Raw genomic sequence first — 576716 nt, 5'->3', positions numbered from 1 at the left:
TGCATAGTTCATATTGTTACTATATTATTTGTTTCTGCTGTAACCCACAATGTGTTAGGCACTTTCCAAACAAAAAACACCAAATGGTCCCTCCCCAAGGAACTCACAATAATCTGACATTGACTGGCTTTATTGTAGCAGAAAATTCCATGTCTGTCATGCTACCTTAGTATCTCTGGATCTTGTTGGGTATTTCAAGTTAATCTACATACATTGTAATATATTTTCTTTAGTTTCCGTTTTTCAATTGCAGACCTTATTTTGCTGTTTTAGAATTCTCTCAAAAGAAGAGTGTTTTAGTGCATAGCACAATAATTCGAAGGTCGGGAGGAGTTCTGGATTAAATTTGGCAGAATTAATTTGCAGCTTGCAAAAATATTTTAGATTACTGCTAGAGAAGTCACGTAACAGTTAGATGGTCTCTGGAGGTCTGATTCTATCTTCTATCACTTACCTATGAATCTGCCATTACAGGAAGAAAAGGTACTAACACGCCATTACAGGAGTAAACTAATATTATAAGTGCAAAGATGGCACTTCTGTAAATGCCATGCTAACTTCAGCCCCAATTCTGCAATTGATTCCTTATGGCGAGAGCTCTGCATTTACATGGAACCTCATTAACTCAGTGAGGTTCACACAGGTTCAAGGATCCACCCACATAGAGTCAATGCAGGAGTGGGGCTTTAATAGTTACATGGATACAGTGCAAATAACTTGCAACAAGATTGCCCGCCTATGTTTATGTATTCAGAATTACTCTTGTACATCTAGATACTCATAAAGTTAAGTACAGTATCTGTCTGATCAGTGAAAATTCCAAGCAGTAGTTATATATGAATAACCTTCCCCGTTTATCTCTTGCTATTATAAAGGGCTCTTGTGAGCAGGCATACACCATTTTCATGAGCTAGCATTTTTTGATAGCTACAGGGTTTAACATTTCTAACAGCAAAACTAAACATCTCATAACAGTAAAACAGCCAGGCTGAGGGGGACCTCAAATATACAGAGGCAGATTCTCTACCATGTCTGGGCATCTGGGAGCAATGGAGTGTGTGGACAGTCTGGCATCCATTTGTGGCACCTCTATTCCTTACAAGGCACAAAGAGGACTTAGAAATGCCAGTAATTGCCAAAAAGGATATTAGACACCATACTTGTAGCTTGACTTCTGAAGAAAACCTTCCACTATACTTCTTAATATATTTTCCTCAAAAACATGTTTGTATTGGAGCCAATCTGTAAGAGAAGCACAGTAAGGCAGAGTGGAGATAGCATTTGGTACACCACATGTAGAGTGGTTTCCGTCTTTGATCTCGTACGCCACAGGGGCAACTAAATATGGTAAGATATTGGAGTATCCCAATGTCCTGTCGTGATTTTTAACTTAATTTAGACAGTGGAGAACTTAATCTTTCCAGATTAACACATGCCACTTGGACCCTTACCCCTAAAAGAACAGTTGTCAGAATCCTCAAGTGATGGTTTAGCTAGAGGGAGGGGAAGGTTTTTTTTCTTAAGATTGGAAGTGTGTCCTGGTGTCAAACATTAGGGTATTTTTCCATTTCAGGATGCATCTGACAAAGTGGGCATTCACCCACGAAAGCTTATGCTCCAATACATCTATTAGTCTTAAAGGTGCCACAGGACTCTCTGTTGCTTTTCAAAGAAAGGATCAATAAATTTTTTTTAACCTGGGCACAACATATTTTTCCCTTACCTCATTCTCAGAAACAGCTCAACTGTTTGCTCTGAACTTTCAAATCAATAAATCAATTCAACCTGACGCCCAGCATGGGAAATTTCAGCCCGAATGGGTAACGTGACAAAACCAGGGTCTTATAATTGGAAGTATCAGGCAATCTTAAGAGGCAGTGCCACCAGCCCCACCTATAATAAGAAAATGCCCAAAGTATCCAATCAGATTTAAAGACTGGATTCTCCAAATTGCTCAGGGGCAGATTTTTCAAGTGCTCAGTGCTCACACTTGGGACCAGATTCTCAAAAGAGCTCCTTTCTCAGTCAGGCACCAAAATAAGAGCCAGCTTTCCGCCAGCATGACACTTATGGCCAGATTTTCAGAAGAGTTTCTGAATTCTACTGAAAATCTGGTCACTTAAGTGGGGAATAAACTATTTTGAATATCTGGCTCTAAATCAGAGTTTGCCTGTTGTGAGTTTCACAGATCTGAAGAACAGAGCAAAAGCCTATGTCACTGCTGGTCTTAACCCTGCTCTGCCCCCCACCTTAACATAGCTTGTGCATCCTTTACTCAGCTTGACTCAGACGCTTGGAAATAAGAGCCTTTGCTTTTAACATTATTACTTTATTCGTTTTATTACAACATTTGTCCCCAAAGTAGGAAAGCGACTCTTAATCATGTGGAATGATGGCAAATTTCAAAAGCTCAGAGTTGCAAAGCACATACATAGTATTTGCCGTCTTTAAACAAGCACAAAATACCAGGTGGTTTTTTTCATATAGACTGTTAATAATTTAATCAAAACTGTGTTTTATCTGTAGCAGGAAATATGGATTACAGTTAGGTCAAGCTGACTGTTAGGTCAGACAAGTGAGAAAAACAATAAATGCATCAGCCAGCAAACCCTTGCTAAAATGAAAAATAGATTGTTGTCTCCACAAACAGTAAATCAATTACTTTTCTCTAAAAGAATGAAGCAACTGAACACACACTTTGGAACTGACAGTGAACAGTTGCTCACTGAACTGACTTACAGCCATGGGTAGAACAATGTTGCAAGTTCAGAAAAAATGAATGGAGCAATCTTTTAGTTTGGGTGTGTGTAAGCTGATGACAAACCACAAGACTCTCACTAACAGCAGTTAAAATTAAGAAAGAGCTACTTTGAATCTCCAGTGCTAGAAGATGGAGCCAGTCCAGCATCCCTGGGAGGGAGAAATCTGGCAAGCCTGTCTCTGTTTGGAATTCAGACATTTCATCAATCACATTTGTATTGCCAAGGTTGTAAGAACAACTATTGAGTTCTGTGCCTTACATTTTTGTCTATATGAAAACAGAAATGATTCTTGGTTTTTGTGGTGAAAACAATCGAAAGAAACATAAATATCCTCTAACAAACATGTTTTATTCTGCATGTATTCTTCCTTAGTTTTTTTTTTTTATACTCAGATCCCATTAATGTGAGTGGACTTTCATGCCCACTTCAAGAGGAGGAAGTAAAACGAGGTTTCTACATTTGTCACCTTTAAGTGCCTTGTTGTACCCTTCTCTTCTGCACTACAAATCTTCTCCATCATTGTTATTTAAAGTGGGTCCTTTATATTTGTGAAAAAGCCACAAAAGCTGTAGGCATAGAATTTATCTACTATCAAAGTGCATGCAAGTGCCACTTGATTACATAGCCTCCTCATGCCCAGGGCCTCTCAAAAGATTAATCAGGGTAATACAATACATTGATTAGTATGATACTGAATTTGAGAAACTAAAATGGCTAAGATATCCAATGACATACTAGAAAATGAAGTCCTTATTTGTACCCAATATGGATGTCCAGAATGTGCAAATCCCCATCTTGACCTACCTCCACCAGCCCTGATATGAAGGGCTCAGTCAGAATGATGCCAATTGACTTTTCAGTAGCTGCTGTCCAAATAAAACAGGAAAATTGTACAGTGTGGACCGTGATACCATGCCTGGCTTAATAGCCCCAGCAGTAAACTGCACCAACCCTCCCTAGATTCACATCTCTAGCAGATTGTGCCAATAGTGCAACTTGACACGATAACTGTGCTTTTATTTTCCACTGATTGAGACTAAATAAAAGCATGAATCAATGATCTATTATTCATGGTTTCATTGTAATGGAATCTAGAATACTCTTAATGATTGTAATACCTCAATACATACTCAGGACATGAGAAACAGAAGAAAATGGAGATGGGGGAAAAGCAAAGCAAATCCGCATTGCTATATTTTTGACCAAGGATTATGATCTCGATCACAAGGAGAGTTCTTTTCACTTACCATCTTAAAAAATATAGCTTCTTATGAAAATTCTGATCGATAAGTAAAGAAAGATAATGATATTTATTATGTCAAAATCGACAAGGTAAAGGAAAGGTTCATTGTGTCAGCCATAATACTGAGGGGGGAACCTTTTATCCCAGCAAGGAAGGGATATTTTACGTTAATTTTTTTTAAAGACCTTTAGCTAAATTCCTATGGAAAAAAACAACAACACAATTTTATAATCTCTGATCTGCCTCTTAATGATGTATTGATGAGCCTGCCTTGGCTTTACCTGAGGCTAGTTACAGTCATCTGTCTAGGCTTTCATGTTCCTACACACAGCATGTATAGGGAATCTGGCTATATGTTGCACATCAGTTTTTATTTGGACATTAATGATACTTAATGCTGTATCTGCCAGGAAGCTGCTCAATACTTTAAAATATTCCTGTTTAGGTTAATCCCACAAAACTCCTGTACACACTCAATTTTCAGAAAGCAGAAATGTTCTTTTCTCTAAAAACATGTACACTGTACTGATGGGGACTTCAAACGATCATGTATATAACAGGATTGTAAGGTTCGAGAAGTTTATAGGATTCTTTAGGCTAGGTAAAATAAAATGTATTAAATTCATGTTGGTTAAGCTCTTACACATACCTTGTTCTTTGGGGGTCTTTTTTGTTGTTGACAGACATATAGGGCCTGGTCCAAAGGAATATTTATATGAATCACTTGAGAAGTACTTTATACTGATATCTCTGGAGTAAAAGTCTCATACATTTTGACTGAATGGTAGGAAAAACACAGAGTGGAATAGATTCACAGTTATGTGGACCCTTTACATCACTTTGGGAATGTAAAAGTTCCTAAAAGAGGATATAAAGATAATTTACAATTCCCCGAATCGGGCCTATAAAAAACCATGCTGTCCTGTGTTTATAAAGGACCTAGCAGAATGATGCCTTGATCTTGAACAGTGCTTCTAGGTTCTATTGTAATACAAACACATGGAGCTACTCCAGATTTACACTGGTGTAACTGAAAGCAAAATCAGGCCCAATGGAGTTTCACCAGGGTAAATTAGAGTGGAATTTGGCCCATTATGTCTGAAGATAATTAAGATTGCTCATCTGGACGAGTCCTGACATAGTTAAATATATCTGCAGGTTTCCCCTTAATGCAGAAGCCACATATTTTGTTTCTGACTTCCCAGCAGAGCTGGCAGACCTTTCAGTCTGTCTCTGAGTATGAGACATGTAACATCGTGTTTGTGACACAGGGCAGAAAACCAGGAAATCCTCACACATTCAGCTCTTTCTGAAACATGTATAAAAAGCTTTAAATGTGATATTTACAAGGCTCTCTCTAAAGTTTACGGGTACTGTAAGTCCTCTGCTCTCAAACTCCTTGATAAATCTCTTCCCTAATGAGCTCTATCATCTAAGGGAACTTGGGTAAAAATTAAAAAGTAGTATGTTTTTCTCCACAAAAGCAAGGAAATATAAAGTGTTAGGGGTAAGGCCCAATTTTCTTGCAGTTAGTGTTTGCTTTGTTTTCAAAGAAGGAAAGAAACAAACAAATTGCCAGTGGAGCTTGTAAATCTCATGACCTGTAATTATTTGACTTGTTTCTGACCTTATCTAAAGCCTCCCAAACGCATCAGCCACTGATCAAGTACCCCAGACAATGTACACCCCAGGACAGTTCATCAGCTGAACTCACAAGGGAGTTATGACAATTTATATCATCTGAGGATCTGCCACCCCTACTTCCTTATTTGGTAACATCTATATTCTAAAGACCATAGTTTAGAATTTCCCATTTACTTCACACCTGTTTGAACACCACTTAACCAATTAGTAGAAGCAAAATGCTACTATTCTCCTGACTGAGCAGCAGCCATTACCTTTCACTATCATTAAGCTACCTCAGTTTCATAGGATAGATTCCTGCAAAGCAGATATATCACTGTTCACTCAAGAACATGCTGTAATAATGCTTTCACTTACATAGATTCTTTCAACCTGAAACACTTTACAAAGCATATGTATAGCACATCACTGAAGGCCAGTAGCTTCTGGGGTGGAGTGGAAATTTGTATTCAGTGCTAAATCCCTAATCTTACAAAATACATCCTAGCCTCTTTAACAACCACACAGGTCAGGACAGAGCTTCGGTTTTGAGGTTTTGTCGGGAAAATCCACACAGTAGACTCATGGAACTCCATGTGTCTACTACTTTGATGCTGAAGGGCTGAGCCAACTATTCCTAGATATGAAATGTCTACAGAGAGACAATATTTCTGTCCATAGTGTTTAGACCACTAAACCTACTCCTTCATAGGAGACTAAAAACTCCTTACTACTTTATGTACCCTTTTTTTCCCCCTCCATCACCAAACCCTGACACATAAGTAATTAAATGAATCTCACAGGATCTGACCTCAACCTTCATAGCTAGGCTCTTGTACCTACACACACAATTCTATCCCACTCTTCTTATCTCAGCAGGAGGAAGTGGATGAGGCATTTCTAGAACAAAAAGAAATATCCAAAAACACAAGACCTGGTAGTAAAGGAAAATTGAACTACCCAACCATGTGTTGGAAAAGTAATATGGCAAAACACAAAATGTCCACTTAGTTCTTGGAATGTGTGGGGGACAAATTTTTGTTTTAGAAGGTAGAGGAAGTAACCAAGGGCCAGCAATGTGAGACTTGATTCTGACCAACAGAGAGGAATTGGTTGTGAAGCTGTTAGGGTGAAAGTGATCATGAAATGATAGATTTCATGATTCTAAGGGAGGGAAGGAAGGACTGAGAGTGGCAGAAAAAGGACAGTGGACTTCCAGGCCCTCCAACAGCAATTCCAGGCCCCATGGCAGAACAATCAATGGGCCACCACACACGCACAAGCTGCGCCTGTGCGGACATGGTCTGCCTGACATTTGGGCGGTGCTGCACCTGTGCTGGTTGGTGCCCAGCGAGCTGCTGGCTGCACTGCTGGGCACGCTCTTTTAGCACAGCCAGGGCTTCCACATGCCCGCCTGGTAGGGTTCCCAACCATCTAATCCCACAAACCCAAAGACCCTTGCCCTGTCCCCGGCCCCGCCCCTTCCCTGAGGCCATGCCCCTATCCCACCCCTTCTCCCAGGCCCCACCCCCTGCTCACTACATCCCACGCCTTCTGTCGCTCACTCTCCCCAACCTCACTCTCTTTCACCAGGGTGGGGCAGGGGGTTGGGATGCTGGAGAGGGTACGGGGTGCCACAGGGATGGTACCAGCCGCTTCCGGGAGCAGCGCGGAGTGACGAGCGAGGGCGGGCAGGAAGCCTGCCTTAGCCCTGCTGCTGCTGGTGGCGGATGCCAGGGGCCCCGGGCCCTTTTAAAACGCCTGGGTCCCTGGGCAATTGCCCCCTTTGCCCCCTGCTGTCGGCAGGCCTGTGGACTTCAAAGAAACAGACTTTAACAAATTCAGACAACTGGTCGGTGAGAGCTGGCAGTTTCTCAGAGAGAGAATACCAACGGTGCAAAAGCAAACTATCCTGATGTAAAGGGAAAATAGGAAGAACAGTAAGAGGCCAATATAGCTCAAACAGGAGCTCTTTAATGACCTGAAAATCCAAAAATTGAATCCTCCAAAAACTGAAAATATGGTCCAATTACTAAGGAGGAGTACAAAAGAATAGCAACAAGGATGTAGGGACACAACCAGAAAGGCCAATGCACAAAATGAGTTATACCTAGCAAGGGACATAAAAGGCAATAAGAAGAGTTTCTTTAAATACGTACATTAGAAGCAAGAGAAAGATGAAGGAAAGTGTAGGTCCCCTACTTAGTGGAAAAGGAGAGCAAATAACCAATGACATCAAGAAGGCTGAGGTGTTTAATGTCTATTTTGCTTCAGTCTTCATTAAAAAGGTAACTTGTGACCAGATAATTAACACAATTAATATTAACAACATGAGGGAAGGAACATAAGCCAAAATAGGGAAAGAACAGGTTAAAGAATATTTAGACAAGTTAGATGCATTCAAGTTTGGCAGTGGCATACAACAATAAAAGCCTTTACAGGTTTCTATGCAACTGGGTGTCAGACTGTTTGCCCTGGAGTGTGCACTACAGTGATTGTAGGGCTTGCTGCAAATTATTACATTCTTGTTTTCTCTTTGCCTTGGACCTTTTTCTCACTCCGCTGTAGAGAAGAGACAATATATACTAGTGTTTCAGCAGCACTACTGCTTTTCAGAGGTGCTTGATCCACAGCCTCTTCGTCAATACACTGCTAACCAAGCTTTGCCTTGCTACCACTCCCCAGTGTCGATTTTCCAACATGAGCTCCAGACTTGCTGCTAATTTATTATAAATAAATATTTTCAATCATGTAACTGATGGTTTGAACAAGGAATGTTTTTTTAAGAAGAGTAATTTTAAACTTTCAACAGCTAAGAGTGTTGATTTGTGAGGGTTGGAAGAGAGAGGAATTATGGTGTTTGGATGGACAAACAGCATTTTCAGTTAACTTTACTTTGTGTTTTCCTCTCTCCTTAAGGCATTTACCCTTTGAACTGTAAACCTGCATAGTGCTCCTACAGCAGCTTCTCTTCAGACTCAGGCACAGGCCAGATGTATACTATCCTGAAGAGTCACTGTGATGATCACTGGTGCTCTTACTTTACACAACGTATTGCTCACACTCGCAAAGGCCACATCTACACTACAAGATTATTGTTTTTTCACTATATGCCTGGAAGGTACTTGGATACTACTGTGAAGACAGTCATATAAGTACACAGACAGAGCCAGATCCTCAGCGGGTCTATATTGGCATTGAAGTTAATGGCACGACTTCAATTTACACCAATTGGGCAGCTGGCCCAGAGACAAAAAAAGGATCACATAAGGCCCTATACTCTATCCCGTGTTAAAGTAAAATCTCTGTGGCTGTTTCAGTTTAGCTGCTCAATCCTTTTTTCCATATTCACTTGTGGAACCGCTAAGAAAAGCATTAGAGAGCTGTGGATTCTTAGGTGATCAATCCCCAAACCCTGCAATCCTATTGGCTCTCCCACCTAGGCCCACCAACCCAAAATAGCAGCATACCTGGCTCTCGGACATGCTGTCATTGGGTACTCGTCCCCCAGCTATACTGAAAAATCCACACCTCTGAGCTCTGTAGTTAAGTTGATCTAAGCCCCCGTGTAGACAGCGTTAGGCAACGGTCAATGGAAGATTTCTTCCATCAACCTAGCGACCACCTCTCTGGGGGGTGGATTAACAACAACAACGGAAAAACTCCTCCTATTGCTGTAACAAGTGTCTATGCTGAAGTGCTACAGTGGAACAGCTGCAGTGCTGTAGTTATACCATTCTAGCCGTTTAAGCGTAAACATAGCCTTAAATTCAAACCTTAGCTTCTATCGGTATAATTTCCCTTGTGGGCAAACACTCAGAGTTGTAAGATAGAAAACTGTGGCCTGGGGCAGAGTGATAAGAGAAGCATTTGCTCTCCATTATGGAGAATTATTGCTGTGGGTTACCATGTTAGTAGACAATGATCTCTCTTTTGGTCAATAGAGCAGAACTCCCCCCCACACACACACCCCGCGCCTGCTTAAACAGTATTGCTTCTGGTTAACTAGCAAGCATATACACCAGTGTTTCTCAACCTGGGGTCATGACCCCCAGGGGATTTGCAGGATGAGTTTGGTGCGGGAGGTCACAGGCTCGGGCTTTTAGCCCATGGGGTTTGGGCAGCAGCTTCAGCCCCAAGCAGCAGGCTCAGGTGGTGGCTTCAGCCCTCTACCTTTTCAAGTCTTAGTAGGACGGGGCAGGGGTCACAGGTTTTTTTTTAAGTCCAAAAGAGGTTGCCAGCACAAAAAAGATTGAAAAACACTGAAATACACAATGAAACACCTGCTTGCTGTGCACGATATACGTTGTTCTGAGTGGTTCCCTCGTGATTCATCTTCAGTATTTGCCAGTGTCTTTACTTAGGGTGGGTTGGGAGGGGAATCCATTAAAAAGAAAGAAAAAAAATCAATACCATAATTAGGAAACATTACATTGGATAATGATCCCTACTAAAGAGCATCAGTACTAGCTCTAGACATGTCTAAAGTGCCATGCTTTGCATGCCATTTACACATGCTCATCCATGACTTCCTGCCAAACACCAAGAACCTTCCAAGTGTTGTTATGCTGTGTGTGTAATCCAGTTATCCTGAATGAAGGGTGGCCAAGAAGCAGTTAAGCTCCTTTTGGAGGGAGCCACCTCCCAAAATATATGGAGTTATACCTATCTCATAGAACTGGAAGGGACCTTGAAAGGTCATTGAATCCAGTCCCCTGCCTTCACTAGCAGGACCAAGTACTGTCCCTGACAGTTTTCCACCGCCCCCCCATCCCTAAATGGCCCCCTCAAGGATTGGTGTAAGTAGGGTTACCTTCACTGACTTTAGGGTAGCTACATTGGTTTAAAACCAGCTGAGGATTCACCCCAATGTGCTGTTTAAGGCCCTGATCCTGCAAATATTTACATATGTGCTTAAATTGAAATCAATAGAACTACTCATGGTAATAAAGTTAAGCACATGGGTACATGCATGTAGGATTGGGGTCTTACATTAGTGTATATTAGTGTATAAAGTGTTTTTCTTTTTTTGTCAAAAGTGAGCTATAATAAAACAAATCAATACTCTGGAGAAAAAAATCACTTATGCATTGTATTGGTTCATATTTGACCTTGGTTCACATCTTTTTGTTGGCATACTGATCATGGACAAGGGAAATATTAAACTTAAAGCTCTTAGAAGAAATGCGAACGATTGAAAGATAACACTTCACATTCAAAATGATGACTTCTCTGTTTATTCCTATACAAATCTTATCCCTATCTCATGTGCAGTCCCATAGATCATTTCAAGATAAACATGGATGTAAATGTTCCCAGGATTGGGCCCTAAAAGAGCACTTTTTTTTTTTACTCAAGAAAAATCTGATCTTACGCATGTTGCTGAAGAAGAACACCACTTAAAAGCCTTTTTTGGGGGCTCAGATCATGCTTCCACTCTCTCCTCCCTTTCCCTCTGTCTCACAGCCGCACAGGGGGAAACAGCACTATATGTATTGCTCCTTTGAAACTAAATCTACTCTCCCCTCTGGTTCAATCTCTGTGATGCTCAAGGGGGAAAAAAGCACTTAAAAGTGGCTCTTTTGGGGCTCTGTCCACATTCTCCTCCCTTCCTCTCAAGTCTCTACACTGCTAAAGGAGAGCGAAGGGCACTTACTGTATGTAAAGTATGATTTTAGTTTTCATTACACATTCCCCTGTCCCCTTTTCTCCCTTAATATCTCAGACAGACAAGCCCGGGCTTGTGCACTCACCAAAGAGCAACATGAATTCACATTCAGCAGGGGAGCTAAGAATGCTGTGATTTCAGCTGGAATACTGTGTTTACAGCTCTGCACCGCATTTCCCACTTCTTTGGTTGGTGTCATGTTTTTTTCCCTCTTTATATTTAGCTTGGTCTGCAATGTAGGCTTTGAAGGTGAGGTTCATTACTAGGGGCCATATCGTGCCATCAATTTTTAAGTCAAACCTTAGCAGAATTCAGTGGGCAGTTCGGTTTAATAACACTGGTCTACAATTTTTGAGAAGTCGTCTGCTTCAGAGATAAAATGTGCTATTTATTATGTATTTTGATGTGCTGAATTCAAATATGACAAAACAACTGATTGGCTACTGTTTCTAAGATATTTAAGTTTTTACATTTTATGTCTATGTATATTGTGTAGATAGTAGAGTTTTAATCATAAATTGTAAACCTAGGTCTTTTCATGTGTTTATGGTTGCTTTACATGATAATATTTCACCTGTCCTGTTTATGTAACACTTTAAAAATCAGCAAAAGGGTTATATAAATAAAATTTATTATGAAACAAAAGGCAGAAAACTATTATGTACATAGTTTAGTCCTACTCAGTGTGTACTCAGCGGTTCTTGGCTTGTCTCTTGTATTCATTAAATGGAGCATCTCTTGTCACTGTCCAGCAATAGTCTGCAAGCATTGATGGGCTCCATTTACCCTGATAGCGTTTCTCCATTGTTGCAATGTCCTGGTGAAATTGCAGTTCGGTGGAAAAAAATCTAGATGAGAGTGCAAAAAATGTATCTTTAGTGACATGTTGCAACCAAAGCTTCTGTATGCCTTGAGGAGGTTTTCCACCAACAACCTGTAGTTGTCTGCCTTGTTGTTTCCGAGAAAATTTATTGCCACTAACTGGAAGGCTTTCCATGCCGTCTTTTCCTTGCCACGCAGTGCATGGTCAAATGCATCATCTCGAAGAAATTCACGAATCTGAGGACCAACAAAGACACCTTCCTTTATCTTAGCTTCACTTAACCTTGGAAATTTTCCACGGAGGTACTTGAAAGCTGCTTGTGTTTTGTCAATGGCCTTGACAAAGTTCTTCATCAGACCCAGCTTGATGTGTAAGGGTGGTAACAAAATCTTCCTTGATTCAACAAGTGGTGGATGCTGAACACTTTTCCTCCCAGGCTCCAATGACTGTTGGAGTGGCAAATCTTTCTTGATGTAGTGGGAATCTCTTGCACGACTATCCCATTCGTAGAGAAAACAGCAGTACTTTGTGTATCCCGTCTGCAGACCAAGCAAGAGAGCAACAACCTTCAAATTGCCACAAAGCTGCCACTGATGTTGATCCTAGTTTATGCACCTCAAAAGCTGTATCATGTTGTCATAGGTTTCCTTCATATGGACTGCATGACCAACTGGAATTGATGGCAAAACATTGCCATTATGCAGTAAAACAGCTTTAAGACTCGTCTTTGATGAATCAATGAACAGTCTCCACTCATCTGGATCGTGAACGATGTTGAGGGCTACCATCACACCATCGATGTTGTTGCAGGCTACAAGATCACCTTCCATGAAGAAGAATGGGACAAGATCCTTTTGACGGTCACGGAACATGGAAACCCTAACATCACCTGCCAGGAGATTCCACTGCTGTAGTCTGGAGCCCAACAGCTCTGCCTTACTCTTGGGTAGTTCCAAATCCCTGACAAGGTCATTCAGTTCACCTTGTGTTACGAGGTGTGGTTCAGAGGAGGAGGATGGGAGAAAATGTGGGTCCTGTGACATTGATGGTTCAGGACCAGAAGTTTCATCCTTTTCCTCGTCTGACTCAAGTGAGAATGATTCTGATGCATCAGAAACCGGCAGTCCTTCTCCGTGGGGTACTGGGCGTATAGCTGATGGAATGTTTGGATAATGCACAGTCCACTTTTTCTTCTTTGACACACCTTTCCCAACTGGAGGCACCAGGCAGAAGTAACAATTGCTGGTATGATCTGTTGGCTCTCTCCAAATCATTGGCACTGCAAAAGGCACAGATTTCCTTTTCCTGTTCAATCACTGGCGAAGATTTGTTGCACAAGTGTTGCAGCATATGTGTGGGGCCCACCTCTTGTCCTGATCTCCAATTTTGCAGCCAAAATAAAGGTGATAGGCTTTCTTAACCATAGTGGTTATACTGCGCTTTTGTGATGCAAAAGTCACTTCACCACAAACATAGCAGAAGTTATTTGCACTGTTCACACAAGTACGAGGCATCTCTGCTCACTTTGTCTAAACAGAAATGTGTCCCTTTGCAAAATCAAACACTGACAAATAAGAGAGCACGACACTGTATGACTTCTAGAGCTGATATAGGGCAATTTGTTCAGCAGAGTGATGTAAGCATCGTTATGATTGCATCATCCATGACTTCTAGGAATAACATGATGCAATTCATATCATGTATGACGCAATACCAGCTTCAGATTGCATCATTCATGGTTTTGCCTAAAAAGCAAGTACTGTCCAAACGCAGTCATAGATTTATTCATAGATCCAGTCAAAGATGTATTTTAGTCATTTCTGGTTTAAATTGAGATTCCTTCCCTTTATAACTCACTTATCCTCCGCCATTCCCAAGTCAAGGGTCGTATATACTGACCCAATAGCATATCTTGAAAACTAGAGCCAACCAACAATTTTAAACATCATTTTCGTTCTCAGTGACCCAGAATTAGTAAAGTTTGACTACATTTATTTCAGAAGCATTTTGGCTGTAGAGCAGTGTAATCAGTGATTTGTTAGGACCCCAGAGTTGAATACCCAGCAATAAACACACTTTTGCTCTGCTTCTTATTTCGTGTTCATTATCAGAGCTGTTCCAAATATACTGAGCACTACTAGCAAGAGGAAAAATTAAGGCACTATTAAATTACTAGGTGTGGCTAGTTTTGTGGTATTTTGATAATTTAGCAAACACAAAATAGTGTTAGTGAGCCAGAAATTAAGCTTTACAAATCTCTCCGCACACAGGCCACTGATGCAAAAGATGTTAGTAACTGTGTTTGGGGTGTGAAAGACAAGATTTATATTATCTTGCCATCAAGTTTGGTGCAGGGGTAGGGGGAACGAGCAAGAGAGAGAACAGAAGCTGCTGTTTTTCTATTTGTGTGTCTTTTGCTTTCAGTAATTTTTCAACTAACCACAAACATCCTTTCTGAACAAAGCTCCTATTTATCAGCTTTACATACGCGGTTGCTGGTATGAGTTAAAAAAACAAAACCCCAAAGCAAATCCCACCCCCTCGTCCTTTTGGTGGCTGTGTGTTTGGTGAACCGTAGCTTTGTGTGTGTTTCTGGATATACTGACTAAAGTCAAATGCTGTTTTGCAGAGCGATGTTTTACAATAGCTCTCAGTGTGTTGTAAACATTAAAAACTGCCAGTAAGAAAATAGTCTGGGAGCTACTTTTTCCTCAATAAAGCAGTAATACCTGGTATGGGCATATGGTCTCTTTCAAATTTGGGCATGGCAGAAGCTAGTTTAGTAGGGCTGCTACATGTGTCAGTAATAGATTTACTTTTGCAACCTGAAATCACTTTCAATTTTCCCCCCCCAAATTGATGGGTAACAGATTACGTTCTGCTTCCAGTTATAGTATCCCAGCTGGATTATCTAGAGGAGGTTTTAGCAGTGAACTCCCAGGAAAGAGCTGGACCCAGTAGAGCATGTTAAATTTTATTTAATGTTTTAAGATTCAAACACTATACTGCATCGAGAAATTTTCCAATGGCCAAGGCATGCAAAGTGCTCTGAATGTCATGGACCAGACACTAGTATGCTGACAGCTAAATTATATGGGGCAAATTTCCTCCTGAGGTCAGGCTCCACTCAGCACAGGCGAGTGGGGAGCCATCAGGAAGATGTGTATGGCCCTGATTCTGAGGGCTGGTCTGTGCTGGCTCCAGTGGGAGATAGAGTGGCCTAGGAGTTGCTCTAACTCATATCAGCTGAGGATCAGAGCAACATAGTTTAGCATAGCTCTGGCCCTTCCCCCTTTCCACCCCTGAAGTGTCCCCTAACCTGGAGTAGAGAAGGCTGTGTGTGCAGGCTCTGCCAGTCTTTCACCAGATGAGATTGTCCAACAGATGGACAAATTCTCAGTTGACAAATGAAAAGCCAGAATCTGACTCGTTTGTGCCATTTGAGCATCCCAAAGGTGTCAGATTTTACTGGAGAATTGGGTCCTCTATTTTTCTGTTTTATTTAATGTATTGTGCTTCCAAATAAGATCTCTCTAGCAATACAATATTTATTAGATGGCAGGGAGCTCCAAACCCTCCAGAGGTTCATTTTGAAGATACATTCAGAACTCTGGATTCTTATTCAAACCATATTCACTGGTTTCTGTAGCTGTTTTGTAACACTCCGGCAATGCAAAACAGTCATAAACCTGGTTTAACTGGCTGGCTAAACTGGGTTTACAGCTGCTTTGCATCTCTGGAGCAGCACAAAACAGTCATTGTGCATTGGTGAATCTGCCCTTTGGATTCAAAACTAGCCTGAAATTCTCACAAGAGGATACTTCGTTTCAGAATTTCAGTACTTGGGGTTGTGATTTTGTCTGTTGCTGAGAAGTACACAGATTCACAAAAATGAAAAATATATTTTTAAAAGGTTAATTGAAAATATTTATGCAGTGAAAATATGCAGTTGAAGTTCAATCTGAATTTTGTATTTAAATTTGTGTTTGTTCTGCTTTTATTCAAACCAGTTCTTGCTCTAATATTGTACTTATATCAAGAATCCTATAGAAGTAGTGTAGTGAGTGAACCAAAAACTTGGAAGGTACATGGGTCAAATTCATCCTTAGTATAACTGCATTGAAGTCATTGGGGTTACACTGGGGATGAAATTGGACCAGTGACATAACGGGGCACTGAGTGAGAGATACTCTAAAGGGGATACATATATTTTCAAAAGTCACCGGTAATTTGGGGTGCTTCAGTTTTTTGGTGCTCAACTAGAATCACCTTAAAAGGGCCTGATTTTCAGAGGAGAGGCATTCAGTTCTTTCTGAAAAAATTCACGGTCTGGGACAATCAAAATCACTAGTCCCTTTTAAAAATCTAGTTTGCATGTCTGCTCTGGGCCCACATACAGACATAAACATGTAGACTAGAGCTTTGGCCCAATGTCCATTAGCAGGGCCGGCCTTAGGGGTGGGCCACCTGGGCGGCTGTCAGGGTGCCTGGTGGGCCCATGCTGCTGCGCAGAGGTGCGTGCTGCTGTTGTAGTATTAGAAACTGCTCCCTGGGGAGCATCGCGTAGGGGTTTCCCAGATTTCTCCCTGCTTCCTCCCAGCAGAGGAACATGTGGGGGGAGGGGGAGTGGTGACACACAGATACTGCTTGCCTCCCCCAACATTCTTCTGAACCCCCCTAAGGGGCTATAAAGGGGGGAGTGAGGAGCAATGTCAAGGCTTCCTGCATCCAGATCATTTTTCCCACCTGGGCTATGCTGTGGGGCGAGCATCAAGAGCTGCTGCTTTCCTGCCCAGGTGAAGAAAGTGACCTGGATTCACGGAGCCCTGACGTTTCTCCTCGCTTCCCTCCCTCACAGTCCCCTAGGGGTGCACGGAGGAGCAGCGTTTCGGGTGGGGGGGAGGGAGAAGCAATGCCAGCTATTCCACGCATCCAGGTCAGTTTCCCCATGTGGGCGCAGAAGGGGGATGCATGGGTTAGGGGCGAAGGGGGCACAGTGCAGGGATTGGGGCACCAGAGGGGAGTGCAGGGATTAGGGGTGAAGGGCACAGCATAGGGGTTAGGGCACAGGAGGGGGCAGGGATTGGGGGCACAGGAGGAGGTGCAGGGATTCAGGGTGCAAGGGGTGAAGGGGGAGTGCAGGGGTTAGGGGTGAAGGGAGCACAATGCAGGGGTTGGGGCACAGGAGGGGGCAGGGATTGGGGGCACAGGAGGAGGTGCAGGGATTCAGGGTGCAAGGGGTGAAGGGGGAGTGCAGGGGTTAGGGGTGAAGGGAGCACAATGCAGGGGTTGGGGCACCGGAGGGGAGTGCAGGGATTGGAGTGAAGGGCACAGTGTAGGGGTTAGGGCACAGGAGGGGGGAACCCATGAGGGCCAGGGGCAATGGGAGGGCCACCGTGCCCACAGGGGCTAGGGTTGCCAAAATACAAGTTCACCGTGGGTGCCATTTTCTCTAAGGCCGGCCCTCTCTATTAATATAGTAAAAAATTATCAATAATAATTAGCACGACCATAGCATGTTACATACACCTTCAAATTGTGTTACATTATTTAATCCGCCTCTACAGCACCCTTGTGAGGTAGATAGGGTGACCAAACAGCAAGTGTGAAAAATCGGGACGGGGGTGGGGGGTAATAGGAGCCTATATAAGAAAAAGACCCAAAAATCGGGACTGTCCCTATAAAATCAGGACATCTGGTCACCCTAGAGGTAGGAATTATTACCACCCTTTTACAGAAAGAGGAACTGAGACACAGACGAGTAAGTGACTTACTCCAAGCCATACTAAGATTCGATTGCAGAGCCAGGATTAGAATGCTCAGAAAATTTCCTTCAAAATGTACATTTTAACAAAACATGGAAAACAAATTCCTTGCAGTTTCCCCCCGCCCCCATTTTCTGACCAGAACACCTACATAGTCACTTGCTTATACTACTAGTGTCTAGACCACATTGCCTGCCTACAGTAGAGCAACATCTTTAAAATAGGAAAACAGAGAGAGCACTTAATTTTACCCAATATTGTACAGCCTCAAAGATATTTAGGCAACCCATTCTAAAGATCCTCGGTTGACAAGCATAAGGTAGTCTTTGACATCTGGCACAATGAACCTAAACTTAGCAGTTCACCTTAATAGGTAAAAGCAGGCATGTCCACTCTGTTTTTCTTTGATACTGTGGCAGTAATATCTTCCAGGACTTTCAAATGGTAGCTAAGCAGGACTATCCCTCATCTTAATCCATTTTGGCTAGCTGCAGCTAAATTAGTCCTTTCAAAGTATTACATCATGACTTCATTAAATCCCATAAAACTATTTCCCCAAGAAATAACTTTAAACCAGCTGGATTGTAACTGTCTGCTGTATCTCATGACCCCCTTATAATAAAATACGTGGTTGATATGATTCTATGAATTGTGTTTCCCACTGTCCCTTACTCAGGAGTCAACCTGTCACAGGGGCAATTGTAAAATATCAGTTAAGGTTTCACTAATTTCTCTTCTCATTTCCTTTAGCACTCATGGTACCTGGATCGGATACTTAGTCTTCCTTAAGAGCAGCCAGTTTTGGCACAACCCTTTTAATATGAATCTATCTCCTCCTGTCATATCCGGAAATACAATCCCTTTATTAAACAATTAATTTGCTTCTCTTTGCAGAGGGGAGAAATGCTGGAGAATCACCTCAAAATCTGCCAGTTCTTCATTCATTTTATTCAGTTCACTGTTTTTCACTCCTATCTTCTCTCTACTTCGAAAAATGTTTGAAGAACCCTTTCTATATATATATTAAAATATAAAAGTAACAAATATGCTCACTTGTGGTAACTAACATGAGCCAGATCGTCAGCTGCAGTAAATCTTCATAGATACATTGTAGATAATAGAGCTACACTACTTTTGCTCTACCTGAACTTACATAGATGCTTAATAATTTGTCTCTACTTATTTGATTTCTATTAAACCTCCTTCAAAATGACTACGTTGTCATAAAGCCCTTTGTCCATTCCTTACATTACTCCAAATGGGAGAATTTCTGATCCCAGTTACTTGTGTATCACTGAAGTCAATAGGGCTCCACAATTAAAACTAAGAGCAACATTTGGCCTTATTTCTCTACGAAAGCACTACAAATAACCTGCAGCTCCTAATTTCTGTGGTAGTATTAGTCCTGGGGATATCGCTGCAGTCGAGTAAGGAGCAGGGAGTAAGCAAACATGATATATGATAAGCAAACAGAAGCAGAGTCCGAGTTAAAAACAATTGTGTTCAGTGGATATCTGAACAAAGCTCTGAAATATTGATGCTTTATTTGAATAGCCAAAGTCACACATTAGCAAATGATTTCTTTATACTTTCTGAATGGTTTGAATAATAAGTGAAGACAAAATACTCTCTCTCTCTCCCCCTTTAAAAATGTGCAAAGAAAGCTATCTTGGCAATAGAGCACAACATTCATGATAGCAGCAATTGCGTCTGCACTGACGCTTATTCATGACACAAGAGCAATAATTAAGTTTATGACCTTCCTTGCTAATCACAAGCAACTTCTATCAGCTGACAGCAGAGCTCCCTTAAAGAGCTTGGGAAATGCCCTTCAATTCAGAAGTAAAAATCTACAAAACCCCACATTCCTGGCAAACAAAAAGTCAATAAATTTTACACAAACACTCGGATAGGCTTTATTTTCAAGACATGAAGGTGCCTGTGATAAAGTAGCTATTCAGTTGGAGAACAACAAAAGTGAGAATAAGAAGGTATAGCAGAAGTCAGGGCTTTCTGAGTGTGTCTGTCCTTTGATTTATGTTTGTTTCATCCCAGCAGTGCTCCATTTATTGTGATATTACCTAAGAAATGTACATGCAAGATTTGTGTCTTTATAACAATGATCTGAAACTTGTTTACTTCTTTCCAGTACAAGGAGTTCTCTGCCGTAGTTGGAAAGCTTAGTGGTTACTAGGAGCTAGAGGGTCAAGGTGATTAAACTAAAAATATGAACAATAGTGAATGCTTTCTGAGGGGTTTGGCTTTTCTTATAAATGCTTCTCTGCCCCCCTCCCCTTTTTTTTTTAAAAAGGCTACCTACGCAGGGCCTTCAGTCTGAATACAAAGGGCCTCATCCAGTAAAACATCTCTGGTAAAACTACTTAAAGAAACACTAGTGTTTAAGGGTAACATATTCAAAAGCACCCAAGTGACTTGGGAGCCTAAGTACCATTTTAAAAGTGATTTAGGCACTTCCACTCCTAAATCTTATTGACTTTGAACGAAACTCCTAAGAGCCTAAGTTGCTTTTGCAAATAGGATTTAGTCATTCAGGTGCTTTTGAAAAGTTTACCCATTAGCATGTGTTACTTTTAAGCATGGGAGTATTTAGACATTGAGCAACAGACTAAAAGGTAAGCACATGTTTAACCACTTAGGACTAAAAGGAGACTGGGGAAATATTTCAAAACAAAATAAAATTATTTTAAATCCAGTCTTTCCTCTTCTCTCTCAGGTAGGAGAAGCTATTTTCATTTCAAATCCGGCAATGCTGTCAGGGGTTATATCGGTTTACTCGAATCATTCCCCTTTTCCCACATTCTAACAGAATGTTTGCTTTGTGTTGGTATATTTGCACACAGATTAACGTATCAGTAACAAACTATACTTGCTAGTAACAATTCACAGGTACCAGGAATCATTATAAGACTTTCAAGTACAGGGATTGTTTTTCTTTTTTGCATAAATAAAATGGAAAAACAGTTTTCAGTGATCCTGCATGTCCATATGTTTCTGCGAGACAAAGAGGAGGAAATTATTTGCATTGCTAACAGAAGGTTTATGTAATTTATCTCTGTGTAATGCAAACAAGTGGCAAGATGAATCAGGGTCTAGTATTCTTATCAAACAAAATGCAAATTTGCAAAGGAACAGAAAGTCCACTGTATAATTTAAAAAAATGTATTGCTGACAAATAAGAGACTTTATATCATGTAACCTATAGTATGTGCTTCAAAAGCAGCCTGCAAATTTTAACACTCTTAAATACAACTTTATTTACATCTATATTTCCTTTTCTCCAAGTAATATAGAATTTACATAATTCTACACTTAAGCCCTGATGTAAAAAATCCCCGTACCATTACTATATTTTTAAACTTCCAACTTCATTCAAAAGATTTCTTCCCATGATACATTTCTAATTCATATGATCCTTATAATGTGTTAAATACATGGGCATTGACACACAGGACAAATGTCATTCTAACATAAAGTAGGGGACTGAGCCAAAGCCCACTGAAGTCAATGGGAGACATTCCACTACATTCAGTGGGCTTTGGATCAGGCCTCAAATGCACAAAACTACCAACTGTGAGTTAGGATCTTTTTTTACTTTCTACTCAATGGTGTAACAAATTCACGGTACTTGAATTGTAATAATCTTTTATTTTTAAAAAATAGTGTGTGACTTCAGCGCTCATAAAAATGAAAGACCAATACTATTGGCTTACGCTAGACATAGGGCCAACCACAACCGGCACAAATAGGGAGCGTGAAGGTTCGCAACAAACTTTTCGCCACTGATGACCAGAGCATGACTTGAAAAGATTGGCGAATGATGAGTGTATTTTAAAATGCTGTGATTTGCTCATGGACAAGAGGACGTGAACAGAAAAAGAGATTACATTTGTTAAATATGCTGTTTGGTGTGCAATATCTTACTCAAAGCAGGGCTTGTTTTTCACTAGTTTCACTTGGGTTGAAAAAGTTCTGTCTCCCCCTCCCCCCTGCGCACCCTAATAATTTCTGCTTTGCTTTTCATAATGAAAAGCAGATTTTGCATTTGATAGCACTTTTTGCAGGAGAAGCTACATGAGTCTTTTACACTGTAGACTCAGCAGTGGAAAAAAATGGCTAAAAACAATATCTCTGAGGGAAATTTTGACACCCAATGCCCTCCCTTGATTGTCTCCTAGGCTTTTTACTCCTATGTGTGTTAGTAGAGGTATCTCATTCAAAGTAGTCTCTGCCAACATCTCTGGTTTGAGGATCATGAAAACGATGAAGTAAATTTAGGGTTCTCTATACCTGACCATCTGTAGCATGACTTCTGCCAGCTGTGTTCTCTCTAATATCCTGCTGGCCCCTCTTTCCTCTCTTCCTAGTTAGTGACTTTGTCAGGGCTAGAGAATACCATTCCTATGTAGTCCTACTATTTGGTCATGTTCCTGGTATGTTGGACAGTTAGTGGTGCCCAGGTAATGGACCAGGGGCACAACCAGAATTTTCCTAAGGAGGGGGCCCAGAGCTCTCCCTCCCCAGCTCTGCACCAAGCCCCGAGCTCTCTCCCTCTGCAACCAGACCCACACATTTCCCTCCCCTTGTCCCTGCCTGGTTAGGAATCAAACGCTGCAGCACAGCCAGACTAGGCAACCTAATGAGTCTGCAGACTGGCTCTTAAGTCCAGAACAGCTGCTCAACGTATTTGTTCATGGCTGTGATAGTGCCTGCCTTAGACCTAGCCTTCTCTTGCTCCAGGTAACCCAGTCTTGATCTTTGGCTTTAATTTCTGACTTCAGTTCTGATGACTAACCTTTGACTTGTGTTCTGACCCCAGACTCTGATTCCTTCTCTAACCATTAGATAATACTCCTACTGTAACCATGGGCCACAACCACCCAGGTCCTACTCACTGGCACGTTCCAAGCTCCTGCCATGTCCCTAGCCCTGTAGTCTCCCCACCCCATCCCAGCTCTGTTCTCTTACCCATAGATGCAGTGAAAATCACCATCCCCACCAGGGGCCAGGCAGTTCTGGGAGCCCCAGACACCATCCTCCTTCTGCATCTCTGCTTCCCCAAGAAACACTGAAAATCCAGCTCCAGTCCTCCCATCATGCTGGAGATTCCTGGTACCCTTTGCATTGCTTCTTGCTGGGAGTGCCTGGTGCCCATGGACACTGAAAAGAGGACAAAAGAGGCACCCAGGCGTTTGCAACACCACTCAAATTTGGCCTGGCCACCCTCTGTCCTAATAGGGGGTGGCTGGGCCAACCTTCCACCTCTGGTCAGGGACAAGGGGAGGCCTGGGTTCCCATGGCCCTATAAGGGGTCACCAGAGGGCAAGGAATCTCACAGCCAGGCTCTCACTTACTTTCTTAGACTCATAGTCATGTCCACTTTGTGATGTGTAACTCATTACTCCTGAAACTAGCTCACTGCTTCTAAGTGAATGTAATAGAGTCTAAGGTAAAGTAAATTGGTATAACATACACCAACAGGCCAGAAGAGAAAAGTGTAAGCAAATTACATCTTCTTCTACTTTCTAGACATGTAAGTTATACCACCTTTGACTCCCACAGGCTCCCACATCAGAGGGTGGGTGTATGTAGGCAACTTACATCTCCCAGACGCTGGGACCGAGGTAACTCAGGAGTGATTCTACTGGCCAGTGGACTTATGCTGTTGTGAAACTGTTTCAGTTCAGAACAGAAAAAGGCCCCTTATGTGTGAGCATGTCTGAGAGGATGTGAGGGAGTCTTACACTATCGTAAATGTTGCATCTGAATTTGGCGTATTGGGTGTAAGGATTGACATGGACAGGTCAAGACTGAACTCAATATTTGTCTGATGCTGTTTATGTGGCAACTCTATCCCCCAGTATTTAGATTTCTAAATTTTCTTGGCTAAAATCTTCATAAAGGCTCATTTCAGGCTATTTTTATTTCGAATTAATTTCGCTGTAAGCACCTAATTATGGCTAACTAAAATGATAGGTTCTCAGTGAGCCTGGGCGCTGTGTAAAATTAAATATACTGAAGCTTCTGCGGCTGGCATGGTGAGGGACTACTAAAAGAAATCTCTATTTTAAAATCACAAATCCTTGAGCCTGATGATCACTAATGAATATGCCATCAGTGAGTGCTCATAAGATGTGAAGTTTAAATACAGAATGGGTCCACCCTAAGTCCAAAAAGGGCAAAAAAATAGAACATAGGCCAAAGAATGTTTTCATTATACAAATGAAATGGAAAAATGCAGTGAAATTCCATCCATCCCTAAGGACTGGCTCCATTTAGAGGTTAGCAGAATAGCTCTGAGTGATCTCACACACTTATGGGTTCTATAACTGTCACTCCTAAACAATTGTAGTGAGGTTATGACTAAGGTTAAAAGAATTGGAATATTAAAAACTGGGGTGAGATCCTGGCCCCATTGACGTCAATGGCACAGCTCCCATTGGTTTCAGTGGGGCCAGACTTTCACCCCTGGAGTTTACTACCTTTCCATAGGATGCATAATAAAAGACAGGTAACGGATCCAGAGGGCCTCCAGCCACACTCCTTAGAATGGTCTAAATGCACAAGGGAACTGAAGAGAAGTGTGTGTGATGGAATATGTTGGTGCCAAGGAGAGAGACAATATAATGAAAGTGTTCAGAAATAGAGCCAGCCTTCTAAGTAAGTGAAATAAAGTTACTGTCCTGCAGCAAGTTTCTGTAATGAATTGGTAGGACTGTCCCAGCTGGGCCTGCAGTCAGATGTGGCGCTATTCTTCATGCCTTAAAAGTGAAATAGGATTAGGCTGATAATGAGCTCAAATTTAAATAAACTCAATCTAATTATACCGTGGTGATTTTGTCTGCACTAACCATGTTAGAAACTCAATGTTTGTCTAAACTCAGTGTTTATCTAAGGTTTTTAAGGCCCGGCTTGACAAAGCCCCGGCAGGGATGATTTAGTTGAGGTTGGTCCTGCTTTAAGCAGAGGGTTGGACTAGATGACCTCCTGAGGTCTCTTCCAACCCTAATCTTCTCTTCTTTGATTCTAAACATGGTAGCTGTTCACGGTTAATCTTAGCTTTAATTATGCCACTTTAACATGTTTTTAAATATGATTTTTTCCACACTGAATGTTAAGTGGTGTTTAACATCATGTGAGTTGAAATGTGTTCGTCAGCAAATTTTTGAACTCAGCTTTTTCCCCATGGAGAGTAAGCCAAAATGATGTGAGCTCCTGTGTCTGCCACCATCACAGGCTGGAAGGGTTTCTTCTGTGGTCCCACCCCCATTGGCAGGAGTTGGAACCTGGCAGAGAAATGCTGACTCATTGTGGCACATGTGACTTACTTTCACCACCTTGGATATAAGGCAGGTAGGAGTGGCTCTTTGAGCAAGGGAAATTGGGGTATTTCCAGGGAACCCTAGGAACCATCAGACTTAGGGAGAAAGGTTAGGCTGAGAGTTATGTTTCTGTTTGAATTACTAATAATGCCAGACCCCAGGAAGTGGATTAATTTAAACCAAATAGTGTGAGTGTGTGTGTATTCCATTCAGAACATGTTGTGTGTACTCAGTGTTTGCCTGCCTCTTGTTTGTAGGCACATACAGAATATTGGTATTTCAGTGGCAGTGTTAAGGAAATAGGACCAAACACTCTTGTGAGTTATACTGATGCAATTCCATCTACTACAGTGTAACAATGCAGAGTCTGGCCCGTGAACTCTGGGATCCCTTGAATATAGATTCTGGAAATCTCTCTTTAGCAGTCATGGGTTCCATCTCCCAAAGTTGAAGCCACAGACTGTATGGAGTCAAGCTTTTGTGCTGATGAAATGTTCTTTCATAAACATAAAAACAGCTTACTCCTTTCCCCACCTTTAAGTCTGTCCTTAAAAATAATTTCTCAGTGTACTTTCCGTAATTGATAACCTCAGTCTGTTACCTCCTTTCATGCACCAGGTCTTAATGAAAACACAAGAACCAAACAAACTGTAAACAGAAAAAGAACATACATGCAAGCAAAGCAAAACACTATAAACACTCTGAATTCCCTGCAAAATACAGATTTCCCTTTTCTTGTTTCATTTTTCTGCTCTATTCAGAGAGTCACTTTCCTCTAACTCTGAACAGGGATTTAGATTAGAATAAGAATAAAGAAGACCATATTATCCCTAAAACTACTCTGTACCCTCTCTTCTTCACTGTAGAGCTTCTTACTAGAACTTTGCCTAGCCCTTTCCTGCTACAGTTCTAAAAGAACAGTAGTAGATATATCCTCAAACTCACCTTCTCAGCTGGTATGCTGAGATAGTTCTTTATATGAAACCATGATCTAGCCCTAAATCAGATGTATTTAAGCTACAGACCTCAAATAGGAACAGTCGCTCCTGTAGTTTCACTATGCACATGCCATTTGCTCCACAGAGCAGATTGCTACTGTTGATGGATGAGGGGAAAGCAGTGGACGTGTTATACCTTGACTTTAGCAAAGCTTTTGATATGGCCTCCCACAGTATTCTTGCCAACAAGTTAAAGAAGTATGGGCTGGATGAATGGACTATAAGGTGGATAGAAAGCTGGCTAAATCATCAGTCTCAGCGGGTAGTGATCAATGGCTCCATGTCTAGTGGCAGCCGATATCAAGCGGAGTGCCCCAAGGGTCAGTCCTGGAGCCAGTTTTGTTCAATATCTTCATTAATGATCTGGAGGATAGCGTGGATTGCACCCTCAGCGAGTTTGCAGATGTCACTAAACTGGGAGGAGTGGTAGATACGCTGGAGGGTAGGGATAGGATACAGAGGGACCTAGACAAATTGGAGGATTGGGCCAAATGAAATCTGATGAGGTTCAAAAAGGACAAGTGCAGAGTCCTGCACTTAGGATGGAAGAATCCCATGCACTGCTACAGACTAGGGACTGAGTGGCTAGGCAGCAGTTCTGCAGAAAAGGACCTAGGGGTTACAGTGGACGAGACGCTGGATATGAGTCAACAATGTGCCCTTGTTGCCAAGAAGGCTAACGGCATTTTGGGCTGTATAAGTAGGGGCATTGCCAGCAGATCGAGGAAAGTGATCATTCCCCTCTCTTCGGCATTGGTGAGGCCTCATCTGGAGTACTGTGTCCAGTTTTGGGCCCCGCACTACAAGAAGGATGTGGAAAAATTGGAGAGAGTCCAGCAGAGGGCAACAAAAATGATTAGGGGGCTGGAGCACATGACTTATGAGGAGAGGCTGAGGGAACTGGGATTATTTAGTCTGCAGAAGAGAACAATGAAGGGAGATTTTATAGCTGTTTTCAACTACCTGAAAGGAGTTTCCAAAGAGGATGGATATAGACTGTTCTCAGTGGTGGCAGATGACAGAACAAGGAGTAATGGTCTCAAGTTGCAGTGGGGGAGGTTTAGGTTGGATATTAGGAAAAAGTTTTTCACTAGGAGGGTGGTGAAGCACTGGAATGGGTTACCTAGGGAGGTGGTGGAATCTCCTTCCTTAGAGGTTTTTAAGGCCCGGATTGACAAAGCCCTGGCTGGGATAATTTAGTTGGGGATTGGTCCTGCTTTGAGCAGGGGGTTGGACTAGATGACCTCTGAGGTCCCTTCCAACCCTGATATTCTATGATTCGAAGATGTGCCCAGCCTTGCTTCATGGACTGGTGAAGAACAAGGGCCAGCCCATGACCTAGCTACTTTCTGCACCTTTTCAGCATCACTTTCTAAAACTGTCTCCTCTAACCTCTAGGTTGCTAGGGAACTTCATTCCTTCCTGCTACACAAGGTCCTGGCCTCAGTAATCTGTACATTTGAGTGTGCAGGCCCCAGCTGATACAGAATGCAGCTGCTTGCCTTTTCTATGGCGGGCTGCTGTGAGACATCAGACCTGTGCTCAGATCCCTCCACTTCCAATGCCACCTTAAAGCTTTGGTGTTAATTGTCAAAGCAGTTAACAGAGTAAGCCCCAGCTACATCAAAGATCTAATTTCAATCTATGAACCACCATGACAGCTGTGTGCCTCTGGGACAAGGCAGATCACAAAGTCCAGCATAAAGCATGTGAGATTTGTGGACAAAGCCCTCATTCTTGAGAGGCTCTGACTATGGAACAATCTTTCAGAGGAGATCAAATCCAGAGTCCGACCATCTTTAGAAACGTTACAAAGCTGTCTACTTTGAGAATGCCTTCCACCATAAACGACACTCAGAATTCAATCACCACTTTTATTTCCAAACCCCTCCAATCCCCAAAAACAACAAAACCAACCCTACTCCAAGCAGAGGGTTTTCCTCAGAGGGAGAAGGGCTGGAGATCCAGGGCTAAGAACTTGCTACTGATGTCACATGGAAGGTGCTCAGATACTACGGTGATGGGTGTCAGTATAAAACTCTAGGGTATGCAGATAGGAACAAGAACGGACTCCTCTGGGCACAGGGAATGCAGGGACCGTTGTTGTGCGAGGCTCTCATGCAACTATTGATGGAGCGGGGAGGCTTCTTGTTTGCCCTTGAGATTTCACAGAAGGCCTGCTCACAATCTAGCCATTACAGGTTAAATTCCAAAGGGCAGGGACCTCCTGTGAAATCCTGGTCCCCCACTGAAGTCAATGGCCAAACTCGCACTGACTTCAGTAGGGCCAGGAGTTCACCCCTTCTCTTTTTTCTTGCATCTTAGCACACTCATTGAGCTAGATCAGTAACAATACCTACTATTTATAAATAGATCTGTGTGAAACCTGTATATATAAAGGAGTATGGGTGCTGATATCTGCCCCAGCTCTGGTAGAACTGCTGTAGCAGAAGCAGGTTTGGTGCATTCTGCCATTGCCTTTTTCCTGGGATAGATGGTCTATTTGGTGATTCCCACAAAATATCTGCTGAGAGTGAAATGGCCACCTTAAAAACCCCAAGAGAGCTGCAGAGGCGCTCCAGAGCTCCACCAGTAGACATTTAAAGGAAGAAGTATAGAGACAAAAGACATGGGGAAAACTCATGATTTTAGCAACAGCACATCATATTATTAATAAGAAGGAGATACTGCTTCAAGTAGAGCTGATCCAGGTGTGGAAGTTGCAAGGAACTGTAGAAAAAGGGCTAATTCACCACAGTCTGGGGGCAAAGTGAAAATAAAGAAGGGGATGGTATTTCTTGTGTTTAAGTAGATGCAATTCAGAAGTAATTTAAAGAAAAAATGTGAGCAAGATCCTTGCTTCCTCTAAATTAATCAAAACTTGGGTTTCAAGCTTCCAGCCATCTCATTTCCTTCCTTGGCATCTCTTTTTCCTCTCTGTTCCCTCAATGGTCATATTGCAAATCCAACACCCTCACTTTAACTCCATTTTAAAACTGCTATTACCATGGCAGATTGTGTCTCAGAATATTGCTTTCTGAACAGTGTCTGTCTCATAAAAGAGCTGGAGTGGGAATTACACATGTTTTGTTTGGGAATTCAAGTGTCTCTGGGAGCTTAAGAGGAGACATTGTGGAATCTATTTAAGAATCCGAAGTGATATATTTCTAATGTAAATATGTAAAATGAACATATGTACTATTGTAAGGGACAGTTAAAAGTGGCTAATATGTAGGCACAAAAACAAGCTGCTGTTTAATTCCCAATTTAGTAACTTGGGTTTAAAACTGTAATTATCAGCAAGTTTTCAAGCCAGACAATTGAATCACTCAGCTGAGCAGTTGTCCTCGGGGAAGAGCAATAGAACCGCACTGTTGAGCTAGTGGTACTTGTACATGAACATAAAATCCTTATAGAGGTTGATCCTCCATCTCCTGCGTACTTCTCAACTTTTTGTGGACAAACTGGAGTTCAAGTAAATGAGAGGGGTGACTCTCTGACATTGGATTGCATTCTGAAGTGTGGGACTGAAATCTGGGGCCCATTCAAGTAGGTGGGAAAACTCCCATTGATTTCAGTGGGGCCAGGCTTTCACCCTGGGTGTTCCACTGAGACACATGTGTTACTGAGAATGCCTCCTCAACAACATTGCTTTGCTTAAACATATATTATTGTGCCAACCTCTAAAATATACCGGAGACCCAGAGGTAGTCCCCAAAATTACAGTCCTCTGCTTGGCCAAAGCAGGGAGTTGGTAAATCCATTTTAGGCTGATAGTTTGGCCGTGGAATTCCGAGTTATCTGGCCTTAAAAGCATGTCCCAGAAATGTAGTTTTCAATTGTTATATTAAAGACAATTAAAGGAACTACTCTGTGGTGCAACACAACAAAGCCCCCTTAATCCAATTCTCTTAGCAAAAGAACAACTTCATTGTGTTTCCTTGTAGTGTGCCTGGACAAGTTTCTTCTAAGGATTGCAGTTTATTGAATTTTATGGAATGAGCAACCTCCCTGCATGCTGCTTTCCCCTTCAGTCAAAGAAGATTAGCTTCAAACAGTGGATGCATGTATACTCAGGGGAAAACCACCCCCTTTTTATTCAGTTTGTTGCAAGGCTGCCTCTTTTCCACAAGTCTGTTCAAGCTACAAAAAAAAAAAAAAAAAAAAACGCAGCATAGTGTTTAAATACCAGAGGACTTTCTGTAGTAGATTCTCTTTTAGAAAAGCTCCAGTGTATTCCAAATCTGGGTAATTTCCTCTGCATATTGAGCCTTTTTCTATATTCCTAGACCTGGGAAGAAGGGAATATATAGCCATGTTAAAGATCTCACTGCTGTGTGACTAAGATCATGTCCCACTGTGGATATTTCAGTTTTAAAAGTGAGATGAGTCCTGATAGTGATACCACATTAAACACATCTCCTATTGATCCTTTCTAACCTTGCAAAAGAGCTGCCCTGCATTAAGTACCTTTTACTTCAGCACCACTGATGGGACCACAGATGTTAACTACCAGGCTAAATATCCACAGAGGTCAGCAGACAGGGCAATTGAGAGGTCACAAAGTAATCATTTCCTGACTAAGAAACAATAGGAATATTCACCTGTCTGCCCTCTAAAACAGCTTGAGGACAATCTTGTGGATCACCCTGAAATGTAATTATAAATAAAGGAGAACTAATAAAATATTCCATCTCCCCCACAATTTCTCCTTTCTCTCATCAAATGTTTCATACTCAAACATGGGTCAATCCCTTAGCCCTTACTCAGGCAAAAACCCCAGTGAAGTCAATAAGAGTTCTTTTTGAGAAAGAAGTTGGGCTATAGGATATTGGCACATAGTTCCTTTCCACCCATTCCTTTCTTTTGTGACGTCTCTCTGTCCTTGTACTTTTTCCATTGAAAGGTAGAAACACCTTCTGAAATTTTCCTAACAGCCACTTTGAGTGTCCGAAACTCAAAGGCCATCAAGGAGATGGAACTTGAGTATCATATGAACAGTCTGTTTCTTCAGAAAGTAACTAGGGCATCTTTGTAGAACTCTCTGGCCCAGATTCTTAGCTGGTGTATGTAAGAGAAGTTCAACTGGCTTCAGTTAAGGGACATCAATTGACATCAGCTGAGGAACTAGCCCCATACATTCTACCATGAATTGGAAGAGAAGATCCTGAATATCAGGCATGCAGACAACTTGGCACTCTTGGTTGCTTACATACTACAAGCACATAATACTAGTTCTTTAGAAGAGACAATAGGAAGTCTAAATCTTCAGAGGCACATTTCTTGAATATAAATTAATATGTATTTACCAAGTAATTTTGGGCCATCAGGGTTTTGGGTTTTTTTTTTTTTCTGTGTATATGCTGGTGGTATGACATGGTTCTCTTTATTTCTCCTTTTACTAATTTTTACTTGCCACCTATTCTTGGATTAATTGGGCCCATCCTGTTATAATGCACTCCTCATTTTCTTCATTTTATAAGGAGTGGAGATTATATATATTTTCTCAGCTTTTAATGGTCACTTTTGACTGATTATTTTTCTAGCTCTGTTTTTATTTCTCCTTCTCCTACCCTAGTAATGTTTTGTAAACAGAAGGGAAAAAAAGGAGGAGGGGGGATAATAAGCTTGAATTTGATACATGCAACAGCTGGAAAATGAGGTGAATGTAATGGATAGCTTGTTTATTATGGTGACAGTTGTGTTCCCTGCCAAAATATTGTTGCTGTTACAGTGTGGGGAGCAAACTAATAGTTTCAGGTCAGCCATTTCAGAGGTACTGTGTGGGAACCATGAAGTGGGAGTTCCTTATCTGAAATATTTTTATATAAAATTCATGTTTGTCTCAAAATTCTAAGTAGGCCTTGTCTACACTAGCAACTGACCTGTTGCCAATGGTGGTTAACAGTGGGTCCTATTCAGGCTCATAATTCTTGCCCCACTAAGGCGTGTTCTTGAGCATTTATTGGGCTCAATCCTGCAAACCCTCCACATACAGACCCCTTTCTGATTAGGGCTGGGCAGGAAACCGTTTTCAAAATATTTTCCCATCCTGAACTCGGGATGAAAAGTTGAAATCTTAAAAAACTTTCATGAACCAGAAAAAAAAAATTGGATTGGTCAATCAAAACCCTTCGCTTCAATTTTAACCTTTTCTATTTTTAACATTGCTTCCTATAAGTTAACTTACATTTCAAAACAAAAAGTCATTTCAAATTGAAAAACAAAACTTTTATTTCAAAATGATGATTAGATGATTTTGAAACTTTTCCAAAAATTTTTTGAAAAAGGAAACTTGTTGAAGCCGACCCTTTTCCACAAGCAACTTCGGTTTCAAGAAATTAGCATTTTCTCACAAAAATTTCAACCAGCTCTCCCTCTGCCTTCAGTGTGAGTTTGTGCATAGAGGGCTTCCAGGACTGGGCACCATCGTTTGAGCAGTTTTTAATAGAGAACACAAGGTTTCCCTTTATCCTGTGGCTATTTGTTTATTTTTCTTTATGGTTTCCTATAATGGACCTTATATAAAGCCCCTAGAAATTCCAAGCCGATGATGTCCATCAGGGCACCTTTATCTTCTATTTTATTAGCTTTTCGAAGAACTCTAATAGATAGAGAGGCACGAGTTGTTTTTACACAAGCTGTGCTGATTTGACCCTGTGGGGTTTTTCTTGTCCAAGTGCTGTACTATTCTGTCCTTAATTAGAGTCTCAATCTGATCCTCTAGAACTGAGGTGAGGTTTGCCAGTCTGTAATTCCTGTGATCAGGCTTGGCTCCTTTATTAAGGCATGGGTATTATATTAGTCACTTTTCCATTCTTGAAGAACTGCCACTGTTTTTAAGGCTGCATTGCATCTCCTTAGGAGTATTTTAATCATTTCACACATTGTGTGCACTTCCTATAGACAGCGCCGTATATCATGCCTTTTAAAATCCACCTCGGGTCTGATTCAAAGCCTATTGATGTCAATGGAGAGACTTCCTTAACTTTCTGTTGCAGATTGCCTCCAACTGCCTCCTCCCACTCTCATAGCTGATCTATAGTTTGTTTGTCTAATTAGACTGCAGGCTTCTTAGGGGAGGGACCTTGTCTTCCTATGTGTTTGCAGAGAAATAAATAGTAGCAGTAATAGTATTAACAAACAAAAACAATGGCAGGTGTTTTCTTTATAGTTAACTCAGAATTGAATAAACTAGAATGGTTTAAAAGGATCGAGAGCAGTTATGGTAGAGAGAACATTCTGCAAATACTTCAGCTCTTGTTATATGAGGCAAGGGTGATAACAGAATTTTCAGTCCCAATTATGCCTTAATACCACATCATACATGTTCCTCTCCTCTCTCCCTGCCTCTTCCCTCTCACTAATATGTCCCAGACCCAGTATCACAGAAGGAAATGCTGAGGAGAAAAAATAAACTGCTGTTCTTTCCAGATGGCAAGTGTGAGGAGTAAAATAAAAGGGAAATCTGCTTCAGGGGTAAATGAAATATTGGTGGTAGCAACAACTTCTAAATGGCAACATCACCATCTGATGTGTGAAAACTTTCCCACTTCCTCCTGGCAGATACAGGCAAAGCTCTTTGGCTCGTGTGTAACGACAGAGTAAGTTGTGGCAAGACCGCAGCTTATGCTGACATACCTACTCTCAGACACTATCCACACCAGAGGGCAGAACCAATGAGTGCTGTGACATCAGAAACATATTTTCTTCTCCTCTACCGCTGATTGAGCTTCTAAGACTAAGATCCTAGAGCCCTGGCAGAATTTACAAGAACTGAAGAACTTGGAGCAGGCGGTACCATTAGATGTGCCCATCTAATTCCAATCAAAACAATCTCCCTCAGCTGGAGAGAAGGATGGAGAATTTGATAGTGGCTCCAAATCCAGGGATGGCAAAAGTGAGATTCATGGTTTTGGCATTAGCACTGAGTGTCTTGGAGAGGGAAATTATTAACATCAGCGGCAGCGGACAACTCTTCCTCCATCTGTGAAATACTGTGGGCAATCCCCCTGAGGTCATGGTCGGGCTGCCTGACCGACCTGGGGTTGGACTATTTTTTTTGTGTTTGTTGCTTAAAGTGGTTAATTAGGTGACCAGGGAAGAATACAATTCTAATCCTAAGAGTCAGTGATGAGGAGAAGCCTACCTCCACAGGCTGACAATAAACCATGGTCTGCACTACAAATTTACGTCCGTATAACTACTTCGCTCAGGAGTGTTACCAGATTTTCCACACCACTGAGGGCCTGGTCTACACTGGGCGGGAGGGGGAAAGAGGGGATATCGATCTAAGTTATGCAACTTCAGCTATGTGAATAACATAGCTGAAGTCGATGTACTTAGACCTACTCATTGCAGCGTCTTCACTGCGGTGTGTCGACTGCTGCTGCTCCCCCGTCGACTCTGCCTGCGTCTCTCGCGACGGTGGAGTACAGGAGTCAACGGGAGAGCGCTGATAAATCGACCCCCGCTGGATCGATCGCTGCCCACCGGTAGCATAGACATACCCTGACTCGCGTAGTTATACTGACCTAAGCCCTGCTGTAGGCAGCTCTGTGTCGATGGGAGGGCTTCTCCTGTTGACATAGCTGCTGCCTCTCGGGGAGGTGGAGTATCTATGCTGACAGGAGACGCTCTCCGATCAGTGTAGGTAGCGGCTTCACTAAGCACTACAGCAGTGCAGCTGCACCACCATAAGTGTAGATAAGCCCTAAGAGGGAAGCTGGGAGAAGATTTTCCACAGGATTCATTTTAAAATTCAGGCTTATGCCTCCCTGCTCCTCAGTGTCCCCATATGTAAAATGGGATGGTTAATAATGCTTACCTACCTCACGATGGACACTTTGAGGCACTCAGGTGGAAGATGTAAAATATAATGATCAGTATATTGTGGTTACATAGTTGGTGATTGCATGCATTACTTCACCCTATCTGGTATTTCCCATTTCACTTCACACTTCCTCATGTGCTATCAGTTCAATTTCCCTGGATGTACGGTGCATCCAACTGAACTATCTCAGAGCTGTGGAATTCTGAAGAGCCAATTATCCCAGAATAGTAAAACCAGAGGTTTTCTGGCCTGTTACCAGTATAGGTATCATTGCTTAAGTCCCTTTCCTGTGCTGCAGCAATTGGCCCTGAACTGCTATAATGCTGCCTCTTCTATTATGACTAGAGTTCCACCAGTTGGGCTTAATATCTTCAGAAAGCTGATAGATCTTCAGTTTTTTTAGCTTACATGAGGCTGTCTAAATGTTTCCACTCTTCTCCCTTGTAGACTGAATTCATGCTGGTTTTTTTTTTTTTTTTTGCATGGTTGCTATATCATGTATCCTATTTAAAAAGGGCGTGGAGGAAACTTCAGTGTCTCATGGAAAGCCTAAGAGAGCTGGAAATCAAAGACCTATTACTAAAACCATTTGATGCCAAATGTTCAAGGTTTTAAGCTTGTGCACAAAGCTAAAGAAAATGGAACTCAAGGTTAGCCATTACACACAGAACCCTTGTTTTGCCACCTCAGATCACTCAAGGGCAACAGTATTCTTTCATTCATTCAGCTGAAATGAAACAGGATGGTTTAAAATTTATCTGTCCTGCTGCAACTGTCCATAGTGACTGCTGCTCACGTGCAGCACAGCTCTGAGTATACTGACAGAGAGAGGCTGAATGCCTGTTTATCTTTCTCAGTATCTGATGTGGCTTCGGTGTCAGAGGCAGAGCAGGCAGGGAAGGGGAAGCAACTGTCTGAAGAGAAAGGAGGAAAGAATGGCAAGAGAAATTTGCTGACAAAGCATTAACTGGTGAATTTCTAGCTTTAGGAGGGAGTTTGAGGAAATGAAGTATATAAATTATGTTTTCCTTGAGATTACCAAATGCCTCTGAATTAGCTGTTCTTCCGATGTTCACATTGCCAGTTCCAAGCATTCAACAACTGATTCGAGCCTCACAAAAATCATAATACTTAAAAAACAATTGTTATTAATGTTTTTGTTTTATTTCCCTTCTCAGAGTCTTGCGGGTACCCTTCAGCTTGAAAATATGACCCTTCTTAACAGTCATGAATGCTAAGAATGTAAAAAAAAAAAAAAAAAAAAAGTGAGATTTTTACATAATTACTTGACTACAGGAGCTGGGACTTTAAGAAAAACACCAAACAGTATGAGACACATGATAAAGTCATGAGAGTTGGCAACACTTGATTTTCTGCACAGGGATTTTAGGATCTTTTCTTATAAAACAGTCTAGAAATAGTTAATATTACCCTCTCTTGGAAAGGGAGTTGGAATTTCCTAGTGATAAATGTTAATATAAAATAGAGTGGGCCAGAATCCACAGCTGGTATACAAATTCCATTGACTTCAATGGAGCTAATGCTGATTTGTAACAGCTGAGGAGATCTGTACCATTGACCTCTAGTCCCCAATTTTTAAAAAGCCCAGGGCTTCCTTTTGTGCTGACATGAGTTGAGTGTAAAGGTTTCCTATGCACTTTTCAAGCATTAATGCTTGCTTAAGTGGGCTTGGTGCATGTCATTTCTATCAACTGTTTGTGCAGGTGTCAAATCTAGCAAGTGTACACACACAGGTGTTAGTGCTTGAAGGGTGCACGCACACAAAGGCAGGCTGCTTTCTGAAAACAGGTTTTTAACCACATGATCCCAGACACTTTGGCACAACATTTTTAGAGGTTGTAAGTGACCTGAAGCTCTTTCTTGAAGTTTGGAGAGGTACTTCAAATTTTGTAGACTGAGGGTCCAATCTTATTTCTGTTGAAATCAAGAGCAAAACTCTCATTGTTTGAAACCAGTCACATCTCTTCCGTTATTCATGGCTTTTAGGGAATGGCCACCTGTGTGAATTTGACAGATGAAATAATAATTTTCCAGTGTTTAGTCATCTGAATTTTAAAATGAATTGACTTCAGCTGTGCTTTAGCTGCTCTTGTTTGCTAGATGGCTTATCAGGAAGCAAATCAGTTTACTGGCAGGAGTACTTGCAGAAACAGTGAATATTAGTAAAAGTGACTTTTAAATTTGTAACCATGAGTATTCACATTGGATACCTGAGTCAAACCGGCCATTCCAGAAATGGAAATGTACTATGTGTGACCCCAATCAAAACTAACCAATGCAGATTGAATGTTTCACCTACACGCCCTCCGGTTGCATTGTTTCCTTGTGCTCCCCGGTCTCTCCACTTATATTTAGACTGTTCGCTTTTTGGGGCAAAAACCAGCTATTTGTTCTGTTTGCACAATTCCTAGCACAATAGGGCCCTGCTCCCTGGCTGCGGTCCCTAGATGCTACCACAAAGCAGGTAATAAATAATAATAATGAATAAAGGCTGAGGTTTTCAAAGTTGCCTATGGGCTTTGGATACTCATTTCCCCATGGCAGCTTTGAAAATCTCAGCCCAAGTGATTTTTCCCAAGGTCACCAGACAGTCTGTGGCTGGGTGAGGAATAGAACCCTGACAACCTATATCCCAGGCTGCAAACCAGCCTCCTTCTCTAAACAATCTACAGAGCAAGGACTTGAGTTGCACCTCACTCCAGTGTCACTATGGAATAACTCTGCTGAAATCAGTGCTGTAAAATTGGTGTCCGATCAGAATCTGGCTCCAGGATTTGGTGTAAAAAATTATTTTGCAAATCACATTGAATAGCAAATGTATTTGAGAATAATCACCCTGCGTTGACAGACAATTCACAAGCAGAGAGGTCAAATTAGTCTGATCAGTTATTTGTTAGAAAATTTATTTCTTGGGTCTGTGAGAAATAGCAGTTTGTGGCAGTGACTGAAATGAATTTCTGAATCTTAACATCAAACAAGATGGCTCTTGTGTAGGGAAAGGATAGAAGCCCTGGAGTGAGGCGGGGGGAGAAAGGAGAGGAAAAATGAGAGGATGTTGTTGCATTAAACACCACTTTCTGTGGAAACAATTAGTGATGTAAGTGTATTCTTGAAAATGAACTGCTTTAGAATGAGATTACTTACAAGCATCATCTCTGCTAAAATACCCATAAAGAGTTCCTCAATTCTGAGAAGTCATCTTCAGAGACAACGCTTATTGGAATTCATAGACCATATTTCATGCTGTACTCTTTGAAATTAGCTAATGTTTGGGTCATATATAGCCCTTCCAATTGCCCAAATCTCCAAGGCTTTGCTGTAGAGAAACCTGATGTAGTGTGCATACCACAGATATGTTGCTACCCGCAAGCTGCTCTCTTACTGGGGTATTATCAATACGTAGGGGCCGGTTTGCAAGGCTGTGCTAGTTCGGATTCAGGTTCCATTTTATTTGAACCACTGGAGTTTTGAGGGTTGTGGGTTAGATAGAATATTACATTTCCTTCCCCCAACTCTCTCTGTAAAGAGTAATTTGAGGTGGTTTGGTTTTGTAAAACCTCAGCTTTGACGTTTGAAAAGCAAAACAAATCCAGGAGTGGTTTGAATTTAGATTCCATTTTTGTCCCCCATAAACTTTCATGTTTCAGGGTTTAGGCCATCTTCTAACTAATTGGGATTAGGAAGAAACTTTCCCTGTGGGCAGACGATCTCAGAATTGCCTACTGAATTGTATCTTGCCCCTTCCTCTGAAGCAGCTGGTTCTGTCAGAGCCAGGCTATTGGACTAGTCTGTACTGGTGTGATCCAGCAGTGCCTATCTTTCTGTCCTGGAGAAGGAGGAGGGAGATTCCAACAAAAGTTTTCATCTATAGCCCTGCTCTACCATTGTAATTTAAGTTTTTTAAAATTTGGTTACCATCCTGCCTTCTTGCTTAGTGAGGGTGCTATCTCCAATTGCCAAATACATTACACTTATTATGTTTGTAGTTATTACAGACATGTCCCAAGAACAGATGTTAATAGTCTTCAGAGCAATGCGAGAAATGAGTAGATTTTTCAAACAACCTTCTTAAGAAGAGCTTGTGGGTGCTCAGTAATACTTGATCAAACCATACATCTGATCCAAGCACCTGCAGATAGACACTTCTACTTAGTTATTATTTTTGTAGGAAAAGTACATAATTCTTTTACTTGCTATCTGGGGTTAATAGCTCTGAATCACAACATAAGTGTGCATTGCTGCCACGTTCTCAGCAAAATTAATGAACGGGTTTTATCTAAAGATACAGAGGGCCTGAATCTGACTTCACACTAGCTTTACCCTTGCATAGTTCCTTGACTTAAATGGAGTTACTGCTGATTCACATCGCTGTGAGGGAGATGAAAATCAAGTCCAGAAAAAAGAAAACAGGACAAATCCTGCTCACCTCACCTGCATATTTGTCTGACACTGCTAAACAGTGTTTCTCCCAGGGCTGGATATGAGGTCAGATCAGGCCAATCCTGAATACATTTTGCAATTACCTTAAAATTTTGCAGTACATTTTGCCTAAAAATAACTTGTAAATTGTAAGTCTGTAATGTAGGATCATTAAGGATAGTTCAGGGATTGATTTAATATTAATAATTAAAGTATCTTGCAGAGACCATTGTTTCTTTCAAATATTTAGGGATTTGGAAATATGGTTAAAAAAACATAGTGTTAGGACCTGATCCTACAACCCTTGTTCATATTATTAGTCTTTATGTGTACAAGATACCCCTTACTTCCCTGGGACTACTCCCATGAGTTTGGACTACTAGTGAGAAAAAAAGGTTTGCGGGCTGGGCCTTTAGTATTTTAAAACTTACGTTAATAGCATGTATGGAGTTTCACCCTTTCCCGATCAGAGAATAAAATGACCAAACGAAGAAGCTGTCGCTTTGTTGGACTAACTAAACTTCCAAGATGAAATGGTGAGCATTCAGGAACCTCAGTCTTGATGAGATTATTGTTAACTGCAATATTAGCACAGAGGGTAGCAAGATCTTAACTCAGTCACTGTCATTTCAGCATCATGGGGGAAATGGGAATCTTGAAAACAAAAACAAAATTGCAACAGATTAGAGACAAGAGTAGCAATAGGGTGACCAGATGAGGGGAAGAAAATATTGGGGAAGGGACGTCTGGTCACCCTAAGTAGTAATTTACTGCCAGATTGAACCTGGGGAGCATTGGCTTCCTTTTTCAGGGGGAGTCCTTTCTTAGTGGGCAAAACCAGTGCATGGAGTTGATTTTTTTGCAAAACCTCATTGGTTCTCTTGCTTTTGCAAAACCAAATCCCCAACCAGGGATGGAGCTAGCCTGGTTTTCAGTTTTCCTGAAAGTCAGTGTTTGGGGAGGAGGCTGTTTGAGCACATTGCTCTTATCTGGGCTCACCTCCATTTGAAATAAATATGGGCAAAACCAAAAGTGCTTCTGTAAAACAGCTGGCCTCAAGTTGATTTTGACAAACCAAAATCAGTGGTTGTTCAGACCTACGTCTCATTTTATCAGAAGCCCGAAACTCCTGGAGCAGGGAGGGTGGATAGATGACTATGGTTTTTAGTTCATCTCTGTGCTACTGGGAAATACAGCTTAATAAAACAAAAACCAACACATACACTTTTACCCTTCATTTTACTGAGCAAGTAAAATACCGCAGTTGTCAATGCCTGAGGATTTCTAGAACTTACCCTACAAAAATCCCTTAGATCAGTGGTTCCCAAACATGATTCTTGGCTTGTTCAGGGTAAGCCCCTGGCAAGCCACAAGACGAGTTGTTTACCTGAGCATCCACACCTGGCCCGCGCCACTTCCCGCAGCTCCCATTGGCCGGGAACGGCGAACCACGCCACTGGGAGCTGCGAGCAGCCATACTTGTGGATTCTCAGGTAAACAAAGTGTCTCACGGCCCGCCAGGGGCTTACCCTGAACAAACCGTGAACCAAGTTTGGGAACCACTGATTTAGATAAAACTTGCTTTGATAAGCATCATGTTGTCCACATGGGCATAAGCGGCACAGCTCAGATGGAAATAGCTGAACATAAGGAAACCACTTTTCAGCTTTGGAACCATTCTGCAGAAGTCACCCCTAGACATAGTTCCCCTTTCCCAATGCCTTCGGCTGGCAATGCAATTAAAAGTGCTAGTCAAATGTAAATCCCAGTGGAAGTTCTGCCCCAGAGGATGTGCATTTATAGGGCCATATAAATATCATAGCGAGAACTTTAAAATAAAAATAATAGCTAAATAAGGGGCTGGATAGAAGCCCCTAGATTTGCATGCAATCTCCCCATTCCTATGAGGGAGCCATCCCTGGGTAGATTCCTCTGTACTGTCCAGGATGTGTGTGAGCAAAGTGGGGAGAGGTGAGGGTGCATATCTTTCCCTCCCCTCCCTATGAGGAAGCTGAAACCACATTAACTTCTTTATGGAGTCTCCTCTGTGCTGCATAGTCTTCCTCCTTTGGAAGGGTTTGGGGGCTTGAACTTGTTCTTGTTATGCATGGGGCAAACGCTGCACACCTGAAGGAATAATCTGTGGAACACATCTTGCAAGGATGGTCAAAGTTTTCCCCCTGCCCTCCCGTGGGGTTTTTAGTGAAAGAGGGGCAGAGCTGACAAGAAAGCATTAGTTAAGGAATCCACCATATCCTGCATAATGTCCTCTGAGCTAGATCCTCAGCTGGTGTCAATCAGCCTAGCTCCACTGAAGTCAATGAAACCACTGAGGATAACAGCGTTAAGCTGATTGACGCCAGCTGAGGATCTGGACCTCTGTGAGGCTCAAAATCTGTCTACAGACAGCAGGATGACAGCAGCTTACACACAAAGGAAATATACGTTTTTATCTAAATCACACTGGTGAGAGGCATGGTTTCTGCTGCTATTTTTTTCCCCTTCACCAATTGTGAAACTTTAATTTCTCATTCCCAGCAGATGCCTGAGACAAATAGAATAGGAGAGGCCATTTGCTAAAATAAACCCAAGTTCATATCTTCTTTAGACAGATACAAAGATATCTTGATTGAAAAGAACAAACAGGAAAGAGGACAAGACATGTTGAGAATCAGAGATAGGCTGCATGGTGCCTCAGCCATTCCAAGGTAGCACCGTCTTATCAGCCTTATGTGTGTTTTAGGTTGATTAAGAAGAGTGGGAGTGTGAAGACCTGATTCAAGGGGCAATGAACCCAGCCAAGACAAGTTATCTTATCTGGAAAGCAAGGTCAAAATTAACTATCTTTCCAAACTCATTTCTGTGCTATTAAATTAATATTCCCAATATTGATGATATAAGTGTTTAAGCAGGATATAAGTATCCCTGAGTGCTGTATGGATACAGACTTCTCATGCCGGAAGAAACCTGAGCTTTGTACCATCCTTTTATTGTATCCACCTTCCAGAATTAATTTTTAAACCAATTTTTAATTACAGTTATTTCAAACACTTACACGCACGTGTGATCACTTTTTCTTGACCTGGCTGGTTTTGTACGTGATGTTTGTTCTTGGATTTCAAGGTTTTTAGTACATTCTCCAAGGTATCTTCTAGATAAGCATCAACCTCCCCATGCTCGCTCGTTAACTGCTATTCCATCTTCATCCTATGCTGTAACTCCCCCCTGCCCCCATAATCCATATATATAAGATTATAACAGCTGAAGTATTGTATCCAGTTCTGGGTGCCACACTTCAAGAAAGGTGTGGACAAATTGGAGAGAGTCCAGCGTCCTGTCAGGGATGGTGTAGGATGGTATACCTGGTCCTGCCTCAGTGCCTTCCAGTCCTATATTTCTATGACTCTATATTTGGTACATTTATCCCCTTTCTCCTACCTGCCATTTTCTAAACTTGCAAAAATCTTGGAGACTTTTAATTTTAGTCCTTTGGTTATTCCAAATATGGATCTGACACCAGTCTCCTAACCACTGGGCTATCCAATGTGACACAAGAGTCTCTGGATTGAAAAGCTCAGGTTTCAATCTGAAAATGGACATTTTGACACACATCTGTAGCGTGTTCGAAAGGTTTTGTTTCAGTTCTGCATTGGAGCAAAATGCAGAATGAAAACATTTTGAAACCTCAATAGTGGCCTGGAATGGAATTGTTGTTTTCTGGACAGCTGTAGCTGTAAGAAATCCCCCATGTGCTCCATCATATGCTACCCATATCCCGGGTAGCAGTGCAGGGGGAATTTGGGGAATGGTATCTGCAGAGCTGCCATATCCTTCCCTCAGCATATTGGAGGCAGTGGGTGAGACAAGGAATGAGGCAGAGTCTTGGCTTCATCTCTCCAGTGCTGGGATGCAGGTCTGGTCTGATCTGATCTGCCCTAGGTCAGCACAACAACAAGCTATCCATTGCTGGGGGTGGGACAAAGCCCTTGTAAAAAGGTACCTGAAGCTTATTTTGAAGATGCTCTTAAGTGTGTTACAAACATGATGTGGTGTGGGATTTCACCTCATCCATGACATGGCCGTTTCCAGTTATATTTGGAATGAAACTTCTGAATTGACAGTGAGAAGGGGAGATAATTTTTTTCATTTTGTCATTTAAGCATCAGCTTTTACATAAGGACCACTGAAAAGCTTCCTAAGATTCAGACATCTGTGCATAGTTTAACATGCCTCACTTTATCCTTTCATGAGTTAGTGCAGCATTTGCTGTCAAGTTTTTTTTGTCAAAACCAGCCAGTTTAAGAAGCTCGGATTCTTCTGAGAGAGTGAGCAAGCGAGAGAGTTTTCTCTTTCCTGAATGATCTTGTTTATTCAAAGCAAACAACCTTACTCCCTAGTAATCCTTCAATGATTGATAGGGTAACTTGCCCTAAAACCCTCACAAATGGCACTAAAAAAAGCCCACTAATACAAATATTAACCTAAAGAAAGAAGCTTTATTAATCGCACTAGCTAGTTCGCAAAGCTTAGCTTTTGATACCCACAAACCTTTACTGCAGGACAGTGTCGGTCTGGTTCTTGTTGTGGCTAGCTCTGGTATACACAGAGGACTCTCACTCAAATTTGTACCACATTAGTTTCTCTTTCTCTCTCTCACTCGTATGTGTGGTTTCTTTTGTGGTAACTTAAAATACATAGTACTGAAAAGGTCCTTGCAGAGTTTGGTCCTGCTCCTGCTGAGGTCAATGACACAGGCTCATATAGAGTTATATGGGTGCAGAATCAGGCTTTTGGGCCCTGAGTCAGAAAAGCTCTTAAGCACAGTCTTAAGCACATGCTTAAGTGCTTTGCTGAGCTAGGGCCATAATGAGTAAGCCCATGTTCTGTAATTGGTTCTCAAGTCTTATTTAAAATGGATTTCTTCGCTCACATGATTTAATCATCCATTTATGAATACAGATAACTTAGATGAGATGTCATAGAACTAGATGCTTAAAGGTACCTTTTTAAGAATACCAACATATGGGGGATTGATATGTTTAGCTCTCAACAATAAGAGTTGGATCTCTGCTTTCATAAGTGCTATGCATTATCTTATCTGCCACATCTTAGTCCAAGATTTTAGGGAGTCTAACAGTGGTCCCAGTGATTCTTATTAACATTATTTACAGCTGTATATTTAATTCATCATGTTCACTTCAGCAATCAAAAGTATTAAAGTGCCTCTTAACACTTTCAGTATTTTCTCTAGATCCATTATCTTATTTTGTATTAAAATAAATATTTTGTGTAAAGTAAGAAACAAAACAAATTAATCTAAGATTTGAGCCTATATCTGCAGAACCTGACTTAGCAACCTGCTCCTGCTTGGGATCAATTAAAGTCAGGAACACAATAATCATTTAAAAATGAATTTTCTCTGAATAAAATACTGTTCTAAAAAGGGACAATTTTATGCACTGCAGTCCAGGGTTAGCCCTGATTTAAACAGATTAAGTTGCATTGATATTAACCTTAGAATTGACAGACAACAATTCTGATAGCCCCAACTTGAAGTTTCAAAATTTTTGTTTTCATTCTGCACTGGAGTGAAAACAAAACCTTTTGAACATTTTTGCAAAAAACAGAATTGTCAGTCTATTTCTGGATTGGAACCTGAGTTTTTTCATTAGGGACAGGTGGGGGTGTATGTCTATTACCTGAGGGTAGAGCCCTGATTTGGGATATGGGAGACTCCAGTTCAAGTCCTTGCCATGCCTGAGTCTGTGCAGGTTTTCATCCCAGATCATCCTGACTTCAGAAGACAAAGGATTTGAACTCAGGTCTCCCACACTAAAGAGTTTCTCTCAAATCTTCCTAGTGAAAACTTTTTTGAAACCACTACAGCTACACAAAATACTCCTGCCTTTACAAATCAGCCTAGTCTGACACCATTTTATGTTCTGACCAGCTCTAACCAACCTCCAATGAAGTTGTAACTGTCTTTGCTTGCACCAGATCTGAATTTGCCACAGTTGGCTAATGAGACTATAATACTAGTATCCAAGTCTGTCTCAACGCCAAACTGGAGCCAGCTGGGGATCAGTTAGGTGTTGATTCAGAAGTTGTACCTAAATCTTATGCCAAAGTTTGTGGACCTTCTTATTGTGGTTTAAGAATGGCATACGTTGGCGTAGCTTAAATCAGTTCAACTTAAGCTAAACTGAAATAAGAATGTCTGTACAGCTTTTAGCACCAGTTGAACTACATTGGTTTAAAAATCACACCGTAACTTAAAGGGATGCAACTAGCTTGCATAGGCAAGCCCTTGGAGGCACCTTGTCAGACTAGTTGCCACTGATCCATCTACTGAGGTAATGCATCTTACCCTGAGGGGTATAATAAATTCCATCCTGTTAATATTAAGATCTGTCAGAGCTGAGACACCATATAAAACTGCCCCCACTTAAATGATTATCCAGTCTCCAGGTACATTACGAAGACTGAGTGATTCTACATTGTCTCTTTTTGGCTCGTTGTGTTCTAAACTGGGTCATGCAGCAGCCAAACAGTCATTTGGTTGGTTTGAGGATAACTTTTATAGATATAGATTTATGAAAAAAGATTCCTATTTGTTTGTAACTTTCTATCTAAAAGTGAATCCAAAGGATTGCTTATTTCCTCTTTAATGACTTTTTGGATTTTGTACAATGCTTTGATTTTTAGCTAAGAACTATGCCATTGTTAATGTAAAGCAGCAGCATCCTTATCTGTCTGTCTACCCACAAGAATGTCTGTGAATATTAATCTATCCTACCTTTTCATGTAAAGAAGACACAAACCTGCATTCAGCCAGCATATATTGTACAGTCAATTCAAGCATATACATATGCCTTGTCGTCAGAGTACTTAACATTTCAAAAGCAAGCTTGTAGCAATTAGTGCTTGTTGTGTGATGGAGACTGCTGTGTTGACTGAGCCAATTAAGAGATCAATTAGTGCAGTACAGAGTGCTTAGAGAGGTAGTCTTGGGTGACATCGGTCAGGTATTCAGTCCGTATACTGTACAGTACAGTGATTGCTAAAGTGCATTTAATGACTTCATGTTTATAGGGATATTAAAAACACTTATCTCTTGTCTGAATCTTAAGGTAAAACCACTTTTGCTCCATTGTTTCCTTTAAAACCTTTTTTATGTCAATGAGGCACTAAATGGAGATTACCGTGAACTGAACACAGTACAGGCAAGAGCTGCTGCTTTTGGAAGCTTGCTTAGTTTTTCTTGTCATGTCTGAATTTTTGTGCAGTATCAAAATTTGCATGCACTGAAGGCCTCATCCAAAGCTAACTAACATTATCTCCCTTAAGATAATATACTGCTAACATTCGTTAAGGAATAAAGCAGAAATCACTTTCTACAATTGCAGAATCAGATTAAAGTACTTACTGTACAAAGTTGAACAGGGGGCCATAAGATCTTGTAGTAAAGCATAGTTCACCTTATTTCACTCTGAAATGCTTTTACATGCTTACATACACTTCCAAAAAGGAAGAAACATAAAGACTTTTGTCCTGTTATAGCAAGGTACTGATCTCAAAGTTGACAATACGAAATAGAATAAAGCAAGATTTATAAATTTAAACCTTATATGTGAAGTTTAAGAAACATGTAAAAGGAAAATGGGAGAATTTTCCATCCAGGCTTTGAAATCTTTTATACTGTAAGTTGAATGTTAGATTTGCCCAGCCTAAAAAACAGCAAGAAAATGGTTGTTTTTGCAGAGAATGCTCTGGAATATGAAATTGTGATGGGGTGTTTACACTGTACACCTGCACTGAAGGGCTGCAGAAGAGCTCAATAAGTGCATCCAGTTATAACTGGAGGAGGGGCCAGGACCAATTTGGGATGAGATCCAGCTGGGTGGCTACTATAAGAGTAAGGCTTTATGCTAGAGAGGTGGAAATGGAAAGTAGGGTGTGGGATCCTCTCCTGAGAAGGAGCTCTGGAAAAGGGTCAGGAAAGCTGGGCCCTTTAGGAAGGGAAATCCCTGGCTAGTGGACTCTGAGAGAAGGGCTGGACTGGGTGAGGGCTCTGAAAATTGAATTAAGCCCTGAAGGAGGTGCTGGGCTTTGGTAGCAGTCCCAGTCTAAAGGGGAAAAGAACAACAGAAGGGCCTGCAAGAGGGAGCTTTTATCCTGACACTGTCCATAAAGGGAGAGGGCAGTTGGGGAGACAGACCTGACCTGGGAGAAGACTGGCTCCAGGGAAGAAGCCCTGAGGATCAATTACCCAGGAGGAGCTGGGCCTGCAGGCAGATGGCCGTGCTCTGTGTCAGAGTGAGGAGGGAGTCTGCAGAGCCCAGGGGAGGGGTGAAGAGGTGGGAGAGGGGTGATTCTGGGAAGGATAGAGTTTTTTTGTTCCTTTGAGTCTGGACAGTATTACCTGGGAAGGGGTGAACTTAAATTGTGACCTGGCTGGAGGGCTGAGTCACTAGAAGAGCAGCTGTTGACAGAGAGTGAAGATAGGGAGAGAGAGCTCTTATGCTATGCCTGGCCACAATGGTGCCCAGTGGGAAGTCCACCCTGTTACAAAAACAATCTTAATTTATTTGAGAATTTAAGTTGGATAAATTAGTTCCTAAACTATTATTTATCTTACTGTAGCACTGAGGCCCCCATTATGCTAGGTGTTGTACAGACATAGAAACCATCACTCTCAGGATTCCTCTTTGGAGGTCCTCAAATTATTACCAGTCTTGTTGTAATCAGAGAACATCACCATTTTGTACTGCCTCTCTGGGTTAGTCCACTGATTAAGGAGGGCATGAGGAACTGGAGAAATACTTTATTCCAGCTCATATGGGCTTGTTTACCAGATTCAGAAACCAGACTGATGAGAGTCCAGCTTAATGACAAAGAATTATTCACCCTAACTCTCTAAACATGAGGCCTGCCCCCAAAGGATGGGGAAATGATTAATGAAAATGGACCAGTCACCCAGGCTCCTCTTACTGTCCCCACATCAGAAAAATAAACAGTTAACTAATTTCTAGAAGAGCTATATTTAAACATAGGGCCTGATCCAAAACCCATCAAAGTCAATGGAAAGATTTTCACTGACTTCAGTGGGTTTTGGATAGACCTATGCTGAATGATGACAATATCGGGGAGGAGGGAAAAGTGGCTAATATTTTTGTCTTTTTGAGTCCTCAGTGATGTACAGATAATACTGTAGAATAAGATGTTATAATCTCCTTGAGGGAGAGACAATAGAAGTGAGGGGAATGAAGGCTAGGGAAGATAGGCCCGGGAGTAAGTAGTAGGCTCTAGTTCTGACTCTGGCACTGGTTCACCATGTGACCTTGAGCAAATCATTAAACTCTGTACCTTGGTTTCTCCATACTTACTTTGTATGGGTTTCCCCCATACTTACTTTGCACTTCTCTGGGCAAGAAGTGCAAATTGTTCTGACATTCCAAGAAGGCAAACTGAAACAACTAAGTACAAATCATGGACCACCCACCAGGTGGAGAATCACAGCAGTGCAGTCAATTTGTTTCTTAATAGTTAAGAAAGACATTAATGTTTGTTAATGTTTCATTAATTCTCATCCCTGGGTGCTGCACCTTGATGTGGTGGGAAAGCTTGTGAATTATCAGACCCTGAGAGCTGTGCTGGCAGGAGTTTAACTTTTAGTAAAGCCACACCACCAAGACAGGTCAAACGGTAAGGACCAGACAAAAATCAGTCCCTTGTTGGGGTAGATCAGACTCCTTAGCCCTGGTAGGCAGCTGGCCTAGGAGAAGGCATACTCCATATTAAACTGAGGCTGTCTGGCCTGCTAGAAAGTCATGACCCATGGACTTTGAAGCAGAAAGCTGCTGCTCCATCAGTCTGCAGTCTCCAATCATCCAGCAAACAAGCTTCAGCACTGCTGCATTGCCCAGTGCCTAGGTATGGTCACTTTGGTCTTCAATGGGTTCTGCATGCGATTGTCTTGATTTGTTTTGCTTGCACCTCACAGAGTGTTGCATCTCTTTTTGTCAGCCCACCTATTGCAACCTTCCACACCAGTGGACAAGATGGCCAACAAGGATGAGAGTGTCACTAGTCAGGCACAACCTAGTACTCCTTTAAACAATTCTTTGTGCAGGTCTACAGTCCTTATTCCTTGCTATCTCTTTGCTTGTTCTGTTCTTTGAAAGCCCTGTGGTGATGGGGACAGGGTCCCTACTCACCAACCTGCACACAGGCAGTGTGAGACTGATGGTCATTTGCCATTGACTCAGAGGGACATTGGTGTCTGTATCCCTGCTGTGCAACAAAGAAGCCCTTTTTGGGGAGAACACTGATATTCAGTGGGGGACAATGGGATGCCTAAACATCGCCCATTCCATTGTAAGCTTGCTAGTGTGCTATGAGGAACTGGTCATTTGACTGTGTGGTTAAAAAGCGACATCACACACAGAACACTGAACTTTGCATGCTAGAATGTCTGCACTCTTTCTGATAATGCTGGTGGGTTTGAAAGGCAACTGCACTCATTGGAAGAGAATTTCCTAAATACAACATGATATAGCAGTGGTTCTCAAACTAGGGCCGCCGCTTGTTCAGGGAAAGCCCTTGGCAGGCCAGGCTGGTTTGTTTACCTGCCGCATTCGCAGGTTCAGCCGATCGCAGCTCCCACTGGCCGTGGTTTGCAACTCCAGGCCAATAGGGGCTGCAGGAAGCGGCACGGGCCGAGGGACGTGCTGGCCGCCCTTCCTGCAGCCCCCATTCTGTTGAACATATCTGAAGCATGGAAAGTTGTCAAGCAGCAGGTCCAGATGACATTCCTGCAGCGATCTTCAAATATGGGGGGCCGTGAGCTGACCAGGAAGCTCACTAGTCTCTATTAAAGGTTTTGAGAACAGGAGGCTGTGCCATAGGAACTTACAGATGCCATCATTATTCACCGTTATAAAAGGAAAAGGCAATTGCACGACGTAACTGTTGTGCCATCTTGCTCCTTGCTACTGTATGAAAGATACTCCTCCAAGTCATGCTAAATCAGTTAACTGATCAGCTTGCAGAGAAGTTACTTCCTAAAAACCAAGGTGGCTTCTGTCCTGGGCATGGTACTTCAGGTGTGATCTCTGCACTGCAGTAAATTCATGAGAAATGTCATGAGCAGAATCAAGACTTGTATGTAGCTTTTGTTAGTCTTACTAAGGCTTTGACTCTGTAAACTGAAATGAGCTGTAGACAGCCTTCTGAAAGTTTGGTTGCCCTAATAAGTTTATCAATATTATTAAAACTTTACATGCAGGAATGTGGATGTGTGTCCTTGACCAAGGCTGCTTCTCAGCTCCTTGTTGTCATCAATGGAGAAAAACAAGGCTTTATTCTTGCTTCAACATTACTTGGCACCACGTTTGCAGCTGTTCTAATAGATGGGTTTGGAGACATGATTGTGGCATTTATATGCAGTACCATATGGATGAGTGTATCCTGAATGTGAAGACAAAACATGAAGACAATTATTCATGAGTTACTGTCCATTGTGCTTTATTCGACCATAACCTCAGGCATTCAGTTGCTCACTGACTGCTTTGTGCATGCAGCAAAACGTTCTGGCATAACAGTCAGCCTGAAGAAAATGGAAGTCACAGTACAGCCTCGACCAGGAAGTAACTGCTCCAGGTGTGTCCATCAACAATGTACCACTCAGGGTCATTGATATATTTTTCTACCTAGGCAGTTCCATTTCATGAGATGCAATGATTGACAACATTATGAAGCTCATCAGTGCAGCCAGCAATGCATTTGGAAAACTTCAGCGTCATCTCTGGAATGAATGCAAATTAAAATTGATGTTTACTGCACCATCATCATCATCACACTTCTGTATGGCTGCAAATACATGGACTCCTTATCAACATCACATAAAACGCTTGGACCAATTCCACCTACAATGTCTACAGCGGATAATGGGAATTAAAAGGCAAGGTTTGGTTCCGAACACTGAGGTCCTTGAGTGCTGCAACATCACAGGCATTGAAACTTTTATGGTGAGCACAGCTGAGATGGTGCAGTCATGTAGTTGGTATGTCTGAGAGTAGAATACTGAAGAATGAAGAATTGCAGACTAACTCATTTTAGGGGCAGACCAAGAAAATGTTACAAAGACGTTCTCAGAGCCAATGACCAATCTTGCAATATTGACCTGTATCTTTAGCCCAAGGATAGTCAATTTTTTTTCAAAATCCAGTTTTCTTGGTCAAGGTAAAGTCAAGGTCCAGACTCCAGAGAAAAGAATAAAAAAAATGATAATAAATAAATAAAAAGATTTCGGGGTTTGTTCAAAAGCATCTGGTGGTCTGAATTTGGCCTGTGGTCCACCCATTGACTACCCCGTCTTAGCCCATGACAAGATGTGATGGTGGCAACTCTGGCACCTCCAGACCAAAAGATTCCGAGAGCTTGCGGATTGCTGCTATCAAGGGGAGATGTGTGAAGCGTAAAGCTAAAAGCAGCACATATTCATCTACAACTGCCTTCACATGCAGATGGGGTGACAGGTCCAAAATTGGTCTTTGCTGTCATCTCAGGACCTGTAAAAAGTGACTGTAGTTCATCCATCAGATTAGCCACTAGACTCCATCTATCAGAGAGCCTCAAGCGCCAGTGAACAGCAGTCATCTCTGTGGAAGAAGTGCATCAGGAGGAGGGAATGGGTTGAAATGTGAGGGGTAGTGAGTAGCAGGAACGGAACTCCAGAAACCACAAGGGCACATTGGGAATAATGGCATCTAGCATTCTGCCTCTTATGTATTTAGTCACCCCCATTGTAACAATAGATTGAGCTGAGCTGACATATTTTCACTAAAACAAAGTGTCTGCAGCCTTCCATACCAAGTGACTTTTAAGATCACAAATCCTGGCTCTGCAAACTGTCAAGCTGTTCAGCAAAAAGCTTGACCACCGTGCAAGTATATTTAAAAATCAACTCTTCCATGACAGATGGTCAACAATTCCTCTCTAAGAATCAAGGAAAATCCAGGTGAGGCTATAGGCCAGGCATTTCTTAGTGAATCTGAACAATAGATGTTGTTGTTATATTTAAACTGAAGTTCTCACCCTCAAAACTATTATGGAGTGCACTAGAAAGGGAATATAGATAGAAGTGCATTGATGCATGGCCTAATGGGTAAAGCACTGGACTGGAGCTCAGATACCCTGGATTCTGTTTCTATCTTTAACACTGGACGGCTGGGTGACCTTGGGCAGGTCACCTCACTTGCCCATGCCTCAGAGTCCCCATTTGTAAAATGGGGATAATGAAACTTATCCCCTTGGTAAAGTCCTTTTGAGATCTATGGATGAAAAGGCTATGTAAGGGCTAGGTTTTAATTAGAAAATGTAGCTGTTTAAGCTTGGATTTACTCTGCATTAAAAAGCATTATTACAGTATATATGAATGGTATCGTTAGGTATAGTGTAATATCTGCCTTATTTCTTCCTGCTGGTACAAAAATAGGACTTGCTTTCACAAGACACCCCATCCTATCTGAGGAAGAGGGAAAAACAAGTGGAAATCACCATTTAGAATCTTGGATTGCCAAAGGTGGTAATAATCAAAAAGACTTTCAGGTTCATGACCAATAGGTGGCAGAGCAAACTTTGCTATGTTACAGGGCTTAGTGTATGTTTTAGAGCAGTTCATGCAAAGGGTGCCTATACATTGCAGAGCTGGTTAAGTACATGCTGTAATTATTAGGTAACCTCAGAACTTTAGCAAGATAAACTTTTTGTTAAGGGTTTCTGTAAAATCCCATATATTGAGAAATAGCTCAGACAGACTGGAAGTCAACATGTACTTAGAATGTTTTAATAGCATGTTTAGTTGGCCTATGATAGGATGTTCTTTTGTTTTTGACTGAAGAAGAAAAAAATAACTTCTGAAGTTGTTCCCTAAGGTTCCCATATTTGCTGTGTTGTGAAAGGGTAGCCCTGTGCCAGTTTAAAAAAAAAAAAAAGAACCATGCTCCCCTTTCCATTTAACAACTTGAGAAAGACAGGGTGGTCACAACTCCCTGACCTCTGGACGTGATCCCCATATTCTGAATCCATGAAGTATTGCAAATTTGTGTGTGTGTGTGTGTGTGTGTGTGTATGTATGTGTCTGTGTGTGAAATGAGTCTTGTGACATCTTGTATTTTTCTCAACTCCCCAGCTGCTGGTGTCATGTGATTATGAGCTTTCTTTCTTTCTTTCTTTCTTTCTTTCTTTCTTTCTTTCTTTCTTTCTTTCTTTCTTTCTTTCTTTCTTTCTTTCTTTCTTTCTTTCTTTCAAGTGTTTTTCTAATCATGGTGGTCGCCGAGGAAAATCAGAAAACGTGAACCTTAAAGGCTCAAACCAGAAGGCAAATTAAAAAATGACTTTTTAATCTTTTTAAAGTTAATCAGTTTTTGTGGGCCTGACTCATGATTTTTGAGTAGTTGGCATTTTTCAATACTGCCAGCACACTTTACTGTACATTGCTATGACAGTGTCTGTTGTGCATATCACTTTCTACAGAGATCTATGAACCCGAAATGAAGAAGGGCTGTGTAAGGGTGCTGATCATAGCATTAGAAAGCTTTCAGCTTAATAAATCAAAGCAAAGACTAAAGTAGAAATCAAGAGGAGATCCACAGATTTTCCAAACTACAAAAGCACAAAAGGAAGCTCACAAGGGACAGTTTGTTGTCTGAAGCTTTCCCATACTTTTTTATTCATTTTTTTTAACATTGCTGCTTTCCCACCCTCCCCAAGTGTGCCTGGCCTCTCCTGATCAAAAAGCCCATTCTCTTTGCAAAAATGCAATTCCTTGAGGTATTTTCCCCGAGTATGTGCTGAGAAACTTTTTTATTTCAAGCCAGATCCATTTACTGGTTCTGATAAGGCTCATTTGAACCCAGCCTCTCCCCCAGCGCCTCTCCTCATTTTTGGTCACTCTGAAGGCCATTGGTACTATCGCATAAGGGAGGATGTATGTGTGAGCAGGGGGATGGAATAAGGGAGAGGAGAGAGCATTCTTGACAGATTAGATTTCTGAAGATGTTTTCAGTAATCAGCCAATCATGATATTTCTTCCTTGAGTATAATGGCCCTGAGCAAGGGCTCAGCCATGGTTCTGTATCAAACCAGGTGCAAGGAGTTGTGGGACTCTGTTACTCAGTTTCAAATCACTCTTCTAGCATGGTTCTGAGACTTTGATATTGTGGAGGCAGTTGCCCCTCAGTTCCTCTCAGTGCTGCAGTGTGGTTATGGGCCAGTGAAGAAGCTCTCATGTACCTGCTCAACAAGAGGTAAGCTCTGAACCTGCCTCAGTAGCCCCCCAGGGACCGCACGCAGCAGAATGCTTGAAGTTTCATTCTACCAGAGGAGGGCAGAAATTGGGGAGGCTTCACAGGGTGTGTAACCCTTCTATGCAGCATGGATCCCCGTGCAACAGCACACAGGAGTGGGGGAGGACTGGGAGCAAGGAAGAGCTGGCCACAAAATCTGCTGCTGTTGCTTGGATCCTCTGCTGTTCAGTCTTGGGGATGGGGGACTGAGGAGCCAGTGAAACCATGAACAGAACTTCCCTTCCTGACCTGCTTCCTCCTTGGGTGTCTCTTCAGGGCCCGACATGGATACTTGGGTTGATCACTGAGGAAAAGATTTTCCCCTAACTCTTCAATACACTTTCCTTATGTATTTCTTTGTAACAACTGCTGGACTTTAAGGTATTTGCAACTTTGTTTTCTTACATAATGCTTGTAAGCTTAAACTCTTTCTAAAGTGTAACGCATTGCCTTACTACCACCTATTTCTCTTGGTTGTCCTGTTCTCTACTGTGTGCGGTGGCTCAGAGCTTAATTCTCCTAGTGGTCTGTCTGATCTTGTATGTCCTGTAGATTTGTTGCTGATACTCTGCCATCTAACAGCCTCGTTTACAGACCTGTGAAGTGTTCCCTTAAGACTCTCTACAAATCTGGTTCCTCAGTTTTATCTGCCCATTAATTAACTCACTCACCCATCTTAAATTCCAACCGTAAATAAAACACACCAATGCACAAACATATGGAGACTTCATAACTGAAATTTCTACACAAATGAACAGCAAACCATGTACAGAGCTACCGGCAATGTAACGTATGGCCCTGACACCAAAACTACATTGTTCATCATGGAAACATGAACACACATCAAATGACATTTGAAAGATACCCCTTGGTTGTTCAGAATATGTGGGTGATGTGTAAGAGGTGGTGGAGGTTGTGAAGGGGAATTGCTGAGTGGTGTGAAATTGAGGATCTGATGATTTAACTGCTTATTTCCTTGCTTTTTATTGTTTGCGTTGCTGGGATATGCAACTTTGCAACCTTTGCTCAACGTTAAAAAAATTGTGTGTGTGACAAATACATGTTATGTGCATATATGACCTAGTCCTGTAAGCGTCCCTCAGTGTCGAGTGTTTATACACTTCACTGGAAGTTTTGTCGGTGGGACTAGTGCATTCCAACCTCTGGTATAACCTAACAATTGAAGTATGTAGGGAGACCCTTTAAAATTTTTCTATTATTAAATCTTATTAAAAAAAAGAGTTGTCAAGAATGTTTTGGTAAGTGATGGGCCTAGATTTCTAAAATCCAGAGAGGGGTCTGAATTAATCCTCCCATGTCTCTTCCTCTCTGCTTTCCATCTTGGGATGAGCTCAAGCCTGAACCCAAATCTGGATCCAAACATTGCAAATGATTGCTGTCTTAACCCCTAGACCTAAATCCCAGCTTCAAACTTTAGGCTGTTTAAAAATCCTAATACAAACTTTGCAGCTTGGGTCTATCTCAGCTAAAAATATTTTTTAAAGATCCTCTTCTGTTAGGTGAAAATTCCTCACTACTGTGATCTGGAACATTAAATATCACTTAGTCTTATGTAATTCCAAATATGTTTAGACAAGCAGGTAAATACATTTGTGAGAGTTCAACAGGTGGGAGGGGGAGGGGGAGAGAGAAAGGAAGGAGAAGAGCTTCATTATAGTTGACTGTCTCACGCATAGGACCTGCTGAAAGATGCATCTCAAATAATGTCTAAGCACTGGTCCTAGACAAGCCAAAATGCTTGAAGTTACAGCTAAGACAGTGACAATCCAAAGATCTGTCTTAGTACAATGAGGCTAATCATCACCCATGCCACTGGAGCTGAATATATATATGCAGTATGAAAAAACATATAACATGATATATGTATAAAGTCACTGTGACCGCCAGGAAGTAATGCCAGACAATTCTCACTGCCTTGGCTCTACCTGCCTCTTTCATATTCATGGGCAGAGAGCCGAGACAGAACCAGGTTTCAGCTGAAGCCAGACTTAATGGTTCATTAGTTTGCCCACCTCTACACAGGATGTAACATTTTTAACATTAGTAGCTGGCATTATAAATGCTCGTAAATTATCCCATGCCTGTATTGCTGAAAATGTATTCTGATGTGGATCTATTCCCTAGTCTGTGAGGTGTGTAGGATACCAGCTTTATGAGCCTGGGCTGTGTTCTTACTGCACAGTCTGTTCTGTCACCATTTGAACTCCATATCATAAATAGTTGCCTGCTATTAATGTAGATTTCCCACATGTTGTACTGTGAAAGTGTGAAACCTGGTAAACACCAGTAAGGTCTGTGCTCCAAATGGAAAACTCCAAGACACCAGGGTTGCTCTAGCCAAAGAGGGAGGAAACTTAGCTGCAGGAAAGCCTTCATTTGGCCACCAAGCAATAAACTCCTTCCTTTTAAAGAAGGAGAAAGGGAAGGGCAAGAGAAGGTTTAAGATACACAAGGAGCTTTACGTTCCTACTGCGCTAACACCAAAGTATGTACAAGGTGGCTAGATCAGACTCCAGGTCACCCTTCAGTTTGAAGAGGAGAGACAATAGTGAGTTGAAGGGTGGAACTCATCACTAGATTGTGGCTTCAGTCACAGCGGTGAGCAAGAGGTGGTATAGTAACTGTCTCACCCCGGAAGTAAGCCCAGGAGACTTTATGCTTCAGATACAGTTCATAGAATCGTAGGAGTGGAAGGGACCGCAAGAGGACTAAGTATTATCTAGACCATCCCTGACACGTGTTTGTCTAACCTGGAGATTCCACAACCTCCCTAGGCAACTTATTCCAGTGTTTAACCATCTCCTGACTCCTCAGGGGTAGTAATCTGCTGATTGCCTATACCAGCAACAAATTACAACAGCACCTGTTGCAGCAATACTGTGCTGCCCAGCAAGTAAACTTTGCTTGTTCCCAGCCTCCCACTTGATCCACTTGATCCATTGACCTAGGGTTTTGTCAGGTATAGCATGACTACATCTCTCCCTGTCAATCAGCATGGAAAGGACAAAGGTATTATTAACTGTAGTTGGCTCCGAGGTTCTAGATATTTTTTATTAGGCTCAAGCTCTCCTCCATGCCCAGTAAAGTTTTTGATAGAGTCATAGTGCAACTTGAGGCTTATTGCACTGCCAGGAAAAACAAAACTTATGAAAGATTTATTATCCACAGAAGTCTATAAAAGGAGCAACAAAGTTTTAAGGGTTATGTCACAAACTTCAAGCTGATTTTAGTCCATTTAAGAAATTCCCTGCTTAGATCTACTGTGAAGCTATGTGAATACTTGCTGAGAGATTTTGTGCTAACTGTGAAAATGCCACACAAAACCTGCCCTTTGGAGGAACAGGAAAAAGTGTAAATACATGGTGTGGGTGAAGAGGATAATCAAGAAACCATGGATGAAGTTATTGCACAGCAGGATGTACACAAAAGTAAAGCACATACTGAAAACAGGCATTGCAAGAAAGGGTGCCAAAATCTTGCAACAGACAATCAGGTTAGAAGAATGTGTGGGATATGCAGAAATTAGCTTGCACATTGACACTGCCTGGCATTTGGAAAAAAGAAAACTGTAAAACTGAAGGAATACAGTGTTCCCAATATGAGTCCCAGAAATAAAGGTTTAACTTTTTTTTGCAGTCAGTCATGAAAAACAGTTCTATTATTTCCCCCTCTTTTTTGGTCAAATTTTAGTGGTTTTGTTATCCAGACACTTACCTAAAAGGTCATCGAATTTTTTTGTATCTCAAAAAGCTGGTTTCTATAACAAAATTCAAAATCGTCATTGAAATGTTCCCATTTTTGGAAAAATGGGTCAATTTCACTCCTAACAAAAAACATTTCAAATATCTGGGTTTTTGCGCAGTGGTGTTCATAAACAGTGGCCCACATTTATGTCTGTGCTCCAAAGATGCAGACTACAGAAAGAATTACAGTAAGTCATATCCATGGGTTGAACCTACGAAATAAGCACAGTGCCCAGTGATAACACTGATGAAAAGGCGTCTTTACACTGATGCATGTCCTAAGGCATTAAAAGCAAGGATTTGAGGAGAATCAGGCAGTCATCAAATCCTAGGACAGAGATCAGGTCCCACATTTTTCACCATTCTAGAGCTATCAGTAGTAGTAGTTCTTGGCACCATTTTCTTAGAGTTCCCCACTTTGCGCACTGAACACTTAATCTGGCAGTCACAGCTCCCAATATCTACCACTGGGAATGTCTTGAATATTAGGGTTCCTTGTTGCTTTTGACAAGAACAACATACAGGGCCTGTAACTAGTTCTCTGACCATCTTTTTGAAAGTTGAACTGGTTCAGAAATGAAAAAAACAACCACCTTCTCCACATGGAATATGTTCCCTTGCAGAGACACAGAGTAGTTCATTTAAACCAGACACACAAATGCTTTCTTTACATGTTTTATAGCAGTTCAAATGGAAAGCATATTTAACAATGGCTATTTCACAATATGATAAACTTAGATCACACTGTGTCCGTGTATAAAATATCCTTTCCCACCCCCTTTTTGTTTTTCCAAATTAACACATTTTTAATAAGAGATTTCAGCAGAAATAAAGTGGTATATCCTAGCCTGAAGTTTTGTGCACCTAAAGAATTAACAAGAGAGCTGGGCAAACACTCAGATTTTCTGTTAGCATTGATTTGAATTTTTAATGAGGTTGCTTTGACTGTTCACACCCCTTTCTGTGAATATTCTAGAGCCATGCTAGTATGAGTACACATGATGTAAAACAAATGTTAAAATGGAATGCTCCAGTATTCACCAAACCCAGGTTGCAAATTGCTGTTAGTTAGCTGTGCCATGGGAATTTTTCTCTCAGTTGTGCAGTCTGAATTCCCTGTTGCTGTTGGGTTGCTACAAATTTATCAAATCAGGGAAGAGAAACTATACCACACAACTCTTATAGCTAAGCCAATAGAAAGATCTGACCTTATCTGCAGACCAAAGTTAGTAACTGAACAAATGTGTGAATAATTACAAGCAATGAATAAAGATGAGGATTTCACAATCTGTTCATCCTCTCTTAGGGCTGGTCTACACTACAAACTTAGGTCGACATAAGCCACGTTAAGTCGATCTAACCATATGTCTACACTGCTGAGACTCTTCCATTGACTTAAGTGGCCTGTAAAGTCAACTTCTGTATTCCACCTCCATGAGAGGCGTAGTGCTTGATTCGACACCCACAGGTCGACATGGGGATAGTATAAATGTTGTGTTGTGTAATTTGAATGAATTGGCCTCCAGTGGGCTTCCCACAGTGCTTCGCTGTGACCTCCCTGGAGAGCACTTTCAACTCCACTTCACATCAGCCAGGTACACAGCAAACAGACCCTCCCCCCCTTTTTAAAGCCCAGGGAACTTTTGAATTTTAATTTCCTGGTTTGATCAGCATGGAGCGTTCGCTAGCACAACTGATCATGGAGACTCAATGCTGCAAATGTGCTCCAGCATGGAGTATACAGGAGGTGGTGGATCTTATGGCGGTGTGGCGAGAAGAGTCTGTTCAGGCACAGTTCTGATCCAGCAGAAGAAATGCTGACATCTATGCCAAGATTGCATGGGGCAGACAGGCTACACCAGGGACATGCAGCAGTGCCGTGTGAAAATAAAGGAGCTTCAGCAAGCATACCAGAAGACAAGGGAGGCGGTTGTTCTGGTTCTTCCCCACAGACATGCTGCTTTTATGAGGAGCTGCATGCGATTCTCAGCTGTGACCCCACCGCTACCCCAAAACGATCTGTGGATACTTCCCAGGAGCCCCAGGTGACCTCGAGCAGCAACAAGAAGGACATTGTTGATGAGGAAGATGATGATGAGGAGGAGAATGTGAGTCAGGAAAGTGGAGGATCCATTCTCCCCGGCAGCCAAGAACAGTTTTAAACCCTGTAGCCCATCTCCTCACAGGACCAGTTGGCAGCGGAGCGCGATGCCGGGGAAGGCAGCTCTGGTGAGTACACATTTCCAATGAAACTGTATGGGTTACATGCTATTACTTTTTATGCTTAATCTGAACAAAAAAGTAGGTGTACTGGGTATCAGTGGCCACTCCAGTTACACAGAGGGTGCTCTCCAGAAAAGACTATTTATGTGCATGGGGATGGCCCGGGAATCCTCCATGGAGATCTCTAGGAAGCTTTCATGGAGGTACTCTGCAATCCTTCTGGGAAGGGCTGCCTTATTTCATCCACCATGGTAGGACACTTTCCCGCGCCACTCCAGCATTAACTCTGCTGGCATCATTGCAGCACACAGAATTGCAGCATAAGGACCAATTCCTGGAAAGTGGCTTTACGCATTCGAAAGTTCTGCAGCCACTGCTCATCATCCCATAGCTGCATAAACATGCGGTCCTGCCAGTCAGTGCTTGTTTCCCGGGCCCAGAAATGGCACTCAACTATGTCAAGGTGATGCATGACAGTCGCTAGCAACTGTGAATTGCTCCACTCTATGTCTTCCAATAGGGCTGCTTGCATGGCATCACATTATTCAGTGTGGCAGCTCCTGTATTGGCTGTGTAAATACTGCAGGTTAAGGTGTGAGGTACTGATCACAGCAGTGTGCAGCTGAGTGGGGTCCATGCTTTGGTGTCTGTGCGGGTAACCCATCCTTACGAAAAAAGGCGCAAAAAAGGCTTGGTTTGTTTGCCATCGATTTCAGGGAGGAAGGTAAGTGCATCATGGAAGGCTAATGCCATGTTCCCATAACCACTCGAACCAATATTTTGGTCCCATAAGGCATTGCAAGCCCAACCCAAAATTCCACTCAGCTATATGCACTGTGAGATAGCTACTCACAGTGCAGTGCTCCATGTGTCAATGCAAGCCCTGCTAGTGAGGATGCACTCCGCCGACACAATGAGCATACTGTGGACACGCAAGATCGACTTGCTTAAATCAGAGGCTCGATGTCGACTTACATGAAGTCAACTTAACTTTGTAGTGTAGACATGAATAGAATATCAGGATTGGAAGAGACCTCAGGAGGTCATCAGGAGGTCAACCCCCTGCTCAAAGCAGGACCAACACCAACTAAATCATCCCAGCCAGGGCTTGGTCAATCCGGGCCTTAAAAACCTCTAAGGATGGAGATTCCACCACCTCCCTAGGTAGCCCATTCCAGTGCTTCACCGCCCTCCTAGTGAAATAGTGATTTCTAATATACAGCCTAGACCTCCCCCACTGAAACTTGAGACCATTGCTTCTTGTTCTGTTGTCTGCCACCACTGAGAACAGCCGAGCTCCATCCTTTTTGGAACCCCCCCTTCAGGTAGTTGAAGGCTGCTATCAAATCCACCCTCACTCTTTTCTTCTGCAGACTAAATAAGCCCAGTTCCCTCAGCCTCTCCTCATAAGCCATGTGCCCCAGCCCCCTAATCATTTTCATTACTCTCCACTGGTCTGTCTCCAATTTGTCCACATCCTTTCTGTAGTGGGGGGCCCAAAACTGGATGCAATACTCCAGATGTGGCCTCACCAGTGCTGAATAGAGGGGAATAATCACTTCCCTCGATCTGCTGACAATGCGTCTACTAATGCAGCCCAATATGCCGGTAGCCTTCTTGACAACAAGGGCACACTGTTGACTCATATCCAGCATCTCGTCCACCGTAATTCCCAGATCCTTTTAGGCAGAACTGCTGCTTAGCTGATCCGCAACCTGTAGCAGTGCATGGGATTCTTCCATCCTAAGTGCAGGACTCTGCACTTGTCCTTGCTGAACCTCATCAGATTTCTTTTGGCCCAATCCTCCAATTTGTCTAGGTCACTCTGGACCCTATCCCTACTCTCTAGTGTATTTACCTCTCCCCACAGCTTAGTGTCATCTGTGAACTTGCTGAGGGTGCAATCCATCCCATCATCCAGATCATTAATGAAGATGTTGAACAAAACTAGCCCCAGGACCAACCCCCGGGCCCCTCCACTTGATACCGGCTGCCAACTAGACATCGAGCTGTTGATCACTACCCATTGAACCCAATGATCTCGCCAGCTTTCTATCTACTTTATAGTCCATTCATCGAATCCATACTTTTTTAACTTTCTGGCAAGAATACTGTGGGAGACTGTATCAAAAGCTTTGCTAAAGTCAAGATATATCATGTCCACCACTTTCCCCATCTCCACAGAGCCAGTTATCTCATCATAGAAGGCAATTAGGTTGGTCAGGAATGACTTGCCCTTGGCGAATCCCTGTTGACTATTCCTGATCACCTTCCTCTCCTCCAAGTGCTTCAAAATGGATTCCTTGAGGATCTGCTCCATGATTTTTCCAGGGAATGAGGTGAGGCTGACCGATCTGTAGTTCCCTGGATTCTCCTTCTTCTCTTTTTTAAAGTCTTAGGGCTCGTCTCAACTTCCAGTAGAGTAGACCAAAGTTGTCTTTCTCTTATCTTTCTGCCCTCTAATCCTGTAGTCAGCCAGGGACCAGTTCTGATTCTGGCATAATAGAAAGCAGTTTCAGTGCTATTCTAAGTTGTGCCTACAGTAACAGCCCCGTAAGGAATTGCAGGAAACCAGTGTACTCTAGTCACTCCCCCACATGAGGGCCAGAAAGGGATGCCTAGAGCGAGGTCCACAGATTCTATCCCAGGCAAGAATCTGTCCTTAAACAGAGGAGGCAAAAAGCGTTGATTAAAATGTTTAAGAATTGCTCACCCTGGCCCCATTAAATATTTTTTTTAAATAAAACTGTTTTGTCTGAACTTCCATCCAGTTTCTGGACTTGATGTGTTACCCCGGCCCCAATGGTACGAGAAGAGACAAAAAGTCAGCCAACAGCAGAACCAGTGGCACAGTGATAATGCTTTCAAAAGCGACGTGTTTCCAAAGATGCGGTGTTGGAAAAGAGAAGAAGTAGTTGAGCCTTATGAAGGGTCAGAGAGTTCCTGGGTCCAGCATGGATGTGCCAGCAGGAGGATGACACAAGGACCGTGTAAGAATCACGCACAAAAGAAGACCTTGTGCTCACCATGGCTCCATTCTTTCCTTCTCAACAGGATGGATGTACAATGGGTGATAAGACTGTGTCTTACAAAGTAACCTTGCATCTGTGGGGCTGGGGGGTGGCGGGGATGGATTTTGCCCCCTAAGGCACAAAGGCCCAGATCCCAAAGGTAATTAGGTGCCTAAATCACACTGATTTAAGCAGGAATTAGCCACCTAAATACCATTACAGAGCTGGGCCAATGACCTCTTGGAGATCCACAATGCACCCATCAAAGGCCAGAATGTAAATGACACAGTCTTGTTCCAGAGATTACCCATGCCTTCTGATAGTGGGAGGGACATAACCCTAGAACAGTTTGGATTATACCCTCCCACTCAGTCCCCACTCCCGGAAAGCATCCCTCCCTCCCACTCCCTCACAGAAAGCATCGGACCCTCCCTGCAGCTTCCAGTTGTTTCTTCTATCTCTGCCTTTCCCTGCCTGGTGCAGCTTGCCGGCTCAGCTGCCCTGGAGGGAGAGGGCCCAGCTGCACCATGTGACCGAGCAAGGAGCAATCTGATGGGGCCCTGCATGCTCCCCCATGCACCACTTCTGTCTGTAGTCTGTTTCTACTATTGACTCTATTGGTTACCTGTGGGAGACATAGGTATATTGAGATGACCTATCAAGTAGATTGAAGGAGGTGAAATATTTAGAAATCCTGGACCTCTATGGCTAAGAATACAAAATCCCAATGCTGAACATAAACATGAACTTTCTAATTAGGAAATTTCAAATACACCCTAATTCCCACATAAAATTCTCCTAGGAACATGATAAATCATTTTTAATGCACCCTTTAATGTAATCTTGTTGTTTAATGCCAGCTATTCGATAATCAGTATTTCTGGCCAGATATTAGCTTTTCTTCACTAAAGAATAGAGACTACAAAAATCCAATTAGAATCATATTCACGGCATTTGCAGATTAGCATTTTTGAAATGCTCATTCTAAGAGCAGAGACTAAGCCACAGCATTCTCCAATTATATGAAGCAATTAGAGAAGATCATCAGGACATTTGAGGTCTGATTAGTAAAAGAGTTGGTTGGTAAAGATATCTTCACAGATCCCAGTAGTGGGTAGGCCCTGTGCTGCCCACACCCTTTTTGGAGAATTAGACAGTGGCTCGCTTCTAGGAAAAGAAGGGTAGCTATTTTCAGTTTTATTATTATTTTTATTTAAAAAAGAAACAAAAAACGAAAAGTCCAGAGACTGCACACACTCTGATATACACTTAAAAAATGCCAAAGTATCTGTTAAACTTTATTTCATTAGTCTGCCATCATAACTGAACCTGTTCCACTAGATAGAGTTAGGTCATGTCTATGCTAGTGAGTTAAGTAGATTGAAGTGATGTCAATGATCAGAAGTCACTTTAATACCATTGGTTGTGAGCGTCCACACAACGCTCCTTGTGTCAGCAGAGCACATTCACAGTCATTGACCGAGAAAGCATTGCATCGTGGGTAGTTATCCCACTGTACAACTTGCCACCCTCCGTCACCCTTTGCCATTGGGAGCTCTGGGAATGGATCGCAGTACATCACGGGGACGTGCTTTCCATCCCATGATGCAGTGCTTTCCGCCCCATCATTCCATGGGCTTCTGACTTTGTTTCATGCTGTTTTTCAACTGCCCTTGTAAACTGTGCGCCTGCCACCTCTGCCTGACACAGCATGGATCCTGAACTGCCGACCAGTCTGGTGATGAGCGTTATGAACACAACATGGCTGGTCCTGTAGTATTTCATGAGCTGTGATACAGAGAGTGAATCGGTGATGCCTGCTTTGCTGTCTGGTGTGGAAACAAATAATTCAGAATTGCTGCTGGCATTCATGGAGCAGCTGCGTTCATGGTGGACGATCGGTACTGGGCTCGGGAAACAAGCACTGAGTGGTGGGAAAGCATCATGATGCATGTATGGGATGATGAGCAGTGGCTGCAGAACTTTCAGCTGGGAAAATTCATCTTCCTGGAACTGTGTGTGGAGCTCGACCCAGCTCTGCAGTGCAAGGATACCAGAATAAGAGCTGCCCTCATTGTGGAAAAGCAAGTGGCGATTGCTCCATGGAACCTGGCAACTCTAGACTGCTACTGGTCAGTCATGAATCAGTTTGGGGTTGGAAAGTTCACCGTGGGCATTGCAGTGATGCAAGTGTGCAGGGCCATTAATTGCCTCTTGCTACAAAGGACTGTGACTCTTGGTAATGTGCAGGAAATAATTGATGGCTTTGAGGCAATGGGATTCCCTAACTGCAACGGGGCAATAGATGGAATGCTTATTCCAATTTTGGCCCCCAACCATCTTGCAACAGAGTACATCAACTGAAAGGGCTACTTCTCCATGGTCTTGCAGGCACTGGTGGATCATCAGGGCTGTTTCACTGACATCAATGCTGAGTAGTCAGGGAAGGTGCATGATGCACTCATCTTTTGGACCACTGGACTGTATAGAAAGCTGCATGCTGGGCCTTTCTTTCCAGACCAGAAGATGCCAATGGAGTATGTGCAAATGCCCATAGTGATCCTTGGAGACCCCTGCCTACCCCTTGCTCCCGTGGCTCATGAAGCCTTATACCAGGAACCTAGACAGCAGCAAAAAGTGTTTCAACAACAGGCTCAGCAGGTGCCAAATGACCATTGAATGTGCCTTTGGTTGATTAAAAGGTTGCTGGTGCTGTCTTTTTGGCTGGTTAGACTTCAATGAGGAAAATATTCCAATGTCATTGCAGCCTGCGATATTCTACATAATATTTGTGAAGTGAAGGGGAAAAAGTTTCCCCAAAGGTGGACCACTGAGGCTGATTGGCTGGCAGCTAATTATGAGCAGCCAGATACAAGGGCAATTAGAGGGGCACAGAAGGAGGCTATTTGAATCAGGGAGGCTTTGAAGGAGCATTTTGACAATGATTCCCAATAATGTGTCTTTATGTGATGTATTCGACCAGGCAATGATTACTTGCCACCTTGAATTACCCCTGTAGAGCTTGCTTCCTCAGCATTAATTGTGGTGAGCAAATATAGGCACTGTGTTTCGATGTTAGTACTGGCTGATGTGTGTATGTCGCAAATAAAGATTAATTTTATTTCAAAGACTCAAGTTTAATAATAGGACAAAACACAACCTTTTGGTCAAACAGGGGAGATGACAATGATGAACAGTCTTGTGGTTAGGCTCTCACAGTTGGGTGTAACTCCAGCTTTCATTGGGAAACTAGTCTCAAGGTGTGGAGTGCATGGGGTACTGTGAGGGAGGGGGAACACACAAGGAATGTGGTGGGGGAGTTTGGGGAAGGCATGGAACAGAGTTCTGTACTGGCTGCAGGGGGAGTCATGCCTGGATGTCCTCAGATTGCAGGGTAATGAGGGACTTTGCAGATCCAACAGCTCCGGTGTGCTCCACGCAGGAGAGTGTCTGCTGCAGAAAGCCGGCACGGTCAGCTTGAAAGATGCTGTTTGAACTGTGAATGCCAAACAAATGGGAAGAGGAATTTCAAAAATTCCTTGGCCATTAAACGGGGAGTGGCACATATCTGTGCACCTTCAGGGCAGTGGAGTTCAAAGTGCTGACCAGAGCGGTCAGGATGGGCATTATGGGATACCTCCTGGAAGCCAATTAAGGCGACATATCCAAGTGCAGTGTCTAGACTAACGCTGCGTCACTCTATGTTGCAAAAAGCTCTATGCTGCTCATCGAGGTGGTTTTATAATGTCATCGTAGCAGGGGAGTTACATCGGTGGGAGGAGCATTTCAGTATGTACGCCTCCTCTGTTTTGTTGATGAAAACTGACATTTGTTGACAAAACTGTGTAGTGTAGACAAAGCCTTAATTTCCAAGAATAAAAACTTTGTGTTCATAGCATATGTTATGCAGTGTTTATGTTGCCCACAAAAGGAAATAGATATTTTCCTGATGATTAAAGAGCATAAACAATCCAAAGGAAAAAATATTTTCCTACAATTATCATAGTTAATCAACTCAATAAATATTGCACTTTGTAATTGAGGACAATGAACCTTTTATCATACAGATGATGGTTTTTGTTGAGCAAGTATTTGGGGTTCAAACTGAATGACACCAAAACTGAATGATCAGATATACAGATCACCCTAATTTGAAGGTTTACGTGGTGCGTTGACCTTGTGATGGCCTTATGCACAAGGGTAATTTTCACTTTAAATATATGTCTGCAATTTCTTTAACTATATAGGGTGACCAGATAGCAAATGTAAAAAATCAGGACGGGGATGGGGGGTAATAGGAGCCTATATAACAAAAAGACCCCAAAATCAGGACTGTCCCTATAAAATTGGGACATCTGGTCATCCTATAACTATAGGGTCCAGTTCAGTGCCAGTGCATCAACAAAGTGTATCTGCAGTTGTGTCAACTGCCACCTGTGCAGAAAAGTGTTTTTTTTTTTTTTTTTTTTGCTCTTGGTCTCCTCTGTGTTCTGCTGCAGGCGGGGAGAGCCTGCCAGAACAGCAGTGGGAGAGGTGAGGGGAGTATGTTGTTCCCATGGAGGAGCCAAACCATTGTTTGGGAAGTGGGAGTAAGTTAAATCAAGAAGATAAGGAACATGTGCAAGAATTTAGAGGTACAGGGCATCACACAGCACATTGCCACATACATTCTGAGTCTCCGACTGTACCCTGAATGGAGTGTATCCCATGTGCGACAGTCTCTATTATACCACTGTGCAGGAAAAGGCAGCAACACTCTAATGATGCTGTTCTCATCTAGTAAAACCTGCTGTGGTTCTGCTGTTCAGCCTGGGTGTGGTGTCATCTGTAGAAAGTATATACAGCTGCATAATCATGGCATAGGCTATGTGGGTAGTGATGCCAGTAGTTATGGTTGCCTTTCCATATACAGCCCCTGTTTTCAGTTCCTTATAACTTTTTGTCAAAATTTAACTGAGCTGAAATTTCCTAAGCTGGGTATTTGCCTCAGGCTGAATTATTCTGGAAATGTTCAGCAAAAATGGTTAAGCTGGCGTAGGGGGTACATTGGAACTGAGAGGAGGAGTTAAGAATCAGGGCTGGAGGAAAACTGGGACTAGGAGAAGGACAGCCTGGAGGGGCCATAGGCAGAAGGGATCAGGTAAAGGGGGAACAGGGGCAGAAGGGGTCTCAACCTATTAGAATAAACTTCCCTCAAAACCTGGGATAGAACCAAAGATTTCAAAGTCTCAAATTTCTCTGTTGTCAGCAAATAGCTGTGAAGCCCTCTGGGAAATTGTATGCCTCATCTCCCTGAAGTGGTTAGCCCACAGAGAGGATAACCTACTATTGCTATCAGTTAGTCATTTTAGGTGAAGTAACAGAGGACTATGCGGTGGATCAAAAGGTTCCAGGCCTGTTGCTGACCCATGTGGGTTTCAAATATTGTTCCACATGATAGAATTTGGGGTTGTTATGTTTGTTAGTTTTCTTTTTTTAAATACCTAGGGAAAATATATGAACTGCATTAAAAGAACATTAAGGTGGCAAAGTCAAGCACTCACAAGTTAGGAAAGAACATAAGCATGGTTGCTGTGCAACCTTAACTCAGGTTCCTTTTGTGTATGCATTATGACAGAGTGTATAATTACATGATCACATACTATATTTTCCACAGGACCTCTGCCTCATTCATTGCACTGGATGGATGGTGCTCAGGGAACAAATCAGAATTTTTTCACTAATGGAGCTGTTGTCTGTGCAGGGCCCTGGCTTCATTTGCTGCAGAAGTTGGAAGGTGTGTAGGGAATGAGGCAGGGGATTGTGGGAAGAGAAAGGAGAGTTTCATGGTTAAGGCAGTTGAATGGTGTCCTGGAAAACTGGATTCTATGCCTGCCTGTGCCTGAGAGTTCCTGTGTGATGCTGGATGAATCACTTCAGCCAAAGTTTTGACAGTTGACCACTAACTATGTCTTCCTCATTATCTTGAGACACCTCAGGTCTGTTTTGCAAAAATGCTGGGCATTCAAAACTGTAGCTAAAGTCACTTGGAGCTGTGCTCTGAACAAATAAAGTACTGTAAAATGCTAAATTCTCTGAAAAACCAGGCTGCAGGCATTGTAAAGTGGGCCTCCCAAATTAGCATACATATTAGACAGTAATCTCTTTGTCTCAGTTCCCCCTCTGTAAAATGGGGATAATACTACCTTCTTTCACAGGGGTATAGTGCAGATAAATTCATTTGTGTCAGTCAGTTGCTCAGTTACTATAGTGGTGAGCACATTTAGAATTGCCCACAAAGAAATTAATAATTCTGTGTTCAGAGTGGGGTTTGAATGGGGCAGTAAATGCACCATGGGGCAACATATTGAACCCTCTGAATTTGAATCTCTTTCCTGTACTCTGGGATTATTGAGCCCTCTACTGGTTGCATGTTGAAAGAGTGGTGGTGTGGGAGGAGGGGTGGGTGTAACAAAATGCCCAGGAATGCGCTAGCTGACTCAGTACAATAGTTTGGAGACCTACGTTGAACCTCCTTCATTGGGCATTGTGTGGGCATAGTGTGTGGAGCAACCCTGAGTGGGGAACACATCCAGTTTCCCCCTCTGACCTGACCATTTGATGCCTTCTGTGTGGATGCACAGCCATCAATGCATCAAGACACTACAAACTGCTCTACAGGCCACTTGTGAATACAGTGTTACCTTTAATCCACTAAACATTCATAGTGTAACAGGATGTACTAAGTTCTTAATCATGCCTAGGACAGGCAAACAGGATCCTTTCTTGCATATCTCACTAACAAATTGACCTCATTTTAGTTGTACCTTTAAAGACACACTAATGTTTAATATTTCGTGTTGCCGCCATTTGCTCTTTTTATATTATTCTGAGATAAATTCCACATTGGTGGTGGTCCTTTTTTTTTTTTTTTTTTTTTTGTAAAAAGCTGTCATCACAACAGGCTATCTTAAACAAATATTTTACCAACCCCCTTTAAAGGTATTTCTTGAAATCATCTCAATATTAGAGATTATCAAGTTTTCTGTGCATATTCCCTATAGAACCGTAATGGGCGGGGGGGGAGCTTTTGAAAGGAAGGGGATTGGCAGGGGGGGGGTTATGTTGCTTACACTTAACAATATAAACAACATATAGTTAATTTATCTATAGATGTTTATAATGTCACATACAGTGTCCTACACAACGATCTGTGAAGGCAAAAGGTGGTGAAAAGAGCAGGCTTATGAGAGAGGAAACTACTCTCACTTGTGTACATGTGACTTGTGTAATCATTCTCAAGCACAGCAAAACAAAAATCAACAACAAAATATTACCAATTTGGCAAGGGGAACATATGATCCATGAAAAATTCTGTCCTGGTACAGTGTGAAAGGAATGATAGCTTTTAAGAGCTCAGGAAGCTATTTCATTGCACAACAACTTTACTGAAACTACTTGTAAAGTTGTAAACAACGTTATATATTCCTAATGCTGGTAAATGGTGCTTGTTATATAAATAACTTAAGGTGACCAGATAGAAAGTGTAAAAAATCAGGACAGGGGTGCAGGGTAATAGGTACCTATATAAGAAAAAATCCCAAATATCGGGACTGTCCCTATAAGATCTGGACATCTGGTCACCCTAAACAACTACATGTACACACATGTATAGATATATCTCCTTTATATATATAACACTCCCCTAATAACTGTGAACTAGGAAGTTCATAAAACCTGAATGTTTTTAAAAAGTCAGATATTGTTTAATAAAGACATTTTTCATAGTTAAAAGCTACTGTTATTTCTACCTATTTATCTAGGTAGTTATATTCCCCCTCTCCCCCACATCATGCTAGTATCTGATTGGCTTTGTTGCTATTAATGGTTGTCATGGAGAGTCATACAAAGCCAGACAGTGAAAGAAATAAGAGCAGGATTTTCCAGTGTTACCCTTATTTTGGTTCATTTCACGAAAGTTTTATTTAAGTTTTGGGAAATGTGGGAAAAGTAAAATAAAATAAAATAAAAAAGTACAGTTACAAAACAGCAGTACTTGTAAATTTAAGACACGGGGAATAGTGGAGTGATTCCAGACTGTTCACAAGTCATCCCATCTGAGGCAATGACTAGTCTGAAAGGCATTCTTTAGGAGTTCAACCTCGAATGGTCCTCTGGGATCAGGTTTCTGGCATATTACATTCTTGATGGTACAAGAAAATCAAGTTAAGAAATGTTGCATTAATAGCCTGCTTCAGTGTCAATGTCTTTACTTTATAATCTACTCCCTTGGGATCGTAACATACCCCTTAACTAGTCTATGTTATTGACATACGTGTATTTTAAAAACCTTTGAGGCAAGTTGGGGGTCAATTTCTGCCTTTACTTAAAACTCACTAGATTTTCCCTAAGGCCCCGCTGAATATGATGGGGCTACCCACATACTTAAAGTTAGGCACGGGCGTAAGTACCTTGCTGAATCAGGGCCTAAATGTCCTCCTCTATTACACACTGAAGTTTTAACAGGCTACACAGTGACATTCCACTGATCGCAATGCAACATCTTCCTGAGTAGTGCAAGACACATAAATGTGTATGAGGGAGAGATCATGAGACTATTTACTGTAGTGAACAGAAGGCACCTGTTAATACTGAAACACCTTCATTTCTTTGACCCCTCATTCTAATTAGTTAACACCATGAAAATAAGAGTCTTCTCATGATGATAGCTAGATGATCAGGAGATGACCAAAGTGTTACTGTAAAGATTCAAAATGGTTCAAATAAGTGCTTTATGCTAAGAGTAAAAAGAATAATTTGGGGCACTTCTTGTAAAACAAGAGCAAGAGAATTCTTATGTGAAACAGCACATATATTTCATATGAATCATCCCCTTGACTATGCTGAGACAAAACAGAGATGTATTTTTTAGACTGGTATCTTTAAAACTGTCTACAGTTTAGGGCATTGATTCTGATCTCATGAAAACCTTTTCTGTTGCTTCTATCTTCATTGTGCTCAGATAAATATTTTGAGACAGGATTAAATTATAATCAATTTTACTATGGATTAATTATGTTTGTACTGGTTTAATTACTAATGAAAGGAACAATGAATCAGCAAATTCAGTAGCATAACCAGGCCAAACCCTACACACAAAAATAAAATGTACTCTCAGATATAATCCTTCAATTAATTCCATTCATTCAGAAGAGTCCATTCCCAGTTATACCATTCTGGATTTTCAGTGCCTCCAGAAAACGGAGGGCCTGAGATTTTTCTAAGATGCCTAAGAGTTTGGAACACCCAGTTCCCATTAATGTTGATGGGAACCAGCCATCCAAATCTCTTAGATGTTTTGAAAATCTAATCTAGAGTGTTTTCACTGCTTCATGCCTGCTATCCTTTCCTGTATTCTCTCATTACTTCTGTTTCTACTAGGAGGAGGTCAGTTATGATCCAGATATTTAGATACAACAGATCACTGGCTTGGCTTGTATTTTAAGCAACTGTAACTGCGAATTCACATCAATTTTTCATCAGCAGCCATGAGATCAGCTGTTCCGTGCTCAGGGAGAGTCTTTGTCCAGTCAGAAGCTCTGTCTCCCCTTGGTTCGACTCTTGATTTTACATGACCCACAAGAGCACTGGCCTAACTCATGCTGCTTGCAGCTGTGACACCAGCAGGCATCGCAATTCCACAGAGAGTGACAGGCTGGGGGTGCCAAACCTCAAATGCTAGACATTGTGCCAGCAGAGCAGATGTCATGTAAAGTGTTTAAGCAGCATGGGCTAGATTTTCAGTCCAGTCATTTGGACCAGGCAACACATGTAATACAAGAACCTCGGTGTGTGCCTCAAAAAGTCTTATTTTAAAAAAACTGTAATAACATTTCAATGAGTCTATGGGCCTGTCTAGGGAAACACATTTTTGCTTGTACATTGATACCTGTTCTTAAACTGATGCTGCACATGTTTTCTCACGAATTGCAAAGATGATGATGTGGCTTTAGGATTGTTCCTAACATGGAGATTGTTAGGTTCTCCCCCCAATCCCCCTAGCATTTTCCACTGTATACTGACTCCCCTAGGGAAAGATTCTGCTTGGCCCATAGGCAGGTTCACACTGCGGGGTATTGGGGGGGAAAGGGGGGAGAGCAAGGACCTCCCCATCCTTTGCATTGCCCATGTAAAGGCCAGGCAGAATAGCTGTCCCTGAACTTATGAGTGAGGGAACTGCAGCCCAATTGGCCTCCTGAGGTGTGCCTGGCTCCCTGGGAGGGGGAGGGGCAGAGAACAGTTGGAGCCATGGCTCTGCTTTGCCTTCATGCACACCTTAAAGGGGTGCAGCAGTTAGTGTGCTCCTCAGCACGCTGGGAAGCTATGGGAGGCTCTCTAGAACAATCTCTGAGGCAATGGGGTTCCACACTGCCCCCATTAGGTCAGTGATTCTCAACTTATATACCATTATGGGCCACATATGCAGCTCCATATGTGTTATGTGGGCCACATCCACACAGTACACCTCTACCCCGATATAACGTGACCCGATATAACACGAATTCGGATATAACGCGGTAAAGCAGTGCTCCACGGGGGCAGGGCTGCACACTCCGGTGGATCAAAACAAGTTCGATATAACGCGGTTTCACCTTTAACGCGGTAAGATTTTTTGGCTCCCAAGGACAGCGTTATATCGAGGTAGAGGTATATATATACTGCCTGTATGGCCCTGAGGATGTCACATGGGCCGCAGGTGTATGTTGATTGGGCCGCGGGTTGAGAACAACTGTATTAAGCCCAATCAAATCCTTTGTAAATATCCACAGAGAGCAAACAAATAACTGCATCTAAAAACAGTAACACACATCTCTGAGATGCTGTAAACATCTTTGACGGGTTTATTTTGAAGGAGTGATTGTAGAGATCTTGTCCACACTACACATCCAAAGCAGGATATGTATAACATATTGTCGTTATTTATGATTTTGATGCTAAGCCACCTCACTCAATGGATTACCCAGTAGCTCTTAGAACTGTTAGAAATGTATTGTGCTTTATAAAGCCAGGTATGGCTTGCTATCCTCGCAACTGGATGTTGGGAGGGAAAGAAGTAAAACTACTTCTTTGGGGTAACACCTAGATTAATTTGCTAAATGATGGCCAGATCCTCAGCTGGTGTAAAATGGGAAACAACAAAAACAAAATAAAATAAAAAAAGCAACTGAAGACAATGGAGTTTTGCCAAATTATAGCAGTGGGGATCTGGTCATTCATTTTCACTGACTTGCGGATCTTGTGTCTTTGATTTCTCAACTCTTTTTCCTCCAGAGACACAGAATGGCATTTTGGTTGTATGCAAAGACCAAAAAGGAATTATTGGACTAACCTAGATAGACTAGTCCAGAAGGTATAAGTGACTTAACAGGTCTTCTCCATTGCTAAATTCAGTGGTTCTATGATACGATTCTCTGAGACTGAGAGTATTCCAAGACACTGTCGGGGAGTTTTTCCCTGTACTTTTAGGAATTCTCTTTTTAATCTAAGGTGCTAGCACCCCGTAGTGAGTGGCTGAGCCAAAAAGAAAAGAAAAGGAACAGTACAGTTCCCCCTGGAAGTTGGCACCCAGGGCAATTGCCCTGCTTGTCTAACCCTTGAATTGGCCCTGGCTATAGTCAGTTTTGCAGCTAAAATGAGTGATTACAGCAGGGGTTGGCAACCTTTCAGAAGTGGTGTGCTAAGTCTTCATTTATTCATTCTGATTTAAGGTTTCGCATGCCAATAATACATTTTAACGTTTTTAGAAGGTCTCTTTCTATAAGTCTATAATATATAACTAAACTATTACTGTATATAAAGTAAACAAAGTTTTTAAAATGTTTAAGAACCTTCATTTAAAATTAAATTAAAATGCAGAGCCCCCCGGACCGGTGGCCAGGACCCAGGCAGTGTGAGTGCCACTGAAAATCAGCTCGCGTGCCGCCTCTGGCATGTGTGCCATAGGTTGCCTACCCCTGGATTACAGGCATGCATGGGCAAATCACGTGGAGTTTGTAGGTTTAACTTTATTCTGTCTATCCTATGCGGTATGCAAACCCATTCATTTTGAATAAAAAAGTGAGCCCAGAGCTCCTGAGTGGGTTTGAAATTAGGCAAATATAAAATAAGCTCACCCATCCCTAGTTTCAAATATCCTTGCTATAATGTCTACATAGTTAATACATCTGTTTTGCCTTACTTGAGATTTGTATTCATCTAAAATTGCCCAGATCAAATGGGAGCCATCTACATAATGGCAAAATTAAAAAAAAAATTGCAGTTGTACTCTTACATTCGTAGTAGCACTCATTTGTGAGAGGCACAGAACAACTTTCAGACATGTGACTGTGCATATGCATCCAGTCTGGAAACATTGTGGATGTCCTCTTATAAATGCAGTTGTATTATTATTATATTTGTATTGCAGTTGTACCTGCTAAAGCTGCCACCCGCCAGCAGGGCCCCATAGTGCTAGGATCTGTACCTACATATAGTAAGACTGTCCCTGCCAAAAAGAACTTACAGTCTAAATTAGACAAGCTCAACCAGGGAAGTATTACTCTAGCTTTCAACAGATGGGGAACTGAGGCACAGAGAAATTAAGTGTTTTGCTCAAAGTCACAAAAGGCACTGGTAGCAATGCTGATAACAGAACTCTAATAGCCAGAGTCCTAGTTCGCTGGTTTAATCACCAGACCACCTTTCCTCACAATGCATGAAAGTCATCGTTTTGACATGTGCAAGTACACAATGTTTTTAATCTCTGCTCATATGGAAGTTATTCCATACCCCTAATTATTTTTGTCATCCTCTGTACCTTTTCCAATTCTAATATATCTTTTTTGAGATGGGGTGACCAGAACTGCATGTGGTATTCAAAGTGTGGGCTTGCCACGGATTTATATAGAGGCATTATGATATACTCTGTATTATTATCAACCTCTTTTCTACTGGTTCCTAACATTCTGTTTGCTTTTTGACTGCTGCTGCACATTGAGTGGATGTTTTCAGAAAACTATCCATGATGACTCCAAGATCTCTTTCTGGAGTGGTAACAGCAATTTAGACCCTATCATTTTGAATGTATAATTGGAATTATTTTTTCCAATGTGCATTACTTTGCATTTATCAAGACTGAATTTCATCTCCCATTTTGTTTTCCAGTCACTCAGTTTTGTGAATTCCCTATCTTGAGTAATTTTGTATCATCTGCAAACTTTACCACTGACAGTTTACCCCCTTTTTCCAGATAATTTATAAATAAGTCGCTTGCAACATTTTGAAAATTATAGCTGTATACCCAGAGACTATTTTCAGAAGTAACTTTCACATTTCAGCTCCACTAACACCTTACCAATAGAGAAGGATAGGAAACGATTCACATATATTAATGTTGATTTTGCAACAAATGTTGTAATATCTTTCACTCCCATAAATGTAAGCAACGTGTGACAAATGTACTTCATTAAAATGCGCAACTTTTAACCAGTAGGTAGCTAAAGTTTCACTTGGGAAACCACAAACCAATAGAGTATAACAACATTGGCGGTGTGGGAAGGAAAAAACCCTACATACTGTAATTACAGTCCAAGAGGCCATCCCTGACAGACATAATGCCACAGTTTGTGGTGGCAGTGGGAAGCCGCACTATGGAATGAAAACGTGCCGTTTGCAACATAAGCATCTCTATTGCAAAGGGAAGGTTGATATTTGCATCCATTTTGCAAACTAAACAAAACAAGCAGCTGACTTTGTGTGAAGCACCAATAAGTTTTATTTGGATTTATTTTCTCTTCCAGTAAGAGGCTGGGGCTCCACACTATACAGAGTGTATAGTGGATTCATTTGCATGTTTTTTTCCCCACAATAAGAGCTCCCTAGGCTCAGAAGTGGTAGGAATAAAATGCGATAGGCCATTTGCAATGGTAGGTTATTGCTCCTCTAGAATACCAGATCGAATATGGCTTGATACTTATTAGCATTGAATGTTTTGACCAGGAAAAGTAGAAGAGTGAAAAAGCAATATAGATTTCACATCCTTGAACAGTCCCATCAACTTGTCAATGTGTGTGGTGTTGCTTGCATCATTAGTGTATTTTATATAAGAACGGCCATACTGGGTCAGACCAAAGATCCATCCAGCCCAGTATCCTGTCTACCGACAGTGACCAATACCAGGCGCCCCAGAGGGAGTGAACCTAACAGGTGATGATCAAGTGATCTCTCTCCTGCCATCCATCTCCACCCTCTGACAGACAGAGGCTAGGGACACCATTCTTTACCCATCCTGGCTAATAGCCATTAATGGACTTAACCTCCATGAAATTATCCAGTTCTCTTTTAAATGCTGTTATAGTCCTAGCCTTCACAACCTCCTCAGGCAAGGAGTTCCACAAGCTGACTGTGTGCTGTGTGAGGAAGAACTTCCTTTTGTAACATATTTTTTTTTCTTGAAAAGGCTCTGCATTCTTAATGACTTGGGCATTCCTTTTAGGGGCAAAATGTCAAGGTAGCTTTTTAGGTTCAAGTGAAAGGGAGTATAGTCAGTGAAAGTAAGTGCTTTAATTGGAAAAGAAATCTTATATTCAGCATTTTTTCAGAGCAAAGGATGATAAAAATGTCATATGTAAAAACAGAATCTCAGTGTCACGTAAGGGTGACTTTGAATGGTATTAGATAAGTAGAAAATCTAAGCATTCTGTTACTACTGTGATTAGGCATAAATACCTATAAATAATAGACCTGGTTAAAAAAATGACTTGTTTTTGGAAGGAAATATTTTTTTAAATGTAGTTTTTTTCAGTTTCCCAAGAAAACTTTTCATTTTTTTTAAAAGAAAAAGACAACCCAAAGGTTTTTCCAAAACATTTATCCACAAATTTTGATGAAATGCATTTTTTTTTTACAAAGAATTTCATTTTGGTTGAGAAACAGCCAGCTACTCACCAGGTCTCCCCCAATTTAGTTAAAGGTTGTTAAAACAGATTCCATTATAATTCCCTGTTTTCATAGACATAACTTCCACTGTGTAGACTGAAATCTTTGATCCTTTGTTTTTGTCTGAAGGAAAATATTTTTGAATACTTAGAGCATAATCCCTTCGCTTTCTGTGCTCAGAGAACATTAAAACCCCATATATTTCAGTTTTTAAAGAGTCAGACTCCACCTCTTTAGATAGACTTAAAATAACATAATTTAATCAGATAAAAAGAAAACAATATCTCTCTAGCAGTTATACAACTTTAATGTGAGATTAAGAAGAAGAAATTCAAGAAAATCCAAAAATTCAGTTCTGATCCAATAACATTATTTTGGACATGTTCCATCTGTGAAATCTTTTCAGTTTTTCTTCCCCTGTTAAATGTAAATATTTATGTATTCTGTGTTTCTTAATAATGAATGCCATGAAACATATATAGTATGCAACATGGATTATCTTCACATTTCCAGGAGCATAACATCTGGAATTGCCTGATTTTTGGAGTGCTTGATCTTGTAACCTTAACATTCGTGCTAGTTTTGTTTTACATTTAATCTATTAAAAGTCTGCCTATGTATTCTGCTGATTCTGAGCAACCCTGCTTCATTCTGCTCTCTTTTTCCAGTATTTAAAAGAGAGAGGCGAAAGAAGGGTCAACTGTACAAAAAGTCTCTTTCACTCTTTGAAGCTGAGTAAGCTCAACCACAAAATAAACCACTGTAAAAATGAATTATGGTATAAAAATACCTTTGCATACATGGCTATCTAGAAGGAACAGACTAGTCACACAACAGCCAATTGATTTCAACCACAAGAGTTTAACTCTAGCCGGAGGGAGCTGTTGATATAATTATTCTTAAAACATTTGGAAAATATGTTCAGCATTCAAACTATCTCCTCCTCTAGCCCTACCCTAATTTGCCAACCCCATAGCAAAACAGTAATTACTGAAAAGGGTCTCGATCCTGGTCTCACTGAACTCAAAGGCAAAACTCTCATTGACTTCAATGGGAGCAAGACTGGATCCAAGATGTCAGTTTTGTATGGCCCCCAAAGGTTTGTTTATATATAAATTTTCATCAGCAAAAAATAGCACCAGTCCATATTACACTTCAAAAATCTGTTCTAATATATTATACTGTGATTATATTGAATGTTTGACTCATTCGCTGACTTTTGTGATAAAGAGACACCTGCCCATTTTCCTTGAAGTCACCATTTTAAAAAAGAAATGCGGTTAATTCTGGAGCAAATGTCTTGATTTTAGCAGATTAGACAACTGTATTCAATTCTATTTAAAAAAATAATTTTACTAACTTCTGTTAGGTAAATTCATACCTTATTAAAAGATAAGGCCCTTTAAAAAAGCTTTTTTCTTTAATTTCTATATTTTACTGTTTTCCTTTTGTTCCAGCTGTAATCACAGGAGCTTTAACAGTAAACTCATCAGTTTATTTGTGATCATATTTGCAAATCATTGTTGGTATTTGGCTAGCTCTCATTATTTTGACTACAGGTTATGAACTTAATGGATTGGTACAAATGAAATCTTGCTTTCCTGTTGCTTTCTTTAACTGCATGGACAAAACCAAGGCCCTGATTCTGCTAGAAGAACCATGCAGCTGGACACCAGTGTTCGAATGTATAAGAGTGGGGCCCAAAACAGACACTATTCATGGGTCCAATTCACCATTGCCCTGCTCCTAGTGTAGTCATTTACATCAGTGCAAAGCGGGCGTAAAAAACCCCATTGGGTCAGAATAGTGGCATCTGGCACCCACTTTGCATTGATGTAAATGACTACAGTGTGTGCAGGATAATGGTAAATCGGGGATTAATGTTTCTGATTCTCCTCTCACATCAGCGGGGAGTAACTCCATTGAGTTACTTCAGTGGAGTTACACCAAAGTCAGACTATCCTAAGTGAGAGGACACTTGGGACCCAGACCTGAGGTAATGGACAGTTAAACATATATAAAATACTTTTTTATTTCTATCTTGTTCTGGTGTCTAACAGAAATAATGAACTCTGGGTCAGGCAATTCCTGGCAATTAATGACTGGTGGGTTAAGGGCTCACGGCCTTGCCATGAGCCCTCCAGTCCTCCAGCCAGTCATTAATTCCCAGGAAGTGCCCTAACCTTTTGGTCATTATTGCTTAAGTAAGATATTAGCTGTAAAAAGCCTAAAGGAAAAGATTTGTGATTATTTTGTTGGTAGTGGATGGCGGGGAGGTTGTATGTTTGCTCCACTAAGTAATATATCAGCGAAAAGATATTCGGATTTTTTAAAATGTGCCTCCCTAATGGTTTAAGTGCACGTACATTCAAAATAACACATTTTACTGAGAAACCTGTGACAAATTATGTGCACTTTTCACCTCAGCCTGTGAAGAGTAACAAATGCTGCCTTTCCCAAACCCACCTATAACTTGCCTTAATCACTCTCTTCACAAAAGTCACAGTATTGGAGGGAGAGGGGCTGAGGAGTCAGCCATAGCAAGCACTACCCTCAATCTAGAAAATGGGAAAGTTGCTATCCAGGATGCAATAAAGGTTCCCGGAAGAGAAGACAGATCTTCTTAATGATCCTATTAGGCCATCCCAACAATGGGACTACCTCATGCTAGTCACATGGGAAGGAATGTGGTCTACTGGATAGGCAGGGGACAATGTGCCACGATTCCTGGGCTTCATTCCTGGGCCTGTCAGCAAACTTTGTGTGTTTTAAAATGAATCAGGCTAAAATCCAGAGCCCAGCCTGCAGCCCAACTACTTAGATATATACAAGGGATGCCAGTGCAAAGGAATCACATCCCAGGCTGCTGGTCCTCTTTGCAGAGCCCACTCTGGCCCAATGGTCAGAACCAGTTGTGCAGGCCTTTACACAGACCCCGCCACTGAGGAGATTATGTGAGAACTCATGTGGGAGTGGTTTCTTCAGTTCCACCACACGTGTCCTGACCTCTCCTGTCCCTTGTGGGCAGCATAGGGTGGCCCAGAGAAGCTGAACTTTCACTGGGAAGTGGGGACACTTCCCCTGGAAGCTCCCTGCATCCTGCAGTGGGTACCTCTGCCTGGAGAGCCTCCACACCCACAGAGAAGTGAGTCAGATTTGTGCCTTAAGCCCTCTATGCCTTACTTTCCTCACATACAGTCTCTCTGAAAAGTTTACAGTCTAAACAGGCAGGACAGACAAACGGTGGAAGGAGAAGCAGGGACACAGAGACGTGAAGTGATTTGCCTAAGGTTAATGGTAGAGCTAGAAACCTAAGCCTAGTCCAGGTCTCTGTCCAGTAGGCCAGATAGCCTTTTAATGATTAATTTTCATATTCTTAACTGGTGATGATGCAATTTATAACCCATTCAGTGTGGCCAAACTTCATGACTAAGTGACTCTATTTCTGATGGACTCACAACTCATACTAGTCATACCATCAGCTTTATTCAGCTTCCAACGTGGCTTTAACCAGAGAGTCAACTCCTCTCCCTTTTGCTCCCATCAAGGACGTGCCACATTCTAGCCTGCAGAGAACAGCACTAGAAATAGCATAAGCACATGGCTATGTTCTTCCAATATCAAGTACCAACCTTTGCATGCTTGGCTTAGGGAAGGAAATAGCAAGGGAAAAGGGGAAATGAAAATAAGAAAAAAAATCCCACATAAAAATAGGGAGAATTTTAGTAAAGTGGATCTCACGATTCCGTTTTTAACTGCAGCTCAAGTCCCTGAACAGGATGTGACTTAATGCTCTTGTGGCAGCTAATTATGAAAAAAATCTTTGTCACTCACAGAGAAAAATATCAATTTCTGCTTTTTTAAAAAGAGAGGCAGCTGGTCATTTTTCTATGTTTTTAGAACGACAGCAAAGCAATCACTTCTGTAATTAAAGCCTGGCTGAAGTTTTCACTTTCTATCTTTTAGAACCCATATTTGTCTGAGTTCTTAAAGTGGAGCTCTATTCTGAAAAAGAAAAGCATCACCTTTTAACTCAAAAGATCTGCTCCTTTTTTATATCTAGAGTTATATCTACCTCTTAGTAACAAAAATATGTTTACTGATTTCTTTATGTAACTTTGGTTAGCCAGCACAGTTCAGGGAGTATGAGCTGTACTCTGTTCCTTCCTGGGCTTCATGAACAGAATTATTTACAAAATTCCAATCAGCCATGCCTGCAACTCATTCCAGGCCCTGAGATTGCACAAGCATCACTGAGAACCTATGCCCAAGCTGCACAGGTTCTCCGCTGCCTGGTCCTCTGGGTAGCCTTTTGGACAGGTGTAAAATGACTATTCACGGAGCAAAGCCGTGGAGAAACAGGCTCTGAGAGAATAATTTGAACATAGTGATGTTGTACGGGTGTAACTGAGTGGGATTTGTCCTGCAATTTCTTTCTCACTGGAAATAATGATGCATCAGAATGACGGACTCACTAGCTTAATGCAAGTGTCATATCCCAGCACGGTCAATGGTCCTATGACTTCCCTTGTGGACCTAAAAAATAGATTAAAAGAACTTTCTGAAATGTTCTCTAATCCTGTTTATTTGGGTGTTCAACAATTTAAAGTTTGGAATCACTTTTAAGTAGAGCTAGAAGAAATTTTTCAACTGAAACTCTTTTTTGATGAAAAATGCATATTCAGGTCAACCAAAACAATTTGTGAATTCATGTCCAACTTTTGATTCAGAATGACTTACGATGAAGTTGCCTTTTTAATTTTAATATAAAATATGAAAAAGAAGAAAAAGTTTGAAATCAAAATGAAACCTTCTGTTTCAGGTTGAACTAAATGTTTCATTCTACATAATTTTTTTTTTTTTTACTTTTTGATTTTGCTGAAAACTTTGAAAAAATTCATTTTCTGGTCAACATGTAACAAATTTTTAAAAATATGTTCGGAAGTGTCAGCAGCTAAAAAAATCCATGGTTTGCACAGCTCTGCTTTGAAGGGCTTATCCTTTAAATTATTCCACAACCATTTTCTGTTTGTGTGTTTACTGGAGACAATACTTGCTGAGTACCTCAAAACTGGACACTGGTCCTTCAAACACACACGTGTGCAACTTCAATGGGATGTGACAGTGCCGGGAGGTGAGGCTTGAGCCCGCACTCTGGTCACTATTAGCACTAATTAGGTTCACCAGAGAAGACCTAATTGGCTAGGGGGGTGCCTGATTACCAGGTCAGACCAGGGTTAGGAAGTTAATGAGATAATTAGCTCATTAATAGGAAAATGGTTTTAAAAGGACACAGGATAGTAGGGAGGGGGCTAGCAGGGACTAGGAGAGCCTGACAAGATGAGTGCTGAGAGTAGAGACACCTCAGCCCCGCTCCTGTGTGGAGGCACAGGCACTGATATGTTTTCATGAGGGACTGAGATGGTGTAAATAAAGTACACACTATTGTTTACAAGCAAGAAGGTCTCAGTACAATCTGTGTCCTTGGTAGAGGTGGAGGGTATGGCAGGCAAGCTCTGTCAAATGGAACTGTTTGTGAGAGTAAAGGTACACAAGTGCATACGTGTTTGCAGAATTGTGGCATTCTGGTGTATGTCACTGAACTGTGATCTCTGTAACCATTTAAATCATATGAATTCTTACTGAATTAGTACATAGAACTCAGTTAAAAAATTCTCCGGCTTTTTTCTATGCCTATTTTATACTATTACTACAAAATAGACGTCATAATTTATTTTACTGTCCATCAGGATCCCTCTCCTTGAGATCTGAGGCCAACCTTATTTTGGAAAAAGGAAGACACTTAAAGTAAGCAGTCATCCAGTAGCCTTTGAAATACAATCTGTCCAAGTGCTGACCTAAAAGATAACCACCTCTCCCTCATCTCCCCTGTCCCTCCCTAAGATGGTATACCCCCCATATAGATCTACTAAATAAATAGTCCTAACTAACTCTTTACTGGCTGCATAGATAAATATAAAAAGGTAACCAAACAAAGGAAACCTCAGTAATCAGGTGAAAAACTACTGCAAGTCTGGTAGCACTAAGCTTAGGGGGAAAATATCCATTGAAGGTAATAATCATGATACAACTCCACTTGGATGGAGCCATTGAAATGTTCACTCACAACAGAGTTACTTTACAAATATTTGCTATCTTATCACTGGAGTGAAATGCACCCCATCATAGCTCTATCTAAGGTACTTATCCTTCATTACATACCAATTACTGCAGCAACTGAGTTCCTCGCAATCTTTAATGGATTTATCCTCACAATGCCCCAGTGAGGTAGGAAAATGCTGTTATCCCTGTTTTACAGAAGTAGAACTGAGATACAGACAGACTAAGGCCCAAATCCTTAAATGTACTTAGGTGCCCACTGAAATCAATGGGAGTTAGACACCTTAATACCATTGAGGATCTGGGCCCAAGTGATTTGCTGAAGGTCACACAGGGAGTCTGAACTAGAGCAGGGAATTGAACCTGGCTCTCTCAAGTACCAGGCTAGTACCTTAACCACTTGGGACGCTGAAAATTTTCCCACAGGGACAGCACAAAACTATGCACTACTAAAGTCCTACTTAGTGAACGAAGTGGTTTCTCAGTAATGTACAAACTGTGGAGATAGCAAACACAATAGCTTGGATTTAGAGGAGGTGGGACATTGGATGTTATTGCCCCTTTGGCCAGGAAGACTCACAAGACCCAATTCTGTTCTCAGTTACGCTGGCATAATCCCATTGAAGTCAGAATTATGCTCATAATGCCTTCTACCTCTTTTGTTATTCCTACATTCAGACCCACCCTGTATTTCATGCATTAGAAATGGTTCAGTGCATACTGGTTTTAGGAAACATGATGTATCTCTGCCTAAATGAGAAAAATAAATATCTAGGGAGCTTTTGCACATGTCAACAGTATTCAGTGAAGCAATATGTGTAGGCAGCACTGGAAACAGTGACAAAGTGAGTATCTGTGCATAACTTGGGAATAATATCATCACTGTCTAGACAACTCAACAATTAGTATCCAGACATACCGAAGACTTCTTTAAGAAGCCTCCAACAACAAAAAAAACCCTCCATGGGGAAGAAATCCACAATTCACTCTCTGCCACCTTGCACATGTACCTCTAAATTGAATTTTGTTTGAAAAGTTACTTTCTAGAATTAGCTTCTTTTCCAAGGCAGGTTTGTAAAGCTGCAATTAATGAAGATCTTCCTGTTAAAACATCTGTTTTAATAGTCTCTGTGTACAGCAGTTGCTAGGCAAAAATCTGTTTGATACGGTAATTCGCATACACTTCCCCTGCTGCTTCTCCTTTTATTTTTTTTACTTTGAAAAATTTCATCTTCAAAACTCTACTGAAGTTAGAGAAAACTCAGTGTTGACGAAGAAGCTTTGTCCGGCACCGTTTCTTTCTTATTAGGCTCTGAGTCTCTTGTCTCTCAAGAGTTTTAATGCCATTGGGCCTGATTCTCACCACTTATACTGGTGCAAATTAGGAGTAACTGAAGACAGTAGAATTATATTGGCATAAAACCAGTGACAGAACAGAATCAGATCCTCAGTTTTTACTCAGGCAAAACTCCCCCTGGCTTTAATGGCAGCTTTGCCTGAGTAAGAAGTGTGGGCAAGATCCTTCCCCTTCAGAGAAAAAGTCATAGAGTTTCCTGTCCCCTGTGTGAAGGCATGGGGTCATTCTGTCCAAGGGTGGGGCTTATCTTTCCCACCCCCACACTAATCCCTGAACAGACAGAGGGCTTTGTCCACAGAGATCCTCCAGCAGCAGCACAGATCACTGGCACAGAGGACTAATGCATCCCTGTCTCTCCTCCACACCTCTCTCTCACCATCAGCAGGGCTCCACTCTTGGCTGCTGGCCCCAGAGACCCTCTTTAAAGATTGTTGGGGGGGGGGGAGGAGAATCTACAATGAAGAGCTTCTCTTTACAACAGTTAACACAGCCTGAGATGTAAGGTGTGTCCATTTCATATTTAAAATGCCAAGAGAGAGAGAGCGTGTGATAACTGATGTCTGCAGCATCTTCATTTCGGCGAGTGGTGGAGATGAAGTTTAAAGCATCTTAAGTGGACTAAAGCCAAGATAACCACAAATGCCTAAGTAATCATTGCCCCTTCATCCCTTTTAGACAACAGTCAGAGCTTTGAGAGGCATTTTTAACCCCTTGGTATGTTTAGAGACAAGAGGACAGATCGTGTGGATTTTTAGGCTGCCTGCATTGCTTTGGAGGGTCTACCCTCACCATGCTTGCTTTTCTTCTGATCTGTTACAGGTTTGCTCTGTGCCCATACGAGTACTGTTCTACATGTTTTCAGCTGCCCTCTGAGTACTAATCTCACATGCACAGCTCCCAAAAGCTAGGATTTGGGGAGATTTGAAAAGGCCATTATGGGGCAGCAGCAGAAGACTTCTGGAACCATTTCAGTCTGGGTTGTTTAGTTAATCTCACATTGACATTAAATGGGTGCAGGATGAAATGGCTCGAGCTAAATCAGTATTTAGCTCTTGCTGAAAGCAAGTCTCATCCAAGTTGTATTTGGCACAGAGGTAAGCCATGTGACGTATTTTACAACCATACTAGAGTGACCACCTAGTTCTTAGCACAGTAAATTTCTGTACATGGATACGACCAAAAAGTGTCTGACTTTTTTTAATGCTGGATAGTTAGGTCTGATTGCCGCATGCATGCAAATGCTATACTCATGCAATCAAAAGGTCAATAGTTGAAGTAGGAATATTTCTAGAGAGGGTATTGTTTACGTGACTATAGCAAAAAACATTCAAGTTAAACTCCCACACAGTGTTCTGCAGATGACGGAAACATTTGCAAAAATGTCTATCTACACCCAGTGGTAACCAGAGAACTCAGTCAGTCTTTCAAAGGCTCAGGGTTGGGAGGGGATGGGGCTAAACAACAAACACTTGCCTGTATTCCAGTCTAAATCCAAGGTTAGATTATGGGCAACTGAAAGTAGTGTGGTAAAAGGCGAGTCACTTTCCAATCTGTTTCCAGGCTTCTTAAAAACAACTGAAGAATGACTGGCTCAGCTGTCTAATCAAATAAGTTTAGAAAGTGTGTGCAATACTGATAATGACTTGGTGTTTTATTACAGGAGGCAGTGTGGCCCAGTAAGATAGGATATTGGCTTAAAAGTCAGGAGACCTTGGTTCTAGTCCTGTTTATACCATTAATCTGCTGTATGATCTGAGGCAAGTCATTTCACCTAACTGCGATTCAGCTTTCCCATCTGCAAAGCGGGGATGATGATACTTACCTTCCTTTGTAAAGTGCTTTGAGATCAATAGAAGGAAAGAACTTACTTCATTTCAGATTCATCCTGTGACTTATGTGGATGGGAGTAGAGCAGATCCTGACTTAGGTTCTGGCTGACAGAAAGTCAGCGATGATGGGAATTGCATTGGTGCATGGTGCCCGCAGTGTCCTTCCAAGCTGCAGGAGGTCAACAGCCAAGTGTTCACACTATAGGAAACAGCTTGTTCACACTATAGGAAATCTATGTCTAACTAGCACTTCACAGTTGTTTCTGTGCTGTACACCATGAACACTCATAACTTCACAGTGACTGCATGGAGAGAACTAATGTCCTTACCCCATGTGCTAAAAATGAATTTCCTTAAACCACTATGATAGTTTATCACTTCCCATTGTCTCAGTTAAAAAGGCGGCAATACACATACCCATATGATGGCCAGTGCATGTTTTGCAGGTGTTTTTCCTTTAAAACCAGTTGCATAAAAAAGAAATATACTGGTACGACTAAGGTCTACCATAAAGATCGAGATTAAACAATTCCAATTACTATACTTGGAGTTGTTGAGACTGCTTTGGCTGGTGATATCACTTCAATTTTTAAAGCAGGGATGATGCATGCCACCCTCACAATACTACTACATTGCTCATAGAACAGTTTCATCAGTAGTTTCGCTGTCATAGGAAAATGTACTCAGTTCACTGAGAGAATCTGTGGCTACTGTAGTTCACTACACTCTGCTGTAGAATTCCTAGCCACCTCCATTTTCCTTTTCTGTATTTCATCCTACTACTCCCTGGTTGACACCTACAACAGCAGGTATGGCAACAAACTGGATGTCAGTCCTTTAGAACCTGTATGCTATCTAAGTACTGCATATGGGTCCTGCAGTGGAGCAAAGTGGGTAGCGGTCAGGAAAATCTGCAAGATTTATTTCACTAAGTTTCCCATAGCTCATCCTGATGGCACATGGGCTTTACTTCTTCTGCCCACTGCAGAGTGAGTAGGGAGATAGCTCTCCAAACTCAGGGAAAGCCTAATGATCTCAGGACACCTGGGGAGGGTTGGGGAATTTCCACTGAGTCCTATTGTCTACTCCCCCATATCCCATTGGTTCTTACCCATGCTTGGACCATACCAGTTCCCCTAAGGAGACACTTCCGCTCACAGAGGAGGAAATTGTTTCAGATAATGCTAATAGGGTCTGCATTTTCCTTACCCTGGGAAATCCCTGCAGGTTTGAAGAGGTTGCTGCCACAGAATGACATTTACCCTGGCCAATTTCCCCTTCTCTTACCTCCTACAGAGCTCTAAAGATAAAAAAGGAGATTCTGTGGAATCAGAGGAAGCAGCGACTGTGCCTTTTAGGATCAGCGTCCTCTCCCCTAAAAAGTTTTGCCATTTTAATGGAAATTCCACACTTTTTTTTTTTTGCCATCCACTGAATTTTTCTGAAGCTGTGATTTGGCTCTTTGCAACTTATTTAATTTCAACAGACAAGCCAGTTTCTTTTGTACAAACATATACAGTATGGGGAATGTTTAGTTTGAGTTTCTCTTTCACTGTGGCTCACTTTGGCTTTAATATGTACGTCAATTCTCTCAATACATTGTTTTTTCTGTTCCTCATTTAAAGTTGAAAATGTATGCCTTAAAAATACAGTACAGTATGTAGATTGGGTCCCTTTCCTAGGATAGAACCTGCTAATTCTTCTTCTTATATTTTCTTCACCCACTCACTTTTCCTGCTTTGTTAATATTATACACTCTTTATGGTACTATGCTGTACTATATTTCCCTCTACAGACTCAGGAAATTCCAGAGAGAATTAGGACCACTTTCTCTCACTTATTATGAAATGTCATTATGGGTCATGACCGAATACTTCAAAAGGTGAACTCAGGCAGAATTAGAATCCTGAACATAAGACTGATTTCATCACCATTTAGTGTTGATCCTGAAGCCAGAGTTGTATTGTTAAATGTTTACAAGAAGATAAACGGGAATCCTGAGTCTTCTTTGAGCTGTATCCCTGTGGATGCTCTAGTCAGGTGCACTTGAACCTTGTGTGTTTAATCATATGTTTTTGGTAGCAGTGCCCATTCAGCCCATGCATGTACCCCACACATGCTCCTGCCATGCACTGAGGTTATATGGGGCTGCGTGAGTGAACTGCCTTCAGTACTTTCTCAACCACCTGTGGTCTGAGATAGTCTGCAATGAATGCCTATTCTCTATTTAACATTTAGATCGATTGTTTATAGTTACTTACCGTACCTTTTAGTGTTCCCCCGCAAAGAAAATGATTTAAAAAAAAATCCTTTTATTCTTAGATATAGTTGGATAGTAATTTAGAACTTCCCCTTCTTGGGGTTGTCTCTTGTATTATTTTTTCATGGAGTTTCTGTGTTCTCCGGGATTCAAGAGGTGCCTCCTGCTGAGAGGCTATTCTGAGCACCGAGTACTTCTACGGTACTGAAGTCCTCTTCTGCACCTGCCTCTAAATAGAAGCAGATAGGGTTTAAATCTCTAAGAGTATCTCAGTTACTGACACACAAGAGGGCTATGGAGACCTCAGGTCCCAAGGGGAGTTCCATGCAGGCTCCCAGTCATGCCAGTACCATAAAGACAAAAAGAAAACTCAGTCTAAGATAGACTCAGTTCTGAGTTTGGGTATCTGGACCCTTACAGGAGAAAAGCATTATAAGTCTGTCCTGGAACAATGCTCAGTACTGGAAGTATCAAGGAAGTCAACTGTAGTGAAGTCTGCTAGACCTCATATGGTACCAAGGGAATTGGAGCCGATGCAGTCCCTGGCCAAGCGCTCGGTGCTGGCAACATCGGTACAAAAACCACCTTCCACAGGCTCTCTCCTGGGCCAGTCTTCGTTACTGTCAATAACGCAAGAGTTCAGGTACCTGTGACGGTACCTCCCATAAGGCTTTATGGAAATATGCTTAGAATGTGTTTTATGCTACATATGCCATGTAACATATCTCTGTAAAGGTTATGATCTACTGAGTCTATTAATTCTATTTGTATGCATGTATCATTTTTGTATTCAAAGTTATAAATATTGGCTGTGTACTGGCTTGATTTCTAAATAACCTTAGTAAAGCATTTGGTCAGTTCCTGGAGAAAGGAATGTTGAAGTTAAGTACCTAATCAAGAAACACTTAAAGGACAATGAATCTTGGAATGTTCCAATCCACATAAGAAGTCTACTTAAGGTAATGTTCAAGGTAGCATGTGACCCATGGCTGCTACCTGGTAAGAAACTGTGAGTCATGCATGGACATGTGACTTGCCCAGGTGACTCCTAAACTCCATCTTAGAGCTGGACTTTGCATAGGAGTGAGAAGGGGGTCTCCACCCACAAGAGAAAGTCTATTTAAACCCCTGGGAGACCCCTCCATTTGGTCTTGAGCCTCTCCATCCCCCCAGGATACCTGAAAGAAACTGGAACAAAGGACAGTGACTGCAAAGGGTGTGAGTGATTGCTGGACCCGGGATAAAAGGAGATTAGTCTGTAAAAGGGAGCATTTTGGAACTGGTGAGGATCTTATCTGTATTCAGTTTGATTAGACATAGATTTGTGTGTTTTATTTTACTTTGCTTGGTAACTTACTTTGTTTTGTCTGTTACTACTTGGAACCACTTAAATCCTACTTTCTGTATTTAATAAAATCACTGTTTACTTATTAATTAACTCAGAGTATGTGTTAATACCTGGGTGGGCAAGCAGCTGTGCATATCTCTCTGTCAGTGTTATAGAGGGCAAACAATTTATCAGTTTACCCTGTATAAGATTTATACAGGGTAAAACGGATTTATTTGGGTTTAGACCCCACTGGGAGTTGGGCACCAGAGTGTTAAAGACAAGAACACTTCTGTTAGCTGCTTTCAACTAAGCCTACAGCTATTAGGGGACGTGATTCAGACCTGGGTCTGGGTTTGCAGCAGGCTAGCGGGTCTGGCTCAAACCAGGCAGGGCACTGAAGTCCTAAGCTGATGGGGCAGGAAAGCAGGGGCAGAAGTAGTCTTGGCACATCAGGTGGCAGCTCCCAAGGGGGTTCTGTGATCCAACCAGTCACAGTACCCTAAGGATTTGTTAGTCTTTTTGGAGACAACCTCCCTTATTGATAAGTGCTGGGAGTTTGTCAGCATCTAGACCATCTTGGTCCCTGACTCCTGTATCACATAGTGAACCATAGTTGCCCTTGTCTACTTTGCAAGCCAAACAGCTCTACTCCTCCACTCTCCCATCCTGAAGGACTCTTCAGATGTCTAGATCTCGGTGCAGTGTTCCTATGTCTATTCTAGAACACTTGACTGTCCCTCCTACTCTGATGTTTTACAAGAGGATAGACCTCAAATGACACCCTCCTGGCAGGAACACAATGGATGCCTCCACCTATGCCTTTGGACCCCCCTAAGGGACTTGTTGGGATCCATGGACATTCGATCATTAGCAATTCATAATGAGGTCTTCACACCACTAGAGGGAATAGAGAAGGACCCATCCTCCCCAGCCCCCTTTACCACCACCCATGCCAGAGAAAAGACCTTTGAGAAGCAAGACGTAAGGACAGACAAGAAGGTGACATCTCTTATGAATATTTTTTCTGATGAAGCTGTCATGCCTCCACCACCTTCTAGGGCAGATGACTTCAGACAGTTTCAGAAACTGATGAAGCGAATTTCTGGCACATGTCAGTTTCCCTTAGAGGCAGTTCATAAATTCCATCATAAACGCCTAGATCAGTGCTCCCCAAACTATGGGGCATGCCCCCAGGGGGTTGTGGAGGAGCATTCAAGAGGATGTGAGGTGGGGCTGGGCCAGCCCCCACAAGGAACAGGGAGGGAGCACCAAGCTTCCAGCCCCACTTCGCTCTCAGACCAGCTCCGCCCCCAGCCTTGCCCCTCCTCCAACCCCATTCACCTTCAGGCCTGCTCTGCCTCCAGGCCTGGGCCAGCCCTCAGAGGAAGTGGGGAGGGAGCACCATGCTTCCAGCCCTGCTCTGCTCCCAGACCAGTTCCACACCCAACCCCATTCAGCCCCCAGAACTGCTCTGGCTCCAGGTCCAGCTCCACCTTCAGACCAGATCCAACCCCAGTATCCTTTCATAAGACAAGTTTTCCATTCCTCGGATCATCCTAGTAGCTCTTCTCTGTACCTGTTCCAGTTTGAATTCATCCTTCTTAAACATGGGAGACCAGAACTGCACACAGTATTCCAGATGAGGTCTCACCAGTGCCTTGTATAACGGTACTAACACCTCCTTATCTCTACTGGAAATACCGATCCTGATACATCCCAAGACCGCATTATCTTTTTTTATGGCCATATCACATTGGCGACTTATAGTCATCCTGTGATCAACCAATACTCCGAGGTCCTTCTCCTCCTCTGTTACTTCCAATTGATGAGTCCCCAGCTCATAACAAAAATTATTGTTATAAATCCCTAAATGCATGACCTTGCACTTTTCACTATTAAATTTCATCCTATTACTATTACTCCAGTTTACAAGGTCATCCAGATCTTCCTGTATCATATCCCGGTCCTTCTCTGTATTGGCCATACTTCCCAGCTTTGTGTCATCCGCAAACTTTATTAGCACATTCCCACTTTTTGTGCCAAGGTCAGTAATAAAAAGATTAAATAAGATTGGTCCCAAAACCGATCCCTGAGGAACTCCACTAGTAACCTCCCTCCAGCCTGACAGTTCACCTTTCAGTAGGACCCATTGTAGTCTCCCCTTTAACCAGTTCCTTATCCACCTTTCGGTTTTCATATTGATCCCCATCTTTTCCAATGTAACTAATAATTCCCCATGTGGAACCGCAGGGCCAACTTTAGGCCGATTCCCCCGAATCAGGCCCCGCGCCATAAGAAGAGAGCCTAACTTAGGCGCCTTTTTAATTTTTACTCACCCGGCGGTGGTCCGGGTCTTCTGCGGCATTTCGGGGGCGGGTCCTTCAGTGCCACGGAAGACCCGGAGCAAGTGAAGGACCTGCCACCGAAGTGCCGCCGAAGACCCAGATCACCGCAGGGTATTAGAATCGGGCCCCGCACTTCCTAAAGCCGGCCCTGTGGAACCGTATCAGATGCCTTACTGAAATCGACGTAAACTAGATCCACTGTGTTTCCTTTGTCTAAAACATCTATTACCTTCTCAAAGAAGGAGATCAGGTTGGTTTGGCATGATCTACCTTTTGTAAAACCATGTTGTATTTTGTCCCAATTACCATTGACCTCAATGTCCTTAACTACTTTCCCCTTCAAAATTTTTTCCAAGACCTTGCATACTACAGATGGCAAACTAACAGGCCGGTAGTTACCCGGATCACTTTACCCCCCTTTCTTAAAAATAGGAACTATGTTAGCAACTCTCCAGTCATACGGTACAATCCTTGAGTTTACAGATTCATTAAAAATTCTTGCTAATGGGCTTGCAATTTCATGTGCCAGTTCCTTTAATATTCTTGGATGACGATTATCTTGGCCCCCCAATTTAGTTCCATTAAGCTGTTCGAGTGTGGCTTCTACCTCGGATGTGGTAATATCTACTTCGATATCCTCATTCCCATTTGTCATCCTGTCATCCTGTTATCCCTAATCTCGTCATTAGCCTCATTAAAGACTGAGGCAAAGTATTTGTTTAGATCGGGGATCGGCAACCCCTGGCGGGCTGGGCCAGTTTGTTTACCTGCCGCATACGCAGGTTTGGCTGATCATGGCTCCCACTGGCCGCAGTTCACCACTCCATGCCAATGGGGGCGGTGGGAAGCAGCGGCCAGCACATCCCTTGGCCTGCACCACTTCCCGCAGCCTCCATTGGCCTGGGACAGTGACCGTGGCCAGTGGGAGCCACGATCGTCCGAACCTGCGTACGCGGCAGGTAAACAAACTGGCCCGGCCCACCAGAGTGCTTACCCTGGCGAGCCGCATGCCAAAGGTTGCCGTTCCCTGGTTTAGATATTGGGCCATGCCTAGATTATCCTTAACCTCCACTCCATCCTCAACATTTAGTGGTCCCACTACTTCTTTCTTTATTTTTTTCTTATTTATATGCTATAGAACCTTTTACTATTGGTTTTAATTCCCTTTGCAAAGTCCCACTCTACATGGATTTTGGCCTTTCTCACTTTATCCCTACATGTTCTAGCCTCAATAAGGTAGCTTTCCTTGCTGATCCCTCCCATCTTCCACTCCTTGTAGGCTTTCTGCTTTTTCTTAATCACCTCTCTAAGATGCTTGCTCATCCAACTTGGTCTACAACTCCTGCTATGAATTTTTTCCCCTTTCTTGGGATGCAGGCTTCTGATAGTTTCTGCAGCTTTGACTTGAAGTAATTCCAGGCCTCCTCCGCCTTTAGAGCCACAAGTTCTTCAGTCCAATCCACTTCCCTAAATAATTTCCTTAATTTTTTAAAGTTAGCCCTTTTGAAATCAAAAACCCTAGTCACAGATCTATTTTTGTTTATCCTTCCATTTAGTTTGAACTGAATTAGCTCATGATCACTCAAACCAAGGTTGTCCCCTACAGCCATTTCTTCTATGAGGTCTTCACTACTCACCAAAACCAAATCTAAAATGGCATCCCCTCTTGTTGGTTCAGCAACTATTTGGTAAAGGAATCCATCAGCTATCACATCCAGGAAAATCTGAGCCCTGTTATTATTACTAACACTTGTTCTCCAGTCTGTATCTGGGAAGTTAAAGTCTCCCATGATCACACAATTCCCATTAATATTTACTTCATTAAAAACATTAAAGAGGTCTCTACCCATATCCAAATCGGACCCCGGCGATCTATAGCACACCCCAAACACTATCCCAGGGGAGGCTCTAGTAGCTTTCTTCCCCAATGTGATTTTTGCCCAGACAGACTCTGTCTTATCCATTCCATCACTTCTTATTTCTTTACAGTCTACCTCATCATTGATATACAATGCTACTCCACCACCTTTGCCTTCATTTCTGTCTTTCCTAAACAGCACATACCCATCAATACCTATACTTCAGTCATGACTACTATTCCACCATGTTTCTGTTATCCCTATAATACCTGGTTTCACTTCCTCTACCAGTAACTCTAGTTCCTCCATTTTGTTACCTAGGCTCCTCGCATTGGTGTACAAACATCTTAATTTTTGCTGTTTGGCTTCACTCACATTCTCTACCCGATTAGGCCCAGACAGTCTACCACTAGTATCACCTATTAGACTTGTATCTACACTACCCTTCCTCCATTCTCCTACCCACGGCTGTATCCTTTCTTACTTCGTTTTCTTCCCTCTCAATGTTAAAATCCGGCGTGGAGATTACCTGGACATCTTCCGACCATCTCCCCCAAATTCCTAGTTTAAAGTTCTCTTAATCAGTTGTGCCAGCCTCCATCCTTGAAGTCTATTTCCCTCCTTATTCAGGTGAAGTCCATCCCAAGAGAACAGTCCTCTGTCCATGAATGCCTCCCAGTGGCCATACATCACAAAGCCCTCTTTATAGCACCACTGCCTGAGCCATCTGTTGATCATCATAATCTTGTGATACCTTTGTTGCCCTTCTCTAGGAATAGGCAGAATCCCACTGAAGATCACAAAAAGAAGAACAGGAGTACTTGTGGCACCTTAGAGACTAACAAATTTATTAGAGCATAAGCTTTCGTGGACTACAGCCCACTTCTTTGGATGCATATATGCTTATGCTCTAATAAATTTGTTAGTCTCTAAGGTGCCACAAGTACTCCTGTTCTTCTTTTTGCGGATACAGACTAACACGGCTGCTACTCTGAAAACTGAAGATCACCTGAGCCTCGATTTCCTTAAGCATCTTCCCCAGCCTAGCATAATCTCCCTTGATACGTTCCAGCAAGAATCTAGCCTTATCATTTGTTCCCACATGAAAGACAATCAGTGGATTCTTTCCCACTCCCGTTAGGATCCTCTTCAGCCTCAGGTCCACATCCTGTATCTTAGCACCCGGCAGACAGCACACCCTTCTGTTCTCTGAATCAGCTCTGGTTACAGGCCTATCTATTCTTCTCAGTAAGGAGTCCCCAATCATGTAGACCTGCCTTTTCCTGGTGATGGTGTGATTCTCTGGTCTATCCCCTGTTCCCTCTGGCTGCAAGTCCTCTCGATTCCTATTCTCCCTTGCAATCCTCTGCAACCCATCCTGTATCCTCCTGGGGCTCATATTTGGTGTTATCTCCATTGATTCTTCCCCTCTTCCTATAGAATTAGCTGCTCTTCTCTTCTTCCTTGCCTTCCCACCTTCAGTGACCACCTGCTGTGCCCCTTCTTCATTTTCCAACTCTGCAAACCTGTTCTCTATTTCTCCTTCACTAGCCCGTCTTTTCCTCTGCCTGGTTCTCTTAGTCACATGCTTCCACTGTCCACTTTCCTCACCCAGCAGCCTCCCCTCAGAGTTCTTTTGTCTTGCTTCCATTTGAAAGTCTGAGCTTTTCCCTTCAGCCTCCTCATATCTTTGCTCCATCATTTGCTCAAACCCCCTTCTAAACTCAACCAGAGTTTCCACCTGCATCTCCAACCCTCGGATCTTTTCTTCCATCAGCTCTATCAGGCGACACTTCATGCAGACGAAACTCTTTTCAGGTACCCCCTCCAAGATCATGTACATACGACAGCTTCCACATCCAGTCATCTTCATTGTGTCTTCCACTGCTTGGGTCACTACCGCTGCTGCCTCTGTATCTGTCATAGCCGTCCCACCTAAGTCCTGTTAGTCCGGGAAACACAAACCAAACCAAAACACCACCACCCACAGCAAAACAAACCCCCTACAATCACCACAACACTGCCAGAACACCACACACTCCCTTCACTAGCCTGTCTGTTCCTCTGCCTGGTTCTCCTAGTCTTCCACCCAAACTTCCCTTGCAAACTCCTACTCAAACTCCCCTGTTTACAGCTCTGTTTGCTGGCTCCTGTGCCACTGCAGATGTACAGACAGATTTCATTAATAGTAAGAGGGGAGGCACAACTGGAAAAGTTTGAGTACCATTGTCCAAGATATATTACACACCTCATCATCGATGAGAATTGCCATTCCAGTGAATGAAGCTCTTATGGAGCCCACTAAGACCGGCAAACCCCAGGTATATTGCCTACCTGAAAGAGAGCGGATAAAAAGTATTATGCTCCCGACAAAGAATCAGAGTTTCTAATCTCTCATCCAGCTGTAAACTCCCCAGTACGAGAGGCCATTAATGAAAGAGGCAGGAAAAATAGCTCTAAGTTCACCCCATGCAGCAAGGACCATAAGGGGCTTGATATTTTGGCCACAAACTATGGTTCAGCCACACTGCCGTTTAGAATAGCAAACTGTCAGGCACTCATGGCGAAATACAACTACCTTAATTACAAGAAATTTAATTATTTTATTGAGCATCTGCCAGAGGAACATCATGATCAGTTTAAAGCCATTGTTCAAGAGGGTCAGCTTCTAGCAAAGACATTGCCCCAGGCCTCCTTAGATCTGGAAGATACTTTAGCACAATCTACATCCACTGTAGCAGTCATGAGAAGAACGTCCTGGCTGCAGATGTCAGGCTTTCCAAGAGAAGTCCAAAGTACCATTGAAGACCTCCCCATTGATGCTTCCAAGCTCTTTGTGGACTCGATGGATGTCTATTGACACATGTTAAAGGGCTTGAGGGCCTGATGAGATTCCTTTGAATCGATACTCCTGTAAATAAGAGAAGATTTAGTAGATCTCAGATGGCACAAAGAACATGCTCAGCCCCATATTTAACCTCCTCTGGTGACTCACTGAACCCCCAGATAAGAGATCAAGGTACTCAAAAAAGAACCCCCCATCAGCTACAACTACATCCTGTCGACCATCCACATCCTCCGAGTGACAATTTTGATGGCTTGATTGAGAATCTCAACAATCCACTCAATGGGACTTTGCAGCTGTAACAACTTTGGATGTAGCTGCTCTCATTTTCAGGATGCATCGGAGCATATAACATCAGACAAATGGGCGTTGGATTACCTATTGGTAATTGCCAAGGCAGCACTTGAATACTTTCCCAATTGTCAGAACAAACATGCTACTTGGCTACTGGTCTAAAAATTTTTAAGGGAAGTGCTGCAGTCTGGAAAATTACTATATTGCTTCATGTATGCATTTGTGAACTTAGAACATCACTGGGTGCATCATTACTTCATTGCTGCATACCTTCAGACTTTCCCTACGGACCATTAAGGAAACATTCCTGAAAATTCAGAGCAATTAAAGGTTCCTCCAATGAGGACAGGGATCGGAAACAACCATTAGCAAATCAATCAAAGAGAAAAAATGGGTCCCTTTCCAAGAAAGTTGTTGAACTGAGGAAAGTGAGTGGGAGGGAGCTCAGTATCAGGACCATTCCCAAATTGGAGATTTGCAAGCAGTCATGTTGTTTGCATTCTTTGGAGTGGGTGTACAAATCTTGATTCCGTATGGATCGTTGTTTAGCTTGATCCAGAATGGAAATAGAGAGAACCAACACAGTGGTTCTAAAACTAATGTTTCTAATCAACCTGATCCACTCATACTTCCTCAAAAAGCCCCTCTTCAGAAATCTTTCTGAAATGTAGCTTTTCATTATATGTAGAAAAGGGAAGGCCTTTGCATGACTATTTTAAACTGCACTGCAACTTTCCAGAGAAAAGTAAAATCTAACTCATGTCTCTTTAAGAAGGAGTTTCCTATTAAATCCCCCATGAGTGTGGTTGCTGAAGGCAGCAGATTCCAGCAAAACTTCTTTCACCAATGGATACAATTCATCCTATTTTTTTTTTTTTTTTTTTTTTTAAAACAAACCACTAGCTGTCCTGGCTGTGTAGGTGGGTGAGAAAATGTTAACAGCTGCACTTATGAATCTGTACTGCAAGGAACAAGCTGCCAAAAATACTTGGACCATGAACAACTGTTCTAAATTTGGTTACCTGCTTTATATTATATGGTAGCCAGGCTCTCTTCTTGCTGTTGTCCTATTATATTTAAAACACAAACAAAGAAAAGCCCTTTATACCAAAGACAGATGGTTTAACAAACTGCTGTCGGTAAACTGGTGGATGGTACTGTTTTCTGCTTTGCTACATTTGGAACATGTCTGACTGACAAATGGGAAGGACGCAATTCCTTTTGCTTAAGGAAAAGCATTGATTAGATACATTAACGAGATTCTGTCAAGCCCTTTGTAGCCTGAAGGAGACTGGTCTTGCCACATAGCCTCAAGGATGTAGGATGTAGAAAGGGAGATGAATTAGGAGGTTACTCAATACTCCAACAAAATCAAGGACTCCATAGAACCAGCCTCCTCACACCCACTGGACTGAGGTTAAAGGCCCGTCCTGTGTACCCCCTGTCCAAAGGCACCAGTGGTGAGTGGAAGTGCCACAACAGCTGCAGTGAGGAGGGTCCCACGGGGCAGGGAATTTGGCAGGGGGAGGGTGGAATTTCTACTTCAGAACACCAGAAATGGAAATTGGCCTGTGCCAAAGTTTGGATATTGTTTGATCCAAAACACATAAGATGGATTCAAAAATATTAGAGGGCTCAGATCCTGAATTCCTGTCCAGGCCCATATCTAAAAATAAAATACAGACAAGACATTCCTGATAAATTGTTTCCAATAATAATTCTGATCTGGGGCACCAAGTGTGGGGGTCACTCAGAAAAGTGACTGCAAAAAGGGCATATTTTTACTCAGTGGCTTGGTTCGTTGGGCCTTCACTGGTGTTACATGTGATTTACATCAGTATAAGTGAGAACATAATCTGTATTCAGAGTTTTATCTACTACCTTTGGTAGTAAACATTTATATTATGGTAGTGCCCCCAAAGCCCCAGCTGGAGATGGAGTCCCATTGTGCTGGGTTCTGTACTAACATGGATAAAACGATCCCTGCCTTGCCATTCTAAGGCAGGGGTGGGCAAATTGTTTGGCCCAAGGGCCACATTGGGGTTGCAAAACTGTAGGGGGGGCGGGTAGGGAAGGCTGTGCCGTGCCAAACAGCCTGGCCCCATCACCATCCACTCCCTCCCACTTCCCGCCCCCTGACTGCCCCCCTCAAAATCCCTAACCCCTCCAACCCCCCGTGCTCCTTGTCCCCTAACCACCCCCTCCCGGGACCCCCCATCCCTAACTACCCCTGGGATCCCACCCCCTATCCAACACCTCCTGCTCCCAGACCCCTGACTGCTCTGACCCCTATCCACACCTCTGCCCCTTGACAGGTCGCCTAGGACCCTATGCCTATCCAACCCCTCCTGTTCCCTGTCCCCTGACCCCTATCTACACCCCCGCCCCCTGACAGCCCCCCCCCCCAGGACTCCCATGCTTATCCAACCTCCCATCCCCCCCAGAACCTCTGCCCCATCCAATCTCCCCCTGCTCCCTGTTTCCTGACTGCCCCCTGGGACCCCCCCACCCCTTATCCAACCCCTCGGCCCCTGTCCCCTTACCATGCTGCTCCGAGCAGCATGTCTGGCAGCCGCATAGCCTGGCCAGAGCCAGACACACTGCCGCGCTGCCTGGCAGGAGCACGCAACCCTGCCACCCAGAGTGCTGCCTGCGCCGCTGTGTGGCTGTGTGTGTGGGGGCAGCGGGGGAGGGACCAGGGGGTAGCCACCCCGGCCGGGAGCACAGGGGCTGGGCAGGACGGTCCCGTGGGCCGTAGTTTGCCCACCTCTGCTCTAAGGAAATGTCGTCACTGCAGAGTTAACTCAGGTGACCAGCACCCAGGTTAGCCTAGCCTAGCCTGGGTGTGAGCAACTACATTGCAAAGCCATATCTGAGTCATGGAGTTTCAGTCCATGCTGGTGCTGTACTCACCTCTGTGAAGTACTAGGACTTCTCGGGACATCCTATGGTTCTTTGTGCTGCAGTGAGCTGAGATTCTCTATGATATTTTGCCAGTGCATTGTGAAAGAACTTATCTGTCCTTGTGGGCACATAGGTGGGGGGAATTGTGGAAGGCATTGGAGGACTATCAGAACTCAAGTGTTTTAGCCTGCTTTCTCACTGCAAAGTGGGCAGGTTATCAGTGTAAGGGAAAGTGAAGCCCAAGTTCTAACCCATACACTCAGCTGGGGAAGCTAGTTTTGGTTTAAAGGACCATCAAACATTGGTGAAAGGGGTTTGTGTGCAGACAAAAGGGATGTTTGGGGCAACACCAATGCCAGAACTTGAGTCAACTCTGCAATGAAGTCATACCCTAAGAGACACAAAATGGACAAATAGGTAAGGGTCAGAACCATGACATACAAGCAAGTGACAGGGGTGGCTCTACTTTTTTGCCTCCCCAAGCACAGCAGGCAGGCTGTCTTCGGTGGCATGCCTGCAGGAGGTCCCCGGTCCCGTGGATTCAGCGTACCCGCTGAATTGCCGCCAAATCCGCGGGACCGGTGGACTTCCCACAGGCAAGCCGCCGAAGGCAGCCTGACTGACGCCCTTGCAGGGACTGGCAGGGCGCCCCCCCGCAGCTTGCCGCCCCAGGCACGCGCTTGGAGTGCTGGTGCCTGGAGCCACCGCTGGCAAGTGAATATGGTGAGGAATTGGCACAAGTTAGTGACATGTTTTATTGTAGTGGTTGTTTAATTGCTAGAAAGGGGGTGCGGGAAGTGGCAAAAATAATTTTTTACTGTGCTTTCCTCCTGCTAGGCCTGCAGAGCTAACACAGCTAAAAACATAAGAAAAAGGGCAGGAGTCTGTTCCTTCCTATGCAACAAGTGAGATACAGCTGTGTGTACCCCTGACAGGCAATGAGGTTGCCCTGGTTGAAGAGAGACCAGATTTTGTCCTTTATGGCTGGTGGTGATGTGTGAGAAGGAAGGAGTCTGGCTTGTCGCTCCTAGCCCAGGTTGAGTTTGCAGAGCTGGGCAGGCAGCACGCTGAACAGCTGTTTTATCATGCAAAATATGTTCATTTTACTGTAATCTTGTATTCTCACCTGCACTCCCATTATTTGGTTTGTTTCCTTGACTTGTTGCATTCTATCATTATATATGTTAGACTGAGCTCTCTGAAGCAGGAATTGTCTGGCTTATGTGTGTTGTACAGTGCTTAGCACAACTGGGCCCCCATCCTTGTTTGACATCTCTATTTACTACAGCAATATAAATAATAATAATGCACATAGTGATAGGTCTGGCAATGAAAACAATTTTTTTTTCCTGTTTAATCTGCACGTTTGTCATTGAGACTCAATAGCCATTTTCATATTGGTCTGATTTTTTAAAATGGTGTTTGATGCTCTGGGTCAAATTTTGTGCTCACAATTAATTGTCGATGCAACTAAATGAGGCTCCAACTAGTAATATTTAAACACCCCACAACCCTATGGGGCCTGCAATATCAGTCACAATCAGAGCATCTAGCACTTCCCACCCTACTAGTTCAGAAGCTATACATTTGATATTAAGTACTTGTTGATGTTTATGAAGTTCCAAGTGAGGTGCCTACTAGGTGCTAGGGAAACCGTAGTTTTGTTCTGTCAGATACATAATGAAGGCAAGATTCAGACTAGAGGGCCATGTCAGGTCACAAATTAGAAATTCACTCCATGCAAGTGTTCATGTAAAATTCATTTTTTCAGTGAAAATTCCTATCAGTAATCTCATTTGCTAGGATATTCCAAAAGGAGTGTGAACAAAACTAAAATGATATGTTTTAAAATTGGAAAGAATATTCTTTTTGCACTATTCATTCATCTCTAATAGTGATAGATAGGGTTACCATATTTTGTGCCTCCAAATGGAGGACACTCCACGGGGCCTCGGCCCCGCCCCCAGCCCCGCCCATGCCCCCTCCCCAACTCCGCCCCCTCCCCAAAGTCTCCGCCCCCTCCCCTGCTTCCCGCGAATATTAAATTCGCGGGAAGCCTGAAGCTGGTAAGGGGGGGTGTGGGGGGAGCAGGCGCGGCCCAGGCTGGCCCCCCGGCAGCGCCAGCCTGGGTCGGCTCGGGCCCTGGGGTGCCAGCCCTGGCCGACCACCCCCAGCCCGCCCAGCACTGCCGGCCCCCGGCGGCCCAGCGCACCCCCCCCGCTATCCCGGCCCGGCTCCCGGCCCCGCGGCCCAGCGCACCCCCCGGCAGCCCGGCCCCGCGACCCCGGACCGGCCCGCGGCCCCGCGCACCCCCGGCTTCCCGCCCAGCCCCGCGGCCCGGCGCACCCCCCCACTACCCCGGACCGGCTCCCCGCCCGGCCCCGCGGCCCGGCGCACCCCCGCTACCCCGGACCGGCTCCCCGCCCGGCCCCGCGGCCAGGCGCACCCCCCCGCTACCCTGGACCGGCTCCCCGCCCGGCCCCGCGGCCCGGCGCACCCCCCCGCTACCCTGGACCGGCTCCCCGCCTGGCCCCGCGGCCAGGCGCACCCCCCCGCTACCCCGGACCGGCTCCCCGCCCGGCCCCGCGGCCAGGCGCACCCCCCCGCTACCCCGGACCGGCTCCCCGCCCGGCCCCGCGGCCCGGCGCACCCCCCCGCTACCCCGGACCGGCTCGCGGCCCCGCGCACCCCCCCGCTACCCCGGACCGGCTCCCCGCCCGGCCCCGCGGCCCGGCGCACCCCCCCCCCCGCTACCCCGGCCCGGCTCGCGGCCCCGCGCACCCCCCCGCTACCCCGGCCCGCGGCCCGGCGCACCGCCCGGCTCCCGGCCCGGCACCGCGCCCCCGGCTCCCCGCCCGGCCCCGCGCCTGGCCCAACACCAGGCCCCCGGCCCCGCGACCCCGGCCCGGCCCCGCACCGGCCCGGCCAAAGAGGCCCCGCCCGAGCCCTCCATCCCTCCCTCCCGATTTTCCCGGACATGCCCGGCTTTTGGGGATTTCCCCCCGGACGGGGATTTGAACCCCCAAAAGCCGGACATGTCCGGGAAAATCCGGACGTATGGTAACCCTAGTGATAGAGGACTCTGTGCTATTCGAATCGACACACAGTACCAAGGTTATGAATGCTTGTAGTCATATAAAGATTCCACTGCACTTTTTAAAAGAGGGAGGTTGTTAACTCTGATGTCCTAGTTACATTTCAGCTTGAGTAATTCAATTCTTCATACTTAAATTCACTTTACAATTTCAGGGGATATGGGTAGTTCCAGTAATTAAGTGTTGTGTGCCGTTACACAGCTGCCATTTTCCACCCCAGAGTTAGCTTCAATTAGTGGCATATATAGCACGTGCAGTCTATAAAATTGGACCCATTCTCTAAGCTGCACAAATTGCCCCCTCAGTGGCATGGGACTCCATGTGACTTGTGCAGCTGTGGATTCGCCACCCAGGCAGATTTTCCATCACAACAAGGGTCTGCAGCCCATGTTTCAGCAGCAGGCAGTGAATCTGTCCCTTAATATTTACATAGGAGTGTGTGACCTATGTTGTGTTTTATAAATAGAGTTTGGGTGAAATTTTTCAGGTGAAGGATTTTTATTTTTATTTTTATTGTAAAAAAAATGCAGATTTGGGGCAACTGAGACATCTTGTGAATCTGTGTTGAATTCACCAAATTGATTCAGTTTGAAAACAAAATTCTGAAAAAAATTGAAACATTTTGTTTGACATTTTTGAAATGAAATCTTTGAACTAGTGTTTCATTTGACCCAAAACAATTTTTTACCGTTAGGCCAGCAAACTGAAACATCACTTATTTGCTCTGTAGTTCTAAACACTCGTGGTGCAGTGAGAAGTCACAATAGACTTAAAGAGAATATGTCACTACATAGTAATTCTTGAAGAGGTATTGCAATCTATACTTCGAGTATATATGAGTGCAAAAAACTCAAATTTAGGAAGTTGTATCAGGTACCAACCTGTGTGATATGTTACTGGCCTGATAGCAATCCTGCTTGTGATCTCACAAATGCTAGTGTAATCTCGTGTTACACCGCTATGATGCTGGTGTAAGTGAAAGCAGAATCACGTCATCCACTTTCAGTAAACCAATGTAAATCCAAAGAATTCCACTGAAATCAATCTGGATGTAAGCTGGTGTGCATGAGATCAGAATCTGGTCCATATACTATAAACTATGCCCAGCGACACCATATATGAGCATTTATTAAGCGTTTAGCTCTGTAAGTTTGATCCTGGACTATGTCTGAGATGTGATTGGTGCACATTGGGAGCAAAGGTGATTTTATGTTACCTTTACCCTTCCCTGATTGCTAGCCTCCAGCCCTGAGGCTGTTCTAATCTATCCTCATCTGCTTATGTCTCTAAAAAGCTGTTCCAGGACCTGGGAATTGCCACGGCAAAGAGATACCCTGGCCATGCTCCCTTGCCCTGGATATCAGCAAGGGTAGGAACTTAGAGCAGAGTAGCAAAGGAGCCTCCACAGCATCTCTACACCACCTGGGGATTCCTCCTGGCTGGAAGAATCTTCCAGAAGCTACTTAAACTGGCACTGTGGACCTTTGAGTAATAATGGGGCTGAGAATCTGGCCCCATAGGAGCAAAATGGAAGCAGTGTGTACTAATGCTGCATTAGGTACCCCTATGATAGACAGAATGACAACATGACATATCAGTAGAAAGAAAAAGGCCTCAAAGTGTTAGTACTGCTTTCATAGCTACTGAGTTACTGTACCTTATGCTTTGATTGAGGGGATGGTTGGGAAGATGAAGGCACTGTGTGAAGTACTAGGCAATTAGGCTGTGTTTTTTCTTACAGTAATACTAGGTCTAACTGTAGGATCTGACAGGTGTTATTTTGAAGTAGCATTGCAGAACTCAATGAAATTCTGAGAGTGCAAAAAATTCCCAGCGAGTGTTCTGTCTCTGTCATGCTGCAAGGTTTCATTAATAAAAGAATGTAGAGGGTACTCTTACTGACAACTGCATGTTACATCTTTGTTTCTCTTACCCGTTTTTTCTCCCAGAAGAATCTTAGGAACCACAATGACTATTGAGCTTACTGCTCTTTGTCATAATTTTATGAGCTCAACACTTTGTAGAGATCCTGCAGGAAAATAGCATTACCATTATCTGTCCAAAAAAGTCTAGGTTGGAGGGGTGGAAAATGCTTGAAACAATAAAAAGAAAACCAGAAAAATGTATTTTACCCTAAACATCTGAGCCAGGCAGCTCAGCTGCCCTCTATCATGACACCAAAGAAAGTATAGCATTACCCTGGTAGTTTAATCTGTACTATTTACATTTACAAGTGAGGCATCATATTTCTTGGTCTTTAAGTGATCTTTAACCCCAAGGGAAATAAGCCCCATACAGAGTGGGAGGAAAAATGGTCTTGTTGGGGTTTTATTGTATGGCATGCTTGTCTAGCCAGCCTTGTTAGTTGTACAGAATGTGAAATATGAATGCTGTCTGTAAGACAGGGAAATGGAGATGCAGGGGGTGGGAGGGGGAAGTGAAAATGGAAAATTTTAAACATTAAAGATTTTATTTTTATTCAAGCACAAAAATCTACAATTGAAATTGTATTTCCACCCCAGCCACCCTTTTATGGGATGTTGGATGCTTAAGGCTGTTTGTATAATTGCTTCTTGTAAATGATCTTCTACTCTGCAACACTTTCCTGTAAACCACTTTCCTTTGCCATCTGTTATCCAGTTGTTTTAACCGGGTTTCCAGTATTTGCATCAGTCATTTACAAGAACCTTTTTAACTTCCATAAAATGAAATAATTGAAGCCTATCTTCTTGACTTCTGATCATTTACTTGATATGTGCTTTGAAATCAAGGGACTGGAGGTTGAAATGCAGCATGTGATAAAGAGACCGGGATTTTGTGAAACTGCACTTGGTAATCTAAAATTATCAAAGCTCTTCTTTCTGAAAGCATTGAAATGTATGCCTCGCTGGAGAAAGTGGATTGGTAATTGGATATAGAGTCTTTTGCCTCTAGGTCACTTTGGTATGAAAATCATTATCGACTAATGGTAGGTCAATGGCTGATGTAAAACGAATTGGCAGTCTTAGTTCAGTTTCTAGTGGAAAGATGTCCACCCCACTGGTGGCACTGACTAGCAAAATACAGGAGTCTCAAGAAAGAGAGGGCGAGGATTAAATGGAAGGTTCTTCCAGAGGGAAATGAGAATCACTGACAAACCACAGCTGGACAAATCCTGCTGGTTGTGAACTTGTGTCAGTCCCAAGTAAACAGGCTTAATATAGATGGGTTTCACCATGGTTAAAGAGAGAAAATCCTTCTCCCAGGTCCAGACCTGAAATAAGGCTGAAAATATGGCCTCAAAACTCTATAGTTTCTGTTCCCCTCCACTGGGTGTGTTTTCACCACATAGTTATTGAACCACCAACAGTGCTCACCCTCCCTATAAGTCCCGCTCACCGCCATCATGATCTCACTGCAACTGGATTGGGGTCCCCATGGGTCCCAGCTTTGCAATGTGCAGGGGGTGCAGAACCCCCAACCAGGGTTCCTACATCTCCTCCAAACCCCGTATACCAGGACTTCCCCCAGTTCTGCTGTCTATTGACTGGTATCACCTTAAGGGAAAGGAGGACTAGATTTGCCCTATGATTTGTATAAAACTAGGAATTGGCAAATTCACTCAAATGCTGTGGGTTTGGAAGGTCAGCTTGAACTTGGAATATTACTGGGTTTCCATTCTGAGTAGGGGAGCCTACATGGAAAAAGAACAGAGAAGAGGAGAAAGAGAGAAAATAATTCAGTGAAACTTTAGGGTGGTAAGTAGAGCCAGGGAAAAATAAATAGAAAGACAGTTTTTTGTTTCTTTGAAGGAGCAGACAGAAAAAGGACCTAATGAAAAATTAAATATAAGGCTTATGTTGGGTATTGACTATGCTAGCCTAGCATCCAGGGGGTTCTTGTCCCTAATTCATAGAGCAGACTTCCTTTAAGCTGGAAAACAGATTCTTGTTTTGTCATTCCTTTTCTTTTTTTCTTTTTAGAATAACATGGATTTAAATTACAGGGAATAAAATTGTTCACAAATTCAAACTAGTTCTGTGAAAAACAGGATTATACAGCTCCATTGGGTTCACTCACCCCTTTTATAAAATATAATAGAAGGGTTAGCACTGCAATGGCAAACTGTACTAAGACTGAAAATCTCACCCATTTATGTATGTAAACAATACATGGCATATGATGGGTAAGCTCCTGGCTAGAGCTGGTTGAAATTCCGAATTTCTGTTCCATAGGAAATGCCAACATTTCAAAAAATCTTTGTTCTGATTTGGAACAAAACCTTGAAGTCCCACTCTCAGGGTGCAGTTCCTTTGTCTTGCACTGCCTTGTGAGAGCTGTGACCCCACAGTCCAACTGCCTAAGTTTTGTGACTAGTGATGGCTCCACCAAACTCCTCAATATTAGCTTAGCACACCCTTATCCATCTTTCCACCTTGTGCGCACTCTGGCTTGCTGTTCTCCTATTCATGGACATGTGGTAATGGAAACAAACACATGCTTTGCAAAGGGTTCCAAAACCAGTCACTCTTACTTTAGATAGCACAAGAAGTATACAGATCCACACAACAACAAAACACCTACATACCATTTCCTCCCTCATTTTCTTTACCACTTTGCAGTGTTCTTCAGGAACTGGGCTAGTGGAGTTCTAAGTTCCGTCTCTGGAACTTCACTCCTCCAGATCAGGCTTATCTTCCAATTCATGGAGTCCGCTCCCTCTGTCTCCATCAGCCAGCTTACTTTGACCTTGTTCGGTCATTCCATCAAAGATGTTCCCTCTGCTTCCAAAAGCCTATGCCTTTTATTCACCCAGTGAGTCCTTCTTCTGAGTCTTCTCCTGAGTCTCTCTGGCTCTATGGTTTTTAAGATCCAGCACTAACATCTTATCTTTTTGCTCGGCTTCTGAGGAAATTCTGTTCCTTCACACCCCAACCCTGCAGAAAAGTTGGAGGAAATCGGTTCTCCTAGCTTCAGCCAACACTTGTCCTAAGGTGCTCCCATTTGAATGGGCAACCATCAAGGTTTAACAATCCTCCATTGTATGTAACACAGCCCTGAAAACAGATGGCAGATTCCACATGCATTTAGGCATTCGATGACACAGCAATTTCATAAAATCAATCAGAATTCATAAGTTGTACATATGTTCCCACATCATCACAAGGGCATTTTTGTGCTATATAAACTATGCAAATTATATTACTATGAAAGCTAATATATTGGGGAAAGCATATGATTTGATTTTAAATTAGAGCCCCACATTTGAGCCTGAAAAGTCTGATGTAAACAGACCATCTCTGGACTCTCAATCTCCCATCATCTGGCATTCAGCAAATATTTAGGATCCAGTCCTGCTCCCAGTGGAGTGAATGGGAGCTTTGCCATTGATTGCAGTAATAGCAGAGACAGAATATTTTGGAAAACAAGGTATCCCTGTGATATTCCCAGTGTAGCTGAATCAATAGGAAAAATAGAGAAGGAAGAGGGGATCCTTGAGCAGAGAAAGCACCAGCAGGAGAAATAAGAAAAGAGGTGATGGGAGTGGCAGGAAAAAAATGTAAAGAGCAAGAAAGAAGCAGTGAAGTAGAGAAGTGAGCAGAGAGGAGAGACAAATATAATAGAGAGTGGAAACTGACAAACAATGAAAGCAAAATATCAGAGATATGGAGGATTAGAAAAACAAACAAAAATGCTTTTATTGAGGACTCACTTACCTACCATCTCATCAGTGCTGCTGACCTACACAATTTTGATCTACTGACACACCCTTATTTAAATGTTCTGATTATTTTCTTTTGTGTGTGTTTCTATCCCAGTGAAATCTCTTCTCCCAAGAGATTCCATGTACTCAATTAGAACTAAGCTCAACCTCTTACACAGGGCTCACTGTACATTTACACAAGGTAGAAATTGGGTATAAGAATTACCATTTATACCTCTGCATAGGCTACCCTTGCTATCAGACCCTGAGTGGCAGGTCAGGGGAGAGTAGCTTCACTGAGGGTATAAGTGATCGGAGAAACAAGGCCTATTGGTCAAATTCTGTTTTCACTGACACCAGTGTAAATCCACAGCCACTCCACTGGCATCAGGGAAGTTTTTCTGGATTTACACTAGTCTGAGAGCAGACCTGTGACTTTAACCTGTTATTGCCTCTGCTGAAATTTTTAGGCCAGTTCCTCAGCTGGTGTAAAATGGTATGGTTCCTTTGAAAACAATGGAGCTAATCCTATTTACATTAGCTCAGGATCTGGCCCTTTATACTTACTGTTATCATCTACTGTGATTAATACAATTTTATTTTTGTTTTTGTTATGGTCTTCACAAATCTCTAAACACCAAAAGAAATCATGCAGCCACACTCTTTGGTCTTATGAAAGTGGAATCATATCACCTTATCCTATATCTTTTAAATCATCTTTCTGTGAGTCTACAAGTCTAATCTGAAGTTGCCTTCTTGGTTTTTGAAACCCTCTGTGGAGCTGCTGCACTTTATGGTTAACCTCACATCCTCCTATCTCTTCTCTGTTTTCACCCTGAAACTCAGCTCAGATAGTTCTCCAGCCTCTGTCTGAACTCTCTTCTCCACTCCAAGGGCCAGATCTTCAATGGAGCAATACCATTTTTCATTAGCATTTATTTCCTCTCTTCAAATCTGACTTTAAACTTCTGATTGGTTTTAGTCTATGATTTGCACTAATGTCCAGTCATTTTCCCCTTCCTCCATTACTGTATCTTTCTGTTCTCCCATCAGCATAAGCAGACTTTGTGAATACTTGTATGATTTTAACCACTTTCAAATTTCATCTTCCTTTCATTGTTATTGTACTCCATCTCCATATATCACTTCCCTTTCTGCACGTATGAGTTGTTGTTTCACAACCTTGCTAACTACTTAATGTTTGTACAATGCTTTTAAAATGTAAATTACTATATAACTGCCAGATACTATTACCTCTATACCTCTCATTGCAAAAAATTTTCTCACACTGTGTGCCAGATCCTCAGCTGATGCAAATTGGTATAGTTAAGTGCTATATAAGGATACATGAAGGCTCAGTCCCTGCTCCCCAAAGAGTTGGCAATCTAAAGATGTGAAGTTTGTGGATCAGGTCCATCTCCAATTTTATTGTATTGAGCAGACTGCCGTGTAGCTTATTAAAGTCTAAAGTTTGCATACTTTTAACCATTTTAGACATGAAATTTGGGTCTTTTTGTTCACACATCAAGGAAGCTAACTGCAAAGACTGGTAATTACATGGAAACTACCTTAGGAAAGAGGTAGATGCAGGCAACATCTGAAAGAGGGAGATGCAGATATAACATGGGAAGAAATACATACTGTGTTGTAAGACAAATAAGCTTAATTAATTGGTCCCTAATGTAATAAAACAATTCACCCTGGGAGTTGCAAAAATACTTCATACTGAGAGCTTAATGTAATTTGAATTGGCAGTTCCAGGGTAAATCCAGAGGAGACTCAGAAATAGTCAATGCTAGTTTTGAGCTTGGCTATTGCACTAAGACAGCACTAGATTGTCTAGTACAGAAACTTCCTAAGGTCTGTAATACTGAGACATCTGTGGGGGAGGGGGACTCTTTCCACTCATTTTCCTCTGTGAACTCTTGTTTATTGGCAGAGTTAAGAAAGTATCATTTTTGCCTTAAGAACTCTCAATATTGCTGTTCCTTCTGCCTTTATAGGCTCCATCTGCAGTGGTCAGACTTCAAAAATCTCTTCCATTTTCAGCAATATTGCCAGTTCCTGCAGTATGGTCATTTCTTGGGGAATATTCTTAAACCAATAGAATCCTTCAAAATAGAAAACACTTTTTTTGAATGTGTGACCACTGTAGCTAGATATGAAGAAGACCTATTAGACCTTCAAGTTTGTCTCTCTGCTATGCCAGGAATAATTCACCCAATCAAAGCCTTATCAGACTTTTAATGGATAATGCACTGGATCCTAGCTAAAATATTACTAAAAACTATTCAGTGATCTTCCTATCAACCATGAGTCCAGGTAGACAAACTTAGGGCTGATTCTGAAAACACATCCTCCTGTACTGGAGTAAATTAATGGGGCTTTCTGCAAGGTGTAAGAATTCACAGACTTAAAGCCATTTGCAAGATCAGTCTCATGAATTCTGATTAATTTATAGGTAATATTAGCCCTTTCTAACCGAATTTGACAATTTAATTCATAAGCCATCTTGATGTGTTTATTTGCCTCTTGAGAGATCTTGAACCAAATGTCTTTAGTTCTACTCTATCATTCTTTCTGAATTCCAATGACTTCCAGGAATTTCAGGCCTTGTTTTGGACTTTTTGACCATGCCCAAGGTATATAAGCTTTACTGGACCTCAGCTGTCTGACACTGGCCTCTCTGGGAAGCTCAGAAATAAGGAAACATTTGCCTTGGTTGGATTTGGCAGCATTAGTAGTAGACCATGAACAAGCCTTCTGGATGTTCCCCACTTGGTGTTGAATGGTAGTCTGACTCCATAACTTTTGTACCTGTAATTTTGTTTAGTTAAACTGAAATCTGAAAGCAATCTAAAGGTATTTTGGGAATGATAATAGTTTTGTCAGGTCAGGGTCTGAAGGCTGCCTAGATTGACAGCTATTAATAATCCAAGCCTTCGTTACACTATTATTGTTTATATTATTACAGTAGTAAATAGGGGCCCTAACCAGATTGGACTTCTGTTGTGCTTGACGCTGCACAAACATGTAGTAAGAGGCAGTGTCTGACCTAAAGAGTTTATAGTCTAATGATAAATTGGGCTTTCATCTTACTTGCCTGGGCAGGGAACTAAAGGGAAAGTAGGCTCCATCTCCATGTCTCTGCTCAACTGAATGAAACCTACTTGGGTCCAGATCTACTGCAAAGCACAGCCCCTGCTCTTTAGATATTCCTGCTAGGAACAAGTAGGCTGAGAGAGGGCAGAGTCTAGGCGCCAATCCTCTGCTCATTGGCCAGAACAGAGTGGCAGGCATGAGGTAGGAAGCAAGCAACGGCTATAGCAACTTACTTTACTGCCAGAGCAAGAAGGGAGCAGAGGAAAAATTGGGCCTCAAAGGGATGTGTCTGTGGCCTCCTAGGGCTACTCCTGGGGTGGTGTAGTACACACTGCTCTTTGTTCAGGGCCGGGGCTAATGGCAGAATTTAGCCCAGCTTTTGAGATGGGGGTGTAACAAACAGAGGGAGAAGTGGGGGCAACAATAATAATACCTTTTTTTCAAATTTGTACATGCCAAGGTAGATTTATTTTTCCAGATAAATAGAGATATCAGTAGCAAGACTATCCAAAGAAAGTGAGAGTTTGGTCTAGGGTTAACAGTTTTGGTGTTGGAGATATCCAAAGTATGTTCTATAGCACAATGTAATTAGAGCTTGTATATTTCCATTCTGCCAATGAAAGTCTTGAACTGGATTTATGAAAACATCAGAAACACCAAATTGATCATCAGGAAAAGGATCAATGGATTTTCCGGGTGGAATAGAAGGAGATGAAGAGATGTTTAGTTAAGTCCAACTCCAATTTATTTGTTTTGCTTCCATCAATGCAAATACAACATTCATAAAATATTCACTAAATGCAAGCTAAGGCCAGAAGATTACTGCTGGCACCCTTTGCTATGTGGAAACCAGCCAGCCAATGGGAAAGGCATGGAAGCAGCTTTCTGGGCCTTGCACCCGGTTGGATGCCACACTGTACCAGTCAAAAACATTCTGATCTTATTCTGCCTCACGGACTGCAAAAGGAGGGAAAGTACATGTGCCAGGTGCTATGCATCTTCAAAGAGGATACTGCGGAGTTGCAGCCAGAGAACTAGAATAACTCCTTGCTCGAGCTGAGTTTCTCTTCCTTAAAATAAGTTACTCATCTATGAGCGGCCCTCATCCATTCCCCACAGGCACAACGCCCCTCTCAGATTTGGTAGGGCCGTTATTTTTGTTGGTTTTTGGAATTCTGTAATAAAAAGTGATTAGAATAAAGATTAGAATAAAGCCCATGAGTGACTTCCATAACTATGTGTTTGAGGTACACCTTCCAAGAGAGGTTAGACCAAAGTGCATGTGACTTCCCCTCCAAGCTGATCTCGCATATACAGAGCACTGAGCAGCATAATTAGCTGCAAGTGAGTCCAAGATAAATCTTCATGGAAGATGGCTACAGAGAATGAAAAAGCTAGACGGCAAAAGTCTGGATAGCACACTCTCCCTTCTAAGAGAGTTATCACTCAAGGAGGCTCTTCCTTGATATGCATACTCTGTGTGACAGTTCTCCATCCTTGGAAATTTATCTCCACTGCTTTTATGTGGAAGAGTTATGTTTTGTCCTCTCTTACACTTTGAGTTGCATCTGAATTTTAATTTTTAGCACAATTAGTAGTCCAGATTCTGCTTTCAGTGATACCAGTGTAAATGCAGAGTAACTCCCTTGTCTTCAGTGGAGTCACTCTGGAATTACAGTGGACTAACTGAGAGCATAATTTGGTTAATCAAATCAATGCTACAGTTACTTCAGATATTCCACCAGGTGCTATAAATGTTGGTGTTATTTCATGTGTTCCATAAACTCCTTAGGAAGTCCTCTGCCCATATTTGGCTAAGATAACTCAGGACAAATACAATATTTTGTTTCTTTTTATTTTAACTTGCTAACTTAATACTAGAGGTATTATGTGGAATCATCTCAAAAATACATCCCATACATCATTCTGAGATAAAGATCTTTGTCTGAGACTTTGTCTGAAAGAGATAATGTTTCACTTCTGGCGCCTCTATGTCTACTCTTTCTAGCTTCATACATATTTGTTATATAATTGCTTGACCTGGCTAGGTGCAGATCCCAAAAATCAGTTCATGATTTTTTGCAAATTAATGATCATGAGCCAACTGTTCCTTATGCATCTACTAAATGCTAAAGAAAACACTGAGAACAGGTAGAGATAACGGGAAGTGAAGAACCATCATCAGATGTTACCAATGTAAAGTCACCCTTAAAGTAATTGATAATTATGTATATTTTCAAATACTATGCATATGAACTTTCTTCGATGGAAATTATTACAACAGAAGACGGACAATACTCAGGAACTGTACTACAGCAATGTACACCTCAGTAATATAATAATTACAGTTGATTGGAAAGACTTTGACAGAACCATTTGCTGTTGGAAAATGCAATTCCATCGAAATCAAAACACTTTGTGAAATCTTGTTGATTTCTCCAAAATTTCATTTAGGGAAAAAGCAAGGATAAAATATCCTGACAATGTTGAAATGTCCTATTTTGACATTTTCAGAATAAAATGTGTTTTCATTTCAAAATGATTTGTCGTTTCAATTTTGATTTTTTGTTATATATTGCACTATAATATGACATTTTTAAAACTTGAAATGGAAGTTGCAGATCTTAGAAGTGCTGGAATCCCCAGCTCACAGGCAGTCTGCCTGGTAGGTTATCTTGGAGCCACTAATCCTGGAAGCCCTGGGCTCCCCAGCAACCTGCCTGGTGAGCTGGCAGAAAACCAGGCAGGTTCCTCTGTCAAACCTGCATTGTTTCTGGAAGATCTTTGTCAAAATCAAATCATATCTGTGGAATTTTAAAATGTCAACGAAATGGCAAATTCCAGCCAAAAAAAGTTTCATTGGAATTATTCGGACCAGTTCTACTAACAACAATCATCATCCAAACTCAGACTTAATATACTTTTATAGGATCTAATTCTACACAGAAAAGTTAACTTGCTTATCTCCCCACATTTAATATCTGCCTGTTGCAAGAGAGCTGCTAAATAAAAATATGATATACTGATGCTAAGTTAAATTTAGTAGCAGATTCCATATCTGAAAAATGAAACCTAAAAAATACAGTATGGTTGTTGGTCCACTCCCTCTGGGGCACCTGGCATTGGCCACTGTCGGTAGACAGGATACTGGGCTAGATGGACCTTTGGTCTGACCTGGTATGGCCGTTCTTATGTATTATTTAGACATTGTTTTATTTGGTATATAGTTTCCACAGTTGAGGGCTTTAATACACTTTCATAAGCCTTTACAAAACAGGTCCCTGATCAAAGTGTTTAATCTCCTGCACACTAAGGGCCAGGTGGTATTATTGGATTTACACTGTATGCCTCTGAAATTTGACTTCCTTAATGTGGCAGACAGCAGCTTTCACACCTAATTGAGATATGCTCTCATCTTCCAAAAATGGTGGAGCTCTGGAGCCACATGACTTCCATAATTGTGTTGCGAGAGACCTCTGAAGGGGTGTGATATGAACAGAAGTGAAATAAGCCAAAAAAGTTAAGCTGTATGATAGCACCAGGAAAAGCAGATCTGGAGGGAAATTTGAGATTCAGTTAATGCTGACCTTAGCTTGGGAAATCATATCCTCTCCAACATCCACAACTATGCAGCCACTAGGGAGCTGTCTAATTACATGTGATTTTACCCAAGTGTTAGTTAAATCAGAGATCCAAATGCAAATCTTGGAACTTATGAAAATGGTGTAGATTGGTGTCACTCCATGGATGTTGTTTGTGTATGCAAATGAATGGTCAGTGACACAGATTTTGCTGTAATGGATTAAACCATTGGTCCATCAAGTCCAGAATTCTGCCTCTGAGGGTGACTGATATCTGATGCTACAGAGGAGGATGACTCCCCATCTCTCCACTCCAGAAAGCACCTATACACATGTAGAATGCTGTATCTCAAGGGAAAACTGGCTTCCTGATTCCTGCAGTGATCATCTTATTAATCATGAGATCTGACTACCTTTACTTTAGCATGGAAAACTACAAATATTACTTGATAATAAAACTATCCAACCATTTTAAAAGTCCAGCCATGACATTTGACTTTATCATGGCAGTGAATTCCACAGGTTTGTTACATGCTAGGTGAAGATGGATTTCCTTATATTTCTTTCTAATTTACTTGCTATTAATTTGAGTAATAATAAGAAAATATTTTAAAAAGGACTAATCATTTTTCAGTATGCCTTCTGTTGCCTGTAAATGCGTTAGTGACAATCTTTCTTACTCTTCTCTTTTTCAGGTGAAAAGGTCTTCTTTTTCTGCTGTCTTTCATCATATTTTAAGTCCTTTACCACCACACCTTACTATAACAGAATGTGCTGGCCCTTCAAGATCAGATGCTCCAGCTCACTGTCACTGGGACTTGTTCCCATTCTGGAAATGTAGTTTCCTGATGGACCCTGGGAATTGTAGGCTGCTGCAAGGCATGCTGGGAAGGAGTGGCCAGGACTGTATAAAGAGCAGTGAGGCCATGAAAGTAAGTGGAAAAGCTTGATGAAGAGGTAGATGCTCCTGGCAGAGGTAAATTATTCAAGGCCTGATGAGATAGTGAAAAGAAGAGTAACTGAGGCATTGATGTGAGAAAGGTAAGACAATAAATTTTTACTGTTACCATTTTTGGTGTGTGTCACTGGCTGTTACATCAGGGGCTGCAAGTGGGTGGCATGGGGCTGTCTACAGTAGTCCTAAAGAACCCAGAGAATCCCCAGTAAATTAGGTAATCCAGCTTCATTCACAAACCCTTTACATGACCCTGTGTAGCATCAAAGGGCCATCTCAAGGTCAAGGATCTGGTCCTATGTTTGCAGCTCTCTTGTTTGCATTCTAGTAAGAAGCAAAATATTTCATATCTTCCCTTTTCTGTGGGAAAAATAATATTTTCTCCCTTCTAAGGAAAATTTTATCTAGTGTAAGATTTATCATACATTTCTAGTTGTAGTGACAAGGGCAACTGGCCCCTTTTAAAAAGTGATCTACAATGACGTAGTTCTAAATTCTGGCTGCCTTATGAAGCTACCCCATTAGTAAGCTCAAGAAGTGTGTATCCTGTTAGATGTGGGATCATACTCTGATGTGATGTTTCAGAGTGCACCATAGTATGATTTCATAGTAGCCACAGATTCTCACTAGAATTTGAAATTGGTCCATAGGGGATTGGATAAATCCAGTGGGATTTTTAATGTCTGGTGCTTTCAAAAAGTCTCTTTATTATTTTCATACCTTTTTGGATATAAAACTCTCCCTTCTTTCTATACTCCAGTGCCTCTGTAAGAGGGTCCGGACTCACACCTGTGGCGCCTCCTGCTGGTCGTCCAGGGAATTAGCTCTCCAGCCTCTGGAGCGCCCTCTGCAGGCCAGTGATCCACCTGTCCTCTTCCTCAGGCTCCCGTGTCCCTCCCAGGATGCCGGTGCCCCTTGCTCTGGGTGCTGTCCCCTGGCAGTACCCACACACGCTAGGTCTCCCCTCCTAGGGGAACCCCCACCCACTAACCCCACCTCGCCTCAGGATAAGGCCACTGCCAGTCACCATCTAGCCCCCACTCTCTGGGGCAGACTGCTGTATAGGCCACTCATCATCGGCAAGGAGGGTTTGGACCTGCTGCCTTGGCCTAGCCCTGGGTTGCCCTCTGCAACCCCGAGTACCCCTTGGCCTATTACCAGGCCGCAGCCTGGGGCTATCCAGGCTGGAGCTCCCCCGCCTTTCCCCAGCCCTGCTCCACTCAGGTACCCTGTCTAGCTCCCTGCAGCCAGGCCCTTCTCTCTCTGCACTCAGAGAAAGACTCTTGAGCTCCTGGCTCCCAGCCTTCTTATACAGGCCAGCCACCCTGCTACAGCCTCCTTTCTGTAGACTCTCCTCTCTTGCCTACTTCCACCAGTTCATGCACTTAGTAACTATAGAAGTCAATGCTGCTCTTCTGTTGATTTCAATGATCATGTCCTGAGATCACACATTTAAGTGTGTTTTTTTTTTAAAGACAACACTTTGACAGTAGACATTTTTGTTAGGTTCAAATATGAAAATGATTTATAAATAAATGGTCATACTATGAAAATATATTATTCAGATGCCAGTAATGGAAATCTTGAGCATTCTGTAGTTTTAATGATTAGGAAGTAAACTGATGACCTTAAAACACAATAAGATAATAGTGCTAGAATACATTTTTTCAATTAATTAATTCCCAGTTTTTACCACTTACTATTGTGTAAAGTAGTATACAAATACTTGTGCTGAGTATATAATATTTATTGAGTGTTCTGAAATGTGGACCAAATCCTGCCTGCTTTCTACACATGTAGAAGTAGGTGAATATTGCAGAAAAGTACTCATTAATATTCATTTGAATAAAATGGCATATTCTCTTCAGCAGTGTCAGTGACCCATTCTATTTTCTGCTAACCTTTGTCTGAACTTGAGATCTTGTTTTCACACAACAGAAGTCTTACCTAAGTAAATGGGTTTGTGCTGGAAATGTTTGCTTGGCCATGCTGAAATCTCTGATGTTCTTCCTCCAGTTTATAAAAGTGCCAGTCCATTAATGAGAAAGCAGAAATACTAGTATGTGACTCCGGCAATTAACCACGCACCCCAAATAACAAACAGTAAAAGGTGTAGTGAAGCAAATAGTTTACAAATAATATGAAGGTTGTCTTGGGTTTTATTTAATGGACTATGTAGATTTTAAGTTTTGAATACTCCCAGAGCTGAGGATTGATATACAAAATGTTCAAACAGTTTTGTAAATACTGAAACATATTCACAGGTAAATCAAGAACAGAAGAAGGGCGAAATTCATGGAGATCCCAAATCAGGAAGGTATCCTAATACTTGAAAAATCGAGCATAACCTTATGTGCTGTCCTGAACAGAAATAACATAAGCATGTACTTAAATCTTTTCTGTACTGGAGCCTGAATAACCTGTACATCTGTCTCTAACTTAACGTTGTTTTTTTTTTCAAAATTATAAAATAAATACAGAGAGCCTGACTTCAGAGTTGGTCTCCTGTTTCAGAAATAGTGTGCCGGTCAAAGAAAGTTGGTGTTTTTTTGTTTTGAATGTAATAGTAAAATGTTTGAGAACTAGGACAAAAGTTAATTCTTACACAATCTAATCTAGCCCTGCTTCTTCCACTGTTGCAGACATTGGAGCGATTAGAGTTTAAAAACATTAGTGTGCAGTCATTCAGCTTGTTTTTGTTGGCATGACAAGCCACCAGCTGCTGTAGTTCCACAGTTTGTTGCCATTTCAGAGGGATCTCAATGTATTTAAATAAGCTTTTTCCCCCCAGTAATTCAGCACCCCTGCCCTTCTTAAATTATATGGCATCTTTTAGAAGCAATTACATCCTGAGGATGTGGTATGCAGCAGCTGCAGAAACTGCTAGATTAGTCACTACGTGTACTTTGTCAGCCAGTAGAAATGGCATGTGCACCTCACTGAAACTTACTGAATATGAGTTGCTGGACTTCGTTGTTCTATGACATATATGTTGATCTATATAACAGGTCTATGGTGACAATGATAGGTCAGATTTGCCTGTGCTGTGCCTCCTGGAGTTAGACTAGGGGTGAATTTGGCCTGATACCACAAAATCACAAGTTTATTAGACAAAGCACAGTAAGGTTACTTCAGCTGATAATCCTAAGTAATATGAATGTTCCTGTATATCTGGTATTGGCAGAGCTTCAGTATATTAAGCGAGATTGCAGTAGAGGAAGAGAGCAGAAAGCAAGCCAGAGCCTTGGTGGTACAAAGGGACCCTAAAGCTGGTCTGACTGATCAGCTGAGTGATCTCTTGACAGAGAAGAAATGCCCAGAACTGTGAGTCACCTTGTGACTTCCACCTGCCTCCAGCATGAGGGAGACATGCTTGTGCTGAATTGGATGTCAGCTCCCTGACACCACTAGACTGTTAGCCACCCAGGCACTCTTCTCAGGACTATGCCAGCCCTTGCTTTGCTTTGCAAGTTAACAATAGAGCATCCTGGTCTGCGAGCCTCTTTGAAGCATTCTCCTGTGATATCCAACCCCTTATTCACTGGACACCAGGTCTGCTGTCCTCAAGGAAACAGTATACACACCAGCTTGGATGATTCAACTCAGGATCAATACTTTGCTTAATATCACAGTACGTAGATATATTTATAGTGAAACAAGAACACTTTGACTACCAAAGATTGAAGAGATAGTGAGTAAGGATAATGGAAACAAAAGGTTACAAATAAAACAAAATCATAACACGCTTTCTAGATAGTAAACTTAACAGGCTATCCTCATATCTACAGAAGTTAACCTCACACCCAGAGTCTTCTGCAGAGTTTCCAACCAAGGCTGATTGTGATCCCATTGTCATGAATATGAACGCACTGCCTGTTCACTTTCTTTGTTTCCCAAACATAGTGTAGCAAACCTTTGACGTGTATCTCAATATAAGGTTCTCTCCTTATAAGGTGTAGTTCTCTACTTAGTTCCATTCTAAAATTCTTAGAATCCTTCATCTGCAGTCAGCTAGATGGGTGACCCATTGTGTTAGCTTACAGGGCTTAATTTACATTTTAACAGAGAGACAGGTGAATAAACATCTCTTGTGAGACAAAATACCTGTTTGTTAGCTCTGCCTTCATGCAGACTCTAAAACAGTGGTGGGCAACCTGCGGCCCGCGGGCCACAGGCAGACCATCAGGGTAATCCCCCGGTTGGGCCGCAAGACAGTGTTTACCTTGACTATCCGCAGGCGTGGCCGCCCGCAGCTCCCAGTGGCCGTGTTTCACCATTCCCGGCCAATGGGAACTGCAGGAAGTGGCAGCCAACAGGTCCCTATGGCCCGTGCCCCTTCCCACAACTCCCATTAGCTGGAAACAGCGAACTGCGGTCACTGGGAGCTGTGGGCGGCCATGTCTGTGGATGGTCAATATAAACACTGTCTTGCAGCCTGCCAGTGGATTACCCTTACGGGCTGCGTGCCCACACTGCTCTAAAACATATTTGCAGTGTAAATATACATATAACTCCTTACATAGTTTCTGTACATACATTTCACACTGATATTAATAACCAGTGTAAACCCACCTCTCATTTGAGACATCATATGATATTCTTTGGTGAACCAGAATGTACATACCAGAATCAGGACATTCTTGTAACCCCCTCGGTATTGGCATTAAGGGGTTCTTGGGTCAACCCTTTCACAGTCACCAGCATACGGGGTTTATCAGGTGTATAGGAATGTGAGGTGTCCTGCAGTTGGGCTATTTTTCAGTAATCTGTAGATGGAGTGATGGTTCCTTGGTGGCTGTCAGAGCCAGTGTAATTTAGGGTAGCTGTGATGGGGTGTTCACACCGCACTAGCCCATATGGTTTAATCACAGAAGTGTAGGACTGGAAGGGACCTCAATAGGTCATCTAGGCTAGTCCCCTGCACTCAAGGCAGGACAAAATAATAACTAGACCATTCCTGACAGGTGTTTGTCTAACCTGCTCTTAAAAACCCCCAGTGTGGCTCAGGAGGGATTAAATATCCTGATAGGCCACACCCGAGGGAGAGTGAGGCAAGCATTGACTGAGGATGGAGCCCACATGGGTAGGAGCAGACGGGGCTGGTGTAAGGCCAGGAAGTGAGAGCAGAAAGTGGCTGCAGTGTGGAAACCTGCAGTCACGCTCTGGGCTCAGAGAGGAAAAGGAGAAAAACCTGGGAGAGAATAGAAGCACTGGGTTCCTGGCCCTGAAGGAAGGATTTATCCAGGGGATGGTGGCATGGAAGACTGATAAAGGTGTGGTAGGAGACAGCCCAGTGAAATGGCAGCAAGGTTTGCGATGATGCAAATCTTGGCTGCTGATTTCCCTGGCCTGGAACCTGGAGTAATGGATGGGCCCTGGTTCCAATACCAGCCTCTGAGGAAGTGGCATAGCCTTGAATTGGAGGACTGTCAGGAACGATACCCAGTCAACCAGTCCCATGAGACTTTGATACCCTGGAAGGAGAAAACTATAGTGACCTGGCCAGATGGCCAACCCATTCAGAGGAAGTACCCCAAGTCACAGAGAGGAAGCACTGCAACTCATGCAGCATGAGAGGGGCGTCAGAAGTGGTGTCAGATTGAGCAGAACTATTCCCCAGATGTAGCCACAAGACGGCACCCAAGTAGTGAGCTGAGAACACTGTGACGGCAGCCTTCTGGTTGCCCTAAGTTATGCCAAGGGCAAAAATGGCCCCTGGCCAGCCCTGGTGTCTGGGAGCTGCAAAGGGGTTTAGAACTATCTTTGCTCTTCTCTAGCTGAACTGAAAGGAGAGTGGCCACCCCTGAGGATTGAGCCGTAAGGTACAGTGAGTTGTTAATATTTATACCTAACTAAATGAATCATAGGCGGAGCTTATTAATAAGCATGTACTAATTCTGTTTTCTCAGATTTAGACACAATTTAGTACAATGATTTAGTACAATTTAGTATTTAGTAATTTAATACTGATTTAATATGTAGATTTAGTACAATATATTATAAAATTAAAAAAAAATTCTTCCTTCATCCAGTTAAAATGAGAATAATACACTGGATAGAGTGCTGCAGCATGCTCAGGACAGGTACAGGGGATAAAATCAGAAAGTGGTTGGACTGTCTTTATTGATACAGCATAGTTTCATGTCAGATACTAAGATAACAGTTCAAATAGACCCCAAACCTAGTCTGTTTTCACTTCCCTCATTACTAAAAAGAAAAAATTCTAATGCTTTGAATTACTTATTGAATTTGTTGGCCCAGCCAAGCGTGAGCCCATGGCAATAAGCCATTCACCTTATTGGCTTCTTCAGTGCAAGTCCTAAAAATGTGGATAAAAGAAGGAGGTCTGCATTCTCTCTACAAAAATCAGAAATGGATGGCAGATAAAAAGGAGAGGATGGTTCCATAGATAAGGTGCTAACTGGGACTTGAGGGACCTGGGTTTGATTCCTTGTTCCACCAGACTTCCTGTACGATGTTGGGTAAATCACTCATAAGAATGGCCATACTTGGTCTGACCAATGATCCACCTAGTCCAGTATCCAGTCTTCTGATAGTGACCAGTGCCAGATGCTTCAGCGGGAATGAACAGAACAGGGAGAATATTGAGTGATCCATCCCCTGTGGGGATAATACTTCCTTACTTCACAGAGGAGCTGTGAGGATAAAGACATTAAAGATGGTGAGTTTCTTAGATACTACAGTGATGGAGGTCAGATAAGATTGATAGAAGAAAAGTCCAAAAGGTTTGGAGTTTATGAATGGTTTGGTTTGGGGACAGTTCTTAATCTGCCTGAACCAGTTTGTCCTTCCCTCACTTAGGACCTGATGCAAAAGTCCACTGAAGTCAAAGGTTCTTTCCATTGACTTTCAGACGGCTCTTTATCATGCTTATCTGCATCAATGAGGTCAATATGATAACTTTGATAAATTAGTTTCTAGTCCATCCATCTGGTCTTGCCAATTCTGAAGGGGAAAAAACATAGACAAATTCTTCTATCAACAGTGCCATATTCTGTACACTTTGATCCAGATTCCGCAAAGCTCTTATGTAGTTAGTGACACTGAAGACAATGTCACAACCTGTTGACTTCAATCAGGCTATTCATGTCCTTGGAGTTAAGCACATGCTTAAATGTTTTGTTGAATTGGAGTCTCAAAGCAGAGACTTTTGAAACCAGAGTCTGGCAGCCCAATATTAAAAGCCTTTAAACAACTTTGACCGTTTTACCGCACCATAATTGGGCATAGGAAAACTTACTGTTAGCACCTGGCAGTTGAGATAATTATCCTATCTCTTCAAATAACATAATAGGTACATTGTTTGACTCTTGAGTAGCAGCAGCAGCAAAGCAATTGCTGAATTGAGAAGTCTATGTAAGACCATAAAGATAGTGTGAGGTGAAGACTTTGATGTGGTAGGAGACACTGGGCCCAGATGTCAGCATGTCAGACTCTGTCTACCTCTGAAGACACATCATATATCGCAAATTTGTTTTTATTTTCAAATAGCCAATTATACTTACCCTGTGCTGTTTTGAGGTGAAGCTGTAAATCAGAACACAAAAATTGGTTTAACTCTATGAACACTCCTCATCAACAGAAGAGATTGGATAGCAGCAGCTTCTGAGAAATCCCAAAATACCAAATGCTTGTCTGTTTGCTGCGTTGTTGTAGCTGTGTTGGTGCCAGGATATTAGAGAGATGAGGTGGGTGAGGTCATATCTTTTATTAGAGTAACTTCTGTTGGTGAGAGAGACAAGCTTTCGAGCTTACACAGAGCTCTTCTTCAGGTCTGAGAAATGTACTCACAGTGTCACAGCTAAATACAAGGTGGAACAGATTGTCTAGCATAAGTAGTTAATACATATTTCAAGGGACCATTCAAGGTGAAGTAGTCTGTTAATGCATTGACAGTCATGGGGGGAAGTTATGAATTTAAGTTTGTCTTTTGAAGGTATTGTGTGGGTTTCCTTTGAGGATTAGAACTGAGAGGTCAGATATAGACTGATCACTTTGTGAAAAGTATGCACCCATAGGTGATATGGGGTGTTTGTCTTTTATCATTATTCTGTGTGAGTTAATCCGAGAGTATAATGATTGTCTGGCTTCACCCACATATGTGCTATTGGGGCATTTACGGGCACTGAATGAACTACACCACAAGCTGTGTGCCCTGGTCTGTGGGAAGCTTGCTTCAGAAAGGGATAGATAATATTCAATATATATTATGTCATTATACAAGTAGATAGTACCCACTCCTAGAATATAGAGTTCAATTCCACTCACGCTCAAAAATTGTATAGGAGAAATTCAAGTGGTCCAGAGACAGGTAATGAAAACAATTAACTTCCATCCGAGGTGAGACGAAAAGATGTGACTGAACAACTAAGACATGACATAGATATGCAAAGTAACCAATGTTATAGAACAGGAAGGTTCAACAAGTGTTGATGTTCATAAGAGGACAAGAAGACATTAAGAAACTGAAAGGCAAGCCAATATTGATAAGAGGAATATTAATGACAAAATGATTTTTAAAAACACCACAATCGCTACAGGCCAAGAGCTTAGGATTCCAAAAAGTATCTAACACTGATAATGATAATGACATCCAGAGTTACTAGACTGGATAAAAAACATTTAAGATATAAACCAATATGCTTCAGGGCATAAATCAACCACTGTATGATGGAGTTAAATAGCAACTGTCTCTAGGGGTAGGTTATTTCATAATTCTCCTCAACATGATTTCTTCACCTTTCTTTCAAATATAATCAGCTGATTTAAGCAGACTTCATTCCACTGACATCAGTGGAGGTACACTGATTTACACCAAGTGAGGATTTGGCCCATGACGTTTGGATTTTATGTACTAGTTATAAACTCTCTTCCCCTTTTTGTCTTCAAAGTATCTTTAATTTGTTCTAAATCTCTGGGCAATGTCGAATTAGATGTGAATTCCCACACAACAAGTGGCTTCATCCTTGACCAGTTTTTATAGGCCAATCCTTTACTCTTGTGAGGCTTTTCTAAAAACAAATAAATAAATAAAAAATTTCACCTTGACAATCCCTTGGTAAACAGTGGTGCAGTAGTCTTATAGGAGATGCCATAACAGGTTTCTTGGAATTTAATTAGTAACTGAAGAGAACCAACTTTCCTTTGATAAATCCTACTTTCCTATGTACAGACTTACATGGGTTTGCACAAATGCAGATGTTGGCAGAATCTTGTCTTTTAGACATTAAACTCTTTCAGGTAGTAACTGTCATGTATTATCTTTGGCTAGGTCTACACTACCCGCCTGAATCGGCGGGTAGAAATCGACTTCTCGGGGATCGATTTATGGGACGCGACAATCGATCCCCGAATCGACGCTCTTACTCCACCAGCGGAGGTGGGAGTAAGAGCCATCGACAGAAAGCCGCAGAAGTCGATTTTGCCGCCGTCCTCACAGCGGGGTAAGTCGGCTGCGATACGTCGAATTCAGCTACGCTATTCACGTAGCTGAATTTGCGTATCTTAAATCGACTCCCCGCTGTAGTGTAGATGTACCCTTTGTATAACACAGGGGTCGGCAACCTTTGGCATGCGGCTCGCCAGGGTAAGTACCCTGGCGGGCTGGGCCAGTTTGTTTACCTGCCGCATCCGCAGGTTTGGCTGATCGCGGTTCCCTCTGGCCACGGTTAGCAGTCCCAGGCCAATGTGGTCAGCAGGAAGTGGCGTGGGCCGAGGGATGGGCTGGTCGCCGCCCCCTGCCACCCCCATTGGCCTGGGATGGCGAACCACGGGTAGTGGGACCCGCAATCGGCCGAACTTGCGGATGCGGCAGGTAAACAAACTGGCCCGGCCCGACAGGGTGCTTACCCTGGTGAGCCGCGTGCCAAAGGTTGCCATCCCCTGGTATAACACAATGGGGCCCTGTCCTGGTTGGTCTCTAAATTAGAGCGCTGCAATTTTTTTCAGTAAATAGTTTATTCACCAAAAAACACTGTTTCATTTAACCCAAAACTATTCCCATATTCATGTTCAGTTCACCAAATAGCTTCAAGCAAACCAAAAAGGAAACCTCCCAAAATGTTTTGGTGATATCAAAACAAAATGTTTAGTTTTGACCCAATTTGAAATTTTCCATTTTGATTTCAGGATGTGGGAGACCCAGGTTCAGCCCCTAATGTGGTGCAGGGATTTGAATTTAAGTCTCCTCAGTGCTTAATTTGTAATGAAAGAGGTGCTCTGGCTCAAGTAATTTGTGTGTGACATGCCCCAGAGTACAATCTGGACTACTGAAAAGCAGTGTCCCCTGAACTCTCTAGCCAGGGTGCCTTTTACAAGTGCTTCTGATGAACAATCACCTCTCCAGATTCTGCTCTCACACAGCCTTCAGCATGTAAATTCACTCCTAGCCAAATGCATGAGCACTCTCATCAGTCACTCATAAATTACATACAGGATGACACTCCCAAATTCTTAGTCCCAACCTTGTTCCCCAGAAATGTGCATCTGGCACTGCTCAGTATTATTCGGTACCCTGTAAGCTCATAGTAAGTCTGTCATTCCAACACTGGGTAATGATTATGCACCAGCCTTGTCATCCTAAGTAGAGATTCCCAAACGCACTGGTTTAGATAAAACAATAAAACAAGTGTATTAATTAGAGAAAGATAAGATAAAAGTCAGAATTGATTACAAAAGAAATAAAAAGATACAACCACAAGCTAATAACTAAATGAAATTAAAAGCAAAATGTCTCTCTCACTATAAGTTGTAACAGTTCACAGGCTAGATTTCCTTTTAGCCAGGGACCTCTCCCACAGTTCAATATTCTTTGGTATTCGTTGGTGCCATGAGCACAGAGATGGAGGAAGAGAGGGTGTGCCAATATGTCTTTGCCTCTGAGAAATTGGTTGTGGGCATTACACAGAACTACAACATATTTCAGTAACAATGATATAGCAAAATCTCAGAATTTTTCATGCAGTGTTACACACATTTCAACAGGATTATAATATTCAGAAGATTATGAGTTTTCACATGATACCTCATAAGCCTACTTTGTACAAAATATACCATAACTATATAAAAGTGGTGAATGTGGGGTACAAGGTGTCACACTGGGGCTCAAGCAATTTTTTTTACTTTCATAACTGATGCGGCAAGACAGAGATGCTGGGGCTATAAACTGCCAAGCCTAGAGGTGCGGGCACAAATTAAGCACTGAGTCTCCTATGTTACAGGAGTACCCTAACCACTGGGCTATAGAGTCATTCTCAGTCATTCGTTGTGCCAATGAATGTCCATTGACTGAATTTCCATTATGAATTCAATAATGAATAGGCAATGGACCAGGGAAAATGTATAAATATTCTATAACTCAGTGGGTAGGGTACTCACCTAAGGGCAGGTCTTCACTATGGGAGCGGTCGATTTAAGATACGCAAATTCAGCTATGCGAATAGTGTAGCTGAATTCAACGTATTGCAGCCGACTTACCCCGCTGTCAGGACGGCGGCAAAATCGACCTCTGTGGCTTCCCGTCGATGGCGCTTACTCCCACCTCCGCTGGTGGAGTAAGAGCGTCAATTCGGGGATCGATTGTCGTGTCCCAAATCGATCCCCGAGAGGTCGATTTCTACCCGCCAATTCAGGCAGGTAGTGTAGACCTAGCCTAAGATGTCAGAAACCAAGTCTATGCTCCAGTGACTAACTTATATATAAGTGGAACAGATTCAACAGGAGAAACTGAGAAAGACCCCTACCAGAATATTGCATAGGCAAATAAATAGGAAACTCCCATTGTGAGAGACTCAAATTTGAATCCCTTCTTCACATTAGACAGAGGAAGAAATTGAACCTACATCTCCCACATTCCAGGAGAGAACCCTGACGGTTGGGCTGTAGGGGAAGAGGCTCCTCCGGTTTGTGTCAAAATACCTGCAATCAAAATGAAGTGTTTCATCTGAGCCACCATCCAAAATTTTCTCAACTCTGATTCACCAAAAATGTTAATCAATCAGTTGGTTTGGGTTCAACCTGAATCAAAACTTCGATTATTTTGGAATTGCCAGTGAATCAAATATAAATTTCATTATTCACCCTACTCTACTCTAAACGCTACTGAAGCATAAGTATTTAACACAAATGTGTCCCAATTAAATTCTGTGTGTAAATTGACACAGAGACCATGCTGTACGTCTCCAGGACGGCTTGTTTTTAATTTGGATCTCCAAACATGATGACCTTTTCTTCAAAGTTGTTAAAAAAGTATCTTCATTCCCAGCCCACGTTCAATTCTTGTTAGTAGTTCTTAACTATCAACATATCTTTCATTCTCCTAAAAACACATTTGGCAGCAGCTCACAGAAACAGAGGCAGTGGACTAGGACAGCGGTTTTCAACCTCCAATCCATGGACCACTGCGGGTCTGTGGACCACATCTAAGACTTCCAAAGGGGCTTGCATCTCCATTCCAAAATTTGTAGGGATCTGCAAATGAAAAAAGATTGAAAACCACTGGACTAGGAGGAAGAGGGGAACAGATATTATTGATTTGTTATATGAATCTCAGTATAAACTGGGGAAGTGCATTTTACCTGAATCCCTTACATGCACACCCCTTTTCCCCCCACTGAAACCTTATCACATTGCCCTGAAGTCAGGTTGTTCACATTTTTTGGATGTACAATTTGAAATCCTGGGGATGGGTTATTTGATAAGTCCTTCTGAGCTGGTTCTTAGGGATATTCAGGGTCTCATTTTCTGATACTTGCTTTGGGGCAGAAAAAGAGAAGCAATTACTCACCAACTGAAAAAAGAAAGCAGTATTTCGTATCTCTGGTGTTTAAGGGATATGTGGATTATTTGCTACAAGTTTAGTGGGAAAGAAGTTTATATATTAAACTAGATTAGCCCAGGTCTCTCTAACAAGAGGGCTAGAAGTCCCTTGAGATGACAAACCATGATGGGTAAGTGCATTTCTGGAGCTGTAGCGAGATACAGTGAATTAAAATAGGGAGAAGTTATGTCCTTCCACTCCTGGAGACTTCCTTGTATCCTGACTTGCAATATCATCATGTTCTAAATAAACCAGATGAAATCGGCAGCTGGAAGTTTTAGAGGTCACTACTTGGAAGATTATGAAAAGCTTCCCATTACTGTTTACACTGACCTTTTTATTGAAATACAGAGTCTACTTCTAAAAATAAAACATTGTGTTCACCACAAAGATCTTCAAGAATCATATTCTCTGTGTTAGTGTTGAATCACATTTTATATTACATATATAAAATAGAAGTGTTTTAGAAAGTTTAAATAGTAGGGCCAGAACCTCCAATCTCATTGATCTATGCTCATGCTAAAATAAAGTGGAGAACGGCAGGGGTCAAAGATCGTTTTAACCCAACCTTTATGTTTCTGATCCTGAAAGTGGCTGTAGAAAAGTCCAGTCCCCAATATAAATTAGCCAAACCTAAAGGAAATTTCTAGGGGCCAGATCCCTTGTTGTTAAGGCTGCTTTGAATCATGGGAATGATCTGAAGAAGATGGAATTGGTAATAGTACCTGGCCCTTTACTGGAATTTTTAAGATTATTCCTCTTCCTCAAAGCCACCGAGTAGAGGTGGTTCTGACAGGCTGCAGGATTTGCAGTGGCAGTGGTCTCTGGCTGGGGAAAAGGAGTTCTGCACATGCTCAGCTCATCTACTTCCACCCACAGTGGACCTCATCTGGGTCCCAGTGGGGTCAGTGGCCAAATTCCCAGGTTGTGAGATTAAGCCCAATATTAGGAGTGAACTCAGGCCTCCGAGACTAGCCACCGTCTCAGCCTGCTTGTGGCACTGAATCTCTCTGGGTTTGGCCATGTGGTTGCAGTAATGGTCACACCGAATGTTTCCATAGCCTGTGTGGCTGATCTTAACTCTTAGAATGAGGTTTTCAGTGCACATCCTTGCAAAAGCGTTCGAAATTCACAACGAATATGCCCCAGTGTTTGCTTAAAATTAGCTCCTTTAATGGACGTTCCTGCTAATGAACTCAATTGCTAGAACATTTGTTGAAAGCAAACACAACATGGAGAACACTATTGAAATGGATGTCTTTAAAAATCCATATGGATTCAGCCAGCTCTCTTCTAGACCTTGTGTAAAATATTGTGCATGTAGTCTAATTACTGTGGTTAAATGGTGCTGTATTCTGTGGTTATAATTGGTGTAGGCTTGGTTGCTATGTACTGTGGATTCTGTGGTTTAACTACGCTATCTTTGTTGCTAGCAATTTTTTTTTAACTTTATTAGCACTTGCTTCCCCCACTCTCTGAGCCATATTGACATGTCTCTAGAGTGCATATTGTCACTTGTTACAGGGTTCCTTTTCTTCCCCTCTTTTGTTTGCATTTGGGACACCTTAGGTTATTTGTGCATTGTTAGAGAGTATAGTCACTACTGTGACTCAGATTGCTGCTATGAGCCACAAAAATTACTTATGTTCACTGAGATGAAAATTCAGCACAACCCTCAAACACGTGCTTCAATCCCATTGACATGAAGACTGCCAAATCTTTCTAAAATATATGCTTTAACCCAGCAGCCTGTGTTAAACTAGAGGCAGGAATCATTAGGTGAAATGCTGGCCTGTGTTATACAGGAGGTCAGACTAGATAAGCATAATGGTTCTCTTGGTCTTTAAACACCCAAACCATGAATTGGATTTAAGCAGACGCTTAAGTGCTTTCTTAATTGGAGCCTTGTCAGCTTGGCAAGTGCTGTTGTTGTAATTTCCTTTAGCAGCTTGGCAAAAATGTAGTTCTAAAATGCACCAGTATCTTCTCTTCTATACAAGTTTATTTCAGAGATGAGGCTTAGTGTTCACAAGTTTCAGAGTAACAGCCGTGTTAGTCTGTATCCGCAAAAAGAAGAACAGGAGTACTTGTGGCACCTTAGAGACTAACAAATTTATTAGAGCATAAGCTTTCGTGGACTACAGCCCACTTCTTCGGATGCATCCGAAGAAGTGGGCTGTAGTCCACGAAAGCTTATGCTCTAATAAATTTGTTAGTCTCTAAGGTGCCACAAGTACTCCTGTTCTTCTTTTTAGTGTTCACAGTTTCCACGTGATGTTGGCAAATGCAGCCTGTAATGAGATTGCTTCCATATGGGGCATTTTCTCCATGTATGGATTTGCCCCAGAGAGAGATTCCCAGACCCTTGTTTTTCTGAACCCTTATGTTTTAGTGAATCACAGGTCAAGAGATTGTCATTCAGCTTCCTATTGCCATTCTGAAAATCCTTCCCTGTCAGAACGAAGTACCTCCAAATCCTCACCTGAAAAGCAGGGGAATTTTTTCAAAATTTGATAGCTGTCTTGCTATCATAAAAACATGCAGATGTTTTTAGAACACAAATTAGTTGACAGGCTCTGAGAATCTAGCCCTTTAGCGAGCACTCTGTAAAACTTTGGACTGAGTCTTTAACATATAACGACAGATACATTTTTTGCATACAGATTTTGCCTACTGTAGGCATAATGAATGCTCATGTAATATTGCAGGTGTATGTGATAGCGTATGCAAAACAGAATGTAAGGCTAGGTTCATGCCTTTTGAAAATGTGAATAATCTTGGTCAATGCAGCCATAGATATATGTAAGAATTCCTACTTGTTTATCTCTCTATAGTAATGCTGAAAAAAGCAAATTATCTATAATTAACAAAACAGTTCTCATTCTTCAAACTCCGTGCTATATTCCTATCCTCTACCTTTCATCTGTTTGTGTCTTTTAGTCTTTATGCAAAGTTGCACTAGTTTAAGTAAATGTTTATTAATGTCTATTTATTTTATATATGTAATATAAAACAAGATTCAACAGTAACATACAGAATATGATTCCTGAAGATCTTTGTAGTGAACACAATGTCTTATTTATGAAAATAAAATTCTATAGTATAAAGTACCAATTGGATGAGGTTCTTCTCACTAGCCCTAGCTGACAAGCCTACCCCCCTGGACTGCCACAAAACAAGAAATGTGGTATGTTATCAACTCTTAGTATAAATATTTCCTATGGCAGCATCCCAAAGCCCTAATCAAGATCAGGGCTTCCCTATGCAGGGTGGTGTGTAAACATGGAAAAGAGACACGCAATGCCACAGAGGGTTATAATCTAGGCCTTGTCTAAACACAAACTGTTGCAACTTCTCAAATTAGCTTTAAAAGCTGGTTTTAGTTAAATGGGTACAAACCCCTGAATGGATACTCTGATCTGTTTAAATTCATCTCATGTCAGTTTACCTGACAGCTATCAGTTTATTGATGCAATCTATAAGCCAAATTTAAATAGAAGTAGGCTAATCTACGCATTGTTTTGCCCTAGTTTAAATAAATGACTGTTATTGAAATACAGTCTACCACAAAAAATAAAACGTGTTCACTACAAAGGTATTTAGGAATTGTTTTTGTGTGTTACTGTTGAATCATATTTTATATTCTGTATATATTTTAGATATAAAAATACATCAAAAAACCTTTAGTTAAACTAGTGCAACTTCTCATAAGCCAGGCCTCAAAGATACAAACAGATGAAAGGTAGTGGATAGGAATATAACATTGAGTTTGCAGAATTAGAACCGTTTTGTAAATTATAGATAATTTGGGGAGTTTGAGCATTACAATTGAGAGATAAACAACTTGAAATTCTTACCTATATCTAGGGCTGCATTGACAAAGATTATTCACATTTTCAAAAGGCATGAACCTAGCCTTTCATTCTGCTTTGCATATGCTATCACATACACTTGCAATATTACATGAGCATTCATTATGCCTACAACAGGCAAAAGCTGTATGCAAAAATATATCTGTTATACGTTAAAGACTCAGTCCAAAGTTTTATGGAGTGCTCGCTAAAGGGCTAGATTCTCAGAGCCTGTCAACTAATTTGTGCTCCTAAAAATGTCTGCATGTTTTTATGGTGACAAGACAGCTATAAGGTTTTGAAAAAATTCCCCAACTTTTCAGGTGAGGATTTGGAGGTACTTAGTTCTGACAGGGAAGGATTTTCAGAATGTCATTCAGCTTCCTATTGCCAATCTCTTGACTTGTGATTCACTAAAACATAAGGGTTCAGAAGAACAAGGGTCTGGGAGTCTCTCTCTGGGGAAAATCCATACATGGAGAAAATGCTCCATATGGAAGCAATCTCATAATAGGCTGCATTTGCCAACATCAAAAATGAAGATACTAAGCCCCATCTCTGAAATAAACTTGTATAGAAGAGAAGATGCGTGCGTTTTAGAACTACATTTTTCCTTAGCTACCAAAGGAAATACAGCAGCAGCACATGCCAAGCTGACAAGCCTCCAATCTAGAAAAGCACTTAAGTGTCTGCTTAAATCCACTTCCTGGTTTGGGTGTTAAAACACCAGGAGGATCATTATGCTCATCTAGTCTGACCTCCTGCATACCACTGGCCAGCATTTCACCTAATGATTCCTGCCTCTAGTTTAACACAGCCTGTTGGGTTAAAGCATATATTTTAGGAAGACGGGCAATCTTGATGTCAATGGGATTGAAGCACGTGTTTGAGGGCTGTGATGAATCTTCGTCTCAGTGAACAGCAACCCCTTCAACATACGCAATTTTTGTGGCTCATAGCAGCAAGGAGTGACTATACCCCCTAACAACGCACAAATAACCTATGGTGTCCCAAATGCAAACAGAAGAGGGGAAGAAAAGGAACCCTGTAACACGTGACAATATGCACTCTAGAGACATGTAAATATGGCTCAGGGAGTGGGGGAAGCAAGTGCTAATAAAGTTTTTTTTTTAAAAATTGCTAGCAACAAAGATAGCGTAGTTAAACCACAGAATCCACATACATAGCAACCAAGCCTACACCAATTATAACCACAGAATACAGCACCATTTAACCACAGTAATTAGACTACATGCACAATATTTTACACAAGGTCTAGAAGAGAGCTGGCTGAAAAAGCACAAAACATTTTCACAAAAATCCATATGGATTTTTAAAGACATCCATTTCAATAGTGTTCTCCATGTTGTGTTTGCTTTCAACAAATGTTCTAGCAATTGAGTTCATTAGCAGGAACGTCCATTAAAGGAGCTAATTTTAAGCAAACGCTGGGGCATATTCGTTGTGAATTTCGAACCCTTTTGCAAGGATGTGCACTGAAAACCTCATTCTAAGAGTTAAGATCAGCCACACAGGGTGGGGACATAAGATGGCCATACTGGGTCAAACCAAAGGTCCATCTAGCCCAGTATCCTGTCTTCTGACAGTGGACAATGCCAGGTGCCCCAGAGGGTATGAACAGAACAGGTAATCATCATTGGTCCAAGCACATGGCCAACCCTAGAGAGATTCAGTGCCACAAGCAGGCTGAGACGGAGGCTAGTCTCGGAGGCCTGAGTTCACTCCTAATATTGGGCTTAATCTCACAACCTGGGAATTTGGCCAGATGAGGTCCACTGTGGGTGGAAGTAGATGAGCTGAGCATGTGCAGAACTCCTTTTCCCCAGCCAGAGACCACTGCCACTGCCGATCCTGCAGCCTGTCAGAACCACCCCTACCTGGGGGCTTTGAAGATGAGGAATAATCTTAAAAGTTCCAATAAAGGGCCAGGTACTAATACTAATTCCATCTTCTTCAGACCATTCCCATGATGCAAAGCAGCCTTAACAACAAGGAATCTGGGCTCGCGGTTTGGCCCCTAGCAGATTCCTTTAGGTTTGGCTAATTTATATTGGGGCCTGGACTTTTCCACAGCCACTTTCAAGATCAGAAACATAAAGATTGGATTAAAATGATCATTGCCCCCTGCCGTTCTCCACTTTGATTTGGCATGAGCATAGCTCAATGAAATTGGAAGTTCTGGCCCCAATATTTAAACCTTCTAAAACACTTTTGTCTATTTTATATGTAATATAAAATGTGATTCAAACTAGCACTGAGAATATGATTCTTGAAGATCTTTGTAGTGAACACAATGATTTATTTTTAGAGGTAGACTGTGTATTTCAATAAAATTCAGTGTAAATAGTTTAAATAGTAACAGGAAGCTTTTCATAATCTTCAAAAGCAGTAACCTCTAAAACTTCCAGCTGCCAATTTCATCTGCTTTACATTAGAACATGATGATATTGCAAGTCAGGATACAAGGAAGTCTCCAGGAGTGGAGGAACATAACTTCTCCCTATTTTAATTCACTGTATCTCACTACAGCTCCAGAAATGCACTTACCCATCATGGTTTGTCATCTCAAGAGACTTCTAGCCCTCTTGTTACAGAGGCCTGGGCTAATCTAGTTTAAAATATAAACTTCTTTCCTACTAAACTTGTAGCAAATAATCTACTTATCTCTCAAACACCAGAGATATGAAATACTGTTTTGTTTTTTCAGTTGGTGAGTAATTGCTTCTCTTTTTCTGCCCCAAAGAAAATATCAGAAGATGAGACCCTGAATATCCCTAAGAACCAGCTGAGAAGGAGTTATCATCAAATAACCTATCCCCAAGATTTTAAATTGTACATCCAAAAAGTGTGAACAACCTGACTTCAGGGCAATGTGATAAGATTTCAGTGGGTGGGGGTGGGAGGGTTGTGCATGTAAGGGATTCAGGTAAAATGCATTTCCCTAGTTTATACTGAGATTCATATAACAAATCAATAATATCTGTTCCCCTCTTCCTCCTCGTCCAGTGGTTTTCAACCTTTTTTTCATTTGCGGATCCCTACAAATTTTGGAATGGAGATGCAAGTCCCTTTGGAAATTTTAGATGGGGTCCACAGATCCACAGTGGTCCATGGATCGGAGGTTGAAAACCACTGTCCTAGTCCACTGCCTCTGTTTCTGTGAGCTGCTGCCAAATGTGTTTTTAGGAGAATGAAAGATATGTTGATAGTTAAGAACTACTAACAAGAATTGAACGTGGGCTGGAAATGAAGATACTTATTTAACAACTTTGAAGAAAAGGTCATCATGTTGGGAGATCCAAATTAAAAACAAGCCGTCCTGGAGACATACAGCATGGTCTCTGTGTCAATTTACACACAGAATTTAATTGGGACACATTTGTGTTAAATACTTATGCTTCAGTAGTGTTTAGAGTAGAGTAGGGTGAATAATGAAATTTTTATTTGATTCACTGTTAATTCCAAAATAATCAAAGTTTTGATTCAGGTTGAACCCAAACCAACTGATTGATTAACATTTTTGGTGAATCAGAGTTGAGAAAATTTTGGATGGTAGCACAAATGAAACACTTAATTTTGATTGCAGGTATTTTGACACATACTAGAGGAGCCTCTTCCCCTACAGCCCAACCGTCAGGGTTCTCTCCTGGGATGTGGGAGATGTAGGCTCAATTTCTTCCTCTGTCTAATGTGGAGAAGCAATTTGAATTTGAGTCTCTCACAACAGGAGTTTCCTATTTATTCGTCTGTGGGATATTCTAGTAGGGATCTCAATCTCTCCTGTTGAACCCGTTCCACTTATCTATAAATTAGTCATTGGAGCACAGACTTGGATTTCCAATATTGTATGTGAGTACCCTACCCACTGGCATTTTCTTATGTTTTCACTGGCCACATGCTTATTAATTGTTGAATGTCATTCATAGTGAAAATTCAGTCAATGGATATCCATTGGGCCAAGGAAAGAACTGATATTGACTCTGCAGCTCAGTGGTCAAGGCACTCTCCTATTATATAAGAGACTAAGTTTCAAATCCCTGCTCCTGATTATGGAGAAGGGGGACTGAACCAGGATCTCCCAAATCCAACAGAGTACCCTAACTAATGAGCTAAATTTTAGAAGGGAGGTTGTATTTCCTTCCCTCCCCTCCTCCCTGCCATTTTATGAAGTTGGTCCTCATTGACTCTTTTCAAAATGCCTGAAATTAAAATGGAAAATTTCAGGTTGGGTCAAAATTATACATTTTATTTTGATGTTACCAAAACGTTTTAGGGTTTTGACTTTTTGGTTTGGTTGAAACTATTTGGTGAACTGAACATGAATGTGGGAATAGAATGTGGGTTGAATGAGACAGCATTTTTGGTGAATTAAACTATTTGATGAATTTTTTTTTGTTGTTGAACTCTAGTTTAGAGGTCAAGCAGGCCAGGGCCCCATTGTGTTATACAAAGATAGTACATGACAGTCGCTACCTGAAAGAGTTTACTGTCTAAAAGACAAGATTCTGCCATCATCTGCATTTGTGCAAACTCATGTAAATCTGTACATAGGAAAGTAGGATTTATCAAAGGAAAGTTGGTTCTCTTCAGTTACTAATTAAATTCCAAATACCTTGTTGTGGCATGTTTACCAAGGGATTGTCAAAGTGAAAAAACTTTTTTTTTTTTTTTGGAGAAAAGTCTCACAAGAGTAAAGGATTGGCCTATGAAAATTGGTCAAGGATGAAGCCACTTGTTGTGCGGGAATTCACATCTAATCTGACATTGCCCAGAAATTTAGGGCAAATTAAAGATACTTTGAAGACAAAAAGTGAAAGTGAGTTTATAATTAGTGCATAAAATCCAAACGTCATGGGCCAAATCCTCACTTGGTGTAAATCAGTGTACCTCCACTGATGTCAGTGGAATGAAGTCTGCTTAAATCAGCTGATTATATTTGAAAGAAAGGTGAAGAAATCATGTTGAAGAGAATTATGAAATTACCTACCCCTAGAGAAAGTTGCTATTTACCGGTAACTCCATCATACAGTGGTTGATTTATACCCAGAAGTGTATTGGTTTATTTCTTAAATGTTTTTATCTAGTCTAGTAACTCTGGATGTCATAAATATCATTATCAGTGTTAGATACTTTTTGGACTCCTAAGCTTTTGGCCTCAGTGATAGCTTGTAGCGATTGTGGTGTTTTTAAAAATCATTTTGTCATTAATATTCCTCTTATCAATATTGGCTTGCCTTTCAGTTTCACTTAATGTCTTTTTGTCCTCTTATGAACATGGACACTTATTGAACCTCCCTGTTTTGTAACATTGGTTACTTTGAATATCTATGTCATGTCTTAGTTGTTCAATCACATCTTTTCAGTCTCACCTAAGGCAGAAGTTAACTGTTCGAACTCTATTTTCCAAGAGTGGGCACTATCTACTTGTATAATGGCATGCATATATATATATTCAGTATTATCCATCCCTTTCTTTATGCACTCTAGCATTTTGTTTACCCTTTACTAACAATGCTCATTGGGTTGTCCATATCTTCTTCACATCTCAGCATGCCTGAAATTTGCACTGTCCTCAAAATATGGGTCCTTATTTTGTGCCTCATAATCTCCTCTAGACTTGTTTAACAAAAAGTTTTCCTTTGTGCTAAAATTTGAAATTTTACCCAGCCAAACCACTTAACAGAAAGTTACAACTTCTTCATATTTATTAGCAAGAGGGCTGCCTTACCTAAAATGTGACACAAGGGCTAAACTGATTTCTGAGCAAGGCTATTTCAACTTGGTTTTAGTCCACAGAAATGTCATCTGTCTTTGGCTATATCCCAAGCCACCTCCGTACCACATGGACTACAAATAACAACAAAATGTTTTAGATCATTGTTTTAATGAGCAGATTTCAACTGATTTCAGCAAACCTAACTTTAACGATATTTTGATAGACACCTTTATTTCTCATACCTAACCCAATGACCTCTATAAAATCAAAGTAGGTCTTAAAAATACACTCCTTCTTCAAAGGACTTGATTTCTTCTCATGGAATAACTGCTTGACTCACCATTCAAGACTGCTGTGCTGAAAATAAGTAGAGATTAGTTTCAGGTGGTGGGGGGGAAAAAAGTGAGGATTTCCTGGCCTGACAGTGAGAGCTATGCAGACTTGCAACTGAAAGTAGAGTGTAGGTTAGAAACAGAGGCTTCATCTAGATCTCTCTTGTTTTCTGAAAGGCTTCCACTGTTGCTACCACCTGTCTGACTCCAGCAGTGGTAGCACAACCGTAGTTCCAGAGTGAAATCCTGGACCCTTTAAGTTACAAATCGGAAGGCAATCTTCAGCACTACCTCTGCAGTAACACAGCTCTGTATTTCCCTGTGAACTACTATTTTAAACACCATTTGGATCCCTCCCAGGCAGAAGGAAACTAGCATTTGCCCAGTATAACCTCACACCCTTCATGTTGCCCTGCATTACCTGTAATAGGCCATATTCTGATGCCCTTATTCGTGTGGAGTCGCACAATATCAGTTTGTCCCTTAGTGTTTTCCTTTTGCCTTTTTAATTACTATATGAAGAAATCAAAATGCTTTGCTTCTGAAACTTCTCCTGTCTGCCTGATGACAAATATTTCTAATGTCAAGGATTAATGTAACACAAAACTGTACTGCCATCACTACTTCAATTCCTGCCTCCCTCCCTCCCCGCCACTCACAAATCAAAGTGGGGTCTGCCTCAGGATGCAGGCTGAACTTTCAGAGATTTGGGCCCAGATCCACAAAAGTGGTTAGGCTCCTAACTTCCGTTGAAACCATTAGCTCAGCCGTTTGCAAAAAGAAAACTCAAAATAAAACTAGCTATAACTGAAAAGTGCATCAAATTATCATAAGGGAATATTAGCAATATAATCCACCTTTATAAGAAATAACTCACTTTATTATAAAAAACAAAAAAGGAGTCAAAATGAGAAGCTGCTGAATTGTTTTTGTCACCTTAACTGATTCTATAAGTAATCCAACCACAAATCACACTGGAAAACTACACTGCTTGAATGTCTTAGTATCGCTTTCATTCCATTTCTCTCTCTGTCCTGAAACTAAGTCAAAGGTAGCCATATTTCCAGTCAGGATCTCGCATCGGGCCTAGGCAGCTGTTCATAAATTTCCAAGAGCACAACAAATGGAGCTGATGGAGTTAATGCGTTTGGCCTTATGGCCGTGACTCATACTGGGCAGCCATAGCGGAAGCTATCCAATACCCTGTTAGAATTTAGCCTCAGAAGGCTCCTGAGGATAGCAGTTAAGTTGATAAGAGTCCACAGTATAATGTGTATTAGTTGCCGCTCATAGCTTTACTGGTCTCAGTTTGCAGAGGGATTTTTTAAGGAGAGTTTTCTATCAGTGATGGGAAGTACAGGCAGAGGCAGCTGCTGACTACTTGAAATAATAGCAGAGGCAATGGTATCTTCAGCTAGTCAAGTCAACACAAGTTGTCTTGAAAGTTTCAAACACAAGGTTTAATGTGTAAAAATATGGCTTAGGAGCAGGAAGCTGATCATTTTATGCCAGTCAGTCAAGTTCAGTGCAGGTGAGGTGACTCATTTGGTAGCATCATAATATCTTTAGTCTCACTAATTCCTGAAAATTTTGGTTGGGTTTTTTTTAACATACTGGGATTATCTGAGATGATGAAATAGCCTCAGCAGGCCTGTAGCTAGGGAAACAAAATTAGGGAGGCCATGACGTGCCATGGAGAAGCAGCTAAACATAAATTGAGGAATGAGTATGGGGTTCTTTCTGTGGCAAATTTTGGAATACCAACTGCAATTGCCTGCATTTTAGAAGCCTTCAGAGTAAGGGGAGATTTTCGGCTGGTGTAACTAGCACAGGTCCATTGACTCCAAAGAAACTACATCAATTCACCAACTGAGGAGCTAGTATTAAGATTTTAGGGAAACAAAACAAGAAACCTGGGAGCCTACTCAATACTTACTTGGGATTCTAAAATAAACTTGTGGTGGCAAGTCATGTTCCATTAAAAGGGATACCAGTTATTTCTCTGTCTTTTTTAAAATCACACTTCTGCCTAAACACTTTTTAACTCATTAGTTTGACAAGTAACACATCAGATGACTGTAACTGAAAGAGATGAGAGGAAAATATTTTTTTCAGTTTTACGTTGTGCATTCAACAGCACTTTTGTTAGTTACTTTCACTGTTTACCCTGGGTAATTTAGGTGGGCTGTTTCCCTTATTGTTATAGGGGTCTTTCACATGGAAAAAAGGGAGATCAGAACTATTTTTATAAATAAGAAAATGTCATTGTAAAATCAGAAAGATTGTCAGGAGCACTCATGTCAGTCATGCCTGAAACTACTTTTTGACTTTTTTGTGATAATTGTAGGGCTGGAAGCAACCTTAAGGGGTCATCTAGTCCTCCTTCCCTCCTCCATGCTGAGGTAGGACCACATATACCTAGATCAGGGATCGGCAACCTTTGGCATGTGGCCGGCCAAGGTAAGCCCCCGTGACAGGAAGCAGCGGCCAGCACATCCCTCGGCCCACCCTGCTTCCCAGAATCACCCATTGGCCTGGAGTGGCGAACTGCAGCCAGTGGGAGCCACGATCGGCCGAACTGGTGGATGCGGCAGGTAAACAAACTGGCCCGGCCTGCCAGGGGGCTTACCCTGGAGGGCTGCATGGCAAAGGTTTCTGATCCCTGACCTAGATCATACCTGACAGGTGTATGTCTAATCTCTTCTTAAAAACCTGAATGATGGGAATTCCACAGCATCCTTTGAAAGCCTATCCCAGTGCTTAACTATTCTTATAATTCGAAAGTTTTTTTCCCTAATGCAGATTAAGCCTATTGCTACTTGTCCTACTTGCAGTGGACATGGAGAGCATTTGATCACTGTCCTCTTTGTAACAGCCCTTAATATATTTGAAGACTGTTACCGAGTCCTCACTCAGTCTTCTTTTCCCGAGACTAAACATGCCCAGTATTTAACCTTTCCTCCTAGGTCAGGTTTTCTAAATCTTTCATCATTTTTGTTGCTCTCTTCCCAACTCTCTAACTTATCCAGATCTTTCCTAAAATGTGGTGCCCAGAACTGCACACAGTACTCCAGCTGAGGCCTCACCCATGCCAAGTAGAGCAAGAAAATTATTTCCCGTGTTTTACGTACGTACAGCACTCCTGTTAATACACTCCACAATGATATTAGCCTCTTTTGCAGCTGCATCATGTTGACTCATATTCAGTTTGTGATCCATTGTAATTCTCAGATCCTTTTCAACATTACTACAGCCTAGCCAGTTATTCCCCCTTTTGTAATTGTGTATTTGATATTTTTCTTCTTACATGTACTTATTTGAACTTGTCTTTATTGAGTTTCATCTTGATGATTTCAGACCAGTTATCTAATTTGTCAAGGTCATTTTGAATTCTAATCCCATCCTCCAGAGTTCTTGCAACTCCTCCTAGCTTGGTATCATCCACAAATTTTATAAGCTTGATCTACACTCCATTATCCAAGTCATTAGTGAAAATATTGAATTGTACTGAGCCGAGGATAGACCCCTGTGGAACCTCACTAGATGATGACTAAATTCCAAGTTGACTGTATCGCTTTAAATCGCCAACAAAAATTCAAACAGTGTTCCTTGAAAATAACAAAAATCCTGAAATGTTCAGAGCTTATGAAACTCAAGCCCTAAGTGTCTAAGGTTGGGCACTCAAAATCTAAGGCCTCCACAGTAACAGGCCCCTTCTGAAAAGACTTGCCCAAATCTGCTAATGGAAGCAAGTTAGTATCAAAGGGCAGAATTAGAACTCAGGAGTTCTGGTTCACAGCACCCACTTGTGTAGCAGCCACAGAATAACTGGTATCCCTTCCTCCGCAGCTGACACCAAATGACATACTTTTGACTTCCACCTTTTTTTTTTTTACAATCCTATCAAGAAACGACACCTGGGTGAACAGTTTGGAAAATAATATGACCATGCTCACGTCAGCTTTGCTTGATTTTCCTGAACGTAACCCAATCATACCCATGTTTTAGCGTGGGGGACAGAGCCTGTATTGTGGAGCACTTCTCCGGTGTATAAGGAAAAATATGGCCACTTCTGCAAATGGCCAGCCCTCTCCATCCTCAGAGCACGGTCTCTGTTCTGGCTATATGGCGTGATAGCTGAAATGGAAATGGAGACTCTGTAGTGCCAGACATATAGCTCTTCGCTCTAATGGATAAAAAGTTCTATATGTAAACATCCAGTGCTATTGTCTCTTTCTAAGTACCCGTCTCTGCTAGTGATCCATGAACTGGGGGAAGATAAGCAAAGGAGCAATAATTTGCTCGCAGGGCCTGATCCTGTAGGTATACTCAGAGACTGCTGAACTGAACAGCTTGGGGAGGGGAGGACCAGGATCTTCCTTTTAACATTTAGCCCAGTGATTAGGGTTCTGACCTGGGATGTGGGAGACCACCCATTCAAGTCCTCCCTTTGCCTGCTGATGAGAAGGATTTGAACAGGTAATCTGCCACCTGTCGGGTTAGTACAGTAATCACTGGGCTGTGGAATATTCTGATATAGGGCTCGCTCAGTCTCTCCTGTTGGAACTGTTCCACTTTCATTGAAAAATGTTACTTGGGCCAGAGAGCATGAGAATCACCTGACAGGTGGAAGATCCCCATTCAAATCCCTTCTCCTCAGTAGGCAGAGGGGCGATGTGAATTGGGGATCTCCCAAGGCTAAAGGATAATTCTCCTCCTTCCTTCTCCCCAGCTGTTTTGTATGAACTCAGGTGGCCGCTGCACCAGCCTACTGGATTGGGCTCTGTGTATCTTTCCTCAGTTCATGGCTTGCTCTGGGGCTTAGGCAGGAGATAGGCATCTGGGCACCTCGAGTGAGGCAGCAGCACACAAGCCCAGAGGCAGAAACATAGGTGCCTAGGGAACTTTTACTGAAAAAACGTACTCACCAACTAAGTGTATGTACCTACAGTGTCATGTGACAGCCAGCAGGGAGTATTGAGGATGGCAATGGCACCTAAAAACAGGCCTTAAACACCTAAATGTTGGGGTTAGGCCCCTAAATACTTTTGTGGATCTAGGCCTTTGTCTCTTAGTTTTATATTAAACTGAATACTCCTCCTGGGATTGTAAGATTGCAGTTTTATATGTGTTGCCGGCACAGGGGCCCGAGGATAGCAACAGTGAGGTTCGGTGCCCGGAGTGCTTCACGCCAATAAACATACCGGGGTGGAGAAACAATCAAAGTTTATTTGAGATCTCAAAGTGGTGCAAGGAGACAGGCAAGTCTCAAATCGAGCACACCAGCAAAAACAGTTTCTCTCTTCTTTATACATTTTACAACTAAGCCCCCCCCCTCTCCCCCTCTTTACCACCCCCCCACACACTCCCCCTCCCCTCTCTACCAAAGGCATGTTTATACATTTAAGTAACTAAATCATTCTAGGGCTATAAATCTAGCTTGTTAGTAACTTCTCTCTAAACAGTTATTTGGTCCTGTTTACCCTTAGTTTATTACCCCTTCCTCAGCTAGAAATATGCAAACCTCATCATTATTGTTTGGTACCTGAAATGAGCAAGGTCGTAATTGCTAACTAGCTATTTACACATTCCAATACCTGTCCTTGGCTGTTAAGGTCGATCAGAGTTAAACATGGAAGGACAGAGTTTAAACATGGAAGAACTCTGACTCAGGCAGGCCTAGTAACCCCAACAGTTCCCTCCTTTGAGAATACTCAACAAGCTTTTGGCTGAGTTTTCTCATATTCTGTAGACAAGATACGATTAAGTGCCATGGAGCTGGGGCTCTCAATGAGAGAGAATGCTGGGATTTCTGGGGAACAGGGGGCACACAGCTTATGGAGGAGCAATTTAAAACAAGCAATCAGAAGGAGGGTGACCAGGCACAGTACCACACCTGTAAGGAGGAGATGCACAAGGCTATTATCCAGTCCTCCCAGGTTGGGCAACCAACTCCAAAGGGAATCAAAAACTGTGGGTTCCTTTTCCTGAGCCTTCCACTGATCCAAAGCCTGTTCGGCTGACAGGACGTGCTTGTTAATGTCCTGTGAGTTTTCTGGGACATAAGTACAACATTCACTCCCAATAAGGACACACACCCCGCCCTGGGAGGCTAAAACATAATCTAAGGCCTGTCTATTTTGTAGGGACAGCAATCGGAGCTGGTAAAGCTCTGAGTTAAGGCTTTTCTCTATGGCCAAGGTCTCATTGGCATACTTGGTGAGAAACACAGAGAGCCTACGATAAAATTGAGCCAGTTGTCCTACCCCATAGGATGGGAGAAAGATCATACCCAACCTGTCTCCTTGTGTAATGGGCTCTGGGGTGGCATACAAAGATCTATGCTGCCTGGCGCAGCCAGGGGGCAGTTTAGGGAGGACACGAAGGGGAGGGGCAAGATATCCTAGATAACAACTTCCATACCACTGATGCGGTAGCCACTTATAGGCAGAGGCACCACAAATATAAAAGGAGTGGCCATTCCCTACCAAGCCATTATAACCGCTACTCCACCTATTTACTTGTCTGTCATTAAACGATCCGAACCGGGCAGTAGAGTCGGACTTGCCATGAACATAGACAGGGATGGAAGCATCACTGTCAGGGGATAAATAATACTGACAGGTGCTATTCCCAGCAAACCAGGTGTGATTGCTGGACTTAAACTGTCGATAGCACACCAACCCAGGGGCTACTGGCCGTAACCTAATAGGGGAAGGGATATATGTTGAGTTGGCCTGCGGCTTCCAGGGGTCGTCCCTTAATGCATACTGGGACTCAATGGTACAGTTCTGTAACAAGGGGGTACCTGAGGCATTTTTCCCCCTACTGAACCATCCCCAACAGATATCTGACCAATTCTGGGGAACCACCCTCGAGGGTAACCCTGCAGCATGGTGTGGGATTTGGGAGCATACCCAGCAGTTGGAGAGGTTAAACTCTTGGGCAAAGCGAACCTTCAGGGACTCATATGTGTTTGTCTCTAAGTTAGGAGGGATTACTTTCCATCCCGCATGTGCCTGGGGGGAAACCGGAGTTAATAAGAGGAGTATCCCTATGGCAAAGAGCACCACTATGGCAGACCCTGGATCTCATATTAGGCAGGTGATCCTAGGGCCTAACAATCACAATTCCCCAAATACCCACAAAATAACAATTACCAATAGTAAGCAGATTAAAAACAAAAGGGACCAGGCCACCAGGTTAGGCCGGTCCTGTGAAAACAAACACAACCAACGCTCAGAGGTCTCGCAGGGAGTGCGCTGTGACTGTCCAAAGAGATCACAGGGCATTCCCAGCAGACACTATTGTCGTCTGAACAACAGCTTAAGTCCCAAATCATCGCTGGCAGTCTTCTCTGCAGGCTGGACGGTCCACAGTTCAGGAGCAGGCACTGCTTTCAGACGAGAGTGATGAATCCAGTTTTTGTGTCCCTCAACCTTTGCTGCTGTATGGGAGACCAGCAGGATGGTGTGGGGTCCCTTCCACTTCTCTTGGAGAGGCTCATCTTTCCAGGTCCGGACGAGTACAGAATCGCCTGGCTGCAAGGAGTGGATCGGGGCATCCAGCGGGAGAGGCTGCAAATCTTTGGTATACCTGTGGAGAGAACAGAGAACAGCAGACAGAGAGCACATGTACTGAGATAAGAAGCCACACCCCATTTCCCACTCCCCTGCCAGAACCGGTGTACCATTCATAGGCCATGCCCTTCCAAACATAATCTCGAAGAGACTGAGCCCTAACCTACCCATAGGGAGAGCGCGAATGCGGAGCAGAACAAGGGGCAAAGCATCAGGCCACTTAAGGGAAGCCTCTTGGCAAACCTTTGAGAGGTGCCGCTTAAGTGTCTGATTTGTACGCTCCACTACCCCACTGGCCTGCGGTCGCCATGGCGTGTGAAGCTTCCAGGGGATCTGTAGGGCATCCGATATCTTCTGAACAACTTGAGATGTGAAGTGTGTTCCGTTGTCAGAGTCCATCCACTGGGGGAGCAATCTGAGCCTTACTCAGTGCTACTCAATATCCTCGAAGTCCAACGAAGTTCAGGAGGCTCACAGTGGCTTTAAGGCAAGAGGTTAGACCAACTGCAGCAATTAACAAGTCATCCACATATTGCAGGAGGAGGACTTTGTCCTCATTGTCCCACTCCTCCAAGTCTCTAGCCAGGGCCTGGCTGAAAAGGGTGGGGGAATTTTTAAATCCCTGAGCCAACACTGTCCAGCAAAGCTGCTTTCTAACCCTCCTTTTGTCCTCCCACTCGAAGGAGAAAATCTCATGAGACTGGAGGTCAACCGGAATCGTGAAGAAAGCATCCTTTAAATCCAGGACTGAAAAATGGGTGTACTGCCCCCCTATAGAGGCCAACAGTGTATACGGATTTGGAACAAGGGGGTGTAGAGTCTTAACCCGCTCATTAACTGCTCTCAGGTCCTGGACCAGCCGGTATGTGCCATTGGGCTTTTGCACAGGCAAGATAGGAGTGTTCCAAGCTGACTGGCATCCTCGAAGTACCCCACACTTTAGGAACTGGTCTATAGTTTCCTGCAATCCCTCTCTGGCTTCCCTTTTGATCGGATGCTGCTTAATTCGCACTGGACCTTCTCCTGGCAAGAGCTGAACAGTAATAGGAGTATGATGGGCTGCCTTTCCTGGGATCCCTGATGCCCAGACCAGAGGAAAAACCCGCTTCTCCCACTGACTCCACTCTGGGGCTTGCATGGCTGAGGGCTCAATTGCAAGTGTCATTATCCAGGCATTCTCTGGAGGTAAGGTGTGGCTTATTTCATCTTGAGTGAAATGCAGGGTGGCACCTAAGCGACAAAGCAGATCCCGTCCCAGTAGAGGCGTTGGACAATCAGGGAGGTAAACCAGTCTGTGAGATAGAGTTCTGTTTCCCAAAGCACATTCCGCTGGGGCATATACTGGGCACTTAGTTCCTTTCCCTGTGGCTCCCACCACAGTGAGGGACTCTGACACAGGCAGCTGCAGGGGTTGGTTTACAGCAGTTCGTGCAGCTCCAAAGTCTATTAAAAAGTCTGTCTGAATCTCCCACCCACATTTTTACTCGGGGTTCTGGGGGCAGGATAGTCCGTCTCCCCTGACACCCCTATTCTTGGTCCTCCGCTGCCATCATAGGGGTACCTTCCCTTTCGGGGCACTCATTTTTCCAATGTCCCTCCTTTCGGCATATGGCACACTGGTTGCGACCCAGACGCCTTTCCTGTAAGCCAAGGCGCCCACGTCCTCTCATTCCTCGGCCCCTTCCACCTTCCTGAAATCTTCCCCTGCCACCAGCCTGTACTGCTGCAACCATCATTTTCACTTGCCTCTTTTCCTTTTCTCCCTCCCTAAGGCTGTAAGCCCTGTTTGCAGTTTCCAAAATCTGTGCCATTGTCATGCCCATCAAATCCTCCTTTTTCTGCAGTTTCCTTTTAATATCAGGGGCCGCACGGCTGGTAAAGATACCCTTTATAATTGCCTCAGTAGCCTGATCATCAGGGTTTGCATTAGTAGTTTGCCTGATGGTATCCCGAATACGCTGCAGAAAAGCAACCGGACTCCCTTTTGGCTCCTGTACTAGCTCATACGGCTTAGCCCAATTGTTATGTTGGACAGCGGAGTGTCGGAGACCATGTAATAGGAGCTCCTTGTATACAGTGAGACAGGTGAGATCTGCCGGCACGTTGGGATTCCACCGGGGGTCTGCTGTAGGGACCTGAACTGCAGCAACAGGAACATTTGCTGCGTTTGCCTCATGTCTAAGCTGTGCCTCCTCCCGTGCCTTAGACACAACCTGATTACGCTCCACCTCAGACAGCAGGGTCCGCATAAGGACATTACAGTCATCCCAGTCAGGCTTATGGCTAGCCAGACACCCTTCAAAGACCGAGATAAACTTGCTTGGATTCGTAGAGAATTCCCCTGCCTGTGCCTTAAAAGCTGCTAGGTCCACTGGGTTAAAAGGCACATGGGTATAAACCTGCATTGTAGTGGCTGGGCGATTGTCTGTCCCAGTACGGGCTATCCGAGTCTCAGTAATCAATGGATAGAATCCCACCGAGGGGGCAATCTCTGGGACCTGAGGCACCCTATCTTTATATGGTGGGGGTGTTGGAGCCGAAGGGGACACCGACTCTGCCATTACAACCGGGGGAGGGTTCTGAGAACTAACATTTACTACCGAACCTGTCGGAGTCAAATTACACTTTTGCAAAAGATCTGATCTATCTCTTAACAACATAAACAACTGTACATACATATGTTCATTCCATTTACCCGTACGCTGACAAAACAAAAGCAATTGAAGGATCGTATTATAATTAAGTGATCCCTCCGGTGGCCACCTTTCCTGGTCCTCTAGCTGATATTGAGGCCAGTCTACTGTACAGAATCTTTTTAATTTACTTTTAACCAACGGATCCGATCCAAACACTTTCCAGTTCACCAGAATGCATTCTAAGGGTGTACACCTTGCCCTGCCTGCAGTATTCTGTCCCTGCCCCATACTCTAGGGAGACACTGGGCGTCCCCAGGTCAAAACAGGTAAAGTCTGGACTGTTCCTACCTTATCCAAGGGTCCGGTTCTGCACCGTCGCCCACAGCTGTTTCTCCACTAATCAAGCGCGTTGCACCATTGTGCCCTCCGGAGTCGACCAAATCACGTCTCCGCCGAGGCCCCCGATGAAGTCACCGGTGCGCGCTGGGCGTCGGTCGTCGCCGTAATCCGTCGGCCGCCAGGAGGGATCCGGGCAAGGCTAAATTTCAGCCTCGAGCCCACCCAGGGACGCCAAGACTGTTGCCGGCACAGGGGCCCGAGGATAGCAACAGTGAGGTTCGGTGCCTGGAGTGCTTCACGCCAATAAACATACCGGGGTGGAGAAACAATCAAAGTTTATTTGAGATCTCAAAGTGGTGCAAAGAGACAGGCAAGTCTCAAATCGAGCACACCAGCAAAAACAGTTTCTCTCTTCTTTATACATTTTACAACTAAGCCCCCCCCCTCTCCCCTTCTTTACCACCACCCCCCACACTCCCCCTCCCCTCTCTACCAAAGGCATGTTTATACATTTAAGTAACTAAATCATTCTAGGGCTATAAATCTAGCTTGTTAGTAACTTCTCTCTAAACAGTTATTTGGTCCTGTTTACCCTTAGTTTATTACCCCTTCCTCAGCTAGAAATATGCAAACCTCATCATTATTGTTTGGTACCTGAAATGAGCAAGGTCGTAATTGCTAACTAGCTATTTACACATTCCAATACCTGTCCTTGGCTGTTAAGGTCGATCAGAGTTAAACATGGAAGGACAGAGTTTAAACATGGAAGAACTCTGACTCAGGCAGGCCTAGTAACCCCAACATATGGAAGGAGGGCTCTTTCACAGCTCACGTTTACAAAATGTCTCCTATCCTGTTCAGAATGTGCAGGTTCAGTTTCCTAGAGGGATTTGTTTTTACTCAGAGAAGAAGCAATTCATTATATTCAAATTGAGAAATATTACTTAGCCATTGCTTTGGTAGGTTTATGAAACCCTAAGATCTATAATGATGTGCACCTGCTTGAGGGGAAATTACAGTTTTAAACAAATATTCAAAGACAACAAAGATCTCATAAGTAATTCTTCATCTATACGTAATTCTCCTCTTTTCAGACATTTTGTCTGTTCTGATTCTCTTCTTGTTTTCAAGATCTCCAGGTCTGTGTTTATGTGTGTGGAGACTGAAAGGTTAGGGCTAAACCAGGACTTAAACTAAAACAGCATGTGTTAAGTATGAACCACATTGCATCAAATTCTATCAAAAATGTTTAGCTCCTACTGCAGTTTAGTCATGCATACTTGTCTGGCATGAAAACTATGCAAGGCATTTGTGGAGTTTTTTTAAATCCTGGACCTAACTGAACCTTGACTGTCTTCCCACTCATCTGCCCTCTCTGAAAAATATTGAATGTCTTGGGCTGATCAAAAGATTGTTCCAGTTTCTTCAGCCTGCCAGAGCAGCTGTGGAAATCTTGTTCTAACTTCCAGCTGGATACCCCTCCCTGCTATATCATAGATCCATCTTCTCTAGAGTTGCTTTGAACTAAGAGCTAAACATCCCACTTGTTATCTACTCAGTGCCTTGCTTTAATGTGTTTATGCCACCTTCTGCCCTGCAATAACCCCTCCTTTTTTAAAAAAAAATGGACTTGTTTTCATTCTTTAATAGAAATATGGATACACAGAAAAAAATCCTCTTCCCACCCCAAAAATAAACTAGTACATATCATTAAGCTATTGGAGCACTTTCTGTGCTATTACAAGTTGTTGTCCATATGCCTTCAACCACCCGAAGAGTAACCGATAGACATCCAGGGCAGGATTTTCAAAAATGCCTAGGTGCCATATCAGCATAAATGCTACTGACTTCCAATGGGACTTGTGCTCCTAAGGCACTTTTGAAATTCCCACTGGCACACTCTATTGCCATGTATTGCCTAATCAACATCTCTTCTAAACGGCTAAAATGGCTAATGGCTAAAATGGACCAGAATTAGGCCCAGAGCAGTGATACCAGTTGCAAAAAGAAGGGGGGGAAAATGAGTTTTAAAGGTGGCCTACAAAAGATTTTTTTTAAAATTGGGGCTTTGTGATGTTTGCTTGTGACATATAAAGAAAGTTTTTTTTTTTTAAAGGGGAAACATTAGGGACATCAAGATGGGCATCCACTGTTTCTTTCCCAGAGGATTATCTCTGGGGTGTCATCTGTTTGTGAGCAGCCTAATAGGAGGTTTGGAGAAGGCATTATCTGATGATCCCAGAAACGGTGTGTGTGCCTGCAGAGGCAATAAGGAGAATAGTGGATGGTGTTGAACCAAAGAAGGGAAGATCTCTTGATGTGCTTCACCCAAATCCCCAGTAAAGGGGGACTCAAGTCATCAAAACAGAGCAACTTGTTCTCCATACCATGTGGCCTCAGAAAATCATGCTCACTATGGAAGAAAAAGAAGCACTATGAATTTTCCACTCTGTGTATTCATTGCAGTGTCTTCTTTCACATAGCTCAGTTTCTAAAAACCATTCAGCATCACTGACAGCAATTGTTAGGTTCCAGACCACTTGTGCTTTGTTGTTGTGATGACCAAAGCACCATGCTCAGCCAAATTACAGCAGTTTAACTCTTATGATCTTACCCAGTTGGATATCTGGATGCACACTGCACTTCAAATCAATGGAGCCCTTAAAAAGCTTAGCCACACAGCTCCTTCGATCAGAACTGTCAATTTCATGCTGTCATAAACTGTAGGACTGCTAAGAGGACAGCTGTAACACTCACCCCGTTATCTAATCCCTCACACGAGCCACTGTGCATATGAGCCACAAGTTAATACACAGCAGAGAAGTCATGGCAGCTTGGCTTTTTATTCACAAGGAAAAACAATCCCTATTGGCAGCTGAATAGACAGCCCCTCGGGGGACCAATTATTCCATTTTGTGCTGTACAAACTGCAGCAGTCTGCTGCCAGCTCCCTAGGGAGTAACTCTGCCGGGCTTCACTAACGGGGCCCAGCCTGCTACTCAAGACATAAGTTGTGGCTCGTGTCAAAACTGCTGCTAATGACACAATTAACTAACTGGGAGCTACTGAGAAGCTCTTAATTAGGTAAACACTGTTCTGTGAAAAATGATTGCCCAGTTTTAAGCATCTTGGTTCATGTCAGACTGCTAGAAGGTGAAGCCTCTGCATGAAAATGAAATATCTTCCTTAAGGTCTAATTTAGGTGCTAAAACCCTAACTATGTGCGAAATTGTTTTAGTGTAAAATCAAAAGGCAATATTAGAAACCTCAGAACATATCACTGAGACACTCTGTCAGCATTTAAAATATTGTTTTAGTACAAAAAAGGGGAGTATTTACTAAACTACAGTAGCAGATAATCCAGCTAGAAGTCTTAGAAACAAAAAACACAGGAATAATTACGAGTATTTATTTATTTTACATTTGATAATGGACTGGGTGCAGTACACTGCACAAAAATAAATACAATCCTGGGCCCAAAAGGTTTGCAGTCTAAATGATAAACTTCATAGATACGTAGTCATGAGTTTTAAAAAAGAAGGATCACCATCTTTCTTTTTCTCTCATGCAGTTTGTAATTTAACCCTTCAGTTAAAAGAAATTCCACACAGTTTCTGACTGATAAATCTAGGCTGAGATTTTCATAGAAGCCTAAGGGAGTTAGGTGCCCAGACCCCACAGAAATTCAGTGCATTAGGCTTTGGGCCCCTAATTCACTTAGGTTCCTTTGAAAATAGTCATAGAGTTTAAGGCCAGAAGGAACCACCAATCTTTGAGGTTGACGTCCTGTATATCAGGTCTCCTACGCCAACAAGCACCCGCACACTAAACCCAACAACAGAAATAAGACTAAAGTATTACAGCCTACAGGTGACTAGACTATTATGTGACTTATATGTGCCACAGGCAGAAAATAGGAGGGACCAAGGTGCCCAGTGCTTGAGACCCCCACAATGGCAGGGAAATGATTAAATAAGATATACTCAGAATATCCTAGCAACTCACCTGCACCCACATGCGGCAGAGGAAGGTGTAAACCCCCTAAGGTCATTGCCAATCTGACCTGGGGGGAAATTCCTTTCCAGCCACACACATGGTGGGTGATCAGTTAGACCCTGAGCATGTAAGCAAGAACCAGCCAGCCAAGCACCTGATTGAGAGTGAGAATGCTTGATGCCTGCTCAGAGCCCTGGCCCTTCCCTTTCAGTGTCCCATCTCCAGCCATGACCAACCCCAGTACTTTGGAGGAAGGAAATTTAAAGAAACCACCCAGAAAATTTTGTGGGGGATGGAAGGTGGAAAGGGAGAAATCCCTTCCTGACCCCTGCAGGTGGCCAGCTGAAAGCCTAAAGCATGAACTTTAAGACATAAACCAGAATTGAGCCTCAGGGCTGTGGACCCCTGCCCCCTACCAGTACAAGCAACCCCCTCAGACAATTGCACACACAAACTTGTCCAGCTCTCTCTTAAATTGATTAAGTTGTTTGTCCCTACAACTCCTGTTGGGAGTCTGTTCCAAAATCTCACCACTCTGATGGATAGAAACCTTCTAACTCCCAGCCAGAATTTGTTCATGTCCAGTTTATATCCATTTGTTCTTGTGCCAACATTGTCCATTAGCTTAAATAGCTCTTCACCCTCTCTGTTATTTACCCCCCTAGTGGATTTAGAGGACAATCATATCCCCTTCTAGCCTTCTTGCTAGCCTATCCAAACCAAGGTCTTCCAGTTTCCTCTCATAAGATAGGCCCTCCATTTCCCTGAATAGCCTAGCAGCTCTTCTCTACACCTATTCCAGTTTAAATTCATCTTTCTTGAACATGGTTGTCCAGAACTGTACACAGCATTCCAACTATGGTCTTACCAGTGCCTTGTACAATGGCATTTATACTTCACTATCTCTACTGGAAATGTCTCACCTGAAACATCCTAGAATCGCATTTGCCTTTTTTCACAGATGCATCACACTGGTGGCTCATAGTCATCCTGTGATGAACCCACACACCCAGGTCTCTCTCCTCCTCTGCTGCTCCCAACTGACGAGCCTCAAGCTTGTAGCAGAAATTCATATTATTAGACCAGGGGTCAGCAACTTTCGGCACGTGGACCATCAGGGTAATCTGCTGGTGGGCCATGAGACATTTTGTTTACATTGACTGTCCACAGGTCCTCCCCTTCCCCCCCCCCCCCCCGCAGCTCCCAATGGCTGCGGTTCGCCGTTCCTGCCATTGGTTCGTTGTTGGCCCCACTTCCTGCAGCTCTCATTGGTCGGGAACAGCAAACCACGGCCACTGGGAGCTGCGGGGGGGGGGGGGGGGGGGGCGTGCCTGTGGATGGTCAATGTAAACAAAACGTCTTGTGGCCCACCAGCAGGTTACCATGATGGTCCACATGCCGAAGGTTGCTGACCCCTGTATTAGACCCTGAGTGCATGACATTTGAATTTCATCCCATTTCTGTCAACTGCTGTCTTCCAGGTCATCCAGATATTCCTATATAATATTCACTACTTCTCTGTATGGACAATGTCTCCCAACTTTGTATCATCAGCAAATTTCATTATCACACTTCTGCTTTTTGTGGCAAGGTCATTAATAAAAATATTAAATAAGACCGGACCCAAGACTGACCCTTGAGGAACTCCATTAGTAACCTCCCTTCAATCTGATAATTCAGCTTTCAGCACAACCCACAGCCTTGTCCCCTTATCCACCAGTTCCTTATCCACCTTACATTTTTTGTACTGATCCCCATCTCCCCTAATTTAACTGATAATTTCCCATGTGGTAGTGTGTCAAAAGCTTTACCGAAGCCCAAATATATTAGATCTATTGCATTTCCCTTATCTAAAAAATCAAGTTATTTTCTCAAAGAAGGAAATCAGGTTAGTCTGGTGATCTACCTTTGGTAAACCCATGTTGCATTACACTCCCTTTGCCATTTACCTCTATGAATTTAATTATTCTTTTCTTCACAATTTGTTCTAAAGCCTTGCATAATGCTGAGGTCAGACTAAAAGGTCTGTAATGGCCCAGATAAAATCCAATTTCTAATCTTATTTCTCTAGGTACTTACAGGGAGGGCCCATCACTGTACTGTCTGAGTGTGGTTTTTGCCACTTGATGTCTGTGGCGCTCCAAGCTATGAAACACTAAGTGATCTGGAGGATAGAGTGATATCACACAGTAACAGGTATAAATGAAGTAATTGGATATGAATATCCAAGCTAGAGACAAAGGCATATCGGAGCACAACAAAAAGCTCCACAACATAGCTCTATTTTAAAAGATACTGTCAAAAGAGCCCTAATAATGATGACCACAATTATTTGTTAGGGCTTCGCTTATCAATATTTTATGCAGTGGTTAGAGGGGGCAATTTAAGGGTCCCAAGGTTCATCTTCCTATCACTCTTCATCCACATGCTTTGCAGCTACTTGTCTGGTCACATTTTATTCTCATTAAGCACTTACACAGCAGAAAACTCATTTACTGGAATTTGGTTGCTCTACAGAGCATTGAATTTGGAACTTTGTATATAACCTACTTTATTTGTAACTGAGTTCAGAGAAAAAGCTGTAAACATTCTCTGATCAAGCCTCTAACATACTTCGTCATTTGAGAGTTTTTTAAGAATTTGTCAATTTCCATATTTCAAAATGGACTAAGAATGTGCTGGTTGTCTCTGGGTCCATATTAGGCTTATGTTCGGATTGAAGGTCAAATCAGCACTAGTGTTTGGGTTCAGATTTGATAGTGCCAAAATCTCAAACAGTTCTCCAACGATTTAAGACATAAGAATTGCTGCACTGGATCAGACTTGAGGTTCATCTAGTGCACCATCCTGTCTCTAACTGTGGCCAGCAGCAGATAATACAGAGGTTTATTGAATAATCTGTTCATAAGGGATTTTTTCCCAATCCATACCGGTCAGTCACTGCTTGTGTCTGAAGTATGTGAATTTTGTATGCCGTCTTATAGATATACACACACCAATAGACAATCTAAGGTAACCAATGTTCTTTTTATCTCTATAAAAGCCTAATCCTGTTAGAAGATCCTTTTAGAATCTTCCTGGCCCCAATGTTATCTTGTGGCAATGAGTTCCACAGGTTAATTGTGCATTTTGTATCTGCATGCTCTTGTCTTGGAAATTATTTCCTTTTATCAGTTTTTAACATATCTCTGTTTCATTGCATGTCTACTGGATTTTGCATTAGAGGGTAAACAGGGGCACCGGTTTACATTCTTTATATATTTTTGTTATTCTTCAGCCCTCTAAAATGTGCCCTCTTACACATTGCTTTTTAATTTATCAATTTTCCCCAACACCTTCTTTTCTGACATCTCCATCTCTGACCATACCCCATCTTCAACCTGAAAAGAGTAGGTCCAGGGTAGTATCTCCCCAACAAGTTCTGTAGTGAAGACATATGCAAACAAACCATTTCTACAAAACCTTTATTCTCATTAGTTGCTCCCTTTATTGGTAGTCAAGCAGACCCACTAGTTTTCTCATAGGCTTCAAAATTTTAATGTATCTAAAGAATTTCCTGCTGTTTGTTTTTTGTCTTTGCGTTTTGCTCTTGTAATCCCTTGTTGGTCCTCTAAGTTGTTTTACATTTTATCTTCCCTCACTTATGCTCTCTTCTTTTAACTTCCCTAGAGTCAGCTTTCCTTTTTCTGAAGCATGTCTACTTGGTTTGAACAATCTCTTGAACTCTGCCATTTAACCATGCAGTGGTTTTTTTTTTTTTTGGTCTTACTGCTTCCTTTTTAGTTTAGGAGTATGCATACCTTCCGTGGCCCTGTTGTGGGACATGTAAGTAGCCTCCATGCTGAGTCTAAGGATTTTCATTTCCTCATTTTTTACTTTAGCTTCCTCTTTTTAAAAAAAAAAAAATCACCCTTTCTAAAGCTCACTGTCACTGTGCTAGTTTTGGGGTATGATTCCCCCCCTAAATCTGTTGAACTTTATGATCACTATTTAGTGGCTTAGCTACAGTTTCTTCTCAAACCAACTCTTTTTTGTCTTACTTAGGACTAAGTTGGGAATAGCCCCTTCTCTTTTGTGGTCTAGAACTAGCTGGTCCAAGTAACACCTGTTAGGGTTAGAGGTGAGAAATTGCTTCTCCAAACCATATTCCTCTGTGACAATGGAGCCAATAATATGTGAGTAGTTGGAGACACCCATTGTTACTGTTTTATTAGGCTCAGTTGCCTCTCTAATATTCTTTAATAGTGCGCACTCTCTAGCCCAGATAGTCACATAATTGAATGCAATGGAGCTGTGTCCATTTATACCATCGGAGTGTCTGGTCCTTAATTTATTAGTACAGTTAACATTAAATCAATGCCATAAAATAATAAATAGCTGGAATTAAAGTGAGTCCCTCCCCCCAAAATTGGTCAAACATAGGCTTTCAGAGAATTATTCTATATAGAGAGGAGCTGATTGAAGATTTCCCCCAAAACCTTGCTCCTCCCTCTCCCCTCATGGAAATGCCATTTTGACCAAAACAAAAATTTTTTTTAATTGAAATTTCAAAATGAAAAATGTTCTTTTGGTGAGGAACCAAACAGTTTCTCTACCCTTTTTATTCTCTAACTTGTTCTCCAGGCCCATTTCTTTGGGGGGGGGGGGAGAAGGGGAGTGAGAATAAGTGCTCTTACACACACACCCCCAATCAAAATTGATTTGACATTTTTCATTTTAAGAAAAGTGGCAAATTAAGGGAAATTTGTAATGAAAGTAAGCAGTTTCATTTCTTCTGGATTTCTCAGTGACGTATGCTTAGCTTATATAGTTAATATTAATTCAGAGCAAGACCTAAATAGAACTTTCCCCAGGTCCTACATGCTGCACACTGACCACTCGTGGTGCAGCTGGAGCTTGTATTCCTGATTCCAAGTGGCTTCCCTCCTCTTCCACAGAGTTCTGAGGCCACGCCACAACCCACAGGTTTCCTAAATGCTTCCTCGGATGCTTCAGCAGAGAGAGTCTCCGGTACAGAAGCTGACTTAATTGTAAGCCAATCATAAGCATACAGAGACTTGTCAATGACAATATAATGTAGCCAGACATATAACTGCTGAGAGACTTGATAAATGCTCCTTTACAGACAACAGCAGAGTGTATTACTTACACCTCAGAAGCTTAGTCTGGAAACTCTTTTAAATAAGTGGGTGAGTGATCATCATTACTGATTGCTAGATTTTGCAACACAAAATAGTTTTAAACAAAGCCATTCACATAGGCCCTGATTCAGCAAAACACATAAGAACTTGTTTAAGTACTTTACTGAATCAAAGCCATAGAAAGCAGTGAATTACTTTTGCTCCTCTCCAACTACCTCAGGCAGCCTTTTGGAAATCCTAATCCAAAAAATTCCCTCTATAGGAATTTTCTTCTGGTCTTCAAATGCAGGCTATGCCTTCTGATTGGTTTTGGATGAGTCTGAACAACTGTTCCAATGGCAACAGTCTCTCTTTGTCTCTAATGCTAAAGGAGCATTTATGTCATGATTTCTATCCAGGCTATGGTAACTTTACCAAAACAGTGACAGTTTGAAAGTTTCTTTCATATTTTTGGAGTGCTTAGCCCTCCCTCCTCTCTTCTTTACAAATATCACAACCATTAGCTCCACTATGGGTCTGAAACCAAAACCGCAATTACAGTGTTTATTTTTAGGAGACTGGCTTGTCACCAATTTAGAGAAGACGTGGTTAAGCCAACAGCCGCTCACTTTTGCTGCATGCAACTTTGTTTCACAGTTGTAAAAAAAATTCTATTACCAGAAAAAAAGAATGTTTCTGTTCTAGAAGCATAGCTAATTGATACTTCAAGAGAACAATTCAGGTTCTGTGTTTGAACACATTAAGTCTTTCTCCAGTCTATTATTGTGCTAAGTAAAAGAAGAATCTTTTCTTCCTTAAAAAAACAGAAAGAGCCTCATATAACCCACCCCTGCAAACACCACCCTGTTCTCAACAGAAGCCAAGGAATGATTGGGTATAGGAAACAGAGCTACCTATTGCTCTGAGAGGTAGTCCTCCTTGAGCACAGTTGATGCTCATATGAATAGCAGCATGGATTACATTGTTGCCAGCCATGCTGTACTGGTTCTGAGAGCAGAGAACTTTAGTCTCCAATCTGTCACTTTTTAAAATTATTTAGGATTTGGAAAAGTTACACTGATGTCTGACGAGATGGCTCTGGGCACTTCTTCCAGCAGCTGGGGGCTGCTTTACAATCTACTAATCCAGTGTCTTTGTACTGATTAGATTCAGTCATTTTCAAAAGGTCACAGGAGGCCTGATTGTTCACTGTTCTATATCTGGTGCAGTCATTGACTCCTGTGCAAAGCGACTACAAAACTGCATCATTCTGAGTTGGCTGCACTTTACACTCATTTTGCTCAGGGGAACATAAGAACGTAAGAACGGCTGTACTGGGTCAGACCAAAGGTCCATCTAGCCCGGTATCCTGATTACTGACAGTGGCCAATGCCAGGTGCCCCAGAGGGAGTGAACCCAACAGGCAATGATCAAGTGATCTCTCTCCTGCCATCCATCTCCACTCTCTGACAAAGAGAGGCTAGGGACACCCTCCCTTACCCATCCTGGCTAATATCCATTAACGGACTTAACCTCCATGAATTTATCCAGTTCTCTTTTAAACGCTGTTATAGTCCTAGCCTTCACAACCTCCTCAGGCAAGGAGTTCCACAAGTTGACTGTGTGCTGCATGAAGAAGAACTTCCTTTTATTTGTTTTAAACCTGCTGCCCATTAATTTCATTTGGTGGCCCCTAGTTCTTGTATTATGGAAACAAGTAAATAACTTTTCCTTATTGACTTTCTCTACATCACTCATGATTTTATATACATCTATCACAGGGATTGGCAACCTATGGCACGCATGCCAAATATGGCCCACGAGCCGATTCTGAGTGGCATGCTGCCTACCCGGTGAGAGGAGGAGCAGGGGTGGAGGGGCTGGAAAGCGCCATGCTGGGGGAAGAAGCAGGGGAGGAGGGAAACTTGGCTGTGGCAGGACCAAGCTTCTGCCTCCTGCCCCGGCAGGGGAGAGCGGTGTGGGGGGGTCCTGGCCCCCCGCCTCACTCAGCCCCCCCGCCCACCGCTCTCCCCTGCCGGGGCAAGAGGCAGAAGCTTGGTCCTGCCGCAGCCAAGTTTCCCTCCTCCCCCGCTTCTTCCCACAGCTTGGTGCATTCCGGCCCCTCCTCCTCCCTCTCCCTGCCCGCGATGGCCCTTGCGAGGGGGAGGGGAGCGGAGCAGAGCCAAGTGGCAACATGCACACAGCTCCGTAGAGGAGGCAGAGAGAGGTAGGGACAGGCCTGGGGGAAGGGGGTGGAATAGGGCATATCCCTCCCAGCCCCCTGCCATGAGCCGTGGGGGTTCTGGGAGCACCCCCACGAGCCGAGCACCCCAGCCTTCTGCCCTGACCTCCCCCCAACACCCAGCCTTCTGCCCTGCACCTCCACACACCCCCAGCCCTCTGCCCTGACCTCGAGTCACCCCAACACCCAGCCTTCTGCCCTGCACCTCCACACACACCCCAGCCCTCTGCCCTGACCTCAGGTCACCCTGCTCAGCCCACTGCAGGCCCAGGTGAACAGAACCCCAGGCTGGAAGTGGGCTGAGCAGGCCGGCAGTGTAAGATCAGCATTTTAATTTAATATTAAATGAAGCTTCTTAAACATTTTGAAACATTGTTTACTTTACATACAACAATAGTTTAGTTATATAATATAGACTTATAGAGAGAGACCTTCTAAAAAACGTTAACATGTATTACCGGCACGCGAAACCTTAAATTAAAGAGAATAAATGAAGACTCAGCCCACCACTTCTGAAAGGTTGCCTATCCCTGATCTATCATGTCCCCCTTTAGGGTACGTCTATACTTACCCGCTGGTTCGGCGGCAAGCAATCGATCTTCTGGGATCGATTTATCGCGTCTAGACAAGACGCAATAAATCAATCCCGGAAGTGCTTGCCATTGACGCTGGTAATCCTGCTCCGCGAGAGGAGTAGGCGGAGTCGATGGGGGAGCCTGCCTGCCACGTGTGGACCCGCAGTAAGTACCTTTACGTTCGAACTAAGAACTTCGACTTCAGCTACGTTATTCACATAGCTGAAGTTGCGTATCTTAGTTCAAACTGGGGGCTTAGTGTGGACCAGCCCTTAGTCTCCTCTTTTCCAAGCTGAAAAGTCCTAGCTTCTTTAATCTCTCCTCATATGGGAGCTGTTCCAAACCCCTAATAATTTTAGTTGCCCTTCTCTGAACCTTTTCTAATGCCAGTATATCTTTTTTGAGATGAGACCACATCTGTACACAGTATTCAAGATGTTGGTATACCATGGATTTATACAAGGGCAATAAGATACTTTCTGTCTTATTATAGATGACTAAGGAGCAAGACCATGAATAATCCAGCTTCTTGTGAAAGGACAGTATTTTAATCGAGTTGTTGTACCTTGTATGCTCCAAAATATGTGGTGTTACAAATGTTTTTTTGTATGACTTTCACTTCTCTAGCAAAGTGTTTCTTTACAGTATTTTGGTCATTTTGATTGTATCTTGACAAACAAATAGCATGTGAAAATGGAATAGCAGGTAAGAATAGCATCTTTCTGTTGTAGAAGAAAACAATATTGCAGTGTGTTCTTCTCATAACCATAAAAGTGTATAAATTAGCCTTATTACTACACATACTGTATCTTTTCATATAGTGTGAGGCAATGTGGGATAATGTTTAGAGCAGAGCCCTGGAAGTAAGAGAGCCTATATGCTATTCTCAGCTCTACACCCAACCTGTTATATAACCTTGGGCAATTAATTTAGGGACTGATTTTTTTTTCAAAGATAAGTGAACACAGCTGTGTGTACCCAATTTGTGTCCAGGTAACTACCATCACAAATGAGCATGAGTATTTGGCCATGTTAGTGGGTAAATATGTATAAAGGATCTGATTCGAGTGTTCATACACAGGTGAAGAGGAGAGAGCAAACAGGGAGTTCCAGGGGATTTATGGAAACAGCAAAGGCAAATACAAGGTAGGTGGTAGGAGGAGAGTGAATGGCTAAAAGCATAGGGTTGGTTGACCTATACAGAGTTTGTTCTGGAGCTGTGAGCACTGAGAGTGCAAATGAAGGGGGATGAGGTGACCCAGCCAAGAAAATATAATATTCAGGACCCAGAAAATTACTTCACTGAACAGAAGACAACAATTAGCAGGGAGTTTGCTGGAGGGGAATAATCCAGGAATGAAAGAGTACTCATTAGGATTAGATAACAGGCAAGAAAAATGTAATAGAAACCAAACAAGAAAAAATGAGAGAATTAAGTTACCAGGACAGACCCTATAAAAGGATCCATGGAAATTCATCTCCATTTGGACAAAAGAGAGCAAGGATTAAGTAATTCACTGGGCTGGTGAATCATTTGTAGTGAATAATTTATTTTCTTTCTGCTTGCAAGTGGTCGGCAAGCAGGTTATGTAGTCTTTATTTGAGGTAGTCTTTGACAATTATGTGTGAAATGTGTATTAAGAATGCTTGGTGCAGATTGTTAACATGCACTTCATTTTGAGAATTCAATATCAGAGCTATGTTAATTTCAATTAGATATGTAGGTAGCTAATGATTGCTTCACTTTCCTGCCTGGATGAGCATAATTCTTAGAATCAGGTTCCAGTGTCAATACTTACATTTATGAGTTTAAAGTTTTGTTTTCCATGTGTATATTTTCCAACGTTTGCCTAAAATGTCCTCATTTCACAAATGTTCCTGATAGTAAGCTTGCTCACTGGAAGGTTTGCAGAAAGCAAATGTAAAAGAGTTGAGACTGTAAACCAGTGGGTCTCAAATTTTTTTACTGGTGACCCCTTTCACACAGCAAGCTTCTGAGTGTGATTCCTCCTGCCCCCTCCAATAAATTAAACACACTTTTTTATATATTTAACACCATTATAAATGCTGGAGGCAAGCAGGGTTTGGGGTGGAGGTTGACAGCTTGTGACCCCCCCCCATGTAATAGCCTCGCAACCCCCTGAGGGGTCCCAACCCCCAGTTTGAGAACCCCTACTGTAAACTACTTGGGGTGGGAGCATCTTCTTTTGTTTGACCACTCATTAGCACATTGTGGGTGCTGTTGGAATCCATAAGTGCCGTGAACACAGCCAAAGAAAACTAACGTTTTAATTTAATAAAAAAAAATTGTTCCCCCAATAGTAGTGTTTAAACAATCAGAGGGGAAAAACCCCCGAAGGAGTAGGGAATAAGAGTGAGCAACTAACAGACATATCCTTATCTAAGACACTGATCTCAGTCAGTAGTCTAGACTAGTCAGTATTTGGGAGATGTCCAAAGGAAAACAAGGTGCTGCAAGAATTGATGTTACTGACTGAGATCCAGATTCAGCAAAACACTTCAGTATGAGCTTACTGTTAAACACATGAGTAGTCCCATTTGAAGTTAATGGTGCAACTCATTGACTTAAATGGGATAACTTGTCTGCTTAAAGTTAAGCATGGGCTTAAATTTTGCTGAATGGAGACCTTAGGGATAAGTTGATTTAATTTAAGGACCACCTGTAAAAGGGTGGAAATCTTTAGAAAAGATAGGGGAAGAAATACATGAACCAATGCTGCTTGCCATTCATCAAAGGTTTCCTGTTCTCTTGCTGTTTTTATAAGGGTCTCTTCAGCCAGGGAGAAACTGACTAGCTAAAGCCCCAGGGAGAGCTCAGTGGTTTGAACATTAGCCTGCTAAACCCAGGATTGTGAGTTTGATTCTTGAGGGGGCCATTTAGGGATCGGAGGGGAACAAAACTGTCAGGGATAGTATTTGGTCCTGCTAGTGTAGGCAGGGGACTGGACTCAATGACTTTTCAAGGTCCCTTCCAGTTCTATGAGATAGGTTATCTCCATTTATTATTAATATTGATTATTATCCTGCAAATCTGATCAAGGTATGTGCAGACCTCTGTGCCTTTGTGGAGCCCCATTTACATCAGTGGGACTCTGCGTGGGAACAGTAGTCTGCCTATAAGGTTTCAGTCCTGCATTTGGATCCAGTCTGACTATACAAGGGAGCAGTGACAGTGACTATACAAAAGTTCTGTCAAATTCACAAAGTTAACCCCCCAAAAAATAACAACAACCTTTAATCTCTTTCTTTTAGAGTAATCTTGGGGGATGTATACTTGAAGTAGGCACAAAAGTTTTAGACACAAATATGATTTTTCAAGTTAACTGTGTCTCTTTAAGGAATCACAATTAGAATTTAAAGCTAAAATCTTCCCCAGAAATATTTAATTTCGCACCCTACCACTATTTTTCCTTTTAATATAAAAACTATCTGATTAAATGTTTTAGCCTTAAAAATAGCCTCATATACATCCTAATAAATACAAGCTACTTGACTTTTATAAAATATTGAGTATGAACAATGGTATAATAGAAGCCTATTTAATAATTTGCAATAAACATTATTTTAATAGCCACATGTTTATTAATTGCAATAGCTGTCTTTCCACTAAAATGAAACACATGAGCCCATAATTCAACACATTAACTATTTTTTTCAGTATTCTATTCTTTGCAATGGACTTTGAAGCACCTACAATTGGAGCAGTGGGAATTCTTCTGGACAATCTTACAAACTTTAGATACAGCACAGTTAATTACAGGCAGCACGTTCAGTATTTCTTTCTCCTGCCAAATGTCTTGTGCATTCAAACAAGGAGAACTATTTTTCCTCTGTGCTTACTAATGCTGCAAATATTGTACAGTGCTAGTTTGTCTTCCTCAACCTAGACCAGGGGTCGGCAACCTTTCAGAGGTGGTGTGCCGAGTCTTCATTTATTCACTCTAATTTAAGGTTTCGCGTGCCAGTAATACATTTTAACATTTTTTAGAAGGTCTCTCTCTAAAAGTCTATAATATATAACTAAACTATTGTTCTATGTAAAGTAAATAAGGATTTTTAAATGTTTAAGAATCTTCATTTAAAATTAAATTAAAATGCAGAGCCCCCCGGACCAGTGGCCAGGACCCCGGGCAGCGAGAGTGCCACTGAAAATCAGCTCATGTGCCGCCTTTGGCACACATGCCAGAGGTTGTCTACCTCTGATCTAGACATTATTTCTTGTGTTTAATGCTGATTTTTCTCCTGTTATCCAGTTAGGACTGGATTAGAGCTGTAGGGGACCTTTATACGTTCAGAGCTCCCTGAAAAACAACAAGGAGTCTGGTGGCACCTTAAAGACTAACAGATGTCTTTAAGGTGCCACCAGACTCCTTGCTGTTTTTGTAGATACAGACTAACATGGCTACCCCCTGATACAGAGCTCCCTGAATATTTCAATGTAAGTTGCAGTGTCTGAGGCAACTACTATGTTAAACAATTTCCCTACACCAGGGGATCCCTGGCCTTAGCCCCAGCAACATTTTAGAGAACCCAACACTGGTACCAACAGCCGTGGGAATTGTGCAGGGGCACCTGAGCACAGAATTGGGGCCCATCAATATTATTTCTTGTGTAGTTCCATAAAGCATTGTTGGCACATTGAAGACGTGAGACGGTCTGATTAACGAGTGGTGTTACACTGGCATAAAACTGAAGTAACACAGTGGGGAATCAGGCCCTCACAACGTGTCCCAAGATAGACTGTACATTTTTTGTTGTTTTTTTGCCTATTGTTTGGAAATATGCCGGTAAATCCAAACGTTTGTTACAGCTGCAGCGGCCACTTTTGAAAACGTTGATATAGTGGCTAGGCTAAGTACTGCACTGTGACTCGGAGCCTGAGTTCTATTCCCAGCTCTGCCATTAACCTGCGGGGTGGCCTTGGGCAAGTTACTTCACTTCTTGGTGCCTCCATTTCTCCACCTGTAAAATGAGGATAATGATACTGGCCTCCTTTTGTAAATCTACTTTGCGATCTACTGATGAAAAGTGCTATACAAGTGCTAGGTATTAATTTAATCCATGCCTGTTTCTCCACCTGTAAACCAGGAATTATAACATCTTTGGGTGTTACACCCTTTCCCCGCCACCTTCATCTGTCCTGTCTATTTAGATTATAAAATCTTTGGGCAGGGACTACCTACTATTCTCTTAGTACAGTACCTAACGCAAAGGGGCCCTGATTTTAGCTGGTCCATAGCCATGAGCATAACGAATATAACTAACAATAATCCTGCCTCACAAAATTGCTGTGAGACTAATTTCATTAGCTCTTGGAGAGCTTCAGAAGAAAGACACAATTGAAATGTGAAGCATTATTACAAATGATCTGTTCCTATTTGTAATGGTGATGTAAGTTACCTGCTGATCTTGTCTATATTCTGCTAAGGACATGAGACAAATGTTGTTCTAACCATTGTGTACCTCATCCTTTTTCCTTTTATTTTAAACTAGTATTAGCAGAACAGCTACTGTTAGTCCAAAATGTTAACAGCTGTGTTAAGTGGCAGCCAACCCAGTTTCCTGTTACTTGTGGTGAGGTAGCCAGATGCAGACAATGTCTATATAAAGACATCTTTTTTTTTTTTTCATAGGTATGTGGGGGGAAATAAAGCCTTTTACATTTGAGTTCAGTTTCTAAAACTAGTCAGAAAATAGTGTGGCTGCTAGGAGCAAGTTCCTCCATATTAACACCCCAAGAGTAGTTTGAATGGGAAAGGACAATGATGAGACTCATTAGAAGTCAGTCTCTAATAATTTTTCTCCTTTTCAGCTGGCAGAGCACACTGACTTTGGCTTTTTATTTTTCAGTATAGTGAGAGAATACACAACTTTTTTGTTTTTTGCAAAAATAGGCATTTCATATCTGGCTGAAAGACTCCCAAAGCATTGTGCAATCTGTAGCAGAATCATGCCCTTACCAAAGACAACCTCCACAAAGTGGGCCTCTGAGGCGGGGGCAGTATCTTATTGCTTCTCCAAAAAGGGGTAGCATTTGCTCCAACTTAACATTTGCTACAGACTGCAATGCATGCGTGCCTGGGGCAGGGAAGCAGGAGCAGAAGCATGACCTCCACCCAAAGCTAGCCTACCACATTCTTCTAGGTCATGAGCCTTCAACCTAAGGGTCAGCATCTGGACTCAGGGCCTGCAGCAAAGCTACCCTCTGGGCAACTTAACAAGTGCAGCTGGCTTTGTACTAGGCTGCCTGATTGGCTGAAGTGCCTGACTGTCTGTCAAGCCCAGCCCCAGCAGCGGTAGTACTTCAGTAGCTGCTCAAAGCATTCACCCAAGGCTATGATAGCACCTGCCTGGGACCCAGCCCTGCCTTGCCTCACTCCAGGAAACCTAGTTCTGATCCTCAGCTCTGGCATCTGAATCAGGTTCTGCCCTGGGCTCTGATTCCTGGCTCCTGACTCCAGCTCTGACCAGTAGGCATGACTACCCATATCCCAGCCACTGAGAGTCGGGGTTGGGAATACTCTGCTCTTCCTGTTTTTTGCTAAATGGATGGGGGGATGACTCTTGGCTAGATCCCAGCAAGGTGGAAGGGAGATCATGGCCTGGTACAGAAAAGGAAGTCGTGAAATCAGAAAGATTGAAAACCCACAGTCATGGACAAACTATTAGGGAAATTAGCTAGTGGGGCTCCGTCCGGGGAGGTGTTGAGTACTCTGGCTCAGTCCATCAAAGCACTTTAAACCATTTTTAACTTTAAGCAACACCCATTGACGTTGATTGAGACCAGTCAGATGCTTAAAACTAATTCTTTTCTTTTTACTAGGATTGAGCCAAAGTGATCAGCACCTTCCAGGATCGAGCCCTAGGTCTTCAGTTCTGCAAAGCACTTAAATGCTTTGAACAGGCTTGGGGCTTAACTGGGGCCTAGAACACTGAGAGGATCTCCTGCCTGCTGGTGTACAGCTGTGGTACAGAGAATCCCTGTATCTTCTTCCATCCATTGCACCTGTGCCGCATAAGGCAGGATTTGGCTTTGTGTGCATCTATAAATCCCTTTAGCCACTACTGAACTGCAACTGCCCTGAAACTGGAACGTTAGAGCTTTTTAACAGTGCATGGCAATGCTGCACAGCAGTTTGTCAGGGGGCGCAGAAGGATAGCAATACAAATGAAAACAGGGAGACTTCAATGGGCAGATGGTAATAATTTCACACAATGGAACATTTCTGTGGCTTAATCCTCCCTACTGTTGTGAGAAGTACCATGGGATCTTTAATTACACATGATCAGGACCTCTAGTCTATGTCTCCTCTGAACAACTTGCAACACAGAGCCCCCTAACACCATGCTGGGGGATTTGATTTAGTAATCACTCCAAGGGAAGAGCATGCTGTCTACTGAATCACTAACAGTATCTACAGCACCTGGGTTTTCCTTGGCAATCACCCATCCAAGTACTGACCAAACCGGAGGCTGTTAAACAATTTCCCACCATCTGGGGAGGAAAACGGTCAAATGTGCAATATTGCACAATCATTCAAAATCACTGACCTAAGAGTGATTCCTTAAAGAAAATCTCACTACTCCTAGAAGCTGGGGTAAGACAAACTCCTTAGAGAGAAGAGTACTGTTTTATTCACACAAAGGAAAACACTTGTACCTCCTCCTTTCCTCTAAACTCAGACTTTGTTACTGACAATTTCCCCAGAGCAGCAGAAAATGTAATGCAGTCAGCCGCTACTCCAAACATATGATGCAAACAGACCATATTTCAAACAGACCTTTATAACCTCTTGTTGCTGTGCTTCAAAAAATCCAAAAAGCTAATGCACAACAATCTAGTACAAGGAAATTGTGTCTTGGAGCTCTTGTGGCACCACAGTCCCTTGAAGGAACTAAATAGCTTGTGTTACATGGTTCCTTATTTTTTGTTTTATTAAGGGTCTTACACACCACTCTTTACCTTCATGTTATGGGTTTGCTGTATGAAAAATAGTTTTCCTAAGAACCAGGGTGTTAAAACAGTAACCAAGGATAGTGAAAGGCACCGCACCAAATGACACTGGCATGTAGCCGTCCACCTCAGTTACGATTTCACACTTTGGTCACCCGTGGAGCAGTCAAAAGCTTGATATGCCCAATTTAGGAAAGAGTGGAGACAAGAGAGGGACCAAGTCTCTAAAATAGGGTTTCTGTTTTGTTTTCTTAATTAAACTGGGTTTGACAAACTTGTGCCTGTCTTATATGGACTTTGGGATGTGCCTGCATATGAATTTTTAGTCATGTTGTAACATGTTAACATCCTGTAAAGTCTAGTATGACCGGATACACGTGTGTGTCCTGAAACCAGCATTTGTGCAAAGTCTCCACTAGAATTTACTATCCTGTTTAACAAAAAAAAAAAAAAAAAAAATTCCAGTGTAGCCTTAAAAAGGTTCAGCTTTTTCTCTAATGTGTTGTATTGTGTGGAAGGGGCTGAAGAGTCTATTTCTAGGCAGGTAAATCAGACACCTGTCTTTACAGAAAGTGTGTACTGTACTTCCCGTAATCATAATAGAGTGAAGCCGTTGGCTGATTCCTACTATTTTTGACATGCAGCTGTTGAGTTGAAACATCTGATAGTTTCTCTTCTCCAGGCCACCACGGTGCACTGTCACTAAACAGGCTTTGGTTTCCGCTCTTACAAGGAGTGGGCAGGTAAGTGAGGCTAAAATGCCTACAAGAAACCTGCAGCTTCCACAGGAGATCTTCAAAGGGCAATGGGGTGCCTAATTATCATTGTGCTCCTCTAAATCTCTCTCCTTCCCACAAGTCTTTTTATTCATTTTTCTCAGGGGTGGGCAAACTTTTTGGCCTGAGGGCCACATCTGGGTATGGAAATTGTATGGCAGGCCATGAATGCTCACAAAATTGGGGGTTGGGGTGCAGGAGGGGGTGAGGGCTCTGGCTGGGGGTGTGGGCTGTGGGGTGGGGCTGAGGATGAGGAGTTGGGGGTGCAGAAGGGTGCTCTGGGCTGGGACTTCAGAGGGCGGGAGGGGGTTCGGGGTTGGAGTGCAGGATGGGGTCCGGGATGCAGACTCTGGGTGGTGCTTACCTCAAGCAGCTCCTAGAAGCAGCGGCATGTCCCCACTCCAGCTCCTACACAGACACGCAGCCAGGCAGCTTTGTGTGCTGCCCCGTCCACAGGTGCCACCCATGTAGCTCCCATTGGCCGTGGTTCTCAACCAATGGGGGCAGCGCTTGGGGCAGGGCAGCATGCAGAGCCCCCTGGCTGCCCCTATGTGTAGGAGCCAGATGGGGGACAAGCCACTGCTTCCAGGAGCCACGCAAGTCCCCGCTCCCCAGCTGGAGCGCCAGAGCAGGGCACGCTCCGGACACCGCTGCCTGGCGGGAGCTTGAGGGCCAGATTAAAACTTCTGGAGGACCGGATGCGGCCCCCGGGCCAGAGTTTTCCCACCCCTGATTTATCTCCTCAAAACCAACGTTTTGGCTCCATCCAGCTGTATGCTGGCCTTGCTATGTAACCACATAATCTTACCAAGGTTGCCCGCATTCTTCCTTTCCATACCCCTTGTTTTGTCTGCCCATGTCTGAACATACTTTTAAAGTCTCTTGGCACAAGAATGTTGTCTTTTGTTTTGCCTTGGTAAGTGTTCAACACAATTAGTAATTGGTCCAGAAATAGCTGCACCTCATGAATAGGACTCAAACATTCAATTAACATCACTTTAAGGCACAGCTGAAAGGCAAGCTATCATCTACAACTATCAATACACTCCCCAATGCTCATGTTAGCATATTCACTTATTCTGGGCATATTGTGCTTTAGAAAATCATGTTCAAATGGTGTGGTGTAGCAGGAATTGAGAATATCTGACATACAAGGAGAGCCAGGTTCTGTATTTGCATGCATTGTCTTTCTGCCAGCCTAGTTTGTTTGTATTTTGAGGCATACGCTTTACTACCATGTGTTTTCCTACCTCAGTTCCTACAGTGTCTGTCTCTGTCAGCATCTTCAGTTTCTCTTCTAAGGAGCAAATCAAAAGCTGCGTTCTGTTCATTTTTAGTGTATTTTGTTGGAAAAGCAACTGGTGAGTTACTAACATTAAACATCTTGCAGTTGTCCACTAACACCTATTGCACAGTCTCGGGTAAAAGGGCTCAGTGAAAAAAGAATCCAATACTGTTGCCAATTCTGGCACAAGAACACTGTTTTCATTAATTTCCCAGCTTATTTCCACATCAGAGGGCAGTGGCTTTGACTTCCTTCATCTGGGTTGAATCTTTAGGTGCCTGTTTGCATGTCTGCTGAGTGTCATAATCTAGTCGGAGAACACACTTGTGTCCTTACTAATCATAGAACTGGAAGGGACTTCGAGAGGTCAGCTAGTCCAGTCACCTGCATTCAAGGCAGGAGTAAATATTATCTAGACCAGTGGTTCTCAAAGCCGGTCTGCCGCTTGTTCAGGGAAAGCCCCTGGCGGGTCAGGCCGGTTAGTTTACTGGCTGTGTCTGCAGGTTCGGCCGATCGCAGCTCCCACTGGCTGCGGTTCGCCGCTCCTGGCTAATGGGGGATGCAGGAAGGGTCGCCAGCACATCCCGCGCAGCTTTCCCCAGCCCCCATTGGCCTGGAGCTGTGAACTGCGGCCAATGGGAGCTGCGATCGGCCAAACCTGCGGACACGGCAGGTAAACAAACCGTCCTGGCCCGCCGGGGGCTTTCCCTGAACAAGCGGTGGACCAGCTTTGGGAACCACGGATCTAGACCATCCCTGAGAGGTGTTTGTCCAACTTGCTCTTAAAAATCCCCAATGACAGAGATTCCACAACCTCCCTAGGCAATTTATTCCAGTGCTTAACTACTCTGACAGTTAGGAAGTTTTTCCTAATGTCCAACCTAAACTGTCCTTGCTGCAATTTAAGCCCGATGCTTTTTGTCCTATCCTTAGAGGTTAAGAAGAACAATTTTTCTCCCTTCTCCTTGTAACAACCTTTTATGTACTTGAAAATGTTATGGCCAGCTGGAAGATTTGTAAAATGGAAATAATTTCAGGCAACTCCCTCTGGTCCTCCTCTGTGCTCAGAGAGAGGTCCTCTTTTTTTTTTTTTTTTTTTTTTCTTTTGTCACAGAAGAATCTGAGACTGCACATACTGACCCATGACTCCCATATAATCTTTCTAGTTTAGCAAGAGAGCTGTTCAAAAAAGTTTGTATATTCCATGTTAACAGGCACTTAGATTTGTTTCTTCTACTTTTGAAGCTCTCTTCCAGTGAGCACTTCTTAAACTGGCCGACAAGTTTCTGAGCACTGCCAGTCAGTCAGTCTGTCTGGCATCTTCTTCATGGCAGCTCTCACGTACCACTACAGAGTGTCTCCTGTACATCTTACACTCTCCCTCTGTAAATCACTGCAGCTAATATAAGGTTGGGAATACCATGTGACTTTAGCACTTTCTTTACCCCATCAGCAATATTTTCTGCCAAGTAACATTGAAGCATGGTCTATTGTCCGCTCAAGCACTTGAATGTGCCACACAACACTTATTGCATGGTGCGGTTAGGTAATTCCTATTAGTGTCACTAGTCCATAGTAAGGGCCAAACATGGAACCAGCAGAGTGCCTGTGGCAAACCTGTCATGATTCCTCTGACCTGTCATTAGGAACATTGCTCTATGTGCTTTGTGGGAGAATGTTAGAATGAGGGATGGACAGAAAGTAAGAGGTGGGGGAATAAATCATGAACAAACTAAAAAATGTTTTCTTTTTGGAAAGAAGTGATTTGTTCATCTTTTTGAAAACTTACAAAAATGTGTTGGGTTTTTGTTTGAAAATGTTCAGGGTTTTTGCCTCTCTTTATTTTCAGACTGGAGAACGGGTGCATTGAGTGACAAAGCAACATGCTGATGTCTTCTGTAACAATAACCTCCTATCAAACTCATGAGAAGTAGCTGCCCAGGAACTAGTAACACATGAGACGTGTTTGAAAGTTGCTATATTTTACTGATCGATTAATCATTCTACATATATATGTAATTTGTTTGAAGTTTAAACACTGAGGAAAAGGTTAAATTAATGTTTGCTAGTGCATTTGATTATTTAGACCAGTGAACAAAGGTTTTACTTTTCAAACCTTCAGTACAACCCGAAATACAATAGAGCAATGTACAGTAGTGCACCGGATACTCCTGGGCTTTCTACTGCAAAACCCATAGCTGCACTAGTTGTCTTGAGGCAGCAGCAGTTTGTCTGAGGGTACTCCCTGGACCCTCATCCCCACACACGGTTCCTGTAATGAAATGCAGGGGACAGTTTTCATTCTTAAGGCCTGGCTAGCACATAGTAGGAAATAAAAATAGTATTGGAGCAATTTTGTATAAACACAGTAGTGTAGGAAATTCCCTCCCCACATGGCGATGGTGTGGTTCAATCATGTCTGTTGCTTTGCTCTACAGACAGAAAAGTGTTCTTAACAAAGTAAATCTGAAAAGAATTCTATAGTATCTCTGGACCTTACCCTGCACCATTGAAGCCAAGGAGAGCGCTGTACCTCAATGAACATAGGATCAGCATTGCAGTTCTTTGGCTGCATCTCCCCAGTTTCAGGAAGAGATCCAGACAAATTTTTCTGGACAGCTTCAATAAGTTTCTCCAGCTATGCCTGCAGAATTTGTTGGCTCAATTCACCACTGCATTACTCCAGTTGTGCGCTGGTGTAACTTCATTGAAATCGCTGTTATGTAACTAAGCCCTTGTGAAATAAGTGGAATTATAACTGGAGCAGTGTAGTGGTCTGTCAAGCCTAGTATGTCCCTTGAACCCAGGGGTTTGCACAATCCTGGGTCCGAAGCACACAGCCTGTAAACAAGCATTGTGTTTAGCCATATGTGCATGGATATGTGGAATGGAATCCTCAACCTCCACCTGCTGTGGTCATAGGTTGCTACTCCTACATGTTGGTTTATGGGTCAATATCTACCCAATATCCATTAACTGTATCCATGCACCATGAGAAATGTCAGCCCTTAGCATTAAAACTGTGACCAAATAAGTTGACATTGTTTGCTTTTGTTTCGCTTTCTAATATTCCTCACATTTGTAACCAAAACATTCATAAAAACATTTTTGGAGGTGTCTTCTTATAGTCTACCACATTTTCCTGCAGATTATTAACTGATCCTGTTTCAAGAAAAATATTATTTTTGTTTTGGCCTTGTGTAATTTTTTGTTATGTTTTGTGCTATAAAAAGCTGTAGCTCCTGGGGAAGCCCATCACACCTTGTTCTGTTTTCCAACAGTGGAGCTCTGCGAGAACTGGCCATTAAGGCATCGGTGTGTTGGTGGAGTCAGAGATCTAAAGCCCCTGCTTCCACTCTTTCATTCATTGTAGGGCTGCTGTGTGGACATGTTTTTATCCCTGCACAGTGTTACATGCTCAGATCTTGCTGCCGCACTTATTAGAGTAGCTGTAATTTATGGTGGCATGAGGAAGCTCAATGAAATCACAGCTCAGTCCCTCAGTGGCATAGAATCTGCATATTGATCCCCTTGTTAAGATAAAACTGGTTTTGTTTGGTCTACATCTTACTGTGTCCCTTTAATAAGAGAAGAAATCCAAGCCAGGCTTTGTCCATCTGAAATTATTGCTGGTTTCTTTTTCAACAAGGGGAGAGACTGGTTGCTAAAGGAATAAAAAAGATACAGTGTATTCTCTTTGGGCTATCCCATGTCTAACAGAGGCAAACCGTCTCTGCCTCCACCAGATCTAATCCCCTTTGTCTGGATAGTTTATTAGTTGAAGTTTAAATCCTGTGATGGAACCTTTACTTTATCATGTGTTTGCTTTTATTGGTGATGTCACCCCTCCACCTCCACATAATGAGTCATATAAAACAGCCAAACATTGGTGGAATATTGCTCTTTGCCAAAAATTCCATCCTCTAACACTTGCCTTATTACCTGATGAAATCAGAATATAACTTTTATTCTACTAGAAATCCCTAAACCATAAATGATCTCAGCAAGAGTATACAATTGTCTCCTAATTTAAGAGACCATATGCAACAGGAATCAAAAATAAAGGGAGGGGTGGTTTTGGTTTTGCAATGAAACTAATGACAAGTGAACGATTTGAAAATCATTTTCCTTCTAAACTTATCCATATGCCATGCAACATGAGGATCTTGCCACAAAAATATCAGATGTGCAAGCTCTGTTATAAACTGAAAAGAATTGTATGAGGCATCATTATTACTGGTGACATCATTATGAAAAGTCAGCACTTGGCATTTGGGACCCTGAGAAAGAAAGTAGAGGAGGAAATGGAAAAAATTAAGAATCAAGTCAGACAGATGGAGAGACCAAAGAAGCTGAGCAACCCCCTGCAGGACACATGACTAAGCTCTCCATTCCAAATAAAACAATTCCATTTTGGGATAGCACCAGGTTTTCATTTAACCTTTCTAAACTTTTCAGCATGCTCTAGGCTCCTTGCTAAGATGTGGCTACTGTCTGTATGTGTTTGAGGCTACACAGGCCTCGACGTGGCCACCTTAACTGTATGTCAGAAAATCCCCTATGGCTTTGGGTTGATGGACTTGCTCCTGAGCCACTAAGGTATTTAATGATTTGAATATAAACTCTGGCCCTTAGAGTAGGCACACAAATCCTACATGTTGACATGAGCGTTAACCTGTAGGATCTGGACCTCCTAATTAAGTTGCTCCATTTTGAAGGGTGGCCCTGCCAGTCTATACACCAAAAATGTACAAATGTGGGATTTTCAGCACTGTCCTAACTCTGCTTCTGTTGAAGTCCATGATAAAAGTTTCATTGACCACAATGGGAGGAGAGTTCAGCCAACTAACCTTTTCAAAAAGATTTGGGAAAAGTGACTCTAACATGCAAATGTAGATATAGCAAAATTGCTCAACAGGACTTGCCCATTGCAAATGGCTCTTAGACTGAAATTTTAAATAAACCATTCAAATTAAAAATGAAAGAAGGGAGAACTACAACTCCTCCCCACGTTTTGTATTCCCTGGTTCACTGCAAGCATTTTGTGCACTTCAAGTGGTGCGAAGTAGTCACGTTCTGGCTGGAGGTGACCAGTGGAGAATACTTCTTGGGTAGGGGAACTCTCTACTGGTATGAGGCTGGAGGCAGCAGGAAAGGAGTGTGGTGGAGCAAAACTCCACTATCCTGTCTTCTACATAGGACCCTTACGCTAGTGGCATAAGTTAGAGCAGATCCTCAGCTGCTCTAAACCAAGCTGGGGCTCGTCAGCATAGGATCAAGGAGCCTGATCACCTCCCCTCACTCCTTTTCCTTCATTCAGCTGCAGAGGAAAATCTACCTCTCAAATATTTTTGATCCTTCCCCATTCTCTCCTTACTGATCTGCATGTTATTTTTCTCACGTTTTTTGTTTTGTTCCAAACTAGAATTTGGAGGGACAGACTGAGATTCACTTGATAGTAAGAAACCAAATTTATGATGGTGACTGAGTCTGAAAGCCTTATTAGTCTGTGGGGAAGGATAGGCCTTATGGGTAAAGGCCCAGTCTATTTTCTCTGTAGTTCCTGGTAAAACTCCCATTAACTTCGGTGGAAGCAGGATTCAGTCCCCGAGTCTAAGGAATTTAAAAAAACAACACCACCTTTTTGCTTTAGCTATTTTGGACTGACTTGTTAACTATCATTCGGGGGGAGGGTGGGGGTTTCCTTAGCTGCAGGAAGCTGAGGAGGCTTTTTTTTTTTTTTGTCTCTGGAAAATTCTGAGTAGAGGAGCTAGTCAGAGCAGATGAATTACAGTAGTCAACCAGAACCAAGAAATTTGCATATTAACAGAATGGCTATTTCTCTGTAACCCCACAATTGCACTTTGGCTAAAAATTGTTGTCAGCTAATCAAAGTACAAGATACTGTACCATTACGGAGAGAAATAGCTGTAGAATGATTATGCAAATCAGACACCAAGAATCAAATCTGGAGCAAGGAGCTGGAAACGGACAGTTATGCTTCAGTAACTTTGCCGCAGCCCTGATTGGCTGAGATAATTCTGTTTTACTATGACCTGCAGTTGTATGTGTAAGAAAAGAGAGAAAATGTAGTGGGGAGGAGCAGCAAGGGGTAAGGCCTGACTATTGTTCCTCAGCTGAAGAGACTGAGGGGCATGAGTCCCTGTCACTAAAGTAAATATTTTTTGAATGGTGGGCTAGGGAGGCTCAAGAGGGGAAAAAGCCAAAGCACAGGCTCTAGGGTTGCCAACTTTCTACTTGCACAAAACTGAACACCCTTGCTTCATCTCCTGCTCCGCCCCCCACTCCATCCCCCTCCCTCTGTCGCTTGCTCTCCCCACCCTCACTCACTCGCTCATTTTCACCAGGTTGGCTCAGGAGGTTGAGGTTTGGGAGGGGGTGAGGACTGCAGCTGAGGGTGCAGGCTCTGGAGTGGGGCCAGAAATGAGGGGTTTGGGGTGCAGGAGGGGGCTATGCACTGGGGGGTGGAGCTGAGGGGTTCTGAGTATGGGAGGGGGCTCCAGGCTGAGGCAGGGGGTTGGAGTGTGGGAGGGGGTACAGGATCTGGACTGGGGGTGCAGGTTCCAGGGTAGGGCCAGAAATGAGGGATTCAGGGTGTGGGAGGGGGTTCCAGGCTGGGGCAGGGGCAGGGGGTTGAGATGTGTGGGGGAGTGAGGGCTCTGGCTGAGGGTGCGGGAGTGGGGCTGGGGATGAGGGGTTTGGGGTGCAGGAGGGTGCTCTGGGCTGGGACGAAGGGGTTCAGAGGGTGGGAGGGGGATCAGAGCTGGGGCAGGGGGTTGGGGCTCAGAAGGGGGTCAGGGATGCAGGCTCTGGGCGACGCTTACCTCAAGCAGCTCCTGGAAGCAGCGTCATGTACCCCCTCTGGCTCCTAAGCGGAGGCATGGCCAGGCGGTTCTGCGCGCTGCCCTGTCCGCAGGCACTGCCCCCGCAGCTCCCATTGACCGCAGTTTCTTGCCAATGGGAACTGCGGAGCCAGCCTTAGCCCTGCTGCACCACCGACCAGACTTTTAACATCCCAGTCAGCGGTGCTGACTGGAGCTGCCGTGGTCCCTTTTCGACCGGGCATTCCGGTCGAAAATCGGACATTTGGCAACTGTAACAGGCTCTTGTTCTCAGGAAGAAGTGTGGGTTCCTGTGATCCATTGCATATAGGGCCTGATTCAAAGCACATTGAAATTAATAGGAATCTTTGCACTCACTTCAGTGGAGTTTGGATAGCCCATAGTGAATGGGTGGGTGATGGTGGGGGGAGAGATGACTCTGATAAAACTCGTAGGGTGTTCCAACCATCATGAACAGCACTATTTTCAGGTGATTTCTCTGGGACTTTCTGCAGTCTTTCCCCTAATGACTTACTCCTTAGCTTCTTCTACATGTAGTCCCCTTTTGACACTGTTGTGGACACCAGATTGGCTTGCAAATTCACTGCACTCCAGGGCCCTTCCTAACTTCCTTATTACTCTCTCCTCCTGACTGTGGGTGTTAGTTTACTTTAAAGGGGAAAGGAGAATCTTTATATAACCTCTCCAGTGAAGAATATTTTATTCCTGTGGTTCAGTCGTTTTCCCTATGTTCCCTTATGGCACACCTCTGCTGTTACATAGGCACAGAGGCATTTCTGCACGTGATCAGAGCACTGGTCCATCTACCCAGGTATCCTGTCCTTGAGAGTGGTCAGTACTGTTGCTCTTTGGTCCTGTGCTGCTCTGTAGCACGCAGCACTACTCTGTGCAGGGTTTCAGGGGAAGATGTGCTCTCCCATGTGCTGTCATATCTGTACACCCTTCTTGCTAGTCTTTGTTTCAACATGTCTTTGGGAATGAAGTGGGGAGGGAAACATTCAGATGGAGATTTAAAACCAAGTTGTGGCTGAACCTGCAAGGTTAGACTAGAGAGGAGGAGAAAAGGGCACAAGGAGCCACTTTCTCCTCCTAACAGATGGCTGCCCTTGTGATGCCTCCTGAATGCAAGGAAAGTGTCTAGCAATGGGGACAGGAGGGGTAGGTGGGGGTCATGCACTGCGAGTGCCTGGAGCTCCTCAGATGTGTAGTGAGTGCTGCTTCTGAGTGCACAACACCCAGTGACATTAGGTCTCCCTTTGCACTACCATTGGGATAGTCCGCTTACTCATCCTGACCCAAAGCACACCTAGGGCTAGTACAAGCCACAATACTTCACTCTGTGTGGGGTAGTATGCTATGGGCTTCAGTTTTCACCCTCTCTGCTTCTGCTGTTTCTAATGTGGGCAGTCATGACACTACTCTCCAGCACATCAGCACTCCTTGAACAGTAGCAGTGGTGTCAGAAGGCAAAGTGAGAGAGCCAGTGAGACTGCTGAATAGCTCGCACTCATCTCCATCACCTCATATGCATTCAGCAAACATACAAGAGTTGTCTTTGGGTTGCAAGAATTAAAGAGCTGGTCTTGAGAGTTGGGTCTGGTAGCACTAAAATGTAGATGCCCACAGGTTCTGAAACTAAAGCCAAGCAAACTCTGGAAAACCTGCTTCTAGAGCAAGCTCACCTATTTTTGTTTTTAAATAAAAAATTGATTGTCTTCATTTAACATGGCAAGAGAATTTCAGAATAGTGTTCTGGGGGGAAATAGAAAATATGTTTTTATATCTTACTGCGCTAAGACTATGTCCTAAATAATTATCATTTTAGGAGTTTTAGATGCCTTCTTTGGCCTAATAGATCTTTTGTATATAGTGATAATTTGTCCTACTTTCATACTTTTCATTGTCCTATATTCTGTCTTTTAAAAATATTTGGATTCATCATTAACTTTTATGGAATGAATATAGAGACAAATTATAAAGTTCATATGGATAGATTCCTCGTTCCTGGACACTGGGCTGGAATAGTGTATTTGAATTGTTTACTTCTTTGGATTGTGTTAGTCCTCTTCAGATGTGCAGGTTGTACTGAAACCCTAAATAAGGACTTCTTGATTTCTGTACTAGATAACTCTGTCGGTTATCTTCAACTATTTATTGTTTCTTTTGGAGCCACAATTGTTGATATAGAGAGGCTGATGAAAGTGATATGTAAGGAAAAGGTACAGTTTTCTAGAAAGATGTTAAAATGTGCATCTTTCCTAATGTGGCCAAGGCCACCCATACTCAAAGGAAACATTAATTTACATTCTGAATTCCTTTTTTTGGGGTTCCACCATTTTTGTTTCATTTCCAGCCAAGCTCTATCTTACCAAAGTTTAAAAGGACTTATATTGTTTTCCATGTTTTTTTATTGTGACAGTCTTTTTCCTGACGTCTCTGATGTCCACAGAGGAAATTGCCTCCAATATTCAGTATTTAGATATGTAATACCAAATGATTGAAATGTTCTTCAGCTCTCTAGTTTTTCTTTTGAGGAACATATTGTTTATGTCTCTGAGTATGTTACTGAACATGGAACAGTAGTTACATTTTGTTTCATCTTAGTGTTCAGTCTGATTTTTGTAGGGATAAATGATAGAAGGATTTAGTTGCATTGAGAGGAAATAGTTTGGACTAGGATTTCTCAAGGACCCTAAGGGAGTTAGGCAGCCAACTATTAGAGGGATTTGGGAGCCTTTGGGATTTTCTAAGGATCCTATCCTAAAAGACTTAATTTGAAAACACAGTTCCACTGTCCCTAGATTGTGCAGGGGACTTCCAGAATGCCTGACAGAATATTAATATTTTTGTTTTCAGTGGGATGTACACTCTATTGGTTTATTTTGACTGTCAGTTCTCATTTTTATGATGTTGTTTTTAATTCATTTCCATAAAAAGGCATGTTATGGGTTTGGATAGCGCAGAGGGCTGGTAAGGGCATATGGATAGAGTTGTGTAAACATAGATTTTTGTAGTTGTTGTTCACTGTCAATTCCAAAGCATCCAAAAAAAAAAAAATAGAAATAATATTTCAAGTCAAACTGAAAATGGCTAATTGAACATTTGAAAAAAGCATTTTTGGGTTGAACAGAATCCTTTTCTTGAGCCAAAATGAAACAAATTTATTTTGATTTTGAGCATTTTCTTAGCCATTTCCTTAATTTTATTTATAAAATTAAAAAACAAATGAAAATTCATTTCTAATTGAAACTCTTTGTTTAAAATGTTGAAATAAAACATTCTTATTTTTCCAATTAAAACCATTCAGTGAAATTGACATGAATGGGTGTTTCTTTTGGTCTCCAAATCTGCATTTTTTTCACAAAAAATTTTTCATTAAAAATTGTTGTCCAGTTCCAGATATGAGGCTTTGCTCTTTAGGTTTATGGGTACAAATCCCCCTCTGACAGGTGGTAACCAATAGTTGTTACCATCTGTCTGTTCAGTGGATTTCGTGAAATGAGTTGAGTGGTCTTACTCTAGTTCCCAGTACACGTGTGTCCTCATCACTAAATCTGCCAACGGTAGATCTGTGGGTAGCCTCAGAGAAGCTAAGGACTGAAAAGACATGGAGAATGACTTACCCTTTCCCCTTTGAAGCAATCTGTCCTTTCAGGGTTGAAGCAGTTGACGAGGCCGCATTTAGAAAACAGCATTGTGGTTGTTTTGAGGTAAAAAATCGGGAACTTCATTCTTCCTGGCTGTTTACCTGGCACCCTCCACATGTGCTAAACTTACTTAAAAATGTGAATAAAGAGGTGTGTATGGGGCGGAGCTGTTAAAACTTTAAAAAGGCTGATTTATGATTTTTCTTCACTGATTACTTCCCCACATAGGTAGTACCCGCTCCCCCGCTCCTTTTTTTGTTTTTGGAAAGGGTTTTGGTTCTTGAAACTAGAGCTTAGTGGAATTTTTAACACAACCAGATAAATAGCTAAAATAGCTACATTCTGGGCAAAATCCTGGCTCCATCAAAGTCAATGGCAATAGGTAATGTTCCCATGGACTTAACTGAGATCAGGATTTACCCATCTGTCTTTAGGCTCTGAGTTGCCTGTATGTTGCATGACTCTCCCTCAAAGCCAAGCTGTTGGTCTGACCTGACTGGCACTTAAAAGTACTGGGTAGGTGGCGGACCAGCTTGCCTAATCTCAAACTGAAAATGGGGAATCCTCTGAGATTCTTTGTAAATTAATTTAAATGGCAGTTTAGCCCCAGTACTGCCCTTTGGGTGGAGCACATGCAGTCAAGACTGTACATTGTTCCCAAAGCCCACTATTGGCCGAAATCAGTGGGGTTTGGCATGCATACTGGGGTCTACCGGCACACCTGAGCTTGCAGGAGCAGGGCTACTTAGGTATTCTCTGTGTGTGGATAGGTAGGTGAGGCATGGGGAACTCTTACAATTCACCTGCAATTTTACATTCCTCAGATGAAATCCTAGCCCCACTGACGTCAATGGCAAAAATCTCATTGACTTTGGTGGGGCCAGAATTTCATCCTTTATTTCTTCCTCTTTGGCTGTACTCTGCCTTGTTGGTGGAATAGTATTTTCAAGTACTGTTTTTTCAGTGCCTCAGGCCCAGATTCTTCTCTCCTTCACTGCCCTTCTTTTGAGCCAAAAATTTCCTTTGTCTCCTATCCTCCCAAAAGAAAAATAATAATAAAAATTAGCATGCTCAAAACAAGAGCTCTGGGTAGAAGTGTAAGGAGAAAAGGTGTCTTTGTGATCCAATGAAGAAAAATTCTTTCCCACCACAGTCTAGTTTCCTTAGAGTAGGCCAATAGTCAGTGTTGCCAGCAACATTTTTTTTTACTATACTCAAAAAACCCACAAACAACAGACATCCCTCTGATGCCCCTGTGGGAATGGAGTACCCAGATTCTCTGCTGTTATGCCCCCCTCCTGCTTGCAGTGCAACAGCTGACAAATTTATCCTGCCTTGTAGGCATAACATGTTGGGCTCAGGGAAACCAGGTGCCGAGATGAATTTTGGAAGTACCGCAAAGGGAGGAGAGCTGAGTGACACAAAACACAGCTATGTTAATAAGCTTTCATCTAGGATACAAATAGATGGACAAACACAGGAACTGTGAAGGAAAATCCTTCATTTCAAGTTTTTTGCCTTTATATTTTTGTTCCAGTATACTTTGGGGCTTTCCCCCATTACAAGAATAGTTGTGTTTACAATCCTAGCTTAGTTCTGTTTTAAGCAAGGTGATTTTTGGATTTAAAAAATCCCCCTTTTATAAAAAGACTTCATACCCAGCACGCGCGCACACACAGCAAACTTCCTCGGGATAAAAATCAAGTATTTAATTTGCAGTGGAAGCCTCACAAAATCAGGTTTTCATTTCCCTTAACTGCTTTGAATGGAAAGCTGCATAAACATGACTACATATGGTGTACACACACACACACGCTGGTTTCTCAGTAGCACATCAAATCCTTGCAGCTTGATCCTGCAGCGTTTATTCACTCATGTTGGTACTGCAGGATTGGGTCCTAAATCATGAGATAACAGACAATAGGCTAAATTCATCCCTAGGGGGTAACTCTTTTGAAGTCAGAGAAGTTACACTAAAGATGTTTTGGCCCCATGAGTTCAGTATAATTTACTAGCAGCTCTGGATATTATTTAGCCTTCATAAATACAGCCATGAATTGAATGTCCGTGGAGACTGAACGGCTGCCTCTTACTCTGAAGAGGAAGAGAATGCTTTTTATTTGCACTAGAGAGCACGGCAGCAGATTGCAGAGGTTTGACAGATAGATGGGCTAACCAGCAAGAATACATGCAGGAGGAGCATTCAGGTCTTCATCAGTATTGTGCTTCCAAGAAGTCTAACTGCACCTAGATTCTAAAAAAAGGTTTAATTCAAAGGAACCAGAAAGATCTTTTACCAGGAACCAGGGCCTGGGGATTCTACTTTATAAAGTTTGCCTGAAACACCCACTCAGCCCAGCTGTAGCCTATCTAAAGCAAACATCATAGCAGTGGCCGTTTGCCCAGAAACAGCATCAGCAGCTTGAGCCCTTGAACGGAAGGAAGCTGGAGCACAGCTATAGAAATCCAGCCAGTGTGATGATGAGTAGCTTCCCACCACCACCACTGCCGCTTGCTAGAAATCAAAACAAAGCTTGACAAATGATTGACAGTTACCAATAGGGAGAGTATAGGTGTCCATAAATGTTAGTTGTTTTCTTAGGTGAAGTGGCTCTCTTCCACGTCCTGTGATCAAAAAGACTTGTTAGCAGCTCTTATGAGAAGCCAGATCTCACAGCATGCTACTTTACACATGGGCTGAATTAAAAACAGGAAAGATGATTTTCCCCCAGCATTAATGCCAAAAGGGTTACGTTAACTTGCAATATTTGGATTTTGTTACTTTAAACTTTCTTCAGCGGGTTTAGCTGGGCTGCGAGACTTAGCAGAGAAATGAAAGAACAATTGACCCTTAAATGGATTAGAACTGATTGCTCTGACCAATGTATTAAAGATATAGGTTTGATTGAGCTCTGTCCATATCCGTTCTTCCATCTACTTTCTTACTTGATTCTCTGCATACTTTCCCGTAGGTGCTGGAACTTGGGGTGTGGAGGGTGCTTCCACACTCCCTGGCTTGAAGTGGTTTCCATTAGATACAGGGTTTACAGTTTGGTTCAATGGCTCTCAGCACCCCAACTATACAAATTGTCCCAGCACCCCTGCACTTTCCTAGTATTTTGATCATAATCAAATATTTATGAGATGTTATTGTATGTGGTTTCTTCTAGATATGATAGTAACTCAGGAAGTCACTCCAAACACGTACTCAAGATAATGGCACGTTAGAAATGCATATTCATATGTTGAGAAGGAAATACATCTTCGAGATATTCAAAGCTACAGAGATGGACCCATGAGATTTCCCTGGTGTGGACAAAAGAGCGTATTCAGATGTTGGCCTGTGACCAAGTTACATATTTGTCCTCATCAGAGATGAGCAAAACATTCAAGACAAAACCCAAATACTCTCAAATTCAGCTTTGATTCAAATCTGACCCATGTTCTTGGACCAAGTGTGTTTTGTACCACTTTTGTCCATATCCCAAAACTTCATCAAAGTTGGATACAATCAAACATTTTTTGTGCTGTCAGGTTTCTGTGAACATGGAGAGATTCCCATTCCCTCGTTCAATGAACAGTTTGTAGGGCAATGTCACTGTCTTTATTTGTCAAAGAAGACGATTAGTCCAGCAAACTGATGAACCTGTGTGTGCAATCCATAAACAAGTCTAACCTAAGTTTACCTTTGGAGTCCAGTGGGGATTTGAGCATGGGGAAAACTGAAATAGTTTCAGCCCAAGCATTTTTGAACTTCACTGTCTGTGGACTTGTGAAAACTCCCATTGACATCAATATACTCCTGGGGCCATTCTGTGCCAAAAAATTAAATTCTGCGCACAGTATTTTAAAATTCTGCAAATTTTATTTGTCAAAGTAACACTACATAATCATGCCAGTTTCAGTTATTTTGGTAATTTATTTCAAAATACCTGGGAGCAAGGATATCTGTAACAATACAGACACACACAAAAATTCCCCCAGGAGTAGAGAGTTAAAGAAACCCCTATGACAACCCAGTTCCTGTTTCTCTGCCCCCTTCCCCCCAATAGAGCCCAGCCAGGGGGATAGACATCCACAACCCCACCCCCAGAGCCCAACTGTGGCGCCCCTCCCAGCCCCCTTCCTCCCCAGAGCCCAGGGATCCAGAGGGAGAAACAGCCTGATGGTCAGTCCCAGGCTTGCATGGAGTTTCCTGTGCAACGCCGTCTCCTTCATTCAGGATGTGCTGGGAACTACAGCTGTCAGGAACCCTCTTTCTCCCCCCAGCAGAGTCTTCTATGTGCAAGCTGGGCTCTGCTGGGTCCAGTGATCCCTAGTGGTGGCTAGCAGTACTGCATCCCATTTCTGTGGGGGAAAGGAAATTCTGTGCATGCAATGTTAATTTCTGCAAAATTCTGCATTGTGCAGAATTCCCCTAGGAGTAATCAATGTAACCAGGATTCCATCCTTTGAGTTCAATGGCAAATTCTGTTGGTACAGCATACAAAGTCATGCAGCACAAGGTAGGGTACTGATGGGGTTAATTGACCTCAGAAGTGGTGGGTGTCGTCACTTTAAATTTAATTTCCAGCTATATTATGCTTATGCAGTAGAAAGCAGAAACTGTAGGAACTGACACGAAAAAACTAAACCAGTTATCTGTCACTATAGCATTGTTGTCTGGCAAGGTGGCTTCTGGATAGCCAATGCTTGACTGATGTCAAAACCACGGTAGATCCCATAGAAAACCCCTAGTGGCATAGGCAAATATTTGGAATCCGAGACCCATCCTTTCATTCCCAAGCCCAAACAGTACCATTATGCTATCCCTGTCTTTTGCCAATGTTCTCTTGTTTGGGCTTGTACATCACAAGCAGACATACAAGACTAAATCCTGTAGTTTGTTGCCCTGGCATAAAAAGGGAGGGCGAGGTCACAGGGAACATTTCATCACTGTGCAAGCAGTTGCATACCAAAGAGGAAGAATCGATGAGGAGGTCCACGCTGTTCTGTGGCCTGCTCTGGTTCAGTGTGCCTGGCCATGAAGCCAAATTGAATGTATGCTGCCATCGTCAACAAGCATGGGCTGGCAGCAGGCGAGCATTCTCTCAGCTTCTGTGAAAAGGGCAGCAATGGGCCCCCTCGAGGCTGTTGTGCCAACTCTGTGATGGCGAGAGAACACCTGTCAATGTCTCTGCTCATCCTCCCTGGGCCTGCTTCCTGTTGTAGGGTGAGCTGTAGCCTAGAGTGTGTTTATACAAACTCCAGTACCCAATTCAAATACAGGACTGGACTCTGCAGGGTTTACTCATGTCAAGTAGTCCCTTCATCCTGGAGACATCCCATGGACATTAGCTCCATTAGATGAGCCAAATGGCTCCTAAGAAAAGCTTGGTTTGGTCATCACTCATGTGGACAAAGCTACACTTTGAGACCCCCATTCCTGCCTTTATGCAGGGGAATAATTTTAAGCATATTAAAAATGGGACTACTCACATGCTTAAAGCCTAAATTCAGGAAAGCAGAGAATGGTGCTTAAGCACATACTTAAATGCTTTCCTCTGTAAGGATGGACTTAAACATCTGCTTAAGTGCTTCTTTGAATCGAAGCATAAGAGTTTCCAGGATTGGCCTCTCTTGTCTGCGCAAGGATGTCAGGATTTGGCACTGTTTTGTTAGCTGAATATTTACTTGTATTCTCTGCAATGTCCATGAGCTCAGCATGATTTCGTAAAATATGTAGCTGTGATTATTTGGTTTCTGATGATATTTGCAGTTCCTTCCCATCTCCCCTTCCCTCAAATAGAATAAAACCCATTACATTTGTTATTTTTACATTTGTAATATAAAAATGAAAATGCACTCCAATGCTGAGAGCTGGAATATCAAGTTTTTTCCCAAAGCACAATTTTGTCTGACTTATAAAAGTTTTATGAGTTATAAAACCCTGAAACAATGTTTCTGATAGCTATGCTGTAGTCATCATTTCCAACAGGTGTTGATCTAATACTCCTAAAAGTAAGGGACAAGGGAATCGATGTCATCTTTGCTAAAAATAAACTCCCCCCCCCCCCCCCCCCCGCACCATGTCGTACGCTTAACAACTTAGTTCTTCATACTGAAGAACAGCAGGAGGTCACTGCACACCAAAGTGAATGTTGTGTGAGTTTATGTACTTTTAAAAGGCAATTTGTTTGTTAGCCTTTTTGAATGAACAACGTTCTCGAGAGTAGAGCCAGATCCTCAGTTGGTGTAAATTGACATAGCTGTAGAGAAGTCAGTAGAGTAGATTTTGATGATATTTAAACATGCCTGTGCAATTCAAAGTTCAATGTGAGTATAGTGGTAGGACAATCTGTACAAATATTGCCGAAGGGTAGGAAAAAGAAAGACCCCCTGAGATGCCTGTTAAGGGTAAGTACAACCCATGCAGAAGGGGGAGGCTAGATACTGGGATTTGAGCCCCTATGCCTACATGTAAGCGTGAACGGCAATAGCCAAATATTCACTCCATCATCTCACCAAGCTACTTAAAACACAAACTGGAACCTATGTAAGCTAATCTGTGGCATTTTGTTAAACTTCTATCCTTACCCTTCATGTGGCATGGCAAAAACTGTAGACACAGTCTTTCTTGTCTGGAGTGTCTTGTCTGGGAGGTGACACCATATATCATCATATCACCTTTCAGATGTCACTTTCCTTGCTCATAAGTCACAGGAAACTGCATCAGTTGAGCTATTTCAGGATACCCATTTGGGATTTCTTTTAAAAGCATTCATTGTACCTAAACAGAACCAGTGGGCCAGAGTCTGCTGTCATTTATAGTTTATTTTGTAAAATGATGTACAATTTACAGTGAGGTTCATTTGCCACGAGTGCATATCTATAAGCCTGGGGCAGGGGGTTGGAGTGCACTCAGGGGTGGGGCTGGAGATGAGGGGTTTGGGTGCAGGAGTGGGCTCTCGGCTGGGGCTGAGGGGTTTGGATTGTGGGATGGGGTTTAGGGTCCAGGCTCCGGGAGGGAATTTGGGTGTAGGATCAGGGCTGGGGCAAGGAGTTGGTGTGCAGGAGGGGGTGAGAGGTGTGAGGTCTGGGAGGGAGATAGGGTGCAGGAGGGGGTTCTGACCTGGGGCAGAGGGTTCAGGGTGTGGGCTCTGGCTGGGCAGTGCTTACCTCAGGCAGTTGGAATGTCCAGCTCCTAAGCGGAAGGACCAGAGGGCCCAATGGGAGCTGTGGAGCTGGCACTCAGGGCAGGGGCAGCGTGTGGAACCCCTGTGGCCACCCCTGCACCTATGAGCTGGACGTGCTGGCTGCTTCCAGGAGCTGTGCAGAGCCACGGCAGTCAGGGATCCTGCCTTAGCCCCACTGCGCTGCTGACTGGACTTTTAGCATCCTGGTCAGCAGTGCTGACTGGAGCCGGCAGAGTACCTTTTTGACCAGGTGTTCCAGTCAAAAACTGGATGCCTGGCAACTCTCCATTTCTTAGTTTATTAAAAGGGCTCTATACATTTGTGCTCTATCAAAGGTGGAATAATTATTCATCCACAGACTCATTCTTTCTGATCACTGCATGTCATCCCAGTGAATATAAATAAAATAACTAAAACAAATAAATAGGATGAGCTGGAAACTGATCTCTTATTTGACTTCACTCTATCTGAATGCATCCAACTGTGGCATCTTATTTTTTCCCCAGGACTGGACTGTGATTCAGCAAATGCCCTGCAAGACATTGCCAAAACCAAGGTATCCATTTGCTTTCCTTAACTGTTCAGTGTGTAAATCAGTTTGCAGAATCAATGATTGATGATTCAGTGCTATGTAGGGAATCCCCTCGTATCCTCTCTGTTGACTCATCTCACTGTTTTTCAGCTCCACCTGCTAGGGACATAACTGTGGCCTTAGTCTGCACTCCCTTAAATGAACAAACATTCCAACAAGAGAAGTACAAACTGCAATGCACTTGTATTAATCTGGGTTTGTTCTTGATTTTAAATGTCAGGACTTCCATGATTCTAAGCCACCCTACTTCAGTATGGCCTATCTACAGTAGGAGTGCTTTGCTGGTATAACTATATTGGAATACTAAATCAGAAAAAATTTCTCCTAGTGTGGATGCAGTTTATACTGGCAACGCTACATTCCAGCTTATTTGTCCATCCTGGACAAAATAAGCTATGCCACTACAAGCAGAATTTTGCTAGTATAGCTGCGTCTATGCTAGGTGCTTTTGCTGGTACAGCCACGTTGTTTAAGAATCATACCTCAGACCAACCCTGACTGACATAACTATGCCATCAGAAGTCACTTGTGTAAGTACTGGCCTGTGTTTCTGAAGTATCTAAACTCTTATAGCCCTATGTATGGTAACTGGGAGTTTCTCTAGTTGGTGAGCTTTACTGATATCCAGATGGCTGGGACATCCTAACCAACAAAAATAAACAAAACATCTAAGTTGCTGTTTGTTTTTAAAATGTGAGAGTTTAACACGATAAGAGTAGGAATAAATTGATGAGATTGAAGTAAGGCCAGCCTAGACTTGGTAGACTGGTAAGAAGCCAATAAATTAGCTAACATCATTGCCAAAGGGAAGGTTTACAGAATCTAATCATGTCTAAAACTCTTGTGGAGAATGTTTCATGTACTTTATCATCTCTAGGATTAGACCATTGATTTATCTGTATTTATGTAGAACTGGCTAACTCGCCAAGGCAATTGTTTGTTTTTCATGGGTGCGAAATAACATGTAGTGCTGCTGAATCAGTAGAGGATGATTATGATGGAACTGAAGCTAACCAGGTTTGGGACTTGTAATTTATTGTGCCCATTTCCAGATACAAAATGAATTTTATAATTCATAATCTCACACTTCTGAAAGTGAGTTAGGTGATTCAGAGAAACAAGTAAAGACATAGGACCAGAATCTCATTTACAGTAAATGCCCCTATGTGCTGCCAGAGCACAGGAAAGGGACCTTTCGTGTAAATGAGAATTTGGCTTTCAGTCCATGTTCCACACAGTTTTCTATCTAAACTCAGAAGGGGCACAAGAAGTGAGGGTTAGTGAGATGCTCCCCAGGGGTACCCAAAGTTGTGAGGCATCTCACCACCAGCTCCCCTTACTATGAGGAAGTTTTAGGTATGCCTGCTGTCGTTCTGCTTCCTTGAAACCACTAGCCTCTAACAACACAAGCATTACCTTCCAGGCCTCTGCAGGCCTTGCTCTCTCTGTGTAGTTAGTGATACCTCTGAGGCTTTGGAGTGTTCCCTGCAGTGTCCAGCCCCTTACCCACTGCACACTCACAGAATTACCAGACCTGCTGTGTCCAAAGGAACAGTACACACCAGTTTGTAAGATTCACCTAAGGATCACCACTTTTCTTCACTTCCCAGCGCTGAGATATATTTATAGTGAAAGCAAGAATAAGTATATTATCAAAGAACAAAGATTGAAGTGATAGTGAGTAAGAGTACCTGAAACAAATGGTTACATATAAAACAAAATCATAACATGTTTTTTACAGACTAAACTTAACAGGTTAAAGAAGCTTATCTCTCCTGAAGTTCTCTGCAAATTCCTGCCCTGGAGCGGGATTGGGGGCTTGCCCTGCCCTGACCCCATTTCCCCAGCAGAAGTGCTGGGGTGGGAGGAGAATGTAGGTGGAAGGAGTGGGGAGGGGCCCCCCACTTGCTTTGGCCCAGGACCCCACAAAACAGTAATCTGCCTCTGGTTCCAGGTATAAGGGCCAGCAAGGAAGGAGGGAGAAGGAAAGAAAGGGGACAAAACCTCTAGGCTGAAAAAGGGTCCATTAAAGAAGAGTTGTAATGTGACAGTAGGATATAGTCCAGAAAAATATGGCTGAAAGCATGTTATGATTCAGGAGAATTCTTGAGGGAATGTACATTGTTAATATCCTTAATGCAGTGTGTGAGGTACAGCAAAAACTGTTCAGTTTCTATCTAATGAAGTCATGAACATAAGCTGTCACCAGTTATTTCACCCATCAATTTTCCTGAAACCATCCTTCAGAAACATGAGTCAGGGGATACAAACCTTGAGCCCATACTTGCCCACTGAAGACAGGGGAAGTTTTTCCACTGACGTTGACAGGTATTACATGAGACCATAATGACCAGTTCAGGAAATATACTAACAGACTGTAAATTCCTGGCTGTGTCTCCAGTAAGGTTCGTTTTTGTATTAAGCTGTTTGATTTTTTTTTTGTAAATGTTTCTCCTAGAATCCAGTTTCATTTCACTCCTGGGGCTTCTTGCAGTATATCTACACTGCATCTTGGAGTGTGATTGGCTATCCGTTCTGGGAGAGAAATACTAGTTCTTTAGCTAGCATGCTAACACAGTAGAGTAGCTGGGGGTAGCAATGGGCAGCACCTTGGGCTAGACACCCGAGAATGTCCCCAGGGGTTTGGGCGGCTTTGTACTCAGGCGCCTAACCCGAGCCACTGCTTGTGCTACCCCTCACTACACTGCTATTTTTAGCACACTAGCTCGAGCAGAGCTAGTGTGTCTCTATCTACCCAAGCTGGGGAGAATGCTGCCAGCTCTAGGGTAGACATATCTTTGGTTTCTTTGAACAGGGCTGCTCTGAGCCACATCTTCACTGGTTCATTGTGAGGTTCTCTAGGAAGTTTATTCTTTTTATTTTTTTCAACACATAAAGGGAACAATGAGCCTAATCCTGTTTTCATTGAAAGTGGTAACTTTTGACTCTTCCTGGAAAGAGCAGCACATCAAGTAGCACTAATCTTGCCTGCTCTTGCTAATACCTGAATTGAATACAATAAGTTAGTGTGTCAGGTTGGGCGTTTCAAATATGCTTGACATGGGTCCAACTATGGAAGTACTGGGGTAAAATTCCCATTGACTTCAATGGGAGCACAATTAGGCCAATGCTGAGCAATTTTGAAAATCCTTCATGAAGATCCTTGGGGCAGGGAGTGTGCTATTGCCTGTATTTTTATAATATGAGGACATTGTTGGTCTTCAATATTACTATTATTAAATTACCTGTTTGGTGCCAGCAATGTGTTCAGTGCTGTGCAATGTGTATGTAAGAAAAGATAGTCCTCGCCCTCAAAAAAGCTCAAGGACTCTCTACGACAGCAATGTAGGAGACAGGACACATTTAGAAACCCACAGGTGTCGGGGGGTAAGGTCTTCAAGGCTGTGTGTGTGTGTGTGTGTGTGAGAAAGAGCGCGCACGCGAGAGCACGCATGCTGTATCTAGCATAACAAAGCCCCTATCCTGACTGGGAACTCTAGGCCCTACTGTAACACACACAATCAACAGTGAATTAGGAAATTGTTTCTTTTTCATAGTTTTTGTAAATTCCCTTAAAATAATAAAAATAAACCAATAAATAATCATAATCCACATTAGTTTCCCTTATAAACTAGGTAGATTAGTGAGAGAACAACATATGGTAATGAAGTTCTCTCTCCCCTTTTTTTTTTTTTTTTTTTTTTTTTTAAGGATATAGCCACACCACATATTTGTGCCAATGGATTATGGAGGTTAGAGGCTGACTTCAAAGAGAAACTCTGTAACATGTCTAGGACACATTTGATCATCCAAAAGATTTTACTGTGATTTCTCCTTTGTGATAAATGGATTAGTGGTTTCAAAGATCTCGGATTTCACTTTTATCCATTACCCTCAAAGTGTGAGAGCTCTTTCTTGATCTATCTTTCCCTGGGCAGGGAGTACCTGTGATATGCCAACCAATGGGACCTCAGCCCTATCATCTAATTATGTCGACCTCGAGTGAGTAAGTCTGGGTGCTGCAATTTATTCTCTAACTACAACAACAGGCATCCCCAGGGAGAAGGGATCACAGGATGGTGATTTTTCTCTGAGCAGATGTGAGGAACATGAAAAATTCTCAATAGGCAATCAAGAAATAACCAGAGGCACTGGACTGCAATAGAGAGAGAGAGAGAATGCTGTAATAAACAAATGTCTGTCTGTCTCTCAAAAAGATTTTTGTTTTTAAAAATCAACTATCAAAGATTTAATGATTGCACTGTTGGACATAGTTCAAACAATACAGGCAGTAAAGAATGTACAGCTGTCAAGTGTAAACAGAAATGGGTACAGCTCAGAAGTGCTTCAGACAAATCATTGCACGTAATCAGATGGTTTTAATTAACAGCAGACCAAATATTCTCCCTTCTCTTTCCTCCTCCCCTCATTTTTCGGTGACTTTAAGCAGACTGATTTCTAGTGCATTGTCATGTTTGGTGTCTGGCCCCATGGAAGTAAGGGGATGAACATGGAAATAGCTTGAACCAAAGTTCAAAGCATATGATGGCATCCCAACAAGACCACAGGATTTTTAATCTCAAAACTGTAACAGGAATAGGCTAGGCTTGCACCTTCCTGCTTTTCATGACAGCCTCACTATGAGAACAAATTCTTATCATACTGTTTCATGGTCTCTCTGTAATCATTCGGCTAAATGCAAATTACAGATCAGCCAGTTTGATAAAATATGAGTATTTCTGTACATAAGGAGTGCTCTGAGAAGTGGAAGTGTGGAGACTAGTTTGCTTGCCATGCTATTTCAATAAGTGGTATAGCAACAGGTTCTGGATTGGCCATGGCCTGGGGCAATATCCAGGAATTGAGGGGGAGGGAGGTTGGAGATACACAGATGATTTTTAATTTGTTTTGATTTGCTCATTCATATGTTTTGCTGTTGCCCCTTTAGATTGGTCTCTTCTCATTCTTGATTCTGAGACTGCAGTGCCATAATATAACTAATAAAATTGATTTGCAATCCTATGAACTTTAAAATGGCATGTAAGGATCTGACCTTCATAACTGATGCAAGTGCATGAGTGCAGAAACAATCTGCAGAAGGTGTCAAGGCAAAAGTTTCTGGCCAAAAGACATGGACTGTTCAATTTTATTGTGCTGATGGAAGTTACTCTAGTTCCCTGTTAAGGTAAAAGAACTTGCATTAGAAGATGTGTGCTGTTGCCTAATACAGAAGTGATCACTGAAAAAGGTTCCCAAAATACAAGATGCTTTATCAACCAAGCTCTTGTGCAGATATTGGGTTAGACAGTACAATTTACCACCAGCATCTTCATTTCATTGGCCTATTACCTAAATACTGTCTGGTAATACTGACTGTATGATGTACTAACCCACCGAGTAGGGGCTAGATGACTTCATAGGTCATTTCCACCTCTAATTTCTATGGCTTTTAGACCACAGCCTATTTTATAATTGGGTGGGGAGGGTCTTTCCTTTTCTGTAGGAGTGTCTTACTCAGCAAAGGAGGATTCTGTCTATTTTTTTAAAGCAAAAACCTAAAGGTTTCAGTGAGAAAACACTACTATACACTAAATCAGGCAAAGCCATAGCTCTATACCCAGCCAAAGCAGTCTGCACCTAGTGCCAGGAGGAGAGGGGGATTCAAATAATAGTGGAAACATGAGATGAATTAAAAAGACATGTGGAGATTTTCATGAAACTATAGGCTAATTTTACTGGGAAATATGTTTTCTATTTGCTTCACACGTTCAAATGTGTGTTCTGCATACAACAGGAACAGATTTACTTGACATACGGTATAGGGTTAATGCAACAGATATACTAATTTACTGAATCTATCTTTACTTGTGTGTGCATATTGTGCATTAAACATTTTATGTGTATATTATGTGCATGCATTATATTATGCACATTATATAATATTTGTGTCAGGCTTGGTTAGCAAGCCAAAATTTCTACCATGTCCCATAGAGAGAGGCCTCCCAGCTGGATCTGAAGGACTGTCTGAAAAAAGCCATATTATTTTACAAGACTCAGAAGCCCAGTAAAACTTCCCCACATCCTCAGGCAGCTTCCAAACAGAAAATAAAAATCGTTTATTAAACAACGTAGTCCCTGAGGGAGACATATGACATCATGAGGGCAAATCTATTTGACGAGTAATACATCATGATGCAACGTCCTGGAGCTATGATTAAGGTTCTGTACATGTTGGAGGACTCTGAAATAGACAAGCTTCCCACCTCACTCCTCCCACTTATGAAAAGAACATTTTCTCTTTGTGGCTTATCAGAGGGCATGGCTGCTTGGACTTAGTAGACCCTTTGCATCAGAGAGAATTTAATTTTAAATACTTGCAGATCCTTTATCCACTACATTATGCCCTAAACTGCTTTAGTTTTTTTGTTTTTAAGGTATCACTCCAACCCAAACAGACATACACAAAACAATGTCTGTATTGAAAAAAATCCAATAATGGAATGAGTTACTTTCATGAGCAATCTAATTCCTTAGCTTTTTGATCAGTGCTGCTCCCTCTGTCACACCAGAATGCAGAAGTTACCATATACAGCAATCTTTCTACCAATGTTACTTCATTTTAAAGATCGCTAGTGCTAATTCTGCGTTTCTATACAATACGGGAATGTAAGGACAAAATTCTGTTTTGATCCACATGATTAGTCTTTTGAACACACATGCAACTAAGGACTGACATTATCTCGGATTAGAGTAGAAGATTTGAGAGCTAACTTCAGCCCAAGTCATTCAGCATATGTTTCTCTTCTGATTGTTTTCATAGGATCTAAGTGAAAGATCATGTTGCCAAGAATAAGACTGATTTTTAACCCAGACTTGAAAATTCTTTATCTAAAAGAACTACGTAGACATTATTTGCAAAAACTCTTCCATTCAATTTGTTCTAAATAAAGGGAGGTATGAAGAGACAAAGGAAATCAAAATGTTTTTAATTGCCCAGTCTAATACATGACATTCTATATTAAAAAGCAATTATGAGAGGACTGGATAGTTTAGGCTCTATGTTCCCTTGCCAATTCCCTTACATCCATATAGAGAGGGCATCCAATGAAATCCAACCTGGGTCATTTATGGCGTAAGGGTAAATCCAAAGTTTACTGAAATTAAAGATTCCTATTGATGTTAATTGGCTTTGGACCTTAAAGTCACAAGTGTTGTGCATCTGTTTGGCCTATGTAAAATAAAATGGTGATCTTGGCAAACAAGGGTCAGTGTTCAAATTGTCACCAATATGCACCTTTTAAGCAGTTTTTGCAGAAAGACCAAGATTTGATCCACTGTGGATAAGGTAGTACCTTCTCACACCCAGGCTGCCTCTATGCTGGGAATTTTGGAATCCTGTCTATTCTGGCAAGTTTTGGAAAATCTCCAATTGTTTATACTAGTACTAAATGTGTAGCTCCAATGGTACTTGCACTCATGTGAATGCTAGGATACAGCAACCAGTGACATTTTTACCTCTGTGTCTAGCTCTGCGTAGAACACATCTTGTCAACATTGCAGTAAAAATGCACGAGCCACTCTACGCTATTGCTCCCACTGTTGCTAGTGCTGGTGGAGGGTGGAGCTGCACAAGTGCTAGTGCAGTGTTGGGAGATTTTCCCAAACTTGCCAGAATAAATTAAGCCCTAGAGAGAGAAAGGAATCCTGAAAGGGAAGCTTTATTTGTTGATGCCTCTACTGTAGCTACACTTTGAACACGTGCAAGGCTTTTCCTTCACATTGATGTCAGTCTGGCACTATTCATAAGCATTCCATTCACTTGAAAAAATAAGAACTATCACTTTTATAAAATGTCAGTATTGAGGCATCATGCCTGCTTCCCCTCCCTCCTGTCCCCATGCTCTGCAATCTATGTTTCAACAAAGTCTAGCCGTATTATTTCCAGAAGCTTCAATATTATTGCCATGGGCTCACTACATGGAAACAGATGTGAGTACGAGTCTATGGCTAGGTCTACGCTACCCGCCTGAATCGGCGGGTGGAAATCGATCTCTTGGGGATCAAATTATTGCATCTCGTCAGGACGCGACAATTGATCCACAAATCGATGCTCTTACTCCACCAGCGGAAATGGGAGTAAGCGCTGTCGACGGGGAGCCACGGAGGTCGATTTTGCCGCCGTCCTCACCGCGGGGTAAGTCGGCTCCGATACGCGAATTCAGCTACGCGAATCGACCCCCCCCCCCCCAGTAGTGAAGACCTGCCCTATTTCTTAAGTGCTGCCTGAAGTCTTTCTGCACAATGTCCCTGATCACCATATTTGGGGTCAGGAAGGAATTTTCCTCCAGGGCAGATTGGCAGAGGCCCTGTGGATTTTTCGCCTTCCTCTGCAGTGTGGGGCATGGGTCACTTGCTGGAGGAGTCTCTGCACCTTGAAGTCTTTAAACCATGATTTGAGGACTTCAATAGTTCAGACATAGGTTAGGGCAGGGCTCGGCAACCTTTGGCAAACGGCCCGCCAGGGTAAGCACCCTGGCGGGCTGGGCCAGTTTGTTTACCTGCCGTGTCCGCAGGTTCGGCCGACTGCGGCTCCCACTGGCCGTGGTTCGCCGCTCCAGGCCAATGGGGGCGGTGGGAAGCAGCGCAGGCCAAGGGATGTGCTGGCCACCGCTTCCCGGCACCCCCATTGGCCTGGAGCGGCGAACTGCAGCCAGTGGAAGCCACAATCGGCCAAACCTGCAGACGTGGCAGGTAAACAAACCTGCCTGGCCCGTCAGGGTGCTTACCCTGGCAGGCCGCATGTCAAAGGTTGCCGATCCCTGGGTTAGGGGTTTGATACAGGAGTGGGTGGGTGAGATTCTGTGGCCTGCATTGTGCAGGAGCTCATAATCATAGAATATCAGGGTTGGAAGGGACCTCAAGAGGTCATCTAGTTCAACCCCCTGCTCAAAGCAGGACCAATTCCCAACTAAATCATCCCAGCCAGGGCTTTGTCAAGCCGGGCCTTAAAAACCTCCAAGGAAGGAGACTCCACCACCTCCCTAGGTAACGCATTCCAGTGCTTCAGCACCCTTCTAGTGAAATAGTGTTTCCTAATATCCAACCTGGACCTCCCCCACTGCAACTTGAGACCATTGCTCCTTGTTCTGTCATCTGCCACCATTGAGAACAGCCGAGCTCCATCCTCTTTGGAACCCTCCTTCAGGTAGTTGAAGGCTGCTATCAAATCCCCCCTCATTCTTCTCTTCTGGAGACTAAACAATCCCAGTTCCCTCAGCCTCTCCTCATAAGTCATGTGCTCCAGCCCCCTAATCATTTTTGTTGCCCTTCACTGGACTCTTTCCAATTTTTCCACATCCTTCTTGTAGTGTGGGGCCCAAAACTGGACACAGTACTCCAGATGAGGCCTCACCAATGTCGAATAGAGGGAAACGATCACGTTCCTCGATCTGCTGGCAATGCCCCTACTTATACAGCCCAAAATGCCGTTAGCCTTCTTGGCAACAAGAGCACACTGTTGACTCATATCCAGCTTCTCATCCACTGTGACCCCAGGTCCTTTTCTGCAGAACTGCTACCTAGCCATTCGGTCCCTAGTCTATAGCAGTGCATGGGATTCTTCCATCCTAAGTGCAGGACTCTGCACTTGTCCTTGTTGAATCTCATCAGGTTTTTTTTGGCCCAAACCTCTAATTTGTCTAGGTCCCTCTGTATCCGATCCCTACCCTCTAGTGTATCTACCACGCCTCCTAGTTTAGTGTCATCTGCAAATTTGCTGAGAGTGCAGTCCACACCATCCTCCAGATCATTAATAAAGATATAAACAAAACCGGCCCCAGGACCGACCCTTGGTGCACTCCACTTGAAACCGGCTGCCAACTAGACATGGAGCCATTGATCACTACCTGTTGACCCCAACGATCTAGCCAGCTTTCTATCCACATTACTGTCCATTCATCCAGCCCATACTTCTTTAACTTGGCGGCAAGAATACTGTGGGAGACCGTATCAAAAGCTTTGCTAAAGTCAAGGAATAACACACCCACTGCTTTCCCCTCATCCACAGAGCCAGTTATCTCATCATAGAAGGCAATTAGGTTAGTCAGGCATGACTTCCCCTTGGTGAATCCATGCTGACTGTTCCTGATCACTTTCCTCTCCTCTAAGTGTTTCAGAATTGATTCCTTAAGGACCTGCTCCATGATTTTTCCAAGGACTGAGGTGAGGCTGACTGGCCTGTAGTTCCCCGGATCCTCCTCCTTCCCTTTTTTAAAAGATGGGCACTACATTAGCCTTTTTCCAGTCATCTGGGACCTCCCCCGATCGCCATGAGTTTTCAAAAATAATGGCTAATGGCTCTGCAATCTCATCCGCCAGCTCCTTTAGCACCCTCGGATGCAGCACATCCGGCCCCATGGACTTGTGCACGTCCAGTTTTTCTAAATAGTCCCGAACCACTTTTCTCCACAGAGGGCTGGTCACCTTCTCCCCATATTGTGCTGCCCCATATTGTGCTGCCCCATATTGTGCTGCCCCATATTGTGCTGCCCCATAAGGTCCCTTTTGACCTTAAAGTCTATGATTCTAGGTGTTGAGGTTAGCCTCAGGGACCTGTCATTAGTTCTCCAATTAGGTTACTCTCTGGTTTGTATCTAGCCTACATTCTGGGAATCTGTAGCTCCAAGAACTCCCATTCTTGCACAATAGCCTTAGCCAAACATTCACTGAGACTGGCATTTCTTAAACCTCTGCTCAAATGCAATAATCCACAAGGAAGATCCCTGTCCCTGGTGAAATGTTCCGGCATAGGTGTGTGTGTGGGGGGGGGGGGGAGAGGAGGGCTGGGGGGGCGCTCTGTTTCTTGTTAGGGTTTTTAGTTGTTGTTGTTATTGTGGGAGCTAAAGCACTAGCAGAAATTTACAAGAAATCTAGTTAAAGTGAAAGGATGAGCTCAGTGGGCCTTTCTAAGGGATTTTACAAGATTTTTATACCCACAAAATCCAGGAAGGATCTTGCAGCCTTGCTTCGAATTAAACAATTTAAAATTGATTTTTTTAACAGTCTTTGCAAATGCATAGATATAGCAAAATATGTGCACTGGGAATCTATCAATTTCTTTAAAAATACAAAATGGAGAGGCTGGATTGCGCAGAGATTTAGTTATGAAATATTGAGCCTTTGTTTCATACTGTGTATGAGCTCAAAAGTTGTCAAGGTTAGTCATAACCTAGAGTTGTTATCTGACAACTCTTTAGGGGCCAATGTGATATGAGCTGGTCTCAAACCAGATCTTAGCAGGCAGCTGTCCATGTTACAAAAAAAAATAAATACAATAATTATCATTGCTAGTAGTTTCACAGTTAAGAGTAGTTAAGAGGTTAAGGACTAAAAGGGCAGGGAGAGTTTGTACTGAAACTCTTAAATATGTGCATTTTATAAATATAACAAATAATAAATAGGTCCTCACCTCTAGAGAGGCCCCTTCATGGACAAGTGGAGAAATTAACAGAGGGACAGCCATTTTAGATTTGATTCTGACCAACAGGGAGGAATTGGCTGTGAATCTGAAGGTGGAATGCAATTTAGATGAAAGTGATCATGAAGTGATAAATTTTATGATTCTAAGGAAAACAAGGAGTGAGAGTACCAGAATAAGGACAATGGACTTCAAAAAAGTGGACTTTAATAAATTCAGAGAACTGGTAGGTAAGATCCGATGGGGAAGAAAATATAAGGAATAAAGAAGTTCAGGAGAGTTGGCAGTTTAAGGAGACAAAATTAAACTCACAATTGCCAACTATTCTGATGTGAAGGAAGGTTAGGATGAACAGTAAGAGGCCAAAATAACCCCATCAGGGGCTCATTAATGACCTGAAAATCAAAAAAGAATCCTACAGAAAGTGGAAACATGGACAAAGGGCTAAGGGGAAGTATCAAAGAGCAGCACAAGTATATAGGGACAAAATCAGAAGAGCAAAGGCACAAAATGAATTACACATAAAAGGGAATAAGAAGAGTCTTTAAATGCATTAGGAGCAAGAGAAAGACAATGGAAATTGTAGGTCCTCTACTTAATATGCAAGGAGAGCTAATAATTGATGACATTAAGAAGGCTGAAATGTTTAATGCTTCAATCTTCACTAAAAAGATTGAAGATGACCAGATACTCACAGTTAAAATTAACAATAAAGGGAAAGAAACAAGCCAAAAATCGGCAAAGAACAGGTTAAAGATTGTTTAGACAAGTTAAATTCATTGAAGTCAGCAGGGCCATATGAAATTATCCTAGGTTAATTAAGGAACTAGCTGAAGCAATCTCAGAACCTTTTAGCAATTACCTTTGAAAACTCATGGAGGATAGGTGAGATCCCAGAGGACTGGAAAAGGGCAAACATAGTACTTGTCTTTAAAAAGGGGAACAAAGAGAATCTGGGGAAATATAGACCTGTCAGCCTAATTTAAATACTTGGAAAGGTACTGGAACAAATAATTTGAACAACCAATTTGTAAGCACCTAGAGGATAATAGAACTGTAAGTGAGATAGCCAACATGGATTTGTGGAGAGCCAATCATACCAAATCAACCTAATTTCCTTCTTTGACAGGGTTACTCGCCTAGTAGTTGGGGGCAGGAGAGTTCTAGATGTGATATATCTTGATTTTAGCAAGGCTTTTGACACAGTCATTCTCATAAGCTAACTAGGGAAATGTTGTCTAGATGAAATTTTGCATCCACTTCATACAAAGTGTTTGAAAGACCATATTCAAAGAATAGGTATTAATGGTTCTCTCTCATTCTGGATGGATGCATCTAGTGGGGTCCTGAAGGGGTCAGTCCTGGGTCAGGTAATATTTTCATTGATGACTTGGATAATGGAGTGGAGAATATGCTTATGAACTTTGTGGATAACAGCAAGTTGAGGAGACATTGTTAGTACTTTGCCAGATAGGATCTGAATTCAGAATGACCATGACAAATTAGAGAATTGGTCTGAAATCAACAAAATGAAATTCAATTAAGATAAACGTGAAGTACTTCATTTAGGAAGGAAAAAAAAATCAAATACACAACTATAAAATGGGAATAATTGGCTAGGTTGTAGTATGGCTGAAAAGTATGAGGTGGAACATAAATTGAATATAAGCCAACAATGTGAAGCACTTGTGAAAAAGGCTCAAATCATTCTAGGCTGTATTAAGTGTCATATGTAAGGTACAGGAGGCAATTTTCCCTCTCTACTCGGAACTGGTGAGGCCTTAGCTGGAGTACTGTGTCCAATTCTGGATACCACACTTTAGGAAAGATGTAGACAAACTGGAGAGAGTCCAGAGAAGAGCAACAAAAATTATAAAATGTTTAGAAAACCTCACCCATGAGTAAAGGTTTAAAAAGCTAGGCATGTTTAGTCTTGAGTAAAGAAGACAGAAGGTGGGGGACCTGATAGCCCCTAATATATCTGAAGACTATTATAAAGAATCAGACTCGTAGACTTTAAGGTCAGAAGGGACCATCATGATCATTTAGTCTGACCTCCTGCACATTGCAGGCCACAGAACCTCACCCACCCACTGGTGTAATAGACCCATAACCTCTGGCTGAGTTACTGAAGTCCTCAAATCATGGTTTAAAGACTTCAAGTTACAGAAAATTCATCATTTACATTAATTTAAACATGCAAGTGACCTGTGCCCCATACTGTAGAGGAAGGCAAAGAGGATGATGATTGATTATTCTCTCTGTCCACTGAAGATAGGACAAGTAGTAACTGGCTTAATCTGCCAAGGGAGATTTAGGTTAGATAGAAAGTTTTTTCTAACTATATAAGGATAGTTAAGCTCTGGAATAGGCTTCCAGAGGAGGTGGTGCAATCCCCATCATTGGAGATTGTTTTAAGAACAGGTTAGACAAACACCTGTCAGGGATGGTCTAGGTTTATTTGGTTCTGCTTCTATACAGAGGGCTGGACTCAATGTCCTCTTGAGGTCCCTTCCAGACCTAAATGTCTATGATTCTAAGGTTAAAGTATACCGGTAATTGGGATATGGCAGGAGAATGTGAGGACGCTTGTATTGCTGCTGCTCCTGTTCAGTGGATATACCAAGTAGGGTGGATTGAAAATTTTCCATTCAGACTGTTTATTGGTGGATAATTAATTTTTGTTTTTAGTTTTTGACTAAAGACAATTTCTTGTGAAAAATGTCTACTTTCTGCAGAAAACATCTTTTTTTTCTTTTCTCAGAAACTGAAAACTGAGATGTTTTGATTTGGAAATGCTGCCTCATGTGAATTGCAGTTCAGTTACTCATGTCCCTATTCTGCTCTATAGGCTACGCTCCCTGGCTGGACTACATGCACCGTTGCCAGAAATGCCTGTGATGCAACACTTCCCATGTCCAACAAAGGAGACCATGGTGCATCCTGGGAGAAGTAATTGGTTAGGGGAGCCCAGCTTATATTAGTATTATTATTTATTAGCATTATAACATCCAGGAGCCCATTGCACTAGACTCTGTAGAAACACAGAACAAAATAGAGTCTCTGCCCCAGGAGCTTACAATCTAAGAATAAGACAAGAACAGATGGAGACACCAAAGCAGTATTTCAAAATTGAATTAGTTATTGTTTGCAGCCAAAGATTATTTGATATTCAAATTTTTCTCAAATATCAAATATTTTCATAGAATTTTTTTTTTTTTTACTAACTAATAATAATAATAATAGAGATCTTCACTTTTTTTCAGTCAGGCCCCATTCCTTAGCACCAAACAACATAGGCATGTGAAATTGATATTGTCTTGAAAAGTTAACAATTCTATACTAAAGGCCAGGAAAACACTGCAAACATTTTCTTCTTTTTGTCAAAAGAAGCCAGGTTAAGACTGATGTATTACTGCATTTAAACTATTTAGCTGTTCTCTGTCAATCATGGAATACACTAATGAAAACTGGATGAAATTAGTTATGTTTCTATATATTTGAGAGTCTGGATTTATTGGTCAGATTCCACAGACAGCTCTATTCATAAAGAGCTTTGTATGGTTTCCAAAGGATTTTCTGCCTAATTTACTATTTCCATGCAATTCATCAAACCTGTTCTCCCCCTTTGTAATTATTTTTACTTGATGCATTTTACCCTGTACTTGGTTTCCATGGCTTAAATCATATTTCTAAATAAAGTCAACTTTATTGGCTCTTCCATTCAGAAGCCAAACAATGTCCATGAGTAATGGGGGGTGGGGGTGGAGTGGGGAGGTGGTGTCTGTGTCCACCGTTGTTCAGTGAAGAGAATGAGCCAAATTTATGCCTAGTGTAACTCCATTGAATCTAAACAAGTAACAGCTGGGATGAATTTTGCCTACAGAATATGCTCGAAGTGTGAAGGGTTGCAGAAATGTAACAATAAGCATAACATTTTCCCACTTATCTGAAATTTGTATTTTTGGTGGGGAAGATCAGCCTAGTTTAATTTTAAAAAGGAAAAAAAATGACAAAGACATGGAAAAGCAACAGGATAACAAGAAATTATGGAAGTTAGGGACAGTATGAATGAAGTCTATGCAATGCCTTCTTAGTAAGGTTAAGTACATTTTAAATTGAAGGTTAAGTCAAACACCAGCTTGACTGTTTGGAAACATGTGTTCCAAATCCCTTATCCACACAGTGAAACTGATTGCCTTGCCTAGTCTTTGGATGAGATTGAGACATGCATAAGAGCTAGTTGGCTTAGACTTGATCTGAAGAAGATGGAAAAGATAACTGGTTGGGGGAAGCAACCAGAAGTGATGGCAGAGACTATATACCCTCTGACTTAGATGGTTCACCTAACATTTGTGACAGGTGCACAATCAAGGAGTTTGTACTACGAGCGGTTATTAAAAGATGAGGTAGTAGTTATAGCCATATCCCAGATCAGCTTTTTTTTTTTTTCACATCTAGGTACAGCCAGGAGATTAGCCCTATTTCTTTGAGATGCTGATCGTGCCGTTGTCATCTGTGCCTTATTACTGCCATAGCAGACTACTGCAACATGTTCTATATGAGGCTACATCTTAAATCTGTCTGGAAAGTGAAGCTGGTACAGAATTCAGCTGGTTATTACAGGGTGTAGTTTGCTGCTGGCACACTACCCCAGAGACTTTGGATTTGCCCTGGCGATTGCAAAGTACCAGGTAGAATTTTAGGTGATATTTTTTTTACCAATAAAGCAGTAAAAAGCATGAGATCTTATGAAGTACCACCTCTTTTCCTGTGCTGTACTGCCACAGTTGTGATCAGCAGGGATACCTGTGTATTTCTTTGGTACAATCCTGTTTATTTACAAAGAATGTACACCAAGTCCTGTTTCCAGAGACAGACAGCCTACATGCTGTGTTGATAGGTAGAAAGGGAACAGATTTTCTCACTTACAGTACCCACCCACCCACTCCTTGTGTTTATAGCTTCATCTCATCCCTAACTGGAATTTCAGTTGGTCAGTTCAAAGTAATGGGTTCGCATTAGAAATTCTGCAAAAATCATCCCTACAGAGAACATTAGTGACTAATCAAAAATGGCACCAGCACTGCTATGCAGTGACTTCCTGTTTGAGAGCTGGTTATGCTTCTATGGTAAAACAAAAGCAATAGTGTTCAATAATATCTGTTTTGTATCTGAGAAACAAAGATTATAGTCAGAAGAACGGCCATACTGGGTCAGACAGATGGTCCATCTAGCCCAGTATCCTGTCTTCCGACAGTGGCTGGTGTCAGATTCTTCAGAGAGAGTGAACAGAACAGGGCAAATATTGAGGGAATCCATCCCTTCTTGTCCAGTCTCAGCTTCCAACACTCAGCGGTTTAGGGACATTGATGGACCTCTGATGGACCTATCCTCCAGGAACTGATCTAGTTCTTTTTAAACCCAGTTATACTTTGGGCCTTCACAAATTCCACAGGTTGACTGTGCTTCCATGAAGAAGTACTTCCTTATGTTTGTTTTAAGCCTGCTGCCTATTAATTTCATTGGGTGAATCCTGGTTTGTTAGTTATATAAAGGGGTAAAAAACACTTCCTCATTCACTTTCTCCATCACATTCATGATTTTATAGACCCCCTCATATCTTCCCTCAGTTTTCTCTTTTCCAAGATGTACAGTCCCAGTCTTTTTATTCTCTCCTCATATGGAAGCTGTTCCATACCCCAAATCATTTGTTAGCCTTCTTTGTACATTTTCCAATTCTAATATGTTTTTTGAGATGGGGCAACCATCTCAAATGGCACACCGTATTCAAGCCGTGGGCATACTATGGATTTATACAGTGGCATTATGATGTTTTCTGTCTTGTCCATCCCTTTCCTAATGGTTCCTAACGTTGTTAGCTTTTTTGATTGCCAGTACACATTGAATAGATGTTTTCAGAGAATAATCCACAATGACTCCAAGATCTTTCTTCATTTTGAATGCATAGTTGAGATTATTTTTTCCAGTATGTGTTATTTTGCATTTATCAACATTGAATTTTGTCTGCCGTTTTGTTGCCCAGTCACCCAGTTTTGTGAGAACTGTTTGTAATTCTTTGCAGTCTGCTTTGGACTTAACTGTCTTGAGAAATTTTGTATCATCTGCAAACTTAGCCACCTCCCTGTTTAATCCTTTTCCAGATTGTTTATGAATATGTTGAACAGCACTCATCCCTGTACAGATCTTTGTCCAATGGGATCCCACTGGATTGGTTCTTGACCCTACACTAACTAACATTTTTGGCCTAGAAGAAAACAAAGTCATCACTGATAAAGTTTGCAGATAACACAAGACTTAGGGGAGTGGTAAATAATGAAGAGGAATCTGGATCACTTGCAAAATTGGGCACAAGCAAACAATACACATTTTAATAAGGCTGTGTAAATGTGTATATCTAGTAGCAAAGAATGTAGGCCATACTTATGGAAGGGAGACTCTATCCTGGGAAACAGTAACTCTGAAAAAGGTTTGGGGAGTCATGGTGGCTAAGCAGCTGAACATGAGTTTCCAGTGGGATGCTGTGGAACAGCTAATGCCATCCTGGAATGCATAAACAGGGGAATCTTGAGTGGGAATAGAGAAGTTATTTTGCCTCTGTATTTGGCACTGGTGCGCTAGCTGCTGGAGTACTGCGTCCAGTTCTCATGTCCACAATTCAAGAAGGATGTTGATGAATTGGAACGGGTTCAGAGAAGAGTCAGGAGAATGATTAAAGGATTAGAAAACATGCCAGAGCTCAATCTATTTATTTTAGCAAAGAGAAGGTTAAGGGGTGACTTGATTACAGTCTAGAAACACCTACATGGAGAACAAATATTTAATAATGGGCTCTTCAATCTAGCAGCAAAAGGTATAACACGATCCAATGGCTGGAAGTTGAAGTTAGACAAATTCAGACTAGAAATAAAGTGTACATTTTTAATGGAAAAAGTAATTAACCATTGGAACAATTTACTAAGGGTCGTGGTTGTTTGCCCATCACTGACGATTTTTCAATCAAGATTGGATGTTCTTCTAAAAGAAATCTAGGAATTATTTTGGGGGAGTTGTCTGTCAGACTAGACGATCACAATGATCCATTCTGGGCTCAGGATCTGTCTATGAATATCTATGTTAATAAATTAACAATTGAAGGGGAGTTGCAGAAGGGGTCTGTTTTATGGTTGCATTTTTAAGTATTGTCAAGGATTTTCTAGAAAAAGGGATCCGTTTAATGGATGTGTGTACATAAGACTAAATATTATGCAAGAACAACTTCACCTACCAATGATGTGTAATTTTCAAATCTAACCTTAAAATTAAGGTTTTTTTAACCTAGCTTGCTTTTAATGTTATAAGTTACAAATACTGTCTTGTGATAAAAAAATTAATCATCTTTGGATTCATGGCATGATTACGGCAATGCAAGCCTGCTGTCGTATTAACATTGTTAAATGGTACTGCTAGTCCAGAAGTTAGTATTATAGGGTCATAGGTTAAAGAGCTTTTATAGTCATCTAGTGTTTAACTGAACAAGCTACTGATGTGTAAGTATCACTTAGATATTTGTAGTGAGCAAAAAGTATTAGCATAGCTTTCACATTTAATGCATTTAAAGTGCATATGCATGTCATTTAATAAATTGATAAATGTGCAATAACATTCATTGCTCATATAATTGTAATGGAAATTAGATAGAAGGCATGTACTTTGTTTAATATACTTTACTAAGTGCTTCTTAAACAATCAATATTTAATATGCAGTAATTGCTTTATTATACCTAAATTAAAAGCTTATTTGAAACAATTTAAGTGTCAGTAAAACTCTAGCCCAAGATTAAAAGTGTGTTTTAGTTATAGTAGCTTTTTGGGGGAAATAATGGGTGAGTCATGTTGTCAGAATCACAGAGTAGTTGTGTGATCTTTACTGCACTCCAGAATGCAATCCCTCTGACAACAGCCAGTCTCTGCAAAGCTAAGAGCATCTGTTCACTGTCCTCTGGATATAGGGACCATTAGTATAGTCTAATCTAAGCTAGTAGTGATTTACAGTTCAAAGGCGGGGGCTTGATTCAGTTCCCATTGAATTCAGTGGAAGATACTTCATTTTGCTTTGAGTGGGACTGAGCTCTAAATCATAGGTAGAGATGAATGAATAATTGGTAACAAATTTCTTTGAATTCCATAATGATATTTTTTCCCCTCAGGGCTTGATTCAACACCAGTTGGAGTCAATGGTAATCTTTCCATTGGTTTCAGTTGGTTGGAAGTGGGCCCAGATTAAAGGATTAGAAATGGTAATTTTAAAATATTCACAATTTTCTTCAGAAAAAAAACCCTGTAAGTCATTCAAAATATGATTATTACAGATGAATATGCAATCTGCAGTTCAATGTGTAATCTATGTGACCATCCTATTTAAATGACTTTCCCAACTTATCTTTGAGATAAGTGGAGGATGGATGAGGTGGTTCCCAGAGGACTGGAGAAGAACAAGCACAGTACCTATCTTTAAAAAAGGGGAGCAAAGAGGACCTGGGGAAATATAGACCTGTCAGCTTAACTTCAAAACTTGGAAACATACTGGAACAAATAAACAATCCATTTGTAAGCACCCAGCAGATAATAGTTGTGACAAAGTTCCTCCTTTACGTTGGTGGGTCCTGCGCTTATTGGCAGATTTGCTCACCTCACAGATTCACCATGTGGGTTGGGTAACAGCCCAGAGACCTTCCCCTCTGGTAGAAGCCACAGTCCAGGTCAATTCCTCCTGTGTCTGATCAGGAGTTGGGAGGTTTGGGGGGAACCCGGGCCCACCCTCTACTCTGGGTTCCAGCCCAGGGCCCTGTGGACTGAAGTGCCTCCTGGTACAGCTGCACGACAGCTACAACTCCCTGGGCTACTTCCCCATGGCCTCCTCCCAACACCTTCTTTACCCTCACCACAGGACCTTTCTCCTGGAGTTTGATGATGCTTGTACTCCTCAGTCTTCCAGCAATATGTCTTCTCACTCTCAGCTCCTTGTACCTCTTGCTCCCAGCTCCTCACATGCACACCACAAACTGAAGTGAGGTCCTTTTTAAACTCAGGTGCCCTGATTAGCTAGCCTGTCCTAATTGATTCTAGCAGTTTCTTAATTGGCTCCAGGTGTCTTAATTATCCTGCCTGTCTTAACTGGTTCTAGCAGGTTCCTGATTACACTAGTGCAGCCCCTGCTCTGGTTACTCAGGGAACAGAAAACTACTCATCCAGTGATCAGTATATTTGCCCTCTACCAGACTCCTGTACTCTACTGGTCTGGGTCTGTCACATAGGGTAATAAGTAACAGCCAACATGGATTTGTCAAGAACAAATTATTCCAAACCAAACTAATTTCCTTCTTTGATGAGGTTAATGGTCTAACGGATGGGGGGAAAGTACTAGATGTGACATATCTTGATTTTAATAAGGCTTCTGCACAGTCCCATATGACATTCTTGTAAGCCAACCAGAGAAATGTGGTCTAGATAAAATTAGTATAAAGTGGATGCAAAAGTGGTTGAAAGGCCCTACTCAAAGAGTAGTTATCAATGGTTTGCTGTAAAATTGGGTTAGCGTATCTAGTGGGGCCCGCAGGGGTCAGTCCTGGGACAGGTACTATTCAATATTTTCATTAATGACTTGATAATGGAATGAAGAGTGTGCTTATAAAATTTGGGGAGGACACTGAGCTGAGGAGATATTGGTAGCACTTTGGAGGATTGGATGAGAATTCAAAACATCTTTGACAAATTGGAGAATTGGTCTGAAACCAATAAGACGAAATTTAATAAGGACAAGTGCAAAGTATTTCTCTTAGGAAGAAAAAATGAAATGTACAAATACAAATTTGGGGAATAACTGGCTAAGTAGTAGTAGTACTGCTGAAAGGATCTGGGGGCTATAGTTGATCACAAATTGAATATGAGTCAACAATGTTAAGCATTTGTGAAAAGGCTAATATCATTCTGGGGTGTATTAACAGGAATGTTGTAAGAAAGACACAGGAAGTAATTGTCCTACTTTGCTTGACACTGGTGAGGCCTCAGCTGGAGTACTGTGTCCAGTTCTGGGTCGCACTTGTTAAGAAAAATGGGGACAAATTGGAGTGGCCAGAGAAGAGCAGCAAAAATAATAAAGGGTTTAGAAAACCTCACCTATGAGGAAAGGTTAAAAAAACCTGGGCATTTTTAATCTTGAGAAAGGAAGACTGAGGGGGGACCTGATAACAGTCTTGACATATATTAAGGGCTCTAATACAAGGACAGTGATCAATTGTTCTCTATGTCCACTGAACATAGGTTAAGAAGTAATGGGCTTAATCTGCATCAAGGGAGGTCTTAGGGAAAACTTTCTAACTACAGAAAAAATTAAGCACTGGAACAGGCTTCCAAAGGAAGTTGTGCAATCCCCATCATTGGAGGTTTTTAAGAACCAGTTGGAAAAACACCTGTCAGGGATGGTCTAGGTATACTTGGTCGTCCCTTAGCACAGGGGGCTGGACTAGATAGCCTCTTGACGTGTCTTTGAGCCTTACATCTCTATGGTTCTATAACTACCAGGACACTGTGAATTTTAAATTGTGTATTTGATTCTAATATTTGCTGTGTTGGTGTGTTACATAAGTAATTCAATCAGGGAACAGAAATAATGGTATATTATATGTAACTAACTAGCACATAGCAGGATCTGTGATTTTTACCATTGAATTTACAATTTGAAATTAATTTTCCCTAAAGATTTGTGTTTGAGTATTTATAGAAAAGGTGTTAAGCCCAGTAAAATTGAAATTTGCTGTTGACTGTAAATGAAAATTAATGGAAATTGTTTTTCATCTATTCACTCATTTCTTGTCATGGGTTGTGTCATAGCAGTAACAGCAGTGATAAAGGCACGGCCCTAATCATGATACTCAGATTAGTTGTAAGACATAGATGATTCAGCTAGACTCCAGACTCCTCTCATTCCCAGCAAACTAAGGCCATATGAAACCCAGACACTTTAGTTCATGTGGGAAATAATAAACCCACAAAATTTTAGTGGGAATGAAACTCTAAATGAAGTTCTACTATACTTAATAATACAGAGTAGCTTAGAAGTAGTTAAGGCTCTGATCCTGCAAACACTCACACATATGAGTAGACTCATTGAATTTCATGGATCTGCTCATGTGCATAAAATTAAATACATGCAAATGTCTTCGTAGATTCAGGGTTTTAAAATAGTCTTACTGTTGCCCCAGTTCAGCACAGCCCTTCAGTCTGTGTTTGATTTTAAGCCTAAGGGTATTTAAGTCCCTCCCTCTTCAGCAAAGCACTTAAGCACATGCATTAGTCCCAATGAATAACTTCAATATATTTTGCTGAATAGGGATAGCTTCAAACCTGTGCTTAAATGTTTTGCTAAATTGAGGCCTATATAGCTATATGCAGTATGTGATCATACAACATAATCATGCAATATTTGTTTAAATTCTGATTAAATAATCAGTTACTGAGACTAAATGTACGATGCACAGATAGGAATCTGGGTTACAATTTCCAGATGATGAGAATCATTGACGTTGACACAAGCATTTAAATTCTTCTAATCCAGACACATGTATTTCCGATCTTTCCCCCAATGTGTTTACTAATTATATTGAAAATAATGACCATGTTCATTGTTCTGATTTCTTGTGGTCATGATTCCAAGCAGCTATGGTTTTACTTATTAAAATCTGTACCAGATCAATAGGATTAGGTGAAACTCTCTCTTGAGTATGCTGATAAATAAAAAGAAAATCTTAAAAACTTGCTGATTGAAAAACAGAGACACTTAAAACATAATGTAGTGTTTTTGCCCCAGGCTTTGGCAACAATTGAAACAAAATATTTTGAAACGGAGCAAATTGGCATTTTGCTGACTTTTAGTCTTCTGTCTTTCCAAGCAAGACACCTGGTGCAACTACACAAAACATCTATTCAGAATTAGTCTGAACTTTTGTTATGCAAAAGGTAAATGAAGGCAACATGAACTCCTTGAGAGAGAACTTTTTTTATTCCCTAAGGAGATCTATCAAGAAGAAATTGGTTACTGACAGGAAACCAGGAGTCTTTTAAGGAGGTGTATTTTTGTATTATTTTTTCAGTACAAAAACCTCATAGACCTATGAAATATACCAGTTGTAGTTGCCCAAACAGGTTGCTCCCCTAATCAAATACCGTATTTTATATAAAGTATATGTGTGTTTGAGAGAGAATATCTGAGAAATGTGTGCAGCACAGCATTGTTTGTATGTATTATCTTGAGTTTGAAACACCTAGAGATGTTTCATAAATTAGACCCAGGCTTGATGATTTGTTGTTGTTTTGTTTGTTTTTAATGTCAGTTTGCTTGGGAAATATTTAAGGCCAAAATGTTCACATTCTTGAGCCTTAAGTGATTGATAACACAAACAGGAGGAAGTGCTTTTTCACACAATGTACAACTGACCCGTGGAACTCATTGCCATGGAATGTTATGATGGCCAAAAATATAAATGGGATCGAAAAAGGACTGGGTGCCTGGGACAAACCACACTGAGAATGCCACACTCAGGAGAGAGTGCAAGAAACAGGGCAGGCACACTCCAAAAACTGGTGGGTTATACTACAATTAGATTCACCAAGCCAGTAACACAAGAGCTTCTGTAGCACCACACTGGTTAACAAGAAGCCAAACACAGTCCCCTTTAGGCACTCCAGCCCTTGGTTCCCATACAGACAAACTGGTCTAATATAGTGAGAGGTTATTGAAAACCCAATTCAACATATGTGAGGTTTTACCAATCCCAAAGGATGAGACACTTACCCCCAGGTCAGTATGAATCTCAGATCTTACCCAAATATCACACTGCCAGCCAATCCTTAGTAAACTAACTAAGACTTTATTAATAAAAGGAAAGAATCGACTTATAAATGGTTAAAAGCTCATATACATACAAATGATAAGAAAGATCTCAGATCAGGTTTGTAGCAGTGATGGAATAGACTGCTGACTTGCAAAAGTCTCTGGTAATTTCCACAAGATTGGAAGGTCCTTAGTTCAAAATACTCCTTTTAGTTGTAAATCCACAGTCCAGAGAATTGGAGCAGGAATGAGGCAAAATGGAGATGTCTCAGGAGTCTTTTATATCCTCTGCCTTAAATAATGCCCACAGCCCCTTTGTATAGAAAGTGAAAAAAAGATGGAGTCTGTGGTCACATGTCCACATCACATGACCTTGCATGTTTTCCTGAATCATGGAGTGGCCATTGGCTCCTTGCTGTCTCAGGCATCCTCAGGAAGAGTTATCTTGAGACTTGATTCTTCTTAATGGCCAATCAAACTTGAATGGTCCATTCACAATGGGCTGGTGAGACTGGAGATAAACTACCTTATGGGTGTCACCTCAAGAACAAACACATTTAAGATACAAATACATAGTCAGTATTCATAACTTCAGATGATGATGCATGGATTTAACCGGGATAATCATACTTGACAGATTGTAACTTTTTTCACAACACCTTACATGATACACTTTGTACAAGATTTGTTGCAGCTGTATAACAGTGGTAATATCTATGATATAAATGGTCCACTTCAATCATACAACATCACACTAGGTAAGTTCATGGAGGATAAGTCCATCAATGGCTATTAGCCAAGATGGTCAGTGATGCAAACCTGTGCTTGGTGCGATCCTAAAGTTCTGACTTCTATAAACTGAGAGTGCAAGATGGGAGTGGATTACTCCAAAATTGCCCTGTTCTGTACACTTCCCTGAAGCTCAAGCTTGGACCACTGATGGAGACAGGATACTGGACAAGATTGGTTTGACCCAATATGGAAATGTTTATGCTCTTATGTAAAGTTAGACACCTAAATCTAGAAATAGGCACCTAAATAAAAGTGAGCTGGTTGAGTGCTCACAGCTGTCACTGAAAGTTAATGGAAGTGCACTGTATCAATTCTTAGCTTGAGTTTGCTATTCTGGATTTTGGAAAGATTATCCGTCTCTGCCAGTGTGAATTTATTTTGAAAGACAAAAACAAAATAACCCAACAAATCTTAGATTAAGTCCCAAAAGATGATGAATGGGGACACAAAAGGTTATGTGACTTACCCAAAGTCACTCAGCTTGGCAAACTCTCTTTGATGCTTTTGACGTAATTGCAAGCTGTTTTGGAGATCTCCATCAGGCAAGCTGGGTTGCTTGTCAATCAAAAAAACTAAAGGCTATATTTTTTTACAAATGATCATTTTGCTGTCACCCTTTGGGACAGACATCAAAGAGTGGCTCAGAAGCGGAGGTTGATCTAGTTAGGGGCAATAAAAGGCAATCTTGGCCCTTATGTATCCTTAGGATTGGCAAATGGGAAGGGGATGTGCATTTCTGGGTCTTTATTTGCAATGCTTCAGAAAAATCAGGTCTGTAAAGGAGCTATTGTACACAGGGCTGGCTCTAGGTTTTTTGCCACCCCAAGCAAAAAAAAAACAAACCTCCGAGAGCGCAACTGCCGAAGCAAAAAAAACCAACAACAACCTCCTGGAATGCCGCCCCTGCAATTCTGCCGCCCCAAGCATGGGCTTGGTTTGCTGGTGCCTAAAGCCAGTCCTGATTGAACATATGTGAGACAGACAGATTCATCAGACTGCAGGAAACACTGTTCACATGGTTTCAGTGTTTTGAATCCACACAGTGACCTAGAGATTTAAAAAAAAAAAATACTTATGGCAGTGTACAAGTGGACGATCTACTAGACTGCTTCACATAGTTCTTTAGTGAGGGATACAGGACGGTTCCCTGTGGCAGAGACTGCTTCTAATATTACACTTAAATACAATCAAATCCACAACAAAATGATTGTGCACATGCATGCTTAACAATGTTCTTAACGAGCAGCAACCAGATTTTTAGGCTATGTCAGGCTATTTTCTGTCAGGAACTTGTTAGACAACCTCATCTGAAGTGGACTAGTAATCAAAATTCTTTTCCCCAGCCTGTTTTAGAAGGATAATGTTTGGAATGGTGGTACTTTGGAAAATAGCTATCAGCAGGGATAAAAATATGGTACTGCCCTGTGGGACAGCAGGGTGTTGGTAGCCATTATTTACAAGGTTCTGTTTGTTCCCAAGTAGAGGTAGAAATGGTTTTCCAATTCCCTTAATATTTTCCAGAGTTCAAATTGTTTTTCCATCCTGAATCAAGACTAAAAGTGAGAACCTAAACAAAAAAATCCCAAACTACAACATTTTTCAGTTCAGGTCTTCTCAAAACATTTTGTTTCAATAATTTTCAAACATTATATGTCTATTTTCACCTTTTTTAGTCTACTTAGCATAAATTTAAAAATGAAAAGTCATTTTGAACAAGAAAACTGGAGTTTTTTGTTTTGAAAATGTCAGACATTTTTTTTTCCAATGTTTGTTTTCAAGTCAGGAGATTCCTGACCATGTTACACAAACAGTTTGTTTTTGATGATCTGGCCTTTTGATGAAAAAATATTTTGTCAAAAAATTCCCAAGCAGCTGTTCTCTTAGCTTCTAAAAATGCACAAATCACATAATTATTGCTTGGAGAGAAGCAGACCCTGAGATGGGTATAAAGATGGAAATAACTTTGAGAAAGTTATTATAAGTTATATATCCCAATACTATTATGGAAGGAATGGTGGAGTTCCAGCAAAGACATGGATGGATGGCATATAGTAGAGCACTGGAAGGTCAGCTGCCGAGTGCTTAAAGCTAGTGATGGATCATGAAGGCTTTAGAAAATTTGCTGTGATTTCACCGATATTCAGACATGACTAAATGGATTTACTTGCTTGCTTATTTATATATTGTACTGTAACCACTGCTAGGGCCAGATGCCCAGGCTGGGTTTCAGTCCATTTGCACCATTCAGGGGATCAAAAGGGTCTACAATCAGGCTGAAAATACCCAGCACAGAAATTCTCTGGTGTAGGGGTACTCCCTGCTGGCACATCTACACTGCAGCCAGGCTTTGTCCCTCTTCCCCCACCCCTCTACATGCTTAGGGAGAGAGGGAGGGACATTTCAGGGGCAGAAGGGGGTAGGATAGAAGGTGGGAACTGAACTCCACCACAGCAACCTTCCATTGGCATCAATTCTATTAAGGACGTTGCATCAGTTGCACAAGTTAAAGGTACTTGGAACCAGCTCTGAGTTGTGTCGGGACCACGGATACCCTAAGAATCAGGGAGCTGGGTCGCTGAAACCACCTGACCTTCCTTCTCTGACAAGCAGACCCCCAGCTCAGAAGAGAATCAAGCCTATTGAGTCTATGTACTATATAAAGAAAAGAAGTATGATCTTGTGACTCAAGCACCGTACTTGGAGTCCAGAGATCTGGATTGTATCCTGAGCTCTGCCAAAGCCTCGCTGTGTGACTTTGGGCAAGTCACTTAAGACCTTTGGGCCCATTTATTTTCCTGTAAAATGAGGATAGTAATATCTGCCTCCCTGAGGAACTGTGAAGCTTACCTTATTAATGTTTGTAAAAAGCTATTGCAACTTCTGAGCGAAGGTGCCTTACATACACAGAATATTATTTCTATATGGAGATCAAAGTAAAAGCTCTAATTTAATGAAATTCATGTTATGTTTACACCACCCACTTACATTTAAAAGAGAGTCTGATTGCAAAAGTCTCTTTTCGACTTTGTAGGACTCTTAGTAAACCTCACAAGCAAACAAACACTTAGATGACTAGCTGCTAGTCAGTGTATTTTGAACCTTGTAAAAAGAATGAAGGGCAAACAAAGTAGTGTATCGTGCAATTAACAGGCCTGGGAGTGAACCATTCATTCAATTTGTTTAATTATTTGCTGTATTAAAAAGACATACCCAGGTGACACATGCCAGAAATATACCATACCTAGACAGTGCTCTACTTCTCATTTCTTTATGATAAATGTCTGCTTGTTAAACTAATCCAGCCCCACCACATGACAAAGGTACCTTTTTAATGCAGAGATTAATGTAAGTCACAGAATAGAAAACAGCAACTGCATAGTAAGTGAAAGATTTCCTTACCTTAATTCGTCTTCATCTAGATGTGCTGGTTGGGGAGTTTTGACTCTTCCAGCACATACAGGGGTAAAAAACACCACTGAGAATCTCAGTTTATTGGTTTTATGTGCTTGTTTTTTCTTGAACACCACTTTTACACATTGTTTTAGTGTGTGAACTGTGCAGAAAGTGCAAGATGTTGAAAGGTGACAAAAAGTGTTGTGTTGACAGGAAGCTGTGTGGTCCAATTATTATGAAAGTAGACAGAATGCGATTTCATGTCCAAACCTGAAGGAAAAGGACCGAGAACATGAGCTTTATAGAAAAAGTCATCCTTCCACTCCTGGAAGTAGACCAAACCCCATGACACCTTGTGGAAACATTTACACCTGAGCAGAGTGAATACAGACTGGGTGTGATAGACAATCCGACCAGAGAGGTAGCTTTTAGCACCCACTGTTTACTGACTTTGCATGGGTATAAATAACTAAACAAAGTGCAAGGCAGTGAAAGAACAAAAATAAGGCCTCTGCTAGAGAGTACAGTGTGTATCTCCTCTGTTATAGGCTGCAGGTATCCTCCTAAAAATGGCTGCCTTTTTCTGCAGACAGGCATCATAGATATTTTAAAAGTGTGTGTGGGGGGGGGAAGGTGGCGGGCGGGAGAAGACATAACTGTTTATATAGTGAAATGTTGGATACCACAGTGAGAAGGATACTTAGCTATAGCAAAAACAACAAGGAGACAGGTGGCACCTTAAAGACTAACAGATTTATTTGGGCATAAGCTTTCGTGGGTAAAAACCTCACTTCTTCGGATGAATAGAGTGAAAGTTACAGATGCAGGCATTATATATTGACACATGGGCCTGGTCCCCACTAAGCCCCCACTTCGGACTAAGGTACGCAAATTCAGCTACATTAATAACGTAGCTGAATTCGAAGTACCTTAGTCCGAACTTACCGCGGGTCCAGACGCGGCAGGCAGGCTCCCCCGTCGATGCCGCGTACTCCTCTCGGCGAGCTGGAGTACCGGCGTTGACGGCGAGCACTTCCGGGATCAATCCGGGATCGATTTATCGTGTCTTAACCAGACGCGATAAATCGATCCCAGAACATCGATTTCCTGCCGCCGGACCCTCTGGTAAGTGAAGACGTACTGATGGAGAGCAGAGAGTTACTTCGCAAGAACCAGTGTTGACAGGGCCAATTCAATCAGGGTGGATGTAGTCCACTCCCAATAATAGATGAGGAGGTGTCAATTCCAGGAGAGGAAAAGCTGCTTCTGTAATGAGCCAGCCACTCCCAGTCCCTATTCAAGCCCAGATTAATGGTTAAATTTGCAAATGTACTTTAGTTCTGCTGTTTCTCTTTGAAGTCTGTTTCTGAAGTTTTTTTGTTCAATGATAGTGACTTTTAAATCTGTAATAGAATGACCAGGGAGATTGAAGTGTTCACTTACTGGCTTATGTATGTTACCATTCCTGATGTCCGATTTGTGTCCATTTATTCTTTTGTGGAGGGACTGTCCGGTTTGGCCAATGTACATGGCAGAGGGGCATTGCTGGCACATGATGGCATTTATAACATTAGTGGATGTGCAAGTGAATGAGCCCTTGATGGTGTGTCTGATGTGGTTGGGTCCTCTGATGGTGTCACCAGAGTAGATATGTGGACAGAGTAGGCAACGAGGTTTGCTACAGGGATTGGTTCCTGGGTTGGTGTTTCTGTGTTGTGGTGTGTAGTTGCTGGTGAGTATTTGCTTCAGGTTGGGGGGTTGTCTGTAAGTGAGGACTGGCCTGCCTCTCAAGGTCTGTGAGAGTGAAGGATCATTTTCCAGGATAGGTTGTAGATCGTGGATAATGCGCTGGAGAGGTTTTAGCTGGGTGATGTATGTGATGGCCAGTGGTGTTCTGTTATTGTCCTTGTTGGGCCTGTCCTGTAGTAGGTGATTTCTGGGTACCTGTCTTGCTCTGTCAATCTGTTTCCTCACTTCCCCAGGTGGGTATTGTAGTTTTACGAATGCTTGATAAAGATCTTGTAGGTGTTTGTCTCTGTCTGTCTGAGGGGTTGGAGCAAATTCGGTTGTATCTTAGGGCTTGGCTGTAGACAATGGATCGTGTGATGTGTCTTAGATGGAAGCTGGAGGCATGTAGGTACGTTTAGTGGACAGTAGGTTTCCGGTATAGGGTGGTGTTTAGGTGACCATCACTTATTTGCACTGTAGTATCCAGGAAGTGGATCTCTTGTGTGGACTGGTCCAGGCTGAGGTTGATGGTGAGGTGGAAATTGTTGAAGTCCAGGTGGAATTCTTCAAGGGCCTCCTTTCCGTGGGTCCATATGATGAAGATGTCATCAATGCAAGTAGAGGAGGGGCACTAGGGGATGAGAGCTGAGGAAGCGTTGTTCTAAGTCAGCCATAAAAAAGTTGGCATACTGTGGGGCCATGCGGGTACCCATAGCGGTGCCACTGACTTGAAGGTATAAGTTGTCCCCAAATCTGAAGTGGTTGTGGGTGAGGACAAAATCATAAAGCTCAGCCACCAGGCTTGCTGTGGCCTCATCAGGGATACTGTTCCTGACAGCTTGTAGTCCATCCTCATGTGGAATATTGGTATAAAGTGCTTCTACATCCACGGTGGCCAGGATGGTGTTTTCAGGAAGAAAACCAATGCATTGTAGTTTCCTCAGGAAGTCGGTGGTATCTTGAAGATAGCTGGGAGTGCTGGTAGCGTAGGGTCTGAGGAGAGAGTCCAAATAGCCAGATAATCCTGCTGTAAGAATGCCAATGCCTGAGATGATGGGGCGTCCAGGGTTTCCGGGTTTATGGATCTTGGGTAGCAGATAGAATACCCCTGGTCGGGGTTCTGGAGGTGTGTCCATGTAGATTTGTTCCCGTACTGTATCTGGGAATTTCTTGAGCAGATGATGTAGTTTCTTTTGGTATTCCTCAGTGGGATCAGAGGATAGTGGCCTGTAGAATGTGGTCTTGGAGAATTGCCTGGCAGCCTCCTGTTCATAATCTGACCTGTTCATTATGACAACAGCACCTCCTTTGTCAGCCCCTTTGATGATAATGTCAGAGTTGTTTCTGAGGTTGTGGATGGCATTGCGTTCTGTATGGCTGAGGTTATGGGACAAATAATGTTGTTTGTCCACAATTTCAGCCTGTGCACGTCTGCGGAAGCACTCTATGTAGAGGTCCAGTCTGTCATTTCGACCATCAGGAGGAGTCCACGCACAGTTCTTCTTCTTGTAGTGTTGGTAGGAGGGTTCCTGTGGGTCAGTGCACTGTTCAGTGGTGCGCTGAAAATATTCCTTGGGTCGGAGTCGATGAAAGTAGGCTTCCAGATCACCGCAGAACTGTATCGTGTTCGTGGGGATGGTGGGACAGAAAGAGAGTCCCCGAGATAGGACAGACTCTTCTGCTGGGCTAAGTGTGTGGTTGGAAAGATTGACAATGTTGTTAGATGAGTTGAGGGTACCACTGCTGTAGCCCCCTGTGGCAGGTAGGAGTTTAGATAGCTTACTGTCCTATTTCCTCTGTAGAGAAGTGAAGTGTGCATTGTAAATGGCTTGTCTCATTTTTGTAAAGTCCAGCCACGTGGAAGTTTGTGTAGAAGGTTGGTATTGTATGAGAGTCTCCAGTTCTGAGAGCTCATTCTTGATCTTCTCCTGTCTGCTGTACAGGATGCTGATCAGGTGGTTCCTCAGTTTCTTTGAGAGTGTGTGGCACAGTCTCTCACCATAGTCAGTGTAGTATGTTGATTGCAATGGATTTTTTACCTTCAGTCCATTTGGTATTATGTCCATCTGTTTGCATTTGGAGAGGAAGATGATGTCTGTCTGTATCTGTGCAAGTTTTTTGTTGAGGTTGATGGATTTCCACTCCAAACAGCTAAATTTAGTGTCTCGCATGGTGTCAAGTATCAGGAGGTAGCCATGTTAGTCTGTATCTACAAAAACAACAAGGAGTCTGGTGGCACCTTAAAGACTAACAGGGCCAAATATGAGCCCTTGATGGTGTGGCTGATGTGGTTGGGGCCTCGCCTACTCTGTCCCCATATCTACTCTGGCGACACCATCAGAGGACCCAACCACATCAGCCACACCATCAAGGGCTCATTCACTTGCACATCTACCAATGTGATATATGCCATCATCTGCCAGCAATGCCCCTCTGCCATGTACATTGGCCAAACCGGACAGTCCCTCCGCAAAAGAATAAATGGACACAAATCGGACATCAGGAATGGTAGCATACTGTGACAGACCCAGACCAGTGGGGTACAGGAGTCTGGTAGAGGGCAAATATACTGGTCACTGGATGAGTAGTTTTCTGTACCCTGAGTGACCAGAGAAGGGGCTGCACTAGAATAATCAAGAAGCTGCTAGAATCAATTAAGGCAGGCTAATCAGGGCACCTGGGTTTTAAAAGGAGCTCACTTCAGTTTGTGGCGAGAGTGTGAGGAGCTGGGAGCAAGAGGCGCAAGGAGCTGAGAGTGAGAGGATGTGCTGCTGGAGGACTGAGGAGCACAAGCGTTATCAGACACCAGGAGGAAGGTTCTGTGGTGAGAATAAGGAAGGTGTTTGGAGGAGGCTATGGGGAAGTAGCCCAGGGAGTTGTAGCTGTCATGCAGCTGTTACAAGAGGTACTATAGACAGCTGCAGTCCACAGGGCCCTGGGCTGGAACCCGGAGTAGAGGGCGGGCCCGGGTTCCCCCCAAACCTCCCAATTGACCTGGACTGTGGGTTCTTCCAGAGGAGAAGGTCTCTGGGCTGTTCCCTAACCCACATGGTGAATCTCTGGGGCAAGAAAATCTGCCAATAAGCGCAGGACCCACCAAGATAGAGGAGGAACTTTGTCACAATACATTAGCCAGTAAGTGAACACCTCAATCTCCCTGGTCCTTCTATTACAGATTTAAAAGTCACTATCATTGAACAAAAAAACTTCAGAAACAGACTTCAAAGAGAAACAGCAGAACTAAAATTCATTTGCAAATTTAACACCATTAATCTGGGCTTGAATAGGGACTGGGAGTGGCTGGCTCATTACAGAAGCAGCTTTTCCTCCCCTGGAATTGACACCTCCTCATCCATTATTGGGAGTGGACTACATCACCTTGATTGAATTGGCCCTGTCAACACTGGTTTTCCACTTGCGAAGTAACACCCTGCTCTCCATGTGTCAGTATATTATGCCTGCATCTGTAACTTTCACTCTATTCATCCGAAGAAGTGAGGTTTTTACCCACGAAAGTTTATGCCCAAATAAGTCTGTTAGTCTTTAAGGTGCCACCAGACTCCTTGTTGTTTTTGTAGATACAGACTAACACGGCTACCCCCTAGGGTGACCAGACGTCCCGATTTTAGGGGACTTGTCCCGCGTCCCGACCTTACATCAGTCTGGACACACTTTGTCCCGATATCGGGGGACCGCGGCAACCCGGCACTGCTGGCACCACTCACCTCTTCTTCCGGGTCCTGGGGCAGTGCAGCTGAGTTTCCGCTGGCCGGCAGGCGCCTACAGATTGCTATAGCACCACTCCCCAGGCACGCACAGAGGCAGGGGCAGGGCTTGTAGGCGCTGGCAGCACGGGCAGCGAGCCCTCCCCGCCCCTGCCCTCCTCAACCCGACCCGCGCGCGAGCTACGTGGACTGGAGCCAGAGGGACGCTCCCTCCTCCCCCCGTCGCCAGCCCTGCGAACATGGCTGCAGCACGGCCGCGCTTCTCCCTCCTGCTCCTCGCCCTAGTTGCCTTGCTCTGCCCTGCTCCTGCCTGCGCAGTGGCCCCTCTGCTTGGCCACCAAGCACCTGGACTGGCACTTGGCCGAGAGCAAGCGCTGCACAAACCCAGCATGCAGCAGTAAGTGGGTGGTGGGCGCTGGGGTCCCCGGACGGGACTTGCCTGCTGGATGCTGAGGCTAGCACTGTGGAGGGTGGGGGGGCTGTGCCAGGCAGGCTCTGGGAGGGAGGGATGGCGGGGAGTCTGATGCCGCTCTGGGTAGCCTGTGCGGGGCGGGATGATGATGCTGCAGCAGCAGCCCACAGACGGCGAGGGACGGGAGACCCATGGGAAGGCTGGGATGGAGGCAGTGCTCTCGGGGCCGGCCCTCGGGCAGGGCCATGGGGCCGCACCTGTGGGCACCGCGCATGTGGGCCGCGATCTGGCCGCGAACCAGACGCTTCTTCTTCTCCAGCAGAGTGCGGTCAGTGTGCACGAGGTAGCGGTCAGGGCAGCTTGTTCCATTTTTTTTTTTTTTGCTCCAGCTTTTTTTTTTTTTTTTTGACTCCACCCCCGGCATCCCGATATTTCACTTCTGTCATCTGGTCACCCTACTACCCCCTGATACTTAGCTATAGCAGTTAGGGCCCTATTCAACATAGCACTTAAGCAGGTGCTTAAGTCCATCTTTATTCAGCAGAGTACATAAGCACACGCTCAGTTGCTCAGATGCTTTGCTGAATGGAGGCTTTAATGAATAATGAATTCCTGCGGGACAGATATATTAGTGGCATAGAGTGAAATTCCAGTGTCTTCATCCATGGGCATGCAAACCTCCTACTGCAGTGGGAATGGCCCGTCTGTTGTGTGGGAAGAGGCCAGGACCAGTCACTGAAATCTGCCCTCTTTCTGGGCATGACTACCACCACAGTTGTCGGTGAGATTCTTCAGGGTGGCACAGGGGAGTGATAGGTCCAGAAAAGTGCTAAAACAATGCCAGAGCGACTCTTCTTGTGGTATTTGTAATTGACCAACAGCACAAAATCCCATTACTCCATGCTGGTGGGATCTCTAAGCCAATTTTGCATTCATAGGTTCAGGTAGTTTAAAGCTTCCAATAAGCACCCACATTTTGGGGTATTTATGTGAACTGCACTGAGCATCAGAACCTTTTCATGCTCACCCAGACTACAGAATGTGCTGTATTATTATTTATTTTTGAGTACAGTCAGGGCATTTACTAGAGGCAGTTCGTGAACATCAGACATCTGAAGTTCTAATGCGTTGGGGAGAGGGGGCAGGTTCTACGGTTTATTACATGGAAAATACACAAATGAAATTACATGTATCGTATATTTAATACTCGTATTGTGGTAACTCTTGAATCAGGATTAAGGCCCTATTGTGCTGGGCACTGTGCAAACATACAGGAATGCACTGTTTCCCTAAGGATATGTCTACATTGTAGCTGGGAGCATGCCTCACAGCCTGGATAGACAGACTTGTGCTAGGTTCACTTAAAATATCCAGGTAAAAATAGTCATGTGGCAGTTGTGACACAGGCGGTGGCATAGGCTAGTTGCCCCATATAAGCCCACTTGACTCCCTGGGTCCAATCTTGAGTGGCTATCCACACTGCTATTTTTAGCATGCCAGCTCCTGCAGAGGGGCAGGGTTCTCCTCTCAGCATAATTAATTCACCTCCCCAAGAGGCAGTAGCTAAGTCAATGGAAGAATTCTTCTGTCAACCTAGCACTGTCTACACTGGGAGTTAGGTCACTTTAACTACGTCACTCAGGTATGGATTTTTCACACCGCTGAGCAAAGTAGCTGGGTCGACTTAACTTTTGAGTGTAGATCTGGCCAGAGTGTCACAGCTAAATACAAGCTGGAACATAGTGTTTAGCATAAATAGTTAACACATATTTCAAAGGACCATTAAAGGTGATGTGACCCATTAACACCCGCCAGTCATAGCAGGGTGGGGAAGAGAGAAAAAAAAAAGCTGGGAGGGGTTGTTATTGGGTTATACATTGTTGTAATAAGTTACAAATCCATTGTCTCTATTCAGTCCATGATTTTTAGTGTCTAGCAGAGTTATGAATTTAAGCTCCCAGGCTCATTTTTTTAAAGTGTTGTGCAGGTTTCCTTTGAGGATGAGGACTGAGAGGTCAGATATAGAGTGATTGCTTTGTGAAGTATTCACCCACAGGTGATATGGGGTTTTTATCTATATTTTTCTGTGAGTTCATTCAAGAGAGTAGTGATTGTCTGTCTGGTTTCACCCACATAGTTGCTATTGGAGCATTTAGTACACTGAAGGAGGTACTCGTGTTGTTTAGTACCCATGGATCTTAAAAGGTGTGTCATGTGTGTGTGGAGGGGTGTTGATCATTGTAGCATGCAGATATTTCTACAAGTTTTGCATCTGTTGTTCTCACAGGGTCTTGTGCTGCTTTGAGTTGGTGTTCTGGTCTCTGGGGAGCTTGCTTTTGATGATGCGATTGGGAGGTTGATTGTTTGAAGGCAAGAACATGGTGTTCAGGAGAGATTTACTGGATCTGTGCAGGTAGGTGTGGGTAATTCATGGGTTCCTTACATACAGTTGTCTATAGGGTTTCCTCCACACTCTCAGGGACTCAGAGCTCAGGCTGCAGCCCGAGCCTGCATGCCTATGCCCAATTTTGCAGCCCAAGCCCTGCGAGCCTAAGGGTATGTCTACACTACCCGTCGGATTGGCGGGCAGCGATTGATCCAGTGGGGATTGGTTTATTTCGTCTAGTCTAGATGCGATAAATCGACCCCCAAACCCTCTCCTGTCGACTCCTGTACTCCAGCACCACAAGAGGCGCAGGCAGAGTTGACAGGCGAGCAGCAGCAGTCAACTCACCACGGTGAAGACACCACAGTAAGTCGATCTAAGTACATCGACTTCAGCTACATTATTCATGTAGCTGAAGTTGCGTAACTTAGATCGATCCCCCCCCAAGTGTAGACCTCAGTCAGCTGACATGAGCCAGCTGTGGGTGTTTTAATTGCAGTGTAGGCATACCCTCTGAGTTCATTTTTCAGACCTGAAGAAGAGTTCTGCGTAAGCTTGAAAGCTCGTCTCTTTCACCAACAGAAGTTGGTCCAATAAAAGGTATTACCTCACTCACCTTGTCTCTCTAATATCCTGGAACTAACATGGCTACAACAACACTGCATACAAACATATGCCATGTCCATCTGTAGTAGTAACTACTATTTGTCCTCCATCTTTATGCTCCTCATCTTAAAGGATTGCTGTGGATAAACTTTTGCTCTAAAACAAATATTGATGTGCTTATCCACTCAAATCCTCCATCTGTTTATTATTAAGTTGAGATTTTCGAAGGTACTTTGTTTGCCTAACTTTGCTCCCATTGAACTTCACTGTAAAACCCTCATTGCTACTGAAAATCCTCACCCGTGTATTGGTGATGCGAACCAAATAAATACTTGAGCATCTCACATTATCCTATCCAGCTGCATGTACTGACTGTAGGTAATACAGTCCTGACTTGTACATACTGTAAATATTTCTGAGGAAAAATATGTACTGCTGGCTTTCTTTATTATTTCAACAAGTCTTTGATTAGAAAGACAGTCAAATTTTTAAGATGATTGTGGGATTACATCACAGAAACTATTTTCCTAGGGGGTACCGCTACTGCAATATAGGTGAAAAATGCTATTAGAAAAACTTGGTTTGATGGTAACATCTCCTGGTATAGAGATCCAAGAAATCAAACAAAAGGTGGTTTGGATAAGTTATTGCGTGGGTTTTTTTTGTTGTTTTCTTTTGTTCTTTTGTAATGAAATAGAAGGACCTGTTGGCAGAATGTTGCCCTAGTTTGGTTTATCTATATAGTTAACCTGAAAGCAACTATGGAGTGTGAATACTTTTTTTAGGGTAGTCTTTTTCATGCTGTAAACATAGACTCATAGACTCATAGACTCATAGACATTAAGGTCAGAAGGGACCATTATGATCATCTGGTCTGACCCCCTGCATGCTGCAGGCCGCAAGACCCTTCCCTGGACTCTACCGTTGAAGTCCCCAATCCTGTGTTTTAGTGACTTCAATCGGCTGAGACCCTCCTGCTAGTGATCCCTGCCCCATGCTGCGGAGGAAGGCGAAAAACCTCCAGAGGCTCAGCCAATCTACCCTGGAGGAAAATTCCTTCCCGACCCCAAATATGGCGATCAGTAATACCCCGAGCATATAGGCAAGAGTCTCTAGCCTGACCCTTGTTGGCCATTATGCTGTTCATGTACCATTGCTTGGTTTTCCTTGGCTACTATGTTTTATCATTAAACCATTCCCTCCATAAACTCATCCAACTTAATCTTAAAAGCAGACAGGTCCGTCGCCCCCACCGTTTCCCTCGGAAGGCCGTTCCAATATTTCACCCCTCTGATGGTCAGAAACCTTCGTCTAATTTCAAGCCTAAACTTCCCCCCGGCCAGTTTGTATCCATTCGTTCTCGTTTCCACATTAGTACTAAACTGGAATAATTCCTCTCCCTCCCTTGTATTAACCCCTCTGATATATTTAAACATAGCAATCATATCCCCCCTCAGCCTTCGCTTTGTCAGACTAAACAACCCAAGCTCCTCTAATCTCTTTTCATACGACAGGTTTTCCATTCCTCTGATCATCTTAGTCGCCCTTCTCTGCACCCGTTCCAGTTTGAGTTCATCTTTTTTAAACATGGGAGACCAGAACTGCACACAGTACTCCAAATGAGGTCTCACCAGCGCCTTATACAACGGAAGCAGGACCTCCCTATCTCTACTAGATATACCTCGCCTAATACATCCCAAGACCGCATTGGCTTTTTTCACCGCCACGTCACATTGCCGACTCATAGTCATCCTGCGGTCCACAAGGACCCCTAGGTCCTTCTCCTCTTCCGTTACTTCTAACCAATGCGTCCCCATCTTGTAACTAAAATTGTTATTATTCGTCCCCAAGTGCATCACCTTACACTTTTTACTATTAAATTTCATCCTATTTCTGATACTCCAATTCACAAGCTCATTCAAGTCTCCCTGCAGAGTATCCCTATCCTCCTCCGAGTTTGCAACTCCTCCCACCTTCGTATCATCCGCAAACTTTATCAGCCCACTCTTGCAATCGGTCCCGAGGTCAGTTATAAATAGATTAAATAAGATGGGTCCCAAAACCGAACCTTGAGGCACTCCACTAGTAACCTCCCTCCAACCCGACAATTCACCCTTTAATACGACCCGCTGCATTCTCCCCATTAACCAATTCCCTATCCACCTCTGGATTTTCATATCGATCCCCATGTTTTTCATTTTAACCAATAGTTCCTCATGGGGTACTGTATCAAACGCTTTACTGAAATCCAGGTATATTAGGTCCACCGCATTTCCCTTATCTAATAAGTCCGTTACTTTCTCAAAGAAGGAGATCAGATTCGTTTGGCACGATCTGCCCTTCGTAAAACCATGCTGTAATTTATCGCATTTGCCATTAACTTCAAGGTCCTCAACTAGTTTCTCTTTCAGAATCTTCTCCAGCACCTTGCACACTACTGATGTTAAACTAACAGGCCTATAGTTACCCGGGTCACTTTTTTTCCCTTTCTTGAAAATAGGAACCACATTGGCTATTCTCCAGTCTAACGGGACTACCCCCGAGTTTACAGATTCATTAAATATAGTCGCTAATGGGCCTGCTATTTCCCGCGCCAATTCCTTCAATATTCTCGGATGAAGATCGTCCGGTCCACCCGACTTAGTCCCATTAAGGCGTTCTAGTTTTGTTTCTACCTCGGATGCGGTAATCCCCCATCCCGTATGCCCCTCTGTAACGGTGCTAGTATCCCTAATACCTTCATTGGCCTCATTAAACACCGATGCAAAATATTCATTGAGATATTGCGCCATGCCTAGATTATCTTTAATCTCCTCTCCGGCTATAGTCTTCAGCGGTCCCACTTCTTCTTTCTTTGCTTTCTTCCTATTTATATGGCTGTAAAACCTCTTACTATTACTTTTAATTCCCCTCGCTAAGTCCAACTCTTCCCGGCCTTTGGCCTTTCTCACTCTATCTCTACATTCTCTGACTTCGCTAAGGTAAGTTTCCTTACTGATCCCTCCCCTCTTCCACTCTTTGTACGCTTTCTGTTTTTTCCTAATCGCCCCTTTCAGCCGGTCGCTCATCCAGCTCGGTCTAAGTCTCTTGCTTAGTAATCTTTTTCCCTTTTTGGGGATACAGGCCTCTGACAGCTCTTGCATCTTTAACTTAAAGTAATCCCAGGCTTCTTCTGCCTTTAGGTCCCTTAATACGTTTGCCCAATCCACTTCCCTTACCAGTCCCCTTAATTTGTTAAAATTGGCCTTTTTAAAATTATAAACCCTAGTCTTTGACTTAATTCTGGTACTCTTTCCATTTAGTTTAAAGCGAATTAGCTCATGATCACTGGAGCCCAAGTTGTCCCCCACTACCACTTCCTCAACAAGGTCCTCACTACTTACCAGAATCAAATCTAAAATGGCCTCCCCCCTCGTCGGCTCAGCTACCACTTGATAAAGGAATTGATCCGCAAGCACATCTAGGAACATCTGAGCCCTATTATTGCTACTAGTGTTTGTTCCCCAGTCTATATCCGGGAAGTTAAAGTCCCCCATAATTACACAGTTTCTATTAGTATTTACCTCCCTTAATACATTAAACAATTCCTTATCCATATCCTGGGTCGATCCCGGCGGTCTATAGCACACCCCAAGCACTATCCCCGGAGAGGCTCTAGTAGTACTTTTACCCAGCTTGAGTATCGCCCAGACGGACTCTGTATTATCTATTCCATCCACTATTATTTCTTTACAGCTTATTTCACTATTGACATACAATGCCACCCCCCCACCTTTACCTTTATCCCGGTCTTTCCTAAACAGCGCATACCCCTCCATACCTGCGTTCCAGTCGTGACTGCCATTCCACCACGTTTCAGTTATTCCTACGATATCTGGTTTCAATTCTCGGACCAAGAGCTCCAATTCCTCCATTTTATTACCTAGGCTTCTCGCATTGGTGTACAAACAGCCTAATGTATGTCGTTTAGCCTGTCTCCCATTACTAGCACTGTATGTTGCGGGCCTCTTTGTGTTCGTCCCCCCTGTCCCTCCTATGTCCAATCTCATCTCCCCGGCTATGTCTCCTCTTATTACACTCAGCTTTCCAATACCGGAAACTGGCGTGGAGATTAACTGTGCATCTCCCAACCATCTCCCCAAACTTCCTAGTTTAAAGCTCTTTTGATAAGATGAGCCAGCCTCCCTCCCAGAAGTCTATTTCCTTCCCTACTCAGGTGAAGCCCATCCCGCGAGAACAGGTGTCTGTCCCCGAAAGCCTCCCAGTGGCCATACATCCCAAAGCCCTCCTTATAGCACCACTCCCTTAGCCAACTATTTATCCTCAAAATCCTATCAGCCCTTTGCTGCCCTTCCCTCGGAACAGGCAGAATCCCACTAAAGATAACCTGAGCCTCTATCTCCTTGAGAGTCTTCCCCAGCCTGGCATAATCTCCCTTGACTCTCTCTAACGAGAACCTAGCCGTGTCATTCGTTCCTACATGAAGGATTATCAAGGGGTTCTTACCTGCTCCTTTTAGGATCCTTTTCAACCGCAGGTCCACATCGCGTATCTTTGCACCTGGTAGACAGCACACCCTTCTGTTCTCCGGGTCCGCCCTGGTCACAGGCCTGTCCAGTCTCCTCAGTAAAGAGTCTCCAATTACATACACCTGCCGTCGCCTGGCAACAGTGCGATCTAGTAATCTAGTCTCCGATCCCTCTAGTCCTGACCTGTGTCTGCTCCTATCTTCCCTTATGCTCCCCCTTATGCCTTCCTGTATCCTCTGGTGGCCCATAATTGGTGCTGTCTCCATCAACTCCTCCCCCCTCTCTCTCGGACTAGCAGCTCTTCTCTTCTTCCTCACCCTCCCACCTTCAGTCACCACCTGCTGCCCCTCTACCTCGTTCTCCAAACACTCAAACCTATTCCTGAGTTCTATTCCCCCCTCACTGGCCCTCCTTTTCCTTGGCTTACTTCTCACAGTCACATGCTTCCACATCCCTGGATCTCCTCCTTCCATTCCCCTCTCGCTGTCATCTACTACTGCCTCCTCCTGCACCCTAGAGCCTTCCCCTTCAGCCCCGCCTTGCCCATCCTCCATCAGCTGCTCAAACCCCCGCCTAAACTCCACCAGGGTCACTACCTGCATCTCCAGCCCCTTAATCTTTTCCTCCAGTAACACTATAAGGCGACACTTCATACACACATACCTTTGTTCCGGGTCTCCTGCTAGGACTATATACATACCACAGCTTCCGCATGCGGCCATCTGCATTCTGTCTGCTGCTGCTTGGCTCATGGCTGCTGCGGTCTCTGCCCACAGCACCTGGGGACACGGAGCACACGGCACACCCCGCCCTCCTGCCTCCCCCTTTACCTCCCCCTGCGAACTCCCTCTCAAACTCCCCTGTTAGCCGCCGCTGCTCGCAGCTGTACCGCTGCCTGGCTGGGCGGCCGCTTTTATGGGCCCCTTGATCAGCCAAGCCCCGCCCCCTGCTCAGGGCTCGGCGTCCGTCCCAGCACCCAGCCCCTGCCGGCCCCTACAAACAAACAAACACACAAGAACACCCAAGAACACCCAGGACAGATGCAAATACAGATGCAAATACAGGTACCTTCTCCTCTTAGTCACAAAACTTACTTAAAACTCATTCCATTACGTTTGCTTTCTGTTCCACTTTGCAACATGGTGTGAGTCAGGTCAGATATGCCAATGCATAGTGCCTCAGTGCTACATAGTTGGTTTTTTACATCTACAGCAGATGATGGAAAATGTTCAGAAAATACTACAAGGTGGCAACAAGAGGTACCAGAATCTAGGGGAGAGAGAAAGTCTGTGAAGTATCTGCCCTATGTAGATAACAATGAACAGTCCAAAGCTATCAGCAAAGTATTACCAAACTTAGTAGCCAGTGTAAGCCAAGGAGCTTCTAAACTATCTCGCTCAATAAGACATATGAGGCCTGATTCTGCTACTCTTAGGGTACACCTACACTACCCGCCGGATCGGCGGGTAGCGATCAATCATTGGGGATTGATTTATCACGTGTAGTGTAGATGCGATAAATCGATCCCCGATCGCTCTCCTGTCGACTGCTGAACTCCAGCTCGGCGAGAGGCGGAAGCAAAGTTGACGGGGGAGCCGCGGCCATTGATCCCACGCCTCGAGGACGTGAAGTAAGTAATTCTAAGTCGATCTAAGATACATTGACTTCAGCTACGCTATTCTCGTAGCTGAAGTTGCGTTTCTTAGATCGATTTCCCCTCCACCCCCCCCACCCCCTCCCCAGTGTAGACCAGGCCTTGCTCACACTACGTAGTACTTGACCTCAACAGGCTACTTGTGTGACTAAGCAAAAATGAGTTAGAGTTGCATGGTCAAGTCCTAGCTGAGGGAAAAGGTAGATGACTATCTGCTGTGAACCAATTGTGGAATCTTTGTCCATATATGTGAGCAGTACTTGTGCAAGAGGGCCTGTTGATGTGTAAGTGCTCACCAACTTGAGGGATCGTTCTACAGTTGGTCCCTTTTACCATTGCTTTTATTTTGCATGGCCTCTTTTCAGTACTATCTACTCAGCAGATGAGATGCTTTTGGCATTTTCTAAGAGTAGACTGAAGCTTTGCCACAAGCCTTGACTACAGACTATCATGTAGCTGTGCCACTCGAGGAGCAACATAAAGAAGGACCCGGACCTCTGCTTCCCCTCTGTTCAGGGGATGAGGGATAGTAATTCATGTTGGCCAGTGTGTGAGGGGCCCAATCAAGGCTCCACTCACTTACTGACCCACCCCTGTACATGTGTCGGGTGGAGGAGCAGGAGGCAGTGTCTGTATAGCCTGCAGAGAGGAAGAAAGGGGAAAATCTAACTCCCATTATGCCCTGTGTGGTGGCATGGAACAATTGAGCCCAAAGTGCCTAATGTTTGAGAGACCCTATGAAAGCACAGTGTCTTTTGATTGTTTAAGGATGACGAGTGAATTCCTGATGAAGATTGGGAGAGATTAATCTCCATTTTCTGGGGTCGGGGGGAAGCTGAGACTATTATGGAGTTTAAGGGGTTCATACTAAAGGCAGGAGATATTGTCAAGTCCTGGACTTGATATTTCCCTTGACAGTTTCTAGAGACTTTTATGTGAACAGAAAGACACAAAATAGTGCAGAATTGGGTTGTAGAATGCATGTGGGAATCATCACCTCCCCTCCCAACAGAGCTGCTCTTTGCAAGCCCATGGGGTTGTAGCTCCATAGGTCTACAGGTGAATACCAGAAGCAGAGTGAGGGTAACAGATTCTCTTCATGCCTCACTCTTTATGAGTCAGGCTTGAAAACGCTGCATTTCACACTTGTGGTGGGCTCTGAATGGAGTGCAAAAAGTCATATTTTTGGTCCCATTATGGAGTTATTTTAAACAAACTATAGGATCACTTCCCATAGAATGGAGACAGAGGATTCAGGAACTCTGTGCTCATGGCTCCCCATCTCCATCCCCATATGGCGCTGTGGCTCCAAATGAACCAGTCCTATCTAAAGTGTCTAGGTTCCCTGAAGGATATCCTGAAGGATGATCCCTCACTCTCACAGACCTTGGGAGACAGGCCAGTCCTCGCTTACAGACAGACCCCCAGCTTGAAGCAAATACTTACCAGCAACTACACACCACACAACAAAAACACTAACCCAGGAACTAAACCCTGCAACAAACCCTGGTGCCAACTCTGTCCGCATATCTATTCAAGGGACACCATCGTAGGACCTAATCACATCAGCCACACCATCAGGGGCTGGTTCACCTGCACATCTACCAATGTGATAAATGCCATCATGTGCCAGCAATGCCCCTCTGCTATGTACATTGGCCAAACCGGACAGTCTCTACGCAAAAGAATAAATGGCCACAAATGTGACATCAAGAATTATAACATTCAAAAACCAGTAGGAGAACACTTCAATCTCCCTGGACACTCAATTACAGACCTAAAAGTGGCAATTCTTCAACAAAAAAATGTCAAAAACAGACTCCCATGAGAAACCGCAGAACTGGAATTAATTTGCAAACTAGACACCATCAAATTAGGCCTGAATAAAGACTGGGAATGGATGGGTCACTATAAAAACTAATTTTCCCCTGCCAATACTCACACCTTTTTGTCAACTGTTTGAAATGTGCCACCTTGATTATATTGGCCTCATTAGCACTACAAAAGGGATTTCCACCCCTTCTTGTCAACTGTTGAGAATAACCCACTTCCACCTTGATTGAATTGGCTCATTAGCACTGACCCCCAACTTGATAAGGCAACTCCCATCTTTTCATATGCTGTGTATTTATACCTCCCTACTGTATTTTCCACTCCATGCATCTGATGAAGTAGGTTTTAGCCCATGAAAGCTTATGCCCAAATAAATGTGTTAGTCTCTAAGGTGCCACAAGGACTCCTCGTTGTTTTTGCTGATACAGACTAACACGGCTACCACTCTGAAATAAGTGCCCAAAGTTAAGCTCCTAAAACCATATTTAGGTACTTAAATAGGAGTGGTCTGATTTTTAGAGGTGCTGAATAACACCAAATCACATTAAAGTCAATGGCAGGAACTCAGCATCTTTCAAAATCAGGATAATTTTATTTAGCTGCCTAACTATGGAGTTAGGAATTCCCAGGTTTGAAAACTTTGGCCATAGCTTAAGCCTTGATAAAACCAGGCCACTGATGTGATCCTATTTAATTCCTATCCAGCCATGTCCATGTTTAAAGTTATAACAGCATAGCAGACTCTACCACTATTCAGCTACCATATAATTCAAACCAGCTTTGTGTAGCTGTGAGCAGGAATCAAAAAATGTCTCATTCTGCAAGTAATGGCTGAAATGTATTGGAATTTTTGTAGTTCATGGCAGTGAAATTTTAGTGAACAAGTTAATTCAGTTTCCCAGAAAACAGTCTCTCAGTAGCATTGTATTCACTCCGTCTAGTGACCTTTTGGAAGTCTTTGTCTAATACTCTACAGCAAAATGTGCATATGAATGTGCCATAGTACTGCATGCCAGGAGTTCTTTCTAATTGCTTGTCAGTTCATTAACAACGCTGACTGAGAAGAGTCCCTACTGACTTCCCATTCCCCCACCTCCTCCCAAATCTGATTAAATTCTAGCTGTCAGCCTGTGCCCTTTTACTTCAAGCTAAGTCAGGATGGAAGCTGTTTATTTTTATTTTTATTTCATTTTGTGAAAAAAGTCCTTGTACTGCAGCAATGATTATTTAAAAATATAATGCTGTTTCCCTTATAAAGTGCTTTATTGGGAGGCCAAGTTACCTCTCCTTCTCCCTTCAGATTCCTCATTAAAACTCATTTGCTTTCCCAAAGCCTTTCAGTCCTGAACTCCTCACGGATCAGGCCTTCACCTCTTTCCATCTGAACAGTTGGAATCTTATGCCAGCGGTTAGTCTGGACCAGTATGCCAGAGTTAGACTCCAAAGGCCAGATCCCCAGCGAGTGTAAATCAGAGTAACACAGTGAAGAGCTTGCTCATCTTGCTTTCTTAACTCCTTAGAGCTGTAGTTTCTGGGCTGCTGAATCTGCACTCTTTTGCTGTGGCTAACATCACAAGGAAAGAGGAGCTTCACACATCAGACAGTTAAGGATGCTACAGTTTCATCTTTTGAGAATATTAGCCATTTTCTATCCATGTGGCCGTGTTAACATAGCCATTGCCTGGATAGACCCATGGCCCATCTAGTTCAATATCCTGTCTCTGACAGTGGCCAGCACCAGATGGTTCAGAAGAAGGTGCAAGATACAGGATAACCTGTCACCCATGAAAGTTTCATCCTTGACCTAATAGTTAGAGATTGGCTTGAGTCCTTCAAGCATCATTTGAATTAATTATTCAAATAGGAAGTGAAGCTGTGAAACATATATGACAGAACCCTCAAGACCATGTGAAGCTTGCCTGAATTCATCTCTCACTACAAACCTGAAACTCAGTACAGGTCCATCCAAAAGTTTATGAAGATTTGCAAATTTTTCTAGCAAAACCGGGTCTCTTTTCAAGTGGACTGACATGATTGGTAGTCAGACCCAACAGAACATAGTATATGCAGTCAATTGAATTTCACTTCGAATTTATTTCAGTCTGAATGTTTTAAAAAATCTGCTAAAAACCAAGAAATCATGGGCCATCTTCAAATCTTGATATCTCCAGTGCCTTGAATCTCCAGCGCCTTACCCCGGTAGGCATTTAAACATCTGCAAGGCAGGTATAAAGCATGACCATTCTGGCTTGGTAGCACTTTATATCCATTTTTTACAGGTGTAAATGATTACACCAGGTGGAAGGCAGTGGAAAATCAGACCTAATGACTTTAATGGAGTTATTCTGGATTTCAACAGGTGTAAACGAGATTGGCATCTGATTTGTAGGGTGCAAATCCACTCAGATTGAATTTAAATAACAGTTTACACACACCCTTGAGAACCAAAACTCCAGGTTTTTCTTTTACAGTTTTGGTGACAAACTAAGTTTGACAGGAAAACTAGCAACCAAATTCTGCTCTTGTTTACATCAGGATACATCTGATTTAAGTATGTGGGTTTCACTGGGATTAATCCACATTCACACCGGTAAAATTAAGTGTAAGAATACCACAGAAGAAAAATACTGAACCAAATTCAATATTGGCAAAAGTGGGCATTGCTCCCACTGAATTTGTTCCATCATTTATCAGTTAGATAACGATGATACAGGAAATGGACCTGAACTATGAACTTCTGTCCTGGATCTGAGCTCCTACTCATCCCATCACCCGCAAATTTTGTGATGCTCAAATTAAGAATTGCAGTTTGGGCTCATTATAGAGCAAAAATCCAACCTGCAAAACTCAGAGTCAGATCCAGACTTTTGCATAAGTCATTGGGGTTTGCCTCCAATATTCTGTTTTAGACTCCTCTCTACATAATGTTCATACCACCATGTTTAGCAATATTAGGTATCATAACTAGGGACAGAATGGAAACACCAAAATGTGATTATCATTTGGCTACATGGCTCATTTGTCATCGCTACACTTCAGCATTTTAATTTAATTGTTTTAACCAATTAATTAAGTAGCCCCAGATCGCAAAATGGAAAATTAGGGAAATCCTTAGCTAGGTCTAAGGAAAATCCTGGCTAATCTTCTTCCTGGAAAAATTAAATAACTCATTTTTCAGTATCAGTTTTACCACATACTTTCTCAGAATGACAAAACCTCCCTTATGAGGTTTATGATTTGTACATCATATAATCAAGTTTTACTCTGACTCATTTGTGGAGATTACTCCTATTTGGATCAAGTTATGATTTTTGCAGATTAGGTTGTTGTAAAGAAACACCAGAGTACTAGAAATATTTAGTCATCCCATAGGTTTTCTAGTCATTCAGCCCCTGCAAAATATTAACTGAAGTCAATGGTCCCTCTTAAGATTAATACATAGTCTTGCATATTTTGAGTGAAAATGTTTGCACTCACCCACTGCCAGTGCTTTGCAAAGTTCTGTTTTTGTAATAAACATGAGAGCAAGCAATTTTTTCCTCCAGTGGTTTGTTGCTTTACCATGCTGAGAGCAAAAAGGAGGGGCGGAAATACAAAACCAGGGATCTTCTCCCATTTAGGGAGGAGAGGAGAGAAAGAGATTCTAGTGATGAGAAGAGCTTGCCTTCTTCACCCCAGCCAGGAAGAGAGGGGAAGAGTGGGAGTGGATCTTCCACCATTCTCCCAGGAGCTGAAAGAAAAAGCAGAGGATGAAATGACACGCAGTTGAGGGAGAGGAATAGTCTGGGGGAGCAACAGCTGGGAGGCTGTGATACAGGAACAGTTTGGGGAAATGGGACAAATTGTCATAGTGATGAGGTTGAGAGAGAGTCATGTGGGGCAGAGGGTGTGGGTCAGTTGTGCAATCACCATGGACATTTTAATAAATGCCTATTGCAGATAATTGACATTACTGCAGTCTTCTCCATATGCCCTAGAGATTGCCTAAAGTAAGTGCAGAGCACGCAGTGGTCGCATTAATTACTTATGAAGGCAGAATTGTAAAGATTTCATTGGTGACCTCTGTAGGTTTTGGGAGGAGAAGCAGATAATTAAAGACCCACAACTGCCATACCAGGTCTTTGCCTGTAACAAAAGAAAATATTAACGCCCCCACAGTTTCCGTCTAATGTCAAAGTGTTTTGTACATGAAAAACCTGGTCACCGAACATTAAATCTGGTTGAAAATGGGAAGTCATTTTCAAGAAAATGTTCCCCAAAATTGTCCCTTTTTCGTGTGAAAATTTGAAATGTTGATGAATGAGGCCACCAAAATGTCAAATATTGAAAAATTTCTACCACCTCTATAGCTAGTTAAAAAATTCAACACTATTTCCCCACAAGTTTCCATAGACAATTTCAACTTTTTAATTGAAATTCAAAATTTAGATGAAAAATGTAAAAGTTTCACATTTCACACATTTTCAAACAGCTCTCCAGAATATCGTGGGAAAAAAGCGGTGAGAGGGAAGGCCAATTTCCCATCCATTCCCCTGGTTTTGTGGGACTCATAAGGATGTGGATTGGATGGGTGAAGAGGCCCAATAAATTATTGCAGAGGAGATCAATGGGAAATGCTATCCCCAACTCAAGCCAGCAATGCAGAGAGATGTTCCCTCTATACTCTCTCCTTGCCCTCACAAAATGGCAGCATGATTACTCCTGGTTGGCTTCTAAGGTATTGGCTGTGTTCTGTGATTCTTGAGTCACAGGGGGCCCAATCCTGGTCTTGAAAGTAACGAGAGTTTTGCTGTGGAATGCAACTGGACCAGAATTTGAGCCAGAGCAGGTAGGATTAGAGTAGTGCTTACTAATTTTTTTGCAAATTGATTTGAGTTATTTAATTATTTGTTTAATAATTTATGTAGGTATTATTTATTTAATCAATTATTAAATCATTTTATTTAATCAATCAATGCCCCCAGGGGATCATGTGGTGTATCCTCCTTTCTTCCTCCCATTTTTTCTACATGCCTTCATAGAAGGGAGGAAGGCAGTTCTGTGGCAGGAACATTACACACAGCCACCATTCCCCTCCTCATATCCCAGCCACCACTTTTTCCACAGTTGTTTCCCTGTGGTGCCAAAATGATTAAATGACAATTACTTGGTTGATTTATTTTTCACTTGCCCTTGGAGTTCAGCGAGATATGTTCACTCACAACCATGACAATGTGCTGAGCTCCCTGACAATAAGCAAGAACACTGAATGCAACAAGGGAAAGTGTTTTTTTTATCAAAGTGGCATATGCAGAGATTCCTTTGCTGAAGGACATAGGTCAGAGTGTGTGAGAGAAAGATGACATTGGCTTTTGTTGAGCAGCATAAAGAAAGAGAGAAATCAAAGCAGTCAGCTATAAAATACTCATAGTTCATGCTCTTTCCTAGATTCTGGAGGTAACTGTTGGATGTGCTCTTTTTTCATCACAGCCCTACGAGACCAATTCTGAAGCCCTACGACCAGTGCATGGATTGGTAGTGGGGAAGTAGGGGTTATAGATAGTTTTTGCCATACCCTTTGTTTCTCATGTTGGAAAAAGCAGGAACAGACCATCAGTCTTGGTGGAGAGTTTACCAGCCCCAACTCCTCTCTGTACCCCTACCCTGCCCCATTCAAGCACTACCTTTGAGTAGGATTTAGCAATAGGGCCATATTCAAGAACACCCAATGAATAGATCTTTCAATATTTCAAGCTTTGGTGAATGAATGACATTCCTAAGCATGATTTGCTTTCACATTTTAACAAATTGTTCTGATAAGTTACAGTTTTGGGTATTTATAGGTAGCTATTGTTTCAGAAAAAACAGATTGTGCAGTTTTATCCGAATATCAGTGGGGTTCTGTAAACCTTGGGCATGAACACTAGCAGTCTAACATCACTGCGATGTCACATATATTCCCTCTCTAGTGGTGGCCTTTAAAATCTTTAGTCAGAAGAAATTACACTTATACCTACTTTAAGGCCCCCTTTACACTTATAAAGGGGCCATAATGTAACTGAGAATGACCCTAGAACTATCAGTTACAGTAAGAAGTTGGATAAACAGGAATTAGTGGTGACAAGCACGTTCTAGGCCAGGAGTCAGGAATTCCAAAACTAAACATTTTTCATCTAGAAAAATGAAAAAGTCTCAATTTCAAATCAAACAAAAGATGTCCACACTTTTGAATTTTTTTTGCAAAAAAAAAAAAAAACTTACTTTTTTTGGCCCAGCTCTGGTGTTAAAGTAGTATTAATAATAACTTGAATAACAGTCATGTGTGTTTAGGGCTTTGACTTCTATTTGATACTCCTACTATCACAATTAATTGACACATCCTTGTGAGAAAGCTTTTAAAATAGCATTTCCATCCACCTCCAAACATTCAGTGATATATATTTTATACATACTTTAGTATCATCTATAATATTATACATAGTAATTTTACAAAGGAGAGCATATCTAATATTCTATAGAAAACGTTGTCTATACAAACAGCTGTGCCAGATTGGTATTAAACTGGCAATAATTCATCCTGATGTAGAATAGAATAAAGTTTAGAGGCAACAACAAGAAGATATGGGTCTTGTCTCTTTAAAGTCAGTCTGAGCTGAATTCAATTACTCCTCACCAGCCAGGACAATTCACATGGTGAAGCATAGTTGGTAGGCCAGAACAAAGGGCAGTTAGTCGGTGCAATGGCAGGAGGCTTATTTGGACATAAGATGTGAAAGGTGTGCAGAAAAACAGAAACCTAAACTGTTTATCCAAAGTAGTGACTGCAATAGCAAATGACTGTGGGAAACATACTGGCATGGTGACCGTGACATGACAGATGAACCAATATCTGCAAATTGTTATATGCAGAGTTGTAGCTGTGTTCGTCGCAGGATATTAGAGAGACAAGGTGGGTGAAGTAATAGTGGAGCAATTTCTATTGTGTTTGTGTCTCTCACCAACAGAAGTTGGTTCAATAAAAGATTTTACTTCACCCACCTTGTGTCTCCAATATCTGCAGAGACATACTCAGGTACGTCTCTCTGTGGACTTTAGTATTATAATAAGCCAGGCACATCCAAGAAGCCTGAAAAGTATAACAGTGCTATGAATCAAATTTGGGGCAAGAACAACATGAGACTAGAGGGTGTGTCCCTGGCATACAGACTCCCAAAAGAGTCAGAGAGAAAAGGTGAATACTTCATGAATGACACCTTTGGCAAAGGTTAAGACTAGATATGTTCTACATATCCTTCCCCCGTCCCTTGGTTTGATCATTTTAATCTCTGTTTTTCTTTCTTGTTTTTTGATGGGACTGTTTCAGTCCTAAAGTGTGTTAACATAAAGTCACCTTAGTATGTCTTCAAGGGAGATCCATCAACCCGCCTCTTGTGAGGGGCAGTGAGGGAGAAAACAGTACTTGTCCTGCAATATGCAGATAGGCAACACCCTAAGAAATGTCACATGGACACTTGCTGCAGTCAGTAGGGGCATGGAGACAGCTGATTGACTATGGGGAGTGGCAGGAAGACAGGGCCAATGGTTACAAGAACCAATAGTACATGTGCAAACAATGGCAATGAAATGTGGCTGGACTGATTATTTAGCACCTGATTCTTGCTCTTACTTACCCTGGCATAGAATTTGGAGTAACGCTGTTGAAGTCAGTAATGATAAACTGGTGTAAGCAAGAGGAGAATCAGGCCCACAGTAATCAAGTAAAATTCCTTCCAGTTTTAACAACTCAGAGTGCCTCTAGTGTGTACAGAAGTTTAAAGAGAATTTACCGTAACTCATATTTTAAGTGCCTCTGAACTTGGCCGCCCACACAGGAAACTGCTTGGAACAGGTGGTCAGTGAAGCTTGCTGATCATGTCTGGCTCCACTCACAATACTTGTGGGCTACTGACTCACTGCTCAATTATGAGACCAAACAAAAGGCTCTAAGATAAGCTGTGTGTCAAGAAATTGAAGAAGACAAGGTGAAGGAAATGATGATCCCAGTCTGTGTTCTAAATAAATTTGATGGATGTAGAATTGTTTAAAAAAAAAAAACACCCCTGAAAACAAAAACCCAACAAGGGTCTGTTGTGTTGTGCTCCTCCTACCTTCTAGAGCACCTGAAGGAAGAACTGTGGGAGTGTGATGAGAAATGGCAGGTGAGATTAAAGGTATTCTATGTGTGTTATGCTACTTCTCCTTTGGTAATCAAACAAAAGATTTATTGTAGAGAATATCCCATGTATGACATAGTACTGAAACTGTTTGTTTCCAGCAGCTCATTAAAAATGTTGAATTCTTTAAGGAATGCTCTCTCCTTGATTAAAGTCCCATTAATGTTAATGGGAAGTCACTGTAAGGAGATACTGTGTTGTACCTCTTCATCTCTGACAAACAGCAATGGGAGAAACCATTACCAAGTTTGGGATTGATTTACTGCAAGTTTAACAGCAATATAGTATATACAAGTTGTATACAAGCATTGTTCTGATTTTATTCTCTTTTATTAAATTTTAAAATTTATTTTAAATCTGTTACAAATCATGACAAATTACATTCAAGTAAACAAAAAGATTTTGAGCTAAACCAACAAAAGCAAACGGAAAATCCAGATTAAAGGCTGAGATTATATTTTTAACCTACCACTGTGTTCAGGTTTAGCAGTCAGTCCCAAACAATGGTGGCTGTACATATGGGACTTTACCTACACATTTATAGTATCAAAGGGGTAGCCATGTTAGTCTGGATCTGTAAAAGCAGCAAAGAGTCCTGTGGCACCTTATAGACTAACAGACGTATTGGAGCATGAGCTTTCGTGGGTGAATACCCACTTCTTCAGATGCACATACCCACGAAAGCTCATGCTCCAATACGTCTGTTAGTCTATAAGGTGCCACAGGACTCTTTGCTGCATTTATAGTATGATCACTGAAGGAGGAGTTTCAACCTTAACCCAGAATTCTTTTGTTAATTTCAGTAAAATGTAGTATTACTTGATCATAGATTTTTTGGTGGGTTTTTAGAGCTAATGTAAGACTGCCCAAGTGTATTTACTTAGTGCTGATTCATTTGAATACTTTAGCATGTCTGGGAGAGAGAAACAGAGACAGAAAGGGTGGGAAGAGAATGAGAGCAGTCAGAGATCAATATGACAACATTATTCATCCACTTCTTTCACTAAATCCTTCTGCAATCCCATGGGTTTTTGTTTCTTTTGGGGCAGTCCCATTTTCATACCCAAATACATTGTGTACAATTACCTAGAAAGTCGTCTGCCATTGAAGAGCTGAGCAAGCCAAGTACAATAATCAGCCTGGTCATCCATCTGACAATGATGCAAACATTTCTGTTCATTCTATTGGCCTGTCTCTTTTTCTCCAGCATGCCTCCTGCTGCTTTCTGGGCAACATTATTTTTATTACTGTCCATGAATTTGGAACATTAACCACTATACCAGTGTATCTTTAATTTCTGTTGAAAAGAGAAAAAGAGTGATATTTCCTAAATGGGATATTTTCCTTTACAGAAAACAAATAGCATCATAAATTCACAGGCTGTACACTGGTTCTGTCTAGATCAGTCCCACTTTGCCAACAAACACACCTGCACAAACCCAAACCTTGCAGAATTATAATTCTGGCTGTCTGAAGCAGTCACTAAGCACCTAATATTGCTGGTAAAACACCCATTGACCTCATTAGTTCAGGATCACACCCTAAGGGCATGATACAAAGCTCACATTAGTCAATCAGCGATTACAAGTAATATCAATGAGCTGTGGATTTGGTCTTAAATGTCTACAGCATGCCCCAGTATAGTCCTGATTCAGCAAGCGCCAGTGTAAACAGTGCCCCAGCGTTTACACTGTAAGCTAATCCCCTCGTGGAGGTGAAGTACCTGCAGCGCTGGAAGAGTTCTCTCCCAGAGCTGGCGCGCGACCACACTCACACTTCAAAGCGCTGCCGTGGGAGCGCTCCCGCAGCAGTGCTTTGGAGTTTCGAGTGTAGCCATGCCCTTAGATACCTGCCTAAGAGTTAGGGCCTATATAATATTAGTTAGCAATGCTTGGACCCAGCACCATTGTTCCTGTATTTCTGGGTTTTAAATGTAATTTAAGGCCAGTTCTAAACTAGAAACTTTTGACAATATAATATCACTTAGGGGTGTGATTGTTATACTGGCAAAAAGTTCCAGTGTAGATGCAGTTACTGGCAAAAAAGTGTTTTTGTCGGTATAGCTTACATTGCTTGGGGTGCTGGTATAAACTATACTGTCAAAAAGAACTCTTGCCAATATAAGATGCATCTATACTCTGGCTTGTTGCCAATATAAAAAAGTCATAAATAATCACAGCCCTCACTGATATTATTATATTGGCAAAAGTTTCTACTGTAGATCTGGCCCTAATTACATTTGTGTGCATTCCAGGTAAACATTTTTTGATTTGGCTTTATTTTATCAGTGCCACTTATTCAGTGTGACTGAGTTTTTAATATAGCTTTGCCAAAACTTCTTTTTTATATATTTACACATACGACTACATGGAACAACAAATGAATCAGGAAATGTTCAAATGTTATTTCCAAACTCCCCAACTACAAACTGTGTCATGGACTGAAACATAGCAATTACTGCTCCCCTTCCCCCTCACATTTCAAGCAACACCTTTTAAGGATAATTTGCATCCTTAAAATCTATACCATACAATATTTAAAGACTTTCAGGAGTTTGATATCAGACCTATCTTACTAGAAATTTGTTTCCCTTAATTTTTATTCATTTAAGAACTGTTATTAAAAAATACAACCCTTCACATGGTTAAGTTATTTATTGGGAATAGTTGGCAAAGTTGTGATAGGAAATTGAAGGATTTTAGGGATATATACTAGAATACAAGCAGCCAAGCTATTTAAAGCCTCGATCTTGCAAACGTATCCATGTGTTTAACTTTACTTGCCTGAATAGTTTCACTGAAGTCAATGGAACGACTCACAGCTTAAAGCTAAGTGCATATGTAAGTGTTTGCAGAATTGGAGCCTGAGATTTTTACTGTATCTTTATTTCACTGCAATATCCAGATTGAAAACACATTGCCTGGATTATTAGGGGCATATGGTAGTGTCAGATCTGCACTGTGGGTCTCTGAAATTTGGTGGTATTTATTCCTGTGTTTATAAATCATGACAGCAGCTTCCGCATCACATTTTGGCTTTGCTAGTATGATGCTATCTCTGAAATGGAGTGGATTTCCAGATCCACATGTCATCCAGAGTTTTGTTTTGAAAAAAAATGTGATGTCAGCCAAATTCCACCCTGAATCATATGAGAGCCATACAAAGTAGAAAGATACTGAGCAATTTTTGTGGATAAAGTTTAATCTTGGCCACAATAACTGGTCCAATTTAACTTTTTTGCATACATCACAAATCACAAATCTGTAGTTTAACTACCTATGTGTTCTTAATTTCATAATCCTCATCCTCCATCCTCCCCATTTCCCTTTCTTTTTTTTTTTTTTTCTTTTTTTTTGGTCACAACTGTTTGTTGCATATCATCTCAAATAACAGTGTGCTGTCATGAGATAGAGACTATTTTTTACTATGTATTTGTACAATGCCTGCATAAAGGGAATCTGATTTTGACTGGAGCCATAGACCCTGTTTACAAGATGTTCAGATACTACAATGGGGGAAGCCATGTAAGTAAGTAGTTAGATAGTTAACAATCTGAGTGAAAATCTTAATCAAGAGAAAACTAAAGACCTTGAAAACTTTAACCCTACTTAGGGTGACCAGATAGCAAGTGTGAAAAATTGGGACAGGGGTGTAATAGGTTGCATATATAAGACAAAGCCCTTAATATCAGAATGGTCCTGATAATATCAGGACATCTGGTCACCCTAACCCCACTAAAATAAAAGTTTTAAAATATCCATTATAAATGAACTGTTTCTTTTAAGCAAACTTAGCATTAAATTTGGCATTTTCACGCCTTACAATTTTTTTAAGGACCTTTTAAATTTCTCCCACCCCCTGCTCCTCATACACATTTGTCGTTATCATTAATCCAGGTAAACTAATATTACGTTGCTGGATTAAAGACTAATGTGATGAAAAGATCAAGACATTTAATGAAGTGCAAAACTCATCCCACTTATGAAAAAGAAATGTTCGTCTCTCTGGGGAGTGCGCTGTGCAGAAAATGTGGCTTTTTAATGAAAGTTAGTTGTGCCTGTTTAACATTCTGGACCATGAGAAAAGATTGTGTTGTTGTTGTTGTTGTTTGGGCATGTTAATAACATGGAGTGCTGAACCCCTTCATTTCCTCTAACAACTTGAACTCTTTGGCAGCCAGCCTCGCACTAGAACGGATTATCTCTTTAGTTTAATGAGAGAGTTCATTAGAAGATTCAGTCATGTAATTCAGCAGGATAGCAGAAAAATTTTAAGAATTCCTAGTTGCACTGATTTAGGTTAACCTTCTATTGAGTTCTGGGAAGCTCAGACCTACCACAGCCTCAGGAGCACTAAGTTAATTACGCTCTGCCTCTGAATTATCTTTTCTCCCACCCCCTTCATTTCTATTGCTCAGATGAAGGTCTTAATTTAGATGGACGGAGAATTGAAAAACTAATGTGTAAAGTCCAAGTAATGAGGCTTTTCAAGCCACATAGCAAAGGCTGAGATAGCACTGTGTTTCTAAAACTAATCTCTTCAGTTTCGGTGCTCTAGGAAGTTGTGACTGTGCACATGCAAGTTTCATAATAAGAATCTACAGGGCAGCTTGGGGGAGGGATAGCTCAGTGGTTTGAGCATTGGCCTGCTCAACCCAGGGTTGTGAGTTCAATCCTTGAGGAGGCCACTTTGGGATCTGGGGAAAAATCAGTATTTGGTTCTGCTAGTGAAGGCAGGGGGCTAGACTCAATAAGCATTCAGGGTCCCTTCCAGCTCTAGGAGATAGGATATCTCCATATTTTATTTTATTTTGAACATTTTATTTTTAATTTTATTTGAGCTATTAGAACAGACTATCACTTCTGTTTCTGTCTGTCAAACTTACGTGTGTTGTGCTTAAAAAAAAAGTAAACATAAATGGAAATAAAGCAGTATTTCACATTGCAGAGCATTACTTCTTAAAGAGTTTAAAATACACCTACATTCCAATACTCCAATAAATTACACAGAGTTAATTTCTGAATTCTGTGTTAGGGATTTCAAGGAAAGGCACCTAACCTCATTCCAGTTGGATGTTTTCAACAGACTGGACAGACTCCTATTCATTCCAAAGCTAAAAAGCACCTGTTCTATTTTCCTAGGGTAGTTTTCCCTTAAGGCTGAGATTTGCAACTGATGATATTGTTATGGTGAGTGGTGGTATGAGGCTATTTGTTTCCACCAGTAAGGAAATGATATTATATTATATTATATTACTCACAAGAGGCATTATGTGTTCTGTTCTTGAAAGCCTAGATTCTTCTGTTAATTTTAAAGGGACAATGTTATCAGAAGCACAGAACTCTCATGGCCTGATCCTGTAGTCAATGTAAGTCGTAGCTACTCAGTACCATTCAGAATCTAGGCCTTGCGATTTTAAAGATTCCTTTTCTGCACGAAGATGGCAGTATTCACACTTACCTATCAGCCCTCTGGGTTGTAGCTCTCACATCCAGAAACGCTTGGCATATTCCCTAACATTCCTTGGTCTACCTATAACGAAGTAGCATCTTTCACTCTAATGTCTCTACGTATGAGAAACAGTTAAAGAATAACAATAGGGTATTTATATATAATTCAACTAGATTCACTATAGGCAGCACAGCAGAAATAGGTCTTTTAAGAAAATACAGGGTAATTCAACTGATGTAAATTCACGACTCCAGAGTGGCAAATATGCAAAAGATCAAGCAAGTGTGGTGCAAAGACCATGTCTAGAATATGCAAGTATGTAAACAATTGTAACTCAGTTTGAGCTCCTCGCCTCAAATAAAAAGTAAAAAGTGTAGTGGAAATTTTTCTAAATGCTCTACTTAAAAAAAAATTCATAACATTTGAAATTCCATCCAAATTGGGTTATATGTCAGTACATTCAAACAGCTCTAAAGCTGATTGGAAAAACTCCAAATTTTCCAACAAAACATTTTGTGGTGGGTGGGAAGGGTTCTGTCAAAAATCGAATTTTCAATGACAAAATTTATGAAACACAAAATTCAGGGAATTTCAACGAGCTCTAATGTAAAGGCTAGTACTAGTGTTGGAACAGAATACTTTAATTCTCTCTCAATGCATAATTGATATGAATGATTGACAACTTTCTGATACTTTCCTAGTCCAAAAACTGCACAGAAGTACAAATGAGAGGACATAAGTCACAATCCTGCTGCAAGACATTCAATCTTGCTGGATCTGTACATTGTTGCTTTATTGGCAAGTCTAATATCTGGGTTGTCTGCTGAGCTGTACATTTTGACTGTGATTGAATGTTTAATGTTACACACAAAGGAGGGAGTATGGGGTCTGATCCTGATCTCACTGAAGTCATTGGCAAACATTCAATCAGCGTCAAATTTATAGCTCAGCGGACAACCCAGATATTAGACTTGCCAATAAAACAACAATGTACAGATCCAGCAGTCTCAAAGGTTAACTCAGAAGGCTCCTCTTTACAGCTGCAATCTCTGTTTTAATGCATTCCATATAAAACCTTTTCATATGTCTGACAAAGAAAAAAGTCTCACTGGAATGATTTGGGTGCTGTCCTCGGGGAAAGTTGAAGATATCCATGGTAACAAAATAAATAATGGGGAAAGAACTGGGTCATGCTTTCTTATAATGTTCCATGATAACACAACTCTTTTTTGAAGTGTTAAACTATGTCCTTTATTTAATAAGGCATACCAGCCAACACTATGGCATTCAGCAATCTGTAACTTATTAGCAGTGATCCGCTTTCATAGGGAGACTTTCTGAATAAAAATGTGGCTGCATTTTATTTACAGTAACTCAATGTATTTGGCAGAAATGATGGTCTAGAAGGTGAAAGTGAACAACAGAAATAATAAATTAGGAGCAGAAAGTGAATTACCCATTAGCAGAACAATGTTGCTATTTTATTTAGTTTCATTTGCACTTGTATGTAATTTCTCAATTGGGCCCTGTTTCAGCACAGGACTTAAACACTTACATAACTTCAAGCATGAGCCTAGTCTCGTTGATGTCCATGTCACCTAACAATACCAAACTGCTGGAACAATGGGACTACTTATGTGCTTAAAGTTACACTTGTGCTTAAGCATCTTTGCCAAATCAGGCCTTAGTAATTAAAGCCTGCAGTGAACTCCATGTGGTCAGACACCTGCATGGGCATGGAGCTAATGTGCAGCTGTTCTTCTGAAAGCACAAAGAGTTTGCTAGTGCGTACTCAGTGACTTTGAACCTTGATTTCATAAGGGAAACTCACACAAGATTATGGAAAGTATCAGAGGGGTAGCCGTGTTAGTCTGGATCTGTAAAAAGCAACAAAGAATCCTGTGGCACCTTAAAGACTAACAGATGTATTGGAGCATACGCTTTCGTGGGTGAATGTCCAATTTAAAGCAGATCTTCAAGGATTTTGCTGACCGTCTTAACTCAATTCTTCATTTGAGATGTGAAGAAGTTGGGAGTAGAACGGAGCTTTAGTCCCTAGGACTCTATTTTTAAATGAACACTTGACTTTCTGGGAAATGGAATTTCTGGGATATACCCAATGCAAGGGAATGAATTAGCCAACATGCCTTTCACGTCATTTGAAGGAATGACCTCAGTTTTAAACTCTTTTCTGTATTTTTCCAGTTGGCGGGCTACCAAACTTGCTAAGATACGTGGTAAAGATTAAAATCATCATAGGATTTGGGTTCTCCTTACTCCATGATGATTCTGGTACGTCAGGGAGCTCTGTGAAAGACTGGAAATTCTATTACTCTTTCTTTTGTGTGATAACATCCTTATCACCCAAAATTAAATGCTAAGCCTGACCGGAAAATAAGTACAGTTTCCAAAGGTCACCTTTTTTCGTGCTTCAGGAGAGCCTGCAGTGATGCTCATCTGTGCTACACATGGGAACTGTCTTACATCAAGCCTTACCCATTTTTAAAATCTGCTCTGTAATTACAAAGAGTTGCTGATATCACACATGCTTTATGCTGAAAATAGTTTTTACTCTTCTTGAAGTTTGTGGTGAATGTGAGCCATACATACTAGCTCCAGCCTTTCAAAATGCAGGGAAGTGCTACGCAGGCTTTTCCACACAGCTCTGGCAATGGACCTTGAGTGAATTTCATCCCTGTGCAGAGGGCCAGCACAAGCCACAGACACCATTCACGTCTATTTTAAGGCCTGTTTTGAGGGCCGAAGTGAGACTTAAGTGGTGCTAGTCCTCTGTACAGAGGTGAATTATACTGCCTAGCCCTAATCTGCTACGTCCCAGTTATTCCGATTCAAAATCTCTGTAGAGTATTGATGTGTGCTTGGTGTGATCCAAAATCTGGAGATATGATCTGTGCCTCAAGGAGCTTACAATCTAAATTAGGCCTCATTAGTGCAGCCCAGCACACGTGACAAGAATAAGTAGGCATAAGATGTACAATATAGATGGATCAAGACTGCTTCATGCAGTCACAATTGTTTTTAAAAAATTACTTTTTTCCTTCTCTCCTTTTAATTACCTCTCCAGTGCCTGGGGGTTAGCATGAAAAAGCCTGAGGAAGAAGTTTGTTTTGTGGAAGTATCTGAATGTGGAAAGGGACAGCACCTGGCACAAAGGAACAGGGAGGGAATTCTAGGGTATAGTGGTTGGCACAGAAGAAATCACAAAGAGGCGAGTGGGAAAAGGGGACAAAAAAGCAGTCACAAGGCACACAGGTGGAGGAATAGAGACTTGAGTAGTGATCCAATTTTACTACTGTCTATGGGGAATTTATGTTGACTAGTGACTCGATAGTCTGAGACCACCAGACTCTTTCATTTATTACCTAATCAAGATCTGAATATCCCCATCACCTAGCCCACCATGCTGAAACTATTTACAGAAGTTATCAATCCTTTTCCTTCCATCAGTCCACACTCAGTCACACATGCATAGCTCTCCTCAAATGTGTCCCAGAATTCTTTGTGCTGATTCTTCTGGTGCTCCATAAGTGGCACTGCCAGGAATCAATACAGTGGTTTACAGGGTGCTTCTGGCACTTGAGAGATACCAGGTGAACCAATCCACTTACAGCAGGGCGCTGGAGATAGGAAATGGGAACAGGCCTGTGAATCTCCCATTCATTTTCCCAGAAGATTGGCGGGGAGAGGTGCGAGATTCAGTCTGAGAAATGCTGAATTATTAAATATTTTAGGCCACATTCAACCCCACTTCACTGACTTTAATGGAGCTGGGTAGCGCAGGAGTTGCAGAACAAGAGAAATCTTCCTACACAATAATCCCAACGTGCACAGAAGCCACGATGATGAAAGCCTATTCCTTTCCCTCCCACTCCTCCTAAGACCCCTGCTTCATGGACATGATCTGTTTGATGGACAAGATGTGGAAAGCTTCCTGATAGAGTCAGCTGAAAGAGTCCCAGGTGAAATACACAAAGGCTTTCTTCTATTCCCGTGTACTGAGTGTCCAGTTTTTACTGCACTGCTGGTCTGGGGAGTGAGGTACAGTATATCAGGAATGGAATTTATGTCTTTTGTATAGTAGTGGAGATTACTGCCACTAGACTGGTCCAGAGAACTTTAAATCACTCTGAGACAATGCAGTTTGATCATGATGCAGCTATGTTTATTCAAGGCCTGGGACAGGACTCTTCCTACACTTTCTCTTGAGTGAACACCTTTTTAATGTTTCAGAACAGGGAAATGGTATCTGTCTATTTAGGAATTTCTATGGTGTCTTATGACTGTCCTGAGAAAGCTCTGCATGTATTAATTACTGTAACTCATTCTCATTTGGTGCTTGATCCTGCTCCATTAAAATCAATGGGAGTTTTTCCATGACAGCAGGATCATGTCCTTCTTGTAGAAATAGAGCCAAGCCATAATATTTAGTCTTGTATTCAAACTTCCCCAAATCTTGGGAGTATTTGGCATTGGCCCATTAGAGAGAGACAGACGGACAATCCTAAAGTTCTGATCTGAAGCTGGATTTCTCCAGTGTTTAGGGAGAATAATGTGAAGATAAAGGCTTTGGGCTTGGACCCATCTCTGATTCATTGTAATACATTTTCTTCACATTACATTAGTAGGATGCAGACCAAATTAAAGACTAGTCTCTGCCATCCTTGACCATATTGAGTAGAACTTTAGCCCCTAAGCAGTTCTATTGAAGGTGCTACTCAGTGTGAACAAGGGTGGCAGAATCTGGCCCTTCATTGGAGCAGAAGTGATTCTGAAATGTGTTACTTTCCCATTTAGATTGAAGATGAGCTGCCTGCAAATAGTCATGGCACTTTGGAATATTTGCTGTCAGACCCTAAATATAATCAAAGGGAGCCTGGAAGTACCTAACATACCCTGTTATTCTTCTCTGACAGCTGCCCTGTCTTTGGTCACTATGGTTATGGAGCTGTTACCATTCTTAAACTCTCTCTAAATTATATGCATGAGGACTTTTGCACAGTGGCCATGCAAATATCTGTGCAAACATCCTGCTTTCTAACAATACTTTTTTCTTTAGTTGAGTTGGGATGTGAAATTCTGACTTGTAGGCATTTGTGTTTGCATCAAGCCTCTTTTAGGGAGGATGACAGAGAGACACATTGCACAGTCTCTATTCATACCCAAAACATACTCCATTCATATGTAAAAAAACAGGCGTGGGAGGACATGCTATGCCCCTATTTACTTTGACTGTCATAGATTCAAAATTCAGTGAGAGAACTGAGCCTTTTAAGGTTTCATGCTCTGTGAATCCAACTCATTGTCACAGTGAGTGCTGCTCAGCCACAAAAGATTTTGAGTTGACACATAAGAAGTTTAAAAAATTATTGCAGTAGTGTATTAAATATCATGTGAAACATCCTACGCTCTTTGGTGTATTGAAAAGGGTCATGTGATTAGCACTGGTATGAAGGAATGAAGGCACTGCTCATGAGCATCAGCACTGGAAGTCAATGCAGAGAAGCCAAGCTGAATGAAAAAATCAGAAAAGAGTGAGAGCGAGAGAGAGAGAGAGGGTGGGAGAAAGGGTAGCCTTGCAATTTTTGGGCCTGAGGCTATCTTAGTTCAAGTGAACAATATCATCCACTACTACTTTGGCCTAATAACTGCCCTTCCTACCTAATTCTGTACATCTAAATTTGCCTAATCATATTCACCTTACACTGCCCTGAACACTTCCCAATGCTGGCTCTGGTGAGCCGTCAGAGGAACCAAGTGATCTCTACTGAAAACACCCCTTATGTGCAAAGGTATCAGATTTGGGACTCCAAGCCTGTATCCAGTCCACTCGATGCATTATGTGGCTTGTACGATGTATTCAAATTGGGCTGAGTCTCAGCTTTTTTCTTTTTAATGATGTTTTTAGCCCCATGGTTGCAGAGCATACCTTTCCAATGTAAAGTGCAATGCAGTATTGTCTTAGTCTCCAGACAGCCTGGACCAAATGGCTCTGCAAGGCATAAACTCCCACCTTCCATTAATCTAACTGGGGGAAGTTACACTAACAATGACACTCAGATCTCACCATTAACTATTTCACTGTTCTTCCTTTCAGCAGATGGGGTGGGGTGTGGGAGCTAAATCCACAGAGGATTGGGATTGGAAGTTGCTGCAGTAAAAAAAAAAAAAATGTGAAGAAAAGAAAGGATAAACACAGAGACAGGAAAGGTGGTGGGGAGTGGGAAAGGGAAAGAGAGAGAGTGAGAGATGGCAAAGGAAGAGAAGCAAAAAGGGGGTCAAAATAACAAGGATCCTAAAGATTATTTTCCCACCAAGTGATGATGTATACAAAATTATGGCACTGAACAAATAATAAATAATGATGGCATTTAGTTACTAAATAGAGGCCTATTTTGCTCTTGTTCTTTGTGCAAACCTCCATTGCCATCACTGGGGATTCTACTGTGATGTATGGAGTCCTAAATGTATTATTATAATAATGGAGTTTGGCTCCCACTGCAGGGTCTTTAGCTGCTCCTAGAGAGTTCTGCTATAGCCGAGGAGCCAACAATAAAAACAATCATTCAATCTTGCTGTTGCTAAAATCAATGGCAAAACTCCAATAAGTCTAATTGAGAACATGATCAGGCCTTTATTTGCCAGGAGGGAACATGGAGGAGAGGGGTTCTTAGCTATTTGTAGAAGGGAACAGTGTGTTTTCATTTTTTGTTTATTATTATTATTATGAAAGATAAAAGCAACAAACAGCCAAGCTGAACACACTACATTGTTCTTCAGGGCCAGTGTGAGAGTCTGGGTGTACGATCCTGTTTCTTGAAAGAGGTTTTCTTTCCTTGGTCTCACCCAGACTACTCCATCAGTCTAGGGTCAAGTTTGTACTACTGCAACCCTTTCAGCGGCTGCTTCTGTGACAACAAAATTAAAAACAAGTGCAAAAACCTGATGAGCCAGAGGTGCTGCTGTTTGGCAGACCCCACTGTAAATTCAGCTATTAAATAACCACTCCCCTCCCTTAACAAACATTTGACCACAGGGTGCAGTCCCAAGAAGTGTTTGTGAGCACTCCAATGAACCAGGTAGAGTGAGCCAGCTCTTTTTATCCAGTTGTTTGTCTGCTAACAAATAGGGTTGTCCCCTCAGCTTGTTTGCAAGGAAAGCAAAACCCAGCAAACTTAATCTATTTCCATTGAGAGTCCAGCAACTTCTGAGGGAAAAAACTTAATGTTTTGGTGTGGTTCAGATCCTAAATCTGGAAAGAAACTTAAGCAGAAAGAGATGAACTGAGAACACTGGAATGACTGGCCATTCTAAGAAAAGTTCAGCAATTAATAACAAAAATCACATGTATATGAAAACCAGATGAACCCTCACTATCTGTGGGCATTAGTGACTGCTTTAAGGAACAGATTCAGTGCAGCAGCACTTGTTTGTTACCGGAAAGGGCACGATGGGGTAGGGGTAAGAGCAGTGGGGTTAGTGAGTTGGTGTACTAGATTTCCCCCTCTAATTATATGGGCTCAATCTTGAGTTAATTCATACATAAAAAACAGTGTGTTCCTAACTCAGTGCCCTGTCTGCACGTATCTCATAACCAATCTGGCACGTTTGAGAGCTTTGTTCTGTTCAGCAGAGGCATGCACACAAATTAATATAGGATGTGTTTTTGTTCCTTTGAGGTAGAAATCTCAGTGCAGAGAGACGAAGGCTCCGATTCACCACCGTGTTACACTAGTTTTATGCCAGTGTAACTCCAATGATATAAGATTGTGATAATACACTGGTGAATCAGTTTGGTAATCTTTGTTACAAAAGTGCAAACAGATATTTGCTAGTTTAGACTCGGAGGACTAGGAGTGGAGCACAGTAAAGATACTTCCCTCCTGTAATTGAAAAGCGCCATGTGGATATGCTGTATTAGAACTGGTCAGTTCTGGTTTTGTATCTCCAAAAAAATTAAATGACCATTATGTAACAGTTTTTAGTCAGTCGCTACTTCACGTATTCAGTGACTGTTTTTATAAGTTGCGTTATGTGAGAGGAGCATGGTCTCCCAGCACCTCCAGTGTTCTAGGATAATATTTTCAGAAGCACCTGAGTCCCATTTTTAAAAGTGACTTAGGAGCTGATTGTTGGCGCCTAAGTACCTAAATTCATTTTGAAAATGGAACCTTTGTTTCTAGGTATGTCTTTGAAAATGTTACTTCTAAATTCAGCTCAGACACGTAATTTCCCTGTGGCTTTTGTGACAGAAGCAGCTCTGCAGATCAGTTTGAGAACTGCTGATTTAGAAAATTTCCCACCACACCGTTGTTGTCACTATTAAAACAGCGCTATTTAAGTTGTACCCCAATTATTTTTAAAAGAATAAAGACCAACATTTTCAAACCTCAGTGCCTATATTTGATCACTTATATCCTATCGAATCAGAGTGGCCTGACTTTTTCGGAAAGACCCCCAAGCCCTTATCCTATTTGCCTCTGTTTCCCCCATCTAGGATAATTTTTGCCTGCCTCACAGGGTTATTGAGAGGTTTAGTTAGTTAATGTTTGTAAAGTGCTTAGAATCAGATTTAGGTATTAGCTCTTATGATTCTCGTGTGTTCAGTATTCTAGTTCCATCATACTCTAGAGGTTGTATGCATTCACAGCACAGAGCAGAGTTAGCAGTGTGCTCATTCTGTCCCACTCCCTTCTTAAAAAACACCCTAAGAGGGAAACTAAATCACAAACAGTTATGTTCAAATACCACTAAGTATCTGACTAAGCCCACGGAGCAAGACAATTTGAAGTTAGCCTACTACAGTCACTTGAACATCAAATTGACCAGATTTACATTCCCTCAAACCTCTGTGTTAAAATGACTTCCAAACACTCAAATATCTTATAGTATATATCTATGCTATGAGACCATGCCAAGGCACATTGTGGGCAGAGGGAAGGACGTGTTTGCTTTTGTGGATTTACTTCACATCTTAACACTGACTGACTTATTTTTGGGTGAAAGGAAAGATTTTTATTAAACACACAAGCTATCAAGTATAAGTGGGATATGTGTGACTCTGAGATGACTGTATAAATCAAATTATGGACTGTGCTATTGGAGAAACCTATCAAAGCAGTAGAGGGCGGTTCCTTTGCAGGTGTAAATTGTCATAGTGCCAGCGGAGCTATAGCCATTTATACCAGTTGAGGATCAGCCCCCCGGTATCATTCTCCAGTGCAAGGGTCATGCATAAAACTCAATACTTAACAAATAAGACTTGGTACCTACAGCACTTTTCATCTGAAGATCTCAAAACACTTTACAAACAAACAAATTAAGCCTCACATCTCCTCTGTGAGGTAATGAGGCATTACTGTCCCTATTTTACAGATGGGGAAATTGAGGTAGCAAGGTTAAATGATTTGTAGAGGGCTACCCAGCAAGTCTGTTTTGAAAGAACCAGCAAGCGAGCACAGATCTAACACCCAGGCCTGTGCTTTGACCATGAAGGGCCTGTCTACCAGTGTGTTAGTGCTCACTAGCTGAGATGTAAATTCTAGTGTACACCAGTGTGTTGTGCACTAACTGTCCATGTGGACCCTGCTGGCATGCACTTAAAGATCCCTACTGTGTGTTGATGTAGTACTGTGTGCACTGAATTTACACCCGAGCTGGTGCACTCTACTGCATTTTGTAGATAAACCCTTGACATGTATCCTTTCATACCCATGTGGATAGCTGTGCCCGTACGGGGCCTGATCCAAAACCCATTGAAGTCACTGGAAAGACTCCTACTGACTTCAGTGGTCTTCAGATTAGGCCCATAGTAGAGGAGAGCCCCAAGCCTTTTATTTTGAAACTTAAGGATGTAGAAATAGAAAAGGCAAATATAAAATGGGATTCAAACCTAGCAGTTTACTTTTGAACAGACCCTGAAACCTTTTGATTTACTTATTATTATCATTATTGTTTGGATTTTTTATTATTATTATTTTCTCTGGAGTCTGGACCTTGACTATCCCTTTACCAAGAAAATTGACAAAGTATAATTGACTATCCCTGCTGTATTATTTGTTAGAATGGCCGTAAAATAGCAGTCCCTTTGCTGGTGGTCAGTAAGTTCCACTGTGCTGCATGGCATTCTCTCAGCAACAGTGTCGAGATACTTAGTCTGCAACAGGAAAATGTCTGTATTTGGCTGATGCCCTATTCTGAGGGCAGTGAAAATAGGTGTTCTACTGTATGTAAAATGGCTCATTAGATCGGTTGGACAAAATGTCCTCCATGGAGTGGCAGGAAACCGGGTCGCTGTGCGTCTCTCTCACCGAAGAGGGTTGGAAACTCCCTCAAAGGATAATTTTGGAAGCAATGATGTTGTGCCACCTTTTCATCCAACGCAGAATGTTTGTAGTGTTAGAGTAATCACTGTATTTTTGGTGCATAATTATGAAAGTGAGGGGGAGAAAAAGGAATGAAAACACAAACTTTGTCATTGAAGTTTTCAACATCTGGCCTTACAAGATGAATTTAAGAAATTTAATAGCCAGGGAGACTCATGGAAAAAAATCAGTATTCTTCTTATTATTATTATTATTTATTTTATATATTTGTTTTATTTTTACACAGACCCGTTAACTCTCTTTCCTTACCTAAGTCATTTTGCTTGCCCATGCACAACCATGAAAAGCTTATAATGGAAATATTTTTGTGTGTATGTAGTGGAAAACGCCAGTTTAAACAGGATGTTTTGAGATCACAAGGACTGACCCAGAATCTGTGCCGGGACAGACATGAAAGCATGAAAATTTCATTCACAAAGCTTTTCTGGGACCACTTGGTCTTTTTTAAAAGTCTAAACAGAGTCACGCACATGCTGGCTCAGAAGCTCCCACAGTGTTTCCAGAGCAGAGCCGATTGCTTTTAAAGTTATGCAGGGCTACATCCTCAATGGACAGAAGCCATGAACAAGACTGGGAACAATTACCAGCTGAAGGAGAAGTTCATCTGCAGTGGATGCACTTTTGCCAGCTACTACCCTTGGAAGGCCCAGGGAGAGAGAGGCACAGTCAATCCCACGCCTACTTGTTTTCTTTCCCTTCTTTTGCCACAGTTTCAACTGATTTTGATTACTCTGGCGCCAAATAAATGAAAACCTTTCATAGACATATAATCACCCGTCACTGTGAAGAAAGGAAAAATGCTTATGTACTGCATGTTTATAAATACACTTAATGAAGAAAGGATAGCTCTGTCGTTCTAACCTCGTGCTGCTGGTAGCTAGCTGAATGTCATCAGGGCAAGCTGCCTGTTGGGTTTTTTTATCTCTATTCCTGACGTGGTCTCTGGGATGATATGAATTGAGAGGTGGGTCCCCTCCCCAGTCCTAAAGGTTAGTGCTGATTGGAGGTAAGTGATCTGAGCCTTTTGAAAGCCAGAATCAAGTGTGTTCCCATGCAGAGACCTATTGTAACAGGATTACATCAAAGGGAGAAGGGACTCTTACAGATTTAATCTGAATAATGTTGCAAAGCCCAGTGTAATAAAATGATTCCAAGGTCATCTGCAACATCATGGAGTTTTGTCAATGCCAAGAAGAGAGAAATAGAAGGAACAATTGGCATGCCGCGCGTGTGTGTGTGTGTGTGTGTGTGTGTGTGTGTGTGTGTGTGTGTGGTATAGGCATTAGATCAGACATTATGTGCTAATGTTCCTTGTGAAGGCATGCAAAATCTTTTTGGCTATTTGGCAACAATAGAAAAGCTTTTTTATAAAACATAGCATTATTGTTACTTTTGATTTGCATTGCAATGAAGAATGTGTATTTTTAACAAGTACAATACTTTTAAAGGCAACCCTTAAAATACTCTTTTCCTGAAAAAGAAAATAAAATACTTTTTTTTCTGTTTTATGTGCAGAAAATAAAACAACAAAATAGCATGAAAATATTATCAGACCATGTAAATTAAGCTTTTTGACCCTCCTTCATTGCACGTCATATCTCAGATCTGCTGATACCCTGCTATTTGCATTTGACTTGGACACACAAACACTAGCAAAATGTTTGCCCTTTGTAAACTATTGTCTGTGTTCTGGTTCTTAGAAATCATTAATGCAAAACTTCTCTTCATCTGAATCTCCAAAGAGCATTGAGTGGGAAAGAAAAGCTTCCAGTAAAAGGGCTGAAATGCTGTAGCAAGAGGTGATAGTGTGATTCTTTTGTGTCTTTCTGTAGACATAATCAAATTGCACCATGCAGTGTGCGCGTGGGCATTGCGGAAGGGCAGGAAAAAGGAAGAAAGGGCAGTTTGGTTACAAGGACTGCAACTGAGTTGCTACTCTTTGGCAGCAACTTCCTAGAAAGAGGGAGAGGAGTAGGCAGAGTCCTTTGCCCTTATGCCCCCACATTGGGGGCATGTCTTTATTACGGCACAGAGAATTTTTTAACACTTACATTATTTTTTATTTACACATTATATAGCTAACACAGCCTGGCCTAGTCTCACAACCTTCCGGTGAGTCTTGCAATATTTGGTGGTTTTCGGAAAGCCGCAAACCCTGAAGACAAATGATTCTGTGAGAATCTTGGCTTTCATTTAAAATTAACTCCAAAAGGACATTTCTAGCACCTATGGTTGCAGAAAAAAGTTTGAAAACGTGACCACAGTGTAATCTAAAGGCCCAAAAACCTGAACATTAACCAAATTAATTAACCAAATTAAAAGAACTTCAAATGTATTTTAAAGCCGATCTCATGAGTTTGGGGGACCTGACTCATGATCTCTGAATGGAACGAGGTTGGCAATTCTACTGACATAACAGCAATCAGAGCTTGGTGTTGATTGCAGTCCAGAGCTACGCCTTCCAAAATGGAGGATGACCTTTGCTCTCTATAGCTCATCCACATTCTTAAACAACGACATCTACTCTGGTGTCAGCTAACAGACTTTACTGGCTGGGAGGGTTGGGGGGCGGGGAGAGAAAGGGCAGAGTATGCTGCATCCTTTAAATGGTAGTATTAAATTACTGTTTACCACCATCACCACGACCACCTCCTCTGTAAAAACAGAGTGTTTCAGGAGATAATTGGTCTTGTCTGATGCAGGATGCCTCCTAGCACACTGCTCCTCCATACTATCCTTTGCAGCCAGCTGGCCATGCCTAACAGCCACAATTTAACCCTAAAAGGCTGCTTTCTTCCTTATTCCTACAAATAAAAAAGGGGGAAATGGAATGTATCCCAGATATAATTGCCATTTGCACATGTGCCTTAAGGAGTTAAAACAAAGCTTCTCCCATCTGATGTGAGAGCAACAGCATGCTTGCGTAAACCACACCTGCATTCCCAAGTTGGACATATGGATCTGGTGAGCAAAGTAAAATATTACCTAAGTAGACATTTTCATAATGAACCTGACCTGTGTCTAATTTAAACCAGACCATGATTTAAAAAAAAAATGTAACTGGGGATTGTCTTTTACTTGGGGGATTAGACCAAAGTGAGTTTTGTTCACATATTCCTCAATTTAGACAATTTCATGGCTGTTGTCCAGTCGCTGATATTGAGACATAGCTATATAGCCACTCCTCTTGGCTCACTGGTTACCACACTGGCTGAGCCAGTATCTCGGGGACAATTCTTACATGATTGCCTCAGGCCAGTCTTCCAGGATACATACAGTTTTATCCCTGATTACCTTTCAGAAGAGGTCAGAAGATTTGTCGTCCCTTTCAAGGACGTACTGTAGTGACTTTACATCAATGTAATTTAGGGCTCAAGAGGTGTAATTAAAAACGAGAGTTAAGTGAAAAGAGAGAAAATAAGCTTAAAACAAACAAACAAAAAGGTACCTCTCGCATATCTAGTCCTGTACTCAGCAAGAATAAAGCTATGTAAAGCAGACGTGAAGGGCGGGCTTGTGGTTAAGACAATAAATTGTGGCTCAGGTGACTGGGGTTCAGTACTTTATTCTATCACAGGCTCCTGTATGACTTTAGGCTAATCACTTAGCCTTTCTGCCTCAGTTTTCCATTTGTAAAATTGCTTGTCTGTCTTGTCTGTTTAGATAGTAGACTCTTTGAGACAGGGACTCTTGCATACGATGTGTTTGTACAGTGCCTAGCAGAAGGGGGCCTTGATCTCGGATGGGGCTCTATGCCCTATTATAAAAACAAATAATAAATAAGAAGTAGTGGATCTTGGTTTAGTGGTAGAAGTGCAAAATTGTCACTTTATCAGAGGGCTTTCTGCTTTTTTCCTGTGACCTGTTCACCACCTGTCTCAGACACATCCTTCTTGGTTTTCCCCTCTCTTTACCTCTTACGGTCCAACTATGCCTTTCACACACTGGTGCTGGCTTGTACCTTGCCCTAGGGGTGCTCAACCCCTGCTCCACCCCAGGCCCCACCTCCACTCCACCCCTTCTTCCAAGCCCCCACCCGCACGTTGCCTCTTCCTGCTCAGTTCCACTCCTCTCCCTAGTGCACCCCATCCCCACTCCTCCCCCTGCCCCCAGCACCTCCTGCACACTGCGGAACAGCTGATCATGGCGGGCTGGAGGCGCCGGGAGGGAGGAGGAGGAGTTGATCAGCGGGGCCCACTGCCAGATGGGAGGCACTCGAGGGAGGAGCTGGCTGCCAGTGGGTGCTAAACATCCACTATTTTTTTTCCGTGGGTGCTCCAGCCTTTTCTCTCCCCCATGCCCAAGTGGTGTTTGCTGTGGTCTGTGCCCAAATTCATGCAGGAATGTATTGAATGCTGGTTTTTAAACAGTTTCAGTTCCTGACCTTCTGTTCTACCTCTGCGTCGTGTCATCCCAAGGCTATCTCCTTTTTTTGTGCTGGCCTTAATAACCATGCTTTGAAGTGTCACTAAGACCAACTAAATCTTCCTTAAAAGATGCAAGGCTTATATAATTGTAAAATTCATTCTTAACATTTTTTCTGCATTCTATCAAATGTAAATCAGAGACAGGCTAACTAATCTGTCATGGTCTCCTCTTAAGAGCAGTTTGTCACTTCAAGTGTAGCATTTAATTTCCAGCGTGTTAATTTCACATGCATCTGGATCTCTGGAATGACTTCATGAACTAGAGTGTAGATTGTAACATCAGCAGTCCGCTCTGAACAACTTGAAATGGGACAATGTTTGGAATAACTTCAGTTGTCATAACTATACAGTTATGGACTAGAGCAGTGGGTTACTTCCTTGCTGGGCAAGATTTTAGCATAGGATACATACTGTAGCCTACCTATCCTCCTCCTTATACAGCTTCTGCAGAATATTTCACTTTTGCTATGTATATCAGCTAGCAAAAGCAGAACACTGTGTTGGGGCTCATGACAACAGCCAGTATGGACTTCACAGGAAATCTTTTTGTGATGTGGGTGGAGGTAATGTGTTCTCATAGAGGAAAGCGGAAGCTCATTTATAAAACTACCAGACCTGCAATATCCAGAGGGTGCCCACTCCTCAAACTGTTGTGGTCAATGGAAAATTGCCAGTGACTTCAATGAGAGCAAGAATTTCTTCAAGAGTTTAATTATGCTATTTCTTAATCTTTTCTCTTTTATTGTGCTGGGGTAGCACAACAGGAAATAACGCATGTGATTTTGACCGATATTTATGTTACCACTTCTAAAACATCAAATAAAAGGAAGTGAAATCAAGCCATTTAGACAAGTGCATTTCATATTTTTAAAAGGAAACAAAATGAGCCAAGTTCATCCTTAATGAAAGATGATTTGATTCAGTGGAGTCTCACCGAGGATGAACTTGACCCCATGTTTTCTTATTTTGGCTAGCATATACAGAATGCTTTTATTCAAGGAGGCGTTTGCAGCCCTATATAAACTGAAAGTGTAAATAGCTTTTCAAAGGATCACAGCAGCATGAAGGGCCTGTAGCTATTACTCTAGATCCACCAGGATTAACTCTCAAAACAATGGCATCAGGCTGCAGTATCAGAATGTTTTTCCTAAGAAGCCCTGAACAGTAGTGCAAACTCTGCAAAGCCCGCTTTAAACAAACTTGCTACTGAGGGCTCTGGAGGACAAAAACAAAATCCAAACTACATGGGTTTGATTGTAAAATACATTTTAAAACCCATGGGCCCAATCCATTGCTTACTGAAGTCATTTGGATTCCTTCCACTGCCTTCATAGGCGTTATACCAGCCTTTAGTCTTTTGGAGTGGCAGTTTATACAGATCTCCTTGCTAAAGGGCACCTGTTGCAAACCTCCTTCCCTTGGCATTCTGTTTGTTCATGTGGTCTTCAGACCGTACATTGAGAGCCATTATTCTAGAGATTGATGTGTGGTGTGACTGACATTCAGGCGGAAATCCAGGGATTTCTCAAGTGACCTCACTTGAGGACATTTGTCATGGGATTTTCTACAGAAAAAGAATTTTTGAGCTGCATTTAGTTATAGGTTTTCGGAGTTCAATGTGCAGTGTAGGACTTGGAGGCTCATGCAAGCAAGGGAGCACTCCGAATTCACTATGATCTCTGTCATACATGAACCTGTGGTTCTGTTAGTTATATTATTGTAATTTATTTTCAGTAAGAAATCTGAAGACAGGAAACTCGATTGTACATTATATTTTCTATGATTTAAGAAATTAATTGATCATATTTTGGGTGTGGGAGAAAAGGCTTATTTCTTTTAGTTGCATTTAATAACCCTCTTAGAGACGGCATCCTGAGAGTGAAGCCCTCTTTTTATCCTCAGTATGGGTGTGTACCGAATATTATGTCTCAACGGTGTAAACATCTACTTACTGCCCTGCTACTCCTCAATTCTAACCAGAAGGGACCACTTTTTGTGGTATGAGGATTCGTGGTTTCCACATCAGTCCAATCTTGTCTCCTCTGACTAAATGACCAAAAAAGGGGTCAGTGTTAGTGATTTTTGTGTTGGGCACTTACTTGTCTTCTAGAAATTAAACTGAAACCACAAATTCACTCCATCCAACAGTGTTCAGTTCATAAGTGTTTTGACTGTCTACCCCATTAGATCGAGCCACCCAGACTCTTATGATTTGGAGATTCTTGTTCCTCTTATTTTGCATTCTGGAGCTGAGTCCCATACTGCATTCCACATTTAGGTTCTAGCAGATTAAGGACCATTGGTACACCTTGAGCAAGGGGAGAGCCTCAGGCTACAGGTCAAACTTTCACTGCTTAAATGGAATGTTCACCGAATCTACATCAAGAATAAAAATGCTTTAAGAATAGAAATAATAGTAATAGTAAAAATTAAGGAGGGAAATGAGAGAGTTCAACTGCCGTGATTTATTTGTAAAGCTATTGCACCTTTGAGTGATAACAAGCAGTCATCATCCTCTCAGTGATTGCTAGGAATAAGGCAACCCATGAATTAGATAGAGGGATATACTCCATGGTCAAGATTTTCAAAAGCGACTACTGATTTTGAGTGCATCAGCCTTTGGGTACCCACCTTAAGCCACCTCAAAGGGGCCTGATCTCAGAAAGTGCTGAGCACCTGCCTTCTGAGAATCAGGCCTTTTTGTTGTGTCCCAAAATGAACACCCCAAATCACTAGTCACTTGAAATTCTTGGCCTTCAAGTCTGTAGAAAACTTCCTAATTAAAACAGTATTTCCATACAAGCAAGGGAGTGCTCTGAATGTCACTGATCTCTGTCGTACATGAACCTGTTGTTTTGTTAGTTATATTATTGTTAATTATTTTCAATAAGAAATCCCAAGACAGGAAACTCAAATCATAGAAAATATAATGTATGATCAAGAAATTAATTTAACATAAGCGGGGGTGTGGGAGGAAGGACCAAAACGCACCGGTGTTTTTTTTCAAAGCTGTACCAAACACACAGAGTTCAATCTCTATGGATACAAAAACCAGCCTTTTCATAGTTATTTTTTGTACTGTCATCATTTATAAGTCATGCAGCAGGAAGAAGAGGATCCTGATTTGATATTGTGGGGAACGTTTTCCTCATGGTTTCCAGGGTTGCTGGGGGGGGGGGGAAATCACAGCTATTAGAGTCAAATTCTGTTCCCAATTACTCCAAAGTAACTCCATTAAAACAGTGGATTTGCTCTATGTCTATGTGCTGTACGTGAGGGTAAAACTTGACCCGGTAGGTGGAAAGTGACTCAGAGGTTGTAAATTATGACTCAAGGGTATTTTTCCTCCCCCTAAAGATTTTATTTTCAGGTTCCCTCTCACTCTTGTGTCTGCATTTTGAAAGCTCAGCACACTCTTCCGCTTGTAGGGAACCTTGTACCACACTGTACGTTGGCCAATGTATGATCAGCTTTTTAAGTGATATGAAGGGCACTTTTTTACTGATGATTGGACATCTCAACCACGTGGTATCCCATCCACCTATTCAAAATGCAGTTTTCTGCCAGGATTAAAGCTTAAACTAACTTCATGTTAAGGGAAACTCTCATAATGAAGTGTTCCATTTACTTCATCATACTGCCAAGTACTGTGCTGCACAGTGTCAGGCAAACTGCATGGCACATGTATACCACAGTGAAGAAAAGGAAAGGAATTATTACACTGATTTATGTAGTGCACATTGCCATAGTGTCTGGGACACCAGATAAGGAGTTGCTGGCTGCATTGGGGATGTGGGGTCAGGGTCTAATCTTCTGCATGTAAAGCAAGGTTAGTAACCACTATGCTACTTAGCTACCTGCCTAAATCCTGTTCTATTCTAAATTAACTAATCTACCTCACATGGTACATGGTGGGTATTTTGGGGAGGGAGGGCAGTAGGTTTGCGAAAAAAGGCAAAATCTCATTCTGCTTAAGAATTCTAGAATATCAGGGTTGGAAGGGACCTCAGGAGGTCATCTAGTCCAACCCCCTGCTCAAAGCAGGACCAATTGCCAGACAGATTTTTACCCCAGTTCCCTAAATAGCCCCCTCAAGGATTGAGTTTACAATGCTGGGTTTAGCAGGCCAATGTTCAAACCACTGAGCTATTCCTCCCCCCAAAGACAGTCTGATGGCTAGCTATAGGCCTGATCCAACACCCCTTAGAAGTCAGTGGAAGGACTCTGACATTAGTGAGGGTTGGATCAGGCCCAATAATGTCAGTCAATGGGTGTTAGTGTATTTAGAGTCCATTCTGATTTGGAGCCTGTAAAGTACAGGTGAAGCCCTTGAGGAAATACAGGTAATGACATTATCCTGGTTATACTAGCATTTGCTGTAAACAAAATGAAAGGGCATTATTTTCTCTGCCAGAGCCCTTACTGGGGGCCAGCAAAAAGTTAGTAGCAGATGGAATAGTAAATTATTATGTGTTTGACTACAAAGGAAACTCAAACCTTTTCTTGCAGGATGCGCCCAGTTCACAGCTGCCATCCGCTTCAATTTAGCACATCTCCAAACCTGCAATTAACTCTCTTGAGCGTTTCACTTTGTGGAAAAGGAGCAAACGCAGACAATGCCATAAGGAGTGCACATGGAAGAAAAAGCAGGCAAATCCAGCATGGAAAACAAGGTAAATGATCCCTTTAACCATTCTTTCTTTTGTTAAGCTAGTCCCCAGCAATCCAATCATGGCATTAAACCCTTCCCTTAAAAGAACTGTGATAATAACTTTTTGCAGTGGTTCCAGGCTACTTGAACGACAGCATTCCTCTGATTTATTAAGCAATAAAGGTTCATTTATGTGATATCAGGTAAATTTTTTCATGAAGGTCTGGCATATCACTCAACCTCCTCCCCGACAGTCACCTCCATTCCACTCTATGTGAAACACAGCTGCTAAGACCCTCTTCCTTGGCCATTACTCTGACCTCATCCCTGGTTTCCCACTTTCTGCTGCATCAAAGTCAAGTTTTGTGTCCTCAGCTTCAAGACCCTTCCTGACTTTTCCCTTCCCTACTTCTCTGCTCTTGTCTCTTTATCATGGCGCCCGCTCCCTACTATAGCAATAATACCAGCTTCAATCCCCTGATTACCAACTTCTCCCACAAACTTTTTGGAACTTTCTTCCGTGCTGCCTGTGCATAGAACATCCTCCCTGAACTAGTGCATAAGGCCTTCCTTTTCTCCCTTTGAATCCCTCCTCAACACCAATTTCTACCCCAATGCCTATGTGAAATTTACCATCTAACAATGGCTAGGTAGAAGGCCAATTAGGGTAGTTAAGTGTGAAAATTTTGAAAGGCACTTACCGGAGTTAGGTGCCCAATTCCCAATGAAATTCACTGGGTATGTTTGAAAATTTTACCCTGAAAAATCCATTTTAAAAAATTTTCCCCCCAGCCTTTATATGCTGCTTGTCTTTGTGAGTTCTTTTGGAGCAGGGACTGTCTTTTTATTATGTGCACATACAGCATCTAGCACAGTCAGGCCTTTCTCCTTAGTTTGGGGATTGTAGGCGCTCCCACAATCAAAATAATATAAAATAACTTCTAACCACTGTGTATTTAGATAGTTTTAAGCTGCCCATCACCATTTTATCTGGTTGCATTTGACTAGTCATCAAAATGGTATTCATTCTTAGCTGGGCAAGATCCCAATCTGTGGGCAATAAAAAAAAATGTGCTAAGGAGGAGAACACTTAACTGTGTTGGATTTGGCAGTTGTGTGCATGACTGGGGCATTATGGAAAGGCAAAAAGCAGAAACAAGTGGTTCTAGTGCTGAATTGGGAGCTGGCAAAGTTCTTTCCCTATCCTATTTCAACAATTATGGATCCATCACTGTTGTACTAAACTTCTCACGGTGATGGAGATAGCTCTTAACTGTTACAAGCATTTCTGCCAGATAGGCAAAGTAAGATTGTTCCTATGATCATCTCCTATGAAAAGTGGCTGCTGAGCAATGCTGTCTGAACATGTAGTGGATAACTAATGTGAAGGGTTTTTACAATGTTAATGAATAATTTGGATGGTTATCTACTTTTAATTTGTATTAAACAGCTGTAGTTTAATTATTTTTATGTTTATTGATAAGTGATGGAGGGAGCTTTAAATATTGAAAATTATGCCTTTAAAAAGGTGTTCAAAACACAAAAGCAAATAATTATGATAATTAGGAAATGTCATTTATTTGATAAAATTTAACCCCCAAAATGATCTGCCAGTTATAAAATTCATATGTCTATTAGTAGCCTGCTAGCTGTCAAGGGAAGGAGAAAACTTGGGGGATAGTGAGAGAGCTTTTTTACAGAATCATTATCCATTTAAATTATGTGGTGTTGCTTCAGTAGCATGTAAGTTCTACATATTCAATTGAATAGTTCAGGGATCCTTAAGGGAGAGACTGGAGTCTAACTCTTGTCCATAATATTTGGGGCAGCATTCTTGACCCTGGCTTATTGATATTAGTGACAGGCAAACCTCACAATGCTCTGAGGCTTTATATGACCCCTATAAGTACTGACAACTTTGGAATCAGATTTTTTGGCAATTTAGTTCCCGCTGCCCCCTAGTTTGGTGTACATTTGGCTCTCTTCTTACACTGGCAAGAGTCAAAAAGAAAACCAATTGTCACCTTTTCAAAATGTTTTCTTGAAAATAAATAATAACCTGAAACAATCCACAAATGTTAGAGGACAAGTATCGGTAATAACAGAATAATGTTAATCAGCCTCAGCATAGCTGCGTAGATTTGTGTAATGTTCTCTTGTAGTAAATAAGTGCAGAAGGGGTTAATAGCTGCCCAAATTTAACAGAAAACGGAGCTGTGTAATTTATACAGATCATGCCATCCATTTGTGGGGAAAATATCTTTCCAGTAGTTGGCAGACGGCATGGCTAGAAACACCCACCGACAAGGGTGGGAAAAAATGAGGATGCTATTAGATATTGCCTCACATATAGCATTATCTCCCCTCATAGACTCATAGACTTATAGACTTTAAGGTCAGAAGGGACCATTATGACCAGATGATCATAATGGTCCCTTTTGACCTTAAAGTCTATAAGTCTATGAGTCTATGAGGGGAGATAATGCTATATGTAAGGCAATATCTACAGTTCAGGACAACGGTGTATAAAAATGTGCAGTAAGCTTTACTGAGCCACTTACCATCCGAGATGAGAGCCAGATGACCTGCTCCTCCCACACTCACGCAATTCACTGGTAACTCTTGTATGTCGAGGCATGCCCTGAAAAGTTTATTTATGCATCAATTTTCTGTTTCATATTTCATGCTTTGCAATGTTATATGGCTTTTCCAGGTTACTATGGCCCATTGACATGTCTAGCCATTCAGATAATTCAATAACAAAATTCTGACTTAAGGTTTCTAATGCTTTAACTCAATGGCATCCGGCTTATACGCATAATGAGGTTTAGTGTTTATACTGGTGGCTTTTCCATTTAAAAGTCAGAGGAAATCTACAGGTCTCATTCTAATATTGTGCTGGGTGGGAGAAGACTAAGAGAAAAGCCGGAACATTTAAGCCTTTATATCTCCTTCCAGCAAAAAGGTAAACAAATGAGAGTTAAAAAGGATAAAATGTCTCAAAAGCAGCAGATGTGAGCAGCTTCTCATCAATCCTATCTTCCACCCCCATCCACCTTCCCTTTGCAAAATCCAAAGGAAGCCTTGCCACATGATAGTGGGGCTGGAAGAAGTCATGTTAGGGCGCATTGTCCATTCATTGCAGACAGTTGGGGGAGGGGGCATGATGTCCAGGCATAGTAGGGACAGAAAGTGGCAGCATGTCTTCTTAGACAACTCTGTCACTGGGTGTAAGGGAATCTGAAAAACAGAATGGAAAGGCTTCCTTAAGTAGGGTGACCAGACAGAAAGTGTGAAAAATCGGGACCGGGGTGGGGGGTAATAGGCACTTCTATAAGACAAAGCCCCAAATATCGGGACTGTTCCTATAAAATCGGGACATCTGGTCACCCTATCCTTAAGCATGGTTCAGAATTTGCACAGAAGCATGTGCTTTTAGGAACATAAGATGTAAACCAGAAGTGAGCCCTGCGGAGGCTGAGTCCAGCCTTCTACCATCACAAGCAACCCCCTCATACAATTGCACCAAAATATTGTCCAGCGCAGGGACATAGACACAGGTGGGCCTGGGTGGGCCACAGCCACACTTAGTGTCCAGGGCCACCGAAATAGGGCCTGGAGCCCCCTGAATCCACAGGCTGGGAGGGGGTGAGTCATTCCAGGAGGGGGAGGTGCTAGAGGGCGTGTCTGGGTGGAGCTAGTGCTGGGGCTGGAGATTGGGGCAGCAGCATGTGGCACTGGCAGGAGCGGGACACAGCCAGCCAGGCGGACGGACACCAAGCCGAAGTCACCGAAGCTCAAGCCCCAGAGGGGTCCCCCTGTCCCCCATGGTGCGCCCCGCAGCCTATATGCCCTGGGCAACCTCATCTTCTGGTGCCTGCTGAGCAGTAAGGGCCGGCTGGAGGGGCTGGGGAGAGGTGCCCCCTTGTCATTGCCTGCCCGCCCACCTGAAAGTCGAGGCCCGGCCAGTTTTCCTGTTCTGGCTATGCCACTGGTCCAGCTCTCTCTTCAAACTAATTAAATACTGTAGTTTGCCCCGACAACTCCTGTTGGGAGGCTGTTCCAGAACCTCACCCCTCTTATAGTTAAAAACCTTCCAATTTCCAGCCTGAGTTTGTTCATGGCCAGTTTATATCCACTTGTTCTTGGTGCTGACACCATCCATTAGCTTAAGTAGCACTTCACCCTCTCTGTTATTTACCCTCCTGATGTATTTATAGACAGCAATCACATCCCATCCCATCCCAGCCTTCTTTTTGCTAGACTAAACAAGCCAAGCTCTTCCAGTCTCCTCTCATAGGATAGGCCCTCCATTCCCCTGAACATGCTCTTCTCTGTACTTGCTCCAGTTTACATTAATCTTTCTTCAATGTGGGTGATCAGAGTTGTACACAGTATTCCAAATAGGGTCTTACTAATGTCTTGTACAATTACATTGATACTTCTCTATCTCTTCTGGAAATGCCTCGCCTGATACATCCTAAAATCACATTTGCCTTTTTTACAGACACATCACACTGGTGGCTCATAATCATCCTATAATGGACCCACACACCCAGGTTTCTCTCCTCCTCTGTCACTTCCAACTGATGAGCACCCAGCTTGTAGCAGAAATTCTTATGATTAGACCCTAAATGGATGACTTTGCACTTTGTACTATTGAATTTCATCCCATTTCTATCACACCCCAGTCTTCAAGGTCTTCCTGTGTAATATTCCGATCCTCCTCTGCACTGACAATGCCTCCCAACTTTGTATCATCAGCACATTTCACTAGCCCACTCCTGCTTTTTGTGCCAAGGTTATTAATAAAAATATTGAATAAAATTAGTCCCAAGACCAGTCCTTGAGGAACTCCATGGGTAACCTCTCTCCAGTCCGATAATTCATCTTTCAGCACAACTCATTGCCTTCCCCCTCCCGTTAACCAGTTCCTTCTCCATCTTACAATTTTTGTACTGATCCCCATCTTCTCTAGTGTAACTAATAATTTCCCATGTGTCATATGCTTTACTGAAATCCACATCTATTAGATCTACTGCATTTCTCTTACCTAAAAAATCAGTTATTTTCTTAAAGAAGGAAATTAAGTTAGTTTGGCATGATCTACTTTTGGTAAGCCCATGGCACATTACATCCCCTTTACCATTTACCTCTATGGATTTAATTGTTCTTTCCTTCACAATGTGGTCTAAAGCCTTGCAAAATGCTGAGGTCAGACTAACAAGTCTGTAATTGCCTGGATCACTTTTTCACCCTTTTTTAAACATGGGTCCAATGTTAGTTATTCTCCAGTCATATGGTACTACCCCCAAATAGGTAGATTATTTAAAAAATCCTTGCTACTGGATTAGCAATCTCATGTGCTACTTCTTTCAGTTTTCTGGGATGGAAATGATCTGGTCCCTCCAAACTGAGAGCATTAAACTCTTTAAGATTTTCTTCTACCTCAGATGTGGCAACTTCCATTTCTAGACACGCATTTCTATCAACCATACTGCCTTCATGCACATGGTCCATATTGATCAACCTTATTGAAAACCGAGGCACAATATTTATTTAGTTTTGGGCCATACCTGGATTACCTTTAAACTCATCCATGCCACATACCAGCCCAACCTCACCCTTCCTTATTCTCTTTTTATTTATATAACTTTAAAAAACCCTCCTATTTATTTTAATTTCCTTTGCAAGAGCTAATTCAGCTTGACTTTTAGCAGTTCTCACTTTAGTTCTATGTTTTCTAACCTCCACGGTGTAGTTTCCTTTTCTGATGACCTTTTTGAGGTGGTTATTCATGCGGCTTGGTCTGAAGCCTTTCCCTACTTATTTATACTTCTCTGTGTTGAGCCAAACCTTACTGAGGGTTGCCCATGACTAGTTAGCACACCAAGTATCACACATCTGAGAGCATGGGCCCTTGCTTTTCACTGTAGCAACAGGATGTGTCTAATACGCAGACTATACCCAAGGGCCCAATAAGTGCTACTGCATTAGATGTATGTTGTGTGTCTGGAAGACCTCAAGGGATTAAAGTGATTCTAAATTGAAAGGAGGGTGAAAACTGAGAGCCTGGTGTCACTGGAGAAAAGAAACCCTTTTGTTTATGTACAACTGGTCACTTGTAGGGCAGATGGAAAAAATGTGGGCCTCCCTACATTGTTGTGTCAAACCTCAAACTGGAAACCTGACCTTAAGACTCCTCCTGAGACAGACCAGTGTAATCCCCAAATCATTCTGCCTTGGGTATCTCAGCAGCCTGGTGATGATTTGCCATTGGTTACGATGCTCTTCAAGGAAACAAACAGTTTCAACATAGAGATTGGGCACTCTAAGGCTACGTCTACACGAGGATAAAAAACCCACAGCTGGCTCAGGTCATCTTTCAGGGCTCTGGCTCCAGGCTGAAAATTGCTGTGTAGATGTTCGGGCCCCACAAGCCTGAGTTAGCTGACCCAGGACAGGTTTTTTTTTTTCCTTGTGTATATGTACCCTAAGAGAAAAATACTGTTGATGTGGGCATTTTCACATATTCACATAATTTATCTAATGAGGTCATGTTCCTGATTTAGCCGTTGAATGAAATTCTCAAAGCAAATAGGATTTGCCCTTAAAAATCTCAACTGTTAGTATCAGAGGGGTAGCCGTGTTAGTCTGGATCTGTAAAAAGCAACAGAGAGTCCTGTGGCACCTTTAAGACTAACAGATATATTGGAGCATAAGCTTTCATGGGTGAATGCCCACTTTGTCGGATCCATCCGACGAAGTGGGCATTCACCCACGAAAGCTTATGCTCCAATACATCTGTTAGTCTTAAAGGTGCCACAGGACTCTCTGTTGCTTTCAACTGTTAGTTTCACCCTGTGACTTCTTTACTTTTTCAAAATTTGGAAACACCACCGGAGTTTGAAGAGGACATGTTCACCTTTAACCTAGAGTCAGATTTCACAGTATTCAGACATGTACAATGTCGAGACCTATTTACTTGAAGTCATGTTCCAGCTAATGGCTAGCTAATGGGGTCGTGTTCCTCAGTCAACTATGGGAAATAAATTCTTTAACATCACTAGACCTTTGACCCCTGCCCAATACACCATATACCAAATTAAACAAATGACTACTGGCACATTAATTTGCTCTTTCATAGTGTCATGTGGCCACTTGACAATTTGCTTCATGATGTGTCAGTTTCCAGAATTAAGTATGATATTACCTAAATGTTAAAAAGCTGTTATTAGAAAGCAAAGGACTCCAGATAATAGTCATGTGATTGTTATGTGGAACTTTATTTAGAAGAGCCAGAGTCCAGATTTAAAAAAATCTAGCAGAGACCAATTTTAATTAGAATGCAGTGCCCATAGTAGTATTTTCAGAAACTCCTTGGGGCAGGGATTGTCATTGTGAGAAATTCTTCAGCATCTTCCTTTCTTTTGTACATTGCCAAATAACCTGGCAATAAATAATGACATATATAACTATAACTATAGCATTTCCATTACGTTTTACCTAACGCCACTACAAAATCATACCTCAACACATTCAGTATTTCTGATAAGAATTGCCAGATGTAACCCATCTTTGTTAGTATTAACGGAGAGCTTCCTTAACTGGCATATCAAAGGCCTAGGAATATAGTAGTTAATTCTTCAACTTAAGTTTAGAATGGACCTAAAAAAAACACTCAAATATACATCCGAAGAAGTGGGCTGTAGTCCACGAAAGCTTATGCTCTAATAAATTTGTTAGTCTCTAAGGTGCCACAAGTACTCCTGTTCTTTTTGCAGATACAGACTAACATGGCTGCTACTCTGAAACGACTCAAATCTGGGTTCCAGTGTGCTGTTCTATGATCCCTTTCCGTAAAGTTCAAAATGTATGGATGTTAGCAAAGCCTTTTCAGATGCTGTGTTTTGTAGCAGAGTAGAAACTGCAGTGGCAGGATACATGTTGAAACACTCCGTTTTTTCTCTTGCATCATCTGCAGTAATTCTGAGGTGTTAAAACCAGCCCAGTTGTTGCTTCTCACATAGCATAGTTATGCCACGGCTGGCGTGGCAAATGACTGAGGTGAAGGCATTAACATAGCTAACATTCAGCATGCAGTGGCACTTTGTCCCTAGTGCTATGCCCATAGCCCTGCTGACCATTATAGCATATGCTACGGCTGTCTGAGTATCTAGCTGCCTGGGTGTCTGTGAGCTTTCCCATCCCCGTGATTATTAGAACAAGGGAAATAAAAAGTGGCTTTAGTTTAGTTATGCGGGGGAGGGATAGCTCAGTGGTTTGAGCATTGGCTGCTAAACCTACAGTTGTGAGTTCAATCCTTGAGAGGGGCCATTTAGGGAACTGGGGTAAAAATCTGTCTGGGGATTGGTACTGCTTTAAGCAGGGGTTGGACTAGACAGGTCCCTTCCAACCCTGATATTCTATGATTCTAACAGTGGTTTGTATATCTTAAGACTGGAATCATTGCTGCATTGAGTTACTAGGGCTCCCTGTGAAAGCTTCTCTTACTTAGTGATCTAGACAATGGAACAGAAGCAAGAGCCAGACAAAGTAGACAAAACTGATTTTTTTCCACTTTCTGTAAAAGTAAGTTGGTCCAAGCACTGCCCTCCACAGCCCTTCAGAATTTCCATGCATTGATTTCACTAGAAAAGCATGTATCCTCTCGGTAAGAACTTCCTAAAAGAAATGCACATCCTATTTTGAAATGACTTTATCAAATAGAACTGAGCTAATAAGTCATAACAAATAACTTGTTCAACCAATTTTGCCTTAAATCTTGCATGTCCTTTGCATGCCTGTGAACAGACTGTGGCTTTCTTGTGTTCCTTATCAAAATAAGAATTTAAAACATATTTTTGTGACTTGTTTGGCCAAATTTGTGAGGTGTGTTGCTGTGTATGATTGGCTGAATAAGCCACATGATACTGTTTCTGTTGTCTAATTAGCTGAGCTTAATTCTCACAACCAGGTTTCTGGAGAAAAGGCTTGTAGAAAGTGAATTTGGAATTTGCTTTTCATGTGTTCAGATGGGTAAGCGTAAACCTCATTTTCCAATGGGCATTCACAGAGTAAAACCCATTTGCATGAATGTTCATGGCAAGAGAACACAAAAAAGGAGGAAATATTGGAAATACGAAAGTGAATTTGTTTGAAAAAATGTAGGATAGATGCTGGAAGTCGGGGTGCTGGGAGTTCAGCAGCACCCTCTGGCTTAACATGGTTTCCATCATAAACAGGGTTTACCTTACAGTTTGATTCAATGGCTTTCAGCACCCCCACTATAAAAATTGTTCCAGCACCACTGAAAATTAGAACAAATATTGGAGGAAGTATTTTTGCATTATTCATCTAGCTCTATTATCAAGTAATTTAGACTCTAAATATTTGGCCAACATTTTTGTTTAATGGATTATAGAGGGGGGAAATACCTAGCGTCCCCATCCCAATCCCAGTGTTCTTGTAGGACCCTTCTGAGCTCCCTCTGCTGGTTCAGACATAGCAATTACCAACCTGACGCTGTTCCCAGCTCTGTGTTGAGACTTGTATCATCAGTCACACTCAAGCACCAAGCAAGGAAATAAGCCGACAGCACTATGTAAATTGCAACTGTTTTAGAAACACAAGAGATAAGTCAACGTTAGCCAAATGGAAAGGACAAAGTCAAGGAGGAGAAGAGATTTTATTTTCCCACAACAAAATTAGTGTAGGGAAAAATCCACAAGTATTAAAAGTATGGGTTTGTTATTATGTAATGGAGATATGATTCAGGTGGGGGAAATCCTTATTCCTGTGTTTGGCCCGTGGATGTCAGAGGGGCTCTGTGGTTTTAGGGTCTGGGTGCATGAGTCCAATTGCAGTACTGTGGACTTAGATTGTCAACTCTTCAGGGGAGGGACTTTGTGCTCCTTTGTGTTTGTGCAGCACCCAGTTCAATGGGCCGTGATCCAAATAGGGGCCTCCTGTAACTACTGCAATACAAATAATAGCAACATAGCCAATGTGTACTACTTTTTCTTCAGGCTACACTTTTAACTGCATTTGTCACATTGCATGTGCAAGACAATACTCTTTCTGATATGTTGTGTTAATTAGTTCATTTCCTCTATTGTTACTGGTTCCTTGGCAAGTGTTTAATAGCTTAAAAAAACTGTTGAGCTCCAGGCTTCTGTACAGGTGTGAGGTATCAGATTGATTTGCATTGAAGTGCAAAAAGGTAGTTGTCCAGTATTCAGAAGAGGAGAGAAAGGAGACAATAGCTGGCATAACAGTCACTTCATTGTTCTGAAATAAGTAGCTTTTTTTTTTCTCTATAGTGCTCTAACCAGAGTCAGACCAGCATGGGCTGGGCTATTCTGTTTCTAAAGGAGCTCCACTGTTTTAGACAGAAATTTAGAATATTGTGTTCTTTGATCAATCTCTTATTCACTGTATCCTAAAAACTGATGAGTCTTTACTCAGTTTTCACTCAAGTGGAACTCCTTCTGAAGTCAATGGGAGCTTTGCCTGGGAAAGGACTACAGGATTTGGCCCTTTGTCAGTAACTTACAATGATACCAGTCTTTGTTGCCAGCTTATATAGACTGACTTCCTTCAAGTCCTTTCTTACAGATTCTATAGGTTGAAATTCATAATTTCTTCTTTTAATTTCTACACTGCAGATTTGTATCCATTTATATTCTTCTTCATCAGCTAGTGGATTTTTCCTACAGCTGATTCCTAAGGTTTTAAATGATGACATATGCATCCTCCTTTAGCAGCCGACTAATACCAGGGTTTGAATTACTATTGAATAAGCAGCAATGAAATCTCTATCAAAATAATCGGTAGTTCCAAAAACCACAAACAACAAAACAAGCAGAGTTGTACTAAATCAGCAAGACCATTTACAGAATGAGGGGCTGTGAGTCACTTTTTTCCCCCTCCCTCTGCAAAATCTACTCTGTTTCTTTTCTCAGCCTAGGGGAGGGCAGGTGGAGTGGGTAGGGCATTGCTTAGAAAGTTTTGGTTTTTTTTTTAAGTCGACATCACTCAAATCATGTGATCGGCACAGACCAATTGAGACAGGTTGTGGAAAGGGGAACAGTTAAATTTGTAATTTTGGTTGTGTGAAACACTTCTTTGGGCCTCATAAACAACCACAGAACCACAAGTTGGGTACAGAGGCAGTCACACAAGAGCGGGTCCGGGATATTGGTCAGCAGACAGGGCAAATCGTTTTGACTGCAAACCACAGAGTTTCGTAGAGTGGTAAGCATCATCAAACCACAACTGATCCGCTATTTTTTTTTTAACAATTTCAGTGTTTGTTTTAGAAAAAGAATCTTATTATCTGACTTATGTTGCTTCAAAGGCACTAAGATAAAATAGAAAGCAATGGCCAGGAGGAGGGTTATAACAGTGACCATTCTTACTTTTTCACTTCCCAAGGTGAAAGAAATCATATATTCCCCCACTTTAAAGAGAGAGTAAGTTTTAAAGAGGAAACTATGGCTTCAAACAGCGTATTTGAGTCATTTCCTTCTTACCAGCAGTGCTTCATGAGAGGTAAGTGCTATTCAGTGCTGTTAAATATACTTTGGACTGTCCCATGTTTAAGAAAATGCATGTTTGTTGCACATTTCAGGAAATGCTTACAATATATAGTTTTCCACTTCTGTTTTCTTTGAAAAATTCTTACTAAAGCTAATGTCTGAGGTTATTGGTTTATTAGCTCATTATTTGTCAGTTCCTTAGCGATATTATTATAATTCACTTAAGCTGTTCAAACAGTCATGGCATCCTCACAAATTTTCCTTTTGTAAATCCAAGCATGTTATACTATTCCTGTGAGTTACACACACTACAATAGCAGTAGCATCAACCTGTTTGGTTCCTTTGGCAGAATCATTGCTTTTGAGCTACGGTCATTAAAAATAACAGCCAACGGTATGCTACACATATCACAGACTAAAACAAGCACAGTACTGAATGAAGAGCAAGCTCATACGTACAGCCAGCAGAGCGTGATGCTGTCTCATTTTTGCTACTTTGCCAGTCTGGGTAAAGGAAGAAGCACGCTCACTGGAAACAAGTAAGAAAAGCTCAGAAACTTGCTTAAAGGTAGTTGCAACTCACATAGCCCAGGCGAAGAAGAGGATCAGTACATTTAGTGTTGCTTTTGATGCCATGTCACTCTCTGCTGATTCTAAATTATTGGCTGAAGCCATACCACATCCTCTGAGGAGGGGAAAAAAATTAAACTGCAACATCCAGAGAAGTCTGGCTTTTCCAGACAGTGACAAAGAAGTTTCACAAGCCTGGTCTAATAATCTCACAGCCCTCGGTAGATCAGATGCTTTAATCATTAGTTATTCATATTAGTAAGCAAGTGGACTAATGTGAGAAATGTCTCTGCATTCTTGCAGCTAGCCCCCTAAATAGCCTGATACAACTGAACTCTTTCCCCTAAACACCAATCTTCTGACTGTTTCAAGCCATGTGTGCAGGGACATGCATATTCAGTTTGAAATGAATGCAAAACCATACAGAGATCACTCATCGATTTGGCGGTGGTGCTGTGGGAGAATAACATTTTATAACTCTTCAGTTACAGAAAGTTTCCCGGCCTCAGTAGTGTCAGCGTGAGTCATTAGTTATTCATATTAATAATCAAGCTGTGGAATGCGGAAGGCTTGTCAGCTGCCTTGTCACAACCAGCTACATTGCAAGCACCCTGTTGTTGCTGCAGCTTGGGGCCCCTTTGATTTGAAAACAGGGTGAATGCACAGAAAAAGAATGTCATCGCCACTCTCTTTTTACCCTGCAAATGAAAGGTTTTAAGTACATTTCTACTGGCATCAGAGGAGTTTTCAATCATGATGAGCTGTATGAGTCACACATTCTTACAGCATCTTCTAGCCTGTGCAGCAGAGATACTGGAGCTCTAGCAAGAAGCTGCTAACTGCTCCCCTGGCTCCCTCTGAACTAGCATTTCCTTTGGGCTACTAATAAGCAAAGGAAGCAATATTGGTAGAATAACAAGAAGGATCTTCCTGCATTTAGTCAGCTTTTTTTTTAACTCGCCCAAATGTTTGTTTGCTATTTTATCTGCAGTTCAGGAAGACTTATTAAGGAAATTTTGTTCATTTGATAAGGTAATAAAGAGTGAACCCTGTGGGGCAGTGCTTGAAGTACTAATTCCCAGTGAGCCTGTAGCAGAGTTCTGGAGATAACAGGAGCTGTACCGAGGCCCCATATTTAAGTAGTGTCAGGGAAGCTAGTAAAACACTAAAGACCAAGGGCCAAATTCTCTGCGGGCATGAATTGCTGAAGCTCCATTACAGGCAGTGGAGCTGTGCGAGTTTACACTAGCAGAGAATTTAGCTCCAATAAATTGTATGCATGGCAAGAGTGTCCAACTGTATTATTATTCATTATTTATCTTATCGTAGCCCCTAGGGGCCCCAGTCTGGGACCAGGACCCCATTGTTCTAGATGTTACATGGATATCTTGGGTCAGATTCTGATCTCGGCTATTCTGACTAAGCGAGATCAAAATGGCCCGCTAACTGTACGTTAGGAAAGTTTGGGCAACAGTTCTTCAGTTGAGTTAGAAAGTGAATGTTTCATAATCACCAAAGAATAAAGCATTTAAACATGAAAGCCTATGAGAGTTTTCCAAACATGCCTTTTTTGCTTCTTCCTCTTCTTAAATGAACTTCAGACAATTTAAAATACTTAACAAAAGTGCTGTTTAGGGCCTCGGGGCAAGAAAAATAATCATCCCTCTGGACGAATTGTTCTCACCCATATTTCTCAATAGTGTTTACACAGACTAGTCATTAAAAATGTCCAAAATGGTATTTTTTTTCCCGCCAAAATTTATTGCACTTTCTCTCTTAAGTGAAATTATGAGGTAAAAGGGAAAATAACAAGTTGTTTTCTGCCATGAATTTACTTTATCAGTCCATGCAGTCCTCTCAGAAGGAAATCCATAACTCTTTTTTAGCGTGATACTATGTGAAAATTGGGAAAAAAAGAGGGGAGTGGGGAAGCAAAACAATTGTTTCACCGTCTGTGAACAGTGACAGACTTAGAAAGCCTGACATATTAATTTAATGTGGTACACCACAAAGGATATGGCCCTTTTTCTATCGCACCACACCAGGTCCTCCCTTGTGCCACTAGGTAAAGAAATGAAGATTGTATTGAAACTTCTGCTGGAGCATCATGCATGCTGAACACATTAAAATGTTTGTCAGGACTACTTCTAATGAGTGCCTTATTCCTAGTTGTATGATTTCAAAGCAAGTTTGGGGTGGATGGCAGGAGTATAAGGGAAGAGTACTCCTAAGGGTCTTGTTAAACTGCAGCCAGCAGAAAGCAGTCAACCCATCTTTCTGTTGAATATGGGATTATATCATCAAGGCTCTTATGTTGTAGTCTGTGTCTGATCTGTTCTTCCTGTGTAACCCCGTATTATTGTAAAGGTTTTCTCTCTGCTAGAAACATCCCATGCAGGTTGTATCAATGAGGTTGCAGCAATGATATTTTTGGAGCAGGGAGAACGTGAAAACGAATTCCCTCGGAATTTCTTGTGGTTAAATAATGTATAAAATAAGAAATAGGGATTTGAAAGCTGTTTCCTTGCATTCTTGGAATAAAAAAAAGTTACTATTCCCTAATGCGGCCTAATAATTTTGCCTGTTATGAAAAAGAGAATCGCAAGTCTTGTTGTAGGGGTTTTTAGGGAGATGCATGTAGCATGGACTATTTTGGAAGCGTAGGTTATATCTCCTCATCTTCCCTTTGTTTTGAAGTCTGGCTCTTTATTTCCATATATGGAAGAGGTTGCTTCTGGATTTTGTCTCTTTGTTTTTTAATTAAGGCACTTAAAGCTTTTGGGTAGGTCCAATTCTCTTAGAAAAGTACATGACTCGCTGCTGTCTTATTACTTATAATTTATATTATGGTAGTGTCCAGATTGGGACCCTTTTATTCTGAGTAATGTACAAAAATCTTACTGATCTTGCTCTAAATAGTTTGCAGTTAAGGCCCAGATCTTGAAAACTCTTATGCATGTGCTTATCTTTGCTCATTAAAGTCCATGGCTCTGACTTGTCCTGCAGTTGGATCCAGGAAATCAGTAGTTCTCCTTGGGTCAAAAGAGTCTGTCTAATCAGAAATTCTCTATTATCTGAGTCTAGATTATGCATATCTCCTGGTTATGACTCACTCAATAGCTTCTCTTGTTAGAGAGTATGAGACTTCCTTTCATATGAATATTTGTCTCTAAAATATTTTGGACTAATGGTGGTATAATATGTCCTCCAACAGCTACCATAAAGGCAGGTTATCTGAATAGCTTTCTTGATATCCCTCTTTGAATCTAGATGTTGAATGATATATGTGGCACGACTTATACTTAGCAGTGTAAATAAACACACTCATTGACTGCAGTCAAGGGTACTATTCATGGTAATAATCACTGTCCTTAGTGGTGTTTCCATGATCAGACTTTTAGTTCTAACATAGTTTTGGTGCATGTATACATTTGGGGATTGCACATTTGTGAGAATATCCACATGCAAAGTTGATTTCCAGTATGAAGCATCCAATACTATTACAAACATTTCCTGTAAGCATGGCCATGCAAGAAAGAAAGGAAGAAAGAACTCTGATGGTGGATGGCATAGCATCCAGCCCACTAAGTAGTTTATGGACTTCTGAGACAATCTGCTGATATTTGGGCCCCTTTAGTGTTTAGATGTGTTTCCCGTGCCAAACTCTGCTCCCCTCCCAAATGCTGATCACTGCATGGCTCATCTGTGGGGGTGTTGATCCTTAGAGAATTTTCAGAAGGGAAAGAAATAAATGAAGACAGTTGATGATGTCAGCCCACTAGAACCCAGTACATTATTCAGAGGATTCATATATTGTAAATATTGGGAATATCTCTGTAGAAAAGGCATTTTTTCCTCTGAGAGATATACAGCATCTGACTTTAAATTAATACTAATTTGGAAAACTCTATTCCTCCACTTGCCCAGGTCAGTGACTTTTTTTAAGGGTGATTAAAACAACTGAATATTTTCAAAATAGAAAAAAAAACACATTGCCACTGAGTGGTGATGAGAGGTAAAGACAGTTCCTGTTCTTTGCAGACTGTCAGAACTGTAACAAAAAGTTAACGGGTGTGAGTACTATAGAGTTAGTAGTCTATCTTGTGAAAAGGAAGTTGAGCTAAAGAATCTCATAAAAACTGTGGTGTACTAAAAGAAAAGGCTTACACAATGTCTGATTTACACAGCCTCTCCTCTGTGTTAGACTCATTTTATCTATCTATCTATCTATATACACACACGAGTAAGTGACTGTGTGTGTGTGTTTATTTAAAAGATTTGGATAACATTGAGAAACCAGAACATAGGAATCACTGTGAAGAAACAGGTAAAGTATCTTAAAGAAAAGATTAATTCTCTGGTTTAGTAAGACTGAAAGATTATATACTGGGCCTGGACACTAAATTCAGTGTCTAAGCAAGCATTAAAAGAAGTGATGTGCGGTGGTGGCAGGGTTAGCCAGGATTCACAAGCCAGTGGATATGACTGATTTACAGATACCCAAGATTGTCTCACTCTTTATCCTGTCACCAACAGTGCCTCTGGGTTACATTTCAACTAGAGAACCAGACTCTAGCTCTGAGGTACTTGGCCAGTGGGAAGTAAAGCTATCTGATATATATATTACAAATACATACAACATTAATGCAAGGGAAGTTGCATTATTTTGACAGATTTAAAACCTGGAGGAGCATCGTACAGTTTCATTGCCAATCAGAGGTGATGCTAGCTCATTGGGGGCCTTAAGCAGGAATATTTTTGGCTTCCTTCCCCTACAACACATACTAAAAAAAGCAAATAGGGGCCCCCTTCAGCCGCTCAGGACCATAAGCAATTGTTTAGTCTGCTTATGCCTAGTGCTGGATCTGTGGCCAATGTGTAGTCCTATATTGGTTCTATACAGCAAAGTTTCAGTACTAATTGACCATAATAAGAACAATATGCTTATTTTTAAATGACATTTATAGTCCTATGATGTTGGCAAGTTCATGGTGGTGAAAGGTAAATTAGGTATTTTATTGTGAAGCAGAAGTAGGCATTCTCTTTATCTTATTATCTTTGAAGGGGGAATCTACAACTAAACGTGGGAGAAAAAATTACTATTGATTCATGTATAAATGGACATAATTGCTGTTAAAACTTAAGTGGAACCACTATTGAGGAATCAGTGAAGCTATATTCTCTGCTTCTAGCCTTGTCTTTGAAACCTCCACTATAAAATATTATGGAACCATATTACCAGCTGGGGATCAGGGAACTCATCATCATCTGGCCCCCATCATGCCCATACTCCACAGCTGGTGCTGATGCACCCTCTGGATGTTCAGGGGTTTGGGAGGGGCTGAAATTTCCCATGCTGGGGCAATCAGTTTAAGGCCCCTCTGCACCACTCTGGTGGCATAAAGACACCTTAGCCAGGGAAGAGGAATCAGGCCTTTTGAATGCTCACTTTAAATATAAGGATACAGCATTGGAGTACACCTACTGAGGGAATAGAAATCCTTTTTCTTCACAGAGGGTGGACCATGGTTATAATGTGAAAAATAACTGTAAAAACGGCATCATGTCACCCACATCTATCTCAATATTTTTTCAGATCAAATTTGCTCAGTTTATAATAATAGAAGGGGATATTTCTAATGGCCAGCCCTGCAAAAACAACTTGCCTGCCCTGAAAACACAACAAAGTCAAGCTGAGTTTTTTCTGGCTCCTGTTTCAATGAAAAGCAACAAAGATTCTGCACTCAGAAGTGAGTTAACAATCCAGATGAACTAGAATAGAACCTGCCTCACCCACGCATAGTTATGTTGGCCCTGCAGCTCTAACACCAGAGTGAGAAGCTAGTCTAGTTGGTAAAGCAAGCAAGTCTGACTTAATGGGAAAGCAAATCAGTGTTGAATAAAAAGGTACAGTATACACATCACTGAGCGTAACTGCACTTTAAATTTGAGTCCTACCAAATCCCTCAGTGTTCGCTGTGAGGCTGCAGGCCTCAAAGTAGGATTTTGGTTTCAATTAACCTGCATGGAATTACTGGTGTAATTAATGTGCCAGCATAAGGCTCCTAATGTTAACAAAATATTCTCTAGCATTTTAAAGTGCAATCGGAGCTAGTGACATACGACACAACCTCTTCGCTGAAGCCTTCAGATTTTATACAACTCTGTGTATTGCAGTTTGAAAATCTAAAAGTTTATTCAGAGTGAGGGCTGATTTTTTTTTTTCAAAATTACATACACACATCCAGTCCTTACTCTTTATGGTGAGGAGGAGCACATTGTGAAACAAGTCCTCAAGCTGATGTAAATTCATTTGTATCTGAGACGCGATACCAGAAATAATTTTTCAAAGAATGTGTCATTAGCCTCTGGAGCTCATTGTTACAGGATACTGTTGGGGGCCAAGAATTTGCAGGATTTGTAAAAGGACTGGACATTTATATGGATAACAGTATTCAGACTTAAAATAGCAATTCTTAAAAGAACAGGAGCTTTGGAAGGGTTATTAAACTCCCTCCTCCCCCCCAAAAAATGTTTCAGGGCAGAAGCCAACCTCTACTGATTGATGGGTAGGAAGAAATTTTCCCTTATAAGCAGGTTATTCCAAAATTGCCTTCTGAAGGATTACTGCACTTTCCGCTCTGGAGCTAGCCATTGTCAGAGCCAGGATACTTGACTAGATGTACCTCGCAGGGCCGGCTCCAGGCACCAGCTTCTCAAGCAGGTGCTTGGGGCTGCCGCTCCGGAGAGGGGCGGCACGTCCAGGTATTCGGCGGCAATTCGGCGGACGGTCCCTCACTCTGCCTGGGAGCGAAGGACCTCCCGCCGAATTGCCGCCTCAGATCGCGATTGTGGCTTTTTTTTGTTTGTTTTGGCTGCTTGGGGCGGCCAAAACCCTGGAGCTGGCCCTGGTACCTCGGGTCTAATTCAGTAAACAATGCCTATGTTCCTTTGATAAGCCACAAGCATGTATCACTAATACCCTCTCCACCACCTCCCTTCTGATCTTATGAGTGTATATAATATGTATATGGAGTTGTGGCAGACTAATAGAATGCCCATAAAGGCCTGTAGTAATTTGGTATCTCCCATGTATTTGATAGCTTGAGACTTGTCTGAACAAGTGTCTGTCTAGCCCCTAGAAGAGCACCATATGCAGCAGCTTTGCCTCTGGTAAACTGAGAGTTAGAGATGGAAATGAGGCTAGAAATTTCTGGGTTGCCAATATAAAGTCTTCAAAATAAATGACTTTTCTTCCACATTGGTCCCAGCAGGATAAATTACAGGTTTAAGTACAAGATATTTATTAGTGTAAAATATAGAATTCACCACGAAACTGGATTTAGACATTTGAAATATCCTAAAATGGCATTAGTAGATTTGATCATTAGTCTGAGCAAGTAGAGAACATGCAGTTGCTAACCTTACAGCAATGCTTCCAGTTCATCCTTCATACCATCTTCAGTGCCACCACTTCTGCTTGTGAGGAAAGCTGTGTGAAATTTGTCAGTTTCACTTCACAGGGACTTGTGAAACCATGTTCTATGGTTTTGATCTGTCTGGGTTTTTTACCCCATATATTTCGTTTTGAGTTTCAAATTCCAGTGAATCCAAAACTCACTCGGAATAGTTTAGGGGTTTTTTTGGTCTGATTTCATGCTGAAGTCATGAAATGATCATGATTTTGAGACACACTCATAGTCTGTCCTCAGGTTTGGTTGTGACTGGGGTAGGGTACAGTTGAAAGATATGCATCTCGTAGCAAATCTTTCCATGAATGTGGTCTGAGTTTAAGGAAACCTGAAACCAGCTGGATTTCATGTGATTTGCTGCAAACATTTCAGCCAACCCACCCTTGTCAACCCATTGACCCTATCAGACCCTTGACCCTTTAATTTGCCCTTTTTTGGTCTTTAAAGGGGAAAGATGTCCATCTGTTAAAATATTTTTAAATCTACAAGTACAGTCCCACAATATGCAACAGATGCACAAGTTCCCCTTGTGACAAATATATTACACATTCTAAACTCTGGTCACACCCTCATCTCTCATTGCATTTTAACTGCTTGTATGGTGCACACCTGTGGTGTTCAGGCAAAGCATGTGGCTTTGGGATAATCAGTCATTCATAGTAACTTTAAAATTATTTTGCACCTTTAAAAAAAACATATATGAAGATGTCTGTATCAACAAACATATGATAAAGCTTCATGCACAAACCTAAATTACTTTATAATCAGATAACACAGCTTCTGTTAGCATGTTGAGCTTAGTATGAAGCATGTAGCTTCACACCATTTGCAATGTGCATATGTGTTTTTTCACCTCTTAATGGATATGTCTGTATTTATACTTTGCACATCAAAGAGTAACAGGTTGAAAAGTTACTCGTGGCATAATTCTTAGCGTGCAGTCCTGTCCTCACTGAAGTTAATGCAAAACTCCCATTGACTAAAGTGGGGCCAAGTTTTTGCCCTTTAATCTTGTAGTAACTATATATAAAAACCTGAAGAAAAATTCAAAGGTGGGAATAAGGCTAACTTTGAACCTCTGAGTGTCTCCCAGTAAAGCCAAGAGAATTGTCATTAAGTCACAGATGTCTTGAACTGGTGAAAATGGGATTGTCAGAATTGTTGCTGGGGTGTGCGTGGGGTGGGGGGGGGGGTTAATCGATAACATCTTTACCCTAAACAATTACACACAACATATGTTATACAGCGAGTTTAAGAGTAAGTTTTTCCTATTCGTAGTTATTGGATTATATTTTAAAAGTTAAAGAGGAGAAAAGTTACTAAGTGACTGGCCTGATATGGTGGTGGACCTGAACTAAACAGTGTGAGCATTGTAGGAGTCTTGATACGAGCCTTTCTTTATCACATACCATTCTCTAGCCATATATAGAAATCCCACTGATATTAAGTATGAGCGCCTCGCAAAAGAGCAATGTGAGGATATGGTCCTTAAACATTTATAACAGGAATTTTGTGAGTGCAACTTGAAGTTCTGTCCCTATTGCACATTGCCATATGGAGAACACTGAAATGTAAATACATATTACCCCTAGGCCATACGAAGTGCAACTGAGTGTTACAATATAGTCAATATAGTGTTACTGGGGTTTGTTTGTTTGTTTGTTTGTTTGTTTCTTTTAAGGCCTGCATGTAAATGTTTCGGATTTTGCTTAAACTAGGTGTAACAAAATTTATAGCCCAAGGAGCAAAACCAACTGGCAGCCCAATTGTGACTGTGGGCTGCCAAATCAGTCTGAAGAATTTATAAAGCCCTGGACTTGTGTAGCAGTAGGAGCACTGCTGTAAATGGAGATATAACCTGATTTAGCAAGAACAGTTACAGCTGAACTAAATGCTGTAAGTCTAGCCAGACAGTAGAGACACATGCTTTCAGGATAGTTAAGTGAATTTGATGCCTTTCAAAGCTGACAGATAGTAGTGTCATCTTATCCCAGGAACAAGTACCATATGGGGGGGAAAGCAGTGCAAAAGTCCCTCCATCCACCTGCTAGTGCACCTTAATAGCCAGGCCTGCAGGGACTGCCTCGAGGAGCAAATGGGTGCTATAGTGATAGTCTACATGCCCATTCATGTTTTTGGCCTTGATGTTGAGACTGTCTAAAGTAATAATGAGTGGTGGGTGTTTGATGTTGGACACCAGCTCATTAAAACCAGCACTGTGGATAGTCCAGTGATTGGGGCACAGGTCTAGGCCTAGGAAGACCCAGCTTCAATTCCCTGCTCCACCACAGACTTTCTGTGTAACCTTGGGCAAGTCACTTAGTCTCTCTAGGCCTCAGTTCCCATCTGTAAAATGGGGATCATAGCACTTTCCTGCTTCACAGGGGTGTTGTGAGTCGAAGAGTGTGAGGTACTTTGATTTCTACTGATGAGAAGTGCTATATGGTGAGAGCTAGGTATTCTTGTTTCACATACCAATAGTTACATATTTTCATCACCATTGGCTGCACTGCAGCACATAACCTAGAAGTGAGAGAGGTGAGTAATATCTCACTATGCAATCCACTGAGCCATCTAGTCCTCTCCCCCCCACCTCCCCCCATTAATAGGGTTAATCTCCCAAGCAAATATGGGAAGTCTCCTGGTTACAGTATGCCAGGCTATCATTAAGAAGGAGATCTCACATTTTCATGTGTGAAGTTATGGGGTAAACTGCTAAAGCTTTATTGTGATAATTCGATCCTCTTGCTGCCTTGCAGTTCTGTGCTAAGCTCTCAGCTGCAGTAGATTGTTTTAATGAATGAAAATCCCCATTTGAAGTGTCTAACTCTATGCATGCTGTTCTTCATGGTAGCTTTAGTTCTGGGAGAATTTTTTTCTTCTCTTTAGATTGCAGTAGTTGACAAGTGCTGTCTACTCATTTGGTTTTTACACTTGAAAATTGTACTGGTAGGAGTGTGACCTTTTTTCTTACACAGATATAATTATGCTCGTACAAGCCCTAGCATGGATGCAATTGTAATATACCAGACTGTAATTAAGGTGCCATATACTGGTATAGCTTTTTCTCCTTACCATATGGGAATAAACTATATCAATATATTCTCATAATTGCATCCACATTTGCGGGAGGGAGGATGTTTACCACTTTAACTACACCCCTATAGCTAAAGCTGTACAACCTCCCGGGGTGGACCCTGCTATACCCGTCTAAAGGTGCTTATTCTGGTTCTAGCTATATTGGTATCATTAACATGGTAGGTGTAGTCAAGCCCAGATTCAAAACCCATTGATGTCAGTGGAAAGACTCCCATTGACTTCAGTCAACTTTGGATCAGGTCCCTAGTGGGCAACTCCCACCACGTAAAAGTCAGAGTGTTAACCACCCAAAATAAGGGTACAGTGCTAATGCAGCTCAATTCAGCAGTCTCTCATCCCGCAACTATACAAACAAATGAGTGCAAAAGAAAAAGTAGGGAGGCTAATTCCTCTCCATTGCCCCCTTCTCAGGAGCTCCCTCTGAAGCCGTTTCACTCCTTTTTATAGTGTTTGCCAGGGCCGTTAAATAAAAATGCCATTGTATAGATTGGAGATCACATTTCAGGCTGCCTGCTGACTGGAAGACTCCTTTTTACGTGCTCATTAGATCAGCCTCCCCCTGCTCCCTTTCTCTCTCTTACTCCCCCTGTTTCCATCTCTCTCCTATGAGAGTTTCACGCTTTCAGCCTGTTCCAGCCCCTCTCCGCGCCCTGCTTTGACTAAACGGCAGCAGTTTAAGATCAAAAGCATTATTTAAACAGAAGCAGTTGGAGGGGTTTTTTTTTAGACTTTCATCTTCCCTTGCAGCTTGCAGAAAGCCCACTCCAGCCGAAGGGATTAGACCATACAACAGGCCCACACTGCAGGCTGTTGCTCTGGATCAGTTCTGACAACCCCTGCTGTGTCACAGTGGATTAACCTAGTGTCCTACAAGCTACGGGCCACACACTGTAAAACCAGAGAACACTTTACAAAGATGGGTTCTTTTTTAAGTTCTGCAAAGATCCGCTAAGCCAGAATGCTGCCTATTTTCTGCTCTAAGCATTTGTTATTTAGCAGACTGGGCATTATACACTATTGCTGGACGAGTACTGGGCACAGGGCAGGCATGTCCATTTTTAATTGCCTGTGTCTTGCGGTCTGAATTTTCAATGTCCAGTCTGCATCCAGTTATTGGGCATCCTCATCTTCCCCTGATTTTGCATAACTGAATAGATGGACTCGGAGGGCAGATCCTCTGTGTGTGAACTGGGATAACGGTTGAATGGGGCTAGGTGGGCATTTGGCATTCGTAAAGGCTTTCTTTTTAATGGCAACCATTGTGTTTGGTTTTACAATCATAAACTGAGGTAAAACAGCTTTCATTCCAGAGCAGAGGGAGTAACACCTGACAATATTATTCAGCATATTTCCCGTTCTTTCTGTTTATGTGTTGTCCTCTCTGTGTCTCTGCAAAATTCTCCTGTTGAGTCTTTATTCACAAATTTCTTCAGCAAATAACTCTCTATGATCAGATCATTGATTACATATATTCACAATCCACATTAGGTTGGCTTTTACTTACTTAAGTCATGTAGTATCATTTCTGTTCACTGACTTGCTGACTTGTCAAGCTGACCAAGACAGCATGAACTGTCTATTTTACAGTCTCCTGTATAATCCATAATTTGGTTTTGGTGGATAGTTGAGCATACGATCTTAAAATTGTAGCTTTTTCTGAATGTTCATACTAGTTAAGCTTGTTTTCTCAAATGATGTTGGAAAATGGGGTGGGGTGGGGAGGGATAGCTCAGTGGTTTGAGCAGTGACTTCCTAAACCCAGGGTTGTAAGCTCAATCCTTGAGGGGGCCACTTAGGGATCTGGGGCAAAATCAGTACTTGGTCCTGCTAGTGAAGGCAGGGGGCTGGACTCAATGACCTTTCAAGGTCCCTTCCAGTTCTAGGCAATAGGATATCTCCATTATTCTATTCTAAAAGGGTCAGAAACATGGTTGAATTGAAATGTGCTTAAACATTCAAATGTAGTTAATCAGATAATGTGAGCCATAATCAAATCCTAAGTAGGTGGATCATGTCATATTCAAGGAGTATGCATGAAAATAACTGCACTAAACTTTTCCTGTCATCAGAATCCAATACAGAAGCACTGTAAAGAATACAGCAAGAAGGGAAGATCTATTTTATTGTGAAGGCCTGATTTAATTGTCACATTGTGACATGCCAGGAGAAGTTCTGTTGGCCTCAGTGGAGTAACCTTGATGTTTACCATTCTCACTGAGTTCAGAATCAGGCTCTCCATTTCCATTGGAATCCCCTCCCAACCAACTCTGACTGGCACATTTTGGGGGATGGAGGTAGAAACCTATACGGCTGTTGATATCTGATACACAGGTGTTTAAAGTTGCCTTTGCTAGTTAGCCAGCGTCAGCCACAATAATGGAATATAAATAACTCCCACAGTTGCTGTATGGGGAGATAATCCATTGGCATTTAGCCATCTTTTAACAAGCTTGGTGATTGAATTAGGGCCACTGTTCTCAGCCCCATTTCACGTACTTATTAAATTCTCTCCCTTTCTTTACAGATATTTTGGTTAGAATTAGATAGATACAGGTGGTTAACACCTGTTATCGCTCCCCTTTGTTTGTTATTTCTGCAATACATCTTGGGCTCTTTCAAGTTGGTACAAAGAGTAAGAGAGAAAAGGGGATAGAAAAATAGGCCTCTGGTGGTGGTGATGTTCAGTAGTTGGTTTTCCAAGTTCACAGCTGGCACTGGCCCAGTAAAATGCACATTCATCCACTACCTTTATATGGTCCAGCTGTTTCGTTAGCCTTTCTGCTGAGTTTCAGATCCTGCAGTTCCAAATTTTGCATGCTCCAGAGAGTACCATTGGGTTTTGTGTTCAGATTGCCTTATCAATAAAAGCAGCATACTACTGCATTTGTCTGAGGATGTTTTTTGCGGGAAAGGTGGTAGCCCTACTGGTGTCACTTGTGATGTGCTAAGGCAATTAAATCAGTGCAGAGACAGAAGTGATTCTAAAAAAAAAAAGCAGAAAGTTATTCTTACGTACTTTCATATAAAATTTGTGCCAAGAAAATGAGAGATTTGGGTACTGATGCAACATATAATGTAGTAGACAAACATTAACAAGGTTGTTAAGCCACATGCTTGGCTGAAGCAACATCCTGAAGGTTATGTCTGTAAGATTTCAGGCTTTAGGGTTTTTCCCTCTATTAATCCATGCTGCAGTGGTAAATAAAAATTAAATTGAAATGTGTGGCTTGCAGTAAACAAATAATGTGTGCACATTTTCAGTCGTATTTTGCCCTGGGCTGACACTGAAGTCAACCACCAAGATAAAATTCCTGTGATGTGCCAGTCAGAAGCTGCCTCAGGGGTTAGAGAGTGGCATTCTTGTACCTGGTACATTGTAATCATTGCTACTAAAAGATCTGTGCTCGTTAGTTAATGTTTTAAGATAAAAAGCAACAGAGGGTCCTCTCTAAGGTGCCACAAGTACTCCTGTTCTTTTTTTAGAGGGTCCTGTGGCACCTTTAAGACTAACAGAAGTATTGGGAGCATAAGCTTTCGTGGGTAAGAACCTCACTTCTTCAGATGCCACAGGACCCTCTGTTGCTTTTTACAGATTCAGACTAACACGGCTACCCCTCTGATGTTTTAAGATAATTATCCTTTGTGGGAGTTGGGCAGTGTCCTTCTCCCGCTCCTTCATGTTGCCGAGATGCTTTGAACGATGTTAGCCTACATCTCCAGCATGTTGCTACAGTCAGTCATTTTGGCAATATTGCCAGAGAAACTCTTTGTATTGGAATATATTGAGATCTGCCTCAAGCACAGCAGATAATGACAACGTTGAATGTAAATACTCTCACCATGTTGTTAGTATGCTCATTCAGTACAATGATGACAGTACTGGGAAAGGCTCTTTTTATTAGATCTGTGGAAAAGTTTTCATTAGAATATTTGCTATTTTTTTTTCCCCTGGTGGTTACTGAATCTCCAACATTTTACTTCACTGGGAAATTTCAGGAGGCTGGTTGATGTTTTTTTCTCAAAGGAAAGCATGAAAAAATGTGGAAATCCCCTTTCATGGAAATATGGGGTTGGTGAAATTTCAGACAGAAGCTTTCTCCTTTCTGGGGGTGGGGGGTTAATTTCATTTGAATTCAGAAAAATCTAGTTTGTGTGCAAGAAAAGGGTATGTGAACAGTCTGGTTTGTCATGCACTGTATGTACCAATTTGGCCCAGTTTTTTTAAGACTTACACCTAAGATGAGGGGGAGGGTGAAAAAAGAGGAGTTGGCAATCTACCTTGAGCTTGTGTAACAGATTACACATAGGATATAATTTCTAGAAACATCTTAAAGAGGCAGGGCAGTAGCATTCTCCCATCAGAGAACTGCTAGATTATGTGACTTACCCAAGGAAGTGTGGGGTAGAAGTGGGAACAGAACCTTAGTCTCTTGAGGTACAGTTCAGTGCCTGAGTATCCACAAGACCATCCTTCTTCTGTGCTTTGAATTCAAATTTGCTAGAGTGACTATTCTCACCAGAAACCAAATTTAGAGTTATACTCATCCCAGAAGGGTACAGAAATTTAGAAGCCCAATCACAACTGAGCAACCCAGCTCAAAAAGCAAGGCATAAACTAATGGAAATTCATGAAAATGTAGTCCAACAATTTTGAACAGATAATTTTTTTAAAAACTGAGAGCTGTTTGTGGACATTCTCCAAACAGGAAAAGAAGGAACACTTGTTGAAAAATTATTCATTACATATTATTTGCTCAGCTCTGCTGGAAGTTTTTAAAATCTCATATATAGGAAAAATAACGCACTAGGGCTTTCTTTGGATTGGCTTAAAAACATCACATTTTCCCACCAGTCAAAATGGCGTCTGCTGGCCTTCCTGAGCCTCTTGAGCACATAGTATAGGCTCAGTCAATCAGAAAAGCCAGACATGCTATGCAGCACTTAGAGTACCTCCTCTCGGACAGATCCCTGTCAAACTCTCTCTGTTGGCCTCTCCGCTGTTTGCTCTGTTCCACAGGGGTTACAGTGAACGAGAAGCTGGATATGAGTCAACAGTGTGCCCTTGTTGCCAAGAAGGCTAATGGCATTTTGGGCTGTATAAGTAGGGGCATTGCCAGCAGATCGAGGGACATGATCATTCCCCTCTATTCAACATTGGTGAGGCCTCATCTGGAGTACTGTGTCCAGTTTGGGGCCCCACACTACAAGAAGGATGTGGAAAAATTGGAAAGAGTCCACCGGAGGCAACAAAAATGATTAGGGGGCTGGAGCACATGACTTATGAGGAGAGGCTGAGGGAACTGGGATTGTTTAGTCTGCAGAAGAGAAGAATGAGGGGGGATTTGATAGCTGCTTTCAACTACCTGAAAGGGGTTTCCAAAGAGGATGGATCTAGACTGTTTTCAGTGGTGGCAGATGACAGAACAAGGAGTAATGGTCTCAAGTTGCAGTGGGGGAGGTTTAGGTTGGATATTAGGGGAAAAAATTCAGTAGGAGGGTGGTGAAGCACCGGAATGGGTTACCTAGGGAGGTGGTGGAATCTCCTTCCTTAGAGGTTTTTATGGTCAGGCTTGACAAAGCCCTGGCTGGGATGATTTAGTTGGGGATTGGTCCTGCTTTGAGCAGGGGCTTGGACTAGATGACCCCCTGAGGTCCCTTCCAACCTGATATTCTATGATTCTATGCCACGAAAACAAACCAAGCCACTTAAAAAGTGCACCACTAAAAGATGCACTGAAATTTTCAAGAAATCAGGAAGTGTAGGGGAGGGTGGGGAGGGACAGAAGCAACTAGGCACACGTTTGACATTTTTTTCTGACATGAAAATTTTCAAAGAAAAACTTTGCTTTAGGGCAAAATGTTCCCTCAGAAGCACAGAACTACTACAGTGTTGGGTATTTTTTGAAAAAGCCTTAAAGATCAAGATTTCTGCTGCTGCTCTCCAAGGCATACTCTGCAGTTGTAGAATTCAGCTTTCCATCGCTAGTTTAACACTGGTTCTGAGAGAAGAATATGTAATTAAAATCTGGAGCATGACTCTGAAAAGCAAATTTTGCTCCTGGTAAGACTAGGTGGTACAAAAAGGATAAGTGTTGGCATTGTGATCACTGTACCCTGGGCAAAAAAGTATTTCCCTTTGCTCATATCTAACTTCTGAATAGAAATCCATGCTTGCCTTACCTTGCCCATGTGCTTAAGTGCTCATGTAGATACAAAAGAATTGTAATTAAGAAAGGCTAAATGACCTCCAATAGACACATCTCCCCGGCCCCAACCCGAGTAGCAAAGCTTGGTGCAGGGGACTCCATAAGGCTGGGGAGGAGAAAGACGGGAAGGGGCCTCGGGAAGAGCTGATCCACAGCCCGGGCAAAGCCATAGTTGCTGCTGTTGGACCTCTGCTCTCTGGGACCAACTGTTAATGCCTCTGCCTAGTCAACCGGTCCTGCCCCCAAGTCCCACTGTGTAATGATGCAGCGGGAGCCTTTGTGGAACTGGCTTCATATCAAAATGTGTTGACTCTATTCCCCTGCACTAAGGAGTCACACTGACTCTTTTGCAGGTCGGGAGGAGCTGGGGAAGGATGAGATTTGCCCCAGTAATCAAAATGCAATGCTTTAGAAAACAGCAGCAATAAAAATTACAGTCTGGTCTAAAACAATGCTTTGGAATCCCGTAATAGGAAGTGTGGACTTCGTAACTCCAAACAGCAAAGAATCCAGAACACAGGTTTGTTTGTTTGCTTGTTTTGGTTGCTCCAGAGAGGAGACCATTTGCTCCTCATTCCTTTTTTTTTTTTTTGTGCGGTGCACCTGAAGAAACTCCGCTGAAACAAAAAGTGGATAAGCGTTGCCTCTGAGGTGGAGCTGCACTGCCTCTTTCTGTGAAGTGACAGGGAAGCTGACAGCTTAGAGGGAGGTATCCTGTTTGTTGAAAAACAACTGACAGTTAAAGCAGGGTTGCAAGAGCGAGAAAACCACAGGTCTCTGAGCTAAGCTGATAACAGGCCTCAGCAGCTTTTGCAGAAGTTCCGTCCCTACTAAACACTGATGAAAAAAATGCTCAAGTGTCACTGGCTCTTTCCTGTTTCACGCTTTTTAGCACTGCCGTTTCTTGCTGTTAATTTATGCCACATTTTTTCAGTTACTTGCTCATTTTTCAAAGTATCCTCCACTGCTATAAACAGAGTGACAGGCACAGAGCAGGCTGTGTCTGACCCTTCAAAACGATGATTACATTTGTTAAATGACTACAGTGGGAGCCACAGATGTCCAGAAATGTTAGAATTTAGGAGTCTAAGGCCCTCATCCCAAGAAGAGAACTGCATGTGCAGTTGTACTCCTTTAAAAATGTTGTTGTATCTTAAATAATAATAATAATAAATAATAATAGAGCTAGCTCTTATATCAGACTTTTCATCCTTAGATCTCAAAGTGTTGTACGAAGGAAGTCAGTATCATCCAACCTTACACTCAAAATACATTTGGAAGAAAAATCCAATATCTCAAGACAGGCAAAATTTTCAAATCTGGAGACCTAAATTTAGATATCTAAATCCATATTTAGGCCTTGATCCTGCACAAACGTAGATCCCAATAATGTAAACACTTATGCATGTGCTGAACTTTATTACCATGAGTAGATCCATTGATTTTAACGGTATTACTGATGGCAGTAAAGTTAAGAACACACATAAGTGTTTGTGTTTGCAGCATTAACTTTAAATGTGTAAGTGATCCCTCCCTGGAACTGCTCACGTGTTTAAAATTACACACACATTAAGTCTTTGAAGGATCTAATTAACTGTGCCCTGTGTTGCAAAGGTGCTGGGCACCTGTAGCTCCCACCAAAATAAAATGAGAACTGTGGGTGTTCTGCATCATTGAAAACCCAACCATTTTATTTAGTGCCTAAATATAGATCTGGGTGACTAACTGTGGGACCCCAGGTTTGAACATTTTGACAGTAGCGCTCGATACTCAGGTAGTATAAAGTGGCATAACTCAATTAGCTTCAGTAAAGCTGCTTGATAGAGATGGTGGAAGACTTTTTGTTTTTCATTGTAAAATGATCTTTTATTATAAACAAAATGTTTCCTGAAAATTTGTGAACATTATTAAAATGTTCTGGTTTTTTGCACACACAAAATGGCAGCAATATTAATAGATATTTTACTGGTATGTTATTAACATTTTTATTGCCATCAGTTTCAAACTCAGCATAGGGAATTTTTGCTTTCAGTATAGAAATGCAGCTTTCAGAAAATAATTTTTAACAAAATGTCAGTATAGTTTGTGGGGAGGGACCGACCAACCAATAAATTCCATGCAAAAGGGTGTAAATCTGAGCCATTTTGGAATTTTCAGATGTTCCTCAAAGACTTCTTAGTCAGTTTCAGCCAGCTCTAGATCTAGATCTGGCCCCCGGCCCCTAGAAGCTGGGCAAACATATAGGGAGGAGGACATAGTTCCTACGCCAAAGAGTTTACAATCTAGAAAAGGGACCAATGCGAAAGGTCAGGCAAAAGGTACATACCATCCAAACAGACACACTGATACTGCAAAGACTGAAGCATGCATGCAGCTTGAAACGAAACAGAAAGATAAATTGTTTTGAATAGAGCTCACATCAGTTTCACAAATGTTTGAAGAAGTGTAAAAGCACCTCTTCCCCTGCAAATTACTCTCTCCCCCCACACCACCTTTAATTTTCTCCTGCAGCATCCTGACCACTATTGCTGCCCTCTTTTAAACTCCCTCCAAATTGTCTTTCTGGTAAAAAGGATCCAGCGCTAACATCCTGCGGTGCTCGTTGGCGGGAGCTCCACAGACGGATGATTGTTAGGAAACCAGTTGTAGCTCCCTGATTGTGAGTCCACTTTGGCACTAGCTATGGCCCCCTCCGAAGGCTGTTCTGAATTCCAGCAGCTGGTGATGATCTGCCTGGGTTCGCCCTCCACCTGGGGACTGTTAAAGTGCAATGCTCCAGCCATGCCCCTGACATGCCTTGTATGACAGAGGCTAAAGGGGGCTATGCAATGGCTAGGCAATCCCCAGCTAGGGGAATGTAGCCAGTCTGTTCCCTTTGCACCATAGGAGTGACACAAAGTGTGTGCAGTCCACAGAGAACCTGGCCTGATGTTCCAGGTACAACGGTACTTGATTTACATAAAGAGAGATAATTAGCTCATTGCTTTGTGATGACAAGTCAGTGGTTTGCAGTCTGAAATTGCATTGGCTATTTTTGTGCAGAATGTGATTCTCTAGTATGAAGATTATTTTTCTTTGGATATATTTGTCAGGGCTAGCTCCTGGAGACCCAAATGCTGGGTGGAACAAAGCAATTTGGCATTCATCCCAATATGACACTGGGCGGAAACCACTGTAATAGAGCTGCCAACATGCTCCCCTGACTCAGGCTTGTATGACAAATCACAGGGATGTGAGGGGTGATTCTGAGAGGTTATAACCATATTTTTCTGCTGTGATTTTTTAAAAATTTGTTTTACGTTGTGTTCAGCATTTCTAAGACTTCTGGTTTTGATGGGGAGGGTAGATGATGGAGCAATCAGTCCCTTCACTGAGATACACAAGGAGGGAGAATGTGTGTGTATGTAAGGGCTCGTAGGGGAGAACAGAAACAGAGTTGGTGAGGTGGTTTTGGGAGTGGAATATAAGAGAGAGCTACCCATTGCGTTGACAGTAAAGGCATTTGTCAAGGTGCTTGACTAGCCAATATAAAGTACACATTTTCTTCTCTTCCTCCCTTCAGTTCACGTCTTTATTCTGTTAAGGAAATGCTATAGGTATGAACTTGGCTGCTAATGCAAGAAAACACCTCAGCGTGCTAAACACTGCAGAATTCTCAAATAATGAAACTGTTTCTTTTCTACTTTCCCATTTACATCATGCTAATCCCAATTCATCCTTTCCATGATGAATGCACCAGGTACACACATCAAATGCATTTCTTCCAGATGGCTAGATATTCTTTTCTAGCATTTTCATCAGCATAAACCAAAGTGCTTTATGAAGGAGGTCAGTAACATTATCTCCATTTCACAGGTAGGGAAACTGAGGGACAAGTGACATGGCCAAGATCACTCGCCAGACCAGTGCCAAGACTAAAGCCTAGGTCTCCTGAGTCCCAGGCTAGTGCTCTATCTACTAAGCTACACTGCCTCCCCAGTCAAGCTGGTGAGCACCCATACAAGGTGGTAAGCACACTGAATGCCCATTGATGCTGATGGGTGTTAAAGATGCTCTGTACCTTGCAGGATTGAGCCCTAACTGAACATGCTATTTTTTTAATTGCTGCTGAAACATACACATGACTTTTGCTTGGTGTAGTTTTTATTTTATTTAATTTTCTGAAGAGCAAACACTTAAAAGAAATCCAGTACCACAATGCTAATCAATGGTTCTGACTTTATAAAGCTGTGATTGGCTTTGATTTCATTTAGTAATTGCCAGAGAAGTGAATGTGATGATGTTTACCCTGATGAGTTACAGAGAAAGTGAAGCCACACAAGTATTAGGTTTTCTCTTGTGGGAAAGCAAAAGCCACGTACACCACTAATTCCACCACAATCGTTCCCCGGTTGCTGATGATAGGCTAGGATGAAGGTAAACTGGGTATTCTGTTAGGCCGCAGATATTACCAGTTGACCTCATTTTTTCTGACAATATTTCAGCACTTAAATATATCAGATTTAAGTTGTCTGTCTCCTCATATATCTTTCCATGTGTCCTTCCGAGCAGCAGAGAGTTGTAATGCCTTCTCCCCCAAAAAAGCACTCAGAAATAGTGTTGCTGTGGCAAACTTCACTCTGGGGTGAAACCTGGTACAAAAAGGCTTAGTTAGGGAATAGATTGGGGGGGGGTTGTATTTTTGTTGTTGTTGTTGTTTTCAAAAACTTGGCATCAGTCAGTTTAAAAATGCACCTAATGAAGGGAGAAAATTCTGCCTTGATTTGTACTCGGTGTCACTGGCTTTCTCCTGGGAATACAAATATATGCATTTTTTTTTTATTATTATTCTTGATAAAAAAATCATTTCTTTAAACAAATGCAATGATCAATTTTGGGAGAAAGAAAACTCTACAAGAATAGATATATACACATCCAAAAAACCTATTGTGCATACATGGTAGCTATCTTTTAATTAGTGCTGGGTGAACCTCACCTTGTTCAGACTTCAGTTTTGTCGGACTTCAGTTATTTAATTTGTCCAAACATTTGAGGTCTTCCAACCAAGCTCCATGCACCACTGTTCCACCTCAAGGTTCTCTCCTGCTAGCTTCTTTTCCTCTATTCCCCACCAACTTCCACCTCTCTTGAATATGCATGGGCTCTCCTTTACTTTATAGGCAGGTCAGATACAAGGTTTCAAATCCAACTCTCCTTTCCTCTCTGAAATGTTAAGGAGTTCAGAGTTGAACCTCCAGCATTGGCCCATCTGTAACCTTATATGATGGAGGCCAAAGCTTATAGAGTAGGATTTTCATGTCTTGACCCTATAAGAGAGAGGCTGATGAGTAAACCCCAAACATCTATTAATAGGTTCTAAAGCCAATTGTATGGTGGTTTGCTGTCTATTCCCTACTACCTAATTTGCCATAAAATGACTTTCTTCTGATAAGGTATTTTTCTGCTCAGACAGCCACAAAACCATGTTTGTTAACTTTAGTTACAGTGGAAAGTTAGATTGTCTCCCTTACAGGAGAAGTTAAATGGCAAGTGGCAGCATTATTTCTTTGTTCTGTTGCTGGTCTGAGTATTGTACTTTCTTAACAGAAACCTGTACAGAAGACAGTTTGTATTAACGACCAGCCTAACAGAGCCTTTCGGCAGGGATTTCAAGAAAGTCAAAGAGGTATCATCTATTCTAGAGAATTTCTAAAAAGGTCTTTTGAGACAATTGCAAACAGTACCTTTGAATGCAGATACGTTCCCTCCTAGAACATTGGTGGGTGCCACAAGTTCTTGGTACCATTTGTAGAAGCTGAGACATCCCCAAGCAGCATGTTCTATCATCAAGCCTTTTAGAAGCACCTGTAGAATAGATACTTAGCAATCGCTACATAGTCAGGCTGTTCCAGACCATCTCTAATGTGTGTGAAAAGCGAAGGACTGACTAAATGAGTTCATTGCCCTCTTCAGACAAATAAATAACACCTTCGTGTTCTTGAAGGGTTCCCGCTTAAGAGCACTGGAAATCAAAATCCTCTCTCCACAGAACAAATAGAGGCGAGGCAACAGCAGCACTTACTTCCCACATTGCCCTACTAGTAATCAAGACTTTTTTGGAAGGGTAGATAGGGTAATTGTCTCCATTAATATCATCCAGCCCTCACCCTCTTTGGGAGCAGGCAGGAGTAGCTGGGGTATCAGACTCAGGCAAGAAATAAGTGTTAGTTGAGAAAGGGGCCCAGCTGAGAGGAAAGGTCTATTTAGGCATGTGGCAAAATATCAATGGATCTTTAAGATGTGTGCAGTATCTACTGGACTAACTGATTAGCTCCATCTTAAGTATTTATATGGCTCCCATCACCATAGTATCTGAGCACCTCATGGTCTTTAATGTATTTAACCTCACAAATCCCATTTTACAGATGAGGACTGAGGCACAGAGACTAAGTGACTTGCCCAAAGTCATACAAAAAGCCTGTGACAGAGTAGGGAATTGAATCTAGACTGGCTTTGAGTCTAGAATCCCAGCCACCGGACTATCCTGCCTCTCTCAGAATACTGAATCCGTTTAGCATAGTGAGTGAGGGACAAAAGATTATATTGTGCAATGGTGCTCTTGTCCAGGATGATAGGGTTGTGGAAGTTACGTTGAACCGGTTTAGTCTAAATTCATAACAGGACAAGTACTGATAGCTTTATAGAGCTACAGGGGTAGACTCTTATCCACCTGTTGTTTATCTGATGAATTCTTCTGTTTAGTCATGCATTTTTTTATGCTGCACCCTAATGTGCAGTTAATAAAGTACCAGAAATATTGTGAGAGCTTCTGAATACGACTGAGTGATATAGCTACTGTGTAAATTGGGAAGTGTGTACTGTTCCCTACCCCTCATCCTCAGGTCTGTTTTTGTGGTGTGCCACAGTGGGCTGTTTTGAGTATTCTGGGCTACACTGTAAAACATGTAGAACTCTGTTCTGGCTCACAAGACTTTCACTGCCGCTGTCTGTACGTTTCTTTTGGCGTGGTTGAGGGAAGTGGTTTTTCTATGCATTCACATATAACAATTTAAATATGTGAAAAAATAGGTATCACGAGGCTAGTTTTAAGAGTCTTCGACCACAGAGCGAACTGCGAAGGAGCGGCAGCATATGCAATGAGGGCAGGTGTATTGGCTTTCATTGTAAAGATGTGATGCACGGTCTCTGCGTTACACATTCATTCCAAGGTGAACTTGTGTGTCACTTATGGAGGAGTTTGCAATTTGCATAGTTTTAAAGAGATATCACCTTTAAAGACTATAAAAGTTAAACAATTAACCCTAAACAAAGGCACCTTCTCTCTTTCACTCCCATAATGTGGCTGGACTCATTATGCTGCCCCATTACAACAAATTAACCATACTTTGTAGGCTGGCAAAGACTCCTGTCCTGATTTGCAAGGCCTGCTTGCTGTATGAACAACATGTTAATATAAAATTCAATACTATGGAGTTACATGGATGATTTGTAAGGCTGACATGGATCCTTTAGTCATGAATCTACATCTGCTTCTTCAGGCCTAGCCTTCAAGTGCAGATGCCTCAATGGGCTGCTCAAACTCTGCATTAGGCTGCTCAAATCGATACCTAGTCCCATCAAAAGAGGGAGTTGTGGAGGATGGCTGAGGCAGCTTCAAAAGGGATTGTGGAGGTGAGTTGGCCCAGAGGGGATCATGCAATAGGAGATACTTTTGGGGGGTGAGGGACGGGCGGTTGGAGGGATCATTAGGAAAGGCTGTCTTGCAGGGGAGAGAAGAGGGGATGGGGAACTAGTAAAGGGCAGTGGGATGGAGCAGATGAAGAGTGTCTTGAGGGAGGTAAGTGGTTGCAGAATGGAAGGCCAGAGAAACACTAGGGCTGACCTCACTGAAGATTCTGTCAGGAGTTTCCTCCCTTTCTAGCCCGGTTGCTACAAGGGAAGTGATTTGCATGTATTGTGCTCAAGGTTGACTAGTGTTCAGTATTCTACTGTGCTGATTACCTACAGCTTTGTATTCAGCACAGACAACAGCATCCCTGTTGCAAACTCAGAGAGAAGCTATCACTTTAATTCCATTTCCCTACAAGATAGCAAAGTTCAGACCAAGTGAACTTAGCCTTGCTTTGCAACCATCTTTAATAAAAGTTTGCACCGCTGATGCCAAAAATGGTTCTTGCTCCTATAAAGGCCTAGCGTCATTTTCACCCTGTATCTGGGGTGCATCTGCAGTAGAAGCTGGTGAAGCAGATAGATTTAAGGCTGAAGTATATATGTTGTTTCTCATTAGTCTTCAATATTACTAGCAGATACAAAAAACCTTGTACAGTTATTTGCAAAGTATGCAGGGGAAAACAACATCATTATATCTGAACCTGATGTTAGATAAGGGGGATTATGCCAACAGATCATATTTACTTTAGTCACACAAAAAACACTAATTCAAAGTTTGTTCCTGGCCAGCTACGTCCTTAATCCAATAGCACCTGCCACAGGACATCCAATAACCTACTCTTTAGTTCAGAGGAAAACATACAAAAGAGAGTCTGCAGTGTGACTCATATTACAAGCCAGCTGCTCACTAGAATCCGTTAGGCTTCCAAAGTATAGGGTCCAGATCTCTCTTGTGGCTTTCTATAGACTTTATTTAAAGACTGGAAAAAACACAGTACACACAAAAGCTCAGGAAGAAGAACTATTTTAAAAGCAAGCCAAGAAGAATGCCTAGGCTTTGATTTGACACATCTTAGTAATTGGTATTAGCAAGAGACTTTAAATTGTATATTATATTTCAGCACAATAAAGGCTCAACCTTCCACAAGGCAGAATCCACTATTGATAATGCTGGCGTGTTCTGATGTAACTTGAAACATGAAACACAATGTTGGTCTATTTAAAGAGATGGACTGGGATTTTCAAAGGATCCCAAGGGCGTTAGGTAATGGAGTTAGTCTCATAACTCCCTTAGGGCCCTTTTAAAAATCCCTGTCAGAGACACTGGGATACTTGCACAGAAAGGGCCATATACTCCTTTCAATCTGCCTAGGAACATACTCACTGATGTCAAGTTTGGAAAAGTTGCACAATGCCAGAGATTCCGTCTCATTTTTCCCTTTGCCAGTCTATAACTTTTCCAAAGTTAAAAAAGATTTGAAAAATTACAGCATTAATGTAAAAAGAAATGAAAAAATGGGAGAAAAGACCCTGGACATCATCCATTTTATTGCACTCAGTAGCAAAAGGGAAAAATGGGGAAGAAATGGAGGGGAACCTAAATATTAGAATATTTTTAGGGAAAAAATATATTTTGATTTTTTTAAAAGGTTTGTATCAGACCCCTTCAGAATTTTCATGAAACTGTTTTTCTATCTTTCAATGAGTTCTAATCCCAAACAATTCTTGATCAAAGATTTTTTTGCAGAGGAGGAAGATGCTAACCGTCTGATAAATTGTTGTGATCTATTGATTGTCACTAAAAGAGAAGAAAAAAGTGGTTCAAATCCAGGGTCGCTGAAACACACCACTGAAAACAGGCAATTTTAGTTCACAAATGATGAATCTCAAGTATATACCCATTTTTAGCATAATCACTACTCCAGTCTTCAACGTAATTAGCATAATTGAATATATAGTAGCTTTAAAGGGAATGGCTTTCCAGGACAAAAGCTGGGGTCAGCGTTAGGACATCACAGTCTGTGGAAAAGGAAGTAAAAATCAATTAGTTTCCAGTCACTTTAACAGTAAGAATCACAAATATTCATTGAGACTTTAAAAGCTAGTCAGTACAGTCAGAGTATGTCTACACTGCAATTAAATACCCGTGGTTGGCCCGTGTCAGATGACTCTCACGTAGTGGCTCTGGGCTGTTTAACTGCAATGTTGATGTTCAGGCTCAGGCTGCAGCCCCAGCTCTGGGACCCTCCCACCTTGAAGTTAGACAGCCCCTTAGCCTGAGCCCTGCATGCCGAGCCAGCTGGCACAGGCCAACCACAAGTGTCTAATTGCAGCGTAGATGTACCCTAAGTGCCTAAAGAAGCTGCAAAATCATTTGGCCCTGAAATATGTTTATTTAAACTTTTTATTTATTCGTGGTAAACATGCTTAAAATATATTTTCATTGGGCCAATGCTTAAGCATGAATGGTCATGACTTTCACACTCCCGTCTGTCCCTAGGGCATTTAAGGGCCTGAACAAAAGTCCATAGATTTCAATGGGATCTGGTCTGGCCCTTACACTGGAATTAAAACAGCAGCTGTGTATAAAGCCTTTCTGATTCATGCTTGTGGTTCCAATATATTTATCCCAGCATTTTTCCCTTGAAGGTCTAACTGTTAAAAATATGTTTGCTCTAGATAACTTTATATCACACTGAGTTTTTGTAGCAAAACTTTTTGCCCAAACAAACTTCTCTATGGAAACAAATTAGTCCCCAGCCCAACCAAACTGGCACAGGGTTAAAGAGATGCAGTACTGTTTTCCTTCGAATAGATCAAATTTCCATTTGACGCTGTTCTAAATTCTTTAGGGCAAACAGTAAAACCACTGATAATTGTCTGTTATTCAATGCACACACGACTGGCTTTCTCTCCGAAAGCCATGCATCTGCCTCTCAATTACAATTGTGAGACTTTTTTTTTTACCAGTGGCTCTTTTTATGTATGTTCCTGTTTGATATCCTAACATAGTGAAATTTCATCTTGTGCGCCAAACCTCCCTTGTTCAAACCCATTGATTATCATGCTGTAATCACTGTGGTCTTATTCATTTGATTTAGCAGCATGCACTCACTTGCTATTTCTAACAACCGCTAATTATGTTATTACTTTTCCAAGAACTGTTACGAGGATAGATTCTATGCTGTGTCTCCTCAGAGGCACAACAGAAAAGGTGCAGTCCAGGTGAAATGATGGTGAAGGTGGCGTTAAGCCACCTATCTGCTGCATAAAATCTGTCTGTACTGGAAGCCAGTGCAGCCTCTGGCATAAATTAGAGCATCCCCAGGAGCTGCTCTGATTTATGTAAGCTTCCTTGTGACTGGAAATGATCTATTCCACATAGCACAAAGTGCTGGGAATGAGAGTGGCCAATCTGTCCTATGCTATGAGGCAGAACAGCACAGGGCCATATATACCTACACAGCTCCTGGATTTCCTCCCCAGGTACTTAGAATATACAGCTCAGCGAAGTTAAGAATTTAGCCCACTATCTATGATAATATCTAGAGACCTCAACCAAAACCAGGGCTTCATTGGGCTAGGCACTTTTAGTAAGAGAGAGCGTCTCTACCTCAGAGAGCTTACAATCTGAACAGGCAAGACTGACAAAAGGTGGCAAAAGGAGATGGTGTTACTCTGATTTTACAGATGGAGGGAACTGAGGTAAAAAGAGTGCATGATTTGCACCAGGTCACACAGGAAGTCTGTGGCAGCACAGAGAACTGAACCCAGGCCCCCCAAGTCTCAGTACAGCAACCTAACCATAAAACCATTCTTCCCTTCAAATGTATTAAACTTTCCGGTGTCCCCCTCCTCCCCCCGTGAGTAGGTGAGGTATATACAATGGCCTCAATATCTGACCTGGACAGAAAACCTTATTTTCAAAATTCTCAAGAGTTTTGAGTTGTTTGGGTTTTACAAAGTCTGAAGTGGTTGTTGTCATCTCGGTCTTGTCACGTTTTCATAGCCATCTGGAAACTCAGCACCAAACTCATATGCAGTAATCCAAGTACCCCCACTGCCAATGCAAGATAGTTTCCTGCTGTGTGTTCTCAATTGTTTTCTCCTGTCTAGTTTCAAATTACTCAAGCAATGGGTCTTCTGACTGTTTCCCCTGGGAGCCTGTTCTGTAGCCTAAATAGACTACACCACTGGCAGATTTTCCTAATATTCGTTCTAAATTTTCTTTCACTCCGTTTCATCCCATAATCCCTGTTCCCAGCAGAGATAATGTTGTTGGGCTGGGGGAAGCAGCCATTAGAGTTGACAGAACTTTATCAGCATGGCTCATTGATAGAAAATCTGACTGCCTTTTGAAACATAGGTGCACAACTTGGGTGCGATGTTAGCTCCTGGGCTGTGACCAAGAGCTGGGCAGCCAGCAAAAAATAAACACCTCCATGATGCTCTCCAGCCACTTGGCAGCATGTCTTCCTTAGGAATCACAGTAGCCCCATTGGTTGTCCCCTAACATTCTGCTGAGTGGCTGGATGGTTCTGAGGGGAATTAACACTGCCAGAATTTCTGCCAGAAAATCTGGTGTGGGGTAACATGGGATGAAGATTCTCCCCAGCTTTCCCCTCTTATCTATGCACAGAGCTCCAACCAAGAAGGGGGTAAGTATGTAGCATGGAACAAAGCCACTACTCCCCTTCTACAACCTCATCTACTTTCTCATTGGCTTTTTTCCTTCCCCTTACCTAGGCAAAGGGAAGCAATTTCAGGCCCAGGGTGTGAATCACCCTTTTGTCTATTCTTACCCTTTCTACCATGAAAAAAGTCTTTCATTCTGCACTGTGTGAATCAGAGCCTCACATACCATTGTATGGAAAAGCTGCTTTAGGTAATTTTTAGAGGTGTCTAAAATATTAGTAATAATTTCTTATTCCTTCACTTTTCTACTGCTGGATTCATAGTACTAAAAGAGCCTGAATTTACCAAAGAGAGATGAAAAATAATGCTTTAAGGAGCGGTTTCTGTTTTTTAAAAATCTAAAATAGTTTTCCTGCAAGATGTGTGTCATGCACAGAAGACATGATGGTGTGGCATAAAGATGTTATTGGCACTCATTTGAGATGACCTCAGCCGTGGTTTGACCGCTCATGAGTAATGTGGCCTTTTCAAACTCATTTGTGTGTAATTAGGTTTTGTTGTGTAGTATTACCGGTATATAATTCCCACACATGTATATAGTGTATTTATTACAAACACAGTGTATTCAAGAGCTGGGCATAAAATAAACCTCCAGATCTCAAATTTGAGGCTCAGGATCTGTTTTTGGTGTGTGTACATCTGTAAATAGTGCACATGTGTATCTGTAAAATACAGTGTAGATACATGCAGAGAGAGAGAAGGGGCCTGATTCTTGTCTCACTTACACGGGTGTGAGTCTATTTCCTTGAATGGAATTATTTCTGAACTACACTAGTGTGAGAGAAGAATAAGGCCCCTCCTTCATGGTGGGTGGGTGGGTGTGTATGCATATATATACACACTGTTAAACTAGAGTGGATTTCTCCATCATGGCAGCTGTTAAGTTGTTAGAGGAACAAATAGCAATATCAATGTGCTTTTACTTCTGTCTGTCATTTTCAAGGGAAGTTAGAAATTGGATCAGCATGGCAGAAAGCACGAGAAACAGTCCAATGCTCAATGTAAAAGGTCTGGAAGGTCATCCTGATAACTCTGAAGATCTCAGCAGGAGCGCCACCAGCTTTTCTGCCACCCTAGGCGGTGGAAGGTCCCACCCCGAAATGCTGCCCCCCACAGAGGCAGCGGAAGGTCCTGCCACCGAAATACCGCCGCGGTCGCTGCCCCCCAAATTGTATCGCCCTAGGCGACCACGTAGGCTGCCTAATGGATTACGCCGGCCCTGGATCTCAGTACAAAAATACTAAAGTAAAGTTTTCAGCATAATTTTTCACTATTGAAATCAACAGCATGAGAGGAATTTTCCCTTTCAAGAATCTTACAAAATGGAAATGGCTGTAGCTGAAAGTTGAAAGATGAAAATACTGGACTTTCGTTAATGCAACTGTGTAGTGGAGTGGGGATACATTGAGAACGTGGAACCATTTTTTCATGCTGCTTTATTAGTTGCAGGCAGTACACCAAAAGCAGGGCAATGACATGCTCCTTGGACTTTAATTAAGCAACTTGCTTTGTCTACCCCGGCCTAAGGAAGGATTTGCATTATTAGAAGCACTGAGACTAAACTGCACTGTAACGTCGTTTCTGAAAGTGCTGCCAGCTTGGAAGCAGGACTTCTGAGCATGATGTCAAAGCACAGCTGTATAACATACTTGTGGATATATGTGTACCCGTAAAATATCCACGGGTTCCAGGCAATGGGGTTGGGGAGGGATTGCTCTAATTCTAGGGGGCGGGAGGTTTACACAATAAAGATGGTATAAATAATAGGAGTGCCCGATGTGAAATAAGTAAATCAATGGGTATTTGTTGTAAAATTTAGCTTTTTTTATGTGCAGACTAATTAAATTACTGAGAGCAGGGAAAAAAATCAGTTTGATCTGACTTCAATTTGACTGAAGTCTGGAACCAAAAATGTGGTGCTTTGAAGGACAGAATAGGCAGTTTCCTGAGTCATAAATTGAGTCACACAGACCCCTAATGGTGTTTCCAGGACTGCAGACAAGCTGTTGTTCTGAGACAAAAGGTAAAAACCTTAAAAAAATAAACTGGACTTTGTTGCAGATTTTCAGGAGGATTTGTAATGTCCTCTGAGAGTCACCTCCAAGGTACACACACTCTCTCTCTCTGAGGTGGTGTGCTGTGAGCCTGCATCTTTCCGCCATGTGTGCAAAGGGGAGCTCTGGTGGCGATCAGAACTGAGAGCCACACAACAGCAGTCATACATCTGGGGAAGCCCAACAGGAGAGAGCTTTACTGTAAATCTGCTGTGTTCTTAAAGTGAAAGCCAGTTTTCAGGACTGGAAGGCTCAGAGAATTAGTCATTTCTATACAGACACATACGTGGACTAGGTGCCCTCATGAGGTCCCTTCCAGCCATACATTTCTATGAATCTATAATTCAGTACTATAAACAAGCAAATAAGTAAACCCTTATAAACTAATAAAGCTATTTCTCCTATGAGCTGTGAAGAAAGAGAAAAAGAGTTTGTTATAGTTGTGTTTTAAATTCTCGGGAAGCACTCTAATGCTACAACGATGAAGGCTAAATAAGTATCTACACAGCTGAATATTAATCACTGATATTCTAGCAATGCTGAAAGGCCCCAATCAGTTTTGGAGCTCCATTGTTTGGACACCTTTCAAGAACCTTACAATCAGAGGAAGAGGCAGTCACTACTCCCAAAGACATAGATGGACTTCTCACCTATAGATCACCAGGTCCAATCCAGCTCTCCCCAGTAGTGTCTGAAAGCGATTATCCTCTGACAGGCCAATGAACAATTACGTGTCTGAGTTGTGTGTTCACATTGGCACTAACTGACACCCTTGCTGGAAGTCACAGCAGGGAGGCCACTGACTGAATGTGTATGCAGGCTGAACTTCTTACTGCCATTGGAGGTGGTCCTTCCAAAAGAAGGTGGGGACACCGGTGGGGCCGTGGGGAGAATCTTGCACCAGTGCTTATGATTGCATGCTGTGATGTACCAACACCATAAGCATTCATGCTAACATAGGAGTTTCCAAGCCACCTGATGGGAAGGAGGTTATATGATCGATAAAGACAAAAAGAAAAATACCAGAAAGAACATAAGAGTGAAATCTAAAAGGAGAAGTGTTGGCCAACACTAACAAATCTCTGAGTTATGTTTTTTTGAAAAGGAGGATATTTAGTCACTACTCCAGATTGTAATTCCTTGCTGAACATTGTTGTTGCTCCTAATGAGGTAGAAACAGTCTGTATATTACAGTAAATAATACAGGTCCAGATTCTACCTTCACATACAATCAGTGCAACCTCGTTGCCAGCTGTAGAATTTAGCCTATGGTGAATGTTTGAAGGAGCACCTGAAATATTGTTCTCTGTATGATTTCTTGCAGCAGTACCCTGGATATGTTTCCTAATGGGGGCTGAAGCATAGTCTCGGGGCTTAAGCACAAAACTGGGAGCCTAGCAATATGGGTTCTATCTCTAGCTCTGCCACCTACTTCTGTTATGCCCACCTATATTTCAGTGACTCCCCAGTCCGTGAACTCTTCTATTCTCCCTGAACACCCCCCCATCCCACATCCTGCAGATTTCTCCTTTTGATACCTGTAGCCTGAATACACAGAAGTCCGTTTGAGCATCCACCTTAGCAGACCCCAGTGTGGCTGCTTTGGTTCCATGCCTAGAAATAGAAATCCCACCGTACTGGTAGGGGTTTCATGTTACTCAGTCAAAAGATTACATACTACTTTTTGGCAAGAGAAAGGATCTAAAACAAATAGGCTGTTTACACTGAGGTGGCCTGTCATAAAACTCATTTGAGTTTCCATGTGAAATTAGACTTTTAGACAATATCTCATTACAATGAAGTCTGACAGCAGAAAAGACCACACTCGTCTGACTGAGGATGGGGGTAACTGGGTAGATGAGCCAAGACGGCTTTATTCTTTTTAAGGTGAATCAGAGGCACAGCTGCACTTAATCACAGAAATCCCCCCAACAGATGCCAGAAGATCCATGTGCTGTATGGAGTGGATTGTGCCTGGGTGATCACTGACTCATACTTGTAGTCCCATTGAAGCCAGTGGGACTGCTCATGTGAGTTAGGGTTACACAGTCTAACTCTATCTAAATATTAGTTATTCCAAGGCCAAGGTAAAAGAATGTTTTGTCTGCCTCATTAATCTCCTAGTAATCAACAGCTATCTCTTTATGTATGTATATGTGTATACAATGCTAAATTGAAGGACATGCTAGGTACAATCATAGATTAAGCACATAGGTTACAGATGGCTAAATCCTGCCCTCTGGTGTGCAAGATGTGGAAAGGGCAGGGGGGTCTTTACTTCCCATGCACTTAGATGCTCCATAGCACACAGAAGTGCCCAGGCAGGTAGCATACTAGGGCAGGTGTCATATCCTCAACAGGACATGGTGTCTCATTAGGAGGTGTGTCTAGTTCCTCAGCTGGTGGCAGCTGTTGTTGTGCTTGAACCTCTATATGGTGGCTGTGCATATGCCAAAGCCAACAACAGAAATTCTATGTCCACATAGGACAGGAAACAGCACCTGACAGCACACTGCAGTGGCCCAACAAAGCTGACCAGCACCTCAGAGCATAAATGCCTATTCTGCCAGATGTGTGGCCAGCAATGGACTTCTAATCCCTACCTGCACCCTCAGATAAGGATAAGCTGATGTTTGCTCTATTTCAGTGACGAAGTAGACTTCTTCTGTCCCCTTCACTGTTATATATGGTACAGTACACACATTATCAGATGAGGAATACTTTGCATTAAGGGAGCACCTTGCCTCTGCCCATCTCAAATCACACAATCCCAGAAACATTTCCTAAAATAAACCTTGAGAGAATCTTCCAAATCTTTTAGGAGGCTGTTTCCACATATGCCACAAAATGGGAGTTGATTATTTTTAGTTAGCATTAAGTGTTCCAAATGGGACCTGAATCATTTCTACATCCATTTTCCTGTGATAAATGGGATGTGATTGGAATTCAGTGTCTGAGAAGTCTCCTCCCGAGTTGGCTATGTTGCTGTTCAGGGCAGCTAATGACAAAGCCATAGCCTTGTAACAGTTTTACAAGAAAGGACTCCTGTATATTCCTAACGCTGGTGATGTCATGCAGGAGCACTCTTTCACAAGATTGAAACGAAGCAGAAATGGATGAGTCACTTCTTACAGGCAGCTTTTTCCCTTCTTGTTCACTCATCATTGAAGTGCAAATCACAGCTTAACTATGTGCAATTGTAAATTTGTTTGTCTAAATGTACTGAGTTTCCCACTTGTGGGAGTCTCCCATTACCCTTGCTCCTCTCTGACTCACTTGCATGTGTACCAGTGATTTCACTACCAGCTGTCCTGCTGCTCCAAAAGATCCAAGATTTGCTTATATATATTTAAACTCTGCAGTTTTGGCATTGTGCATATAACATAATATACACTCCAACCTATTGACAGTTCACTTTAATATTAACCTGTCTGTGGTAACTGCTTTTACAGACTGGAAAACCAATTAGAATGCACATTTCCAAAAAAAGAGCATGGGGTATTAGCCATGGGATTCCCATTTGGTTTAATGGGTGTTGCATGCCTAAAACCTTGTGCAATTGCTTGGTAAATTTAGGGGATTTTAGGAGATTATGCCATTGTTTTCCTGTTAGACTGCAGTCATTATAATGAAGTCAAGCGTTATAAAGAGAAGGCCAGAAGAAAATAAATACCATCTAGTTATGAAACTAATTTTGGAAAGGAAGATTATAAGGCCGCTGACAGAAATTTAAAATGTATTGTTTGACTATGATTATTACTACTTATTTCATATTTCTGTTATATTAAATGCATGTCCAGAGGGCACACTCAGGAATTGAACCTGATTTGTGCTAGGTCAGTGGTTTTCAACCTTTTTTCTTTTGCAGACCTCTAAAAACTTTCAAATGGAGGTGCAGACCCCTTTGGAAATCTTAGACATAGCCTGTGGACCCCAAGAGGTCCACAGACCACAGCTTGAAAACCATTTTTCTATGGTAATTGCAATCTTTCGTAGACCCCGTACACATAGTCTACGGACCCCCAAGGGTCCGCGGACCCCAGGTTGAAAACTACTGTGCTAGGTGCTCCATATCACATATGAAGACACAAAGCCCTCTCTACCTGTTTCCTCCCCTGTAAAATGGAGATAATACTTACAGTACCTACCTTATATTGAAAATGTAATTAGTTAAGGTATAACTTAGTGCTTTGAAGTTGTGAAGTGCTGTGTCACTATGAGTTGTGCTTGTCACTAAAATTTTGTTTGGCTATTGCCAGTAGTTGGTTTTTCAAGGTGGTTAAAATTTTGTCATATTAGCCTAAGTAATTTGATTTAGCATACATTGGAGGGTGTGGGGAGCATTCTTTGAACAAACAATCTTCCCCATCCTAATAATAATAATAATAATAACAAGGCAACACAAGACGAGTACAGCACCAGCACCTAGCACCAAAACATTCCAACCATTATTTATAAATGCTGATTTTATATATATATACATACATATAATACAAATGCACAAAAGGAACCAAATCTTGGTCCTGCTGAAGTCCATGTAAAATTTTTCTATGGCTTAAGAAGACACCAGGACTTATCCCAACATTTGAACCTTTTTGTTGTGTTGATTTAGGAGCAAAAGGCAAACTAATCTTTGTGACATCAACCAGACACTAAGTTCTGCACCCATGACAAATTGTTTTACAAGAGTATGACTGAAGAAATTGAGACCTGTGGGTTGTGTTGTATTCATTGACCATGGTTTCTCTCTGTGGGCCATCATCATCTTGCTCTCCTGGGATCTGATCCAAAGCCCACTGAAGTCATGGGAATCCATTGGTCATTGGATCAGGCCTATGATTCTAATTGTTATTTTTTAAACTGAGATAGACCTGAAATGTGATCGAATTGGATTCAGACAGAATGACAATAGATATTTTACCAATATTTTTTGCTAACTTTCCTTTGAAAACCAATTAGCTTGGCAAGATGGAAGCAGACAAGAGTGACGCTGTCCCTCTCTCATCTTAACATTTTAACTCTGCTTAGCAGGAAGAATGCATAGAATTTCAAAGACTGTCAGTATCTCTTTAGTCCTAAGGAAACTAACTAATTATCTGATATTTATCACTTGGGAAGTGACCAATTTACAGAAAGCCTGTGACACCACTGGGAGGCAGTGTGCCAGAGAGGTAGTTGCTAATTGCTGAAGACCAGCTCAGATATTTGGGAGGAGCAAGTCTTGGCCACTTCTACAGCCATTCTGCCGGGAAACTCATCCCTCCACAGCCTGCCCTTCTGACCTGTTTTCCCTTGTTGCTGGTTACCACCTTGTAAATCAGTGCCTTTGAACTGCAGTGTAATATACCAGAATTCCTGCCAATATGTTCTGCACAAATCCAGCTAACAGGCTTGGAAACTTGGTTTTGAAAAACAATGAAGTTGAATTAGAAACATGTTCCTTTTTGTGCAGACAGCCCTAAAAAAAGATTGGGTGTACATTTTTTTCCCCACTTTCATAAAACAGCTGTCTTAAACAGAAGCAGCATCTGTAAATGATGGGTAAGCCATCAGCAGATTTTAAGTTTGGGTTTGCAAGGCTGCTTATCTGAACTAAGCACAACTCTTAGGCCTTCAGAACTGGGATGGAATTTTCATGAGAATAGGATTTCTTGTGGGCTTTCCAGCACTTCGAGCTTCTGGAGGGCCAGAAATACCATGAGAATGGTACATATCTAAGTATTTTGGCACTTCCATTTCTAATCCTGGCTAGAATCTGGAATCCAGAGATGTGCAAAAAGGAATCTATAATGTGAAGAAAGATAAAATAAACTTTTATAAAATATAGAAAACATTTGGTTGGGTTTGAGTCAAGTTTGCAATGGAAAGTGGGGAGCTGGAACAGGGTTGGATGCAATGGAAGTCTTTTCTTCAAACTGTTTCTAATGTTTAATATTCACTCTAGGCCAGCTTCAGAGTTTGCATAACTTTCAGCAATGTGGGTTTCCCCTCCTAAGCTGCTCTGTAGTAATGCTTTGTCTTTTGGTCCCCAGTTCTGTGGAGACCTATGCCTCGGGCTTAATTTTGGATAGTCCCATTCATTCTGTCTGTCGTAGCAATAAAAAAACAAGACCCGCAGTTTATAAATAGGGCCCTACCCAAATTCACAGCCATGAAAAACACGTCACGGACCGTCAAATCTGGTCTTTTGTGTGATTTTACCCTATACTATACAGATTTCACAGGGGAAACCAGCATTTCTCAAATTGGGGTCCTCACCCAAAAGTGAGTTGCAAGAGAGTCACAAGGTTATTTTAGGGGGGCTCGCGGTATTGCCACCCTTACTTCTGTACTGCTGCTGGCGGCAGCTCTGTGTTCAGAGCTGGGATCCCAGCCAGCAGCCACGGCTCTCCAGCTGCCCAGCTCTGAAGGCAGTGCCACTGCCAGCAGCAACACAGAAGTAAGGGTAGCAGTTCAGCAACCCCCCCCTACAATAACCTTGGGGACACCCCTCCCCCACAACATCTTTTTTGGGTCAGGACCCCTATAATTACAACACTGTGACACTTCAGATTTAAATAACAAATAATTAAATTTACTATTTTTAAAATCCTATTACTGTGAAATTGACCAAAATGAACTGTGAATTTAGTAGGGCCCTAGTTATAAAGATAATCACATACCTGTCCACAAATTTCTAGTATTTCCAAATTAAGACTTGTGTTTCGAGATTTGATCTCATAAACCAGACCCAACTTCAATTTGATTAGTTTGAACTCATTGACAAGTTGAATAGAATAGATTTTGCTATAGGAAATGAATGATGTTTCCTTAACGCCGATAAAATAAATCAGAATAATGTTTGGAATGCAGTTCTAGGTGAAGAGGAGGTATTTGACCTAAACACACCTAAATGGCTTGGGTCTTTGTTTGCCTTCGACGCTACCTCTATCCTAATGTGATAACATGGCAGTTGTGATCAAATGAGATGTTCAAGCTTACTGCCTCCTGGTTTAAATGCTGGAAGGAGGATGTTTTCAATGAAGAGTCCTTGATTCTGCTTGGTCAGACCTAAATTTATTGACCCTCTGGGAATACTGCAAGCCCTGTTGACTTTGTCAGACTTTCTTCGAGGATGAAGATGGAGGGAGAAATGTTTGTAATTTTTGGTGGGGTGGTAGGTTGTTTTGTGGATATCTGCAATAGAGATGTGTATGTGGTTTTATAAATTAACACAAGGTGCCCCGTGTATCAAGAACCTACTCCATTGTGCCCCACAGTCCTGTCCAGTGGGGCAGGTAGTGGGGAGGTATTGGTAGCCAGCTCTGCTGCTTTCTGTCTCCGAGCAGCAGCACACTTTATAGGATATAGCTATGCCAAAGGCCATATGGCCAGAAATAGTACTCAGGAGCATCTGTCTTCCTCTTCTGAGTTCAGCAAACTAGACTATGGTGCATTGATCACAAAGCTGCTTCACCTAGTTGGAACTGCTGTCACTAAGCACTGCTGGACTAATGTCTCCAGTGTAATCAACATAATACTTAAGGTATAACTATAGATTTAGTAACAATCTCATATGTCTGAATCCTACTTAGTTATGCCAAAAAGCAAGTGACTTCACATACAGCTTCTTAAGACAGTTCCTTGAGCACGAGATCCTTTTTTTCTTTTCACTGAATGTAGTTATTTGTTGGCAATTATTATCAGACTGGAATAGCTGGAGACTGTACAGTTGTATTTGTATTTCTGTTCAGTGCCTATACATGTACGGCACACTGTGTTCCCTGTAAGACGGGGTAGTTTGTTGTCCAACAAGTATTGCGTTCTGCATCCAGTACTGGAGCGGGAATGTCCCCAATTGATCTCTGTCTGGAGAATTAAAACCCAACCAGTCATTCTCATAGACAGCCACACTCTGAAACATATTAAACACACAAACTAAAAACCTACTATTTGAAATGGATGTTGTTTTTTCCTTCTCTTTATTGCTTCCCCTCCAAGGTCCTGTGTGGGTCAAGCAAATCTTCCAGCTGAGATGCCTTCTCTAAAGGCTCATTCTAAACCACTCCTATAGTAGCCAGCGCTGATAGTTCAAAAACAGGGACATTGCATGCTGATTCTGGAGTAATCCCCTTCCACTGGCTCAGAAAGCAAAGACTCAAGCTTGGGGCTTCAACTTGGATCCCCTGTCTGGCATCAGATTATACTGCATTAGACACTGTTAGGCTGTTAATTAGTGGGAAGTGTTCGGAAACATCATACGCACCGAATTTGTGTCGTTCAGTGCCATTAGAGAGACAAGGTGGGGGAAGTAATCTCTTTTATTGGACCAACTTCTGCTGGTGAGAGAGACAAGCTTCTGACTTGACACAGAGCTCTTCCTCGTGTCTTCTTCAGTGACATTGGTATTTAAGGCTGGTTTGAAAAGGAGCCAGGGGAAGTCAAGTGCCCAACGCCCACTGAATTTCAGTGGGCATCGTAGCACATGCCTCCCTTAAGCTCCATTGAAATCCCAGCCTCAAATCTCTGTCCTAACCCTTGAACCAGAATGTAGAGCAAGAAAGCTGCCTATTTATTCTTCATGCAATTCTCACTAAAAATGAGAGAGGTCTCCTAAGAAAAGTAGCTGAGTTTCTTGCTCTCTCTCTCTCGGCATGAAAAATGTCACATAGAAGGTAGTCTGTTCATTGCACCGTGTTTATTGATGGAAGGAATCAGTACCAGTCATTGTAGAGCAAGCCGAGGAGTGCCATAAGCAGAGGGACGTGGTGCTATTTTCTCCCTTCCCTCACATCTCTACTTCCAGTGCCCATCCTTGTCCTGCTGAAGAGCCTTCTGTTCTCACCACTTCATCTCCCTGTTTTAAAAAAGCAAACAGTGCTTTGGCTGCCAAAGGGGCACTATGTTCAGGTGCTCTGTTTGCATGTATATTGGACTGGAACCCCTGGAAGAGATGTAGATGGGCTTGTGCCTCTCCTGTTAAGGTGAGCTGCACTATCGTATCTACCAGTAAATTGCCCCTGAGACTCTGCTGTATAAGACTCTGTTATTTCGTAATGTGCTGAGTATCTTGTAGAGATTGACACATGGGAGACTGAACCAGGGACCTCCAGAGCTAAAAGCATGAGCTGCTACAGCTTCAACTAAAGAACGAAGACACTCTAGCCGGGGCTGTAATAGACTCTCGCCCTCCATGGACTGGGCACAGAAGGGGGACCTGTAACACTCATCCATGGGCAGGGCCAGCTCCAGTTTTTTTTGCCGCCCCAAGCGGCAAAGTAAAAAAAAAATATATATATATATATATATTAAAAAAAAACATGACCGGCAGCACTTCGGCGGCAGCTCTACTGCGCCGCTTCATTCTTCGGCGGCAATTCAGCAGCGGGTCCTTCCCTCTGAGAGGGAGTGAGGGACCTACCGCCGAATTTCCGCCGAAGACCAGGACATGCTGCCCTTTTCCGTTGGTCGCCCCAAGCACCTGCTTCCTTTGCTGGTGCCTGGAGCCGGCCCTGCCCATGGGTTAGAAATGCACATTCTGAAAAGCAAAAATCCAAAGCTAAGCAGAACAGTGTTAATTAAAGAGCACAATCCCAGCAACAAACCCCAGTTTCTTGAACAAACACGAGTGCTGGGTAAATACATCCTTCTTTCACTGGAGGGCTAAGCAGGCACAACTCCATTGAACTGATAACTGCATTTGGGCCTCAGATTTTGTTTACTCTCATCACCTCTTTTGAGGAGCTCAAATTGGGATTCCCTCCTCCTGGTGTGGGATTTTCCAAAGGGAATGCCACACCCTCATTTGTTGTTCAGTCTGATGCAGTAGCCACTTGTAAGCTTACTCAGTTTTTTCATGGGGAAAAAATCAACTCATAACCTGAGTTTCCAAATTTAGAAATAAACATTTATATTGATCTATATCCAAAGCACATTCCTATGACATTAGATCAGCACTTTCTAGTGTATTGGCCTGACAAAGCACAGGCTTTACAGCTTTTTGAATGAAATTCAGAGAGGTTGCCACATAAGGGATGTTGCTTTGTCTATTTCAGCAGAAGGGTGGTGGAACAGGTAGCAGCAGAGGACCTGATGTTTGGTTTGGTTCCAATTGTAATAAAACAGCCAATCAAAATTCTGAAGTGAAATGTGCCTGGTTGTATGGAAGAGCTCTGCTGATGTGCACTGGGGCATGAGTTTGTGGGTGCTGAGTGTATTTGACAGAATCCAATATCCGATATATATATCCAGTATATAAATATCCAATACACAGACTTTGGAAATTTTCACCCTGTGCAGTTCATCCTCAAAATTCATAAAGTGACACCAGAGTTTTATGTTAAAATGTCAAGTTTTTCTCTCTCTCTCTACAATAAAGGAAAATTGTGTGCCACCCTCCTCTCTTCTCCTGAGGTATAACCTCCCTCAGTTGATTAAACAAAGGGTTTTTCCTCCTCCTTTTCTTTCTCCTAAGGGAGCCTAAAATAGTGTGTCAGGAACCAGCTGCTGTCTTTGGAACTAATAAGCAGAATGCATAGTGACTTCATTAGCCACACACATCACAGAGCCCTAATCCCCATGCTCCCTGCCTCTGTGTCAGCACTCTCTACCCCTTGCATGTCTGGCTCTTCCCTGGTAACTTGTTAAACACTCGTGTTCTCACACAGACACAGACTGTGGCTACAGAGCAGACTAAACTGGATTTAATTGAATCTTTAGGCAATGATTCACTGAACAAAGATCTGACTGTGTCTGACCATGACTTCTCACAGCCGGGAGCTTGTGGGACAGTCAGCATGGTCTAAATGAAGTTTACTAGTCTGGCATTGATTGAAGTTCAAAGTCACATTAACTGTACTGTGTTAACATGAACGTTTGGGGATCAAATGGCTTCCACCTTTTAGGACTAGTATAGTATTGCTGCTACTCTTCAGGAAACACATGCTTGAGCTACTGAAAATCACATAGGTAGTGGACAACCCTCCAGCTTACTATACACAACCAAGACAGGGATTCATTCTATTAGCTGTCTTGTTTAATATCAAATTACACCTGAATCCACTTGGACTCAGTACATTATCTCTGCTTTAGCTGCAGCTATACTAGGAGCAGTGACATTCTGGAGGGGTTGAGTGAGAGGGTGAATGGGACACCTTCTAATAAGAGCGAACAGTTGAACAAATGTAACGGGGTGTTGCACGTTTCCTGGGCTAGTGCAAGGCAAATGGTGAGCAGGAACTTGGTGACAGCACTGCACAAGGCCAGACTAGTGGAAAGCTTGAATTTCCTCCCAAATGTTCATTAAGCTCCCAGCACATCTTCCATGTCCCAGAAGTTTGTTTCTTTTTGTTTTAAAGAGGCGGGGGGATAAGAAAACCCAGACTGCCTTTAAAAAGTCAGCATTTGTCACCAGTTACCAGAGTTATTTTCTTTTCTAAGTATAGGGGGAATATTAAAGGAATCTAGGACACCACTATGTGGTTATTATTGGGCAAATGGTACTTGTCCAGTCTCATTGTACGTTGGTGCTAGTAAGACAAACTTCTGTATTCAAACCGGCTTTCATCTAGCATGCACTGAGGTAGTCTTTCCATTGACTTTAGTGGGCTTTGAATCAGGCCCTATTTGTACTTGATAGGAAAGAAAAGAGTAAATATTGTATTGGTGGAGTGGTCTCTTATATGGCTATTACGTTTTCCCTCTTCACTATGAACACTTTGTGGCCCTCTCTTAAAATACATTGTGCAAAATTAAAGCCCTGACCTTGTCATGGCCTCATTTCAATGGCAAAATAAGAACAGAAGTCTGAGGTCCAGAACTTACCCCAACTAGTACCATATTAACTCCCACACTTCTAATGGAAAAGGCTAATCAGTGGAATGGAAAGTTAATGTTAGTCAGAGTACAATTTTCCTTTGTGCATGTATTGGAGCCTATATGGTTAAAAAAAGATCCCGTGCCCATATTTAAATTGTGTGCCACCTCCCAGTACAAGGATGAGTAACCAAACTGATATTTGTTGAGTGTCCCATTCACCCTCTCACTCAACCGCCCCCAAGTGTGTATCACACACAAGCCTGCGAGTGTAGCTGATTATTAGGAGTGTTTAATCATTCGTGAGAGAAAATAAAACAGTTCGTAATGGCAGCAACTGCATAGCGGGATTATACACACTGATGATGGTGTCAGTACTTGCTACTACAACACTCTTAATGTGGCTATACAGGGTCTGGACTCAATTAGAGCTCAATTCAGTTTTCAGTGAGGGGTCCTCAGCTGTGGAATTTGCTGTTTGTTTTGCCAAAGCCCAAATGTGTTGACCTTCGGGTCATGCTGCATGGCCTATTAGTTCTCCCAGACTTTTGGGGGGTTGTGGGTGGGAGGAGGAAAGACTGGAGGGAGTGTTGGAAGAGTTCTAGTTGTGGAGGGATCTGGTCCTTGACGTCGATTTTATTATGAATGTCCATGCACTCAGATCATTGGATGGGTGCTGAGCTTGTATAAACTGGCACAATTGATAGCTTTTATGAGCCTGAACCATGCTTAGGAACAGGAGGGGGCTCTGGGCTGGGACCGAGGGGTTCGGAGGGCAGGAGAGAGATCAGGGCTGGGGTTGGGGTGCGGGCTCTGGCTGGGGGTGCGGGCTTTGGGCTGGGGATGAGGACTTGGGTGTGCAGGAGGGTGCTCTGGGCTGGGACTGAGGTGTTCCAGGTGCGGGAGCGGGATCAGAGCTGGGGGAAGGGGTGCAGAATCAGGGGTGTGGCTGAGGATGAAGGGTTTGGGGTGCAGGAGGGTGCTCCAGGCTGGGATTGAAGGGCAGGAATTGGATCAGGGCTAGGACAGGAGGTTGGGGCCCGGGAGGGGGGCAGGCTCCAGGCAGCGCTTACCTCAGACAGCTCCTGGAAGCAGCGGCATGTCCCCTCTCCGGCTCCTACATGAAGGCATTGCCAGGCGGCTCTGCGCACTGCCCCGTCCACAGGTGCCACCCCTGCAGCTCCCATTAGCCCCTCCCCCTAGTGGCTGAAAGGGGAACCCAGTTCCTCCCTCTACACTGGGTTCCAGCCTAGAGATGTGACAATGAGCAGCTAAGGTCCATACCATCCCACCTTTGCTGCAGCCCATCCTTTCAATTAGCCACTTTAGAGCCATTTTAACCCCTTCAGGGATGGTGTGGGATGAACACCCTATAACACACATTTATGCAGTAATCACCAACAGATTGTGTAACACTCTGTACTAAAAAAGAGTCTTCTGTGTATTGACACTTAGGTTTTTTTTCTTTAATAGTAATCTAAAAGAAGAGAGAGAAATAAAGAGGAAATAAACCACATAAAAAGGTTAAAGAAATGTTCAGGGTTAAATTTAAGCTTAACTCAGTTTACATTAAAAATTGGAATTCTCTTATTTTGTGGAATAATCACATTTTAAGAAAAAAATTGACAATCCAAATCCTGTTCACTTAAGGGAGAATAGGGTTCGGCCCAAAAGATCAACATCTTGAGATGAATATTGCAATATTATTACTTGCTGGAAAAGGGCTTCCCAAGTCACGCATACAACTTCTGGGAGAGGAAAATTGGAGGGAAAGGTACCTATAAAGCTACTAGAGGGTTCTATTGCACGTCTGTAGCTGAAGTTCAAATTTCTGTTGCAGTGCTAAGGTTTTAAACATATTCCCTTTATGAGATGTGAGTTTCCATATTCATCACTAAAGTTACAATAGTGAGAGCAGTGAAATTCAGATGATGAAACATTGAGCCAGATCCCAGCTGATTGAATGGAACTATGCCAGTTTATATCAGCTGAGGATCTAGCCCATTATGTTTAGTTGCAAACCTGTGATATTTTAGGAGTGAAGTCACACTACTTGTGGAGTAAATTTTCAAAATGGAATGCAGAGATTTAATTGCACATCTCCCACTGACCTCAATGAGAGTGGTGTGGCTAGAGGACTTCGAAATTTTCCACCATTTTAAACTGGCAAATTCACTGACATATCTTTTCAATATGATACTCAAAATCCATTGTCTAGCTTTACACGTAAATTATATCTTGAAACTTGTGATGTAGTCATGTTTTGCTTTCTCTCTTTGAGTTATTAACATATGGTGATTTCCAAGTTTTCCAACATAAAGTAAGTTGCCTTTTATGCTTATTATTCCAGTTTTTGCATTTTCCACTCCTTTGTGTTTGCTTTCCATGTAGATTTGGTCTGCCATGTAAAACAGAGAGATTATTCCATTTAAACCTTTGGAAAGTTCTGTTCTTTGGCACAGAGTCGTGTTACCTGATATCTCTTTTAAGTTTTAGATTTCTGGAAGGGAAATCCTTCCTATGAGGATACTTAAATTTCCATCAGTCATGGGGAAAACTGTTTCCTTTGGGATACTAGAGGGTGGGCTTGGAAGAGAAGACTCAACAGAAATGAAATTCCAGATTGCTTCATTTTGAAGTCGAGACCTTTTTTCTTTTGAGTGGTTATATTTTCCAGTTTCTACTTCATTATTCAAATTATCTTGGTGTTTTCAAATTTAGTACATTGAGTGTACTAACCAGGAGATATAAATATCTGCAACGCTGTAGGCAGGAGAAAAGTAAGGTGTCTGTCATTGGGCCAATATCTATAGCATAAAACGTGGTAGAGTGCTGCTATAAAAACATAAAATCCAAGCAATGCAGAACTGTAACAGGACTGACTTTACCTCTTTGTTGTTCCTATATTTCTTCACTGAAAGAGGGATTTTAAGGTATATTTTGCAAAATAATATAGAAAGCTATTTCACTTACATTAGATTCTTTACCACTTTAAGGTAAGTTACATGGGTTTGACCTTTTCCTGATTGCCAGCCAAGGCTAATGTGTAGTGCAGGCAACTGCCAGTTCATTTGAATTTCATGTCCATGGGGGTGATCCTCCTTCCCTTTGTCTTCAGGTCTCTTTTAGTTATTTTGACCTCTCCACTCTATGCATGTTTCTCCGTTTCAGTAAATGCATAGTGATGTATCCTTAACTATGTACATAAATCAGTGTCTGTGCCAGCCCACTGGGGACCCTAAGCAGGAATATTTTCCCACACACTACACATACTAATAATTAATGGGAGGGGGGCATGAGCTGCTTGAGGCCCTAGACTAAGCAATTGCTTGCTTATGCCTAGCACGGGATCTTCATGATATACACCTGTAGTTTGCATTGTTATTGTAGGAGATGATGTGGTCACTTCTTGTTTTTGTGGGGTCTCTGGATGAATATTTCCTAATGTGGCCACTACAGGTCACCAATAGACTCCAGGGTCAAAGGCTTCCTGGACATATACAGCTTGATTCAACCCTTGGATGCCCCAGTCTCCAACTGTGTGTTATGATAGAGCAAAGTGCCAGCCACCCCTACTCCTGCAGATGGTCTGGAACAGCTAGTATTGCCTCATAATGGCCTGTTTCCTATTAGTGAAGCTCATGCTAACACCGTAGCCACCATAGGCAAAAGTCACTGCAAAATATCAAGCAGAGTAGAATTATCTTATATGCCCCCTTTATGTAGTTAACTTCTATTTCCTTTGGAAAATAGAGGCTTTGTGTAGCAAATATGAGAAGATATTTTTCCTTTGATCTAACACAAGTCGTCACATGACAAAACTAGTGCTCACATATACGGTATAAATGCTCATTAGGCATAAGTCGATTGCTTTCAGTCACATGGTATCCTAACACAGAACCTTCAGGCAGATGCGTGTTCAAATAATGAACCAGCTCTCTTTGCTGTCAGGAGAACTGGCAAAAACTTCTGTCAGTTCTTAAATTACATTTCAACAGATGTTTTTAAATTTCTATATTTTCTTACTCAAATGTGGCTCACAAAAAAACCCTTAGCAAATGGTGAACGGGTTATTGTTTTTAACCAAGAAATACATAGCTGCAACACAAGGAGCTGTCATAGGCAAGCCAAGGTCTTTCCAGTAAAAATAATTTCCTTCCCAGAACCACATCATTACTGATGCCATTCTGGATGATGTGGAGAGAAAACACAACACATTGGGGACTGAATTAAAGGAACACCTATATCAAACTGCAGGGTTACCTGGCAGCCAGTAGGCCCCTGGCAGTAAGTAATCATCCAGCATGAGGGAACCCACAATGGAGAAACAGCTTTCCCCCATAAGCAGTAATTCCCAGATCATAGCAGTAGTGGGGATGAACATGTCGTCTGATGGGGAGGAAGGGGCAGTGCCTGAGCTCTGTGTGGGATGGGGAAGGGACTACTGTGTCCTCTCTCAGACATTCCCTCTTTGGCACATCTGTTTCTGAACCTGAGCAAATAGCCATAATCCTGGCCACCTTTCCCAGAATATCATCTCTTACTGCAAGGAATTCCTACCTGTCAAGATGAAGCATTAACAACTGTCCCAGCCTCCATAACCTAAGTGCACCAGGGGACGGAACTTGTCCTGAATAGGGCAACTGCCTGAATGTCATTTTTCGCTAATGCTGCCTTCAGCCCATATGTACCCACTGTGAGCTTTCAGTCTTCTTATTCCCTGATGGATGCTCCAGTGGAAGGTGAAAATTAATTTGCCCACTGTGTGGTGAGGGGAAAGTTTACACAGGAAAAAAAGGACCTTCCTTGGGCAAACTCAAGGAGGGTGAGTGCGGAGCACCTCAGCTGATAAGCAAAGAAACAAGTTTGACTTTTTATTCCACTGGCAGCCTCTTTTTAGCCCTTGCTGACATGAGGAGCCATGTGAATCCATGTAACAAGGACCTCCTGCTACTCCCTCAGTGCTAACTCCTCCCTGCTACAAACTCACATCCATTTCTCCAGTCACCAGGGTCAGCCTCCCAAACACTCCCCATTCATATCTGGACACGTCATTTCAGAAAGTACACAGCTAAGCAGAAGACTCGGAGGAGAGCAACAGCAACAATAAAAGGTTTGAAATAAAACTGGTTATATGAAGTCTGGAGAAAAGGCAGCTAAGATGAGACCATTGTCCCACAGATCTACACATACAGGAAATTTGTAAAATGATAAGGCTCAATTATCGTTGCTAGTCGATAAGACCAAAACAAAGTTACTGGCTTAAGCTATGGAAAAATGAAATCTAGGTGAAACTATACAGGAACAGTTTAGTGATGGAACAAGTTCAGAATGAGCTATCGTTGAGATAATGAAGGGTAGGCTAGATGATCCTCACCAAGGAATGGTTTAGGGTCCCTGACAATGCCCAGTAAAAAGTCTCTTCCAATCCAAATGATCCCACAAATACAAGAAGAAGGTTTTCTTCTGAAAACAAAACTTGATATTACATTAACCAGCTAAAGCGTTAATGAAATGCACTAGAAATAAAAAATAACACAAGAAACAAATGTATAGACATGCCAGGATCAGTTGTCCTTGGAGAAAAAAGTACTAGCATTGGAGCAAGATGTCTACCTTGCCCAAGCATAAGCAAAGAAAGCAATGGTGAGAGGTATCTGAATCTTGCTGTACACATAAAATCCCTTAAGAAAGATTTGGCTCTGTTGTGCGTTAGACAGACACACTAAAATACTGAACCGGTGGCACTCTGCTTTCATTCACAGAAGTGAAAGAACCATATTGTATTTTATGAACTACCAGATAGTATGGCAGAGAATGATATCTTTACCCATACTGTGCTGAGTGTCAGGTTTTTCTGATGGTTACCACTGTTACCAAAAGTACTGATGCAAAAGGATTAAGTGAGGAACATGCACTTTTCAGGGCATCTCCTGCACACAAATCCCACTCCAACCTTCAAATACTCCAATCCTAAAATACCACAACCTGTATAGTGTTGCAAAAAAAGCTGGTGGACTTAAAATAATATTAAAAAACCCTGGTGAGGATGCAGACCTTAACATTTACGTGATAGAATAATTTTACAGCTACAGTTCTGCTCTGTTCGCAGATTAATTTATATAATAGATTTTTAGTCCCTGCAAAAATGTCCAGATATCTAGAATAGATTCTGAGCTGACCATTGTAAAATGCTCATTGAAAATAACTAGACAATTTCTTTTGCTAAGTTAGTATGACACCAACCTTTGGACTTTCTTTCAGTTCTCATTCCTTTTTGGCTTATTTGTGGAAACTTATAATTAGATTTTCCTTCTCCTTCTCCTAACTGATAAAGTACCATAAATCCTGGACATCATCCCTGAGTGCAGTCATTTATGAATTTTGCTATTTTTTGCACATTGCACCATATGTAAGACAAACTAACATAGAGGCACAGTTTCTTATTCCTGGCATGCAGGAGAGTCACTGAGAGATATCATATGGTCTCCTGGCAAAAGTACAAAGTAGCTCTTGTTGTTTGATCTACTGTCTTAAACTTAAATGCAAAATCTGATAATTGGGTCAGGCAGGAGAAGAACCTTACTAATAAAGCTCTTTTCATTTCCCTTTCCTATGTTTCCTCTTTTCATCTTTTCTTTCTCTCTTTCTGGGTTGGTCCTGATGAGCAACAATCAGCTGTTAGCCAAAGGTTTAGAAGTGGAGCTTGGCTTATGGCTTTCAGCTCCTCCTAGAAATCCCTCTCTGTCTATCCTCCTTTAGCATAAGCTGTTTTCTTTGACTTCCCTGCCAATACATTAACATACCACACTGGGCTTGCTTTAGATATTCTCTGGTAATTGTCTCGGGCTTTATAAAACCAGACTCCTGAATATGTCCTGAATGTTTGGAAAATTGCTGCCTCCTTAGGCTTGGCTTTCCTGTGGAAAACAAAACTTTTTTCATCTTACAATCTCTGTTTTAGACCATTCAACAAAGACAGAGGGGTGTACTTCAAAGAACCCAAAAGATAAATGAAAACTGAACTGCCTTTTCAAGCAAAATATACTCTTTAATATAAGAAGCCTGAGTCCTAGTTCACTCAACTGAGTGGTTTTTAAACAGTAATAGAAAACTTTTGTTCTCTCTTAGGATTAGCACAGCAAGAACATTTCATGGCCCAAATAGGATAATTCATGGTTGCCCACATTATTGGCTTCGTCGTGATTTTTTTTTTTTTTTGCCCAAATTTAATCCAAAATGTGAAACCCCAATCCTGACAAATACAATAAACTACTTACAAAAGGAAGTGAGACTCTAAAGTGATCAGCAATTCTATGCTCTCTGCCTCTCATTTAGTATTAAAAAGCTTTAAAATTGTTAACTGTCTGATTGGAGCTTTCCGTGCTGGGTGGTCAGTAGAATAGATAAATCAGTTCTGATGTGATTGCATTAGCAGGGCTTTTCAGTTGTATAAAAAAGTTCACAGAAACAGAGGATTGCTGTCCAGAAGTGACTGAATAATAGTGGTTTAATTGATCATTAAGCCCCCACTGTGATGTACTTAACACACAGGAAGCCCAGCAGGATCCCAGAACTATGAGAGCAATCAGTTTTATTGCATTATTATTACTATAATATTGACTGTCATTTGACAGTCATGGACCTGTGACTTTGCTCCATAGCTCACCTCTGGGAGGCTTGGGAACTTTTTTAAATGTAGAAAATATGTTCTCTGTTTGCGAAGAGCCAAAGTGGATTTTTTTCTCCCCTTAATGTCAACTGTGAACATAACAATTGCTCTTGTCTGATCAAAGAAGATGCCTATTAAACAGTTGTTCTGTAGCCCGCCAGTAACAGAGCAGGGTTGTGTGTGGCTACAGATGCTCTCTAAACTGCATCCTTGCTGACATATTTATGAGAATGAGTGAATGACTGCAGTGCTTACAAACTGAAATGACCTGCTGATTAAGAGTTCATAAATAATTCCATCACTCAAAACAGAACCTCCAGTGAAAAAATTGCTTTGGAAAACATATGTTTAATATGTTAGTTTACAATATGGATTGGAATAAGTTACTTAGCAAAGACAAGTTACATTACATTTTCACTGTGCTTTCCAAATTCAGCCTTACATACCATATTGTGAAGTATAAAGAGGGAACTTTCACAGATGTGCATTTTCATACAATAAAATGTGAGGGGTCCTTATTCTTCTTGCCAGCACATGCAGAAAACATGTGTAAAATAAAATAAAAGCGCAATCATGCAAATCCGCATTCTTTCGCACTTTCTCCCCAGTAGTTTTATGCCCCCACAGCTTCCCTCTCTTTTAAACTTAAAATGATTTTTGTTAAGGATCTGCCTGTTGCACCGAGGGTTCTTCCTCTGATTTGAGGCCTGAGCTGACGTCCATTGAAGTCGAAGGAAAGACTGCCATTTCCTGCAAGGGCTTTGGATCAGAACCCTAGAGATCTGGACTCTAACGAAATTAAGAAAGTGAGCTGGGGTTCATAAAAGGATAAATACCTTACTAGGATTGTACAGCAATGGGACAAATAATTTTTTAATTGTCCCCAAAACTGTTTCTATGTTTCATGATTGAGAGAGAGGACAAAATCAAAACAGAGAGGTGATGGGAATACTAGCAAAGATCCCTGCAGTGCTTCTGTTAGCCTTGTATGTAGTCTCTTGCTGCCCTCAGGATCGGAGGGCAGTTGTACATTGGAGATTTTCCTAATGTCTCACCATGACAACCAGCTGGCCTAAATAACCTGCTGTTGATCCACTGTCAAACCTCTTTCTTGCATAGCCCTCAAAAGTGCATGCTTTTGAGTGTGCAAGCGGAGGTCAGTTTTTTGCACATCAGACTAAAGTGAGAAGACTGTACCAGACATGCGCAGCTAGATCATACCTCTCGGCTGCCCCTCTCTTTAGATCCCAAGTTGCATCTATTCCTCACTTTTATTATCATAAATTAATTTACATCTGACCTGTAGAATAATGTACAATTATGGAAAAAAAGTATTCAGATACCATGGTGATGAGCCCCGCAAAGAAAGTCTTACCTTTATTAATAACCTGTTTTGTTATACATTTTACAAACACCCAGAAGATTTTTGATAGGCATAGCATATAAATGGAAAGAATACATAACTGTATAGAAAACTGTAATTATGCTTTTTAAAAAATCCTGAAAAAATGCAAAAAAAGGTGTAAACATTTTCTTGTGTCCACCATTTGGCAGTTTGGGAGGAACTGGTTCAAGATTAAATGTCAATAACGGTATCTTTATTAGCATGAGAAGTAATGTGCTGCCAAAGTGAATATATCACTATATACAGCAATACGTATAGGAATGAATATATTACATTGCATTACATTCCAGTGTCAGGTATACCTGTACTACTTGGCTACCAGAGTATGCAGCATACATACATACAGAAAATCAAGATAGATTCTAAAGAAACAACTGCATCTCTTACAGTTACCTCTTCCGCAAAAACAGTATTTTTCCATCGTAACCCTAGGTAACATGCTGATTAATTTTAAGCCACCTTTCTCTCGGGATTGAAATATTTTCACTGGGAAAGGACCAATGTTGAACAAAAAGTTCAAAAACCTGGTGGACAGAAATTAGAGAAATCTGTTTATTTGGGTGTTCTCAAGAATTGAGAGGAGAGGGTGGAGGCAGCCTTGAGTTTTGAGGAGTTTTACTTTTCATTTACTATTTCACTCATCTATAGACATTTAATTCTTTCAGTGGGGGTCCACCATAACTCCTAAGTGACAGCAGCACGCTCTGCATGGAAGGCGGGCCCTTCCGATGAGCAATGCCAAATGTATAACAAAGCCTAGCTGGCTGTTCGTTCTGCAGTCGCAAAATCGGGTGCATCGTGACACACTAAAATGGCTGAAGGTCTTGTCCTGCACCTATTTTTGGTCCGTGGCAACACTCCTGTTGATTGAAGTGGAGCAGAATGTAGCTCTAAATGATTTGCAGACTCATTCTACCATATGAGCCTCATTGGCATCTTATTCTGATGATAGGGCATGATCTGGCTTCGTGAATGGAAGTAACCTGATGAACTTTAAGATTTCACCAAAGAGGCTAATGCTTCACTGCAGCTCTGTCAGTAATCTAAACAGTTGGTTTGGTTGTAATGTAGACAGTTTAAAATAAGTGACAAATGGAGCAGGCTGACCGCCCTGCCATATTAGCATGTAGCTCTGTGGCATGCTGGCATAAGAAAACCAAAGCTCAGCCTCAAGAAAACCATGAGAATGAACAGGAAAATGACTCTTCCTTATGTCGTATTGACATTGCTTTTTTCTTGGAATGAAAAGTTCCTTGATAATTAATTAAAAGGGAAATACTGCAGCTTAAACAACCCCTGATCAACCAGTGCTCTTGTGGCAACAGAGAGTGAAAGAGAGAGAGAGACAATAAACATTCTTAGCAGCATGACATCTGCCAGTAATCAACAACTTCATGTCTTTAATTATGCTCTTATTCTTACTCTAAGGTCACTGCTGCAGTGTTCCAGTCTGCTTAAAACTTCCTTTGTGGGATTCCATTTTGCTGACATTCTGAAATCTGCTCCAACTTTTCACTTCTGTATGTTTACTAGTTGACTTTAAAAAAAAAAAAAAAAGAGCTTTACTTGAAAGGGCAGAAGAAATGACCGTGTTATTTTAGTTTTAAAAAATAAATGTGAAAGGAACTGCTCTTGACAGTTAACAAATATGAAATACACTTGACTTCTGGGCTATTAAAGAAAAGCAGCAAAATGTTCCCAGCAGTTGCTTAATGCAATTACTTGATTAGCGAAAGGCATTTCATTTCTTAACCGCTACAAGAATAAGCAATATAGCTGTCAATAATTTTGCACAAAGCCTCAGATCTGGTGGTCAGTATCTGACCACATCTTTACATGGTCATTAACGCATTTCCATCAATGCTTAAAAATGCACCCAGCAAAGTCTTAAGAATCTTAAGGGATTTCACTAGTATACGAATGACCTTTTCCTTCATCAATTTCCAGAATGTTTTTTCATTACTGAATATGCAGCACATCATAATGTTTTACATCAAGCCTCCATTTAAGTCATATTGTGTTATATTGAGACTTCCTATACTCCTGACTGCTTTTTTAATCCACAGTTTTAGGTACAAATGAGGTGCTTTCCTGTTTGCCACGCAAACTGAGACCCTGTCAAGTGGATGAAGGCCTCAATATGCTGTGTGCAGAATTTATTCTTTAAAGCATAAACTTGTGATTTGTCTTCTGTGTGGCTAGCATCATAACAATGAAGTAGGGGGGAAGTGACTGATTAGTTTCATAGCATTGTACTGAGCTGCTAAAGCAAATCATAAAGAGAGTACAGGTTAATTTCCAAAAACTTGTTTAATTGACATTAGGGGTGAAATTCACTCCACCCACAGAAAGTTAGGTTCATGTCACTGAAGTATATTGGATTTGTGAACACAGAGCTAATCTGGGGTCAGGCCACAGAGGTACAACCTAACCCTTCTGGACACTATGGGCTGAAAAAGCATCTCTAGCCCCTCTGCTCCACTTGCACAAGCTGCTACGGCTGCTGCATCAGAGTGAATATGGATTCCTTGGCCTTTCCCTAGCTCTCTCTATACTGGCCCAGATATTATTATTGTTTGTTTGTTATTTGTGTAATAATACAAGTCATGGACTGGGATCCCGTTGTGCTAGGTGCTGTACAAAGACGGGGGGAAAAGACCGTCCTTGTACCAAAGAGTTTACAGTCTAAGTACAGAGCCATGTCTGGGATGCAGGGCTTGTGGAGCACCTCGCATGGCTGCTCTCCGGGCAGATCCCCTGGTGCTAGGCCACCAGAATGTTCTGATGGTGTAAAGCTCCAGGCATGCCAGAATACGTTTAGTAAGGAAATCCAGAGCATAGGCTACTGCTCCATTCCTAGCTAGAGTACTAACATCATAACTCATCCAAGGATCTCAACGCATTTTACTGACATTCATTGAGCTTCACAATGCCCTGTGATACAGGAGATTTTAACCCTGTTTCACAGATGGGTAAACTGAAGCAGGGGAAATTTAAATAATTTGCCAAAGATCCCATGATGGGTCAGTGTCCAGTCTGAAAATACACCCAGAGATACCTGATTTACAGTGCTTTGCTTTAATTGGTAGACAAGCTTCCTAAACTCAACACACTTAGGTATTCCAACATATACAATGCACAAGGTCACCCAATTCTTCCAATACTAGCTGGGATTGAGTTAGTGTCAAAGTAAAAATAGCCCATTAAAACAGCCTAGAGAACTTATTTTTTAAAAGTCCTATTTCGGAGCAAGGGGGAAGGGAGGGCAGATAATTAACTTATTGCCGTTTAAAGAATTAAATTGAAGGCAAATATCACCAAATTTCACTTTTTCAGGTGTATTTGATCTGGAGAAAGGGGTAAAAGTGAGGTGGCAAAGTTTGCAGATGATACTAAACTGCTCAAGTATCAGGGGGTAGCCGTGTTAGTCTGTATCTACAAAAACAACAAAGAGTCTGGTGGCACCTTAAAGACTAACAGATTTATTTGGGCATAAGCTTTCGTGAGTAAAAACCTCACTTCTTCGGATGCATAGAGTGAAAGGTAGCTTATTATCTAGCTACCTTTCACTCTATGCATCCGAAGAAGTGAGGTTTTTACTCACGAAAGCTTATGCCCAAATAAATCTGTTAGTCTTTAAGGTGCCACCAGACTCTTTGTTGTTTTTGTAAACTGCTCAAGATAGTTAAGACCAAAGCAGACTGTGAAGAACTTCAAAAAGATCTCGCAAAACGAAGTGATTGGGCAACAAAATGGCAAATGAAATTTAATGTGGATAAATGTAAAGTAATACACATTGGAAAAAATAACCCCAACTATACATACAATACGATGGGGGGCTAATTTAGCTACAACTAATCAGGAAAAAGATCTTGGAGTCATCATGGGTAGTTCTCTGAAGATGTCCATGCAGTGTGCAGCGGCAGTCAAAAAAGCAAACAGCATGTTAGGAAACATTAAAAAGGGGATAGAGAATAAGATGGAGAATATCTTATTGCCCTTACCCTGTTTCCCCGAAAATAAGACATCCTCCGAAAATAAGGCCTACTTACAGTTTTGCCTCTCGTTGTAATATAAGGCATCCCCCCGATAATAAGACCTCCCCGATAATAAGGCATCCACCGATAATAAGGCATTTTTCATTTCTGAAAAATAAGACATCCCCTGAAAATAAGACCTAGCGCATCTTTGGGAGCAAAAATTAATATAAGACACTGTCTTATTTTCGGGGAAACAGGGTATATAAATCCATGGTACGCCCACATCTTGAATACTGCGTACAGATGTAGTCTCCTCATCTCAAAAAATATACACTGGCATTAGAAAAGTTTCAGAAAAGGGCAATGATTAGGGGTTTGGAACGGGTCCCATATGAGGAGAGATTAAAGAGGCTAGGACTTTTCAGCTTGGAAAAGAGGAGACTAAGGGAGGATATGATAGAGGTATATAAAATCATGAGTGATGTGGAGAAAGTGAATAAGGAAAAGTTATTTACTTGTTCTCATAATATAAGAACTAGGGGCCACCAAATGAAATTAATGGGCAGCAGGTTTAAAACAAATAAAAGGAAGTTCTTCACACAGTCAACTTGTGGAACTCCTTGCCTGAGGAGGTTGTGAAGGCTAGGACTATAACAGCGTTTAAAAGAGAACTGGATAAATTCATGGAGGTTAAGTCCATTAATGGCTATTAGCCGGGATGGGTAAGGAACGGTGTCCCTAGCCTCTATTTGTCAGAGGGTGGTGATGGACGGCAGGAGAAAGATCACATTACCTGTTAGGTTCACTCCCTCTGGGGCACTTGGCATTGGCCACTGTTGGTAGACAGGATACTGGGCTGGATGGACCTTTGGTCTGACCCAGTACGGCCATTCTCATGTTCTTATGTTTATGGTCTTACGTTCTTATTTGTTGCCAACTCTTGAAAATTAGGGTTTATAAATAGAAAAAGCAAGGGACTTTTAACTGAAATATATTATTTACAACAAAATTATACTCCAATACTATTTCCATTTGGGAGAACTTGGTGCTTTCTCCAGTGGCAACAGTAATTTTCTCATACAACAGTGTTTTATATGTTCACTTTATTATTTACGAATAGTAATACCTTACAAATATAGTATCCTTCATTGCAAAGCAATTTAAAGACTCACTCTCATATATGAAATCTATAGCACTTTAAATGTTCAATGCATATTAAATAGGAATATATAGTATTGTATAGATATTATACATATACAGGTGCTGACAGCCTCTGAGGATAATAGCAATAAAATATTGCCTGAAGGGGAAAAACAGATCCATGAGATTGTAGAATGGTATGTTACCCAAAGCCAAAGAGGTGCTCATACAGTGCACAGTGACAGGCACAATGAAAAGCCTGGACACGTTAGATAGAGCTGAGAATAATATTCTTATTATTGTCTTTATCTTACAGTAGTACCTAGAGATCCTGACTAAGATCAAGACCCCCTTGTACTAAGTGCTTTATAAACACAAAGTAGGTGATAGGCCCTGTCTTGACGAGCTTACAACCCAAGGTCATGATACTGCAAATATCTTCACATATGGAACCAGTGGGGTTACTGTCACCTGCTTAAGTGTAAATCTTTGCAGGATTGGGGCCTAAATATTTCAGAATCATGTGAGCTCTTTTTACCCATTAGAATTTGAGTACTGTTTACATCTTGGAGACAGCAGTAAGTATTGGCTCTATTAAGGGCTGAATATTTTCACTCACAATTCATTGATCTCGTTGTATGTAATATATAAATACATTCTTTATGTGCTATATTGGGAAGACTGCTAGAGTTGTCTTGCACCTCATAAAAATTGTAAAGAAATTAATCCATAATATTGTGTTGTGTGTAGGCCTGAACCTGTGTGGTGCTGTGCACCTGCTACTTTCACTGAAGGCAATGGAAACCGAAGTCATTCACAACTAGAGCTGGGTGAAAATGTTTAGCTAAAAATTGTTTTTTTGCTAAAAAATGCAGATTCGGGTTGGCCAAAACATTTCATGAACTCATGTCAAATATGCTAGATTGTTTCAGAGTAAAACCCAAGCAAAAGAAGACAAAAATCAAAACATTTCGTTTTGACATTTTTAAATTAAACATTTTGATTTTCGATTCAAAACAATTTTTTTGTTTTGAAATTTACTTTCAATTTTATTTAAAAAAAAAAAATAAAAAGTTTCATTTGGGATTGACAAAAAACATTTGGCTTAATTCAAAACCAAAAAAGTCAATCTTTTAGTTCACCAATTTTTGTTTGTTTTTATTTTATTTTTCAGAATGGCCAGCAAAGCAAAAAATCAGCACAGTTCTGTTCACACCCTTGCTTGCTTAACCAAAACCTGATGAAATTGCCGATATGTATATTGCTGTGCAGTGCCTTGTACATTAAAATACATCTCTGAGAACTGAAATTATGCAGACCCACCTATTTGTTTATAATACCATTTTGTGAGTAATCTCCACTTTAAGAGTAAAGAAGGCTACTTTTAAGTTAGGATTTTTTATGCGGACACAGCAGCAAAATGAGGACCGACATATGCATGGAATTAAACAGCAGGCTGCAATTTTTAATAAACTTTTAGCATAAGGCAGGGGCACTGTCCGCCGATCACCCATACCGTCCTATATCAGGCATTTAATTGGTTCCACTATGGGGGTCATAGTGCTTACCATATAACTGATAGTATGGGGTAGGGTATCCTCAACTGACCCCCTAGGAATCAGCTCTGTCTGAGTCCAAGCAGCCTTCCCCCCTGCTAGGGGGACAGAGGGTGCAGCAGGGTGGGGACCTTGGCCCTCAAGGGCTACAAGGTATCAACCTATCACATGAGCCGTAGGCCCATCACCAAAATTCCAGGTCTTTTACCTCTGGGAACCGTTCATTTTATTCTCTTACCCACCACAGGGAGTGCTGGCAACTACCTTGTTCGCTCCCCCCACCTACCCAGCCAGGCTGCCGGGTATCACAATTCCTGTCCAGTTCATGCCTTCACATCCTGTAGCCATGTCCGACAAACGTTCGCCCTCATCCCTGAAAACTGCTGGCCGATTGTAACAGATGCCTCTCTGCTGTACTGCTGAATCCCCTGTGTCCAGGAATACCTTGGTCACCTCTCTATTCACTTTCTCTCTAGCCTTGTCTGCACAGGCTGGGTCTGCAGCTCCCTGCCAGACCCATCTTGTGAACATTTCCAATCATCCTAGCCTCACCTCTGGCCATGATTGCCTAACTAAGCTAACATCCCTCTGCATCCTGTCCCTTAAGTTAACTCCTGTACAGCCCCCGAGATCGTTCTCCCCAAGGTGAATAACCAGGACGTGAGGTGGGTGTGAATTGCTTGTCGGTGAGTACAGAAGTGGCATCAGCTGATCTGAATGCGTGCCTCTTCTGCCGAACCATTGGCTCCAAACTGCTTTGTCCCTGAAGCCCAGTTGAGAACCAGCTGCTGTCCTGGCTGCCCTTTTGTGAGCCCAATGCACTGTAGCAGTGTTTCTCAAAAACTGGTCTGTGGACCGCTACCAGTCCCTGAGATTTCCCTGACACAGTTTAGGAAGGCAGCAAGCCGGTACCTGCTATCAAAAAGATTGAGAAACACTGCACTATAGAGTGCCCACAAATCCAGATGTTGCATATGCTCTGCATAGCTCCTGAACCAGACAAGCACATTAGGTTAGTTGTTTTGCTACTCCCTGCCCTCTTTTCCTTGGTGTGGATGTAAGTTGTTGTACTAATTCTGTCAGGGTTTCCAGTGTTATGGATAACCTCTCATCCCTCCTGCCTCCTAGCCCACTTTTGTAAGAGTTTCCACACTATAAAATTCCTACATAGGTCTGGGAAACCCACCAACCCACTGGAACAGAGATAAAAGAAGCTCAACATGGCCCCTGCACTGGGATAAATTCTGGGAGGTGGGGAATGCTGGCCAATCAGCACCCCTCTACCCCAGCTGGCCAATGGTCAGAGACTCCCATGAGAGGAGCTACCTGTTGTCTCTTGGCAAGTGCCTCCCTCTCTTGCTAATGGGAGTGTACCTCTTTCACTGCCGGCCCCATGAATTTCCCCTCATGTTGATGGGGATGGGTGGCGTTTCTCAGTGAAACCAAAGTCCACAATGTGTTTTAACTTTTAATGTGAACTGGGAGATTTTCAGGGTTAAGGATATTTAATGCATTTTAGAGAAATGTGAAGTCATCGGTTCACAAATGATTACTAATGCTTTTGCTAGTATGTGGTATAATGCTGTTAAAGGATGCGGCTGTAGGCAAGAATCTAATACATAGCAGCAGAGAATTTACAAATGGAACCATAACTGGATTCCCTGTTCTGTGGCTTAGCCTCCTGCCTCTTACTCATCTGTATTATTAGAGAGTGCACACGTGGCGCCTGATTCTCTTCTAACTCAGCCCAGTGTAGCTCCAGAGCAACTCCATTTAACTCAGTGGAGTTACACTGGTGTAAAACTCATGCAGGAGAAAGAAGAATCAGGGCTACGGGTCAATGTTATACATTTGTGACATATCCACTATTTTCTACATTTTTTTTTAAATCCAGTTGAGTGTAATGTATCAGATTGTGAGCCCTGACAATGACCATCCTCTGTTCACAGAACAGGTACCGCACAGGCTGTGACAGCGCAAAGCCTCCTCGCCCCGCACACACTAACAACGTGTCTCAACTTTGTTCTGGAGGTAGCACGTCTAAGAGTGAGAGCCTGTAGTTCAGGCTCTGCCCTTTCAGTCCTGAGCTTCTCGGTTAAGGGTGAAAAAAGAACACCAATTAGCATCGGTGCGTTTGTGCTGTAGTTAAATGTGAAATAATGTGAGCAAAGTCCAATGTGCAAAAGCACCAATCCAAACCTGAACAAATTAATTCCTAGTTGGCCTCAAGAATGCACCGTCCTTAATCTACCCCACACTGCAGCTTTCTAGCCTTGCATTAAAATGAATTTGAACATGTGCATTGTCATATCAAGGGAAAATATAATTCACAGGGGGCTGTCCCAGATGTTTTGGTTTGTTCATTCTCCTGCTTAGTTTATCAGGAGCAGAGTTCTCTCTCCTTTTGGATCTACGATGCAGACAGAGAGGAGAAATGCATCCTGTGTTTGCAGCTTATTTTTCAAAGGCCCAATCCTTCCACATGTAATATTATAAAGCTTTGTGACTTGGGGATTTTTAAGAGCAGGTTGGACAAACACTTGTCAGGGATGGACTAGATAATACTTAGTCCTGCTTTGAGTGCAGGGCACTGGACTAGATGACCTCTCGAGGTCCCTTCCAGTTCTATGATTCTATGACTTGTAGTTGAGACAAACTGTGCATTAGTAGTAGGAAGGAGAGGAGTTAATGCAACGTTCTTTCCTCTAGAAAGTTGATGTTTGCAATTGTGGCTCTAGCTATGAGAGGGCACTGGACTCGCTTGAGTTGCCTACCAAGAGCTGTGAACTGCCCTTCCATGTGATGCCCCAGACTCCGATACTGGATTGGTAGTGCAGTAAGTGTCCGTGTAGAGTTTCTGTCTGTCTTTTTATCTGTCTATTGCAGGCTGAGCCTGTAAGCACTTTACTCCCATGAGTAATTCCACTGAGTTTGCTCCCATTCATAGGAGTTTATAGGCCCTTATACTGCATTCATCACTGTGGTATATGAGGGCATGTCTACAATGCCCCTCAGTTTGGACTATGGGGATGTGAACATCAGTGCACACCAAAATGCTGCACTGTAACTCCGCCAGGTGGTTGCTGCGGACAGGGGCGGCTCCAGGCACCAGCGCAGCAAGTGCGCGCTTAGGGCGGCAAGCCGCAGGGGGCGGTGTGCCGGTCACCGTGAGGGCGGCAGCCAGGCAGCCTTCGGTAGCATTTCTGCGGGAGGTCCGCCGGTCCCGCGACTTCGGCAGCAATTCGGCAGCAGGTACGCCAAAGGTACGGGACCGGCAGATCACCCGCAGAAATGCCGCTGAATCCGCGTGACCAGCGGACCGCCCGCAGGCATGCCGCCGAAGGATGCCTGACTGCCGTGCTTGGGGCGGCAAAAAACATAGAGCCGCCCCTGGCTGCAGGTTTGAATGAAAAGGTTCCTAGTTCACATTTATATAAATTGTTTGAAGAGGACTACATTAGTGCAAATAGGAACCTTTAAGTCTGCACCCGCAGCCTCCACACTGGGGAGTTACAGAATAGCACTTTGGTGTGCATTGCTAATCACATCCCATAATCTGAACCGTAAGGCAGGTAGACATGCCCTGAGTGTCTTAGTTAAGCCAGTAGGGAGTTTGGATTTGTGCAGTGGATTTTGTAGTTTTCTCATTTCAGTTTAGTAGGTTTTAACTTCTAGCTCTTGATAAATATATTTTTCTTTTTCCAAATGCTGCCAATACCGTGAATTTCACATATAAAATTACAAAACAAACAAAAATGCTGCAAAGGCTCATGTTTAAAGTGAAATACATCTGCTGTGACCTAAGAGACTGAATTCTATTTTGCTATCTCTTAGCATTTCCATTGCTAACACAAACTTCCAGTAAGTAAGTTATATGGAAAGATGTTTAATTTCTAATGTATTCATTTGCCTTGTTATTATATGTTACAGTCGTGCTGGGACCTATAACACAGCAAATATGCATGAACAAAATTCAAATGTAGAGCTAGCTGAAAAATGGAAACATATTTTGCAAGTTGTTTTGAAAATCCATGTCCCTTTTTTGTCAAAAATATTGAATTTTTTATCAGCTTCCATAAAAATGTTCTCAAAAAATTGTCCCTTTTTCTTGAACATTTTCAAAATTTGAAATATTTCCACCCGTGTCGTTCAATTACATTACATCTTCTGTGTGCATCGGCTGCCCATCAGCAGGAGCTGTACAGGAAGACTTACTTCCAATCAGGGATTATAGCACTTCGCTAACCCAAAAGAGGTGCCGCGAAGCACTTTTTGGAGTTCTCTCATCACAGCCCCTTTCTCGTTCTAGCCCATCTCCTTTTCCTGGTCAGGTAACAGTAAGCCAAAAATATTCACTGTTTCTGCAGTGCAGCATCAGTTTTCACTAGGGGATGTGGGGGAACCCAGATCATGGAAACGTTGTACAAATGGGATCAGGGACCAGGTGAGGAAGGCAGCTATGGATTAGCAACAACTCCCAACACATCAAAGCCACTGTCCTCTTTGTAGTCTTAATGTCCAATCAGAGTGATTCATGGCAGAGGAGGAGTTGGGGAATGGTGACTATGGTATATTCTCCTCTCAGAGCAGCATCATTTGCAGTGAGGTGGTAATTCCCTCTGCTGAAGACGAGGGGCAACATACATAGCAGGCTGGGAGCTGGTCAGTGGCAGCAAGGTATGTGCTGCCAGGCTGGAGATGTGGCTAGAAAGGCACAGAAGCAGAGATCCTAACACACATATAGATGGTCTGAAATCTGCAGGCTACTCCCTCTCCCCCCACTAATCCCACTGATCCTCTGCTTTAATGAAATTAGAGGCCTATGCACCTTCTCAGATTCACACTGCCACCCAGCCCCACCTCTCAGAAGGGATGGTGCAGCAGACTGGAAGCAGCTGGGGAGCCATGTACCTTTTCCAGCAGGTCCTCTTATTCTTATGCCTTGTTACACACAAAGGGGAGGAGATGGGTTTAAATCCTTAGCTTCCATAGTTCCTGAAGTGGTTTTGTTTCACTGGTTCTTTCTGATGTTTAACTGAGCCGAGCCACAGAAGAGAAAAATCACGTGTCTGAAGCCATTATAAATATACAAATAGAAGAGTAATAGCCTTTTCAGGAGGAAGAAAAATATCCCTTTTAATAATAATATAATAATAAGTAGGGCAAATGACGGGAGGAAGGGGGAGAGAGGAGAGAAAACAAACTGGAAACCTCACATGCAGAAATCCAATTGGATGTCAGAGCAAGGGCTTTGATGTTGGTGAAGGAGATTAAATGTCCACATAAAGGATTGGACTCGGGTGGTCTGTACTGTTTCCTCTCACATGCACTGCCGTGTGACAATTGCTTTTCAAACATAAGAAATTTACCACATTCTAAACCAGAACTTTAAAAAAGACATCAAAGAGCGAAACACTTCTGGGAAAGGTCTGAGCATTGGGCAAGTTTATACGCTGCACAATTATGAGACGTTCTATTAATTGATTTATTTAACTTTTTAGAGTAACCACCATCTTTCTTTACACAGGAAAATATAGTTGTTTTGTGATGCAGAAAAATGTCACCATCTAGACCCTCTAATAGTGACGTCCTGAAAGGGCAGGTCACAGACAATTTATTCCAAAACACACGGTACTGGACAAATGCAACAAACTCTCCAGCATGTAGTCCTGAAATGTGATGGGAACTTTTTGGGAAGCAGTTTTCCTTGTTTACCTTTGCACATCTACCTTCTCAGTTTTGCCCCAGTTCAGCAAACCATTCCTATTGAAAGCATGTGAGCACATGTCTAACTTTAAGCATATGCAAAAGTCCCATTTATCTCAAAGTTAAAATTTTGCTAAAGTTTCATTAACATGCATACGTGCTTTGCTGAATTGATGCCTTTAGCAGTAACCGCTTCGCTGGAGTTCTGAGCTCAGAACAGTAAACTTGTGAGTTTCTTAAAATAAGAGTTGATTAATTATCCATTTTTACCAAATGCACAGATATTTAGGAAAGCTGCTGTTGCCAAATAAGGCAATAAAAATCTTCAGGCTTAAGGATTAATGCACAGTGCAATATATATACCAATATGCACAGTATATAGTGCAGGGTTTGATTTTGTTTTTTTCACTTTTGATGCTGTATCTGCAAAGATAGATAGGATAAAAGAGTAGCTCAAAACACATTTCTCTGTTTCATTATCCTATGTAAGGCCTGACCCAAAGCCATTTGAAGTCCAGAGGAGTCTTTTGATTGAAGTCAATGAGGCTTGGACCAGACTGATAGTGAGAGATAGTGCTCATAAAGCTAAGAACTGTAGGCTCCTTTAAACTGCAGTATTATGGGGTGATCCTATTGCCAATGAAGTTAATGTAGAAACTCTGATTGACTTCACTAGTGTAGGACTGGGCCTTTTGTTGCTACGTTCAGGGGATGCCCACACAGGGATTTGAAAAAAAACCAATTGTCTGGCTTGGGTCAGCTGCAATTTTTTTAGCCCTGTGTAGACATAACCTCAGTGCCTGCAGACTACTGTGGTGATGGGTTCATTACCAGTGTCTTAGTTTAAATATTTCTATCTGAAATGAGTTATTTCACCCAACTACTATTCATGGTTCTCCATAAAACATTTTCTGATTACACAATTTATTATTTATTATTGATGTTTCTACATGAGTTATAAACTCATTCATCTTAATATTGGCATGTATTTGCATAGACCAAGAAACAGGAATTTTAATCACTAAACTTACATCCAGTCTGGAAAGAAGTGTAATTAAAAAAAAAAAACAAAAAACATGGATCCCTACATTTTAGAGGCCAAGAGAAATCCTATGTCTTAAAACAAACTGTGGACTTGAGCCAGCCATTCAGTTCCACTCCCAATTTTATCAAGAAGACCATGTGTGCTAAGTGTGGCATATAGGCCAACAACATTTAATATGAGCCTTCTAAACTGTGCCTGCAAAATTTGTATTTATACCTATTTGCACTTCTGCTGCTCCAGTTTAGACAGTTCTTGTCTGTCATATAATCCCATAATATTGTCTAATATAAAAACAATCCTGTTTACTAACCTTTCAGTCACAGTTTTTAGGACAGTTCATTAATTATGAAAATATATAGTCCTAAACAGAATTGTAGAAGATCAAGTTTTGTACTTAAAACAAAAATCTTCATTACTGAAGAGTTCCTTGGCACCACAACCAGAAAGAAAAACACTGAAAGCACAAGAAATGTTGAATAGAAACTGAAACTTCTGTATTTATAGTAAAAAAACATTGTGGATAAGTGAATGGAGTGTGGTTATTGTGGTGATTAGTTAACGATTTTGTCACGCTGCAGTTTGAGGGAAAGTTTGCAAATCTTAGCAAAAATTCAATGAATGTAGTTTTGATCATGTGTGCAAATTAAACACTGGGTTGCATTCTGTGTGTAAACTCAAGTGCTTTTTTTTAATTCTCTACAATGGATAAGATAATTATATTGTGTGGTTCAGAACACCACACATAAATCAAAGGATTTAGCGTCGTTTTGTAGGATACAGAGACAATCTTAGCTTACCAGGCTTAAGTTACTACATGTGTTTTCCATTAAATAATCCATCCCTGATCTTCACGAAACCCCCTCCACCACCATCAAAAATCATTGTCTAGAGCAGAACATCAAACAATAAAATTATCATTAGCTTTCTAGACCATTAAGGAATGAGAACCCCTGCATTAATCTTACTGTTGTTTGGTTTTAGTAAAGTGACCTTCAAAAAGAGTTTGAATGAATAAAGCACTGAAGCATTTGCTGTGGAGTAGACAGTCTGACATTTAAGAGAATTCTCCAGTTTTACTGTAATCAACATAACATCACACATGCAGAAGTAATGATTTTTAAAGAAAGTCTGGGAGATAAAAAGATCAGTTGCTCAGTCAAGGAAAGGACATTTATTTTGACTTCTGGGTGTCTTGAAGACATTTTTAAAAATGTATATACTGAAGTAGTAAAGATACAACATCATCTTTAGGCTGTAAAGCCATCAAATAGATTGTACATTGATATAAATTATTTGCAAGAGGCATACAAGTGGAGATGTGTCAGATCTGAGACACCTGTATTCGAAAAATAATAATGTCTTACATTTCTGTACTGTCTTTCATCCATAGGAACCAGATCCCAAGATGTTTTATAGAATGATAAAATGCAGCCACCTCTGGGTAATTTGTTAGTGCCAGAGATGTTGTAGGTTAGGAAGAGAAGAACAACTTGTCCAAATGAATCTACAGTAAATAAGAAATTTGGGTATGTGAGAATAAAAACTTAGCCAGGATATCAGAACTGGCATCTCTCACATAATGTCTTTAAAGACCACAAATGGTTATAGCTAGAGATGGGCCCCAACTGCAAAGATAGGTGATGGATCTACATTTTTTCCAAAGTTCAAAGGAGGTCTGATGTGCGGTTCTTTGTTCAAGTCCACCTTAATTTATGACTTTGTTTACAATCCATCATAATGGCATCTCCTGTAACTCAACTCATTGGTTCACTCTACTTTAGAAGAAAATGTGCAAAGCAAGTGTCACCTTTATCTCTTCCTAAAATATCTTCTGTCCATATGCTGGCAAATATTAAACCAGTGTAACTATGAAGTCTAAGGCAACAGCGGGTCCTGTGGCACCTTTGAGACTAACAGAAGTATTGGGAGCATAAGCTTTCGTGGGTAAGAACCTCACTTCTTCAGATGCAAGAAGTGAGGTTCTTACCCACGAAAGCTTATGCTCCCAATACTTCTGTTAGTCTCAAAGGTGCCACAGGACCCTCTGTTGCTTTTTACAGATTCAGACTAACACGGCTACCCCTCTGATACTATGAAGTCTAAGCAGATCACAATTCAAGATATTATAGAGATTTGCTACCAGGGCAATCAGAGGTTGTACAAAAGGCATGCAGCCTCTCTGTGGATGGTCTTTTCCTCCTTGAAGTTCCCTGAAAACCCAACCCAACTCAACTCTTGTTTTCATAGATTCCAAGGGCAAAAGGGAGCATTGTGATCATCTAGTCTGACCCTACTGTATAACACAGGTCATAGAACTTCCCCAGAATAATTCCTAGAGCAGATCTTTTAGAAAAACATCATCTTGATTTAAAAATGGTCAGTGTTGGACAGTCCACCATGACTCTTGGTAAGTTGTTCCAATGGTTAATTACCCTCACAGTTAAAAATGTAGGCCTTATTTCCAGTCTGAATTGTTCTAGCTTCAATTTCCAACTATTAGATCACGTCATACCTTTCTCTGCTAGATTGAAGAGCCCATTATTAAACATTTGTTCCCCATTTAGGTACTTCTAGGCTATAATCAAGTTACCACTTAACCTTCTCTGTGTTAAGCTAAATAGATTAAACTCCTTGAGTCTGTCTCTGTAATGCATGTTTTCTAATCTTTTTATCATTCTCAAAGCTCTTCTCTGAACCCTTTCCAATTTATCAACATCCTTCTGGAATGGTGAACACCAGAACTGAACACGGCATTCCAGCAGTGGTTGCACCAGTGCCAAACACAGAGGCAAACAAACCTTTCTTCTCCTACTTGAGATTCCCTTTTTTATGCATCCATGGATTGCATTAGCCCTTTTGTGCAGTGTCACACTGGTAGCTCATGTTCTGCTGATTATCCCTCATGACACCCAAATCTTTTTCAGAGTCACTGTTTCCCAGGATAGAGTTCCCCACTGTGTAAGTATGGCCCACATTCTTTGTTCCTTATCAGACCTGCTCTCTTCATTATTTACTACTCCCCCAATTTTTGTGGCATGAAAACTTTATCAGTGACGATTTTATGTTTTCTTCCAGGTTATTAATAAATGTGTTAAATAACATAGGACTAAGAACTGATCCCTGTGGGACCCCATTAGAAATATATCCATTCAGTGATGATTCCCCATTTACAATTATATTTTGTTAGCCAGCTTTAATTCATTTATAGCTTCCTCTCTACACCAGGTCAGTTTTTTTTTAACCAAGATGGCCTTCTTCCTCGATTTTGAGATACGTAGAAGAATCCATTGGTTTTGGGGGCCAAACACCCTATTCATTACGGTGCGGAGAAGGCAAACATTCTGCCCTAAGGGGCCTAAACCAAATCTCTTAACTCTCCTAGCATGAGGGATTGCCCTTAGATGGAAAGAAATTCCATGGAAATGCAATGAACAATTTGGCACTTTCACTCCTCCTTACTACAGGCAGAGTTTCAACATATCTGAGTTCACTAAAAGCAGCTTCCACTATGTTGCCGTTATTATTTATCACTTCCGATTATTTTTAGTTACTAAGGGATACATAAAATAAAATACAGTATTCATGGAGTTTAGATATCTTTAATTCAGAACACATTTAAGAGGGACATTCAAGGACAGATGAATACTTAGCACATGATAGACCACATGTTCTTCTTTCCTTTCATCTGAAGGATTTGGAACCTAAGCTAAAGTAGAATCTACTATTATTAATTATATTTCAAATCATTAAAGCTCCAGCAGCCATTCAGCACTCTCAATTTATCAACATTCTCAGACACCATATTCAGACAATAAGTCCCATCTCACGCTAGTCTCAGAGCATTGAGATATTAAGCATTGTCTGGATCCCAATGAAACCTAAGAAAAAATTTTTACAGAAAAAAAAAATCTTAGAATGGAATGTTCCAGTATCATGCTTCTTTTATGGGTTGTGTCCAGCTGGTCACATTACATTAAATTAAAAACAAACGGAAGGGAAAACATGAAGATTGAAGAAAGACTTATGAATGCAAATGCTTGATATTATGTTACTTATATAAGCATTGGGCCATAAAACTGCAGATAAATTATCATCATGATATTTTCATCCTTGCTACCCTGGATGGAGATTTCATCAACTTTCATAAACTAAGCACAGCAAGGTAAGCTCAGTACTTGGGTAACAGAGCTCCAGTAGGAAAATGCTTAAAGGAGTGCTGTGTTACTAGAGTGATGAGAATCAGAACCAAGGTCGTGAGCACTTGCCTAATCATTGAAGATCCCCTGGCACTAAACTAAGTTAGCCCTGGCTCCAGTGAGGGTAACTGCATTATATATACCTACCTTAATTCTCTGTCTCAGTTGTTGGATAATTTATTCCTGTGTGAAATTATCCTGATTAAACAGTTCCTGAATTCCTCCTCAGGTGCAGTTGCATTTCTTCGTGGGGAGGGTGAAATGATTCTTTATTCTGTTTATTCTGGAAGGCTCAATACGCCCCTTTGGGACTTAAGGTGCCATATAAATGTAAATTGCTATAATGATGATAAAAGGGGGGGGGAAGTCTTCAAATATAAAAACATTAAAAATGAGGTGCAGAAAATATAGCTTAAATTTTTTAATTGAATTTTCGTACCTTCACAGAAGGACAAAACAGTAGCAATCATGCATACAAATATTGGAACTTGGATAGGGGAGGAAAGACTTTTCATCTCCATTTTTTTTGCCAGTTCTGTTATGATTTAAATTCATTGTCAGATTATAAACAATTCAGTATTACTAACTACCATATTTATTTAGTTGGGCATAAGGATGGACACACTTTGCTCCAGGCTGAAATTTGTAATGCAGTGTCTCAGACACAGAAGGATTTCATTTTTTCCCCTACATTCAGCAAAAATCTGTTTAATCCAACTTGAAATAAGAGAATGTAAAATAGATTTTTGGCTTCTGGCTTTTATCTGCATTCATATAACTAAATGGGCATTATTTTCAAAACTAAAAATTCAAATGAGATTATTTCATAGTAGAATCTAATTGCTTTAGATATTTGGCATAACATGGACCAAATTCAGCCTTGGTGTGCGCACGCATATGTCGTACCTGAAACTGTGCCCATGTACTCAAAGGGCTGGATTTGGCCACATTTTCAGTATCATGCACAGTGAACACTTTGTGTTGGGAGAATCTCAAAAGCTTCAGTTCTGTTTGGAGAAGCAGAGCTACAGTGTTTATCTGGAGATTATTTGAACTTTCTAAACCTCCTTAGTGTCAAAATAGGGCTAAAAATCTTGCAAGTGTAGGCTTTTCAAAAACATTTCCAAATCTGATGTCAGAAAATAGCACTAAGAGAATCAACTAGTTGGTAACATAGATAGAGTTTGTTTATGTTCACATTCACCAGATGGACTGGAATACTGCATGGTTTAAAAATGTACATTTATTTTTGCTGGATTTCTAAGGGCCTAATCCTGTAAAGTACTGAACACCTCCTGAGTGGTTCTGAGTGCTCTCAGCCTTCATTGACATCTCATGAAATTTGAGGGAAGTTAGCACTTTGATTGACTTTCTATGATTTTCTTTGCCATTCCAATAACTTGGGTAAACAAACAGTATATCAGTGTGTGTTACAAAAACGCATACAAGTGTTCTGGTCTGTCAGGGAAATACTCCAGTGCTCTAGATTTTCAGTTAAATTATGTTTTGTAAATGTCTATGCAAGCTTAAAAAAAATAACTACCAGCTTATTCAAATGACATTAAAACTTGTGTCATAGACTAAAGACGGGAAAGTCAATCAGACTGTATTGGCATGACAAGCTATAGACAGGCTCTTCATGTATCTGCCAGGAATTGGTAAAATCTACCCAGAATAGGGCCAAACACTATATGTTGGGGTTTGATTCCATGGGTCCATTTCTCATTACCACACCTTCCTGATCCAATGGCAGATTGCTACATAGTATGATGCTAATTCTAAATCAAGGCTCCTTCTCCTTCTTCAGCTCACACCACTGAGAAACTCCTGATGATTTTAATGAGAGTTTAAGCTATTCCCTACTTTTGATCTGCTCTCTAAAGCATCTTCCCTGATTTTCTATACCCTTTTTGTTGGTGTCGATCACAAATATTTATATTAAATTTATTGTCTCTATTTAAGTTTAAAATGTGAAGGGGGGGAGGGGAGAAACCATATGTCAGGAAAACTGAATCAAAGTGAAAGCGGTATCAGCCTGAGGAGGCTAAATTTGGCCTGATGTTTTCTATTTTAACTACTGGAAAATTTTGGTGAGATGTGGGCTCTGTGCAACATCTGTTTGGCTTCTGGGTGTGTGTGGCAGGGACTGATGTCTTTCTTTGTATGAAACTGCACGGTATCACATGCTGATATAAAACGTGAACACCCACATAGAAAATTCATGTAGTCTGCTGTGGCATTTCAGCTGTCCTTGTTTTGGTAGGTTTAACCAACGGAATTTCGCTGGGCACAAAAAAAAATGCTTTTCCACACTGTCAATAGTGCTTATCCAAGCTCTAAACCAGTATTCTATTTTACAAACTGATGGAACAAAATGATTATTTTTAATAAGCATACCCATACCGAATCCATCCCAACGCATTAAATCAAGCTGTAAGGACATGTTGAAACGTTGATCTCAGAATGTCACTCCAATTCACATTGCACATATGGATTTGAGGGTACAATATAGCTCCCATCTCTGTTCTGTTACCCTAAAGTCTAATGGTCTGATTTTCAGAGGTGCTGAACCCCTAAGACCCTTATTGACGTTATCCCTGAAAAATCAGGCCATAGTCCCACCCCCAAGATCAGAAATGAAACAGCCACCTTTTGAAACAAAACTTAGGTTTTGTAATGTCCCCTACTTGTCAACAGCACAAACATTCATTTGTAAATCCAGGCTTTTTTGACAAAAATATTTAAATTGAAATTATAGCATGTTATATATGGCTCTACTGAAACCAGAGCCTAATATTTCCAGGGCTTTACAATCATGTGCTTACAATCCAGCTTTTTCCCCATTGCTGGCAGTAGTTAGCCATTCAGACTGTACTAAAAGATGCCTGAAGGCGGAGAAACATTGCTAGATTTTTTTTTTAATCTGTCAATATTTTAGTTGCTGCTGGTGCCGCTTTTTTTTTTTTTTTTTTATTTCCACCCCAATGTTCTTTAGGGCATCTTTAGACAATCAGAACGATAGTGTTGCACCTAAGCTGAAGGACAACATTTAACATTTATCAGTTTTTCAGTCACTAAAGCATTTTATGTTAGTGCAGTTTCTATTTCCATGTAAAATCCTGAACATCTGCTCCACAGGAGATGGGGTTGCTACCAAGCACTACTGTTAGATTTCTCGCCAACAAGTTTCAGTGCTTCATGTGGTTTGTGTTTTATCCTTTAAACAGTTGATTATGTTTTATCCTTTCTTCCATAAAAGCTAAATATAGGCAAGATCTTCACTAATCTGAAACATTTTATGAAAAGGACAGTATTTTTTTTTAAAGCTTTCTGGGTAGATATTACAAATGTATAAAATAAGTAAGCACAATGTCTCTTATGTTACACCTGTGTTCACCAGTTTATCGCCAATTAATATGAACAGAAACTGTGATAAATGTAGATCAGGTAGTTGTACTTACATGCCCCCACTCACCCACTGCAGGGGCTTCTACAATGCTGTCAGAGTCCAGTCCAGCTTCTACTGAAATCAATAGGAGGGGTCTTTCCATCCTTACATTACATAGAATTATCAGAACAAACAAACAACTTTGGAGAGTATATAAACCCATGTGATTTGGAGGTTGTGGTGGATAATCAGCTGACACTGTGGCCAAAAGAGCTAATGCAATCCTGAGATGCATAAACAGGGAAGTCTCAAGCAGTTGTAAAGTATTTATTTGACCTGTATTTGGCACTGGTGCAACGGCTGCTGGAATCCTGATTCCAGGATGTTTATAAATGGGAGAAGGTTCAGAGAAGAGCCATGAGAATGATTAAAGGATTAGAAAATGTGCCTGACAGTGATAGACTTAATGAGCTCAGTCTGTTTAGCTTAACAAAGAGGAGGTTCTGGGGTGACTTGATTGCAATTCAGAATTACCTAAATGGGGAACAAATATTTTATAATGGGCTTTTCTGTCTAGCCGAGAAAGGTATAACATGATCCAATGGCTGGAAGTTTGAAGCTAGAAAAATTCAGGCTGGCAATAAGGCGTACTTTTTCATAATGAGGGTAATTAACCATTGGAACAGTTTACCAAGGGCTGTGGTGGATTGTCCATTACTAACAATTTTTAAATTAATATTGGATGTTTCTCTAAAGCTCTGCTCTAGGAATTATTTTGGGGAAGTTCTATGGCCCCTGTTATATAGGAGGTCAGGCTGGATGATCACAGTGGTCCCTTCTGGCCTCAGAATCTATGATTCCGGACATACACTAAACCAGTATTTGGCCTTGTCCATTCCACAACTGCCAACGTTGTGCTTTATGCACCTTCCTCTGCAGCAGGTGAGACTGGCCACTGTTGGAGGGCTGGCCAGAAAACAAGAAATGTTATAAAGGTTTTAAAATTTATTTCAGTTTGGTAACAGAATGAAAATGAGATCTTTCAGAATTTTTCATGGAAAAAAATGAGAGAGTGAGAGAGCATCTCCATAGCCCAGGGATGAGGGCACTTGTCTAGGTTGTGGGAGATTCTTGAGCTGGTGTAGCAATTTTTATGTTTCTAAATACGTAATATTTTTGCAATTTGTGGGTGAAATCTTAGCTCCGCTGAAGTCAGTGGGAGTTTTGCCATTGATTTCCACAAGGCCAGGATTTCATCCAATATCTTCATATTTTTATATACTCACATCTGTTACTGTGCTTTGGTTTTGATTCAGAAATTACATAAAGTCCTGTGAAAAAATTATAACATTCACCAAAGATGCTGCCTGACCTTCTCATCTGCCCCTTGGCATTGAGCAGGTTGAAAGATAAAGACTGCTTACGAGAAGTCGCTGAGACATTAGAATGTAAAGAGTATTCTAAGCACAGTTCAGCAGCTCATTCCAAACATTCAGCTGCCCAGCTTAAGTTTCTTCCCTATGCGTTTCATATTTTCCCTCTGTGGATTCACAAAATTATGCCCCACAAATCACATTTCTAAAGTGACAAAACAGACAGTAACTATTCTTGGTTAAGGAAATGTGGATCCCTATTGTTAAGCTCTGTCAACAAATCACTCGTGTTTCTTCTTAAGCTAACTTTAATGGGACTGCTGCCTTCTCTGTTGGACCACACAGCACACTGGTCAAGAAACAGAAACTCAATGCTCTCATTATGAAACTTCAAGCGCTTTTTATATTGGCTTCCAGCATAAAGTAAATGGGGAATATGAATTCTGAAAACTGAGTTACTATCTCAAACTACGGACAATCCTTGCTATTTATATCCACAAAATACTACAATCACACCATGCATGTTTTCTGGATTCTACTCTGCACCTCATGCTCACACAGGTCACATAGCTAAACCCAAGGAGCACGCATTACTTTGAAAATGTTCCAAAGCTAGCTAGGTGTACTTTCAGTTTCCACCTTAACCTGCCTCTATATGTATATATGTACCCATTTATTTAAATAGTGAAGGTATAGAGGGGTTGCAATGAGGCTGAAGATGATACGACTCAGCTAGAATTCTTCTTAGGGCACTCACACCAGAACAGTAGCTACCTGAGCTTTGGAGTGTGGTCCCAACTTTGCAGGCGTGTGTAGGGACAGAGAGGCAAGTCACTGCGCTTCAGCCTTCCCCATTTTTGTACATCTACTCACTGCCTAGGTAATGCAAGGAGGGAATAGACACTATGCTTCCCAATGCGATTCTTGTCAGCCATTCGGGCACAGGTGGAAGGAGAGACTCCTTGCACCATCTCTTGCACTTACACACATGTGCAAGGACCAGGTAAACTCTGGCTCATAAGGGTAACCCAGGCCCACTTACTAAGTTATGTTACACTGTACTTTATATAGAAGTTTATTGTTAGAACTAGATAGCATCAAGCTACCTGGTTTGGGACGCATGGATTTTGGGATGTTGATCTAAGAAACTGAATTTCCCTACATCTGCTTCACAAAGACCTACACAATAAAGCCATACATTAAAATTTTTAGATTTGCATTGCTTGTACTGCAAAATGTATTATCTGCTGTTGCCTACCAACGCACCACTTTGTATAGTAATAGTTTGCAAGAAACCTGGCAAATTTGTGTTATATTTACATAGAGTATTGTAATAACCATTAGCTTCCACTGTGCTGGGCTTTCAGAACACTACATGCCATTGTTTTCATTAGAAAGCAAAAGTATTAATGACTGCAGACACTGACAATAGTACTGCATGCTCTCTTCAAGAGCTAGCCTTGAAAATAATGGTTACTGCTGGTGTTTGGAAATATTTCTTCTAGGCTTCTATAGATTTTACACAAGTGTCCATGAAAAGCTAATTCAAAAGGGGGCTACAAACATGTCTGGAGCAAAATTCTAGTTAGAAATCATCAAAATATTCATGAATTTTTTTTTTTACTGTACACCTGTCTTCAAGTTAGCAGTAACAATTAGCCAAGTAGGAGACCTTAACAACCAATTGGCCATATATTACCTTTGAGTCACACACACAACTCCCACTGATGTCTGTGTGGATAGCCCACAGTATGCAGCCCACAGGGATAAGGGAAAATGAGGTCAGAGCCTCTCTAAGGAGTCCTTTAATTCTTCAGAGTTGTTTTGTGAGGATATAGTACTGTACATGAATTTCTATGCCTGTGCAATTCCATAAATCCCAATGCTGTAATTGGATCACATTTTTGAGGGTTTTTTTCTTTTAATTCTTTTGCAAAGCAGGAGTAAAGTTGTCTGTGATGCTTGAATTCACACACTTTTTCCACTTATGCTTCAGTAATTCTCTGTGAGTATTCAACAGGGTTCTTTAGCATTAAACACCTAGATGAAACTGCTGACCTTTTGCATCACTTAAATTTTGCTAAAAGATTCCATGCTTTCAGGAGTAGGGATTTGTACATCAGAGAAATTATCATAAGTCTACTGAGCCACCATTTACAAGCATTCTTCAAATACTTTCTCATACTTCTGTTGTTTTCCATTGAGTGTTGATTGTACACATATAAAAGCTGTAACCATAGTGGAATGCCTGCTACCTAATGAAGGATAACCTCAAAATACATGCTGGCATATCAATTACCTGCTTCTATCTGTGTTTAAAAAACGAATCAGCTTTAAATGTTGGTTCATACTGCTCTGCATTAGAACACGTAGGGATAGGTCCTATAGCTCATACCATAACCTAATGCAGTTAAAAAGGTCATGTTGCACTGGGCAACAAATGTAAATAGGACCTACTGATGGAGAGCTACGTAGGCCACCAGTAGTTTTTCTACAAGAATCTCTGCTGGTGGGAGCGACTTAGGGCTACCAGTGGTTTCCCATATGAATGTCTGCTGTTCTAGAAGGGAGGGGGCCCACCAGCAGTATTTCCAGAAGATCCTTTTGGAGCAAAGCCTGGTAGCACATGCTTATAACTTATATATAGCATATATAACTTGTCTAACTTTTCTTTGTTCTGATTGGTTATGTTTGTGCAACAAAACTGAGGGCAAAATTCTGAGGCTGAATTTGAGGTCATGAAAAGTCATATTTGCATTAGTGAAAAGTCATTGGGATAGACTGCAATATTCTTACCATACTTACTTGAAAAGAAGTTCAATTGAAATTAATGGAATACCCTTACTATTCAGCGCCAATAAAGGTATAATAATCTGCCCCATGGTTACTGATGTTAAAGTTATGATTTGAAGGTTGTTTTTTTACAGCAGTTGGATTTTCCTATATATTTTACTCATATGTGTAATGTATATTTAGTCTATAGCTACATAATACATGTCAAATTAAAGTAGCAAGACTTGCAGAAATGCTGTGGCAACACAAATCAACCTGCCAAGTTTTATTCTGTATCATAATATTTCTCACTTTGTATTTCACAAATCATATGTGTGCAAAGTTCCAAACTCAGTGTCTCCTAGAATTCTGTAATATTTGTCTCAGGCAAAACTGAATTTTATATTCAGTACTTTGAGCTTTAACCTAAGACATACCTGCCATGTCCTGGATCTAATTTCATTTCAGCTGTAAAAGAGACCACCCAATTGGAGAAGGAAATATTTTTATCTCCATGCTAATTGGTAAATGATTTTTTCCCCCAGCAGTTAGGCTCCATTGGAAATGAGCCAGATATGTGGTAGAATACAAACCATTGAGAAATGAACAGAAACCACCAAACTCACTTATTTTCAGACAATCTCACTAGTACCTGATAAACAGAGAGTGGTTTTGAGTTCCTAGTAGCACTGGAAATAGATTACAGACTACTATATGGATCACCCATCTTTTCCTCAGTATCACGATATCATGCCATGTTCACATCTAATGCATTTTCTTGTATAGTCGAGACTAAATTTTTATTATTGTTACTAAGCTTTTATTGACCATCTCTCAATGTAAGCTTTTATTATCAGGCATTTAAATCAGAGCCTATCTCGCTTTTATCTATTGTCATAATTGTTAAAAAATGATTGGGTCTTTGTGTTCTAGATAAGCATGCCATTCAACAACTGCCCAAGGGTCCAGTCCAGCAAATCCTTTCTTACAACAAATAGATCAGCTGAATTATTTGCTTGAGGGTTTGTATGATTGCTGTCCCCCTTCCCCCCTCCCCCCCCCCCCCAAGTACTTTGTGGTATTGTAAAATAATTATACACTGATCCTACAAAGCCAGTACGAGATTTAACTGGCAAGTCTCTTATCTGTTTCCCTTTACTTATGCTGCTGATGCTAAAAGTTAAAATAATGTGATACTAGCTAATTACTTTGCACCTGTCTTTTATGTAGAGTTGGTACTGGCCCAATTAAACAAGAATCAAACTTTCAAATAAGTTTAATGTTTACTATTTACCTTTTTTTTCAATTTTTTGTGTGTGCATTTCCTGTTGTTAGTCAGCTGCTACCAGAATGCTGGAATACCACCAGAAATTCTGTTCATGTGGTATTTTCTACTAGCCTCCTTTCTGAGAGGAGGAAAAACCAGGAATCCCCATGGTACTTGAAAGTCCTGGGAAGACAAATAAACTCATTTCCTTGCCCCAGTCACCTGAGCAAGAGCAGGACTACAAATGCTAATACTCAGCAGCCATTACAGAATTCTGACTGAGGTCATGAGGAGTTTGGGATATAGACAAATGACAGGATATGGCAAAAAGACAGAAGAATTTCTGAGTATTTTCTTCTCATATACTGTGATGTGATGTGACTGTTATTTTAATAATATATTATCAAATTGTGTAATCTCCACCTTTTTCAGTTCCTTCATTGGCTTCCCATCGTCCACTGTGTCACATTTAAATATCTTGGGTGAAATCCTGGCCCTATTAAAGTCAATGGGAGTTTTGCCAATAGGTCCAGGATTTCACTGGTTGACCTTATTGTCCACACGGCCACTAATGCTTTTTCCCAGCCTGTTCATTTTGTCAGCGATCAAAAGCAGCCGTCAGTGCCCTGTTTGTCTTTTCTTCTTTCCATCTTCATACCTTTTTCCTTCTCCCACTTCACTGTGTCCTACCTTCTTGGCATTCATGTCCCATCTAAAGACTCTCTTCTTCGGGTTGCCCAGGAGAAGTGACTGAACATTTTAAAATACCCCAAACACTATAAATTATTTCTCCCTCTAGGCTTTCCAGTGTGTGCCATTTCTTTCCCTATTGCAAAGGTTCCAAATCTGTGTTTTGTGGACCACTGGTGGTCATAGAATGCTCGTTCTTAGTCTGCAGAAAGGTGGCTGCTCATGAAGTGCTGTTTTTTCTGGTTTTGCTGCTGCTCAATCATATTAAAGTACATTAAGGGTCAGATTTTCATTTATCTAAGGCCCTTTTACACCACTCTGACAATGTACAAGGGCCTTAATATGGATTTAAGCCACATTATGTTCCTAGAGCAGAGCAAAGAGGCCTTCGTGTAATTAAGGATCAGGCCCTAAATGTTTTCCTAATGTTACCTTTTTATGTGTGTAACTGTGTAGGTACCACAAGGATATTGTGTGATTGTGAGTGGGAAGGGAGGAGCCCACACAACACTTTCAATTAACAATTTCCCTGTACTATAGAAGAATCTGCTAGATTGTAAGGTCGTCAGGACAGAGACTGGCTTAATTTTGTGTCATGCGTAGTACTAACCGCTTGGCATTGGTTAACAAGTAATAACTAATAGTCGATATTATATCAAGAAAAGAAAGACTATCATAAGACTCATGCTAACTTTTCCATGGAAGCCAGGGATTCAACAGGAATAATTCAAACATGTTAAACTTGATATAGTTCAGTAGGGTTTTGATGTTTTATATAATGGCTTCAGATAGTTCATTTTGGAGTCTACTAACCAGTATAAATCTGTGTACACAGCCAATCCATTTCTTTTTCTCCTTTTCCTTTTGATCCTACATCCTTCTACAAATTTTGTAAAGTAGGCTTATCATGCACCATCTGATCACTTCGAAATAGCTATATAAACACCAGACCAGATACCAAAGATCAAATGTACTAGTAAGTTTCATTTTGCTGTCAGTCCACCAGTGATTGGTTAAGGCAACCAACAAAACCAAACCTTCCCTTTACACCATACGAAATGTTGGGTTTGGGGGAATGTATGTTTAGCGCACAGAGTTATGCCTTCCTACATATACATTAGTAATATACAGTTTCTAAATTCTAGGACTGTGAAGAAAAGTGGAATAAGGAAGACTTCATAATGAACAATAAATTGTAGTCTTAAGAGGTCCATGTTTCTCTTCAATACTGCTGTTAGCTCAGATGTGCCTATACTCTGTTCATTTGACCTCTAATTCAGATTGACATGAATAATATAAAAAAGGCACAGTGTGCTGTAGGATATACATGATAAGGTTTGACTCCATGGGAATTTTTTTCACCTGTTTGCATATAACAGAGATCCTTTCATATATGAATTTGTACTGAAAAGGAAGAAATGAAAGGATGCTCTCATCAGTGACCAATTAATTAGTTCAGTGTTCTATCTCCTATTAATGACAGTGATATATGAAATCACATATTCAAGGCAATAAACTGCTTGTAAATAGAAGTGAATACAGTTTCTCCATCAGTGTAACAGTACCTTGTTTATAATGCAACACTTCCCTTTTCTGTTTTGGGTTGTTGGGTTATTGTTTTTTCTTTTATGTGTTTTTGTTTGTTTTTTTTTTAATTCAAACATCTAGCTGTCAATTTGGCCTATATTTTTCTCACTCTTTCATTTCTGTTAGGTTTAATGTGTACTATATAATAGTGTCATCAGTGGAACACAAGCTGTGTTAGTAACTAAAATGCAGAATTCCATTTAACAATGGATTGCATATCTGACACTGCACTCCAAGTGGCTGCTTTCACATCTTTTCAGTTGTTGTGTCAGAAAATCAATCAATGACTTCAGCAAAATCTTGATACTTTTCTCCCATCTACAGAGAGGGACGTTAATTATTTATGGCCTCTCTTCTTTTTCAGAACTCATCTATTCTTAACCTAAACACCTCACAGAATATGCATTACTGAATCTGCCTTGGTTCTCCTGTTACCATTCTTCTGAAGTTTAAGTAAGTCAGGATACAATGTCTGGTAATTCAAAGCTTTTTAGCAGCCAAAAGAAAACATTGGAAAAGACTGATAATAAATAATTCTGAATGTTAAGCTATTTCATATTTCACTATGTTAAGCTCTGGTCTATGCATTGCATGCACAGTAAAGTTCACATATCAGCAGATTTTCACAGGGATGATGATCTTGGAGAATTTAGTTTATTAGTGGCTGAAGGCTTCCTGGTTCAGTGGCCAGTGTGACTGGGTATATGATGGAATGCAGGAAGCTGTTGGCATCTTCTTGACAAGAATGACTTACTAAAACTGTAGGAGAAAATTTTAACCTGAACCATGTATTAACAACTCAAGTTCTGTCAAGCACTTTTCTTATATAGGCTCAAGACCCAGTGACTATGTGACCGAATGAATCTACATTCTACCACAAGGCCCCGGCTTTGTAGCATTGCAGTGCAAAACCTGTGGCAAACTGGAAATTCTGTGGCAGCGTCAAGTAAATCCCAAAATGGAGGGTTTTCTTGAAATAAACATGGAAAAGAAATAACATAGTAGTAATAGATTGTAAAAGTCTAAATTTGGAGGCAAATTTGAGTTGTTCCTTTAAGTTGTGCTCCGTTGCTGTTGTGTAAGCAGAGGCAAGAGATGGAGAATAGGTCTCCCTTTGAAGATAATGGCAAATCTATACTAAGTAGTGTGAAGTATTATGAGAAGTATTTTTAAAAGTTAGGCGTTTGATTGTATGATTTACACATGATAGAGCAAAGCAGAGCCACAAATGGGTAAAAAGAACTAAATAAGTTCATGGAGGATAGGTCCATCAATGGCTATTAGCCAGGATGGGTAGGGATGATGTCCTTAGCTTCTGTTTGCCAGAAGCTGGGAATGGGGGACGGGATGGATCACTTGATGATTACCTGTTCTGTTCATTCCCTCTGGGGCACCTGGCATTGGCCACTGTCGGAAGACAGGGTATTGGGCTGGATGTATCTTTGGTCTGACCCAGAATGGGTGTTCTTATGTTCCTAATGTAACATCATCCCTAACAAGTGAAAATATTTCTGATAGGATCTTCCCCACTGTGTCTTCAGGCCAAAATTTTCAAACCTGAGTACCTTAAGGTAAACTTCTGAATCCATGATTAGGTAGCTAAGTAACAGGCGCCTGATTTTCAGTTAGTGAAAAAAATCCCATCGAAGTCAAGAGGCACGAAAGGTGCAGAAAATCAGATCTCTTTTAGTATAGGTGCCTAATTTTATACACCAGGGTTGAAAAGGTTGGCCTCGGTTCATACAATTTATTTAACCCTGTGACTGCTGCACATATTTATAGAGACAAGCACAGGTTCTAGTCACTGCTCACTTGGAGTTGATTGGAAGTGATGACCTGCAATAGAGATGAAAGTCTATATAGCTCATCTCCTGACCCCAGGATTCATCTCTTTGTCTTCCTTCTGTCTGCTGGTGCTTCAGAGTCATCCATATATGTCCTCGGCATTGAGGAGTTTCAAATGGAGTACTAGGCTTATTATAAACAATATAGAAACTTCAGTGACTTCTCTCAGTACGGGGGGGGGGGGGTGATACAGAAAACACATCTGTAGATATAATTCTTGTTTAAATTCAGTGTGTATGTTTTCATACCTACTGGATGTTCTAAATTTAAATACTATCAGTCCACTGCAATAACAATGCAATACTTTAACTTGACAGCAGTTAAAGTTGCATATGGGTTCAAGTTTTAGACAACACTACTTGTAAAATGTCTTTCCTTTTATAGCTGAATATTTTTAGAGACTTCTAAGCTAAACTCCTGAACTGAGTATGATGCATCTAGTCATCTAGCCCAATCAACAGCAAAATCACAACTTCATGTCAGTGCAATACATTGTTAACTGATATGTCAGAAAATCAATTAATTACTTTTAAGTAGCAGTTAAGAGTATCCACACAATACTGCCATTTGAATTATTAAAGAAAGCAAGATTGAGCTTTCTCCCCAACTGAAATCCTGCCCTAGAAGAAAGTGCAAAATGCTACTTCTGCCCTGAAGCCTAATCAACATTATTGAATAGGCTACAGGGGCAGAAAGAGTGGTGGAGGGTACGAAATTGTGAAAATGCTGGATTGCCAGGCAAAGGCAGCTGTTAAAGGAATTAGAAAGTGTGGATAGCAGACTCCCTTCCATAGCAATGAGAGAGTCTCCCAATGAGAATAACCATGAAGACTATTCTGTGAATCTTTGGAGATCCAGGCCATATGAGGAGGGCACAACCAGTCCTTCATCCCCTAACAGAACTTCACAAGGGGCATCCTCAATCTAGGTTCTTGTGCTCCTCCTGTCATAGGTACTTGTAGATAAACTAGGGATGCATGGCGAGGTCCCTAGTGGACTTCAAGAAGCCTTCTGTTCTTCTCTCTTCCCTGGCTGTAGGGGACCCTATTTTGGTAGGTTGCTGGGTTTTTTTGTGGGGGGGAGAATGATTAGGATTGAGAGGGATGGGATTTTGTTTTTGATTGTGGTGGGAAAGCTTTTTCACAGAACAAGGTCTTGCAGTGTAAAGCACCTAAAGGCAATTACGCTCTGGATAGTCTGAATTCCTCTGCAGTCTCACGACCTGGCCGGATCCCCTTTAATGAGAACTAGATGCTCCATAGCATGTGGGATTGGGGAGAATAGTGGTAGCATGGCTCTACCTCTTCCACACCTGTCAGTGGAGTAGGACCAGCAAAGAAGGGAGCATGCATTCCCCCTTTCAACTCACTCTCTGGCATAGGCTCCCAGAGGAATACAGGCTGAGTCAGCCAGAATGCCTCTAGAGACTGGTGCTGAGATGGAACTGCCTCCCCTTTCTCCAATGCAGGCCCTTAATGTAAAAGCCAGAATAAAGCCTTATAAATGTAAATCAAATTCGTTTCACTGGAATATGGCAGTTGCTACCTTTGCTCCCATATCCCATGACTTGTTCTCTCCCTTGTTGACCTGCTGTGTACTTGTTGTTTTTTTTAAATTGGTTATCTAATAAAGGTTTGACTGTGACTCTCTCTGTTCAGCCCTCACAGCAAGCCATGGAGGGGCGTTGTTTAGAGGCAGAGGGCACACCTGTCATCCCTCTCTGATTACAAGATATTTTCTATCCAAAATCCATCAGGCTGCTCTGTGTGATGTGGCCCCTCCTTAAAATTTCAGTTTGAGGAAACAAGCAGGCTAAGGTTCTAAAATAACTAGTGTGCTCTGTTTTAAAATACTCGGCCTGTTAGCCAGGAGGGAGCTTTGGTGGAGCTGGGGCCTGTGAAGATACTGTTGGGGCAGGATCTCAGATGGAACAACTGAGGCACATGGCCCACATGTCCCCTCCATTTCTTCACCTCAGGCACATGGAGACCGTTCTCCCCACCTCATCCTTCCTTGTGTGACATAGCATTGGGGGTTACATGCTGCATCCCAGTCCAGGCTCTGGGGCTTGTCCCATGTACCACTGCAGCCATTGGGCAGTAGGGATGGTGTGGGACCAAATGATTGGCTCCCATCTGTGGGGAGGGGTGTGAGAGAGTGTACATTTTTTTTCCTGGGTGGGGAAGCTGTTTGTTTCAGCTCCACCCTTTCCACCTTTCAAAAGGTTGCTAAATCTGTACAATGCTGGAGGTTAGGCTGGTTCCCAGTTTGGGGGTCTGGAAGGGATTTTTCCCATAGGGCAAAACTGGTGAGCTGCTGTGTGAGTTTTGAGGGGTTAAATTACAGTTGTCTTAGCTTTGGTGATTTCCAGTGCAGTTGATGCGTCTGAAAGGGACCAGTGAAAGACTCTAAAACCCAGAGACCTGCTTGGGCAATAGTGGCCTGGCCTCTATGTCTGGTGCAGCTTGTGGCTTCTCTTATCTCATCTCTTCCACCTCTGGCATGGAGAAGGTTGGGACTCTGGCTTCCAGTCAGGATCTCTTGCCTGACCTAAGGGTGTAGAGGGGGCATGGCCTTCATACTCCCCCTCAGTTTGAGGGTGCCTGGAGCCATTGGTGCCAGTTGAAATCCATTCAGGAACAACCCTGCTGGGTGATTTGCCCTGGTTTGATATTAGATGGTAACAAAGTTGTAGCCTCCACATTTGACCATGTTGAGGTTTCCATAGGCACATCAGTGCTATCTTTATTTTAAACCAGTTCAGGTGACAGTTCTAAGTCTACGGGCCAAGTTCTCTGCTGGCATAACTCCAGTAAAATCATTGGAGTTGTGCCAGCAGAGATTTTGACCCTATCTCAGTCTTTTGGTACCTCAGCGATTACAGGTTAAGTTTGTTTGATATAAGTAGAAAACCTTGTGTACTGAATTTAAGCTTGGCTTGAGAAAAGTGTGTATGTGTGTGCGTGTGTGTGTGTGTGTGTGTGTGTGTGTTTACACATGTGTACTTACCACTTGTATATTATTGCAAAGCAGTTCTCTCGTGGTATTAGTGGTAATAGTTGTTAGCTGAGGATAGATGGAAAGGAAACAACTTGTCAGTCTAGAGCTCTGTCTCTGCAGACATCAAAGAAGAGATGTAGAGGTTGGCCAGATGCTCTGAGATGAACAATGAGTTGTCACCTGGCAGTGGATACAACTAGCTGATTTGGGGATTGCTGGCCTGGCTGGCCATTAAGGAGCTCCCCCTCCTGGCTGATGTGTGCACTCGAAGCAATATTTTCCTGCTTCTGGGCAAATCTGCAGTAATGGTCAGCAGAAGCCATGAAGGCAAGAATGGGAAGTAAAAAATAACTAAATAAATTATATGTAGATTTTACACATGAAGTTGTCTTTCATGATATAGCTTAAATGATGCTATTTCATACTGAAACTTCAGCATTTTGGACTGTTCAGGCACATCGTTCCAGACTGTTGTTCTTCACAGGAAACACAATAAATGTGTTCGTGCAGATTTGAAATACTGGTATTTTTCTGAAAGTAACAAGTTTACAACTTAGACCATTTTTAAAGGAGGCACTAATGCAAAAAAGAGCCTGCCAAAATATTAGCTTTTGATAACTTTAAATATTCAGTAAGACGCCAAAAAATAAATAAAATGAAACGTTTGCAACTTCAAACTGTCTCTCAAGGTGTGGCCTCTTAGAAGAGTATGCCCAGTTTCTGCACAGTGGAAGCCTGTGCAAACATCTCAACAAAGAAGTCATTGTCTTTAGGATTTTACACAGTAGTTCTATGTATTTGTTAGGGAATCCCACCCTCGACCACACTTTACCAATCCTGTCAGAATCAACAGAGAATGCGTGAGACATCTAGCATATAGAAAAATAACCTGCTTCACTGGAGAGTTGTTAAACACTCTGCAAGAAGGATTCAGTGGTTCAAAGCCAGTTAAAGATGGTGCTGTACATTGAAAACAGGACATGTAGTACATCCTGTTTTATTCTTACCTGCCTCTCTTTTTGTTGGAATTATATTTTAAAATATGTAATTCACTTAGCTCAGTTCAGAGAAACCTAAAAATACTCTTTACCAGAAAGTAAGGCTCTCAAGACCATCTTGGATAATCTTTCTGGAATTTTTTTAAAGATAGATTTTAAGGCTGGAAGAGACGATTTAAGCCTCACTCTGACCTCCTAGATGACCGCAGGCCATAGAACTTCATCCAGTTACTCCTATATAGAACCCAATAACATTTTTGATTAAACATCAACATTACAAGTAAATAAATAGATTTAGGGTGACTCTGAACTTTGAGAACAGACATCTAAGATGACGCTTAAAATACTGTGTGACTTTGGAAAGTACCAGTTTTTGTTAACTGATTTTTAAGATCAAAAGTTTGAAGATGTATTACTAATGTCACCATCAGATTGAAAACCTGAATCCACCACTGTTTTGTGCTTGCTTTTCATATGCGTACAAATGGAGCACCACAAGATAGCACAGTCTTGCTCTCTTATTTTAACTTGGCATGTATATTTTTGCTTTAGGAAACAATTTGTGAAAACCATTGTGGACTAGTTGTAAACTGCATGCAGTGCCTTTGCTTATTGTGATACCATCTTCAATGAAAACATTATCAAAGGCTAGATTTTCAGAAGTGCCGAGCACTCACATCTCCAGTTGAAGTCAATGAGAGTTGCAGATACACAGCACCTTTGAAACTTAGGTCCCAAATGTTGAAACGACTGTCTTAGCCTATTGTACTTGTTCCTTAAATATGCACTGGGTCTAGAATTAGCATCATAAAGATTTTCACTGTGCATATATAGGAATTAAGAATGCCACTATTACCTCTCTTCTGCCCATGCCGCTTTCTGGTACTAGACGTTTCTATCGCAGACATCTGAGATGAGGCCGATGGGCTTGTGAGCACGTCTGAGGCAATAAAAATACAATTGGGATCTCATTCTCATGTATAAGACTGCCAAGACTGCCACAGCACATTTAATGGGGGTGAAAATTTTCTCTTGCAAGAATTGGAAGCTTCCTCTACATAGCAGAAACCACAAAATAAAATGAAATTGAAGTGAAAGTCTTTCAAATCCTACTCAGTTTACTATATCACCAGGCTCAACCAAAAACATTATATTACAATGACAAATTTAAAAACAAAAACCCCAACTCCATTAACAATCTGAACTCCATTTTCCCTAGAGGTCTATGCATTCTGGTGACAACAAAGGTGTCCATTATGCAGCCCCAGCATTTCTTATCTTCATGTAAATGTACACAAGATGCTCAAACTCTGATAGAGAGGTAACAAGCATTAGGAAAAGGAAGATGAAAACTGTCTGATAAACATGAATGAAGGAGTCTAGTAATAAAGATCTGTAAATTGCGAAAGCTCGGAGCCAATGGCATGGAAAGAAAGAATCTTATCCATATTGTTAGCATTTGAAGATAGTGGCTGGCAATGGTGCTTTATCTGGTCGGCAACAGAGATTATTGTACCTTCACTGAACCACTGTCTGCAAAACCCAGGAAACATCTTGCTGTGCAGTTGATGAAACATTTGCTTGAGGTCCCTCCCAGTCCTTCTGTTACAGTTGAATAATGTTACAACACAAGCTTGTGCAACAGTGACTAGGATGGTAAAGGTTGTGCTGTAGCATTTCATGTCATTTTTTCCCCTTCTCCATTTTTTTCCTGGGGAAATTAGGTGCACTGCTTGTAAAGATCTCTTTCCTGTTACCTAAGAGAGACTGTTAAAATAAAGAAGAAAAATAATAATGCTGCTTGTTTTTCTGGTCAGCATGAGATGAAAAGACAAACAGCTACTACACAAATCTGTATATCAGGTTTAGCCAGCCATAAATTTAAAATTTGTTGCATCTTTTGTGGTAGCCATGGTGCTATTCCTGATATGTAACAAGAGTTTAAAAAATTATACTTAATTTAAATGTAGGTGTTTGTTGGATCAGGGCATTGGTCATAAAATGTGTTAGCTGAAATTTCACATCAAATTACAGCTGCAAAGAAGCTTTTTTATTTTATATCATATATAAAAACTCAACAGTGGCTTCGACTTTAAATATGAATTTTGGTAAGTGACAAATCCATAATAAATCTAAGGGCCTAATGCTTCCCTCAATCCATACACACATACCCTCCAATAGACTTCAATAAGGCACCACATTCTGAATGACGGCAAGGATTGAGCCAATATTTGGAAACTCAAAATTCAGTACATGAGCAGTTACTTTCTCCATGCTATTAAAAAAATAAAATACCCTAAATCCTGATACGATAAAATGATCATATACACTTCCTAAAAAAAAAGAAGTCCTTAGAAATGTTTATATAGCAGAATGTGGGCTGCTACCCAGTCAGCAGTGCAATACAAAAGTGGGCTTCTGTATGGTTATCATTAAGGGTCTGCTCCAAAGCCCACTGAAGTCAATTAAAAGCCTCCCTTTGATTTCAGTGGTTTTGGATCTGGCCCTAAGGGCCTGCTCTTGATGAAGTTCTGTTTTACTGTCCCCTAAAGCAATGTCCTCTCTGCCTGTCTCTGAAGTTTTCCAGGTGCAATTTACCATTGCTTATCTAGATACTTGTATCCTCCTTGTCACCACAGTATATAATTGTCTCCCCGTTTTACAGATGGAGAAATGAGGCACAAAAGATTAAGTGAAGACAAATAGGGAATATGTTTAGCTTTCTAGTCAAAATTCCCTTTCTTCAAAAAAAATCAAAAATCAAATGTCAACCACCATATGAGCTGCTGAGTTCATGACTGCTACCCTGGCCTACACACTCATTGTGTTAATAGTGTCTGTGTCATTCCCCAAATCTTTACCCTAAATACAGTGCAATATAAATTCACATTGTGAAGTCAACAGGCCAGATTCACTGGTATACTCTGCCTCCTTGCTCCACTTCAGTGACACAAAGCAGTGTTAAATCCGGCTTGCAAAAGAAGCAGAATGTACTGGTGAATCTGGCTTACCATTTTCAAAAATTTACAAATACACATTTTCATGAGCACTTATGCTCTACTCTATGAAGTCACTGAATTTCATAGTGACAGAACAGATGTAATATTTTTTCAGTCTATCATGTTAATTCATATGCTCCTATGAAGGATTATATCCTTCTACATTCTAGAGTAGTAAAGTGTATAACTTTGTCTGTTAGTACAGTTGCAAGCTGCACGGGTACCTGCTAACTTTTGTTCTTGTGCTGTTTTACAATTATCAGCACAAAGTAATGGCCAAATCCTTCTCTCCTGACTCATACAAGTACTTGTCCCAGTGACTCCAATAGGATTATTCCCATGAATAGACTGAGCAGGGTTTGGCCATAACTTGCATAATATAGTCCCTGAAATAATCTTCTCTTTGTAAATAAAAGCACTATTATGGTACCACTATATGGTGTTCATCACTGTAAAGTGCTTTGAATATGAAAACACTATATTAAAATCATTATTGTTATTATTATTTATTACTCTATCTACTGGTAATAGATATATCCTGAAGAAAATCTATCAGCAAAAATAACAACAAAATATTCCACCAAACAGTTCCAACCTCATTTCCAGCAGCAAACCTGTAGACTGTAAATCTTCATCCATTTCTACTCTAATTGGATGGGGGGGGGTCATATGTGTAGCTAAATGAAAATTTCAAGTCTATAAGTGCCTGAGGCAAAAAAAAAAAGAAGTGAAGTCTCTTGTGAGTTTGGTTAGTGAAAAGAAAAAAAAACATATTAAGCATGACTGCATGTCATTTTTCAATTTGCTTGTGTTAAATAATGATCTCTAGGGCAGAAAAAGAGTGAAGTGAAAAGGAAGAGCTCCACTCTGGTCTTGTTTAGTTTTTCCTGGTCTTTTGCAGAGTCTGGCTACTTCTTGGTTGTCATATTAAACTTAAACATGAACCATGGACAGTTTGGCATGTCATCTCCTCTATCCTGGGCCATGTACCTGATGAGGAAAAACAGAGCAACCACTGGTATCTTTGGTAAAGGTTTATTTTATCTTTTTATTCAAAAGTTTATGTTGGTGTGTTATCTTGGAGATCTCTACTACTGTGTAAACATGGGAACTATTTGATGGGAAAGAGCTTAAAAGTAATATGAAAATACATTAGTGTATATACATTGGCTTTCACTAGTCTGTTAAATATGTTATAAGATTCTTAAAAATGAATTAAGTGTTCCTCTGAAGAAATTTAAAGGTAATTTTCGTTATAACACTATGGATTTGGGTTCCATCAAAGTCAGTGGGAATTTTGCTACTGACTTTAGGGCTAGGATTGAGTCCATTAGGCAGTACTTGCTGTTTGACATTTTAGCTACTTCAGAAAAGCAATGTTACCCTACAGGGGCAACTAGTGTAAATGGGAATTGTCAATAAATGTATATTAAAATCTATGGAGCTATGTCGATTGGCTATGCTGATTTACACTAGCTGAAGATCTGGCCCATATAGGGTGACCAGACAGCAAATGTGAAAAATCGGGACGGGGGTGGGGGGTAATAGGAGCCTATATAAGAAAAAGACCCAAAAATTGGAACTGTCCCTATAAAATTGGGATATCTGGTCACCCTAGGCCCATATATTATATCTTTAAATCCTTCAAAAATATTAATGGAATAAAAAAGAGTTTTTGTTTCATATCAAAGCTAAAGAAAAAAAATATAATTTGACAAAATAACTTGGCTTGAATGACACATTGGTCAGTTCAGTAGGTTCCACTTATGTCAGTTCTGTTGTAGTTCTATATAGGCTGAGAATGTTATTTATGATGCTTTTCAAATGAATCATTTGCCAGAATAAAATACAATATATTCAGTCTTTCATATATTTGACATAATGCAAATTTTGTTTCCTTTTACATCATCCTGGTATTATCACTGCTCTTAGTTGTCCCTTTCCACTAATTATATCCATAATATACAATGCAGCATTGTGATGTAAAAGGGACCTGGGTTGCATAATATGACCCTAGTATGATTATTAATATGGCTAGTTATTGTTCTACTCAAAACCATACTGAACAAGGATAGAAAGCCAGAATAAGGTTTAGGAATTCTAGAATAATTTTGTCACATCTATTATTTTTAATTCCCATTTTACAATTCCTTCACTTTCTTCCTATCGATTTCTGTTTCAACCAGTTGGCACGGTGTGATTCTCAGGTGTTTACTGTTAACATTATAAAGGTTATATTTAAACTAAACAAGGGAATACATTCTGTACTGATTTCTACCCCATGCTACCCTTTCAAAGTCCTAATCCCATTGGTTCTAAATCAGAGATTCAGGGCCAAATTCTGTGCTGAAGTCAACATATACTATTGTTCTGTCAAGAGAGGGGGTATGCTCCTTGTTCCATTATACAGTGTTTTGGAGGTATTGTTTAATCATTTGGTGATAACATGTACATACTGATCAGAGTTCAACCATGCCAATTTTCCATATGGGCTTTAAGACATAATACATGGCATATGGCTGTAAAATTACAAGACATATACTAGTTCAGTCCATAAGAGTTGCTATTCTAGTCTTCCCCCCACCCCCAGTAGCATTGTTTTGCATGTACTGAGGAGAAAGACAAAAAATAATGACAGAAAATGTGAAGTTTGGTACACTTATTCAAAAATAGCATTCAGCCAAGAAAATGAGACACCATCCCAATGTTTCTTTCAGGGCATAGTGCAAGTGATAAACTTACCCTATGTCTGAAGTAGTTTGCAACCTCTGAAGAATATTTTTTGCTTTCTAAAGCAGCGGCATGTTGTCCTTCTAGAGGGTGCTTTCTCCAGCACCATGGTCTAAGAAGTGATTTATGAGGTGATGGGAGGGAAGTGATTAGGAGGCAACACCATAAACTGTGGTTGGTGTCCATGCACTATACAACTACTGCATACAAATTAAGCTTTAATAAAATGATAAAAGTTGGAAAGATCTGCTGTATTTTAGATTTAGTTTTCAGGTGGTGGGTGTAATTCTTGTTGTCCAGTAGATTGAAAAAACATCCCTTTTGATACACTGTAAATAAATAGGGTTCCTAAATGGACCGCATGAGAAATGCTTTGTTTAGTGCTAAATCACATGAGTAGATAAAGTTGTTTGACACAGTTATGTTTAGGCTCAATTTAGCGGTGATCATTCTTCCTCTGGACACTCCCCGTTTTATAATTCCCATTTAAAAACCATGCAAACAAAATACACACTGGCTAAGAAAGGCTTGAATATTGCCTAACATAGAACAGGGGTAAAGCACTTTTAATGTGTAACTTCATAATCCAACATAAATACTGAAGGGAAAAACAGATTACAGTGTAGCATTGTGCTCAAAATAAACTTGGCAATTTATAGATAACCCATTGTGTCACTGGTATCATACACCACATCTGCTAATGAAAGGCTGTAAACAGATATGCTCCCAAGCCAAACTTGCTAAGATATTTGCCTGAGTATACAATAAATTCCCTTTTATATAAATGTAGCTTATGGAGTGGCTAATATTAAGATAGTTGGTATACAATTCACTATGTCTTGCTACCCTATACAGATTTGTTCATGCTTATAAATGTTCTGTACTTTTAATAGCTATTTGAGAGTTGATTTGTAAATAAGCAATTGAAACTTTGCAGATTTTTTTATTTTAACACAATTAAACTCAAATAGCTCAATTTCCCTCTGACTTGCACTGGTGTAAATCAAGAAGATCTCTACTAGATCACTGTGGAGTTACACTTGGGGTTAATGGATCAGATAATCAGGGCCAATAAGACTTTATAGTTAGATTGTTTAAAATATTGTACACTTGAGTTAAGAAACCTAAATTGGTTATCCTTGTTGTATTTCTTCATTTTCTATGGCAATTACATGAAAGGATAAGAAGGCAGCATTAACTCAGTCTAACCCACTATATTCTCACATCATGTGTCTCAGAATCCCGCTTCCTCGGATAACGGGGGATAATTTTCACATCTCTCTCACTGAGGAGTGTATCTCATCTTTCACTCATGTACAGATCTTATCATGGACAGATGAGGGTGGGAGATGGGAGAAGAAGTGACCAGTGTTGTCTATTATGATTCGCTGTGACCTCCACGGGAGATCTATTGTAGATTGAAGCTGTTATAGCAACCTAACTGGATAAAGAAAAAACGTGTTCTAAAAAACAAGCTTCCTGAAGAAATATTGATGGTTTCCAATCAAAACAAAGTAATCCTTTTTTTGTGATTATTTGTTTTTAAAGCCATGATTTTTGCATGGAAATTTTTAGTAAATTTCACAGAAGGGGTGCAGGAAAAAAACAGTAAGTCACAGAAAGGTCACCAAATAATATCGTTTTGGGTACAGCAGCATACACAGGAGTATAGTGGGGGTGCTGAAAGATAAGGCCAGGGCAGGGAGTAGGGATGCTGGAAAGCAAGCCCACCCTGGAGTGGTGGCTCCTGAGTCATGGGGCTGAGGCTGGCTCCCAACTCCAGATGTTGTAACCTAGCACACAGGGTCTTAGTGCAACTCAGGTTTGGCTGGTCCTCCTCTCCATATCCATCTACGCATATGGCTCAACCTGAGTGGCACTGCAGCCCTGTGCACCAGGTCACAACGCCACTCAATCTGGAGGCCTAAGCAAATGTGATTTCACAGCCATTTCCAAGATTTCACTGATTTTATTCAAAGTTGCTATTTCTGTGACCTCTGTGTCAAAATGATATCCTTATTTATGCATATTTGAAGTCAATTTAGTATTTTGTGGTGCCTGATTGACAGTCTAGGAGTATGCAATCCTGTATTTATTAGAATAGGCAGCAACAGTGTAAGCTCTTGCCCTACCAGTATGCCTCAACTCCACCTTGGAAGGTCAAACAGCAGTTCAGTCTATGACCGTTCTGTTAAGGCTACACACTGGAATGACTATTTTGGGGCTACCTTGTCCAGTGGAAAGTGAACTGATACCATCATCTGTTTCACACAAACTACCAAATAGCTCTTAAATGGTAATGTTCTCTATTGACCTGGGCTTGAACCATGAATCTAACAACTTCTCTCCTATCCCACTAACAGTTTACTGAGCCAGTCAGTGTACCATTATTTTAAAATGTTATCTCTGCTACAATTTGTGCTCTTATCCAAAATGACGGGGAGGGCCATCTATACCCTACTGAATGTGTCTTTAGACGGTCAGATCTTGGCTTTATAAACAGCCAATGTCAGAAATGCCACTCTGGCCCCAATTCTTGGCTGGTGTAATGGAGCTGTATTGATTTACATCAGTTGAGGATTGGGCCTTTTTTCTTTCATGGGAGTTGGAGTTGGAAAGGGGGAGAGTGTTCGATCATGGAGAGCCAAAGGGAATTGCCACAATTTGTGTAGCATCTTCTTTCCTGATTCTTAAGGCTCAAAAATCTTTCTCTCTATAGCAATAAAGATAGGTATTTTTGGGGAGGAGGGTTAAATAAAAATTAATCCATCTCCAGAATGAATTACTCATTGGGATCATGGTTCTGGATATCCAGACTTGTTTAAAATTCCCCTAGCTTTTTTGTGGTGGTGGAGACCAGTATTTCCTCTCACTGCTTGATAAAAAAAAGTCCTAATGTAGCCACAGCTCACTGACTTCGGAAGTACTGCAGATGCCTGCATGTGTCAGCCCAAAAAATAATTGAATAATAGCTAATGAAGTGTCAAATAAAACTATTCTAGTGAGTTACACTGTAAGGATACTATTGAAAACTGAGTACCATTTGAAAAAGAGAAGATTATGAAAAATCAAAAATGTAAATAATATGGGGAAAGAATAAGCTCCGATCATTAGACACTTTAACAAACATAAAGCTTAGGAAAAGATTTCATGTCATAAAAAGCATCATGAAAGGCCAGAATTCTGCATTGCCTGGATACACATTTGATTCAGTGGAAGAATCAGTTGCATGAAGAATGCAGAATCAGGCCCTTATATGCATCTTTTCTATTATTATACTTTATTGTTTTGATATGCAGGAGCCTCTTGGGTGCTGCCCCTGTTGGGTTAATAAAGGCACTTGGAGACCCTGTGTTTAGTAACCACTGATGTACTTTATTCTCAGGCTCGTTCCCACTACCGTTTCACCATGTACAAATTACCCTTCACCATCTGCAGGCAGGGGGGAGTGGAGAGCTACCTCCCTGCCTTTTTCCTTTTCTCTTGCTCTCCCCTGGCTTCCTTCCCCTGTGGCTTTTATGCAGCCCCAGGCTAGTTCGGTAGCAGCTGTCTCCACCTCCCCAATTAGGGCCAGGTAACCTCCAGCCTGCTCTAATTTGTTCCCCTAACAAGGAGCGGGCGTGACAGAGGGCTGAATCTGCAACCCTTTGCCCAGCACTCTGTCACAGTGTGCATACATATACATATGGCAAATCCTGCCTGTAAATCCCTTTTATTGTTGTTATTTGTTTTGTGGCCATACCTAGGAGCCCCAGTCATGAACCAGGACCCCATTGTACTAGATACTGTACAAACACAGAGCAAAAGTCCACAGCCATATTTCAAACAAAACAAAACAAAACACAGCTAAACCAGAAAAAACACAATAATGAACATTCTTACACTGGCAAGGAGATGGACTAAATGACTTAATAGCTTCATCCCTCTCTACACTCTATATAATGTGTACACACTCATGCCAGCATTGCAAACAATCTTACAAGATGAATTCCAGAGGGAGGTGACATATTGATATATTAAAATTACGTTAATTTCTTGGATTAAACAAATCAGCATTTAACTGGAATTCATCTTACATATGTATGTAAAATATTTATAATAATCCAAATATTTTCCAATTATTAACATTAAAGTCTGTATCTTGATTATTTGAAACGATGTCTTTCTTCAAGTCTATTCTTAATCCTGTTGCATATACATTACCGTAAACTAGATTATATACTAAAGTTGTTCCATAGTGGGGAAAAGGTTCTCATAAGACTGGCAACAATATATCAGAGCCTAGAGCATCTAAATGGTACACTGAACAATCAGTTGCAGGTGGAATGTTAAGTGGAAAAGAAACAATTTATGAGATTAACTTGCGGCTTCGTCTGTGGCTGTGAAAATGCATTAGTGGTGATGATCGTGGTTAATAGGCCTTTGCATTTCAGTTAGGCTTTCTTCCTCCATCTCTGATTCAGGCAAATGATCTTGTAGTGAAAATCCCGAGCATGGTCCCTTAACAGCTCGGAGGCAAAAATGCCTTCTCTGTGGAGCGTCATTTTTAGATGTGTACCACTAATGTTAGAAGGAATAAACGTTAGGTTCACCAAGGCAGTGGTATGTGGATGACATGCAACTCAATTGCTGGGGCTGGAAGCTTTTTTGCACCTGACTATCTGAGGTCTTGTATGCACTACAGAAGAATAAGAAATGGACATTCTCAGAACTCCTTCTCACTAGTTCAGCAAATCTCCTTGCTGTGTGTATATTAAAAGTATGTGTATTGAGTATAGCCTTACACTACTTATCTGTAAGTAGTCTAGTCTCCCATATTGTCTATTTGAGGAGTCAGTCTGACATACCAGAGTACAATCCAGACCAGTGAGGGGTGTGCTGTGTCACCCCTACCCTGTAATCTGGAGTGCCTTGAAATATCTTGTGTTGTAGCCTCCAATCTGGACTGCTCACAACCAGATACCAGCATGCAGGTGACTCCCAGATGTCTTTGTTTTAACTGCAGCCCGCCAGTGACACCCTGGCTCTTACCAGCCTTGGTTATATGGCAGGGTGACCCCAACACACTCCCAGTCATGGGCTTTATAAAATCATAGAACTGGAAGGGACCTCGAGAGGTCATCTAGTCCAGTCCCCTGCACTCAAGGCAGGACTAAGTATTCTCTAGACCATCCCTGACAGGTGTTTGTCCAACCTGCTCTTAAAAATCCCCAATGATGGAGATTCCACAACCTCCCTAGGCAATTTGTTCCAGTGCTTAACCACTCTGACAGGAAGTTTTTCCTAATGTCCAACCTAAACTGCCCTTGCTGCAATTTAAGCCCAATGTTTCTTGTCCTAGCCTCAGAGGTTAAGAAGAACAATTTTTCTCCCTCCTCCTTGTAGCAATCTTTTGTGTACTTGAAAACTGTTATCATGTCCCCTCTCAGTCTTCTCTTCTCCAGACTAAACAAACCCAAATTTTTTCAATCTTCCCTCATAGGTCATGTTTTTTAGATCTTTAATAATTTTTGTTGCTCTTCTCTGGATTTTCTCCAATTTGTCCACATCTTTCCTGAAATGAGGCGCCCAGAACTGGACACAATACTCCAGTTGAGGCCTAATCTGCGTGGAGTAGAGCGGAAGAATTACTTCTCGTGTCTTGCTTACAATACTCCTGCTAATACGTCCCAGAATTATGTTTGCTTTTTTTGCAACAGTGTTACACCGTTGACTCATATTTTGCTTGTGATCCTCTATGACCCCCAGATCCCTTTCTGCAGTACTCCTTCCTAGGCAGTCATTTCCCATTTTGTATGTGTGCAACTGATTGTTCCTTCCTAAGTGGAGTACTTTGCATTTATCCTTATTGAATTTCATCCTATTTATTTCAGACCATTTCTCCACTTTGTCCAGATCATTTTGAATTTTAATCCTATCCTCCAAAGCAATTATAACCCCTCCCACATTGGTATCCTCCGCAAACTTTATAAGTGTACTCTCTATGGCATTATCTAAATCATTGATGAAGATATTGAACAGAACCGGACCCAGAACTGATCCCTGTGGGAACCCATTTGATATGCCCTTCCAGCTTGACTGTGAACTACTGATAACTACTCTCTGGGAATGGTTTTTCAACTAGTTTTGTACTCACCTTATAGTAGCTTCATCTTGCTTGTATTTCCCTAGTTTGTTTATGAGAAAGTCATGCGAGACAGTATCAAAAGCCCTACTAAAGTCAAGACATGCCATGTCTACCACTTCCCCCCTTCCACAAGGCTTGTTACCCTGTCAAAGAAAGCTGTTATGTTGGTATGACATGATTTGTTTTTGACAAATACATGCTGACAGTTACTTATCACCTAATTATCTTCTAAGTGGTCACAAACTGGTTGCTTAATTATTTGCTTCTTTATCTTTCCAGGTACTGAACTTATGCTGACTGGTCTGCAATTCCCTGGGTTGTCCTTATTTCCCATTTTATAGATTGGCTCTATATTTGCCTTTTTCCAGTCCTCTGGAATCTCTTTCGTCTTTCATGACTTTTCAAAGATAATCGCTAATGGCTCAGATATCTCCTCACTCAGCTCCTTGAGTATTCTAGGATGTATTTCATCAGGCCCTGGTGACCTGAAGACATCTAATTTGTCTAAGTAATTTTTAACTTGTTCTTTCCCTATTTGAGCCTCATTTTACTCCAACCTCATTTTCAATAATATACACTAGCGTGTTATCTTAAATAGAGTTACCCAGAAACTTCAACTTAAACATACTGGATTAAATAAAACAATAAAACAAGTTTATTAACTACAAAAAGAGATATTTTAAGTGAGTATAAGTATTGAGGCATAAAAGTCAGAAACTGATACAAGAAAAATAAAGATAAATTGCTTACTAGTGCCTAACTTAACAAACTATATTAGATTCAACCCAAATTTCTCACCACATGCTTCCAGTAAAATTACTGATCAAACTCTTCAGTCAGAACCTCCCTTCCGCCAGAGTCCAACAGCTGTTTCCTTTTGTCTTCTCAGGTGTAGAAAATGTGGAAGGTAGGGACAGAGAGAGGGGGATCTTATAACTTCACATTCAATGTTACTATACATATTTTATCAGGACAATGCTGACCATCAAATTATGAGTTTCAAATGATAACTCACAAGGCATATTTTGTACAAAGAGTATTCCAGTAGTGTGTAGGGTGTGAATACAGGGGTGTATTCCATCACACTAAAGGTAATAGTGTGATTAAAGGTGGCAGAATCGGTCCTGTGATACATACTCATTTTTGTGAGAAATGTAACTGGAGCTAAGACTTATGTTGTGTGTGTACCTCACTCTGCAGATCCTGGGTGTTGCCAAGATGTCAGAGGCGTACGTAATCTACTACATCATGTCTTCTATTGTAATTGAAATAGCAAAGTGGGTTAGAGACAGAATGGCAGCCTTATATCTCAGTCAATAAAACTAAAGCGGAGGCTCATGATGCAATCACTTGTCATTGTGTGTCTTATCCACACTCTCCTTGAGCTCCAGGAAGAGCACAAAGCACAATCAATTTCCATGGTGCTCACTTGTGAAACAGTATTGAAAATGCTAAGCAAATTCACTGAGGAGAGCTTTCTACTATGGGCAGCTAAGTGAAGGAGCTGCCAGTATTCACCTTGTCTCCTCACCCTAGAACCAGTGTACCAGGAGGAAGAAAGAAAGGGGAGAAAGCAATTCACTCTGTCCTTACAACCACAGTTTATGAAATCCCATCAAAAGCCTAAATCTTACAATGAACCTATGTAGGTTGATATTATGTAAATGTTGGTATAGAAAGGTGCCATTGAAATCACTAGGTGTGAAAGATGTTATCTATACTAACAGAGGCATGTAACTCACAATATAATGGTATGCAGTCCTCATTTAAGGCTTCAAAACCAGTTGTTACACATACACAGTAGTAATTATTCAGGTCACTCGCTTCCATCCTCTCTACACCCCACACTCCTATGTATCTCAAGTAACTGGGCTTCTACTCTCAGATTAGCTACAATATTATAATTTTAAGGGGAAATGCTTAATTCAGCCTTTTATTTTCTTGCTTTTGAGCTGTGCAAAGAAAGAAATCATCAGAAACCAGAGAGTATTTGTATAAGTTCATTTTTAGAGCATCTGTAAATTGGCTTAAAATCATTAGGGCTTCCAAGTCATCGTGCATCGCTGCGTTTTTGGCACCACTAAATTTTGTCTGTAAAGATGCTTCTCAGCTGTGACTTGAAAAGTTCACGTGACGTTGCAGCATATTCCACTGTCTATTTGATCTTATAATCAGAATTGCCCCTGCTCTTAAACCTGACCTTATTTTACTTCAGTTTGCATCTGTTATTTCTTGTCTTATCATTTTTAAACTAATGAAAACAGTTCCTCTCCTTCCTTTTTATAGTACCCTTTTATGTACTTGTAAACCTCAGTCATGCTGTCCCCTTTGGCTTTCTTTTTTACCTCAAATAAATGGAGATATTTTATTCCTTTAATCTTTCCTTATAGGTAGTCTCTTCCAGACCTTTAATCACTGTAGTTACCCTTCTCTGGAATCTCCCTCATTTACTGATATATTGCCAATAGTATGATGCCCAGAACTAAATGCATTGCTCCTGCTGTGATCTGAGTGCTGAGAAAGGGGGAATAGTTGCCTCCTTGGTCTTAGATGGGATCCCTCTATTTATGCATTTCAAAACAGCACTTCTCTGCTTAGTCTACAGCATTACCTTGAGTAACCAACTTTATTTTTTTAAAGTTGCATCTAACCTGCATTTCAAATTTCTAGCCAACACAATATGGAATGCACAGATTAGAAACTGCAGAAGAATGGCTTTGCAATGGAAACTTTGACCAATCCTTCACTGCAGCATGCCAGTTATGGACATCAATGTAGTAGACAAAGTAAAAATATCCTGTATACAAAAAGTTTATAGTAGATGTAGGGCCAGCTTGTGACTTGAGCTACATCCACGTGCAGTGGACTAGAGAGGAGTAAGAGTGCCCTTTGCCCCTGCCTGGGCTATGCAGATCTTGGAACTGGGCATGCTGGTGTCTGCATGGACTGCACACCCAGTTATTTTCACACACTCTGAAGCAGGTGAGCAGGGAGCGGCCAGGAATGAGCAGAACCTTGGCTTTGACCCCTAACAAGCCTCCCAGAAAAGTTGAACCACCATTGGGGAGTATCCATAATTGACTGCTGGTATAGACCAGCAGCAAATTACTACACCTTTGCCTCCTCCCTGGAGAAAAGAGGAATCAGGGAGTGGATTGTGCCTCAGAACAGTGTCTCTGAGACACAGTACCTCCGAGGGGGACCACTCAGGATGTGCAGTTTACATCGAGCTGCGCCTAATCGAGCCTTGAATTATAGCTACTTTTTTTTTTTTAAAGCAGCAGACCCAGCGTTCAGGGTGCTCATGGTAAAAGCAATAAGTAGGACCGCACAAACTGGCCCCTCTGAAATCTCCCCACAATTGAGCTCTTTCCTACTTTCGCCTATCAACTCATTCCTTCCCATGGGGAAAGCCTGGAAGAACAAATGGGCGTGTCACTGCCTGCTGAAGGTGAACAAATCTGGGGTTTGATGCAGAAAGTATATTCCACAGATGAAAATCTCTCCCTGATCATAAGGGTATCCAACTCCCCCAAATGCCTACACCAGGGGCAGTGCTAGTTTGAGCACCTCAAAAAGAAAGACCTTTTAACCAGCACGGCTTTCCACTAAGAGCTGCACCTTCTGGATGGTCTTAAAGTGTAATAATAATAATCATTAATAATGCTGCATACTTGCATAGCCTTTTTCATCTGTAGATTTCAATGGGTTTTACAAAGATGTCTTAATCTCCATTTTGCAGATGGGGAAAGTGATTTGCCCAAGACTTAGCTTCCTGTAAACCATATTACAGTAATAGAGTTTTGAAGTGACAAAAGCATTGGTCACTGCAAACCTGACCAACAAAAGGTAGGCAGATGTCCAGAGTTCATATCAACTGTGCCATTTCTCTAGTTGGCTCCCCAACATACCTGCACAACCTCAGCCTTCCCTGGGTTGAATTGCAGCCAAGTTACCCTCTTCCAAGCCAAAGTCCTGGCATAACAATGGATAAGCACCAGCCAGTCCAATTAAATATATAGAGCGAAATGTCTTCCACATATTAGAGACCTCACAGCCTATTTTGTCTCAATGGCCTCTCATACACATTAACTTACTTCGATTAAATATATATATTTCAATGTATATACAAGGCCATTGTGGGATATAGTGAGGATTATATGGCTGTAACTATAGAATACTATTTTTTCTCAATGCTGTGTTCAATCATAAAACTCAAAGGCAAGCAGCACAAAAATATTTTAATATGTTAAATAACAGAGTAATTGTTTTTAGCTAATTCAATCAGACTACTTATGATAACAATTGCTATTCCTAGCATTAAGTGTTTGCAGGGTCAGTTGTAAAGGCCTGATCCTACAAATCCTTATTCACCTTCAACATATCACATGTAGAAGCAAAGATTTCTCACACAATTAAGAGTTTTTGGCAACAGGGCCTTAATAGACAAGCTAAACAATTCAGACACTAGCTGACCCAGAGAATAGTTCTATTTTAGGCCCCAATCCTTCAAACAATTAAGCATGTGTATAATTTTATTCATATGAGCAGTCCCATTAATTTCACTGGGACCACTGCCCAGAGTAAAGTTACACAGCAGTGTAAGTGTTTGCAGGATTTTTTAAGATTGTAGTTTTATATTATATGGGCCAATTCTGTTAAGGTCTACATCTTTTTTCTTTTCACAGTATTTTTACTTGCTCCTTTTCCTCTGTAAAATATGCTCAAAAACACATGCATTTACGCAATTCAGAACAAGTATATTTTTCTTCATGTTTGCCCTTAGAGTATTTGCATGCAGTAGCTGTAACTTGCATTGCGTTCATGCTCAATTTTCCCTGTGCAATTTATATTGTTTAAAATTCATCCCTAAATCTGCTTTCTCATATTTCCAAAGCTTTTGCTTAACTGCATTAGTTTAAAAAGCTCAGTGCTTTGTGGTCTAGCAATCTGTATGACAAAAGCAACCCATAGTGGCTAGAGAGTCATATGTGGTTTGTTTACAGCTGTAATAAATTGATATTAAAATACAAATATAAGCAGTGCAGTATGCTGTTAATCATTAAAATACAAGTTGTGACTCCTGTTCTGAACTGATTCTTACGCATAACCTTCACAATATGTTATGACAATTCTTAGCCTTTGGAATACTAAGAAAGATTATGTTAGCAAAAAATGTTGCCTAATATATGTATAATTTACCTTCATATATAACAACCATCATTTCACTAGTAACTCTCATTTTATTCATGCAACCTGTTTATTTCATTAACTTCTATTCTTTCAGAGTATTTACACAGAATGATTCCACCTAGAGATTTTCACCATACAGTAGATTCAAATTATATTTCTCTGTTCATCATGCACAGTTCAGCAAAATGGAAGATGATAAATTAAATTAACCAAAAGATTAAAACATTCTTACTGCTGCCTTAACCCTGATAGACATGTAATATACAACATTCAAGTTCAACTTTATCAATTATCTCCATCACATATAACTCCTTGTTACAGCTTATTTTAATGTAAAGCCTGGCTTCAAGCTATTTAAAATGCTTTATTATTACTCTTGGTTTAGTAATACATTTCTTTTCAACATGGATAATGCCAGCTAAATGGTGCAGGGTTATAAGGATGAAATATTTCCCATGTCTTCTATTAAACATGGAAATTTTGTGTTTCCATTTTCCTTTGTATTTCTATATCATTTCCATTTCAAGTGACTAATTCAGATTAAGAAAGGATCACTAATGAGTGAAATTCAGCTCAGTATACTAATGAATTTTAAAACTAAAATGCCTTAAAACCACCTGACTAAAGCTGAAGAATCCTACTTGATTCAAAAAACAATCAAATTCTGTTGGTGTGTGTATTTTACATGATGTAATATATACAACTATGGAGATGTTACTTCACTGAAACTATTCTCCTTATCTATTCAATGTCTATAAAAAGGTTATCCACCACTAATATATCCCATATGTAATAAACATAGTAAACTGTATTTTATAAATCCCCACTTGCCTTTTTAATTGCTCCTAAAAATATAACGAAATAGATCAGAAGTAATTTAGACTTGAGATAATTTAGCACAAGGGAAAGTTGAACAGTGAACAGTTCACTGCAATGATTTAATACTACAAGTGGCAGAATTTAAAAAAAATACACAAAACGTGCTCTTGTTAAATGATGAGGTTTTAAAAAGCTTTTTGATTAAATCCTCGACCCTGTAATTCCCCAATAAGTATATTTAGTAACCCATGTATCCTTCATTCAATTTGTTATTTAAGGACATATTTTATATTTGCCACTGAAGGTTCTGTGAAGATACTATGTTGCATCCGAAGAAGTGGGCTGTAGCCCACGAAAGCTTATGCTCTAATAAATTTGTTAGTCTCTAAGGTGCCACAAGTACTCCTGTTCTTCTTTTTATGTTGTAAACAAATTTCGAACAACTATCAAGATCTTACCCTGTTAGTTCTGGGGGAAATACTAAAATTGCATCACCTATATATGTTACTAAAAAAACTGGAAGCTATAGAGCGACGAAAAGCCATTCTAAAATGAAACTGTTGTTCTCTTGTATAGAAAGAACTGCGTCTGTATGATGCATAAGAAACTTTTCGTTAGGGAACGGGAGATACCGCTCAGGACGCGTCGTAAATGTGGTGGTAGTGTGTTTGCAACGCAGTGAAAGTATGCAGTTTCTGCCTTTCAATAACGTTTAGCTCCCAGTAAAGGGGAAATTGCAGCTTCTGGGAGACATAAAAGAAGCGGGATCCTGAAAATATGAAATGTGAAAACGCTCCTACGTGCAACAGCGGAGCAATTTTAAAACAAATGTCTAGTGAATTTGCAAGATCACAGGCTGTGCTCATCTCCGGTGAATTAAATACCCATCGGAAGCCTTCTGCAGAGGATTATTGACTAACCAAACAGGCGGCATATTAGGAATTAAATCCCCCCCATGAACATGCCAATGAAGGACATGAATTCCCTGTCTCTGGGAGAATTACACAGAGAAATAATCCACGTTAGCTTCATTTTGTGTAAACAAGTTCGGGTGCAACTGTAGTGCTTTTCTTTTTGTTAAAAAAAAATTATTCCTAGCACCAGCCTTGTGAAGCTCCTCGCCCGGGCTCTGGTTGTGTTTGAATGCGAAGTGTTAGCCAAGTTGAACTTTTCCCTCTTCTGTCATGAACAGAAGGGCGCTGGAGCCGGACAGCGGCTGGCGATTGAGCCGGCAGGGTGGGGAGTGTGTAATGTGCCCCTTTCCATAACTTGGGTGGCACACGCCCTCCTAACAGCTGCTTTCACGTGGGGAACAGGTGTGTTGCCCTGCGCTCCTCGCACAGCCCAGGCTTGGCTGGCACAGGGAATGCAGCGCGGAACGAGATCTCTCTGCCTGTGCCCGCAGGGGACACGACTAAGGGGGGTCGTGAGAGCGGCTAAACACGCCTAACACGGTTGTTCCTCTTTCAGCCACGTCTTCTCGCCCGCAGAGCGGGCGCTGCCAGGGACGCGTCCTGCGAGTTGAACCCCTGAGCTCTTAGTTGTGTGGCTCAGGGATCAAACAGTTCTGCGCCCGCCATCTAATCCAGTCCCTGGTTCCCGGCTTGTTAGTTTCTGGAGGGGGGAGTTGGTGAACCCCTCCCAGCAATGGGCCCCACCCTGCCTATCTGAGCCGCCCGAGGCTAGGATCGCTCTTTACCAGTTACCCGCTCAACATTGCCACACTTGCAGATATAAACTGGGGAAAGAAGCATTTCGCCCAGAGCCTGGCTCAGCCGAGCGCTAGATACATGGCATCGTTCATCACCCGGACTCTTTTTCTCTGCTCAGAATCCGCTCTCGGGCAGCCTTTCTCTGGGCTGGGGGGGGGGGGTGTTGTGTGTGTCTCGGGCAGCCTTTCTCCGGGTGTGTGAGTGTGTGTAGCCTGTGCGAAGCTGTGCGGAAAGACCTGGCCTAGCTCCGGCGTGTTTTGCACCAGAGCTGGCTGAGCTGTTGCGGTTCCCTGCACGGGGCAAAGGACAGCCGGGCTCGTTCCCCGCCCGCGCCCTGCGGCTTCGCCCAGCTTTGCAGGAGAGTGCCGAGGAAAAAAGGCTGTTGGCCCCCTCTACTGTCCGCTCCGCATTGCTGCAGGGGGGAGGCGGTGCAGCGCCACCGCCTTCCCCGGGGTTTATTTGCTGTTTGATTTTGCATTACGGGTTTGGCTTGGATTGCGCAATAAACCGTAGGCAGCTCAGAGACTCAAGGAACAAGCCTTCAGCTCGCTTCCTCTTTGCTGTTAAAGGCAGGGCTTGTCCCTCCTGTTTCCACAGTACAGCTTTTAGCAATGGTTTTTATTAACCAACGTGCCTGCTCCCCCACTTCCCCTCAGTCATTGGGGGACCAGCTGTTGTTGCTTGCCCTTATCCCTGTTCAGAACTGCTGTCTAGCCTTGCACCATACCCCATATATCCCTGTGTGGGAGCAACTGCAGGGCCCTCCCTTGCAGCTGAGGCCAGGACTGGGGAGGAGGGTAAGGAAATAGCCCTTGAGGTGACACAGAGAGAGAAGGGGTGGAAGGAGCAGCTTCAGGAAGGAAGGAGAGGACAACTTTGTGGCCTCTAGGCCCGTGGGGCATCTCCTGGGAAGGATAAGGAGGCACAGGCAGGATGGTTATCTCAAAGGAGTGCTGGCTCTGGCATGGCCCAGAGATGTAATTTCATTAAATCATTAGCACAGTTTTAGGTCTTGGCTTGTTTAAATACTGCTGATGGCAAGGAGGGTATGGGCCAAACAGTGTCTGCCAAGTGGCTATATTAGCTCATGTTGGCCTTGTCTGTACTTGACATTTTCCCCTCAAAATGTCACATCTTTGCTACCAATTCAACTCCCCCAGCCCTATCAGCAGGAGGAGCACTAGTGTAGAAAAAAAGCACCAGCAGAAGCCTGCCTTGGTAACCTCTGTTTTATTTAGCTCACAAGGGTGTGAAATTTCAGGGGGGCAAGGCTAGCCAGGACATAGCCATGAGAGAGGGCAGCCGGAGCTGGGCCCAGAGCTGCTCTGCAGCACCCTCTGCCAGGAGTGACTCGTATTTGGCAAAGGGCAACTGCTTAAAAAAATCAGAAGAAAAACTAAACTAAACCCATGCCATCAATGTCCACAGTGAAATGCTACGAACAGAAATCCCACTACTTCCATTTTGACCAACGGCAGTCTAACAGCATGGCTTACCTTCGTGTCCTGAAATAAGCAGGACTTCTAAAGGAAAATACCCTGGATGCAGGGTGGCCAGTGCTGTGCTCCCTGTTCGAAAATTGGAGAGCTGTGTTTTAGAAGTGACTGGATCACCAATCCCACCATAGTGGTGCAGAGGGAACTGTATTTTTTGGCTGGGTCTATGACATTAGCTGTGTCTATGGCACTACCAGAGTGGTCATTCAGGGGCAGATCCTGAGAGGGAGAGGCAGAAGGGGACTATAATAGTAGTTTTGAGAGAGGGGTAGAGGCCCCTAGCTGTTGCTAGACTGGGGGTGAGTCACTGGGTTCTCAAGAGTGAAAGGACAGTTGGAACAAATGCTGCTGTGGTAAAAAAAAAAGAAAGTGAATGCTTGTGCAAGCTGTAGTTTGCTGGGCCCACAATGTTACTCAAACCTCATTTAACTTGGGACTGTGTAACAGCAGAAGGACATGGTGGGAACACAGGTAGTGCCATTCACTGGCTGAATATTTTGTGACTGAAATAGCATGATTTGTGCCTTTTTAAAACGTGATTTGCAGGCATATCTATGTTGGCCATTTGCCAAAGACTGCAATTGTCCTGGCCTCCCCTGTGAAAGAGATTCTAGAGAGACAAGGTGGGTGAGGTAATAGCTTTTATTGGACCAGCTTCTGTTGTGCACATGTTAAAAGCTCAGGAATATGACGGAGATTGAAATTGTATAAACCTGAAAGGACCCTAGAGGGAGGAAGGAAGAAGTGACAGATTAAAGTGGGGGAGGCGGGATAGACTTGCAAAACTGTGTATTTTGGGGCGAGTGGGTGCAAATATCATTACACATTTCAATATAGTCAGTCATCGTGATAAAGTTCAAGTGATTATATTTGGTGCCTGGGAGAGTAATTTTTCAAGGCAAGGCTGATTATGTACAGTTAACCCTGGTCCTAATAGACATCCCAGGAACCCACCAATCATCAATTGCCTAGTAGAGGTGGCTTTTAAATGTAGTTCAGACAAAACTGCAGTGAAACGGGGGGGGGGGGGTCTGAAAGGCTGGCTTAGGCCAGGGTTTGCTTGTCAGCTGCCATTCTTGGTGCTGGTGTCACTGCATATAATATCCTTTAGCATTAGCAAACCACAGGCAGGGAGCTAAGTGCATTATGCACAGGGCTGCTGCCGCTGCCCCCGCAGTCGGTGTTTGCGGTGGGGTCTGAGGAGCACCAGCAGCCGCACATGCTCTCTGCCTCTGTGTGTGTTTTGTGGTGGCCGCGGCATCCCATTGACACTTGGGCTCTTTACAGTAGCTCCGGCGGCAGCGCCCGGGCCAATTCCAGGAGCCCCCGGACTGGAGCCGCGCCCTGGCTGATACCGGAAAGGGATCTGATTGGCCGGCGTCCTCCCCATATGCAAAAGAGCTGAGGGAATGACATTCCTCCGCACTCTTACTGTAAAAGCAAATTCATTTCCAGTCAATCTCCATTCATAGAGCCAGAAGGGCGCAAGGGAGGCGGGAGGACCAGGCTTTCCAGATCAGCATGAGCAAACAAACAGCTCCTCACAGAAGGTCATAAAGCTGTGTAGCCTGTGTTCAGTAGGCAGCCATGAGGAAGCGTTCCCTGTGAGCACGTGAAGACTCTCAAGCTCTCTCAGCTGTGGAAATGGGCTTTTTTCAGAACTATCTTCGGGGCTGGATATTTTAACTTCTACCGAGTCTGTGAACTTTTGTCATTGTCCTGTGTGTATGTGTGTGAGTGCTCCAGCTCCTCTCTCTTTTCGGAAGGGACGCTCGCGGTCCTTTGCAAGCAGACATTAGTTTTTACTTGCCAGCTTTCAGTATCGATCTCGTTCAGGCGAAAAGAGAAAAAAGCGTGTCTCCGAAAGCAGAGTTCCACCTGCTGTGGTTAAAATATTGTCAAGCAGCTGGCTTCTGTGGCCGAATTAGAGGAAGATTGTCTCAGAGATTGCACACACACACACACACACAAAAAGTTGGCAGTGACTCACCAAACTGCTGCAGACTGTTGGTTGACTTCTGAAGAGTGTGTGTGTGAGAGAGAGAGCGCGCGAGAGAGCTGTTGCACACACCAAACCACAGAGAGAACCCACAATTTAACCAACATCCCCAAAACCACGTTTTCATGTGTGGACTTTTTAGCCTCAGAGCTTGAGATCGGCTGCGACCTTTCTAAGATTTAGGAGAGACTTTGTACCAAAGGCATTTATATCTATATTGAATTCCATGCACTGAACATTTTTTCAAAATTACTGACAGATCATGACACGAGTACTTCTAGAGCAACGCAAGTCGAACTACTGGAGCTGATTTTCAAGGCTACTTTAAAAACAAAAAACCCTGCAGAGACCATTAATGGATTTCTGTTGTGTTTAAATTCTCTGCAGATTATACTGTAAATATTTGATGAAGTACAGTATATGTGTGTGTCTGTGTATATATACATTGTTATAGTCAGCTGACCTTTGAAAATCCTAGCTCGCGCATTGTATTCTTTGAAGACTGAAGCCGATTTTCGCCATTTTAGAGAGCGGCTGTTGTCTATGGAAGATACTGATGTATTTTGTATTCTATTGGGACTTTAGAAAAATCACCTGGAAGAAACTGATAGGGAATTAACTCCAGGTTTTGCTTGTGTGTCTGAACGTGTGTCTTAGCTTTCCCCTGCCTAAATATTTCCCTGGTGTGCGGGATTTTTGGAGGGAGCTTTGCCTCTAATAACTCTTGTACCAACCAAAGACTAAATGTGCAGCCTTCACAGTACACCCCCGTGCGGAAGATTGTTTCGATTATTGGATTAACTCTTCTGTTTCGCAGGCCCAGGAAGCCAAAGAGTTAAAGCTCAGTTTATTCGCTGCCTCAAACTGCTCAGCAAAATTAACTTTGGGCCAGGCATAGAAACGACTCCCCTCCTTCCCCCCACCCCGAGTGCTAAGCCTGTATCCGTTTATGTTGGTCTCCAGAGGGCTGATCGCTGAAGAGTTACACTCGTGTCGCTGCTTTGTAAGAACTCTTGGGAGATTTTTCACTCAACAGGCTTGTTGTGATGCGTATCCCCGTAGATACCAGCACCAGCCGCCGCTTCACGCCGCCCTCCACCACTCTGAGCCCGGGGAAGATGAGCGAGGCGCTCCCGCTGGCCGGCCAGGAGAACAGCGGCGCCCTGGTGGGGAAGCTGAGAACTGCAGACCGCAGCATGGTGGAGGTGCTAGCGGATCACCCAGGGGAGCTGGTCCGCACTGACAGCCCCAACTTCCTCTGCTCCGTGCTCCCGACGCACTGGAGGTGCAACAAGACACTGCCGATTGCTTTCAAGGTATTTGGCCTTTCAGCATGTCTCTGAGGGAGGTATTAAACCGGGGAGGGGGGAATCAGTGGGAGCCAGGGGAGCGGGGGGGATTGGGACAACATACAAACTCCTCTGGTGTGCACACGGTCAGACTAGAAACGCAGCGTGCATCTCATGTAACTCCTTCCCGGACGGGGGCTGTTAATCTGGAGTTTGGAGATGTGTTTTAGGCGTAGTCCCACATAAGGAGGCCGGAGTTGCTGTAGGGACCGGCTCTGGGTATCCTGATTCACTGTGTTGCCCTTTATGCAATGTGGTGCACGCCGGTGAGTATAGCGGGCCCTCCTATTTAACAGTATTAGTGTATTGATTTGCTAACATGAGTCACTGGGAGAAAGGAAGCGTGGGGGCAGGACACTAGCTGTGGAGACTCTCTCTCCAACTGGTCTGTCTCTTCTTCTCATTCATAAACATACCATTAAGGAGTGGTTCTATAACAAGCAAAGAACAAGGAGCTGAGTGTGTCTCCCTACCTTGTGTAACAGGATGCAACAATCAATCACAGGGTGGATACAAGTATCAATAGCCTAAAATGACCCTTTCTGGACGGTAGTGTGTTTTGTACATAGAAATAACCCACGACAATGGGAACAGGGCACTTTTAAAAATCGGAGTTTTGGGTACTTCTGGATGAATATGTTTGTAAGACCATAAAGTACTACAGGCCACAATGTTCAAAGTTCTGTGTAAAGTTTCGCACTTACACTGTGTTGAAGGCGCCTAAATAATGGAAACTAAGAGGTGCTAAGCCCCCATTTGTGTAGAGTGGCAGGTGTACATCCCTTTTAAAAGTCAGCTCTTTTTTATTTTGGTACCCAGTTTAGTCAGCGGTTTATTCTGAGCAGATAGTGAGTTGGAAAATAATTCGTTTGTTGTTAAATATATCAATGTTTTTCCAGATTATTTTTTAAATCCAGCCCACCTTTGGCAGCTCCATCTATGAAAGGTGCTGGCTTTTCTCCTGATGGAAGTCACTAAAACTTCAAAGGTTCGAAACACTCGCGTAAGGCCCCTTATTTATGAATGCTGCAGTTCTTGCAGAAAAAGGATGCATGATCTCGCGGTTTCATAGACCATCAACTTTCCACCGAGGGTGGTGGTTTAAAATGAACAGAGAAGAGAGAGAAGTTTAGAAGCTCTTTTTCCCTTTTGATTTTGTTCGTACTTGGAGTTGCTGTAGTACACTTACCCAGCCTGTCTGAAAATGTATGATTGTTTTCTTAAAACAAAAACAAAGAAAAACCCACAAGTGTAAAACTTTAGCAGGACCCCATCTAAGAGATATGCTTGTTCTATATGCTGATATCGACCCCACTGAAGTTTTGTGTCTGCCTCCCTGGATAATCAGTACAATGTGTCTTTACAATCAAGAAGAGTAAAGAATGTAGATTACATTTAGAATATAATTGGTATAGCTTTTCTTGTCTACGTGCTCCGATTTCCTCTTATTTGGATTCAAGTACTCAGTCCCCCTTACCCGCTTTAAAAAAAAAAAAAGACTTTGGCCTATAAATAATTTGTTTATAATGCTGAACTCCCTCCCATTGATTTATGTTTCCAACCATGAAAAAAACAACAACACGTTTTTAATTGTCCCCAAGGATGAGCCCCTGTTACTCCCCTAAAGCTTTTAATGGCGTTAAATGGTTACATTTAAGATCGGGAGTAGGACAGTTTGAATCAGCCTGTTCCTTTCACACGGGACAGGGTTCTTTCCACCAACTTCACCGCTGCCAAACCAGATCAGAGCAGTATCCATTTGATTACGTGGGGTAATCAGTTGAGCTCTTAAAGCCTTAATACGTATCAGAACAGGGCTTTTAGGATAAGCACAAGTGTTTATTTTGCCTCCCGAGGGTTTTGTTTAGGAAGAGAGGGCAGAGGTGGGAGAAAGGAAGGTCAAGTCGGAATGATCAGTTCCGAAAACCAACTAGGGTGACCAGATGTCCCGATTTTATAGGGACAGTCCTGATATTTGGGGCTTTTTCTTATATAGGTTCCTATTACCCTCCACCCCCGTCCCAATTGTTCACACTCGCTGTCTGGTCACCCTACCAAATCCCCCTTCACACAAGTTGATGAATTTTTATACCATTAACCATACTAACCTGTACACAACTGCAGGTAAGTTGCTGGGACGCTATAACACTACAAGGCAAAGTTAATTCTTTAAAAATAGACTGGGGAAAAAAACCCTCTGGGTCCCTAAGGGAGCTAGAGAAGCGAAGTCTCGAAATCTGGCTGATACTTTTGAATTCACTTCTTCTATTTCAATGCGCTCTTTGGCGCAGGCTGCAGAGCAGCTGGGGACTGGCCAGCGTGGCGCGTTTGAAACCGTTTCCTCCTACCCTGTATTGGAAGGGGAATGAGTCAATAATGTGATTAATACCCAACGCCTGCCCCGCTCCTTCTAAACGTAGACGGAGCACGCAGTGTTTCCACCCGGCCACCTTTTCTCCCCTAGCGCCTCCGAAATGTTGCTGTCTGGTTCCTACTGGAGCTGAGAGCTCCGCAGCTAAAAGGGCTCAGTTCCGCGCTCCTGTTTCTGAGCGGATCGTTTGTAATGCCATGTTTGAATGAAGAGTGAGCTTTTCTCAGCCAGGTGAATGGCCAGGCTAGGAGGAGGGGAAGGGAGGGTGGATTGATGGGGTTACCTGCCCTCAGCTTTTTTTCTGTTAGGAACTCGCGCGTTATGTTTTAGATAACTACACCCCCTCCCCGCTACTTTTGCAAACAAAGTAGGGGAGTCAAACGCTCTAACCTGACAAGATTATTCATTTCTAACATTAAACCACACACACATTCAAGCAAAGGTACAGCGTTTCCTGGTGAACCTCTGAAATCCTGAGTCCATCTGCCTTCTGACTAGGTCTGCAGCTCCGCTCCCCGCCTCGCTGCTCACCATCACCAAAACTCCCCGGCTAGTGGGAACTCCTGGGGAATGAGACCTGACGTATTTGACTAATTATAAAAACAAACGCAATCTAATTGTAAATATTACTGTGTGTTTTCCAAATCGTCCCTTTTGAAAGTATTCCGATCCATTTGAAAATAATCTATATCGTGCGAAAACTGGGTAACACATAATACCTAGTTGCACAGAGTTCGGTTCAAATCATTTATATACTGCCAAGATCTTATGCTCAAATATAGGAGTGGGATTTTTAGGGAACTTGGTAATATTCATTGTACCAATGAAAACCAAGAGATTTCTACAGATTGATATGATCTCTTTCCCCCTGTTCGTACACTCCACACAATAAAATAAAATAAAAAATTAAAAATCACTTCTTGCATATAGTCTTTAGAATCAGAATTCCATTTTAAACCAAAAACATCCAGGATTTTCTTTCAAAATAAAGGAAAGTTAACAAGGAATTTAAATATTGTAAATTGCAATGATTGATGCAGTTTAATAACAAATTATAATATAGGTTAATTATTCAATATACTGTTAGGAAATCATCTAAATCCTAATTTAAAAGACCAATTTTGGTTGGTTGGTGAACCAAGATTGGGAGGTTTAGGTGTGCTGTGGCATGGGTTTGCTGATATTCTGCCCAGTTCTCTGAAGATATATTTCTAAAAGCTGAACAGTAAAACAAAATACTAGATATCTCCAGTCAGCAAGTTCCTACTTATCTGTTTAGTCTGTTTTATAATGTAAATGTTTGTATTTCGTCAGTGCCTATCGTTTATGACTTTTCATTCCAGTTTTTCTTTTTTCTTGTGTGTATGCACACGTTTTTATACTATTTTTATAGTAGTTTCTTCAAATAGCTTATCATAGAAGTTTTCTTTGGTGAATTGTAAATATGGTGAATTTTAAACATATTCTTTTTTCAATTTAAGGGCATTATCTCAGTAATTCATGAAGGTTTGTTCGCCACTTAATATACGCATGCAAAATTCCTTAAATAATCACACAAATACTCATGTAAAACAGGGTTTTCCTAGATGTTCTTCCTTATACCTGAAGTCTTTAATACATGTAGAATAATTATTTTATTACAGGCTTTTTAAAAAATAACTTGGTAAGCACATCAGGTTCATGAGTGTGGATTTTGAAAGCCAAATTGCCACATCACACAACCGTCTGGAGAGAGAAAACATTGCATACCAAGAACAGGAGGATTTGAAATACATAGTGCTGATAATACGGCATTTTTGCTGTGTACAGATGAAAACAAAAAACAAAAGCATGGGCTGCTGAGGAGGGCTGGGGAAGAGGAAGTAGAAATATATGCACAAAGAGGGAATTTCGACACAATGAGCACAACTCTATATGTGGAATCAAGAATAAGGGTTTAGAACACATCAGAGAACATTAGGGTGCAGAGTGTAGCCTATGTAAGAGAAGGAGAGACTAACTTTTGAAATGTTATGGGAATTATTATGAGTAAGAAATAATTATAATAAAAGGAATAGGTAAAGGAGCTGTGGACCTGTTTAGAAATATCAGTGTGATGTGAGAGAAACACATAAACTGAGTTGTGAAAAGTAATGAGACATTTTAACTACATGAACATGAACTAGAAAATGCTAAGAGGAAGGGAAAAAAATCAAGCAGTACTTCTGAGGACACGAAGCAGGACTGCTTACTTCCTCTTAAAATCTATACAAGAAGAAACTAAAAAGGGCTAGATTTTATTATAATCATTTTATTTTATTTTATTATTTCACTTGTGTAAAACTGGTCTAAGCGCAGTCAGAACTGGGTCTTGCACAAGAGTTTAAAATGAAATTAAATACTAAAATGGTTAATGAAATGAGAACTGTGACACAGTTGAGAGAAATCAGAAAAGTTGAGGCTAGAAATCTAAATATCATGTAGCACATTGTATCAGAAATGTAGCATCATGTATGTTCCTAAATATTAGGTGATATTTTGTAGATATTGGCACTGCTGAAACACAATGGAAACATTAGTGACAGAGCTTAAGCCTTTGATTTAAATGTTTTGGGTTTTATCAGTTCACATTACAATTTTAACAAAGGTTTGAGACCGTTCTAATTTCATTAACTTGCTTTCTTGTTTCTAAAAGGAAAAAAGAAATGGTTTTGTGAACAGTGATCAAATGTATATTTTGGGTCTGACTTCCCACAGTTTTGCACTGGTGTATCGGCATTGAAATCAATGAAATTACATGACACAAAACTGGATTGACACTGTGGGGAATCAATTCTGTTATGTCCAAGAAACAATAGGCCTGGTTTTGCTCTTGCACTAATTTTATACCAGTGTAATTCTATTGACTTTGATGGAGTTATTCCCGACGTGCTCTGATGCAATTGAGATCAGAATCAGGCCCTGTTGTTTTGATTTATTTATGTATTGGTAAATTTAAATGTATGCATGTTATGTGTATTGTACATATTTATGTGCATTTAGGTGGTTTAGACATGTATAGTTACAAATATTTTTATCTGGCTCTGTAAGCTACATTTGGAAATATATCCTATTTTCTCCAAGTAGCTTTTTAGTTTATATAATTTGTTGCTTTTCCCCTTTTCATCAGGGTATTTACTGATACATTTCACTTACGAAGACTGAGGATTCTTCTATTTAATCTTTCAGGTAGTGGCCTTAGGCGATGTTCCTGATGGGACACTGGTCACAGTAATGGCTGGAAATGATGAAAACTACTCTGCAGAGCTCAGAAATGCTACAGCTGCCATGAAAAACCAAGCAGCAAGGTTCAATGACCTCAGATTTGTGGGTAGAAGTGGAAGAGGTACGTATTTGCTCACATCTATATTTTGACTATGTTTACTACTTGAATCAAGTTTCAATTACTTAGGGACTATTTGAACACAAAATATGTCCAGCTTCGGCACTGGAGAATCCTGCAAGATCTGGCTTGTGCAGACTCTCACAGTACAGAAACTGAGCACACATTTGTATTGTTTTACACAAGCCAATCCTCATTATGATTTACACTTCCTAACAGTGTTCTTATTTAAAAGCATATCCAAAAGACAATCCTGATTGTGCCCTTAGTTACACGGTGCAAGCTCATTAGCTTTACTGAAATCAAGGTGATTTCATTGGTGTAACTAAGGGCTGAACATAGCCCCTACTTCAGATTATATTAATTTGTGAACAGAGCCACAGCTTCAGCTGATGTAAATCGACATGACTTTATTGTCCAAAGCAATGGTTGATAACTCCACTCCTAAGGGACAATGAAACTTTCTATGGTAAAGATAAAGCTTGTCTGTTCAGGAGTCAATGTTCTGGGGGTGCGTGATGGGGTGCAGGGTCTTTTCCCCCAGGCTGTGGAATGAGCTCACTCAGGAGCTCAGGACCATTCCAGACCTCCCCATCTTCTGCTCCAAGTGCAACGTGCGCTTCCTTGACCTTGCTTTCTCTAACTTTAACCATATAGCAACATGTGTGTATATGTATGTATGTATGCGGGGGGAGGTGTATCTATATAGGTTTTATTTTTTTATATTTTACATATAAATTCCACCACAAAACACTCCACTGCACACACTTTTCCCCCTGGGGAGAGGAAGAGAGAACAAACACATGGCAGATGTTAGTCACATTGCTTAATGTAGGGCACTGAGATACTACAATGATGAGCATAGTATAAGAACCTGAATAGACGAGAATGGAAGACTTCACTGGCTGAGGATCTGGTCCTCTGTATCTCTTTGGTGACTTTTAATTCCAAGTAAGAATAAAAAGGTGTCATTGCTATTTGTAACAACTGAGATTTGAAATTGATATAGAATATAATTCCACCCCAAAAGATGCTAAAATCCATAAATTATAGTATTAGCACACACACAGTTCATTCATTAACACATGAACAGATGATATGGGGCCTGATTCAATGGGAAAGACTCCCATTGACTTCAGTGGGCTTTAGTTCAAGCCCATAATCATAGAAAACCCAAATTGTAAACAGCCATGTTTATATAACAAGATAATTTTATGAACTCATCTTACGCTGTTCTCCTAACTCATGTAATTAGTCCCATGAACTGTTCATGTGAATAGGGTCTGTTTGCCTGAATAAGGATTGCTGAATCAGGCCCATAGCAGAAAAGCCGATGAAAATTTGAAAATACAGCCTTCCAGTTTTAGGGTAAGGCACTAAAAGTATTTCATATTCAGCATGCTTTCATAAAGTGCTTACAAATATATTGTTCTTCTGTTAAGTTCTTATCTTAAAGTGAAGTCAAAACATAAGATTTGGCTGACTAAATACAATGTTGTCAGTTAAGGTTAGTTCAGTGTTGTTAAATTTATAAACCAAAACTGACATTATCTGGTGCATTCAAGTAGGTTAGTTTTACCAGTTGTTTTGAGATCTGTTGTCTCTTTGGAACCAGACAGAGCCCTTTAGGCTTATTGTTCTTCCCCACCCCCATTTTTATTCGTCTGTGTACTCTCTGAGTGACCTAGTCTCCTCTTGATGTGTGTGTGCATAACTCCTATAAACATGAACGGTGTTATAAGCATACTTCAGGAGGATTGCATAGCTGGCCCATTCCTGTTCCTTGCAAAGCTTCATATTACAATGGAAGTGAGATCAGTCTTTTGACTGAGGAAGTTACACTGATTATACACAGCAGAATTTATTTGCTTTTGAAATGAAACTTGTATTTTGTAGATTTTTTTTCTAATATAAAATCCATGTACAATTTGAGAAAACCATACCCCCTGGAACAGATTTAAAAATGAGACATAAATTCAGAAAGCAAATACATTTTAAGTGTAAAATATCCAACCAGGCCTGAAATGTCCTGTAGCTTCATTAGCCTGATATCATTCAAACCTGGTTGTTTGGGTTAGCTTCAGAATCCAATGCGAGGGGGGAGACTGCAGTTGAAAATGTAGCTTAGTAATGCTAAGGAAGGATAATAATAGGGTAATGCAGGGATAATTATATCCATTTACTGAAAACATAAGAGATGCTGTAATGTATAAAAGTATCAGTCATTAAACATGTTCATTTGTTATATTAAAGGTTCCACCTTTTCAGTAAATGGTATTTGCATTATGATTCAGAGATGAGTGTTTAGAAAACATTTTGAAGATTCAAATGAATAGCTGGCAAAGTGGTTGAGAAGCTAATAAAAATAGACTTGCAGTTTGGTTCCTGGCCATGCTAATGAAGCTAGAAATCACAACTGTGGTCTGTATGATTTTTCAAGGTCAAAATTTGATAGCTGAGAGAGAACACTAATTGTCCAAAAGAAAAACCTTGTAGTGAAGATTTTTGTAACCATTTACTCTGCTAATACCTTTTGGTTGCTAATAACAACAATCATTTATATACAATTAGAAGTTTTATTTAAAAAAATACTGGGCTTGCTGTGATATCTTAGATTTAAAAAAGGTTATATGGGGACCTTGAATGGTACTAATCAGTCTTGGAGGTTTAATCTCATAAACTCCATTAGCTATCCAAATTTTGAGTGAATGACTAATATATGTTTTTGTTTACTCATATAACACTGAACTGTTTTCCAAAGGTGTGGCTTGTTTGCATTTGGGTGCATGATTTCTGATGTTCTGTTCTGTTGCGTTTGCATAAAGCCTAAATAATAAGGTAGCTGCTGCATCAAAGTGCATTGCTTCTTTTGATTCTTTAGTATAGGAAAATCAAGTGAAACTCTGTTTGCTGTGTAATATTTGAGCTTGGGTAAATTCAGCTCCCAACAGTGGTAATGTGATGCCAATTATACATGAACAGCCATTGGAAGTTTGAGTCAGTTATGGTCATTGTGGATACCATTTGTGTGGTTTGAATTACTTGAAATCACTACTCTGATGTAACAAAGAAGGGCTCTACACTGTGACAATTCAAGTTCATGCCTCACTTTCTCTTATGATATGTCAGTTATCATTGGAGGTGTAAACATCACTGTTAAAAACCTCACAGAAATGTTGACAATCCACTTCTCATTTTCAGAGGATAGAAAATAATCATTCTCACTAATTTTAACAATTACCCTTAATTCTGACCCTCGGCGGTGCTGTAAAAGGAATGTGAGACATTAACTGTAAATATAGGTAACTATAGCTATTGTTTCATGTGTCCTTATTTAAGACAATAGGTCAGATTCTCACCTATGTAAATTGACGATGCTCCATTGACTTTAATGGAATTACACTAGTTTACAACACTTGAGGATCTGGGCCTGTGTGCACTTTGATGCACAAGTTTGTGCCAAATAGTGGCTGAAAGATAATCAAATAACTGAGCTATATTTCGATGTTCATTTTACATTTAATAGTGAAGCAACAGGCCTGTATTGCTATTGCTGGGCATACAGTGTGATGTTCATTATTTTAAAAAAAAAAAAAAAAAAAAAAAAAAACTTGATTTTCTTGATACCAACACAGGAAAGTGAGGGTATCACAGATCTTCAGAAACACCAGGATGTTGTATTTAGGAGACTTGGCTTGCCCTCCAGTACAAAGCAGATTTGCATTGGAATTGGCTGATGTCCAGGATTACTATTCCTCACCCTCAGTTCAGAATGCCACTGGGAAAACCTGCCTGTCTGGCTTGTAGGCCTTAGTAAGTAATTTCTAAAAGAACAATGTAGTTTAAGGCTTAAGAAACTTTAAGCTTCTCTGCCTGACAAGCTGGTAAACATCTTCCTTTATTTTTTTCTCCCAAATTTTCCCTTCATTCATTCATTTTTCAAATGTAATTATTCTGTACCAATGCAAAGTATGTAGCTATTTCATCATAATAAGCTATATTAAGATAAAGCTAACACGGAAAGCCAAATACCCCACAGGAAGTTCACTGGCTAAAATTAAAAAGAAATAGTTATTTTAGAGAGGGAAAGTTTCAGGGTCTGGTGGACACTACATTGATTCCACATGGAATCATTTATCCAAATAACTGTCTGCTTTGTAGGTGGCAACATTTTTTTGCATGCTTTCTGGGTGAAAACTACTTTGAATGGGTTAATATATTAGTAATTGATGTGAATGTATCTTGGTTTACCTGCAGAAGCTGTCAATCTTACCTTTAAACATTTTTCTGGAGTTTAATGATTATTATAACTAGTTTTATTGCAAGATCTTTTTAAATAGTTTTTTTTAAGAAATAAAAATGAAATTTAAAAATTCAGCAACTGGCAGGGTCAGAACCACATGAATAATTTGGCAGATAAGAATATGCCATTTTTCATTTCTATGAAACATAAGAAAATGTAAGTCTGTGCCACTGGTTTTCACTTCACTGGCCTATATGAGAACACTTGGAGGATATTACAAGACATAATCAGACATATTCATTTTAGGTCTCTTTCTTCAAGACATACATTTGAGGAAGAAATCTCAGTTTAAACTGGAATGTAGATGACAGAAATGTGCTAACAAGTTACTGGGCCAGATTCTGAGTTCATTTGGTTTTTACTTGCCTTCTAATGGCAGAATTTGACTCATTCTGTGTAGCTTTGTTTTCTGACATATTATTTAAGGGCATTTTTGTTAAACTTTGCTTTTACTAAAAGTTAAACTCATTTAAAATTATAGTATTCAGAGTGCAGACTGGAACTCAACAGAGTATAAAAAGCAGTAAAACTTGTCTTAAGCAATTACCTGGGGCCTGATCCAAACTCGTTGGCATTAATGAAAAGACTCCCATTTACTTCAGTTGGTTTTGTATCAGACCCTTGGATAACAATTAATTGGGGTTTTAAAAGAAAATACTGTGGGGAGGGGAGTCTCTTGAAACAGGAGGTTGCCTGAAAAGGATGGCCTCTTATATAGATTTCACTGTATTAGAATTGATCAGCTGAAAAGAGAAGAAAAGTAACAACAATGTATTTGAAAAAGAAAAGTTGCAGTCTAAAAACAACATTGTTGTATAACATATGATATTGTGATAAACAGCAAGATAGACAGATAGAGGTGATGGTCCAGGGGTTTGATAATAGGATACAAAGCCAGAACTATTTGTTGCTTGTGTTGTTCATATCCTGTGTATTAATAAAGGACTTCTGTTTCCGGGTCTGTCCAGTTAGTATCATCCTCCATCACTGACTTTCCGAAGGGTGAAATCCCTCCCTGCACGGAGGGCCAGCACACCACTGATGTTACACAATGGGACTCTGCTGGGGGGAGGAAGGGGAGTTGTGACTGGAGGAAGCTGTGTTTCCCTGTGTGCTGTGGAAAGTGGTGCTGGAGAGTAGCTTGGGGAGGAGCCTTGGGATATTTTGAGTGTGCCAATCCAGTGTCCCTAAGACTTGTTGCAAGTGGTGAAGGGGCTGTGGTCACTACTCCAGACCATAGGTTGTGGTCACCACAGCATATTGGACTGTAGATACAGACCCTGAGTTTGGGTTAGAGGGGGTAAATTTTGCCTCCTACTATTTGCATATTTCACCTGCATTAAGTTTGATTATTCATGCTTTGTATAAGTAAAATGAATATCACCCTAAGAGAGAGGGAGGGGGTATTTATTCCCAAGGCTGTGTGCAGCTGTCTGTTAATATTATTGTAAACTGTTTTTCAATTGGTTAAAACATTTTTTCTGGTTTTCTTTTTCTCTTTGTTTATTTGTAGAGAATTACTCAAAAGTCATTGACCTTTTAAGACTGGGAAAGTAAAAGTTGTTAGTAAAGAAATTATTAGAAAGCAGGACTCTGCAGGATGGGGACTGTCTTTAACTTTGTTCAGCATCTAGCATGTTCTTAGTGCTTAACAAATATGTATTATGAATGATACTGTGCCATGTGAGTAAGATATGTAAGCACAGAGATGAAATACAATATAAGCAAGTTTCAGCTCATCATTTCAGGTAGGATTGAAGTATTCTTTTAGATTTCTCTGTAAAATTAAGTGTCATGGCAAAATCTGACATGAAAACCCTCTGCATTTATATAATGTATCATAGATCTTGCAAATCAAATAGTGGTGATCCATCAGTGTGGGGAAAGATATGCAAATTATATTAATTAATAACACAGTCCTTTAGACAAAGTCACTTTCTTGGTGCAAGCTTTCATTGGAAACTTAGTGGGGAGAGGGGAGAAGAATTCTTTACAAAACTGTACAACCAAAACTGACTTATGTTTGCATTGAATATATAACTGTAGACATTTCTGTATGAATTGCTGATTGTTAAGGAAGTATATGATACAGTTCAGTGAGGATATTTGAATTGAAAACATCATGTGGTCCGGAGGGTTCAGCATGACTCCTGCTATCTTTGCCAGCTGACAGACATTCTATTGGGTTACTTACATTTGGTCTGGGCAGAAGAAGTTTCAATCAGAAAGTGTCAATAGGAGAAAAATAATGGTAGAGTGATTTTTAGAGCTTCCTGTCTCTGGGAGCATTATGGTTGTAAACAGCGATCATGCCAAGTGCTGAACTACTGGCCTAGTTCCAATAACAATAAATCTACTTTTTGGTTGCACGGAGCCGTGCTTGAACATTTTGTTTTAAACTTGGGATGATGATGATGAGATAGCGTGTTGTTCTCTGAGAGTCTTCTTATTTTGTATGATTGTAAAAGAAGTTCATCTTAGGAGGATACTGTTTATGGAAAACAAAGTATCTCACTGAAAGAAGAGGTTACATTGTTTCAAGAAATCTGTTTGCCTTTAAGCATTTTTTGTTTTGTATTTGGTTTGGGTTGCTTTTCTTTCTTGTGTGCCCTCTTTTAGACATCTTCTCAAGCAAAACTGTCTGGAAAAAAAGTCACACCAAGAACAGCTGCTGATTTGTAGTCAAAATAAAATCATTAAGAGAAAAATAATTAGTGCGCTGGCCTCAGGGCACTTTCATGAACTTCAAATGACTACTTTAAAATGTGCAGCTCTCATCAACTCTCTTGTACTTAACAAAAGAACAGAGGGTGTTCTAAATCAGTGGTGCACAACTGTTGCCATACGGAGGGCCATGATAATATAATGTGCATATAAACTTACATAAGCCTCCAGCACTTTGGGGTCAGTTTGTATTGTCCCCTCATATAGCATTTAGAGTAAATGGGGTGGGGGGGAACATTTTGTTTAATCTTAAATCTTTTGTTTCTCTTTTCTCCCATTTTTAATCCCTTTTCTCTCTTTTTGACTACGACTTTCCTTCTCAGACCATTTCTTTCCCTTTTGTTCTCTGTCTCTTTAACTGAAATCGCTCCTCTTTTTCTGTGTTCTCCATCTAATTTTTTCTCTTATTCCTGCTCCTCTATTACTCTATTACTGTCCCCCTCCATTTCTTGTCCTAGAGCCACTGAGTGAAATTCTGACCCCATTGTAATCAATGGGAGTTCTGTCATTGACTCCAGTGGGCCTGGGTTTTACCCATTGCCTTCAGGGTGCCTCTTCCCAAGCCAATTGTAGCCTGAAGCTCAGCTCTGCTTTCTTACGCTACCAGCTTCAGGCACTTTATCCTGCTAAGGTGGTATAAATTATTGTTATTTAATGTTTAGATTGTGATAAAACCTAAAGGCCACAAGCAAGTTGGGCTCCATTGTGCTAGGCAAAGTACCAAAATGGCTTTTATGTCGATGAAAATAAGGCCCTCTAGTTTTTAGCCTCACCCAGTCAACTAGCAGTAGTACTTCTGCTCCCTCCTTGTGGTCAAGGGGTTGCTTCTAATATTATGCAAGGAAGGGAGAGGCATTGGGTGGCGGGAGTGGGTGTAGAAGGAGGAACTCCTGGAGGCTGACAAGGGGGAAGTGGGGAGGAGCAGCTACTGGAAGGAAGAAATGAAGCTACTAGAGCTCTGCAAGGAAGTGCATGCAGTGAGTTTCCTGTCCACTTTCCTGAAGTTCAGTGAGAAGCTGCAGGAAACACATTGATAGGCGGCCATGTATAATTGACAGGCTGAAGGTAATGCACCACAGCTCTAAAAGCTAACATAGTAATGTCCATGCTTTGAAGTCTTATTGAAGACTTAGCTACATTAGAAAGTCCCTTTAAGGAACTTTCTATTAGTGGGAGGTGCCAGGTGTTCATACAGAAATCTATCTGTATCAGTGGTTCTTGGACATCCATTAATACAAGTTACCCCAAGTTGTGTATCAGTGGGTGTTACATCAGTGTAATGCCAGTGTAGATGCGTCCTACTCCCACGTCAAATGAGTCATTGCAAACAGTCCTCCTGTTGATGTTCCACATTTGCACCACTCACTGCAGAACTGACCTCTCTGGTCATCTTTCTACACTCCACTACTCGGCGGTCATCTGGGCTGGAGGTCACTCACTTGTTCAACTAGTGCTGACAAACACACAGGTGCCATTTGCCAGCCATATTCAGAGTTGGTGCACACCACTCTTTTGAAGCCTGTGTACTGACACCATCTTTGTTCATGCATCTGCCTGGAGCCATGTGATGGTCATTGGCTTCATTGTTCTGCAGGGTGAGAAGTGTGCCCAGTCCCAGCTGGGAACTAATCGCCAAAATGCTAAGATCTTCCAGTGTCTGTCTGAACAGGTGGCTGAACTGGGATTTGTCCAAAGTGAAAACCAGTGCAGACAAAAGGGCAAGGAGCCAAGACAAAATCAGTAAGGATTACAGCAGGTGAATCAATAGCTGGTACTCTTTAAGCTATTACACAATAAGCACCCTAGGCTGGGAATAGGCCATACTGAGAGGTGGAAAATGCCAGCTTTTACATGGAAAAATGAAGGTTTTTCCAAACATGCTTCTGAAAGAGAGGCAATATTTAGGCTTGGCAGAATTCATTTTTTTATATATATAATTTTGATGGATCATATCAGTGTTTATTTTTAATCACTTTTTAAGATCTGTATCCATTTAAATTTTCAAAGTAGTGGGAAATTATGGGGGATGGTCAGACAATTATTTAATGGCAGTTGCGATTCAAAAAGTTAAAGCTTTATAGACTAACGCAAATTGTCAATGTCATGGGTCAAAATATAAAAAGTCAATATCCTTAAAACAACAAATGGTACTTATTTTTACTATTAATTTGCTAGTCCATTTGTAACCAGCCTAATTCAAAATCCAGCTTCAGTCTAATGAGTTCTCCAGCAGCATTTTTTGTACTTTGTTTAGCTGTATATTTTGATTATTCTAGATGGAATTTTTTTTATCTGTTTGCATGTGTACAGTGAAATCAACATTTACCGGCATTCCCCAATAAAAATCTAATCTTTCCAAGTCTAGTAATATTCTAGCAGGTACAGGGCTGGGAGACAGGAATTCCTGAGTTCTAATTCTACCGCTGCTATTGACTTGTTCTGTGACCTTGGGCAAATCACTTAACCTTTTAGTCTTATCTCATCACTTATAAAATGGGAGCAATAATTTCTACCTCCAGAGGTGTTGTAACAACACATTAACATTTTGAAATTATGAAGTGTTACAGAAGGTTTAAATACTATTATTAGAATTAATGATCCCAAGGTATTTTTGCAAGGATAAGGCCACATTGTAATTTTCTCCTCTCCATTTCATTTTTTTACGGTGGGTTTTCCCCCCTCTATATTATTATGTAGCATCACTGCACTCTGCTAAACAGCTGCTACATTCCACCCCAGAGATGGCTGCATTTCACTGGTGGACAAAGTGACTTCGGGATATTTGTAAAGTACTGGGGGGCTCTTTTGCAGTGAAAGGATCTGTGTAAATATAAAACATCATGCTGGATGAGTCTAAAAAAGCAGCACTTCTGCGTACATAGGTGGCCATTACTCAAAAGGACCAACCCAGTATCTTGAGCAGAAAATTAGCTACCGAATGGCAGAAATGAAGTGCTATATGTCAGGCTGATCTTTGTGGGGAAAAAAATCACTCTTCTGTAATTCAACCCTCCCAACCCCTTTTACAAACATTAGTAACATGCAAATATTTATGAAGTCCACGTATGCCTTTCAGTGCTCAATAATATTTTTGCAATAAACATCACATTTTAGCAATAAAGCCGTATAATCTCTTTGTACTGCCACTGTGCCACACAGGTTGGGCACCCAACAGCTTCTCATTCTTCCTGTACTGTAATTATTGTCTCCACCCATGTTCCTAAGAATTTTATAGAGGGGCTGCAGCAGCTCTACTTACAGTTCAAGGCTGCTTGGCTTCTCCATTAAGAGTTCTCTTTTCAGTCTTTTAATCAAATGCTTTAATTCATGCTGAAAACTTGATCTGCAGGCCTCCAGCCTAACAAAGCATTCCCACACAACATTCCCTATAAAGTGGATCTGTTATTTCTTAGGGCAGGATGAAATATATATATTTTTTTCTAGTTTCCAACATTCTTCCTTCTAACGTACACTACGCTACACTATACTACACCACACTGCTGGGATGCTTAAAAGTTGAAACACATAAAATTAAAGACGTTAATGTACAAATATACACATCTGGCCAAATTCCTGTAGTTACCCCCAATAAAACCTGACCTATGAACTTGAACAATGCCATGATGTCATCTCCAGATATATTGCTTTTTTGTGGGGGAGAGTACTGCTGATATTGATGTAATCCCCCGTAGGTAATCAGTGATTCAATGTAAGATAATTATTCTACTATCATCATGTTCTCAGAGACCTCCCTCCTGTCACCCTGGTCCCAGATCTGTAGACCTCATGCATAATCTCCTCCCTTTTGCTCCGTTACTTCCTGTTACACTTCTTTCCTCCCACTGCCTCCTGCCTGATAAGTGGCTGTGGACTTTATCCAGCTAGCATAACTGAGGATGTTAGTATGCAGACAAATCAGGAGGGAAGATGTGTATCAGGAAGTAACTGAGCAAAAGGGAGGAGATTATGCATGAGGTCTATGGGTCTGGGACCAGGATGGCAGAGGGAGGTCTCTGAGAACATGGTGATAGTAGAGCCAGCCGGGGTCTACTAACAATCACCATTTGGTATCTAGAAAAGTGCGGAAATCGTGCATTGGTCACGTCTCTGATTTAGTCAATTCACTTGTCCTGTTCCAAAATTCATAAAATACAAGCAAGATTTACATTTAAAAAAAATCAGAATTAAATTAAGTTCTATGGAATTCACATTTATTTAAAACATCAATGTTTAAAAACTGATAATGAATAATCTCAATTCTTAAATGGGAAAAGGGTTATCAAGTCTCTGCCAGGCAAACAATGGAACAGCAGCACCAGCTGCACTGTGACACACATTCTCAGAGTGGCAGGGAAAACTTGGGCATAGGGACTCCCCAAGCAGTGAAGGAGAAGGGTGGCATCATGCTAGTGCCTGAGACTGGGAAGTGAAACTGACTATCAATGCAGAAATGAAACTGACTCTACATAAAACACTGTCAAATGAAAAAGTAAACAACTGAAAAATATATAGAGAGAAAATCTGTCACTGTTCATAATCGGAGGGCCCAGTCATGCAGCTCTTACTCACACGAGTAATCCTTATTCATGTAAGCAAGGATTGCTCTTCCAAGAATTGCAGGATCAAACCCTAAAGCAACAGTTGTTACAGTAATACATAAAAAAGTGTTCAGACAGAAATGTGATATTTGAGTTCATCATGTCCCATTTATTGTCTGTATGCTAGCATCCTCAGTTATGCTAGTTGGAATGTGTACTGCTCGGGGATACTAGTCTACTTCTTTCTGAAGAAAAGAGGAGGCATTCACACACTAGGACAGATTATCAACTCTGCTACTGCAGGGCAAAGGGTAAAAAAAAAATCCATTTTAACTAGGTACCTGGGGATTTGCCAGTGTAAGAGGATTCCTCAGGTAGTGTATAGCTGTGGTAGCACAGGGCACATGGCTGGTGCTGTGGCCAGAGCACTGTTGTACATCAGCAATACCTGTCTGCCAGAATAGCCCCAAGGGGCGTGGAGAGCCAGGCACATTTTTAGACCTTTGTGTCTGCTCTAAATTGTCCTGAGGGCTGAACCAGCCTCTGACTGGCCCCAAGATCTGGATCTATTAGTTTTAATATTTTATGTCAAAATTGTGCATTTAAAAAAAATTCTTTGTAGTGGGATGGCTTTCTTAAAACATAGCATTAATGAAAATCCTCACCCTATGTGTAACGTTTTTTAAGGTAGATTGGATTCTAGGACCCAAAAAAGGTTGGTGTCCCTTTTAATATCACTTACTTTCACTTTTGGAATTCAGTGACTTAATACACACACCATGCTTCTAATAGAGTGAGGTAAATACACCTATTTATGATTCACAAAATAATAAAGTGAAGATTGTTTCAATCCAAATACCCCCTCTCCCCGCTACCACACATATTCTGAAAATTTTTGAGAAACTAATTCAACATGCAGGAAAATTAATTATAAATCCCAAACGCATTTGATTTGCTCGCTGTAGAAAAGGTGGGTGTATGAGCGGGGGAAATGTGAGAGTACAGCTTGCATCTGTTGTTGGTCAGTATGGGTCTGACTACACAGAAGCTGGAAGGTAAATTCCAGCTTGAGGAGACAAAGCCACACTAGCTCTGAGCCAGCATACTAAAATAAGGGGTGTAGCTGCAGTGGTGCGATGAGCTAGCCCCCCCAGTACAATCCCATGTGAGACCCGGGTGCACAGTCAGGGCAGCTAGCCCCTATCACTACTTGAGCTGCACTATATTTTTAGCCTCCTAACTTGATCAGAACTAGCATGGGTCTGACTCCGTAAACTGGAATCTACACCTTCCAGCTCCAGAGTAGACATACTTTATGGAGTGCTGCAGGGAACAGAAATGAAAGCAAAGAGTGGAAGCCAGTAGCTGAGTTGCACCCAAATTACTAGTGTCTGCGTTGCTGAGCCATTAGTATTCAGATGATTCAGAATCTTATCACACAGTGGATTAAATTCTGTAATTCTTATTTGGGGCAGAGAAGGAAGGGCAGTATTTGGCCCGATGGGTGAAATCCTGAGCCTAAAGAAGTCAATAGCAAAACATCTATTGATTTAATTGGGGACAGAATTTCACCCTATACGGGTAAATGTAGAAATAAGAACTTTGTGCAATGAGACACTTGGAATTATCCAGTAGAAATGTTGCAGAATATAGCCATAAGATTAAGTTGATGGGATCACTTGGCTGGAAGGGTGCAACAGCTGCATCTCCAAAATCCCACATTTCACACGCACAGGCCTCTATTTTCATGTGGAAAAAAAAAAGTCCTGTTGTACATGCAACTACCTGTTTGTGCACACAGTTATTTGGTTTCTAGGTGCAAATAATCATTTGTACACAGTTTTGCAGGCATACCCATTGTGCTCTCATTGTCAAATTTGGCTTATAGTGCAGTGGTCACCATTAAAAATTCTGTATTTGACAACAGGTACCACACAGTAGTATATGAAGTTACTGTAGTTTCTCTTGTGCTTGAAATAATAGCTGTCTGTGGTATCTATGTGACAATGGTTAACAAAAGTTAACTCTTTAATATCTTCTCCTTGAACTATAATTGTTCTCCTATGAGATGCCCACTGAATGAAATGCCATTGGCAAAGTTGTGTCCTTAGTTGTATGAAATGGCCACTGAAGACAACAGGAACAAGACAGACATCTGAGGATAGAATTTTACCTTGTTTAGTTTTTTCTAGACTGTCAATACAATTAAGTGAAGCATTTAAAAAAATAAACCATGCACTAAGCAACAGCTAACTAAGAGTCAGTTCTACTACTCTTACTCATCCCATCAATTTCAATTTCAATATTCAAGTAGTAAGCTATTAATCAAGAGTGGCAGAATGTTTCCCTAATGTATAGTTGTTAATGTTGTGTGTGAGTGTGCGCATGTTCGTATGTGTGTATATATTGCATGTATATACAGCCACACACATTATAAAAAAAAATAGTAGACATCTTTACATTGGCACTTTGGCAGATCCCTAGGGAAGTGTCATGAGAAGTTTGAAAGACATATAACAATCATCATTTAGCACGCTTTAATAAAATCAGATGAACACATAAGTATGAAAAAGTAGTAGCAGAAAATATTGTGCCATAATTTCTCTTACTATAATGTGGAAACCTCTCTCAGACATCATGGAATTAGCCATAATATCATCTGTGTTGTAATGTGTATTTTTGTTTTACATTTCATGTTTTTTCATCCATATTGCTTGGCCTTGTCAGTGCAAACATTCTTGGCTCCTTTCCCATTTTTGTTTCTTTTCCAGTTTGTTAAAATAATGCATTGTAATTACTTAAGAAAACCAATAATATTCTATGACAAAAGAAATCTTAAAGCAGCATATTGCTATTGTAACCATATCATCAGCTTCTCTTGCTTTTTTTCCCTTCTGCACCTTATTGGCCCAATCCTGAAGCTTTTACTACATTTTTGTCCAATCCTCATTCAGACACTCCTTCCCCCCCTCTCCCCCCCCCCCCAATTGATTGAGCTGGGAGTTTTTGCCTGAGAAAAGACTGAATAAAAATGGAATGGGGCACTCATAATATGGTCTGTAATCGCTAAAGTTCTTCTCTCATCTCCCCCACTTATTTCTCTTCCACAACCACAACCCACATGAGAAGACAGAAAACCATCCTTTAAAAACATCTGGCGAGCCCTGCTGGCCACATGTCCTCTGTGCTACTTTCTGTTTGCCATTCTCTGTAGTTTGCCTGGGTGTGCTGCTTTGCATCCACACACATTCTAAAAAATGCCTCCCATCCATAGAGCCATCTTGTTCTTGTAATTACATCTCTCAGGGATGACTAATGCAATACACAAAACCTCTTTGCATGTTACTAGGTTGTTGTCCGGGATTCGCTATTTTCCCACCTTGACTTCATTCCCTTTCAAAAGCTGCCCCAGATTACAGCAACCCCCTCTCCAGCTAAAGAGGCTGGAATGCAGCTCCCTGAAGAGCCCTTCAACACAATGTCAACCATCATCCAGAGGTTGCACAGGGAGGGCACTTCAAGTGTCTCACTTTTTCCTGGTTCTCACTGCATTTCCAGTCCCTGCCAGACTGGAAATGACTGAGCTCAGGACACAAGTACGGATGCCTATCTGGCAGAGCAGTGCACTATCATTAGACCATCAAGTTATGATTTTTAGAAGATGTTTTTAATCTATCTTTTCCTTTACATTTTAATCACCAGTGGCTCTAGAGAGCATTCCTGTGTTGTTTCTAATGCAGCCATCAACATAGTATATAGACACCATATACAAAATTAAGTGTTACTTATTGCCAGTCCAGAAATACAGCTAGTTCTCTTCCCCATGTTAAATTGTTTTTTCAAGTGAATCATGGTGGGGATCTTGCAAGAGAAATATTGCCAGGCTGTTGTGCTACCCTAATACTGGGGACAGATCTGATTGACTGAAACAATGAATCTTGTACTGTACCTTTAAAGATGCAAGACTTGGGCTTATCTTGTTGGTGCTGGGAGTATATTCCAAAGCCAAGGTCCCTCTGTTGGAAAAAGCCCCAGGCTCCTGAAAGTTTTATCCTTGGGACCAGGAGATGCCACATCCTTGATGTTAGGAGCTGCCATGGATAATTACAGAGGGAGAGGCAGTCTCTAAATCTTGCTCATTAGCAGTGTTAAAGAAAGGACCTCATATGAGATCATTTCACTATTCTCAACCAATATGCCTACATATGCACAGTAATTTCCAATTTTAATTACCACATATTGTGTGTGCATGATCCCTAGTCCATTTGTGCATAGTCTTTCCATTTGTGCTTTGTGGATTGTTTAAAACAGGGGTCTCATCTCTTCCCATTAGCTAACAAAGGGCTGTGTGCTGGGGAAATCTGATTGTCATTTATCAAGAAACTAATCTGATATTTCTTTTGAACCAAAATTTAATCACCAGTTTTGACAGATCATGTGTGTTTGTATACATCTCTGTGTGTAATAGGCACATGTGTATCTAGGAAAAAATGAGATCACAGGTTTAGGCTGCATGCTAATACACAGATGCAAGGGGAAAGTTTGGGTGTGCATTCATCCTATGATCTTTATGCACATGTATTAACTATATGTTTGATTAATTCACGTAAAATTAGGTTGGATACATTTCTAGCTAATTTTACCTGCATCAACCAGACATATAGTTAATACATGTGTAATGAGTAAAACTAAATGCAAATTAAACAAAATGGCCAGAGGACTACAGTGGAATTATCAGAGAGTAACAGTAAGTGACACATAGGCATATGGTTATGTAGTCCTGTGGTTAACCAGCATGTGGTTAATGAGTAGACTTCTATAAACAGTAAAAGGTAAGTGGAGTGTCTTCCTGCTTTTGCCGAATTGTGTCACAACAGGCACCATCATTTTGAAATCTAATAAGTTTTGAAGAATATCTTTAAAGGAGTTACAAATATTGCACCTGGCCCTGATTCTCTATGGTAATTTTTTTGATTTTACAATCACATTTAACTATTAAAAATATTTTTCTCATTCCTTGTGCTGTGTGAAAATCCTACAGAAATAACAGGGGGACTGATTGAATGTGTTAGGGAAACAGTGAAAACGCCCCAGTAAGTGTTTTTAAATGTCCCAAGTAAATAAACTGGAAACATTATAGCTAGAAATAGATTAATAAATAGAAAAGTATTATTTTTCTCTAATTTCTTTCAGTTATAGGCATTTTAGGTGCTACTTGAAATAACAGTACGTAAAATATTTTCCTAAAGAAGCAGGATATGTTTTTGGCTTGATTATGTCCCTTTAATATTAGTTAAAAGCTCATGGTTTGGGTGTTAATTTTCTTGGGGAGTTTTTAATAGTAGTTATTTTTGATCCCTCATAGAAAAGTCTGAGTATTGGTAACCTAATTGTTATGATCTGTCATACAATTTGGTATTTAGAAAATGTCAAAAACACATTGGCCTTGAGTCTGGCTGAGTGGACCCAAGTCAGGGGTCAACGGTCTTGAGGCATGGATCAAAGGTGGCTTTTATGCCACCTTTACAGCTCCTCCCGATACCTGGAGCTACTTTTCAGCAGAGGTTGGAAGGGTATTAGGAAGGCACAGGACTGGGATGGAGAAGAATTGTGTTTTAATTCCCAGCTCAGATACAGACTTGTGTAACATTGGCTGAGACACTTAGGGCTTGTAGCAATGCCCACTAGAAGGGTGCAAATTCTAAAGCACATCAACACACTATGCACTAACTGGCCGTGTAGACCCTGCTGGTGTGCACTGAAAGTTCCCTAGGGCACATTAATGTACTACTGTTTGGAAAGGAACTACATTAGCATGCACTAGGGAACTTTTAGTGCACATCAGCGGGATCTACATGGGCCAGTTAGTGCACAACACATTGGTGTGCTCTAGAATTCACACCCCTGTAGAGCACATTGCTGCACTGTGTAAACAAGCCCTTATTTAACCTGAGCTTTACTGCTCCATCCTAATTCACAGGGACATTGTGAGGACAGAAACCATTAATGATTATGAAGTGCTCAGATATTAGTGCTGAGGGCCATACCAATACCTAGATAAGAACTGAGTTCAGATACTATTGAAAGTGAAACTGTCTTATTCTCATCACACATGGATGTATACCCACATCTAGATAAACAAAGCAAACTATAACATTTGGAAGCTTTCATCAGAAGAACCCTGAGACTTGGTTGACAGGAATGTTGGAGACCAGCAATGAGGTGCTTTTTGTAGTGGTGTGTGGGAAAGTTTGTACAGCACATGCCTATGCAAGTATAACCTCAATTATCTGAAACTCCCCATTGTCCAAATCAGGGCCGTGTTTCTTGAAAATTCTATGATTATCCATGTCCCCCATGACATTCAGAGAACTATACTAAAACTGGCTACAGGTAGTGCTGTCAGCCTTTTATTTCTGTAAATGCCAAAGTAATAATTAATATTTATACAGTGCTTTACATTGTCAATATGCCACACATTCAATAACTAAATAATCTGAAGAACACTAGGCAAGTAATAGTAGTATCCCCATTTTACAAATGAGAGTAAAAGGAGTTCGCACCAAAACAGAAGCAGAAATATTTAAATACATTATAATCATGAGGGCCTATATCATAATTTCTTATCTCCATTTGAACCACCAAACGACTAATTTTCAAAACTCAGAACTATGGCATGCACATACTATATCTGAAAAGTCTTCCCTTTGAATTATAGTGAAACCCATCATAATATCTTAGCAAAAATTTCCATAGAAATCCAGGAAGCAAGTTTTTACCCACAAAGCAATAAAATAAAAAAGCTGAGTTTGTATAAAATATTCTTGTCCAGATTTAAAACAAGGGGGAGGAAGTGGAGGAAATCCAGAACAATCAGATCACTGTTATGTCTTCATGGAACTCTTTAATTCCCTTCAGACAAACTATAGAGATCTCTTTTTATCTTGTCTCTATAATTTCTTGGAGCTATGGCAGTAGATTTCTCTGTATTTTAAAGGATTCCTGTGTATTCTGTAGAATTGATCCAACACTAGCTTTAACCATCTACCATGGGATTTTCAGTGCTTCCTAGGGGACTTGAACATCCCTTTGATTTAATGGGAATTGTGTGTTCAGATTCCTTAGGCAGCTTTGGAACTCAGCCATAATTTATAGGGCTCTGTGAACTAACACCCTTAACAAACATAGATCAGTTGTAAGTGGTAGTGTGGATAATTTAAAATATAACTGTCCAGCTGTAAACTGTGTATTTTACAAAGTACAAATAACATTAAATGTAAATCAATTCGTTATACGTGCTTGGAGCAGTAGCCATGTATGGAATATACACAGCCTTGGATTGCCCTGAAGTGGATGTGAAATGCTGCACTGTATGGGCACATATATAATATATAGAGACTAAAATATGATGTGTTTTCGAGCTGTTGAAAACGACAGATACAAATTATCTCAGTGCATGTTGTATTGTAATCATCAGTAAGAGAGTAATGTGCTTTCCTGTTGCAGGGAAGAGCTTCACCCTAACCATCACAGTCTTTACAAATCCTCCACAAGTAGCCACGTATCACAGAGCCATCAAGATAACGGTGGATGGACCTCGAGAACCCAGAAGTAAGTGATCTGGCAACAATGTTAATGCAGGTGTGAGATTCCATATTAGAACAGGGGTTCATCACCTGTCAGATTAATTGGGAGCAATGGATGTACTTTGAACTAAGGCTATCCACTAATGATTTTAAATATGCCTCTCTAGAGCTTAGTTCTGCATGAGTGTATTCTGTTGTTCAAAAAAGTATTTGAAGTGCTCTGCACTTGAAGGCAACAAACTCAGGTATGATTTGTATACTACACAACACCGAAGGGATATTGGGTAAAAAGAGGACAGGATGTACATTATGCAGCATTTCCTGGTCACTCTGACTTTCAGATGGTCATAGGATTTTTAACTTTAGAACCCAAGATGCCATTAGTCTAACTTTTCAAAGTTGGCAGACAAAAGCAAAAAAAAAAATTCAGAAAGATGACAACCGCTGTTCTTCTGTATAGTTTATTGTGCTTCATGCTGGTTTATAACTTAGGAAAACTGTAATTGTTAAAAACAGCCCTTCAAACAGACAGATGGAATTTACTCCACCGGGGCGCACATTTTCACAGACAGTAGTTCTTGCCAAATTTTTTTAAAGCATTAAGTATGAATAGAAGATGAAAGATTTGATATCTGTAGAGACAAATCCACAAATTTCACACAAGTACAGTTTTTGGAAAAAACAGATGTACAGTCATCAGATGCTTGTGCAACATGTGCTCTGCTTATTACCATGGGCAATAATTAACCTCAGTCACTAACCTTCATGTAGAATTTTCATATTTTTTATCAAAATGCCCTGATGTAAATTGAGATTTGTGGTTTCCTTCTTTTATTCCCTCTGCACATTTGGCATAGGTTCTAACTGTTGCTTAAGAGAAGTCATCCCAGGAGAGGAGAACAGAAAGAAATGAACACCCACTAGAGGGTGATCCTTGTAAGCCAGGGTTATTTACTGAGTGTTGGAAGAACAGTGAGGTTCAAATGGATAAATATAGTAGGTTAGAAAACTCTCAGGCTTTCAGCTGCCTTTTATTCTTAATAGTTGCCTGCAATTATGGGCTAGATCCTCAGCAGGTATAAATCAGCATATGCAGCTATACTAATGTATTGAAGATCAGGTCCCTGGGTTTTTAGGATTTGAGGCCAGCCTTTGAAACACAGAGGACCTTTTCTTTCTTTCTTTCTTTCTTTGTGTGTGTGTGTGTGGTGGTGGTGGTGGTGATGTTTTGTTTTGTTTTTTGAATGGGTGTATACATGGTTCCTGAGAAATATCTCTAGAAAACCACCAACTGTGCATGCAAAACAAGTATTTGTATATGCAAATACCAGATCTGCATGCACAGTCACCTGGCCGTGTTCAGATTTTACAGAGATCAAGTCGGCATTAGGTTTTTTGAATATGTGTCTGATAGAGTTCTAAGAAACAATATCATTCTGCTGATCTACCTGTTGGTTTAGATCAATTGCTCAGTTGGTATAATAGTTAATATTTAATAAGGTTTTACATTTAAGAGAGGAAGTAAAGAAATCATCCCTACTGAAGCTACATATGTATCTTCACAACTCAAACACATGTAAAAGCCTTTTTGTATGCAATTTCAATTTGTCATAGGGAAGTCAAACATATAAGATGAGTAGTACACACAAGGAAGTTTTATGCACATAGTACTAAAGGGTCAAATTTCATTTTGATAGAGACACATAACTCGCATTATTGCCAGATAATCTGTTGTATATAAAAGAACAGAACATTTGCTACTAAGTACTGTAGTTTGATATCTAATCAAGAGTTTCTTGAATTGCAGCAACTGTTACTGTAGTTTGATATCTGCAATACTCTTTAGATAGTTGAGTAAAATGCAGCAAACTGTTTGACTATATGGGCCTAATCCAGCCCTAGTCAATGCAGTGAAGAGATGCTACCCAGAGCGCATGTTATAACAGGCTTATGGGTAAACCTCAGTTTTCCTAAACTGCGTCATGTCACCTGATTTTTATTAATTAGGCTGAAAATTCCTCCACTGTCTAATTCTATTCAGTGTCTCTCATAACATTCAGGCAATTGAGGCAGTACTGAACCATACCTTATTTTTCTATATTCTCTCACTCTTTATGTTTATGGCACTTTGGATTTGTTGAATCAATTAGATCAAATGCAGTCATCTGTACAAAATAGCTTGTATTACTGCTATCTGCATACACATATTTTAAGGGGTTCCTTGTAGTACATGCCGTGTGTTGCAGGGATTGAAAATCACACTGTTCCAAGGTCAGGGCTCTGCTATGTTCAGACCTGGACCAGTATCAAAAGAAGCACTGCTGGACTGAGGGGATCATGAAAGATGTAAGCTCCAGTATCTTGAGGCTTGCCATGCTTAGAAATAAATAGTTCACAATCAGGTTTCAACTTAAAAAGGAAACATTAGTTCAAAACTTTATTGACATGAGTAAAATTATACACATGCATAAGTGTCTGCGGGATCAGGACATAGCTAACTGCCTCATGAGCATGCCCTTCCCTAGGGTCCCTCAGATATGCCCATTTTCCTTTACACTTTTTTTTTTAAACGCTGTACACTTGCAGGTAACATGGGAGGCATATCAGTGCCCATTCTGGAGGCCTGTCCCTAGTGCTTAGCCTTACATATGCTCATACATAGCCTAAGGTTGCATTTTCATTGACGCGCAAATAGCCTTGCCCAATGTGCTGTACCTATTGCAAGGATTTGCTGAATCGGGGCCTAAATAAAAATGTTTTGGGAAGGGGTTATATTTTTATAGTAAATCTTTAAAGTTATGGTACTGTTTCTGGTCGTCTTAAGGGATGGGCTTTTTTGATTTGTTTTGTATTTTGTAAAAACCTATTTTTACGACATTTAAATTGAGGGTCAAATTTGACTTGACAGTGTCTCTCATCGCTAACTCTAGTGGCTTGTGAGATATTGGCTGCAAACATCATGTTGAAATTTAAGTGGGGAATAAAACCCAAGATGGTAATCAAAATAATACGATTTTAAGGTGCAGTATCTCGCAGCCTGCCAGGGCTAGAAACACTTGGGCAGGCACACTACTAAGAGTGCTTTCAGGACCAGTAATCTCTCCCAAGCATTGGTCTTGTACCCAAGGATCAGACTGAAAAATGTCAATTCTCATATTTTACTTTTCACAATAGCAGGCTGGGGCGGAATTAAGGTAGTAATCCTAATACAAAATTTTAATTGTTCTAGTTACCAATGAGTATTAACCCAAAATATTTGAAAACACGAGGAACTTGTTATGGTCTTTTCTTTTCTTTTCTTTTCTTTTTCCCCCCTGCCTTCAGAATTACAAGAGCGCAAAATCAGCCTTATAATGGGGCTGTGGTTGCAACATTAACTTTGGAAAGGTTATCCCCTCTTCACAATAAATCAACGCACACCTGATCCTTGAACCCCAATCCTTCAAAACTAAAACTAAAACCACAAGCCTCTACCACTTGAGCCAAAGCAATACCTCTATGAGCTACTTCTTGTATAAATACCTTGATGTTCTTTCTAAGATCTTGTCTATGCTTGCAGCAGCACACAGAGTATGTGTAGCTTCATGTCACAGTGAAAGGCAGGCTGTGTCCACACTTGTCACTGCAGTGTGTAGCTCCCTGTGGCAGTGAAAGTCTCTGACAGTGGGGAAGCAGCAGGGAAAGGCTCTGGCAGCAAGGAGGCAGTGTAAAAACTAGCAGTGGAGACTTTGGAGGTATTGCTTGGGCCGCTAGAGAGCCATGGAGTTCTATACACTCTGAGGGTTCATGTGTATTGGGCACCCTGCTTGCCTAAGCCATGCCTCACTGTCCATACTGCCTGTACACCCTGCCATAAATGTAGACATACCTTAAGTGGAAATCAATCAATAGAGGGCAACGTTTTCACACACTGAACACAGTCCTGCTCCAACAGAAATCAATAACTAACATTTCCCACTACGTGAATAACGTAGCTGAAGTCGACGTACTTAGATCTACTCACCGCAGTGTCTTCACAGTGGTGAGTCAACAGCTGACGCTCCCCCGTCAACTCCGCCTGCACCTCTCGCTCCGGTGGAGTACCGGAGTCGACGGGAGAGCGCTCGGCAGTCAATTTATCGTGTCTAGACTAGACGAGATAAATTGGCCCCGCTGGATCGATCACTGCCCATCGATCCTGCGAGTAATGTAGACAAGCCCTAACATTAATGGGAACAAGAGTAGGCCCTTAACTCTCATAGAAATCAATAGGTGCAGGATTAGGTCTAAACCTATCAACAACAAAAATTGTTACTAACTTTGTTTTATACTTACAATATAATTACTTTATAGTCATCAAATATAACTAGTGCCTAAGTTTTCCACTGTATGGAAAGTTTAAAAAAGCAGCAACAAGCCATTTTTGAGCTAAGAATAAATTTCAGACAAAGGTCAAAATTCAAACCAGGATAATTTTTAATGAGATTTAACTTAAAAAAAAAAACAAAAAACAAAAATGAACCAAACACAGATCAACACCCTTTCTCCAAACTTTGCAGAAATGTGTTCTCTTGTCTTCAGAGATTATTTGGTCAAAACACGTTTGATGCAAAGTTATAGGGGTGTGATATTAGGGTTTTATAATGGAAGCTGGCTGCCTCCTTAATTTATGTGTATAGTATGGGCAAAAGGTGAAACAAAAACATGTAATGTGATTTTAAGCTATTTTTGTCAAGTAGAAAAGTACAGCTGTCCAGGGATGTAAAAGCATATATTCATTAGCGCCTGGATTTTTTTGATTAAGTATTTGTGATGTGTAAAGGTGTGAATAATGTGTCACGTACTACTGTGAGTGCATGCCTGCATAGATACGTACAAAACCAAATTTCTCGGATGTGGATCCTGAAATGGTTGCACAATTATGTACTTTATGGGTACTTGATTACAATGATTGTGAGTGGAAAAGGCCAATTATTTGTTTTCTAGTCAATTTGCATATGTAAATACAAGATTTCCATGTGTGGTAACTGCATGTACAAATTAGTTACAGAATTGTATCGAGTTTTAATTTCTTTTCTCTTTTTTTTTTTTTTTTTGCTGCATTTCTGAATATGCATATCTATGCAGTGTTTCTTGTAAAATTATCGTAGTGCATAGAGCCAAAGCACAAAAGGACATGACTCTTCCTCCACTACTTTTATTTATTTTTTAAAAGTTTTCATTTTCCAGTTTTTAATAAATGGTTATTTTTAACTTTTGTATAAGAGGGAAATATCCTACACTGGCAAGTAGATAGGATTACCTAAGAGCTCATTTTCAACTCCATCTTCTCTGATTCTATGACTCATAAAGCAAGTTGTGTTTCTATGAATTAAGTCCATGGGAAAAATCATTAGCAGTATCCAGATCAAGAGAATTGCTCCTGGAAACTTGGTAGAAATATTATGATTCTTAAATTAAATATGGCCCTAAGCCTGTCTGACATATGGCTGCTCTTAAAAACTATTTTCCTTCTTTTGACTTCTTTTAGTTCTTCCTTTTGGATTGTTTTAACTATACAGCTCTGAAGTGATTCTCTAGTAGAGCTGTGTGCTGAAGACACTGTGTAAATTCCAAAGGATTTGTAGATTTACGCCAGATTTTTTTTTTTAAGCTGAGTTGTCCAGGCAAAAGCTGAATATTAAAGGTGTTTGTCCAGCATGAATATATGGTTGTCCCAATTAATTTTGGCCATACATAATTAACTGTATGAACTCCTCTCAAAGAGCAGTCTGGGGTGTAGGTTGCTGAGCAGAACTTGAGGAAGAATGTAACAAAGGGCATGTCTGTCCTAAAAACTTAAGTCAACCTATATTAGGTTGTCTTACAGCTTACTGAGGTGGTGCATGTCCACACTGTTGTCCTTCAGTCGGTGATATATGTCCTCACCAGGAGCGTTTCCACTGACCTAAGAAGGGCAATGTGAGGAGCTGCCGGGCTCTCAGCTCCGTTTGCTGCTCCCCGTGGGCTCCCAGCTCCACACCAGCAGCCCCTCCCCATTCTCTGTTCCCTGCTCTCCGCTGCACCCCACTCCCCTCCCACTCTCAGCTCCATGCTCCCCACCTGGAGCGGGACAGCCATCTGGGCTCTTGACTGCCCGCTCGTCACTGGGAGTGGGGCAGCTGCCCGGGCTCCCGGCGGGTTCTCAGCAAGGAGCCAGGCAGCAGGCAGCAGCTGGGCTGAGAGTGGGGAGGACTTTCTTGTCAATTTTACGACTCCAGCATGGAGTCATGAAATTGGCAAGAATGACAGCCAAAGGCCGATGTAAGTAATGCAGTGTCTACGTGGACACTGCATCATCCTAACTACACCAACATCAGCCCTATGCCTCTCGTGGAGGCAGATTTATTATGTTGGTGTAGTACGGCACATGTATTAGGGAGCAAGGCTGTAGTGTCTACGCTGACATAGTTATAGGTCGACATAAACTGCCTTATGTCGACCTAACTGTGTAGTGTAGACCAGGGCAAAGAGGCTGGCCAGACAAACATTATCCAATTCTATTGCCAGCTGGCAGCGTTAACAAGAAGACTGAGGCCCGTATTCATTCTCCACCTTTGATCATTTGTGATCCACTTTTGATCAATCAGTGTATTTAAGTGCAGGACAGCACTTGTCCAGAGGCTAGTAAGTGATTAAATCCCAGCTGTAAAGAGCAGGGATCAGATCATCCCTTTCCATGGAAAAACCTATGGAAGGTGGCTCTGAGGAAGGAACTCTCCAAGGATCCTCTTATGGACAGGGCCGATGCAAGGAAGTTTCGCGCCCTAGGCCCCCAGCCCTGCGGCAGCTCCCTGCCCCCCCCCTCCGCCCTGAGGTGCCCCCACCCGCGGCAGCTCCCTACCTCAGCTCACCTCTGCTCCGCCTCCTCCCTGAGCACGCTGCCCCCGCTCTAATTCTCCTCCCCTCCCAGGCTTGCGGTGCCAAACAGCTGATTGGCGCCACAAGCCTGGGAGGCAGGAGAAGTGGAGCGGCCGCTGCAATGGGAGAGGGAGTCTGAGCCGCACGTGTCAGCGCGCCGCCGGCAGCCCAGCCCAGGAACGCTGTAAAAAAAAATTGGGGGCACTGCTTTTTGGCGCCCCCAAATCTTGGCGCCGTAGGCAACTGTCTAGTTTGCCTTAATGGTAGCACCGGCCCTGCTTATGGAGAATTGGGGAATTGCCCCTCCTCTCCCAGGTATCTTTTCTGGGAATTCTCCCCAGGGCTGGAGAGGAGACATTGTGTGTCTGGCCAGTCCATTCCTTCCCTTGACCTATATAGTCTGTTCCTCGCTCTCTACACAGACCCTGGATCCACAGAGCACCTTCCACAGGCCTTGGAGGAGGAGGGTGGGCAGTGCCACACAACTGGATGATCCCTCTCTTCATAGGCACCGACTCTGTGGGTGTTCCGGGGCTGGAGCACCCATGGAAAAAAAATAGTGCGTGCTCAGCACCCACCAGCAGCCCTGCAAATCTGCTCCTCCCCCCGAGCCCTCCTGCCCCCACTCTGCCCTGCCGATCAGCTCCTCTCACCCACCACGATCAGCTGTTCCGTGGGGGCGGAAAGAGGCGGGGCAGGGGTGGAGGCTTGGGGGATGAGGTGTAGTGGGACAGGGCCTGAGGCAAAGCAGAGGTCGAGCACCCCCCAGGAACTCAGAAAGTCATCACCTCTGCCTCTCTTTCCCAGGGCAGCTGGGAGATCTGTGCATAAATGGTCCCCTCTGCATTCACATCTGGGATGGATGATCTCACTGGGTTTTTATACAACTACCATTTTTAAACCTTGCTTTAGGGCTTGTATACAAGGAAAAGCTATTGCATTGCTTTGGGACCCTACTGTATTGTACAACCTGACTTTACAATATATGTTAGATTTTGTCAAGTGAGGGTTAGATAAAAGCTTTAGGTCCCAAAAGTGAAAACATTTTACTAGTTATATTGCATTAATCTGCTAACTCCCTAGACCCCTATAGAGTTAATTTATGATAATACATTAGTTTGGGACTTCTGTGTCTGTCCTCAGTTTCTATTAAACACAGCTTTGACTGAAAGCCAAAACATTTTTCAAGTCTTTCCTTTTGTCTCAATGAATTAAAATAATGTTAAATGCCTTCAAATCCTTTCTTTCCTTCCTTGGAACTGAGACTAACTTTTAAGAAAAGATTTGTATCAAACTGTAATTTAGAAATCACATATGAATAAGTGGCTGTGTCACCATCATAAAAAGATCGTACCCCCCAGGTTTCACTGATTACTTATCAGACCCTTTCATTCGCCTGGGGATTTATAATATTTCACAAATTATTTGGCAGAAAATTCAAATGAAAAAATTAAATGATATTTTTGGCTTGCTAGATAATAAAATGAGAGAGTGAGTCAGAATCTTATTACTTCTATAAAACCAGTTGTGTGCTAAGCACTTCACAGATCATTTGTCCTCTAAGGATCAGCACCCAAAATTGCTAGTTACTTTTAAAAAATCTTGGCCAAGGTACTTTTCCCCTAAGAGCTTCCAATGTAAATAGATCATGTATAGACAAAGAATGCAATGGGCTGCAATGAACACAAATGATTGAGCACCGATGTGTGCATATTCTGTATTCATGTATTTTCTTGTATTATTAACACTTAGTGAGGAGTAGGAGTTCTGGGTTTAAATTATGAGTACACAACAAAGACTTTTTTAAACAGCTTATGTAATTTTCATATAGAAGTGTACAGCAGCAGTGTGAAATTACAAAACATTCTAGCTCAAATCTAAACTATACAACTTAATATGTATGTTGTGTGTGTGTGTATATATATATATATACACACATTTCATTACTTGTGTTCTTTTTACATTTTTTTCCGAATGTGAGTCATGTTGGAGAAACCATTCAGGAACAGTGACTGAGTTCAGCTTTAAGCAGAATAAAACACTGCACTAAAACACTGCACTATGTGAGCATATACAAAAGGAAACATAGCATGCTGAAGAAAAGACATCTTAACAGATGGAAAATGCAGGGCATTCCCAACAATCTATCAGTTGCTGGGATTGCTTTGCATTCTCCCAAAGCAGCAAGGAAATGTTGGCACAAAAGATAAAGTTCATGTCATGCAGATGCTAATTGTCCCTCCCAAGTATGTATACTGCCCATTCCATCGTCTAATTTTTAAAATTATTTTGTTAACAAAATCATTTTGCTGTAGGGCATAATGAGAGCAAGAGAGGTAAAAGAAATAAATTGTGTTGTCAGTTTGTGACTAGTGATAGTATGGTCTGAAAAGAATCTGAATTATGAGGAAATAGGTCTGCCTATGACACACACATGTTTACATGATGGCACTGAATTATAGCAACGCGCTCTACAAGAGCTTGCATTTTAGGACCATCTGGAAGACGTCGTTGGTACGGAATGTTGCTGGCTACCTGCTTGGCAGTGGCAGCTTCAGAGGTTAATATTAAGTAAATTCTTCAAAGTCCGAACTGACTTCTCATTGAAGGTGCAATTTCAGGTGTTGAAACTGATCTATAAAAGCCTTTGTGGTTTGGATCCTGACCCCTTCTCCTCCCTCCTTATGTGATACTGCAACAGTTGAGGTGTGCTAGGCCACTCTTCATGATCGTCTCAAAGTTTGACTGTCTTGTGGCCAGTGGCAGGGTGTTCTCAATGGAGAGCCCTTGACTTTGAAACTCACCACCAGGCTGGTAGGGCCTAAGTCTGTTGACTTTCAGGGCATGGAGCAAGGCCCATCTATTCTTAGACCGTAACAGAGTGATATGACTGGTAATTTAGATCTATTCAATGTGGGGTATTTTTCTGCTGTCATTTGTGATAGACACCTATTTTATAACTTTCATAATAATATAAGCAGCTTTATAAATGACACACTGACGTGTGTGTTTGCATTTCACTGAGAAAATATTTTATTTTAGGAGAAGGCTAGGTATAGTGACTCGTGATGTGAGACAAGACATGTTACAGTGGCAAGAGCACGAGACTAAGGGCTTGTCTTCACTATGGGGGTAAGTCTACCTAAGTTACGTGAATAATATGAATAACATAGCTGGAGTCAACGTAGCTTAGGTTGACTTACCCTGGTGTCTTCACTGTGCTGCGTCAATGGGAGACACTCTCTGGTCGACTTCCCTTACTCTTCTCAAAGAGCTGGAGTACCGGTGTTGACCGGAGAGTGCTCTTCCATCAATTTAGCAGGTCTTCACTAGACCCGCTAAATCGAACCCTGCATCAGTATCAGTATCCCCATAGGGAAGACCAGCCCTAAAAGACAGTAATTCCAGAGTTCTAGTCCTTCTTTAGCCAGTGCATCTATGTGTGGTCTTAGGCAAATCTCTTAACCCTTTTGTGTCTTACCATTGTGCAGGTAACAAAAATATAAATTAATACCAAGACTTTGTTTACAGTGAGTTTTTTGCACCAGTGAAGGTAAATTGATGTAGCTTCACCATAGCAAATCCCTAGTGTAGATATGCTACACTGGTATAAGAACATAAGACATAAGAGAGGCCGTACCGGGTCAGACCAAAGGTCCATCTAGCCCAGTATCCTGTCTACCGACAGTGGCCAATGCCAGGTGCCCCAGAGGGAGTGAACCTAACGGGCAATGATCAAGTGATCTCTCTCCTGCCATCCATCATAAGCCATGACTTGCAACAGTGCAACTTACTGTGGGATAAGTTGTACTAGTGTAAGTCAACATTTATGCTGGTGTAGATACACTTGTGCAAAAAACTTCAGTATAGACAGGATCTACCCACCTACATTCCTAGGTGTTTTAATTAGCTAATTGCAGCATCTACTTCACGAGAGGATCAGTTGACTGTTGTTTGTAAGGTACTTTGAAGATGAAACAAGAAACACACAGATTATCTTCACCGCTCAAGTAACCACCCCAAACACACCAAGGCACTCTAATACTGAGGAATATGCTCCGAGGAGAAAGTCCATGATACACACCTTAACACACTTAAAACCTCTGGTGGAATGCCCTTGTAAAATGAAGGCGAAGTAGATTGCAAATACCCCGGGAAAACTCGCTTTAATACAGGAGATAAAAACCTCTGACTGCACACTGATAGTTGTTCCCTATACCCCACACTGGAACTCGAACAACCCTCCAACCTCACCAAGCTCATCATTAGAAGCCAGCTCCCCACAGACCAGGACACCAATTCAAAGCAGCACCAGACTCTGGCATAACAACAGATGCAAAACCTGCAGACATATCTCCACTGCTACAATGATCGATACCCCCCACAACACACCTTTCAAGATCTATGGGTCATACACATGCCTATCACAACATGTGATGTACCTCATCCAGTGCATTAAATGCCCCAACAACCAACTATGTAGATGAAACAAAACAATCACTACACTCTCAAATGAACTCACACAGAAAAAGGATAAAAGACAGAAACACCATATTATCCGTGGGTGAACACTTGTTACAAAATGATCACTCCATATCTGACCACTTAGTCCTCATCCTCAGAGGAAACTTGCACAACATCTTCATGAGCCTGAGAGCTTAAATTCATAACTCTGATAGACACCAAAAATGATTTGTGGCTCATTACAACAGTCTACGGCTGTAGAAGTGCTAACTGCCCACTTTACCTTGAATGGTCTCTTGCAACATGTTTTTACTCCTTATCTGTTCCATCTTGTATTTAGCTGTGGCACTCTGAGTCCCTTTTCCCAGACCTGAAGAAGAGCTCTGTGTAGCTCAAAAGCTTGTCTCTCTCACCAACAGAAGTTGGTCCAATAAAAGATATTACCTCAACCACTTTGTCTCTAGTTTTGCTGACAGTATAAGTTCCTTTCTTACATGAACAGTAAATGAGAGGATGTCAGATATATAGCAGAGTTGAGGGAGCATAGGGCAGGAGTTGCAGTAAGAATACACTTCGTTATAAAAGTTATTTCAGTTATTTTTTGTAATCATCAATTCATCCTACTTGATGCATCTTTCTTCAAACTGTTCAATTTTGAATCTAAAACAGTCACCAAATCATTCAATTTCTCTTAAATCTTTTCATTCTTGTTGACCTTATTTCTGTAGTGGGTATTTGCTTTTACAACCATAGTTCTCATTTATTGACGGTGGTGCATATTTTTAAGTGTTTATTTGTACTTGTATTGGTATTCTGGGATCTTCAGATATGTTCAACATTGGTCTAACTTGGCTCCCAATGAAGTCATGGTAGAACTCTCAATAAGGTCAATGGGAGCAGAGTTAGGCCAGTGCAAATGCATTTGAAAATCACTCCCTAAAAATGCAGTAAATACTCCACTTCCTCACCAGCTGATTCTGCAGCACTGCCAAACCACTGCAGCACACAGATGAGAGGTGATCATCATTTATCCAAGGAGAACCTTGTAGTATTAAGGCTGGTGTACAAGTACATCTTTCTGACTGTTCCATAGGAATATGGGGAAATACCAAGTAGACGTGTGTAAGCAAAGGTGTTTAATAGGCAATCTAATCAAGTTATTTTATTTAACATAATATATTTACTTTAATAGGCAGAAGAAAGAGCGCAAAGTAGACAGCTGGATGTATACGTGTTGATTGTTCCTTCTCACTTAGGAACCAATCCTATAGAGGAGTGCTGAATACTCTCAGCTTCCACTGAAATCAATGTGAGTGAGGTTGCTCAGCATCTCACAAGACTGGGCCCTTTAACATTCTCAGATTTATCGGTCTTGTCTTTCCTTAGTCTTCATTTTGTCATTAAGGACCATATTCTGATCCTTGATTTAAAGCCTGAGGCAATGAGAGGTTCTAAGCTTCTGTAGGGGCCTTGCGTGGGATCGGGGGAAATGGAATCAAGCCTAGGATGTGCTGTGCAATCAACTAACTGCAGTTTCCAGGCTGCAGCACATAAACTGTCTATGCACCTACCACATAGGGTGGTTAGCCAATGGATCTATATAGTTTGTGGACCTACTGACGTTGCCTCTGTCCTGTTCTGCATCCTCCCACAAATGCCTTCTGCACTGCTGTTGAGAGAGCTGCCCTGGAGCGAAGTCCAGTGGTGTGTGCCAAGGGAGTTCCACCAAGTCCCGTTACACGACATTTCCACAGTCCACTTCCTCTCTCCACCTCCATGCAGCTGAACACCTATGGTTCTTCTGTTTTCCAGGCCTTCTTAGTTATGGGGTTTAACAGAACGGTAGGCACTCAGGGTGAAGGCATAGCTTTGTGTCTGCACAACGTCATTGCTTCTCAGTGAGCAGCCATGTTTTTCACGTTGTGGTTAATTTCCAGAAGTAAAAATTCTTTTATGCTGCAGTCAGAGCTCAACTTGTCTTCTGTTATCGGACGCTGTAGTTGTTTCCTTCATGTAGACACAGACAGAAACACTGGAGGCTGTCATCGTTATATCCTTCTCTGATACACTGGAATGAACAAGTTCCTGGAAAAAGATTTCTGCTCCAGAGGTGATTCAGATTCTTGCCTTTTGCCTATCAACCACAATGGACAAAATGAAGAAGCAGCTGAGTTTTAACAAATGTTAAAAGGTGTTCCATGGGGGCCAGGCTGTTCACATGTTGGTTGTGCAATGGCCTCTGCCAGTGGAATTCGACTCCTATGTCCTAAGAGAGGGAGAATGGTGTATAGAGGAGACTGCGTACGTCTATCTGTGGAGTAACCGAGAAAGATTTGTCTGTCCTACTGCACACTCTGTCGATATCTGAAACAATATTAGCCTGCATATCACAGAAAGAGCAACTTGTTTGTTCTCCTTAGCCCTGAACAGGTGAGGAGCAGTATGTACAAATGGAGGAGGGGAGATATGTGAAGGAAGTTAAACCAGCCCGCGATGGAAAGTGCTCCCATTTCTTTGTACAGCATAAAACTTTTGATCCAAAGTATAATAGTTTGAGGCAAAGAACTCATCTGACCATCTTTCTAAGACTGACTGATCAGGAACTGTAAGGCTATGGTGTAACCTTAACACAAACTGGCAGAAAAGTTTAGGCTGTAACATTGACTTAATTACTAAGAATCTGCCTGCCTTTCCTGCCTACACACTGCATTATGGGCTGGTCTTGGTTACCTGCTCTACCTATCTTCACAATCTAGCCGCGAACAGTTTTGGTTGACCACATCACTTCCCTGTTGAAAGTTAATACTGTTTGACTCATTCTATGCTGCTAACACCAAGCCAAAGAAAACAAGCTTAAAGAATAACCTGCTTGTATGCAGTTTGGAAACTACTCAGAGGCCCTGCTTTCAAAATACTATACAGTAGCTTACTATATCTCTCTGCAGCTGCAAAGAAAATGAAGGAAATAAAAGTGGTGCAAAAATATAAAATAAAGACTAGGCAGAACCACAAGAAATTTATGAGCTCTCGATGAGCTGGAATCCTGCTTGGGCACTACATAGTATTACTACAGTGGAGGGACTGTTAAGTCAAAGAAGAAAATGTTCAAGCCATTTCACTGAAAAGTCAGGTATTCTGAACTATTGCACATCTACACAGCTGTGCCTACACTTGGGGTTAGGTGGGGATTGGAATTTTTCCTTACCTAACTTTAAGTTTAGGCCAGGTCATTCCAGTTGAGGCAAGGTAGGATCAGGAAGTATATACTGCCTAAAGTAATTAACTCTCCCAGGTTCCCAATCTGGTACCTTTTGCAAGCCCTAAAATGTACTGATTAAATCATTTAACCAAAAAGGAATAACAGTATGAAACTAATGTCTCTTTAGAGTTTTACTGTGGACAGAGCTATCATTTTATACTTTTGTTTTGTTTCCACACCTGTTCATTTATTCATGTTGCCAGCAATTATGTCTTAGGCCACATCTACATTCCAGGGACTATCGTTGCATAGCTAAGGTGCTGTAGCTCTGCTGGCATAACCCTGTAGTGTAGACACAGCCTACAGCAATGGAAGTGGTTTTTCTGTCGGTGTAGGAACACTGCCGCCCTGAGTGATGGTAGCTAGGTCGACAGAAGCATTCTTCCATCAACCTCACTGTGTCACCACTGGGGGTACGCTGGCATAGCTCTTGTGCTCAGGAGTGTGGATTCTTCACACCTCTGAGTGCAGTAGCCATGTTGACCTAACTTTTAAGTGTAGACCAGGCCTTAATCCCATGGCTGGAGTATATTTTTAGGGCAGTTTTTGTGAGGAAAAATGCAAACAATAAAGAAATAAAGGAGGCTTTTGGCAGTGTGTTGGTCGTGTTCTAATCTTGGCAGGGATTAGCTCTTTTAAAAGTACATATGTTGTGGTTAAAAAAAAGTAAGATGAGGGTATAATTTTGCAAACTAATGTAACTTCCATGAACTGATTCTTCTTTAAAACATTCCATATGCTCTGTTGCATTATTGTTACTTCAGTGAGCTGGCCTATTTCCACACATGAACCTTGTGATGCTCCCAACGCTGATGCACAAGCATGAGTACCAACCTCAGGGCAGACGGTTAAAAACCAGGGCACAAACCTCAAATTGTTGGTGAGTTCTGAATTTAGATTTCACCAACCAACTACATCAAGTGCAGAACTTCAAGCACGTTAACAGCCTTAACATGGAGTCCCAGACAGTCCTCTCCAGTACTCCGGTCTGTCTTGCCACCCAGGAGAGCATCTCTCTATGATAGATGGCCCCGTGTAACATGAATCACACCAATATTCAGGGTACTCCTAATCCCAAAGGACCAGTCACTTACCCTAAGTCAATTGCGCTTTAGGTCTCACACCAGAGACAATGCTTGTAGCCAATCCTCCAGTAAACTATATGAAGATGTATTAAATAGCAAAAGGAAATTAGAGAGGTTTTTACAAGTTTAAAGTAAGCACACATAGCTACACAAATGAGTTACTGTCTTAGATTTCAAAAGGTAATATAGGTTTCTATAATCAGCAAACTCTATTAGTCCTTTAGGGCTAACCCAGGCTAAGCAGCTGGAGATCTCTTGCTTATGCCTAGAAATACCTTGCCTCTCCCACCCCTTAGAATCCAACTACCTTTGGTTTGGGGGGTTTTGTGCCCCTCCTGTTATATGCAAACTCAGCTGATGGGAGAAGTCCACTTACATGACTCATGGGGAGAAGAGCAGAATAGTCTTTAGTCCTTTTGTTGATGGCATCTCAATCTACATGTAGGGAGGGTAAGATGCAGCTATAGCCTGTCTGGTATCGATAGGTCTCCTTTTTGGAGAGTGGCGTAACAATTTCTATAGAAAAGCAGCTCTCCACACCAGTTAGTGTCCCTCTCCTGAATGGCAATTCACACGATCACAGAGGCTCACCATACAACTGCTCAAATATTACATTACCAAATGGAGCACAGATATTACAAGTGAGATTAATGCATGCAGCAACTCACAAGCATTCAGTAGAGTCTAAATTCTAAACACTTTCTTATAATTCTGATACCTATTTTATCAATATTAACTCACAAGTGAGCCAGTCAGATTCCAGCTCTGTATCTGTCAGTATCCAGTTGAAACATGAGGACCTTAGCATGAACTGGCACCTGGCCTGCCAGCATCCATATCCATGTATGTCACCATTCAGTAGAAATGTTGGTGGAGGAATGGGAAACAAAACAAATTCCCTTGTTAAAGTTTAGGTAGGATATATTCTAGCTACCAGTTAGTACTGTAGAGCAGGGGTTCTCAACCATTTTCTTGCTGAGGCCACCCTCAACATGCTATAAAAACACCAGGGCACAGCAGGGGCTCTGGGCCGGGGGCGGGGGACCCTTGGGCATAGGCATAGTTTTACTTCTATTTGGGGGGCAAGGGCTCGAGCCAGCTCTGCATGGCGGGGTCCAGGGAGGGAGCACCACCTCCACCTCCTGACTCACTCAGGAGGCCACCCAGCCTGTCTGGGCTGTGGGGGGATGCAACCAAAAAATGTAACTCCAAATGGGGACTCAGTTAAAAAAGTTCAAAAACTGCTCAGAGTGCAGGGAGAGGGGTAGGTAGGGCCTGTGTGCATGCAGGGGTAGCTAAGGGCTGTGTGCATGCAGGGGGGTAGCTCAGGGTGCAGGGACGGAGTAGCTAGGGCTGTGTATGGGCAGGGGGGTAGGATTTCCAGTGCGGCTTCCAGCATTTGAGGTGTGTGCTGGGGCCACCTGGTGCTTTTGGCTTGGGGGGGGGGGAGTTTGCCAGCTTCAGCCCTGCCCCGCTCCCAGCTTCAGGGGCTTGGGGGGGGGATGCCAGCCTTAGCCCCGCACCACTCCCGGCTTGATGTGGGCCGCCAGCTTCAGCCCTGCACTGTTCCCAGCGTTGGGGGGGGAGGCTTCAGTGCTGGGGCTCGGGGCACCGGGTTTCAGCTGCAAGACCTTGTGGCCCCCTGAAAGGGTTCATGGGCCATGGCCCCCTGGTTGAGAACCACTGCTGTACAGTTCTTGTCAACCCAACATGTATTTTTTTTTAACAGAATAGGTTTAACAGGAGGATGGAAAAAATAAACATGGAAAAATAATTTAACACATGTACAAGTTGGCTTATCAGGATGGAGAAATAGAAATGCCCAGACAAGTTCAGGAGCTGCCAGAAAGACAGCTAAGGTTGTGAAGTCTGAGTCCCATAGTAGAGAGAGATCATAGTGGGAATGTCTAATATCTATAAATGCTTGCAGATACCCACAAAAATAAACTGTCCTCCCAAAAGGACACCAAATGGGTGAGCTTGGCTATGTGAATGGCCAAAGAAGATGCATCTAGGAATGATATCACAGTATCAGTCAGTTTGTATTTGGCTTTACTCTGTGGTGACATCACTACACATTCCACTTTAGGTGAGCATCTGGATGCCAGTGAGTGCTCAGGGGAATGTCACACATACGTAATATCCAGCCTATTCATGCACTTCCCAGCACCCCCAAGTCTGTGGTTAGTTTGGATATTATGGATGACTGACAACTGAATCTATTCAGAATTATAGACACAATGCAAAGCTGTTTGGCATAAAACTGTATCTATCTTGATATTACTACCATCTGGAAGGTGGGCGTTAGGGATGTACAGTACTTTTTAAAAAAAAAAACAACCATTATTGCTGCCATGTGCTAAGTTGAATGCATTATTCCCTTCTCCACCCACTTTTTTCTCACTGTAACAATAATTGGAACTGAGATATAAAACTGAAGGATATTCCTATCTATCTTCTGTAAACCATTGTCGTATTGTTTACTCATAAATTGACTTGGAAGGATTAGCCTTTTAATGGTCACTGTCAGTAAATGTTGATTTCACCGTATGCACACAAACTTGATGGAGAAACAATTCCATTGAGGATCACAGAAATGTATAGGTAGGCAAAGAAAGAAAAATGCTGCTTGAGAACTTACGAAGTTTGATTTGAGGATATTTACTTTGCATATTTTGACATGTGATATTGACAATTTGTGTTGTAATGGTTATAAAGCTTTAACTTTTTGCATTTCAATGCCTACTGTCATGAAATCATTCTTGGCTGACCCTCCCCCTCCCAGTGTACCACAATGGTGAAAATTTTAATTGATAAAAATTGAAAAATGTGCTTAAAAATAAACATTGATATTGTCCATCAGAATTATTTAAAAAATAAAAATTGAATTCTGCCAAGGCTACTCTTAAAATAATATGCAGTCTCAAAGAGGAGTTAATGTAGCTTGAGGTTTTGGACTGGAAGACTAAACATATTTATATTTTATATCTTGTTATCTTCTCTTCTTTTCCACCTGATTCTGTAAATATAAATATGAAAGAAGTTTAAAGAAATAAATAATAGAGTAGGTTTAAAGGAAGATAATTCTGGAGTTTATTTCTTTTTGCACACCTCGAGGCAGCTAGAAATGCTGACATTGTATCCCTATGACCAGCCACAATATTAAACACTAAATGAGTAAACATTTACAATTAACATTCAGTGTGCAGAAAAATGGGGACTGCCAAGATATTTTGTTTTTGTTATTTTCAAAATCCAGTGTTCCAGCCAGATGAACCTGGTCCAAGCTGAATGCTCTACAGTCTCTTAAAGCCTATAAAAGTGCATTTTCCCCCATTAAGAGGGAAATGACTTTCATGTTGTATTTCAGTAAAAATATCAGAAAAGTTAGTGTTTTCACTATGCATCTTATTTCAAATTCTGTGCAAAGAAGATGATATTTAAAAGGGATATAAAAATGTGATTCAACAAAACAGATTGGATGCCCTGTTTATTCTAAATAGAGTCCTAAATATTGCATTAATAGCATGACCTTGCAGTCCAGGAAAAAAACGGCAACCCCCTTCTTCCCTCTCTGTGTTCAGAGGACACTTGACACAACAGAGCAGAGGGAGTTTTGAGAAGGCAAGGAATGGAGGATTGGGTCCCAGTGTCAAGTGTAATCTATCATTTGGCACTACAAGCACTGAGCCCAATTCTCCTCTTTCTTACATCAGTTTTCCACCTCACTGATTTCAGTGGAGTTACTTCTGATTTGCACAAGCTGGAGTGAGACGAGAATCAGATTCTCAGGGCCAAATCCTAAACTGCTATAAAGCACTGCAGCTCCATTAAAATCAATGGAACTGCACCAATTGATACCAGCTGAGGGTCTGGCCCACAAGATAACAAGAAGAAGACTGTTAAATTGACTAACCCATGTGAGGGAAAAACAAATCACCGTCTGGCAAGTGACCTGCCACAAATTATTCTTTTATAACTACAGAACACCTACACATTTTTATGTTCACCCTAATATTATTACCTCTCTGTTATTTTCTCTCTGCCTCTCTGCTGTGACTGGTTCCCTTTGTTCCCTTTAAACTCAATACTGCCACTATTTTCATGGGCTATAAAGTGTGAGAGGACTGCTTTGTGAATGAATTCCTGTTCCATTATTCTCCACCCTCGCATAGAGAGGAAGGATGGTTTTGTGATTAAGCACTAAATTAGGAGTCAGGAGTCTGCCACTCACTCTGTGACTGTGGGCAAGTCAATTCTTCTTTCTGTGACTCAATTCCCCCATCTATAAAATGGGGATAATAATAAATCCCTCCCTCATAGAGGTGATATGAGGATACATTTACCAATGTGTGCAAATTGCTCAGAGTAAAGCTAATAAATAGATACATCATTCTAGCAATGCCCAGCCCATGCATTTTTATAGCTTGGGGAAACCATTTATATTAGTAATATTTTTCTGATACTGCACATTGGTACTGTAGGCTTTTGTGAAGTTAAAGTTCTTATATTGCTGCCTGCCAGGGTCATCTAGTAGAAAAAGGCTGAGTAGCTCAGCTGATAAAAAACAACAACAACCCACTTTTCCAGTAAGTGGCACTTACCTGAAATGATGTTTCCAGTGATACCTCAGTAGCTCCCGTCACAAAGCTGCCACACAAAACAAATGACAATTTCCTCAAGACGGAGCCAGTGGAATCCCGTAATTCTTCTAAATAACATTTACATCAATGGAATTTTAAAAGTCCCGGTTTGAATCCTCCCTTTCTAATCCCTTGCTTTCACCACAGAGATTCCTGCTGCCAGGCTTTCGCACTAAACTGCACTGCTAACTTAGGGCACATCTACACTACAGTGGCACAGTTATTGCACATAGACACATTGCTTCCTACATTGACAGAAAGGATTTTTTTCTGTCGATGTTGTTAATCCCCCTCTCAGAGAGGTGCTAGGCCAATGGAAGAATTCTTCTGTCAACCTAGCCACGTCTACACAGGTGGTTAGGTTGATGTAATTACATTGCACAGGGCGCACAATTTTTTCACAGCCCGGAGTGACATAGCTAGGTCAATCTAATTTTTAAGTGTAGACCTGGCCTTAGAGAGAGGATTTTGTGAATGGGTTTAAAGAATCCTAGGTACTGGAGCAGGGGTACTCTCACAGTGCTTAAAGTAAATTGAAACAGGAAGGGGAGTTCTCATCTCACCAGCTTTTATCCAGCCCTCATCCCTCTGACTTCCATGGGGTTACTCAAGTGATCACCAGGTATCTAGGGGTTGTACAGACAAGCCCTTAATTTCCATGCCACCGGAATAATATGTGATGCCATGAGAGCAGCACCTGACAGAGAAGGAGGGAGGCTAAAGGGGTAAAACATTACACAGAGCACTAAATTAAAAGCATAAATTGATTGATTTGAACTTCAGATTGAGAATAATGTATATTATGGCAATAGACTCTGATTCCTGGCCCGGGGGCCTTCAATCCAGCAGGCTCATGTTTAATATAATCAGAATGTACGAGACATTTTTACATATGCACACAGCTTGCGTGACTCAGTGTGTTTGCATTCAAGTCAAGTGCCATAAGCAAAGGACTTGAATCAGAATCCCGATTTGCATTGCTGACAAATGAAAGAAAGTTGTGTTTGAACTACTAAAATGTTGGATGAAAGTCTTTCTTTTTTTTCCCCTTGAAGCCTTCTTAATGATAAAATCACGACTCTATACTGTGTCTTTTTATTTTTTTTTCCCTGGGATAATTTATAGTGCAGTGTGGAATCTGAGAAAGTGCAAGCTGTGCCAAAGGGTCTGGTAGGAGGAAGAAAACTGAGCCAATGAGATTTGGAACCATAATGCGAGTTATAGAATTTAATTTTAGAATTTCAGCTACTGGGAACTGTTTTTAAATGTACATTTCCCCCCTAGAATGGAAAAAAAAAAGCCTATGTCTTGATTAAAGTGTTGTTAGAGCTGTGTGAAAGAGTGCATTGTACAGTAGGGGACAGACAGAACTTTTCAAAGAGCACTTTCTGTTCGTTTGGTGATATGTCTCAGGAGCAACACTGGTAGCTGTATGTTTATATTTTAAACACTGTCTGGCAAACAGGGTTGGTCACTCTCAAACTGGGTCACATTGAAACCAGTGACCTAGAATCTTTCATTTCCATTCAACAACATGGTGTCAGGCTCTAATGATGAGATACTTTGATAGTGAGCTTAATCATATAGAACTGGAAGCAAAGGGACACAAATGGGATGGAAAGTGGTGACAATATGTAAACTTTTAGGCAATTAGTGAACTCCTCTCCACCCCCAGGAGGCGGGAAAGAGATGAAGCAAAGTTGTCCTTTCATGGTGCTCTTGTGCATCTGAACAAAGCTTTCATCCCCTGAACCAATAGACCTTGGAAGTTCTGTGCTGGATCTGTGCCATTCCCTTGCTTTCTGCTTTCTCCAAAGGCTGTCCCCCAAGCACACATACTCCAAACCTCACCCTCCCACCACCACCAACCCAACAAAGTTTTACCAGGAGGCTGGAGCAGGGCTCACCAGGGCTTCCCCCATGGCCACTGGCCCTGAAACTCCCATGGGATGGTGGCTGAGTTCACTGTGCATGGGCTTACACCACTTAAGATAGAAATGAATACATCAGCATTATCTAGCAAGAAGATGTTCTTCAGGGCACAGCAGGGGAGGGGCCAGTCCAACCCTTAATGTTTTGGAAACTCCCGATATTAGTAAAAGACACTTTGTTTTCCCATAATTTCCATTTGTTAAACACTGTTTCTTCCATTCCTTTCCTGTTTATTTGTAAAGAGCAGTTCCTAAAGCATCCTAGAGCATTATTTGTTTGGGGTTGGGGTTTTATTTCTGTAGTATCATATACTTGTCTAATTGCAGTGAATTATGACAATCTGGGTTTGAATGCTTGAGGAGCTACTGCAGTACAGGTTTAAGTCAGAGAAGCTGAAAATATGTATTTTAAAGGCCCTCACCACACCAAATGTTCCTTTTTTACAGGGCTGCCCAGAGGATTCAGGGGGCCTGGGGCAAAGCAATTTTGGGGGCTCCTTCCATAAAAAAAAGTTGCAATACTATAGAATACTATATTCTCGTGGGGGCCCCTGTGGGGCCTGGGGCAAATTGCCCCACTTGCCCTCCCCCAACCCCCCGAGCGGCCCTGCTTTTTTATACACGATAATAGGGCACTGTGACTTGTAGCAGATTTTTTTTGAGTGGTCCATACCTCATAGGAGTTACACCGCTTTGTGATACTGTTACTGTGCATGACTTGATTGTGTCTCCTGTTAATACAGAGCAAATAGTCTTTGCTGAATTTCAGATGGCCACTAGCCAGTTAGGTACATTGCCAATGGATCGAGGGGGAAAAAAGGCATATGTCAGTGAGATTTTCTGATCTTTTTCCCCCCCTCCCACACTAGGACATCGTCAGAAACTAGATGAGCAGACAAAGCCCGGGAGCTTGTCCTTTTCAGAGCGTCTGAGTGAACTGGAGCAGTTGCGTCGCACAGCCATGAGGGTCAGCCCACATCACCCAGCCCCCACACCTAACCCACGAGCTTCCTTGAGCCACACCACTGCTTTTAACCCTCAGCCTCAGAGTCAGATTCAGGGTAAGTACCTGAAACCCTCCCCTACAGTGAAGGAACCGCTGTTGGTCATCAGAGTCTTAACACAGTCTGCAGTATTAGATGGCCCTTCAGGATGCTTTCCCCCCTGCCACAAATAACTTCCATGTTGTTTTGGTAACCAGGAGATGCATGGAAGACAGCACACTAACTATGATGGTAGGGTGGCCTACATGAAAAGCAGTTCTTTGGGACCAGAGGAAGAGCTCTGTGTAGCTCAAAAGCTTGTTCCTCTCACCAACAGAAGTTGATCCATGAAAGATATTACCTCCCCTATCTTGTCTCTCTAATGGCAATGCCATTTCCAAAGGTCACTTGTGACGTTTTGATAAAACACAGTGGGAGGAAGATGGGGGTGAGAAAGGCACATAGAACAATTTTTCTTCGCTTACCTTACAAAGCTGTGGGATTTTTTCTAACAAGTGACCATATATTTTTTTTAAAGTCTAGCACCTTTTGAACGTGCATCTACTGTAGCAACTTTCACTTGGACAGTAGAGTTCATTGTGTTATCCTCAGATATCTTGGGACTGTAATTCTTCAAGCCTTCTTAGAAAAAAAGATGCTGTATTCTTGGATCTTTTTGTATATGTAGCTGTATTCCCTGCTGAATATTTAGTCAGTTAATTATATGCATGTGTGAAGGAGAGACACTGTCAACAGCTTGCAGTGGTTTTCCTAAGAAACCATTCACACACAAAAGCTCTCAGAACCCATTGTTCAGCAGAGAAGACCAATCTAGAACTAAGTACTTGCACTGCTAGAAAGAGCAAACATTTGTGATAAAAGGATATTCTATAGCTTTTATTTTAATTAAAACCTCTTACTTTGCATCCATTAACTCAGGTGAAATTCAGTGGGCATTGAATCAGATAGCTATCCGGATAACTACTGTATATTTTACAGAATTGTCAAAAATGCAGATGCATAATTAAACACATCTAAAATTAAGGTAAATGACCGTATTTATCTTAGCAAATGCTGTTTCTTGATGGAATTGAACTTCGTCCTTCCAGTCACAATGAAATAGATTTGATCAAGCTTCTCCCCTGGTGTTCTGGATAGAACTAGTTACAGTGGTTTTGAATCAATAGTTTTTCTTTAGGGTTCTGTTTTTTAAAATCAGGCTTAGTGTGCAGCACTCTTTGCACTACTTGTAGAAAAGTGTATTACTTCCATAACTAAAGTGTTCGTTATGTATCCTTATCTTCTCGGGCCTGATCGTGGGGCCATTGAAGTCACTTGCAAACCTCCCATTGACTTCAGTGCGTACGGGGTCTGGGTCTGGCCACTACTGAGAAGTAAGTGAGTTGTTGAATTAAGTCAACATGCTATCGTGAATTGCATTGCAAAAAAATAGTATGCAGAAAAGTTCAAGGACCACATAGGTCCTTCCTGGAGCTGCTCCAATTTACACCAGCAGAGGATCTGGTCTTACTTCTCTAACGGCTTTTGGCAGTCACCTTGCTTAGAGTCTGATTTGGAGAACAAAGTAAGTTTGATTTTTTCTGCCTTCAGATATATTCTATAAAAGAAAATGAATGTATTATTATGGCTACATGGGTGGAGGTATTAGTAGCAGACTTGCATTCTTCAACTACTTTGGAACACTATATGCGTAGCAGAGTATCAGGTTTAACATCAAGTATCCCTCTTTTCTTGTTCTGTTTTAAAATTCTTCAGTAGTACAACTTCAGAGCAATATAACTCTTTCACACTCCTCTAGGGATTCAGCTGCTACTTCCGGAAATGTATTTAGTATATTGCTTTGCTTCTTAAAATACAATTTTGATACATTTAGCCTGTGACTTTATAGGAATAGGTCAGAAAATGATAGCAATTGAACTGGTAATGTTTCCTCATTGACAGTCTCATGCTAAATCACCAGTTTAGTTGTTTTTTTCCCCCCTCCATGAAAATTACACATTAGCCTGACCACAATTTGAACAGCTTGGTGAGACTTGTAGCCACTAACATAAAGGCTAAGACTAAAGCCTCTTTCAGTCAAAATTTAGGGCTATTTATGCAAAGACTCCTTTTTATTTACACCCATTTTGAGGCCGTGCTATCCCAGCAGTGTAAAGAGGCTTGAGAGTGAGAATCAGAGCTTTGATCTATTTCTCAAAATCTGAAGAATGTCTGATTTCCAGATTGAGCTCCGATGTTACATTTAAGGAGCCAGGGTTTTGTGGGTGTTTTTTTAATATCATTAAATTGCAGACTATAGTCCAACAGAAATGAAATACCTCTGACATTTTCCATATTATTACTCTGCTGATGTGTAAATATTTGCAGCTTCAGATACTTTATGTAACCACCTATTGAATGAAGAGAGCATTAGGCTTTTTATAGACAGAAGGCAAGAAGTATAGTGCAGGCTTTTAATTGGTGGTGTTAAACTTTGCTTTAACTCACCCCAGTATGAATCACAGGCTACTCCTCTGTTCATCAGAATCTGACTTTTTAAAAAAAACCACTAACTCAAAATAGACATCTTGGGCTAGTTCCTAGATTTAAAGGGACAGGTTGCCATGCCACTAAACCACTGTTTATTTGTTGAGGTTTTCATCTGTAAAGGGCTCGAGGTTAATTTTAACTTCCTATTTTACCAGGTCTTGAATTTGAACATAAAGCTGCTTGTGTCATGGATACAAGTCCATGCAAGTTAGGAGATCATAAATTGCTATAATCGAGTTTTATGCTTCTTTCGTATCACAAGAAGGGAGAAAGTACACCTGTTCATTTGAAAGATCTAACCATACCAGTTCACCGACAAAAGCTGGTAGGGGGAGAAGAGCGGCTACCACATCACACATGTTTCAAATTGAAAGATTACTTTGTGCTAGTACCAAGCCTATAATGTTAACGACCTAACCTAACATCCCAAAAACAAGGAAATTCAGTTAAGGCTGAAGATCCAGATAACTATTCAGCCTTAACGCACCCACCTTTTGTGCAGAGAAAAGAAAAAACTAAAAACAGGCAGAGCAGTGTGAGCTGGGCCCAGATTGTTGCTTTTGAAAGGTTAGGTAAGGCCTTTTACCATGATTTAAGTATATACTTTTGTGATTGAGTTTCCTGTGGTGTCATTGTGGACTAGTGAGTAAATACATAACCAGAATGTTTGCTATTCATAATATTGACTGGAGTAGGTGGATACATAATTAGAAAGTTTTAAAAATATGGATTATATGGTTCCATTACAATTTGTCTTGTCAGGACCAACATAAATATTTTTAAATGTGTAGATCATTGACCCAAGAATCTGCTCCTATGGGGCCATTAGAGTTCAGCCAATGCACAGTAACTACCATAAGCCATTTTAAGGGGTAAAATATATTTAAATATATTTCCAATGAAAGAACTTCATAGTTTTGGTTTATTTAAATTAGCTAAAACAGTGTTTCCAACTCACAATTTATTAATCACCTATAAATTTGAAAAATAAATAAGAGAGAGCTATTTTTCCTGTCTAGAAAAAGCAAATAATTATCTTCAACAACACACTTCTGGTTCTTTTTACACCTTGATAGCCTGAAAAAAATCACAGCTTTTTAAAAAAACCTGTAACCTAATATGTTAAGTTTCATCCGGGACTACATTTTTATGGCCAAGTTTAAAGACCCTGGAAACAAGAATTCATAATAAAAATGTTGACAGATTTTTAACCAATGCTGCAGTTTATAAACAAAACAAAGACTTTTATTTATTTATGTGCTTATTTTATTAATGTAAAGATCTACTCTTCGTATGAGTAAGGAACATTAAAAACTGAGATTTTCTTGTTACAACCCAGCCTTTTGTCTTCTCCCAGGTGCAGTATGCTTTGTTTAAGAGACATTTCAAGGTCCATACTATCATAATCTTGTTCCACTGAAAATAGCCCTGTTTATCAGGGTTCCCATGTACTAAAGAAACACTGTAGTGGAATCAAGGGCTATGTGTAAGCACAAGGAATTTAAATGGCTTTGCTCCTATTACAACTGTATCCTGTCCCAATTTTTTCCCCCACTTTTAAATCAGCTTGATAGGTCATAGGCTAATAGTTTGCAGTGTTGTTGTAGCCGTGTTGATCCCACCTTGTTTCTCTAATAGGTTAACAGTGTTAGAAGTGTTCATAGGATAGGGTTTCAGAATGGTCTGGCAGTCAGTGACATTTGCTGCTGAGAACATCTTTGGCTTAAGTGTAAAATGTAATTTTTAAGGCACTTTAGAGAGTTCTAATTGACGGATATCTTACTGCAGACAGACAGGCAGACACTCAAGAGCAGGACAGTGAATTGTTTTTTCACTGTGTAATATATAAAAATACTTTTATTTTTCTAAATATGTTCTCTCTGGGTGACTCTGTAGCTCCCTCTTCTTCGATTAATGTATTTTTCCTTTAATTGTGGGTGCGTACAATGAGTATATAGCTTATTGATGGAATATCATAATGTTTTCTTTGATTAATCTGAGTAGTTTATTACGATGATTTATATCCCATAGCTTATGTAATTGCATACTTTGTACTTCTACCACTAAAGCTATATAAAAAAGGTTAAATATAATATCTCATACCTTAGCATTACTGATTACATGTCTGCACTATATTTTCAAACAATTTTGGATTGTATATTTATGCTGGTTTCTTTGCATCTGTGATTGTGATAATTATATAATCTAAAAAAAGAAATGGATAATGAGGGGTGTGGATCAAATTCAGACTTCCTTAGTCAATGGCTGCAAGAACAGGTGTACACATTTGCTGTCAGAGCAGCATTACTGTGTGCCTGCATTCCTACACCAACGTCTCCCCATACCTACACCTGTACAGTATTCTAAGCAGCAATATTCAAAGGCACTTGATACAGATTATTCCTGTTCAGAGCATGACAAATCTGCTTTGGTGGAAGGAAAACATAGTTGCCATTGCCACTGGGTCAAAGGATGTTTGAACACCAAGGTATGGACCTTTGCCCCACTCCTAACCCCAGAACGCTCTGCCATCATTCCTGTTGCAGATGGTTTGCAGAGCATCCTCTCCATAGCTTTGGAGAGGATTCAAGAGAGGGCTGGAAAACTTTTGTCCCATGCACCCTGTCTTCCTTATGGACTCATGATTGTGTGTGTAGTGTGCACACATACCTGTGTATGCCTGGCAGCCAGAATCCAACTCTATAGGTTTTCCTGAATAGGGCAAAGAGATTTCTTCAAGCCTAAGAGGAATGATCTCTTCACTTATCTTTTAAATGTGTTAGTGAATGTCAGACAGAGAAATCTGTTTTTTCCAAGAGTCCAAGTGTTTCTTTGACTCACATTTAAGTGCTGATCAGTTAAATTGATATAAATCATCTCAGCGGTTTGTCTTTTAAAAATGAACAGTGTTCTACAAAAGAACCAAATCCTCGATATCAAATGTATTTATTGTGTCACAAAACAGCTCTTGTAAGACATGGTAAGCATACTACCACTGTAGCTATATTAGCGTTCTGCTACAGGGACATGCTGGCCTCTTCTGGGAGCAGCGCAGGACCAGGGCAGGCAGGGAGTCTACCTTAGCCCTGCTGCGCCACCCAGGGCCGGCTCCAGGCACCAGCCTAGCAAGCAGGTGCCTGGGGCGGCCAATGAAGAGGGGGGCGGCACGTCCGGCCGCTTGGCGGAAGGGCCGTCACTCCCTCTCGGAGCAAAGGACCTGCCGCCGAATTGCCGCCATAGAATGAAGCGGCGGTAGAGCTGCCGCCGCTTGCAATCACGGCTTTTTTTTTCTTATTTTTTTTCTCCTGCTTGGGGCGGCAAAAATGCTAGAGCCGGCCCTGGCGCCACCAATCAGGATCTGCCTGAGGTAAGCGCCTCCCAGCCAGAGCCCACACCCCTCACCTCCTCCTATACTTCTGCCCCAGTCCTGAGCCCCTTCCTGCACCCAAACTCCCTCCCAGAGAAAGGGGAAGGGGTGGGACAGGAGGCAGGATAAGGGTGTTTGGGCTTGTGTGATTAGACACGGCATCGCCTCAACTCCACCGACATAAAACTACATTGACGAGAGGCCTGGGGCTTATTATGTCAGCATAGCAGGGGAGTTACATCGGCAGGAGGAGCATTTCAATGTGTACACCTCCACTGTTTTGTCAATAAAATGTCCAGCTCCAAGGCAGAAGCCTTTCTCTTTCCCCTTATTTTCAATTCCCAAAAAAGTTCTGTGCTGGACTTGAAGTGATTCAGCTATTTAGTCAACTGCAGACTTCGATGGAGAGAGGTAGGCCCATCATAGTGTGGATTAAGCCAGGCGATTTCCTGGTGTTTATAGGTTTAAAGGATATTTGTCTTCATATTCCAATGGCTCTGAAATTCCAAAGATTCAAAGGTACTATAGGAGGGGCAGTAAATAGCTTCTCAGTCCCCTAGCAAGGTCTTCTGCTACCCAAGCTCTCTCTTATCTATTCCATTCCCAGTGTTTGCAGGAAGGTCCTAGCAGAAAGAGCAAATCTGACTGGAGGAAAGATAGTCTTGGGTTAAAGGCAGAAAGCTGGGAGTCAGGAGACCTGGATTTTGTTTCCAGGTCTGCAACAGAGTTCCTGTGTGTCTTTGGGCAAGTCATTTAGGGCCAGATTTTTAAAGATATTTAGGCACTTAAAGATGCAGATAGTAGCTTAGTGGGAATTTGATACCTAAGCATTTTTGAGTATCAGAGGGGTAGCCGTGTTAGTCTGAATCTGTAAAAAGCAACAGAGGGTCCTGTGGCACCTTCCACCATGATTTCAACAGCTTCCACCCCACCATCAACCTCAGCCTGGACCAATCTACATGGGAGGTCCACTTCCTAGACACCACCGTACAAATAAACGATGGCCACATTAACACCACCCTATACCGAAAACCCACCGACCGCTATGCCTACCTTCATGCCTCCAGCTTCCACCCCGGTCACGCCACACGATCCATCGTCTACAGCCAAGCACTGAGGTACAATCGCATCTGCTCCAACCCCTCAGACAGAGACCAACACCTACAAGATCTTCACCAAGCATTCTCAAAACTACGATACCCACACAAGGAAATAAAGAAACAAATCAACAGAGCTAGACGTGTACCCAGAAGCCTCCTGCTACAAGACAGGCCCAGAAGAGAAACCAACAGAACTCCACTGGCCATCACCTACAGTCCTCAGCTTAAACCTCTCCAACGCATCATCAGTGATCTACAACCCATCCTGGACAATGATCCCTCACTTTCACAGACCTTGGGAGGCAGGCCAGTCCTCGCCCACAGACAACCTGCCAACCTTAAGCATATTCTCACCAGCAACCACGCACCGCACCATAACAACTCTAACTCAGGAACCAACCCATGCAACAAACCTCGATGCCAACTCTGCCCACATATCTACACCAGCAACACCATCACAGGACCTAACCAGATCAGCTACAACATCACCGGCTCATTCACCTGCACATCCACCAATGTTATATATGCCATCATATGCCAGCAATGCCCCTCTGCTATGTACATTGGCCAAACTGGACAGTCACTACGCAAGAGGATAAATGGACACAAGTCAGATATCAGGAATGGCAATATACAAAAACCTGTAGGAGAACACTTCAACCTCCCTGGCCACACAATAGCTCGGGGTATTACCCTGTTTCCCCGAAAATAAGACATCCTCCGAAAATAAGGCCTACTTACAGTTTTGCCTCTCGTTGTAATATAAGGCATCCCCCCGATAATAAGACCTCCCCGATAATAAGGCATCCACTGATAATAAGGCATTTTTCATTTCTGAAAAATAAGACATCCCCTGAAAATAAGACCTAGCGCATCTTTGGGAGCAAAAATTAATATAAGACATTGTCTTATTTTCGGGGAAACAGGGTACTGATCGCCATATTTGGGGTCGGGAAGGAATTTTCCTCCAGGGTAGATTGGCTGAGCCTCTGGAGGTTTTTCGCCTTCCTCCGCAGCATGGGGCAGGGATCACTAGCAGGAGGGTCTCAGCCGACTGAAGTCACTAAAACACAGGATTGGGGACTTCAACGGTAGAGTCCAGGGAAGGGTCTTGCGGCCTGCAGCATGCAGGGGGTCAGACCAGATGATCATAATGGTCCCTTCTGACCTTAATGTCTATGAGTCTATGAGTCTATGAATAGCAGATGTAAAGGTAGCCAACTTACAGGAAAAAAACTTCAGGACCAGACTCCAAAGAGAAACTGCTGAGCTCCAGTTCATTTGCAAATTTGACACCATCAGATCAGGATTAAACAAAGACTGTGAATGGCTATCCAACTACAGAAGCAGTTTCTCCTCCCTTGGTGTTCACACCTCAACTGCTAGCAGAGCATCTCACCCTCCCTGATTGAACTAACCTCGTTATCTCTACACTGATTTATACCTGCCTCTGGAGATTTCCATTACTTGCATCTGAAGAAGTGAGGTTCTTACCCACGAAAGCTTATGCTCCCAATACTTCTGTTAGTCTCTAAGGTGCCACAGGACCCTCTGTTGCTCTTTAAGCATTTTTGAAAATTCCAGTAGGCACCTATTTGCATCTTCAGGTGTCTAAATAGCTAAAAAATCTGGCCCTGAAGACCTGGCCACAAAATTGTCTGTCTGGTGTATCCCGGGACAAGGTGGAGCTAAGCATGATGTCAGATTGGTGAAGACTTTTTACAGAAATCCAATTTTCAGGTAGGAACAAATGTCCTTGTTTCAGTCTTAAATTAACATCACAAATCTTTTTTGTAGTTTTTAGACTTAGTGAGCCAAACTGTTCTCATTTGCACCAGCACAAAACTAGAGTCACAAGGAGTTCTCCTGGACTTACAGTGCAGCTGAGAGCAGAATCTGGCCTGGGATATTGCACTGGTTCGTGCTCTCACTAGTTGTTGTTGCCTTCAGTTTTCAACAGAGAAGAGTTGAAATAATTTAGATTAATTTCATGCTTCCTTAACACCATTACACTTTTACCACAGTGCCAAAATAATTTCTGGATTGATCCTGCAAGATTCTGAGCACTTAGAGGTTCTGATTTCCCTCCCTCCCTGTTGCCTTCTGTGGGAGTTAAGAGTGCTCAGTACCTTGCAGGATTGAGCCCTTAATGCAATTATTTAAGTATACTATTTATTTGCGTTTCATATTTGCTATTCAGATCAACTGTGCCACTGAGCAATTAGTATTCTTTCACTAGACAACCTGATTCTGGAGCTCTAGCACGGCTCCTTCCCCCACTACTCTCACCTTTCACATTAACACAGTGAACTTGCTGACAGTGAAAATACCTTCCTGCCTAACAAGCAGGTGCACTGACTATCCTGGACTTCAGACACTCACAAGCTGTTGCCTATTTGATCACATTTTCACATTCAAATCCTACACCCACTAGTTTTTGGATTATTCTTTAATGGCCTTTGAAGCATGTTCTTCGCCTTTGAATAGCCCAATTGTGATGAAGATTAAAAGTGCTGATTGCAAAACTCTGGTAAATAAAATCTCTTAGTCTTTTACTGACAAACCCAGTTTCTTTCCATAGAATTTGCTCCTTTAATCCCTTCTTGGCAGAACACTTCATGTTTGATACCAGAGCTCAAATTACCTCGCATGGTAAATAAAATAAACAAAAAATAAAAAAAGAGCTCCTTATCCTAAAAAATAAAACCAGCTGAAACTAGCTTATTATTCATCTGATGGCATTCATGTGCCAGAAGATACCAATTTGATTCTGCAACTGATTTTTTTTTCCAGGTTGTACTGTGTAGATATTCTCCAAATTGCCGAAATGCTCAGCAGTTGTGCCATGGAAATCACATACATCTCTAAATGTTATAATTCCATTAAAATAAAGAAAGATAAAATGATGAGAATATTGTTTTAATTGTAAGTTTTAGATATTTGTTTCTTTTGACTGTAAATGAGTCCAGCAGAAGTCAGATATTTCCCATGATGACTTTACCCTGAGTGAAATTCACCCCGCTCTAGATACAGACCAGACTAGCCCAGGGGTAAAGTCAACCCACCTAAACCACAGGTAGCTCATGAGGCTACAATTCCTATTAGCTGGAGTAGCAACCACAGTCTTCACATCCACGGTGTGTGAGATCCACACTGCTAAATCCACATAGTCACCGATCCAACGACCCGTCCCAGGTTCATCCCCACAACTCCATCACCACACAAGACTCCTTGAGCTGGCATGACTGCCCCCCCAAGCCATATGTGACAAAACAGGGTGCAATCCAGAAAAGGAGTAGTGGTATCACCTCTGCCCTCTAACCCGGGGTGCCCTTTACAAAGCTTTGTGGCTGTAGCCTCCAGCCTGGACTGCTCACAAGCATGCAAGTCACTCCCAGCTATGTCTATGTGTGTGCTGCAGCCAGACACACCTTGGCTCTTACTAGCCTTGGTTATACTGCAGGGTGACCCCAACACACCTCCAGTATTAGGTTTTCCCCCAGACATTTATGCCCTGTGCTGCCTAGGCCTCTCCTGGACAATACAAGCTTCTATAAAGTCCGTTATTGCTTTAATAGAAATAATATGCCCAGAACTTGCCACCCCAAATGGAGTTTCCCAGACATTTTGGTTTAAACACACTGGATTAGATAAAACAATAAAACAAATTTATTAACTACAAAGAGAGAGATTTTAAGTGAGTACAAGTAATGAGGCATAAAAGTCAGAAATGGTTATAAGAAAAATATACCGAACTATGTTAAACTCAAAACAAAGTTTTCTCACCACATGCTCTCAGCAGTCTTACTAACCAAACTTCTTAGGTCGGGACCCTTCTCCTAGTCCAGTGCTACTGCCTTCGTTCTTCAGGTGCTGTGAAGGCGATGGGCAGAGAGATGGGGAGTGCTGTGGGGGTGTTTCTCCTTCCTTTTTATAGTGTCAGTTCCCCTCATGAAAAACATTTCCAGCTGACATTCAGGAAACAAAGAGTCTATAGGGAAGCATGTTCCCTGCTGCTTTTTCTTCACTTGTTTGAGCACCCTTTATTTCCCTTCCTGCTTAGTGACTCTGTTTAGTGCTTAAATGCAAATTAAGCAGAGCACAGATTCCTTTGTTTGACACAGGCCTGTTTGCCAGCCTCAGTTTGGAACATGTGTTAAGAACACCATTATGTGGAATCTTATAACTTCATATACGACATGGCCACATACATTTTATCAGGACAATAATGACCAGCAAATTATGAATTTCCAAATGATACCTCAAAAGGCATATTTTATACAAAGATTCAATAGAGTGCAGGGTGTGGACACGGGGTACATGCTAAATACACATAGTCACGGATCCAATGACCCCTCCCAGGTTCACCCCCACAACTCTGCCTCCACACAAGACTATTTGAGCTAGCATGACTGCCCCCCAATCTATAGCACCAGAAAGTGCAGCACCCTCCTTTTCATCCATGAGCCCTAGCCTACACACACTAGGGTTTAAATAGCATGGAGGGCCTTGTGTTGGCCCTCTGCATGAGGGTGAATTTCAGATCTGCAATGTGCAAATATAATTAATCTCTTCATACAGAGATTCTTGCCGTGAAACAATCTGGACTGCTCATTCTACTTTCCTGTTGCAAATAGGAGTTTCACTGTCTTTGCTTTCTTTAAGGGTGGGGATTATGCACTAGATTTTTTCTCTTAAAATAAAATATAAAGTGCACATTTCCCTTGTCACATTAGCAGGTGTGGCCTTTACAAGAAGCTGTGTGGACAGAGTTGCTGTAATGGTCATGAGGGGCTCACAAAACTCTCTCCATGAATAGCATAACAAATACACATTGAGCACTTAGCATAGCTATAAATAGGTACACCACTGCAGCCACCCAAATCATTGGAGTCTGCCTGTCTTTAGAGGCTCCCTATGCTTCCCATACAGCATGTGGTGCATAAGGAAATAGGGGCTTGATTACATACAAAATAAAATGTGATTGGATAAATCATGAAAAACAATAAATTGTATGAAGAAGAGCATATTATATGCTCAACAAGATTATTGTCACAATATGACCGTTCTTCCTCCATTAACACATCTCAAATATAAGAATTGATGTAGTGAGAAACGTACTCATAGACATTGTGTGAAATCTACGCTAGCAAAGAAAGTTGACATTTCTAACAAGTGCTTTCTTTCTGTCTCTGTTTCAGAGATTTGTTCATTTTTATCTATCGGCTGATATTTCCACTAGTGAGTAGTGATTTGGGTTGCCTCCATTTTTGGATGACCATCCTGAGACACCTTAAAGGGGCCTGGTTTTCAGAAACTTCAAATCACCCACCTTCTGAAAAATCAGACACTTCAAGATTTTCAGATGAGCATCCAGCAATGGAAATGGATCACCACTCACTTTTGAAAATTTAGGCCACAGTAATTTAAATTGTTTGCTCTTTTGAACAATCATACTGATGAAAGCTTTTAGAAGTGACTTGGTCAATTATAGATTCTCTTAATTTCTTGAACATCAAAAATAAAATCAAACCAAAATAATGATATAAAAAGTTATAGAAATAATTATTAAAAATAATGTCATTTGATCTTTGTTTTATTCACTGCTAAGTGTTCAGTATTCAGAGAAGTTGTTATAAGCTCCCCTTTTCTTTAGTATATTGCAGGGGTCGGCAACGTTTGGCACGCAGCTCGCCAGGATAAGCACCCTAGCGGGCCGGACCAGTTTATTTATCTGCTGACGCGGCAGGTTCGGCCGATCGCGGCCCCCACTCGCCGCAGTTCGCCGTCCCGGGCCAATGGGGGCGGCAGGAAGCAGTTCGGGCGAGGTATATGCTGGCCACAGCTTCTCGACGCCCCCATTGGCTCGGGACGGCGAACCGCAGCCAGTGGGGGCCGCGATCGGCCGAACCTGCCGCGTCAGCAGGTAAATAAACTGGCCCGGCCCGCTAGGATGCTTACCCTGGTGAGCTGCGTGCCAAACGTTGCCAACCCTTGGTATATTGTTTTGTCAAGCAGAATTGTAGAAATAGCAACACTTTGACAGAAGTGATTATTTATTTGTGTAATATGGTTTAAAGCTAGGCTAACATACCATTTAAGTTGATTTCAGTTGTCCCTCTGAGTTACCCAGGAGCTCCATGTACAAAGGTATTGAAATGCAGTATGTTTTATTTTAAACATCCTGATTACAAAATATGCCCAATGGCTGCAGACACGTATGCATGTGAATAATTTTACTCATAGGAACAGTCTCTTTGACATTAATGAGACTATACACATGTGCAAATTCACAAGCAACAGTATTAGCATATTTGAGCCCTATGTTACTGGGGGGAGGTCTTCACTATGTGGGGGGAGTCGATTTAAGATACGCAAATTCAGCTACGTGAATAGCGTAGCTGAATTCGACCTATCAGAGCCGCTGTGAGGACGGTGGCAGAATCGACCTCCGCGGCTCCCCGTCAACGGCGCTTACTCCCACCTCCGCTGGTGGAGTAAGAGCGTCGATTCGGGGATCGATTGTCGCGTCCCGACGAGACGCAATAATTCGATTCCCAAGAGATCGATTTCTATTCACTACCCGATTCAGGCGGGTAGTGTAGACCTAGCCTTAGTTTATGAACAACCGTATCACCTAGAAATGTCTGTAGCTGCTATATACATTATAAAGGTGAAAAAAAGAAAGTAGTCAGGTAAAGACTGCAAATCAGGACTTGCAAACTATATTTGCCTGGCTTGCATATAAACATGGGTTGATTATTAGCATGTTGGCATTCCCCACCCCCACCCCCCAAATACTTCTGTGAACTCACTTTCAGCTTCTTTATTATTTTAAGTGCATACCTCGCTGCTTGTGCCAGACTATCATGTTGATTCCACTCAGGAGCCTCTACCCTTCAAAGGCCACTCGCAGCTGTGGCTCAAACTGTCCAGCCAAAAGCATAAAACCAAACAGGTGTGTGTGACAGGAAAATGGCCACAGCTCCACAGCTGTGAGTGCCCTGATCTATTATTGGAAAGGATATGAATCGGCTCTGAACTGGGGGAGCAGCAGCTAGCCTGTTGACTTTCACTCTGCAAGGGAAAGTGAGCACTGACAATAAGTGTTACAGAAGCAGAGGAATCACAAAGAGAGCCGTGCATGGCTTAGTTAGCTGCCCTGGGACAGAAGAGTCATTCAGAGGGGTTGTTATAGCCACTAGGAAACCAGGACTTCAGAGCCCAGTCCTGGCCTCTGAGGGGTGCACAAAGCCCCGACTGCTGTATCAGCGAGCAGTCACTAGAAGGTAAGGGCTGCGGAGTCTGGGCAGCCAAAAATGGCTGTAGAGATCTAGAGCTGCTGTGGCTGTTCCAAACTGCAGCCATTGGCAAGTCAGGGTTTCAAACACTGGACACAGCCACTGAAGGGTGCAGAGAGGCAGGACTGGTGCACGTGACAGGTCAGAAAATAAAGACCAGTTTGTTACTAGCACTTCTGTGTGTCACACCTTTATTACATGGTGTCAGAAATAAATGGAATCTTTTTACTGAAAATAGAGCAAACGAAGCCGCCTGAATCTGGAAAAGAACCTGGAGGAGATGGCCGCTGGGTTCCATCATTTTCCAGAAAGCAAGTAGTACAGCAGAGAACTCTGAGTGAAATTTTCTATCCTGCCCATGTGATTGGGGCCAGGAATCAAAGCTTAGTCTCTCATCAGCAGTCCTGTATATCACGCCTTTATTACAGCTCTGCCTTCTTGGCTCCTACAAAACCAGCAGTAGTGTGTCAAAGAAGGAATAATTCTTTGGGCAGGTTTATGAGACTGTGGATAACCAAGCATAATCGAGAGGTTCCTTAGTCCCAGATTCTGAATTGTTGCTCTAACCTGTCCTGGGAGTGATCCAAATTATAGCCAAATGCAGATTAGGGACAAGTTCAAAGCAAGTATCAGGAGATGGAGAAGAGAGAGTAAAAACTGGTTTTCCTGGAAAAGTGGAGGAAATGTATATGAGAGTAAGCAGCTGTGTTAATTCTTGTGCTTGTTTGGTCATGTTTAGAGCCTCATAAAAGCCCATGGACAGGGAATGATTTTGTTTGAGAGAGTAGCTAGTACAGAATGCATGTACGTATGATTTCTAGACATTAAGCATTTCCCCAAGATGTAATTCATTCCCTCCTGTGCTTTGAATGAAGCAACTTTACAAGAAGTACTACCTCACAAACAGTGTACATATGAGGGCTGTTGGAACAAGATAGGGCAAACATAAATGTGTCTGTGCTAGCTGCTCCACCCAGCCTCTCTTTATATGACAAAAAAAATGTTTCTAATAACCCAAACAGGCAGGGTCTGATCTGTACAGACAGTCTGCAGGCATCTGCCCAAGAAGCTGACGGTTGGCTGGTACATCCTCATCTGATTTATGTTGTGTGTGTGTTAAGCCTTAAATTATTGAGTCTCTGGCTGGCTGCAGTGGTATTACTGGATGGTTGGTGCATGTTTTCAGCTCACAGAGCTGGCTCTGATACTGGGGTTGTTGGTTCTGAATCAGTTCCAGTCTCACACCTGTCTGAAACAATGAAGGCCTTGTTAGACACATCTCCAGCAAAGTCTGTCATATTACTTATTTTTCACATTTGGAGAGGGGGGAAATAGAGAGGAGACTGAGGAAATGCTGTCTCTTTAAAAGACACATTCCTGATCCTCTGATGCAGCATCCTTTAAAAAATATATATTTTAAGGGAAAATGGATTTACAAAACAAAAACAGCTTAATCCTGCAGTAAAACATAAGGGACGGCTATTCTCTAAGGGACAATTTTATAGGACTGTGCTGGTGGATTAGACATGGGAGACATGCATCTAGTTTGTCACACAATCACTGAAAACATACCTCCTGCTGCTTTAGTATTATCAGTATCTTCCCATGGATTTGTCTTGCTCTTCTGCTGCTGCTGCTCCTTCCATTTCTTGAGAATTTAGTGCTTGGGGTGTGATGTTAGAGTACTCCAGTCCCCAAGCCTGTCAATTTGTTGACACAGAAGTGGTACAAACATGGGCAAGTGCAATGCAAGCTTCCCTTCGCCATCAACTCATCTTCCGTCAATCTTTGGTTCTCTGTTCTCTTGTCCCCTCCCTGCCCCAGTTCTCCTGTTGAGGTATCTTAGGCCTGACCTACACCTAAAATGTAGGTCAGCCTAGCTACATCACTCACACCCCTGCCAGAGCTATCAAGTGGACCTAAACCCTGGTATAAACATTGCTAAGTCGATGTAAGAATACTTCCATAGACCTTGCTACTGTCTCCTGAGGGGCTGAATTAACTACAGAAATGGCAAAACCCTTTCCATCGCTGTGGCAATTTAATTGCATTATGGCACTACAGCTGCAGTGCCGTAGCTGTGCTGCTGTAGTGTCTGTAGTGTAGACATAACCATAGATAGACTTGTGACCTTCAGAAACCCTGCTATTGGCTAGTCCTTGTCCTGCATATTAAAATGTTATGTCAGAGTCAAGTTCTAATTTGTTCTCTAGCTCTGTTCTTTTTCTGTTATTGGTCCTGACCCTGTACCGGTACATGCCCTTTCTGCTGTACTTTTCCTCTCAAGGTCTTTCAGGTGTGGAGGAAAAAGGAATTGTGGTCCATGGCCCATCAAGGTTTATTTTCTGTCAGGTATGTTAATGGCAATGTTTCCTCCTCCAGGAAGGTGGAGAGGAAGAATGGTCTTGTGGTTAAAGCACTTGTTTGGAATTAAAGGGATATGGGTTTCATTTCTAATTCTGCAACAACCTTCCTGTGAGGTCTTGTTCAAGTTACTTAATCTCTCCTTCTCTCATCTATAAAACAGGGGCAAAAGCATTTCCCTACCTTAGAGGCATGTTGTGAGGAGACAGCCACTAATGTAGATGCAACACTCAGATATTATGGTGCTGGGCCATAGTACAGGTGGAAGATTGCTCATCTGTGTAACAATTTTCCTACCATCTTTTTATCCCCTCCCTTTATGTCCTGACTCCTCCATTTTCTGTCCATATCATCACTGATAATAACCATGCAGAGATGAATCTGTATATGAAGTGTGGAGAGAAGTGGAGAGGGAAGGGGTGGCCCCTCTGCTGCAAAGTCTATTATCTCTCCTTACCTTCCCTTTTACTGATCTCTCTGGACTCTTCCCACAAATTGACCGATATGTATGTTTACAAGGGGTTTTTTAAAGGAAAAGAAGAAAGACGTACGTATTGGAAACCCTATTGGTTTGCAGTAAGATTTGAAAGAGATGAAATTAAGTGAAAACTATAGAGCAGATTGTCAGCTGATGTAAACTGGCATCGCTCCACTGACTTCAAGAGAGCTACGCAGATTTACATCACCTGAGGATCTGGCTCTGAATCTTGACAGGATGGTCTGCAGCATAAAAATAAATAATTAACCAGTGCAATAAATGAACATAAAGACAGATGTTATAATATGCTTTTGTTGGTACTTGCATTTTCTTGTTTAAAAATACTGCAAAAGCCCTGAGGCGATGAAACACAGACAGGAGTGTGATGTTATCTCACACCTATAAACCTTGCTCCGAGTCCACTGGTGGCCACTATTCAGAACGACTGAGTTCAGACAGACTTGGTTGTGCTAAGTACAAATGGCGCTTTCAGTCATTAGTAAACAGCATTTTGCTCCAGGGCTCAAATCCTTCAAACATTTGCCTAGGTAATTGTCTGCTTTTGCCTTTTAGTGTCTCATCATCAGCTTATCTATAGGTTCAGACTGGCTAAAGGAGCATGTGAGGATGGGGTGAGAGCAAGCCATTTTGTATTTAATTCACTTGCAAGAGAGACTAACACAAGGGCAGCTAACTCATCATTTTGGGATCATCTTAGCAAAATATGTAAAATATGGCACTTTCTTTTAAAGGGATTTAAATTGGCTTCTTGCCGTCACCTTGCAGTTTTAGGTCATTTTAAAAAGACAGTCAAAATGGCTTTGATCAGTTTTGTTCTTACTAGTGTTTATCAGAATTCTTAGGAGTCTTGAAAATGAAATCCATTTCCTGATTGAAATTGTTTTTTGTTCCATTGTACTCACAGACCAGGTTACATAGGAGTGCTCAGCCACTGCCATTATTTTCCCCCATTAGAAATAATGAGCTTTGAAGTATTTATTTTTAAAACTAAACACGCACAGTTCCTGGACTTTCCACATAGGCATTAACAAAAACGTATAGTAGGTCAAATTTGGGGTTTACCAGTCTTGACATACCCTTTAAATAAAGCAGGAAACTGCATATCAAGATTCCTTCAGCTTCGAGGTGGTTTCTTAAAGAGTTAAACAATCATTTTCCAAAGACCTTATTGTGTACTCCTTACCTCGGCAAAACCGCTGGCTTCAATGCATTTAGGGGGACTTCACTGGGATCAGTCAAGTTTTAGATATAGCTGCCGGTGTGTAAGTATCCATGATTATGGCAAGAGCTATTATCTTACTGACCTTTCCCAGCAGAAAATCTAGTCAGATGACATAATGTGAGACACAGGAAGTGCAACTCGTCTTCCTGAAACATGGAGGAGGGAGGAGCCTTTCCAAGTTGTTTGAAAAGAGTTGTGGTTACTTTATCAGTGGTTTAATGCAGATAGTTGTATATTAGGTACACAAATAATCTGAACATACAATAGTGTTCCTTATTCATGCTGAGCTACGCAAAAAAACGATATCCTCAGACTGTCAAAGTTCTGGCTTCTTGTTAATTACTAATGTTAATTATTCATTTCTTCATATGTGCCATTTTGCAACATTTTTTAGTAAATAGTAATCAGATATTAAGTTGAAGATTGTTTTATATTATATTGCAATTTTCCTTTCATTGTACTGTGTAGTTCCAGCTATATGTAAATTTATTTTCATTCCCTAGTCTATTGTAATACCACCTGGGCACACAATGGAAATGAAGGCCACTCTTTTTTAAATGGAGGGACCTACAGTTAGGAGTACAAATCCATATCTCATCACTTATATTAAATGGCCTGTTTTTGAGAGCCCTGCAGCTCCCACTGACATCAAATTGCTAAGAGAAGAAATGACTACAAGTGACTGGGAGTCAGGAGGAGCCAAGAGTGCTCTGAACTTTTGAAACTCAGGCCACATATTTAGGGGGCCTATCTTTAGGCACCTAACTTTGCAGATGCTGGTCAATGGCTCCAGTCCTACAAAGACTTGTGCACGTGGTTCGTTTTGTGCATTTTGGATGGGATTTTCAAAAAGTGACTTAGGAGTATAAATGCCATGGTGCTTTTGAGAATCCCACACTTGGACTTCAAAGTTTACAGCCTATATCTTCTCCTTCAGATTTAGATTTGTCCTGATCTGAAATTAGTCAATGTAGCATTGAAAGGTGAATTGCAAAGTTAACCGTAACTTTGAACTAAACCCAGATACGTGTGCTGATACCCCCACTTATATGACCTGGGGGTGGAGGGGAGGCCATTAAATTTTCACTTACTACTTTCTTTCTCTAAATGAAATCCTCTGGCATTTTCCGATTGCCTAAAGAATCACAAGATACAGCTTTCTGTGACTTCACTGGTGCCATAGGGCTGCATGGAATTTCTGATATCCACAATGTTACAGTAAGATGCATTCCTCAACTAAATAGGAAGTGCCAGAGGATTTCACAGAGAGAGGAAAGCATTTCTTAAAAGGTATGTTAAATGTATTTATGGGTTGAATGTGTCCTTCAGCCCAGTTAGTTGGGGCTTTCAGCACATTTTTCTGGGCTTAACTCATTTTTCATTTCAGCTTTGCAGATCTTCTGTAAACCAGTTTGATGTAAATCATTAGCTCAGTGTTTAGAAAAGCAGAGACTTTAATATTGTTTTCAAGAGCTATTGTTTTCTTCACAAGTCACCCACTTCATTTAGTACTTTAATGAGCAACAGTTTCTCAGTTATCTACTTTAAAAAACCCACGGTACAGTCTAAGCCAAAGTAACTTTAAAAATATATATTCACATGATGGAGACCTTACTTCACCTTGTAAATCAAAGCTGTACTCTGGAGAGAGGTTTCATACTACTGTGATAGGTATCATTTTTCTCAAGGTGACTTCATCTGTTAAAGTGTGAAGGTTGCATTTGATATGTCACTTACTTTCTCTAAGTCAATAAAATGAACCAGGGCATCTTTAGATCATCAGAGGTCTGCTTATTAACAAAAGTTTTTTTTAATCATAATCTGTGTTGGAATTTAAAAGAATCCAGGCAGATTTAATTTGCCATGCTGAATAAAAGTTGGGGGAGAGGGGGGCATGATATTCTGCTGCTGTGTGTAGAATGCCCCTAGATGAATTCCACATTATTAGTTTATGTTCTCTCTTCTGAGCACTAGGGATGAGATCATGAAAGTGTAAATGGCTGTTATCTTCAAAGGCCTCTTTTATACTGACAAAGCTCCACCTTGCCAACCTGTATTATTAGTCTATTTTAATCCTAATTAGTACACATCAAGGTCAGAGTTTTGTGGTGGATAAAATGACTGCAAACTCCAGAGAGCAGGTTTTTTCTTATGCAGCTTTCATGTGGAGAAAGGGAAAGAGAGAAGTGCTGAAGGTATGAAAGATGAGATTGGGAAGGGGTCTTTGCTTATCTGTGGGCTAGAGAACTTTAATATGGTGTAATTAGTTTACATCTTTAGGAGCTACCTGTGAGATGCCTGATGCTGTGTTGTAGTCATTGCTTTGTCACTGTGTCCCACGGCAGTCTGTACAGACTCGTTGAGGTTACTTGCTTCCTTGCTACTCTTTATTTCCAAGGGGAATAATTCCTCTAAGCAATGTCCAACCTCAAATTAAATGGTCTTCAAACACATATATAGATATAGGAGGCAATTCCACATGAATTAAAACCAGGCTATATGCCTTCATGACTGTCCTTTCGAACACAAGGTCCCAAATCTTTCTATGACCTTTCAAGAAGATGTCTTAATGGTTTGGCACTGGCAAATTACATTTCCAGTGACCCTTAGCCAAGGGCTGCTGAGAGCAGGCACAGCATGGTGGAGGTATGAAGTCAGAGCAACACCACTTCTGCTAACCACACCGCTACTCTTCCTCCACCATTCCCCATGGACTGGCACCAGAAGGCAATTGGTGAATTCCTTGAATCTCCCCTCTCTTGTACAAGAAAAATATTGTAGTAGTCACTAGCAGACAGGATGGTATTGTGGTTAGGGCACTGAACTAGTACTCTAGCTAGATGGCTCTGCTACAGACTGAGAGACCTTGAGCAATTCACTGAAGCTTTGATTCAGCAAATCATTTAAGCACACACTTATGTGCTTTGCTGAACTGGAGTCTTGATATCTGTATGCTCCAGTTCCCTGTCTGTAAAAGTGAGGATTATAATAATATTGTCCTTCCTCGTGGGTGTGGTGTGAGGATAAATTCATTAACATTTGTGAGGTGCTAAAATTCTACAATGATGAGGAACATATCAGTATCTAGATAAACAGATGTTTGAAGCAGTGGAGCTGAAAGGTGGGCCAATAATAACGTTTGTTCTGTGTTAGTACAGTGCTTAGCCCACTGGGGCTCCTAGGAGTTACAGTACTACAAATAATAATAATAATTAATACTAAGGGTCAGTTATATGCCATGGCTTATTATAAAGAGTATAGCAATAGCTTGTGTGAAGCTATCAGGGTAGCCAAGGTATTCTTTGACTCCCGACTCTTAGAGCTGTGATTTCCTAGCAATTCTTTTTATGTTCTAGGAGAGAATTTGAGGACAGGGAGGGGGGAAAACTGCAACATGCCAGAGTCTGCTTGAGTGCCTTTCACAGGAAGCCAAAAAAGTGGAAGGTCAGGGTTGAATTCTTTGATTTCACTCATTGTTAATATTCTTTTTTGGAGAGTGAGGAAGATTGGGGGGGGGGCGGAGAAGGAATCGAGTTTTTTGAATAAATAAATAAATCACTTTCCAGGGTGAGTCATACCTCAGAAGACAAAGAACAATGCATCCTTAATTTACAAAACTCAGCTTTCTGATTTCTGTGTGTCGCTGGCACTGTCAGACTCTGCCGCTTGCACATAACGCAGTCATGTTCTTCAAAGCAACAGTGACGCCAGCCCAGAAAGAGTGTGCTTACTCAGTGGGAGAGATGGTTTATATTTCATCTGAGCAGCTTATGTACTAACCTGCTAGAACAGCACACACATTGATTGTGAAATCAGTTTTCACAGTTCGGTGCTTGCTCTATTGCGCCTCCCAGTGTTGGCAGCAGGTTAGCAAGAAGAACTGCAGAAGATTCCCAGGGGCCCCCAGACAATCACTATTTCATAAGCATTCCATCATTATTATTTATGTATTTATTTGGCAGTACAATACAGCATGCAAGCTGTTCTCGGTTTCTAGCTTGGACAGTTCATTAGGGAGGCCCTAAGCCGCAGTGTAAGAGAATGTAGGGGGTGGGGAGATCCCTTCAGCAAGTACTTTCTTCCATTGCCTTTGGTATCCTTTTTGCATTTTAGCTATTTTGCAGCATTCACTTGCTGGCATGGCCTGGAAATAGAGTGAAACAAGTTAAAACAAACTGTTAGGGAGTGACAGGTTTCAGAGTAGCAGCCGTGTTAATCTGTATCTGCAAAAAGAACAGGAGTACTTGTGGCACCTTAGAGACTAACAAATTTATTAGAGCATACGCTTTCGTGGGCTACAGCCGAAGAAGTGGGCTGTAGCTCACGAAAGCTTATGCTCTAATAAATTTGTTAGTCTCTAAGGTGCCACAAGTACTCCTGTTCTTTCTGTTAGGGAGTGCTTGTTTTTTCCCTTCTGTAAGAGGGCAGCCCTACCAGAGCGCCCTCATGTGACAAGCACACCTGCCTTAGTTTTCCCTCCTTCTGAGTCCCCAGAAATAGTCCAAAGCATCTGCCAAAATATACACGTAGCCTGTATGGAGTTCATGTATTCCAAAAGAACTGTGGCCGTAAATCATAACAGAACGTGTCCGAACACCATAAACCAGCAGTTCCCCAACATAGTCCAAACAGTAAGAGCAACATACAACCCTGCCATTTCTCACCTCAGCCCCAGCTCTCCACCACAGCCCCAGCTTCCTTCACTGCACCCCAGCACTCAGCCTCGTCCTCTCCTGTCCTGGTACCAGGAGAGCCAGCCCTGCCCTTCCAGCTGGGATGCACCCCTGCTTTTCCTAGTGGGAACCCCTCAGCCTCTATGCTGGGAGCATCCTAACCAGTGGAGCATCACTTCTCATGGTGCCTCTGGGCCCAGCTCTCCAGCCCTGGAGATGTCAGCGGGTAAGTCCCTCCACTGCACCCCTGCCTTGAGCCCTCTGTCCCTTGGCTCTGGTTCAGAGCCAGCAGGCATCTCCCTCTGCTGCTCTTCCTGCCTTCAGCCCTTTCCAGCCCTTACTCTCTGGCTTGAAGACACCAGTCAGCAATTCCCCCTTGCTGCTTTCCTTTGCTTTGAAAACACCTTCTGCTTCCTTCCAGGACATTCTCCAGTCCCTCTGGCCTCTGGCAGCTCTCACCTGCCTCTGACTGAACCAGTCTGCTCTGACTCACTGGGACTGTATTTCCTAACTTCCTTCAGGGACTTCACTGGGTCTCTCCTTGATCCTTTTTAGCCTCCAGCTGCAATCCTGGTCTTAATCGGCCAAATAGGAGAACTTGCTCTGGCACAGGGCTCTGGACCTACTTCATTTACTGGGGCCAGCCGCCCAGTGACATCCCCTGTCCCACCCATTTTGAAAGAAGAAGCAGCTGGAATTGTTCATGTGTTATTTTACAAAATTGCAGTGGGGCGCCTTAAAAACTGGAGGATTATGATCCCCAGTAGTTAGAGGCACTGCGGGATTTGCCTCCTCAAGACTCATTTCTGCGGCAATGCCTAAAAGAAAGTAGCTAACTGACAAATTAGTGCTACACAGGGGGGAAGCTGGGGACTGGTGATACACAGAAAATAAATAAAAAGCAGAACTATCACTAGAACTTCCAGCCATCACCTTGGCCTGTTGGCCTGTTGTGTCTCATCCTCCCCAATATTTGTGTTTCTTTTTTCTCTCTCACATTATAGGCTGCCCACTTTGTAGAGACTGTATCTTCTTACATAGCTGTAGAATACCCAGCATATTTTGGCAACTGTTGCAATAATAATAATAATAATAATTAATTAATAATAAGCGTAGGGAATTCCACAAAAACCGTAGTAAAGGTAAATTAATATGGTGCAATTAAGCGTAACCTTTTGAAAGGTTGCCACTCTAGCCCATATTGTGCTCTAAAACCTAAGGAACTTATGCTACTGCAGGAATTGTGTGGAGCTGCATGCATTTCATGGTCCCATGGGAGACGAGGCTCAGACTCCTCTAGAACTCCTTGAACAGTTTGAACATTTCACAAAACCTCAGAAGTGCTGAAATAAAAGTAAATATTGGGGTATGAGGCCAGTGCTGAAGGTGCCTTTTATGAAGAGTGAGTAGCTTTGGCAGTGCCATGAAAACATGATGTGCACCATAACCCAATGTGGCCTTCATTTACACCAGTTCATATAGTGGAAGGGCTACATGACGTAATCTGGGGGCTCCACACAATCAGAGATTTCAAGCCAACAGTGTGCCGTGAAGTGCATATAAGGGGGGGGGGGGGAAGGTTATCTTGCGGCTCCCACGAAGGAAGGCAGTGCAGTCGATGTGGAACAGACAGCTCAACCTTGAGCATGTAAAGACAATGGAGTGGTGGCAGCCACTGGAATTCTCAGCCAAAAGACCCATTGTCAACCATTGCAAATCTAGTGTGAGGTTTTCAAAGCCGCAGCGGGGATTTGGATGCCCAATTCCCATTCATTTCCAATTTTCAAGCCCTTAGGTGGCTTTAAAAATTCTGTCTCTAAAATTTGTGCCCACTTCCATGAATCCCAAACATCTCCTCACCGTTACATTGGGAAATGGCTCTGTGGTTTGACAGCGCAACCTAGTAGTTTCCACCATGTGTCATGCTCAGGGGAAGCACCCTGTATAATGAAATAGCTGAGGGTGGAATTTTTACAGTTTGCTCTGTAATTTTCCAGTTCCTCATCTTCCAGCACTGAGAAGCGTTAGAATATTTGCCTTGTGTGTCTGCTGCTGCCAGCAATGACCTTGCCCTTTGGAAAGTGCTACCTTCTCAAAGCCACTGACTAATCCTTTCAGCTGCTGAGAGGTGACACAGCTTTCCAAAGTGCTGCTGTAGGCTGGGATTTAAGGCTTGTCTTTGTGATTTGTTGGGCCCCAAGTTGGTAGGAAAGGGAGAGAGTGATGGAGCCATGTTGGTCATGCTGCTGGATGGGAGATCAGGTCAAATCAGTGCAAGATTGTAGGGCCCCAGTCTGTCCTTTGTGTACCTGGGGTTGGAAGGAGTAAACGGAAGATGGAAGATGATGAGGGTGGCAGTGGATGAAGCGGAGAAAGGAATGTGAGTGAGAGAAAAAATTAAAAGAACTTTGCAAAATGTCTTCATTTTTTTCTTGAGGCCTAAAACTTCCCTCCTCTCAGCCCATTGCCCCGTTCAGCAAGAAACCTCTCTGAATGAACGTGTCTAATCAAGACCATTCCTGACTTATTCACACTGGCAGAGAGGGAAATTCGCACTATGAGAACTGCTTCCCTTTGGAAAGTTTGGCAAATCATGAAGGCGGTGGGGAAAAAGCAAATGAATACTGGAGTCAGTGAAGCTTTGTAAAGTAGTTGATGGCCCTAGTCATTTCTTATCTCCCTCTGGGATGACATTAGTAAGCCCCTGCTTAGCCATTGAGATGGGATCCCAGCCTTCTTTCATCCCATCTTTTGGGCCAGATGTTCCCGTTAAGGTGCTAGCCAGGATGGTGGAGGAATTGCAAAGCTTGACACTATGTGACTGGTAGAAATTTTTGCATGTGACTGACAGACATTTTTGCAACTTGAGAGAAATGGCTGGCAACTGCAGAGGCTGTTTCACATTTTGTCTGACTCATGTTATTATGGAATTTTAACTGATACAGATATCTGGCTAAGCAACTGCTTGCTACTTGTATATACTTGTGGGTGACTCCCTTTTACCCATTGACCCTTGTGCTGTAAAATCATTTCTGGAAGGCAAGACGTCAAGATAATAAGACTTTTTAGCTAGGTATGTATTGTTTGTGGGAATGAAACATTATTTTCCCGTGGTGCCTTTGGAATTTACCCTAGTTTAGACAGGGGCCTCCAGGTAAAATGCACCCAAAGCTAGTCAAGGGGGTACCTATTACCTTGCTGAATACTGATGCATCATTCTCAATCCTGACTCGCACCATAAAGTACTGACTCACATCCTGCAGCTCCTTGCTGAAGCTTCCAGTAAACACACTATGTCATAGTGAGATTTGGCTCACACTGCTCCACTTGGCTAAGATTAGACTGTAATGTCTGATCTGCAATGACACACTGAGTGCTGTCTCACTCTGTACTATGGTGGCACAAACCAGCTCCAAAGGCAGATTGTATCCTACCAAACACAGACAAGACAGAAATTCACATAATCATTAAGCAAGTTCTCTTCATTCTCATAGGCACAGTGGTACCAGCCATCTGATTTCCATATCTGATTGACCAGTTAAACTTAAAACTTCCAATCTCTTTAAGGAATTAGTTTTACACCACAATGATTAAGAAGTTTCAGATTGTAAGATCTTTTTTTACCTTAGAAATGAGTGGGTGAATAAAACAGACCCCACCCTCTACCACAACAAAGGGGCCAAATCCTCAGCTTGGGTAAATTGGCACAGTTCTATGGAAGTCTGTGGAACTGTGCTGATTTACACCACCGAGCACCTCGCTTTATTTTGCTGTGCATTTTGAAGTGTAAATCTGCTCTGAAAAGTGGTTCTATAGAAACACAGGAGCTCTGTGTTTGTTTTGTCTCACTGATTTCTATGTCATATGTGCTCAGTTTACAGGTAAAAAGCTATTTGGGAGAATTTTTAATGACTGTCCCACAAAATCACTTTGGGCTCTGAAGCCAAGCTGAGTTCTCTCCTCCTCATGCATCCTCGCGATTAATAAAGGTTCTGTAGGCCAAATTTGGCTTTGATTTATATCTGTGCAACTCCATTGCCTGGCAGGTATTTGCTCACTCTTGTTCTGCAGTGCTAACAAACAATAAAAAAAGAGAAAAAGTCCCTAAAATCAGCAACTGAGACTGAATACCCACAGGGAACAGATCTGCTAAGTAAGTCACTTTTCAGAGTACAGTTGTACTTAAAGCAACCAGAGGTGTTGTGGTTTGTACGGGACTAAAGAGTGTTACAAGTATTATATAAATGGCTTAGACAGTTCTTGGGATAGTTGCATGGCATTTTGCATGTGGGCTCAAAGCCAACCTTACTACCGTTTGCAATCATGGGTCATACAGTACTAGAAAATCACTACTGTTGAGGCATGATACTTCTGTAGTGCAATTATTTGGTGCCAAGCACACTTTAGCTGAAATATGTGCTAACAATTATGGGGCAGTGCAAAAAGTTCTCCAGCACCACCTGTTGACAAACCATTGACAGTGAAATCTCAGGTCAGAAGGCAGAATTATCAACATTCTGTGAAGATGCCAACCTTCTGCAAATTAGGCTTTGATTTTCCACTGCAACAATCCTTAGAAAAATGCTATATATGAGACCCCAAGAAGCAACATGGGAAAGAGATTTTAGCCCTCTTACCTGAGTCTTTTACCAAAGCTTATTTGATTAATCATTAAACAGTATACAACATTGGCACTGTTTAATTATGAGGGTGTTTTTTAAAAAACCAAACACCACAACTTTTTCATGGCACTACAACATGATGAGGCATGAAAGATGGTCCAATACATCATGCTTAATAGCTTGGTAGACAGGAGCCTGAGAGCTAGTGACTACACAAGGTGTGAATTACAGTGCTGTAATTATTGCCCTGGAGTGTTTTATTGCAATTAGTAACTGTTTTCATTTTTTAAAATATATTTTCTCCTATGATGAAAAGCAGAAATGAAAGTACATGCTAATAGAAGAAATGCAGGAAGAATTGGGCCCAGATCCTCAGATTGGTGTAAACAGCTTCAGCTCCACTGACTTCATGCTGTTTTACTCTCCTTTTAAATAATTCTGCAATCCTATTTGGCATTAAAGGCCTTATTATTTTCTCTGAAGTTTGGGAAGAAACTCAGATTTTTTAAAGCAGGTTTTCATACATTTAACTTTCTTTCTCTCTCTCTATCACACACACACACACACACACACACACACACACACACACACACACACACAGGTTGCTACATTTTGAAACATTTAAATCTTTACTCTGATTGGGAAGAGAATGGTGAGTTGGGGGGGAGGGGGAATTGTATTTCTTTAAACTGTGGCAGTTTGCGGTTCCAGTTTAAGTTAAGATAAACTGAAAGTTCACCATTGGGTCCTAAAGAAAGAAGGATATCAGAAATATTTCCAGCTCCCTTTGAAGTCAGTGGAAATGCTCCCATTGACCTTCGTGGGAGTTGAACGAAGCCCTAAATACTGAAACAGTGGCAGAAGTCACCATCCCACCACCCCCCGGCAAAAAAAAACCTACAGAATTTTCCAGTGCTATTTTCATTGCTTTATTTGGTAGTAAATGACTGAAGGAAGAGGCGGATGGGGTCAGTGAGTTTCTAACCCAGGTATTGTGGTTATGCTGCATTAGCATCATTGAATGGTATGCAATTTGTTAACCAATCAGAGCTCTTCATTTTTAAAGCCATTCTAGGACAACTATTAAGGAAAATTATGTGTTTGGGAATTCAAGTAACAAAATATAAGGTTGATTTTTGGCAATTAGATTTTTTTTTACTTGATGAAGACTTAGATGGCTATGGGGTTAGTAATGTGATACAGAGCCTTTCATCTCTCAATCACTGCTTCAAATCCATCTCAGGTCAATAGTAATTGACAGTGGATCTTGAATGAGCTAGATCAAATATATTGGTAGCCTCTGTCCAGTTGCTAATGGGCATGTGCTTGCATCACAAAATATACCACTCTTGGGTTTCTGGCCAGGGCACAGCACTGAGGCAGTTGTACTGGCATTAAAAGAGGGGTAGAGTTCATATTTCAGTCTTCAGACTGCTGACTCCTTCAGTTTTAGACACAATCAGTGAGAAGGTGGTGCTGACCCATCTACATGGCATAACTGGAATAGGTGGTATGACAATGCCTCCTATCATTTCTCTCCATGAAGAGCCAGAGAATGATGAGAGGTAGCTGCTGCTCCTTCCCAAAGGCACTCACATGTCAATTCCCATAGGTAGAGATCCTTCCTCACTCTTTTTCAATACCTACAGGCCAAGATAGAGCATCAGAGAGCAGGAGAAAAGTATGCTGAGTCATGGGGGTTCCGCTGTGAAACAAACTTCCAGGGCAGATTAGACTAATTCAGAGTATGACCACTTTTAGGGCATGCTACAAGATCCTTCCCTCTTTGAAATAGTTTTCCTACCATAACTGGAAATGGTGGTGAAGGAAAAAAGAAGCAAATACAAATGAAGTGGAGCTTCCTCCCTCCAAGGAAGGAAGAAAGACAGAGAGTCCAGGAAGCTCACTAGGGACCTTCTTCTGCAGTGGTGTGGGTATTAGAAAACCCTTCAGATAAAATAGGTAAACAAAAATTGGCTTCTGGGATAGCAGTCTCAGCAGATTCACCAATGACTGAATGGGCAAGAAGACTGAACTATACAGTTTCCCTGCTAGAGTTGGTCCTTCCAGGATCCAATTATCCTGGTACTCAGGTGAATAGACATATTGAAATGGGACTAGACTGATTTAGTAGGTTTAATCTGCAAGTGGCCTTACAAGTAATTTTTAAAAAGGCCAGGTTACTCCACTCTGCTTTTGGATAAATCTCCACTTCCAAACAAATGAAAGAAATGAAATATAAATCTCATCTCCATAATTCACAACAAACCTCCAAATGTGGTTTCTTATGGAAGCTTTATGTCCTTCACCTCGAACTTGAGAGCATTTCTTTCCATGCTGGTATCCATCCTGTGCATAGTATCAGCTTTTTGCCACTCTGATAGTTGCTTCTTTCAAAGAGACAATTAGTCAGTTTGAGCGGTCGGAGAAAATTCTCACTGCTGGGAAAACTAGTGAGAAACCCCAGATTTGTGGAAAAAAGAGACAATTTCCATTCTTGCTTTGTGTTTTTTCCTGAAAGTAAAAAGGCAGCTTGTGCAGATGGGGCAAATGGCAGTTCCAGATGTGGACGCTCACGTGGCAAAAAGAGGTGGTTCCTACGATGGACAAACTGCTTTGGATGAATATAAATACTGCCCCTCATCCCTGCTACAAATCTTTGACCCCATACTTAAGCCAAATTCGTTCCGAGGCTAAAAAATAATCAGTTAACTTTCTTCTCTATTAAAAAAAAAAACTGTTTGCATTTCCAGATTTCACCTAGAAGCACCAGAAATCATGAAATATCCTGTTTTCCAATTTTTCAGTTCCAAGAGGCTTGCACAAGAACTCCTAATTCTGAAGTTCATCCAGCTCTAGTAGTTTCATTCATCTCTAGTAACAGACCTTCCGTAATCACTGTAAATCTCTAACAAAATAAATTGTCACAGAACTAAGACTGGAATTTTCAAGTAAGCCGAAGGGCATTAGACCCCACATCCTTTTGAACTGGGCACCTAACTCCCTTAGGATCCTTTGAAAATCCCAGTCTAAATTGTCACAATTTAGCATGGCTGTCTTCTACTCAGTGACATGTGAGTCTTACTTTTGTGGCACGGCAGCAACAACACTGCACGACTGAAATACTAATGTACCTCAACCATGAACAGTTTGTGCATTGACACTTTCACCTTGGGAAGCTTAATCCGCTTTTCCCTGACCACCATCAATGTGAATTATCAAAAAGCTTCAACTGATCAAAAATCACAGCAGCACAAATAACATTTTGAAGAGCGATTCATCTGAAGGTGTCTTAACAAAGGGGAATGTTTGAAGTAAATTGTGAATTGAAGCAAATGATAAGTTCCTGTATAAACCATTTGGTTCAGTTCCTATGTTTGATCACGGTGTTTAGAGGCTAAAAATAACCTCTCTCTCTCAATACTTCTTTTCCTTTGCAGATACAAGGCAAGTACAGCCATCTCCTCCATGGTCCTATGATCAGTCCTACCAATACTTGGGATCAATCGCCACGCCCTCAGTGCACCCTGCCACTCCAATTTCACCTGGGAGAGCTAGTGGAATGACATCCCTCACTGCGGAACTCTCAAGCCGACTCTCAAGTAAGTACCTAAAAGTTATTCACACTAAACAGGTACCACCATAGCCATGTGGCAGTTTCCAAACCACAGTGATACCAGTGGTTGGAGCTTCTTAGCATCTTGTTACCTTTTTACTCAAATCAGGATGAAATACATTTTGAGTCTGCAAGAAAAAGTTTTCAAGTGTTTACTTGGCTTTGGATAAGTGATGGGGAAATCCAGAATGTCATTGTCAAAAACCAGAAGAGAAATTAATTTTAGCTGCTTTGAAATGGGAGATATGCAGAACTATAAAAATAGTTTAGATAGCTGGAGAGCTGCAATATCTCCCAAGAAATGAATGCTGCGGATGTTTAATCTCTGCTTCCTTCTCTCACACTAAATTCAGAGCAGATCACAGCAGATTAGGGGCTTAGAGCTGAACAGAGGATGGTGGTTTTTTTTGACATTTTAAGTGTTGTGTTTTACTGTGTTATGTTATGTCTCTGTCGAATTGCACTGCAGAACTTTACAGGCCAACATAAAAATGTATCTCTAAATGAACACTTATCACCTAGTTTTGTATCATTTACCGCAGTCCATCTGCTGACATTAACCCCCACCTCTTGAACCAACATTTGGGTGTTCACCATCATGAATTCTCTTTAAATGAATGGGAACCACACAACTAAAGTTCCTACATAGCTCTTTGGAACTTTACCCCGTGGCAGCAAATGTTGGCCTTGTTGGAGTAGGTGGGACCCCTCGAATGGCCTATAGTCTATGCTGCTGTTGGATTTATAGTGGGTTGTACCTGCTTAAAAATACTGTTTTCAATGATGCACTTTTTAATCACTTACCTATCCTTATCTGGGCTTCTCAGTAGAAATAGGTTATTTTGTTAAGGTTAGGGGACAGCTAGATATTAGAGCAGGCTGGAAATTGATAATGGATTTTTGTAGACAATCAAAACTTTATTTAAAAAAAAATCTTCTGTGAAATGTTTTTGTTTTGTTTTTCATTGACAAGCTAAAACCAAAGCAATGAAATGTTTTAATTATTTTTGTTTTTTTTCCCTTTTTCTCTCCTTTTTTTCCTCCCATCGCCTCCTTTTCCATGAGCAAAATAAAAAAAGTGAGAAAGAAAAAAGAAAAAACTGGGAAAAAAATAATTTGCTGACTAACCAGAAATTTTCAAACAAAACTAAAATTGTCCAGGAAAGATTTTATTTACAAATGAAAAAACATTTTTTGGTTGAAAATTGTTTTGGAACCAAACATTTTGACCAGCTTTAACATAGTGTGTGTGTGTGTGTGTGTGTGTGTGTGTGTGTGTGTGTGTGTGTTAAAGAAGTTAGGAAAACTAATTTAAACTCTTTTTTTTAAAGACATATTTTGCCCCCATTTTTTTCCAGTTCGTACATGCGTATAGGTGTCTATGTAAAGGGAACACTCTTTCATCTTCCCTTACCACTCCAGCATAACATTATCACTGACAGGAAAATCACTTCCAACTCCAACAGATAAAGAAATACACCACATGCCCTGAGTTCATCTCACTCAGACAGTATTACAAAACCTTAACTCTGACCGCAAGGAAATTCACTTATAGTTACTATAGAAATACGCACACGAGGTTACTGTACGGTGAGTTATTTTTTGTGGGAAACTGAGATTGGTGAAAAGGTTTTACATTACAGCACATCAGATGAATTTGGGGAGTGTAATTTGTTTCTCTATCTATTGGAGGTGGAAGTGGTTTCTCTGTGGAGATGCAGAATCTGTCAGTGACCAGAGTTAGTGTGATATCTGAGTGCTTCTTTCACTTGCAGTTTCCTTGCTTTCATGGGTCTAGTTGGGTGGGTTTTGCCTTCAGGCAACCTTAACTGGTTTGTAATTAAGTTTTTTGTTTGTGGGATATTATTTATATTTTAAACACTCTTCCGTATTAACATAAAATATCTCTTTGTATCATTGTAACTCCCCCAGTAAAACCCACACTTGCACACCAAAACACCGTAAGGAACTAAGAAAGGTTTCGAAACCCATTGAAGAAATCTGGCTATGACAAGCTTTCAGAACCTGACACTGTAGTATGTCTGCTCTACCTTTCAATCCAGTCAGAGCAGACTGCTTTGTTTTCCTTCTTCCACATACTAGTGCTTCCTTCTGCACACACACTCCTTTCATAAAGTATCCACCCCTTGTCTGAAAAGGTTGGTTTTGGGAAAGTTTTCTTATTATTGTTATTTTGATAATACATAGCTGCCACATCAGAGGACTGACAGCTTCCATTCATCTGAGTCAGGATGAAGACCCTTTTAAGGAGGCCATTATCTGTTCAGGTTGTTTAATCCCTTTGGAGGAGACGATGGTGGGCGGGAGCACACTTTCATCTGTGTTAAACCAATGGGAGCAGAGTTTAGCTGTCATATCAGATGTTCAGCTCAGTCAGGTGTGAAACATTTCCATTTAAAAAAAACCACTTCAATCTTTTAATCCCAAAGTATCCTGCTTGGAAACAAATCTGCAATAGATGTCATTTTATTGACTTCCTAAAGCCAAGATTTTCAAAAGTCAGTAATGATTTCAGGAGACTCCATTTTTCAGTGCCCAACTTTCGGACACCTTAAAGAGGCCTGATTTTTCTTAACTTCAGTAAGGTTGATAGACAATGTGGACCACTATTATTAGTTGAAGTGTGCAGAACACACATATGTATACCTAAAAACAGAATCTGCTCCAAGGAGCTTTCGATCTTTAAGACAGACAAATAAGGCAGTTACAACAAGAGACTAAGCATTGGAGTGAAAACCTGCAACACCTGCATTCAAGGTCCCACCTCTGCCAATGTGTGGTCCTTGGCAAATTACTTAGCTTTGGTGTCTCAGTTTCCCCCTCTCCAAAACTACTTGTTACTGTTGTGTTTCTACTTCACGAGGGCACTGTGATGACTATTTTGTTAATGTTTATAGAGCACTCTGAAGCTGTAAATATTGCGTAGGCTGTAAGTGCTATGAAAACAAACAAATAAAAACCTAAAGGGCAAGGGTAATCCCTCTTAATTGCCCCTTTACTGAAATGAATTCAAAAGTTTCAGATAGCCAGTGTTATCAATACCCTATTACTGATCCACCATGAGAAAGCATTGTCCTTTCGTGACTCATTAAAATCTTGTTCTTTCCATTTAAAATTGATTTGTTTTTCTTCTCTCAAAAACTAGGTGCTTCTGACCTAACAGCATTCAGTGATCCCAGGGTGGGAATTGATCGCCCATTCTCCACTCTTCCTTCAATTTCTGATCCTCGTATGCACTATCCTGGAGCATTCACCTACACCCCAACGCCTGTCAGTTCAGGAATAGGAATTGGTATGTCTGCTATGACCACTGCCACAAGATATCACACTTATCTCCCTCCTCCATATCCTGGTTCTTCGCAGTCTCAAGGTAGCCCATTTCAGACCAGCTCACCTTCTTACCATCTCTATTACGGAACATCAGCAGGGTCATACCAGTTCTCCATGATGTCTGGGGGAGATCGGTCACCCCCACGTATCCTCCCTCCTTGCACTAATGCTTCCACAGGGTCTACTCTCCTCAACCCCAATCTTCCAAACCAAAGCGATGTGGTGGAGGCAGAAGGTAGTCACAGCAACTCCCCTACCAACATGGGCACCACAGCAAGGCTGGAAGAAGCAGTATGGCGACCATATTGAATTAATTATAAGTAGAGATGGGCCAGGACTAACGTGCTTTTTATTTGCTAATGCCCATAGGTATCCCATAAATACCTTTCTTGCCTGTGGGCACTGCCATGTTTATACATCACTTTCAGAAGCAAACGATCCAAAAGTCAGTACTTCAGGAATGATGTCATGGTGTTAGCCAATCAGTGAAGGGATGTCATTCCAGAAAAGTAGCCTTTTTCAAGGGCTGAACTTCTGGAAAGGAGAACATTTAAGTTGGTCTAGAGATAGGGAAGGTGGGTAGATAGACACACCAGTGGCCTCCAAACGTCCTTGATTTTGGAGGTCTCACAAAGTCCTAAAAAGTGCTTTAGTTCACGTCTAATTTTAAAGACTTAAAATCTAACACAATCTTAGTTAATCATATGGGCGTGTTAGTTATAAGGAAGTATAGGAAGATTCCCAGAGGGAAACTGTGAATGCTTCTGATTTAGCAATGCTGTGAATGAGAAGTTTTATATCTTGGACATAGACTTTTTTACCAAGTTATATATTCCAAAGAATATGGATTTTTTTATTATTATTAATTTTTTAAGGATGCAACTCATCCTGCTTTGCATCTAACTTCCTTTATTTCTTTTTTGGCACCTTATATATTGCAAAAAGATTTCATTTTTTTTTTAAAATCATGCTTGCTTCTTTATTGCTTTGTCAACTGAAAGAATCAGCCCCTTTTCAATGAGGTAATTTAACTTTTTTCTTTTGGACTTTGTGTAATGCAATGGCTACAGCCTTAGGTCATTTTCAACTACTGTACTATTATGATTTCCTCAATATTTATGCTTGATGTTTAGACTTTTCTTATTTGTTGATACTATTATTATTTAAATATGCTCTTTTCTTTTGGTAGCAGCCAAAGTTAAATTTATAACATTGAAAAAAGGCTGAGATAACGATGGGTAACGTGTTGTCTAGTTATCTAGCCATATTGTTTACATTTTGCTCCATTTATTTAATTTGCCATTTGAAACCCTATAAAGTAATTCTTTTCCTCTGCTGGTCTTTCAACACCAACAGTCACTTGAAGGATCAGCATTGTGGAAGTATATAATTTGTAAAGCAGACACAATGGTGTCAAGCATCTCTCTTCAACCAAATATATAGGGCCATATTCTGCTATTGATCCTGCCTGGGCTTCTTATTGACTTTAGCAGCAGTCAAGTATTCATTCAAGGACAGAATCTAGCATGTAGGTGGCATGCCAAGAGTGAAATCCTGGTGCCATTTAAGTCAATTGGAGATTTGCCATTGACTTAAATGGGGTCAGAATGTCACCCAAAGTTTCCACCACAACACTGTACATACCACTGTACTAAAAAATAGAGCAAATTAACAAATCACAAGTAAATGGAGCTGAAAAGTGCTATCAGACGCAACTGGAAACCAGAATATCAAACAAGTGGAGTTTAAAAGTTCTGTGATCATATAGTTCTGAAGGAAGAGGAATATTCAAAACTGGTGCACAGAATATTCTGTCCTGTAGAAAATTTGAAATGCATTATAATAGTACTAATCTGCTATTATGGAATCATCACTGTTGCCCATCGTTAACAGCACAAACATATCAGATGTCACTGTAAATTTTAAGGCACTATTTTATTGGAGGGTTTGGTCTGAATGCATTTGTTGTACTACTCATTAATTACAAACTGCTGATGTTGACGTGTGCATTCAAAATGATCTGATTGTTATTTAATGTACCTCTTAAATTAGTGAAACAATTGCAGGTCAGCTCAGAAGAGTATTTGAAAGCAGGACTTCAGATCAGTGTTTGATGTTTAAAAAAAAATTTTAAAGGATTTGAATTACAAAGATCCTTGGCTGCAGGCAGCAAAACAGCTGGACTTATTTAAAACAATTTGTTTTTCGAGTTTTCTTTATATAAATATATATATATATATATTAGGTTTTGCTTCTTTGTTTTGGTCAGATGCAGAAGCACTTTGGAATAAAACAAGTTACAAATTGAAGCATCTAACATGGTCAATAAGGTTATTCTCGTGCAGAAAATGAGGGAATGTTTCAAAGGATATCAGTAGAAGCTCAAAGTTTTCTTATTATTTAAAATACATAAATTGGCATTGTCCTTTTAGTTCAACATAATTATATATTAAATTTGCTAAGAACAAAAGAAGTGGAAGACACAAAGTGATAAAGTATATTTTGAAAATACAGTGTCCACACTGAACTTTAACGAGCCTTTGTGACACTTTGCATAGTCAGTGTCTCTTGTCTCCAGTGACCTTGAAAAAAGTCCTTCTTCACTGCTTAGACTGTAGCACTACTGGAGAATCCACACAAGTCCACGTGAAAAATCATAAATTGGCCAGAAAACAAACCACATCTGTCTTTTGAAAACCATCCCCCCTTCATGCCCAGTAGCCACGTACTTTGTGTTTAAAGAATTGTCTTGATCATCAACAAACGATGAGGACGATATATGTGGCATACCTTTGAGACTGTACAAAAGCACTTAGCAGATGAAAGAAGGAAGCTTAAGCAAGACATTTCCTGTATTCGTGCCTCTCTAAATTAATTCAGTTTTATCATTCCCATTGTTGAATTAAACCTAAAAGGACAGTTCCATTTCCCTACAAACTGTTCTGCCCCCGCAGATGGCTCAGGATTCTAATCCCACTAAAATAGACAATTATTCATATTTTCCCCCAAGGGTTGGGTTTGAATGTTCCTTTTGCAAAATATAATTTGTAGCCATGTTTGAAACAACCCTGCTTAGCAGTCAAAGTACTATTAGACTTGAGTAAATATAGGACTTGACTCTCATTTGCATGAAGGCCCCTTTCCACTGCTCTGTAAATTACATTTATACCCACGCTAAGCCCCACGTTGCACAGCCAGAACAGTCCTTCGTGTAAGTGGCTGTCAGGCCCATCCTGTCTTACTGCTACTGAGGATTTCATGCATAATTATGATAAATAATTTTTTGGAAAGGAGACAAGCAATTTCCAGAAAGTGGCCCACAGTCTGAGATAGGTGAAATGTGTCCTGGTTTGCCTGTGTCCTTGAAACATTCATGATTATTTTCTGAGTGACCTTTTTCATTGATTTGTTTGAAAATTCAGAAATAATAGATTATTTTTTATTTGAGCAAAATACTTTCTTGTTTACCTGCATCATAACATTTTTTGTTAATTTAGCTTGGTCAGTACTGATCACTTGGCATTTTTTTCTCCTTATTGTAGAAGAGTTGCATCAACAGACTTACTTGTATTTATGTATGTAAATAGAGTTTAAAAGCTACATAGCAAAATATTGTTAGTGCTTGTAATTACTCTGCATTTTTTTAATTTTTCTATGTTTTTAATGAACTTATCCTTGTGTTGGCAAAATACTGAAGTGAAGCTTATTTCTTTCCAACTTAGTTATTTTAGGCTTCAAAATTAACTACATTTTATTCACTTTTATAAACAGTTATAGCATGGTCTCTGTCAAACACACTTCACTTCTTTTTTTTTTTTTTTTTTTGTAGGGGAGAAATGAATGTGCAAAAAACTGTGGGTTCTTTGTGGTTTTCTGGCTGTGACAGTTATGACTTCATTTAAAAAAAGAAACTTTCAGTCTGAAATGACTGTATGGTAAATCTGATAGAGAACGCAATGGGAAATGTGATCCTATCAGAACAGCATCAGAGTATATTTGTTCAGCATTTACTGGATATGTTTACAAAACAGATGTTGCAATGTACTGGAATGGTCACATTTTCCTTCAAAACTGTCACCCTGAACTTTTTCAGAAGGGGAAACTTTTAAGCACTGGTGGTTTATTTGTTGTTGTTGTTGTTGTTTTAACCAGATAGAAAAAGAAAATGGAGTAGATTTCCCCCACTACAAGATGTCTCTAGATACCACGTCAAAGTAGACACTTACTGTACATAGTGAAGGCAGTATCCAGTGCTACAGGAAAATTCATGATGACTAGCATGCCGAGCAGCTGGACTGCTAACTTAGTTCTAATGGAGACTTTCTTTCTTTCTTTCTTTCTTTGTACCACAGTTTCTTCTGTAAATTCAATATTATAATTAGTGTGAATGACAAATAAAATGTTTGACAAGTAACCACGCTGGATTGGTTTGTTCTTTTATTAGGAAGGGAATAGCCTGTAACTCCAATAGTGAAAGGCCATTGGCAAGGTATCAATCACAATTTCAAAAAGATTTTCCTTACAGTTTGCCAGTCATATGCTGACATGCTTACTCTTTTTTTTTTTTTTTTTTTAATTCCATACCCTTCTAGAGAAGCCCAGCACAAGACCTCTTAGGTCACTTAAGTCTTCAAAATAGAACTTTAAGTGCTGCGGAGGCCTAACAATTGAAATAAGTTTTTGGCTTCTTAATTAAATCAGAACTTTCCAAGAAGTCCTATATTTTCTCTCCCACTCTAGATCTTTCTTCAGATACAAAACAGTACAGTAAATTTCACCTGTTTCAGAAGAGACTTGCTGTCTTCAGTAGAAAGAACAGGAGTACTTGTGGAACCTTAGAGACTAACAAATTTATTTGAGCATAAGCTTTCGTGGGCTACAGCCCACTTCTTCGGATGCACAGAATGGAACATATATTGAGGAGATATATATACACATACAGAGAGCATGAAAAGGTGGGGAGTTGTCTTACCAACTCTGAGAGGCCAATTAAGTGAGAGAAAAAAACTTTTGAAGTGATAATCAAGCTAGCCCAGTGCAGACAGTTTGGTAAGAAGTGTGAGAATACTTACAAGGGGAGATAGATTCAATGTTTGTAATGGTTCAGCCATTCCCAGTCTCTATTCAAGACTAAGTTGATTGTATCTAGTTTGCATATCAATTCCAGCTCAGCAGTTTCTCGTTGGAGTCTGTTTTTGAAGCTTTTCTGTTGCAAAATTGACACCCGCAGGTCTGTCATTGAATGACCAGACAGATTGAAGTGTTCTCCTACTGGTTTTTGAATCTTATGATTCCTGATGTCAGATTTGTATCTGTTAATTTGTTTGCGTAGAGACTGTCCGGTTTGGCCAATGTACATGGCAGAGGGGCATTGCTGGCACATGATGGCATATATCACATTGGTAGATGTGGAGGTGAATGAGCCCCTGATGGCATGGCTGATGTGATTAGGTCCTATGATGATGATGACCTAAACCAGACAGTCTCTACGCAAAAGAATTAATGGGCACAAATCTGACATCAGGAATCATAACATTCAAAAACCAGTAGGAGAACACTTTAACCTGTCTGGTCATTCAATGACAGACCTGCGGGTGGCAATTTTGACAACTCCCACCTTTTCATGCTCTCTGTATGTGTATATATATATCTCCTCAATATATGTTCCATTCTGTGCAGCCGAAGAAATGCTCAAATAAATTCGTTAGTCTCTAAGGTGCCACAAGTACTCCTGTTCTTTTTGCGGATACAGACTAACACGGCTGCTACTCTGAAACCTGTCCTCAGTAGGTGTTCCGACAGTATCTTATCTCTTTCACCACTTCATTTGGCATTGTAGGATGCATTCTGTCTAGCTCTGCTGAGCAGTACTTTAATTCAGGAAGCATCAAAACAAATAGTTCTAGATAATGTAACTCACAAGGGGCATTGGCAGTTTAAAAAAAAATAATGAAGAAATTCTATGCCAACGACTAGCGTTAATGCAACATTAATGTCAGAGAATCAAGTGGATCAACAGAGCTAAGACTGAAAGTTCAATCTTAAATCTTCCATTTGTGCATATATTTTAAAATATGTTTTTGTAGCTTCACACTAAATTTGTCAATACACTATATTATATAATACAAATTAAGCCTCTTATACAGCCTTCCATACAGCAAGGTGCAGTACAGTATATATCAGATTTGCCTTCATTTATGCTGTCAATGAGATCTACAAAACAAGCCAGTATAAAGAGAATCTGTTCTGCTATATGATACCTTGTCAGACACCACACAGTCCCTCACGTGATAATTCATGTAATCACTGTAAAATTATGATCAGAAACATGAACTAAGGGGAAACTGTTTCCGAATTCCAGATCATTAAACTCTCTTACTGGGCGCTGTAACCATACAAGCCACACTCCAGACAGAACCATGTTCTATGGAAGCTTGCTCTGACATGCTCATCTGACAGAATTACTGGTAACTCAGTTCAGTATGACCCCGCAGCAGCACTTTCCTCAGCACAAACACATGTCAACTAGTATTGGGCTGCTGCTATTTCAGCAAAAGTCCCTCACAAAGATTTTTCTCCTTTGCCTGAGAAAAGCCACACAACTGGAGTGAGTGCACTTGTAGAGAAATGGGTGAGGTACCGAGAATCTATTCATTTGGTTTCTCACTTAAATACGCCATGCAGGGGGGCAACAAACACCATTTAGCAAACACTATTATATCAAGGGCACTGTTCAGTGAAAATGTTTATCTTAGTTCTTGAAAACAATACTGAGGCTAATAGAGCGGAGCTCTCAGCTTGCTTAGGTTGATGGGAGTGGGTGGGAGTGAGGCCTTGCTAGACGAGTCCAGGGGGATCCAACCCAGAGCTTTCAACTGTAACACATTTCACAATAAGTTCCACTTTGGAGCCCCTTGAGACTCCCTGTCCCACAGTATTGCTAAGGTTGACAGTGTAAACTGGACTGCAGCAGCTTGGATGATAGTCCGCATCAGCTGCCAACTGGTGTGGGGGTGGAAGGAAGAGACACTGTTCAAGGAGCACACCCCCGGGCTCGTGTGGTAGTGGTGACATCACTATGTGCAGATCCCAGGTGTGTGTTGGCAGCACCTTCCCTCTTCATGCACATGGAAGGAGCCATTGCAAGCCACCATCTGCTGCCCATGTATATCCCAAGGAAAAATGGAGCTGGGAAGGACTCTGAGGAGCTGCCTATGCCTTCCACCTCCACCTCCCAAGTTTAGCTTGCTGTCTGGGCAGATAAGAAGGAAGGTGAGAGCTTCAAGAGGAGCCATTGTCACCAGAACACTCCACCGTTGCTGTTCCCTGATCGCTCCAGGTAGTTTCCTGATACCTTATTTTGGGAGTGGAGTAAGAGCACTCTTGTCTTCAGCCTCTGGCTGATTTGGGAATGGCAGGAAGCGGGTAAAGAACTGGGAGATGTAGCCAAGTGGGGAAAGTGATGGAGACAAAGGACAGAAGCGGCTGTTTGTGAGAGGAGGAATGGCGGACAAATGAGCTGTTGCATTTTGTTGCGTGTCACACTGTGACTGACAGATTTTAATGGCTTATAATTATAAAGCCTGTTGTTAAGGAGGTTTCCTTACCGTATGCATCAAATAATAAACCAGTTTTGAAGTTTAATTCAAACAGTGAGAAAAAACTTCCTTAAACACAGGTTAGAAGCCATTAAAGACTAGACGCCATTAAATCCGGTCAGCCATGGGGATAACACACAACAAAGCACAGGTGTGCGCCACATTTTGGTCACACATTTCCATGGTTTGTCTTACATGTTGGCAAATTTGGAGGCTGATGCTGGTGTTACAGTTGGTTTAAGCCTGGAAATCACGTTACAGCCCTTCTCATGAGCAGACATGAAACATCCCAGTACACCCAGATAGTTAAAAATCACATTGAAACCATGGTTGGTGACGACACATGCCTGGCTATAAACTCAGTAAAATCCTCTTGTGCATGGGAGGCCCTTATTCACAGTGTTTACATTGTAAGGTTCCAACAACACTATCGTTTCTACCATGTTGGAAGACTGGCTTATGACACCCTGGTTTCCTAACCCGGCTAAACCATGGCAGTGTAAATGTGCCAAAACTGTATTTTAAACTTGCTCCTGCTTTATGCGACAGGTTTGGGGTCTCGCAGAGCTGTAGAATGATTTGGGAACATACCTAAACTACTTCCCACCCTTCTTTATGGCAAGATCATAGCACATTTCATTTTTTTAACTATGTCTGGGAGCTCCCCAGCTCAGTAGAACTTAAAATGTAGGCAGCACCGTAGCCAAAGAATGTTTGAATTACAGCTCGTCTTAAACTACTGCAGATCTTATGTTATCGCTTTGTGTGGGAGGGAGACAAGCTGTAGATAAAAGCATGTTTAACCCTGAGGAGAAGGAAAATAAAAACTCAGAAGCTACAGGTCTTCAATGGAATGTCTAGCTACTGAATTAGGGAGCTTGTTTTCTGGTTTTAAGTTACAGGGACACCTAGAAGTCTCCCAGACTGCATTAGTCATTGCGAGTCACTGTCTAGGAATTGTTTGGGTTTGCAAGAGGAGGATAAAACAAATTAGAAAGAAAAGCTAATACAGTGTTTTCAAACACAACGTGCTTTCGAAGCTATGAGGGGGTTATGCTCGATTTCAGGGCTTCACAAAACAGAGAGTCATTAAAAAAAAATAGAGATGGACAAGTTATATCAAGTCATATGGCCCATCCCCTGCCACACAGGACTGCTTCCTATCACGCAGGTAAAAGAGCTTCTGTCTAATGTAGTTTTAAGTGTCCCAACTTAGTGAGGGAGCATCTGTGGCTTTTCTTTTGGAGGCTATTCCACCATCTTATAGTTCTCTGAGTATGGAACGCCATTGTTATGCTCAGTGCAATACAAACAGAGGAAATACAGCCCTTGTCCTTTGGAATCTGCAGGTTAGCATGCTGTGACTGAAACAGGGTTCCTATGGAGCTGTCCCATATTCCCCATGTAGCTCGTGAGGCAGGGTCCCAATGTGTGCCCTGAAGGCTTGTACATTTTGGCTGGGAAGCTATGCTCCATGCATGCCCCACACAGCCTACCTCCCTGCTGAACACTGGGAGACCATGGTTAACAATAGGGGATGATGCTCACTCCTGCACGGGGGATCACCATACAGCCTACGTAGCACTGAAAAGCTACTTTGAGGGCTGAAATGGTGCATTGGCCTTGTGCTGTCCCTCTGCATGAGAGGAAATTTCCCCATTTGGGGCAGACACAAGAGGTGATGGCCAATGCCTCCTAACTGCCAAATCTCATCCAGTTTTCCCTGGAATACTAATATCTCTCACTTAGGAGACATGGCATTCATTCTGCCCAAGTCTAGTTTCCTCCCCAAGGTGCTGAGATGCCCGGAGGTGAATGTCATATTTCACCCGTAGTCTCACCAAAGCTACTTAAAGGAGGACTATTATTATCATGTATTACTTGTATTGTGGGAATGATGGCGGCCCCATTGGTGATGTACTAACAGGCAATAAAAAGATGGCTCCTGCCCCAAAGAGCTTACAATCTAAGAGAAATGCTGTCAAGAACAGGTGGGTATGGGGACGAGATGGGGGCAACACAAGGAAACAAAAAGACGAAACTGGTCAGCACAATGGGCAGCGATCTCACCACACCACCTTGCCTACCCACTGTTCTGTGTCTTGTAGGCATCACAGCAGAGGAGATAAGGGATAACATGGTGGCATTGCGGATGTTTACATGGAGCTCCTCCCAGGCTTAGCGGCAGCTTGGGAGAAAGCACCAAAGATGGTTCTTGGAAAATTTATCACACAGGCAATGAAGTGAGAACAGAGGGAGGAGTCAACATCCCAACAGCATACAAGAGAAGATAGGCAGGGTGGGGATAATCCAGGACTATCACTTCCCTGCTTTGTAATTTGATGCTTCTCCGTGGGCAATCCATAATTGCACTGGCATTTTGCTGCCATATTTCATTGCAGAGTCGTGTCTAATTTGCTGCTTCCTATTGCCCCAAAGTCTTATTCACCATTATTGAGACAAAATAAAAGCTATGGGTGAAAAGCAATGAAACATGGTGGGTGCACTGTTCATAAAGGGGGGTTGTTCTCCAGACATGCCCAGGAGGCAATCTTTGTTGTCAGAAGTGCTCTCTGTCTCCATTACTTCCTGTCTCTTAACAAGTGACTGAGATATGACTCTTCAGGACATGTTGGTCAGATTTTAGGGTATTGGGCCAAAAATTTGTCCAGGCCTTGCCCTACCACATATACCCATACGTTCAATGGCCAAGATGATACCAGACTTTGATTCAGTGAATCACATTGCATGATTGGGAGGCCAGTCATTCATTGAGATCCCACATCTGGAGTGGTGGATGTCACCAACCACTATTGCTTTGACTACAGCAGGTAGTGTAAAAAGACCAAAGGAGAGATTGCTCTTGTGTCATTCCTGGGTGCGACTCTGGACTGTGCAATGTTTTTTAAGCCCTGTTTGCTATAATAATCATAAGCCCATAAAAGGTCAAATCCTGTTCACCTTCCAAATCCTGGATGCCTGTCTTCAACGGGGGAGGAGGGGCTAATCATGTGAGTAAGGCAAGCAGGATTTGGCCCAGGATCTTGCTTTTCTTAGTTCTGACCTATTCAAACAAAAAATATTTTTTCTGCATCCTTTACTTCCCACACCTGTTTTCTGACTAGAAAAGAAAAGCAACATCAGGAAAGAAAGGGAAAAATAGAATGCAGACTTATGAATCACTGTTGTCAAGATGCAATGAAAAGCCGAGTGTCTAAAGGCTAATTGCTCCTAGGGGCGCATGAACAGGGCAGTAAATAACTGAAGAGAACCCCCCTAAGTTTTGTTTTATATCCCTGATAAAATAAACAGCTCATTATAAACCATTACAACAAAACTATCCAGTGGGTTATATTCTCCTTTGTGTCACTACAAAGCCAGATCCTATAGGGCGCTGAGTACCTTCAACTCCCACTCAAGCCAAGAGGACTTTGTGTGCTCAGCATTTTATATCGGGACACAGTACCTCTCGGGACTGGGCCCTTACAGTGTACTTTGTATCACAGCCCATACGAATTGTACAATCGTATGATCCAATCTCTCAATTACTGATCATTAGAAACTGACATAGATCCATAGATTATTGCATTGACCATGATGTGGCTTTAAGTGCAGATTTTTCTAGTACTTTTCAGTTCTTTGGAATCATTATCTTTCCCCTAGCCTTGCCCAGTTATCACTGGTACACACACACACACACTACCTTTTTCTTGCTTTCACATTTATCCATGCACAACATAAAGGAAAGATTCAGTATCCTTGACCAGCTTGAATAGGGGCTAACCATCTCATTAGCTCACCTCCCACTTTAGAACCTTACTTCAACATCTGCCACTTCAAAACACACCAGTAAATTTTCCTTCACAGATGGTAAAGAAGGTTCATTTGCTATGAAGTCGGGTGACTGAATAGAAGAAGAATTTCCCTCATCAGCATTTCCCACTTGCTTTAATAACTTCCAACTCTTGCTTTCGATCTTGTTTAGCTCTGGTTTAGTAACTGTGTATCTCCCTCCAGCACATGACTCCTTTCACCCCACCTTCCTCAGGTATTTGGTTCAGGTACCAAACATCTGACTCAGGTCTTGCTGGGCAATTGATTGAGTCTATTGTATAGAAGAGTGAATTACTCTTCCCTGCTTGTATGTAGAGCGATTTAATGGGGTGTTTTGTTACCTCCAGGAACCCAGGCCTTGAGGAAATAAAAGCATAGGATATTACCACACCCCAGTGCCCTGCATTGGCCCCTCAATGGAGAAGTTAAATAGAACTTATACTGATGGTCTGTCCTATGCAGGAGGTCAACCTGGAGGATCATTATGGTCCACTCTAGCCTTAAAATCTATGACTTCCTGATACCTCTATTCTGAGAGAAAAGAGCTCCAGAGGCAATATTTTTGAATCAAGCCAGAACCAACTGCATTATTTTAGAAAGGAGCAAGTCACACAGTGTTAAATATTGCCCTCAGCTACACACATGCATTTCCCACTGTAGGAGATTGGACTTGCCTGTAGAATTTGACCTAGGCTACTCCATCTTATGTGGCAGCTCCATTATTGGAGGTTTGCAATCATGGTAGTCCATTTACTATGATCTGCTGCTAATCTCTTTGTGAATGAATAGCCCTTTTGATCCACCCAGGACACCACATCATCCAGCCGAGATCTTCTTTTGTTGCCTCGTGTTCTTCTGCCGGCAACTTTCCCTTCTACTCCCCGTAACCATGCTAGGGTAAGTTAGAATAATTTAATTTCTTAGATGCCTCTTTTTGAAGCAACATAACAACATTCGTAAAATAGGAAAGGGGCCAAGCATATCTGGAATCTCATCCCCGTCTTTAGATACCCCAGCGTTCAAGGGTTTTTTGTTTTAATTCAACCATTATAGATATGTGGTGTATTGAGGACTGTATTGGAATTGTAAGCTATCACTTTAAGAGGAGGGAGCTTTCAGACTAGGAAGCTCTATAGTGAAGCCTATCAGCAGAAAGACAGTGGATAGTAAGGTGGGTGAGTTGTGCCTTTCTGCTTTAGGGAACAGCCTACTTGGTGTCCCTCTGTTTTGGGGTTCTTGTGTGTTATCGTTCTGAATTCTAAGAAACACAGTAGTGTAATGTTGCAACCTGCCAGCAAGAGTATTTATGATTTTAGCTAGCTTCTCCATGTGTATACTGTGAACATAACAACATCTAGGTCCGAGTAGTGAATCCTTTACTTGCATGTACACTCCAATATGCGAGAGACCTTGCTGAAAGGGAAAGAAAAGAGTTCAGTTTCTCCACTTTCTGCAGCTGTGCTCTCTGCATGCACTTTTATAAGTCAGTTGCAGACCACCTGGGTCCCCTAACTAAGGACCTGATCCAAACCCACTAGAGTCAATGGAAAAACTCCCACTGACTTAATGGGCTTTGGATCAGGCTCTAAGGAAACACTGTGGCATCAGGAAAGGGAGACGGGATGGGAAGAAGTGAAAAGGTGAGAAAGTACAGATTTCGGGGGAGCAGCTAGAGAAACAGAGTGCTCTCCAGAAAAAGAGAGACAACAGAAAGGGCAGAGGAGACACCTAGCACAGATGCCAGGGGGCAATGGGGAGGAGAAGACAGAGACTGAGGGGAGACAGACCCAGTCTGTGAAATAACAAAGTGAGGGTGCAAGAACATTGCTTAAGACTTCAAAGACGTTAAACTTTAGACATTCTGCCCTTAGAAGCCTTTGTCTCCCATTGAAAAGCTCTTGACTTCAGCAGGAGCTGAACACGTGCATCAAAGGGCAGAACATTTGGCACACAGGGACTGAAGATGCTGGAGTAATAAAGGCCTGATGAAGCAACATGACCTACTTGTTCTTCTTTCACGCAGCAATTTACGCTGTGTGAATCTCTCGCCAGCGTGCTCTCACGTGTTTGTTCCTAACGTGGTTATTAACTTTACTAACTCCTCAGGGCGGACTAGAGCTACAGTTTTCGTTTAAAATGTCATTTAAACCGTCCCTCCTCCTCCTCCTCCTCCTCCTCGCTGAAGTCATTATTTTATCCTGCTGTGAACTCAGCTCCCGGTTGCTACACTAGCAAACCTCTGAGGCAACATCCACACTACACACCACTTGTGGCAGCGTGTCGTGTGCTACACACCCCAGGGAAAAGCACGCCGTGTCCACACTGCAGTGTGTAGCTGCATGTGTCAGTGAAAGGCTCTGATGGAGGGGAGGCAGCAGGTTAGGGATCCATCAGTGGGGAGCTGCCGGAGTCTTCCCCTGATGAGGGGAAAGGCTCTGGCAGCAGGACATTACATTGCTAAAAATAGCAGTGTAGAGAGGAAGGCGCAGCTTGGGGGAGTTGAGAGCTGTGTCGGGTATGTACTCCAGTATGTACCTACACCCTTCAGGCGTGTCTTTTCTCTACTTGCCTAAGCTGTGTGTCATTTCTACACTGCCACTGATACCCTGTTAGGGGGGCTACATGTATGTGTACAGTACATGCTGTTGAAGGAAGTGTGCCATGTAGTCCTGTAGGCAGTCAGACAAGTAGTTAGTAATTGTACCACTAGAGGGCAGTCACTGTTAACTCTGGGAGGGTACAGCAGTTTCCACGAGGTGCTTAATACAACAGATTTGTCATTTCACAATAACATATACTACGCTGTTACACATGTTACACCACATGAAATATACATTCAGATTGGAGAGTTACTGAGATTAAAATGGTGAGTGAGCTAAAACCTCTGTATGTGTCTGTGTTTATATATAGAGAGAGAGAGCAGCCCAGATTTTTGGAAACTATTGTGCTATTGGTTGGCAAGAACTGGCGATCCCAAAGGATCCTAGGCAGCTACCAAGTGTTATGCCTGATTTTATTCTTTCCTTCTCATCCCCCTCATTGCAGCAGTGTCTCCCCAAAAGATATGATTGGACAAGCACAGCACCAAATCACTAGACTACCACTGCTCCTTCCCCTGAAAATAAGAGGCATCAGCCCAGCCGAGATGGAGGAAAGATGGGCTTGTGGGTAAGGCAGTGTCCTGGAACTCAGGAGACCTCGGCTCAATTTCCAGTTTTGCTGTAGTCTTTCAGGGTGACTTTGGGCAAATCATTTAACCTCTCTCTGGTCCTCACTTCCCCATCTGTGAAACTGGAGCACTAATATCTCCCTCCCTCACAGGAGTGTCATGGGGCTGTGTGCACTAATGATGGTTATGTACCAAGATGCTATAGTGGTTGTGGTGTCGGGGTGGGGGGGCCATGTAAATATCTAGTTAGATAAAGAATGACTCAAGGTTCTATGCATCTGCTTTGAAATGTCGAGATTTCTTGGACTCTCAGGGTCAAATCCAAGCACTGTTGTCTCAGCCCTTCATCTATTTGCAATAGATACATTGTGAGCCATGCCATTTACTATGCAAATAAAAGGTGCCTGAGACTTTAAAAACAGGGGTCTTGTCTGCACTGTATGGACATTAAAAAAATCCCATGTCACTAACAGAGGTTTGCTGTGTTATCAGAATTTCCCCTCTCTCCACTCTGTGTGGCACGCAGTTGGCCGCTACCCATTCCATTAATGCTCTGAGTGCCTAGGTTATAAAGCATTTGGTGGTCATTTTGGATGAAAGGTTCTAGTAGAGACATCTAAAATATCATGAGTTAACCTTATACTACACTTTCAAAGGCTTGATTATCAGCCACTGGTAGTTTAAGCATTGTGGCACTGACAAAGCAACAGTAACTGAAATGAAGCAAATATAAGTAATTGTCCGCCCTTAAATCTAATGGTACATGGAAGCTCAACCTCTCAAACAGGGCTGAGCTATTTGCTGGGAATCTGAATGCTGTTTGGTATGCTGGCAAATCAATAAAGTTGGGAGGAGTGTTTGCAAAGTTTGCTTGTAGTCTGTGAGCTTAGCAGATATTTTCCTGGTTCACATGGAGCTGGCTTGCTGGGTTTAAGTTGTAAGAACTAGTAACTAGTGCCAGCACTGAATGGAAAACTGCAACTGCAAGTAAGACAGATCTCTACCATACTGCAAAGATCCAGCTATGGTTCATGGGCCTCCAAATCGGATGAACTGTGACACCGAACTAACTGGGGGGATGAATGAAATGTTTTAGTGGTAGCTCTAGTAAGAATAACCACGTGCTTCTTTTTTCTGATAGAACTAAGTAAAAGTTAATTGACCTTGTTTGTAAACCCATTTCAATCTAGTGTACTGAATGATGGTGGTTGAGCTATTCAAAGCAGCACCAAGGGATTTAGCTAAACAGTTTCCACAGTGGCAAAGGGGATGTAGTCATGCAACTTCTATTAAAATGAATGGAAAACATGTGGCTCATTCTCCCACACTGCTTTGAACATCTCAACCACTGATTCTGTCCCCCTTCTCTACACTTTTTTCTGATTTTGTTTTACTTCTGTACGTGCAGAAGAGAGGAGTGGCCAGTTGTGATGTAGTGCCACCTTGTGGCCTATCTGAGCATTGCTATGCGTTTGGACTGAAAATAAAGCAAGTGATGCAATGAAACAACTTTTAGTTCGGGAACACGGGAAAGTACAAACTCAGTGGGAAAAAAGCAGGGATATAATTGAGACAATATGGATTATACAGGCAGAGTGACTATACACCTCTGAGCCTGCAGAGCGAAAAGCAAAAGCCACTTCTTTGGCCTAGACTTCCCACAATAAGCATACTAATAAACTAAGTCCAGGCCCTGCTGTCTGGAAGGAAGAGACAGAATAATACTGTATATCTTTGCGTGAGTGCTTTATAATTAGGAGGCAGCGCTTAAGTGCTGATTTATGCTCATATTTAACTTTATACAGTGTGAGTAATCTGTGTAATCTTTAACTCTGTGCAGTGTGAGCATGGTAAAACTGCAGCCTGAGAGAGCAAGGTGATGGGCAGCATAAAAGAAATTAGAGGTTGAGACTAAGTGAACAAGTTTTCTAGACTCTGGTTCTTTCATTATTATTAAAGGTAAATATTTGTATTATGGTAGCATCCAAAAGTCCCAATAAGGAGGGATGCCCCATTGTGCCAGATGCTGTATGAACACAGAAAAGAGACAAACCCCACCCTGAAGGCCTTACAGTCTAGAGAAACACAGAGATGAAGGATAGGTGGATGGGGATACAGCAAACACACAAATGAATGTAGTGCAGAACTGGCACAATTTTGTTACTGTTTTTTTTAAAATTGGGTATGAAAGTACAGAGGAAGGGAGTAGGACATGGAAAGAAGGGGAAGAGAAAAGTGGTCACATCTTAGCTCTGCCTAGCCATGGTCAGCAGGCCAGATATTGTAGGCATCATGACAGGTGAGTCTTAAGAAGGGATGAGGAAGGTAGTGGTGTTTGGATTTTATCAGGGAGTTTCCCCATGCACATTCGGCAGCATGGAAGAAAACCCAGAGGGATCAGCTGACTGGAGGACGGTGAATGCTGGCAGGGTCAACATCATGATAGGTGAGTAGGTCAACTTAGGATATCGGGGGTGTGTGTAAATTGTGACGTGGTAAAAGACACAAAGATTGTATGTGATGTGGAGTTGAAGGGGGAGCGGGTGAAGGGAATTAAAGAGGGCATTGGTGTGGTCAGAGTGACAAGCCAAGAAAATTCTTTTGGCAGCAGTACTCTGATTAGAGTTGAGGCCAGCAAGGTTCAGTAGTCTAGTCCAGAAAAGAGGTGGTTTCAGCAGTCAAGATGTGAAGTGATGAGGATTTGGAGGAGAGTTTTGACAGTGTGGACAGAGAGGAAAGGCCAGATTTTAGAGATGATGTGTAACAAAGGCATGAATATGTGGGTCCAGTGAAAGGGCCAAGTAAAGATGACACCCAGGTCATTGGCCTGAGTGACTGGGAGCATGGTGTCACTGTACACAGAGACAGAAAAAGAAGGGAGAGAGTAAAGGGGGCGGATCATTTGATGATTACCTGTTCTGTTCATTGTCTCTGAAGCACCTGGTATTGGCCACTGTTGGAAGACAGATACTGGGCTAGATGGACCTTTGGTCTGACCCAGTATGGCCGTTCTTATGTTCTTAAGGGGTGGGAACGTCAAGAGCTCAGTTCTGGCCATGTTGATGATCTCTCCTTGCAGAGATGTCAGGAAGACAGGCTGAGAAGAGCTGAAAGGAGATAACTCAGAAATCTATCTCTGAAGTGGCGAGCTATCAGCATAAGGATGGTTGCTAAAGACATGCTTGTGGCTAGGAGCACCTAGAAATAGGATAAGGAGGGTGGGGGGCAAGGATGGAGCCTCTAGAGGCACCTTCAGAAAACAGGAAGAAGACAAATGAAATTCTGAAAGAATGATCAGACAGGTAGGAGGAGAACCACCAGAGGGCAGAACCATGGAAACCAATGCAGGGTAACATTTCAAGAAGTAAGGGAGTGGGTCAAAAGTATCAAAATCCATCAAAAACTTCCAAATGGGAAATGGCTGAAAAAACTCCCCTCCATTCATCAGAGATCTTGTGCTAAGGTAATGGGTCTCAGGGTTTATTTTCAGATTTTGAAAACCCAAAGCAAGGAGGCTTTGAAGAAGTCAAGACCTGATTATAATTCCAGGCTTAAGGCAAATAGGATAAATTCTCTGGCAAGATTATACAGGGCTGTTGCCACAGCTATGCATCAGGTGCCATGGCTCAGCATGGTACAGGCCTTCTAAAGTGCTCTGTAAGCAGCACAATGCCCGCTTCACTGGCAACATTCAGAACATTACTGCCCAGTAGTTGCCTCCAACTCTTTCAGATCCCAACGTCTGGCAGTCAGGGGTATCAGCATTCTGTGATCCTTGGTCTGCATGGCTGCAGGTTTCTAAGGACTGTTTTGACTCTGTGACAATGTGGGTGGGGCAGGATCCCACCCTGATGTGGTGACCCTGAGATTTGTAATTTTCCCTGGTGGAACCAGAACTAGCACAAAGGGCACAGAGTAAAGGCACAAAGCAATCAAGGTGACAATCAGAACATTTCTCTTAGTGGCATTCTGCTTGTTAAATGTTTGCATTCATTCAAGCTCAGACATACTTTCACCTCCCCAGAATCAACAGAAATGACAAATAAATCTGTTCACTGGCTTGTTTGCAGTGCTAAAGCCCATCTCTATAAATGGCACCACCAAGAGGAACCAGGCAATTTTAAAATCAATTAGAGATGAGCACTAACTGGTGAAGTTCTGACCCAAATCCATATATCACGCAAAAACCCAATAGAAGTTGGTTCGATAAAAGATACTACCTCCCCCAAAAATACCGGGGGTTCAGCTCTGGGGCTCTGATTCAGACCCATCTCTAAGAAGTAAAGGACAGATCAGAGAGAAACTCAGTTTACAATGAGTGTTTCTGAAGAGCAGACACACAAAAATAATAGGCCAAGCAGTGCTGGCATAAATGCATTCAAAGTCATAGAATCATAGAATATCAGGGTTGGAAGGGACCTCAGGAGGTCATCTAGTCCAACCCCCTGCTCAAAGTAGGACCAGTTCCCAACTAAATCATCCCAGCCAGGGCTTTGTCAAGCCTGACCTTAAAAACCTCTAAGGAAGGAGATTCCACCACCTCCCCAGGTAACCCATTTCAGTGCTTCACCACCCTCCTAGTGAAAAAGATTTTCCTAATATCCAACCTAAACCTCCCCCACTGCAACTTGAGACCATTACTCCTTGTTCTGTCATCTGGTACCACTGAGAACAGTCTAGATCCATCCTCTTTGGAACCCCCTTTCAAGTAGTTGAAAGCAGCTATCAAATCCCCCCTCATTCTTCTCTTCTGCAGACTAAACAATCCCAGTTCCCTCAGCCTCGCCTCATAAGTCATGTGCTCCAGCCCCCTAATCATTTTTGTTGCCCTCCTCTGGACTCTTTCCAATTTTTCCACATCCTTCTTGTAGTGTGGGGCCCAAAAATGGACACAGTACTCCAGATGAGGCCTCACCGATGTCGAATAGAGGGGAATGATCACGTCCCTCAATCTGCTGGCAATGCCCCTACTTATACAGCCCAAAATGCCATTAGCCTTCTTGGCAACAAGGGCACACTGTTGACTCATATCCAGCTTCTCGTCCACTGTAACCCCTAGGTCCTTTTCTGCAGAACTGCTTCCTAGCCATTCGGTTCCTAGTCTGTAACAGTGAATGGGATTCTTCCGTCCTAAGTGCAGGACTCTGCACTTGTCCTTGTTGAATCTCATCAGGTTTCTTTTCGCCCAATTCTCTAATTTGTCTAGGTCCCTCTGTATCCTATCCCTACCCTCCTATGTATCTAGCACTCCTCCCAATTTAGTGTCATCTGCAAACTTGCTGAGAGTGCAGTCCACGCCATCCTCCAGATCATTAATGAAGATATTGAACAAAACCGTCCCCAGGACCGACCCTTGGGACACTCTGCTTGATAACGGCTGCCAACTAGACATGGAGCCATTGCTCACTACCCGTTGAGCCCAACGATCTAGCCAGCTTTCTATCCACCTTATAGTCCATTCATCCACCCATACTTCTTTAACTTGCTGGCAAGAATACTGTGGGAGACCGTATCAAAAGCTTTGCTAAAGTCAAGGAATAACACATCCACTGCTTTCCCCTCATCCACAGACCCAGTTATCTCCTCATAGAAGGCAATTAGGGTGAATCCATGCTGACTGTTCCTGATCACTTTCCTCTCCTCTAAGTGCTTCAGAATTGATTCCTTGAGGACCTGCTCCATGATTTTTCCAGGACTGAGGTGAGCCTGACTGGCCTGTAGTTCCCCAGATCCTCCTTCTTCCCTTTTTTAAAGATGGGCACTACATTAGCCTTTTCCCAGTCATCTGGGACCTCCCTCGATCGCCATGAGTTTTCAAAAATAATGGTCAATGGCTCTGCAATCACATCCACCAACTCCTTTAGCACCCTCGGATGCAGCGCATCCTGCCCCTTGGACTTACGCTCGTCCAGTTTTTCTAAATAGTCCCAAACCCCTTCTTTCTCCACAGAGGGCTGGTCACCTCCTCCCCATACTGTGCTGCTGACCCAGAAATTCCAATCCACCCTTTGAAGTGATCAGGCAAATTATCCAGGGACGGCAGACAAACTGCAGACATGTTTTGTAACAAACATCCAGTTCTGTCAACCTGTAAACAGCAAAAACTGATTTAAAAAAAAAAATCAGTCAGGCAAACAAAATCCACATCCTGGTTTAACAAGGGCCATGCTTCATGAAGATCTCCCATTGTTCCTAGTGGAGACGTGTTCATTTCATTTAACAGGCTCCACAATTAGCGCTAATAGGCACTGGCCCCTGTAATGGAAGGAGGTACAGCATCCCTTTGCTCTCAGGTAGGCCAATTAAGGGGATGGGGACTGCATCTGGGGCTATAAAGGGTCCGAGAGAACCAGTACATCAGAACTGAGCACTAGGAAGCTGGAGGACTGCTTGAGTCTCTTGGCAGGGGAGGCAGTGAGAGCCTGAGATGTACCATGTGAACTGAGCCACTGCTTGTTTAAGCATGAACAATGAAACTGTCTAAGAGCAAGCTGGGGAGGAGTCCTGCCTTGTGACCGCGCTCTTGTTGAGAATCTCTGCAGAGTGGTCAAGAGCTGAATAGACATGGATCCCTAGGAGTGGCCTTTCCAAGTCAGTACTGAGTCAGATTGGCAGGGCAGAGCAGGGAAGCTTGCTCCGCTACTGCCCGGGCTGTATGTACTCTGCGGCTACATAGAGCATGGTTCTCACCAGGGCTGTCCAGCCAGTATAGGCACCGACTCCGTGGGTACTCCAGAGCTGAGCACCCCTGGAAAAAAAATAGTGGGTGCTCAGCACCCACCAGCGGCTCCATCAATCAGCTCCTCCCCCTCTCTCCCAGTATTTCCAACCTGCCGTAATCAGCCTCCAACGGCATGCAGGAGGCGCTGGAGGGGAGGAGGCAAAGCAAGGATGGGGCATGCTCCGTGGAGTGGGCAGAACGGGGTGGGAAGAGGAGGGGGTGGGGTGGAACGGGGATGGGCAGGGGGCAAGGCGGGAAGAGGTGGGGCAGGGGTGGGGACTTGGGGGAAGGGGTGGAGTGGGGGTGGGGCCTGGGGTGCAGCAGGGGTCGAGCACCTCTGGGGACATGAGAAAGCTGGTGCCTATTCCAGCCAGCACCTTTCACAGGTGTTAAAATTCTCTTTAAAATAAAGGCAGGGCTACACTATACATTTACATCGGTGCAGCTCTGCTCCTGTAGCATTTCTGGTGAAGATGCTCTAAGCCAACAAGAGAGCTCTCCTGTTGGTTTGATAACTGCACCTCCATGAGAGATGGTAGCTATGGTGATGGGAGAAGCTCGCCCACCAACATAGCGCTGGCTACATAGGAGAGTAATGTCAATATACCTATGTCATATGGGGTGTGCATTTTTCACACCCTTGAGCGATGTAGTTATACCAAAGTAACTATGTAGGTGTAGCCCAAGCCTAAGACTTCCACAAATGCAATAAATATAGCCCAAACAAATGCTCCTACTGTATACTTTTTAAAAAAGACAAAGAAAATAGCAGGGAGGGGGAGGGCTGACAAGAAACATTTTAATGAAATATTGTTGTGAGAGGTCAGAGGACAGATGAGTGGAATATTCAAATATTCCAAATGATTTTATTTACACATATATATAAAGCAGTGTAAAAATCTGTGAGAGAGACTCTTGGGCTAGGATTTGCCATGGAACCTAAGGGGATGAGACTCCCAATGAGATCTGGCCATCTAAATCCCTTAGGAACCTTTGAAAAAGCCGAGGCTTTGGGCCCAGTTCTGCTCTCATAACAGCGTATGGCCCGAATAACACATCTGAGCTGAGGAATTACTTCTGATGTACACTAGGGTAACAAAAGGCAGAATTTCCCTCTTCTGTTTCAAGGGTATTCTGGCAAAATGGCAACAGTGACAAAATAAAAACACCAGTAGGACCATTTAAGGTTCCCACAGTCCAACCCGTGACATGAAAAAATGTCTCACAGAGGCATGCGCCATCATCAGCCTCAGCCATTTCATCTGTGCACGTCTTAAAATACTATTATTTCAATACGCACTCATCCCACAAAGCAGGAGTTTGTATATTTCTGTGACATGCAGTGGCACATCCTCTAAACTCGATTCGTGCTATATGAGCTTTGGAAAGTGATGGTCACTTGCAGTGTATTCTCTCATTGCAGAACCTAGCGCGGTAATAATTTCTGATTCAGGGTCTCAGCCATCATTTTCTTTTCTTTTTTATAAAGCTAAAGTAGTGCTAGCAGAAGGCATTGGCGCGACAGTGCTAAGCATACAGATTTCTATTCTTACCCCAAACAGGCACAGCATTGGCAGTGACGGCTTCCCTCACTCTGCTCCTTACTGTGCTTTTTCCATAACCTCTACCTGAAGGGGGTAAATCAGCTGCCATACTTCTTCAGTTCTTGGTCCCTCTCCTGAGACTGCCAAGCAGGGTGTCTGTATTGGTGTTTTTGACATGGATGGCTGTCCTCTAGAAGCTGGACTGAGACCACCATCATATAGGCCCTGATCAGTCTTCCCAGAATAATGATTTTTGGTCAGTGCTGATTTGATATCTATGTAGGAACCGGCACCCTAATAGAGAGAGGCTCCATAGTTCATCATTATCAATCCCCTGAGCAACACACCAGTACCATAACTTTAATGGTATGTGGATATTTACTAGAACTAACAATTGCCATTGCTATAATGGAGGGGGAAAGGATTTCAGAAAAATATGCTGTCTTACAAAGGCTAGTTCTGGTAGGAGGTGGAGGTGGAGCAGTTCTGGCCTGCAATGCTGTGGCAATAACACCAACCAATATAGGAATTCTAGAGCCTTTTAGAAATATTAAACACTAAATGAGACAGCATGCATAGGACCTTAACAACCTGAGAAGACCAGGGAAGTGGCAGAATGCAAAAGTGAATAGCTGTCTTGTATGCATACATGTAAAGGACTGTGAAACTCAGCTGGAGCCAAAGAAGAAGCAAGACAAGTTTCAGAGCACAGTGGTGAAGAAGGAGGTCAGGTATGAGCAAGACAGTTGTTAAGCAGATGATCAGGGATTAGGATCTTTGGAAAATGTCAGAAATAGTTAGGTCCTGGGGATATACATAGAATCATAGGACTGGAAGGGACCTTCTTGTGTCTTGCTTACAACACTCCTGCTAATGTGGTGGGCCTGCAGAAGACAATCCACACACAGTATAATTTATGTCTTTCAGAGGGCTTGTCTATACTCATCACGCCTGTTGGCATAGGAAATCAGGGTCAGACTGCCACTGACTTCATAGTTACTGCCATCTTGATCACATTCAGGAGAAAGAAATTATCTTGGCAGCTGCTTGGGAGAAAAATGATTTGATGCCAGGTGTAACAGCTGTTAGCATCTTGCTATTATAACATATGAAAAAATACTGGAGAATATTTAAGTGACATATTTACTTAACTTGTTGCCGAGATCTATACAGCCAAGCCAGATCTTGCAGGCTTGCCTATTTGATTCCAACTGCAGTCAATGCTCACAATGATTCCCCTCATACAACACTCTATGTAACTTTTGTTCCTATTCCAAAGTTCCTGCTATCGTTATACCACTAGTGTAAATTACTGACGTCCTTCAACCCAGGGCCAGCTCCAGGGATTTTGCTGCTCCAAGCAGCAAAAAGAAAAAGGAAAAAAAAAAAAAAAAGCCACGATCGCAGACCTGGACCTGCCGCCCCTCTCGGTTGGCCGTCCCAAGCACCTGCTTGCTGGGCTGGTGCCTGGAGCCGGCCCTGCTTCAACCTAAATCCTGATACTGAGATGGGGAGGAAGGAGCTGGCTACAGCAAAGTGATATTTGAGGAGAAGTGGATGTCTGCTGTGGTTCTGTACCCAGTTAAAGGCAAGATTATTTGTAAGTAAAAATATTAATTAGTGTCTCATTTAATCTTGCATACCTCTAGTGAGAAGTGAACTGCTCTATAGCTGCAAGTAATGAGATTGGTTTGCTCAAATGACTGGTCATAGGATCCATTTTTACTAGCTGCAGTCTGAATCAGCTCCATGTCCTACCACATTAATGATGTTACCTTCTGCTGGATGATTGGTGGGCCGCATGAAACGAGTTGGTAATCTCTAGGTCCACTGTTGTGTGCACATGAAAATTGGCACTAATGGGACCATTGTTAGCAGCCTCAACACGGAGGCCAAGATTTGACCAGAAATAGAAATGAACAGCCCTCTCAGCTCAAAAATGGTTTCTTGATTTCAGAGCTTAAGCACATTAGTCATCACTTCCTCTGCTATACCTGTTCTCTGCGTACACAGAGGTCTTCAGAGCTATCAGTGGGGAAGCACTAAAATGGACTTAACTTAAACCTGTTTCTGAGGTAACATTTATTATCCAACTCCCAAATACATTAGGTCTCAGCTGTACATTTTTAACTATATTCGCTTCTCTGGATTTTATATCAATATTGCTGCTGCCCTCCACCTCAGACACTCAGTGCTTTCATGTCATTTACATTTTTCCAATATCCAAATGACAACAGTTCATACACTCACCCGTTCCGTCTGCTCTAATGCATATATGTACCTAGCAGCTGGCACAGTAATCAAAACCATGGAAAGGCCTCCATAGCAGGCATGACAATAAAGAAATGCCAGCCTTACAAATGCCTCTTTGCAGAGGTCCCGGGTAGAGGAAGAAATTGTAACCTCTATTATAGCAAGAGGTAAGCTGTAAGCCACCAGCTCTGCTCTCAAAGCTGGGCAGGTCTGGTCACAAGAGCTAAGGAGGACACTGAATTAGCTCCTCCGTAAATGGCTGATGCCACTAGAATTCTGGCTACATTTAAGTGCCAATCTGTAATCCCTAGGGAGAGTTCTGGTGACACTACTGTCCTTATATGGGCTGAATCCCTGAGTGGTTTATCAGGCACAGAGAGATTTCAGCTTGTAACAGCTTTTCTGAAGCTGGCCAGGAATCTATAGCTCCAATCTTGCACACGCTTACACACATGCTCAACGTTCAGTCGGTGAGCAGTCCTATTGACTTGAGTGAGATTACTCACATGCTTAAAGATGAGTGAGTGCATGTTTGCATGATCAGGGCCTTTAAAAAGAAGTCATTTAATACATTTGTTATCAAACAAGGGCATTTTCCCAACTCTTCATAGAAGAGAGTATATTTTTCTTGCAGAAAAATAAAAAGCCACAATTTAAATACATAGCTATTTAGGAAATTACATTACTATCTGTCTAAGCTACTTATTGGGCCCCAATCCATGTCATATCTGAACTCCTCAATCTTTGATGTATTTAGCCTCCCAACATCCTGGCGAGGTAGGGAAATGTTTCAGCCCCAAGGGGAATTCAGACACTAAATAGCTTGCCTGACGCCACACAAGGAGTCTGCCGCAGAGCAGGACCTTGAAACCAGGTCTCCAGACTCCTCGACTAGCAGGCTAACCAGCGGACCATCCCTTTCCATGCTTTATAAGCGGGCATGATATACTGTCTAGAACTCCATGCTTTACCAGATTCCATGTTAGAGTTCAAACTTGTGCTAGATTCTTTGATTCCCACTATCATGGGCAGAACTAGAGAAACTTTGACATCAGCCAGTCTAAAGAGTTACAGTTTAAAGTTCTATCCTAAAAAGTGACTATGTAAAAATAGCCCCTACAGCTCTGTTTGATATGTGTATTCCATAATTACTTATTTAAGTGACCAAAATAAGTTTTCACTGTTTTTGACTCTTGTTAGCCCTACAGAGCCAACACAGCTATGGGGAGATGAGCTGTAGTCTATTCTATTTTGTGCAGCATCAGAGGATTTGTTTATTAATTACTGTAAGTTCAAATACTAAATAATAGCTAAAGTCAGAGGTCAGATTTCTATGCAAGAGTCACAAAAGAATGCAGCCCTGCACAGAATTTTCTTCAGAAGGTTCCAAAAGATTTGACATTCATATTCTGAAACATGAGTAATCTACAATATCCATGCATCAGTGAAGTGCTCCTACACCATGGAATTCTGCTTGTAAATGCAGTGATCTTTTCCCAGTAAATAAAAGCTAGGTTGCCCCCGTCCCATGTCTGAGGCACATCAAGAGCAATTTAGGTTTCTTTTCCCATACAGGCCATCTGGGAGCCTGTCAAAACACTTTGGTTGCTTGTTGCTTTCTAGCTGCTTCCTTAACCACTCCAAAGTGCTGGCTAGTCTGTGCATGATCAGTACTCACACCAGTTATTTCAAGACACAGCTGCTAAATGGATGATATGCGTCAGTTTCATACAGAAAGCACTTGTTTGTTGGAGCTCAGTAACAAATTAAAGAGGCGTACAGTAAAACTAAGTAGCCTTTGCAACCATTTGCAAAATGTTACCACAGGGTACTTAAAATCCCTCTGAAATCTGGGGGGGGGGGAGTTATCTATATGGGGAGCTAGTTCACGGCAAGTTCCCGTGTAAAGCTACAGCGCACTACCCTGGCATGAACTAACTGGCCATGCAAGCCCTGCTAAAACACACTAAAAGTGCCACCGTCCATGGTGACTTATTGCTGTTTCAAACAGGATCAGAGCATTAGGTAGACATCATTAAAGGCTTTTAGGTTGCCTGTTTTCTTTCAGAAAGGTTTATTTATTTATTTTAGTAACAACAGTGCTTCTCTTTCCAGGAGTATTTATCCAACAGGAAGACTTATTATCAAGACATTAGAAGCAAGAGGAAGACCAAGGACAGGGTAGACCCACTGCTCAGTGAGGAGGGAGATACAGTAACAGGAAACTTGGAAATGGCAGAGATGCTTAATGACTTCTTTGTTTCGGTCTTCACCGAGAAGTCTGAAGGAATGCCTAACATAGTGAATGCTAATGGGAAGGGGGTAGGTTTAGAAGATAAAATAAAAAAAGAACAAGTTAAAAATCACTTAGAAAAGTTAGATGCCTGCAAGTCACCAGGGCCTGATGAAATGCATCCTAGAATACTCAAGGAGCTAATAGAGGAGGTATCTGAGCCTCTAGCTATTATCTTTGGAAAATCATGGGAGACAGAAGAGATTCCAGAAGACTGGAAAAGGGACAAATATAGTGCCCATCTATAAAAAGGGAAATAAAAACAACCCAGGAAACTACAGACCAGTTAGTTTAACTTCTGTGCTAGGGAAGATAATGGAGCAAGTAATTAAGGAAATCATCTGCAAACACTTGGAAGGTGATAAGGTGATAGGGAATAGCCAGCATGGATTTGTAAAGAACAAATCATGTCAAACCAATCTGATAGCTTTCTTTGATAGGATAATGAGTCTTGTGGATAAGGGAGAAGCGGTGGATGTGGTATACCTAGACTTTAGTAAGACATTTGATACAGTCTTGCATGATATTCTTATCGATAAACTAGGCAAATACAACTTAGATGGGGCTACTATAAGGTGGGTGCATAACAGGCTGGATAACCATACTCAGAGAGTCATTATTAATGGTTCCCAATCCTGCTGGAAAGGTATAACAAATGGGGTTCCGCAGGGGTCTGTTTTGGGACCGGCTCTGTTCAATATCTTCATCAACGACTTAGACATTGGCATAGAAAGTACGCTTATAAGTTTGCGGATGATACCAAACTGGGAGGGATTGCAACTGCTTTGGAGGATAGGGCCATAATTCAAAATGATCTGGACAAATTGGAGAAATGGTCTGAGGTAAACAGGATGAAGTTTAACAAAGACAAATGCAAAGTGCTCTACTTAAGAAGGAACAATCAGTTTCACACATACAGAATGGGAAGAGACTGTCTAGGAAGGAGTATGGCAGAAAGGGATCTAGGGGTTATAGTGGACCACAAGCTAAATATGAGTCAACGGTGTGATGCTGTTGCAAAAAAAGCAAATGTGATTCTGGGATGCATTAACAGGTGTGTTGTGAGCAAGACACGAGAAGTCATTCTTCCGGTCTACTCTGCGCTGGTTAGGCCTCAACTGGAGTATTGTGTCCAGTTCTGGGCACCGCATTTCAAGAAAGATGTGGAGAAACTGGAGAGGGTCCAGAGAAGAGCAACAAGAATGATTAAAGGTCTTGAGAACATGACCTAGGAAGGAAGGCTGAAAGAATTGGGTTTGTTTAGTTTGGAAAAGAGAAGACTGAGAGGGGACATGATAGCAGTTTTCAGGTATCTAAAAGGGTGTCATAAGGAGGAGGGAGAAAACTTGTTTACCTTAGCCACTAAGGATAGAACAAGAAGCAATGGACTTAAACTGCAGCAAGGGAGGTTTAGGTTAGACATTAGGAAAAAGTTCCTAACTGTCAGGGTGGTTTAAACACTGGAATAAACTGCCTAGGGAGGTTGTGGAATCTCCATCTCTGGAGATATTTAAGAGTAGGTTAGATAAATGTCTATCCGGGATGGTCTAGACAGTATTTGGTCCTGCCATGAGGGCAGGGGACTGGACTCGATGACCTCTCGAGGTCCCTTCCAGTCCTAGAATCTATGAATAAACATAGAGTGTAAAAAGAGGAAGAAAGGTCTTGTGGGTAAGGCCCTGTACTGGAGAGATGGGCTCCATTCTCAGCTGTACCATAAACTCCTTGTGTATCCTTGGGGAATGCTCTGAACTTCCATGCCTCAATTTACCCATGTGTATAATGGGGATAATAACATTTCCCTATGTCACAGGGGAGTTCTGAGGGTAAATGTCTCAAAGTCTGTGAAGTGCTCAGATTTAATGGTGGTGAGTGTGTGTGATGCATGGCGCTTGTGGGGAGCATTATCTAGTTGCCATGGTCTTAAGTCCTTCGACATGCGGCAGGGGGGGTGAGGTTGACTGGGGAGCCCAGGCCCTCCCACTCCACTAGGCTCTGGGCCAGGGTTCTCACGTTTGACACCCAGGATTTCCATAAGGCTGCCCTCCCTGGGACATGTCCTACTACGCCATTATTGTCCAAAGTTTGTAGTCTGTGGCAAGGAGACTTGAAGGAGGTCAGCTCACAGGGTACCTCCTCCTGTGACTCAGCCCTCCAGCCACGTCAGTTCCATGTCTCTCCCCTGACTGGATAATCCATAAACAATACATGGGGAATTAGCACAAACAAATGGGTGAATCTGTAGCAGATCATCCCTTCCCTCAGAGAGGGACCTTCTAGCAGTTGTTGGTGGGAGTTACCCTGCCTTTCCTCAGGAGCTGCAAGTTGCAGGTCTGCTCTCTTCCCTGGCCTGCCCAGGAGTCAGCTGTTCTGCTCCCCTTTAACTATTCCTCCAGCCTGTGCATCTCTTGCAGGGGCAGTGGGGTGGGGCTGACTGGACTCAGAGCAGCTCCTTAACCCCTTGTTGCCCCATGATGGGGTTTGTACACCCCATCACAAAGTGCAATAGCAAAGTAAATAAACAAACATGCAGCTATGTGTAGCCATTATATAGCATGAAGCTTGAATTCCATTCAGCCAGTGGGAAGAAACCCTCTTGCTGTCCTAAGGAAATTTGTGATACCAAAGTGATTGAATGCCTGTAATACAGTAGTGCTCAGCTGTCAGAAGACTCAAGCTGAGCAAAGTTTTTGGCTTGATAGGTAGAATGATATTAACACTCCAAATATTTAGTGACGTGTTCCCACTTCTGACAAATCTATCCAGGCTGCCTTCATCCTCATGCATCTATCTCATACTTTTATTTAGTCCTGGTGATTTGGCTTACTCTGGAGACTTTGCTGTTTATTCTGTTTCTTGGCTGTTTGCTATGCCGACCGCTGGCGTCACTGGGATGTTTGAAATCTTTGCTCTTTAATTGGCATCCTTGTTAAGATGCAGAAAGGAGACAATGTGAGACCTGGGGCTAGTTCCTGCACTGCCGATAGCTGACCCCTTATTCCATTCCAAAGTGTGCAGACATGTTTGGGAGATTCTCCTGTTCAAGCAGCGATAACACAAAGTTAATGTGTTTGCTTAAGAACAGAAAAGAGCTCTGACGTTGGAAACTCTATTACCAGAATGGCACAAAGCAAACCACCGAAAATAGAAAGAGACATGTCGCCAAATGTCAAAATGTCGGTTAGTAAAGTGGAATTTGATTGGCAATGTGTTCTCTAGGTAATGAGGGGAAGCAGGGGTTTAAAAGAGGGTAGCTGGGATGGCTCGTTCAACCAGACAGAAAACGTGGACGAAGGAGTCTTGACAAGCTTTGTAGAAAGGTGCTCACAGTAGAGACGTAGGACCCAAAAAGATCCTATTTGGCTACAATGGAAACTAGTGTGTTAATTCGCATTCTTCTAGCTGCTGTTGTTTCTACAGCTTTTCAGGCATCTGCTTCCCCAGGGGTGCCTGAAAAACTGCAACTTCAAGAAGGTAAGCAATGCTGCAGTGCCATTTCACACCATGCCGCAGTGCAATACGTTGTCGCAGTGCAATCCTGGCACTATATGAAGCTTTTAGATAGTAAGTGAGTTTGAATGAAGAAAGAGTTCATAAGATTTAATTAAAACAATGACGGGACCATTTGTTTCTCTATAACAAGAACAACGTTAATTATGTTTGGGATAGATTCTCAGCTTCTATACATTAGGATAGTTCCACTGAAGATAATTGAGCAATGCCGATTTACATAAGCTGAAGATCTGGCCCATCAAATATAGTGTATCCTTTTAATGCATGGCTAATATGGACAGAAAGCTTATCATGACTGGACTTTTTATATCCAGTTGTTCAGGTTAGTTGAACTATTAAGAGTAAATTGTTCTAAAACTCTGTTTGAGAATTGCACTTTTAGGAAATGCAATGAGTTCCTTGGGTTACAAGCGTAAGAACATGAGGAAAGGTTAATTTATATACGCAGAGACAGCGTTATGTGAGTTCTTAATTTGAGGATAATCTATATTTTGGCAGTGTTTATATATGTATGAAAACATTTTAGATAAGTCATTTAAAGAAGTGATAACATTCTTCTTTTTCCTAAAATAAGACAAAAGGCATACAGCTGTGGAAAACCCTGCAGTTGATCAACAAGGGAAGATTCTGAAATTTTTATCGGCATTTGACGAGGCACAAAAACGTGCCAATCCCAGATTAAGCCCCAAGACCACTGGACTAAAAGGTAATCGCAAAAATATCAGTTGGTTCAGAAGGTGTCTCTTAGTTAGGATGCCACTTGTTTTTTTGCATGATTGTTATGTGCATCGAAAACAGACAGAGGTTAGGTACAAAAGTTGTCTGAAATGCTGCCTTGCAATTTAGAAGGTAGACACATAAAGGTAACCTTTGAAATGCTGAGATATTTTTTTTTCTGAGAATTCACCTTCTGCTCAGATCTCAATACATAGGGTACCCAATTTGTTTCCAGGTAGGTATTTGAAATAAAATATGTATGTGAATTACTGAATCATTTTGAATATCCTGTAATGTAGCTATATTGAAATATGTTTAATAGGCTGCTAGCTTGTATTTATGCATAGAGGTATGAAAATAATGAAACATTTAATTTTTGGTTAGACTCTAAACAATTTTTTTGGAATTGCCTGCAAACTAAAAATATCTATTATTCACCCAGTTCTATGCATAAATAATGGATTGCAGTCTAGTAAACATGTTTCAATATAGCTACAGTATAGTCTATTTCAAAACTAATTTCTGTATAGAAATGAGCAAAACTGGAGATGGTTTGGATTTTTCAAAATCTTGTAAATCAACTTTTTTTGAGACGCACAGTGGTTCAGATCTGGGGCTTATTTATGAGTCCCCTAGATTCTAGCTGAGTGTCAGATCATTCATTCATTTTTTACCCACCTCTAAAATGTACGCAATAGTCCTACAAGATGAGTTAGTGGATTAAAGCTCAAGATTGGAGGTCTGGAGATCTATCTATCTATTTTAAGTTTTTATGCTGCTACCACAGTATCTGAGCACCTGCTATATAAAATTGATAACAATAGTGACTTCATGAATCTCTGATTTGCTTTTTTGGGGAGGGGGTATAAAAAGTCTGCATGGGGTACAGTTGTTTTCTGATTGTTTGGTAGGAGAGGAAATGAGGGAAGGTTGAAGGAAGCATCAGTGTTTGAGTATAATCTGGCAAGTCACTTACCAGTAACTGCTTGGTGTCTCAGTTTCCCCATCTATAAAACGGGGAACAATAATACTGCCCTAGTTCAAAGAGTACTATGTACAAAAACCCTTCAGTTTTCTCTGATGGAAGATGCTATAGAAGTGCAAAGTATTTAAAATGTTAGTGAGGTTTGTTTTCTATGAGATGCTAAAATTGAGGGAAGTGTGTGTAACAAAATATATGCTATTGCCAGCACTTAATGGGGGAAAGTATTCTAGTTTTTCATGGGTGGTATGAGTCCTAGTATTAATTTTACTCCCAATATTATTTAAGGTGTAATTCACATATTAAATATTATTCAAATATTCAATGCAGCTCAAATTTTGCATAATTTAGGGGTCATATCTGCTGTGGATAGTTCAAGTTTAGTCATGTTTGGAAGCAATAATACATTTACGGGAAAGTTTTTAAGAACACCTAAAGGAGCTAGCAGCACAAGTCCCATTGACTTTCATTTGGCAATTGATGTGGTCCTCCTAAATCCCTTAGGTGCTTTTGAAAATCACACCCACATGTATACCCTTAGAGATTGTTTTCTAACTTTGAGAACTTAAAGTTATATGATTTGATTCTCATGTACACTATGTCCATTTTATACCACTTTAGCCAAGTAAATGGACCAAAAATAGTGCAAATGACATGTGTCACTTTAAGGCTCTTTTCTGTCACCAGAGATCTATAAAATTATTTTAGTGTTAATGAGAATCAGGGTATTTTCCTTTCTAAAACAAGGTTTAAATAAAGAACTTTTCATTACTGCATCTTAATGTTTCATATGCAGCAAATTGTAGGGTTCAGACGTGAAACATGGAGAGTGCCATTTAAATCACAAACTTCTAGGGCTTGGGTTAAATATTTGTTCACGGTCCTGCTATAAAACTTCTCCACGAAACACGAGACACAAAATAACAGGGACTCATTTTAACTTAATTAATCAAGTACTGAAAGTGTGCAAATGAAACCTAAGAGCGGGATTTATCTGAATGGTTGAAGTTAACCCTATTGCTGAGATACTGGATGCATTTAAAGGAAGAATGTGAACCTGTGTGCACTGAACACTCTTCTAAATCACTACCCGAAGGGGCTGGCATGGGAAGCAGCAATAAATGTTACTTATCCATAAATGGTATAAAGTCAAGGCAACCAAACCATCCAGCTAAACACCAAGCCAAATAAAAAGAGACATTTTCAGCCGTGTTAGTTTGAACCTGTAAGGGATCAGAGCACCAGAGAATAATTAGTCAAGGGTTGAAGCCTCTGCCGAATATGAATTTTAAAATATATATTTAGTTATTTAGAAGGACTACATATATTATAGTCAACTGAAGTGTCATATACTGTATGTACAATCGTGATCCATGTTATTTTTATAGCTGTCATTATGTTATCCAGCAGGATTTATTGCTTGATTTATTTATCAGGCGCAGTAGTTTCTATGTGAATCAAGGATATATGGTCATGGGAACTTAAGAACAGCCATACTGGGTCAGACTAATATATCCATCTAGCCCAGTATCCTGTCTTCCGACAGTGGCCAATGCCAGGTGCCCCAGAGGGAATGAACAGAACAGGTAATAACCAAGTGATCCATCCCCTGTCGCACACTCTTAACTTCTGGCAAACAGAGGCTAGGGACACCATCCCTGCCCATTCTGGCTAACAGCCATTAATGAACCTATCCTCCATGAATTTATCTAGTTCTTTTTTGAACCCTGTTATAGTCTTGACCTGCGCAACATCCTCTGGCAAGGAGTGAGAAATTATCTCCTAATAACAATACTATTAATATCATCGTGACTATTAGTGTCACAATGTGTATTTATTGTCCCAGATTCCTGATGCAGCAAAGATTGGGGGCTGCCAGGGGTTAGAGCAGCCTTAATCTCCCTTGCTGCAAACTAAATTGATTACTTCTTATCCTAATCTCATTGGACATGGAGAACAAGTGATCACCATCCTCTTTAAAACAACCGTTTACAGATTTGTAGACTGTTGTGATGTGCCCCTGCAGACTTCTCTTCTCTAGACTAAACATGCCCAGTCCTTCCAACCTTTCCTCATGGGACATGTTTTCTAAACCTCATATCAATTTTGTTGTGTTTCAAGTTTCCAAGTTCACCCCTCTTGGCGTTATCTGCACTGGGGGAGGGGCCATTTTTTAAATAGGAAATCTGTATTTATTTCATCATTTCAGAACTCAAAAAAAGCTGGGGCAATTTTGCTGAAATTTTCCAGTAAAATTGTCTTTGGGGCAGAAACCCAAGCATGGAAGGTTTCCCCCCGAAAAGGGCATTTTTTTGCAACGTTATGAGTATGTGAAAACAGGGATTACAACTGAAACTGTTTTGCAAACGTACCTATAGCTGGTGCTGCAAGGTGCCGCACCTGTCATATATTTGTACATATTCCTGTCTTTACAGTTTGAGAATTCAAACATTTCAAAAGTGCTTTAAAACTGAGAACCTCTTCAGCCTTTCGTCAACTGGACATGACATTATGATCTGTGACTGCTTGTGTTTTCTTGTGTTAGCTGATTCTCCTAGCTAAGCTACTCTTATCCTGGGGGTGTAATTTTATGACTTTGCCTATTATATGTAATAGTGTGTTTAAATGATGATGATGTCCCTTGACTGTGGTGCTCTTAAATAGAGGTTTAGAGAGGCTAATCATAGATTATCTTCTGGTTAAAAAAAATAGTGCTTAGGGACTTTGTTTCTTTTTAGTCTTTCTAATTTGGCAGTTTTCTCTCATTCTTGGCAAGTGACTGTTTCTTACTTCCTTGCTGCTGAGAACTGTGATTGCAGTGGCATGGTATTGATTGGTTTAGTGGGCTTAATGTCTTGAAACAATGGAAAGCTGCTTCATTTTCCTTTGCACTTGTTTTCTTCCTGTTATACATTGCTCATCTGTCTCATGTCATTACCGTATGGGAATAGTCATTGCGTTTCCATGTCTGCTGTGAATTCATTTCTTAAATGTATTCACTCCCTTGCTTCACCAATTTATCTGGCATTGTAATTACTGCATAATTATCCTTTGGGCCATAGGATTTCTAGTTATTCTCCTAGTATTTTGCTTGATTTGGTCTTGTCCCATAATTCTGTTGCACATTTCACTGGTTCCAACTGCAGGTGATCAATGTACAGTTTGCACACTGCACAATCTGAGTTAGATCCTGCCCTCGCCTATTAATTTGTGGCTATACAGGGGAGTAGGAAAGATTAAGGACTCCCTACTCCATGCACATAAGGGCTGCCCAGATTCACAGTCCAAGCACAGCAACTGTGACCCAGATACTTCCCTTGGGAGCCACTGAGCAGAGAGTAGGTGGGGAATGAGTGGAGCCAGTCTTCTACTCCCTACTTGTTGGTCGGCAGTGTAATGGGTGGATGGAGAGACAGCTGCACCCCAGAAACGGGGGGTTGCAAATTGTTCTGTCCCCATGCCAGCAGTACTGCATGTCTCTGAGGCTCAGTTCTTCTGGTGTCTCCGGGGGCAGTGTAGCTTTCATAAGACATAAAAATGACCATAATGGGCCAGACCAATAGTCTATCTAGCCCACTATCCTGTCTTCTGGCAATGGCCAGTGCCACATGCTTCAGAGGGAATGAGCAGAACAGGGCAATTATCAGTTGATCCATCCCCTGTTGTCCAGCCCCAGCTTCTGGCAGTCAGAGGTTTAGGGACACCCAGAGTTCGGGGTTGCATCCCTGACCATCTTGGCTTATAGCCATTGCTCGACTTATCCTCCATGAACTTATCTAACTCTTTTTTGAACCCTGTTATAGTTTTGGCCTTCACAACATCCCCAGCAACAAGTTCCACAGTACTTTCTTATGTTTGTTTTAAACCTGCTGCCTATTAATTTCATTGGGTGACCCTGGTTCTTATGTTATGTGAAGGGATGAATAACACTTCCTTATTCAATTTTTCCACACCATTCATGATTTTATAAACCTCTATCATATCCCTCCTTAGTTATCTCTTTTCTAAGCTGAACAGTCCCAGTCTTTTTAATCTCTCCTTGTGTAGGAGCTGTTCCATACCCCTAACCATTTTGATGCCCTTCTCTGTACTTTTTCCAATTCTAATATATATATTTTGAGATGAGGCAACCAGAACTGCATGCAGTATTCAAGGTGTGGATGTATCATGGATTTATATAGTAACATTATGATATTTTCTGTTGTATTACCTATCCCTTTATAATAGTTCCTAACATTCTGTTAGCTTTTTTGATTGCCATTGCACACTGAGTAGATGTTTTCAGAGAACTATCCACAATGACTCCAAGATCTCTTTCTTAAATGGTAATAGCTAATTTAGACCCCATCATTGTGTATGTATAGTTGGGATTATGTTTTCCAACATGCATTACTTTGCATTTATCAACACTGAATTTCATCTGCCATTTTGTTGCCCAGTCACACAGTTTTGTGAGATCCCTTTGTAACTCTTCATAGTCAGCTTTGGACTTAACTACCTCAAGTAATTTTGCATTGTCTGCAAACCTCACTGTTTACCCCTTTTTTGAGCTCATTTATGAATATGTTGACCAGCACTGATTCCAGTACAGATCCTTGGGGGACCTCCCTGTTTACCTCTCTCCATTGTGAAAACTGACCATTTATTCCTGCTCTTTGTTATCTATCTTTTAACCAATTACTGATAAGAGGACCTTCCTTCTTATCTGAGGACAGCTTACTTTATTTAAGAGCCTTTGGTGAGGGACCTTGTCAAAGGCTTTCTGAAAGTCCACGTGCACTATGTCCACTGGATCACCCTTGTCCACAGGCTTGTTGACCCCCTCAAAGAATTTTAATAGATTGGTGAGGCATGATTTCCCTTTACAAAAGCCAAGTTGACTCTTCCCCAACATATTATGCTCATCTATATGTCTGGTAATTCTGTTCTTTACCATAGTTTCACCCAATTTGCTTGGTACTGAAGCTGGGCTTACTGGCCTTTAATTGCCAGGATCCCCTCTGGAGCCGTTTTTAAGAAGCAGCATTGCATAAGCTGTCTGGCAGTCAGCTGGTACAGAGGCTGATTTAAGCAATAGGTTACATACCACAGTTAGTAGTTCTGCAGTTTCATATTTGGATTATTTCAGAACTCTTGGGTCAATACCATCTGGTCCTAGTGACTCATTACTGTTTAATTTATCAATTTGTTCCAAACCTCCTCTACTGACACCTCAATCTGGGACAGTTCCTCAGATTTGTCACCTAAAACGAATGGCTCAGTTGTGGGACTCTCTCTCTCTCTCATCCTCTGCAGTGTAGACAGATGCAAAAATTTAATTTATCTTCTCTGCAACAGCCTTATCTTCCTTGAGTGCTCCTTTAGCACCTCGATCCTTGAGGGGCCCCACTGATTGTTTGGCAGGCTTCCTGCTTCTGTTGGACTTTAAAGAAATAAATTGCTGATAGTTTTTGTATCTTTTGCTAGTTGCTCTTCAAATTCTTTTTTGGCCTGCCTAGTTATACTTTTTTACACTTGACTTGCCAGAGTTTATGCCCCTTTCTATTTTCCTCAGCAAGATTTGACTTCCAATTTTTAAAGGATGTCTCTGTCTATAACTGCCTCTTTTACACTGTTGTTTAGCCATGGTAGCATTTTTTTAATGTCTCTTACTATTTATTTTTATTTGGGATATTCATTTAGCCTGATCCTCTTTACAGTGTTTTTAAATAGTTTCCATGCAGCTTGCAGGCATTTTCACACTTGTGACTGTTTCTTTTAATTTCTGTTTAACTAGCTACCTCATTTGTTTATGTAGTTCCCCTTTTTGAAGTTATATGTTTCTGTGATGGATTTATTTGGTAATCCTCCCCCCCCGCTTCCCCAAGCATGTTAAATTTAATGACATTACGGTCACTATTACCGAGCAGCTCAGCTATATTCACCTCTTGGACTGGATCTTTCTGGCTGTGCCTAAAGGGGACAATCTTATTTTTAATTACTATTATTATTATGGTAGTGCCTGTGGACCCCAGTAATGCATCAGGGCATCATTGCACTAGGAACTTGTCAAAGTTAGACTCAGGACTCAGTTTGTCAGACCACTCTGTTTTATTAGCACAGCGCTCTGCTAATAACACTCAGATAATGTGAGCACCATGCAAGATTCAAACAGTCTTATTTATACAGATAAAAGGGTGCGAACTAAACAAAGGGACAGAGAGAGCAAAATTGTAAAATTTGCCTGGGGCACAATATGCATATACTGCTTCCTTATTAACTCTTATCGATCTAAGGCTAATGCTTCACCAATCGCCCTTAAGTGGAGCAATTGATTAACAGTTAATGTCTGCTTTCCTGACACCTGGATTGCAGCATTTCTCATTTCTACTTAAAGGTACATACAGCATTCTTTAATTCATTCTATTTCTTTAATATAATTAATTTCACTTTCACAAACTGTGTGCTGAACAAAAAGACAGTCCCTACCTTAAAGAGCTTACAATCTAAGTAATGAGTCCTCTGTGGAGAACTGTGAAGCATCTCAGCCTATGGCAAATCTGTGTGTGCGTTATACCTTTCAGTGGTGTCATAGACTCATAGTCTTTAAGGCCAGAAGGGACCATCGTGATCATCTAGTCTGACCTCCTGCACATTGCAGGCCACAGAACCACCCACTCCTGTTGCCAGGCAGGTAACTCTGGGGCTATAAAGTGGGGGGGGAAATCAACAAATAAGTAATAAACTCTAGTATTGGTCAAAAATGTGAGCTAAAAAAGCGCATTCAAGCTATTAATATTATGTCAGCTATTTTTCATCTGTATACCAATGTGTAGATGGATAGATTTGATGTATATGGTCTGATTTCACTCACACCACTGTAAATTGGAAGTCACCATTGATGTTCGTGGATTTAAACTGGTATAACACTGGTGTAAGTGAGAACAGAATCAAACCCATGGCAACTTAAGGCCTGATCCAAAGCCTGCTAAAGCTAATGGAAAGACTGAACATCTTTAGTTCGATTTAGGACTATGCTTATATCACCTTATAAAATGTACTGCAGGTGGGGCTGTTTACTGATGTTTTCTTCTGGTTTTTGATTGAGGGTCAGTTTCTGCCTGAAGTGTCTGGCATGACATTGCTTGTGTACATTTCAGTAAGATTGGCTAGCTGTGACCCTTTCCTGATAATAAGGCTCTCTCAGTGAGCAAAATGATCAACATGTACATTTCCAAACTGCCAGCTTGTTGTGGAATTTGCTACTGTATTCTGTGGGTGCAGTGATCTGGGGGACCTGAGGCAGCTAGCATGTTCTGCCTCACACATCTTTCGACACGTACTACCCAAGATTTGAGTCTTATTTAGCCAGATTGCTTCTTTTTTTTTTTAGATCACTGTATGCAAATACTGAGAGCTTGATTCTTCACTGCCTTGTAACTTGTGTAATCATTTATACCTGTGCAAATTAGAATGGTAGCATTTTATGGTCCCTTTGCATGTGTAAAAATGACACAAGGCTCCAAGCAGTGGAGAATCGGGCCCTGTATATTGTATTTCTTGACTCTCTAACTTTAACTGTGCAAACCCAGCATTGCTTTAATACAGGCCCCATTACTATCCTCGCTGACCTGTGAGTTGTGCCTGTTGTAAGAGAGGGACGAAACTAGGGGCCTGATCTGAAGCCCATTGAAGCCAGTGGAAAGAATCCCATTGATTTCAACAGGCTTTGGATCAAGCCCTAGGCGAATAGTCATTTTCATTCAGGATAAAATTCATTCAAATGCAGAGGGCCTGTCCAAATCAATGAAACATCACAGGGACACAGGGATCCATGCTAGCAGACCCTAATACAAAACCAGGGTCTAAACTGCCCTCCTCTGCCACACTCCCCCATACAGCTTCCTTGTCTCCAACCCCAGTAATCCCCAGTTTCAATTCCAGTGCCGTTACATCTCACCCTCAAAACCATCAACACTTTCTTTCTACATAAATGAGCAATTCACTCAGACGATAACTGAGATAAATACATAGGCTAGTTGGTTATTTAATTTCTTGTCGGCAGTAAATTCTCTTATTAAATCTCTGCTGGATTCTAGCCTGCATTCTTTTGTTTTGCCCAAAGAAGAGACATTTTGTTCCTTTCAGAAGGAAAATGTACATGCTGGGCGACATCACAGCTTCTGTGTCTGCTAAAAGGATAATGATGCCCCATCCTCCTTTCACTTTCTAGTTTTACACTGGTGTAACTTCATTGGTTATTCCTGAGTTACACTAGCATGAAAAGAGTCCAGCCCAATGAATGGAAATTTAATTCATATGTACTTTGCTTATTGCACTGAGACCCAAAAGGACTGGCAGAGATGACACTTTCCTATATCGTTTGCTATGGATCAGGACACATGGGCAAATAGAAGATAGACACATGGGTGGATTTAAGCAGCAAGCCACAACTTTATTAACTTAACGGGGGGGGAGGGGCACTATACAACCACCCATCTCATGCACCAGCAAATCCTGCCTTCCTGCAACAAAACAGCAGCACGTGAATGCACACTACAGAGCTTTCAGTGTGTGGTAACACAGTCCACATGGAGAGTTAGTGAGAGCCACACTGCAGTGCTGTAGATTCACACCCTGGCTCGCCGTGCACTAACTCTGTATAGAAAACCCTTACTCTGAGCACTTAGTAGCTTCTGGCTCTAGGTTGCTCTCTTATGATTTAAAGCAGATTAAAAAAAAAACCTATTAATTATGCAATTTTTTTCTGAAATTCCCAGCAAGGCTACTCCACCTCAGTTCCCTCTTCTGGGCATCGATGATGATGATGATTTGTATTGCAGGCTCCATTGTGCTAGGTGCTGTCCAAACATATAACAAAGAGACGGCCCCTGCCCCAAAGAGCTTACAATTTAAATAGAAGATGAGCGACAACAGCTGGATACAACAAACAGGCAGGGGGAGCACAAGGAAACAACAAGGCAGTGCTGGCTAGCATGATAAGCAGTGGCCACTGCACAACGGCTGCATAACCGTTGTGCTTTGTGCTCTATTCTAAATTTTTTCTTTCAAAAAGTTCTTAAAATCAGGGGTATGGCATGGAGACGGGCCCCAGACACAAATTCAAAGGGCAGGGGAGGTTCTCTGCACACTTTGAAGCATCCCCTCCTGTCCCCATTCCTTCTGTCACACATTCAAAATGTCCGTCCCAACTGACAGCATGCTCTCCTTATTCCCCACCCTGATTCCCAGTGCCTCTGCCCTTCTCCGACAGTTGGAAAGGCCTTCACCCCAAGGAGCCTCGTGCAGGTCTGGGACTGCTGCACTGGGCTTTACATCCAGGACTAAACTATATTAAAACAATGGATGAGAGTATGAGCTAATGGTCTGAACACAGGCGCGGGAGCCACGTATTCATGTATTCTCAGTTTTGACACTAATGTCCTTTGTCACCTCAGTTAAGTCATTTAACATCTCTCCTTCATTTTCCACATCTGTAAAAGGGTGACCTGGCAACTCAGTGAATGACATTTATTGAGGGTGGGCAGTAATATACACCTCAAATCAAAACAGAAAAAGAAGCCAGGGAAATGGCCTTGATGGAAGGCCTCTACTATGTCGGGGGCCTGTTTTGCAGATCTCTACTCATACAAGTAGGCCCACTGGTTTCAGTGGGTGAGTATGGACAATTCCCACCCATAGGAGCTTGTAGGGTTGATTTCTTGGTGTACTTACATGGTGTGCCCCTTCCATCTATATATCCTCCTTACTATCCCCCACCAAAATGAGACTCTTCCAGCAGTTTTGTCAAATGGTGCATCACAATTAAGTTTGCAAGAAAGCAGATACCATCTCACAAAAGAAAAGCTGCTAAATATTTCCCCCCCACCCCTTTGCATTTCAGCTTATGCCAAGATGTTTGGGAAGAAAGTCAAAATGGTAAGACCAATTCTATATTTTCTTAATTTCCAGCTCTAGTCATCATCTAATACTTGTAAAATTCACCTCCTCACCCCACAGCTGGTTCACTAATGGCTGGCTATTTATTTCACTGCTTCTCTGGATTTTTTGTGTTCCTAGCTTTTAGAAATTGTATTATTCAAATTGTCCTTCGTGTGTTTCGTTTGGGGCAGGAAGGTTTAAATGAAGGGCAGTCCAATCCCCTTGCCCATCGAGAAGGTGCTGCTGAGTTGAGCAAGGATCTCCTGGATATAAATCTTCTAAGTGGGAAGAACTTCAGGAAGTCAGCACCACAATCCCCTAGGAAATCCAAGAAGAGAGGTAGGACTTCCAGCAGTGTGATGATGTACCCTGCTCACCTCAGTGCGAGTCACTTTGATACCTGATACATTGCAAGCTTATTGTAATTTGGTGCTTTTGGAAGGTGCTAGATTAACCACACTGGCGACTGGACTCTTCTAGCCACAGAAGAGTAGAGCATAGGCAGAAACATCCCCACACTGCTTCTCACTAATGGATTTCCACCCTGGCTTCAATAGATGAACAGATAGTTCCCTCTCTCTGGTCATCCATTCTTTGGTCTTTGCGGAAAGTGCCAAGTAGCATTCATGATGCCCTCTTCTGTGATGTGGATATCTGTTGCCTAGAAACTGGACTGAAACCACCAAATCCATTCAATATAAAAGCCACTGAACAGTCATCAGACAGTAGCCTTCTGTTTCCTTGAGTCATATTTGGACTTGTGTCCCAGAGGTGAAAGGATTTGTAGCTTCGCTTCCTCAGATCCATACACAAATTAATTATAAATTTTATACCAAGAAGGTTAGGTTCCAGGGGCTGGGGCACTAGCTTGGGACTCACAGAGTTTAAGGCCAGAAGGGACCATCATGATCATCTAGTCTTACCTCCTGCACATTGCAGACCACAGAACCTCACCCACCCACTCCTGTAATAGACCCCTAGCCTCTGGCTGAGTTACTGAAGTCTTCAGATCATGGTTTAAAGACTTCAAGTTACAGAGAATTCATAATTTACACTAGTTTACACCTGCAAGTAACTCATGCCCCATGCTGCAGAGGAAAGCAAAAACCCCCAAGATCTCTGCCAATTTGACATGGGGGAAAAATTCCTTCCCAACCCCAAATATGGTGATCTGTTAGACCCTGAGCAAGTGGGCAAGACCCACCAGCCAGACACCTGAGAAAGAATTTGCTGTAGAGCCTTCCGAATCTAGTGTCCTGTCTGTGGCTGTTAGAGATATTTGCTACTAGCAGTCACAGATGGGCACCATGTCACATCTCATCATACCATCCCCTCCATAAACTTGTCAAGTTCAATCTTGAAACCAGTTAGGTTTTTTGCCCCCACTGCTCCAGTTGAAAAGCTGTTCAAGAACTTCACTCCTCCAATAGTTAGAAGCCTTCTTCTATTTTCAAGCCTACACTTGTTAATGGGCAGCTGATATCCCTTTGTTCTTGTATCTACATTGATGCTTAACCTAAATAACTCCTCTCTCTCCCTTGTATTTATTCTTCTGATGTATTTATCGATTGGTTAAGCTAAACAAGCCAAAAAGTTTTCCATTCCTCTGATCAATCTAGTAGCGCTTTTCTGTACCTTTTCCACTCTAAATGCATCTTTCTTAAAGATGCGGGAACAGAATTGCACACTGTATCCCATATGAGGTCTCACTAGTGTCTTGCATAATGGTAATAACTCTTCCCTACCTCTACTGGAAATACCTCGCCTGATGCATCCTAGGATTGTATTAGCCTTTTTCACAGAGGCATCACATTGGCGGCTCATAGTCATCATATGATTGATCAATTCACCCAGATCTTTCTTGTTCTCTGTCACTGCCAACTGATCGGTCCCCAGTTTATAGCAAAAAAAAATTGTTTTTAGTCCTTAAGTGCATGACCTTGCACTTTGCACTCTTAAATTTCATCCCATTACTATTACTTCAGTTTTCGAGGTCATCCAGATCTTCTTGTGTGATATTCTGGTCCTCTTCTGTATTGGCAATACCTCCCAACTTTGTGTCATCCACAGTCTTTATTAACACACTCCTGCTTTTTGTGCCAAGGTCAGGAGACTTGAGTTCAATTCCCTGCTCACACCACAGACCTTCTGTGTGAGCTTGGGCCAGTGACACAGTCTTTCTACGCCTCAGTTTCCCATGGGTAAAAGGGGGCTAATAGTGCTGTCCTACCTCACGCGACTGTTGTGGGGATAAATATACTGAAGATTGTGAGAGGCACAGACACTAAATTTAGTTTTGGAGAAAAAATCAAAATGAAGTATTTCAAAAATATCAGTGTTCCATTTCAACATTTTTGGCACAAAACGTTTTGATTTTTCAGTTCAAAATGACTTTTTGTTTCAAAATTTATTTTATATAAAAAAAATTTTCAAGTGTAAAAATCTGACCAAAATGTTTTGATTTTATTGAAACAAAATTATTTGACCCAAACAATATTGTTCAGAATTTTATTTCACAGGAAATTTTGAAATGTTTGTGTTTCATTTTGGAATGATATTTTTTTTCAAAATAGTGCATTTTCCAGTGAAACAAAAAATCAGGTTCCCATGCAACTCTAGTCATATAATTTAGCTAGATCGATATGATCAGTTTATGGTCATAGTTGGTGAGAGCAAGCAGCATGCATTTGATAAGCATGAGTATATTTTCTATAAACGTGTGTGTATTATACATAAGTATGTATAGGAGTTTATATAATAGATGACCTGGCGCTCACAGATTGGTGGGATTATAGCCTCAGAAATAGCTCCAAGCTCTCCCTCCTCCTTGCTCCCTGTTTTCCTCCTTTTCACTTCGCTGTTCCTCCATCTTCCCCTTTTTCACCCTTTTTCTCTTTTCCAAGTTCCTTCCAATTCCCTTCCTTAGGGTTTATGTCCTCACTAGATCTAAAAGGCAATAATTAATCACACACAATTGACCTCATGTAAGAATGACATTCCATCCAGCAGAGGGCAGTCTTGTGAAGCTAGAGAGAGACACATAAACTTTGGTAGTGTATTGTAGACTAGATCATACCTCATCAACTGTTGTTTAGGGTTACCATACGTCTGTTTTTTCCCGGACATGTCCGGCTTTTTGGTAATCAAACCCCCCTCTGGGGGGAATTGCCAAAAAGCCGAACATGTCCGGGAAAGATACCACCAGCCGGGCACTTCCCCTCCCAGGCTCTGGCTGCTGTGCTCCCTACCTTGACTCTTCGGCTCTGTTTAAGAGCCGAGCTGCCCGAGTGCTACTAGCTTCGGGCAGCCCCCATGCCTCTGGACCCTGCACTCCCGGAGCCCGGGAGGGGAAGTGCCCGGCTGGGGATGCAGGGTCCGGAGGCAAGGGGGCTGCCCGAAGCCCGAGCACTACCGGCTTCACGGTTTGCCGGGCAGCCTCCAGACCCTGCGCCCCCAGATGGGCGCTTCCCCTCCCAGGCTCCAGCTGCGCTGGGGAAGCGCTGGCCGGGGGCACAGGGTCTGGAGACTGCCCGGCAAACCGTGAAGCCGATAGCGCTAGGGCAGCCCTTTTCGTGTGGCTGGGAGGGAAGAGGGGGAGTTAGGGCGGGGACTTTGGGGAAGGGGCGGGGAATGGACGGAGTTGGGTGGGGAAGGGGCGGGGCTGGGGCAGGGCTGGGGTGGGGTGGGAAAGGGGCGGGGCCAGGGCCCCATGGAGTGTCCTCTTTTTTTATTTTTTAAATATGGTAACCCTACTGTTGTTATTTGAAGCATTAGGATAATTCAATGTGATTTTTATCATGTCTCATATATGGTGTGCTTCTTAATGTCCCAGGTCTTGGAATAAGACTCTCGGCACTTTCATTTTTCAAAAAATAAGAGTCTAGGCCTTGAGGGGGCAGAGAAAAACTTGACTACATGACCCAAGTGCACCCTGAAGACTCCAGAAATCAAATCAATACTGTTTTTAATATCTGATCTTTTTAAGCCAATTTCAACATTTTGGCGGTCTGATTCATGATTTTTGAATGCATGGGGCTGGTAATACTGGAAGATAAAAACGGAAGCTGAGATGATTGATAGGAGTACCTACTACTGAGTGCAGCTATACAGCACTTCAACACAATGGACTGTATTCCTAATATACGACTAGAGTAAAAATGACAAATGACAAGAAAAACAATTTTTAAAAACCAAAAAATATACTGTCATGGTTCTGAAGCACATTAGTTCCCTTTCGGGTCCGTCTGGGTTTTTCTACTCTGCAATTAGACACCGGTGGCTGGCCCGTGCCAACTGACTCGGGCTCAGGGACTGTTTAATTGCAGCGTAGATGTTCAGCCTGTTTGCTAATCAGGATAGGCAGGATTTTCAAGAGCACTCAGTGCTGACTAGAGTTGGTTGAAGAAATTTCACCAAAACATTTTTTTCAATGGGAAATGGCTTTTCAAGCACATTTTTTGTTTTGGTTGATTTTTTTTCCAATGAAAAACTGAATTTCAACATCTGAAAGATGGTTTGGTTTCTTCCGCCCACCCACCTCTGTTTCTTATTTCCTTCCCCCGCCTTCCCTTTTCTAGTGAGTGGGAGTGGGAGTGGGGGTAAAGAAGAAGGGAGAGAAAGGGAGCAATAAAACCAGGGGAAAACAAAATCATTTGTTTGAAAACTGATTTTTTTGTTCATCGGTTTAACCAAAAACTGATACAATCTGTAAATTTTCAAATAAAATGAAATTTTCTTTTAACTTTTTCACAGACGGTATGTGCTATTTTCTAACCAGCTCTACCTTTGATCTAACTGGGGTCCCATTAGTGATAATACTCCCATTAACTCAATAGGAGCAGAGTCAGCCCAGAGCCTGAGTGCTGTAAAAAAAAAAAAAAAATCACACTCTTGTTTCCTACAAAGCAGCATGTTGCTAGTCAGGGTGAACAGAATGACTTCATGCCCGCATGTGGGTAATTTTACTTCTTTGTTTCATCACTGTCACTCATAGGCTGGGCCTGGAACTGGCCGACACCCCAACTACAGGTCACCTAGAGAAGTTATTCCAGCTGAAGCTGCAGATTCTGTAGAACTGCATAAGAGGCCAGATTGCCCTAAGCCAAGATCTGCATTGCTGACAGAATGCAGGATGCTTTGCACCTCCCTGCCATAAAACTCATTATTAAGTAGGGATTGCTTTGCTTACTCTGCCACGAGTTACAGCCTCTGGAAGGCCTTGGATATTTTCTAATGGTTTGAAACTTAAGAGTCCTTCCTCATCTTGGAAGTTATTAGTGGTCATTTTGTCCGTAAGAGCTTAAAATTGACTATAGATACTTAAACTCTAGCGAGTTGCAAAGAGTTGGTGAGTTTTAAAAATTCAGTATGTTGATTCACGTAACATGGAGAATGGGGTGCAATTAGATACTGTGCAATTATGCAGGTTTTTTAAATTGCTTTAAAGTTATTTCAAAGGAGAATGCACAAGGTGAAATATATTGCAGTGTATTTTAACTATGTATTTTGTTCAATTTCAGCCTGCTTTTGGAAATACTGTGTTCAGAGCAAATAGATTTTAGCCCTTCAATCAACGGACCATTTTGGTGACTAAGGAATTTGACCCTGACAAAGAAATCTTCAAAATCTGAAGCCTTTTCCACACAAACAATTAAACAGCAAGTAATAAAGTAACTATTTGACCATATTTGCCTTGCGTATAATATGTATTTAAAGGAAAAATGTAAATATTTTTATTTAAAATAATATAATAAAATAATTTTTGTACAAGCAAGATTGTATAACAAAATTTCTTAACCTAATATACACTGTAGGTATCTTTGGAGAAAATACTAGGCCCCTTGCTTTGCACTTTGAAAGAAATAGCAAACCAGAATTTATTTCTGCTTTTATGATAGTTGGAGTTTCACATATACTCTTAAAGCATGATCCCAATGCTGCAACCCTAGTTATACAACCAGTCTGGCTGAAATCAACGAACATTATTTCTCTTTACTGATACCTGAAGAAGGAGGCTCAGGGGATCTCTGTGAACAAAGATCCTCTCATGGAGTTGGCATCTCGGAGATTCCCCATGGAGTCCCTTCAGAGTAGTGGGTGGGGTTTCCCTTGTGAAAAGCACTGCAGGGCCAGCCAGTTCCCAGACCAGGCAGCTCCTGGTGCGGGAATCTGAGGGAGACAAGGCTATCCCTGTGGAAGCCCTGTGCTACCAGGGACTCCCACCACCTGCATTGTCCTCAGAACTTCCCAAGGCTGTCGTCTCTTTGGGTTTTTTTGGCCGACCCACTCCTTTCCCCCTCCTGCCAACTCTAACCCTCTTCTCCGCTGGAAGCCCCACACAGATGCTCCATGGGGTCTGGAGGTGGAGAAATGTGGCAAGGAGGAGACTGATCGATGCTTCTGGATCTAGGGAGTGAGCCAGTGAACTTCCTGTGTGACTAAATGGTGAAGGTCCAGGCCCCACGAGCCTGATTTTCAGAGGTGCTGAGTGTTCACAATTCTGTTTGAAGTCAAGGGGAATTGCAGATGCTCAACACCTCTGAAAATCAAGCCCTATGAAAACTTGTTTCAGATGAGACTGTTTCATTTTTCCTTTAGGCTTTTAGCAAGTGACATTACTGCAACTTTTTTGTTTAAGAAGCAAAAACCTAATAATATCCGGTACATCGACACTGCAAAAACACCCCTGAGACAGCGAGTCTCAGAGCCCGAATCAACTGACTCAAGCTTGGACCGCTCAGGCTATGGAGCTAAAAGCAACAGTGTAGCTGTAGCCACTCAGGCTGCAGCTGGAGTGCTGATAGATGTAAACAGTGGGTGCCTAACCACTATCCTTAGGCAGGAGATAAGTGCCCAGTGCCTAGAGGGCAGCGGCAATGCACATGCTCAGCATATGTTTATACTGTGGCTGGGAGTGTGCTTCCCAGTTCAGCTAGGCAGGCAGTCCTAGCTCTGTTTGAGTTAGTATGCTAAAAATAGCAGTGAAGCTGGGATAGCACAGGCTAGCCACCCGAGGTTCCAGGCATCTTTGTACTCAGGCAGCTAGCCCAAGCTGCCACCTGGGCTATCCCCAGCTACACTGCTACTTTTAGCTTGAGCAGAGCTAGCTTGTGTCTGTCTACCCAAGCAGGGAACCTCACTTCCACCTGCTGCGTAGACAGATGTACCCTAAGAGCCAGAAACGTAAGTACCAAAGGAACATTTACCCTGAAAACTTTGGCGCCAAGTGAGTTAAGGCACCTACAGTATTCGGTAGGAGTTTTGTGGATCACGTTGGAGCCTAAAACTGGAAATTTGGTGCCTGAACAGAAGATTTAGGTGCCTGAGTCTTGTGTTTTAAGTTCCTAAGTACCTTTGTGGATCAGAGCCATAAATGTTTTTGCAGATGCTGTAAGACAAGGGAGGAATTCATGTGGGGCCTAGTGCTGCTGGACAAGAAAGAGTGGAGGCAGCGTGATGTAAAATGAATAGCACACCAACCGGATAATAAAGAGCTCTGAGTGGTTCTATCACAGACCTGTAGTGTGCTCCCAGGCAATGCATTTTGCCTGTTTCCCTTGTTTTCTATTTGTTCCCCAGGCTGTGCAGCATGTTCATCCATACTTTATTAATTGCAGGATTGGAGCCTGGGATTATAAATTCTTTGGGGAAGGTGCTGTCTCTTACAGGGCATTTCTACAGTGCCTAGTAGAATGGGACCTCTTAGCACAACTTTAGTACAAATCATTTATAACAACAGTAACCAGAGAGTGGGCTGGACCAAAGAGGGAGCTGTTTCACCTCTGATTGCAGTGATATCTGGTGCCACCTCGATGAACAGATCCAAGCATATGATCAAAAACAGTTAAACACAAAACAAGAACTTTTTTATTTTTACAATTACCCTGTGGCTGAGACTGAGACCACACCTTATCACATTTGTATTGCCAGAGCACTACCTGATTCCCCATTAAGTTTGTTCCCAAATAAGTGGTAAGAGTGTTTCTCTGTTGTTAGTTTGGTTTGAGCTTTTACAAGAACGCTTGACTATGCTGCACTGATGTCCCATAAATAGAAAAATTAAGCACTGAAAAGGGCAGCTGAATTAAAGTAGGTTAATGGGGAAGGTGGAGTTCCCAGCCTAGGGCATTTCCTATGTGTAGGATAGTAGAGCACAGCCAGCTGTGGGGAATTTATTAATTCCCCTTGCTAGTGCAGGAGGGAGGTTTATCCCACTAGGAGGTGAATGTGGTCGTGAGAAGATGGATCTCTGAAGGGGACTGGCGCTGAGGTGAGGTCTTATCCCTCCCTCTGGGATTTGTTTAAAGCAATCCTTTGCTTTGGCTGAGGGAAAACAGGTTGTTGTTGTTGTTGTTGCAATTGGCTTTTAAAGGGGCAGGGCATTTAGTTTTCTGTTCTAGCGTGAGGCATGCCCCCAATGAGCTGTGTGGAATCCTTTCCTGCCCTAGCTGGCCTGTCACAGAATATGTCTTTCTCATTCTGCTTTTAAAGCCCATCACAAACGTGAAGGTTTCGTTTGTTGCAATCTGGTGTATCATTTATATGTATGGGACATAGGATTGTCAACCCTCCAGGACTGTCCTGGAGTGTCCAGGAATTAAAGATTCATCTTTAATTAAAGATAATGTTGTGTGATGAAACCTCCAGGAATTCATCCAACCAAAGTTGGCAACCCTAATTGGACAGACAGCTAATTAGAGTTGATCAAGAACTTTCCATTGTTTGAAATGTAGGTGAAATTATTTTTGCATTTTTTGTGAAAAGTTGTTGCTATTTTTGACCATCATTATATAATATAAATCTTTTTTAAAATTTAAATGAAAATGCTTCACAAAAAATTATGAAAAATTTTCAGTTTTCTACACTTTTTGACCATCCCTGCTTATACTATCATCTAACTATATTTCCTGAAATCTTTAACTCACGGTTGTATTCTGTTCTTTCTGTAGCACTATATTTGAGGCTGAGGTTGGCCCCAATCCTGCAATTTACTCCACCCAGGAGAAATGAATTGTAGGATTGGGGCCATAAACCTCTTCCTCCAGCTGGATGGGAAAGGAGCATGGGAATAACAAAAAACAGATTTCAGTCTTATCCAGGGACAAACTATACTTCAGAATGATGAAGGATTTTAAATATATATATATATATATATAAACTTATCCAGGGTATGCCCCCTTGGCTGAAAGGAATGAGACTGCAGGCTCAGAAGAGCACAGGGCACAAACTTGAGGGTGGTTTGTGTCTAAGGGAGGGCCCCAGATGAACTCAAGGCAAAAAAAAAAAAAAAAAAAAAAGAAGTAAAGCACATACAATATTGCTATACAACAGACCATATTACATAGTAATGTTGAATTTCATATTGATTAAAGGTGGATAACAGCTGATAGTCTTTACTGATTTAAAAAAATGTAGCTAACACAGTAAACCTATTATTAGTTGAATCAGCAATAAGTCACACACACACACACACACACACACAGAGCAAGATTGGGGATTGAATCCTGAAATCAGATCTGTGTGTGCAGATCCTTGCACCCGTGTGAGACTGATTGCAGGATGGGGCCTAAAATGTTCTTCCAGTTCTTAAAGACAAATCAAGGTTTTGTTAATCTCTCTCTCTCAAAATCCCGGCTAATGATAGACTACACGTAGTCAGGAAACTGGCACTGAAATAAACACAGGATATTCAATTTACTTATCAATTTGTATTTTCTGTTCAAATTTGTAAGGCATATGAAAAGATTATATAGAATATAGATATGTATGTTGGAAAATACAAAGCAGCAGTTAGTAACATTTGGTGAGTGATTGCTCAGCTATCAACCCCAGTATTTAAGTTCTGTACTGCAAAACAGGTTTAAGTGTCTGTTTTCTCTAAAGAAAACAAAATAAAAATTCAATATTTAACACTGTTTAAAAATAACTGTGATAAAAGATATGCATTAGAACTGAGTATTTTTATAATTAAACAGTGCAGACAAAGTATACCTGAAAACTGGAAATATACAATCAAGTAAAACTTGTAAGAAAAGTAGATGTCTGCTTGATATGGAATAGGTTGTCTATTCTAAAATAGAGGGTTTTTTTTTTTATAAACTTAGCTATTATATTAGACCCTTTGATCTATTTCATATCTATCTAGTATGCATAGATCTACTGCATCTTTAGATGCACATAACCCTATCAAAAATATATTGTGCAAAAGCATCAGAGACCGACTCCCTGGTGACCATAGGGATAACACAGCTTTGGGCTGGAGCTCTTGCTCCCAGGCAAGTGCAGGGGCTGTGGTTTGCACAGGTTGTGCCTCTGAGGGCTGTACCAGCAGAAAGCAGCCTCTGTGGCTGTAGCCCAATCATGTTCCATAGATCTCTGATGGTATGTTCCCTGTTCCAAGGGAATGGGATAGTCTCACTGGTACTGGTTGTACAGCACATTCTGGAGTTCGGTCAGGAAGAAGGAAAGGGCTACCTCCTAAATAGCCCTCCTGCACCCATGTTCATTACTTTCTAATATCAAGTAGGAGGCAAGGAGGGGGCCTCAGTTCAGTAATCAGGGCTGGGAGGTTTTCCATTTCCTCTCCCAGTGCAGGGGGTAGGACCCCTCTCTTTTCACTTATACCAAGTAACTTTATTGCATAGTTCACAGGTCAGCTGCAATATTTATTCCTCTCCACTTCTAGGGCAGGAGGAAGTCCCATGGGTTGTGCAGATCTTAGAGAGATGAGGGCTAGACATATTCAGAATAGGGACTTGTGCAGTGGGAGAAACAGGGTTTTTGTTGAACTGATCCACAGCTCCCTGGCATATAGAGTTGTTGCTTTTGAAAGACGGAGTTGGTTCCACATCAAACCAGATCTTTCTCCTGGATAAACCAGCCTGGTGTGCAGCCAACAGCAATAGTGCTGTCTTCCAAGATTTATGCAGCCCAGAAGGTCACAGATACTTTCTGTTAGGTACATCTTGAGAGAAAAATGTTCCTCTGCCTCTCAGACAAATCTCTAGGTCAACTGTCAGTTTTGACAATAGCGCTGAAATAAACTGAGAAATTAGGGGCAGCAATAAGCACGCTAGATGTTTAAGAAGTAGGGAATATTACTCTCAAAATTAAGTATTTTTACCATGAGTAACCAGCCACAGTGTAATAATTGTGTGCCTAGCCCATTACTATAATTTCAACAAATGTTTGAATTTTGATCTGATACCTTTAACACAGAATGTGTAACACGCGTGCGCACACATGTGTATACACACACAAGCAGACATACATACATATAATTTAAGACTGAGCTTAATATAATGCAAGAAAAGAAAAGGATTGGCCAGTCACAGAATTTAAAATTATGCTGCATAATGTACTCTGTTTTTATCTTGGTTTGTTCCCATCCAGCTCTCTGAAGAAATGTAGAATAGAGATATCTTTTAATCCATCACTTCATTCTCTTTGCAACATCCAAATATGCAAATTCAATTTCTCGATCGGCAGGACAAGTATTTGTGAATTCATCTCTAGCATAAGCACTGTTCAAATATCTCCAGATCCCAGTCATTTCAGATGGAAACTCAAAATTCCTATATTTTTTTGCCACAACCTTAAAAAAATAAAGAAAAAAAAGATTGCTAGAGGCATGAGCTGTGTAAACAAAGTGCACACAATGCTTGTAATCAATAGGTTTCTTCAATTCTTCTGGTTTAGCAATCCATTTTTGATGTTTTAAATTTTGAAAACAAAGACAAAGAGGAGAAAGATAACAGACGTGGGGAGGCTGGTTAGTAAGGGTATGTCTACACTACCTGCTGGATCGGCAGGCAACGATCGATCCAGTGGGAATCGATTTATCGTGTCTAGTCTAGACACAATAAATCAACCCCCGAGCGCTCTCATGTCGACTCCTGTACTCCACCGCTGCGAGAGGCACAGGCAGAGTCGACAGGGGAGCAGCAGCAATTGACTCACTGTGGTGAAGACACCACGGTAAGTCGATCTAAGTACGTTGACTTCAGCTACATTATTTACGTAGCTGAAGTTGTGTTACTTAGATCGATCCCTCCTAGTGTAGGCCAAGCCTTAGGGAGGGACTGTCAAGTAGTTTAAGATCAAAAATTTAGGTTTTGGGGTGAAAAGACTTTACAAAACCAAATAACTGAGATTTTCAAAGCTGGCTAAGGACTTTGGTTGCCCAATTCCCATTCATTTCTAACTGCATACCCAAATTCCATAGGTGGATTTGAAAAGCCCACCGACTATGAACAGAAATATTTTAATAGATGTTTGGTTGATATTTTAAGGCAAAGAGCTTATTTGGAACATATACAACTTGTGACACATGCCAGTTTTAATTAATACTTACTTCACATACTGAAACTTGAGATAAAAGATATTAGAGGAATATACCCTACCAGAGGTGATCTAAAACCAAGATGGAAGCAAATTTTGAATAAAAAATGCACTTGCGTACTCACAAATGATGTGTCAATTGTACCTTCCCTCTCACTGAAAGACTTTGCCTGGTCAGGTAAAAGCACAGCTCCTGCACCTCTGGGTCCTGCTACCTGACACAGCAGTCAACCTGCATGGTCTTAGGCATTGACAGGAGAGGGCACTACAGAGAGAGTTCATTGCCTGTGAGAAGTACCGAAGAACTCACACATCAAATTTCAGCCCCAAATTTATGAGGGAATAATGAAAGAGAAAAATATTCAGAATCAGTCCATATATGGCAATTGGGTGGGCGCAGTCCCCACCTCAGGGAACCGGGCAGACTTAGGAAGGCATGTAAGGCCAGAATGTCATTATGTGTGTGTGAGTTTGGGGAATCTGTCTGGTGTCTTATGGATTTCATTTTGTTTTATGAGGGGGTGCATAAGCTATTGGGGAGACTTGGGGGATCAGCACTGGTCTTGGGCCTAGGGCCATTGGACTTCAGGGTTCCACAGCCCAAGAAGAGGTACTAGACATGTACTCTGTACCCTAGGAGTCTGCCAGAGAGGCTGGATGCTGCTCTGACCTGGTAGACTAGGAAGCAGTTGGGATCCAGCAGTTGTGTCCAATAAAGCAGCCAGGGCCTGAATGCATAAAAGGCATTAGTCAGGGGTGGGGGCAGAGGAGGACCTCCCTCAACTTTTAGCTCAATAGTTAGGGTACTCACTTGGGATAAGTGAGACCCCTGCCTCACCTCAGGGGAAAAGGGATTTGAACAGGGATCTGCTACCTCTCAGGAGAGTGCTCTAACCATCAGGCTATGAAATATTCTGATGTACGGAGTCCCTCAATCTCGCCTACTTAAGCTGTTGCACGGCGGATAAATAATGAAAGACTCATTGGAGCAGGGGGGCCAGATCCTAGGTCTCCCATATCCTCAGTAAGTGTGCTAACCACCAGGCTACAGAGTCATGCTCATGCATATACTCTCTCTGGTCCAAATGCCTCTTAGAGTGAAAGCGAGAGAGTGAGTGAGCACATGTACCTTTTCAGGCCCCACACATGAGTTAAACAACCAAACACATGACTTCCCCTGGTTTGTGAATCACTCTGGGACTTAGGCAGAAGCTAGGCATCCAGATGCCCACAGGGAGGCAACAGGGTGCATGCTTAGAGGCAGAAACGTAGGTGCCTAAGGAACTTTTACTGAAAAAAACCTAGGCATCGAGTGAGATTAGGCACTTACAGGTTTCAGCAAGAGTTTTATGATCACACAGTGGTCCCAAAACTGGAACTAAGACACACAAAACAAGGACTTAGGCTCCTAACTCCTTTTGTGCATTCAGCCCCTTGTGCCCAGCTACAAGGAGAGCCTCGGCGATGGCTATAACAATGTGACTGTAGCCAAGGCAGTAATGCTATCCTGGAATCAATAATAGCCTCCACTGCTGCCTAATGTGAGAGGCTGCAGAGCATCTATCTGCTAGCAGCAGCACTCTTAGCTAAATTATTTATTTTTAGCTAGGTCATCTAACAAGAGTGTGGAATCCAGACATTAGGAATTATATTGTCAGATAAAAAAATGGAATTAGGGCATTATGCTGTTGTTTGAGTAACCCCAAAGGATATTAGACATGCTAGACTAAATTTTACTCTGACTCACATTCTCACCCTGGGTTGAGATAGCATTTGTGTGTCTGTTTCAGTAAAGATGTGGGTTTTTTTGTCATTTTTAAATGCACTTGTGCATCAGTGTTGCCAGTCTTTGCACATAATAGAAGAGAAAATCCAAACCTTAATGATGTGGAGCTTTGGTAAGAGGTTGCAGTCTGCTAAGGTGAGCTCATCTCCATCCAGGAATTTCCTGCTGGAAACAGTGATGTCTTCAGTGCTATAGGCATCAATTTCATCAGGCAAGGGGGTATTTAAATAGTTATCCAGCCTCCTTAGAGCCTTAAGTAAGGATTTTTCCAAATCTAGAGTCAGAAAAATAGAGATTAGAGAAAAGTGAACTGAGTTCACTCTAAAAGTAGAAGAAACCCAGGAGATCGGATATTTCCAAACACTAAGCCCACTCACACAGAAGTCCTCCCATGCCAACCTCAATGCATAGGAAAAACTCTTGTTATATTCCCTTATCCTAATTCAAATCCCTCCTGAGAACTACCTGTGCTAGGATGGTTATAAAGCATTTCCATCTGACATTAGTTAGTTAGGCAACAGGTGAGCTGTGACTTCTGTTTTTTTTTTCCTAATCTGTTCAGTTTATTATTACCCCATTCTCTGAAACCATCCACATCGTTTATCCGTTTCTGCCATTAATCCTATCTGAAAGGTAGGCCTAGTCTACACCAGAAAAGGTTTGCCAGTATAGCTGTACTGGAATAGTCAATAGTCACACTGGCAAACCAGCTTACTGTAAATGCGGCTTCTGTTGGCAGAAGAGTGCTTTTTCTGGTATAGCTCACGCTGGTTCCTCAAGCAAAATAAGCGCCATCAGTAAAAGCACTTTTATGCTGGTTTAACTGCATCTACACAAGGGCTTTTGCTGGGATAGAAATGTCATTAAAAAAATCACCTCCTCCATAACCAGTAATACTCTGGAGGCAAAAGTTTTAAGTGTGTACCTGTCCATAGAGCTCTCTGGGATATGATGTTTGTTAAGTACAGCTGTCATATCTGTACCCTCTCCAGCACAATGGGGCCCTGATCCTTTACTGGGCTTGCTAAGTGTTAATGTAATAAGGGAATAGCAAAAGTGCTAGTGGAGATATACCTATCTCATAGAACTGGAAGGGATCCTGAAAGGTCATCGAGTCCAGCCCCCTGCCCTCACTAGCAGGACCAAGTACTGATTTTGCCCCAGATCCCTAAGTGACCCCATCAAGGATTGAACTCACAACCCTGGGTTTAGCAGGCTAATGCTCAAACCACTGAGCTATCCCTCCCCCTGAAAAAATAAAGGAAGCCCCCCAGTGCAGGGCTGGGAATCATAGAATACCAGGGTTAGAAGGGACCTGTGCAGGTCAGCTAGCCCAACCCCCCGCTCAAAGCAGGACAAATCCCCAGACAGATTTTTGCCCAAGATCCCTAAATGGCCCCCTCAAGGATTGAGCTCACAACCCTGAGTTTAGTGAGCCAATGCTCAAACCACTGAGTTATCCCTCCCCCGCTGAGGTCAATTGGTACAGAATTACTAAAATCAGGTTTGGTGTAGCTAAACTTAATGGATTTATATTAAAGATGAATTTGGTTCTGTGATTCCTTCTGATGTTTATTTACCTATTCCTCTTTACCCCCATTTAAAAAGGTGTATTTATAAAAAAACAAAACAAAAAACCCAGCACACCCTTCAAACCCTCTGAAACATACTTTAACATAAAAGTACATCACTTCAAAAGATTAGCTTAGTGCAATTTAAAAAAAAGTTTGCCCTTTTTCTTTATTAGAGTGGTGGATGGGGGTGGGGAATGTCTGCAAATCAAACAAAAACTTATCTTTTTTCTTTCTCTAGAAGAATGGTAAAACCAATTGAGTTGAAATGGTTTACAAAATATCCTTTTGGACACATTTATACCAAATTTCAGCATGAAGGGCTGATTGAGAATATTCAGTCAAAACAGTTTTTGACAGAAAATTGGGTTTGCAACTAACAATTTTTTTGTGAAAAGTGTTTTCTTTCTGTAGAAAAATTTGATTTTTCGTCAAAAACCAACCACCTGAAAATAGAAATATTTCAGCCAAAACCCAAGCTTTTGATTTGGAAATGCTGCCATGGTGCCTCCGAAGAGCTGTAATTTAGGCTATGTCTGCACTGCAATTACAAACCCATGGCTAACCCTTGCCAGCTGACTCAGGCTTGTGGGACTGGGGCTAATGGGCTGTTTAATTGCTGTGTACATGTTCGGGCTCGGGCTGCAGATCTCAGACCCTTCAGCTTGGGCTCCAGATGGAGCCCAAACGTCTACATCACAATTAAACAGCTCCTTAGCCTGAGCCCCTCGAGCCCAAATCAGCTGGCATGGGCCAGCTGATTTGGGGTGGGGTGATTTGGGGCAGCCCAGCCCCGTTCATTCCCCTGCGGGACCCGAGCGGGACGGGGGGGCTGGGGCCTGCTGCCCCCACTCCGGGGCCGCCGCGGGATAGTACCAGCTGGGCAGCAGCCCAGACATGACTGGCCAGGGGCTGGGTGCAGCGTACGCACTGCTGGGTCCCCGCAGCAGGCCCCGGCTCGGGGGGTTCGGGGGCGCCAGAGCCGCAGCCGCCGAGCTTGGCCATCGGCCGCTTCCTCCCCCCGCGGCAGTGGGAGCTGCAGCAGCGGCTGCTCCTGAGTCCCGCTGCCCGGGGAGGGAGAACAGCCGCCGCCTGGCCCCGCGGGCCGCCCCCCTCCTCTCCCTACCACCCAACTAAGTCCTGCCTGCTCGGGGCCAGGCCAGACTCTCACTCACCCTGGCCCCGCGCTTCCCCTGCGTCTCCTGGGCCTCCCTCCAGCGCTTGTGGAGGAAGGGTGGTTGTTTTTTTTTTTTTTTTGCCACGCCCCCCCCCCCCGCGTTACCCTGCCCCCCTCCCCCCGCATCCCGATATTTGACTTGGGTGATCTGGTCACCCTATTTCAGCCAGCCCCTAATTGGCTTCAGGTGTCCCAATCAACCTAGCATCCTCCCTGCCTTCTGGAAAGATCTTAATTGGCCCCAGGTGTCTTAATTGACCTGGAGCAGCTGCCATTTACTTATCCCAATAACAATAATAATAATGACCTGGGGCTAATTTATCTATCTCCCACTATTTTTCTATAGCCATCTGGCCTTGCCCCGTCACATTATATATACTTACTTAGTATGTTCATTTCATTAAATTTATACCACTTCTTTTAAAGTTGAAGAAAAAAGCATTTGCTTTTTTGTATTCCATTCATAGGTCTGATCCTGCAAATTCTTAGGCACATGCCTAGCTTTTTGGACATGAGTAGTTGTATTGAAATCAGTGGAACTACTCACCTTCAGCAAGTTAAGCATTTGCAGGATCAGGTCCTTAAATACACCTCTACCCCAATATAACGTGACCCGATATAACACGAATTCGGATATAACGCGGTAAAGCAGTGCTCCAGGGGGGGCGGGGCTGCACACTCCGGCGGATCAAAGCAAGTTCGATTTAACGCGGTTTCACCTATAACGCGGTAAGATTTTTTGGCTCCCGAGGACAGGATTATATCGGGGTAGAGGTGTACTGTTCAGCCAAGCCATTGCGATATGGGGAAGTTTGTTGACAAAAACAACAAACTACTAATTCTTCCTTTCACCATAGTGCATATGTGTTGGTCTTTCTCTTGAACAGATTACCCTCCTCTAGAATCAGGATCTGTAGCTTTCCAGAGCTTCCATGTCCTGGAAAGCCATAGATAGTTTTTGCTTAGAATGAGTCCTTAGTGCAAATACAGATAGGTTTTGTTACTCTAGATTGAACGTTAGTGCAAAACGTTAGTGGAAAACTTTATGCTACAATTATGTAACTCCAACTCATTCCAGTTATCAATGGTAATGATGCAGAGATTGCAGGTACTTACTTTCATTAGCATCTTTTCTTGTGTTCTTTATGAAAGCAGAGAATTTTGCAAACACATCATTTCCTGCAGAATTAGATTCGGGGTGCTTTGGCCCAAGTTTGGGGTATCTGAGGAATTAAAAATACAAGGATCTCATACAATTACCTTCTTTTATGACATTCAGCAACTTCAGTATTATATGAACAGCAGTTTATTCCACCCCATTGCGAACAAAGTATGGCTAAGTATTTTTCATAGGAAACATTCCTAAAATGGAAACCACTTAGACCATATAAAATAAATACTGTGTCAAATGTTTTTCAATTACTCCTAGTATCCAGAAGTTTAATTCTATTTCTTGCCATAACTACTCATCAACTTTCATTATTTTACAACTTGAAGAAAATGAGGGAAATCTCAAAGCACAAACATAGAGAAACAGTAGGTTACTATAATGGTGTGGAGGTCCTTGCATGAGCCCTCTGCACTTGAGTGAATTTCACTCTTTGAGAATTACTGTAGTGACATCATCAATACAGTAACTCCTCACTTAAAGTCGTCCCGGTTAATGTTGTTTCGTTGCTGATCTATTAGAGAACATACTCGTTTAAAGTTGTGCAATGCTCCCTTATAACTTTGTTTGGCAGCTGCCTACTTTGTCCACTGCTTGTAGGAAGAGCAGCCCGTTGGAGCTAGTGGTGGGGGCTTGGAACCAGGGTGGACTGGCAGCCCCCTATCAGCTCCCCGCTCCCCTAAGTTCCCTGTGCGGCAACCTCCCAGCAGGCTAGTAATTGCCAGCAGTTCAGCTTCTCACCTCCCCCCACTGCTGTGTGCTGCTCCTGCCCTCTGCCTTGGAGCTGCTCCCAGGAGCCTCCTGCTTGCTGTACGGGGGGGGGAGGAAGAGGGGGACTAATGTCAGGGTGTCCCCATCCCCCCTGCTCCTGCCCCCCACTTACCCCATCTCCATAGAGCAGGGGGGAGACACGACAGGGCTCAGGACAGAGGGAGCTCCCTGGCAGCAGGGGCTGTCTGAACATGCTGATCTACTTACAAAGGCAGTGTACTTAGAGTGGGGTCAGCGTACTTAAAGGGGTAATGCACATCTCTCTCTTTGTCTCACACACACAGGTGAGAGTCTCTGTCTGCCATGCTGTCTCCCCTCCCTCCATTTGTGCTGCCTTGTAGAGCGTGAGGCTACATTAACAACATGTTAACCCTTGAGGGCTCAGCTGTTCTAGTTCATCATTTAGCAGTAAGGCATTCCCTGGTAAATATCCCACCCTCTGACTTCACCACCTCAACCAAGCTTCACAATCATCATTGCTGTGAACAGTATTAAATTGTTTGTTTAAAACTTATACTGTGTATATGTGTGTATATATAATATAGTCTTTTGTCTGGTAAAAAAATTGCCCTGGAACCTATGCCCTCCCCCCCACCCATTTACATTAATTCGTATGGGGAAATTGGATTTACTTAACATTGTTTTGCTTAAAGTCGCATTTTTCAGGAACATAATTGCTAACTTCAAGAGATCAAAAATGGTGAGTCGGACCCTCAATAATCATGAGATTTTTTTTAAAAAAAAGATAATATTGTGGTGTTTTAGGTCAGTCTCTTGATTTTTTAACTCCACCTCGCCCTTCACCAGGGTGTGTGCATGTGACAATTAGTGTTGCCCACTCTCCCACATGTACTGGATATTGTGAGTTTGGCCCCTGCTGCAGAAGCTCTTACCTCCACATCTGTCTGTCTCCTGCCCAACAATTAATCCTGTCCTCCAGTCCCCCCATCAGTTCTGTCTTCACCCAACCCTCCTCAATTCAGCCCCCCAACCCCCATCAGCCGCCCATCCCAGTCCCCATTGACCCCCACTGCACTCAGTTCGCCCACCCAGCATTTACCGCATCTGCTCAGAACCCACCATCAATACACGCATGCACGCGCACACACACACACACACACACACACACACACACAATCAGTGCCCCTGCAGCCTCCAGGCCATATTTCAGCCCTACCAGCCTTACCTCTGCTCCTCTTAGGGGTCTTCTCCTTCCCCAGGCCTAGGGTGAGCTGCAGTGGGATCCCCTCTCCTATTTCCCAGTCTGGCAGTGGGAGCCAGGCTTAATTTTAATTAGAAATTGCATCTCTCACCATCAATTCGCGAGAGCTGGCATGTCTGCAGCATAACAAACTTGCAGGATATCATCAGTTGATTAGTGCTATAAAGGACAGTTCCTATTGACTTAACTTGGCTCGGGAGTCTTTTCACTGATTTCAATAGGTGTTGGCTCAGACCCTTTATTAGCTCTAGAGAGCTGCTATTTTTGCCATCTCTTTGAAAAGGAAATTTTGATACTGAAATTGCAGACAGTTATTGCACATTACACAAAGCAAATCAGTAGTTAATCTCCATTGCATGGACTGTAAAACCAAATAATTTCTGATGACTTGCCCTTAACTAACAGCACATGCAGACAGCCAGATCCTCGGCTGGTGTAAACCAGCATAGCTCCATTGAAATCAATGGACCTGTGCCAATTGGCACCAGCTGATGATTTGGCCCAGAGACAATACTGCTGGAAGAGCACATTTAAATAGAGATTTTTTTTAACACTGAAAAAGTTTCTTTAATTTACAGTAATTGTGTCCAAACCTGTGAGGTGCTGAGCACTGTCAAGTCCCATTAACTTCAGTCATTGGCAGTCGAGCAATCAGCATCTAACACTCACGATCTCACAGGAACAACACCATTATGCTAGGTCTCCCTTCTGCTTCCAGTGGAGTCAACAGCAACGCTCATTGAGTTCAATCGGAGCAGAATCAGACTCTAATATATTTCATATATATTTTTTGAGGCAGGAAAGTAACCAAGGACCTGATCCTGTTGTCATTGAAACCAGTGGGTATTTTGTCAGGGAGTGCAGTGAAGGCAGTATGAAGGACTAAAAGCAAAATATGACACGCAAGAGCACAGTACCTTGGTGGTGTTAATTTTTCCTCTAGGAACTCCTCAATCTTATTGACATCAATTTTCACTTCACCATCAAAAGTCATAAAGGGAGGGTTTGTTCCTGGGGCTAGATTCTGTAAGTCTGCAGGTTTTCTAAAAGGGTACAAACACCTTGGGTAAGTAGCTATGTGAGAGACATTTTAAATTCCTATACTTAGTAGTAGTAATCTGTTCCACCTTCGCAATAGTATACTGGTATTATTTAAAGCAAATAAAATAGTTTAAATTATCCTTGCAATTACCGGGTAACCATGGACAAATCACTTCCCCTTTTCTATCTCAGCTTACCTCTCTGTAAAGGTAAGATGTAACCTCATGCCTCATAGAGATGTTGTGAGCATTCATTAGTATTAATTAATTAATATCTGTTTCATGCATTGACCATATAGAACACGAGTCTCCTCTCACTTACACCTATTTTACATCATGGTAACCCCATCGATTTCAGTGGAATTATTACTGTTTTACATCAGTTTAAATCAGATAAAAATCTGGCCTACAAAGAGCTATGAAAATACCAATTAGCTATATAAATAATGTCAGTCAGTTTGCATGTGTATTTCAAAGTTACCACAAGCAATACATTCTTTAAAATAATCATTTTTGCTAATGTTCTTCTGAAAATGAAAATATATATTGTAATCTTACCTTTTCAAGTCTACAGTTGTTACATTAAATATAACGCCTTTCAGCCACAGAATCATAAAGAGACGCTGAGAAAATGGGCAATTGCCAATGCTTTCCCCGTCACTACCAGCCTACAATGAAAAACAATAATATATGCTTTTAGCTAAACTATTTTTATAATGGCAAAATCAGTCAGCTGTCTGCTGTTTAAAGAATATGGACAAAATTCAGATCTGATGAAAGCAGGTGCAACTCACTGTAATCATTTATCATGAAAACAACAAGGAGTCCGGTGGCACCTTAAAGACTAACGGATTTATTTGGGCATAAGCTTTTGCGGGTAAAAAACCTCACTTCTTAAGGTGCCACTGGATTCCTTGTTGTTTTTGTGGATACAGACTAACACGGCTACCACCTGATACTTGACACATTTATAATGAAATAGTTTTATACGTTTCTTTATATACTCCTCCAAGCACTTGTAATGTCTCCTTAGAAATGGATGTTCTAAAATGGTTTTTTTCAGTGTATAACTAATGTTTTTTATAAACTAGAGAACAAAATTCAAATCATAGCATTACTTTAAAAGAAAGATTCCATGTTAACATAAATATCTCTAAATAATTATATGTATTCTTAACATGTTTATACCACTTATGACTCCTGGAAACACCAGTACGAAAAGATGTAGCAAAATATATTACATCATTAATTGAGATGTAGTGCCAAGAGCAGTTAGGAGGCTAATTCAAATAAATCTTGCCTGCATCCTGTGTTTGCAATGCTCATGACAATTGTCAGAGTAGTGCCGGCTCCATGCTTCTGTCAGAGACGGTGGACAGTGAGGAGGGTCATGCAGGTTCATGGGATTTTTTTCCAAAGGCATAAAAATTGTGGGATGCAGATGACAGTATGGGAGGGAGAAAGCTGCATGCTGGGAAGTTGACCATTTGCTCCCAGTGACCTCTGTGTGATTTGTTTCTGCCTCACCATGCATTACAAAAACTTCCCAAAGATAATGTAGTGGATGGTGGCGAGTTGCACCTACTCATGGTGCACTTCTCTGTGAATCAACACAAGCGCTCCTGGTGAGTATGAGCAGCGCCGATGCAAGAAGCCAAGTATGTACGCGCACAAGCAATATACTAACTGTGGTGGCTTTATGCCAATGTAACTTGTGTTGGCAAAAGTTTGTAGTGTAGATATGCCCTCTGTCTTTCCTTATACCAGTGGCTCTCAACCTTTCCAGACTACTGTACCCCTTTCAGGAGTTTTATTTGTCTTGTGTGTCCTCAAGTTTCACTTCACTTAAAAACTACTTGCTTACAAAAATCAGACATAAAAATACAAAAGGGTCACAGCTCACTATTATTGAACAACTGCTTACTTTCTCATTTTAACATATACTTACAAAATAAATCAATTGGAACATAAATATTGTACTTACATTTCAGTGTATAGTATATAGAGCAGTATAAACAAGTCATTGTCTGTATGAAATTTTAGTTTGTACAGACTTTGCTAGTGCTTTTTATGTAGCCTGTTGTAAAACTAGGCAAATATCTAAATGAGCTGATGTACCCCTTGGAAGACCTCTCCATACCCCCAGGGTTACACATACCCCTGGTTGAGAACCACTACTTTATACAGCTTTGGCATAACTAGAACAAGATAAATTTGTATTTACCTCCCGCTAGAGATTCCCTCTTAACTCTGTCATTCTTGTCTGGCCCATTGTTCAGTATAGTTCTTTGAAGCTTATAACATTTTCCAAGGTTTACACTGGCCATGTTTCCTCCCTAGAGAAGTTACGTACAATCTCACAATAATACATAAACTTTGCATTTTTAATACAATGGACTCCATACCTGTCACATGAGGGTTTTACAAAAACAAGATGGGAGTTACTGGCACACCTAACTTCTTGACTTTATTATGCTCCATTGCTAGGATGCATCCACATTAATAAAGGCTATGATTATCAAGCTGATAAACACCACCATAATATCATGGAGAATTTTGTTTGGAAGCATTAGTTAAATAGGATATAAATATTGTAATACAAAGTTATACATCACTCTAAGCTTTTGTTTTCATGTTCTGGCTGAAGAAGGGTGCTATTGTATAACAGACCTGGGGATGCCTATCTGCCTACCCAGGCTGCTTTTAATTTCACCAGCTCAGCTGGCAGTCAGCTCCTTCAAGTGAGCTGTCTGCCATGACTTACCAAAGTAAGAACAAAACACAGGTGCCAGCTTCCTCATTTCCCCCGGGGTGCTTGACCCCTCTCTGTCCCCCAGGCCCTGCCCCCACTCCACCCCTTCCCCCAAGACCCCACCCCTGCTCTGCCTCTTCCCACCTTGTTCCATCCCCTCCCCTGGGCACCCTGTCCTCACTCCGCCCCCTCTCCCTAGCACCTCCTGCATGCCACTAAACAGCCGATCCGTGGCAGGCAAGAGGCGCTGGGAGGGAGGGGCAGGAGCTATTCGGCAGGGCCGCCAGTGGATGGAGCACCCACGGAGTCAGTGCCTATTGGACAAAACACTGTTTTCTATTAAAAAACTGATGGAACCAGCCCTGAAAACAGGGATATGCCTCTCTTTAGGGACACATATTTACCCTATTTATTTATAAAAAAAACCCAGAGAGTGCAGAGGGAGGTGTGAGAATGGTGAACAAGTCAGTTAATTTTTATTTTATTTTGGGATGGTGGGACACCACACCTGTCCCTGCTACTAGGTAATGATCAGTGGTGGTATTTCAAAATGAAACTAAAATGAAAATGGAATTTTAGAGTTTTACAGATAGTGCTGAAAAGTAAGGTACAAAGGCATTTAAACTCATCAAAAGCAGTTATATATTTATGACAAGGGAATTTGATTTATACAGAATAAAAATATAATTAAAAATAATCTCAAATGATAGTAAATTGTTGGACCTTGAGGAAACAAGGGGCATCTCTCCTGAAAAGCAATACATATACCCATTCTTTCCAAACAATCGGACATTCACTCTGTATTCACTAGGGCTTTAATAGCAAAAGAAATCCCCTCGTCAGGCTTACTGTTGCATTCAGAGAACTTTACAGATCATTAAGTGATCAACAATCACAATGGAATGAACTTCTTTTCATGATCCTGTACCAATTTCCCTTGACATAAAAGTTAGAAGCTTGGGTCCCTCTAACTTTTGCTACTGAAGCTGAGGGAATATAGACAGCCAGGCTGTCAGTTTGTTTTGTCTCCCATCACCTTGGTAACAGTAAATTTCAGGGACTCAGAAGAGCAGCTTCCATCCTGCTCTTCTGTGTAACTTTCCATAAGGTGGAGTCAGGGATCCAGATGAAGACAGACACGTTACCATGACAAATGCAGAAGCGAAGTAGACAATGAGTCCATCAATTTGTTATTAAACTGGAATGACAAATAGTCTACCAACAACGTAGTTATCTGTTTGCTTAGGAATCGGCAGCTTTTGGAACTACTATAGAAGTACCAGGATGGCTTTTTTATAAGCGCAATGTTTTAATGATTGAGAAAGTTTTATGTTCTGGGGGCATCAGCTTGATTTAGGGGAATAATACTGATTTTCCCATTTGTCCATTTTGCAATAGATTATGAATACAATAACGAATAGCTGACCTCTTTCCTTTTTCTCCTATACATCTATCAAGTTGCTGGTAACCACCAGTGAGAGATGTGCTTAAAATAATGGGGAAATGGCTAAAATGAAGGACAAAACATTGCCAAAGAATTATACTACAAGCTCTAAATGTCTTGAAAATAATGTAAATATTTTTTCAATAATTTTAGGGCCCAGTCCTGTATGCTGTTGGGCTCTTTGGTTCCCACTGAAGTCCAACAGTTTGCAGGTTTTGTCCCTTTCCATATTATGCAAGATGAACACCAAGGTATACTAGCAGCATGATATTAGTCTATATATTTTCAGGAACCAACTATGAATTTTCTAGTGAATGTAGTTTACTGTGTTTGTCCAGTGGTGCTGCCTCCTGTGGTTACAAAAACAGCATTTTGATTTAAACCCAAAAGTAAATTAAATTGTTTCCCAATGTCTCTCCATTTCCCTCTAGGACACAAGTTTTATAACAAGTTAAAAAGCTCCCAAGCTAAAAAGCTTTGTGGGAGTTCCTTGTTAAAACATTGGCATCACATCAATTCACCCCTCCTGACCCAGAAGCCTGAGCATACAGGCTGTGCAATAGGGGTGTCATTTGCTATGGGGCAGAGTGATAAGGAGCTCTAGCCCAGCCTGCCCCACAGTGGCCCCCAGAGACCTGAGGGAGACACCTCATCACTGGCTAGCAAGGAGCTATGAAAAGTGAGGGGGAGGGACAAAAACAAGGTCTGGGGGCATAAGGCAAATGCCCCCAGACCTTGTTTTTGTCCCTCCCCCTCACTTTTCATAGCTCCTTGCTAGCCAGTGATGAGGTGTCTCCCTCAGGTCTCTGGGGGCCACTGTGGGGCAGGCTGGGCTAGAGCTCCTTATCACTGTGTTGTCAGCACCACTCCCTCTCCACACTGGCTGGACAGGAAACAGCGGTGGCGCCCTGGGCTTGAGCTCAGCTTGGAGAGGGCCAGGCCCCAATCTCTGTCCTGCGCCAACCATCGGTGACACACACACACACACACACACCTCAGCCTATCTTCCTCCCAACGTCTGACATAGGACCAGCCCGCCACCTCCCCGTTCCACTCCACACCCCCAGGATGGGATCAGCCCTCTAATTCCCCCAGAGCAGCCATGAAGTGAAAATGCTGACCAAACTTTCCCCGTCTCTCCTAATTTTTTCTAAAATGATGGCCCTGTAATGCAACATGTCCTGAAGGTCCACAAACTCTGGCTATGTAAGCCCAAGTCAGGGAAGTGAGTTCTAGAGCTAAGGGCCCCAAACTGAGAATACTCTGCCAACAGCTGTCTCCTACTTATACCAGGGAACTACTCACTCAGATGTCCCAGCTGATCTCAACTACTGCAAGGAGAGAGGCAGTCTCTCGTGTAGTCATACCCAAACCATTGTCTCTTCCTATTACTGGGGAGGACTGTCATGTAGACAGCACCATATTTAAAGGCCTGAAAGACTTGTAGCTGCAGGGGGCCCCAACTTCATGGAATGGGAAGAAAACCAGCTGTCATGGGCCTTCAGGGGCTCTGCATTAGCCACCTCTGATACAATTATGGATGCCAATAGCTTGCCTCCAACCCTGCAGGGACAGCCTCTAACAACAGCAAAGTTGGAGGAAGGAGACAGCAAATCTTGAAAGCCATCAGCAGCACAAGAAGGTATTGACCTACAGCTACTGCAAGAGGTGGAACACAGGACCTGAGGCAGATGACCCTAGGTTGTCTAAGTTCTTTCCTGTCATTTTAACAGTCTATGAATCTGATGCAGAACTTAATATCCTTTGAAACCTGAACTTCATTTTTTGTGCTTCAAAGTTCTATTTGGGGATGGCAGTAAAGGGTTAATGGAAAACCTCGTGAAGACTCCATTTTCCTACATGTAGTGGGAAATATTATGCTGTACACTCACAATAGGTTCCTAGGGACCTTAGAAAACCCTATGATAGATACCAGAGAGCTCAAAGATGCCATAGCAACTCGTGACTTATTATAAGGTTAGGATGGAAATGATCAAGCAGAAACCTTGACTGTGAATCTTTTTTCCCTTTAGTTTAAAGTGCTGTGATGGAGCATCTGCCCCAGACTGGCTTGTAAGGGGTTAATGGATCCCTAGGGATGTTGCGCAGAAAGCAGCCAATAGGAGAGGGGCTGTGAAGAGGAGCCAATGAGGGCTGGGCAGGCCCATATAAGAAGGGCTGCAGGGCAGAGCAGCCTCAGTAGCTGCCTGGAGCTTGAGGTGGGAAGTTTAGGCTCCTAGTAGGAGGAAGGAGTGCCAGCAAGGATTGGGGAAGCTAGAGAGAGCTCCTGGCTAGCTACTAAGACTAGCAGGCTGAAGCCCTGAGGTTAGGATGAAGAATGTGGGGGGTCATGGGGAAGTGGCCCAAAGAAATGAACTGAGGCAGTAGCAAGACTGAGGACTGTGGTACATTCCCTGGAAGGGAGGGAACACAGAGTGTAGCATAGCCAGAGGGTTGTCCTGAAGAGGACACCATGATCCTTGGAGTGACATGGGTCCTGGAGCAGACATGACTGTGGCAAGACATCACCAGAAGAGGGTGCATTGGTGAGCAGAGCTAATCCCCAGGACAACCAACAGGAGGTGCTGCAGTGGTGAGTGAACCCTGTTACCAGTGAATTTCTATGTTATAAGCAGAAAACTCAACAGAAGATACCATCCAACCATATAATTTCTAATAATGATAAAATCATAATCTTCAGGTTGTAAATATGAATTTTAAATTCTTTCTCCAGATAAACTTGCCCAATACACCTTCTAATATATACCAATCTTTAGACACAGGAACAAATTAGTACAAATATCTTTACATCCAAAGTGCAACAAAAATGTTCACATTTTAGTGAATCAGAGATGCCAGGCATGCCTGATTCTCCACTGCCTTGCACCTTACATAGTCATACATACCAGTACAAAGAGCGTGAGAAATGCCACCAAATCAGATATCATTAGCTCTCTCTCAATAGCCTGAGCTTGTTGTCTTCAGCATTCCCTGTTCCTATCACCCCTGGCGTGAGACTCAGGGATACGTCTATGCTGGAGGTGTAATTTCCAGCTCAGGAAGACGTATGTGTGCTAGCTCTGATTGAGCAAATATCCTAAAACTAGAAGTGTAGCTATGGCAGCGCAAGCAGCCAGAGGGGCTAGCCACCTCAAGCAGGAGCACATCTGAGACCCTAAGTATGTATTCAGGTGGCTAGCCCCTACTGCCCTTAGTGCCTCCATGGCTCCCCTTTTCATTTTTAGCAGGCTAGCTTGATCAGAGTTAGCTTGGTTATGACTGCCTGAGTTGGTAATTACAGCCCCAGCCCCAGTGCAGGCATACCCTCAGAACCGCAAATATCTGGGGCCCCCGTGTAACAATACAGAATGCTACCACTAGACATTGTACCCCAGTCTTCACAGAAGAGTGAGACGCAAATGAAGACCCAGTTCCTAGCTGCATAGGGGAGCTGAGTGGCAGTGGAGGGGAAATAAAATTTTGGTATAGAGCCCTACTAAAGATGTTAGTATGGCACACCAGCTCATGTGCCTCACTTTCTCCTCATTTCATTTTCAATCAGCTTAATTCACGGTACCAGTGCGTGCCAAGGCTCTGTACAGTCCAGACTCCAACCCTCTGATGATAAAGTTGTTAAAATGGGCCCCTGCCTTCAAATTTCAATCTATGTGCAATACTGGTTCCAGGGCAGCTTGTCCTGAATCTGGTACCAGGAACTTTTGTATCCATGAATCCACATTCTAGCTTGCCACATTGCTAGGACAGCCTAACAGCCAGAATCAAAAGCTGGTTTAATTATTCTAATTAAGATCAACACACTGCCTGATTCTTTTCCTCCCCATCCCCACGTCAACCCAACCTCCACACACACATACAGCTTCCAGAGCAACCAAAGCACCGAAAAATTACATGTTATTACCCTCACTAAAATGCTAATGCAACGTTTTCTAAGCTGCCCCCAAAGAAGAAAATCCCATCATACATACAGTAATATCACAGGTAAAATACTGTACAGTGTACTAATCTGTACAATTATCTTATTCTAACATGTTTTGGGTATATCTGCCCAGCCTAATAGTGTTTACAAAGTCACTTTCACAAGTCAGAAACAGGTTAACAAATAAGTACATTCAACACAGTAAAATAAAACCTCCATCATTCATTTAAATCAGTCAATCAGATATTTTGGCTATTAAGGAAATCTTTAATTATGACACTGAGGTTTAGTAAATAGAGGATTAAAATTGTCAGGGGTAAAGTACAAGTTGCGATCATCACAAAATTATGGTTCCTGGAGCTGAGACTTTAAGAAAAGCACAAAATATCAGGACCTGTAATAAAATAAAATTAAGAGACCTGACAACACATCATGCTCCTCAAGTCGCCTTGTAAAATAGTATATCCCATATTCACCTCTGTGCAGGTCTACGCAAGGCCCATGTGTCACCTAAGCCCTATTTTGAGGGTCAAAATGGTATATAGTCCTCTGCAGGCCCTCTGCAAAGGACTGAATTCATCCACAGTGCCTGTACGCTTCTTATTAACCATGGGTTTTTTAAAAATATGTCTGTCTGTCTATGGCTCAAGCAATCCAGCTTTGACTGAACCACTCCATCCTGACATGAAGGATTTTTCTGTATAGTAAGTGCTGCTTCTTTTGGAGAATAAGACTTTTCCTATGTCACACTGCAGGAACCTGATGCAGTGGTAAGAGAATCAAGTATGGCCCACCTGCCTGACTTGCTAATGCTGTGAGACACGTAGTGTAGCTATGGAATTTTGCAGACTGTGAGTAGAAATCCCTGTAACTTTCTCTGCAGTGATGATCAGTGCTCTACTACTGCAAGCTCTGCTTGGTGTGCGTACAGAACTTCATTATACTTTCTCACTGTCCTCTTAAGGACTGAATGGGTTTCCCCTTTTTGCTATCACCGTGACTTAGAGCTGGTTAGGAAAGGGGGGGAAATTGCTAACATTTTCATTTTTTTTTTTTATTGTCCACAGAAAATAGTTCATAGAAATTTTCCAAGCAGCTATAATTTTAATATCATGTAAATATAGACAGAATACCAGGTGGTACTGCAAGTTGCCTTCTACCCGTGAATCACTGTGATTGATGTAACAAGCCTAATCTTTCAGTTTTGTCCATGAGGGTGAGCTAATTCATCAGGCTAAGTCAAAAGCTGTTTTTTATGTCATTCTGCTACTTAAATAAATGATTCCAGCTACTATCTTGAACAAATGGCATTCACGTTTTAATTATGATGGGTCATGGGGTAAGTATGTCTTTCCTAGTCATGTCAGGGCTTAATGAGTTCATTAATCAAACATTTATGATGGCTGTGTCTGCAGACAAAGAAAGTATTAAAGCCCGTATAAAAGCTTTCATTAAGTCCCCTTTTAGGCAATGATCTGTATACTGTGATGGTATCATTTGATTATTGTTATTTGTAATCACAAGCTATTGCTTAATGGGATTATTAACTTATGCTCTACTATTTTCATCAATTTTTTGCTGTTCTACTCTCCTATTGTTTGCTTTGTGTATGGGACCAGCACGAAGGTCCAAAGTGGAGGGAAAAGTTCCTTGCACCATTCTTTCCTCTTCTATTTAAGCTCACAGGGCTGGGTGTAAGCCTGTCTTAAGCTTTTTTTTAATATGGAGATATACCTATCTCATAGAACTGGAAGGGACCTTGAAAGGTCATTGAGTCCAGTCCAGTCCCCTGCCTTCACAGCAGGACCAAGTACTTTCCTTCCCCTCCCCTCCCCTCCCCTCAATGGCCCCCTCAAGGACTGAACTCACAACCTTGAGCTGAGCAAGCCAATGCTCAAACCACTGAGCTATCCCTCCCCTACCCCCCCCATTTGTTTCAACATGCTAACAAAGGGGCTTTTACTAGGCAGTGTGACCTACTGAATAGGGCACTGGAGGGGGACTCAGAAGACTTCAGTTCAAGTCCTGGCTCTGACATGGGTTTGCTAGGTGAGCTAAGGCAAGTCATACCATCCCCATGCCTCAGTTTCCCCATCTGTAAAATGGAGATTTTCATAGTGCACTTCTTTGTGAAGCATTTGAGATCTACAGATGAAAAGTTCTACATAAGAGTTAAGTAGTATTATTATTTGTTTTTATATTGTATATATGGTATGATCCAATAGTTAAGGTTTCATGTATTCTGCAGCTAAAGTTCCATAACTGCTTCTATCAGAACCTCTCAGATTTCAGTCACTCATAACTTTCTGAAACTTTCACATATTGAGCTAAAATTTTCCATGTGTCTCGCAAATGCCTGAGGGCAGGAGTGAAAGTAGAAATAGGGACTTACCAGTACGGGGCTGGGTTGGGGCCGGCTCTGGCCCCTGGAAGGGGCGGGGCCTTGGGCGGAAGGGGTTGGGATGGGTGGGTCAGAGCCAGCCCCGGCCCACCCTGTAAGTGCCCTCCCCCACCGGGGTAGCAGCAGCAGCCGGGGGCTCCGGCAGCAGTATAAAGGGCCCAGGGCTCAGCCGCCGCTACCGCCCCGGGCCCTTTAAATCGCTGCCGGAGCCCCCGGCTGCCGCTGCTACCCCAGGGCTCCGACAGCATGGCTCTGGGGACTATTTAAAGGGCCCTGGGCCCTTTAAATAGCCACTGGAACCCTGGGGTAGTGGCAGCGGGGCTCCGGCGGCTATTTAAAGGGCCCAGGGCAGTAGAGGCAGCAGGAGCCTCGGCCCTTTAAATAACCCCGGAGCCCCGCTGCCGCTACCCCAGGGCTCCAGCAGCGGGGCTCTGGCCGCAATTTAAAGGGCCTGGGGCTCCATCCGCTGCTGAGAGCCCAGGCCCTTTAAATTGCTGCCTGGGGAAGCCGGGCCACCCTGATACGGCGCACCGGCTCTTGCCAGTACGCCGTACCGGGGCGTACATGTTTACTTTCACCTCTGCCTGAGGATGAAATTTTGTATTTCCTGTTTTTTTTTGGTTTGAAGTTTGAACTAGAGCTATCAAACCATTTTTAAAAATTGCAATTAATCCCTAAAGTAAAAAAATAGTTACGATTAATCACAGTTTTAATGGCACTGTTAAACAGTAATAGAATACCAATTTAAATGTATTATAAATATTTTTGGATGTTTTTCTATATTTTCAAAAATATTGATTTCAATTACAACACAGAATACAAGGTGTATAGTGTTCACTTTATATTTTTATTACAAATTTGCACTGATAAAAGATTTTTTAAAAATCTACAAGTTGAAGCATGAAGGGACATATGAATGTTTGGCACATCTGTCATGTAAATACCTTGCAACGCCAGCTACAAAAGTGCCATGCAAATGCTTGTTCTCACTGTCAGGTGACATTGTAAATAAGAAGCAGGTAGCATTATCTCCCATAAATATAAACAAACTTGTTTGTCTTAGCCATTGGCTGAAGTGGGGTTGAGTGGACTTGTAGGCTCTAATTTTTTTTACATTGTTTTGGTTTTTTGAGTGCAGTTATGTGGAAAAAAAATTCTACATTTGTAAGTTGCACTTTCATGATAAAGAGATTGCATTACAGTACTTGTAGGAGATAAGTTGAAAAATACTATTTCTTATCATTTTTACAGTGTAAATATTCAAAAATAAAATAAAGTGAGCACTGTACACTTTGTATTCTGTGTTGTAATTGAAATCAATATATTTGAAAATGTAGAAAAAAATCCACAAATATTTATAATTTAAATTGGCATTCTGTTTAGTCCTGATTCAAACTGATGAATTGCGATTACTGTTAAAAATCTAGTTAATCTCTTTTGCTTTAATTGCTTGAGTTAACTGCGATTAATTGACATCCCTAGTTTGACCAAAAATGGTTTGATTTTTTTGAGGGGGAGGGGGACATACCTTCTTTTTGCCCCTATTTTCAAATATTTCATAATAGGGTTCATGTAAGGAGGAATACCTGGCAGCACAACTTCCCTTCCTTCACTGAAGGGCACATGGGCCCTTCCCCTTCCACTTTCTCCCTTTAGGATTAGGAAGTTTAGTTCTCTCCCCTCCCATCATCCAGTGGCTGATGAAATGAGGCTGCAGGAGGTAGAAGAATCTGAAATGGGAGCAGGAAGAGCTGGTGCCTGGCTGGGGAGTTCCACCAGGAGGTGGAGCAGAACTATCACCTGAAGGTTTCAGAGTAGCAGCCATGTTAGTCTGTATCCGCAAAAAGAACAGGAGTACTTGTGGCACCTCAGAGACTAACTAATTTATTAGAGCATAAGCTTTCGTGGACTACAGCCCACTTCTTCGGATGCATATGCATATGCATCCGAAGAAGTGGGCTGTAGTCCACGAAAGCTTATGCTCCAATAAATTTGTTAGTCTCTAAGGTGCCACAAGTACTCCTGTTCTTATCACCTGAAGAATTGTCCAAGTTGGGCGTGCCCTATATGGATCCGTCCCCCTGCTTCTTAGCTCAGACATTGATTGCAATTTTTCTGGAAGTGTTTTGTTTTAAACCCCAACTGTTAACCAACTTTTTATGTAATCTTCCTTACTGATACCAAAGTGACAATTCTTTTTCATATAGGCTTCTATAAATGCTTCCACACTTTCTCCAGGTCTTAGCACCTTTGGTAAAAGCATGACCATCCATGTGTTATGTTCCTTTTGAAAAGAAATTCTCTTCAAACTTTTTAACAATGCTATCCCAGTTATTCTTATCTCCTCATCACTATCAAAGGTAAATGACTAATAGATGGTCTTCTACTTCACTTGTTGCATAAGGGCATATCTTCACTAGCAATATTAAAGTGCTGCCACGGTAGAGCTTTAACGTGGTTTGTGTAGTCGTGGAAGAGCGCTGGGAACAGAGCTCTCCCAGCACTCTATAAAAAACATCTCCACGGGGGGAGCGGCTCCCAGCGCTGGTGCACTGTCTACACTGGCACTTTACAGTGCTGAAACTTGCAGTGCTCGGGAGGGGGGGAGGGGGATGTTTTTTCAGACCCCTCCTAAGCGAGAAAGTTGCAGTGTTGTAAAGTGCCAGTGTAGCCAAGCCTTAAGCTAACAGGATGACCAAGACTTTGCTGCTCTCTGTATTTAATCTTCATTGTGGTTCTGGTGAAGTGTCCCTTTCATTAGCCAGTCTGTTGGCTTCTCACCATGAGTCTTTTGAAAGGCTGAAAGTATTTCCTAGTCCTTACTTATGTTGGTTCAAAGTGAATTGATTTCTGACAGTGTCACTTTTTCTGTGATTCTTTATTTTTGTAATGTAACTTTGTCCTAATTCTGAGCAAGGATTTTTATTAGGATAAGAAACAGTATTATCCCTAAAGATACACTGTTTGCTTCACTGTACAGTTTCTGCTTAGAAACTTTCTCAGCCCCCTCCTGCCTAGCTTCCTACTACAGTGATAAAGAAACACTAATGATAATATCAGAGAGAAACAACTCAATCACAATCTCTACTATTACTCCTGGCACAAAAATTCTTTTTGTTCTGGTAAGAGTCCTATATGATCTTGAGTTATATTATGAGCTCCTAGACTGCTGGGAGATTTTTACAGTAACTGGTAACTTACACTAACATCTACCTAAAAATATATATATTCCTCATATACACCTCTACCCTGATATAACGCAACCCAATATAACACGAATTCTGATATAACGCGGTAAAGCAGTGCTCCAGGGCGGCAGGGCTGTGCACGCCGGTGGATCAAAGCAAGTTCAATATAACGCGGTTTCACCTATAACGCAGTAAGATTTTTTGGCTCCCGAGGACAGCGTTATATTGAGGTAGAGGTGTATCAACAATAATTCTATCTAGAAATTTGTTCTCCAGTATAAATTATTGTAACAGACATTGAATAATATGTGAAATAGAGTTAGTCCTGAGTTTACAAAACCTTATAAATATTTGTAGATGTTTATACAGTACTATTTATGCAGATAGTGATAGAATTGTACCATTACAAAATGCAAAATGTACCAGATTCCTACAGTACTAATATATGAAAATATAGATAGAAATCATTTTGGTTCACTTGGCTGCAAATATAATGCATATTAGTAGCATGTAATACATTGTGATGATCAGAAAGGCATCATAGGTTTGTCATCTGTGTAATATCATGGTCAGACTAAAGCTTTTTGTGAGGCAGAGGCAAACAATCTAATTTTTTCTGTATGTAAACCATGTTCATTTGGGGGCTTAGGGCATAAGTGCTCTGTAAATTTTGCCAAACTGTTTTGATGCCACCTAGTGGTTTTATAATGAACATCTTTACTTCCTTGAATGCAGTGTTGCTGTAGCCGTGTGAGTCCTAGGCTGTTAGAGGGACAAGCTGGGTGAGGTAATATATTTTATTGGGGCAACTTCTGTTGGTGAGAGAGACAAGCTTTTGAGCTACACACAGCTCTTCCTCAGGTCACCCACCTTGTTATCTTTACTTCCATTCATATGATACCCTGTACAATGGTAACCTTCAATATTAACACATAACAGGTTTTATCTGTCATTTGGGAGCAAAGTCCCAATGTAGATTCTTTTCCTTTTTTTATTAAATTCCCTCTCAAGAAAACCTTAGATGTTGGCCTTGAATTCTATATATAAGAGCTAATACTGATCTTAATCTGTAGAAATTTTAAATTCATCATAAAACTTTTGAGCTAAAGCAGTCAAAAAACATCCTGCTGTAGGTTAAAAGTATTTCGTTGAAATAGCTTGGAGTAAAATTGTTTGGGCTTTTTAGCTATCAAAAATTATTTTAAACAGACATATATCTTCATCTACTTGATTAACATCAATCTTATTTAAGACAGATTTGTGCAGCTTCTATTTATCTAATGAATTAGAAACGGTGAAATATGACTGGCAGGTCATGAAACACTTGCATATAGATTGTGCATTGTGGCCTGCTAGTGTGGACCCCTGACTCATGCACTAACTCTGCATGGGCACAGGGATCCACACTAGCAGATTCCAAGGCAGGATAGAGGCCTTGCTATGGATTGGATTGACATTTAGGGAAAAGAACAAAAACAAAACCAAATTATGCCATCAACTATTTTTGTTCCTGTATAATATTGAAAGGGAGTATGAAAGGCTTTGCTGGTGGAGTTGTTAAAAGGCTCAGAGAATGTATACTGTTACCTCTCACAACTTGGTTGAAGGGACAAGGGTGTTGAATTTAACTTTAACAAGATAGCCTGTGTCCCAAATGTTAACTAGCAACTGAAGTTAAATAGGCGTTAACAAAACAAAATTATAAACTGTCTGACTAAAAATCTCTCCCCCCTCTGATTGCTATCATTGACACTTGTAATGTGGACATTTCATTAGCCGTCCAGTCATCCAGGCTAGTCGGAATCAAAATTTCTAACATAAAAAAGGCAGAAAAAAAGAACTTTTCACAGAAAATCTTCCAGTTTCCCTTTACAAAAGGTCACAAGCTCACTTTCTCCCTTTATAGCAGTGGTTCCCAAACGGGGGTTCGTGAACCCCTGGGGGTTCGCGAAATTTTACAGGGGGTTCTTGGGGGAAAAAATTCCCTAATGGCGGACAGAGCTGTCCCTAGGGACCCCAGACAGCAGGGGGCCAGCAGCCCGGAGCCTTGGACTTCCAAGAGCTAAGCAGATCAAAACAAGCATATCTATCGCATTGAGGAGATTTAAACTTCAAGACTCCTTATAAGAAATGGAAAAGGAGGTGGATATTTTTTGCTGTTTTTAAAACTAAATGGGCAGCTAGTATTGTTTTTAAAATTATTATGAAAAACAAGTTTAAGCTTTGTTGTAACGTGCGTTGTTTGTCTGGACTGCTCAAGACCTGAATGCTTGTGTAGGAGGAACTCTTTGAGTTGGCTTCTTAAATACCTTCATGCTGTTTCACATCTGATACTGCTTGATGAAATGTAGGAGTCTTGTCCTAGAACAGTCTTATTCAAAGTGATACAAGCTGCAAAAGTGAGAACTTGGAAGAGTGCTGTTTTCATAATGTAATAAAAATACTGTAATTATCAATAATAATTCATAATAAATAGTGTGTAATAAGCATGTCATAAAAACAAATTTTATATTTCCCAGATCACTACTTTTATATTTCATACTCAGGAGAAAATCCCCAGAAACATTCATTTTTAGGAGGGGGTTCGCGAGACTTGACATTTTAGTGAAAGGGGTTCACAGGTTGTTAAAGTTTGGGAACCACTGCTTTATAGGGTCACTTTTAAAGACCTTGCTCACTGCTAAAGAGGGAACTCTTCTTTACCTTCACTGAATCAAATGCAGTAAGAAGCAAATCTTTCCAAACATTGGCAGGGGGGCCAGAGGAAGGAGGAATCTTTAAGCCTAGAATAAGCACAAGTAATATCAATCAAATGTTTTTAAGTTATACTCACCAGGATATATGGATTTGTAATGAAAATATTTCTATAACAATTAATGATTATAGTGTTGCTAGCATGAAGGTATAATTCCAATTAAGTTAATAAGGAGCCTTTATTACTATTTCTTTTCTAGAAATAAGAGGTCTACAGCTGCTCCTAATTACTTAAATGGGAGCTGGATTGTGACCATCATTTACCTTTGATGTTCAATATTTACCACCTATCCAGTGCTCCAGCACCTACCCAGCCTGTCTACAAACAGGCTATCCTATTCTGATCTGGATTACATAAAGCAAACCAATAAATGATTACTCCATGAAATACAAAGACAAGACAGTGTAAGTAAAACTAAAAAATGAATAATAGCATGTAACTTGTCTATTTACTATTAAAACATGTGCTGCTCTCAAATATACACCTCCCACACCATTACAAACTGAGAGATTTTCCAGAGAAACAAGAAAAATGAAATATAAACAAATAAGTTGTGTACATAGTAATCTTGGGGCCAATACTTTTCTCAGTGATGCCAGGGGAGTTTTACCAATGTCTTTAATCAGAGCAGGGGCCCTAAATATTGTCATACAATTAGGATATTTTCATTTAAAATTGTGGCTCACAGCAGGGCTGTGAAAATAATTGCAGGCAGCTTTTAAAAGATTTAATCCTGCAATAGAATCAGATTATTTTACAGGTTGAAAAGGAATGTGATTTACTAAATTACTTTTCTTGGACATGTTGGTAATCCTACAATGTGTGAGTAATGATACCATGCTAGCTATGGTACGTTATACGAGCTAGGTAAAATGTATGGGTTGACTTAACCCCCCATTGAGATTGATAGGTGTGAACTCACCCTTTAATTAGCATAACTGTAAGCATAAACCACCACCCAAGACAAAAGAGGTGTGTGACCCACCTGTCAGCTGTGGCTGAGTATTGTTTTGGGTGAGGGGGAAGAGACCACACAGAAACTGAGAACAGGCAACAGCAGAGAAGGAGAGGTGCACGAAAGCCAAGCAGGAGCCTGTAAGCACAGTGTGACTGGAAAAAGCTAGGAAGAGTGATCGCGGGTCTGGTGTTAGCTAAGACTTGGGGGCTGTAAATGAAGGAAATTGCTCCTTTTGTTCTTGATTCCTTCTACATTCAGATACCAGGACTTCGTAAGTTTTTTATAAATAAACAAGATTGCACCAAAGAAATACCAGGCTTCAACAATTTCTGCTTCCGGCTGGAACATCCTCAGGGCCCCAAACTTTGACTGGCTGCTCAGGTCAAAAAGGGTCAACATTATGACATACTATGTACTGAACATGCAGAACTTGCATTGGAATCATGTTGGTAATTCAAGAAGAAACCCCCAGTATATCACGATGGGAGGTCAAACTAATTGAAAGTGGGTGCCTCCTAATTCTGGTAGCTGAAATCCAACGTTGTACGTGATGCAAAAGTAATCTGTATGCAGTCATCTGCTGCTTTTCTGACCGAGAAATAATTAATTAGTAACTTATATAAATAAATAACTTAAGCCCAGATCAGATCTGGGAGCTGTATCGGCAGAGGGCTCCCGTTACATGCAGATTTCTCTTGCGCTACATTGGGGAAGAGGGGCAATCAGCGGCCTCTGTGACAGTGCTAGCCCTTCTCAGGAACCTATTGGGTCAAGATTCATTTTGGGAATGAATCTGTCTCCATCATTTTTAAAGAGATTACTCAAAAAAGGTCATGCAGCCTAGGTCTGAAGTACATTTTAGGCGGTCTCCCTCCCTTTAATGGCAGTCAGTGGGCAGCAACAGCTAGAAGACACTAGGCAGAACACCTCCAGTGAAGCCAGTCTGCCAGAGAGTAGTGGGGAGAATGGGAGCGCAAGAGCATGAAAACACTTCCCATTCTGCAAGGGGAAGAGCCAACCTGTGAGAAATTCCTTGCTCTGCAGAGATTTCCTCTCCCAAGTCTTGTTGCTGAGAATTGTTCTGTTGTCCTGAGATTGTAAAGTGTTCAGTGTGTTTTTTCTATGGTCTGGTAGGTGCTGAGCAAACTGTAATAGTAAGGTAATCAGTTACTGATTACCCCTTGAATCTAGTAATCAGAAGCTTGTAATATGCTGCTCTTTCTCAAAGCAGCTCTAACAATCCTGTCCACAAATAAAGTATTTTTCTCCCGTTAGTAATTTACATATTCTTTTATGGACAACTCCTGAATTAAATAATTATGATTGCTGTTACAAAGATGATTTTATGACCATATTTAGGAAATGTGCATGGAATATTTTAAATGTAATAACCTTATATTAATTTGCCAGTAAGTTAATAAAGACTGAAGACCTCAAATACACCTCAGTGCTGATTAAACAAATATTGCCAAACATGCAAGTATAGTTTAATTACAAAAAAGACTTTGTACACCATGGTAATGGTGCTTGTTGTAGGTCCTGTCATAAACCAGCATTTCTTTTAAAGACTGTTTTCAACATAGTTTACAATGGATTCCATAAGTGTTTAAGCACAGTGGTTAAGACTTCTTCAAAGCAGTGTAGTTGAAAGAATGGCTAAATCACCACAGACAATTTTAAATCAAGACCAGATTTATTAAAAAGATGTGTTCTAGTTCCAACAGGAATTATTTTTGGGAAGTTCTATGGCCTGTGTTAGACAGGAGATCATACTAGATAATCATAATGGTTCCTTCTGGCCTTGGACTCTATGAATCATTCAAAACAGAAGCCATTTCATTTTCGTGGAAAATGTGGCTAAATTCCTTAAACAGCTTAAAATGTAATCCGCTTCGTAGACTGCTGGAAGATTCATTCATAGAGGCAGGTTTAACATAAGAGTGGTGGCAGCAGCAAACCCACCTTCTTCTCCCTAGCTTGGTAAGCATTGCTTCCCCATTGCTCCTCTCTTAGCTGCTGAGATGGGAATCCCTCTTGTTTCAATCTACTTTTAACCATTGCAGAAATAAACCTACTGGAAAAGAAAGTTGTGTTCTTTTTAAGAACCACACTATATTGCTTTGTTTAACTCTTCTCTTCACATGGCTGTATTCTTAGATTTCAAAACCTACAGAAATATAGGCAATGATAGCCAAAGAAACCTGAATGCTCTGAATCTGCACATAGCTAGCAATCTGTGGTTTTGCGAACCCTTGGAAATGCTGTACCCATTTATAGATCACTGAATTAAAGGGTTTGGTACTTTTACCCCACATAGTTCAAAACCTGAATACCCCTTCACAATGAATGCTGGTGAGAGACATCTCACCAGCGTTTGTGTTAAATTGACTATAAACCAGGTCACAAGTACACAAGCAACAAACCAAATGCTATTAGCTATTTATCCTGTTACAAGAATTATGGTTTAAATACCTCAATGCTATTTCTAATCCGTATTTAATAACATGGCAAAATACCAGCTGAACATTTTAAATCGAGACAAAAAACTTATATCCTTGTTAAATTCTTACAGGGAATTATTGCAACAAAAGAGCATTATATTCTGGAACACATTATAGGTCTGGGAAAAACAGATTAACTGATATTTTAATGACACATCCTGTTTAACATGATATTTAACATGTTGTATAGCCACATTATTTTAATCTACAAGCAAAATTACATCTATAAAATATCTATAATTTGTCTTGTAAGGGGGGAAAAAAGCATTTAATAAGCTACAGAGTGGAAAAAAGCTGGAGGGGGTGGTGAGGTGGACAAGAAAGCAATCTTGCAATGATAATCCTAATTCCTACACTTTGGCCAAATAAGGAAGATGAAAGAAGAGGCTGGTTGTGTGCTGCGCTTTTTTTTTTTTTTTTTTTAATTGTGTGGGGGTGTTTGTTTTGTTTTTTTGAGTAGAAAATAAATGAAACATTCATGCAAAATGTTACAAATAAAGAACCCTGTTGGCTCAGAACCTCCCGCAAATCATTAATATCTGGGTACATCACCTAGTGAAATATTGGCAATGAAAAATACCAGCCGAAGTGGCAAAATGGTAATGGGGGATCTGGTGGAAGTGATCTTCTTTCCTCTCCTTCCCACTGGAGGCGCCCAGTGCTGGGTATCTTCTCTTCCCTTTCCCTTCCCCCCAAACTGAAATACTTTGTAATCTGTGGGAATCAATTATTGCTAAATAAACAATTTTTTAAGTAAACATGCTCTAGAAATCCTGCTACAGACTAACCAACCCCAAGTATTCAAAAATCAGAATTCAAGCCTCGAAACATTGTAAGTTTGGTTTTAAAAATGGTTTGGGTTTGTTTTCTCTCCCCATCTCCCATGACTAATTTTGGGGGGAAGGTGTATTTGCCTGCTGGTTTTTTAATCTTTCAGGGGCATTCAACACACATTTTTAAACTTTTGTATACAACCATAAGGGCTAGGAACCTTATTTATGTAATGAAATCTCAGATTCTCATGTAATTGCTCCACTCCAGGGGCTGGAGCTTCAAGAAAAAACACCAGGTTTTGCAGAATTTGGAAACACTGCAAACCCCTCACACCTTCATTCTACTACATTGTATATAGTAGCCTGTAGTCTGCTGGTGTGAAACCAAATTGTACTACAACTTGGTTTGGGGTTAAAAGTGTTTGAAAATAATTCCAGACATGATTATATGTCCTAATGTGAACAGGGCCTCAAGTAAAGAAAGTGGCAGGCTTCTTTTTATTTTATTTTAGCATTTCTGAGAAACCATGTCCCATGTTGATGATGTAAATTTAAGATATTCTATTCTGCTGTTGTTGAACTCATTAAATAACCAGTATAGTCCTGTTCCACTTTGGTCCCAGATGAAAAATGTAGTATTGTTATATTCTGAAATGCCAGTTTATGAATGGAAACAGAACCAGAGAGGGAAACATCATGACCACAGTAGCTTCAGTCTGCCAGTGCCAATACTACCCTTCCTGATGAATAGGAAAAGGAAATAAGTAACCGCCAGTCATTAAGCTAATGATACAAAATTGTTCTGTGTCTCTAAGGTTTTGTAAAAGGAGAACTGGAAGGGGCAATTCTCCTCCCTGTATGATCTGAGCAACAATTTCCTTCCCACACCTGCTACGGCTCACCTAATACATAGCCTGATAGCTGATTCTTCCATGGAAAGGGGCGCTTATTTCTGAGTAAGGCCCTCTCCAGGGAACCTTGGGTTTTCTGCTTCACACATATAACCGCATATCATGTGTCATAACATATCATAACCGCATATCATGTGTGAGCATCAAAAGGCTCAAACTATTCATTCTGATAAAATGCTATATAAATTTAAATTATCATAAGCAGATTTTAAACAACTAATTAAAATGGCATGCACTGTGTAAAGCATCAACATTTTGTTTACAAAACTAGAGAAACTTTTTTTGAAAACTAAAAAAAGTTTGCTTAATGGCTAAAAAGGTTAATTACTGAAAAATCAATTAGTATGTAATCATTCAACTTCTTCAGTCTTTTATCAGTAAATAAACATAGCAAATGGAAATGCAAACAACTCCTTATCACATCATGACATTTTACTATCAGTTAGCAGCAAAAAAAATAAATCATATAACCTTCATATGCCATTTAATTGTGCTCCTTACAATAACCTGTGTTCTAACCAAGGGATATGTGATTTTTTTTTTTTCTTCAGCTGGGGTTACATTTTTATTTTAGACCAGAGAATCAAAATATGCAGAAAACTATGTGAAACACTAACAATGATAGAAAGTCAGTAAGGTCCAGAATCCTCAAAGATATTTAGGCTCCTAACTCCCATTGATTTGGACATTTGAATACCTTTGAGGATCAAGACCTAAATCTCTACTTGTTATCCACATTTTACAGATAGGGAACTGAAACAATATTTGCTTGTATTAAGATTGTACTCTTTGGAGTGGGGACTGTCTCTTGGAGTGCACAGTACAATAACACCCTGATCTCAGATGGACTTCTCAGTTCTACTGTCATATTAATAATAATAATCATGGCAAGGCTGCATACCCTCTGCATGTCCTCACAACCACTAGAAAAAAAATTTTTTTTTTTTGCTTTCAAAAATAGGGCTCTGTGTGTACGAGTCCATGAGAGAGAATTGGGTTTTTGGGTTTTTTTACACAATCATAGAACCATAAAAAAAATGCAGCATAGCCACTGTGCATGCTATGACTGTGAGTAATGCCACAGCCGCCATGTGTGTGAGACACCTGTAAAGCAAGATAACGTTGTGTGAAATTCTGTAGTAACCATAAGCCTACTTAACTTTCTCCCCAGTAATAGAATAGTGGTGCTGTACATCTGAAGGCCAGAAGGAGTTGTGTGCACTGGTATTTTTTTTTTTTCTACACAAATAAAAAGTGGCTCCTCTCCTCCCTGCCCTAAACTACAGAAACATATAAAATTAAACAACTAGCAGAATGCAAAGCTCTGAGCACAGCAATACAGCTGTTTTCTGCCGCCACAGGACATTAAGTAGGGCTGCAGTTACCCAGATAGATTTACAAAACCAAGGCTAGTTCCTGCCAAACTCAGGGCATTGGCAGCAATGAGATAAGGAAAACTCTTTTCTTTGCCCTTGGGAGTCTTGTCTGTAAACAGTGTAGAATCAGACCCATAGTGAGGTCAATAGACATTCTTACCTGGGAGAAGAATGCTCACATGAGGAGCAAAGGTTGCAGGATTGAGCCTCTAGGGACTTCATCCTGCATTCCTTGAACATTTAAAACTACCACTAGTATCAGTTACAAGGAACATCGGATCAGGCCTTAGACCCTGACTCTGTTCATCAAAGTGTTTAAGGCCCATGTGACTTAAGCACATGCTTAAAGTAAAACACACTAATTCAATAAGTGAATGTAATAAATGTTTAAGAATATAGTTGTGAGGACATAAAATGTTTAGTTTTTTATTTTTAATACTTTCTGACTAAAATAATTCTAGACCAAGAAGTCATTTGCAGTGACATTACAGAGGATAGGTGCTGGAGAATGATGGAGTATTGTGTGCATAAACCACTCTTGGGGCCTTTACAGACTTCAACCAAATAAACAAAATTTATACATCTTATAATTTGCAATCCTCAAATTACAGGACAGAAAGGGAACTCAAGATGTTTGGAGGGATTGTGGGGAAAAGAAAAAATCGACCCAGGGGTGCATTCAGCTTTATGTATGTGACCACATTATGATACCTCTATAATTTTGTGGTTGTGTCTTTTAATTTGTCTATTTTTGGAGCAGGGTTTGGGTTGTATGTTGTCAGAATTGGCATTAGTATACCTAAACAAAGCACTAAATTACTGCATAGTGTCTAAGCATGCCTTCAAGATCAAAGTTGCAAAAAAGAGTTATTTCAGTATATAGCTTTTAAAGCTATTTTTCAGTGAACAGGTTCAGGGAGTACATTTATCTGTATAATTTTAAGTTCTAAAACAGCTATGAAAAAAAAGGGGGGGGAGAGGGAGAGCAATTGTAACCATAAGTAAAGCTGAACCTCTCCCCATACTTTTAGAATTAATAAACTGTTTTTTGCTGCCATTGAAACAGGCTTTCAATTTCATATCTCCTTAAAATGTGTAACTTTTGTTTGCCAAATTTACATTGGTCCTTTTCTCTAAAAGTGTACCACTTTAATAAACTAAAAAAGACCTCTAAATAAGTAGTCAACTCTATAAGCATCTGCAACCGGTGCATAGAGTATACACAATAACCTGAAGAGTTATGAAAGGAATTCATAATGCCGCTCCTCTTAAGCTGTATTATGGCATCCTAAATTGCCATACTGCATCCAACAAAATAGCTGAGAAAGGGCAAATGCTTGTGGGAAGTTGGCCAGTTTCCTGTTTTGTGAATCTTGGGAACAAAACAGAATCCCTGGCTAATGTGTTTAACTACTGCACACAATTGTCTCTGCAAACTCAGCACTTCAAAATATATACAAGATTTGAAACTGCAATACAAATATTTTATAAATGGCTACTTTACAGGAATTGCCCTGCTTGTGATGGATAGCAGCAGGTGGCCAGTTTGAATGAAAGCACGGTTTGGTTTTGTTCTGGTTTCATTAAAACATGCTAGTTGATGGATAGTTACCCTTTCCTCGCCCATTCCCTGATATAAGGTTGAGCTGTGCTTCTGCTCTGCCTGGGGCAATGACTCTTTTCTGGCTACTTCCTTTTTAAGTTGGGCTGGCTGCTATGATATGAAATATGGGGTGTGATTGGAAGACCCTATAATTAAGGCTATGTTTTAGTCATGGGTATTTTTAGTAAAAGTCATGGAGAGGTAACGGGCAGTAAACAAAAATTCACGGCCCATGACCTGTCCATGACTTTTACTAAAAATACCTGTGACCAAAACTTGGGCGGGGGGCTGCAGGTGCTCTACGGGTGGTGGCCCGGGACCCCACTGGTGCTTGAGGGGGGCGGGGTTGGTGGGGCTGGCAGGTCTCCCTACCTGGCTCTGCATCCCTGAAGCTCCTAGGTAGTGGAGGAGCACAGGCTACCGGGAACCACAGTCAATGGGACCTGCGGGGGCAGGGCCTGCAGGCGCAGGCAGCGCGTGGCACGGAGCCAGCCTCCCCCAGCCTCTCCGCTGCTTAGGAGCTGCAGGGGCATGCCACTGGGAGCCCCCCACCCCAAGGTAAGCACCACCCTCCAGGCCCCCCCTCCCACACACCCAAACTGCTGTTGCTGGCCTAGGGGCTGCCCGGCTGGGGCAGCTCCTGAGCCAGCACCAGCTGCTGCGGCAGCAGAAGTCATGGAGGTCACGGAATCCATGACTTCCGTGACAGACTCGCAGCCTTACCTATAATCAACATTGCAGTAGTGCTGGGGAAATATAAGAAGGCAAACTGGGAGAGGGAAGGAACACACGAGAGCCCAGCTGAACTTAGCAGCACCAGGAAGAAAGGAAGTACAGAACCAAATAAAGGCATCTTGTCCCTGGAGGTTTGGTGGTTTCAATTAAACACATAGAGAACAGGTAGGATGCAAGACAAGTAGGGATGGGCTGTATTCATTGAGGAAAGCATGTAGAATGAGTGTGGAAAGAAGAGGGAATTTGGAACTTTAGGGAGTAGGGTTGCCAGGCCTCCAGTTTTCGACCGGGACTCTGGCAGCTCCAGTCAGCACCGCTGACCGTGCCGTTAAAAGTCCAGTCGGCGGCACAGCGGGAGCCTGGGGCTAAGGCAGACTCCCTACCTGCTCTGGCTCTACGCTGCTCTTGGAAGCTGCTGCCAAGTTCCTGCGACCCTTGGGCGCTGGGGCAGCCAGGGACTGGGAGGTTCCATGCACTGCCCCCACCCCCAATGCCAGCTCCGCAGCTCCCACTGGCCTGGAACTATGACCAATGGGAGCTGCGGGGCAGCGCCTGTGAGCACGATGGCAGCGCACACCGCGCAGAACCACCTGGCCGCCCATGTGCCTAGATGCCGCAGGGATCTGGCGGCCAATTCCTCAGAGCCATGGTAAGTGCTGCCAGGACCCTGCACCGCCTCCCGCAACCCAACCCCCTGCCCCTCATCCCCTGCCCCAGCCCAGAGCCCCCTCCTACACCCTAAACCCCTCATCCCTGGCCCCACCCCCAGCCAGAGCCCTCAACCCCCAGCCTGGAGCCCCCTCCTTCAACCCAAACCCCTCATCCCCAGCCCCACTCCAAAGCCTGCAGCCCCAGCTGGAGCCCTCACCCCCTCCCACACTCTGAACCCCAGAGCCCCAGCCCAGAGCCCCCTCCAGCACCTCAAACCCCTCATCCTCAGAGCCCATACCCCCTCCCACCCCCCAACCCGCTGTCCCAGCCTGGTGAAAGTGAGTGAGTGTGGGGAAGAGCGAGCAATGAAGGGGGGATGAAGGGAGTGGCGCCTCGGGCAAGGGGTCGGGGCAGAGTGTTTGGTTTAGTGTAATTAGAAATTTGGCAACCCTACTCTCACACCCTAACTCCCTCCCAGATCCCGTATGCCCACCTGCACCCCAAACTCCCTCCTGGAGCCTGCAGCCCAAAACCCCTCTTACATCCCAATCTCCTGCTCCAGCCCTGAGCCCCCTTCTATACCCCAAACCCCTCAGCCCCAGCCCCACCCCAGAACCCAAACCCCTCCTGCATCCAAGCCGCTGCCCCAGCTCTGAGACCACACTCCAAACCCCTTTGCCCCAGCCCAGAGCCCCTCCTGCATCCTGAACTCCTCATTTCTGACCCCACTTCAGAGCCCACACCCCCAGCTGGAGCCCTCACCTCAGACCTGCCCCAGCACAGCAAAAGTGAGTGAGGGTGGGGAAGAGCGAGCGATGGAGGGCTGGAGTGAGTTGGGGTGTGGAGACTCAGAGAAGAAGCAGGGCAGGGGCGGGGCCTCAGGGAAGGGACAGGAAAGGGATGGAGCAAGGGTGTTTGGTTTTGTGCAACTAGAAAGTTGGCAACCCTATTAGGGAGGCAGCTGAAGAAAAGAAGCAGGGACCTTTCTACTGTTGTCTAAACGTAATCAAATGTTCCTCTACTCACTCCACAGTGATGTGTCCTGGCTTTGCATTTAACAAATCTGGTCACCTTAGGCAAATCTCAAATGATTTGCTTTGCTTTGGATCAGCATGCAACTTTCCCAAAACCTTTTAGTCTGCAAAATGGGCTGGAAGCTTCACAGTAAGAGGCCTTTTGTGAGATTCCCCATATTTTAACAAGAACAGAAATCCATAAAAAACAGGGCAATGTAACCTCACGTAATTGAAACTGTATTTATAACCTTTAAAGGTGATCTAAATTCTGGCCCCCCAATAACAATGTGTCTATATTATAATGATTAACAGTGATTTTTTTTTTTTAACATATTTTTGTTTGGGTACCAGAAGTGATTTTCACCCAGGGACAAGCAAAAATCCAAATCTGAGATATAAATCTTTCCTCTGTAAGTTTTTCCTGGAAATCTGCATATCAAACATCAGACACAGAGTGAAGAATATCAGATGGAAATACAGGCTGTGATTTTTTTTCAATGGAATTTGAGCACCTAATTCTTAGGGGCTCCTTTGAAAATCACAGCCAGAGTACTTAAAGAAAGATATCAAGCCCAAATAATTTAATTTTAGAATAGTCTTTTTTTTTTTAATCTTAATACATAGGCTAGACCACAGTTCCATAACTGGATCCTATAAACATTTCATGGAAAGTAAAGGTTCCTCCTCTTCTGCATTATGAAGCATGCATCAGGTGTGATATCTGTAAGCATGGTGCAGTATCTGATTTTTTTCCTACTGTTTCTTTCAGTGGCCAAAATCTCTCTGCCTTGTTTACTTTCTTGTGTATCAGAATTTCTGATAATTCAGCAAATCTCTAAGAATATAGGGCCAGATCCTGAGAATCAGCTATTTGGTGCACAACACATCTCAGGAAGGGTGCAATGAAGGCTGGAAATCAATGGAGTTACTTCAGATTACACAAATGTAACTGAGATCAAAAACTCACGCATTGGAAGGATGAATGAAATGAATCACCCTGTGAATAAGAGACCAAAAAGGTCACAAAGATTGGATGAAGTCTGTTATTTTAATCTTAGCCTTTTGAAGAGCTCTTAAGATACACCATTTATTGTTAACCCAGAATCTGAGCAAGAACTCTTTTGACATAGTATCAGAGGGGTAGCCGTGTTAGTCTGGATCTGTAAAAGCAGCAAAGAGTCCTGTGGCACCTTATAGACTAACAGACGTATTGGAGCATGAGCTTTCCTGGGTGAATACCCACTTCGTCGTCATGCATCCGACGAAGTAGGTATTCACCCACGAAAGCTCATGCTCCAATACGTCTGTTAGTCTATAAGGTGCCACAGGATTCTTTTGACATAGGATTAATTTGATGGAAGATCTCATACTGAAATGAGTAGTCCAGCTGTTTGAGTTCTGCACTTACAGCCAAATTACTAGACCCTCTGATCTTCAGAATTACTGAAATTTGTAGTTAAAACTGAGGTTTAATTCTGTTCTTATCTGAAATATCTTAAAGGTGACTTGCAAGTATGTTTTTAAATGAACCAGGTATAGAATTATGTCCTGAATATCCTAAATAGTAAAGTTAGAAGTAGTATTCAATTCCTAGGCAATTTTAAACTTACCAGAGAAGATTTGCAAAGGCACATATGGTGGTTAGGTGCCCACATCCCACAGAAAGTCAATGGGAGTTAAGTGCATCGCTGCCATTTGTGTCTTTGAAAATCTCCTTCACCCTTCTTTATGATAGTTTTATGGCCCCTGAAGTCACAGATCCCTGGTTCCCATGAGTGATATCCCAGTATACCTGAGGATGGTGACAGTACAACCACCAAGGAATCCAGCTGAAGCATGAAGGTTCCCTAGAAAAAAATAGGTGGTGGTTTTTACTACACTGGGCAGGTTGGCAACTTAATTTTTAAATATGATGAGGTGTCATGTTGGGAGACGATGGTGCTGGTAATTCAGAAAAATAGGTAACAATGGTAACTTTTTAATCTTTTATGTGAAGATATGGTTCAAACTAATGTTTTCAGGTCTGCAACAGACTTTCTGTGTATCCCTGGGCAAGTCACTCAGGGACAGTTTTTCAACGATATTTAGGCACTTAAAGATGCAGATAGTTGCCTAGTGGATATTAGATACCTAGGCACTTTAGAAAATCCTAGTATGCACCTATCTGCATCTTTAGGTGCCTAAATAGCTTGAAAAATCTGGCCCTTAAGACCTGGCCACAAAATTATTGTCTATCTGGTCTATCCCAGGACAAGGTGGAGCTAAGCATGATGTCAGATTGGTGGAGGCTTTTTACAGAAATCCAATTTTCAGGTAGGAACAAATGTCCTTGTTTCAGTCTTAAATTAACATCACAAATCTATTTGCTTGTAATGTTTAGGCTTAGTGAGCCAAACTGTTCTCATTTGCACTAGTACAAAACTAGAGTCACAAGGAGTTCTCCTGGACTTACAGTGCAGCTAAGAGCAGAATCTGGCCTGGGATATTGCACTGGTTCATGCTCTCACTAGTTGTTGTTGCCTTCAGTTTTCAACAGAGAAGAGTTGAAATAATTTAGATTAATTTCATGCTTCCTTAACACCATTACACTTTTACCACAGTGCCAAAATAATTTCTGGCTTGATCCTGCAAGTTTACAATCTAAGTATAAAACATGAGACAACAGGTGAATGCAGCAGACTGGGGGAGCACAAGGTAACAATGAAACAATAGTGGTCAGGATGATAGGCAGCAATCTCGGCCTAACAGTTAGCGAATTTTCTGCAGGCATCACAAGAGAGGAAAGTTTTAAAGAGGAATTTGAGAGAGGGCAATGAGGTGGCTTTCTTTACAGGGAGCTCTTATTATACATAACGGGCAACAAAGTTTGTTGGGAAAAAAAATTTAAATGGTAGAAAAGGGGTGGAGGGCAACAGCCCAACCGTACAGAAGAGATGACAGGCTGGCATAATGGTATTATTCTGAGCAGCAGTGGGCTGGAGACATGTGCACTGGGATGCATTGGGTCGGGCTCTTTTCGGGGGGATCATTTCATGCTGGAAATAAAACCCAGGGATTCAATTTGCTTGCTTCTCACTTTTTAACTCTCTAGTTTTGGCAATAAGCATTTACTAATTGGGGGAATACCATGTCAGACTCTGCTGCATCACCACACTGGGACCATCCCCGACTACACTCTATATGGGCTGATGCAGTCACTCAGTACTCATTTTTGGTATCCACTCTGCCTCTGTTTAGTATTAAATGCTTACGTAACTTGGTACACCCTAAACATTATACCTGTGTTTTTTAAATATCTTGAGCCCACTCTGAGCCACAGTGGGGACCCACCTTTTCTATCCCATCCCTTCCCAGTGGGCAGGAGGAGTACAGAGAAACAGTGCAGCTCCTCATAGCAGCAGGGAGAAAGAGGCATGATTCCTTCCAGCAGTAGGAAAGAGAGGGGCTCTCTGTCCTCCCAAATGCTGTGAATGGGGAGGTGCTGGGCTCCCAATACAGAGCTGCTCTAGGATGCCAGCCTCAGAGGTGGAGAAAGAAGAGACCAGTCTTAGCTAATAAATGTAGTCATTTACCAAATAGGTGTATAGTAAAATGTTCAGGTCTGGTTATGTCCTGCCAGTGAAGTCATTAGAATGATGAATGCATTATTTTCAAAGCAGTCGTGAATTACTAATGTTAAATCAGTCATGAAAATGTTCCTCCTTCCTTTTAGAAGTTCACAAATATTTCAGTTAACTATGCTTAAGCCTTATTTTTGGATTATAATGGCACAATTCACATTCTTATCCTTATTATGTCCTGCTCTCCAATTCTGATTCCTCAGCTATTCTACAAGGACTGGAATCATGCTCCAAGTGTGGTTTGCCTTTGCAAAGTGACTTTATGAAAGTGACGACATGGGATTCTGCATTTATGTCTCCATGATAATCCATATCAAATACTATCAGTTTTCGACACACAAAAAGATGTTGTTTTCTGATTGCCAGCCCTTCAATCTCTGCTTGGGATTTGAAAATCAGACTGGGCTCTTTCTGCAAGACAGAAATTGTCCTCATTTATACTGGTGAAACTTCTGCCACATTAGGACTTTAGTTACACCTGTGCAATCCTACTCCGTTTATTGATAGATCTATAATCACAATACAAAACAAAAAGGAGGTTGCATAAGTGGCCCTACAGTTGTTCACTCAACCTATGAGCCAGAAAAGAATGGAGTTCTCTCTCCCAGATCTGAGTTGGCCCTGCATGGCTCACAGTAGTAAAAATGAAACTGTCATTAAAAAAAGCACACCCGACTGAACATGCACAGGGTGCAGGTCTACTGAATAAGAAGGTAACATTTTTTCATAGTCACTTTTCAGAGTAAAGCTGTACTATACAACTTCTGCTGTATAGATTTCTACTTTGCCCCAGAAATATTAATTTCAACTCTAGCCGCTGCATTCAGCTAATGGAAATCAATATGCTAGAGCTAAGTTATTTACAGTAAATTTATATCGCAATCAAGCTTGTATTTTAAAAAAAGCTATAGGGGGAGGAGTGGGGAGAGAGCAAGGGGGCATAAAAATAGAGAACAACATTTATCTTTCCAGTATGGCAATATACAGTACATTGGATATTAAAGACTCAATAGCACTTGTAAAAATAGGGTTTTTCCCATGTTTTTGTTTGGTATAGAGCTAGCTTTACGTATGCAGTCCTAAGCTTCAAGAAAGGGAGAGAAATCAAGGCATAAATTGCTTGGTTTTCTGGATTCATTGCCAAATAGAAGGGGGAGATCAAACTGAGTTTTTTCTTCCCACTTCATTCTTGTGCCTGTGGACCAGGTCAACCCATGAATGAGTTGCACATTCTGCATTGGAAATATGACTTCCAGTAGCATAAGACCCAAAGTGGCCCCTCGTTTTCTTTGTTTATAAGGCTGGCCCTGCCTCGGTCAAATTGCTCCATGCTGCTCACTGTTGTGCTTGCTAAATTTGGTTGTTGCCCTCCAACCCAGTGGGGGACTTGGTTTTCATGGTGCTGACCTAAGGGTCCACCCATGCTGATCTGACTTCAGGATCAAGGCTATACTTTGTAGAACTGAGCAAGTAGGCAGAAATTAATTTCAGAACATTTCATAAATGTTAGTTTTTTATTTTGCCTGTTTTTTTTCTAAATTAAATTTCACCTGCTTGAATTATAGGTATTTTGAATGTATGTAAATTGTGTATCTTTAACTGACCTACTAACACATTACATAGCAGCATGGGGTTGTTTGTTTTCCCCAAAAATGTCTGAATCCAGAATTGCCACATTTGTCTACATTTATTATCTGAAATTAATTTCAATTCTCAGTATCTGTCAAGTACTCCCTGATCTTGTTAGCATAAAACATGCTGTATAAATGTGACATCATATTATCAATGCTCTTAAAAAGGAATTTTCTATTTTCTTCCAAGTAAGTTCCTATAATGTCACTCCTTATGTCTTTTTCTCTCGGGGTAATGGTGGTGCATCTTCTATCTCCTCCTACTTTGGAGATTTTAAACTCTCCAGGGACCTTTAACAAGTATTTCTCTACTTCACAAAATGTTGTGAGAATTATGTCATGCTCAGACACTACACTGATTAGCACAACAGAGAAGCCCATGAACAATCCAGAGTGACACGTAGATTCTCATACACTTTTCATTTAAACATATAGAGATATCTAGACCAAAAAAGTAAAACATGTCAAAATAGTTGTGGGTGAAAGCCCTTTGGGAAATTGCCTCACTGACAGTTTTGCACTTTTCCTTTTCTTGCTGGTGTTATTATTAATTATTGTAACTATTAGAATAACAAAACCAGGATTTGCAGCATAACCAAGAGTGGAAAACTTTGCAACATGTCTATGTTTAACCAAGAAGGAATGAAAAGTCAAAGGAGATTAATCTCGGGATTAAATAATAACCAAACCATTTTAACAAAACTGGATTTGCGTCTGGCAGATTTAAAGGACACTAGTAACAGCAAATGCACAACCAACGGCTCCCTCCCTTACAGCTGCGATCTGTAAGGAATATGGGGGGAGGAGGGGGAACTAGAGGGCGCTCCCTCAAACTACTCCACGTTATTGTAACGCTGAACTGCATAGTGTCACGTTTGGGGGCAAAACTCCATACACATATGGTTGGGCAGAGGAGTCACTACATTCATTTAGGCGGTGTGACAGGGCGACCGCTTTGTCTAGATCTCCCCCAACCACCCATGATACTAGGAAACTGCTAACACCAGCCCATGACTCGGTCATCATGATCTACACAACAAATCTTCCCCAAGCTTGAGGATCGCCCCCGGCAGGGAGCCGGCTATTGGTCTAAGGGAAGAGCAAGAGTTCGAGCGGATTGACTGACCAGGCAGTTTTACCTTGACGAAGAGGGAGATGTTATGCTCTTGCGTCTCTTCCCCGGGTTCACCAGGTGTGCTCGCCTCATCCTCTTCCTCGCCCCTGCCCTGCATGCCGTTCAGGTTCATGGCTTCTTCGCCTCTCTCCGCTCCCGCAGGCTCCCCGGTTGCATGTGGCTCTGTTAGGTGGTTGCTCAGTTCATCCCCACCTGGGGTGTCCTCTGGGCTTTCTCTTGTAGCAGCGTCCTCTGTGCTTGCGTGTTCTTCTGCTGCTGGTATTTCCTCGGTTGCATGGCCTGCGGCGTCTCCTGCCGCGGGGCTTTCTTCGCTTGGCTCAGTGTCTTCGGGATTTGCTCCCGCTGGTGCACTGCTTTCCGGACTTTCTCCTGCCCTAGTTTCGTCCTCAGCTGCATCCTCCCCTTCATCGGGCTTTGCTTCTGCCGTTGCATCTTCCTTGCCATCCTCTTCCTCTCTCTCCTCCTCTTCGCGCTCTTCTCCCTCGGGGGCTCCTTCCTCCCCTGCCACCTCCCCAGGCTTTTCTTCCTCTCTCGCGTCCTCCCCAGAGTCTCCTTCAGGCTCTTCTTCCTCCCCGGCAGCCTCCGCAGGATCTTCCGCCTGGGGGGTTTCTGCCCCGGGGGCTGCCCGTTCTCCGGGTCCCCCTTCCGCGGGGCTTAGCCCCGGGCTCCCGTCTCCGGTGCTCTCCCCCGCGGGGCTTGGCCCGGGGCTCCCGTCTCCGGTGCTCTCCCCCGCGGGGCTTGGCCCCGGGCTCCCGTCTCCGGTGCTCTCCCCCGCGGGGCTTGGCCCCGGGCTCCCGTCTCCGGTGCTCTCCCCCGCGGGGCTTGGCCCCGGGCTCCCGTCTCCGGTGCTCTCCCCCGCGGGGCTTGGCCCCGGGCTCCCGTCTCCGGTGCTCTCCCCCGCGGGGCTTGGCCCCGGGCTCCCGTCTCCGGTGCTCTCCCCCGCGGGGCTTGGCCCCGGGCTCCCGTCTCCGGTGATCTCCTCCGCGGGGAGCTCTGCAGGTCCTTCGCCCTTCCCGCTTCCCCCGGCGTCTCCTTCGGCCCTTTCCTCCGCGCGCTCCCCTGCTGGGCTGTGCGCGGGGGCAGGCTCCTGCTGCTGCCCCTCGGGGCTCCCTGCTCCTGCCTCCTCTTCCCCCTCTCCGCCGCTCTCCGCCGCGCCCCGATCCCCGGGCGCCTCCTGGCCCTTCCCTTCAGCTGCTCTTTCTGCTGCATCCTCCTCCCGCCAGGGGCCGGGGGACTTCTCCTCCGCCGCCCCTTCCTCGCTCCCTCCCTCCACCGGCTCTTGGGAGCCCTCTGCCCCGAGCGGCTCCGGGCTCTGCGCCCCGCGAGGCTCTTCTGCAGGAGAAGGGGGGCTGCTCTCCATGGCAAGGGGCCGGAGTGTGGGTCCTGCGAGAGGCGCCGCTGGCTATGGCGACTCCTCGCTGCACCCGCGGGGATTAGCGACTGGCCCGCGCCCAGGGCCAGCAGCACCTGCTCTGCGCCCGAGAGCGCCACGGGGCCGTTTGCGCATGCTCTGTCGCGGCGGCTGAAGCGGCTGCCCTAGCTCGACCCTGGCTCGCCCTCAGAACCTGCTCCCCGAGCCAGGCGGGGACAAGGCAGGGACAGGGTGGGGGAGGTGGCAACAGGAGTGGGGGGGGGTGGCAAAGCCAGGGGGCGATATAGGTTCTGGAACTAGCGGTGCTGGGGGGGTGTTGCCGCTGCCGCACCCCCCCTGGCTTCCCATTATAGACCAGCTTTGCAGTTTGGTTGAATGGCTCTCAGCACCCCCATTGTACAAATTGTTCCAGCACCCCTGGGGGGAGAGGGGAAAAGGGAGTCACAGTAGAGAAGATTGGGGCGCGGGGAGAAAAACTGGGATACAGGGGCCGGAGTAGTTGGGCTTGCGCTCCTCCTTAGACGTTTTATTTCTGCACTGAACTGTGGCAGCAAAGCCACTAGCTATCCCCCAAAGACTCAGCACTTTCTGCCGTGGGGTTTATGGTGTGAAAAAGGATTCCCGGCCAATGTCCTGCTGGGATTCACAGGGCTACAACAACACTGCTTCGGGGGGAAGGGGGGAGCGGAGGAGCCAGTTGCCCCTCTGCATGCAGAGCAGAGGCAGGAAACTGGTGGGGAACTGCTGCTGGCACAAAACAGACGTGTTTCTCCATGACCAAACCTCCTGGTTTTTCTCACCGGCGGGTCAGAGCTCTCAGTGGGCAACACGGGTTCGCTAGAGCAGCCAAGACACTCCCGATCCTTCAGGAGGATCTATGTACGGCCGCAGTCAACTCTGCGCAGCCTGGGTTGCTCTGCTCCCAACTCCGCAGCTAAATACCCTCCGGCTCAGCGCAGCACGCTCCTTCGGTACTCTGGCGCTCCCTCCCCAGCAAGCTCCCAACTGGGGACCAAAATCCGCTCGCTGTGCTCTCCTACGGCTGCGCAGGCTGCATTTGCTTCTCAGGCTCCCGCTCTGGCTTCCCCTTGCCAAGTTTTAACAACTTGCCCTTTGCAGTCCTTCAAATATCCTGCCCTTGCCAGACTACAAACGTATCCTGCTCACAAGTCCTTGAAGAAACCCTCATACCTTCATTGTGTTTTGGGCAGGACGTAACCTCTTGGGTGGCCTGACATTGACGAACGTAAGAAAGTAACCCAAACTGTAACTGTATCCCAAAATGCTTCACCGAGTTAAACAATACAGTGGTTGGGCTACATTATAAACAATAGCCAAGGCAGAGAGAAATGAAGTAGGAGAAAGGAAGAAAGCTACCTCCACATATGAGTTTTGAAAAGAAATGGAGAGCTAATGCTGCAGAGACAGAAGAAGGTTGTTCCAAAAGGCAGGAGGAGGTGATATTGGGAGTGGGGGAAGATTAGGCAATTTCTACTTGAGAAAGAAGTTTGTGAGAGAGACAACTGCAAATCCAGGGAGGGTTTCAAAATTAAGGAGAGAAATCTTGGACTGGATTCTGATCTGCACGGGAAGCCACGGGAGTTGTTGGGGGATGGAGATGATGGAGTTGTGCCCTTTGTATGGGTGAAAAAACTCCATTCTGCACATGCTGGAGTCTGAGAAGCTGGGTCTTAGGCAGGCCCTATAGAAGGAAAGAAATTGTTCAGAGTGGGAAAGAGGATATAAAACATGGGTAAAGATTTCTGCATAGATAGTGCTGAATGCAGATAACGTTGCAAAAGTGGCGACCAGGCAGACTTGCAGGCATAGCTGATGTGGGAAGAGGATATAGAAGAAAAAATAGCACCAAGGTTACTGTGATTGATAGCTATATTGGGATATCTGATTGATCATTTTGATTACATTTCTGAACTCC

General features: G+C 41.8%; 2 protein-coding genes across 4 annotated transcripts; one reads left to right on the top strand and one right to left on the bottom strand.

Annotated features, from left to right (window-relative positions):
• Positions 1–191864: 191864 nt before the first annotated feature.
• Positions 191865–480816, top strand: RUNX1 (RUNX family transcription factor 1). 2 transcript variants are annotated; one of them, XM_054048759.1, is made up of 9 exons: positions 191865–191880; positions 270325–270488; positions 281903–282019; positions 393324–393577; positions 399189–399345; positions 418414–418518; positions 441624–441815; positions 472876–473037; positions 476218–480816. In XM_054048759.1, exons 2-9 carry the CDS (start codon positions 270326–270328, stop codon positions 476709–476711), a joined length of 1644 nt encoding a protein of 547 aa, XP_053904734.1. In that variant the 5' UTR covers positions 191865–191880; position 270325; the 3' UTR covers positions 476712–480816. The 2 variants fall into 2 exon arrangements, with proteins under 2 accessions (XP_053904734.1, XP_053904742.1); XM_054048767.1 differs by lacking the exons at positions 191865–191880; positions 270325–270488 and adding an exon at positions 281621–281722.
• A 45969-nt stretch (positions 480817–526785) lies between these two features.
• Positions 526786–575727, bottom strand: CLIC6 (chloride intracellular channel 6). 2 transcript variants are annotated; one of them, XM_054048747.1, is made up of 6 exons: positions 575581–575727; positions 540580–540689; positions 539899–540024; positions 536937–537043; positions 533165–533346; positions 526786–530540 (listed from the first exon to the last, which is right to left on the bottom strand). In XM_054048747.1, exons 2-6 carry the CDS (start codon positions 540633–540635, stop codon positions 530379–530381), a joined length of 633 nt encoding a protein of 210 aa, XP_053904722.1. In that variant the 5' UTR covers positions 540636–540689; positions 575581–575727; the 3' UTR covers positions 526786–530378. The 2 variants fall into 2 exon arrangements, with proteins under 2 accessions (XP_053904722.1, XP_053904713.1); XM_054048738.1 differs by lacking the exon at positions 575581–575727 and adding an exon at positions 573413–574907.
• Between the last annotated feature and the right edge of the window lie 989 nt (positions 575728–576716).

The sequence above is a fragment of the Malaclemys terrapin genome, chromosome 1 (genome assembly GCF_027887155.1).
Source record: "Malaclemys terrapin pileata isolate rMalTer1 chromosome 1, rMalTer1.hap1, whole genome shotgun sequence".
NCBI lineage: Eukaryota > Metazoa > Chordata > Testudines > Emydidae > Malaclemys > Malaclemys terrapin.
The sequence above is the reverse complement of the archived record's forward strand: the minus strand, read 5'-3'. Positions and strand labels throughout refer to the sequence as shown.

Excerpts from the sequence above, each read along its gene's own strand:
- CLIC6 (XM_054048738.1), bottom strand. The coding sequence starts at position 574,768 with ATGGAGAGCAGCCCCCCTTCTCCTGCAGAAGAGCCTCGCGGGGCGCAG. Across the intron at positions 533,347-536,936 it reads AAGAAAAGATGCTAATGAAA|ATTTGGAAAAATCCTTACTT; the intron begins GTAAGTACCTGC and ends TTCTGACTCTAG. Across the intron at positions 530,541-533,164 it reads CAAAGCTCCACATCATTAAG|GTTGTGGCAAAAAAATATAG; the intron begins GTTTGGATTTTC and ends TATTTTTTTAAG.
- RUNX1 (XM_054048759.1), top strand. The coding sequence starts at position 270,326 with ATGCGCCCAGTTCACAGCTGCCATCCGCTTCAATTTAGCACATCTCCA. Across the intron at positions 399,346-418,413 it reads TGTGGGTAGAAGTGGAAGAG|GGAAGAGCTTCACCCTAACC; the intron begins GTACGTATTTGC and ends TTCCTGTTGCAG. Across the intron at positions 473,038-476,217 it reads ACTCTCAAGCCGACTCTCAA|GTGCTTCTGACCTAACAGCA; the intron begins GTAAGTACCTAA and ends CTCAAAAACTAG.